Genomic DNA, 576,716 nt, shown 5'->3' with positions numbered 1-576,716 from the left:
AAAGACTACTTAGGGATGTTCTTTTAAACTGCTTTGGGACAGCTGAGAAGGAAAGAAGATTTCTTTCACTGAGTTTATAATCTTACTGAATACATTTAACATGCACAAAACAAAGAGTTTAAGAAAAATTACCAGGAATAAGGTAATCCTAACTGTAGAAAATGGCCAATCTCAAAGTTTAAAAGAAGTTGAGCAAATCGACTCTCCTTCTGTAGATCAAGTCCTGCTGTTCCTATATTTAAAAGTGAGCCTTGGGGCCCCTGGGTGGCTCCATCGTTTAAGTGTCTGACTCTTGATTTTGTCTCAGGTCATGATCTCAGGGTCATGGGGTGGAGCCCCATGATGGGCTCCACACTCAGTGAGGGAGTCTGCTTGAGATTCTTTCTCTCCCTCTTCCTCTGCCCCTCCCCTGCTCGCTCACTCTTTCAAATAAATAAATCTTTAAAAAATAATAATAAAAATCAATTTACCTGAGCCTCTAGAAAGATATCTCTAAATGGTTTGGGAACAGAACCACGTCAGAATTTTAACACTACAACCAAGATGTAAAGATCTTTCAAGAAAACAAACACATTACTGCTTTCTGGTAAATTAATGTATTTGAAGTGTCAATAGTAAACAAAATGAAGGGAGGAGGTAACATTTATCACTGACCTGGAAAAACATCCAAGAGTTTGCAGTTATCTTTTTTTTTTTTAAGATTTTATTTATTTTTTTGACCGAAGGAGAGAAAGAGCACAAAAGCAGGGGGAGCAGCAGAGGGAGGAGGGAGAAGCAGGCTCCCCACTGAGCAGGGAGCCCGATGCGGGGCACCATCCCATAACCCTGGAATCATGACCCGAGTCAAAGGCAGATGCTTAACAGACTGAGCCACCTAGGCACTCCATAGCTCATTATCTCTTAAAAGCTATTATTCCTTTGTTTTGGTGAACAAGAGCTTTTTCATGAAGTATCCAGGCTATCAAATTCCAGTGGCACTGAGTATTTCTCGAGAAATTTCAGGAGGTAAAAGGGGCTAGCAGATTAGACATTAAATATCTTGTTAGACTGAGGACTTCCAAAGAGAAAGAAGTTGAATATGGTAGCATTAAACAATACACATAAAGCAATACAAATGCCCAGAAATGATCTAACACAACCCTGAGACAAATCCCTTAAAATTACTTAAATGCCTTGGCTTTTTATAACAATGCATTTAATTAGATGCTATTTACTTAGGTTTATTAATTCATACAAGTAGCACAAAATTTTTAAAAGTTCAGTCTTCCTCACATCCTGGTATTCCAGAAGTGCCATCACCTTCCCCAGGTTTGTGGATCCTTCCAAAATATTCTACGCATACCTAAGCACATTTATATATGTATATGGTACATACAAATGCAGATATACACATATTTCTTTAATTTTAAAATTTTCTTTAAAACCTGAAATATTTCAAGTATACAGAAATTGCATAATATAGTACATAGCGTGTACTTAACACCTAGACTTTTTAAAGCTTAACATTTTTGTGATTTTTGTTTCAAATATAATTTTTTAAAGAAATAGGATGCTGGAGATACACAGCTGAATCCACCAATAACCCAGTTTTTTTTTTTCCTTCCCTGAGGCTAACATTCCCTGAAATCAATGTGTATGCATGCTGTGGTGAAAGAGTTGACCAAATACTTCTCAAGTCTGTTGCTGTACAAGCACCAGATTATTATGATTCCCTGGTTGTTCTTTGATGACTTTAGCAAAGTATTACCAAAAAATGGAGAGGAGTTCAGGCAAGAATGGACTTTGTTTCAAAGGCCAGCTAAGAAATTTTTATTGAACGGAAATAAAGCTGGGACAAACATAAAATTAAGGGTATTGTCTTCCTACCCAAGCTTAATGTTTTAGGTGCTCTTAATCCAACACCACTATATGAGGGGGAGGGCAAGTAAAGCAAGTTTCTCTGGGAAATTGGGAGATGTGGAAGCTTTATGCCTTGGTGGAGGAGTATATTTTTATCACTGACAATGTTTAGAAATGTTGGGGCATGCAGGAAATAAATAGGGGCCCATCTTTTGGTCTACCATTGCTTTTAAATTTTCTACAGACTCATAGCTTCTACCCTGGTCAGACATTCCTGTTGCCTCCTCTCCTTTGGTGTGTCACTGGACCAAAAAGTTAGGAAATAAAAGAGGTAAAGTTTAAGAACCACATCCATAAAGAATTTTGAATGTGGGTCGGCGGAGCAAGATGGCGGAGGAGTAGGAGACCTGGATTTCGTCTGGTCCCAGGAATTCAGCTGAATAGGGATCAAACCATTCTGAACACCTACGAACTCAACAGGAGATCGAAGAGGGGAGTAGCAACAACTCTCTGAACAGAAAAGCGACCACTTGCTGGAAGGTAGGACGTGCGGAGAAGTGAATCCGAGGCGATATTCGGGAGGACAGACGGCGGGGGAGGGGCCTCCGTGGCCGCTTCTGGCAAGTGCTAGAGCCGCGGAGCACAAAATCGGTCTTTTAGAAGCCGGCTCCGCTGAGGGACGTCGCTCCAGTGGCTAAGCGGGGGGTGGAACCCTCGTGGGACAATGTGGTCTCAGGACCCTTGGGGTCACAGAAAGACCGGGGGTGCCTGAGTGCGGCAGAGCTCCCAGGTATCGGAGCGGGGAAGCCGGCTGCAGAGACGGAGCCGAGGCGCGGGCTCTCAGCTCGGGGTCGCCATAAACTGTGATCCGCAGCCCAGTCGGGCCACTGCTCCTCCAGCAGGGACCCAACAGGCGGCAGATCCGGGGAGACTCCCCTTCCTCCCCCGGGAGGAGCGGCGCGGGAGCGCACCACAGGGATCTGCTGGGTTTGGAGACTCCACACGGGGTCGGGTGCCAGAGATAGAAACGTTCGGTCACAGGCCAGGTGAGCACGGAGTGTGGCCGGAGACCGGGGACACGGGAGTGACTGACTGCTTTTCTCTGGGGGCGCACTGAGGAGCGGGGCCCAAGTTCTCGGCTCCTCTGGGCAGAGATTGGGAGGCCGCCATTTTCACTGTCGGCCTCCAAAGCTGTACGGAAAACTTGCAGGGAACAAAAGCTCCTGAGAGCAAACCCGAGCAGCTTGCTTAGCTGGGACTGACAAGGGCGGGGCAATTCCGCCTCCGGCAAAGACATTTGGGAACCACGGCAACAGGCCCCTCCCCCAGAAGATCAGCACGAACAGCCAGCAAGCCAAGACCAAGTTTACCGATCAAGGAGAACGGGAGAACTCCAGCGCTAGGGGAATACTGCACATAAAATTCATGGCTTTTTTTACTATGATTCATTAGTTTTTCAAAGTTAATTTTTTAACTGTTTTTTTTTCGAATTTTTCTTTTTCCCTTTTTCAACCAACATCTTATCAATCCCCTTTTAAAAAAACATTTTTTATTTTTCATTTTTAGAGTCATATTTTATCCCTTCATAGTAGTTACCCTTATTTTTGGCATATATATATATAAGTTGTTCTTTCTTTAAAATTTTAAGATACAGTTTCTTCTAACAGATCAAAATATACCCTAAATCACTAGTGTATGGCTTTGTTCTAGTCTCCTGCCTGATCACATTCTCTCCTTTATTTCTTTTTTTTTTAATCTTCTTCTTTCTTTTTTCAAACAACTTCTTATCTTATCAATTCCTTTTATAAAATCTTTTGTAATTTTCATCTTTACAGTCATCTTCCATCCCTCCATTGTATCAACCCTTATTATGTACATATATGTCTTTCTTCCTTTAAAATTTTAGGTGGCACTTTTTTCTAAGAGACCAAAATATGCCTAAAATCTAGTGTGTGGCACTGATCTATACACTAGCCTGATCATATTTGATAATATTCTGTTTTTTTTGTATTGTTCTGTTTTAGTTTCTATCTTGTTTTTGTGTTGTTTTTTTTTTTCTCTTTCTTTTTTCTTTCTTTCCCTTTCTTTTCCCCAGGTTTCAGGTCTTTTCTGATTTGTATAGAGTATATTTGCTGGGGGACATTGTTAACCTGTTAGCATTTCGTTCCCTTATTCATCTATTCTCCTCTGGACAAAATGACAAGACGAAAAAAATCACCTCAGCAAAAAGAACAAGAGGTGGTACCATCAGCAGGGACATACTCAATACGGACATTAGTATGATGTCAGACCTAGAGTTCAGAATCATGACTTTAAAGATACTAGCTGGGCTTGAAAAAAGGGTGGAAGTTATTAGAGAAACCCTTTCTGGAGAAATAAAAGAACTAAAATCTAACCAAGTGGAAATCAAAAAGGCTATTGATGAGGTGCAATCAAAAATGGGGGCACTAACTGCTAGGATAAACGAGGCAGAAGAGAGAATCAGCAATATAGAAGACCAAATGATGGAAAATAAAGAGGCTGAGAAAAAGAGAGAGAAACAACTACAGGATTACAAGGGCAGAATTCTAGAGATAAGCAATACGATAAGACGAAACAACATTGGAATAATTGGGATCCCAGAAGAAGAAGAAAGAGAGAGAGGGGCAGAAGGTATATTGCAGCAAATAATAGCAGAGAACTTCCCTAATGTGGGGAAGGAAACAGGCATCAAAATCCAGGAGGCACAGAGAACCCCTATCTAAATCAATACAAATAGGTCAACACCCCAACATCTAATAGTAAAACTTACGATTCTCAGAGACAAAGAGAAAATCCTGAAAGCAGCTCGGGAGAAGAGATATGTAACCTACAATGGTAGAAATATTAGATTGCCAACAGACCTATCCACAAAGACCTGGAAGGCCAGAAAGGACTGGCATGAGATCTTCAGAGCACTAAACGAGAAAAATATGCAGCCAAGAATGCTATATCCAGCTAGGCTCTCATTGAAAATGGAAAGAGAGATAAAAAGCTTCCAGGACAAACAAAAACTAAAGGAATTTGCAAACACAAAACCAGGCCTCCAAGAAATATTGAAAGGGGTCCTCTAAGCAAAGAGAGAGCCTAAAAGCAGCATAGATCAGAAAGGAACACAGACAATATACAGTAACAGTCACCTACAGGCTATACAAGGGCACTAAATTCATACCTTTCAATAGTTACCTGAATGAAAATGGGCTCAATGCCCCAATCAAAAGACACAGGCTATCAGATTGGATTAAAAAACAAGACCCATCAATATGCTGTCTGCAAGAGACTCGCTTTAGACCCAAAGACACCCCCAGATTGAAAATGAGGGCGTGGAAAACCATTTACCATGCTAATGGACACCAAAAGAAAGCTGGGGTGGCAATCCTTATATCAGACAAATTAGATTTTAAAACAAAGACTGTAATAAGAGATGAAGGACACTATATCCTACTTAAAGGGTGTATCCAACAAGAAGATCTAACAATTGTAAATATCTATGCCCCTAACATGGGAGCAGCCAATTTTATAAGGCAATTAATAACCAAAGCGAAGAAACACATTGACAACAATACAATAAGAGTGGGGGACTTTAACACCACCCTGACTTAATGGACAGATCATCTAAGCAAAAGATCAACAAGGAAATAAAGACTTTAAATGACACACTGGACCACATGGACTTCACAGACATATTCAGAACATTCCATCCCAAAGCAACGGAATACACATTCTTCTCTAGTGCCATTGGAACATTCTCCAGAATGGATCACATCCTAGGTCACAAATCAGGTCTCAACCGGTACCAAAAGATTGGGATCATTCCCTGCATATTTTCAGACCACAATGCTTTGAAACTAGAACTCAATCAGAAGAGGAAAGTCGGAAAGAACTCAAATACATGGAGGCTAAAGAGCATCCGACTAAAGAGTGAATGGGTCAACCAGGAAATTAAAGAAGAATTAAAAAAATTCATGGAAACCAATGAAAGTGAAAACACAACTGTTCAAAATTTTTGGGATACGGCAAAGGCAGTCCTGAGAGGAAAGTATATAGCAATAAAAGCCTTTCTCAAGAAACAAGAAAGTTCTCAAATACACAACCTAACCCTACACCTAAAGGAGCTAGAGAAAGAACAGCAAATAAAGCCTAAACCCAGCAGGGGAAGAGAAATCATAAAGATCAGAGCAGAAATCAATGAAATAGAAACCAGAAGAACAGTAGAACAGATCAATGAAACTAGGAGCTTGTTCTTTGAAAGAATTAACAAGATTGATAAACCCCTGGCCAGACTTATCAAAAAGAAAAGAGAAATGACCCAAATCAACAAAATCATGAATGAAAGAGGAGAGATCACAACCAACTCCAAAGAAATACAAACAATTATAAGAACATACTATGAGCAACTCTATGCCAGCAAATTAGAAACCTGGAAGAAATGGGTGCATTCCTAGAGTTGTATCAACTACCAAAATTGAACCAGGAAGAAATAGAAAACCTGAACAGATCTATAACCACTGAGGAAATTGAAGCTGTCATCAAAAATCTCCCCACAAACAAAAGCCCAGGGCCAGATGGCTTCCCAGGGGAATTCGATCAGACATTTAAAGAGGAATTAATACCTATTCTTCTGAAACTGTTCCAAAAAATAGAGATGGAAGAAAACTTCCAAACTCATTTTATGAGGCCAGCATTACCTTGATCCCAAAACCAGACAAAGACCCAATCAAAAAGGAGAATTACAGACCAATATCCTTGATGAACATGGATGCAAAAATTCTCACCAAAATACTAGCCAATAGGATCCAACAGTACATTAAAAGGATTATTCACCATGACCAAGTGGGATTTATCCCTGGACTGCAAGGCTGGTTCAACATCCGCAAATCAAGCAACGTGATACAATACATTAACAAAAGAAAGAACAAGAATCATATGATCCTCTCAATAGATGCAGAAAAAGCATTTGACAAAGTACAGCAACCTTTCTTGATCAAAACTCTTCAGAGTATAGGGCTAGAGGGTCCATACCTCAACATCATAAAAGCTACCTATGAAAAACCTACAGCGAATATCATTCTCAATGGGGAAAAGCTGAGAGCGTCAGGAACACGGCAGGGATGTCCACTGTCACCACTGCTATTCAACATAGTATTAGAAATCCTAGGCACAGCAATCAGACAACAAAAAGCAATCAAAGGCATCCAAATCGGCAAAGAGGAAGTCAAACTCTCACTCTTTGCAGATGATATGATACTGTATGTGGAAAACCCAAAAGACTCCACCCCAAACTGCTAGAACTCATACAGGAATTCAGGAAAGTAGCAGGATATAAAATCAATGCACAGAAATCAGTGGCATTCCTATACACCAACAACAAGACAGAAGAGAGACAAATCAAGGAGTCGATCCCATTTACAATTGCACCCAAAACCATAAGATACCTAGGAATAAATCTAACCAAAGAGGCAAAGGATCTGTACTCAGAAAACTATAAAATACTTATGAAAGAAATTGAAGAAGACACAAAGAAATGGAAAAACGTTCCATGCTGATGGATTGGAAGAAGCAACATTGTGAAGATGTCAATGCTACCTAGAGCAATCTACACATTCAATGCAATCCCCATCAAAATACCTTCCACTTTTTTCAAAGAAATGGAACAAATAATCCTAAAATTTGTATTGAACCAGAAGAGACCCCGAATAGCCAGAAGAATGTTGAAAAAGAAAACCAAAGCTGGCGGCATCACAATTCCGGACTTCAAGTTCTATTACAAAACAGTCATCATCAAGACAGTATGGTACTGGCACAAAAACAGACACATAGATCAATGGAACAGAATCGAGAGCCCAGAAATGGACCCTCAACTCTATGGTCAACTCATCTTCAACAAAGCAGGAAAGAATGTCTAATGGAAAAAAGACAGTCTCTTCAACAAATGGTGTTGGGAAAATTGGACAGCCACATGCAGCAGAATGAAACTGGACCATTTCCTTACACCACACACAAAAATAGACTCCAAATGGTTGAAAGACCTAAACGTGAGACAGGAGTCCATCAAAATCCTAAAGGAGAACACAGGCAGCATCCTCTTTGACCTCAGATGCAGCAACTTCTTCCTAGAAACATCGCCAAAGGCAAGGGAAGCAAGGGCAAAAATGAACTGTTGGGATTTCATCCAGATAAAAAGCTTTTGCACAGCAAAAGAAACAGTCCACAAAACCAAAAGACAACGGACAGAATGGGAGAAGATATTTGCAAATGACATATCAGATAAAGGGCTAGTATCCAAAATCTATAAAGAACTTATCAAACTCAACACCCAAAGAACAAATAATCCAATCAAGAAGTGGGCAGAAGACATGAACAGACATTTTTCCAAAGAAGACATCCAAATGGCCAACAGACACATGAAAAAGTGCTCAACATCGCTCGGCATCAGGGAAATCCAAATCAAAACCTCACTGAGATACCACCTCACACCCGTCCGAATGGCTAAAATTAACAAGTCAGGAAACGACAGATGTTGGCGGGGATGCGGAGAAAGGGGAACCCTCCTGCACTGTTGGTGGGAATGCAAGCTGGTGCAGCCACTCTCAAAAACAGTATGGAGGTTCCTCAAAAAGTTGAAGATAGAACTACCCTACAACCCAGCTATTGCACTACTGTGTATTTACCCCAAAGATACAAATGTAGGGACCTGAAGGGGTACGTGCACCCCAACGTTTATAGCAGCAATGTCCACAATAGCCAAACTGTGGAAAGAGCCAAGATGTCCATTGACAGATGAATGGATAAAGAAGAGGTGGTATATATACACAATGGAATATTATGCAGCCATCAAAAGGAATGAGATCTTGCCATTTGCAACGACGTGGATGGAACTGGAGGGTGTTATGCTGAGTGAAATAAGTCAATGAGAGAAAGACATGTATCATATGACCTCACTGATATGAGGAATTCTTAATCTCAGGAAACAAACTGAGGGTTGCTGGAGTGGGGGGGTGGGAGGGATGGGGTGGCTGGGTGATAGACATTGGGGAGGGTATGTGCTATGGTGAGCACTGTGAATTGTGCAAGACTGCTGAATCACAGATCTGTACTTCTGAAACAAATAATGCAACATATGTTAAGAAAAAAGAAAAAGAAGAAGATAGCAGGAGGGGAAGAATGAAGGGGAGTAAGTCGGATGGGGAGACGAACCATGAGAAACGATGGACTCTGAAAAACAAACTGAGGGTTCTAGAGGGGAGGGGGGTGGGGGGATGGGTTAGCCTGGTGATGGGTATTAAAGAGGGTACGTTCTGCGTGGAGCACTGGGTGTTATGCACAAACAATGAATCATGGAACACTACATCAAAAACTAATGATGTAATGTATGGTGATTAACATAACAATAAAAAATTTTAAAAAAAAGAATTTTGAATGTGGCTAATGGGACAAGAATTGGACAGGATGTAAACAGATTTAGCTTACACAAAATTCTTCAAAGAATTGTACTATCAAAAAATCCAAACTCTAACTCGCAAAATTCTCTGATTGTTTCACCCATGAAGTCCCCAAGAATGGTTTAATCTTGAGCACAAACACCCTCCTCAGATGTGTCCCAAAGTGAATGGACAAAAAAGAAATTCTTAGAGGGTAAGACAGGGACCACAAAAAAAACAAAAACAAAAACAAGGAAGTTACCCTAAGAAGCCGATGTAGACAGATTGGCAAAGCAAGGAACTTACTTCTCTGTCTGGGTGAGGAGTGTCTCTGATTACTGAGCATCAATGTTTGGTGACTTCTATGGATCACTGAATGGGGGGGGTGTTATTGCAGTTCTTCCTTCTTGCATTCTGGATTTGTCTATGTCATAGTGTAGGAGGGTGCATGGGCCACAACCTGTTTTCAGAAATGGCTAGACCGTGGAAAGATATGTCCAGACCTAATGGAGACAACCACATCTAGCCGAGAAATTTTGGCCAGTTGTTTGCCATACTGTCTGGAACTTTAAATCGTCTATCTTGTGAGGTGAGTGTTATATGGGAGAGAAGAAATGTGTCTAGAGATATTTGGGTGGCCAGTAGGAAAAAGTGAGTCACATTGTTGGTTGTGTGCCAAAATCCACTCTGGTCTTCTTCCCAAGGTTATACCTGTCCAGTGAGAGACTTCATTTCCCATCTCTAATGTAACTAAGGTTTTAGAATGCTAGCAGAAATGAGTAGAACTCCCTCTTACTTTCTTAAAAGGAAATGGCTACTCTATTCCTCTTTTCTCTTTCCCCAGCATTTGGTATATGATCTTGCTCATGACCCAGCTTTGATCATACAGATGAGTACAGGAAGGGCAAACCAAGTGACAGAAGGAGCCTGAAATCCTGGAAGACAGATGTACCTCCACTCATTGGACTGATCACACAGACTGCTCCATAAGAAAGCAATGAACTTCCATGGTATTTAAGCCACAGAATTTTAGGTTCTCATTGTTAGAGCAGCTTGGTATTTACCCCTACCAGTGTAATATGCATAGTTCCAGTTCATTCATTTTAACTGTCCTAGAATATACCCAAATATATTTATATATTTCCTTATTTATGACCAGTTACAATTATTTCTAGCTTTTAGCTCCTGCAGCAAATGCAGAATTGAACATCTTTCTGTCTATGTCCTATGAGATTTTTCTAAGGCCATGTTGTCCAAGGTAATAGTCACTAGCCACATGCTTTAATTCAATTTAAATTATTTAAATATTAAATATTTATTTTCTCACACTAGCCACATTTTAAGTACCCATTATCCATATTAGTCACTTTCTGGGCTATGGCTACCATATTGGACAGTATGAATATAAGTCATTTCTGTCATCACAAAAAATTCTTCTGAACAGCATTGTTTAAGGACAAACCTAGTAGAAAGACTTCTAGGTTACAGAATTTGCACATCTTCAATGTTATTAGATAGTGTCAAATAACACATCAACCTGATTAGGACCATTTATAGTAGTTCATAAGAATTTTTATTTGCTGACATCCTCACCTAAACTTTATATTCTCAAAAATTTTAACTTTTGCTATGCTAGAGGTGGGTGGTATAACTGAGCAACTCTCCTTGTTCTAAATTTTCCATGACATTTACTCTATCTGTGCCCGTTATTCTATTACATGTTTTGGCGCTTTCTTAAATATTCCAAGAGTTCTTGTTATATTCTGGATACTAATCCTTGTTGGTTGTATGATCTGCAAACATCTTTTCTCCATATGTGGCTTAGATTGCTTGCCAATTGCAATAACATGTATGGATCTAGAGAGTATAATGCTAAGTGAGATAAGTCAGAGGAAGACAAATACTACATAAATTCACTCGTGGAATTTAAGAAAAAAAAAACAAAGAAAAAAGGGACCAAAAAAATCAGAGTCTTAGAGAAAAAAGTGGTGATTGCCAGAGGGGAGGGGGGTCAGGGGTTGGATAAAAAAGGTAATGGGGATTAAGAGTACACTTATCATGATGTGCACTGAGAAATGTATGGAATTGTTGAATCACTATACTGTACACCTTAAACTAAGATAACATTATATATTAATTATATTGGAATTAAAAAAATTAAAATTAAAAGACTACACTGAAACTTTTGTTACTGGTGTTTGGCTTTGAACCAAAGCAGTTTATAATTTTAATATAATTGCCTATCTCATTTTTATCCCTTAGGTATGTTATTTCATTTCTTAATTAAATAATCCTACCTTATATCAAGTTCATTAAGATATTTTCATATAAAAAAGTTTTGCTTTTAGGCGCCTGGGTGGCTCAGATGGTTAAGCGTCTGCCTTCGGCTCAGGTCATGATCCCAGAGTCCTGGGATCAAGTCCCGCAACAGGCTCCCTGCTCCTTGGGAGTCTGCTTCTCCCTCTGCCTCTCTCTCTCTCTCTCTCTGTCTCTCATGAATAAATAAATAAAATCTTAAAAAAAAAGTTTTGCTTTTAACACTGAGATCTTTAGCAGAAAGTTTCTGTATCATGTTGAGTAATTTAGTTTTAATTTCTATCTTATGGATAGTTAATTGTCTAAATATCATGAATTTAAATAATCCATCTTTCACACTTTGACATGTAATGCCAATTCTATTACATGCCAAATTCCCTTATCTTCCTGGGTCACTTTCAGAGCTGTCTATTGCACGTCATTAGTCTATGTGTCTATTCTACTAATAACATGACGTTTCATTTCTTAAAGATTATTGAAATGAGATTATCTTAGATCATTGAATCAGTGAACCCTCAATGTAATCATGGATCCTCATTAGAGAAGCAGAAGGAAATTTGCATGTGTGTGTGTGTGCGCGCACACACACACATACACACACACAGAAGAATGTGATATGAAGGCAGAGCCAGATATTGGAGTGATGCGCCCACACACCAAGGAATAACATGAGGTAAGGAATGGATTCTCTCCCTGAGTGTATAGGAAAATAGCTTTGTTAACACCTTGATTTCAGCCCAGTGATACTGATTTTGGACTTCCAGAGTCCAGAACTTCTGCTGTTTTAAGCCACCAATATTGCAATAATTTGTTACATCTTCTACAGAAAACTAATTCAGATTTTGATACCTAGAAGAGATCCTTCTGGAATAAGTAATCAAATATGTGGAAGTGGCTTTGGACTTGGATAATGGAAATGGATAATGGTACAGATTGTTGTAGTGAATAGAAGGGGCCTCAATTGCCTTAAACAAACTGTTTGTAAAATATGGGTGTTAAAGGAGCTGTTGGTGAAGACACAGAAGGAAATGAAAAGCACAGTAGTAAAAATCTATGTCATCTGATAGAAAACACATCATCATAAACAGAATGTTTGTAGACATATGAATGCTAAAAGCAGTGCTTGTGAAGATTCATAAGGAAATAAGGAGAGTGTTATTGGAAAGAGGAAGAAAGATGCTCCTTGTTTCAGAGGGGCAGAAAATTTAGCCAAAGTGTGTTCTACCAAATAGAAGTCCAAATTTATGGCTATTCAACCTTTGTTAGTGCTGAAGACATTGGATACATGACTCATGGATTGCCTCAAACATCTCATCAGAAGCCAGGAATGGAGACGGGATTATCCATCAAAGATCTGTGAAGGTCCCACTTGTCTGGTGGTGTGAATGCCTGTGACATACACAAGGTTCCCTAGAGAAAAAAAAAAAAAAGAATATCTAAGGAATTCATTCATGTGATTATATAGAAAGGCAAGTCCAAAATCTGCAGGGTAGGTCAGCAGGAGAGAGACTCAGAAGAAGCCTATGTTACATGTCAAGTCCCAAATCCCTCTTCTGCAGAATTCCTTTTGCTCGGGGTGAAGGTCAGCCTTTTGGTTTTAGGCAAGACTTCAACTGATTAGGCAAGGCCCACCCACATTATAGAGAGTAATCTGCTTCACTTATTTTTTTTAACTAAAGTATAATTGACGTCTATTAGTTTCAGGGGTATTACACAGTGATTAAACAACTATATACATTACAAAATGCTCACCATGAGAAATATAATTACCATGCCTCACTACACAAAATTACTACAATATTATTGACTCTATTTTCTACGCTATGCTTTTTATCCCCATCTTATTTTATAACTGGAAGTTGGTACTTCTTAACCCCTTCATCTATTTTGCCTATCCTCCTACTCCTCTACCTCTGGCAACCACTCACTTGTTCTCTATGAATCTGTTTCTCTGTTGTTGTTTGTTTTGTTAGATTCTACATATAAATGAAGTCATATGGTATTTGTCTTTCTCCGTCTGACTTATTTCACTTCACATAATACACTCTAGTTAGATCCATCCACGTCTGTTTCACTGATTTAAATGTTAATCTCATGCAAAAACACCCTCACAGAAAGACCCAGAATAATGTTTGACTATCTGGGCATCATGGCCCAGCCAAGTTGACACATAAAATTAACCATCATAATATTATCCCCGAGGAAACAACCTGGACTAAAAGCAACAGACACAGGACAAAATGAAAGAAGGTTTTCAGTCTCTCAATATTCAATAGGCTGGAGAAAGGCTGATAAAACTACTAAGCAGCAAAGAAATGCTGCCTTTCAAGAAAAAGGGAGGATGACCCTGAGAGCACAGCCTTGAACTCAGAGGCTGAAGCTGCAGGTGCAGAGGCATAGACCAGAGTCTCAAGCCCCAGAGACTTGAAACCTAATGGAGTTTCCCCCACCGGACTGAAAAATTGTCTAGGATTAGTGACCTCTTAATTCCTTCCATTTTCTACCTTTTGGAATGTATGTCTAAAATTAGTATATTACACTTGTCCCATCACTGTATTTTTAAAACAGGTAAGTTGTTTTCTATTTTCACAAGTCCAGTGGTGGTGGCAAATTCTGGACCAGGATGGATCAAAACCAGAGTCTCATCCATACCAGATTTATCTAAAGGATGAGACTTGGGAATGATGATAATTAGATGAAAGTTTGGACTTGAGTTGATGCTATAATGGGCTCAGACTCTTGGGTATGTTGGGATTCTCATGTGGGAAGAACATGAATCTTTGAGGGCCAGAAAATGGTCCCCACAAAAGACATTCAAACTGTAATTCCTGGAACCTGTGAATGTTATCTTATTGGAAAAAAGGGTCTATGTCATTATGATTAGGTTAAAAATCTTGAGAAAGGGAGGATTAACCACATGGTCCCTAAATACAATCCCACAAATTCTTATTAGAGAAGACAGGGGTATTTGAACACACACACACACACACACACACACACACACACACAATTCAAATAAAGATGGAGGTAGAGAACAGAGGAATATAGCCACAAGCCAAAGAAAGGGGGCAGCCAACAAGGAACAGATTCTTACCTAAAGTCCACCAGGAGTACAGCCTTGCCAACACCCTGATTTCAGCCCAGTGATACAGATTTTGACTGGTAACCTCCAGAACTCTGAGAAAAATTTTTATTGTTTAAGCCAAAAACTGTGATAATTTGTTACTGAATCCAGGGAAAACTAATAAATATATTTTTAGAATTTCACTGAATTTAGAAATTAATTTGTGGATCATTTTTGTATCTTCCCATCTGTCATCATGCATATACCAATCATTTTTTTTGATCTTCGCTTACATCCCTTAAGTTAAAAATTTTTCTTGCTAAAGGTCATGCGCATCTGTTGTTTGAGCTATTTCCTACAATTACTTACAGCAATTACAAATTACAGTATTTGTTGCTATTGTGAAGTGGATCCTTTTAGCATTATTATTACATTTTCTATTTATTACTCTTTGTGCCTATTGATTTTAGCATATCAGTATCATTTATCCAATCTACTCTAAAAAACTCATTTTTTCTACGAGTTTATAGACTTTTCTGGATTTCCTATCTAGAGAAGAATTTAATATGCAAATGGCAAGATTTTAGGATTCTTTTTATTCTTATTTCTATTTTTTTTTCTTCTTTAGAACAAGATAGAAGCACTACCTAAGACTGCCATGACTTTGTGGAACAGTCATGGTAATAGAAAATATCCTGTTCCCCCCCCACCTGCTGCTTATTTTAAAGAGACCATTTCTGTTTCACCATGAAATATGATATTTCTGTACACTTATGATGGGTACCTATTATCAATTAAGGGATTCTCTTTTATTCTTTTTTTTTTTACTATGTTTACTAGGAGTTTTTTTCATGATTGGGTTGAGATCTATCAAATTATTTTTTTCTGCTTGGAATTAAGTTGTTATTTATTTATTTTAGGGGGTGGGGCAAAGGGAGAGGAAGAGAGAGAATCTTAGGCAGGCTCCATACCCAGCCCTGAGCCCAAAGCAGGGCTCAATCTCCTCTCTGACCCTGAAATCATGACCTGAGCTGAAATCAAGAGTTGGATGCTTAACTGACTGAGCCACCCAGGCAGCCCCAATGTTATGTAAATTTATACATTTATGTAAATAAATATTTACCATGCTTGGGGTTCTTAGGAGTCCTTGAAACTGTGGCCTGATGTCTTCCATCAGTTTGGAAAAATCCTCCACTATATAAGGTCTTCAACTGCTGCTTCTCTCTTCTCTCCTAGAGATTTCCCATACTCTAGACTTTCTCTACATATTCTCTACATCTTGCACCCGTTATTCTATTATTTTCCATCAGATTTTCTATGCTTCATTCTTCATGTATTTTTGTAAGCTGTCATCTAGTTCATCAGCTCTAATCTATTGTTACAACCACTTAGCTCCGTCCATTTAGTCAACCCATCATTTCTGTTCTAGACTTTCCATTTTTTTTAAAGATTTTATTTGTCAGATAGAGAGAGAGCGTGCACCTGAGTGCACAAGCAGGGGGAGTGGCAGGCAGAGAGAGAAGCAGGCTCCCTGCTAAGCAAGGAGCCCGATGAGAGGCTTGATCCTAGGACCCTGGGATCATGACCTGAGCCAAAGGCAGGTGCTTAACCAAATGAGCCACCCAGGCATCCCTAGACTTTCCATTTTTAATAGTTTCCAATTCTCTGCCCCAAATCTCAGTTTCTTATCTCTTTTAACAGCTACTCATTTAATCTTTTAAAGATTTATTTATTTGAAAGAGAGAGAGCATGCAAGTGGAGGGAGGGGCAAAGAGAGGGAGAAGCAGACTCCCCTGTGAGCACAGAGCCTGACACAGGGCTCCATCTCAGGACCCTGAGATCGTGAACTGAGCCTAAATCAAGAGTTGGACCCTTAAATGACTGGGCCACCCAGGCACCCCTACTCATTTAATCTTTTGAAACATATTTTACTGTCTCAAGTGTTTTCAAAAATTTTAGGCTGTGTTCATCTTATTTTCTCTATTATTTAAAGTCCTATATGTATTATTTCCTTCTTTTTACTTTCTTTGGGTTTACTGTATTATTTTATTAAAGTCTTGAGTTAAACACTTAGGGCATTCATTTTCCATCTTATCTTCTAATATAAATTTCCTAAATTTGCTTAAATATTATTATACATTATTTGCTATGTAATATATTCTTTATTTCGTTCTGACAGCTTTATTTTTTTCTCAGATCTTCCAGTTGCAGGTTTTTAAATTTTCAAAGGTATGATGTTTCAGATATCTTTTTATTAATTTCTTTTTTCTTTCTATTAATTTCTAAATTATTTTTTTACTATGGTCAATAATGTGTTCTAAATTACATTCTTTTCTATTGTTGAAACTTTGTTGATAGTCTAGTAGATGATTATTTACCATAAATGTCCCTTGTCCTTTAGAAGAATATATATTTATAGTGGAGGTTCTACATGAGTCTGTTGATGGTATTATCAGATACTGGTTCATTAATAATTTTTGGTGTCCTTGCCCTAAAAATTACTGAGACAGGTATGTTAAAATCTCCCATTTTGATTTAGGTTTGTTTCATGTGCTTTAAGACTATGTTTTGAGAGGCATACAAAATTACTTATAATGACTCCTTTATCTTTAAAATGTGTTTTGTTGTTCATTTTGTTTTGCTCTATTTTCTACTTTGCCTGATCTTAATAGTCCTACACACTATTATCCCATTCTGTGTGTACTGGCATCTTTTTCCATCTCTACTTTTTTTATCCCTTTACTTTTTAAAATAAAAAAAAAGTAGGCAATGTTGTTTAAAGAGGTACATCTAAATCTCTTTCTTTTGGCAAGTGAATCTGTGCGCATTTACTGTGATTACTAATATAGTTAAATTCATTTTGTGCCTTCTTTTTATCATGTCCCTTCTCCCCCAGTTTGCCATGATAATGATTAAGTTCTCTGTCTGCCTTTGGTGAGATGCAACTTCACTATGATGGTCTCAATGTAGATTTTTATTTAGCATACTCTTCCATTCCAAGTCAGGGCATTCTGCAATTCTGTGACTCTCTGTCATTGTGTCTTTCCCCCATGAGTTCTATTCTGTGTTTGGGGAACTTCTATCACTCAATCTTCCATGGCTCCTAACCATTTTTAAGGGCTGCATTCTGTATAATATCCTCTAATATATACCCCAATTTACCCATTCTTGTAAAATTATATCTCAACCACATTGTGAAAGCTTCTTCTATTCAATGGCTCATATAACATCCAGCATTCTCTGTTACTTCCAGTCTTGTCAAAGTACTTTAGTCTATCACTGAGGTTTTAGTTATACTTTCTTAATATCCTGAAGATTTTTAAATCTTTAAATTTTTCATCTGACTGTTCTCTTTTCTCAGGTTCTTGGGATGTTAACCCTCTTTGTTTTCAAAGTGGCTATGTCTGAGGGAGTACCTGATTTTCTGGGTTATGGGACTGTCCCCAAAGAGTGGTTTTACATATGCTTCTGTCAGCTGCCCTACAAAGTTCACTGGTCCAGCTTCCTTTATATGCTCATTTCTTGGCTTGAAATTTCTGAACTCCAAGGTCACTATAAATTCAAACTCCGCATCTGCATATGCCATCTGCTTGGGGTTTCAACTATTAAGACACTTCTATATTTCTATCTATAATCTTAAAGGCAACATTTCTGATTCTCTAATTTAAAGATTATAATCTCCTAGTCCCAAAGAGGCACCAGTTCTAAGATTATTGAAGGGATATCATGCCAGTTTATTGACTTGGAAGCTTAAGGCAATATTGCCTATCCTCACATTGTCATTAAGACTTTAGACCCACGTCCTTAAAGCCTATTGTTATGTCCACTACTCCCATGGATCATGGCAGCTTTCTCAGTTTCTGAGACTCGTAACTTGATTTCTATTCCATCTTAATTTCTAGCACCTGGGCTTTTTTTTCTTTCTTTTTTGAGCTTGCTATGTATAGAAAGCAATTATGGTTACTATATTTTATTCACCATTTCTATGTGTTTGGAGTGAGAAAGGAGTCAGTTTTACCTAAATATGCCTTGTTTTTAAGTTCTTATTCCTTAACATAGTCACACGCTCTTTTGTACCTTACTTTTTTCACCTAATAATCTTGCTATTATTCTCTATCAATACCTCTAAGTTGCTTTTGTCTCTGAATGGCTGCATAGTATCCCATTGTAATTATGCGGAATATTTATGTAACTAGACACTATTTGCAATATTTTTAAACAAAACATTTCCACTGCACAAGATGTGGAAAAGATAGAACACAGGTGTATGTTTCTAGCTCTTTTCCTTCCAGGTATAATTTTTATGTCTAAACATATGACTTGGTAACCTACACTATGATTTAAAAATACTGAGCACACTTTGATCTTTGATATTCCTTAAATGCTCTTCAGTAATTGCCATGACTATCTAGTAATATATTTAATTATTTAAATGTATATTTGTATATTAAAGTTGTTCCAAACTATTCACTAATACTAATGTCATAATGCCCATTATTACATATAAATATTTTTAGGTCTCATTATTACTGCTGATTTAGAATTACTGTAATGGATAGTCAGTTCTTAGGTATAAATATTTTTCTTTTGATACATATTATGAAATTGCCTTCTAAAATTGTATTCTAAATTGCCTGAAGTCCCTCCAAAAGAGTATAAGTGACTATTTCCTCATATCCTTTTCCATGTTTTCACATTTTTCCAATTTTTGCTGAAATGGTGGGCAAAAAGTTGGCATTTCTTTGTTTTAATTTACATTTACTTAGTGGAGCTAGGGATCTCTTCATATGTTTACTTTTGTTTCCTCAGTGAATTGCCTGTTTATCCTTTTACCCATTTTTCTATTGGAATATTTTTTCTTTGTCATATTCATCATTTGGTTGTCTACTACACCATATTTTCTGGAAGAGCACATAGGTGTTTCCTTATGACTCCTTGATTCCTTAGAATATCTTTCTATTTTTATTTTGCATGATTGACAATTTGCTTGGTATGTAATTCTTAGGTTCCATAGTGAAGCAAGAAAAGTCTTCCAGATTTCTCTGCTTCGGCTTTTCCACTTGTCAGGTAAATGTGTGCTCCCTGAATTCCCTCACAAAGCACATCCATTTGCACTTATCAACTGCCTTTGAGTCTTAAAATGCCAAGCTGATTAATGTAATTTTTAGTGAAGTCTTCACTTGGCTTGTATAACTATGGATAAAGCCTGCAATGTGAGTGCCCCAAGCAGAGGAATCCTATCTTGGAGCTGTTTTTCCTTCATGATTGTTATCAAGCAAAACTGTTGGGCCGGTGCTCAAAATTTTGCCTGGGCCCCCATGGTATCACTTCACACATCTTTACTGGAATGGTACTTTGTCTACCTGTCATGATACCCTCATGCACAATTAACCTTCCATGAGCCATCACCAAGAAAACCCAGGCTTCTCCATGTGCGTGTGGTTAGAATGCAACTTATCCAAAGTGGTAGACCAGATTTCACATCTTATATTCTGGTATCAACTTGCCCCCTGCCCCCCATGTCAGTGAATATTAGTGGAGCTCTGCTATGACTTTTTTCCCCTTACTCACCCTAAAACTGTACTGCTTTCTCTAGATGCTGAGAGGTCTAACACATCTTGCTCCACCGTGTCTCATTTGCACAATATCTCACAACAATTCCTAGAAATTTTTGGCATAGGACTGACACCTTTCTCATTTTCCCATCTTGGGTTCACGTTTTGTTTTGTTTTAAGATAAACTTCTGATTTTCTTTTAAAGATTTGATTTATTTATTTGACAAACAGAGGGAGAGAGCGAGAAAGGGAACACAAGCAGGGGGAGTGGAAGAGGGAGAAGCAGGCTTCCTGCAGAGCAGGGAGCCCAATTCGGGGCTCGATCCAGGAACCTGGGATTATGACCTGAGCTGAATGCAGATGCTTTGCTGACTGAGCCACCCAGGCACCCCCAGATTTTTAATTCTTTACTCCTTTGGTCATTTACTTAAAGATTTGAAAGGATGAGGTAGAATTCAGACAACGAATTTTATCATCTCACCAAGTGCAGAGTTTGACTTTTTGAAGTGAAGTACTGTGACTTTCAAACTTTGATGTGTACAGAAATTACCAGAGGTAATTATGTACAAAGGAGACCTCCAGAGATTCAGACTGAGTATCTCTAAGATGCACACAATAATCTTTATTTCTAATAAACTGCCCTTCCAGGTGATTCCAATATAGGCCCCACCACTGTTTAAGAAACCCCAAAATAAACAAAAAAGAATTAAACCAGTGGTTTTCCAAGCATGGGCCACAAATTGGTAAGTAATGCCTACAGATTAGTTTCTCCTGGGAACTTGTTTGGAAGGTAAAATTCTAGGCCTCAACCCATGAGAAACACTCTGGAGGTGGTGCCCAGTGATCTGTGCTTAGTCCTCCAGGAGTTTCTAATGCACACTCAATTCTGAGAACTGCTAAACTAGTGAGTCAGAAATCCCACCCACGTTCTAATCTGAGCTCTGTCTTTAGATAGCTTGGTGACCAGAGAAAAGTAATTCACTCTCTTTGGACCTCAACTTCTCTACTTAAAATATAAAGATGAGAGGCTAAGTATCTCCAAGGGTTTTTAAGGCTTAATCTCAAACTATTTTGTAGTACCTTATATATATTTATTTTTCATGAAATAAATTGTATACGACTGAGCCTTAAGTACTATTGTTTATAATACATAGGGAATACCCAGGATCCAACAGCATATATTTCCACAGAGCTAATCATTCAAGTCCAGAAAATTCAAAATACAGGTATAAACATTAATGATAATTCTGAAGGTGGATTGCCTACAAATATTCAGAGTAGTCCATTAGGAAATAGTTGTTTTTCTTCCCCCCATTTTTTTTAATATAAAAAGGCTGGGTTCCCTTGGCATGTGGTTCACCAGCTCATTTTCTTCATCTGGCTCCTTTGATCTTAATTACTAGGGCTAGTTCTTGAATTGCAGCAGCTTGTTTTAAGGAGTATATGGCAGAAGGTGCTAAGCACAGGCAGCAGACAATGTGTTACTAAAAGGAGAAGAAATTTTCCTTTACATAAGAAGCCATATGCAGTCCAAATTTATCCATACTGTATCACTGAAGTGTGTATTTTAAAACTTCATGTATGATTTTTCACAGGTATTGGTTTCATCCTTTGCATATTCAACATAGACCCTGTAAAGAACAGGCAAAGATTTTGAAAGAGTCCATTTCAAAACATGCCCAGATTGTTCCTATGACTAACATTAGAGACCACCATCCAATGCCTACTCTTGAAAGGTTTTGTTGAAAATCTAACACAATCCTAGGGCATCCTTCTTCCCACACCATCCTCACTCTTCAGGTCTCAAAAAGGTCTTGATGTCAAGGTGCTCCATCCTTGAAAGCAGCTGAACTGTGAAAGTTGCCACACTCCTACTTTTCAAGAAAGGAAAGCAAAGAGTTGGCTCTTTCTCTCTGTCCTGACTCCTTTGTCTCTCAGTGAGAGACAGTGGGTCTCTGGAGCTTCTTTTTACACCTTAGAGAACACCTGTGAAGCATCAAAGCTGCAAAACATGGCAGAGTGCCAGCCATCTGAATGTGGCCTTCTGCAAATTTTCTTTATCAACATACTTCTCCATTGAAATCTTGTCTCAAACACTGCATCCCTTTCCCCCTCACCTGGTTTCATTTGCTGTCACCCTTACTCAGCAATAGACCTCTGAGGGCACACATTAGACACTCAGTCTTTACTGAGATTTTCTTTTACAACAACTGCTCTGTCTCATAATCATCCTTGGAGCTTTAGATTCCCAACTGTGGCACCTCCAAAATCTAATTGCTTGGCACCACATTTCTGACATCACAGTCTGTTGCCATGGAAAGTGCCACTAATTCAGCATGATGACTTCCCTGCCAGAAGGAGAGGATGCAGGGAGAAGGAGACAACATTTGTTTAAGCATAAATATCTTTGATATTTAGCAAAGAGGCAAGAGACTATATGGAAGACAACAGAGAAGGCAAAAATTCCAATTTATATGAGGCTTTGAATTCAGGGATCTTCTCTGGTAAAAGGCCTCAACTTTCTTGAGGTCTTCACATTGTACAAGAACTTCAAGGTGATTATTTCTGTGACTTTTGGGTTCATTGAGAGTAATACTGGAATGTGAAAACATTTAGAGTTTGAAAAGCATAATGTCCCTTCAAATGCTACATCTGCTTTTTTGTGTTGCAATCAGAGGATTATCTCGGTGAAAAGATGAGCATCACCCATTCTAAATAGCATTGCTCCTCTCAGCACAGCCCTTCCAGTGAAGCCAGTTTACAGAGAATTGAACTTAACTTCTCCCTCCCTCATTTCTGCTAAGATGTGGGCCCTCACCTCTGCCAGGAATAAACCCTCCTAATAATGTCTACTGTTGATTTTACAGAGCTTCCATGAACAGTTTTTGCAAGGGCCTTGCCAAAACTCAAAATCTGCTCTTATGGCATAGATATAACTTAAGAACACTGTGTCTGGAAACTTATGAAATTTATAGTCTGGTTTTTACCATGATCTAATGGTACACCTCATAATTTGCTACTTAGGATTCTGTGTGAAAAAGCAAATTTGCATGCAGGTGCCTACCTCTCCTGTCCTTTTCTTAGATTCCTATGGAAATGGAATTTTTAAAAAGAAGAACTGCATTATTTGCTTGACATTAGAAACTCCAGATCTACATCAAGAACAGAGAAATTTCTGCAAATGGAACTAGATGGAAGACTAAGACTATCCTGATCCTCCACTGCCTGCATGAGAAGTAACAACGTGCCTTAGAGGCCCTCTGGTGGAATTCCACTAACACCCCTGAAGTTCAGGCAAAAGTTGTGCACAGGGTGGGCTATGGGTCGATCAGGAAGTTCCTCTCAGTTTCAGTAAGCATGAGAATGCACCAGACACTACAGGACATACCTAAAGGGAAGGCCAAAGTGATGCTTACTCAATTTTCATTTGTAGATGAGGTTCCTTCTGGCAAGTTATAGGGGCCCTGAAAGGCAAGTGGGTTGGGTAAAGACTATCAGCTGGAACGTCAAATATGGGGGGAGGGGGAAGCTTGAGGAGAGAGGGGAAACACTTGCTTGCAAATCTCTTACTTCTTACTCCTTCTTGTAAGTTGTTTGGATATCTGAAGGATTACACAACACAACAGTAAGCCCACAATTCCTCTCTCCCTTGGTCTACTAAGTCCCAAGTCTTCAAACAGGGGTCACAAATTCTGGGAGAAACCACATTGGGTGGCAATACTAACCATGAGGTTAGTCTTCCCCAATAAGGATTCAAGAACGGTATCGGTTTATGTGAAAAAGTACTCAAGTTCAAAGGCAAGAAACATGCTGAAGAATCAGCACAAAAGTCTTCTGGGAAATAGTTAATGCAGGAAACAAGAACAATTCAGAGGTATTCTAATTCACTTTTTCAAGAAAATCCAAGAGAACATATCATGTAATGTCAGGCAATGTAGAGGAATGGTTAAGAAGGGCTTTGATAAGTTCAAATCAAAGCTCTGCTACTTGTAAACTACTTAATATCATTGATCTAAAACTATCTTGTCTCAACTTTCCCATTTGTAGAGTGGAGTGGTAATAGTATTTACCTGGGGGAGGTGGTCCAAGATGGCGATATAAGAAGACCCTGAACTCATCTCCTCCCCAGAACAGACTGAAACTATACCTAGATACAGAGCAATTCCTCCTGAAGAAGAAATGAGGGCTGACTGAGCAACTCCTGCACAGCAAATAGTAGAGGGACCACATAAAAAAGGGTACAAAAAGACAAAGAGACACAATAAAAATGTGAACACTATCCCTGATGTGGTGACCTGCAGTAGGGAGGAATATCACTAAGGGGTTCACAGGCAGACTCATCCATCTTGGTGCACAGCAAAAAAGCAGCAGTTTTAAGGGCAATGAGACTATAAATGAAGGAAATCTCTACTAACCATGGAGAATTCACTGAATGGGCAGGTAACTGATTGAGTTCTGTCTGAGTCAGAGAAATGCAAACACCATTTTTTAAGTTTCCCTTCCACCTTAATAGTGCAGACAGGGGCAGGGTCCAGGCACATTAACAGGTCTCCTTGGGTCAGCCAAGCAAATCCCAGACCCTTGGTCCACTCCAGCTCCAGCTGTACCACCTGTGTGGTCCCAGCATGGCCCACCCTAGGACCCTTCTGGGCAATGCTTACTCTAATTCCAACCATCCACCAGAGCAGCCCTGGTGAGGGTGCTCTGGGATAGCTCCAGCCCATGCCCATTCCACCCACTGCTATGCCACCAAAGTGGCCTAGGTACAACAGCCCTGGGACAACACCAACAAGCCCCAACCATAGTGGTCCTCAGTAGAGCATGTTCCAAGACCCCAATGACATTTGCCTGACTTTAGCTGCCCCACCAAGGCAGCCCAGGTACACCCTGGTATTCCAAAGACTGTACCTGTTCTACTTCCACCATCTCACCAGGGCAGCACTGAGCTATACCAACACCGATTCCAGCTAACCTAAGCAATATGTATTGTAGGACACTTTAGCCAGTACCTACTCCAGTTCCAGCCATTCTATTAAGGCAACCCGAGGGAGTACACCCTGGGACTGCCTGGCCCATGCCCACTTCAGCTGCAGCCAGGCTTTGAAAGTCACTACTCATTTGCAGTCTACACAGGAGATGCTCCTACACAAGGTCATTCCTTCAACACTAGGATAGGTAGCTGTTGTGAACTCACAGAAATCAACACAGAGAGTAAAACAAAATGAGAGCCACAGGAATATGTTCCAAACAAAAGAACAAGATGAAACTTTGGGGGACAGAGGACAATAAAATGGAAGCAAGTAATTTCCCTGACAAGTGATTGAAAGTAATAGTCATAAAAGGGTTGCCTGGGTGGCTCAGTCAGATAAATGTTTGCCTTTGGCTCAAGTCATAATCCCAGGGTCCTGGGATCGAGCCCCAAGTCGGGTTCCCTGCTTAGTGTGGAATGTGCTTCTCCCTTTCCCTCTGGCCCTCCCCACTGCTCACACTTGTGCTCTCTCTTGCACGCACCCTCTCTCTCTCAAACAAGTAAATAAAATCTTTTTAAAAAGTAATAGTCATAAAGATGCTCATAGATTGGAAGCAAGATGGTGGAGGAGTAAGAGACCCGGATTTCGTTTGGTCCCAGGAATTCAGCTGGATAAGGATCAAACCATTCTGAACACCTACGAACTCAACAGGAGATTGAGGAGAAGAACAGCAACAACTCTCTGAACAGAAAAGCCACGACTTTCTGGAAGGTAGGACGTGCAGAAAAGTGAATCTGAGGTGATATTCAGGAGGACAGACGATGGGGGAGGGGGCCTCTGCTGGTCATTTCTGGCAAGTGTTAGAGCCGCGGAGCACAAAATCGGAACTTTTAGAAGTTGGCTCCACTGAGGGACGTCGCTCCAGTGGCTAAGCAGGGGGTGGAACCCTCGCGGGACAGTGTGGTCTCAGGACCCTTGGGGTCACAGAAAGACCGGGGGTGCCTGAGTGTGGCAGAGCTCCCAGGTATCGGAGCGGGGAAGCTGGCTGCAGAGACAGAAGTTGAGAGGTGGGCTCTCAGTTCGGGGTTGCCATAAACCGTGATCCACAGCGCAGTCGGGCCACTGCTCCTCCAGCAGGGACCCAACAAGCGGCAGATCCAGGGAGACTCCCCTTCCTCCCCCGGGAGGAGCGGCGCGGGAGTGCACCACAGGGATCTGCTGGGTTTGGAAACTCCACACCCAGTTGGGTGCCAGAGATAAACACTTGGTCACAGGCCGGGTGAGCACGGAGTGGGGCTGGAGACCGGGGAGATGGGAGTGACTGACTGCTTTTCTCTGGAGGCGCACTGAGGAGCGGGGCCCCGAGTTCTCAGCTCCTCTGGGGCGGAGATTGGGAGGCTGCCATTTTCACTCTCTTCCTCCAAAGCCGAACGGAAAGCTTGCAGGGAACAGAAGCTCCTGAGAACAAATCCGAACAGATTACTTAGCCCAGACCGACGAGGGTGGGGCAATTCCATCTCCAGCAAAGACATCTGAGAACTACAGCAACAGTCCCCTCCCCCAGAAGATAAGCAAGAAAAGCCAGCCAAGACCAAGTTTACCGATCAATGAGAAAGGCAGAACTGCAGTGCTAGGGGAATACTTCACATAGAATCCATGGCTTTTTTACCATAATTCTTTAGTCTTTCCAAGTTAATTTTTTTAACTGTCTTTTTTTTTTAATTTTTCTTTTTCCCTTTTTCAACCAATATCTTATCAATCCCTTTTTTTTAAAGACTTTATTTATTTCAGAGAGAGAGAGAATGAGAGATAGAAAGCATGAGAGGGAAGAGGGTCAGAGAGAGAAGCAGACTCCCTGCTGAGCAGGAAGCCTGATGTGGGACTCAATGCCAGGACTCCAGGATCATGACCTGAGCCGAAGGCAGTCGCTTAACCAACTGAGCCACCCAGGTGCCCTATCAATCCCTTTTTTAAAAAAATCTTTTTTATTTTTCATTTTAAGAGTCATATTCTATCCCTTCATAGTAGTTACCCTTATTTTTGGCATATATATAAGTTGTTCTCTCTTTAAAATTTTGAGATACAGTTTCTTCTAAGAGATCAAAATATACCCTAAATCTCTAGTGCATGGCTTTGTTCTAGTCTCCTGCCTAATCACATTCTCTCCCTTTTTTTTAAATCCTCTTTTTTCTTTTTTCAACCAATTTCTTATCAATTCCTTTTATAAAATCTTTTATAATTTTCATCTTTACAGTCATATTCCATCCCTTCATTGTATTAACCTTTATACATATATAAGTTTTTCTTTCTTTAAAATTTTGGGAGGCACTTTCTCCTAAGAGACCAAAATACTCCCAAAACCTAGTGTGTGGCATTGATCTATGCATGAGCTTGATCATATTTTATCATACTCTGTATTTTTTGTTGTTTGTTATCTTTTCCTTTTTCTTTTTTCTTTTTTCCCTTTCTTCTCCCCAGTTTCAGGTCTTTTCTAATTTGTTTAGAGTATATTTTCTGGGGACATTGTTACCCTGTTAGCATTTTGTTCACTCATTCATCTATTCTCCTGTGGACAAAATGACAAGATGGAAAAAAATTCACCTCAACAAAAAGAACAAGAGGCAGTACTGACTGCCAGGGACCTACTCAATATAGACATTAGTACGATGTCAGAACTAGAGTTCAGAATGATGATTTTAAAGATACTAGCTGGGCTTGAGAAAAGCATGGAAGTTATTAGAGAAACCCCTTCTAGAGAAATAAAAGAAATAAAATCTAACCAAGTTGAAATCAAAAAGACTATTAATGAGCAATCGAAAATGGGGGCACTAATTGCTAAGGTAAATGAGGCAGAAGAGAGAATTAGCGATAGAGAAGACCAAAGGAAGGAAAATAAAGAAGCTGAGAAAAAGAGAGAGAAACAACTACTGGATCACGAGGGCAGAATTTGAGAGATAAGCGATACCATAAGACAAAACAACATTAGAATAATTGGGACCCAGAAGAAGAAGAAAGAGAGAGGGGCAGAAGGTATATTGGAGCAAATTATAGCAGAGAACTTCCCTAATTTGGGGAAGGAAACAGGCATCAAAATCCAGGAGGCACAGAGAACCCCTCTCAAAATCAATAAAAATAGGTCAACACCCCGACACCTAATAGTAACACTTACGAGTCTCAGAGACAAAGAGAAAATCCTGAAAGCAGCTCAGGAGAAGATCCGTAACCTACAATGGTAGAAACATTAGACTGGCAACAAACCTATCCACAGAGACCTGGCAGGCCAGAAAGGACTGGCAGGATATCTTCAGAGCACTAAATGGGAAAAATATGCAGCCAAGAATATTATATCCAGCTAGGCTGTCATTGAAAATAGAAGGAGAGATAAAAAGTTTCCAGGACAAACAAAAACTAAAGGAATTTGCAAACACAAAACCAGCCCTACAAGAAATACTGAAAGGGGTCCTCTAAGCAAAGAGAGAGCCTAAAAGCAGCATAGATCAGAAAGGAACAGAGACTATATACAGTAACAGTCACCTTACAGGCAATACAATGCACTAAATTCATATCTTTCAATAGTTACCCTGATTGTAAATGGGCTCAATGCCCAGATCAAAAGACACACGGTATCATATTGGATTAAAAAGCAAGACCCATCAATATGCTGTCTGCAAGAGACTCATTTTAGATCCAAAGACACCCCCAGATTGAAAGTGAGGGGGTAGAAAACAATTCACCATGCTAATGGACACCAAAGGAAAGCTGGGGTGGCAATCCTTATATCAGACAAAAGAGATTTTGAAACAAAGAATGTAATAAGAGATGAGGAAGGATACTATATCCTACTTAAAGGGTCTACCCAACAAGACCTAACAATTGTAAATATCTATGCCCCTAACATGGGAGCAGCCAATTATATAAGGCAATTAATAACAAAAGCAAAGAAACACATCCACAACAATACAGTAATAGTGGGGGACGTTAACACTCCCCTCACTGAAATGGACAGATCATCTAAGCAAAAGATCAACAAGGAAATAAAGACTTTAAATGACACCCTGGACCTAATGGACTTCACAGATATATTCAGAACATTCCATCCCAAAGTAGCAGAATACACATTCTTCTCTAGTGCCCACAGAACATTCTCCAGAATAGATCACATCCTAGGTACCAAAAGATTGGGATCATTCCCTGCATATTTTCAGACCACAATGCTTTGAAACTAGAACTCAATCAGAAGAGGAAAGTTGGAAAGAACTCAAATACATGGAGGCTAAAGAGCATCCTACTAAAGAATGAATGGGTCAACCAGGAAATTAAAGAAGAATTTAAAAAAAACTCACGGAAACCAATGAAAATGAAAACACAACTGTTCAAAATCCTTGGGATGCAGCCAAGGTAGTCCTAAGAGGAAAGTATATAGCAATACGAACCTTTCTTAAGAAATAAGAAAGGTTCCCAAATACACAACCTAACTCTACACCTAAAGGAGCTGGAGAAAGAACAGCAAATAAAGCCTAAACCCAGCAGAACAAGAGAAATTATAAAGATCAGAGCAGAAATCAATGAAATAAAAACCAAAAGAACAGAACAGATCTACAAAACTAGGAGCTGGTTCTTTGAAAGAATTAACAAGATTGATAAACCCCTGGCCAGACTTATCAAAAAGAAAAATGATCCAAATCAACAAAATCATGAAAGAAAGAGGAGAGCTCACAACCAACACCAAAGAAATACAAACAATTCTAAGAACATATTATGAGCAACTCTATGCCAGCAAATTAGATAATCTGGAAGAAACGGATGCATTCCTAGAGATGTATCAACTACCAAAATTGAACCAGGAAGAAATAGAAAAACTGAACAGACCTATAACCACTAAGGAAATTGAAGCAGCCATCAGAAATCTCCCACCAATCAAGACCCCAGGGCCAGATGGCTTCCCAGGGGAATTCTACCAAACATTTCAAGAAGAGTTAATACCTGTTCTTCTGAAACTGTTCCAAAAAATAGAAATGGAAAGAAAACTTCCAAACTCATTTTATGAGGACAGCATTACCTTCATCTCAAAATCAGACAAAGACACCATCAAAAAGGAGAATTACTGACCAATATCCCTGATGAACATGGATGCAAAAATTCTCACTAAATACTAGCCAGTAGGATCCAACAGTACATTAAAAGGATTATTCACCACAACCAAGTGGGATTTACCCCTGGGCTGCAAGGTTGGTTCAACATCCACAAATCAATCAATGTGATACAATACATAAACAAAAAAAAAGAACAAGAACCATATGATCCTCTCAATAGATGCAGAAAAAGCATTTGACAAAGTACAGCATCCTTTCTTGATCAAAACTCTTCAGAGTATAGGGATAGAGGGTACATATCTCAAGATCATAAAAGCCATCTATGAAAAACCCACAGCAAATATCATTCTCAATGGGGAAAAACTGAGAGCTTTCTCCTGAAGGTCAGGAATACCTGAGATATGTCCACTATCACCACTGCTATTTAACATAGTATTAGAAGTCCTAGCCACAGCAATCAGACAACAAAAAGAAATCAAAGGCATCCAAATCCGCAAAGAAGTCAAACTCTCACTGTTTGCAGATGATATGATACTTTATGTGGAAAACCCAAAAGACTCCACCCCAAAACTGCTAGAACTCATACAGGAATTCAGTAAAGAGGCAGGATATAAAATCAATGCACAGAAATCAGTGGCATTCCTATACACCACCACCAAGACAGAAGAAAAGAGAAATTAAGGAGTCAATCCCATTTACAATGGCACCCAAAACCATAAGATACCTAGGAATAAATCTAAACAAAGAGGCAAAGGATCTGTACTTGGAAAACTATAAAACACTCATGAATGAAATTGAAGAAGACACAAAGAAATGGAAAAGCATTCTATGCTCATGGATTGGAAGAACAAACATTGTGAAGATGTCAATGCTACCTAGAGCAATCTACACATTCAATGCAATCCCCATCAAAATACCTTCCACTTTTTTCAAAGAAATGGAACAAATAATCCTAAAATTTATATGGAACCAGAAAAGACCCCAGATAGCCAGAGGAATGTTGAAAAAGAAAAAGAAAGCTGGCGGCATCACAATTCTGGACTTCCAGCTCTATTACAAAGCAGTCATCATCAAGACAGTATGGTACTGGCACAAAAACAGACACATAGATCAATGGAACAGAATCGAGAGCCCAGAAATGGACCCTCAACTCTATGGTCAACTAATATTCGACAAAGCAGGAAAGAATGTCCAAAGGAAAAAAAGACAGTCTCTTCAACAAATGGTGTTGGGAAAATTGGATAGCCACATGCAGACAAATGAAACTGGTGTATTTCCAACACCACACATAAAAATAGACTCAAAAGGGATGAAAGACCTAAATGTGAGACAGGATCCATCAAAACCCTAAAGGAGAACACAGGCAGCAACCTCTTTGACCTCAGACGCAGCAACTTCTTCCTAGAAACATCACCAAAGGCAAGGGAATCAAGGGCAAAAATGAACTATTGGGACTTCATGAAGATAAAAAGCTTTTGCACGGCAAAAGAAACAGTCCACAAAACCAAAAGACAACTGACAGAATGGGAGAAGCTACTGCAAATGACATATCAGATAAGAGGCTAGTATCAAAATCTATAAAGAACTTCTTAAACTCAACACCCAAAGAACAAATGATCCAATCAAGAAATGGGCAGAAGACATGAACAGACATTTTTCCAAAGAAGACATCCACATGGCCAACAGACACATGAAAAAGTGCTCAACATTGCTCAGCATCAGGGAAATCCAAATCAAAACTTCAAAGAGATATCACCTCACCAGTCAGAATGGCTAAAATTAACCAGTCAGGAAACAACAGATGTTGGCGGGAATGTGGAGAAAGGGGGACCCTCCTACACTGTTGGTGGGAATGCAAGCTGGTGCAGCCACTCTGGAAAACAGTCTGGAGGTTCCTCAAAAAGTTGAAAATAGAGCTACTGTACTACCCAGCAATTGCACTACTGGGTATTTACCCCAAAGATACAAATGTAAGGATCCGAAGGGGTACGTGCACCCCAATGTTTGTAGCAGCAATGTCCACAATAGCCAAACTATGGAAAGAGCCAAGATGTCCATCGACAGATGAATGGATAGAGAAGAGGTGGTATATATATACAATGGAATATTATGCAGCCATCAAAAGGAGTGAGAGCTTGCCATTTGCAACGACGTGTATGGAACTGGAGGGTGTTATGCTGAGTGAAAAAAGTCAATATGAGAAAGACATGTATCATATGATCTTACTGATAGGAGGAATTCTTAATCTCAGGAAACAAACTGAGGGTTGCTGGACTGGTGGGGGGTGGGAGGGATGGGGTGGCTGGGTGATAGACATTGGGGAGGGTATGTTCTATGGTGAGCACTGTGATTTGCGCAACACTGTTGAATCACAGATCTGTACCTCTGAAACAAATAATACAATATATGTTAAAAAGAAAAAAAGAAGAAGAAGAAGATAGCAGGAAGGGAAGAATGAAGGAGTGGAAATTGGAGGGGGAGATGAACCATGACAGACGATGGACTCTGAAAAACAAACTGAGGGTTCTAGAGGGGAGGGAGGGGGAGGATGTGTTAGCCTGGTGATGGGTATTAAAGAGGGCACGTTCTGCATGGAGCCCTGGTTGTTATACACAAACAATGAATCATGGAACACTACATGAAAAACTAATGATGTAATATATAGTGATTAAGATAACAATAAAAAAATTTTTAAAAGAAAAGATGCTCACCAAACTAGGGAGAAGAAGGTAGGAACACAGTAAGAACTTTAACAAATAAAAAATATAAGGAAGAAACATCAAAGCTGAAGAATACAAAAAACTGAAATCAAAAATACATGAGGAGAAATCAACAGCATATTAAAATATACAGAAGAATGGATCAGAAATAAGGAAAATAGAATAGTGGAAATCACCTAATAAGACCAGCAAAAAGAAAAAAGAATTTTTAAAAATATAGCTTAAGAAATCTCTAGAACAACCTCAGGTGGAAAAACATTCACATTATAGGGGTCTAAGAAGGAAAAGAGATAACAAGACAGAAAACTTATTAGAGAAATAATGGCCGAAAATATCTACTACCTGGGGAAGGTGACTGACATCCATGTTCAGAAAGCACAGAGAGTCCCAAGCAAGATGAATCCAAAGAGATCCACACCAAGACATAAAATTAAAATGACAAAAAATTAAAGATAAAGAATCTTAAAAGCAGCCAGAGAAATACAAATAATCACATATGAGGGAAACCCCATAATACTCTATGGCTTCAAGTGATTAGCAGGATATATTTAAAATGTCAAAAGGGAAAAACTCAAAATCAAAATTACTCTACCCAGGAAGATTATTATTCAGAATTAAAAGAGAGTTAAAGAGTTTCCCAGACAACAAAAAACAAAAGAAGTTCATCACCACTAACCTGGCCTTACAAAAAATGTTAAAGGGTATTCTTAAAGCAGAAAAAAAGACCATAACTAGAAATAAGAAAGTATATGAAAGAAAAAATAACTAGTAAAGGCAAGAGTAAAGGTAGAGTATTAGCCAATGAAAAAGCTAGCATGTGGGTTAAAAGACAAAAAAGAGTAAAATAAACTGTAACTAAAATAAGTACACAAGAGACAAAATTAAAAGATATAAAATATAACATCAAAGCATAAAACATGAGGAGAGGGAGAGTAACAATGTAGTGCTTTTAGAATGCACTCAACCTTAAACAACTATCAGCTTAAAGCAAGGTGCTAAACATACACATACACATGTATATGTGTGTATAAATATATATATGTCAATATATATGAACTTCATGGTAATTAGAAATAAAAATCTATAATAAATACAAAAGAAAATGAAAAGAAAAATAAATGAAAACATAACACTAAAGAAAACATCAAACCACAAAGGAAGAGACCAAGCAAAACAAAAGGAGCAGATTACAAAAACAATCAGAGAACAACGAGCCAAGTGGCAATTAGTGTATGCCTACCAATAATTACTTTAAATGTGAATGGACTATATGCTCCCTCAAAAGACCTAGGGGGCTGAAGGGAGAAAAGAAAAAAGACCTGTCTATATGCTGCCTACAAGAGACTCACTTCAGATCTAAAGACACATACAGAGTAAAATTGAAGGGATGGAAAAAGATATTACATATAAATGGAAAAAAGAAAGCTGGACTGTCACGCAAAATATATTATTGAAAAAAACTAATAAAAAACAAAAGGCATTACACAGTGGTAAAGGGATCTACCCAACAAGAGAATGTAACAACTGTAAATAATTATGTACCCAACATAGGGGCATGTAAATATATAAATATTAACAGATATAAAGAGAGAAATTGACAGTAATAAAATAAGAATAGGGTATTTTAACACCTCACTTATATCAATGGGTAGATCATCTAGACAGAAAATCAACAAGGAAACAGCATTAAACGACACTTTAGGCCAGATAGACTTAATAGATATACACAAAGCATTCTATTAAAAAAAAAAAAAAAGCAGAACATACAGTTCTTTTGAAGTGTAGATGGAACATTCCCCAGGAGCGATCACGTTAGGCCACAAAACAGGTCTCAATAAATTAAAACATACTGAAGTCATATTAAACACCTTTTATGACAACCATGGTATGAAACTGGAAATCAATTACAAGAAAAATGGAAAAAACACAAACAGAAAATACAAACAGGTGAAGGCTAACCAACAAAAGAGTCAATGAAGAAATCAAAGAAGAAATAGAAAAATACATAGAGACAAATGAAAATGGAACACAACATTCCCAAATCTATAAAACACAACAAAAGCAATTTTAAGAAGGAAATTCACTGTGATACAGGCCTGCCTCAAGATATACACAAAATCTCAAATAAACAACCTAACTGTAGACGTAAAAGAGCTAGAAAAAGAACAAAGTTCCTAGTGCAAATAAAAGGAATAGAAACTTAAAAACAAGAATCAATGGAATTAAATGCTGTTTCTTTGAAAAGATCAACAAAATCAATAAACCTATAGCCAAACTCATCAAGAAAAAAAAGGTCACAAATAAAATCAGGAAAAAAATAAAGACAAGTTACAACTGACAACATCACAAAAATGAAAGTTTTAAAAGAGACTATTACAATTATATGCCAATAAATTTGAAAGCCTAGGGAAAATAAAAAGGAAAAACTCCTAGAAACACACAACCTTTTAAGACGGAATCAAGATGATGAGAAAATCTGAATAGACTGTTATAAGTAATGAAATTAAATCGGTAATTTAAAAACTCCCATGAAATGTAGGTCCAGGACCAGATGCCTTGACTGGTAAATTTTACCAAATATATAAAAAGAGTTAGTACCTATCCTTCTCAAATTATTCAAAAAGAATGAAGGGGAAAAAAATAGTTCCAAACTCATTTATGATAGAATTATCCTGATACCTAAACCAAACAAAGACATACACACCAAAACAAAACAAAAACAAAACAAAAAAAGCCAAAACAATATCTGTTATGAACATAAATGCAAGTATTTCAACAAAATAGCAAAACAAATTCAACAATAAATTAAAGGGAGCATACACCCTAAGTGGGATTTATTCTTAAGATGAAAGGATGGTTCAACATTCACAAAAGAATCACATGATATACCACATTAATAAAACATAGACAAAAATCATATAATCATCTTAGGATTTGCAGAAAAAGCATCTGATAAACTTCAATAGCCATTTATAGTAAAAACTCTCAACAAAATAGGTACAGAAGGGACCTACCTCAACATAATAAAGATCACACATAACAAACCCATACCTAACATCATACTTAAAAGTGAAAAACTTATACACTGGAAAGCTTCTCCTCTAAGCTCAAGAACAAGACAAGGATGCTCATAATCACAGTTTTTAGTCAACATAAAGCTGAAGGTTCTAAGTGAGAGCAATTAGGCAAGAAAAAGAAATAAGAGGCATACAATTGGAAAGGAAGAAGTACAACTGTAACTTCTTACAGATGATATGATACTTTATATAGAGAAACCCTAAGAACTCCACCAAAAAACTTTTAGAATAAATGAATTAAAGTTGCAGAAGACAAAATTAACATATAAAGATCGGTTGTGTTTCTACACACTAATAATGAGCTACAAGGAAGAAAAATTAAGAAAATAATCCCATCTACAATTGTATCAAAATTAATAAAATGCTTAGGAATAAATTTAATCAAGAAGGTGAAATCCTTTGCATTCAGAACTGCAAAACACTGATGAAAAAAACTGAGGTAGTCAAAAATGAATGGAAAAATATTTTCATGCTCTAAGATTGGAAGATTATTAAAATGTCTAAAGCCTGGAAATAAACCCCCGCTTACATGGTCAATTAATCTAAGAGGAGATTAGGAGACAAGAAAGTTACATGAAGAAAAGATAGGCTCCAGGGACTTCTGGGTGGCTCGGTCAGTTAAGTGTCTGCCTTCAGCTCAGGTCTTGATCCCAGGGTCCTGGAATTGAACCCTGCATCAGGCTCCCTCCTCAGCAGGGAGTCTGCTTCTCCCTCTCCCTCCACTTACTGCTGCCCCTGCTTGTGCTCTCTCTCTCTCACTCTCAAATCAATAAACAAAAAGATCTTTTAAAAAAAAAAAGACTCTTCAACAAATGGTGTTGAGAAAACTCGATAGCTACATGCAAAATAACAAAACTGGACCACTTTTTTACACCATAAACAAACATTAACTCAAAATGGATTAAAGACCTAAATGTAGGATGTGAAACCATAAAACTCAGAGAAGAAAACAGACAGTAAACTTTGGACATCCAACTTTGCAATTTTTTTTTTGATCAGTTTCCTCAAGCAAGGAGAAAAAAAGCAAAAATAAACAATTGAGACTACACTAAACTAAAATGCTTTGCAAAGCTAAGGAAACCATCAACAAACCTAAAAGGCAAAACCTACTAAAAGGAAGAGGATATTTGGAAGTGATTTATTTGATAAAGCATTATTATCTGAAATATATAAAGAACTCATAAAACAACACCAAAAATAATATAACCTATTTAAAAATGTGCAGAAGACCTGCATAGACATTTTCCCAAAGACAGAGACAAAGGCACAGGCACATAGGGATTCTCGACATTACTAATGTAAATCAAAACCACAATATTACTTCACATCTGTCAGACTGAGCAGTATCAAAAAGATTAAAAATAAGGAACCTTTGTGCACTGTTGGCGGGAATGCAAGTTGGTGCAGCCACTGTGGAAAACAGTAGAGAGGTTGCTCAAAAAATTAAATAAATAAATGCCTTATGAGCCAATAATTCCACTACTGTTTATGTAAAGAAAGTGAAAACACTAATTTGAAAAGATATATGCACCCCTGTTTATTGCAGCATTACTTACAATAGCCAAGATATGGAAGAAATCAAGTGTCCATCAATAGATGAAAGGATAAAAAAGATGTGATATACGTATGTATGTATGTATATACAATAAATATTACTCATCCATAAAAAAGAATGAAATTTGCCATTTGCAACACAGATGCATCTAGACGGTATAATGCTAAGGAAAATAATCCAAAGAAATATAAATATAATATGATTTCACTATATGTAGTATTTAAGAAAAAACCCAAATGAACAAATAAAAAAAGAGACAAAAAACAGACAAAATACAGAGAACAAACTGGTGGTTGCTTGAGGTATGGTGGGAGGGAGGAATGGATGAAATAGACAAAGGGGATTGAGGGTATATTTATCTTGATGAGCACTGAGAAATGTACAAAATTGTAGACTTACAGACACAGGAAACAAACTGTTGGTTACCAGACAGAGGAGCAGTTGGGGGGTGAGAAAAATAGGTGAAGAGGATTAAGAGGTACAAAGTTTCAGTTATAAAATAAGTCATGGAAAAGTAATGTACAGCATAGGGAATACAGTCAACAATATTATACTAACTTTATATGGTGACAGAGTAACTAGACTTACTGTAGGGATTTCATAATATATGAAAATATTGAATCATTATGTTGTATACCTGAAGCAAACAAGGTATTGTAGGTCAATTATAGTTCAATAAAAAAATATTTATCCAGAAGTGTTATTGTGCATTTTACATTATTTATACACTGGAAAAAATATGTGACATATATTATGCAATAAAATTAACTATTATTAGGAAAAAAGAGCAATCAGAAATAAGCCATTGAAAATCAGAAGAGACAGCAAGAGATAACCACAATTGCTGCATTAAAAAATAAGAAAGAGAGGAAACAGCAGATTGAATACTATGTGAAACAGAGTTGTAAATTAGATAACAAGTGGTAGAATTCTTTCCAAAATTTAGAGAAATTCACAAAAACAATAAAATGATGAATTTATTTAAATCATGAAAAAGGTGATGCAATAATCACTAAAAAGGTGATCCAAATATATCATATAAGAACCACTCTGATGAAGAGATAGCAAACAGAAAACACTTAACAAATAAATTATTTAAAAATATAACTTCTGATCAAGACTCTGCATACTCATCATCAGGGAAATACACATCAAAACTACAAAGAGATTTCACCTCACACCTGTCAGAATGACAAAAATCAACACAGGAAAAAACAGGTGTTAGCAAGGAGGCAGAGAAAGGGGAACCCTCTTGCACTATTGATGGGAAAACAAACTGTTGTAGCCGCTCTGGAAAACAGTATGGAGTCTCCTCAAAAAGTTAAAAATAGAACTACCCTTCAACACAGCAATTGCACTACTAGGTACTTACTCACAGGATACAAAAATACTGATTTGAAGGGATACACACACCTCCATATTTTTGGCAGCATTATCAAGAATAGCCACATTATGTAAAGAGCTAAAATGTCCATCAACTGATGAATGGATAAAGATGTTTTATACACACACACACACACACACACACACACACACACACAATGGACTATTACTCAGCCATAAAAAAATAATGAAATCTTGCCATTTGCAATGATGTGGATGGAGCTAGAGTGTATGATGCTAAGCAAAATAAGTGAGTCAGAGAAAAACAAATACCATAGGGTCTCACTCATGTGAAATTTAAGAAACAAAACAGGTGAAGCAGGGAGGGGAAATAGGCAAACCAAGAAAGAGATTCTTTTTTTTTATTATGTTATGTTAATCACCATACATCACATCATTAGTTTTTGATTTAGTGTTCCATGATTCATTGTTTGCGTATAATACCCAGTGCTCCATTTAATACATGCCCTCTTTAACGCCCATCACCAGGTTAACCCATCTTCCCACCATCCTCCCCTCTAGAACACAGGTTGTTTCTCAGAGTCCATAGTCTCTCATGGTTCGTCTCCACCTCTGATTTCCCCCCATTCAGTTTTCCCTTCCTAATATTTTTTTAAACATATAATGTATTATTTGTTTCAAAGGTACTGGTCTGTGACTCATCAGTCTTAGACAATTCACAGCACTCACCATAGCACATACCTCTATCACCCAGCCACCCCATCCCTCCCACCCCCCACCACTCCAGCAACACTCAGTTTGTTTCCTGAGATTAAGAATTCCTCATATCAGTGAGATCATATGATACATGTCTTTCTCTGATTGACTTAATTCGCTTAGCATTATACCCACTAGTTCCATCAACATCGTTGCAAATGGCAAGCTCTCATTCCTTTTGATGGCTGCATAATATTCCATTGTATATGTATGTGTATACAATGTGGTATACATATTCTTTACACTTCTTTATCTATTCATCTGTCGATGGACATCTTGGCTCTTTCCACAGTTTCACTATTGTGGACATTGCTGCAATAAACATTGGGGTGCACATACCCCTTCAGATCCCTACATTTGTATCTTTGGGGTAAATACCCAGTAGTGCAATTGCTGGGTAGTACAGTAGCTCTATTTTCAACTTTTTGAGGAACCTCCAGACTGTTTTCCAGAGTGGCTGCACCAGCTTGCATTCCCACCAACAGTGTAGGAGGGTTCCCGTTTCTCCACATCCTCGCCAGATCTGTCGTTTCCTGACTTGTTAATTTTAGCCATTCTAACTGGTGTGAGGTGATATCTCATTGAGGTTTTGATTTGGATTTCCCTGATGCCGAGCGATGTTGAACACTTTTTCATGTGTCTGTTGGCCATGTGGATGTCTTCTTTGGAAAAATGTCTGTTCATGTCTTCTGCCCATTTCTTGATTGGATCATTTGTTCTTTGGGTGTTGAGTTTAAGAAGTTCTTTATAGATTTTGATACTAGCCTCTTATCTGATATGTCATTTGCAGTAGCTTCTCCCATTCTGTCAGTTGTCTTTTGGTTTTGTGGACTGTTTCTTTTGCCGTGCAAAAGCTTTTTATCTTCATGAAGTCCCAATAGTTCATTTTTGCCCTTGATTCCCTTGCCTTTGGTGATGTTTCTAGGAAGAAGTTGCTGCGTCTGAGGTCAAAGAGGTTGCTGCCTGTGTTCTCCTTTAGGGTTTTGATGGATCCTGTCTCACATTTAGGTCTTTCATCCCTTTTGAGTCTATTTTTATGTGTGGTGTTGGAAATACACCAGTTTCATTTGTCTGCATGTGGCTATCCAATTTTCCCAACACCATTTGTTGAAGAGACTGTCTTTTTTTCCTTTGGACATTCTTTCCTGCTTTGTCGAATATTAGTTGACCATAGAGTTGAGGGTCCATTTCTGGGCTCTCGATTCTGTTCCATTGATCTATGTGTCTGTTTTTGTGCCAGTACCATACTGTCTTGATGATGACTGCTTTGTAATAGAGCTGGAAGTCCAGAATTGTGATGCCGCCAGCTTTCTTTTTCTTTTTCAACATTCCTCTGGCTATCTGGGGTCTTTTCTGGTTCCATATAAATTTTAGGATTATTTGTTCCATTTCTTTGAAAAAAGTGGAAGGTATTTTGATGGGGATTGCATTGAATGTGTAGATTGCTCTAGGTAGCATTGACATCTTCACAATGTTTGTTCTTCCAATCCATGGGCATAGAATGCTTTTTCCATTTCTTTGTGTCTTCTTCAATTTCATTCATGAGTGTTTTATAGTTTTCCAAGTACAGATCCTTTGCCTCTTTGTTTAGATTTATTCCTAGGTATCTTATGGTTTTGGGTGCCATTGTAAATGGGATTGACTCCTTAATTTCTCTTTTCTTCTGTCTTGGTGGTGGTGTATAGGAATGCCACTGATTTCTGTGCATTGATTTTATATCCTGCCTCTTTACTGAATTCCTGTATGAGTTCTAGCAGTTTTGGGGTGGAGTCTTTTGGGTTTTCCACATAAAGTATCATATCATCTGCAAACAGTGAGAGTTTGACTTCTTTGCGGATTTGGATGCCTTTGATTTCTTTTTGTTGTCTGATTGCTGTGGCTAGGACTTCTAATACTATGTTAAATAGCAGTGGTGATAGTGGACATATCTCAGGTATTCCTGACCTTCAGGAGAAAGCTCTCAGTTTTTCCCCATTGAGAATGATATTTGCTGTGGGTTTTTCATAGATGGCTTTTATGATCTTGAGATATGTACCCTCTATCCCTATACTCTGAAGAGTTTTGATCAAGAAAGGATGCTGTACTTTGTCAAATGCTTTTTCTGCATCTATTGAGAGGATCATATGGTTCTTGTTCTTTTTTTTTGTTTATGTATTGTATCACATTGATTGATTTGTGGATGTTGAACCAACCTTGCAGCCCAGGGGTAAATCCCACTTGGTTGTGGTGAATAATCCTTTTAATGTACTGTTGGATCCTACTGGCTAGTATTTAGTGAGAATTTTTGCATCCATGTTCATCAGGGATATTGGTCAGTAATTCTCCTTTTTGATGGTATCTTTGTCTGATTTTGAGATGAAGGTAATGCTGTCCTCATAAAATGAGTTTGGAAGTTTTCTTTCCATTTCTATTTTTTGGAACAGTTTCAGAAGAACAGGTATTAACTCTTCTTGAAATGTTTGGTAGAATTCCCCTGGGAAGCCATCTGGCCCTGGGGTCTTGATTGGTGGGAGATTTCTGATGGCTGCTTCAATTTCCTTAGTGGTTATAGGTCTGTTCAGTTTTTCTATTTCTTCCTGGTTCAATTTTGGTAGTTGATACATCTCTAGGAATGCATCCGTTTCTTCCAGATTATCTAATTTGCTGGCATAGAGTTGCTCATAATATGTTCTTAGAATTGTTTGTATTTCTTTGGTGTTGGTTGTAAGCTCTCCCCTTTCATTCATGATTTTATTTATTTGGGTCGTTTCTCTTTTTTTTTTGATAAGTCTGGCCAGGGGTTTATCAATCTTGTTAATTCTTTCAAAGAACCAGCTCCTGGTTTCGTTGATCTGTTCTACTGTTCTTTTGGTTTCTATTTCATTGATTTCTGCTCTGATCTTTATGATTTCTCTTCCCCTGCTAGGCTTAGGCTTTATTTGCAGTTCTTTCTCCAGCTCCTTTAGGTGTAGGGTTAGGTTGTGTATTTGGGAACCTTTCCTGTTTCCTGAGAAAGGCTTGTATTGTTATATTCTTTCCTCTTAGGACTGCCTTTGCTGCATCCCAAAGATTTTGAACAGTTGTGTTTTCATTTTCCTTGGTTTCCATGCATTTTTTAAATTCTTCTTTAATTTCCTGGTTGACCCATTCATTCTTTAGTAGGATGCTTTTTAGCCTCCATGTATTTGAGTTCTTTCCGACTTTCCTCTTGTGATTGAGTTCTAGTTTCAAAGCATTGTGGTCTGAAAACGTGCAGGGAATGATCCCAATCTTTTGGTACCAGTTGAGACCTGATTTGTGACCCAGGATGTAATCTATTCTGGAGACTGTTCCTCGGGCACCAGAGAAAATGTGTATTTTGTTGCTTTGGGATGGAATATTCTGAACATATCTTTGAAGTCCATTTGGTCCAGGGTGTCATTTAAAGTCTTTATTTCCTTGTTGATCTTTTGCTTAGATGATCTGTCCATTTCAGTGAGGGGGATGTTAAATCCCCTACTATTATTGTATTGTTGTCAATGTGTTTCTTTGCTTTTGTTATTAATTGGCTTCCACGTTAGGGGCATAGATATTTACAATTGTTAGATCTTCTTGTTGGATAGACCCTTTAAGTAGGATATAGTGTCCTTCCTCATCTCTTATTATAGTCTTTGGTTTAAAATCTAATTTGTCTGATATAAGGATTGCCACCCCAGCTTTCTTTTGGTGTCCATTAGCATGGTAAATTGTTTTCCACCCCCTCAGTTTCAATCTGGAAGTGTCTTTGGGTCTAAAATAAGTCTTTTGCAGACAGCATATTGATAGGTCTTGTTTTTTTTATCCAATCTGATATGCTGTGTCTTTTGATTGGGGCATTTAGCCCATTTACGTTCAGAGTAACCATTGAAAGATATGCATTTAGTGCCATTGTATTGCCTGTAAGGTGATTATTACTGTATATTCTCTGTTCCTTTCTGATCTATGTTGCTTTTAGGCTCTCTCTTTGCTTAGAGGACCCCTTTCAATATTTCTTGTAGGGCTGGTTTCATGTTTGCAAATTCCTTTAGTTTTTGTTTGTCCTGGAAGCTGTTTATTTCTCCTATTTTCAATGACAACCTAGCTGGATATAGTATTCTTGGCTGCATATTTTTCTCATTTAGTGCTCTGAATATATCCTGCCAGTCCTTTCTGGCCTGCCAGGTCTCTGTGGATAGGTCTGTTGCCAGTCTAATGTTTCTACCATTGTAGGTTACAGATCTCTTCTCCTGAGCTGCTTTCAGGATTTTCTCTTTGTCTCTGAGACTCGTAAATGTTCCTATTACATTTCGGGGTGTTGACCTATTTTTATTGATTTTGAGTGGGGTTCTCTGTGCCTCCTGGATTTTGATGCCTGTTTCCTTCCCCACATTAGGGAAGTTCTCTGCTATAATTTGCTCCAATATACCTTCTGCCCCTCTCTCTTTCTTCTTCTGGGATCCCAATTATTCTAATGTTGTTTTGTCTTATGGTATCGCTTATCTCTCGAATTCTGCCCTCGTGTTCCAGTAGTTGTTGATCTCTTTTTCTCAGCTTCTTTATTTTCTATCATTTGGTCTTCTCTATCACTAATTCTCTCTTCTGCCTCATTTATCCTAGCAGTTAGAGCCTCCATTTTTTATTGCAGCTCATTAATAGCCTTTTTTATTTCAACTTGATTAGATTTTATTTCTTTTATTTCTCCAGAAAGGGTTTCTCTAGTATCTCCCATGCTTTTTTCAAGCCCAGCTAGTATCTTTATAATCATCATTCTGAACTCTAGTTCTAACAGCTTACTAATGTCCATATTTTTATGTCCCTGGCAGTCAATACTGACTCTTGTTCTTTTTGTTGAGGTGATTTTTTTCCATCTTGTCATTTTGTCTAGAGGAGAATAGATGAATGAGAGAACTAAATGCTAACAGGGTAACAATGACCCCAGAAAAAATATACACTAAACAAATCAGAAGAGATCTGAAACCAGGGAAAAAGAAAGGGAAAGAATGAAACAGAAGAAGAAAAAGAAAAAAAAAAGAATATGATCAAATATGATCAGGCCGGTGAGTAGATCAGTGCCACACATTAGATTTTGGGTGTATTTTGGTCTGTTAGAAGAAATTGCCTCCCGAAATTTTAAAGAAAGAAAAACTTACACATGTACAAATTAAGGGTAAATACAATAAATGGATAGAATATGACTGTAAAATGAAAATTATAAAGGATTTTATAAAAGGAATTGATAAGTTGGTTGAAAAGGAAGGAAGAGAAATTTAAAAAACAAAAGGAAGAGAATGTGATCAAGCAGGAGACTAGAACAAAGCCATACACGACAGATTTAGAGTATGTTTTGGTTGGTTAGAAGAAACTGTATCCCAAAATTTTAAAGAGAGAACAACTTATATATATACCAAAAATAAGGTTAACTACAATGAAGGGATTGAATATGACTCTTCCAGAAAGTGGTTGCTTTTCTGTTCAGCGAGTTGCTGCTATTCTTTTCTTGATCTCCTGTTGAGTTCATAGGTGTTCAGAATGGTTTGATACCTATCTAGCTGAATGCCTGGCACCAGAAGAAATTAGGTCTCCTCCTCCTCCACCACCTTGCTTCTCCCCGCCCCCCCGAAACAGATCCTTAATTACAGAGAACTGAGGGTTGTGGAGGGTAGGTGGGAAGGGGGATGGGTTAAATGGGCAACAGGTATTAAGGAGAGCACTTGTTGTGATGACCACTGGGTGTTGTATGTAAGTGATGAAGCACTAAATTCCACACACCTGAAATTAATATTACACTGTATGTTAACTAACTGGAATTTAAACAAAACCTTGAAACTATAATACATACATACATACCTAAGTTTTATGGGGAAAGAAAGAATGAAGAAATTTTATGCTATATGCACTCCCCCTTTAAACACCAAAGAAAAAAAATAACAAGAAAAAAACAAATACATACATATATATATATATATATATATATATATATATATGTATATATATAGGTGGCACTGAAAATCTAGACAAATAGCTAAATGAACACCAAATAGAATAGAAATATTGTGTAAGTCTATGTTAAAAGCAGGTAGTAGAAACTGAGATGCACGTCCTGAAGAATAAAGGGAAATAAATGTATACCATTCAAGATGGAGAAAATTTATTCTTTCAACCCTCATCAACTATCCAGTGCACATGCAGGACTATCTTGACTACTGGATAGGAGGAAGAAGAAGAAACAACTAATAGGTTTTGGCAATATTATCATTCACAATTGAAGGAGAGATCAAGAGTTTTCCAGACAAAATTCAATGGAGTTCATCACCACCAAAGCAGCCCTACAAGAAATGTTGAAGAGAATTCTTAAGTGTAAGAAAAGGCCATAAATTGAAGAAATTATGAAAGGAAAATATTTCACAGGTAAATGCAAACATATAGTAAAGATAGTAGACTAATTACTTAAAAAGCCAGTATGAAGGTGAAAACACAGAAGTAGCAAAACCAATTATATCTATAATAATTAGTCAAGGGACAAATTTTATTTTGCACAAAATAAAAAGATGTAAAATATGATATCACATACATAAAATGTGAGGGGGTAAAAATTTACTGCTCTTAGAGTGTGTTCAAACTTAAGCAACCATGAACTTAACATAGACTGCTATACACATAAGATGTTATGTGTGAACCCAGTGAAACCACAAAATCAAAAGCCTGTAATAAATACATAAAAAATAAAGAAAAAGGAATGTAAACATAACACCAAAGATAGCCATCAAACCACAAGAGATGAGAGCAAAAGAACAGAGAAGAACAACAAAAACATCTAGAAAACAATGACCAAAATAGTAGTAAGTACATACCTATTGATAATTACTTTAAATGTAAATGAACTAAATGCTCTAATCAAAAGACATAGGATGACTAAGTAGATTAAAAAACAATGGTCAGAGGACCTGAATCAACCTGAATTTTCCCAAAGAAGACATACAGATGACCATCAGACACATGGTAAGATGTTTAATATCACTAACCACGAGGGAAGTACAAATCAAAACCACAATGAAATACCAAATGAGACATCACCTCAGTAAGAATGGCTAGAATCAAAAACAGAAGAAATAACAAGTGTTGGTGAGGATGTGGAGAAAATGGAACCTTCATATGCTATTAGTAGGAATGTAAATTGATGCAACCACTGTGGGAAAACTTCACCTTTAAGGAATGAAGTTTCCTTACCAAGTTAAAAATAGAAATACCATACAATCCAATTAATTTCACTACCGGTATTTACCCCCAAAAAACCAAAACATTAATTCAAAAAGATACATGCACTCCTATGTTTATTGCAGCTTTATTTACAATAGCCAACATATGGAAGCAACCCAGGTGTTCATTGATAGATGAATGGATAAAGAAAATGTAGTGTGTATGTGTACACACACACACACACACACACACACACACACAAATGGAATATTACTCAGACATAAAAAATGAGATCTTGCCATTTGCAGCAGCATGGATGGACCTAAAGAATATTATGCTAAAGGATATAAGTCGGACAAAGGCAAATACTGTGTGATTTCACTTATATCTGGTATCTAAAAAACAAATAGACAAACAAAACAGTCTCACAAATACAAGAAAAAATTGGTGGTTGCCAGAGGATAGTGAGTGGGAGGATAGGCCAAATCGGTTAAGAGAATTAAGAGATATAAACTTCCAGTTATACAACTATATTTCAATAATATTTTTTAAAAAACTAAATGTTTGGCTCAGTATATGGATACAAGCCACAAGCATACAGTACCTCCTGTAAAGCTGTTGTCTTAACTGAGTGAAGCAATGGACTGTTGAGAGCACAGTGAGATGTCGTTTTAGAAACAATACCCTAAGAAGGGCACCAGGATGTGGTATACGCTCAAAATCAATGATTATTGCATGATTCTATGTCCCAATAGGTAGAAAATATGGGTTGAGGAACAATGGAGTGTAAGGAGTAGTCTGGCTTATCATCACTTCCAGTGACCCATTGAGAATATGGACTTTGTCCACACAATTCTGGCCTCTACAGATATAGAAGACCTGGTTCTCAAAGGAAGGCCCAGCTTCTCATACAAGTGACATCAAGTGTATCACTGAGCTTTAACTTATAGCAGCTACCTAAGTACTTTGGGCTTCTCATGCCAAGGAATGAACTGGCAAGAAGAGAAGTCAAAATCTTGGCAGCAGTAACTCACTGGGATCATCAGAAGATCCTTGATAAAATAAAACAAAGGAAAGGGTCTAAATATATCAGTAACAACAGTAATAGAAATAGAGTAAATTTATCTGCTGAAAGATAGATTCTCAGGATAGATTTAAGAGCAAAAAAAGATATCTGCTGTTCTGAAGAGATACACCTAAATCAAAACTATAGCCACAAGTTCAAATAAATAAATACTGGTAAGACAGGGAAATCACTTCAATGGCTCAAATCTTCTGAAAAGATATCCAACTGAAAAATAACAAAATGCCAAATGAATTCTGACAAAGATATTGAATGTTGTGTTGTAGCATTCTCAAAAATCTAAGAAAAAAATATCCCGAGGATTAAAACAAAACAAATCACAATATCATCAAACCAGATTGATAAAAGATCTTGGAAAACAGTAATACTCAGAGTGAATGCCAGAATAAAATTTTAAAAATTCAGAGATTAGTATGCAGTGGGACAGAAGATGTGGCATTGAGCCCTTGCAAGGAAGGTACGTGAACTTGATACCTCTGCATAAAGCTGGGAACTTCAAATGAAAGAAATTCACCTCCTATAAAGAAACTGGACTGGGGGGTGAGGTGGGGGTGGAGTCTTCATGAGGGAAACAAGAACCTCTCTCTCTGACATAGTTCCAAAAGACAAGGAAGTTTCTTCTGAGAAGCTATAACCACTGGCTGTTCTCACACATATCTAGTTTCATATTTATACTTCCTATAAGGCCCAGGACACCTCAGAATAACTAAAGTAGTCCTCAATATTTGAAAATCAATGTGATTCACTGTATTAACAGACTAAAGAAAAAATGTAGGAAATGATCTTAAATCAGGAAAAACATTTGACAAAATTTGCATTATTTCAAGAAAAACTCTCAGAAACCTAGGAATAGAAATTACCTAACCTGATGAGAAACATTATTAAAAAAAAATGACAGCTAATCTCAACCTTAATGGTGAAAGAATGAAGGCTTTTCCATAATATAACAAGCCAAGGATGTTCTTATTCTTAACTACTATTCAAGATTGTACTGGAATTTTAGATAGTGCACCCACATCCAAAAGGAATAAATAAAAAGTCTTTATTCACAGATGATATGACTTTCTATGTAGAAAATCTGTAATAATCTACAAAAAGCTTCTAAAACAATAAGTGATTCATCAGTTCTCAGGACAAAAGGTCAATATGGAAACAGCTTATTGTAATTCTGTATATTGGCAATGAAAAATTGGCATTTGAAAAAAATTTTAAAGTACCATTTAAATGTCACCCAGAAAAAAAAAATCTTAGGTACAAACATAACAAAATATGTGTGAAGTATGTATATTAAAAACTATAAAAATCCATTAAATAAATCAGAGACCCTAATAAATTAAAAGATTTAGCATGTTCATGAAATAGACAACTCAATATTAAGAAATTAAGACTCCCCAAATTTATCTATATATTCGGTGCAATCTCAGCAAAAAGACCAGCAGAATTTTTTGTGGATAAAGAGATCCCCAAATTTCTATGAAGTGGAAAAGTAACTAAAATAGCCAAAATGATTTGGAAATTTAAGGATAAAGTTGGAGGACTCATGCTACCTCATTTCAATACTTACTATAAAATTACAGTATACAAGACATGGTGAACTTGGCAAATGGACACATAGATCAGTAGAACAAAATAGAGTCCAGAAATAGACCCACACAAATATAGTCAACTGATTTTTTACAAAGTTATCAAAAACAATTAAATGAAGATAGTCTTTTCAATAAGTGATACTAAAAACGATGGATTTTCATATGAAAAAGAAAAAAAAATCAACCTCCATCATATCTTATACAACAATTAACTCAAAACTGACCAAATGTAAAACATAGAAGTATAATCATTCCAGAAGAAAAATTCATTGAAAATCTTGTCAACTTGGGTTTGGCAAAAGATTTTTAGATATAACACCTGAATAACCATTTGTAAAAGAAAAATGTAGTAATTTGGACTTTATTAAAATTTAGGACTTTTCTTACTGTTGAGACTAAATAATCACGCTACAGATGGGGAGAATATAACTGCAAATTACATTTATGATGAGGGACTTGTAGCCGGAATACATAAAGAACTGTCAGAACTCAACAATAAGAAAACAAACAATATAATGCTTTTTTTTTTAAGGGTAACTTCTGCCAAGATTAAAAATGGGAACCAGATGCATCTTCCCACAAGAAATTACAAAAACAAAAAAAAAAAAAGAAGAAGAAAGAAAGAAGAAAAAAATATCTGAAATAATGGTTTTCAAAACATTGGATCTCAGTAAAAACAAAAACAAACAAACAAAAAAAACAGAAATTCCTAAGTAATGAAAACAAAGTGAGCCCTATGATTGTCCAGCTTACTACTCTGAGAGTTTCCTGGCAGCAGTGCAGGGAGGGAGAACACAGGTGGAGCTCATCAGACTCTTGATTTGGCACATGCCAGAAAATCCAGGGAGACAGAAGCCCTTACAGTTTGCAGGATAGAGTACCAAAGAAGAAAGAACTATACAGAGAAGAAACACAGAGGTGTGCTTAGGATCCCCCTTGAGTATTCTTCAGAGTGCTAATTAGTGTGTGTGCAAAAAGACACTCCTGGAGGCTGGAAGAAAAACGATCTACAAGGATTAGAGTTAGCAGAACTCAGAAGACCTGGCTGGAATAGTGCCTGTTCCCACAAGCCAGACTGGAAAATCTAACCATCCATGGGGCACTGAGTATGGTACTCTGATGGGTAATGCCTCAGTAGTAGAGAATTAGCCATACACTACATCAGCTGCTATGGTCTCATCTAATGAATCTTCAAACCAAGACCCAGAATGATGGAGCTGTTTCCAAATAACTCAACTGCATGACAGGTCAATGTTCAAATATTTTTATAGGAATGCAAAAAATATGAGCCCTCCCCAAAATAAAATTCTCAGTGTTTTCATCCAATTAGAGATTATCAAGCAAGTAAGAGTCAGGAAAATATGACCTGTAATAAGGAGAAAAATTAATAAATAGAAACCAACCCAGAACTGATATGTTAGACTTATCATATGAGGACATTAAAATATTATTATACCTATATTCCATGTTCAAAGAAGAAAAAAGCATAACAAATATTCAAAATACAAAAATAGACAAACATATATACAGCAAAGATGACAAAAATAAGGAGAATGTGATGAAAAACGTGAAAAAAATCTGAATTTAACACAAATTTCTAGAAAAAATAAGGCTTTTAAAATGGAATCAAGAGGAAGTAGAATACTTTTGCACATTATATCATAGTAGCTAAATGTGCAGACTCTGAAAAAGAGTACCTGAATTCAAATTCTGGTTCTACAACTATATCTGTGTGACCTTGGACAACTTAAAATTTCTATGCCTTGGTCTTTTCATTCTAAAATGTGGATGGTAAATAGTACTTACCTCACAGAGTTATTCTGACAGGTTAAATGAGTCTATATAGGTTCAGTATTTAGAATAAGGCCTAGCACATAGTAAGGACTATGTAAGGACTAGGTCCTTAATAATATTACTATCGAAGGTCATCATGCCTATTACAAGGAACTCCATTTCTCGGTATAAAACCTAGAGAAACTCACCTGTGTACCAGAAGACATAAAAATGAATATTCACTGTGGCATTAATTTATATTTGTAAAAATTTGGCAAATACCAAAATCTCCATCAACATAAAAATGGATAAATTAATGATTAAATTTACATAACTGTATGAGGCAGTACATTAAAATGAAAAGAAGAGAGCAGCAGCTATCATAGACAAGTGTCAAAAACAACATGGGTCAATGGAAAAAATAAGGTTCAGAAATATATATGTAATATGATTCCATAATATCTAAAGTCAGAAAATGCAAAATAACATGTATGTGAACTCATGTATACACATTATAGAGAAATGTATAAGAAAGATGGACACAAAAATCAGAATAGTGTTTACATTTAGGCTTCAAGGGGAATGGAACAGTGGAAGGACACACAAGAAATTTCAACTGTAGCTGTAAAATTTAGTTGTGGCATCCGTAGCAAACTATTACAATTTACTAAAACTTTGTGATTGATATAGGGGTGTACATTTTAAGTATTTTATTCTTTTTTTCTTGTGTTTTGTTTTGTGATAAAAAAAAATTTCTGACTGGAAGGAACAGTTGAGTAATAAAATGGAACGAGGTCAAGAGCTACAAACAAAATTAGAGAGGAGACAAACATTTAGACATACATTGATGAAATTTTTGAAATCAAGGATAAAGAATATTGGAACCATCCAGGCATAAAAAGTCTACCAACTAAGGAAAGAAAAATATCTTAGGGGACTACAAACAGCTCTGCAACACTAAATGGCAAAAGTCACAGGGCAAAGTCTACAGAGTTTTGAAGAGAGACTGAGTACAAGAATTTCATGTTCACATCAGCTGATGATTATGTGTAAGGTAACAAGGATATTCTTAGTCACTGAAGAACTCAAATTATACATGAATTCTTCCCGAAGTATTTACTAAAATACATCTCAGCTGACCAAGAAATCAATCCAGATAAGAAAACCTGTAAGTCATGGTATAAAAGAACTGAAGATGAACAATGTATGTAGTCTGTAAAACATAGTTAAAGCTAACTAATTATGGACAAAACTTAATACATTATCAGTAGTAACATTTGACAAATGGATCCATATTCTAAAAATGCAATAATCTTATAGGATCTAAACTCACAGTTTGAATCAACAAAAAGTATAAAAATGGGAAGAGCGAGATAATGCAATTTGGAGTTTCTTATATAGTAGGGAGAAAAGAGAAACTTTCATTTTCATCTGTTGTAGTTTATTTTTCTTAAATTTTTAATTCTCAGTAAAGAGAATGACTTCAAATATAACCAAAACTTCTGGTTTCGACTCTAATATGTAAACATTTTAGAAATCATTAATCCCATTCTTACAAGAAAAAGTTGGACAAACTCAAAGTTAATGCCTGTTCCTGTACCTATCAGAGAACTGAATTTGTAAGTCAAACTGATGCCTTAGAATCTGGAAAGACAGGTGAATCCTGAGTTGTAGCCCAGACATGCCTAACTGGAGCAGAAGCCAATGGAGTTAAAAGTGGTAGGAACACTAAAATGGTCATTTGGAAAAATTCCTGAAGGCTGAGTGTTGACTAGCCCAAGTGTGAGAAACTCCTAGGGCTTCAGTCCTAGAGAAACCTCCACATTTCCTGGGCTTTTCCTTGAGGAACCCCACCAGACAGGGAAGATTGGAAAAAGAGCCATTTGTGGCTTTGGCAGGGGAAAGGGAAGAGTAAAGCTTATGAAATATGCCCTGAATTTTCTCAAAAAGAATGACCTACTCTCCAGGAGGAAAGAATTTACCATAGCCTTGTTCAAGCCATCGGGGAGGGCACTGATCTCATTCCAGCCTCCTTTCATGTAAGGGAAACAGCAGTAATCTATATGTTATGGGCTGAATTGTGTCCCCTTAAAATTTCTGTGAAGTCCTAACCCCTAGTACCTCAGAATATGACTGATTTTGGAGGTAGGGTCTTTGAAGAAGTAATTAAGTTCAAATGAGCTCATTAGAGTGGGCCCTAATTCAACAAGATTGGTTTTCCTATAAGAGGAGATTAGCACAAGACACACAGAGGGAAGAGCTCGGGAGAAGACTGCTAACTACAAGTCAAGGAGAGAGGCTTCACAAGAAACCAAGCCTGTAGACATCTTGATCGATTTCTAGCCCTCAGAATTGTGAGAAAGTAAATTTCTGTTGCTTAAACCCCCTAGTCTGTAGCACTTTGTTATGGCAGCCTTAGCAAACTAATACATTACCCAAACAATACTTCCTTGTGGAAATCATAGGTCAGAGACATTGGCCAACTCAAAGATTGAGATTTAAGTGGAAGTTCATAGAATCCCCTCCTTATAGCTTATCCCCACAGCCACAAGGACACAATTTAATAATAGTAGATTACAGCCACAAGAGTTTTAAGAGAGTCTCTCTGAGGAAGAATACTTAGGGATCCCCAAAGTTAAAAGGGGAAAAAAGGACACTAGAGGAATTTGAAATATCTAGTACATACCCCTAAAGAGAGCATGAGACAAAACCAACCTCCTAAGTAGAGGGACATAAAACTCACACTAGAAATCTATTTACCTCAATTCCTATTACACAATTCAGGTCCAGCTTTCCATCAAAAATTAAAAACATGCTAAAAGGCAAGAAAAAACACAATAGGAAGAGAAGAGGCAAACATCAGAATCAGACTCAGCTATGACACAAATTGTGGAATTACCAGGCAGCAAATTGAAAATGGCTATGATTTATATCTTAAGGGCTCTAATAGAAAAAGTAGGCAATAGGCAAAAACAGATAATATAAGCAAAGACATGGAAGTTCTGAGAAAAGAATCAAAAGGAAATACTAGAAATTAAATACATTGTAGCTGAAATGAAGAATGCTTTTTATAGGGTTTCTGGCAGACCCAACAGGCTAAGGAAAGAATTGGTGTGCTTGAGGACAGGTCAATAGAAACTTTGAGAACTGAAATGCAAATGAAATAAGAATGAAAGAATAGAATACTATACCCAAAAACAAAGGGACAAATTCAAAAGATGTAACATGTGCATAATTAGAATACTAGAAGAAAGAGAAAGGAGCAAAATAATTTTTGAAGTAATAATAGCTGAGAATTTTCAAAAAAGTAATGATGGACATCAAACCATAGATCCAAATATAGTTTAAAAAAACCTATATGTAGACATATTATACCATAACTGCAGGAAACCAAAGATAAAAATAAAGCTTGAAATAAGCCTTTGCCTGTAGAGAACAATACATTTTGCCTATAGAGGAACAGGGTAAGATTTACAGAAGTTCTCTTATCAGAAACCATGCAAGCAAGAAGAAAGTGGAAGGAAATATTAAATGTATTGAAAGAAAAAAAGAAATGCTCAACTAGAATTTTATCAAAATTCTATTTGAAAAGTGAAGGAAAAGTAGTCTTTCTCAATCAGAAAAAGAAGTCATCTCCAGCAGGCCCACCCGGCAAGAAATGGGAAGAGATTTTCTTCATGTAGGAGGAAAATTATATATATATATATATATACATATATATATATATATGTATATATATATGTATGTATGTATATATATATATATATAAATTTGGATATATCTAAAAAAGGAAGAGCTTCAGAGAAGGAATAAAAGTAAAATAAAACCTTGTACTTTTCTTATTACTAACTAAAATAAAATGTAACTGTTTAAAGTACTAATAGTAATTATGGATTGGGTTATTATAGCATATTAGTAAAAGAAATGAACGACAGAATTGTCACAAGAAGCAGGAGAGAGGAATTAGTAATGCTCTATTAGAAGGTACCTGCACTGCACTTGAAACAACAGTGTCATTGAAAGTGACCTTACATTAATTAAATTTAAATATTTTAAACTCTAGAGAAACCATTAAAAGTATATATTCTTAAAAGTGTGACTGATATGCTTAAAAAGGGGATAAGATCATTTAAAATGTCCATATGAAACCAGAGAAAGCAGAAAAGAAGCCTTTGGCAATAAATACAAAACAATTACAAACATAATCGCTATTAATTCAAATATATCAGTAATCATTTAAACATGAATGGAGTAAAGATGCTAAATAAAAGATGGAAGCAGATAAAGGGGAACACTCTTATAGTGTTGGTTGGAATGCAAATTGGTGCAGCCACTCTTGAAAACAGTATGGAGGTTTCTCAAAAAGTTAAAACTAGAACTATCCTATGATCCAGAAATTGCACTCCTAGGTATTTACTCAAAGGATACAAAACTAATTTGAAGGGATACATGCACCCCCATGTTTATAGCATGGGGTATAGCAATATCCAAATTATGGAAGGAGACCAAATGTTCAACGACCGATGAATGAATAAAGAAGTTGTGGGGTGTGTGTGCAGGTGTTTATGTATATATAGGAATCTTATTCAGCCATCAACAAGAATGAAATCTTGCCATTTGCAATGACATGGATGGAACTAGTGAGTAGTATGCTAAGTGAAATATCAGTCAGAGAAAGACAAATACACGATTTCACTCGTATGTGGAATTTAAGAAAGAAACCAATGAACATGGGGGGTGCGAAAGAGAGAGACAAACCAAGAAACAGACTCTCAACTATAGAAAACAAACTGATTGTTACCAGAGGGGAGGTGGAGGTGGAGGAGAAATGAGTGAAATAGGTAATAGGGATTAAGGAGGACACTTGTCATGGTGATCACCAGAGGTTGTATCTAAGTTTTAAACCTTTCATTTCTACACCTGAAACTAACATCACACTGTAGGTTGATTAACTGGAATTTAAATAAAACTTGAAGAAAAAAAAAATCCAAGATGGAGATTGTGAAAGTAGTTTAAAAAACGAAAAGACAAAGCTCTCTTATTTGTAAAAAAACCCCACTTTAAATATGGACAGGTTAAGGGGCGCCTGGATGGCTCAGTCGTTGGGTGTCTGCCTTCGGCTTGGGTCATGATCCCAGGGTCCTGGGATTGAACCCCGCATTGGGCTCCCTACTCCACGGGAAGCCTGCTTCTCCCTCTCCCACTCCCCCTGCTTGTGTTCCTGTTCTGTCTCTGTCAAATAAATAAATAAATCTTTAAACAAATATATGGACAGGTTAAGAGCAAAAGGAGAGCTACACCACGCTAACGGTAAAAAAGGTTGAAGTAGCTATATTAATTTCATACAAAGTAGATGTAGCAGTCCTAACCATGTATGCACATAACAATAGAGGAACAACAGTGAAACGAAAACTAATAGAACTGAAAGAAAAAAATAGACATATTCACTATTATAGAGACTTCAACACCTCCTGTCAGTACTTAATAGATCAAACAAGGAAAAACCAATGAGGATATAGTTAAGCTAAGCAACACTTATCAATCAACTTGAATTAACTGACAATTTCAGAATACTCCTTTCAAAAAAATGATCACTTCACAGTGATCACTTCACAGTATATATATCAAATCATTATGTTGTACCCCTGAAACTAATATGTTATGTCAGTTATATCTCAAAGAAAAGGGTAAGCAAACACCACACACACACACACACACACACACACATATACACACAGCAGAATGAACAATCTTCTCAAATTCTTATGGAACTATCACCAAGACAGACCATATTCTGGGCCACAGAACACACTTAACAAATTTAAAAGAAAGAAATCATACAAAATATGTTCTCAGATCACAATGGAATAAAACTAGAAATCAGTAAAAGAGAGATAGCTGGAAAATCTCCAAATATTTGAAAATAAAGAATACACTTCAAATAAGACATGGATCAAAGAAGTCTCAAACATAAAAATTTTGTGAGCTAAATGGAAGCTGAATGCAAATTACCAAATTTCTGAGATGCAGCAAAAGTAGTGGTGTGAAGGAAATGTATGGCATTAAACACATAAATTGTAAAAAGAATAACAACCTAAAATCAATAACCAAAACATCCAAATAGGGAAACTATAGAAAGAAGAACAATTTAAACATAAAGCAAACACAAGAAAAGAAATAACCAAAATTAGAGAATATGGCAATGAAACTGAGAAAGGGAAAATAGGTAAATTCAATAAAAATCAAACCTTATTTATTTAAGTGATTAATAAAACTGACAAACTTTTAGCTAACAAACAGAGCATATGTAAATCAGAATTGAAAGAGGGGCCAATGCCTACTAATCCCATGGACATTAAAAAGATAATAAAAAACTGTAAAAAAAAACTCTACACCCATAAATTTGATAATTTACATGAAATGGACCAATTTCTTGAGAGATGCAAACTAGCAAAACACACAAGGAGAAAGAGATAACCTAAATACCCCTACATTTAGTAAAGACATTGAATCAGTAATTCTTAACCTTCAAAAAAGAGGAAAAAAAAAAAAAAGACCAGGCCCAGATGGATTCATTGGTGATTTCTACCAAATATTTATGGAAACAATTATACTAATTCTTCACCATATTTTCCAGAAAATAGAAGCAAAGAGAACACTTCTTAACTTACTCTGTGAGGCCAGCATTTCCCTAACACCAAAACCAGAGGAAAAAAAAAAAAAACATTACAAGAAAGGAAAACCACAGACTAATACCTTTTATGAATATATGCATAAAATTACCACAAATTATTAGTAAATAGATTCCAACAATGTATAAAAACAATTATATATTATGACCAAGTATGGTTTATTCTAGGTATACAAATGTGGTTCAACAAAATCAATGTAATCCATTACGTAAACAGACTAAACAAGAAAAATTACGTTTCTATAAATTGACACAGAAAAAATTTTTTGACAAAACCAAACACCCATTCATGATTTTAAAAAAATGAAAAACTCTTAGCAAACTAGGAATAGAGAGAAACTTATCAGCTTGATAGATAATATATAAAAGAAAATCTGCTGACATCAAACTTAATGATGAAAAATTGGATGCTTTCCCCCTAAGATGAGGAATAACACAAGGAAGTCTCCTCTCACCACTCCTATTCAACACTGTACTGGAAAGACCTACTAGTGCAATAAAAAAATAAAAGAAACACTAACTGGGAAGGTAGAAATAGAAGTATATTTCTTCACAGATGACATGATTACCTATGTTAGAAAATCTAAAGACTCAACCACCCAAAAAAATCAGCTGGAACTAATAAGTGATTACAACATGGCTTCAAGGTACAAGGTACCTACAACAAATAATTGGAATTTTAAATTAAAAACAATACCATTTTAGTAGCCCCCAAAATTATTTATTTAGGTATGAATCTAACAAAAGATGTACAAGATCCATAAGCAGAAAACCAAAAAACTTAAAGACTTATGAAGATCTACATAAGTGGATACTTTTTATTCTTGGATTGAAAGACAGTACTGTAAAGATGTTTATTTTTCCCAGTTAGACCTATAATTTCAATTTCAGCCCCAGCAAAATCTTAGCAGTCTCATTTGTAGATCTCAACAAATTGATCCTAACATTCATTGGGACTATCGAGGACTTAGAATAGCCAACACAGTGCTTAAGAAGAACGAATTTAGAAGACTCACAATACTTGATTTCAAGATAGCTTTAAGTCTACAGTAATCTAGACAGTGTTATATTGGTGAAAGAATGGGCATATAGATACATGCAACAGAATAGACTCACATGAACACCATCAACTGATTTTTGAGAAAAGGAACAAAGGCAGTTTGATGGAGAAAGAAGTCTTTTCGACAAAGACACTAGAACAATTGGATGTCCACATGCAAAAAAATAAAAGAATCTAGACACAAACCTCATACCTTATACATAATTAACTCCAAATGGATCACAGACCAAAATCTAGAATGGCAGTCCATAAAACTTCTTGGGGAAAAAAAACATGGGAGAAAATCTACATGACCTTAGATTTGGTGATGTATTTAAAAATATAACACCAATACCATTTGGGGAAAAAATTATGGATAGCAGAAATTGGGATGCAGGACTCTAGAGGTTGCTACGGGAGGTTACAGATAAGGTGGGGAGGTCGGCTAGAATGCTCCAGTGGTGATGGATTAGAGACATCAGTATGAACTCATATTTAGCTTTATACAGACACGAATGGTCACATACAGAAATATTTGCAGATATGTATACAAACCACCTAGGATAGTATACACACCTATTTCCTCGCTCTGGCCACTGAGGGGGCCTTAGAAGAATGCCACAGTAACAATGAGCACACCTGGCAGGCAGGTCTTGATTTCTAAATACTGTGTTCCAGTAAAACCAGTAAAAGGAACCCAGGCTCCTTGGAGAAACGGCTGGTTCTCAGACTGAGGCAGGAAATGTACAAGATAACTCTGGAGCATTTTATAATGCTGAAAAGTGAGAAAATACTAAGAAGTGGCACATAAAATGATGGAAGTGCCACAGAAGCCAACTGAAAGAGTTCCCAATGGCCAAAGCTGGAACAACTTAGCATCCAAAAAAAAAAAAAAAAGAAAGAAAGAAAAAAAGCAAGTTAGTACTGGATTACAACCCAAAGTATAAATAAATATGTATGTATTCATACTGAGATGATTAAATAAGAAACTGAGACAGTAGACAAAGCACCTGTGCAGAAGAATTCAAAATAATTTCTGTAACTACTCCACACTTAAGGAAGTACAGCATAATTTCTTACTCCTTTTGTGTGGTCTGTGCATAGTGACTTCCTTTTTGAGTATAATATGGAAAGGAAGAAAGAGAAGAGTAGCTTTATAATAGAAAAAATAGACACTACTTTAACCAAATGATCAAGCTTAACCTCACCAGTAATAAATCCTACTGATAGTACACATTCTTTTTATGATGTGATGAGAATGGCATTTTACTTCCGTGATCTTCCTCCCCCAAACACAATACCCCGCCTCATCTTGAGAAAAACAGCAGACAAATCTCAACTAAGGGACATTCCATACAAAACCAGTACTTCTGAAAACCTTCAAGGGCGTCAAAAACATTGAAAGTCAGAGAAACTGTCACAGCCAAAAGGAGCCCAAGCAAATACGGTTAATGAATGCAATGTGGTACCTTGGATGACATCCAGGAACAGAAAATGGACATTAGGGGAAAACTGAGGAAATCGGAATAAAATATGAGCTTTAGTTTATTTCTTAGTAATGTGTCAGTATTGATTCATCAATTGTGGCAATGTACCATACTAACGTAGGATGTTCATAATAGGGAAAACTAAGTATGGGATATATTGCAAGTCTCTACACTTGTCTGAAATAATTCTGCAAATCTAAAATTATTCAAAAGTAAAAATTTTAAAAATATATAAATACAAATATATAAAAGCATGTTTTTTGTATTGTTTTTAAAAAGGCTGGTAACACCCAATCTTGGCAAGGAACATTCTTATTTTGCTGATGGGAATGTAAAATGGTACAACTTATTTATACAGTCTTTTTATTCTTATGAAATTTTCCAGGAGTGAAAAAAACATAGGACTACCAATAGGCTGGTGCAAGAATGTTCACAGCAACTTTATTCATAATAGGCAGAAGTTGGAAATAGTCAAATGTCCCTCAACAGGAAAATGAATAATTTATGGTATCTTCATACAACAGGAGATACTTAGTATTAAAAGATACTTTACATCCATCTCAAAAATATGGATGAATCTCAATACCTCCATTGAGAAAAGCAGCCAGACAGAAAAGAGTATACACTGTAGGATTCCATTTATATGAATTTCTAAAACAGGAAAAGAACTCTACAGTGAAAGCATTCACAAAAACTTTGTCTGAGGAGGGGTTGACTTAAAAAGGCCCAAGGGAAATTTCTTGGGTAAAAGAACTGTTCTACATCTTAATAGGGGTATAGCCTACATGAGTATATACATTGTCAAAATTCACTGAGCTGTACACAAGATTTGTACATTTCACTCAATGTAAATTTTAACTTTAGAGGGAACTGTAAATACACAGGAAAAGCAAAGTCAATGTATCCATCTTGGTTCATCCTTGAAATAATGACCCCCCAACCATATTTTGATTGTCTCATTAATGTCATACTTGCTTCCAAATATGATTTATGATTTAGATTAAGTTGCAGATTTTTTTAAAGGTTTCATTTATTTATTTGACAGAGACAGAGAAAGCACAAGCAGAGGGAGCAGCAGGGAGAGGGGGGAGCAGCAGGGAGAGGGAGAAGCAGACTCCCCACTGAGCAAGGAGCCTGATGTGGGGCTCGATCCCAGGACTCTGGGATCATGACCTGAGCCAAAGGCAGACACTTAACTGACTGAGCCACCCAGGCACCCCTAAGTTGCAGATTGAAAGAATAATTTAAAATTTATTTCTTCCAGGTTGCTTAATTTATTGGCATATAGTTGTTGATAATAATTTCTAATAATTGTTTCTATTTCCTTAGTGTTAGTCATGATCTCTTCCCTTTCATCCATAATTTTATTAATTTGGGTCCTTTCTCTTTTCTTTTGGATAAGTCTGGCCAGTGGTTTATTGATCTTATTAATTCTTTCAAAGAACCAGCTTCTACTTTTGTTGATCTGCTCTACTGTATTTCTGGTTTCTAATTCATTGATCTCTGCTCCAATCTTATTTCTCTTCTAATGTGTGGCTTAGGCATCATTTGTTGTTTTTTGTCCAACATCTTTAAGGTGTAAAGTTAGTTGGTGAATTCGGGATTTTTCTATCTTTTTTTGAGTGAGGCTTGGATGGCTATGTATTTCCCCCTTAGGACCGCCTTTCCAGTATTGCATAGGTTTTGGACCGATGTGTTTTCATTCTCATTGGTTTCCATGAATTGTTTAAGTTCTTCTTTGATTTCCTGGTTGACCCAAACATTCTTGAGCAGAGTGGTCTTTAGCTTCCAAGTGTTTGAATTTCTGCCAATTTTTTTCTTGTGATTGGGTTCCAGTTTGAAAGCATTAAGGTCTGAGAATATGCAGGGAATAATCTCAATCTTTTGGTATCAGTTGAGACCTGATTTGTGACCCAGTATGTGGTCTATTCTGGAGAAAGTTCCATGTGCACTGGAGAAGAATTAGTATTCTGTTGTTTTAAGGTGGAATGTTCTGTATATATCTATGAGGTCCATCTGGTCCAGTGTGTCATTCAAAGCTCTTGTTTCTTTGTTGATTTTCTGCTTAGATGATCTGTCTATTGCTGAGAGTGGAGTAACCAAAGAGGTAAAGGGTCCATATTCTAGGAACTACAGAACACTCATGAAAGACATTGAAGACACAAAAAGATGGAAAAGCATTCCATGCTCATGAATCGAAAGAATAAACATTGTTAAAATGTCTATGCTGCCCAGAGCAATCTATAGCTTCAACACCATCCTGATCAAAATACCAATAACATTTTTCAAAGTGCTAGAACAAACAATCCTAAAATTTATATGGAATTAGAAAAGACCCCAAATCGCCAAGGAAATGTTGAAAAAGAAAAAAACAAAGCTGGGGGCATCACGTTGCCTGATTTCAAGCTATATTACAAAGCAGTGATCACCAAGACAGCATGGTACTGGCACAAAAACGGACCTATAGACCAATGGAACAGAACAGAGAACCCAGATATGGACCCTCAACTCTATGGTCAAACAATCTTCGACAAAGTAGGAAAAACTATGCAATGGAAAAAAGACAGTCTCTTCAATAAATGGTGCTGGGAAAATTGGACAGCTATATACAGAAGAATGAAAATCAACCATTCTCTTACACCATATACAAAGATAAACTCAAAATGGATGAAAGACCTCAATGTGAGACAGGAATTCATTAAAATCCTAGAGGAGAACATAGGCAGTAACCTCTATGACATCGGCCACAGCAACTTTTTCAAGACACGTCTCCAATGGCAAGGGAAACAAAAGTGAAAATGAACTTTTGGGACTTCATCAAGATAAAAAGCTTCTGCACAGCAAAGGAAACAGTCAACAAAACAAAGAGGGAGCCCATGGAATGGGGAGATTTTTACAAATGACACTACAGACAAAGGACTGATATCCAAGATCTATAAAGAACTTCTCAAACTCAACACCCAAAAAACAAATAATCAAGTCAAAAAATGGGCAGAAGACATGAACGGCCATTTCTCCAAAGAGGACATACAAATGGCTAACAGACACATGAAAAAATGTTCATCATCATTGGTGATCAGGGAAATTCGAATCAAAACCACATTGAGATACCACCTTACACAAGTTAGAATGGCAAAAATGGACAAGTAAGAAACAACAAATGTTGGCGAGGTTGTGGAGAAAGGGGAACCCTCTTACACTGTTGGTGGGAATTCAATAATTAGCATTTTTGGTTTTTGAGGTTTTAAAAAAAATGTTTTGAGTACAGCTGACACACAATGTTACATTAGTTTCAGGTGTACAACATAGTGACTCCACTTCTCTATACATAATGCTCTGCTCACGACAAGTGTAGCTACCATCTGTCACCATACAACCCTATAATTAGCATGTTTAAATGTTTACTATGAATCATCACTGGAGCAAAACACCTCTGAAAAAATAATTATTGCCCACTTCACAGATGAGTCAATTAGGGCTCAGACAGAAAGGGGAACTTGTTCAAGATTACTCAGAACAGAGAGGAGTAAATTCCATGGACCACCAGTATCTTTGGGGCTTGCTATTAACCAGATGTGGGTAGGGGGGTAGTAAAAGCCAAGGTTAATAATGTAATTGAATAGTGAATTCAGCTGAGTTTCCAGGACTTCGGGGGGGAAAACCAACATGAAAATGAGATGTGGAGTTTTATTGCCTGATAGAAGGAATTAAAGTAGCTCACCAGGAGAAGCAAGTGTTTTTCTGACACTAAATTCAAAGAGGATTGTAGAACTCCATCCAGAAGTCCTTGTGTAAGAACTGGAGAACAGTATCATGCACAATGTATCAAGTAAGTAGCAGTTTTACAGAGCATGCAGACACCTTCTCCATCTTTCTCACCCTGATGTTCCACAAAAACTGAAAACCGGCTTTAGGGGTCTTGCTCTGCTAACAGCTTTACCTTTAGTATGGCCCACCTAGGAGCTCAGTTCCAACACATCCTATTTCATTCAATGTGGCCTGCACTAATCAGCCTATTAGTAATCATGCTAATTGAACTATTTGTTGTGAGTTCAGTCTGATCTGCTACTGAGGAAAATAAACATCTTGGTTTATCCATGGCATGTGTTCTCAAGAAATGCTTCACTTAGCACCCAGCTGTAAATCTGAATAAAATTGAGAAGAGAAATTTCCACAGACAAATGTTTTGGCTAACCGTCTCCTATGGCATTTCAACTGAAATCTTCTCTTTAAAAAATATAGCTGCCATTTGAACCAATATTTCTTCAGTTTATTCCATTTCCAATTAGTGGCTCAGCTTTGCGTTGGCATTTCTGTTTTAGCAGTGGCAATGAAATCAATGGGCCAAATTCTGTCTCCCCCTTTTGCCTACATTGCCACTTCTACTGATACACACAGGCAGAGCACAAGGACCAGGGGGCAAAAGCTGGCCCAGAATAGCAACTGTCCTATTCATTAATGCCTCAAAGAGTCAATGACAGCAGAATTCAGTCAGATGTTTTCTGAAAAACATAAATAACTGTGCTTATGGCTCAAATGAAGGGTCTTATTTAAAAGCAAAAGGGTTATTAAAAGCAACCACACACCCTCAACTAGAGGGAGGAATATGCTTTCTTGCCTCCCAGTATCAAGAAACTGTGTCTCATAATAAATATAGTCCTATTACAGGAAAATTTGAGGACTACATTTTACGAACACACATTGAATCTATTTAGTAAGCATCTCTCAAGGAGAGACTCAGCGCCGGGCTAATCCTACAGGTGTTAATCAGAAGCAAAAGCAGTGATGGTAGAAATACTTGCAATGACTAGATTTTCAGAAGAAATGGAGTGAAGCCCTCAAGAGCAAGGGGCATGGCTTTTGCCCAAGGGCTTGAGCCACTGTTCTGTCCTTCAGATGCCTTTCTTTCCCACTTGAAAGTGCGAGGTTTATTCAGAGCATTTAGTTAACGACTGCAGAATAATTCTAGTCTGGGGATGGAGGGAGATGACTGTTGTTTTTTCTTCAGATAGGAGGGTATATGAATCCTTAAAAGTAACTTCAGCCCTCCACAGTGTGCTGTCCAATATGGTAGCCATCAGACAGATGTAGCGTAGTCAGTTGAAATTGAAAAATAAAAAATTCAATTCCTTACTTGCACTAGTCACATTTCAAGTGCTTTGACAGCAAGAAATAGACCGTTTCCATCATCATTGCGAGTCTTATTGGATAACCCCACTCCACGTTAAGTGAAAAGCCTCCTGAAGTCACTGCTATAGACGATTCTGGTTGAATTCAAGATTCTCCCATTATAGAAGACCTTGATACATGACAGAGGCTTTCCATCTGACTGCAAACCCACTGATGCTTAAATGGGGGGGAGTTCCTACCAGTCACAGTCCCACTGTGACTAAATGCAAGATCACATTCAAAAGCAGCAGTGTGCTGGGAACTTGAAACTTGACCTCAGGAAGCTTACAACTGAAGACCTTTCTTCCCGCCTTTCTTGTCCTCTCCCTTTGTCCATGTACGTCTCCCTCGGTGTCACCTACCCTCCCTCTTTCTCTGATTGTCTTTTGCCTTGCCTACTCATTAAGGAAAGAACTCTAGGCTCATTTATGCCCTGGAAAATTAATGATTTAATATGAGAAGACTGGTTGCTAGGTTTGAAGACAAGCTTTTGACACCCTAAGTCTGCTTCTGAGTGACTTCTTTGCATATTATTATAAAAATATTTCCATTTCCCTTTGAGAACCAATGGCATCCACCAGGATACAGTGAAACCTGTGGGTATGCGGCAGTGCGTCTTGCCAGACGGATGAACTGGTAACTGTCCGGGCTTATCAAAATGCTATTGTGATGTCAAGACAGCTGCAAGGCTGTTTCCAGAGAGCCTAATTACAGTGGCTGGGAGATGAGCTCGAAAGGAGAAAATGCTGTCCCTAAGTAAGATAAGCAAGTGGAACTTTACAAATGTATATTCTCGTCTTCCTTGTCTCCTCTGTTGCCAACAGGCAGCCAAAAAGCCAGTGGGGTTCTTTCAAGGGCTGTCTTTCCATTAGGACTTCAGTGGCATTGGCAATAAAAGGTGAGACAGAAGGGCATGCAAAATGGAGCCGAATGCCACCCTGGAACCACGTTTATTATGCTGCAAACATACTTGTTGCTATGCTAATGGGACAGGATTCTATTTCTCTATTTAAAATTTTCCAGCACAAATGAGGCAGTGTAGTGGGGCTGTTACATCATGTAGCTTCTCAAAGGGCTGATGGCTCCTCTCCATTTACACCTCCTCCTCTTGCACATGGCCCCCTTTCCTGGTGAGAAGATGCTTTTGCTTTTTACAAAGTGGTCTCATTTGCTTGGAAAACATCATGAGACTCACTTAGGATTCATAACAGCCAGATTTCATCAGGACTTCACAAAGGTAAGGATGTCTTGGCCACGTTCCAAATGTGTTCAAGTCCTCCTTCTACCTCTCACCCCGATAGCTGTTCCACCAAAAAACGGCAACAAAAAAGAAATGGACCATTCAGCTGAAAAGAAGCATCAGAGTTTCAAAGGTTCGGTTTAGGTGTTTTTTCCCTTTAAGTCAAATTGGGTTCCACCATGTGGATAAGACAACAACTGCAAAGGAAGGTAAAACCAGGGGGAAAAGAAAGGGGAAGAAAAAATAAACTTGTGTTGGAGAAGTTTGTCCTTTATCGGGGATAAAGCTTAAAATCAGTGGAGAACATAAAGTGCCTAAAACAAAGAGTAACTCGAAACCAAAATGTATACCTTTGTGCCTCCCAACCCCGTCTGTCCACTTGTCTTAATTACCACGACCAGCCTAATCTAAGCCAGCATCTTCCTGCAACTGGAGTCTATGGTCTCCCAACCCGTCCGCTGGTTCAGGCGCTCTTGCTTTGCTCCAATGAATTCATTCTCCTCCCTGTAGGCAGAGTGGTGTTTGAACTTCTGCTTAAGTATCCCTAATAGTCTGTAGTGCTTTTAACATAAAGGCAACCTTCCTTAACATGGTTTACAGGTTCTATAAACCCCAGCCCCTCCCCACCCCTCTGAGAAGCCCCAGCTCACTCTGCTATCATAGGCTTTCACAGCCATAGCCTTCCCTCAGTGTCCCTCAAGTATCATTACTTCAGCCAGTTTCCAGATATTCATATATATACCTGTTTCCTCTGTCTGGAACCCTCTTTCTTCCTCTCTTTACCTATGTAACTCCAATTTCACCTTCATTTCTCAGTCTGATAGATCCTTCCGTGACCTTCACCAGAAAGCCTTCTCCAACCTCACTAGGCAAGAAGCCTTGAATATACTGTGTTTTCTTTGTATTCTGCCTTTACCTTTGTAATTGTTACTGAGGTTTCATTTTCACATTCATTGTATGCATATTTAATTGCTTTTATTTCCCCCCACCTAGCTTTGTGAGGTCAGGGAACAGGTCTTTCTTGCTTATAATTATATTCTTGGGACGATGCTGGCACCTGGCACTAAATGGTACCTCAAAATTATTTGAGGGACTAAGAAAGGAAGGAGGGAGGGACTTATCCAGACATAATACAATACATTCCCTGAAGGCATGTGACTGAGCCTATGACTGTTTGTGTTAACTTCTTGATGAATAATTGGTGCTTTATCTAAAGCAGTTAGCAATGATTGAGCAAAGGGTTAGGTAGAGTAGGAACTTTTCCTAGGTACAGCAAAGAGCACATCTAGGGGGAGAGAAGTACACATGTGATGTCTAGCCTGGATGTGTCTTTCCTTGATTTGGTGGCTTTCCTTGAGCCAGACTTAATGTGTTCTAAGACATACGGCCAAAGTCAATTGTAAACCCTTTCCTTTGAGGAAATGGACCTTGCTGAACTTGCTTTCATCAGACCCTGGAGGCAAAAGGACTCATAGCATCTGCCAAGCCCTCAGATCCCAAATCAAATTACACAAGCGTTACCAGTGAGTTTACGGAAGGGCCAGTTGGAGAGTGTTCAAAACCTTGTAAAAATTAGACAAAATAGGATATTGACTCTATGGTTATTTTTCCAAATGCAGAAATTTTAGCTCACCAACTAGGGTAAGTAGTCTATAAAAGACCCTAACACACTGCCTGGTATGCTATTATTTCATGATAATTAATTTTTATTCAATCTGGTACATATTATATAATGGTATTCTGTTTGGTATTTGCTGAACCTTAATAGCAGCTTTCCAAACATTCCTGTTAGGTCAGCCTGGACCTCCACCCAAATCCTAGCACTCTCTTTACAATATTCAACTTGTATTTGGGGATGTGTCCTCCTGTGTATTGTTGGAAGCTTTAGTGACTTCAAGTTCCTGATAAGATGGATGTTAACTTGTTCCACCTAGACACTGTGCTGAATGGCACATTTCTGTATTGTCAAGTTGTCATTTCTAAATTGTATGAGCCCAACAAAGATCAACAAAATTTTAACTGACAATGCTAAATCCATTATTACTCTTCCTTATTACAGCCCAGGGGCTAAGGCAAAAAAAAAAAAAATGAATATAGAAAATTTAACAAAATTCATGTCTGTATGTTCCATTTCAATTCTGGCATTTAGCCAGGAATATTGAATATTCATGAATACTGTTAAATAAAATTTTCTATATCAGCTACATGCAAAAGAATGAAACTGGACCATTTTCTTACATCTTACACAAAAATAAACGCAAAATGGATTAAAGACCTAAATGTAAGACCTGAAACCATAGAAATTCTAAAAGGAAACAAGAAACTCTTGAACATCAGTTTTAGCAGTATTTTTTTGGCCCTGTCTCAGGCAAGGGCAACAAAAGCAAAACTAAGCAATTGTGACTACATCAAACTAAAAAGCTTTTGCAGTGAAGGAAGCTGCCAACAAAACAAAAGGGCAACTTACTGAATGGAGAAGATACTTGAAATGATCAATAAGGGGTTAATGTCCAAAACATTTAAAGATCTCATTCCATTAAATACCAAAAAACCCCCACAAACAATTTGATTACAAATGGGCAGAGAACCTGAGTATACATTTTTCCAAAGAAGACATACAGATGGCCAGCAGACACATGAAAAAATGCTCAATGTCACTCATCATCAGGGAAATGCAAATCCAAGCCACAATGAGATGTTACCTCAAACCTGTCAGAATAGCTAGTATCCAAAAGACAAGAAATAATGAGTGTTGGTGAGGATGTGGAGAAAAGGGATCTGTTGAGCAGTGTTGGTGGGAATGTAAATTGGTGCAGCCTCTATGGACAACAGTATGGAGGTTTCTCAGGCAACTAATAGAACTACCATATGACCCAGCAATTATACTTCTCAGTATTTACCCAAAGAAAACGAAAACACTAATTTGAAAAGATATATGCAACCTATGTTCATTGCAGCAGCATTTATAATAGCCAGGATAGGGAAGCAACCTAAATGGCTATCAAGAGATGAATGGATAAAGATGTGGCATGTATGTGCAATGGAATATTGCTCAACCATAATAAGAAATGAAATCTTGCCATTTATAATATGGATGGACCTAGAGGGCATTATGGTAAGTGAAATAAGTCAAAGAAAGACAGATATCATATGATTTCACTTATATGCGGAATCAAAACAAAACAAAACAAATGAACAAACAAAACAGAAACACTTATTAAGGGAACTGGTGGTTGCTAGGGGTAGCGGGATGGGGGATGGATGAAACAGGTAAAGGGGATTAAGAAGTATTAACTTGCAGTTATAAAAATAATCAAGGGGATGTAAAGTACAGCACAGGGAATATAATCAATAATATTGTAATAACTTCGTTTGGTGACAGATGAGAACTACAATGATTGTGGAAGACATTTCATAATGTATATTAATGTCGAATTGCTTTGTTGTACACCTGAAGGCAATATAATATTGTATGCCAACTATACTCCAATAGAAAAAATTCTGGCATTCAGATACCGGATTTAATGAACGATTTTGTAAGTAAAGTTGTCTGAGTTAAGAAGGACTCTAATTTATTATATTCTTGATTTTTATTTAGCAATTTCATAAAAACATGAAAAAATAAAGAGATGTTCAGATTTGTTTCCATCATCCTTAGGTGATTAATTATAGTATGAACACCATGATTTTCTATACTGAAATAGAAAAAAAAAAATCCTTAGAGACATGTTTAATCATTTGGATCTAGTAGTGCAGTGTTTATTCATTCATTTTGAGTCCATTAGAGTGTAAATTAGATTTGATTTGCTTGCTCTGATTGGCTTAATTGCCCCAGTTACAGCTGAAGTACAAATAAAATTGTAATAAATTGAACAGATGTTTAACCTACTCTACCAAGATCCTTAATAGTCAATTCCAATTGCAATTTACATTCAGCAATTTAACAAGACCCTTAGGAAATGTATTTGATTATTAAAACAAGCTATTTGTTTCTATGTGTGATGGAAACAAGACCATGGTGTCACATGTTTTGGCCTGATTCAATTCTTTTGTATTATTTAATTTTGTTTATCTCTTGTTAGAGGGAAACACACACACACACACACACACACACGCACAGACACACACACATGCAATGAATGCATGGCTTCAGAAGTTAGTTTGCCAGCTTGAAAAAAAATGGACACCACATTTGAAATGATGCTGGAAGAGAAATTTTACACATTATGAAATATTTTATAAAGAAACAATCCTATCACATTTTCCATAAGCATCTTCACTATTAGCTGTTTTTTATAGCCAATGGGAGAAACTCACCTTAAGTAAAGCATCAATTAGAAAACAAATAACCAATTCCATTATTTAGATTCTGCAGGTCATTCATCCACAACTCATGTAGAAATAAAAAAATACCCTTACAAAACACACATGGCATTGCATTGTCTTCTACAATGCTTTCACTTTAATTTAATGTGACTGTTAAGATACTGTATAACTTCTGTGTGATCTGTTCTTAAGAATGCTTGGCAGAAACTGGCACATTGCAGCTCTTGTATTTCCTCAGAAAGGAATTCAGGATGGATTTTATGTCTAGTTCTATAAATTTATAATGTGAACTTCCAAAGAGATTTCCAGTTATTATACACTGAGGCCATGTTTCAATAATAGGAAAGTTAGTTTACCAGGAAGATAAGCTTGTAGTATGGATAAAGAATCACTCAATTGAAAACCAAATAAACATTAAGAATCAGCTAATCCTGGAGCCAAAATTCAAATGCCTACAAGAATCAGGTAAACAGCCTGAATGAGTGAAGCTCCCAGTAGGCACAATGGTGAACTGAAAGGGCCATCTTCTCTAAAGGGACTGACACACTCAGCTCTAGCCAATCACTGTGGTGATAGAATGCAAGCCAGGGATGACAGAGATTCTGAGTTTTCATGAAACATTCAGAATGCAGATTTTTGTAAAAACTCTCTTGATTAAAAAATTTGTAATTACTTCAAAAAGTTTTTTTTAATATTTTTCATGTTCAACAGCAACAACAAAAATTTGTGAACCAAGTACACTCCCAGTTTACATAATGCTGTTTACTCACTGATCTATCCAATCCCAACATTTATAATTGATGACAATAAGGTCCTGATAATTCAAGTGATCATTATATCTTAATGGTAAAACTATAAACTAGAACCACTTCTTCAGTAAGTAACAGGTTCAGATACTGATTATGGCCCAATGTAGCTATACAACCTTGAACAAATTACTTAATCTCTCAAATCCTCAGTTTTCCAATTAATAAAATAGAGGTAGTAAGGGTATCTATAGCACAAACTTGTTGAGAGAATAAAGTGAGATAATATGCAAAGAGCACTGGGCGCCTGGGTGGCTCAGTTGGTTAAGCAACTGCCTTCGGCTCAGGTCATGATCCTGGAGTCCCGGGATCGAGTCCCACATCCGGCTCCCTGCTCAGTGGGGAGTCTGCTTCTCCCTCTGACCCTCTTCCCTCTCATGTGCTCTCTCTCTCTCTCTCATTCTCTCTCTCAAATAAATAAATAAAATCTTAAAAAAAATATGCAAAGAGCACTTAGCAGGGTCCCTATTATCTGGTAAATATTCAATAAATGGAAATTATGATTACTGTCATCAGCATTATCATTCTAGATCTTTCTGAAAGAAAAAGGAAATATTAAAAACACATTTCAGATAGGAAACCATAAAATTCCTATAAAAAACATAGAATAAAACTTCTTAACATGGTTCTTGTCAATGACTTTTTGAATAGGACACTTAAAGCGCAAGCAACAAAATAAAAAATAAACAAGTAGGACTACAAACTAAAAAGATTCTGCATGACAAAAGAAATCATCAACAAAAAGAAAAGGCAACCTACTGAATAGGAGAAAATATTTGCAAATCAGATTACCTGAAAAGGAGTTCATATCCAAAATGTATAAAAATCTCATACAACTCAATAGGGAAAAAATGATTAAAAAATGGGCAAAAGACCTGAATAGACTTTTTTCCAAAGAAGGTATATGAATGCTCAACAGGTACATGAAAAGGTGCTCAACATCACTAAGTATAAGGGAAATGCAAATCAAAACTGCAACAATATACCACCTTCATACCTATTAGAAAGACTATTTTCAAAAAGGTAAGCGACAACAAATGTTGGTGAGGATGTAGAGAAAAGGTAACACTGTGTCCTGTTGATGGGAGTATAAGTTGGTACAACCGACATAAAAAACAGTATAGAGGTTACTCAAAAATTTTAAAACAGAACATATGATCAAGCAATTCCGTTCTGGGGAATATAGTCAAAGGAAATGAAACACTGTGTCAAAGAGCTATCTGCACTCCCATGTTCACAGTAGCATTATTCACAATATCCAAACTTGGCAACAACCTAAGCATCCATCAACAGATAAATGGATAAAAAGAAGGTGTGGTATGTATATGCAATGGAGTATTATTCAACCATAAAAAGGAAAAAAATTCTGCCATTTGTGACAACATGGATAGACCCTGAGGGCATTATGTTAAGTAAAATAAGCCCGAAAGACAAATACTGTATGATCTCACTTATAAGTGGAATCTAAAAAATTCATATAAAAAATAAAAACTAAATCCAAACTCATAGAAAAAGAGACCAGATTTGTGGTTACCAGAAGGGGCAGGAGAATTGGAAGAAAGCAGTCAAAGGTACAAACTTCCAGTTATAAGTACTGCGGTTGGAATGTACACCACAATGGCTATAACTGACACTGCTGTATGGTATATGTGAAAGTTGTTAAGAGAGTAGATCCTAAGAGTTCTCATCACAAGGCAACATTTTTCTTTTTTCTTTATTTTTTGTATCTACCGGAGATGATGGATGTTAATAAACTTACTGTGGGAATCATTTCAGAACATATGTAAGTCAGATCATGACACTGTACACCTTAAACTTTCACAGTGCTTTATGTCAATTTTGTCTCAATAAAATGGGAAAAGTGTATCCCGAACTGTTAGAAGACAGGATACTAAGGAAATACCTCCATAGTCTCCATTTCTCTGTCAGAAGTTAAAGAAGTGGTATAAAAGAACATAAATGGAAAAGAGAAGCCAAGGAGATGTCCCTGAGAAGGACTGTATTCACAGACTACCTCAAGAACCTCAATTCCAGTAGACTTGGGGGCCTTGACCAAGCAGTACCTCCCCCCACCCAACCCTCGACACCTTTGAAAAAGATCATAACAAAGAACTACTAATTCAGAGGGAAAATGTTTTTCTTACTAGGTGTTTGTGTTCACCATTATGAGGCCAAGTGAAAACCAAAACATGAATAAAAAATCTTGTCAACTGTTTATTTGGAACCTGTTTAAATTAATGATGTCCTTTTATTTCATCTAATTGCACAGTGACATAACACTTATGGAACCTGCCTTCATTACAGAGGACTGTTTTTTTGATATCTGCTATGTAAATAGGACAATTTCTTGCCAATGTTTAAGCTACATAGCCCAGAAGTTATTTCCCAATTATACCATTCCAATCAAAGGAAAGGAAAAATGATATGCTTCTAACTGGAATATCAAGTACGATCTTTTGGTTATTTTCCACATGATCAAAAAAGAGGAGGTTTCAGTAAATGTGAACAAAATTTGCAAGAGGAGAAAAATACAGAGGGTATTGGGATATTACACAGCAAAACTCTCTTCACTGAAAGCCCTGTTAAAAATTCAGCTGAGTATTAATTGTGTTACGCCATAGTTAAAAATGGTGAAAATTATGTACAAAGTTTAAATCTGTGTGAGTTTTAAAAATAATTTTATCTTTTCTCATTAGAAGTGAAATATTTATGAAAATTGCAGCACTTTTGCAAATAATATCCTACGCTTAAAAAAATACTTACAGAAGGTATTTGCAAGTAATTCCCTTTGTTTGGTTTCACTATATAGTGAAATGAGCCAATAACCTCATACAATGACACTTAAGATGCAATTTTTGGCATGATCCTTGGCAGAGGAAGGCTCTGTTGACTTACATTAATAAGGAAGCATACGTTCTCCTGGTAGCCCACAAGGAATAGTTACAAAATAAAGCAACTAAAGAGTTAAATCACACCCTGAGCAAGTAAGCTAGAAATTCACGAGATTTTTCCTAGCTCCCACATAAAAATTCCTTTAAGTAAAACTTGAAGTTATAAATGATAGTTATTTTATAATACCAAGGGATGAAATTTTGGTGAAATAACTGAATTGTTCTCTTTTTTTCAGAAAAATGTGTTGGGAACCCTCTCATACCTAAAATTCCATATTAGTGAAAAGATTGCCAAGAACCATCTAATTGTGCTCAGTATTTTTGGCACCTTTCGACTCTAGAACACCCTACACAGGACAGTTGCAGGGAATGTGACAGTCTTTCTGTTATTAAGAGGATTCCACAAGGCCTTCTCTGTGGATTCAGGGCAAAACAGTCTGGCACCTCTAGATCTTCCCAAAAAGACCATCTGTTCTTTTCAGGTTAGCCATGTGTATCTAGATACCATTAATAAGTCCTTTTAAAAGGCTTCTCTACCCTCTTGTTCCAAATGAGCTTTTAATCTATTTCCATTCTTCTTCTAACACTCTGTCTTCTACTTCAACTTCTGGAAATGTGAACTCAAGATGGACAGGAAACATTTTGCCTCTGTGGCAAAAAAGCCCATTTGAAGATTTCCAGATATCCTTCACCTTGACACTAAAATAGTACATACCTGCTCCTCTGGATAGCTACACAAAGCTGAATCCTGTGTGGTATCCTTAGACAAATCTTTTAAGCCTAAAGTTCAATAGAAAAGACAAGGGGCAATTATGAAGGTCTGTGCCTGAATTACTTGAAGTAGTGAATCATTAAGCATTTATCAGAAAAGCATCCTAAAATGATCAGTTCCTTAGAAATTAAGGAACTACTTATACACTCCTCCCAACCTAAGTCAATTTACAAAAAAATCGAAAGTAGTTGTCAGTCTGCAAGAATTCCCAAAGCTTCTTGGAACGGAAATCTGCAGGGGCCAGGATGTGTACAGGTCTACAAGCATTCACACAATAGAGGAGGCAGAGTGGTGGGGCCCAGCACGTATTCTTTAATGCAGCCATATATTATGTTAGCCTATCAATAATGATGAATCCACCACGTGGAGAATAGGTTTTAAAACTAATGAGAATGTTGTATTAGTTTCCTACTGCAGTTGTGACAAATTACCTCAAATTCAGTGGCTTAAAACAATACAAATTTATTATCTTAAAATTCTGCAGTCAAAACTCTCATGGGGCTTACAGTGTCAATAGGCCTGAATTTCTTCTGGAGTCTATAAGCCTATAAGGTGTTATTAAATGAATGTTGTCCCTTAAATTTCCTGTGTTGAAGCCCTAACCCCTCCCCATGTAGCTGTATTTGGAGATACTATCTTTAAGGAGATAATTAAGGTCAAATGAAGTCACAGAGGTGTAGCTCTGATCTGAAGGGACTGTGACTTTGTAAGAGGAGGAAGAGACACCAAAGATCTCTCTCCATGCATGCACAGAGCAATGATGAGAAAGCTGTTGTCTATAAGCCAGTAATAGTGACTAATTTTAGATTGCACCACCTCATATTTATTAGCACTGACTCTCCATTTCTCCCTAATCCCTCAAGCCCTTGGCAACCACTAGTCTATTTTCTGTCTATAGATTTGACTATTACGGACCTTCTATATAAACGAAATCATAAGTATGTGATTTTTTTGGGGACTGGTTCCCTTCATTTAGCATAACATTTTCAAGGTTCATCAATGCTGTACTATGCTATTAGTACCTTATCCCTTTTTATTGCCAAATAATATTCCATTGTATAGATATACCACATTTATCAGTAGATACACATTTTGGAAAATTTCTACTTTTGAGCTACTGTGAATAAATGCTTCTATGAATATTCATGTTTTATTCATTTTATTGTGGACCTATGTTTTCATTTCTAATGGCTCTATAACCACTAAGGATGAAATTGCTGGGTCATATATTAACTTTATGTCTCACCTTTTGATAAGCTGTCAGATTCTCTTCCAAATAATCTACATCATTTTATATTCCCATCAGTGGTATATAGAAATTCTACTTTCTCCCCAACACTATTGTCTGTCTTTTTGACTATAGCTATCCTAGTGGGTGTCAAGTAGTATCTCACTGTGGTTCTGATTCACATTTCCCTAAATGACCACTGGTGTGCATTTTGCCAATGTGCTTACTGACCCTATCTATTCAAATCCTTTGCCCATTTTTAATTAGGTTATTTGTCTTGTTATTGTCCTAAGAGTTTTTACATATGCTAGATACAAGTCCCTTATTAGGTATACAATTTACAAATATTTTCTACCATTCTGTGGGGTGTTCCTTCACTTTTGTGACAGTGTCCTTTGAAGCACAAAGCTTTTATTTTGATGAAGTCAAATTTATCAATTTTTCTTTTGTTCTGTGCTTTTGGTGTCACATCCAAGAAACCATTGCCTAATCCAAGGTCATGAAGATATGGGTCTATCATTTCTTGTAAGATTTTTGTAGTTTTAACTATTATCTATTTGACCCATTTTAGTTAATTTTTATGTTCAGTATGAGGTAGGGGTGCAACTTCATTCTTACAGCACCATTTGTTGAAGAAACTATTCTTCCTCCCATTAAATTTGTCTTGCCACCCTCCTTAAAAATCAATAGATGGGAAACTTAAGAGTTTGTTTCTTGACTCAATTCTGTTCCATTGGTATATCAGTTTATCCTTATGCCATAGTTAGTGTATGAATCTCTTTCACAGAAATCATAGTTCAGGGAAACAGTTCAGTATTTTAAACTAACACTACCACCAATAAACAAAATAAACAAAAAATCCAGACAGAATGTTTGCCATGATTCCTACTTTACACAACAGTAAATGAGTTGGAAGTACTAAGTGACTGCCTATATCCTGAAAATGGTGAAACTAAAGCAAGAAAGACACTCAGTAATTGCTACATCCTGGCTACCTGGTCTACAGATAATGAACTATTGCCTGCATGTGAGTTATTTTCACCTAATCATCATAGAAAATTGCTCTTAGTCATTAAAATCGGTGCTTATCATAAATTAGGTAAAAATATTAAAACCAATACAGAATCTAAATTCAAACATATAGAGAATAGTAAAAATTCTAGAGCGTATCATACTGAAAGGATCAAAATAACAAGCATTTATAATGAACCAGACATTCTACCAGCATTGCTGCATTTAATCATAATAATCCCATGATCCAGGTAAAAGGAACTGCCCAATTTATAGGAGACAAAAGTAAAGGTAAAGTTTGTTTCTCAACATCACAGAAGTAGTTGTGGACAGGTGGGGATTTGAGTCTGGATTAGTCGAAACTCAAGAGACTTGATAACAATTACACTTCTTTTTCAAGTCTCCAAGTCCAAGGGCTCCGTAATTGTTCAGCCCAATGGTTGAGACCCCACATAACACTGACAAGTGAATTTATACTGTTATTTTAATCCAAAGATCCTATCAAATTGTCATTAATTATGGCACATAACAAATTAGCTAGGAAGATTAAAGCAAGTTTCAAGTCTGGGTTCAAAAAGGATTTATAGAGCTTCTGTACTACTAGGTAGGTGACAGTCCACCTAATCCAGCTATTGTTTCACACACCTAGGAATTGATTTTCAGAGGGGTTACAGGACTCATTCAAAAGCTCAACATGCTACTTAGTGGTGAATCTCAGCATGGATTTCAAATATTGCATTTTTTAACCTCTGTTTCCACTGTACTAGGCATGTGTTATCAATTACTATTTGATATAATTCTGAGTCACATGCCGTAGGATCTGAAACCTTCCAGTCTGTACTTTCTCCTGAACCATCTGTACTTCAGAGCAGCTACCACAGACACTGATGAGAACACTCACTCTTCCAACCCCTGCTTTGGATGACCATTTCCCAACTTCTCAGCTCCAAAGTTCTTCTCTTCACCGCTCAGTGAGGCAGCTTTTGTCTTCTACTTTTTCCCCTAACTACCATTCCAACCCAGCCTATTTTCTGTGACTTTCATGCTCAATAAGTGCTTGGTTCTTCTCTTTTGCTGACTTAACCCTCCAGCCAAAACACAAAAGGAAAACACCTGTAATGAAAGGTAACTCACTAAGTTGCCATCATACTTCTTATATTCAAAATGATGTATATGTTAGTCTCTCTCTGCCTTTAGCTCTGAAACTCAAAGCTAATTTTTAAGCTTTATTCTAACAAATGTTAAAATAGCCACTTTAACAAAGTTCTTTGCCTTCTGGAGTCATTTTGTTCTATTCAGTTTTTGGTAGACAAAAAAAAAGTGTCTTGCTTAAGAGTCTAGGTTTGTGTGCCTATGTAGGATATAAATTTAAAAATCAAACAAAGTTCATGGTATTTCTTTATCGATTCACAAAGATTCAAGAAAAACCCAAACTCTGTCATTTCTGCTTCTCTTGTAAACATAGTTAACTTACATTATTTTTTAATCACCAACTTGCCTGTGGGCATATTATTTCCATTAAGTCACTTTTGTATCAGAATCAAAACATAAGACATAACAACTAGCTCTTAACTTAGACGTTCAGTTGCCTTTCCACAGTTTTGAACTTCATTCTAAAATCTTCTGCATACCAGGTAATACCACTTTAAAAAGAAGCAAGCATTTTATTAAAGTGAGATTCCTACACATGGGGAACAACATGGTAAGCTGTGATCTGAGACGACAGTTGGTTTACTCTTACCATTTGATCACAAAATTTCTATGCCATCTGTGGGAAGCCACACAGGCAAATGTGTCATCACATCTAATAATGAAAAGAAAAAACAGACAGAACGTGCTGGAGAAACAGACTGCTTTAATTACCCCCTCACAATGCTCCTTGAGAATTTGGAAAAAAGCATTGTACAGACAAGTCTTTATATAAAGAAGTAGCCAGTGCTAAAGATTAAAAAAAAAAAAATCAGGATGAATGCCCTAATGCCAGGATGTCCAGTTGAGAGTGGAAAACAATGTGTGGTCAAGGTTGAGGGGAAATCTTGTAAAGAACAAACCTGCCAGGAAAATAAATAGTCTGATTACTGTCGACAGTCCACTATTTCTATGCTGAAATTTTAAAATTATATTCCTTTAACTAGAATATATCCTTACCACAGTTCTACAGTGGGAGTACAGGTGAAGACTGCTCCAAGACACAGGGATCTGACCTGCCCAACATCTAATGGTGATATTCATTAGCCTCCAAAAATCACCCTCTCTTCTTTCAAGCTTAGACCAGTGATCCACATTGAAATAGTGTTCTTAATCTCTCTATCACAGGTGTTCTCAGAAACAAAGGAAAGCACTGGGGTCTTTTCCTTTCTTTAAGAGCAATAGGAGTTGTGTCCTGGGCAGGTAAAAAAAAAATAATGGGAAAGATGGAGTGACTCACTGACTTGACCCTTGTCAGTGCAACTACTGTAACTCAAGACAATTATAATCACTTATCATTTTTCACTCTGAGATTGGTACAAATTATAGTTCCCTAAGCAAAAAAAGAACTATTGTATTTCTGCCCACTTTCCAGTCAATTTGTGTTCATTTTCCATTTTATTTCTGCTCATGTTTACCCCAGTTGTCTTTACACTTCCACTAACCATCACCTCCTACCTCTCACCAGTCCAGTAATTTCTATGCTCAGCAAGGGACAAATCTGCTCAAGACCACATTTCCAACTGATATTGGGACTGTAGCATTGAAATGAACAAAGAGTTCACAGTAGACTGGGGAAGTAACTAATGAGAGACCTCTGGACACAGTGACAGAAGTGCAGTCAGACATTAGGCTTATAGCAAAGGTATCAGAGGGTAGCCTTGTGGCTCTGTGCCCTGGGAATTCATTCTCACACTAACTCATGTTGGCCCACTCTGAAACTTTATCATTTATTCATTCAATAACTATTTTTGAGCATCAACAATGAGCCGAGTTCTAGCAGCACTAGAGAAACAAAGAAAAAAATGTTATGAATAAGTAGCATCAACCACAAAAAGTCACAGTCTAAAGACAAACATTACAACACACACTTTTCCTAGTTTTTTTCCCCATTTGTTACACTTCGAAAGCAATATATAACACTATAAACTCCCACAAAGATGGTAATATAAAAATACGTATAAATATTAATGATGGCAAATGATACACAATTGTGTCTGAGTAGAAAACGTTTCCTCCTAGATCAGTATATTTAAAAAATATTATGAAGTTATAACATTTTCAAAAATATATACTGAACACCTGCTAAAGGCCAGATGCTGTTCTAGGTACCATGGATACAATAGTGCATGTGACAGAGAAGATCCCAGCCCCGCTGGAGTTTATACTCTGGTAAGTTAGACAGATAATAAAATTTTTAAGTAAAATGTATAGTAGATAAGAGAGTGGAAAGTGCTAAGAAGAAACTAAACCATGGAAAGACAACTGGAGGAGGGACGGCAGGGCATGTCTTGCAATTTAAGTTTGAGTGGTCAGAAAGCCCTCACTGTAAATGTGACTTTTGAGTAAAGACCTGGATTAAATCATGTAGCTACCTGGAAAAAAAAAAAAAATCAATAACATTCAAACTAAGTACAGATAAATTTTGACTTGTTTTCCATTTAACACATGGCACAAGTGTTTCATTTTACTTTAAATTTCCCAAGAAAAAGCATTATCTGTCAACACATACATTTAATTATGACAAGTTTGGTTTGAGAACATATATTAAAATGCAATATAAAATTTAACTAAATGGTAAACACTATTTAAAAAGGCAAAATTGTTTTCACCATCTTATACCCAATAGTTTTGCATTTTGTGCTTAAAAAAAAACAAAACAGGTTTCAGACTCCTATTTGCAAGTACATTTCTGTAAATAACATATTGTGAGTGGGGATAGTCTTAATTCCCAATAAATAAAAATCAAATTGGAAATAGTCAACACTATAGCTTCTCCTTTTTAACACTGGAATTTGGGGTATTGGTTTTTGTTGAAAGTTCAGTGTAAAACACTTGATCACATGAGTGTGATTAATGGCTCTGATAAAGTTTATGTTGAGGCAAATTTGTAGATGTCACATCATTTGTATCTCCCTGTTAATTTATTGGATTTTGAAACCAGGTTTCTTTGTATTCCATATAATTTATCAAGCCTGTTAAATGGATTTAAATTAAACAATATACAGCCTATCCTAACAAAAGCACATAATTTAGAGTTGTATAATGGTTATTACCACAAGGTGGGTAGTAGGGTTTGGCCGAATTCTAAAACATCCGAATTGGTCATGGTTACTGATCAGGAACTGCCTCTCTTGATCATCAATCCTCGGGAACTCTCTAATGAATCAGTTTTAAAGGAAAGAAAAAGCTTAGATAATTATTTTACTGTTTGACAGCTTAAATAATTATTTTATTGCTGAATGGACACCATTACTCTCTTGAACACTCAGAATTGTCTGTGGTATTTTGGGGAAACATAAGTTGGGAAATACTGCAATTTGGCAACTTGGTCACAAAGAAAGAGCCAGAATGGAGGGGAATGCTCAGCCCAGTGGGGGCAGAGAGAGAGGACCCACACTCATTGAAGCCTTCTAAGAAGAGTTCCTCTGAACATTAAGTAGCAAATAGGCAGTGGAAGAAGAGGAAAGAACTTCCACACAAAGGCATAGAGACATAAAGGGGCTCAGTAGGTTTACAAACAGCCTGGGGTTCAGTGTGATGAGGCCAGATGTGAATGAAAGGAAGAAGTTGAGGGAAGAAGTCTGTGGACTAGAAGGGCCTTACACCACACACAAAGAAGTTTGGACTTTACCCTGAGGGAGTGGGGAGCCATCTAAGTGTTTTATAATGGAGATAAAGTATTCTAATTAGCATGATAGGAAGATCTTGGGTCTGTGGGGCAGGTAAGGATGAGATACCAGTAGGACCTTGCTTTTATTCTGACACCTAGGCTAAAGGACTTAAGCAATTTAAGATCAAGAGAAACCTTGCTTAAGTAATACCTTCTTCCTTTTCTTCTACCCTCTGATATATTCCAGTTAGAGGAATATTGTTCTCATGCATTCTTGGTTGAAAATCACTAAACTTACCAGTGTGGGACAGTAAGAGTTATTAGTTTTAAGTGTTTTATGGACTATTTTTTTCCTAGAGCAAAGAGAAGCCAGTGCGTTAGAGGTGAAGGACAGTTTTCAGAGGCTTGGTGGTGAGTAGCCTATCCCGGGTAAATTATTGGTCTTTTGAAGTCAGGAGAAAATAGGTGGTCTAGAATTTCTAGATGTACTAGAACAAGAAAAAAAGATGCAAAGGCAAGAAATTGAGGGAGGTGGGAAATTAGGGCTGGACGTGGTAAAACAAAAAGAATATAGGCCAAGAGTTTAGAATCTTGAGTTCTAGTTCTGGCTACCAGTGGATGGCAGCAACTGTGAAGGCCCTAAGATTCCACCCTATGTGCAAGCTAACAAGTTAATCTCCCACAATCTCAAGGAAGCTGCCAGAAGACACAAGACTTCTGGATTAGAGACAAAGGGCAACGTTTTACTAACAACAACACCTACAGTATCATCATTGTTTTGCCCCAGTTCCTCAACCCCCAGTTCCTATAGGGCAATACAAAAAGGTCTAAGCATACGTCTATGTGCTGACTTATGGGAGAGGGACCCTGAGCTTAGCAAACTCCAGTCTTTCACAATAAGGCGGCAAAGAAATTGTCCAACTTTTGCTCTGGAAGGAGATGTTGTCTGCCTGCCATTACAGTATCTTTGAAAAGATGGTCCAGAACAAAAGACTCTGTCTACAGCACGTGCAAAAATGCTAGATCCACGAAGAGTTGTCTCCCAATAGCATAACCCTAAATTCTTGATCAGGTTATTTCTCTTTACTGTGTTTGTGTCCTTATCAATAAAATGAGGAGATCATTACTCAGTTCATGAGAGAGTCTGAAATAAAATATCATTCCAAACTCAAAGAGCCAAAATGATGAGTACTTAACTTTTTGTTATGTTGTAGCATTTTCTGATAGCCCTGCAGAAAATGTAATTCTGCCACTATATATTGTACTAATATTCCACAGCTAATGAAAACACAGCTAATTCTAATCCAATAAAACTAAAGGGTAACGTCCGAAATTGGAAAGATGTAGAAAGTTAACTAATGGTTTATCTAATTTAGCAATTGTACTTGCAGAAACCTCTTCTGTCTTCACAAATCCCTTTTCCTAAAACATTCTTTTTTTTTTTAATTTTATTTATTTGTTCGACAGAGAGAGTAGTACAAGCAGGGCGAGCAGTAGAGGGAGAAGCAGGCTTCCCGCTGAGCAGGGAGCCTGATGCAGGGCTTGATCCCAAGGCCCTGAGATCGTGACCTGAGCGGAAGGTAGACGCTTAACCATCTGAGCCACCCAGGTACCCCCCTAAAACATTCTTTGAACCTGCTCTTTTGTCTTCTTACTGGTTGCCTCAGTAGGTAATTTAAAAATTTTATGAATGCTAACAAATAGGTTTTAAAAGTTTGTAAGTTTCATTAGGGGGTTAAATGAGATAATATAAATAACCATCTGAAGTTATCCAGAGCATACCAGGCATTCAATAAATATTAGTTCTTTCCTTTCACAGTTCTAACATTCTAGGATTTGAAGGCACTGAGAATAAATCATACCAAATTTATTATTTTGAAAGCTATATTGTTTACTAATAGTTTTAAAATAATGACCGTTTTCCCTGCTTGGCATATATTTTCAGAATCAACGAATTTTGATTGCATCTACTGCTGAAAAATGGTATTTAAATGCCTCTATTAGCTAAAACACATTTGTAACAGGAGCATTACTTTTAATTATCTCCCATTTCATGTTCCTTTACAGTAATCCGGTTTCTCTCTCCCCCAAATCAGTCTATCACTTTAGTTTCAGAAATGGAGGGAGAGAAGACATAATTCTAGAAGAGGGTGGATACTATTTAGGGAATTAGCCCACCCAGGCCAAAAGAGGAAGGTAAAAATGTCTGCCCCTCCCTTCCAGTTGTTAGCAGGAAGAAAAAGAGCAACAGAGTTAAGAGTGGAATGCAGGCAGACACAGGCTTTGGTATCTGCAGGGCAGGGCTGGAAACCCAGGCCTGAGGACATCAGTTACACTGGTTAAGAGCAACATGGAAGGCAGATGAGCCCTTTTCCAGTTCCCTCTCTGGTGGAAGCCTTGGAACAAAGGACTCTGAGCTCATTTCAGATGCCTTCGACATACCCAAGTGGGCATGGCCAGGAAAACTGAAGACGAAGTTTACTAATAGTTCTGTTTCTTGTAAGGCATGGGCATTAACGCAAAAGGCAGGGAGGTTGTTATGGAGCCCACCGTGGGCAAGGTAACCCCACAGCAGAGGCTTTGGGGTGGTCAGCATGACTGAGGGGCCCAATGATAGATATAGCAGTGACTCAAAGGAGTCTTCAAAATGGATGAAGTTTTACAGGAGGCTTAGTCATCAGAGAGAGTTTTCTAAAGTTCTGAGACCCTGAAAAACCATATATTGTGTATTTATACACCAAAGACATAAATAACAGATATCAACAGATTACCTAGGATCAGGCCTTGCTGGGTAGAATCATAATGGAGCTAAGTTGACATTAGTTATCACACCCACCCACCTTTCCCAGTTCCGCTGTCTTGTGGTCCCTGACTCATACCCTTGGCTGCCATCTGTTTTTCTCCTCTACCCAACAGATAGCCACTTGACAAGAAAGATCAGTGTAAGTACATTTGTGACCTGATTACATATTTTTTGCGCTGTTCAAACACTTTCCATTATTACTGGGGGTGGAAGCAGTTAGAGGAGGCTCAGAGTAACAGAGGAGCAGTCTTGAGTTTTGCTTTTTTTAGGATGTCAAACTCTGGTATTGTGTTATTTTTTCATACGTCAACTGTAATAGCTTTAGAGTGCAAAGTTATAACATTAAATAAAAAGAACCATGAGTAGCTGTACAAATTGCTCATTAGAGTTGATCACTTTTTTTTATGCCAGTAAAGCTCTGTAGACTAGAGAATAACCCAGCTGAAAATGTACAAGTGATGTTGTCCACAGCATGAAAAGACTGGTAAATACAGCCTTCAGCCTGTCAGCTAATAGCATCAACCTCATCCAAATCAGGTAAGTAAAAATTGCATCTGACTTATGAGTAATGCAAAGCACGGCTCTTGGAAAAATGGAAAGGTTTGTAGTGATTTAGAACCTGGTCATTTGAAAACTTGATTATAAAGTAAAATATGCAGAAGCTCTAAGAAAGGTATAAAAATGTCATGCAAATAGAGGAGCAGTCAGGGAAGAGCTGAGATCAAATAAAATTTTCTCATAAGGTGTGCCACTTTATTTTCGTGCACCGAGAGACCGTCTATTGTGACAGTGAAGGGCGCAGGTCCAGATGCCAGCTTGCCTGGCCTTGAATCCTGCTCTGCCCCTTACTGACCTTCAAACAGTCACTCAACCTCACAGTGCCTGGGTTTGCTCACTTGTAAATAGATGATAAGAGTACTGGCTTCACTGGTTGTTGAGAACTGAGTGTTAATGTGTGTCCAGTGCTTACAAGAGTGCCTAGGACACAGCCAACTATGTAAGTCTTAGCTGTCATTACCGTGGTAAATAGCAACATTATTACAAGGACACCACATTAGTCTGTGTGGGGCATGGGGAGCAGAACTCCTGCCCTCCCAGAGCTTGCAGTCTTACACCTGGCGTGGATTAGACTCACCAACAGCCTTGGATGACTTCCAGTTAACAGATCAATAGGTTGTAACAAAAACATGAATTGCACTTTAAGTGTAAAGTGCAACATGTGTTGAGAACACTGAAAATTACTACAAAGTGGTTTTCAAATGGTCTTCTGAGAAGCCATGGGGTTTGAGTGTTGATTCTTCTAAGGGGAGAGCGATAAGAGAGAAAGATGAAGGAAGGAGACAATAAAGCTTACTGTATCTTTTTCAAGATCAACTGTCTTTTCACAGATTGGCAATCAACAAATAAGGTGTATCAGTAAACACATGGCAAGGGACATATATCTGTGTCTAAAAGTGCTTGGAAAATTGAAAATCTTACCTAGCTTAAGAATTATCCTTCTGCCCTCGCCATTAACACAATTAACAAACCATTTGGATTTTTTTTTTAATTTATTTATTTATTTGACACAGAGAGAGAGTGTGTGCTCACAAGCAGGGGGTGTGGTAGGGCAGAGGGAGAGGGAGAAGCAGACTCCCCGCTGAGCAGGGAGCCCGACGCGGGGCTCGATCCCAGGACCCTGGGATCATGACCTGAGCCAAAGGCAGATGCTTAACCGACTGAGCCACCCAGGTGCCCCCAAACCATTTGGATCTTAAGACAAATAACAAGTTCAAACTGGCTCTTCTATTATTACAAATTCCTGAGATCAAATGTAATTATATTTGATCCAACAGCAATGGTCCAAAAATACATCTTTTGAGAGGTAGATTGGGGTATTCCATTTTTCAAAAAAAGAAAAATCAAATAATGGAGGTGATGTAAGAAACTTCTGTATCAAAATCTCTCTCCTTTAAGTGCTTTTTCCCGTAAGATTTTCTTTAGTCATTGGTGCCTATGACTGCTAACAAGTGGTAATAGAATTAAATCAATAAATAAGCAGTGAATCAAAGTTAACGAAAAGCCTGGTAGCTGATTGGGTTTGCTTATTTTCAGAGACTTGGACTATGAATTTGTAGAGCATATTACATTGTTCGCTTTTTCTTTCCAGTCCACTGGCAGAATTGCCCATGTCTGTTTGTGATGGAGTCCTCACACCCCCTAACTTTCAGGAGCTCATGCATCTAAAGGAACCTGAAATCACCATGGGACATGGTCTTAGAGCTTTTTTTTTTTTTTTTTTTTTTAAAGATTTTATTTATTTATTTGAGAGAGAGAATGAGATAGAGAGAGAGCATGAGAGGGGAAAGGGTCAGAGGGAGAAGCAGACTTCCCGCTGAGCAGGGAGCCCGATGTGGGACTCGATCCCGGGACTCCAGGATCATGACCTGAGCCGAAGGCAGTCGCTTAACCAACTGAGCCACCCAGGTGCCCGGTCTTAGAGCTTTAATACAATCTAACAGAGAACCTAAATTTTCACACCCAAGGGCTCTCATGCCAAACCTACAGGCTATTTGAGAAGCTGCAGGGTGATAAGCAACCATTAACATCAGCTGTGCTATTCTGTGATCCATAGCGACTCATCCACAGGGAACAGGACTGAGAACACTGCATCCTTCGTCTCCAAATGAACAGCAGTTTGATTTGACTACAAAGCATAATGGAAGAATTTGGAAAAGCATTTTGTAGCTTTAATTCCATGGAGCCTGTCCACCTTCCCAACACCGGTTTAATTATTAGGAAGGACGTACCACGTTGTAGGAGAGATCACATGGCACCTCAGGAGAAAAGGCTTACATCCCAAGACTGTTTTGTGACCTTGGGGAAATTATAAAACCGTACTCAGTCAAGGGGGAGTTGATAACAAGGCCTTTCCCAAACATACTGGAGAGGAATTAGGGGAAGAAGGAGGAAACTTTATCTACACCAAAAATCTCCTGCCTCAGCAGCCTGTAACAACAAAACAAGGTTATACTTCCTCATTTCCAGAAATTTGCTCACCTCAAAGAATTCCCGCAAATTTCTGGAGCATCTTCCAGGGAATCTTTCTCTTGTGTGCCTAGGAACCAGCCCCTCAGAGCTCTTCAATTCCCTTCTCTTGCTGTTGACTTGCAAGATACCACCTCCACACTACAAGGCTCCTGGTCTGTAATGACCCAGCAGCAAAGCCCGGACCAAGTTACGGTTTTTACCACAAATTTCCCAAAGTCAGGGAATCATTTAAAAGTGCTTTGCGAACCAGCTACTCAAACAGCCTACAGAAACAAACCGGCCTTGGGTGCTGTTTGGATCCCACTCACTGGTTCCAGCTATCCTGCTTCTCTGAACGTTTTCCTTTCTTCTCCTGAACTAGGAGTTAATGAGGGCCTCTTAAAGTGCCAACGTACAATTTATTTCTCAGAGCTTCCAGAAACTGGAAACCTTGAGTGTATGCACTACGAAGTCATACTAAATGGGATACATTATTCATAAATGCATTTTAAAGTATGAGAGAGAGAAAAAGAGAGAGAGGGAGAATTATAGGCCTGTACCTATTTCTAAACAGTGTCCCACACGTAATATGTTTTTGAACATTCAGGAAACCTAAGGGACATTCACAGGCCCACTCAGTCTTCTCATGAACTTCTGATCTTTACAGTCTTTCCCAAGACCATAGCTGTGTAAATGCAGATTCTGCAATCTGAAAGTGCCAGGGTTATCCGGATCTCAAACTCAAGGCCAATTTACATGACACAACAAGATCTGCAGCTTGAGTTTCAGAAAGTGATGTGGGAATAAGAAAAGATTTCTAATGTGTGTGATTCACTCACAGAGCTTTGCATTTTAGAATTTTTAACATTTTCTGTGTGTTTCTTTATTGTCTGTCTCACTCACATTAAACTCTAAGCTCTTGGAAGAAAGAAAATACCATGATTTTGCTTATTAATTTAAACCCAGAAATTAGGTCCATCACCTAGTTTGCACTCAAAAAAAATATTACTGAAAAGACTAAGAGGGTGCTCAGTAAACCAGGTGATGGGTGGGCAAGCACAGGGCAGGTCCCCATTCTGTGACCAGTCCACTCAGGTAACAAGGTAATGACAGAGAGGGGAGAGACAGCTTGGGCAGGAGAAATTGGGAATTATAGAATGTCGTAGTCGAAAGGGATAGGAGATAAGCTTAGTGACTTTTCCGTGCTCGCAAAACCAGGTAGTAGCCAATTTAGGGGAGAATCCAGACTTCCTAACTCCTGGTTTTAAGTGCCATATTCTCTCAAGCAGTGGCTGCAAATGGAGGGATAGGAATGTCAGAATACGCTGGAGCTCCTGGCAATGGACCTGCCAGGCTTCTTGTACCGCCTATAGATAGATACAGTGGCCTCCTGTTCCAAAGACTCAATTTACAGGATTGAAAAGAGGCAAAATTTGCAGTTGATCCCTGAGCTGACCAAAGGCAAGAGAGGTTTGGGGGAAGATAGTGTCAGGGGACTGGTGAAGAGGGAGTGTGCCCAGGGTGCAGTTGGTGGGTTGTCAGGGAGGGTGGTGGGGGAAGGTTCTGGGCTTTGAGGAGCAGTGCACACACAGAGGGAGTACTGTGCTGTGTTGTTACAGTGGCATCTGGCAAGTGTGGGAGGGTGTAAAGAGATCACAGAGGGGGAGCTGTGGGAATCACAGCGGCAGAGAGAAGCCACTGTCCTCCATCTTCAAGCTCTTGACTGTTCAGCAGGGTGGTGGGTCTCCAGGCCCTGGGAGTCTCCCCCACCACCCCACTGGGCAGTCTCCAGTCAAGAGATCCGGGCTCCTGAGACTCTGCCCCCCTGTGTTAGGGCCAAGTGGATATTCCTGCTTCTCCCATGTCAGAAGCTGGTCCTCTCAGGGGCCCTTCACCCCATTTTCTCAGAAATCTAACTCAGACATCTGTTCACAATGTTGAATTTCTAACTCCAAAAGTTGAAAGGCTTCACACCCACTGCTTCTTCTAGTCTAACACTTGCTGTTTAACCTGAAGCCAGATAACTGTGCAGTGACAAGTACAGAACTTCCCTTATGTTTAAGAAAAATAAAAATTGGTCACAAAGTCCGTAAAATATAATGGTGAGCAAAGGGGACATTTCCACTGACTTAGCTTATACTTGCCCTGTGACAGCATGATCCTGCTAATCTAACTTTTAAGCTACAATTTCAACTTGCAAAGTGATTTGTAACCACCTTTGCAAACCTGATGGTGACAGTCTGGAAATGCAGCTGGATTCTGTGGTTACAAATAAGCTATCTCTGTGCACGTGGCTCTATGCTTTGACATTTGCTCTCCTTTGTAATCTGCACCAGTACGATCTCTACTAACACCTTGGATTTATCTGGTACTATTCTTCAGAAATACCTCAGGATGCTTTTCACAAATACCATTTCTTTATTCTTTCGGGACTCTCATTGAAAAGATGCTTAGAGGCAGGCATAAAATAAGAAAACCATTCTTTCCTTCAAGAGAGCTCTCTTGCCCATTTTCTACTTCAGCGAGCTTCTCTTCACATTTACACATATTCTTCTTACCTTTCATGTCTGGGATTCTTCTCTTCAGACTTCTACCCGCACTCCCTGTTGTAAGCTTATTTGCTCTTGGGACTGTCACCTTTTTGGTTCCCTGGATCTCACCATCACCACCCCCTTGCCATGTTCTCCCCATTCTTTTTCTTTGCCTGAATAATATCAGGTGGAGAAGATTTCATTACATATTCTTTCCTCTGGTGTTTTTTGTTTGTTTATTTGTTTCGTTTTGTTTTGTTTTTGGCCTTCTTCACTTTCTGAAAGCCAAGTTCTGAAAATAATGTAATTCCAAAGTGAACCCCTAGACTAATTTTTCAAAGCCAGTCACTGCGAGTTAGCTGGTCCAACGTTTTAAACATATTACGTTATTTCAGAAAAGCAAGCATAACTTCAGCAGGGAGGGCACACAGTTGCTTAGTATAATTTTTAAAATCAGACTTAAAACTGTGTGATGAGTCATATGTTGCACTACATGGATTAATGTTCTTTTTTTCTTTCTTTTTCATGCTCATCTCCAAATTCTTAGTGAGAGTCATGCTGTGTAGGTAGCAACAACCCAGTTAATAACAAGTTTAGGGGATTTCCTGGCTACAAAGAGTTTACAATCTTGTCAGCTACCTCGAACCTCTGTGGAAGTACTATCATCTTTTTCTTAATAAACACACATGCATCCATTCTTTGTATTCATATAACAAAAAAAAAAAATATGTGTTAACACCTACCGTATTCAAGGACAGTGCTAAAAGCTGGTAATAGGCTGGTAACCAAGCCATTCAGTCTTACTGTTTCCTCATAGGAGACTAATCTACTAGTTACACTTTTAAATCTGAAACTACAAACTGAGAGAAACACTCAAAAGGTAAGAGACAGGGCTCGCTCTAGGAGGTCATGGAACAAGGAGGCAAGACCTAAAATAGGGGCAGGTGGGAATCAGACAAAGTGTCACCAAAGAATAACACTCGACTATGATCAATATGCTGTGCATTCGATCTCTAGGACTTATATGTCTTCTAGTTGAAGTCTGTGCCCTTGAACAGTATTTCCCCGATTCCCCGATGCCCCAGCCCTTGTGGTTGAGCATCTTTTCATGCACTGGTTGGCCATTTGGATGTCTTTGGAAAAAATGTCTATTCGTGATTTCTAAGACACTAGATTGTAAATGTTCTCACCACAAAAAAAGAAATGATAATTATGTGATGTGATAAAGGCGTTAGCTAAGGTTATAGTGGTAATCATACTGCAATATATAAAAGTATCAAATCAACATGCTGTATACTTTAAACTTACACGACGTTATATGTAAGTTATCTCAGTAAAAAAAGAAAGAATTATATTTGACTTGAAATTTGTCAGAATGGGAAGGGGTTAAATAGGAGAGTGTAGGGGAGGAAGGTCTGGTCTGATAGAATGGCTCATATTAAATCCATAGTGTCAAGGGAAGTACTCTGACATTTTGAAGAAAAAAGGCAGTATGTCTAGACATGGAGAGTTAAGATGATCAAGCTTGAGGGGCCAATCCACAGAAGCAATGGAGAAGTTTTTCTGGTTTTTTTTGTTTGTTTGTTTTGTTTTTAGTTGTTGGGCCCTTGGGGTTCAATTATTTTTGCTGATGGGACAGGTGTTTCATTGGTGGGGTGAGGTTTATATTTTGGAAACACCCTGGATGCAGAATGGAGAAAACAATCAAGGTGGTCTAGAATAGGTGAGTGGAGATCTGTTAAAAAAATCTATTAGAAATCTAGGAAAATAAAGACAGTAACATCATTATGATGATTATAGTTGAGCTACAAAGCATTGGATTACTGTTATAAATGTGTAGAAGCTAAATTTGAGAAACTGGTAATGGATTGGACTTCAGAGTAAGAGGGAAGGAAGCATCAAGGATGGCATGTAAGTCTTAAGTTTTCACAATTAACAAATGGTGCCAGATTGGGGAAATGGGAATGTCACGGGTTTTAATTTGAAGAACCTGAATTTTTGTATTTTTTTGAGATAACTAAGAGGAGATATAGAATTGACAGTTCGATGAAAGCGTCTAGAGTTCAGAGAAGTCTGGGATAGAAATATAAATTTAGAAGTCATCAGTATGCAGGTATGATTGAAGTTCAGCCCTTGTTGAAGTTCCCCAGGAGAGAGTACTTAGGGAGAAGGAAAGATAAACTATTACAAAATGGTGAGAATATTCAACATTTAAAAATACAGGAGAATCAGAAAAAAAAATACTGGAAAGGACCATGTGGAGGGTCAAGAGGAAATGAGAAAGATGTGGTTTCCTGAAAGCCAGGGTAAGAGGATTTTTCAAGAATAATAGAGTCCCCTACCTCATATCATATATAAGAATTAACTAAGATTATGTCTAAGACCTAAATATACAGGAGTATATCTTCATGACCTTGGATTGGGCTATAGTTTCTAGATAGGATAGAAAAAGCACAAGCCACAACAACACCAAAATAGATAAATGGGACATAATCAAAATTAAAAAATCTTGTGCTTCAAAGGACACCATTCACAAAGTCAACCCATCGAATGTAAGACATTTTTTACACATCATATATTTGATAGAGAACTTACATTTATAATACATAAAGAATTTCTATGATTCAATAATAAAAACCAAATAACCTAATTAAAAAGTGGCAAATAATCTAAATAGATTTTCTGCAAAGAGGTTTCACAAATGACCAATAAGCACATAAAAGAGTTCCAACATTAGACATCAGAAAAATGTAAATCAAAACTGAAATGGCAGGACACCTCCCAGCAAGTATCCACTCCAGCCCTAGCTGTCCCAATAAGGCAGCCTCAGCATGACATGCCCTGAGACTCCTCCCAGCCTGGGTCCATCCCAGCTGCCCTGTCAAGGCAGCCATGGCACAGCATGCTCCAGGCTCCCCCAGCCTTTGCCTGCTCCAACTCCAGCCATCCCTTCAAAGTGGTCTCAGCATGGTACATCCTGAGACCCCACTGCCCACGTCCACCACAGGTCCAGCCAGCCTGCCAAGGCTACCAGGTAAACACAGTCTATAATATTCTTAATGGAAATAGCTGTAAAAATCCTCAATACAATATTAGCAAACCAAAGTCAACAATACATCAAAAAGAGCATACACCACAATTAAGTTGAATTTATTTCAGGAATGCAAGGATGATTCAATGTCTGCAAATCAAACAACATTAACTAAATGAAGGATAAAAATCATGATTATCTCAATAGATGCAGAAAAAGCATTTGGCAAAATTCAAGGTCCATTTTGATTAAAACTTTGAACAAAGTGAATATAAAAGGAATGGACTTCAACATAATAAAGTCCATATATAACTAGCCTACAGCTAACATGATGGTCGATGTTGATAAGCTGAAAGCTTTTCCTCTAAGATCATAAATAAGGATGTCCACTCATGTCGCTTTTATTCAAATAGCATTAGAAGTCCTAGCCACAGCAATTAGGCAGGAAAAAGAAATAAAAGACATCCAAATTCAAAAGAAGAGGTAAAACTGTCATTATTTGCAGATGACAGGGCACTGTATATAGAAAACCCTAAAGACTCTATCAAAAGTCTGTTAGAACTAATAAGTGAATTTAGTAAGTCACAGAATACAAAGCATACAAACATTGTTTGGATTTCTATACCCTAATAACAAGCTATCAGAAAGAGAAAATAAGAAAATAATCCCATTTACAATTGCTTACAAAAAAATTAAATACCTAGGAATAAATTTAACTTAGGAGGTGAAAGACTATAAGACACTGATGAAGAATTAGAAGAATAAGACACTGAAGAAGGATTAGAAGAGCAAACATTGTTAAAATGTCCATGCAACACAAAGCTATCTACAATTCAGTCTAATTCCCATCAAAATACCAGTGACAGGGCACCTGGGTGGCTCAGTTGGTTAAGTGACTGCCTTCGGCTCAGGTCATGATTCCAGGGCCCTGGGATCAAACCCTGTGTCAGGCTCCCTGCTTAGCAGGGGAGTCTGTTTCTCCCCCTCCCCCTGCAGGTTCTCTGTCTCTCACTCGCTCAATCTCTCTCTTTCAAATAAATAAATAAAATCTTTTAAAAAAATACCAATGACATTTTCACAGAACTAGAACAAAGAATCCTAACATTTGTATGGAACCACAAAAGACCCCAAATAGCTAAATAATCTTGAGAAAGAACAAAGCTGGCAGTACCAAATTCCCAAATTTTAAACTTAATACAAAGCTACAGTAATCAAAACATGATGGTACTGGCACAAAAACAGACAATAGATCAATGGGATAGAGAGCCCAGACATAAATCCTTGCATATATGGTCAGTTAACCTATGACAAAAGAGGCAAGAGTATACAGTGGGGGAAGAACAGTCTCTTCAATGGGTGGTATTGGGAGAAGTAGAAGCAACATGCAGAGGAGTGAGGCTGGACCACTCTTACACTGTATAACAGGTGAATTCAGGGTAGATTGAAGACTTGATTATAGAACCTGGAACTGTGGGATTCCTGGAGAAAGGCACGGGTGGTGAGCTCTTTGACATCTGGGCAATATTGTTTTGGACTGCTCTCCTCATGTGCTCGCTTCGGCAGCACATATACTAAAATTGGACTGCTCTCCTCAGGTAAGGGAAACAGGAATTAGGAAGGACAAGCGGGATCATATCAAACTGCGAAACTTTTGCACAGTGAAGGAAACCAAAAATAAACAAGATGATAAGGCCACCTACTGAATGGGAGAAGATATTTGCTGATCATGCATTTCATGAGGGGTTAATACACAAAATGTGTGAAGAATTTACACAACTTACTATCAAAAAAACAACAACCCCAACTTTAAAATGGGCAGTGGACTTGAATGGACATTTTTCCAGTGAGGAAATGCAGATCAAAGCCACAGTCACATATCACCTCACACCTGTCAGATTGGCTATTATCAGGGAGACAAAAGGTAACAAGAGTTGGTGCGGATGTAGAGAAAAGGGAACCCTTGAGCACTGTTGGTGGGAATGTGAACTGCTACAGCTGTTGTTGAGGGCCATGTGGAGTTTCCTCAAAAAATTGGAAATTGACCTACTCTATGATCCAGGAGTTCCCCTTCTTGGCGTTTATCCATAGAAAGTGAAAACACCAATTTGAAGAAGTATATGCACCCCTATGTTCATTGCAGCATTATGGCGGCTGGTATATGGAAACAACCTAAGTGTCCATTGATAGATGGATGTATAAAAGAAGATAGGGTATATATATATATATATACAGTGAAATGTTACTTAGCTATGGAAGAGCATAAAAATCTTGCCACTTTCAATAACATGGATGGGCATGGAGGGTATTGTGTTGGGTGAAATGGGCCCAAGATACCATGTGATTTCACTTATATGTGGAATCTAAACAACAAAACAAATGAACAAAACAGAAGCAGGCTCCTAGATATGGGAAGCAATCTATTGGTTGCCAGAGCAGGGAGCAGTAGGAGGATGGGCAAACTGGACAAAAGGGATTAGAAGGTACGAACTTCCAGGTATAAGAGGGATAAGTCATAGGGATGTAATGTACAGCAGGGGGCATGTAGTCAATAATATTATAATAGCTCTGTAAAATGACAGATGGTAACTAGACTTATCATGGTGATCATTTCATAATATATAACAATACTGAATCTCTATCATGTACACCTATAAATAGGGGATAGCATGTCAATTATACTTCAGTTTAAAAATTAAAAGAGCTTAAAAACTGAAATGAGATACCACTACACAACTATCACGATGGCTAGAATCAAAAAGTCAGATAATCACACATGTGGAAAAATCAGAACTCTCATCCACTGTTGGTGGGGTTGTAAAATGGTGTAGCCTCTTAGGAAAACATTCTGCAGCTCCTCTAATAGTTAAAACACAGAGTTACCATATGGCTCAACAATTCCATTCCTAGATATAAACTCAAGAGAAATAAAAACATATGTCTACACAAAAACTTGTGCACAAATGTTTATAGCAGAATTATTCATAATAGCCAAAAAGTGGAAACAACCCAAATATCCATCAACTGATGAATGGACAAATAAAATATGGTCTATCCTTGCAGTGGAGTATTATTCGACAATAAAAAGGAATGAGGTATTGATATATGCTGCACTGTGGATGAACCTCGAAAACATTATGCTAAGTTGAAGAAGCCAGTCACAAAGGACCTCATATAGTATGGTTCCATTTACACGAAATGTCCATAATAGGCAAATGCACAGAGACGGAAAATAAGCTGATGGTTGCCCAAGGTTGGCAGTTTGGGGATAAGTGGGGGTGACTGCTAAAGGGCATGTTCTAAAATTGTTTTAGAACGATGTTCTAAACAGAAACTGTTCTAAAACTGATTGTAGTGATGTTTGCAAAACTCTTTGAAAATGCCAAAAAGCCACTGAATTTTACACTTTAAGTGAATGAATTGTATGGTATGTGAACTATCTCTAAATAAAGCTTTTCATTAATAAATAATCACCAAGAAAGTTAAGTTAAACACTGCAAAAAGCCCTTTGAATCTTGGGCACAGGCATCAGTGATGACCTTACTGAGAGTTATGTTGATTGCTAAATTCGTGGGGGTGTGGGATCCAGATTGGAGTGAGTGGGATTACTGAATGGAAGACGAAAAACTGAATGCAACAAATACAAAAAGTGTTCATTCACGAAATTTGGCTGTTAAAAAGAAACAGAGGGTGTTGGACAAAATGAGAGATCAATAAGAGCAATGGAAGACATGTGGGTATGTTTGAGGTTGATGGGAATGACTCGGATGAGAGGGAACGGTTGATTAAGCAAGGTATAGAAAGGATAGTTGTATTGTCACTTTCCTAAAAGGCAGTATAGTGTTTTTGTTACCAGGCTGCCAGGAATTAAAACCTGCCTCTACCAGTTCCTAGCTGGGTTACCTTGGACAAGTTATACAATCACTCTATGCCTCAGTTTCCTCATATGAAGCATGGGAGCAATTATGGGATTAATTCCTAGGATTGTTGAGAGTATTATGAGTAAAGTACGTTGAGCAAGGGCTAGCATATGGGGAGCACATAGTGTTCAGATGATCATGATTAGAAGCCAAAAGAGAGGTGGACAAACATGTCTTGTAAAGGAGGAGGGACACCCCTTCTAAAGCAACTGGAGTAAAGAAGAAAAAAGAGGGCACACGTCACTGGTGTGCATGATTAACTGTAGATGACTTTTTAAATGATGACTTCAATTCTTCCTGAGGAAGAAATGAAAACAACTGACAAAAATGAGAAGCAGGCGTGTTTATGAGTAAGGATGGTGGGGCATACACAGAGTGAGGCTGAAGTTGAGAATAAGTAGGAAGTTCGAAATGAGTGTCGTGGATCAAGGGAGCAAGTTGACCAAATACATGTACCAGGAATTGATTATTTGGTTTTTTTTGGGGGGGTGTTGAGTTTGAGAAGTTCTTTAGAGATCTTGGATACCAGCCCTTTATCTGTAGTGTCATTTGCAAATATCTTCTCCCATTCTGTGGGTTGCCTCTTTGTTTTGTTGACTGCTTCCTTCACAGTGCAGAAGCTTTTTATCTTGATGAAGTCTCAAAAATTCATTTTTGCTTTTGTTTCACTAGCCTTTGGAGATGTATCTGAAAGAAGTTGCTGTGGCCGATGTCAAAGAGGTTACTGCCTATGTTCTCCTCTAGGATTCTGATGGATTCCTGTCTCACATTGAGGTCTTTCATCCATTTTAAGTTTATCTTTGTGTATGGTGTTAGAGAATGGTCGAGTTTCAGTCTTCTGTATGTAGCTGTCCAATTTTCCCAGCACCATTTATTGAAGAGAATGTCTTTTTTCCATTGCATATTTTTTCCTACACTGTCGAAGATTATTTGACCATAGAGTTGAGGGTCCATATCTGGGCTCTCTATTCTGTTCCATTGGTCTATATGTCTGTTTTTGTGCCAGTACCGTGCTGTCTTGGTGATCATTGCTTTGTAAGATAGCTTGAAATCAGGCAACGTGATGCCCCCAGCTTTGTTTTTCTTTTTCAACATTTCCCTGGTGATTCAGGGTCTTTTCTGATTCCATACAAATTTTAGGATTGTTTGTTCTAGCACCTTGAAAAATGTCATTGGAATTTGGATCAGGATGGTGTTGAAGGTATAGATTGCTGCGGGCAGCATAGATATTTTAACAATGTTTATTCTTTCGATCCATGAGCATGGAATGCTTTTCCATCTTTTTGTGTCTTCTTCAATTTCTTTCATGAGTGTTCTGTAGTTCCTAGAGTATAGATCCTTTACCTCTTTGGTTAGGTTTATTCCGAGGCATCTTACGGTTTTTGGTGCTATGTTAAGTGGATACATTTCTCTAATTTCTCTTTCTACAGTTGCATTGTTAGTGTATAAGAAAGCAACTGATTTCTGTGCATTGATTTTGTATCCTGCCACATTACTGAATTGCTGTATGAGTTCTAGTACTTTGGGGGGTGGAATCTTTAGGATTTTCCACATAAAGTGTCATGTCATCTGCAAAGAGAGAGAGTTTGACTTCTTCTTTGCCAATTTGAATACGTTTTATTTTTTGTTGTCTGATTGCTGTTGCTAGGACTTCTAGAACTATGTTGAACAATAATGGCGAGAGTGGGCATCCTTGTCGTGTTCCTGATCTTAAGGGAAAGGCTCTCAGCTTTTCCCCATTGAGAATGATACTTGCTGTGGGTTTTTCATAGAGGGGTTTTATGAACTTGAGGAATATTCCCTCTATCCCTATACTCTGAAGAGTTTTAATCAGGAAAAAATTGGACAGCTATATACGGAAGAATGAAGCTCAACCATTCTCTTACACCACACACAAAGATAAACTCAAAATGGATGAAAGACCTCAATGTGAGACAGAATTCATCAAAATCCTAGAGGAGAACATAAGCAGTAACCTCTTTGACGTCGGCCACAGCAACTTCTTTCAATACACATCTCCAAGGGCAAGGGAAACAAAAGTGAAAATGAACTTTGGGGACTTCATCAAGATAAAAAGCTTCTGCACAGCAAAGGAAACAGTCAACGAAACAAAGAGGGAGCCCACAGGATGGGAGAAGATTTTTACAAATGACACTACAGACAAAGGGCTGATATCCAAGATCTATAAAGAACTTCTCAAACACCCAAAAAACAAATAATAGTCAAAAAAAATTGGCAGAAGACATGAACAGACACTTCTCCAAAGAGAACATACAAATGGCTAACAGACACATGAAAAAATGTTCATCATCATTAGCCATCAGGGAAATTCAAATCAAAACAACAATGAGATACCACCTTATACCAGTTAGAATGACAAAAATTGACAAGGCAAGAAACAATAAGTGTTGGAGAGGTTGTGGAGACAGGGGAACCCTCTTACACTGTCGGTGGGAATGCAAGTTGGTACAGCCATTTTGGAAAACAGGGTGGAGGTACCTCAAAAAATTAAAAATAGAGCTACCCTATGACCCAGCAATTGCACTTCTGGGTATTCACCCCAAAGACACAGATGTAGTGAAAAGAAGAGCCGTATGCACCCCAATGTTCATAGCAGCAATGTCCACAATAGCCAAACTGTGGAAAGAGCCGAGATGCCCTTCAACAGATGAATGGATAGAGAAGATGTGGTCCATATATACAACGGAATATTACTCAGCCATCAGAAAGGATGAATACCCAACTTTTACATCCACATGGATGGGACTGGAGGAGATTATGCTAAGTGAGATAAGTCAAGCAGAGAAAGTCAATTATCATATGGTTTCACTTATTTGTGGAACATAAGGAATAGCAGGGAGGACATTAGGAGAAGGAAGGGGAAAATGAAGGGGGGAGAATCGGAGGGGGAGACAAACCATGAGAGACTATGGACTCTGGGAAACAGACTGAGGGTTGCAGAGGGGAGGGGGGTGGGGGGATGGGTTAGGCCGGTGATGGGTATTAAGGAGGGCACGTACTGCATGGAGCACTGGGTGTTATATGAAAACAATGAATCATGGAACACTACATCAAAAACTGATGATGGTGACTAACATAACATGATACAATTAAATTAAATTTAAAAAGATACATGTAACAGGAATATTATGCAGCATGTGAGACATGCTTTAAAAATCATAAATATTAATGGTACTTACCTGCCATGTGTTGCAACCTTCTCCAGCAAGGCTCAGCTGGTCATGTACAGATGAAGGAAAAGCAGTAAGACTTTTACAAGGTAAGTAGTACAAAAAGGAAATCAAGAGGCTTATTCACAAGATTGTTGCTGAAAGGCCAGATCTAGGAATCTCTTTGGTATAGAAGGGAAAAAAAAAAGGCTGGCAAAGTGTAGAGGTCTCTCCACTGATTGGGGGTTCCACTAGACTGAAGAATAATCATAGTGGAAATAGCCTAACAAGTAGACTGGAAGAAGGGGGCACTGATGTCCAAAAGTGGGATGTTTGAATTGGTGACTGCAGAGGCGGAGCCGTTTCCGATGGCAGAGGACCTGGTGTGACTACTGGAATAAGCGGCTGTATAAATGTGAGGGCCCTTGGACATGACAATGACATGGAACTGAGAGACCAGGATTTTGGAAGGATCATCCACATGTTGGAGTCCTGCAGGATGGTGGTAGGTCTTGGGATGAAGAAGACGACTAAACCAACTGCCCGTCTTAGAGGAATGAAGGAGGGTCCATGGAGGCTGGTGAATGACCACAAGCCCAGAGTGGCAAGACTTTTTTCTCTTCCTCTTTCTCCTTCCTTTCCTCCCTCCCTTATTTTCTTGTCCTTTCCTTTCTTTTTCTTTTTCAAAGAAAGTTCAAAGAGAAGGAAACCCCCCCCAAAATTAATCCATTTCCAGAATTTAGAGTCCCAGGTAACCTTAAAGATGTTGGAAACAACCCCATGTAGATTGAGGTAAACATCCCCTCACCTCTATCTTAAGATACAGTTAATACATTTGGTGAATTTGGCTCCAATATCCACCTGTATTTCCATATTGCCTTTTTACATATGCAGATTTTTATGTCTTTTCTTGTCTTCCTTTCATTTTTGCATCAATTCTAATAGTAATTACAAGAGTAGTATGAAGAGATTTAATCAGTATTTTGGTTTTCTTGTGTGTACTATACTGATATTACATCTAGGAACGGATCCTGCATAATCGTCTACTGGATCTAGAAATGAAAGTCTGGACTCTTAGCCAAAAATAACTTGGATTTATATGGTATTTTTCCAACAAAAGAAAGAATTATCAGAGTAAAGATCATTGGTTTAATGTTTTATGTGCAAATAAATCATTATTGTTAACTTGTTTGTTATGGCCCATGTTTATTATTTGGCTCCACTACTAGCAAATAAACTCTACAAAGGCAGGAATCTTTGTCCATTCTCCTCATAGATATGTTACAAGCAGTAATAAGAATGTCTAACACATAGTAGTCACATAATAAGTATTTGTTGAGTGAACAAATAAGTTATTCTAAGTGGCAATCAATTGTTGAGTCCCTGCCTTTAACAATGCACTGAAATTGTCATGGGTAAACTTATGGTCTAATTAGAGAGACAGAACTTGCACACATAGAAGAATATTAGAAAATTCACGGGGCGCCTGGGTAGCTCAGTCGGTATGCGACTGCCTTCAGCTCAGGTCATGATCCCAGTGTGCTGGGATCGAGCCCCACATCAGGCTCCCTGCTCTGCGGGAAGCCTGTTTCTCCCGCTCCCACTCGCACTGCTTATGTTCCCTCTCTCACTGTCTCTCTCTCTCTGTCAAATAAATAAATAAAATCTTAAAAAAAAAAGAAAATTCACAAAACAACAAGGCAATCTACTTGAGCTTCACACAATAAGAGTATGACACAACCTGCCAGAGAAAGCAAGACAAAGGAAGGGGTGGAATTTAGTCCAGTAATCTTCTTACCAGGAGAGCAAAAATAAAGACCAGAGAAATAATGGAGCAGGTGCATACAGGTGTTACATATGGTGTAGTATAGCAATTCCCAAAGTACCATATTTCAATACTAAATCTCATGAGAACGCTGGTCAGTCGAGTGAATTCATGGAAAGATGTTAATGGGATTTCAGGTTTCTTCCAGGAAAACCTAGCTATAGGAAGTTGTAAGAAAGTGGGAGTAAGAAGAAAGAAGACATGATACATAGTATCCATGGGGAAATAAAGAGACCCACAAAATGGCAGCCTTCCCTGTCCACCCCACCATGCATGCATTTTCAGCTCAGCTCAAACTTCCCCTCGATCATGATTTTCCTCTCATTTCCCCATGGTTAGGAATGTATTGTCTAGTTAAGGTGGTATGACATGCATATGGATAACCATACAACACCCTTTGTATCAGTCTCAAGTCTGATTACTATACAGATCTCAAATTACAAGAGGAAAAATTTACCTAAGTTCCGTAAGAAGACCGCACACCCTTGCAGATGCAGTAAGATACAGGTTAACTTAGAAAACTAAGTTCTTAGGAGTGGCAACAGCAAGATGGTCGAATAGGGATTTTTAGCTGTCATTCCCCACAGCATCATCAATTTTGACAATTGTCAAATTGTCACATCAAATTGACAAATTGTCAAATTGACACAGCTAAGAGTACCTTTGTGGGATCTTGGGAGTCCAGTAGAGAAGCCCCAGGATCCTGTTAGAGCAAAAAGTCTGAGAATAAACACACTGAAGAGAGTAAGAATTGCAGTTTAACCTTATCTGCATCACCACGTGTCCAAGGCAGCACAGCTCAGGGCCAAGAGAGACCTCTTCAGACTGACTTCTCCCACATGGGAAAGTGAGGAAATGTGAATGGGTACCTGATTTCCCCAGTGGTGTAGGACACTGCTCAAGATGCCCAGTTTTTTCTGGAACAAGACAGGGATACCCACTCTTGACTCTTCTATTCAACATAATACTGGAAGTCCTAGTCAGAAGGGAGGGAGGGAGGAAGAAAGAGGAAAAAGGAAGGAAGGAAAGAAGGAAGGAAGGAAGGAGAATAAAAGGCATCAAATCAGAAAGTAACTAAAATTTTTCTCTGGAAATAACCTGATTTACACATAGAAAATCCAAAACACTCCACCAAAAAACTGTTAGAATTAATAAGTGATTTCAGGAAAGTTGAGGATATGAAACTAACCTACAGCCATATATCATTTTATTGAGCTTCACCTTGTTGCTCTTCACAGATTTATGTTTTCACAAACTGAAGTTTTGTAGTAACCCTGTGTCAATCAAATCAAGTCTATTGGCCCCATTTTCCCAACAGCATTTGTTGTTCATGTCTCTTCATGTCTCTGTCACTTTTTGGTAATTCTTGCAATATTTCAAGTTTTTTTATTATTATATTTGAATTGCTGCAATCTTATGATAAAACTTCAATGGATGATGAGTTACTTCTAATGAATGAGCAAAGAAAGTGATGGAGTGAAATCTTGAGATGGAATCTACTGTCGAAAATGCTGTGAAGACTGCTGAAATGACAACAAATGATTTAGAATATTACATTAACTTAGTTGAAAGAAGTTCTACTGTGGGTAAAAGGCTATCAAAGAGCATAACATGCTACAGAGAAATCACTGGGGAAAGGAAGTCAATTGATGTAGCAAACTTCATTGTTGTCTTATTTTAAGAAACTGCCACAGCCATCCCAATATTTAGCAATCACCACCCTGATTAGTCAGTATCCATCAACATCAAGACAAGACCCTCCACTTAAAAAAGATTATGACTCACTGAAAGCTTGATGATGGTTAGCATTTTTTAGCAATAAAGTGTTTTTTAAGGTACATAGATTTTTCTAGACTTATGCTTTTGTGTACAAAGCATAAATAATATACTATAATAGAGTATAAACCTAACTTTTATATACACTGTGAAACAATGATTCATTTGACTGGTTTATCATGATATTTGCTTTATCATAGTGGTGTGAAACCCACTCAAACTCACAATACCCTCGAGGTATGCCTGTACAAAAATCAGTTCTGCAGTTTTCCTAACATCATTTATTGAAGAGACTGTATATTATTGTCTTCTTTGTCATAGGTTAATTGATTATATAATTGGGTTTGTTTCTTGGCTCTTAATTTTGTCCTGTTGTTCTATGTTTTTTTTTTTTTGTTTTTTTTTTTGGCCAGTATCATACTTTTTTGAATACTATAGCTTTGTAATATAGTTTGAAATCTGGGATTATGATACTCCTAGCTTTGTTTTGTTTTGTTTTTTTCAAGAATGCTTTGACTATTCAGAGTCTCTTGTGGTTCCATACAAATTTTAGGACTTTTTGTTGTACTTCTGTGAAAAATGTTATTGGTATTTTTATAGGGATTTCACTGAATCTGTAGGATGCTTTGGGTAGTATGGACATTTTAACATTAATTCTTCTAACCCATGAGCATAAAACACCTCCCTTTGTGTCATCTTCATTTTCTTTCATCCATATCTTATAGTTCTCAGAGTACTGATCTTTCACCTCCTTGGTTAAATTTATTCTTAAGTATTTTATTCTTTCTGATGCACTTGTAAATGGGGTTGTTTTCTTATTTTCCCTTTCTATTTTGTTATTAGTGTACAGAAATTCAACAGATTTCTGTACATTGATTTTGTATACTGCAACTTCACTGAATTCATTTATCAGTTCTAGTAGTTTTTGGGAGGAGTCTTTGGGGTTTTCTATATAGAGTGTCATGTCATCTGCAGTACTTCCAGTACTATGGTGAATAAAAGTAGTGAGAAAGGACATCCTTGTCTTGCTTTGGTCTTAGAGGGAAAACTTTTACTTTTTCCCCATTAAGTTTTATGTTAGCTGTGAGTTTGTCATATATGGCTTTATTATGTTGAGATATATTTCTTATATTGTATTGTTGAGAGTTTTTATCATGAATAAATCTTGAATTCGGTGAAAGGCTTTTCGGTCATCTATTGACATAATCATATTCCTCATTTTGTTAATGTGGTATATCTTACTGATTTGTATATACTGAACCATCCTTGCATCCCTGAAATAAATCCCACTTGACTGTGGACAGCTGCATGCAAAAGAATGAAACTGGACTACTTTCATACACATACACAAAAATAAACTCAAAATTGATTAAAGAACTAATGCAAAACATGAAACCATAAATCTCCTTAAAGAAAACTTGGGCAGTATGGGGTGCCTCGGTGGCTCAGTCTGTTAAGCGTCCAACTCTTGATTTCAGCTCAAGTCATGATGTCAGGATTGTGAGATTGAGCCCCACATTGCACTCCATGCTGGGCGGGGAGCCTGCTTAAGATTCTCTCTCTCTCTCCCTCTGCCCCACCCCAAACAACTTGTGCACCCATGCATGAACATGCACTCTTGAAAGAAAGAAAGAAAGAAAGAAAGAAAGAAAGAAAGAAAGAAAGAAAGAAAGAAAGAAAGAAAGAAAGGAAGAAAGAAGAAGGAAGGAAGGAAGGAAGGAAGGAAGGAAGAAAGAGAAAAAAGAGAAAGAAAGAAAGACAGACGTAGACAGTAAAATAATGGATGTCAGCCTTAGCAATATTTTTCTGGGTATTTCTCCCTAGGCAAGAAAAACAAAAGGAAAAATAAACAATCAGGAGTACATCAAACTGTAAAGCTTTTTTACAATGAAGGAAACCACCACCAAAACAAAAAGGCAATCTAGTGGATGGGAAAAGATATTTGCAAATGATATATCTGATAAGGAGTTAATACTCAAAATATATAAAGAACCCATTACTCAATAGCAATAATAACAATAATAATGATCTGATTTAAAAAATGGGCAGACAACCTGAAATCGACATTTTTCCAAAGAAGACATATAGATGGTTAATTGGCACAAGAAAAGATGCTCAACATCACTAATCATCAGGGAAATGCAAATTCAAACTAAAGTATCACCTCATACCTGTCAGAATGGCTAGTATCAAAAGATAAGAAATAACAAGTATTGGGGGTGATGTGGAGAAAAGGGAACCCTTGTGCACTGTTGGTAGAAATATGATTGGAACAGATGCTGTGGAAAACAGTATGGAGGTTCCTCAAAAACTAAAATAGAAATACCATATGATCTAGCAATTATACTTTTGGGTATTTATCCAAAGAAAATGAAAATACTAATTTGAAAATTTATATGCATCCCATTGTTTATTGCAGCATTATTTCCCATACCCAAGATAGGGAAGCAACCTAAGTGCCCATCTATAGATAAATGGATAAAGAAGTCGTGGTATATTTACACAATGATATATTACTTAGCCATAAAAAAAAATGAAGTCTTGACATTCTCAACAGCACGGATGGACCTAGAGGGTATTATGCTAAGTGAAACAAGTCAGACAGAGAAACACAAATACCAAATGATTTCATTTATATCTGGAATCTTAAAAGCAAACAAACAGCAACAACAAAATAGAAACAGACTCATAGGTATAAAGAACTGATGGTTGCCAGAGGGGAAAGGGGTGGAGGGATAGGCAAAGCAGGTAAAGGGGATTAAGAGGTACAAACTTCCACTTATAAAATAAGTCATGGGGATGTAATGTACAGCATAGGGAAGACAGTAATAATATTGTAGTAATTTTATACAGTGACAGATGGCAACTACACTTATCATGGCAGGCATTTCATAACGTATGTAATTACTGATCACTATATTGTACACCTGAAACTAATATTTTGTGTCTACTATACCTCAATTTAAAGTGGTCAGATGTGTTTCTATATACTAATAACAACATGACAAATAAATTAAGCAAACAATCCCATTTATAAAAGCATCAAAAGCACAAAACACCTAGGAATAAATTTGACCAAGGAGCTCAGCCATCTGGATTACAATCAACTGGGTGACTCTTCTGCTAGTGTCACCTGAAGTCACTCATGGGGCTGCACATGGGGAAGTCACACCTGAAGTCACTCAACTGGCAGTATAGGACTAGATAATTTGGTCTAAGGACCTCCTTTATATGTCTGATAGTTGGTTTTGGCTGTTGGCTGGAAGCCTCCACTCTCTTCCATGTGGCCCTTCCTTCTCCTTTCAATAGGACCAGCGCAGACTTCCTTACATGGTAATGTTCAGGCAACGTTCCACAAGAGTGAGAAGGGGAGCTGCACTACCCCTTAAAGCCTAGGTTCCGGGGCTTACATGATGTGAGCTGCCACATTCTCCTGGCTGAAGCAACTCAAAAGCCCAGCCCAGATTTAAGGAGAGGGGAAACAGACTGCACCCTTTATGGAAAGAGCAGTGAAGTCACACAGGAAAGAGCCCTGTGTACAGACATGGAGGATTATTGCATCCATCTCGACAAGCAGTCTATCAGAGATGTGTTAACTTCACTGTCCGACTGTTGGGTTTGATCTGCTATCACTACCCTGTGAGACCTAGAGCTGGTCAGAGTCATGTTTGTTCCCTATCTTTCTCATATTATAGAGCCCTGTTTCTTCTCTTCTAAGTTCCTTTCTCAGCTGGAAGTTATAGACTGGCGAGTGTGATTACTAGAGGAATTTCTCTCCACCTTGGAAACAGAGACTAGTTGTTTGTTTTTACTCACTCTTTTATCACCAGTACTTACACTGTTCATATAACATAATGGCCACTGAATAAATTCTGTTGAATTACTGAATAAATAAATGAATGAATGTCAAAGTTATGACAGTGGTAATATGTAAGCTGTATTTTGAAGGATTGCTTTGATTGCGTTAGCCAGAGAAGAGTCGATGAGTATACTAATTCATATGAAAGAAACAATGTGCAGAACACTAAATGGCTAAATTTTCAACATGAATTCCATTCAAAATCTTTTAAAAATGATAATTGGGTACAATTATTTTAATACTTTAACATAATGTACTAGAACTAACAGAAAGTTATTATAATAGACAAAATTAAATAACTTCTTAAAAGAGAAAATTATGAAGCATTAATGATAATTACATACATAAGAAAAGATATTAATAATATACTGTAATGCAATATATAACATAAAAAGTGAACAAGCTGAAATATACATTTTTAAACTACAAGCATATATCAAAAAGGGAATCTACCATAGAAATAAAGAGGAATAAAATTATTCTATTAAAATATGTATCATGGAAAATATCTTGAGAAAATACATAAAGATCATCACAAATTATACCATTACATATTAACTTATTTGTAACAGCTATGTAAAAATTGTAAATGCCAGCAACTAGGCAGACAGGAACTTTGTTTCATAATTACTCTGCATGTAATATGCAAATACAGGGAAAATACTCCAGGATATATGGAAAAAACAAACAACTGTTCGTATTTCTCTCTTAAAGAAACTCTTATGAAGATTCTACCCAAAGAAATTCCAACAGAAAATCCCAATAACATTAAGGATATCTTTAGCTCCAAAATATATTGTCATGCTGGAATCTAAGAATATAGCTATCAATACATGTATGGATATTTTTTCATCCTCAGGGGGAAATATGCTACACAAAGGAAAAAGAGATGTGACAATTTTATTGAAATCTGGAATCCTATTTACAACATAATGGAAAATAAAAGTTTAGATTAATGGCACAGAAAGAAATAATACTCTCATAGATAGGTAAAAGATTGTTTTTAATTCCTTTTGGCTAGGATAAATAAAATCAGATAAATACTGTAAGCAGCATCTTTAAAATAACTACCTACACATGTGTATGTACTCTAAGTTAATAAGAAGAGAAGACCCAGAAGCAGAACCATCTTTTACATTTGTGGGACTCAGGGCAAACTGAAAAATGGAGGCCCATATAATACATGGATATATTTGAAAATTACAAATCATGGTAACAAACCATTAAATAAGTTATTTCTATCTATTTACCTTGACAAAGTTTCGATTTTGATTCTGTGATTCCTCTGAACTCCATATCAGATCATGACCTACCTGTAACCCACACCCTTGGGGACTTTCTACTGCCAGCTCTATGGGACACTACAGGCACCTCACATACATGCAGGTCAATGCCCTGGCTCAGCTGTCACATTCATTCCATTCACATCCTCTCCAGGTACTATTTCTTGGCCACCCTTTGAGCCTAACGGCATGCATTCCAAAAAAAAAAAGAACAGACCTGGGAAAGACACCTGCAGAGTTCCTGGAATCAGACATGGGGCAGACCAAGCAGATAACTTAAGATGGACCAGAAGGGGGCTGTGCAGGCTCAGAGTGAGCATCTGCCCCCAACCCCACACCGGCTCCATGGACTTCTCACCTTACTGAAAGGACATCACCACAGTAGGGCCAGAGCAGGGCACTGTCTCACCCAATTTAAGGTGGAACTAAGCAAAAGGAAAGCTGGGTCACCAATAAACGCTATGGAATCATGCAAAGAATGTTCTTGATTCTCACTACATCAATTTTTCACTTGGGTTTTTTACTATTTAAACTTAATTTTAAGTCTTAGAATTTCTGAGGTTTAAAGATTTAATATGGAAAATATCTGATAATCCAATCCAATTCAAAAATATTGATGGTAGAAGATTGTGCCAGTCGCTAGAAGTGAATACATTACTCCTGCTTCAAGGATGAGTAATTTGGCACACAGACTGTCATATGCCTTCAATTCACCATAATAAAATGTTGTAACAGCAACAGAATTCATGTGAAATAGTGAAACTACATGATGTCCCATAATTTGAATGTGACCTCTACTGTGCTGGAGACTGTCCCATTTGTTCACTGCTTTATATAGGCAGCGAACTAATACCTGTCCAAAGTAGGTGGTCAATAAATATTTGTTGATTGAGTGAAGGAAAGGGAAAGAGTGAATACCGAACATCTGCTATGTCTCAGGAACTTACATAAATCACAGTGGCTATTATCCCTATTTTGCAGATAAGGAACAGGTGACATAAAGAAGTAACATCCCTGAATTCCAAAAACTGGTAAATGGTGGAGACCATTCTAGAATCCAGATATGACCTCAAAGCTCCTGCTCTTTCCACCTCATCCATATCAGACCCAATGCTCTCTAATAATTATTTGTAATATCTCCTTTATTGTCCTGCAATGAAATTCACAGACAATATATATTTGCCTGTACAAGTCCAGAAAAATCAGTGCTGTCACCTGATTGCAAAATAAAGAAGGAATAAAAGGAATGTAAGTTATGATAAAATAAAACATACTTAATAAGACAGACATCATAGACATAATAAAACAGATACTTGTCCCTCTACATAGGTTCTCCTTGACTGCAAAAATTACAAGTGCAGAATGAGAAAGAAGACAGGTATTGGCAGCTCGAATACCACAATTGGTGCTGCCATTGACTCAGTAACATTTCAAATGAAACAATGTGCAGTCTTCACTCAATTTACATGGCAGCCGAACTCTTAGAAAATCCACCGTATGTTAAAATTATGCAGAAATGCTGGACACAGAATACGTCTTTATTGTATGAAACCAGCTCCTACCAACTAAATGCCAACAGTGCCTGCTGTCACCCAACAAAAACTCCTCAAAGATTTCCAAAATGCCCTATAGAAGGCAGCACCACCTCCCAGGGAACACTACCTTGCTGGTCCTCCATAAAGAGCTATGAGAGCCCAAGGAGAGAGACTTTGACCCTACCTTGCCCAGCCTGGGCTGTGGAGGTCAGCAAAGTTTCACAGTGAAGGCAAAATATAAGGTGGGGCTTACCAACTGAGGACTTCTCCAAGCTAAGACCCTGGGAGTACTTTCCAAAGAAAACCTACAAAAAAGGCTCAGGCAGACCTCCCACCTCCCCAGTGAATACAATACAAAGCTCCAGGCTATTGTCAAGTTTGTGTGGGGAAAATGTAATTGTTAACTTGAATACATTTTAATGACCTCAGCAGGAACTAGGGAAGTCACATTCTTCCCCTAGAGCAGTACAAGGGTATTAGCAAGTGTATTCCATATAAACTTGGGGGGGGGGATGATGTTCTTTAAGTCTCCTTATCAAGCTCTTCAGTAATATAGTTCCTTGGTAACATTATGAGCACCAAGCTTACTAAGCTACAGGTTTAGAAAGAGAAGCATGACTGACTGTCCATGAGGACTGTGTTTTTTCTCTATGTGCTGGGTACTGTGTTCTCATATTTCTGGAACACAGTCTCAGTTCTGTGATACCTTGGGCATATCTTAATCATGATGCTATGCTTAATAAATGTCTCTGTTTGATTTGAAGTCTCATCTACTGTATTGAATCAACATAGCCCTGCATTTGTGCCTGCATGTGTTGGAGATGCTGTTCAAGCATCTGTCCAAATTAGCACACTTAGCTTCATTTCCTTCCTTGGGGGAATCCTGTAATTTTTCTGACTCTAGAGTTTTTAAAGAGGCCCTAATTGTTTATATTTCTTGTTGTGAATGAGTCCCTTGGAGCTGCTAACAAATGACTCATAATAAGTTGGACTCGATGATCTCTAAAATTCCCTCCTGGTTCCAACATTCTATGATTTTATAAGTTGTCCATTAATTTCCCTAATTTCTCAAGAACTCAAATATCATAGGTAGATATTGGGAATATAAAGTGACTCTTGGTGAACTGTCACATACTCACACAATTTGAATACCTGGGAAGGGTGTTAAGGGACAAAGGAACTGCTTTAGGTTATTAGATCAGGGTAGTGTTTGAAAAGATTTCAGAGTAGGATTATCTATTAAATGTTCAGAGCAGGAAAGACCATCATGTATTGGCAAAGAGGCTTAAGGAAGCTCTACTGGAAAAGCAGAATGACATAAAAGGGAAAAAGAGAGTACAAAACAGAGACAATGGAGAGGTGAAGTTATAGATTTATGTAGCAGAGACTATGGACTCCGGGAAACAAACTGAGGGTTTTAGAGGGAAGGGGGGTGGGGGGGATAGGTTAGCCCAGTAATGGGGAGTAAGGAGGGCACGTATTGCATGGAGCACTGGGTGTTATACCCAAACAATGAATCATGGAACACTACATCAAAAACTAATAATGTACTGTATGGTGACTAACACAATAAAAAAAAAAAATTATGTAGCGGACATTGGCAATTGAACTCCAAAAGTAACTTTGTTTCAGCTCCAGTAATTTACATGTAAACAAACAAAGAAAACAAACAAACAAAAGCCACTTCAGATTGTTTCCAACTCTCCCATAGTGGGACTAGCTGCTAATAAATGCATCAAAGACCCTGTCACTGTCATTTTAGGATGATTTGCCTGCTCTATAGAAGATGACCATGTTTGGGGAGAGGCCCCATTTGTCACAATTTTGCCATTTTCTATTTTCACAAAACATATAAAGTGGTCTAAGTTACTTTGATTTTTATTACTGTTATTGGAAAATAGAACTATTTCCACCTATTTTTGTGGAATATATATATATACTAATTATATTTATATTTGCTGGTTTCACAGAGCTATTCTTTCCTCATTTCTGAGACCTTCATTTTTACCAGATCTTTCATTCCAAAGCAAATAAGCAATGAAAATTTACATCTATTTTTTTGATTAGGACATTATTCTCCAGTCCATTGACCGATCTTCATTGGATTTCTATATTTCTTCATTTCAGCTGCATTTTCAATTTTTATGCTATGTTCATCTTTTGTCCTGTATGTTTCTGAGATTTTCTTAAATGAATATTGGCTCATTCTGTTTCATACTTTGTCATTCACCTAAAACAATCTTCTTTTCCATGTTTTCATTATTTTTATAAACATTCCATTTGGGGAGGTGTGTCTTATTGGCTCTCCCATTGGCTTTTTATTTCAGGATCAGCCACATCTCTTCTCTGTCCTTCTGTGCCACTAGTTTACTCAAGGAGTTTTTCTTTTTTCTTTTTTTAATTTTTAAAAATATTTTATTTATTTATTTGAGAGAGAGTGTGTGTGAGAGAGAGAGAGAGCATGAGCAGGGGAGAGGGAGAAGCAGGCTCCCCTCTGAGCAGGGAGCCCCACGTAGGGCTTGATCCCAGGACCCTGGGATCATGACCTGAGCCAAAGGCAGACGACCAACTGACTGAGACACCCAGGTGCCTTTACTCAAGGAGTTTTTCATCTCATTTGGGTTTATGATGTTGTTTCCTTCTCAATAACCCCTTGCTGATATCCCCCCCCCACTAATTCTTTCTCTGTCTCTACACACACACACACACACACACACACACACACACACACACACACACAGCGTGGCTGCCACCACCTGCATGTTCCTCTCTGCCATTCCCTTTGTGACTCAGGTCCATTTGCTACCCCAACGTCCGTATGTAAATTCTTCCTTCTTACTCCAGTTCCCCAATTTAACTCTCATCTCTCCTCCTCTCCTATAATCGAACTCCAGATTTGCAGCTCTTCCCCTGTCGAGAGATCATTTCAGTAGTGTTTATGAGAGCAGACATTTTATTTACCCCTTGGGTGAAAACAAAACCCCCTGAACAACAATTCAAAAATTAGGACACAAAATTGAGTAGAATGTACTTCTTCATTTAACAAGTATGTGCTGAGTATAGCATTGACCTAGCTCTGGCTTTGGGGCAGAGAATTACCAGACTTGACACCTACCCTCAAGGAACTCTCTGCTTTCTTATAAATCATAAAATCACAAACTAAACATGATTGCTCTAAAATGTCTGAAATTGGGGAGCTTGAGGTCTGAGCTCTCTGTCTTGTGAATGTTAAAGTATTTGAGACAGACGAAACTTCCCTTGGCAAGTGGGAGTTTTCATTAAAGATGCAAATTGGTATTATGAATCTCTGAATGAAGTCACTGCAGACTGAAAAGGAATCCAAGTAGGATGGTAGGGAGAAATAATGTAGCTTTTAGGAAAAAAACTAAAATGCAAAAATGGAGTATTTTTGAAGATAAAGCAACATACCCAGAATGTACTGATTTAAAACAAAAGGGAAAGTTCAGTAATTATAGATGAAGAGGTTTTGAGAATCCTATTTGCTAAATCAGAGTAGCCAGCCATACCTCTTTAATGTTACGGCTCTCCATTCTTCAGAGGCTCTGCCAAGGAGAAAATGTGTTTCCTGGATTAGCCTCTAGGGGGCCAGTGTGACCTATCAGAACTGCCAGTTATTTACCATTATACCTGCCCTTCTTCCTACACGACTTCAACCCACACACACACTCTTTTTACTAGTGAACTAGTTTCTGGAGGAGGGGGTAACATCATTGTCCAAATTAATAGCTGCAAGGTCATTACTTGAGAGAGTCTAGACATGATTTTCAAAGTCTGTGAAGTAGAACCCCATGAGCTCCCAGGCCAGAGCTCTGACCTGATCACAAATTAACTGGGTGTCTTGGAAGAAAAACACTTCCTGTCAATGGAAGGTTTTAAGCACATGGGGAATGATTGCTTGATAGGGATACTCTAAAAGGCATTCAGGCCTTGCCTAAGAGATTAATACAAATGACTTCCAGGGGAATTTGTAGAATTTTATTCTTTTCATTGAAATCTCAGCTTTTCTGATTTTATAGAATGAATCTAGGTAAGTTTATTAGGTACTTATTCTCTTATCTTCTTGAAAAGTCATTTTGCTTGTCTGTGAAATGGGAATATAATACTTATTTTATAGTTACATGGATTACTGAGAAAAGCGCCTCCTAGAGAGTCAATCATAGTCAATAATTGACATTTTCCTTGACTCTGAGCTTTGCATAGTGATGATTCTAATGTATATGAAGTAAAAGATTATTCATAAAATAAAACTCTGTGCTTCAAAAGGATTTTCAATAGGATTCATTTGGTAGAACACAGTTACATTTTATACCTGGCAAGAAAAGCAGGCAAAACTGAAAATTAGCTATAAAAAGAGATTTCTAGTAAAACACAGATCAAACCTTACAGAAACTAAGTTTTCTTTTCCGGAGTTCCCATGGCTCTGGGTTTCTTCTTGTTTTTTTGTTGCTGTTACTGAAAATTTGTTTCAATAAACCATCAATCATCAGATCTTATAGGAAGATTCTCACAATAAAAAATCTGTGAGTAGAAGTACCGTATACTCTGTTAACATTCTTTCACTGCAAGTGAGAAAATAGAAAACGTGGAATCCATGAAAAGAATCTGCAATATCAAAAAATTAGAACACTGCGCTGAGATAAAAAGAAAAAATTACATTTGAGAGAATTATGAGAGGAAATAGAAGCAAACTGCATGTGATGTGTCCCTTCAAGAAAAAACAAAGCTATGCCATTAAATAAGAGATGAAATATGCAATGATGAGATAATTAGTAACAGGGACAGGGAAGAAATGGTTATGAAGCAGGTAGGAATAAAAGGAAGCAGAATGAGACAAGGAGGAAATGTGATGTGAAGGACAAGCTTGAGTCACTAGGCTAGAATGCAGCAAAAAAGAACATTGAATTCTCTCTGAATCAACATCACACTTTTAATTATTACAACTTTAGAACAAGCTTTAATATCTGGTTCAGTTATTCATCTTTCCATCTTCTTTTATAACACTTAGAAATATTTTCATATGTTCTTCGTTTTGATAGGATTTTTCAAGATCTAACAAAATCACTGCTGTAATTTTATGCAAGCAAAACACATATTAATTCGAAGAGAACTTGCATAGAGTCAATTTGCTGTCTCCATTTATTTAAATCTTATTTTTCATCCACTAACTAAATGGTATACCTTTTTTTCATGTAGCTACAACACATTTTTATTAAGTTTATGCCTATGTATTACAATTGTTTACCTAAATAAGGACTCTAAAACAACTCACTTGTAAAGGTGAATCACTGGGATTATTCAGGCAAATGTCAAAATGGCTTCATCATCTTTATAGTAAACACCAATTTAGAAATTTTTCCAATAAACTTAGACTTCTAAAAAACAGTGCAAGAAAAAAAAGCAGTGCAAGTATAAATACTTAAAATAACAAAAAATATTTATAATGAGTAGGTTCATGGAATTATACCTTCAGGAAAATCAACTCAAACTTACTATAACTAATATAAGAGGTTTTTTTCAGACGGTAAATTGCAACAGGATTAAATGAAATTATAGATATAAAGTTCTTGGAACAAAGAGCAATGTTCAATCTTTGTTAGTTTTTAATACTATTTTCTTTAGCTAGTAAAAAGTATGTTTATCTGCTACAAAAGCGGATATTTGGAAGAATGCCTTGATATGGCTAAAATAGGAATTCACAAGCCATAGACCATGCGTGTTTTCAACCTGACTGGATATTGACCAATGGCTTACTGGTTTACACTCCCACCAGTTTTTCATGTATTTTAAATAAATCAAGTGACACACTAATCTTTAAGATCCTATTACTCCCAAAAAGAGAGACACACCATTCTGCTACACTAGCAGTTGAGTACTTTAATAGAATTCCCAATTTATTTATTATTTTAAAAGATTTTATTTATTTATTTGAGAGAGAGAGGGTGAGTGGGAGATCACGAGCAAGGAGGGGTGGTTAGAGGGAGAAGCAGAATCCCTGCTGAGCAGGGAGCCTGATGCGGGACTCCATCCCAGGACCCTGGGATCATGACCTGAGCTGAAGGCAGATGTTTAACTGACTGAGCCACCCAGGTGCCCTAGAATTCTCTATTTAAACATAACTTTTTAACAAAGAAAGGTATACTAACTCTTCTATCAAAGAATAAAATGTATCAGTGTCCAGCCTGACTCAATTGAAGAATAACTGAAAAATACTAAAACTCATACATTTTCTTGAGTCTATTCCAACTCATTAATACTAAAACATATTGAGTTCTATATGTTATATATATATAGTTCCACATATAAGACTATATATGGTCTTTTCTCATTTTTATGTACTTTGCTCATTTACAAGCAGAGTATAAATTGAAGATTAAAGTTCAGAATTGCCATAACAATTGCGTGGGGAGAGAAAATACAGGAACAAATAGGAGGGACTAACTTATGAGATCATCAAGAAGGGAGAATATCATTCCCATCAATATTTTAGTGAAGAAACCATATATACTATAGAGGCAATAGAGAAATATGGAAAATCCTAACCTGGAAGTTGATTAAAATGGTGACTAAGAAGCCCAAAACTTTGTACACAATTTAAGTAATATAATAGTCCACTTAAAAGCACAACAAATGGAAATTCATTCTCTTTTCTGAAATGGAAGAAAATTTATCTCAGTGTCTTCCATAAGACCTTTGAGTTTTACTATATAGCATCTCAGGATTGAAACTGATTAATGTGAAACTAAACCTGGGACCTGCAGCAGTTATATAGAGTTTTTAGGTTGGAAAGTGCCCACACTTGAGTACTGTTTTTCCTTGCATTTGGAGCAAGCAGTGTGATAGTCTAGTTGGAGACATGGGTGGCTGGTAAGGAAGAGCAGAGGCTGGGAGAAGGGGTTCAGGAACCTATGGTTAGGATGAGTAAACCATGTTTGGAAGAAAAGGTAAAGATAATTGTGGGCAAAGCAGAGCTTCTCAGTTAACTAGAAGCACAGCCCAGGTCAGAACCTATGTTCCCAATTGCCACCGCAATGCCTTTTTAGCTCCATGCTTGAAGTGAGGCTTAGTGAATGATTGGATATAGAGTCTGGGAAGAAAGAAGAATTAAAGATAACTCTGAGATTTGAAATTGGAAGAACCATGGTACCGCTCTCATATAATTATGAATATCAGGAGGTAGTCCTTCCTAGGGTTCCTTGGTGAGAAGGTTTAGCTTTCACTGGGGAGGGAGCAGGCTCAGATCTTAGAGAAGGGATTTGTCTGTGCCTGGGGCAAGCTGGCTTTAAAGTTTATGAATCAGAGTGTAGGGATTGCTGGAATGTTGGTGAGCAAGTCTGTGCAGGTATTGGTAAGCCCACATAGAAGAAATACACAGAATGATTAGACCATTCTATAAGAAGCAAACTCTGTGAAAAAAAAAATCAGAGTGAAAAGTGCTGTTGAGAACATTATGGTGAATGTATAATATTTAATGAGAATGGTTATGGATAATTTCTGGGACATAAAGCAGTAATTTAGAATTCTTTTTTGTTCCAGTAAATAAAAGTACTGCTATTAAAATATACTGCTGGATCATTAGCAGAAATCAATTATTACCATGGCATAAGTAGCAGGGTGAGAACAAGTTACAATTTATAGGCAGAATGTGATCCCATAAGAGCAAGCAGATAAGAATTGGAGTGGTTTAAACACAAATGAGGCCCTTTCCTATCATTACTGCAAAGTAGCTGTCAAATTACTTAAACTCTTCCAGCAAGAATGGTACAAAGCATAATTGACAAGTGGAGGTGAGGAGGAGGAGCAAGATGGCGGAGGGGTAGGAGACCTGGGTTTCGTCTGGTCCAAGGATTTCAGCTGGATAGGGATCAAACCATTCTGAACACCTACGAACTCAACAGGAGATCGAAGAGAAGAATAGCAGCAACTCTCTGAAGAGAAAAGTGACCACTTTCTGGAAGGTAGGACGTGTGGAGAAGTGAATCCGAGGCAATATTGGGAGGATAGACGGCGGGGGAGGGGGCCTCCATCGGCCGCTTTTGGCAAGAGGAGCATAAAATCGGAACTTTTAGAAGGCTGCTTCACCGAAGGACGTCCCTCCAGTGGCTAAGCGGGGGGGGGGGTACCCTCACGGGACAGTGTGGTCTCAGGACCCTCGGGGTCACAGGAAGACCAGGGGTGCCTGAGTGCAGCAGAGCTCCCAGGTGTCGGAGTGGGGAAGCCCGCCGCAGAGACAGAGTTGAGGCATGCGCTCTCAGCTCGGGGTTGCCATAAACCGTGATCCGCGGCCCAGTCGGGACACTGCTCTTCCAGCAGGGACCCAACAAGCGGCAGATCCGGGGAGACTCCCCTTCCTCCCCCGGGAGGAGCGGCGCAGGAGCGCACCGCAGGGATCTGCTGGGTTTGGAGACTCCACACAGGGTCGTGTGGCAGAGATAGAAATGCTCGGTCACAGGCCGGGTGAGCATGGAGTGCGGCCGGAGACCGGGGAGACGGGAGTGATTGACTGCTTTTCTCTGGGGGCGCACTGAGGAGCAGGGCTGTGAGTTCTCGATTCCTCTGGGTGGAGATTGGGAGGCCGCCATTTTCACTCTCGTCCTCCAAAGCTGTATGGAAGCGTGCAGGGAACAAAAGCTCCTGAGAGCAAACCCGAGCAGAGTACTTAGCCCGGACCAACAAGGGCGGGGCAATTCCGCTTCCGGCAAAGACATTTGGGAACGATGGCAACAAGCCCCTCCCCCAGAAGATCAGCACGAACAGCCAGCCAAGACCCAGTATACCCATCAATGTGAATGGCAGAACTCTAGCACTAGGGGAATATACCAAATAGAATTCATGGACTTTTCCCCCCTGATTCTTTAGTTAATTTTTTTAATTTTCTTTTTTTTACTTTTTCTATTTTTGGTATTTTTTTTTTAATTTTTCTTTTTCCCTTTTTCAACCAACCTCTTATCAATCCTTTTTTAAAAATCTTTTTTATTTTTCATTTTTACAGTCATATTCTATTCCTTCATAGTAGTTAACCTTTTTTGGTATATATATAAGTTGTTCTCTCTTTAAAATTTTGGGATACAATTGCTTCCAACGAACCAAAATATACCCTAAATCTCTAGTGTATGGCTTTGTTCTAGTCTCCTGACTGACCACATTCTCTCCCTTTTTCATTTTTTTAATTTCTCTTCTTTCTTTTTTCAACAAATTTCTTATGAATTCCTTTTATAAAATCTTTTATAATTTTCATCTTTATAGTCATATTCCATCCCTTCATCATATTTACCCTTATTTTTGTACATATAAAGGTTTTCTTTCTTTAAAATTTTGGGAGACACTTTCTTCTAACAGACCAAAATACATGCAAAATCTAGTGTGTGGCACTGATCTATTCACCAGACCAATCATATATGATATTCTTTATTTTTAACTTTTTCTTTTACATTTTTTTTCTTTTTTCTTTCTTTCCCTTTCTTTTCCCCCGGTTTTAGGTCTCTTCTGCTTTGTTTAGTGTATTTTTTTCTAGGGACGTTGTTACCCTGTTAGCATTTTGTTCTCTCATTCATCTATTCTCCTCTGGACAAAATGACAAGATGAAAAAATCACCTCAACAAAAAGAACAAGAGGCAGTACCGACTACCAGGGACCTAATCAATACGGACATTAGTACCATGTAGGAATTAGAGTTCAGAAAGACGATTTTAAAGATACTAGCTGGGCTTGAAAAAAGCAAGGAAGATATTAGGGAAACCATTTCTGGAGAAATAAAAGAACTAAAATCTAACCAAGTCGAAATCAAAAAGGCTATTAATGAGGTGCAATCAAAAATGGAGGCTCTAACTGCTAGGCTAAATGAGGCAGAAGAGAGAATTAGTGATATAAACCACTATATCACTACATATATAGATATAAAAAGACCAATGATGGAAAATAAAGAAGCTGAGAAAAAGAGAGATAAACAACTACAGGATCAGGAGGGCAGAATTCGAGAGATTAGTGATACCATAAGACAAAACAACATTAGAATAATTGGGATCCCAGAAGAAGAAGAAAGAGAGAGAGGGGCAGAAGGTATAAGGAGCAAATTATAACAGAGAACATCCCTAATGGGGGGAAGGAAACAGGCATCAAAATCCAGGAGGCACAGAGAACTCCCCTCAAAATCAATAAAAATAGGTCAACACACCAACATCTAATAGTAACACTTACGAGTCTCAGAGACAAAGAGAAAATCCTGAAAGCAGCTCGGGACAAGAGATCTGTAACCTACAATGGTAGAAACATTAGACTGGCAACAGACCTATCCACAGAGACCTGGCAAGCCAGAAAGGACTGGCAGGATATATCCAGAGCCCTAAATGGGAAAAATATGCAGACAAGAATACTATATCCAGCTAGGCTGTCACTGAAAATAGAAGGAGAGATAAAAAGCTTCCAGGACAAACAAATACTAAAGGAATTTGCAAACACGAAACCAGTTCTACAAGAAATATTGAAAGCGGTCCTCTAAGCAAAGAGAGAGCCTAAAAGTAACATAGACCAGAAAGGAACACAGACAAAATACAGTAACAGTCACCTTATAGGCAATACAATGGCACTAAATTCATATCTTTCAATAGTTACCCTGAATGTAAATAGGCTAAATGCCCCAACCAAAAGACAAAGGGTATCAGGTTGGATAAAAAAAAAAAAAAAAAAAAAACAAGACCCATCAATATGTTGTCTGCAAGAGACTCATTTTAGATGTAAAGACACCTCCAGATTGAAAGTGAGGGGCTGGAAAACAATTTACCATGCTAATGGACAACAAAAGAAAGCTGGGGTTGCAATCCTTATATCAGACAAATTAGATTTTAAACCAAAGACTGTAATAAGAGATGAGGAAGGACACTATATCCTACTTGGAGGGTCTATCCAACAAGAAGATCTAACAACTGTAAATATCTATGCTCCTAACATGGGAGCAGCCAGTTATATAAAGCAATTAATAACAAAAGCAAAGAAACACATCAACAACAATACAGTAATAGTGGGGAACTTTAACACCTCCTCACCGAAATGGACAGATCATCTAAGCAAAACATCAACAAGGAAATAAACACTTTAACTGACACACTGGACCAAATGGACTTCACAGATATATTCAGAACACTCCATCCCAAAGCAACAGAATATTCTTCTCTAGTGCCCATGGAACATTCTCCAGAATAGATCACATCCTAGATCACAAATCACGTCTCAACCAGTACGAAAAGATTGGGATCATTCCCTGCATATTTTCAGACCAAAATGCTTTGAAACTAGAGCTCAATCACAAGAGGAAAGTCAGAAAGAACTCAAATACGTGGAGGCTAAAAAGCATCCTACTAAAGAATAAATGGGTCAACCAGGAAATTAAAGAAGAATTAAAAAAAATTCATGGAAACCAATGAAAATGAAAACACAACTGTTCAAAATCTTTGGGATGCAGCAAAGGCAGTTCTAAGAGGAAAGTATATAGCAATACAAGCCTTTCTCAAGAAACAAGAAACTCTCAAATATACAAACTAACCCTATGCCTAAAGGAGCTGGAGAAAGAACAGCAAATAAAGCCTAAACCGAGCAGGAGAAGAGAAATCATAAAGATCAGAGCAGAAATCAATGAAATAGAACCAAAAGAACAGAAGAACAGATCAACGAAACTAGGAGCTGGTTCTTTGAAAGAATTAACAAGATTGATAAACCTCTGACCAGACTTATCAAAAAGAGAAATGACCCAAATAAATAAAATCATGAATGAAAGAGGAGAGCTCACAACCAACACCAAAGAAATAGAAACAATTATAGGAACACATTAAGAGCAACTCTAAGCCAGCAAATTAGATAATCTGGAAGAAATAGATGCATTCCTAGATATGTATCAACTACCAAAACTGAACCAGGAAGAAATAGAAAACCTGAACAGACCTATAACCACTAAGGAAATTGAAGCAGTCATCAAAAATCTCCCAACAAACAAAAGCCCAGGGCCAGATGGCTTCCCAGGGGAATCCTACCAAACATTTGAAGAAGAATTCATACCTATTCTTCTGAAACTGTTCCAAAAAATAGAAATGGAAGGAAAACTTCCAAACCCATTTTATGAGGCCACCATTACCTTGATCCCAAAACCAGACAAAGACCTCATCAAAAAGAATTAGAGACCAATATCCCTGATGAACATGGATGCAAAAATTCTCACCAAAATACTAGCCAGTAGGATCCAACAGTACATTAAAAGGATTATTCACCACGATGAGGTGGGATTTATCCCTGGGCTGCAAGGTTGGTCCAATATCCACAAATCAATCAATGTGATACAATACATTAATCAAAGAAAGAACAAGAACCATAGGATCCTCTCAATAGATGCAGAAAAACCATTTGACAAAGTACAGTATACTTTCTTGATCAAAACTCTTCAGAGTATAGGGATAGAGGGCACATATCTCAATATCATAAAAGCCATCTAGGAAAACCCTCAGCAAATATCATTTTCAATGGGGAAAAACTGAGAGCTTTCCCCCAAAAGTCAGGAACATGGCAGGGATGTCCACTCTCACCACTGCTAATCAACATAGTATTAGAAGTCCTAGCCACAGCAGTCAGACAACAAAAAGAAATAAAAGGCATCCAAATCGCCAAAGAAAAAGTCAAACTCTCACTCTTTGCAGATGATATGATTCTTTATGTGGAAAACCCAAAACACTCCACCCCAAAACTGCTAGAACTCATACAGGAATTCAGTAAAGTGGCAGGATATAAAATCCATGCACAGAAATCAGTGGCATTCGTATACACCACCAACAAGACAGAAGAAAGAGAAATTAAGGAGTCGATCCCATTTACACCTGCACCCAAAACCATAAGATACCTAGGAATAAATCTAACCAGAGGCAAAGAATCTGTACTCAGAAAACTCTAAAATCCTCATGAAAGAAATTGAAGAAGACACAAAGAAATGGAAAAACATTCCATGCTCATGGATTGGAAGAACAAACATTGTGAAGATGTCAATGCTACCTAGAGCAATCTACACATTCAATGCAATCCCCATCAAAATACCATCCACTTTTTTCAAAGAAATGGAACAAATAATCCCAAAATTTGTATGGAACCAGAAAAGACCCCGAATAGCCAGAAGAATGTTGAAAAAGAAAAGAAAAGTTAGTGGCATCACAATTCCGGACTTCCAGCTCTATTACAAAGCTGTCATCATCAAGACAGTATGGTACTGGCGCAAAAACCGACACATAGATCAATGGAACAGAATAGAGAGCCTAGAAATGGACCCTCAACTCTATGGTCAACTAATCTTCGATAAAGCAGGAAAGAATCTCCAATGGAAAAAAGACAGTCTCTTCAACAAATGGTGTTGGGAAAATTGGATAGCCACATGCAGACAAATGAAACTGGACCATTTCCTTACACCACACACAAAAATAGACTCAAAGTGAATGAAAGACCTCAATGTGAGACAGGAGTCCATTAGCATCCTAAAGGAGAACACAGGCAGCAACCTCTTCGACCTCAGCCTCAGCACCTTCTTCCTAGAAACATCGCCAACGGCAAGGGAAACAAGGACAAAAATGAACTATTGGGGCTTCATCAAGATTAAAAGCTTTTGCACAGGAAAGGAAACAATCCACAAAACCAAAAGACAACCGACAGAATGGGAGAAGATATTTGCAAATGACATATCAGATAAAGGGCTAGTATCCAAAAATCTATAAAGAACTTATCAAACTCAACACCCAAAAACAAATGATCCAATCAAGAAATTGGCAGGACATGAACAGACATTTTTCCAAAGAAGACATCCAAATGGCCAACAGACACATGAAAAAGTGCTCAACATCGCTTGGCATCAGGGAAATCCAAATCAAAACCTCAATGAGATACCACCTCACACCAGTCAGAATGGCTAAATTAACAAGTCAGGAAATGACAGATGTTGGCGGGGATGCGGAGAAAGGTGAACCCTCCTACACTGTTGGTGGGAATGCAAGCTGGTGCAGCCACTCTGGAAAACAGTATAGAGGTTCCTCAAACAGTTGAAAATAGAGCTACCCTACCACCCAGCAATTGCACTACTGGGTATTTATCCCAAAAATACAAATGTAGGGATCCAAAGGGGTACGTGCACCCCGATGTTTATAGCAGCAATGTTCACAATAGCCAAACTGTGGAAAGAGCCACGATGTCCATCAACAGAGGGATGGATAAAGAAGAGGTGGCATATATATATATATATATATATATATATATATATATATATATATGCGCGCGCGCGCACGCACACACACACACACACACACACACACACACACACACACACACAATGGAATATTATGCAGCCATCAAAAAAATACAACAAAATCTTGCCATTTCCAACAACGTGGATGGAACTAGAGGTTATTATGCTAAGAAAAATAAGTTAATCAGAGAAATATAAGTATCATATGACCTCACTGATATGTGGAATTCCTAATCTCAGGAAACAAACTGAGGGTTGCTGGAGTGGTGGGGGTTGGGAGGGATGGGGTGGCTGGGTTATGGATTCGGGAGGTTATGGGCTATGGTGAGCACTGTGAATTGTATAGGACTGTTGAATCACAGACCTGTACCTCTGAAACAAATAATGCAACATATGTTAAAAAAGAAAAAAGAAGAAGAAGATAGTAAGAAGGGAAAAATGAAGGTGGGGGGAATAAGAGGAGGACACAAACCATGAGAGACGATGGACTCTGAGAAACAAACTGAGGGTTCTAGAGGGGAGGGGGGTGGGGAGATTGGGTAGCCTGGTGATGGGTATTAAAGAGGGCATGTATTAAATGGAGCACTGGGTGTTATATGCAAACAATGAATCGTGGAACACTACATCAAAAACTAATGATGTGATATATGGTGATTAACATAACATAATAAAATTAAATTAAAAGTAAAGAAAAGTGGAGGTGAGGGGAGGGGATGGACAAATTAATTAAAAAGGAATAATTAGAAGGAAGTTTTGGGGGGGTAATTATTTGAGGTATATTCAAGATATCTAAATCAGATGTGTGATTAAAACCCAGAAAGGATCCTTCAGATATCTTTGTTTAACGCAAGGACTTAGAAAGCAGAAAAGTCCCCTAGACTGTAGGAATCCAGTGAAGCTGGATTCAGCAGCAAGTACACACGTCAGGTGTCTATGGTCAGACCATGCTGGGTTGTCTCAGTGCTGAGAGGCTCAAACAAAATGCTTCTATGGTCCTCTGGTCAGTGTCTAGCCCTATCTACAAAGTTATGCTGACTTCTCTAAGGAAAAACACAGCAGCAATGATCAGAACTACACACTCTCTTAGGAACATGATCAGGAGTATACATGGAAATTAGTTACAAATACTTCTGGAATTTTTCAAAATTTAGGAGGACTGAAGAGGGTCAGCTTTGTGAATCATTAAAAGCACTTATGAATCTAGTTATCCAGGGCAAATCCAAAGGCAAAATTAAATAATTATCCTTAACAGTTTGAAAATTAAATTAGATCCCAGAAAAGTGGGAAAAATGAAATGTTTGGTCTCGAGATTAAATAAATATAATAAAAATGGATTTTCCCTGGAATTTAATGTCTATCTCACAAATCTGTTAGAAAAATATCATTTGTTTCAAGAGAAAATAATAAACTCAAGAAGGAAGGAATAAAAACAAATGGAACTTTATTAAATATTTCAATGGATTTTAAAATCCTACAACTTTTCAATTCACAAAAACTACCATAACAGATCATAAATCAAATTAAAGGAACCCTAACTTGCGTCTGCATAGGGGAAGAACTCACAAAATCAAGCCACATATATTTGCTTATAGAAGAGCATTCTAAAAATTTCACCCTCGAAATACTGGAGCTCTTAACCAGATAACACAAATGTCAGCAATTACTCTATGTTATATTGCTTTGAATATTCTTATATTAATATCACTTAAACATATTTCAGGGAATAGTGAATCTTCACATCCAAAAATTTGATAAGGATTTTAGAAATCACTGTATACTTTCCTTTTCCACTCTTCAAAAAAGACATATTACAATATCTGATTCCAGTGATTGGAATCTGTGACCAAAAAATAAATAAAATAATAACAGAAGTCAAAAAACATAAATTTCATAAAAGATTTTCTTTTGACTTTGAAATTAGCCATTCCCCAACATGCAGAGTGTGAATCATGGGTCCCATAGAAAGGATGCTTGAGACATTATTTTGTAGTAGGCTCTTTAAAGATAGAAAGCTGCATAAGCACTTCTACGTAAAGACAAAAGAAAAAGCACGATTTCAACAGTGACAGAAGCTTTCTAAATTATTCTGAACATAATCACTCACCAACTTATACCATAGGGTTTTCTTCAAGAGGTTAAAACACTGATCATTTCTGTGCTTTTGATAATCAGAATAGTATATAGAAGAATTTAGCTGATTGGGTCTTTTGAAAGTATTGGTAAAAAAAAATGAATATGGTTCCCATGAAACAGTTTGGTGGACAAGGGCTATGTGGAAATAGCCATTAGTGTGGTGAAAATTAGATTCAAAATTAAATCAATTCAATTCAGCAAATGTTTGTTAGCTTTATATGTAAGGCTAGAGAGATGTCCTAACTTAGAAAGATACAGAGATGAATAAGACAAGTTTCTTTCTTTCAAAGTCTTCACAGCTTAGAGTTGAAGCCAGATATGTAAACTCGGTAACAAAGGCCTAAACCACAGTGCTATAACAACAGACTTAAAATCCTTGGAAGAAATTTCCTATTGACTAGGAGATCTTTAGGGAGAAGAAGACCTCTAGGGGCAGTAAAATTGGAAAGAGATGAGAAAGAAAGAAAAGTGCAAGTGTGTTCTTGGAATGGCAGATATGCAAATGGGATGGACACAGATGGACACAGATCTCCTATTGACTAGGAGATCTTTAGGGAGAAGAAGACCTCTAGGGGCAGTAAAATTGGAAAGAGATGAGAAAGAAAGAAAAGTGCAAGTGTGTTCTTGGAATGGCAGATATGCAAATGGGATGGACACAGATGGACACATTCACACAGCCCTATGTGGAGTGGATGGCAGCCAGAAGTGACATCCTCAGGAGGCCAGCTCCAGAGACTCTTGCAAGACTCTAGGTAAGAGGATATGAAAGCAAGCAGGAACAGTAAGTGGGGTATGGCCAGAGGGAAATGAAATGAGGCAATGGGTACAAAGTCAGATGACAAACTGAAACAACTGAACTTGTGATCCTATTAGCTTATAGGGATTAGAAGAAGGGGTAGAAGTGAAGATGCCTGACATTACTGCCTTTACTTATTTGGAAGTGATTTCATGCTTACAAAAGGTTATAAAAATTAATTTAAAGAATGTTTATGGCTTCTCACCCAGATTGCCCAAATGTTACATTTTATCATTTTTCCTTTTTCTCTCCCTCACACACATCACTATATTATTTTTCTGGGAAAAAAAAGTCCTTGGCTTCTAAATGCTGAACATATCTGAACTTCTGAGCTTTGAGGTATTAGAACACTTGTGACAACAATAATCTAGAGTGTGGGAATATGGAAGGTCAGGATGGACTGTGGACCACACAGTGCTAAGAGACTAGGAAAGAGCACAAAAATGCTCTGCAAATGCTTTCTCCTCATGTTTACCTCACCAGTGGGTGTTCCTGTCTCTGACTAGAAAGTTTATCCTTTTCTAGCAAGTGTACAACTCTGAAAGGATCACAGTTAGAGCAGTAACTGAGGAGGGGCACTCACCTGTGCAGTTTAGCCAAATGCAATCTGGTGATCAGATATAGCATATCAAACTAGACATTATACTAGATCAGTCTTCTCCCCAACTCTGAATCTTTCATTTATTCAGCCACTCAACAAATAGTTGTTAAGGGCTTAATATGTCAGGCACTCTTCTACACACTGGAAATTCAGCTATGAACAAAACAAAAATCCCTTGCTCTAATGAAACTTATAAGCCTAGTGGGGAGAAAGAGACAATAAAGAAATAGATATGCATCATGAGATAATAAGGACTATACAGAACAACTGAGCTAGATTAAAAAATAGTAACAAACCAAGTTAAGGCAGCCATCTTAATTAGGAGGTCAGGAAGGGCTTCTCTGATAAAGTGGTATTTGGACAGAGACTAAATGAAATCAGAGAGTGAACCACGTAGATATCTGCATAAGGAGAGCAGAGGAACAGAGAAAAATGGCACTGGACTGGGAGCATGTTTAGTAGGTCTTGAAACATCAAGAAGACTTCTATTAAATTGGATATATGCCTAAAACAACCACAAAACAACAAAATTAAGAATTACAATTAATAAGCTAACAAAGGAAATTAAATGAAACCATAACAAATCCTCAATCCCAAAGAAAGCAGAATAAGAGGAAAAGGGAAACAATGAATAAATATCACAAATAGAAAACAAAGAGTAAGATAATAATCTCAAACATAATCACATCAATAATTACATTAAATATGAATGGTCTAAACACCCAAGTAAAAGGCAGAGATTATTGAGAGGCAGGATCAAGATAGTACAGTAGCAAGTTCCCAAGCTCACTCCCTCCCACAGATAAAATAAATATTTTTTTATCAGAGAACAAAGGGTCTCTCCCTCCTCCCCACTCATATGCTCTCTCTCTCTGTCAAATAAATAAAATAGTTTTAAAAAACAGTATGTGCAAAATGCAATAAAGTGCAGTAAAGTGAGTTATGCCTATAAAGAAAAAGCCACATCAAGATGGATAGGAGTGGGGAGACATGGTTTAGTTAGAAACCACAACTCCTTCATGGGTAGCCAATAAGCAGGAAGAATATCACAACCACAGAGGCACTCTCATGGGAACAAAGGGTCTGAACCCCCCATTGGTCTTCCCAGCCCAGGAACACAAGCACCCAAAACTACAACTATATATAGAACAACTATCTATGAGAACAAATTGAAGACTAGCAGAATAGACTTTACATAACTAGGATATACAGGTAAACCTCAGAGATAATGCATTTCTGTTCCAGACCACTGAAATAAAGCAAATATCACAATGAATTGAGTCAAATGAAGTTTTTGGTTTCCCAGCGCATATGAGAGTTATGTTTATACTACATTGTAGTCTACTGAGAGTGCAATAGTATTATGTCTTTATAAAACAATGTATATAACTTAATTAAAAAATATTGCTAAAAATTGCTAGCCATTATCTAAGCTTTCAACAAATTGTAATCAGTGATCATAGATCATCATAACAAATATAATGAGAATGAAAAATATTGAAGTATTGATAGAATTACCCAAATGTGACACAGAAACACAAAGTGAGCAAGTGTTGGGAAAAATGACAATGACACCAACAGATTTGTTTGACGTAGTTGCCACAAACCTTCAGTTTACAAAAACAGGAGTGCCCGGGTGGCTCAGTCTGTTACGTGTCTGCCTTTGGCTCAGGTCATGATCCCAGAGTCCTGGGATCAAGTCCCACGGGGAGCCTCCTTCTCCCTCTCTTTCTCTCCCTGTCAAATAAATAAATAAAATATAAAAAAAAAACAGTACCTGCTAAGTGCAATAAAATGCAGTAAAGTGAGTTATGCCTATAAAGAAAAATCCACATCAAGATGGATAGGAGCAGGGAGACATGGTTTAGTTAGAAACCACGACTCCTGCATGGGGTAACCAATAAGCAGGAAGAATATCACAACCAGAGAGGCACTCTCATGGGAACAAAGGGCCTGAACCCCACATTGGGCTTCCCAGCCCAGGAACACAAGCACCCATAACGTCTGGTTTGGAAACCAGCAGGACTTATGTCTGAAAGAGCCAGAGGGCAATAGGAAACCAAGACTTTGCTCTCAAAGTGTGCACACAAATCCCACTCACTATGAGTCCCAGTGCAGAGGCAGTAGTTTGAAAAGTGCCTGGGTTACATGTGAAAGAGATTCATTGACTAATTTTAGGGCATGTGCCAGAGGGACAGAGATTTGTTGGAATGTTTTCCAGAGACAGAAGTGCTGGCAGCCACTGTTGTTTTTTATACCCCTCTCTACCAAGCTGGCCCAATTGCTGGTCGAAGCCATTTCTGACATTCTCCATCTAATGTGCTAGCACTGTGCACCCTGCCTCAGCATTCCCTTGCAGATTCCCCAAACCAACCTGCCAACTGTGGCCAGGACCCCTCCCAAGCAAACTGCTCACCCCACCACACTCAGTGAGTGGCCTCACACTCACACCAAAGCAATCCAAAAGTGATTCCCTGCACACTAGCATGCTTGCAACACTTGAAGCTGAGCATCTCAGCCAGACAGGTTAGGGGGTCAACAATTCTCATCAGTGCATCCATAGCAGGCATGGCCAGGCTCAAAGACAACCACGTTAGGAGGGAGTCTTGAACATCAGTGAGTCCACACAAGCCCAACCATAATAGGGGATACATGCAGCTCACAAAGGAGACACCTCTGGGGAATCTGGCTTGGCTGACCAGGGGGATTTTTTCTATGGGACCCCACAAGACAACTTTTACATAAGCCACTGCTTCAAAACCAGGAGATGTAACTAATCTACCTAATACATTGGAACAAACACAGAGAGTCAGGCAAAATGCAGTGACAGAGGAATATGTTCCAAGTGAAAGAACAAGACAAACCTCAGAAAAAGAACTAGAAGAAAGAGAGATAAGCAATCTACCACATAAAGAGTTCAAAGTCATGGTCATAATGACTTTGCTTATCAAACTTGAGAAAAGAGTGGTTGAATTCAGTGAGAACTTCGATAAAGAGATACAAAATATTTAAAAGGAACCAGTTGGAGGTGAAGAATACAGTAACTGCAATGAAAACTACACTAGAGGAAATAACAGCAGATTAGATGATGCAGAAGAATGGATCAGCAGTCTGGAAGACAGGTAGTGGAAATCACTCAGTTGGAACAGAAAAAGAAAGAATTAAAATAAATGAGAATAGTTTAAGGGACCTCTGAGACAACATCAAGGATATTAACATCTATATTATAAGGGTTCTAGAATGAGAAGAACTAGAGAAGGGGACATAAAATCTATTTGAAGAAATAATAGTGAAAAACTTATTTAACCTAGCAAAGGAAACAGACATCCAAGTCCAGGAAGCACAGAATCCAAATAAGGAGAAATCAAGAAGAGCTACACCAAGATATATTAAAATCAAAGTGTCAACATTAAAGATAAAGAAAGAATCTCAAAAGTGGCAAGAGAAAAACAACTAGTTATGTACAAGGGACCTCCATAACGTTATTGGCTGATTTTTCAGTAGAAAGTTTGCAGGCCAGAAGGGAGTAGCAGGTATATTCAAAGTGCTAAAAGGAAAAGACTTACAACCAAGAATACTCTACCCAGCAAGGTGTACCCAAATCAAGAGATTAGCTCATCACCACCAAATTATGCTTCCAAGAAATGTTAAAGGGAATTCTTTAAATGAAAAAAAAAAAGGACCAAAACTAAAAGTAAGAAAATTATGAAAGGAAAAATCTCATTGGTAAAGGTAAACATATAGTAAAGGTAGTGGCTCAACCACTTACATAGCCAGTATGAAGGTGAAAAAACAAATGTAGTAAAATAATACAGACCTATGATTATTAGTCAAGGGATACACAAAAGAATAAGATGTTAAATATGATGCTAAAAACACAAAAAGTAAAAAAGAAGTAAAAATGTACTGCTTTTAAAAAAGTTTGAACTTAAACAACCATCAACTTAAAATAGACTGCTTTATACATTGCATGTTATATAGACCTCATGGTGAACACAAACAAAATATAGATACCCAAGAAAAGCAAAATGAAGAGAAAAGAATATAAACGTAACATTAAGGAGAATCACCAAATCACAAGGGAAGAAAGCAAGAGAAGAAGAAAGGAACCGAAAAGATCTACAAAAACAACCAGAAAAAAAATCAACAAAATGGCATATCTAGCAATAATTACTTTAAATTTAAATGGACTAAATGCTCCAGTCAAAAGACAAAGGGTGACTGAATGGATGAAAATACAAGACCCATCTACATGCTGCCTACAAGAGACTCATTTCAGTTCTAATGACACTTACAGACTGAAAGTGAAGGTATAGAAAAAGATGCTCCTTGCAAGTCTAAATGAAGAGAAATCTGAGGTAGAAATGTTTATATCAGTCAAAACAGACTTTAAACAAAGACTGTAATGAGAAAGAAAGGCATTATATGATTAATGATAAAAGAATCATTCCAACAAGAGGATGTAACACTTATTAATATCTAGGCCCCCCACATAGGGACCTAAATGCATACAGCAAATATTAAGAGACATAAAGGGAGAAATGGATAGTAAAAGGCATGCTAGGGGACTTTAACACCCCCTATATCGTAGGATAGATCATCCAGATGGAAAGAATAAACTAAGAATACATGGCTTTAAATGACATGTTGGAACAGATGGACTTAATTGAAATATACTGAGCATTCCATCCCCAAACAGCAGAATACACATTCTTTTCAAGTGCCCATGGAACATTCTCCAGGAGAGATTACATCAAAGTCAAAATCAATTCTCAGGGGAGGAGCAAGACGGCAGAGGACTAGAAAACCTAAATTTCGTCTGGTCCCAGGAATTCAGCTAGATAGCGATCAAACCATTCTGAACACCTATGAACTCAACAGGAGATAGAAAAAAAAGAATAGCAGCAACTCTCTGAACAGAAAAGTGACCACCTTCTGGAAGGTCTCTTCTGATTTGTTTACTGTATATTTTTCTGGGGACATTGTTACCCTGTTAGCATTTTGTTCTCTCATTCATCTATTCTTCTCTGGACAAAATGAGAAGATGGAAAAAAATCACCTCAAAAAAAAAAAAGAACAAGAGGCAGTACCGACTGTCAGGGACCTAATCAATACGGACATTAGTAAGGTGTTGGAACTAGAGTTCAGAATGACGATTTTAAAGATACTAGCTGGGCTTGAAAAAAGCATGGAAGTTATTTGGAAAACCCTTTCTGGAGAAATAAAAGAACTAAAATCTAACCAAGTCGAAATCAAAAAGGCTATTAATGAGGTGCAATCAAAAATGGAGGCTCTAACTGCTAGGCTAAATGAGGCAGAAGAGAGAACTAGTGACATAGAAGACCAAATGATGGAAAATAAAGAAGCTGAGAAAAAGAGAGATAAATAACTACAGGATCAGGAGGGCAGAATTCGAGAGATTAGTGATACCATAAGACAAAACAACATTAGAATAATTGGGATCCCAGAAGAAGAAGAAAGAGAGAGAGGGGCAGAAGGTATATTGGAGCAAATTATAACAGAGAACTTCCCTAATGGGGGGAAGGAAACAGGCATCAAAATCCAGGAGGCACAGAGAACTCCCTTCAAAATCAATAAAAATAGGTCAACACACCGACATCTAATAGTAACACCTACGAGTCTCAGAGACAAAGAGAAAATCTTGAAAGCAGTTTGGGACAAGAGATCTGTAACCTACAATAGTAGAAACATTAGACTGGCAACAGACCTATCCACAGAGACCTGGCAGGCCAGAAAGGACTGGCAGATTATATCCAGAGCCCTAAATGGGAAAAATATGAAGACAAGAAAACTATATCCAGCTAGGCTGTCACTGAAAATAGAAGGAGAGATAAAAAGCTTCCAGGACAAACAAATACTAAAGGAATTTGCAAACACGAAAGCAGCCCTCCAAGAAATATTGAAAGGGGTCCTCTAAGCAAAGAGAGAGCCTAAAGTAACACAAACCAGAAAGGAACACAGACAAAATACAGTAACAGTCACCTTATAGGCAAAACAAGGGCACTAAATTCATATCTTTCAATAGTTACCCAGGATGTAAATAGGCTAAATGCTCCAATCAAAAGACACAGGGTATCAGATTGGATAAAAAAAAACCAAGACCCATTGATACGCTGTCTGCAAGAGACTCATTTTAGACCCAAAGACACCCCCAGATTGAAAGTCAGGGGGTGGAAAATCATTTACCATGGTAATGGACACCAAAAAAAGCTGGGGTGGCAATCCTTATATCAGACAAATTAGATTTTAAAACAAAGACTGTAATAAGAGATGAAGAAGGACACTATATCCTACTTAAAGGATCTATCCAACAAGAAGATCTAACAATTGTAAATATCTATGCCCCGAACATGGGAGCAGCCAATTATATAAGGCAATTCATAACAAAAGCAAAGAAATACATTGACAACAATACAATAATAGTGGGGGACTTTAACAACCCCCTCACTGAAATGGACAGATCATCTAAGCAAAAGATCAACAAGGAAATAAAGACTTTAAATGACACACTGGACCAAATGGACTTCACAGACATATTCAGAACATTCCATCCCAAAGCAATGGAATACACATTCTTCTCTAGTGTCCATGGAACATTCTCCAGAATTGATCACATCCTAGGTCACAAATCAGGTCTCAACCGGTACCAAAAGTTTGGGATCATTCCCTGCATATTTTCAGACCACAATGCTTTGAAACTAGAACTCAATCACAAGAGGAAAGTTGGAAAGAACTCAAATACATGGAGGCTAAAGAGCATCCGACTAAAGAATGAATGGGTCAACCAGGAAATTAAAGAAGAATTTAAAAAATTCATGGAAACCAATGAAAATGAAAACACAACTGTTCAAAATCTTTGGGATGCAGCAAAGGCAGTCCTGAGAGGAAAGTATATAGCAATACAAGCCTTTTTCAAGAAACAAGAAAGGTCTCAAATACACAACCTATCCCTACACCTAAGAGCTGGAGAAAGAACAGCAAATAAAGCCTAAACCCAGCAGGAGAAGAGAAATCATAAAGATCAGAGCAGAAATCAATGAACTAGAAACCAAAAGAACAGTAGAACAGATCAACGAAACTAGGAGCTGGTTCTTTGAAAGAATTAACAAGATTGATAAACCCCTGGCCAGACTTACCAAAAAGAAAAGAGAAATGACCCAAATCAACAAAATCGTGAATGAAAGAGGACAGCTCACAACCAATACCAAAGAAATAAAAACAATTATAAGAACATATTATGAGCAAATAAATGCCAGCAAATTAGATAACCTGGAAGAAATGGGTGCATTCCTAGAGATGTATCAACTACCAAAATAGAACCAGGAAGAAATAGAAAACCTGAACAGACCTATAGCCACTAAGGAAATTGAAGCAGTCATCAAAAATCTCCCAACAAACAAAAGCCCAGGGCCAGAGGGCCTCCCAGGGGAATTCCATCAGACATTTAAAGAAGAATTAATACCTATTCTCCTGAAACTCTTCCAAAAAATAGAAATGGAAGGAAAACTTCCAAACTCATTTTATGAGGCCACCATTACATTGATCCCAAAACCAGACAAAGACCTCATCAAAAAGGAGAATTACAGACCAATATCCTTGATGAACATGGATGCAAAAATTCTCACCAAAATACTAGCCAATAGGATCCAACAGTACATTAAAAGGATTATTCACCATGACCAAGTGGGATTTATCCCTGGGCTGCAAGGTTGGTTCAAAATCCACAAATCAATCAAAATGATGCAATATATTAACAAAAGAAAGAACAAGAATCATATGATCCTCTCAATAGATGCAGAAAAAGCATTTCACAAAGTATAGCATCCTTTCTTGACCAAAACTCTTCAGAGTATAGGGATAGAGGGTACATACCTCAACATCATAAAAGCCATCTATGAAAACCCTACAGCGAATATCATTCTCAATGGGGAAAAGCTGAGAGCTTTTCCCCTAAGGTCAGGAACGCTGCAGGGATGTCCACTATCACCACTGCTATTCAACAGAGTATTAGAAGTCCTAGCCAAAGCAATCAGACAACAAAAAGAAATCAAAGGCATCCAAATTGGCAAAGAGGAAGTCAAACTCTCACTCTTTGCAGATGATATGATACTGTATGTGGAAAACCCAAAAGACTCCACCCCAAAACTGCTAGAACTCAGAGGAATTTAGTAAAGTAGCAGGATATAAAATCAATGCACAGAAATCAGTAGCATTCCTATACACCAACAACAAGACAGAAGAGAGACAAATCAAGGAGTCGATCCCATTTAAAACTGCACCCAAAACGATAAGATAACTAGGAATAAATTTAACTAAAGAGACAAAGGATCTGTACTCAGAAAACTCTAAAATCCTCATCAAAGAAATTGAAGAAGACACAAAGAAATGGAAAAACATTCCGTGCTCATGGATTGGAAGAAAAAACATTGTGAAGATGTCAATGCTACCTAGAGCAATCTACACATTCAATGCAATCCCCATCAAAATACCTTCCACTTTTTTCAAAGAAATGGAACAAATAATCCTAGAATTTGTATGGAACCAGAGGAGACCCCGAATAGCCAAAGGAATGTTGAAAAAGAAAAGCAAAGCTGGTGGCATCACATTTCCGGACTTCCAGCTCTATTACAAAGCTGTCATCATCAAGATAGTATGGTACTGGCACAAAAACAGATGCATAGATCAGTGGAACAGAATAGAGAGCCTAGAAAAGGACCCTCAACTCTATGGTCAACTAATCTTCAACAAAGCAGGAAAGAATGTCCAATGGAAAAAGGACAGTCTCTTCAACAAATGGTGTTGGGAAAATTGGACAGCCACATGCAGCAGAATGAAACTGGACCATTTCCTTACACCACACACAAAAATAGACTCCAAATGGTTGAAAGATCTAAACGTGAGACAGGAGTCCATCAAAATCCTGAAGGAGAACACAGGCAGCATCCTCTTCGACCTCAGCCACAGCAATTTCTTCCCAGAAACATCGCCAAAGACAAGGGAAGCAAGGGCAAAAATGAACTATTGGGACTTCATCAAGATTAAAAGCTTTTGCACAGCAAAAGAAACAGTCCACAAAACCAAAAGACAACCGACAGAATGGGAGAAAATATTTGCAAATGATATATCAGATAAAGGGATAGTATCCAACATCTATAAAGAACTTATCAAACTCAATACCCAAAGAACAAATAATCCAATCAAGAAATGGGCAGAAGACATGAACAAACATTTTTCCAAAGAAGACATCCAAATGGCCAACAGACACCTGAAAAAGTGTTCAACATCACTCGGCATCAGGGAAATCCAAATGAAAACCTCAATGAGATACCACCTCACACCCGTCAGAATGGCTACAATTAACAAGTCAGGAAATGACAGATGTTGGCGGGGATGTGGAGAAAGGGGAACCCTCCTACACTGTTGGTGGGAATGCAAGCTGGTTCAACCCCTCTGGAAAACAGTATGGAGGTTCCTCAAATAGTTGAAAATAGAGATACCATACGATCCAGCAATTGCACTACTGGGTATTTACCACAAAGATACAAATGTAGGGATCTGAAGGGGTACGTGCACCCCAGTGTTTATAGCAGCAATGTCCACAATAGCCAAACTGTGGAAAGCGCCAAGATGTCCATCGACAGATGAATGGATAAAGAAGAAGTGGTATATATACACAATGGAATATAATGCAGCCATCAAAAGGAATGAGATCTTGCCATTTGCAATGACGCGGATGGAACTGGAGGGTGTTATGCTGAGTGAAATAAGTCAATATCAGAGAAAGACATGTATCATATGACCTCACTGATATGAGGAATTCTTAGTCTCAGGAAACAAACTGAGGGTTGCTGGAGGGGTGGGGGGTGGGAGAGAGGGGGTGGCTGGGTGATAGAGTTTGGGTAGGGTATGTGCTATGGTGAGCGCTGTGAATTGTGCAAGACTGTTGAATCACAGATCTGTACTTCTGAAACAAATAATGCAACATATGTTAAGAAAAAAGAAAAATAAGAAGATAGCACGAGGGGAAGAATGAAGGGGAGTAAGTCAGACGGGGAGACGAACCATGAGAGACGTTGGACTCTGAAAAACAAACTGAGGGTTCTAGAGGGGAGGAGGGTGGGGGGATGGGTTAGCCTGGTGATGGGTATTAAAGAGGGCACGTTCTGCGTGGAGCACTGGGTGTTATGAACAAACAATGAATCATGGAACACTACATCAAAAACTAATGATGTAATGTATGGTGATTAACATAACAATAAAAAAATCCTAGTATAAAAAAAAAAAAGACAGTATGGTACTGACACAAAAACAGACACATAGATCAATGGAACCGAACAGAGAGCCCAGAAATGGACCCTCAACTCTATGGTCAACTAATCTTCGACAAAGCAGGAAAGAATGTTCAATGGAAAAAAGACAGTCTCTTCAACAAATGGTGTTGGGAAAATTGGACAGCCACATGCAGAAAAATGAAACTGGACCATTTCCTTACACCACACACAAAAATAGACTCAAAATTGTTGAAAGACCTCAATGTGAGACAGGAGTCCATCAACATCCTAAAGGAGAACACAGGCAGCAACCTCTTCAACCTCAGCCTCAGCACCTTCTTCATAGGAATATCGCCAATGGCAAGGGAAACAAGGACAAAAATGAACTATTGGGACTTCATCAAGATTAAAAGCTTTTGCACAGGAAAGGAAACAGTCCACAAAACCAAAAGACAACCAACAGAATGGGAGAAGATATTTGCAAATGACATATCAGATAAAGGGCTAGTATCCAAAAATCTATAAAGAACTTATCAAACTCAACACCCAAAGAATAAATGATCCAATCAAGAAATTGGCAGAAGACATGAACAGACATTTTCCCAAAGAAGACATCCAAATGGCCAACAGACACCTGAAAAAGTGCTCAACATCACTCGGCATCAGGGAAATCCAAATGAAAACCTCAATGAGGTACCACCTCACACCAGTCAGAATGGCTAAAATTAACAAGTCAGGAAATGACAGATGTTGGCGGGGATGCGGAGAAAGGTGAACCCTCCTACACTGTTGGTGGGGATGCTTGGTGGGAATGCAAGCTGGTGCAGCCACTCTGGAAAACAGTATGGATGTTCCTCAAAAAGTTGAAAATAGAGCTACCATATGATCCAGCAATTGCACTACTGGGTATTTATCCCTAAGATACAAACGTAGGGATCCCAAGGGGTATGTGCACCCCGATGTTTATAGCAGCAATGTCCACAATAGCCAAACTGTGGAAAGAGCCAAGATGTCCATCGACAGATGAATGCATAAAGAAGAGGTGGTATATACACACACACACACACACACACACACACACACACACACACACACACACACACACACACAATGGAATATTATGCAGCCATAAAAAGGAATGAAATCTTGCCACTTGCAATGACATGGATGGAACTGGAGGGTATTATGCTGAGTGAAATAAGTCAATCAGAGAAAGACGTGTATCATATGACCTCAGTGATAGGAGGAATTCTTAATATCAGGAAACAAACTGAGGGTTGCTGGAGTGGTGGGGGGTGGAAGCGATGGGGTGGCTGGGTGATAGACTATGGTGAGTGCTGTGAATTGTGTAGGACTGTTGAATCACAGACCTGTACCTCTGAAACAAATAATACATTACATGTTAAAAAAAAAAAAGAAGATAGCAGGAACGGAACTCCTACTGTTTTCCAGAGGGGCTGCACTAGTTTGCATTCCCACCAATAGTGCAAGAGCGTTCCTCTTTCTCCTCATACTCACCAACATCTGTTGTTTTGTGTGTTGTGTGTGAAGGGGGGAATCAGAGGGGGAGACGAACCATGAGCGACTGTGGACTCTGAGAAACAAACTGAGGGTTCTAGAGGGGAAGGGGGTGGGGGGATGGGTTAGCCTGGTGATGGTTATTAAGGAAGGCACGTATTGAATGGAGCACTGGGTGTTATATGCAAACAATGAATCATGGAACACTACTTCAAAAACTAATGATGTAATGTATGGTGATTGACATAACATAATAATAAAAAAAGGTGATATATATACCATGTATATATACACCACAATTATATGTGATGTGTATACACATACACAAGAAAAAGAAAGCTGGAGTGGCTACATTAATATCAAAGTAGATTCCAGAATACAGTTTATTTTATGGGAGAAAGAGCATCTTTTCATAAAGAGTAAAGGGTAAGGGATCATTTCATTGAAAAGACATAGTAATCCTAAATGTTTAGTCCTCTAACAACAGCTTCACAACCCCTGAAGCAAAAACTGATAGAACTGCAAAAAGAAATAGAGAAATTCATGATATAATTATATATTTTAATACCCCTCTCTCAATAATTGTTTCAATAAGTACTGTGTTGAACAAAAACACAGTAGATTTGAATACCACCATCTAATTTGACTTATTTTTTTCTTTAAATTTTTATCTAAATTCTAGTTAGATACAGTGCAATATTCGTTTCAGGAGTAGAGTTCAGTGATTCATCACTTACATACAACACCTAGTGTTCAGCACAAGTGTCTTCCATAATACCCATCACCCATCTAGCCCATCCCCCACCAACATCCCTCCATCAACCCTCAGTTTGTTCTCTATCTTTAAGAGTCTCTTATGGTTTGTTTCCCTCTCTCTCTTTCTCCCCTCATATAGTTATTTCACTTAGCATAATACACTCTAGTTCCATCCACACTGTTGCAAATGGCAAGATGTTATTCTTTTTGATGGCTGAGTAATATTCCTTCGTGTATATATACCACATCTTCTTTACCTATTCATTGGTCAAAGGACATTTGGGCTCTTTCCATAGTTTGGCTATTGTTGATAATGCTTCTATGAACATCGGAGTTCATGTGCCCCTTTAAATCTGTATTTTTGTATCATTTGGGTAAATACTTAGTAGGGTAATTTCTGGATTATAAGGTAGATCTAGTTTTAAATTTTTGAGGAAACTCCATACTGTTTTCCAGAGGGGCTGCACTAGTTTGCATTCCCACCAAAAGTGCAAGAGGGTTCCTCTTTCTCCGCATCCTCACCAACATCTGTTGTTTTGTGTGTTGTTAATTTTAGCCACTCTGACAGGTGTGAGGTGTTATCATTGTAGTTTTGATTTGTATTTCCCTGATGATGAGTGATGTTGAACATCTTTTCATGTGTCTGTTACCCATCTGGATGTCTTCTTTGGAAAAGTGTCTATTCATATCTTCTCCCCATTTCTTAACTGGATTATTTGGTTTTTGGGTGTTGAATTTAATAAGTTCTTTATAGATTTTGGATACTAGCCCTTTATCTGATATGTCATTTGCAAATATCTTCTCCCATTCCATAGGCTGCCTTTTAGTTTTATTGATTGTTTCCTTTGCTGTGCCAAAGTTTTTTATCTTGATGAAGTCCTAATAGTTCATTTTTTCCTGTTTCCCTTTCCTCTGGTGCCATGTCTAGTAAGAAGTTGCTATTGCCAAGGTCAAAGAGGTTGCTGCGCATGTTCTTCTCAAGGATTTTGACAATTTCCTGTCTCATATTTTGGTCTTCCAATGATTTTGAATTTATTTTTCTGTATGGTGTCAGAAAGTGGTCCATTTCCCAACACCATTTGCTGAAGAGACTATGTTTTTTCCATTGGATTTTCTTTCCTGCTTTGTCAAAGATTAGTTGACCATACAGTTGTGGATCCATTTCTGGGTTCTCTATTCTGTTCCATTGATCTATGCGTCTATTTTTGTGCTGATACCATACTGTCTTGATGACTACAGCTTTGTAATATAGCTTGAAGTCTGGAATTGTAATACCTCCAGCTTTGCTTTTCTTTTTCAGAATTGCTTTAGCTATCGAGGTCTTTTGTGTAAAATACAAATTTTAGGATTCTTTGTTCTAGCTCTGTGAAAAATGCTGGTGGTATTTTGATAGGAATTGCATTAAATGTTAGATTGCTTTGGCTAGTATAGACATTTTAACAATGTTTGCTCTTCCAATCCATGAACATGGAATGTTTTTCCATTTCTTTGTGTCTTCTTCAATTTCTTTCATAAGTGTTCTATAGTTTTCAGAGTACAGCTCTTTTACCTCTTTGGTTAGGCTTATTCCTAGGCATCTTATGGTTTTGGGTGCAATTGTAAATGGGATTGATTCCTTGATTTCTTTTTCTGTTGTTTCATTATTGGTTTATGGAAAAGCAACAGATTTCTGTATATTGATTTTATACCTTGTGACTTTGCTGAATTTGTGTATTAATTCCAGCAATTTTTTGGTGGAGTCTTTTGGGTTTTCTACATAGAGTATTGTCAACTACAAATAGTGAAAGTTTGACTTCTTCCTTGCTGATATGGATTCTTTTATTTTAAGATTTTTATTTATTTATTTGACAGAGAGAGTGAGACAGCACAAGCAGGGAGAACAGTAGAGGGAGAGGGAGAAGCAGGCTCCCCACCAAGCAGGGAGCTGATGTGGGGCTCCATCCCAGGACCCTGTGATCATTACCTGAGCTGACGATCAATGTTTAACCATCTGAGCCACCCAGGCACCCATCTGAGCCACCCAGGCACCCCTGGATTCTTTTCATTTCTTTTTTTGTCTGGTTGCTGAGGTTAAGACTTCCAGTACTATGTTAAATAGTAATGATGAAAGTGGACATCCCCATCTTGTTCCTGACCATAGAGGAAAAGCTCTGTTTTTCCCCATTGAGGATGATGTTAGCTGTGGGTTTTTTGTATATGGCCTTTAAGCTGTTGAGGTATGCTCCCTCTGTCCCTACTTTGTTGAGAGTTTTTATCAAGAATAGATCCTGTATTTTGTCAAATGCTTTTTCTGCATCTTTTGAGAGGATCATATGATTCCTATCTTTTCTTTTATTAACATGGTATATCACTTTGATTGATTTGCAAATATTAAATCACCCTGCAGCCCAGGAATAAATCCCACTTGATCATGGTGAATGATTTTTTTAATGTACTGTTGGATTCAATTTGCTAGTATCTTGTTGAGACCTACTAACTTGAGTTAATTGACATTTAAGAGTAGTCTATGCAAACGCAGCATAACACATATTCTTCTTGAGTGACACAGAACATTTACCAAAACTGGATACATATCTCATTTCCATCACTCCAAGCAAGAGCATTGATCTATATGGTACCCTCCCCACCCTGGCTAATGGGGAGCCACATAACTTCTTATGTGTTCTTTTATTTTTTTTAATTTCATAGATAAAAACAAATACAACCACAAAGTTCTTCAAACAGTTACAATCACAAAGTTACCATTCTGTTAAAAAAAAGTCTGTAGTCCAGAGCAAACCTATAGATAAGTCCATACATCTTATTCTCCTTGTCTGCTTTGTTTGGTCAGCCAACAAAACTGAACTCTACTTCTTCACTCTAAAGTGTGACAGTCACTCTTAAATCATTAACTTCCTCTAAGTTAAACTCTGAGTTTGCCCTTAATTGCTGTGCTTGAGGAATTTTCAGTATTCAGTACTATGGAGTTCCAATAGTCACCATACATTTGAAACAATCACATTTAACACCATCAAATTAGTGAAAATACCATCTAGATGTAGAGTTGCCAGATTTAGGAAATAAGAATACAGAACAGATGCCCAGTTACATGTGAATTTCAGATAAACAGTAAGTAATTTTTTAGTGTAGGTATGTCCCAAATATTGCACGGGGCCTATTATTTTCGATGATCACTTGGAAACAGCAGTTGAGGGCCACATGGTAAATTCTTAGGGTGGCGAATTAGAAGGCCATAGTGCCTATATGTGTCAGGGAAGTGAGTAACTAAGGGATCTAAAACAAAACCAACAGGACAGAGGGATGATCAGAAGCACAGAATCAGAGCCACCAATATGTGACACAGGAATAACCTCTGTGACTTTCCACAAAAGGTGGCCATTTGGCCCCAGCGTGAACACTGGTACAATTAGCCAGAGTGCAGCCCTTAAAGCCTACAATCTACAGTGCTGTATTTGTCTTGAATTTTTCTTATGCTTTTACATGCATTAATTAAAATAATGCTGTTACTGCTATTTTTATGGATGTATATTGCTCTGAGTTTCAAAATGAAAGCTTTAATCTATAATCACACACCAAGGCTCTTGAGCAAAGGATACAGTCTTTATTCATAAAGCCATTCCCTCAAGTAACCACTCTGCATGGGTTAGATTAAGGGAGAGAGGAAAAGGAGGGGGACAAAGGAGGAGGAAGCAAGTGAGGAAATATGAATAAAATTGCTTTTGCTAATAATGAACTCGTAGTTCTAGGAGGCAAGGAAAATGGATATGCTTTAAGAATTCCTCGGGGCTAAAGCAATCGTTATTTTTACATTTTCAACCTCTAATTTGAGATCTTTCTTATAAAAAGAATAAAGCCGTGCAGTCTTAGAATAGTAGTAGGCTTATATAGCATTGAACACACTACATTGACTGCAACAGCGAAACCTTTTGAAAACAGAGACATCAAAACACCATTTGGTCCTCTATCTTCAGACAGGACTGTTCCGATATCACTCAGGCCAAAGAGAATTGATTCTAATTTGGGGGGAGGGACAGGAAAAACTCTTAGGTGAACAAGATCGTACATATTCTTCACTTAATTATTTTAGTCTTTCCTACCAAAAGAGTCAGGAAGTTTTTTTCTCATAACTCACCCCAATAACTCCTATTGTAGTTCAGGTTGACATCCTTTGAGATCTATTAATATATTCATTCCCTGGAGAGAAAGAACAGCTCGTTACTATCTTCTGGACAGTCCTCATTCAGGCACTGAAAAATCCTAACTAAATAATTCCATCAGCCTTCTCCTAGATTTAATTATTTCAGTTCTTGTAACCTTTGTTATTAAGTCCTATTTTTCAAGGCTTTGTTCATTTTTAATCATTAGTTACACCGTTGCATAAAGATCAGTGCATAAACCCTTTGAAAAAGTGAAAAATTCAAATAATTCATTCCAACAAATGAAATGCTAATGCTGTTGCTATGTAGCAACGCTAGGTTCATTAGATGCCTTTGCTCGGCATACCATCTGCAGATCTCCTTCTTTTATCCCACCAGCCTTGGAACATTTTAAAGGGTGGAATGTGTCATAACCCATTTATTTTGACTAAATACCAAATCACATCTCTGTTTTCTATAAGACAAAATGAAGCTTGTCACACTTGGACTAATAGTTCCTAATGAGGATTATGTTCTTTATCATTATTTTTTAACATTCTCCTAAGAGAGACATTTTCAATTTGAGTAATTGTTTAATTAATGGCTATAAAGCAATTTGATGAAACACAAATAGCATGTAGCACAAATTCTAAATAACTATGATGCTATTTTGAGCCAAATGGGCTGAATTTTCATTGCATGAGGCATGTCAATAAAATAATTTCTTGTAAGCCTCAACAAGACTCTGGGCAAACTTATGAAATAAAGTAAGCAAGTGAATGTCTTATTAGACTCACATTATTATTATTATTATTATTATTATTATTATTATTATTTTACCTGTATCTTCTCTCCTCACCCTCTGAACTGTGTCCTCCAACCCATTATAGGCACTCAAAGCTCTTCTGCCCCTTCTGAGTGACAGGACTGCTCCAACTGCACACTCTATCACTACCCTATCATCACCCCATGCCTGACATAGCCCATTCTGGGTCAGTGACCCAGATATTTGCCAAATCTACCCCTCCTCTAATTTATTTGCCAAAGACTCTTCTCTGCTCAATTTTGTATAACTAGTCCCATAAATTTACCTGCTCTAGTGACAAAAAAAAATCTCTAAAAGAAAAAATTACAGACTGAGAAAATAATGTCAATGGGGGAAGCATCCCTTAACCATTTATAGAAACATTTGGGGCCATGCTTTTCTAACTCAACTCATGAATACACAAATTTTTCTGTATGTCCATATTTTCCATTGTTTCATCATACACTCCAGATATTACTCTAGCATTTTTTTCAGAGTGGATTTACACACAGACAGACAAATTTCTTCTTCCTTTTGCTAGAGGTACTGTATTGTTGATTCATTAACACTGAACTCACAGCCAACACACCAACTCATGCCTTAATAAAGTATATGTAACAAACATTTTTCTTTGTAAGGTATATCACAACCTTCTTACACTTAGGAACTCTAGATAGCACTACAGCATTATACTTAGTGGCCATTTTAAACAGCAAAATCACCAAAAAAACACACACACACATTTTTGTGTTCTTGAGAACACACAGGCACAAAAATATGGAAATATTTGGCACTCAATGGACCAGAAAAGAACATTTGTTTATAGTATGAGAGCTGAAAAAGGAAGGTAGAGTGTTGCCTGGCTCAACCTCAGCTGGAGGGGAATGGGTGTATTAGGCAACTCACATTATTTGTAGCTCTGTGGTCTCAAAACCTCACAAGCACTGATTTTGGGGTAATATGCATCAAAAAGAATAAAATATTTAGACATAATTTAACCAAGAAGGTAATGGATCTACATACCAAAAACTATCAAACATTGGTGAGAGAAATTAAAGCAAACAAATATATGGGAAGATACTCAGTGCTCATGGACTAACAGACAATAGTGTTAGGGCACCTGGGTGTCTCAGTCAGTTGAGCATCCAATTCTTGATTTTGGCTCAGGTCATGACCTCAGGGTCCTGAGATGGAGCCCTGTGTCAGGCTCCCCACTCAGTGGGGAGTCTGCTTGAGGATTCTTTCTCCCTCTCCATCTGCCCCTCCTGCTGCTCACATTCTCTCTTTCTCTCTCTCTCTCTCTCAAGTAAATAAATAAATCTTTTTAAAAAAAGATAATATTCTTAAAATGTCCATACTACCCCAAAAATTCTACAGATTCAACACAATCTCTATCCCAATCCCAATGGCATTTTTCACAGAAATAGAAAAAACAATCTTAAAGCAATCTTGAGCAAGAAGAAGAAAACTCGATTTCATATCATATCACAAAGCTAAAGCAATCAAAACAATGTGGTACTGGTATGCAGACATATAGACAGATGAAACAGAATAGAAAGCCTAGAAATAAACATATACATAGATGGTCAATTAATTTTTGACAAGGGTGCCAAGAATGCACAATGGAGATAAGATAGTCTTCTCAACAAATGGTGCTGGGGAAACTGGATTCCAGATGCAAAAGAAAGAAACTGGACTTTTACCTTACACCATACAAAAGAAATCAATTCAAAATGGGTCAAAGACTTGAACTAAAGACCTGAAACCATAAAACTAGATGAAAACATAGGAGAAATCTCCATGACAGTTGTGTTAGCAATGGATGTGGCACCAAAGCACAGAAAACAAAAGCAAAATAAACAAGTAGGATTACCTCAAAATAAAAAGCCTCTGTACATGAGAAGAAACAATCAACAAAATGAAATGGCAACATGCAAAATAGGAGAAAATATTTGCAAACCACATATCTGACAAGAGGTTAGTATTCAAAATATACAAGGAACTCATATGACTCTAGCAAGAAAACCCAAATAATCTGATTAAAAATGGGCAAAGAATGCAAACAGACATTTCTCAAAAGATATAGAAAGGGCAACAAGTGCATGAAAAGATACTCAACATCAGTAATCATCAGATAACTGTAAATCAAAATCACAGTGTTATATTACCTCACACCTATTAAGGTGGCCATTATTAAAAGAAAAAGATGGGGCACCTGGGTGGCTCAGTCATTAAGCGTCTGCCTTCAGTTCAGGTCATGATCCCAGGGTCCTGGGATCAAGCCCCACATCCGGCTCCCCGCTCAGTGGGAAGCCTACTTCTCCCTCTCTCACTCCCTTTGCTTATGTTCCCTCTCTCGCTGTGTCTCTCTCTGTCAAATAAATAAATAAAATCTTAAAAAAAAAAGGAGAGAGAGAGATAACAAGTGTTAGCAAGGAAGTAGGGAAAAGGAAGTTCTTACACATTGTTGGTAGGAATGTAAATTGGTACAGCCATTATAGACAACACTAGGGAGTTTCCTCAAAAAGTTGAAAATACAACAACAATATGAACCAGCAATCCCACTCCTGGGTATATATCCAAAGGAACTGAAATCAGGATCTCTAAGAGATATCTGCAGTGCTATGTTTATTGCAACATTATTTATAATAGTCAAGATAGAGAAATAGCCTAAGTGTCCATCAATGAATGAATGGATAAAGAAATTTTGGTATATACATACAACAAAATATTACTGAGCCTTAAAAAAAAGAAGGAAATCCTGCCATTTGCAACAACATGAATGGACCTGGAGGACATTATATTCTGTGAAATAAGACAGACAGAAAGACAAATTCTATATGATCTCACTTTTATACAGAATCTAAAATCAACACTCATAGAAGAAGAGAGCAGAATGATGGTTGCCAGGGGCTGGGGAAATGAGGAGGTGATGGATAAAAGGCAGAAGGTTTCAGTGCTACAAGATAAGTAAGTTCTGGAGATTTACTATACACCACAGTGCTAACAGCTAACAGTGCTGTACTGTATACTTAAAACTGCTAAGAAGGCATACCCTGCCTTGCATTAAAATAACAAGGCAATAGCTCTGGAAAGCAGTATGGAGGTTCCTCAAAAAGTTGAAAATAGAGCTACCCTACCACCCAGCAATTGCACTACTGGGTATTTACCCCAAAGATACAAATGTAGTGATCTGAAGGGGTACGTGCACCCCGACATTTATAGCAGCAATGTCCACAATAACCAAACTATGGAAAGAGCCAAGATGTCCATCAACAGATGAATGGATAAAGAAGAGGTGGTATATATATACAATGGAATATTATGCAGCCATCAAAAGGAATGAGATCTTGCCATTTGCAACGATGTGGATGGAACTGGAGGGTATTATGCTGAGCAAAATAAGTCAATCAGAGAAAGACAAGTATCATATGATCTCACTGATACGAGGAATTCTTAATCTCAGGAAACAAATTGAGGGTTGCTGCAGTGGTGGGGGGTGGGAGGGATGGGGTGGTTGAGTGATAGACACTGGGGGGGATATGGGCTGTGGTCAGCACTGTGAATTGTGTAGGACTGATGAATCACAGACCTGTACCTCTGAAACAAATAATACATTATATGTTAAAAAAAAAAAAGAAGATAGTAGGAAGGGAAAAATGAAGGGGGGGGTTGGAGGGGGAGATGAACCATGAGAGACTATGGACTCTGAGAAACAAATTGAGGGTTCTAGGGGGGGATGGGTTAGCCTGGTGATGGGTATTAAAGACGGCACGTTCTGCATGGAGCACTGGGTGTTATATGCAAACAATGAATCATGGAACACTACATCAAAAACTAATGATGTAATGTATGGTGATTAACATAACATAATAAAATAAAATTTAAAAAAACAAATAAATAAGAAGGCGACGGTAACAATAATGAGGGTAGGAAGAAACTTTGGGGGATGATGGATATGTTTTTGTCCCAGATGACAGTGATGGTTTCACAGGTGTATACTTGTCCCCAAACTCATCTAGGTATATGCAGTAATACGAACAGCTTTTTATACATTAATCATACCTCAAAAATGGTTTCAAAACACAAATTAGTGAGTACACAAATTTGGAAGTTGAGAATCCATGAATAATGAGGATTGACTATCTTATCTTCATTGTACAGATGTGGAAACAGAGTTAAACATGTAAATAATTTGCTTAAGGTTACCTAGGCAGGAAAAAAGTGGAAGTCCATTTCTAAAACTTTCTGGATCCAAATCCTATAAGCTATTATGCCACAATGCTTTCCATATGGGTTTCATCATTGTTACACAGTCCTATTGCATGACATCCTTTGTTTGGTCTTGGTGAAAAGTAAAAACAAGCATGGGATATCCCCAAGCTTTATATATCAGAGAACAGTAATCTCGTCACTTAGAGATATATTCTAACCCCGTTTCTTCTCTGTGACAGAGGAAACCTGTCTTCTGATGAATGCACATTCCTGACAGTAAGTTCAGAGCTGGTGTTGCAATGAATTAAGGGTTTCGGAGTCACACATTTGATTTTTAAATCAGCTCTTCTCACACTAGTTATGTGAACCTAAAGATCTCATGTATCCTCAGAACAGGAATTGTAATGTTGATCTTATAGGATTATCCTGAAGATTAAATCAGATAGCTAGTGTAAGGAATCTAGCTCATAGTAAGTGCTTGAAAATTCGCATGTATTACTCTTCAGTATTTGTTCTTCCAGGGCCTCCCAGAACATATTCAACAAAGGGACTTTGCATCACTTGGTTTCTGCATACAGGCTTTTAAAAATCAAAAGTAGAAACAATTGTCGCTTCTACCATGACTATGATAATAACAGCCACATTGCTTTGCAAAACCCTACAGTTCAGCTGAAGCTATGCGCCCCTCTTTGTCAAGGGCAATATAGATGTGTATACTACATATATAGTAGCTCAAGGGTGGAGATTCCAATATTCCATCATCAAACATGGCTTGAAAACAAACCCTAACCCCCTTAGAATTAAAGCTAAGTCTGCCATGAACAGTTGTTTCTAAACTTCCACCTCTTTAAAAAGCACTGTGTTTTGATTTTCAATTCTAGTTCAGAAATCACTCCATCTGGCCTGGCCAATCAGGATGCACAAGAAGCACTGAATTTAGTTTATTTTATTTATATATATAATACCAGAGGATGTGTTAATGTAAAAATGAAACCAGGTTTGCAATAATGCTGGGGAAAAGATGGAAAGATTTCATGAACATTTCTCTAAACCCAGAGGGTTTGGTTAAGATGGGAGACTCGGGTGATTTCAAAAGGAAGACCACAGTAGCTTCTTAAGGTGATGTCCAAAAAAAATTTTAATTCATGGCTGGCAAGATTAAAAATAAGAATGACAATGCTGTTTTAAAGTATGAACTAACCACACAGGGAGAGGTACCTAGATCATCTGTTTTATCCACATATTCTGCATAATGGAAAGATCATTTCGGGTTTGAATTGCCACTCTTTTACTTAGTTTGTCACCTGTGCAAGTTACTTGATCTCACTGAACCAACAGTTTTCTTTATAAAAATGGTGGCAATAATATCACCCTCACATCATTGTTGCCAGAATTGAAGTTAGAAAATATATGTGAAATTTCCTACAACAGAGGTCTTAATAAATCTCAATTTTGTTCTTTAAAAATGAAGAAATTATTGACTGGCAATAAAGACTTGAGAGGAATTTTTTTCATCAAAATATTTCAATCATTTATTCAAGTTTTACTGACCTCTTGTGTGTGCCAGACAATGTTCTAAATCCTGAAAGTCAGAAATCCTTGCGTTTTGTGGGGGGGGGGGGCGGGGGGCAGGAGGGGAGTGGGTGTTGGTGGAGAAGGAACATGATACTATCTGTGGATGTCTCTTCAGAGATGTATAAATCTTATTCTTTTATGTACCATGAACTTGACATATTAGCAAGGACTCTACTCTTACAATAATCCCAAAAGGGGATTAAATGTTACTTCTACCATTAAACTTTTCCCCTCAACATTCCAAGCGAAGCAACCACCTTATTTTCTAAGTTCTTATTATATCTTGCTTTTTCATTTAATAAGACTTAATATACTCAGTTTTTCATTTGATAAATATTTACTAGACTTGTCCTGTAGGTGAAACATGAAACAGACACCATGAAGAAACAGTATACCTCATATTACTTCTTGTCCTCATTCAGTAGGGCAATTAAGTGTCACCATTCGGTAGGGTAATTAAGATATACACACAAATAAATATTTTAATTCTACAAAAGCAGTATATAGTGCCATGAAGCTATAAAAGGGGAAAAGATCTCTTCTCAGCAGGATCAAAGGAGACTTCTTAGAGGATGGGCTTTAAAGGATGGATGGTATTTTGCTAAAGAGCCCAGAATAAGACAGGAAAACACAAGTTCTTTTGATTTCAGCAGAGACTAGTTAAGTATGGCCTTGTGTTGTTCATTATCTATTTATTTTCACATTTTATCTCCTCATCTACTTGACAGCCACAGAGACTGAGTTTAACCTTCTGTTACTCCCATATCACATGACACACAAGGTCGTATGTACATGTATCAAGTGGTTGAATTTGAGGTCCAGATTGTACTAGCTTACTGCAAAGAATATTGCAGGTAAGAATCTATTCTGCTTTCCAATATTCAGGGAAGGGAGCCCTATGATGCCTTCAAAGTCAAAGCATTTCTGTTAGGGTCCTACAGTTACCTCCAAATCCCAAAGGATTGAGTCACCAGTTATGACATGTCTGCATGCTGATACCAGAATATGTTCATGTCAAACATGTGATATGTGCCTCTTCTCATATTCTATTTTTCTTTGTGGCTTCTCCTTTCTCAAGTTTGACAAGATGCTTCAAAGGGATGTTGTCCATCCCTGGCCAGGAGATGGAGTCCTGGGCTTTAATACAGGCAGCACCATTTACCTTCTTTGTTAGAATTTGCTCAGAGGGTTCAGTTCAAACTCTGTTTCAGGGCTCACTTCATTTCTAAGGCAGTATCAAGTTATGAAGTTACTACAGTACTGAATTAGCATAAGCTGTTGCAATTTTTTGGCATGAACACAGTTTTTATGTAGTTAGAAAAGGTTATTACTATGGTTTTTGGAAGGGAAAAATAAATGGTTGGGGAAATAGATATGATATCATTTTTTCAAAAAATATACGTGTTCCAAATTCCCGGCACCTATCTCAGCCCAGAAAATATGGCCCTGAATTTTAATGCATTTTGGACAAGGGCCCCCAGCTCTCTGTGTATCAGCAGTCTTAATGTCACATCATGTATGAACTAGATGATGTGTTAAGAGAATTGGAAAATACTTTTCACTTCTGGAGATACTCTAGGATTGTTTTTGTTTTATTATTTTCACACTATCACATTGCTTTTTTGGTTTCTACTGGGGAGCCTGGAGATGAAAACTGATTCCTAAGCCTTGAAAATCTTTTATTATGGAGTACAAACCAGTCCCTTATTATGTCAATGGCATGTTCTGGTTTTAAGCAAAGGTACAATGATCTCACTGAATAAATGCAGACCAAGATTCTAGCAAAGTCAATGTAGGTCAATAGATAGGTTGCATAGGAAAACCTCATAGGTCAGAGTCAATGTAACCACTATTTTTGGTCCCGTAAATGTATCACCACAACTCTTGACTGTAATGTGTTACAGGTAGTATTGGAAAGATATCAGTACACGGTGGTCCTAAGTTTTGAAACTTTTCTACTGAAATCATAAGTGAATAACAGAAATTCTGGTCCTCTTTCAGAGTACTAGAATTTAAAATGTTTCCTTTACCCATGAAAATAATTACTGTCTGTCCGAGTTAGAAGAAAATTCAGAGTTTGGCTGGAACAATTCTTGCTTTCTCAAAGTCTCAGGGCTGGTTGGTGATGGAGGAGCTCTCAGAATTCACACTTTCTAATTTAAAGTCCCTGAACTCCTTGGTAATATTCTTTACCATGTCTCTGTGTTTGTGTAGTGACAGAAGCATAATGCTTGGTTTTATAGAGTTGCAACCACTCTGTAATATCAAGCTTTATCTATAGGCAGAATAATGGCCCCAAAGGAGTAAAATTCCTAGTCTCCAGAAACTGTGAAAACATTATGTTAAATGGCAAGGGCAGATTAAGGTTGCAGATGGAATTAAGGTTGGCAATCAGCTAGCCTGAGGCTTGGTAGAGTATCCTAGATTATCCAGGTGAGCAAATGTAACCACAAGTGTCCTTATAAATAAAATAGGAAGCATGAGAGTAGAGTCAGAGTGAAGATATGTGAGAAACATAGTGAATCTATGTTGGCTTTGAAGATGGAAGGGGGCCATGAACCAAAGATGTGGCACCTTCTGGAGGCTGGAAAAGACAGGAAGATGGTTTTTCTCCTAGAATTCTCAAAGGAACACAGCCATGCTGACATGTTAATTTTAGCCCAGTGAGACCCATTTTGTATTTTTTATTTCCAGAACTCTAAGATAATAAATTTGTGTTGTTTTAAGTCACTTAAGTTTGTGGTAGTTTTTTATAACAACAATAGGAAACTAATACACTGTTCAAGGCTATATTCAGTTTAATTTCCTTCTTAGCATACAGGAAGACACCAAATTTCCTTCCTCCTGCTAGGCACAGAGGAGAAAAACTCCCATCAATTATTTCCCCCAGCAAATACTCTGTGGAGCTCAACAAAATTGGTACTTAGGATATAAGACCCATCTAACTCCATTAGTTGCTCAGTGTCTCTGCACCCACCCTAAGCAGCATAGCACCCAAATAAAAGGTACAAACCACTCTGTATCAGTCAGCGGTGTAACAGGGAACAGATGGCTCCTTCAAAAAGAGTAGTTGAAGAGAGAATATTAAAATGGTTATTTGCAAAAGAGTAGGCAGAGTTAAAAGTAGTAGTAAAGAAGGGACGATAAAGCATCTAAGGAGGAGCAACAAAGAGAAACCAAATCTCGGACTAAAAGGGCAAGGCATGGGAGCCATTCCCAAAACTCAGGGAGACCTAATGCTGTACAGGGGAGACCTAATGCAGTAGCTGTAGGCTCTGATAGACAAATGGAGCTCTTGCCAACCTCAGACCATGGAGAGAGGATGCCAGGGGAATAAATACCTTGACCTTTCTTTCTTCCTACACTCTGATTTCAAACTAGTTCCTCCCATTGGCTGAAACCTAATGGAAGTCAGAAGGCAAGCAAGAGTTGTTGATGTAGTCAACAAATGTCCACTCTCCAGGGCACAGACCTGAGAAAAAAGGGAGAGGCATGAATCTAGAAGCCCAAAGAAATAGAACATCTACTTCCCAACTCAATAGACCCTTCTCCCCTTTCCATGATATGAGAGGTCAAACAGGCTTGCTATTATCTGTCTATCTATCTATCTATCATCTATCATCTATCTATCTATATAGTGGAATGATAGTGTGTGATGGGAAAATGAAAAACTATTTCAGGAGCATTTAGATTAAGCTCTTTCCACTGTTATCAATACATAATATGATTTCAGAAAAAGTAAATAGTAACACAACTTAAGTTAAAAATATTTTGGCACATTTGAGATCGGCTTAATAAAAGGGCACCACATTGCACTCTCCTCAAAAACTGTTGGTCAGAATCACCAAGGCCAAAGATAAGATGCTGGCTGGATGCACCATTAGTACAACCCAGCACACCATTTCTTACAGTGCTACATACAATTTATGGGATTATAATTTTTTGGCCGAGAAACAACAAAATATTTACTAAAATTTGTTTACATGGCCTTCTGATGTAGTAAGACAGATTTCCATGGACTTTTCCGTTATACTTACAGAAAATAAAAGATAGAGAATGAACTCGCCTAAAGATCAAGAATGAATCCAAGGAAGTAAGCTTAATGCATTTACTAGCATTCTTAAACTGACTAGAAGATATTTACCCTTCCTAAAAAAATAATAATAATAATTTAGACTTCTCTGTAGTCAAAAGTGCCATTGGTCTAAAGAGACTGTTCAACTTCTGACCAGCACTTCTGGGTTAGTAGATGCCAGGTCACAATATAGAGAGTCACTAAACTTGGAGTCATCTTAGACTTGTAATCCCATTGAATATGCTGGATTCCTTCTGCATTACTGACCTGCATAAAGAAAAGCTCAAGGGGTGGGAATGTGAAATCTGTACACACAATACCATCATGCTGAAACATGAACCCTGGATTGTAGTCCTTTCTACTTCAGCTACTGGATGAAAGCAGGAAGCTCTGCTGCCTTCAATCCCATCACTCAGCCCTTCCTAAGTGTTAATAAACACAAGAGAGAAGCAGCATTAAGATCAGCATGAGCCCTGAAATCCTGGAGGTCTTTCATCATCCAGTGGCGATGGTGATGAGTGAAGCCATGTCTCATAATGTGTGAAACCCCTGTGGGTTGCAGCCAGTGAAAATAAGTCATAGGCTTTGGGCCCGTGCAAGTTACCCTCCAGTTTTCTAGTAGTTATTCATGTCCTCGGTGTTAGAGGTTGGACATAGCCTAAGGTACATTTACACGTAGTAGCAAAGGACCCAGTTCTGATGGCAAAAATTGTGTAGGGTGTCAATGAGGACAGAAGTTGGCTTTGTATCAAACATGTACAAAGAGCCAAGTTTACCTATATTCAGTTTCCTAATTATCATTTGTTTCCAAATTGGCTGTATTATTTTCATTCTGCCTTTCCAATTAGAAGAATCAATAATATTTATTATCATATAAATGCTACTTCTAACATCACTAAATTTTCTTCAAACTTTGATGTGACAATTCCACAAGATTTTAAATAATATCCAATACTTTGTAGACTGTTTGCATTTCCCATTGCCAAAATATTTGGGGATGATACTCCTATCCAAATATACAGCAGAGTAAATAAGGCAGAAAAGAATGTTTTTGTATTTAATACATAAGGTGATATTAACATTAATATGTTCTGAAGGCGTTTGGACCTTCACTTTCTCCCACACACACTGGCATAATTTCAGATAGAAAAACTTTTGACATTTAATCTACTTAGCAAAAATCTTAATTTCCTACTAAAGTCTTGGTAGTCATTAGTGCTAGTCACATGTATTTATAGTTTTCTTCATCCCTGGTACATGGCAGGCTACATGTCCCCCTTGAAGTCAGATAAAACCATCTGACTTTCTTTAGCTACTGAAGAGTGAGTAGAACTACTGTGTATCAATTCTGGGCTGAAGCCTATAAGATGTATGCATGATCTGCTTTGTTCCCACGTCCCTGCCATAGGTATGAATGATATTCTAGAGGTTGGATCTCCCTCAATCTGGGGCCTCGGAGTGAGGACAATATGAAGAAGGGCCCCTGCTACTCTAAGATGAATGTGCAGAATGAGTAAGGACCATCCTACATGCACTAGGCCTACCCTCTCTGCTCTCTCTGGAAATGACTAAACTTTTCACACAATCACACACATACACACAAATGCCCACATGGCCCTAAGGTCCAAACACTCTTTCACAGGTGTGCTCTATTTCACAGCCCACACTGGCATTTAAGATACTTGAAATTATTGGGGTTATTACCAAACACAGCCATGCCTCTCCTGATAGAAAAAAGATAACTTTAACCTTGCCACAATTTACATCTCTCACAACAAAGGGTCAATGAGAGTAAAGACAGTGTATTTGGGTAAAGGAAGCATGAGTTTTGTAGTCACCTTGATCTGGTTGAAGTAGAGGGTTCAGCACTTACAGCTCTATGATCTTACAAAGCCACTTAGTTCAAACAATTTACTTTTCTCATCCGTGAGATGAGATAATACTATGTCTTTTGCAGAATGCTATGAAGGATAAATGAGATAACTAATCTCAAGTAACTAGCTCAGGATAAGTAGTGACCATCAGTGTCTATTTTTTTCTTCCACTCTGATCCCTCCTGATAATGAAGTATCAGAAGAACGAACTGACAAGACCAGGGGTGGACAAATTATAGCCAACAGATCAAATTTGGCCTGCTGCCTGTTTTTGTAAAGAAGATTTTATACGATCACTACCACATTCATTCATTTATGAAATGTCTATGGTTTCTTTCGTACTACAAATGCAGAGCTGAGTAGCTGTAACAGAAATTGTACGGACCACAAACCCTAAAATATTTAGAATTCGGATTTTTTCAGAAAAAGTTTGCTGACCTCTGGACTAGATTCATTTATAACGTGGGCAACTCAATTTCTCATACAAATCTAGTCCTGGACTTATTTTCCCAGGACAGCTCAATATTGCATTGTGTACTAGTTGTAGGTTATGGAAGATTGAGGTCAAATGATCACTGCCTGGTGTGTGACATTACCCAAGATTTTACAGTGAGTCATGAAGCATACTAAAGGGCAACCAAAAGGGATGCTCTAAGTTTACTTCTTTAATGTCCTAAATTAGCACTTGTGTTTTCACTTAATAATTTATTTCACAAGTATGTGTTTAAATGCCAGCTATGTGCCAATGAACTATGTTAAACACTAAGGATATGAAGATAATTAAGGTACAGTGTTGCAAGCCAGAAGCTCCTAGTCTAACAGAGTGGGAAATACATAAATAAATAAATAAATAGTTACAATTCAATGAGATAACAGCTAATAAATACATAAGCATACACACATAAGCAAACTAGAGCAAGGAGATGAAAGAAGGTGGTATCTGAGCAGAATATACCAGATTCCTTGACATAAAGCATCCCACAGTGAGAACCTCTGCCTATGAGCATGTGGAAGCAAAAACTAGCTGGAGCATCAAGGCACTAAGCAGACCCCAGGATAGATGGAGCGTGCACATGCCATAATCTTATTAGAGATTTCAGATAGTACCTTGATCTGGATCCTATTTGGTTCCCCAGCTTTCATTTCTGGGGAATGTCTTGTGACATTTCTCTTGACATCAGCTTTGGCGCTTCAATATCACCACCACAATTTATTCTTTGTTAGACCTAACTTGGTTCTTGTTGCCTAGATCTGGACTTGCTCAGAGCCATAATGACTTTTTCATTTGGCTCAGAAACCTCACCCCGAGCTTTAGATCTTCTCTTACTGGCCCTAATATGCTCACCCCCTTACTCACTTCTGACCTAGATGTGCCAGTGAACTTTGCCCTTCTCCTACTATTACAATCCCAATTTGATTCTGTTGAGTGGAGTGTTATCAAAAAGAAAGATTTTTTTCCAAGGAGCCAATACAGACAGTTCTTACAGTTGCATGGGACATAACATTTAAAGTTACAGAGGTGTGAAAAAGTAAGGTGCGTTTAGTTACTCAAATAAATCTGATATAGATAGTGTATACTAAAGAACAAAGAGTGACAGAAGATTAAACTAAAAAATAGTCAAGAGCCAGATTGCGGAAGACCTGGGAAATCATGTAAAGGAACATGTCCTTCATTCTGTGGCTAGTCAAGAATCACTGTCAGATTTTAAACAGAGAGACATGTGATAATATTTGTGTCTTAAAATATTGCTCTGGAAACAATATGGTTTGTAATTGCAAGAAGAGCATAGAAGTCTTAAGAGAAAGAAAGTAGTTACCTAGCAATTGTCATAAGCCAGGTAAGAAATGAGCGATATATTTGAGAAGGAACTGCAGAACTGATGCATATTTGGATAGGTGGTGAGGAGAAAAAAGCAGTCTAGAACAGTGCTTCTCAAACTATCTTAATCAAGTTCAATTTATAAAATTCATAGCCACTGAGGAGCAATACTTTTATAAAATAAAACAAAAGAAAATGATCATGTGCTTGGATGTGGCAGAAATGTCAAACCGCTATAAAAGTTTCTAATGCTTACTGTCAATTTGTGTATTTATCATGCCACAGTGTAATCTGTGGTGCAACACTCATCCACAGACCACACTTTGAGTAGAACTGTGCTAGAAGGCCTCCAGGGTTTCTGGTTTGGATGACTAGATGGATGGAGTGGACGTTAGCCAACTTAAGGAACAGAGGGAAAGTGGATTTAAAGGTTGAGGATGAGTTTCATTTTAGATATGTTATTCTTGATGTCCCAGTGGAACACAGATGGAGAAATCCATGAGGTTGCTGGCAATTCAGCTTGTATGCGTTTCATTTGTAGAGAATGTCTCACATATGGTAAGTATTTAGTAAGGTTTTTTTAAATGCATAAATGGAAGCAAACTTCCCATTTAATTGTCTGCAAGGTAAGTACACTGTGCCTATTAGAACAAGCAAGACAGGATATTGGAATAAATATCATCTAATGATAGCATTCTAATATCAGACTTCTGTGATTACACCACAATCTGAAAATCTGAAAAAGAAGACCATTAAAACAGTTCATGACAAGAAAAGTTGACTTCCTGCACTAAGGAAAAATGGTATAAGGCCGTCATTTTTTTCTCTCTACTTTATTTATTCATTACCAGTAGCATACTTCATTTGTCTGCTACATGATATTTGACTAGATCCAAGTTTACTGAGGAATCACAGAAGTTGGCCAAGTTGTTTTGGTAGAAGGTACAAATCTCAGTCCACACAACTCAAGTGCACAAGGCATGTAATGTTTTCTGTATGTGATACTACTTTCATTTGCAACCCATATTCTGCCAGGAGAAGAATAATTAATCTGCCTTTTACCCAAAGTTGCATCTATATAACTATAGAGTGCTGGCATGGTGTGGGCTGTCTGATTGTGGGTGGCCAACACCATCTGATCTCTCCCTGCCTTTCACTCAGTTACTTCAACAACCCTCATTCTTTGGGTCCCCATCACTGATCCACAGCATTCACTGCTGTGATATCCCCTGCGCTGACTTCACAATCTCTCAGCCATTTCTTAGTCCTCCTCCATGCCTCCCTGGTCAGGAAACTTCATGGGACTAAGACCTTCCACTACTATTGTGCTTTTACATGCTTGAGAAATCATTTGACTGCTTCCTACACTGTACTTTGAAGGAATTCATTCAACAATCTCTACCGGCAAGTATCTTCTGAGCTTGAGGATGAGTTTCATTTTGTTCCAGGCCCCTTTCTAGACTCTTGGGGTACTTCAGTGAGCAAAACTGACTAAAACTTCTGGCTTCGTGAAGGATGCATTCTAGGATGAGGAAATAAATGATAAATAATAAGCATAATAAATAAGTTTAATAACATTATGTTGGAAGTTGATTAAGTTATGGAATAAAGCAGAGCAGGGTAAAGAAGGTTTAGGAGTGCAGGCTAGGGGTCGTGGTTTGGATTTTTCAATAGGCTTGTCAGAATGGAGCTCACTGAGAAGGTAATATGTGAGCAGAGGAGAGAAGTGAAAAAGTTTGTCAAGGGGTAGTTAGGGAAAGGTCATTCCAGGCAGAGGGAAGAGCAGGTGCAAAGGCTTGGGGATAGGAGTAAATCTCCTCAGGGAATAGCAAGGAGGTCACTGTGGCACAGTGAGCAAGGGTGAGAAAAGCAAGAGACACATTCAGAAAGGGAATTGGATGGGCTTTTACTCTGGGTGAAATGGGGAATTCATGGAGAGTTTTGAGCAGAAGAGTGACATAATCTGACTTAGGTCATCAAGGGACTGCTCTGGTTGTATGTTGAGAACACACTACAGAAGGAAGGTTGGAGCAAGGGGATGCATTTTAGTAGCAATGGAGGTGGGGTGAAGTTTTTGCTTCTGGATGTATTTTGAAGGTAGAGCCAACAGAATCTCTTATTGGATTGGATATAGGGTGTGAGAAGATGAGTCAAAAATGATGTCAAGGTTTTATCCTGAACACTGGAGGAATGAATTACCATCAGCCTGGCAGGGCAAACTGTGGACAAAAAGTTTTGTTGAACAGTATCAGGCCCTACACTTTTGCTCTTAGGCCATGTTTCTACACATTGGTATTCCCATTGCTAAATACAGTGCCTACCACTGGGTAAGCAGAAAAATACATGCTGAGTGGGCAAATGAAGGAATGGATAATTAAACACATTCCCCACAGGGCAGGCAACCTGAGGTCTTGCTGCTTTTTTGGGTAGTACCCAGGAAGCACAGGGCAAAATTACTCTCTGCTTGCGGATTCCTAAAAACCGTCTGAAGTTCTTTGACCCTCTTTCATTCCCATCCAGGGACCGTCAGTCTGGTAGAGTGGGAGAGTACCAGGTCCATTTGCTGAGACATAAATCTCAGCTCCCTTGCTTCCATTACAGCTATCCTTCTCCATCTACCAGTCTAGACAACTTTTATCTATTTCCAGGAAAAAAAACACCTAATTGTATATATCCTCCAAATCCAAAGATTTTATCCTCGGGTTTCAGCTTTGAAAACACCAGAGTTAAGAATCATAATCTCAGAGCACCTGGCTGGCTCATTTGGTAGAGCATATGACCCTCGATCTCGGGGTTATAAGTTTGAGCCCCATGTTGGGTGAAGAGGTTACTTAAAAATAAAATCTTTAAAAAACAAAAAAGAATTGTACTCTTATTCCCTGAATTTAAATCAATTGATCTAAATGTGGCAGGATAAATATTTTAATGCATTAACCGGTGGCAGGTCACTGATTGAAATGGGGAAAGGCAAGAGGCTCAAGGGAATGCCAGGAATGAAATACACCAGTTAATATATCAAATATTATGCTATTATTTTTTGATCATTTAGATGAAACAAATTTGCCCCCAGAATAGGCTCTGTCTGCACAATCATCTTGTAATTGTTATCAGCTTGCCCATTGATCCAGAGTAAATTAGCCTGATGGTATTTAAGTAAAACAGATTCTGTCCACGAAATTATGCAAAACATAACAGTGTTGACACTGGTCATACTGTGCAAGCTAATAATTAGACATTGTGTATTTCATTTTCTGAACTTTCAGAGAGAACATTAAACAGCAAGGCATTTGTTAATGGTAGAACATTTCCAAGGGAAAATGGCTGGCAGGAGAATTGAGGGGCAGAGATCAACAGTGCGCAGTGAGGAGAGTGAAATGTGAAGGGGGCTGAGGAAAGAGCAGAGAAATAGATCCTTCAACAACAGGACAGAGCATCCCCTACCTTCACATTCTGCCAGTGCTACCATCCTATCTAATTACTTCTTTTTTATAGGTTAATCTCTACCTCTTGTTTATGAAGATGCCAACTTCTTGTGCACTCATTAAACAAAAACAGATTCTTTAACTCATGAGGGAGAGTTTCTGAAACCCTTGAAAATCACAAATTCATAAAGATCACCATTATACATCATTTTCTCTATACAATGTAGTTTCACCTAACTGCAAAAGTATATGTAAATGATCCAACTCTCACTTGATGATCAGCTTCTGTCCTGGCTGCAAACACTTACTGAATTCATTTCACAAATCTTGCTTTTTATAATTTTCCTAAAGAACATATGGTTAGCTTGTTTCTATCATAGCTTCTAGTCACCAAGGAATTTAAGATTTCACTCTTAATCCAAAAGGTCTATTTTCTGGCGAAAAACTAATAATATTTTTTTTTAGTCTCCTTCAACTACCTTATCATTCTAGAAGTTGTTTTTATTTCAAGCAACATTTATAATATTCTCTTACAGAAGAAAAATATTTTCATACACACACAAGATTATAAGTTGAGCCCCACCCCATCCCCAAATGCACACATCCTGGGCTGCACCCTGGCTTCTGGCCACATTAGTCTCTAAGAAAGTGAGTCTTGTTCACCAACTTCTAGGATTCAAATTAATCTCTCAGCAAAATTGCAAATTATTTCACGTCATGAACTTATGCATTACCTGCAAAGAGACAACCACAAATGTTAAATTCATGAAGACAAAGGTTTTACTCTTATTTCTTTTGAAAATAGAGCAATTTATTTGAAGTGAGCTTATACAAAATCATAGTAGCACAGGCTAAATTTGAAGAGCTCTTCATTCATAGAACAAAAATCTAACATAATCTCTTAGGTACTATGAATCATGCAGAGATGATTCTCTTTTGGCCCCTGCCCCCAAAGAGCATATAGTCTGCCTTGAAATTTAACCACTCATTCAACAAATGTTTGTTGAGCAGCTGCTATGTCCCAATCACTCTCATAGGTACTAGGCATAGAGCAGTGAACAAGATAGGCAATGTTCCCACTCTACTGCAGGAAGATCAACAATTAATAAACAAACAAATAAAATTGTAGGTAGTGATAAGTGCTATGGTAAAAATATAGCAGGACATTGTAATCAAGAATGACCAGAGAAGGGTGCCTGGGTGGCTCAGTTGGTTAAGCAACTGCCTTTGGCTCAGGTCATGATCCCGGAGTCCCAGGATCAAGTCCCGCATCGGGCTCCCTGCTCAGCAGGGAGTCTGCTTCTCCCTTTGACCCTACCCCGTCTTGTGCTCAATCTCTCTCACTCTTTCTCAAATAAATAAAATTAAAAAAAAAAAACTAAAAACATTATTTAAAAAAAAAAAAGAATGACCAGAGAATCTTCTTTAAATTAAATCAGAGATCAGGCAAACTATGGTCTGTGCCAAATCCTGTCTGCCATCTTGTCTCTGTATGGCCCATGAGCTAAAAACAGTTCTCACATTTCTAAATGTAAAAAAAGATCATTGGTTTTCCATGAGAACAGTTGCTCAAGCATTGAAGGCATTGCATGTTGGCCTGCAGAGCCTACGTGTTTCACTGTCTGGCCCTTTACCAGAAAAAGTTTGCAGACCCCCAGATTAGGTGACCAGGATAGGACTTTCTGTGGAGGAGATGTTCAAACTGAGAATTGAATGGCAAGGAAGAGTCAGCCATGGAGAGATATGGGGAGAAAAAATGCCAATACAAAGATCTCAAGGTGGAAATGGGATTGACATATTCCAAGAAGATAAAGAAAGCTAGTGTAGCTGGAGGGTAGGCAATGGAAGAGCTCAGAGATACAGTGGAGCTGGGGTGGGGAGGGGAGCTACACAGTACAAACCAGGCCTGAGTGAATAGGGATAATTCAATTTAAAATACTCAAGGATTGGAAATGGCAATCCTTGATGGCTGCATAGTACTTCATTATGTGGTTGTTTCCTGATTTTATTCTTTTCAATGGATGGTATTTCAGCTATTTCCAGATTTTCTAATTTATTGACAAAGTTTCTGTAAGCCCCATGTAAGTATCTTGACAAATTTTTGGAAGTAAATCAGCGAGGTAAATTCTTGGTAGTCAGTCAAATGCCACAGACATTTAAGAATTTGATAGCAAAGTGGGTATCATGGATCAGTTGGGAGTAGGGAAAGAGGAGGGCATTTGTAGTAAAAATGATGCAAGCAAAGGTTGGGAGTAGGAACCTCACTGACATGCATGAGACCGAGTGCCATCACTGGGTGGGCTAGAGCAAAGAAAGTGTAATTTAACTGGGAAAAGGGTAACGTAGATTTATAGAACATAGAGAAGATCCTGATATCCATGGATCCAGATAGAGTAGGATGGAGAACCATAATGCTTACATGTTCCCTGCTTCTGTGACTGATCTGAGATTAAGAGGGAAGAAAACATAGTTGTTCTTTTGGGTCTCCTGATGCTGCTCTTAAGAGTTGTCTTATCTTCAGAAGATGTGGACTGATGGTAGTGGGGGAAAATGGAAACTGCTCTGAGTAAAAGACCAAGTGGAAAGTGCCTAGACTGGTTATGTAAACTTAAATGATGACCTTCCTTGACTCTTGTCTTCCTCAACTTCCACAGTTTAGCTCACATGTGTTGAGCTTCTGTTGTGATGTGAAACTGAGAGTTCCAAAGAGAGGAAGGAAAATAAATTGAGCTGCTGCCCTCAGTGAGCTTCTATTCTAGTTGATTTCCACAGGAAGAGCTAAAGGCTTTCTTCTTGGTGGGGTTTCAGCCCATCTGTACCCCTCTGTCACAGCACTTCTCACACATATTTTATAACTAATTGTTCAGCAGATCACCCCCACTGTGAGCATCTACAGGGTACTAATTCCATCTTACATATATCCTCAGTACCATACCTAGTTGTTGCTACCTACAAGGTGGAAGGTACATATTTGATTGAATAAATGAACAAGCCAGTGATTAAATATGATCTCATTCAATAGAGGCCATAGGGAACACACACACACACACACACACACACACACACACACACACTCTCGTTTCCTATCAATCTCTGGCTTTCAGGTGACAATAAAACAACCTGTCAATTCAGTTAATCCTGTACAGGCCAGGGGTACGGGGCAGGGATCAGTTCATTAAACTTGTCAAAGTGGATCAATCTCTCCATTTAAACTGTGATTCTAGTTTCACCAGAAGATAAATCTCTCTGGGCTCCAGATTCTCATCCTGAGAAGCCCCACAAGCAGTCAGAATAGCAAACGTTGGGGAGCCAGCTAGCCAGCACTGTGAATGTCAGCCCCACCATTACTTTAGGCAGCTTTCTCTGTGCCTCAGTTCTTAAGTAAAACGAGAATAAAAACATCAGCCTCACAGAACTGTCTGGAATAAAGGAGACTATGATTAACTCAGAATCTAGAACATAGGAGATGTTGAGTATATACTTAGTGTGGATCATTTTCATACTCAGTATGTATGCCCTTCTCCATTTCTTAACTAGATTGGAAGCTCCTTGAAGGCAGAGCCCATGTATTAGAACTCTGTATCCTGCCTTGATTCATAGCGCAGGGAAGATGGTAGCAACTTGGTAAATATTTGCTGAATGGTTTGAAGAAAGGATTTCAATAAGCTAAAGAATTATTTGTACATTTCTTTCAGAAAATGGAATTTACTAATTATAAAAGTAATGTATGATCATTGTAGGTAATTTTTAAAATACAGAGAAGTATACAGAATTAAAATCATTCATTATCCCAAATAAGAAATAGAAATAATATCTGAAAATGTTTTGGTCTATTCACTTCCAGTCTTGTTTTTTTTCTATACACTTTATGTACGCACATTTTTTTCTTAAAAAAATAGACTGATACTGTCCCTATTGACTTGTAACCTGTTTTTATTTCTCTGCTTTGCAATGAATTATAAGTATCTTCAAACGGCTCTGTTTTTTGAAAAACATAATAAGGGGGTAATAATATTCTCTTGTACCATAAATCATTTACCATTTTCAATGGTTAGACATTTATGTTGTTTCTAATTTTTCACTATTTGAAATAATGCTAAGATGACTAAACTTGTACATAAATATTTAACCACATCTCTGATTATTCTGTGACATTTACACATTCCTGGGAGGCCATCTAGCATAGCAGTAAAAAAAAAAAAATCCAGATTATGAAGACACCCTATCCTAAGTTAAAACCTGAGCTTTACTATTAACTATAGCTATGTGTCCCGAGGCAATTACTTAACCTTTCTGAGCCTCAAAAATGTATAAAAGGAGAAGTCATTTCTATATATGCTTATTTGTGAGTACAAGTTTACAATTGTGTGATATAATTAAATAGAGTGAATAGATCATGTCTACACAGATTATGTCTATATATGCACTCTATACCAGTGCACCTATTCTTAGTGCAGCTGAAACAAGTTAGGTACACATTCTAGGGTTTTAGACACTTTCTAATGTGACTATTGTTTATGTGTTCAAATAGATGAGTAAAGGTGAGAAACAAGTGCTATATTTCACTGAGTGCTGTTAATTGAGTGATTTTGCTAATTAATATACTACATCCTAACTGTGAATAGATAGAGATGTTAATTGTCTTCTTTATTACAAAGATGGAGTTAATGCCAAGGATTTGAGACAAATAGCACTTAACTCCCTGAACTCTGGATGAAGAGGGAGATGGATGTTTGCTTTTGATCACTCCAGTTTTTTCATGATCTGAATCAACAAGTACTCCTTATAGCTTTGAGTCATGGTTCTAATTAGTAGTTCTCCTGGTCCTGGTTTACAAAGTAAAATATAAATCAAAAGATTATTTGTAAATTCCAACAAGCTTTCTGGGCTCACGCCATCTTCATAAAATAGTTTAAATGCCACCCGCTTGTTAAAAATGCTTTCCCTATGCCAAAATATTTATACTAGTGAATTCAAATTACATTTAAAAGGAATGGGTATTTTAAAGCTATGGATGTATTACATAATGCTTTCACAAATAATGGGGTATATGATAAGTAAGTTCATACCTAAATAGAGAAAATGTATTCATATATGTTAAGAACTTCAAAGCAAAAATTAATAGGAGAGTGTGATGATTATGAAAGGATCGTGTAGGTGGCATGTCTAATCCAGAAAAAAATATTCAGAGGAATTTTCACCCACAAAAATCCCTTGCTTTGCCAAGGTACAGAAATCAAAACATAGCAAAGTGAACATTGGCCCTGAGTTTTGCCCAAACATCTAAAATTAAAAAAAAAATTAAAGGGAACATTTTATTCCAAAACTGTGAACTCCTTTATATGAAATAGAGGAGTCTATACCATATGTAGGGTTAGGTAGGAATCTATCCTTTGCCTGTGAAAGGTGGGTGAGATATTTGAATTGTAGATTAACAGTTCAGTTTAAGAATTGCCAATTCTCCATACCAGGTATAACCACAGTGCCTACTCAGTGTGCTACTTGAATGAGTCATTCATATCTTTAATTGGTTATTTGGTGTATTGTAGGGATTACCCCAGCCTCACTAGACCATCAGCATCATGGGAGCAGGGACAGGTCCTCCCCACTACCTCTGTAGCTTCAGCATGTGGAGCAGAGTACGTTCTCAGTGCATATATGTTGCATGAATGAATAAATGCATGAATGAGTTGGTGTGTGTCTTTCTTTCACCCTCCCTCCTGGTTAAGTCAGTGAGAAGATAACTTCTATTTCCTGTCTCTTGAAGTTTGCAGATTTAGATTCCTATTTTCTGAAACTGCCTCCTGTGTTTGCCCTAGTACTACCCCATTTTGTAATGGACCTGCAATCTGCTTCTGAATAGGAGTCACAGAAGGGGTCAAAATGATTGCTCCACAGTCACAAAGTTGTTTGTTTGTTTGTTTGTTTTAACAATATTAGTGTAGCACACTGTATTTGTAGTACCTGATATGAATATCACAATATTATATGCAAGTACACACATATGTGGTTGAACACAAATAACCTAACAATCCAATACAAACTATTAGTATCTTATGTTTTTCTGGTATCCAAAGTGAAGACTCTAGGTTTCTACGGCATCTTAAATTCCTACAAATTACTGAGTGCTGCCCCCTCCCCAAGTGAGAGATTTTCTCAGGAGCAGGCACTACGTATCTACTCTTACCTGATTTGTGGCTCTGGAGGCCTAGGAGGGATCAACTGAATGGATGTTTAAGTCAGGAAGATTGAATGAGTCGGCTCCATGGCATTCCTAGAGTTGCACAAAGCCTAGAGGGAAACTCCAGGCTCCTCTTTAAAAAAGAAATCCAAGCCACTACCACTTTAGCAGCAACATATTTGCTTCACATTCCTCATAGTCTTTAACCTCTTATACTGAACAAGCAGAATAATGTGAACCCTAGCACAATAAAAATTATCATGTAAGCATAGGCATTTCTTTTCTTCCCTTCTCTTGTGTCATAGAGACTCACTTACTGTTATGATTATTTTGATATCTTTCCAAATGTGTTTTCGTTGTCCAAAACAATTATTCATAAATATCCACTGATTTTACTTTTTTAATTTTTTAAACTTTATCACTCACAAAGAAATTGCAATATTGCATTAGTTTGAAGTAAGGACCTGATAGGAATCTTTAGCTTCAACAGGGAGAACAATGGTTTCTTGGACTCAGGGTGGTAGGGAGTGTTACTGCGTTTATTCTTATTTCTCATTTTAATGTTCACCATGAAATAGCATATTGCAAAATCATTGCATTCCTTTGTATCTTAGTCTCACTACCTCTTAAATGAAAATGAGATTATTCCCACTTGTGTCACAAGGACAAGAGGGACTCTGGGAAGACTTAAACAGCCTCTAGAAAAGTCTCTCAAAAGACCACTTTTTGCCTCTGAAAGGCACACTGTAGCCTCATGGCCAATGAAGGTGCGGGACTGAAGAGTACAGCAAATTAAACTCAAGTTTTTGCAACTGTCCCACCTCCCACTCCTCACCTTCTCTCCAGTTTTGGAAATCTCTGGCTCTGTTGGCTCTGTCTGATACTAACCTTAAAGCTCTCAACTTCAGTTTATTATGCAGGGGGGCTCAATAGCCTAGGTTTCAGAGTTAGCCAGCCCATGTTCAAATCCCTATTCCTCAATGCTTAGCTTATGGTGTTACTAAACAAATAACCAATCAAAACCTCAGCTTCCTCATCTGTTAAATGAGGCTGCTCATACCCAGAGGAGTAGAGTAATTACTCAATAAATGATAACAATATTAATATCCCTTAGCTAAGGGACCTGGGCATAAATTATCTAAATATTGTTGGGATAATGAAGGGTAAATGGAAGGCAGGTTTCTCACTACATGGGCACATGTATAAACAAGTATCCTACGTGAGTAGAAACAACTATATGATACACCAGTCCAAGTTAAAGTCAACAACAATGGAATAATTAAAACTGCAACCTATAACTAAAAGTAAGGGTCCTATTTTTTTCTCCCCTACTTTTTAAATAGTCTGGACCACTATCAGTTACATGTTGAATATCTATATGCTATCCTGCTGCCATGGTAACTGTAATAAAGAAACAGAAAATGGTATAAGGAGTTTCCCAAAAGGAGCAGATAAGAATGATACACATCAAATAATTAGAGAAAAATATAGCACCTACAATAAGGTGGCTAAGACTTTAGAACAAACTATATTAGATGGAAAGGACTTTTGGGTGTAAACTTGACCACAAATGGGGTCAGAGTGAACAAAAAAGGAGAAAGAGTATCTTTAGCAAAAAGAACATCATAACCAAAGATTGGAGAGAAACAGCAACATGAAATATTTTGGGACATAGTTTGGCGGAGGGTGCGATGCTGACTGTATGCAAATTGAAGGTGTGTTGCAAGGTTGTAGGCACCACACTTAGGTAAGTGGGCTAGGGCAGCACCATGGAGAGGACAATGCCTGCAGTTGGTGCACCATTCATTAAGAATAGGAAGCAAGAGAATAAGCAAGTGTTGTAAGAATTCCTCATTTGCACAATGGGATAGCAGCAGAAGAAGTGAAAAGTGGGAAGAGTCAGTTGTAGGGCTGCATTTTTCGCACTCATAACTCATATGCAGAAAAACTGTACCCCTAAATTGGTCTTTAATTAATTTGGCCTCTTTACACCTGCACATCAGTGAAGCAAAGATAAACTGAATGCCTAATCTGGTTTAAAACACTGTCCTATCTAATAACCATCTACACAGTCCTTCTATCTCTCGCTGAGTATCTCTTGGACAATGGCACTCAGTCTCTAAGAGCATCTCCATCTCCCCTTCTTTTCTAAGATGATGTTCAGGTGTATGAAGGGAAGAGGGTGACTTCTGTGTCTTCATGGACTTGGGGAAGAGGGAAAGGGCTTTGTGTTGGTCCTTGGGTGAGAACTGGCCTGCATCCACTGACCTCAGCCCTAAAGTCTTTTCCCTAAAATGTCACTTTCCCAGCTAGACTTGCAGGGGCAATCTCCCTTTTATGTGCCTTGTAATCTGATCTCTCTCAGTGTATCCAGAACTTGGGAAAACACCCCAGCTGACCTGGCCTCACTTTTTACTTACTCCAGCCACACACAGTGTTGCACCATCTACCAATCTACCTGCCCAGTGATCTGTCTCTAACCTCTGCTGTCAGCCCCTCTCCCTGCCATGCGGTGCCCAGTCGCAGGGTTTGAACCAGGCCAAAACTGAGAATGCCTATGGACAGACTATGGAAAAGCATGAGAACACTACAATGCAGATCCCACCTCTCTCTGATATGTTGTGCCCCCTAGTTTAATTTGCTGGGGCTGCACTCCAGGTTGACACATGGCAGCTCTGCCTGCTCTTGTTAGAACCTAAACTAGAGAAGAAAAAAATCTGGACTTCAGTTATTTTTTTAATGGAGAACCTTATAAAACTTTATTGTGTGACATTAAAGACAACCAGATAAATGGCACAATATACCATATTCATGGATTGGGAGACAATACCATAAAGGTATTATTGCTTAACTGTTTTGTATGTAAAATGCAATCAAAATCCAAATATAGCAATTATTTTCTGAAACTTAGCAAGCTCATTCTAAAATTAAATCATCAATGAGATTTCACCACAATCAACAAATTAGCTAAAATCAAGATGTCTGACAGTAATAAATATTGGAGAAGGTATGGAGAAATGCAGTCTCTCAAACACCATGGTGGCAGTGTAAATTGGCACAACAATTTTGGAAAATACTTTGGCCTTATCTACTAAAAGTAGATAAATACATGTTGTCGGTTGAATGGTATGCCCTAAAAAGATAAGTTCAAATCCTACCCCTGAGCATTTGTGAATGTGAGCTTATTTGGAAATAGTATCTTTGCAAAGGTAATTAAGTTAAAATGAGGTCATACAAGATAAGAATGGCCCCTAATCCAATGGCTGATACCTGTGTAAGAGGAAGGAGAGAGGGTTTAGAGAAAGGCAGAGACCCAGGCACACAGGGAAGGTTAAGTGAAAATGGAAACAGATTGTTATGCTGCCACAAGCCAAAGGTTTCTGATGACCATGAGAAGCTAATAGAGCTAAGGAAGGCTTCTTCCCTAGGATCTTCAGGGGGAGCAGGGCTGTGATGACACCTTGATTTCAGACTTCTAGTCTCTAGACTGTGAATAAATAAATTTCTGTTGGCTTAAATTGTCCAGTTTGTGGTACTTTGTTATGGCAACCACAGGAAACTAATACAATAGGCACACCCTATGACCCAGCAACTCCACTCTTTGGATATACTGTATAGAACATACACATATAGATATACCATGTGTTACACATGTGGTCATGTGTAAAATTATATTTATAGCAATTTTTCATAACATTGAGCTAGAAATAACTCAAATGTTCATCAATAGTAAATGGATAAATTTTATTCATTCAACACTGTGCATGGAGTGCTTACTATACATTAAGCACGGTTCTAGTCCTTTGTGGAATTTATATTCCAATTGGAGAAGACAGATGATAAAAAATATAGAGGTATAGATCAAATTATCTGATAGAAACAGATCAGAGCTGTGGAAATCAAAATGTACAACAAGGTAACGGGGATTGGAAGTACCAGGTTGGTGTAAATTTCAACATTACATCAGGGGTCAGGTGTTGTGGACTGAATTGTGGTATCCCTAGATTCATATGCTGAAGTTCTAACACCCAATACCTTAGAATGTGACTATATTTGGAGATAGAGCCTTTAGAGAAAAAATTTTAAATGAGGTCCTTAGGGTAGACCCTAACCCAATCTGATTGGTGTCCTTATAAGAAGGGGAGATTAGGACACACAGAGAGACATCAGGGACATGCATGTGCAGAGAAAAGACCATGTGAGGACACAGTAAGGAGTGGCCATCTATAAGCAAGAAGAAATCAAACCTGCTGACACCTTGATCTTGGACTTCCAGTCTCCAGCACCGTGAGAAAATAGTTCTATTGTTGAAACCATTCAGTCTGTGATATTATTTTATTATGGCAGCCCAAGCAAACCAATGCATCAGGTTAGGCCTCACTATGATGAGATTTGCACAGATTTTTGTAGGAGAATCTGAGGGAAGAATGTTTGAAGCAGAGGAAACAGCCACAGTAAAGAATACTGAATCAGGAGCTTGCCTTATATATTTGAGGAGCAGCAAGGAAATCAAGTGTCTGAAGGAAAGCTAGAGTATGAAGTGGGTTGGAGGACATTAGAAAGAGTTGAAGAAACAGGGTGATGAGAAACAGTAAGTGGGGCATAGAATATTATTATGGGGACTTTGGCCTTTACTCTGAAGGGGATAGGAAGGCATTTCAGGAGGCTATGGAAGAATGAGATGCTTCATAAACTGCTAAAGGCAATGCAAATTGTACAACCATTTTGGTCAGACTTAGATTTCAAAACAATCATTCTTTTCTTCTTCTTTCCCCCCTTCCTAAACAATTTAATCCAAAAGCCATCTGGTAGCATAAGCAAGGGAGGCATCCATACCAGCAAAATGGAGGGATGGGGCCATGGTGACCCAGAATGGGTGTCAGACCCTAAGTGAAGTGAGAAGGACAGCCACACAGGAAGGCTGCCTAGCACAGGGTGTCAGACACCGAGCAGGGTAAGGAGAGCATCTATGTGGAGGACTGGCCTGACAAGAGTCCTGGAGCCCAAGCAGGAAGAGGAGAATCACCACAGGGGAGACCCGGTATGAAGAATCAGAGTCTGAGGGTCTGTAGAAGGCACTTCTACAGTGAGGTGGTTTGGTGTGGGAATCGGAGCATCTGTGTGTGGGAAGCGTGGGGTGCAGCCCAGAGAGTGCTATTACAGCCCAAGTTGGGTGAGGAGGGTGTCTATGCTAGAGAGCGGGTGGTGGTACAGATGGAATAGTGGTTACAAATGGTGAAATATATTAGAAATAACGGGAGCCAAGTTTTTCATGGTTACAGAAGGGAGTTATAAATATGAAGGGGAGAAAATCAGAGTAAACCCTGTGGTGTTGGAAGGTAATTGGTAAAAAACAAAATAAAACAAAAAACAAAAGAAAACAAAAACCTCTTGTTTTTCAATACACACACACATATACACTTATGAAAATAATCTAGATGTGCATATATGTGTATACACAAGCACACACACACACACACGTACACACCCATTCCCTAACTCTGCCCACTGAGAGGACTGGTAAAAATGATACCCCAACAGCAATGAGCACTTTTAGCACCCAAATCATGGCTTCTAAATGTTGTATTTCACTATAAGGAAGGTAGGGGTCCTTGGAGAAGTAGCTGATTCCAAACCCAGTGCAAGCAATGCATATGATGAGTCAGGGACATCTCCTTGTACTAGAAATCACAGAAGTATTAAAAGAATATGTTAAAAGGACACAGAGGTTAGCTTGAAGGGGTTGCCACCAGCCAAATATGTGGCAATGTGAGCATGATAATAATACAAACCAATTAGAACTCATTAAATAACATAGGAAATCATAAGTCCATACATTAAATTAAATAGCTGTAAAGTGTGAGGATAAATGAAATATTTACACAGTTTCAAAGAACCTCCTCCCTGCAAAATTCTTGGTAATTACAAATAGGTAAAGAGTACACACTACCAGCAGTTGATCATGTATCAGCTGAGAGGACACAGTACTATTTCTATCATATCCCTGACCAAGATATATAATCTGATTCTAATCATGAGGAAACCTTAGACACTCTAAACTGAGGGACGTTCTAAGAAATCACCTGCCTATAATCTTCAAAAGTGTTAGGTAAGTCAAAGACAAAGGAACTATTTCAGACTAAAGACTCTAAAAAAGACATGACAACTAAATACAACACACAATTCTGCACTGAATCCTTTTGCCATAAAGGACATTATTAGGACAACTGGCAAAATCTGAGCGAGGTCTGAGGACTAGATGGTTGTAATGTATCAATTCTAGCGGTAGTGTTACTCAGAGGGCTATCCCTGTTTGTAGGAAATACATGCTTAGGTAATAAGGACAGCAACACACTTTCAAATGACTCAGGAAAAATGTCTTTTGTACTGTTCTTTTTAAAAGATTTTATTTATTTATTTATTTATTTATTTATTTATTTATTTATTTATTTATTTGTCAGAGAGAGAGAGAGAGCACAAGCAGGGGGAGCAGAGGGAGAGGGAGAAGCAGCCTCTCTGCTGAGCAAGGAGCCTGACTGGGGACTCCATCCCAGGGCTAAGCATCATGACCTGAGCCAAAGGCAGATGCTCAACCGACTGAGCTACCCAGGTGTCCCTTTTGTACTGTTCTTGAACATTTCTATAAGTTTGTAGTTATTTCAATTTCTTTTGCTCTTTTTTAATTTAAATTCAATTAATTAACATATAGTGTATTATTAGCTTAAGAGGTAGAATTTAGTGATTCATCAGTTTCCTATAACACCCAGTGTTCATTATATCATGCGCCCTCCTTAAGGCCCATCACCCCGTTACCCCATCTGCCTGCCCCCCTCCCCTCCAGCAATCCTCAGTTTGTTTTCTACAGTTAAGAGTCTCTTATGGTTTGTCTCCCTCTCTGGTTTCATTTTACTTTATTTTTCCCTCTCTTCCCCTGTGATCATCTGTTTTGTTTCTTAAATTCCACATATGAGTGCAATCATATGATAATTGCCTTTCTCTGATTGACTTATTTTGCTTAGCATAATTCCCTCAAAATTGTAAAACAATTAAAAATAAGAATTAAAAACAGGTACTCAAACAAATACTTGCTCACAAACATTCATAGCAGCACTATACACAAATGCTAGAAACAAACCAATGCCCATCTATGGATAAACTGATAAATAAAATGTGTTGTATACAATGGGGTATTATTCAATCATAAAAAGAAATGAAATACGGATACATGCTATACCTGGATGAAACTTGTAAATAGTATAAGTGAAGAAAGTCACAAAAGGTCACATATTGTATCATTCCATTTATATAAAATACCCAGAATAAGTAAAACCATAGAGACAGGGGGTAGAAGGAACAAGGAGAGTGATTGTTTAATGGGTATGGGGCTTTCTTTTGGGATGACGGACATGTTTTGAAACTTAATAAATGTGGTAGTTACAGAACATCATGAATGTACTACATGGCACTGAATTGTACACATTAAAATGTGTTTTATGTTAGCTTCACCCAAATAAAAAATATTAATCTCATTCTTAAAAAGATCATTCCAACTGCTATATTGAAAAAATTCTGTATAGTGGGGTATAAACTCCAATTAGCACCCTAAGGCAGAAAGCCAGTTTGAGTAGTAGAAATGGAGGTGGTAAGGGGCCTCTGGGTGGTGCAGTCAGGGAAGTATTTGACTCTTGAGTTTGGCTCAGGTCATGAGCTCAGGGTCGTGAGATCAAGCCCCATGTTGGCTCCGGCTCAGCGTGGAGACTTCTAAATTTTTCTCTCCCTCTCCCTCTGCCCCTCCCTGTGCTCAGGGCTTGTGCTCTCTTTCTCTAAAATAAATAAATCTTAAAAAAAGAAAAGAAAAGAAAAGAAATGGAGGTGGTAAGAAGCAGTTAGATTCTGAGTGTATTTTGAAGGTAGAGCCAACAGAAATTCCCTCGGGATTAGATGTGAGGTGTGAAATATAGAAAGGAATCTCTAATAATTCCGAGGATTTGGGACTTAGCAAGTGAAAGAATATAGTTGCCTTCAATTAATATGGAAAGGCTGCAGCAGAGGCTGAATAATTAGAGTTTAGTTTTGACCAAGTTGAGTTTAAGATAAGATAACTGAGTAGAGATTTGAATAGGCATTTGGATGTACAAGTCTGGAATTTGAGAGAGAAATTCAGGCTGTAGATATAAGAGTTGGTAGTTATTACTGTAGTGATATTTAAAACTGTTACAGAGGATGAGAACATCGCTGAAGACCCAGAAAAGAAGAGGAACAGGGACTGAACCCTAAGACACGTCCATATTCAGGAGTATGAGGGAAGAGAAGTTCACAAAAAGGTACTGAAGTTATTAACATAAGAAGTATTAACCCATGGAAAACCATGAGAATGTTGTCCTGGAAGCTATGCGAAGAAGATATCAGGGAGGAATGTGTGATAGTTTGTGTCAAATCCTGCTAATATCTCTCATAAAACGACAGAGCTTTTTAAAGCTACATATTAGATGCAAACTCATTTGAGATCGTTATTGGTTTTTTAATGAAATTACCCTTTTATATTTTTGAAATGTCCTTCTTTACTTCTGATAAGGCTCTTTATCTTGAATTATATTGTCCGATATTAATGGAGCCACATCAGCTTTTTTTATAGTGTTTGCATAGTTTAACTTTTTAAATCATTTTACTTTCAGCCTATCAGTGTCTTTATATGTAAAGTGTGTCTTTTCTAAACAGCACATAGTTGGATCTTGCTTTGTTATTCAGACAAAACAGAAATTGACAACAGAGTATTCATTCCTTTTGTATCTAATGCAATTACTGATATGATGGAAGTCTATGAGCTAACTAATCTCTAGTTGTCCCTGTCCTTAGTTCAAACTTCTCTGCCTTCCTTTCAACAAAAATTTTATTTTTTCATTTTAGTTCTTCTTTTTAGCTATATACTTCTGTATTTTGTTCAGTGGTTACTCTTGACATTATTATATGTATATGTATATGCAACATTTTCAGTTTACTTTGAATTGTTCTGTTGCTTCACGTATAGGAACCTTACAAATTAAATTTCATTAACCCCTCCTATCCTTTGAGCTAGTTTTATCATTTTACTTTTACGTATGTTACAAAGTACATCAATAGAAAATATTCAAAAGCCTTCAGAATTACTTCTTATGTTACTCTTCATTTCTATAGATCTATTCCTCAATTTGGGAATATTTCTCCTTCAGCCTGACAATTTTTCTGTATTATTTCTTATAGTATCAGATCATCTCAACCTATGCTTATTAGAAAACACCTCTGTTAGCTTCATTTTTTTTCTATTTTTTTTATTATGTTCAGTTAGCCACTGTATAGTACATCATTAGTTTTTGATGTAGTGTTCAATGATTCATTAGTTACGTATAACACCCAGTGCACATCATAACACCTTATAAAGTTTATTTTTGCTGAGTAGAGAATTCTAGTTGAACATATTTTTTACTCAGTACTCTAAACAAATCATGCCATAATATTCTGGCTTCCACTGTTTCTGACTAAAAGTCAATCTCATTTATTTGTTGTTCCCCTGAATATAATGTGTCTTTTACCCTTTGGCTGCTTTTAAGATTTTCTCTTATTCTTTGCTGTTCAACAATTTGACTATGATATGCCAGGATGTAAGCTTTCCTTGTATTTTTCCACATTGGAGTTTGATAATATTGAACCTGTAGGTTGAGATTTATTATCAATTTTAGGAAATTTTCAGCCATTCTCTCTTGAAATATTCATTCTGTCTCATTTTCTCTTTCTTCTCCTTCAGGGTTTCAAATCACAACTATTAGAGCATTTGTAATTGTCCTTCATGTCACAAATGCTATTTTTTCTCCATTCTTTTTCACCCTCTATTTCAGTTTAAATCATTTCTATTCATCTTCACACTTACTGGTCCTTTCTTTTGTTGTGTCCAGTTGGTCATTAAGCGCACCTGGTGAATTTTCAACTTCAGATATTGTATTGTTCAGTCCTATATTGTCAGTTTGGTTTCTCCATAGCATTTCATTGTTCTTTATAAAATTCTCCATCCTTTCATTGATTTTTCCTATTTTTCATGTATTTCTTTAAAAGAATCATAATGGTTGAAGTCTTTAATCTGTTCTTTCCAATATCTGAGTCATCCATGGGTCAGCTTCTTTTAACTATTTTTCCTCTTGGTTATTTTCTCATAATTGTTAGCATGCCTCATACTATTTTTACTGTATGTCAGGTATTCTGATAAAAGAACTGTAGAAACTGGAGGAAGTAGTGTTTGCCACCAGAGAGGAAATACAATTTCTTGTGCCTGACAACTAGTGTAAGTAACTGATTATCTTGATCCAAGCAGGAATAGCACTGGGTTGAAGCTGAGTTGCTCCATTAGTTTTGGTTCACTTCTGGTTTCAAATGTTTTGAAGGTAAGATCTGCTCCATGTGTATTGATCCCTCTCTGCTTCCTAGCTCCACCTTCAGCTTCCAACATCTACTGTGCTCAGCAAAATGCTAAAAAGATGTACAATAAGCAGGAATTAGGGAGAATGAGTACTGAATTTGAGGTAGCTCCAGGTTCCAATCCGTCACCGGATGGCTTAAAGTTCTGTTGGCCTCTCTTTACCCCAGAATGTCCCATCTTCCTGTAGCAGACTCTGCTATATATAATTGTCTTGCCCATGTTCAGACATGACAATTTGCCCCTCAGATGAAATTGGCTTTACTCACTTAGGAAAGGTTCACCCTTTTCTGGAATGTATTTCCTTCATATTTCTTTGCATCTATAGCTCTCTACTAGCTTTAAAGTATATAGAGATTTTATAGTTACTTATTCTATTATGGCAGGAGTAATGGTTTGTCATGTACTTTTGATCCTAGCTACAAGCTAAATTTTTGACCTTTATCTTATTTCACTTTCCTCCCTTTCTCTCCCAATTTCCTTCCCACAACCCAGGAAACAGAGGTGTTTTTATATACCTCCTTCTTTCCAATTCCAAATGGCTGCCTACGCATTAATTACAAATACTCATGTTTTTATATATTTTGAGCGTGTTCTATGACCTGATTTAACAATTTATATGCCAAAATGTAGGGGGATTAGTGCAAAAATACTTTATTAAATTCCTTTTCAACTAAATAGATAGGCGTACAAGATAATTATCTTGGCTGCAAAGATGTATTTTGAATGTCGAACGCTGACATTATTTCTATACCTGTAACAAATCCTAACCCCCAACTCCCACAACCAGGAGATGGATGTCCCAAACCAATTAGGGTCAATTTTGTGGACTTGAGAAAGAAAAAAAAATTGGATTACACGTTTAAAAATATTAGTTTTGTACATTAGAGCCTTATATAGGGCAATAACAATGAGAATAAAAAAAAAGAGAGCAAATACAAAAGACTGCTTTAGTGGCAGATTCTTTAGGAAAGTGCAAACTTACTTTATTTCTTCCTTTTTACAAAACATGAATTTCTATTTATAGTCATACCTAGTTGAACAGTGTCCCCCCAAAATTCATGTCTGCCAAGAAGCCCAGAATATGACCTTATTTGAAAAGAGATTCTTTGTAGATGTAACCAAGTTGAGATGAGGTCATACTAGATTAGGATGGGCTCCAAATCCAATGACTGGTATCCTTAGAAGGAGAGGGAGATTTGAAGGTGCACAGAGACACACAGGAGACACACAGGGAAGAAGGCCTTGCAAAGAAGAAGGCAGAGATTGGAGTGATACAGATATTAGCCAAGGGATGTCAAGGACTGTTGGCAACCACCAGAAGCTAGAAGAGAGACATGAGGCAGACTCTTTGCGAGTCCCCAGAAGGAACCAACCTGGAAACACTTTGATATTGGACTTCTAGACTCTAGAATAAATTTCTGTTTTTTTCAAGCCACCCGGCTTATGGCAATTTGTTAAGGTAGCCCTAGGAAACTAATAACAGTTGCCAAATCTTTTAAAACAAACATTGGGGGAAAAATAAGACAAATTTCTGTTTGTTTTTTTTTCTTTTGTTTTTCTGTCTGATATTGTTAATAATTTGCAGTATGGGGAAAGAATTATTTGTATATCTGTTTATCACATGGATCTATAAAGGACAATCAAATTTCTCACTATGAAAATAAAAATAAATAGGGGCAGAGCAAGATGGTGGAGGAGTAGGAGACCTGGATTTCTTCTGGTCTCAGGAATTCAGCTGGATACGGATCAAACCATTCTGAACACCTATTAACTCAACAGGAGATTGAAGAAAAGACTAGCAACAACTGAACAGAAAAGCAACCACTTTCTGGAAGGTAGGATGTGCGGAGAAGTGCATCTGAGGCGATATTCGGGAGGATAGACGGCGGGGGAGCGGGCCTCCGTCGGCCGCTTCTGGCAAGTGCTAGAGCCGCGGAGCACAAAATCGGACCTTTTAGAAGTCGGCTCTGCTGAGGGACGTCGCTCCAGTGGCTAAGCGGCGGGGGGGGGTGGAACCCTCGCGGGACAGTGTGGTCTCAGGACCCTCGGGGTCACAGAAAGACCGGGGGTGCCTGAGTGTGGCAGAGCTCCCAGGGATCGGAGCGGGGAAGCCGGCTGCAGAGACGGAGCCGAGGCGCAGGCTCTCAGCTCGGGGTGGCCATAAACTGTGATCGGTGACAGTCGGGCCACTGCTCCTCCAGCAGGGACCCAACAAGAGGCAGATCCGGGGAGACTCCCCTTCCTTCCCGGGGAGGAGCGGCGCGGGAGCGCACCGCAGGGGTCTGCTGGGTTTGGAGACTCCACACGGGGTCGGGGGCCAGATATAGAAATGCTCGGTCACAGGCCGGGTGAGCACGGAGTGCGGCCGGAGACCGGGGACACGGGAGTGACTGCTTTTCTCTGGGGCCGCACTGAGGAGCAGGACCCTGAGTTCTTGGCTCCTCCGGGCAGAGATTGGGAGGCCACCATTTTCACTCTGGTCCTCCAAAGCTGAACGGAAAGCTTGCAGGGAACAAAAGCTCCTGAGAGCAAACCCGAGCAGATTACATAGCCCTGACCGACAAGGGCGGGGCAATTCCGCCTCCGGCAAAGACATTTGGGAACCACGGCAACAGGCCCCTGCCCCAGAAGATCAGCAAGAACAGCCAGCAAGCCAAGACCAAGTTTACCGATCAAGGAGAACAGGAGAACTCCAGCGCTAGGGGAATACTGCACATAGAATTCATGACTTTTTTACCATGATTCATTAGTCTTTCAAAGTTAATTTTTTTAACTGTTTTTTTTTCGAATTTTTCTTTTTCCCTTTTTCAACCAACATCTTATCAATCCGTTTTTTTAAAAAAACATTTTTATTTTTCATTTTTAGAATCATATTCTATCCCTTCATAGTAGTTACCCTTATTTTTGGCATATATATATATAAGTTGTTCTCTCTTTAAAATTTTGAGATACAGTTTCTTCTAACAGATCAAAATATACCCTAAATCTCTAGTATATGGCTTTGTTCTAGTCTCCTGCCTTATCACATTCTGTCCCCTTTTTTTTCTTTCTTTCTTTCCTTTTTTTAAATCCTCTTTCTTTTTTCAAACATCTTCTTATCAATTCCATTTTTAAAATTTTTTATAATTTTCATCTTTACAGTCATATTCCATCCCTTCATCATATCAACCCTTATTTTGTACATATATGTCTTTCTTTCTTTAAAATTTTAGGAGGCACTTTCTTCTAACAGACCAAAATACACCCAAAATCTAGTGTGTGGCACTGATCTATGCACCAGCCTGATCATATTTGATCATATTCTGTTTTTTTTTTGTTTTGTTCTGTTTTGGTCTGTTTTCATCTTCTTTTTTTTTTTTTTCCTCTTTCTTTTTTCTTCCTTTCCCTTTCTTTTACCCTGGTTTCAGGTCTTTCCTAATTTGATTAGAGTATATTTTCTGGGGACATTGTTAACCTGTTAGCATTTGGTTCTCTCATTCATCTATTCTCCTCTGGACAAAATGACAAGACGAAAAACATCACCTCAGCAAAAAGAACAAGAGGTAGTACCATCTGCCAGGGACCTACTCAATACGGACATTAGTACGATGTTGGACCTAGAGTTCAGAATCATGACTTTAAAGATACTAGCTGGGCTTGAAAAAAGCATGGAAGTTATTATAGAAACCCTTCCTGGAGAAATAAAAGAACTAAAATCGAACCAAGTCAAAATCAAAAAGGCTATTAATGAGGTGCAATAAAAAATAGGGACACTAACTGCTAGGATAAATGAGCCAGAAGAGAGAATCAGCAATATAGAAGACCAAATGATGGAAAATAACGAAGCTGAGAAAAAGAGAGAGAAACAACTACTGGATCACGAGGGCAGAATTTGAGAGATAAGCAATACCATAAGATGAAACAACATTAAAATAATTGGGATCCCAGAAGAAGAAGAAAGAGAGACAGGGGCAGAAGGTATATTGGAGCAAATTATAGCAGAGAACTTCCCTAATGTGGGGAAGGAAACAGGCCTCAAAATCCAGGAGGCACAGAGAACCACTCTCTAAATCAATAAAAATAGGTCAAGACCCTGACATCTAATAGTAACACGAGTCTCAGAGACAAAGCGAAAATCCTGAAAGGAGCTCGGGATAAGAGACATGTAACCTATAATGGTAGAAACATTAGATTGGCAAGAGACCTATCCACAGAGACCTGGCAGGCCAGAAAGGACTGGCAGGATATATTCATAGCACTAAATGAGAAAAATATGCAGCCAAGAATACTATATTCAGCTAGGCTGTCATTGAAAATAGAAGGAGAGATAAGAAGCTTCCAGGACAAACAAAAACTAAAGGAATTTGCAAACACGAAACCAGCCTTCCAAGAAATATTGAAAGGGGTCCTCTAAGCAAAGAGAGAGTCTAAAAGCAGCAAAGACCAGAAAGGAACAGAGACAATATACAGTAACAGTCACCTTACAGGCAATACAATGGCACTAAATTCATATCTTTCAATAGTTACCCGGAATGTAAACGGGCTAATTGCCCCAATCAAAAGACACAGGCTATCAGACTGGATTAAAAAACAAGACCCATCGATATGCTGTCTGCAAGAGACTCATTTTAGACACAAAGACATCCCCCATTGAAAGTGAAGGGGTGGAAAACCATTTACCATGCTAATGGACACCAAAAGAAAGCTGGGGTGGCAATCCTTATATCAGACAAATTAGATTTTAAAACAAAGACTGTAATAAGAGATGAAGAAAGACACTATATCCTACTTAAAGGGTCTATCCAACAAGAAGATCTAACAATTGTAAATATCTATGCCCCTAACATGGGAGCAGCCAATTATATAAGGCAATTCATAACAAAAGCAAAGAAACACATTGACAACCATACAGTAATAGTGGGGGACTTTAACACCCCCCTGACTGAAATGGACAGATCTACTAAGCAAAAGATCAACAAGGAAATAAAGACTTTAAATGACACACTGGACCAAATGGACTTCACAGACATATTCAGAACATTCCATCCCAAAGCAACGGAATACACATTCTTCTCTAGTGCCCATGGAACATTCTCCAGAATTGATCACATCCTAGGTCACAAATCAGGTCTCAACCGGTACCAAAAGACTGGGATCATTCCCTGCATATTTTCAGACCACAATGCTTTGAAACTAGAACTCAATCACAAGAGGAAAGTCAGAAAGAACTCAAATACATGGAGGCTAAAGAGCATCCGACTAAAGAATGAATGGGTCAACCAGGAAATTAAAGAAGAATTTAAAAAATTCACAGAAACCAATGAAAATGAAAACACAACTGTTCAAAATCTTTGGAATGCAGCCAAGGCAGTCCTAAGAGGAAAGTATATAGCAATACAAGCCTTTCTCAAGAAACAGGAAAGGTCTCAAATACACAACCTAACCCTACACCTACAGGAGCTGGAGAAAGAACAGCAAGTAAAGCCTAAAACCAGCAGGAGAAGAGAAATAATAAAGATCAGAGCAGAAATCAATGAAATAGAAACCAAAATAACAGTAGAACAGATCAACGAAACTAGGAACTGGTTCCTTGAAAGATTTAACAAGATTGATAAACCCCTGGCCAGACTTACCAAAAAGAAAAGAGAAATGACCCAAATCAACAAAATCATGAATGAAAGAGGAGAGATCATAACAAACACCAAAGAAATACAAACAATTATAAGAACATACTATGAGCAACTCTATGCCAGCAAATTAGATAACCTGGAAGAAATGGATGCATTCCTAGAGATGTATCAACTACCAAAAGTGAAGCAGGGAAGAAATAGAAAACTTGAACAGACCTATAACAACTAAGGAAATTGAAGCAGTCATCAAAAATCTCCCAACAAACAAAAGCCCAGGGCCAGATGGCTTCCCAGGGGAATTCTACCAAACATTTAAAGAAGAATTAATACCTATTCTCCTGAAACTGTTCCAAAAAATAGAAAAGGAAGGAAAACTTCCAAACTCATTTTATGAGGCCACCATTACCTTGATCCCCAAAACAGGCAAAGACCCCATCAAAACGGAGAATTACAGACCACTCTCCTTGATGAACATGGATGCAAAAATTCTCACCAAAATAATAGCCAATAGGATCCAACAGTACATTAAAAGGATTATTCACCATGACCAAGTGGGATTTATTCCTGGGCTGCAAGGCTGGTTCAACATCCTCAAATCAATCAACGTGATACAATACATTAACAAAAGAAAGAACAAGAATCACATATATGATCCTCTCAATAGATGCAGAAAAAGCATTTGACAAAGTACAGCATCCTTTCTTGATCAAAACTCTTCAGAGTATAGGGATAGAGGGTACATACCTCAATATTATAAAAGACATCTATGAAAAACCTATAGCGAATATCATTCTCAATGGGAAAAAGCTGAGAGCTTTCCCCCTAAGGTCAGGAACGCGGCAGGGATGTCCACTCTCACCACTGCTATTCAACATAGTATTAGAAGTCCTAGCCAAAGCAATCAGACAACAAAAAGAAATCAAAGGCATCCAAATCAGCAAAGAAGAAGTCAAACTCTCACTGTTTGCAGATGATATGATACTTTATGTGGAAAACCCAAAAGACTCCACCCCAAAACTGCTAGAACTCATACAGGAATTCAGTAAAGTGGCAGGATATAAAATCAATGCACAGAAATCAGTGGCATTCCTATACACCAACAACAAGACAGAAGAGAGAGAAATTAAGTAGTCGATCCCATTACAATTGCACCCAAAACCATAAGATACCTAGGAATAAATCTAACCAAAGAGGCAAAGGATCTGTACTCAGAAAACTACAAAATACTCATGAAAGTAATTGAAGAAGACACAAAGAAATGGAAAAACGTTCCATGCTCATGGATTGGAAGAACAAACATTGTGAAGATGTCAATGCTACCTAGAGCAATCGACACATTCAATGCAATCCCCATCAAAATACCATCCACTTTTTTCAAAGAAATGGAACAAAGAATCCTAAAATTTGTATGGAACCAGAAAAGAGCCCCAATAGCCAGAGAAATGTTGAAAAAGAAAAGCAAAGCTGGTGGCATCACAATTCCGGACTTCCAGCTCTATTACAAAGCTGTCATCATCAAGACAGTATGGTACTGGCACAAAAACAGACACATAGATCAATGGAACTGAACAGAGAGCCCAGAAATGGACCCTCAACTCTATGGTCAACTTATCTTTGACAAAGAGGAAAGAATGTTCAATGGAAAAAAGACAGTCTCTTCAACAAATGGTGTTGGGAAAATTGGACAGCCACATGCAGAAGAATGAAACTGGACCATTTCCTTACACCACACACAAAAGTAGACTCCAAATGGTTGAAAGACCTAAATGTGAGATAGGAGTCCATCAAAATCCCAAAGGAGAACACAGGCAGCATCCTCTTCGACCTCAGCCGCAGCAACTTCTTCCTAGAAACATCGCCAAAGGCAAGGGAAGCAAGGGTAAAAATGAACTATTGGGATTTCATCAAGATAAAAAGCTTTTGCACAGCAAAAGAAACAGTCCACAAAACCAAAAGACAACCGACAGAATGGGAGAAAATATTTGCAAATGACATATCAGATAAAGGGCTAGTATCCAAAATCTATAAAGAACTTATCAAACTCAACACCCAAAGAACAAATAATCCAATCAAGAAATGGGCAGAAGACATGAACAAACATTTTTCCAAAGAAGACATCCAAATGGCCAACAGACACATGAAAAGGTGCTCAATATCGCTCAGCATCAGGGAAATCGAAATCAAAACCTCAATGAGATACCACCTCACACCCGTCAGAATGGCTAAAATTAACAAGTCAGGAAACGACAGATGTTGGCGAGGATGTGGAGAAAGGGGAACCCTCCTACACCGTTGGTGGGAATGGAAGCTGGTGCAACCACTGTGGAAAACAATCTGGAGGTTCCTCAAAAAGTTCAGAATAGAGCTACCGTTCGATCCAGCAATTGCACTACTGGGTATTTACCACAAAGATACAAATGTAGGGATCGGAAGGGGTACGTGCACCCCAGTGTTTATAGCAGCAATGTCCACAATAGCCAAGCTGTGGAAAGAGCCAAGATGTCCATCGACAGATGAATGGATAAAGAAGATGTGGTGTATATATACACAATGGAATATTATGCAGCCATCAAAAGGAATGAGATCTTGCCATTTGCAATGACGCGGATGGAACTGGAGGGTGTTATGCTGAGTGAAATAAGTCAATCAGAGAAAGACATGTATGATATGACCTCACTGATATGAGGAATTCTTAATCCCAGGAAACAAACTGAGGTTTGCTGGAGTGTTGGGGGGTGGAAGGGAGGGGGTGGCTGGGTGATAGACATTGGGGAGGGTATGTGTTATGGTGAGGGCTGTGAATTGTGCAAGACTGTTGAATCACAGATCTGTACCTCTGAAACAAATAATTCAATATATGTTAAGAGAAATAAAATAAGAAGATAGCAGGAGAGGAAAATGAAGGGGGGGAATTGGAGGGGGAGAAGAACCATGAGATACGATGGACTCTGAGAAACAAACTGAGGGTTCTAGAGGGGAGGGGGTGGGGGGATGGGTTAGCCTGGTGATGGGTATTAAAGAGGGCATGTTCTGCATGGAGCACTGGGTGTTACACGCAAACAATGAATCATGGAACACTACATCAAAAACTAATGATGAAATGTATGGTGATTAACATAACAATAAAAAATGTAAAGATAAAAAAATTAAATAAATAAATAATAAAGAGTCAAAGGTGATACCACGTTGCTTGGCTGAAATACTAGTGACAATAAGAAAATATTCCCAAAATATTAGGTAAACGAAACTATCTGACAAATTAGCAGGTTGATGAATGCATCAGGTCTGAGAGAACAACATGAAGTCAAGTGAAGAAATTGTACAGGTAGTTAAAAATAACACAAATCCAAATTACTACTAATTACAATGGCACCATTTATTGAGAACTACTCCATACTCTGCTAATTGCTTTACATCATCTAATTGGAGAAAAAATCCTATATAGTAGATATTATGATCCCAATATTCAAATGACAAAAACTGAAGCTCTAAAAGTTTACCTTGCATTCCACACAGGCAACCCCAGGTTTTGAATTTCAAGTCTGTAGGATTAGAAAATCTTGGCTCCAAATCTTAGCTTCTGTTCTCTACTATCTCATTTCAGGGCAGGGGGACTTTTTTTCTAGAGTATTGGTTTAGATGGAAATTCGGATTCTTCTGATTTTCTTTGGAGAATATTATAAATCATTTATATGATCCTTCCCTAAATCTTTCCTGAAGCCATTTTTGACTTGATATTTGCTTTTTAACTTCTAATTCTCTTACAGAAAGAGAAACCTTTACTTATTATGGTGCATATTCATAAAAATAATTAGGCTGAGTGAAGCTTCTCTGGGTAAGTTAAGTGAGTACTGACAAACTGATATAATCCAGCATTTTATAACTCTATCTTTTCATCAGAGAGAAGTTTTGCAAGAAGCTGCAATGTTTGAAGGCAAGGGAAGACATTAATTAAAACTCAGTTGCAAAGCAGCAATTCCAAATAACCTATTAGTTTGGAAATCAGATATTCTCGCTAATCGATTTTCTTATTTGGCCTGAAAAGGAAAAATATGGAAGGGCTTATTTTGGGTTCCTTTAAATATTCTCATCCTTTTCAAAGCAGAAATATCCTTTCAAGTTGTACAAATTACAGAATGCAATTATGTATCTTTTCACCGAGTGTAAGACCTTCTTCTGTCTGCTGAGGATATCCCCCAGATGGCTATCATGACAGATTGTCAGTCACAAGCCCCGCCTGTACTGATTCAGCGCCTCAATTGACCAGACATTGTAACCTGCCACCATCCAGCTCTTTCAAAGAGAGATAAATAGCTGAGTGCGGTCAGTGAGCTGATGATTCCAGTGTCAACATTTCTTCATTTCTTGAGTGGTATCATAGCACATTTAACAGGAAAGATGGCTGGCAATGGATCCCCTGTGCTCTCACAGAGATAGAGCCCTCTAGATCAGAAATACCATTGCCAAATGTTATAGTATCCAATTATCTGGGGCACTTTCTCCAGAGTTGCTATTGCCGTGATACCTAAGCAATTAAGCAATTCTGTTGGCGTGGAGTTCTACCATCCTTCTTGTGCTTAAATAGATGACAGAATTGATTGTCTGAGGTCACATGTAAGGTCAGTACTCAACAATCACTACACAAATACTTGATGGTGTTTGTGATGAAGTCAAGTGAGGAACAAATTGAAGACTTACAAATCTCTGTCTGTCTTACGCTTTGCTTAGACTCAGACAGACTTCTAATGCAACCCTTCTCCCTGCAAGCACAGAATGAGAAATACAGCTCCAGACAATTAAAATAATAGTCATTGAATCTACAGTTATGTAACAGTTAAAAATTAATTTTAAAAAGATAATACTGCGGCCCCTTTTTTGTCACTGCTTGCTATATTGCTGTTTTGGTCGTTTGAAACTGCTAATCAATACTTTATTTCACTTTTTGAATTCTTATCTGTTCATTTGACATTTATTGCTGTTGATGTTAAAGATGTTTGAAAAATAGTACACGGTTGGTCTGCTTTATGGTTATTTATATTTTTAAGAAATCACTATACTGTAAAAGCAAAGAATGGCCACATAAAATGTTAGGTCAAAATGATATGGCTGATTATCAACTATTAATTCGTATTACATGCATTTTAATGTGTCCATGAATTAGTTAATGATTATAAGTGAAAGGTTTAGGATTAAGAAGAACACATTTTAAAAAGGCCACATCTTCCTATTACAATAGTACCATTAATTTTTGTTGAGTTTTATTTAGAATAAAATTCCTTCTATACTGGTCATTTAGGACACTTTCAGCTGCATTAAAGAAAAGGCAATTCAGAATAGCACAAACAATAAAGATATTCATTGCAATAATTAAAGTCCAGAGGTAGGTCTTTTGAAGAGTTGGCTAATGTGACAGCTAAATTATATCAGCAAAGACCCAACCATTTCTTTTCTAAGGTGATGAGCTTGTCCCAGTTTGCCTGGGACAATCCTGGTTTTAGTATTTAAAGCTCAGCATCCTGGAAACACCCTCAGTCCTGGACAAATGGGATGGTTTGTCACCCTATTAACTCCCCCCACTCTTAGAGTGTTAGCTTTAGTCCTCAGGCTGTACTTTTGTTCCTAAAAATGATTATATCAGCTCTAATTTTCCTCATCCAAATATGTTCAGAGACAGAAAAGAACAAGTCTCTCTCCTTGGCTCTATGTAAGAGCAAATGAACTCTTAGAACCTGTCCAACAGACTTCACCAACATCCCATCAGTCAAAACTGTTTGACATCCCCTTTCTTCAACCAGTCAATGGCAAAGGAAATGGAATTGGCATGATGGGCCTAAGCTAATCAAGATTTAGCCCCCTGGGGCTGGGAAGCCATCTTCTCAAAGCACAGTAATAAGGAAAACAAGGAAGAAAGGTACAGGGTGCTGATGGATTTGGGTTGTGTCTGTGCAGCGGGTATTACTGGATACCTGTGGATTTTATTTTTTTAATTTACGCCTGCCTCTCTACCCCTATAGATTCCTTGGAGCAAGGAGATCTCCTCCCCATCCACATTTTAGAATATTGGGAGAGGGAAGAAGTGGGACCTTCCTAGGTGATTCCAAGGCTCCTTCTCTCCTCTGCATTGTAATTAGAAGCCATAGCAATACAAGCTGGACCTCCATGACTCCAGACGAGTGGTGCCAGTGTGTTTAGTGTTGCCACACTCCAGGAAAATCAGCCTCCAGGATGAAGGCCCTTTCTAAAGGATTGCTTGTTTCTTTACATTGTACCCCCGTATTTTCATAGTGAATAGCATCATTACCCTTATCTATCATTAAAAGGTTGAAATGTCACCCTTTAATATGGCATCAGGGGCAGAGAAGCCATGTGGAGCGGAAGTAGGACACGGGTCTTTCACATGATGTAGTGTTTCTTTGAGGAGCTACCTTAATGTTTGTATCATAGAAAGCTAGTCAATAAAAGGCTCACTAGTAGAACCATCAATTTATGTATAAAATATCCCTCAGCTGGAGGGAATGTCCTGCCTTTTCTTCCACAGCCAGCAACACTCATTTAGAATTCATTTTCAATTTTTTTCCCAGATTCTCCATAGCCAAAACATTGGATTTAAGCCTCAATGCTGTTTAGCTGTAGCATTTCAAAAAGGTAGACTGAAGTAGCACCTAAGTTACAGGTTAAAAAAAAAAATTTTAAACACCAAAGGTGTCAAACATTAAAGTAAGCCATTTTTCTGCCTAAACTGGTAGATATCTTTGTGAGATGTAAAAATGACTAAAGTAACACCTCCAGTATTTTCAATGAACTGCAATACAATGACCCTGTTAGTTGCTTTTTCAGAATGTCTGTGCTGAGGATTTCTATCTACACTAATTCTCCCTCCACAGAGGACCTGATATGCCACATCTGCCATATCACATCAACAGTAGTGAATGTCCTTTGCAAATGCAAATATTTGTAAAATATTCTCAGAGTGGGTGGGGCCAGAGTTCGCCGATAGTTTCAAATAATTAAATGGACTCCATGGGCAAATGTCAAAATAGAAAAAATTTAACAGAAAATGAAGCAAAGTGACAATACAAATGGCCAGATCTCCCTATTATCACTTGCTGTACATCTCACAAGACAGCTGATTCCCCGCTCTGTATGGGTTCCAGCATCCAGTGATTTATTGGGTAATTCAGTATTTGCCAGTATGTCTTGTGCTAATTAAATGCATCGCACTCTATTCAGAAATGTCACAATTGATTTGTCTTCTGCAAGCACTGACTTTATTTCAATCTTCTGAAAAAGATTTTATGAGCCCCAGATAACTTATCCTGGCACATTCATCTCCCAGGGTAGCTTCTGTGTGTGAGGGCAGTAAGAGAGGAAGCCCTCCATGAACATTCAATACAAATACATTCGCAGACATCTTACTTATCTGTTATGTGCCACATATCTGAGAAATAGCATAGGTAGAATAAAATTACAAACTGCCCCATTAGCCTATAAAAGCATTTAAACATGACAGAAGTTAATGTAAAATGATATTGGCAGATCTTATTGGATGATGTTAGATCAATCCAAAAAAGATGCACTTTGAAAGTGTGTCATTTATTACAAGGTGTTTACTTACTCACAAATTGATTTTGACTGAACTTAGCTATTAACTAACTTGCATACAAGAGGAAATCACATAATATCATTTCAGGGGCAAGAAGAGAAGAGGAGAAAATGCAGTGTAGTGGAGTTTTTTAGGAGATGTAACACATCTCACTCATGTAGAGTAACAAAGGTGGATGACTGACTAGTCACCCTTATTTAATTCCAGGTAGGTTTCCCCACTGCACTCCACCCTCTGAATCCAGATACAGCCTCCATGTTCAGTGTCTTCATTGAGGATGAACCACTGGGAAAATACCTGGCTTATGGTCCAAGGGAAATAAAAATTCAGTCCCAAACAGTCATTGCTTACGAGTTGATAATCTGTGCCAAAGAAAAAGAAAGAAGGCCATGTATGTCTGATTGGAAAAGAACAATCACTGCATCTATGTGACAAGGAAAAGGTTATTCAAAGAAAAGACACTATCCCATCTTTATAGCAAGAAAGTTTTAGAGGGCATTTTTCTGGAAATGAGTAACTCACTAACTTGTATTATTCCATTTTTTTTCCTTGTTTATATTAACATTTGGGTTTGGATACAAAAATGTATGACTGAATAGTAAAAATATCAACTTTCAGAGTTCATTTGCTCTTCTGGTAAAGACAGTCTCTTTTTTTGAAACTGAATGTAATGCTAATCCTTAGGACAGAGCTCTTTATGGGGTTCAAGTAGGTGCTCTATTGAAAAGTCCATTGTCTTTTAGCTTCTAGCTATTTTAGGGAAAGTTAAGTCTATGTGAAACTAATTTATTCAGAGGTCCTTATAATTAACCATTTTACCCTGCTTCTAAAATAGTGCAGCTAAATATTTTTAAGATTTTATTTATTTATTTATTTGAGAGAAAGAGAGAGCATGCATGAATGGGAGAGAGCTAGAGGGAGAGGGAGAGAATAAGAAGACTCTGCACTGAGCGTGGAGCCAATGTGGGGCTAGATCTCATGACTCTGAGATCATGACCTTAGCCAAAACCAAGAGTCAGATGCTTAACTGACTGAGCCACCCAGGAGCCCCATATTTTTAAAGTCACTCCATGGGAATGGGTTTGTAAATAGATAAAGTAAATCTGCAAATTACTACAGAACAAAAAGTTCTTCAGCAAAAACACAAAAGGAATGTATAATGTAGCAGTTTGCCAACAAATTTCTGATGCTTTTTAAATTTAAGATACAGAGTTGATCCTTGAAAAACAGGGGGGTTAAGGGCACCCACCCCCCACACAGTCAAAATTCTGTGTATAACTTTTAATTCACCTGAAACTTAACTCCTAATAGTCTACTGTTGACTGGAAGCCTTACTGATAATATAAACTGTGGATTGACACATATTTTCTATCCTATATGTATTATATATTGTATTCCTATAATAAAGTAAGCCAGAAAAAAGAAAATGTTAAGAAAACCCAAAGGAAAAGAAAATACATTTACAGTACTGTACTACACTTATTGAAAAAAATCTGCATATAAGTAGACCTGCTCAGTTCAAGCCCATGTTGTTCAAGAGTCAACAGTATGATTCTTCTCATTGACTACAATAGGAAATTGAGATGCAGATTCCTTAAGTGACCCTCCTTACAAGTATACAAAGAGCTGCAAAATGGCAGAACCACAATCAAAAACAGCCTTCTCTATCCAAATTCCAACTCTTTCTATCATAGCACATCATAGTACAGTTGAACCTGTGTTGCAGGGCACTATATAAACAAAATGAAAACATTATCAAAGAAGATGGATGGACTGACCCAGGTCTAAATCATTTGGTTTAATATCATATTTTCTTAAGCACAGAACCATAGTGGATGTTCTGGTGTGCTGTCCAGGTCTCCCCTTCAGGATTGAGGTCCTCATTCCCCAGATGCCGGAAATACTGGTGACTGGATTCTTAGCTTGGTCCCTCTCCAGGAACTGCCATGAGTCCAAGGTCATGTGCCCTTCCAGAGGGAAGCCCATATCCAGTAACTGGCCCAGAGATGACTTATAAAATCAACCACTTGCCTTGAGATGAGAAGACTCTGAAGACCATTTCAGTCATAGAAATTCCTGTGGAAATCACTGAGGCCTCAGAGATGACATGAACAAATGAAAAGGTATTCCATGCTCATGGAATAGAAGAGTATTATTAAAATGTTCATAATACCCAAAGCAATCTACAGGTTCAATGCAATCTCTATCAAAATACCAATAACATTTTTCATAGACTAGAAAAAAGAATCCTAAAATTTGTATGGAACCACAAAACCCCAGAAGAGACAAAGCAATCTCAAGAAAGAAGAATAAAGCTAGAGGTATCATAATCCCAGATTTCAAGATATACTTCAAAGCTATAATAATCAAAACACCATAGTATGAGCACAAAAACAGACAAATATATCAATAGAACTAAGATAGCCCACAAATAAACCCATGTTTATATGGTCAAATAATCTATGGCAAAGAGGGCAAGAGCATACCATGGGGAAAAGACAACCTTTTCAATAAATGGTGCTGGGAAAATGGACAGCTACCTACAAAAGAATGAAACTGGACCACTTTATCACACCACACACAAAAAGAAACTCAAAATGGATTGAAGACCTAAATGTAAAACATGAGACCATAGAACTCCTAGAAGAAAACATAGGCAGTATTCTCTTTGACATCAGCCTTAGCAATATTCTTCTACCTGTGTCTCCTTGGGCAAAGGAAACAAAAGCATAAATAAACTATTAGGAATACACCAAAATAAAAAGCTTTTGCCCAGTGAGGGAAAATACCAACAAAACAAAAAAGCAACCCATTGAAACTATTTAGAAATGATATATCCCAAAAAAGAAATTATATATCCAACAAGGGGTTAATATCTAAATACATCAAGAACCTATACAATTCAACACCAAAAAACAATTCAACACCAAAAAACAATCCAATTAAAAAGTGGGCAGAGGACCTGAGTAGGCACTTCTCCAAAGAAGGCACAAAGATGGCCAAAAGACACATGAAAAGACACTCAACATCACTCATCATCAGAGAAATGCAAATCAAAACCACAATGAGATAGGACCTCACACCTGTCAGAATAGCTACTATCAAAAAGACAAGGGGTGCCTGGCTGGCTTAGCTGGAGGAGCACATGACTCTTGGTCTTGGGGTCATGAGTGGAAGCCCCACATTGGGTGTAGAGATTACTTAAATAAATAAAACTTTTTTTTTTAATTTTTTATTGTTATGTTAATCACCATATATTACATCATTTGTTTTGGTGTACTGTTCCATGATTCATTGTTTGTGCATAACACCCAGTGCTCCATGCAGAACGTGCCCTCTTTAATACCCATCGCCAGGCTAACCCATCCCCCTACCCTCCTCCCCTCTAGAACCCTCAGTTTGTTTTTCAGAGTCCATCATCTCTCCTGGTTCGTCTCCCCCTCTGACTTACTCCCCTTCATTCTTCCTCTCCTGCTATCTTCTTCTTTTTCTTTTTTCTTAAAATATGTTGCGTTATTTGTTTCAGAAGTACAGATCTGTGATTCAACAGTCTTGCACAATTCACAGCGCTCACCGTAGCACATACCCTCCCCAATGTCTATCACCCAGCCACCCCATCCCTCCCACCCCCAACCACTCCAGCAACCCTCAGTTTGTTCCTGAGATTAAGAATTCCTCGTATCAGTGAGGTCATATGATACATGTCTTTCTCTGATTGACTTATTTCACTAAGCATAAATAAAACTTTTTAAAAAGGCAAGAAAAGCAAGGGTTGGCCAGGATGGAGAAAAAGGAACCCTCATGCACTGTTGGTGGGAATGTAGCTTGGTGCAGGCATTGTGGAAAACAGTATTGAAGTTCCTCAAAAAGTTAAAAATAGAACTACCATATGATCAAATAATTCTACCACTAGGGATATATCCAAAGAAAACAAAAAATAATAATTTGAAAAGATATATGCACCCCTAAGTTTCTTGCAGCATTATTTAAAATAGTCAAGATATAGAAGCAATTTAAACACCCATAGATAGATATATGAATAAAGATTATATGGTATATATGTACAGTGGAATGTTACTCAGCCATAAAAAAGAATTAGATCTTGTATTTGAAATAACATGGATGGACCTAGAGGGTATTATGCTAAGTGAAATAAGTCAGGGAAAGACAAATACTATATGATTTTACTTATATGTGGAATCTAAAAAAACAAAACAAACAAACAAAGGCAAAAACAGATCCCTAAAGCAGAGAATAAACTGGTGGTTTCCAGAGGGAGGAAGGAAGAAGGGATAAGCAAAAAGGTGTGAAGGAGAATGGGAGGTCCAGGCTTCCACTTATAAATGAATAAGTCAGGCGGATGAAAAGTACAGCATAGGGAATACAGTCAACGGTATTATAACAAAAGTGTTGTATATTGACAGATGGTTGCTACACTTGTGAGCCTACCATCATTATACACTTGTCACATCACTATGTTGTACCTCTGAAACTAATGTAACATTGTATGTCAACTATATTTCAATAATAAAAGAGAAGAAAATCACTGAGGTGTCTGTTATAACTGCATTACACTCGGAATTCTCCATTGATCCATTTGACTTCCCTCCCTCCTTCACAGGTAAGGTTTATAATAAACCTCTGGCAATCTAATCTCCACTTCAAAGCCTGTTTATGAGGGAATGTGACCTATGACAATAAGCATCAAATTGATCCCAAAGGTCATCAACAATTTTACATTTTGAGTGCCTAAGAACTAGCAATGTAGATATATGTTTTCGAAAGATCATTATTGCCAATTATTTCCCTCCTTTCAGTCACATATAGTTCACACTTATTTTGTTAGCTTTATTTGTTCTAAAATTGCATACAATCATTATTTGAGTTTTACACACAAATTTATTTGTGTTATTTCACAGGAAATAACACAACTCATACAGACTGTAACAGATTAAAAATGCAAGTAGTTCTGAGAGTTTAAACATGTTTTGGGGTATTTCCCATAAAAAGAGTAAGTGGTTTTAATCAGCTTATAAAAGTTATAAAATGTGAATTGAATAAACATACTTTTTTGTTGTTGTTTTTACTCAGACTATCAAGATAACGGTTTTTCAGAGGTTTGGGGGAAATATGCAAAAAAACAAAAAAAAGAAAACATCAAACTAAACTATCCAAGTGATGGTACAGTAAGAAAATAAAAGCATAGGTTATTAAAAAATTAATGAGTGTGCAAATAACAAATCTATAAAAAGTGATAGAGAGATAAACATCTAAGTAAGTTCCAAAAAAGCACTTGTGAAAAATGTAGCACTCATTCATGACAACAAAGAAACACTTAAAAGGTAAGAATAGAAAGGACTTCTCTAACCTAACAAGAACGTCTCCCCCAAATCCATATTTAACTGTGAAGTATGCAAGCCTTTCTCAAATTGGCAAAAAGACAAGGATGCCTGTTAATAATTCTATTTAAAATCACATAGTTCTAACCAGTGTGATAAGGCAAGAAAAAAAAAGCCTAAGAATTAGAAAGCAAGGAATAAGTGTTTATTGTTTGCAGTTAACACAATTTTTGCACATAGAAAATACAAAAGAAAATAAAACTATTAGAACTAGCCAGTAAATTCAGCAAAGTTGCTCGTTCTAAGGTCAATTGTTTTTAAGTTTCTAAAGATCTGCAACAAAAAATGGAATTTTAAAAATTATACCATTTACAACAGCATCACCAAACACAAAGTTGGAGTTAAAAGTATGCAAGGGTATGCAAGATTTCTACTCTGAAGACTATCAGAAATTACAGGGAGAAATTAAACAAGATTTAAATAAGTGGATAAATATGTTACATTTATGAATTATAAGAGCAATATTAAAAAGATGTCAGTTAATAAAGTGGAACATATACCTGCCCTATAATTCAGCAATTCCACTCAGATATTTATACTCAAGAGAAATGAAAACAAATATCCACAAAAAAATCCAGTTATGTCTATACCATCTTTATTCATAATAGCCAAAATTGGAAATAATTCAATCCATTAATAGCAGAATGGATAAACAAATTGTGTTACACTTATATATTAAAATACTGCTTAGCAATAAAAAGAGAACAAACCCCTGACAGACACAACAACATGGATGCATCCTGAAAACATTATGATGAGTGGGAAAACAGACACAAGATTATATACTGTATATTTCCATTTATATAAAACTCTACAAGGCAAAACTATTCTGTAGTGACAAAAAGTACATTGGTTTTTATCTAGGGTTGAAGTAGGGAAGAAACAGACTGGAAAGGGACACAGAGAACTTTTTGATGTGATCAAAATGTTCTTTAACTTGATTGTTGGGGTAATTAGACAGGTATATACTTTTTTCCAAAACTCAAACTATACACTTAAAATGCGTGTGATAATTTTTTTTCAAAAGTCAAAATTAAATTGAATTAGTGTTTTTGTATTTTAATTTTATTTTATTATGTTATGTTAATCACCATACATTACATCATTAGTTTTTGTTGTTGTTTTTAATTTTTTTTATTTTATTTTATTATGTTAATCACCATACATTATATCATTAGTTTTTGATGTAGTGTTCCATGATTCATTGTTTGCATATAACACCCAAAAAAAAATACAAAAATACTAATTCAAAGGGATACATGTACCCCTGTTTACAGCAACATTATTTACAATACCCCAATTATGGAAGTAGCCCAAGCATCCATTGATAGATGAATGGAGAAATAAGATGTAGTATATCGTGTGTGTGTGTATACACACACACACACACACACACACACACACACACACACACACACACACACTGGAACATTATTCAACCAAAAAAAATGAAATCTTGCCATTTGCAACAACATGGATGGAGATAGAGAGTATAAGGCTAAGCAAATCAGAAAGACAAATACCACATGATTTCACTCATACGTGGAATTTAAGAAACAAACAAAAAAAATGAGCAAAGGAAGAGAGAAAGAGAGAGAGAGAGAGAGAGAGAGAGAGAGAGAGAGAAACCAAGAAACACTCTTAACTATAGAGAACAAATTGACAGTTACCAAAGGGGAGATGGGTGAGACCATAGGGATTAAGGAGTGCACTTGTGATGAGCACTGGGTGATTATGAAACTGTGGAATCACTATACCATATACCTGAAACTAATATATCACTGTATGTTAACTATACCGATATTTAAAATAGAGTAAAATAAAAATAAAATAAAAAATAAAAAAGTACTCTACTAATACTAAAAAAAAAGTAAAAAATAAAAAAATCGCTAGCTACAACCATATACAGAATGAGAACTCATTCTAAATAAACTCAGTGTATTCATAAGATACATAGCAATGGGCTATCTCCAGGAACAAAGAGATTCTGCAACTCTTAGATGAATATTTTGAACTCCATATCAGGATTCCAGCAAAAGACATGACACATTCAGATAATCTAAGGACAATTTAATAAGAGAATTTATTATTAAATAAAATAACTATTTAAGATACATGGGCAGAGGGGTGCCTGTGTGACTCAGTCAGTTAAGCGTCTACCTTCGGCTCAGGTCATGATCCCAGGGTCCTGGGATCGAGCCCCACATCAGGCTCCCTGCTCAGTGGGGGGTCTGATTCTCCCTCTCCCTCTGCCCTCCCACCCCACTTGTTCTCTCTCTCTCTCAAATAAATAAAATCTTTAAATAAATAAATAAAAGACATGGGCAGATATAAAGAAACTGTAAGAGAAAGTGCAGTAATCCAGAGGGTTATCACCTTAAGACCAAAGGGACAAAGGTTTTCAGGACAGAGAAGAGACTCTTATGGAGAGTTTGACTTGACTGGACCTTCAGGAGGGAGGTCACCAGCTAGAAAAATCCTATAGGGAGGGATGTGTTGAGTAGGTGGGGGTGGGGAATAAATTCCCAGACTCCCCCTCCTTCTTCCTGCCTGTCTCCTTCTAGGGTCCCCCTTTGTTGAATACGTCTGGAAGCCAGAAGGCAATGGTGCTCAGTAATGTTTGTGCAGAGCAGGGATGTGGAGAGGCAAATGGAACACATGTAGCATAATTTCCAAGTCCCCCGATCCTTCTCACTGCCCCTCACTTTTTATCTGGTAGGTTAATAATAGGCCCAGGAAGTTGAGTTTTTTAAAGCCCTACAGGTGATCCTGATGACTAGGAAGTGCTTGGATCACTTTACAAAACTACCTCTCTGCATTGATTATCAACACATAAAATTTATAATGCAGGCAAGACTCAAATTTCAGGGGCCACCTGTAATTATACTCATTTTTTAATACCGATTTGTAGGTTCCATTCACTTCAGAATGTAAAAAGGTACTGAATATTTATAAAGCACACTTTCTGGGAGTCTGAAGAAACCAATACCACAAGCAAAAGTCACTTCAATGACTATCAGAAAATTCAAGTATTGAAGCTGGGACACCGGAATTAAGCTCCTCCTTCTCTGGGAGGAGGAGCATACTCTCTAGGAGCTAAGGAGCTTACCACTCAGGTCCTTACCCTTGATGCTTCCCGGAGGACAGCCCTGAAACATAAAAAACACAAGAAACATTAAAAAATCAGCAATGTCAAGCTATTCAACTGTTGAAGAGATAAAAATGATATAGTCATCAGATAGTCATGGGCAGGGATGTCTTCCAGAAAGGCAGCAGCTGTTGGGTGTAAGGAATCAGTTTCGCTCAGTCATCCTTTACTTATTTTTGCCTGGGGAAGTAGGGTGTCCAGGAATAACTAAGACAAGTCAACTCACTTTCCTGGGCTGTTCAACTCCACCTTCACTCTAAGCCTTTCTATAGAATGAGAGAAACCAAGAGGGAGGAGAGAAGGGCACTTGCTCTTAGGTGCTAGGCAGAAAAACTCAAAGATTTTGCCTAATGGCAAGTCACATGGCCTGCACTTAGGACTCTCCAGATTAATTTCACTGACAGAATAGAGTAAGGTGAGAAAAAGTCAGCAAAATTCAACATCAGCACAGACAGTCACTTTTTCACAGATGTATTTTTTTGGTAATATAAAAATCTCTGTTTAAAGTACTTCAAAGGAAAAAAACAGAACTGAAATTATAATATAAATTCTGTAAAGAACGATCTTTGAATATATTTTTCAGTATGATGCATACCTCATATGAGAAGACAGTTACTAATGCATCTACAATGCTTCCTTTTTCATTTAAATACCACAGTAAATAGATGCATAACGTTTTTGTATAGGCATAGTACATAAATACGTCATCCCCAAAATGACACAAAATGTAAGCATGATATTAGGTAAAATGATTCTTTTTAAGTGTTTCTGATTTTTCCCACAATAAGACATCAATTCTTTTAGAAGAGTGGGTATTATTAATTCCATGCTCTAATTTCTTTTTGTTCTCTAGATCTGTGTTTGACATAATTCTACTAGCAAAGGAACTGTTTCTATAGACAAAGGCTGGGAGATAAAGAGGGGCAGCTATAGAGATTTCTGAGATCAAAGAGCTTGAATATGGGACCACAATTAACTGACACAGAGGGATGCATGAGTCAGCTTCGAGGTAAGTATTGAGTGATTTGTGTGTGTCCATAAAAGTCATTTCTGGAAGTCATCTCTAGAACTCAGGAAGGGAATGAAAGTTATCATTTCCCTGTAGGTGTTCCACTCTGCTTCAGTAGAGACCCACCCTTAACATTTGCAGGATGGGGGTTAAAGATGACAAATGGAGACATAAATTTGTCTGAATATTTACATATTAAAAATTAGGTTAATAACTAGGAAATAAAATAGGTTCTACCACCTTAACAAGTATACCTTTTTGTAACAAAATGGAAAAATGCATACAAAGCTCTGACTTTTATAAAACTGAAAATCAGAAAAATAGCAAATGACTAAATTTATTTTTGTATATATCAGGATATTTTGTTGATATACAAGTGAGTAATAAGATAAAGACATTTTACACATAAACAATAATTCCATAAAATTTTTCTAATTGTCCTTTCTACAAATCAATAATTATGTTGTTATAATGAAGATATTCATATAATTTTTGTCAGTAATCACCTTAAGAATTGTTTACTGTAGTGATTTTCAGTGATAAAATTTGAATATGTTTTCATGTAATGTGTAAATTAATGTAAATGTAAAATATCCAAAGGCATTTTTCATATACTTTTTAAAATATATTTTTTCAATAACATTAATTAAAATAAAGGGAAAATTTAGAATACATTAATGTATAGAAACATTTTTATTTGATCAATTTAACTGAAATATTTAAGCAAAATTATTTAAACATTTATTTTTTGAAAATGTAAATCTCATTAAACATATTTATAAAAAATAAAACTATTTGTAATTTTAGGGTTCACAGTTCATCTAATTGCCATTGTAAAGAATTGCTTCACACACCTAGACTTACATATATACAAAAGTAAGAGTGGTCTGAACTATTTAATATCACAAAATATTCCTCTGCCAACACCTGAAACTATTGTGACTATTATAAAACTGTGCATAAATCCAAAACCATGGGTTAGAAAAGAAAGGAAAGCAGAAAACTGTAGGTTCTACTGGTAAATTACATTTATGTGAGAATCTATTCGATTCATTCCATCTTAAAAGAAAGATTTGGTATTTAACTAATTTGGCTTTCCTTTAATTAAGCATTTCTATTCAAAGCCTACACCCAGCCCCCAGCCCATTCTGCAACCCAACATTCCAAAGTCAGCAAACCCCAAAACCCTTGAGGGCATACAATATCACCTTTTGTTTGGAGGTCAAAGAGCAGGAAATACAGATACACTTTCCCTGGGACCTGAAGGGTGTGAGTCACAACAGCAGATGTTTCAGATTATGGATGAGCGGTGCCCATGCTGAGCACCAGCATTTACTCATGGTAGGTATTTGGGTATTTGCAATTACATGGGGTCCCCTAAAGTTCAGGGCTGGAATTTAACTACAACCCCATTACAACCCTCTCCACACACACATCAAAAAAACAAACTGATTGGTTTCACTCAATACACTATTTTTGTATGAGATCAGGGATTGGAGAGATATGGGACGAGGGTGAAAGGTAACACAGTAAGAATGTTGGAGCCTGTTACAAACTAGAAAGATCATGCCTACCTAAAGGCATTTACATTCAAAAGCTATTTGTAAACATTTTAGCGTACATCTTTTGTTCTCAGCACACACACGAATGGTAACTAAGTGAGGGGATGGGTACATAATTAACTTGAATGTGGTAAGCATTTCACAATGGATACATTTATGAAATCATCACATCATATAGCTTATAAAAACACTTGGTACTACCTAAATATATACAATTTTTGTCAATCATACTTCAATAAACCTGGAAAAACAAATAACCTGGCCAATTTGGGCTCTTGGCAGCAGGTTTGAGACCACAGTGATCCATCCTATGCGACTGTTACTGAATCATACATAAGAATTTTCTTTACAATAACAAATCTGTATGTCACATATTTGATGTCATATAAGATGTAATACTTACAGGTGCTACTCAGGAAATAACTCCCATTTTCCTGTCTCAAGTGAAAAAACACAATTCAACCAATATATATACTTCCAGAAAAAAAATGGTGAATGTTTTTAATCACTCTATAAATTTGAGTTTTCAAAGATATTGCCCAGAGGCCATTACTTCTCATTGTCACTGCCCCTGAAATTCAGTAATGTTACTATCAGGTGGGCAATAATGCCCAGTTAATGACATCATATTCCAAACAGCTCAACAAAGCTAATATAAGATCTTTTTGAATATCAACTCTCCTACAGGTAAGCTTACATAGAAGGCACTATCTAATATGGTATATTATTTGGCTAAGATTTAAATAAATTTAAAAATATCCCTTTGGACTATTATCAATTTCAGTTTATATTGACTCTGCTTATATTTCCAGATTAGGAAAACATCCCTTTATTTACTCTAAAACTTCTTTATTCAAGACTAATCAGTATTTAGCTTAGGTTAAATTTCACTTAGAGTCAATGAAAAATGGTGCTTCGGGGCACCTGGGTGGCTCACTCGTTAAGCGTCTGCCTTCGGCTCCGGTCATGATCCCAGGGTCCTGGGATCGAGCCCCACATCGGGCTCCCTGCTCCGCGGGAGCCCTGCTTCTCCCTCTCCCACTCCCCCTGCTAGTGTTCCCTCTCTCGCTGTGTCTCTCTCTGTCAAATAAATAGATAAAAAAATCTTAAAAAAAAAAAGAAAAATGGTGCTTCCTATAGAGTTTTAGGACTGAGTTTTAACTATTACTTTTTTCCTCTAAATGTGGGAAGATCTTGAGTAATAGCCTCGACTCCTAATAAGCATTCTAAACAATCAAGAGACTTTCGTCTATATTTTAAACTTACATAAAAGCAGAGCATGAAAAATAACCCTCCCTCAAATAAAATCTTTAGTAATGCTATGTGCCGAGCACCCTCTTAAAATGCTTTATTCATTTATTCCTCAGAACCACCCTACAAAGTCTACGAAGTATTATCACCTTCATTTCACAGGCAAGAAGGACAAAGCAGAGTAGTTGACTGTCTTGTCCAGAGTCATGTAGCTCTTAAGTGGCTTAACCAAGTCTCCTGACAATGCTAGATTTCAGAGCTCATCCTCCTTATCTTCTGCCTTTTGGCTTGCAGGACATACCTGTGTCTCACTCCATTTCTGTTTCAACTGTTTCTCCATCCAAATTACGCTTTTTGTCATTTTTAACTTGAGTATAATGTTTGAACCTATCTATCAAACCAATATGGCCTCCTCTGATACAGATTCTTAAAAAAAAAAAATGAACTTTTTTCTACATCCTAACATTTTCGACATATTTCAATAGAAATTAACAAGGAATTTAAAGAGATATAAACATATTTCTCCACAGAGAAGAACTCATAACGATAGTTAATATCTCCTAAGATCAAGGAATGACTCGGAAGATTAATGGAATTAACTTTAAAAAGTGATGAAATTTTCATTAAGTGGAGATTCTCATAAGGTATAAAACAAACTTAAGTATGATTTAATGAATTATTAGAAGCAAAACTTCAGGGCTATCTGAAACTACCTTTAGTCCAAAGAATCCTTTGACAAAGAACTAGAAAGGTACATTAAAAGAAAACATTTACTGAGGAGTGCAAAGGTCAAGGACCACTGTAAAGTAATTTTTACTACATTGCTAATCTACTTTTTGACCTGTACATTACTTTCTGCAAGGTGACTCAACCAGTGATTTAACTCAGACCAAATGGTTGACCTTTACTTGAAAAGTAAATAATCATTTACCAGAAGTTCTTGATTCAGAGATGACCCACTGGTGACTGCTATCCATGAGCACTGTCCCATATGGATGGACATCTGCTTCATGATTAACCTCTGCTATGGGCTCAGTTGACTTGGATACTGAGCAAATGATTAATGAGTGAAAAATTTGTTTTTTTCCTCTGCTACTTATAGTGTCAGCACCAAGGGAGAATGCTATGGCAACCAGAATATAGAGAAGTGGTGGCAGGATGTTGCTGAGTGATGACAAAAGCATTTTGCAGGAAGTACTAAAGCTATGGGAAAATGAATATCAAATAGAAATTAAGTCTTAGGAAGGAAACAATAAAGATAAAATGAAAGGAGAGAAAAGAACTCAAGAAAGCTGGACCTTCAGGAGAAAGAATAAAACTTTACAGACATTAAACAAAATGAAAAGAAATTTCTGAATAACACAGAATAAGTAATAGCAATGAAATCCACAATTCAAGGAGTTTTGAGGCCATCAGCTAAAATTAGGTATTTTTTCAATCATATTTGAACAGGTGTGATTTGCTAACCGAATGTCATAAACCATCACCATCATTTTCCAGAAGGGGCTAGTAAATGTCAGTTGTGCATGACTGGTGAGATTTTGTGGTTTTTGCAAGAAAATTTCATATACTTAGTTTTTACCTAGGATGTCACTTTGGTACACATTAGGAGCACAATAATTTGCTAGTTGTTTCATTAGACAAAGATTATCGTATATAGGAATATAAAATAATCAGAAATGGTCCGAAATATATCACTGAGTAGTTACTCAAATGAATGCCTCTTGGCAACATAAACTAAGGCATATGTATGTAAGGAAGATGGCATCAAGCGAAGTAGCCACTAAGTTTAACATGCTCATTGTGAGGGGAAATGGTGAGCTCTATGTTCATCTCTGGGGACCCTGAAGAGAGGAGGGAATTCAAGAGCATTTTAGTGGTTGGGTGAAAGAGGAACAGTGCAGTGTCCTGGAGGAGAGAGAGCTCAAGGCAGGGCATCAGCCAGCTGAAGTAGGTGTGTGAATGACCGACCCTCCACACACATACCTGAGATAAGTGGTGGCCATAACTGGTGTCTGGGAAGATATTGGGGAAAATAGAGGTAGAACTATATCAACTACAAAAATCCACATGAGAGGCGGGGCTTTGGCACTGTGGATTAGAATCTTCCAGAATGTGATGCCCCTCTTCTTTGCTGACAATCTTATTTTCTTTTGGCATGGAAATCCCAGTAGGAGAAAAGCATTTGGACTTAGGGGTCAGCATAGTTGGGGCAATTTCAGGCGAGCCCAATCCATACTAAAGTTGGAATATCTGAGCAGAAAAGAAGAGCAATCAAGGCTCATGAAATCTTGTGACCCTCAAGGGCATCTGGCTTAAGCCAAAAGACCATTAGTACTAGGCTTAAAGCCATTCTCCAATTGTCTGTATGACCACTCAGGCCAAGTCACTGATGGTTTTTCCCTCGGGGCCTAAAAATACAGCCTAGGACAGCATGCACAGAATGGCAGAGAAACTGGGCATCCACCTAAGCTCTCATTAACAGCATAAGTATTCACCCAGAAATCACCATAAACTGCAGCAAGAGCGCTGTGGTATTCAAACCCATGATGGATTTTCTGGTAGCAGAGCAGGGTTGATTAGGTAATGCGTGCGAAGATAGGGGTGAGGTTCTCAAGGTTCAAAATGGTGCTCAGGAATGGCTAGCGCTCTGTGGCAGAATCTCAGCCGGAACAGAGGACGGAGGGAATGTGGTCTCCAGCTGGGCTGATGTCTAGTAATTGTGTCTAAGAAGCAACAATTACTTTTCAGGTGTCCTGTCAATGAAGACCTAAATACATGCTGTACTCTAAAAATTTCCCAACTATTTGTTATCTGCAAATCCATTACTTGAAAATAGCCTATAACTTTAGGCCCTGAAACATGAAGATTCACCTCCTTCCTGCTAAATATCTAAAAAGGGAAGAAAACGACAATGGAGCAGAATGACTAGCCCATCAGTCAGGTCACTTCTGAGACTATTTGTGCAGACCCTTTGTCCTCTCTCAGTCAGTACGAACTATACAGTCCAATTAAACCTAGTGCTGGTTGCCCACAGGGATTCCTTTCATACAAAAATTCAATTCTCTCCAAGATTCTTGGCATTACCTAATGGCCTGCATAGAATCAGTGTGATGGTCTCCGGCTGGTTCCCGGGCGACAAATTGATCACCATGGCAATAATCAGAGGCTCTCACCCTATAGAGGGGCAAAGTAAAATCCACAGCACCATAGGGGAAGCTTATTTGATTATCTCAGAAGGGCTGTCTCTTTAGAGGGGCTGCTACTGCCGATTAGGCTATTCTATCTATGCAGGCCTGTGGGGCCCATGCCAGAGCGTGGAATGAGGCATATGGCTGGAGATTGAGGAGGGAAAACATGCCAACTTCTGATGCAGCCCAGCTGCCTCTGCTCAGGTGGTCTAGGTCAGTATTCTGTGAGTAAGACTTACTCAAGCCCCAGGAAAGGGTACCGATGGATACTTGCAAAAACACACCTGGACTTAAATCAGTCAACCACGTTGCTAGCAATATAGGAGGAAGACAATCCAGGAAAAACATGAGCCTACAGAAATGTCACAGAAAGTAATGGGAGCTTAACTGTGATTATAAACTGTCAGGTTTTATAATACTGAGACCCTAACTACTAAGGGAGGAACTATACCTAAGTATTTCTCCTTCTATATTGCCCCCAAATAGGTTTGTGACTTTTCTTTGGGACATCCTCTGACAAGAATTAGTAATTACAGAAATATAGACGAGGAGAGGAAATATATAAGAAAATATATATCTGTATTATATAATCTTGGTTGCATAATAAATGCCCAGGGTGTCAAACAAGACCAAAAATCTAGTTTGCTACTCCCGTGTGAAGTTGGTGTGTTCACACTATACAACAAGCTGGGGTAAAATTGTTCCAGGCAGAAGTTAATGTATGCATTGTAAGGCACATACATACTTCTCTTTATTACTCTACACATTCAAAGGCCTTCAAAGGATGTACTCACAAGGGTTACTTTTAGTGTTGAGAACAATCCAGGGACAGTTCTCTATAGATAAACAAGGGGGAAAAATATTTTCTAAGCCCTCATGGAAAGTTCCCACCCTCGGAAGGTCTGAGGCTGACATGGAGCCCCAGATGACAGAAAGACATGGACTAGCAGTCAGAACGCTTCTCAGGGAGAACTGCAGGCAATCAGTTCTGGCTGGAGACATGGTCCCTTACAGGACTTTAATGAGCTTACTGAAAATCACACTGAACCCAAACACCAAATGATTTCACAATTAGAAGTTGGAGTTGTCTATTCTTTTGCTTTTCTGTCATATTTTTGTACTGGGTGTTAATAGGTCCTTCAAACTCCTTTTAACTAACCTCTTAAATAGACTGCAATTAAAGAATTTCAACCATGCTGTACCATATAGGATAAATCATATTTCGTCTCTGAAAATAAAATTCATCTTCTTTTTTTCTTTTTCCCAAAACCACTAGCTTGTGTTAGATTAATTTGTATTAAAATGAATGTGGATTTGACATGGTGTTTTGTAGAAATTTTCTTTTTTTAAACTGCTGCCATTTAAAATAAATAGCAGCCTCTTCTTTGCTGCAATAGTAGTATAGATTTAATGTATTTACTTAATCTCTCAGTCTCGATTCCCTCAATCATTGAAGAAACACATTTGTGTGTTTATCCCGGGGGTTCACAGTAAGGATTACATGCTCAGCATGTAATAGTTTCTCAAAAAATATGAGTTACCTCTCTTTCCTATTCACTAACGATCTTTTTGTCCAGACTTTGTTTAATATCTTTAAATAATAAAATTCTATTTCAGTTCTATTTGCTATTTCATGAACATAACGTATAAAAAAAAAGAAGTATTTAAATCTTTGGACTCGTAGTGAATCTTTGGGAGATTGATGAAAGGGACTGAGAGAGAACCATACCCATTTATGAACCTCATCAAAGACATAACTTCCTTCTACATCAACCAAATGTCCTTTCTCACTTCAGATTTCTTCATTCTTCTTTATCCTCAATTCAGGGTGTGTGGGGACATCTTAAAACAAGTTGCCACCAAAATCAACAGCAACTGGGAGCCATGGGCATCTTTCGTGTGAAGAGGTCCATTGTTACATGGGGGTTATAACCTTCAAAGTGAGGCGGGTCTGGGTTCAAATCCCTGTTCTACCGTAGCTGGCTGGGTGATCCCTGGCAAGGTGTTCAAACTAGCTGAGTCTCAGTTTTCTCAGTTGTACCATGAGCTATACACATCTCTCTCTTAGCATTGTTGGAGACCCTCAATTTGCAGTGGGGCTGAAGAAGCTTCGTCTTCAGGGCTGCTCACTTGCATGGGTCTGTTCCAGGCTCCACACCTAATACTGTATTTGGACTTGTTATTCCTTGCCCTAAAGAGAACTTCTCAACTTCAGGCCCCACAAATTTTGGCTCTACCCTTGTACGATGATTAAACATAATAAATAAATAATAAATAAAAGATAACTGGCCCATAGCAATTGTCCAATAAATGGTATTATTCTCACCGGACTCACAGGCCATATACTTGGATCTGGATTAAATAAATGCAGAGAAGCCTACTACACAGCGGTATTGTTGGCAGGTTATACAGAGGTTAACCCTTCTTAAAATATGCCACACTGAAGCCTAGTGAGATGTGTGAACCAACCAAATGCAATATATTTGGCTTCAACCTTAATAGTAAATGTGTAACCATATTTGGTATATTAGAAAGGCTCTAAACAAATGCATCACAGGATGGGTCAAGAAAGAAAGAAGTGCAGAAGTCAAGAGCAAAGGAGGACATCTGCAAGCATCCCAAGGGTGGCAGGGGGTGGGGGCAGTCCTGGAGAGTATGGGAGAGATAATGAACAAAAGCCAAGATTGATGCTCTCCATGGTCTTAGTAGACACTATTTGTCCAAATACAGCTTGTTATCCATCTACATTAGAACCACCTAAGGAACCTCAATGAAAGCACAATTTCCTCCACTCTATGCCAGCCCACTGAATCAGGACATCTGGAGGTAGGGCCCAGGATTCTACCCCCAACTAGGTGATTCTGAATTCCATTTAGTCTAAGAACCTCTGCTTATAATTGAACCTGAAACTACTGATTGGGTATCTCTCAGGACTCCACATGTTTCTGCCTGTCTTAGAAGTCCAGTTTTCTACAATCCTTCCTTTCCACACTTAGAGGTGAGATCTGATTTGTACATTTTCTTACTTGATAGGTCTACTCCAATTATTAAGAGCATGCTGTTCAGGGGCGCCTGGGTGGCTCAGCTGGTTAAGCGACTGCCTTCGGCTCAGGTCATGATCCTGGAGTCCCAGGATCGAGTCCCACATCAGGCTCCCTGCTCAGCAGGGAGTCTGCTTCTCCCTCTGACCCTCTTCCCTCTCGTGCTCTCTATCTCTCATTCTCTCTCTCTCTCAAATAAATAAATAAAATCTTTAAAAAAAAAAAAGAGCATGCTGTTCAGACACATATGTCACTTTTATCATGATTTCAGCAAGATCAGGTGTCTCTTTATATACCTGGGGATAAAATAGTTTAATGTTAGCTGAAATGGAGATGCCACTGGAAGCTTGAAACAAAGTTTCCAGTGGAAAGACAAAATGCTTGCTCTCTGGCTGTCCTGGTCAACCTTGTTATTATTAACTTGGATGGAAATTTAGGAAGCCTGCTTACAAATATGTAGATTATGCAAAACATGGAAGGAATAAATGCTCAGAAAAAGATAACAATCAAGCTACAAAGTAATCCCAACAACAGGTTGAAATGAGAATCAAGAATAAAAAAGATCATAGAGTCTATGGAAGCATGAGTGAAAAGAAAAAGTCAGAACTGCTTCAAAAAGGTATCATTAATACAAGTTTTATTTGAACAATAAAATACTGTTTAATACTGTTCCTGCTACCCTTACCCATACATTTTTTTTTTCCAATTCTTGGAAGAGAATAGTTCTACTCTATTCTGTGCTGGTCAAACTGTATATATTTTTTTGGAACAGGGGCATTTTTGAGCATGACATTTTAAGAGAAGTCATTCTCAAACTACCATGCATCCAAAAGGGGATTGCTAGCACAGTGAGGAGTCTACAAACTAACATAGACTGTCTGTGATAACATGGGGGGCTTGGGGGGAAGGATTTGTCTTTCTTCAAATAATGGATTGTCTGTAGACTTACATTGTTGGTGCTAGGCAAAACCCTAAGTATGTGATAACTGTAAGAAGGTGTATTAAGTTAACTATAAGACAATGAAACAGTGAAATAGCTCCAAAAATGCAATGGAGAATTGAGAATGGAAGTGAGCTCCCCAATGTGAAGGTCATCAAACACTAAGTAACGTCATGGTCAGAATCGCTACAAAATAGATTGTCTCTACTGAGATTTTTGGGAAAGGGTAGTTATAAATCGGAAATGCTTTCAACTCCAAAGAAAGGTTTCTGTGATTTGTTTTATCTTAGCTAGCTCAGGGTTCTAGCAGCAAGCCGAAGCAGAAGAATGTGCAGAAATCAACCATGAGCAGAAAGGGAAAACCAAAAAGGGAATATGGACCCTCAGTGAATGCGTATGGAGCACATACTCTGTGCCAAATGCTATTCTAGGCACTGGGGATGCAGCAGGGGACAAGAACCCAACCCCACTCTCTGTCTTCATAGAGCCTATATTCTACCAGGAGACAATTATGAGAGGAGTTTTGGCAATTTCCTCACTATGAGAACACAGAAAAAAGTGAAAGGGGACGTTGGGAGTGAAAAGGAAGCATAATTGTGCCAAGGAGGACTTATTTGAATAAATACTTTTCAGTCTAAATAAATCCCAAGATTGCTTATCCATGAAATCACTCCATATTAATATTTCACTGGCTTCTCCAAAGCATTGCAGTCTATCCATATAGAGAGCACATTTTCTGGCCCCATCCCCCTTTTAAACATCCCCAAGTGACCATCTAACTCTATCAATATTGACTTCTTCACAGGAGGTCACCACCTATCAGATGTTACATCCATCACTGCAAACAACTTCCCTTTGACATATTGATTACTTCATTTTTCTTGTCTTTTGGCCAGCACCTCCTTTCCAATTAATTTATTGTTGGTGCTGCTGGTGTGTACATCTTTGATGTTCCCAAAACCAGACTGTCCACCTGAATCACATATCCAGCTGCTTAACTCACACAGGTACTGTTTCCTTTCTTTGACAAGATGTTCTTCAACACCGGCTGTTTACCTTGCTTGAGGAAAACTTCGAACAACTTGCCAAATCTCAACTCCAGTATTGCATCAGTTTACACTTGTATCTTGTAAGGTAGACTATCCCTTCCATACCCACAGGCATCTGACAGAGAATGCTCTAGTCTGAGTCATACAAAATCAGATCAACTCTTTCCTTTCTCTCTGCTTTTATTTCTGGTTTCTGCTAATTTCTGTTCACCTCCAGGAACAGAGTTGGGCTCTGGAGGTCAACCGGGAGGGTGTTGGAGTTAATAACCTCGGCAAGCTACTATGCATTGATCTCCAGTCTCCTCGTGCACTCATATTTCTCTCCCTGCGATTAGATGCTCAGCTATCTGCCAGGGCACCTCTTCCCAGACAGTCTCTGATTTGAACTATCTGAGGGCTCCTCATCAAGCTGTTATGGGAGACTAACAACCCACATAGCTCATGCTATGTACTCCACTCTTGGTGAAGGGCGCTGCATGCTTGCCAAGCAATCAAACCAATACCTCAGTCATAGAAGATTAATGTCCCTTTGCTTATATCCTTGAAGCAGAGAAATGGCTAATGCGACTCTCTCCTTCATAAAGGCTTCTATGCAGTAAGTGGCTGGGATTAAATTATACAATCACGTCATCTATCTGTTGGAAAGGCTGTCACCCTTACGCTGCATTTGCCAACTTGTCCCTTTAGCAGAGGGGCTCAGTACTGCGAGAAGTGGAAAACGGAGCATTATGATGCTGGCTAATATAATTCTAAATACCATCAAGGCCATAAAATGGGAAGTAAGTGATAAATAATTTATATTTATCAGAATGACTGGATCTTATTAAAAGTGCAGTAATATGATATCCTCTCATACAGCACAGACATGGATGGGGAAAGAGATCAGAATTTCAATGGTTGCTAGAGTTGGTTTGAATTCCTGTTTAAAGTCCTGTGAACCTGGTGTGAACCTCATATTTTTTTCACCAGTCCCTAGAAAAGAGAGTTCCATTCTTTTTTTTTTTAAGTTTTTTATTTATTTATTGAGAGAGATAGAGAATGGTAGAGAGAGAGCATGAGAGGGAGGAAGGTCAGAGGGAGAAGCAGACTCCCTGCTGAGCAGGGAACCCGATGTGGGACTCGATCCTGGGACTCTAGGATCATGACCTGAGCTGAAGGCAGTCACTTAACCAACTGAGCCACCCAGGCACCCGAGAGTTCCATTCTTTAGGAAGGGAGTAAGCAAGAGGAAAAAAGAAATCCAATTCAATAAAAACAGTTTGGAAAAGATAAGAAAATACGGCAATAAGCAACAGGGCCAAAATGCTATCATCGTTTCTGTTCTTTTCTCCATTCCAACTCTACCAACATAAAGCAGAAAAATCCACCCATTCATTTATTTTATTTTTTAAGATTTTTAAGTAATCTCTACACCCAACGCTGGGCTCAAACTCACAACCCTGAGATCAAGAGTCGAATGCTCCACTGACTAAGACAGTCAGGTGCCCCACCATTCATTTATCCTTAATTTATTTCTTCATTCCTCATTAATCGTCAAACACCTAGAGTGTGTAAGATACTATATTAGGAACTATGAAAGAACAATGAAGAATAGATAGGATCCTCACCTTCAAGTCGTTTACACTCAAATACAGCACACTGGAATTTCAACTTTGGTAAGCGTAACTCCAGCTTTATAAAAGAAAACTGAGCATCTGTCCAAGAGAAACACTAATGAATTTTCTTTTTCTTCATCTTCCTATTTTACTGCATATGTCTAAGTCAGAGCTATTCCCACTTGAAAATGCTGCCTGGGACCACATCCCTGGTAGGAAATGCAGAAATTCAAAGCCCCTTTCATTTCCTAAATAGTATAACCGGAGAAAAGTCATTTCTCAAATGATCAATTAGACTTTACCCCATTTTTTATGATGGACACAGAAATAACCAATGATCAGAGAAGCATATCTTTCTGAAACAAACATACTTCTACACACATGACCAAAACTTTAGGTTGCCTTTTTATGACAGGATGCATGCTGCATGAGCACAGTGTAAGTAAGGTATTCAGTTACATTTAGTAACTATCTGATAATGTGTTCGATTAGAAACATAGACACCTTGGTGATGGGGCGCTTCCGCAAAGATGGCGGCCGCTGTGGCAAGAGGCGCTTGGCTGGCGGCCTCGGGCAGAAGACTGCGGCGTGGGATCGCTGCCGGTCGGCGAGCTTGGCCCGGCCCCGGCCCCTTGACCGCGGCAGTGGCCGGTGTGGCCCTGGCAGGCACAGGAGTGGCACGGTACCATGGCCGCTTGAATGTCGTGGCACCCGAGGGCAGCCTCACCGTCTTAGCACGGGAAAATGTTGACTCTGGAGAGATGGGAGAAAAACTGTCCCTTCGTAAACAGCGCTTCATGCAGTTTTCTTCACTGGAACATGAAGGAGAATATTATACACCACAAGACTTCCTCTTTTCAGTAATGTTTGACCAAATGGAACGTAAAACTTCAGTGAAGAAGCTGACAAAAAAGGATATCGAGGAGATACTGGCAGGAATCCAACCAGCTCGTTGTAGATCAACCTTTTTTAGAGACCGTGGCGATAAAGGACTAATTTCGTATACTGAGTATCTTTTCTTGCTTACAATCCTCACTAAACCTCATACTGGGTTTCATGTTGCTTTTAAAATGCTGGATGCAGATGGTAATGAGATGGTTGAGAAAAAGGAATTTTTTAAGCTACAGAAGATCATAAGTAAACAAGATGACTTGAAGACAACGATAGCTAATGAAACGGAAAGCCAGGAATCAACAGTGAAAGAACCTGAAATTACCACAACCCTTCAGATACATTTCTTTGGAAAAAGAGGAGAAAGAAAACTTCATTATTGGGAATTTCGAAGATTTATGGAGAATTTACAAACAGAGGTCCAAGAAATGGAATTCCTTCAGTTTTCTAAAGGTTTGAGTTTCATGAGAAAAGAAGACTTTGTAGAGTGGCTACTTTTCTTCACTGACACTGAAAATAAAGACATCTATTGGAAAAATGTAAGAGAGAAGTTGTCAGCAGGAGAGAGCATTAGTTTGGATGAGTTCAAGTCATTTTGTCACTTTATGACCCACTTGGAAGACTTTGTTATTGCTATGCAAATGTTCAGTTTAGCTCATCGTCCTGTCAGACTGGTGGAGTTTAAGAGGGCCATGAAAGTAGCAACAGGACAGGAGCTCTCAAACAATATTTTGGACACCGTCTTCAAGATCTTTGATGTGGATGGTGATGAATGTCTTAGTCATGGAGAGTTTCTCGGGGTTTTAAAAAACAGGATGCATCAAGGTCTATGGGTACCACAACAACAATGTGTACAGGAATACTGGAAATGTGTGAAAAGAGAAAGCATTAAAGGAGTAAAAGAAGTCTGGAAACAAGCTGGAAGAAATCTCTTTTAGAAAAAGATAATCTGGGAGTCATACTGCTCCAAATGTCAGAATTTGGAATTTGTTTAAAATACTAGATTTTTGTCTTCTTGGTTTTCTTTGTAATATAAAGATGGCTTGTATTTACTTTCTGAATCAATAGTTTCTTACTAAAATTTCATTAAAGAACTTAGTAAAAATAGATACATTCTGTCAGAGGGCCTAGAATTGAAGTAATGCTTTGTACTTTGATAAGATGGAAAACCTAGTTATTCACTGATTTCTTAGACACCGTAGTACAACGTACTCTTTGGAAGGGTGTCAGCTAGTACTTACAGAAAAAAGTATTTGATATACAAGGCCAGTAGCAAGTCCAGAAGTCCTGATGTTCCCAGTAGGGCAAATTAAATTAAAAACTTCTCAGGTTTTCTCATCTGTATCTCATAACTCATAAAGCTTCTTGTGTATTTTATTTCAGTTAGCTGTATATTAGTTGTCTTAAAAATAATGTGTAAATTTCAATATCCTCTGTAGAAACAGAATAAAGTATTTACATAGAAAAAAAAGAAGGAAACATAGACGCCTTTTCTGCTTAAGGGTCAGAGATCTGCTTTGAGCAACGTAATAATGTAGTTTAGCATGTGAGCGCTCCCCCAGCACCTGGCTATCTTTTCTCTTAGAGTTTAGTTTTGGGTCCAAAAGAGTTTAGTCAATAAATTAGCACTAGAATCAGAATACACTTTTTGCAACATTTCTCCCCAGCCCTGCTGCTGCAAGCTGCCCTTGAGGGGCGACCAAGCTGGGAAGACAAAGGATCATAGCACAGCCCCCAGCTACTGAATTTCAGCAAGAGTGAGCAGAGGGGCTGGGTTGGTCCCCTTTTCTGCAGCCATGACATTGAGAGCTTTGGGGCATATGAGAGAAGGGCATATCACTTTTCCACCACAGTAGCTTACAAATGTATCCCCTGCCTCGCCACACACATCCTACTTCATTCTTTCTCCAGAACCCTGCTTGAATAGAACTTTGTGTTCAATCAGCCAGTGAGTTAGCAAATTTCCCCACATTGCCCAGACACACCAAGCTCTTCATGTCTCCAACTCTGTTTTTGCACACTTGCCTTCCCCACCCCTCTTCTGCCTCCAGAACACTAAAGTGATCTTTTCAAAAGCCAGGGCAGGAACCACCTCCCCAAGGTCCTTTCCGTGTCCCACCCCACCTGAGAGGAATGGACTCTTCCCCCAGTTGGCTTCCGGTTGCAGCTCTAACAAATTACAATACATTCAGTGACTTACCGCAACCCAAACACTATCTTAACGGTTCTGGGGGTCAGAAGTCCTAAAATCAAGGTGTCAGTAGGACTGTGCTTCTTCTGGAGACCACAGGGGACACTTTGTTTCCTTGCTTTGCCCATTTTCTGGAAGCAGCCTGCATTTCCTGGCTCATGACCTCTCCCTCAAATCACTCTGACCTCTGCTTCCCTCCCCTTCACAGACCCTCCCGCCTCCTTCTTTCCCTCATTAGGACCTTTCCAGTGACATTGGGTCCACCTGGCTAAATCCAGAGTAAGCTGCCCATCTCAAGATCCTTAAATGAATCACATCGGCAGAGTCCCTTTTGCATGTAAGGTAAAACATATTCCCAGGTTCTCTGGATCAGGACATAGGCTGCTTTGGTCAAGGGTGCATTATTCTATCTCCCACACCTCCTTTTTTTTTCCTTTAAGACTTTATTTATCTATTTTTGAGAGAGAGCGCACACATGCAAGTGAGAGTGGGGGGAGGGGCAGAGGGAGAGAGAATCCTAAGCGGATTCCATACCCAGCACAGAGCCTGAGGCAGGGTTGGATATCACATCCCTGAGATCATGACCTGAGCTGAAATCAAGACCAGATGCTTAATGGACTGAGCCCCTACCGCACCTCCTTTTGAAGCCCCATCCTCCTTTGTCAAATGTCCACACCAGCCGCATGACGCTCACATGTATTTCGTTTATAATACCCATTCTACAGGCTACTGTGTCCCAGAAGAAGATACTTTGAGTCTTTAAGTTATTTCTCCAGTGCCAAGAATTCTGCTTATGACTCAGCAGTTGTTCAATAAATCCAAATAAATGTTTGCGGGTAAGAAACTCAGGGGAAAAGAAAAACAGCAAGGACAACTTAACTGTAAGGCTATTATCTGACAATGAAGTATAATAAATGAAATTTTATACGCCAAAACCAATGGTTGGAAAAACAACCAAATTCAGCATTTTTGACATAATGTTTCATAGAACAACAAAATCCAGCTGGTCTAGATCAGGGGCCGGCAAACTACAGCCCGTGACCCCGTTTTTGTAAATAAAGCTTCATTGAACACAGCTGTATCCATGTGTTTCCATATTGGCTGTGGAAGCTGTTGTGTTTCAGTGGCAGAGTCGGGTAGTCACAACAGAGACTATATGCCCTGCAAGCCTAAAATATTTCCTACTTGGCCCTTTACATAAAACACTTGCTGACTCCTCGTCTAGAAAACGAAAAATCTTAAACCAGAATTTTGTCCCAGACAGGTTGGATGAACCATTCTGAAAGCTGAATTCACATACTTAACCATCATGGCAGCTGAACCCCCAACTATATAGCTGGGCTCCCTCCTACCTTTTGGGTGAGTAGGCTGGTATTCTAATCCAGTTATAAAATTATAAAGCTGGTCAGCTGATTTATTTTGAGCGTCTAAATGATAACAGATAAGATAGTGGTGTGTCCAATTTTTTATGCAGTGATCAAACTTCAAATCTCCTCACTCCTTCCTTATGATTATGAACCAAGAGTCATCTGGTCTAATCCCTAGAAAATTATTTCAGCGTTCAAGATGCGTCATTTTTACTTCCTACTTGCCTCTCTGAATGCATTCACAGATATTAGGGAGAAATAGCTTCTCAATTCTCCTAGTAGAAATTGACCTATTTGTAAGAGGAAATAAAATGAAGATGAGAAGAAAAGTCAGGAAGTAAAACAAAAAAAAATCTGAAATATTACCTTTTAACAAAGATGGCTTTGTAAGCTAAAAAAAAAAAAAAGGAAAAAGAAAAGAAAAAGGAAAAAAAAGCCATTGTTTTGATATTTCCATGAACTCAGAACATTTAGTATGTCTGGTCTGAGAGAAAAATAATTCTTGGTCAAATCATTTTGGATGTACCATTTTAAACAATACCCCTTTAATTTTAAAAAATGTGAGAATGACCGTCAGAAACTGCTTTTATAAAACTCACATTTAACCTATCTTCTAATTCCCAAGAATTGAAATTAAAAGCCTCGGGTCCCAATTCCAGTTTTGCCACTGGACTTGCCATGTGAACTACAAGTCACATTTCTGTGGCCTCAATTTCCCCATATGTGAAATTCTTCTAACAGTATCTTCCTCGCCTAATTCACACTACTGCTGTTATGATGAAATGTGATCATGTTTGTGAATTTGTGCAAGCACTATACCAGTGAAAGATAGGATTTTCTGATTGTCGCCTTAACGTCTTCCCAAATTGTCTATGGCATTAAAAATGTTTGGTCATAAACATCTACAAATGCTCCACCACTGACTATGAAATTGTCCTTTGTGAATTCCATGGTTTAGATTTTATTTTGATGTAATAAACGAGCATAATTAACTTTTATTGCATGCATTATTTGTGGGAATGTTTGAACACGTTAAGTAAAGCCATCTATCTCAGCATTACACAAGGATTAGCAAACTGAGAAGTGCTATCTTTAAAAATGGGGTGATTTCATTTGGAGATTTGAGTTTGGTTTTATTGCCGAAATTAATAAAATGTTTCTGTTTAAAATGAAACTTTTTTTTTCCAGTACTTCATATTTTTGCTTGGTTAAAGAAACAGCAATAACATGATTAGATGTCAGTAATTAAATATCTTTGTGGAACAGTAACTTAATAGCATATATTTAGAACACAGCCATACCAAAAACATTCAATTACATAGATTCAGCTTTAATATTTAACAGCTTGTTTCTTAACTACCATCCTTCTGGTGAACTGATGTTGACTACACATAAAAGAAAGCAAGCAGCTTAGTGTCAAATTAGGAGAAGTAGAATATATTATAATGGTACGTTTTATGTTTTGCTATTCTCACATTCAGCCAAATATAATGTTTTTATTTAATACGTTTAACTGTCGATTCATCTCTCTTATTTTTAGCAACAGGGGCTTTCAATTTTCTCTAAGCAAAATGAAGGTTTAACCAGGGACCAAAGAAGGAAAAAAAAAAAGTCACTCCACTTAAGCATCGTGGGAAAACAAACATGTAAGAAGCAATACACAGTAACCCGGCACCCTCCCACCCTGAATCCCAGAAAGTAAAATGTGGAAATCACTGAAAGACATCTCAGAAAGTGGAGAAGAGAGTGATCTCATACCTCTCTCTCAGAGACGGGAATAGCAAGAAAGCCAGGCTCCCGTCAGGAGCCCCTGTGTTCTGCTTTTACTTAAGTATGAGTTTGTAAATAAATGGAATTATCCCTAATTTCTTCATGGGTGCACTCTGTTTTTGAAAATAACTCAACATTTTCCCCAAATTTTAATTTTGATTCCAGTTTCATGACTCCTTACTATAAGTCAGGGCTCGGTTCTTTTCACTAGAAAAATGATTCCATTCAGTACTGTTTAAGTAGAGTGACCTTCAACAGTCCATGAGGGAACGGATGTGGCTCATACTATGTCTAGGTCCCTGTAGTGATAAGGACCAGGATGAGTTTGAGAGCAAGAGGTTCATCAAGTACAGATTCATTTCTCTGGTTGTGGGAGCATAAATAAAGCAGTCTGTCTGAGAAGACGCAACTGAGTCTGAAGTTAAATCACAGGTTGTCCAGGTATAGCGCCACCAGTTTCTCCCTGTGACCCCAGGCAAGTCACTAACTATTCCAAATTTAAGTCTCTTACCTATGAGATGAGAGCTAATAATAGCACTTCTTTTCTGGAAATGTCATAACGTTTAAGCCGAGTAGGCAATTAGTGCTCAATGAGTATTAAGAGGAAGAAAGGGGAGACATTGCTACAGAACAATCAAGCAAAGGGGCAGCATTCTATGGAGAGAGAGTGCCTGTTCGGATTAGAGCAGGTCTTTTGCGGGTAGGTGGATAGGAGGGAGATGTCACACAGAAGAGCAACGAGACAGAACCTCACGAGCAGGTCTGGCTCCCTCAGATCAGCTTTGGTTCACAGGGTTCCCCGGAAATGAAAAGTTTCTGACTTCAGGGCGATGTAGTTCCTCTTGACCTTTGATCCTTAAAATAGTTTTCACACCTTCCAGCCTTTTGAACTTAGTTATGGCAATAACAATGGGGCAGATCTGGAGCAAACCATGTCCTTTGCCTGTGAACCGTCGGGCACAATCCTCATGACTCTGCTCATTAGTGAACGCTTGATAAATATTTACTGAAAAGCTAGTTGATCTTCCTGACAGCCTTGTAGCTATTGCACACTATTATCTGCGGGGCAATCAAGCACCTGCTATAGCAATGGAGGAGGCCGGAGGGACTGCTCACGTCCCTTCTGGCCGATGAGGACATGGAGGCCCCCAGTGACACGCCACTAGGTGACTCTGCTTTGTGAAGGCGGCAGCTTGTCAGAGGGAAAATGAACAATGCATACGAGAACCGCCCCCTCCGTCCTTCTGCTCTATTCTCCACCCAAGATCATAATCAATATCCTTAAGCACCGAATGTCTATCAATGGCTGACATGGGGAAAAAAAAAAAAAAACAAAATAAAACTTTATTTCTGTTCCATCTTTCAAGAACTCCAGAGGAGGGGATTTTGATAAGGAAGAGTGGCAAACATTCTCCGCGCTGGGGAGCTGAGCAAGGACAAACACTGCCTTCCTTCAATCTGTTAGGATGGGAACTAAAGCTTCACCGAAGAAGCAATATTTCTATGAAATCCTCCCTGATCATTTCCACCAGGGTCTGCCCAGCTTAAAAGCCACACTATTTAAAAAGAAATAAGAGCAGGTATTGCTATGAATAATGTGAGCATGTAAAGGGAAAAGCACAGGAGAGTAAGTCAGAGAGATAGCATTAAAATGCCTTTTCATATGCGACACAGAGGAAACCTTATCTTCAAAAAAAAATCTGATGAATATATGAGCTGCTAATACTCTGCTCTAAGATTCCATCTTGGAGGGAAAAGCAATGATTTCATTGTGGTGTTTTGAAAAGAAACCCACAGAGAATGAAGAGGAAGTGTCTCCGCTTAAAGATTGGATATCTTTATCTTTAAGTGTGATATCAGGTTCTGAGAAGCTGTCTCTTGTCACCAGCCAAAATAGCATCCCGGATTTCTATAGGATTCGACACAAACAGAAGACGGGGTGCAAAGAAGCACTTTTTTTTTTACCTCTGCTTTAAAAACAATGGCAAGAGTGGGGATGTTCTCTCCATCATAGACAAAGCTGAGTGCTCTTTTTAAGTTAGTAGTTACTTCAAAGTCATGAGAGTCAAAGAACATCGAGAGAAGATAGATTACTGAAGACTTTCTGTCTGTAGCATAATAGTGAATCAGCTAACAACCCTTTAGAAATGAACAAGCTGAAAATTGCTTCATTCATTTTGAAATAATTTAAATCCAACTCATTGAACATAATTAAGTGAAAACAGTTGGCCCCACAAAGAAAAGATCAGTGTAGTGAAATGGACCATATTGAAGCAATATTCTCCCACTCTGACACCTTCAAGTCACCCCAACCTGGGTTTTCTAGCTATTGACATCTGGGGCCAGAGCATTTTTTTGTTGGGGTGGGGGGACTATCCTGTGCATTGTAGGACATTTAGCTGCATCCCTGGCCTCTAACCACTAAGATGCTAGGACCACCAGCCTGAGTCATGACAACCAAAAACGTCTCTAGACATTGCCAATGTTCCTGGGTGGGGGGAGGGGTGAATGCAAAATCACTCCCAGTGGAGAAGTGCTGCCCCAAACCCTACCTTGCTTTCCATTGATCTGCAGTCTGTTGTCCACTCAGATACCCAATGAGATTCATCTGACATCATCACCAACTTCTCAGATATCTCAGGCCTCTCCTCCAAAATGTGTTCATCCATTCTATCCTTGGCTACTCGCTCCTTACTTCCCCTTAGATGGTCCCTGTGCAGACCATTTTGCTTTCCTAGGCACTGGGCTGATAACTCCGCCAAGGTCTCTATCTAGAGGGTGTGGCCCAGGGAGAAAAGGGGGAGAGGACTCATTGCAAAGTTTGCTGGCCCAAGTTTCAAATCCTGCCTCTGTCACTGAGAAGCTATGAGAACCTTTAGGCAAGTCATTTTCTTTTCTGAATCTTGGCTTGAGAATAATTATATCTACTCTATAGCAGTGCTGCTGATTAAATATTATATGTAAAGTCCCTGTCAGCATCTGGAGGCACTTATTTCCTGATAGCTTATGAAATTGGAAATATATTGCTTAGACACTAAAGAAACAATTTGAGGCTAACAACAGGAGGTCCGTTAGAGCTGAAATAGTATTTGATCAGTTAGGGCAAGAATCAAACTCAGCAGTACTGGGAAAGAAGGGGTGGTCAGGAAAGATAGGCAGGAACACAGACAGATACAGATTCCCCCGGCATTTGCCAGCAGGTTGATGATTACGATGGCTGGGGCCAGGAAATACCAAATTATGGCAAACCAAGCTGGGAACAGAAATAGCTGATGTTGAGAGAAAACACTGACCTGTGCCTACGTTAGACACAATGGCATCAAGGAGCAGATTGCTGATCCATCCTTTTTGTTTGTTGGTTTCATTGTAACTATTTTGATCCTTTTTGTTTGTTGGTTTCATTGTAACTATTTTGATCGCATTGATGTTCTTGCTCGTTTTGTAAAAGACCTCCTTATTTCCTTCAGGTTAATTCATACCTGCTCAGTGTTTATCTGATTGGTTCATCACTTCAAAATCAAAACAAGTTATTGATGAAATGTAACATTTCTATAGCACCTATTTTTGTAATACATGCAAAAAAAGTGCCTGAAAATGTCTCAGTCACACATAGTCATTCCAGCCTATGTATTTTTTTAAAGACTTATTTATTGGGGGCGCCTGGGTGGCTCAGTCGTTAAGCGTCTGCCTTTGGCTCAGGTCATGATCCCAGGACCCTGGGATCAAGCCCCGCATCAGGCTCCCTGCTTGGCCTGCTTCTCTCTCTCCCACTCCCCCTGCTTATGTTCTCTCTCTCGCTGTCTCTCTCTGTCAAATAAATAAATAAAATCTTTAAAAAAAAAGACTTATTTATTTTAGAGAGACAGAGCATGGTGGGGAGGGGCAGAGGGAGAGGGAGAGAGAATCTTAAGCAGACTCCATGCTAAGCACGGAGCCTGATGCGGGGCTCCATCTCACGACCCCGAGATCATGACCTGAGATCATGACCAAAGCAGAAACCAAGACTTGGATGTTTAACCGGCTGCACCACCCAAGCGCCCCCATTCTGGTCTATATTTTTAAAGGGCAGGTAAGTATTAAATACCCAACAGGAATTAGATTTCAGAAAAATAATACAAAAGGCATTGCATTGTTCAATCCATTTCTAAAATGGATTTCTTTTGTTCAATCCATTTCTAAAATGGTTTAGAATAGTACACTAATGACAATCAGGTAGGTTTGGAAGATAAATGCGTTTGCAATCTTCCCTTTAAATCCGATATTAGTATAAAATTTCACTGTTGCTTAATTAGGAGCAGAGATAGAAGGCCAATATATCCTTTTATGTAACAACAGCTATGAGAGAAATTATTGTATAGCATCAAAATAATAAAGCACTAGCTGACAACTGCATTTTTCTATCAGAGGCATTCCTAATAGCACTACACAATCACTATTATACCAAGCCTCAGTGAGGAGTGTCAGGAAAATTAAAACAGACAGGCACCTCTTTAAGGCACTTGGTACAATTTAGTTTGACTTAATAGGGTCTCTCTTTGGGAGTCTAAAGAGAAATATAAGCAATTCCACCCAAATTTTCAGGTCTTATTTGTGTTAGAAATGCCAGCTGCTTTGGATTATGTTGATGATGGGGCCCTTTAATTGGACTTGTACATAAGGCTGGGCTCCTACAAGATATTATCTTGTTTCTCTACGCACTTAACTGTTTCTCTGCCTTCATTTTAGTGCAAACAAATGGATATCTGGTAATAACCCACCAAATTAGGAGGTTCCTCAAGTCGGGGTTCCACACACGTCTCTTCAGATGTGCGTCTTCAGTTGCTATGTATGTCTTCACATCCATTTTTAGGCATCATGTATGTTAGCTCTTTTATCACCCTATTTTTGAACAACTACAAAAAAGACCTTGCCTTCATAAAAATTATGAATGGAGAAAACTTATTTTCCATCTTAATAGAAGAGCAAACTTTTAAATTTTACCAGTAAATGCTACCTCTGTTTTAAGTGTTTAGAACAATGATGAATTTCACTTTTATTGCATTGTCTATTCCATTTTTGAAAACAGTTTAGGGTGCATATCCAGACTGTGAAACCTTCCATAGCAACAAGATATAAGAAAGGATATGGCTTTCTTTTGCATTTTCTAGGATAAACAGCTATGAGCTACTTTGATTTTTGCCTTTTAAATGCATTTCCATAGCATTCACAGATAGAACAAGCCCCAAAATCCATTGCGCGTCTCTCAAAAAGAGCTGAGTAAATTTCTATTTGTAACTACATCTTTAATTGTGACCTGTGTTAGATGCCGAATTTCAAGGAAGCAAAATTCTGGTGCTGTGCACTTACATGAGATATGAGATTATTTTCTTTATATATGATCTGGGGAATGGAGAAGTTAGACATGCTTAAGGAAGCCGATCTCTCTCCTTCGCCATCTCCCTCCATCTCTCCCCTCCCCTACCACACACACACACAGCTGTGTGATCTCCAGGATCTGAATCATGGCTGGGATTTAGTGAAGGAGGGAGTGCGGTGGAGTGTGTTCGCATATTGGGGAACATGGTGGTCACGGTTGGTGGCGTTTAGCCTTGGGGGAAAGTTCACCAGATCTAAAATCTTGGACCTTGTGCTATTTTGTTTCCTCTACCTCAGAAGACATTGTATCTCCTATGAGCTGAGAATCCTGGCCAACTTCAGTAAAGGGGCATGATGACTAATTTAGCATTTTCCAAAGCTGCAAAATCACTGATCTACCAGTGGGAGACTCCTGGGTTCAACAGTGTGGCCAAGAAATCCAGACTCAACATTCACACAACCTGGTGTTCTTTTGAAGAACAGTTCTTGCAAAGCAGTGTCTGGATAATGATATTTAAAAATGAATCATTGCATTTATGACCAAGGGGATGGGGAAGAATAAGCCATAATTTTTAATGTGAATAAAAGGAACTTGCGCTATTCAAATGGAAGGAGCTAATAATAGCTCTAGAGGACGATGCTCTGGAAACCTGGCACCAAATTTCTCTGTTTGCAGAAATGCATGCCTTACACAATCCGTGTTTATACAATTCTAGTTTACTTCAGCAAAGGTACCTGTTACATATTTGTTGATGTTCTCTTACCTTGTGTTGTTTTTATATGAAGAACTTCCAAAGTACAGGGTTCTGTTTTATGTTTCTCATGAAAGATCTATTTACTTAAACATGGAAGTCTGTAAAGAAATAGAGTAACAGCACAGAAATGCACACAATAGAGGAGAAAAATTTACTATCAAAATATGATATGTTCCTGACTTATTTTTGTTTTCATTAGAAACTGATTGGATACAAAAGAACAATTACAACATGCATATAAGGTATGATGAGTTACAGTAAAATTGACGACCATGAAACCACTGCCCAGGGTAAGAGATAGAGTGTTCTGGGCACCTCTGAGGGCCCCCATGTGCCACTCCATCATGTCATGGGGCTTCTCCCTAGAGAAAACCACGACCCTGACTTTTGGGTTGTCATTCCCTTGCTTTTCTTTGTAGTCTGGCACATATGTTGATATGTTCAAACAATGTGCAGTTGAATGTTTTGAGCTGATATAAATGGAATCCCTGAATTCTTCTGCAACTTGATTTTCTTCCCCTCAGTATTATTTCCTGAGATGTATCCAACTGGATGTGTATCTTATTCTTTTTCACCACTGTATGCTATTTTTACATCATTTATTTATTTTTTATTTTTTTATTATGTTATGTTAATCACCATACATTACATCATTAGTTTTTGATGTAGTGTTCCATGATTCATTGTTTGCGTATAACACCCAGTGCTCCATGCAGTATGTGCCCTCTTTAACATCCATCACCAGGCTAACCCATCCCCCTACCCCCTCCAAAAAAAAATGTAAGAAGGAAAACTAGCCATGAAGCACACAGCTTCAGTATTTGCTGTTTAAGGGAATTTCTACCTTCATTTCCATTTTCATCTTTCAGTTCGGCTTTATGCTTTCCCTGGTGAAGAAGAATGATATGTTGTTTATTAGTGCTCAAAGGGAACTAAGAGATTATTTGGCTCAATGGTGTATGAAGTACCTGAGACCTAGGGAAAGGAAGAGACCCATCCAAAGTTACAAAACAGTCATGTCTTTGGGCATCTAGTTCTTGTCTACATCTCACATCTTCTCAAAAGAAAGAGGGGCTCACCCTCTGTCAATCTCTTGTACCTTCTCTTTCCTTCAGGAATGATTCATCAAGATACTGAAAGAGAGACTATGTCTAGACTCACTTCAAAGTAACCACAGGTCCTGATATTTAGAAAAAAAAATACAAGGACTTGATTGTATAATGCATGTTGATACTCTTAAGCACTTGTTCCATTTTCTGCCATCTAGAACATAGGCTCTTTGTGGATTGCAAAGTTTTCTTTTCCCATTTGCAATAAAAGAAACTAGGGAGAAAAGTAAGTTAAAAAAATTAAGTAGCTCTCAAACTTTAGTACGCACAAGAATCTTCTGGAAATTCAGATTCTGAGGCCACACTCAGAAACACTGATACAGAAGGACTACAGAAGGGTCCGGAGATCTTTGCTTTTAACAAGCACCCAGATGATTGACATGGCCATCCAGTAACCTTGAGAAAATATATAAAAGGAATGAGCTTGTGCGCTATACTGGAAAATAGGCTGCCAAGAATATTCTTGGTTCCCGTCAATAGAATAAAAAAAAAAAAAAATACAGAGAAGCAAAAATGGAAGTAATAGGAGCAATTAGAAACTTGATTTCAGCAAATTATGGAAGAAGGATGGGGAATAGTGAGAGTGTAAAAAGCTATTATTTTCTTTTTTTAATTGAGGTATAATTGACATATAGCATTATATTAGTTTCAGGTGTACTATGTAATGATCCGATATTTGTATACATTGTGAAATGATCACCCAATAGGTCTAGTTAACACCCATAAACACATAGTTACAGATATTTTTTCCTGTGATGAGAAATTTTAAGATCTACTCTCTTAGCAATGTGCAAATATGCAATATAGTATTATCAATTATAGTAAACATGCCGTACATTATATCCCCATGATTTACTTATTTTATAACTGGAAATTTGTACCTTTTGACCACCTGCACCCATTTTGCCCACCCCCTATACCACAGCCTCTAGCAACCACCAATCTGTTCTCTGTATTTATGAGCTCATTTGGTTTTATTTTTTAGATTCCACATATAAGTGAGATCATATGGTATTTGTCTGTCTCATTTCACTTAGCATAATGCCCTCAAGTTCCCTCCGTGTCGTTGCAAATGGCAAAATTTCCTTCTCTTGTGCAGCCGAATAACATTTCATTTTATATATACCACATTTTCTTTATCCATTTATCTGTGGGGGGACACTTAGGCTGTTTCCATGTCTCGGTTCTTGGAAAGAATGCTGCAGTGGGGTCAGAGACTTCTGCAAGTCAGCAGTGTAGGAAGATCCTGAACTCACGTCCTCCCACGGACACACCAAATGCACAGCTCCAGCTCTGAAAAAGATCTGAAAACTAGATGAATTGCTTCTCCGCAGCAAAGGGTAGAAAGACCACATCCAGACAGGCAGGAGAGGCAGAGATATGGTCTCACCAAAAACCCCAGCCGTGGAGTGGCAACACACAACAGGGTTCGGTGACCCACATAAGGTACCCCAACTCCTGGGATCTGCACTGGAGACATGAGCCCCCAAAATGTCTGGCTTGGAAAACCAACAGGGCTGATGTCTAGAGGAAGCAGAGTACTATAGAAAACTGAGATTTCCCCTTTTAAAGGGCTCAAGTGAGGTCTCACTTGCCTTGAGACCCAGTGAAAAAATAGCAGTTGGAAAAGCACCTAGACTGTATGTAGAAGGCACTGGATGGATTGAAATGTGCTGGCATGGGAATGTGGTTTTGTCTTATCATGTTCTTCTAAATAGAATAGCTTGCTTTCTTAGAACTTTCCCTTAAAAGCAATTTGAATTATAATGATAGTAACTTTATCTGCTTAGTATTTTTCTGTTATAAAGTACTTTCACATTCTTATAACCCATGAAATTCTATGTCCAGTCTATAGTCCCTTTTACAGAGGGGTAAACTGAGACTCAGAGGAATTCATCAAAGCTATTGGTTAGTTGAGTACTATACATTTTTATTTTTATTTTTGTTTTTTAAAGATTTTATTTATTTGACAGAGAGAGATACAGCGAGGGAGGGAACACAAGCAGGGGGAGTGGAAGAGGGAGAAACAGGCTTCGTGCTGAGCAGGGAGCCCGATGCGGGGCTCGATCCCAGGACCCTGGGATCATGACCTGAGCTGAAGGCAGACGCTTAACGACTAAGCCACCCAGGTGCCCCGAGTACTATACATTTTAAAATTTATATGTAAAATTAAAAAATTTTTAAACTACATTTTTAAAAATTAAGCATTTTCTCTAATCTGCTTTCATGAGTCATGTTAGAAATCTCTGAGCAATATTTTTTAAAAATCCTGTTAAAGCTAGGGAAATGTAGGGCATCTGGGTGGCTCAGTTGGTTAAGCATCTGCCTTTGGCTCAGGTTGTGATCCCTCGGTCCAGGGATTGAGCCCTGCTAGGGTGCCCTGCTCAGCGGGGAGTCTGCTTCTCCCTCTCTCCCAGGCCCTCCCTCCCCCCACCCCCTGCTCATGTTCACTCTCTCTCAAATAAATAAATAAAATCTTACAAAAAAATAAATAAAGGTAAGGAAATGTAGACAAATACACCTTTTTTCATTGTTTTAGGACAAACTAAGATTCTAATATATCTTTTTCTCCAATTCTTGTTTGTTTTTAATTTGTTTTAGCTTTGGGCTGCTTTTGGAGAACAACATCTTCCCCTATAAATTATCAAATGATGCTTTAATGGACAAATTTTCCTTTTTTTTTCTTAGAGCATTATTTTCTTTACAGAGCCGTGCATTCCACTTACTTTTCAACAAGAAATTATGCATCCTACAGTAGTTTCCACTGAGAGCATTTATGCTTCCCTTAATGTTCCTCTTTCCAACGTCCCTCCAACTTAACTTATAGAGAAAGGAAATGATTGAAGACATCACCAAGAAGGTTTGGCTTCACCAGGTGACACGAATCCCCGAGGTAAAGAGGTGGAGCACATTCCAGAGTTGCTGATGGGATAGTACCAACGCATGACCAGTGAAACGTCTGTTTCAGTTTTCTGCATGATGACAACGATCAATCGCTGGTCCTGCGGGATTTGATGTGGTGGGAATTACGCGCTCGCAGCAACGACCCTTAATATCACAGACTCCCTCTGCCAGGTGGAGAGAAATGTCGAAATTCGGCGGGAAGAATCAAGATAAGGCCTTTGTAGACAGAAAATACACACTTTCTTTGTGCGAAGCAATATGCGCTGCTTTTCTTGCACGAGCTGCTGAAGAGAACTTCAACCTCAAGGATGACGTCAAGAACAGGTGAATGATTCATTTACATACAGTTACGACCGGAATTGATCAGACATTACAGTGAACTGGATAAGAAAGTCAAATACTCATAGGTGGAGGAGACAACTATCACACAGTGTGACTTTAGAAGAATTGAAAGACAATCTAAAACTCCAAAATGCTTACTCAAGGTGCCACCACGGTATCTGAAATTCACACTGTCGGACAAATCCCTACTTTGGAATAATGAAGTATATCTCTCAGTGTGTTCTCCATGGAACATTAATAGTTGTTATACTAAGGGAAAAAAAAAAACAGACAGACAGATATGTTCGTTAGTGCTCATAGATTTGGGGAAAATCTCAGGTTTAAACAAATAGCTCTCTTTACTGTGGAACTTACCTGTGCTCGGAAAAACTACAAAGTGTTATGAATCTCCAATAACAGACTATACATATGGGGTTTTTCTAAACTTGATTGGCCATAAGAGACCCTTTTTTTTAAACAATATATCTTACCAGATTTTTAGGTTTTTCTAAGTTTAGAAAATGCGTCTTTCCCAGATGACACCCAATAGTATGCAAATGTCCTAACAAGATGGACAAGTCATGGACTTATATATCATTCATGATATATGTGCATGATATATGTGCAACAAAAAGCATGGCTTTTTGTTTTTTTCCATCAAAATAAGTAGCTTCAGAGAAGAGAAACTTGCAGCCACAAGGCATGTACGTTTGGACGTGAAAGAGAATGAGTGTTGGAGGGGGCTGGCGGGGGTGAGGAGGATTGCCCGGCAGGTGGACTCAAGTATAGCAGACTAAGAACTACTACCCCTCTCAGAGCGAGGAGAAAGTGCATAATGGGGAGTCCAGAGAACATGAGAGAATCACCAAACAGACCAGAATGGAAGTGAACAGGGGAAATGGACAGAGCCGTTAAAGGCAAGTTTTGTTCATGGAAATCTTTTGGTGCAGACTACTTTAACCAGGAGAAAAATTCACTATTTCTTATTTCCAGGGGCAGCCAGCCATTACAGCCCACCCTGCTTCAGAGTCCTCCAAATGTCATTCTTTCTGCGGTCAAACATACAGGAGTATGATTACGGTGTGCAAAATGGGGGAAGCCTCCAGCAATGCAAAGTTAATGCCTAACATACCATATAGTGTGACCCTCCAGTGCTCTGAACACCAGATACATTCAAACTCCTTTGTTTTACAGAAAATGGGTTCATTTCACTCTTTTAAAACCATTACTCAGAACCATAGAATTTTTATAGGATTTCACTCATACGTCGAATTTAAGAAGCAAAACAAAGGAACTAAGGGGAAAAAAAGAGACAAACCAAAAAACAGACTCTTAATATAGAGAAGAAACATGGTTACCAGAGGGGAGGTGGGTGGGGAGGGTGGTAGGGGAAACAGGTGATGGGGATGAAGGAGGGCACTTGTTGTGATGAGCACCGAGTGATGTGTGGAAGTGCTGAATCACTATTTTGTACACCTGAAATTAATACAACACTGTATGTTAACTTCACTGGGATTAAATTTTTAAAACATATATATAGAAAAAAAAGGGCATGAGTTAAAAATGTATATACAGCTTAGCTGGAAAAAAAACCCCACAATTTTTAATTCTGTATTTTGCATGTATTCTTGTGAGGAGAGTTTTAGATTCTACTCCTAGGGATATTAATTATACTGCATGAGATATTAATTTCTCCTGCATGAGATATTAATTTCTCCTGCAAAGTGAAGTTTTAGTCAATTTTAGTCAATTTTAAAATTAAAGTTCTCATATCTCAAAGGATTAGGGCTTCACTTAAACCTAAAAGCAACTTTTGTGCATTGCCTCTCATTATAGCTGAATATGGTTCGAAAGTGGTGACAGAGGTTCTATTTTGGGAGATAAGCATGTCAGCACCGTAATTCAATGAAGGCATGATACACGTGTGGACTGTTACTTTGAACTGATCCTTTCCCAACGGAAGGAAAAATGTGTCTTGCCACAGCAAGAGAATTTTTTTCCCTTCTTCCCACTTTAAGTCATGTTTTCCACCTTAATACATTCGATGAAATATTTTCATGTGAGGTTTCTACCACCTGTCAAAAGGCCCAATCTGCCTGTCATGTGATGTGCTAAGACATTTGTACTATAACTACTGTTAATTAGAGTGACGGCCTGCAAGTTCTGTCTTTTTTTTAAATTTAGTGCAGCTCTTGGCATCTAGGCTTAGGTTAAAAGTGCAGGCTGACATAACTACTCTCCTTTTCCACTTACCCCATGTTCTCTGAGTGCTGACAGAAATATTTTTTATGCTGATAAGTCAGGCTGTCTTGTTATCTGAAAGAGGAAAGAAGGCAAGCAAAAAAATTAGGGAAGTAAACATTTCCATGACTTCACCCATGCCAGAAGGAAAGTAATAATCCCACCTCTGAGAGGTCTAAGTGATATCTTATTCCTACATGATTTATTTTAAAATACTGAATTTGTCTGATGTTAAAAAAAAATAGTATGTTGTTTTCTATGACCATAATCAGTGATGTGAGTTAAGAATAGCTTGTCCTTTTAAGTCCCTGATTAATCTCAAATCCTGTATCTTCCACCTTTTTTCCTCTCTACCTTTCTGTCTATCCTCCTGCCCCACCCCCACCCCCAACCTATTACAAAGTCATTTTCAAATAAAGCTGGTTGAGGATCACGAATCTGAGCCACAGGAATGACTCAGGGCAGGTACATCTGCAAAGTCAGGCATGAGCAATGAAGAGTCAGACTAGGTTTTCGTGCAATTCACCGGCAAGAAACAGACAGACAAGGCAAAGGGACTTCTATCCACTCTGCTGATCAGGTAGAGGAATTTTATGGCACAGTCTCAATAGCACATGGCTGCTTTTAAACTAAGCCCAGCATAAATAGATGTCCACCGGCAACTCTGGTCTGAAAGCCTGGCCAGTGCCATCACTGAACATTGTTTCCAGAGCACACAACCAAAGGCACCTAGAAATGCACCAAGATTTGTTGCAAAGTAAGATACCACCAACATGACACGTCAGATCAATGATACCAAATACTGCTCCAATCAAAATAGTGAAGCAAGTTAGTTAACATCATTGCCTTTTGTTTGTTTTGAGCAAAAACAAAGCCAGCAGTTCCTTGCATGGTCTTCTCTACTCCACTGGCTGACGAAGTCACATGTGCCTTCCTATTTCAAATAATCATTGGCTCCAGGGCTCTGGTTACCAGGTGTCTTTCTGTTTAATGACCGGGTCAGAATGTTTAGTAGGGAAAGGCCAAGCAGAGTGGAGATGGAGTCCCTACCATTGGTGGTATTCCTGGGACACCGTGGAGTTGACCAAGGTCCAGCATGACCTGCCTTGGAAGTGAGTCCTTCCGGTGCCCCTCCAGGCTCAGGCTCTCCAGATCTGCCCCTGTCCTAATTCTAGCAGGGAAGCCAGTGAGGCCAGCCCTAATGCTACCAACTTACGCTGCTCCCCGCATCAATTTCCTCACCCCACACCACACGGATAAGGGGGAGAGGGGTCTTTGTGAGAAGTGTCACACAGTGTCTCACCAGGAAATGCTTCGGATCCCGATTTAAGAAGAGGAGCAAGCTGGGGGACCTTCCTCTTCACCCCGAATCTGCCAAGTACAATTCAGCCTTTCTCACAAACACATATTTTACGACTTTGTTAAGCCTCTGTCTGTATACTCATGTTCTGGACATTATAGGATTTTGAGTATTAACGTTACAATAGTCTTCTCAATATTGGGGTGCCTGGGTGGCTCCGTCATTAAGTGTCTGCCTTCAGCTCAGGTCATGGTTCCAGGGTCCTGGGATCGAGCCCCGCAACGGGCTCCCTGTTCCAGTGAGCGTGCTTCTCCCTCTGCCACTCCCCCACTTGTGTTCCCTCTCTTGCTGTCTCTCTCTCTGTTAAATAAATAAATAAAATCTTAAAAAAAATAGTCTTCTCAATATGTACCTGTTGCAGACATTCCTTGGGGAATTGTAATCCCTTATTATAAGGCTGAGACCAAGTTAAGTTTATTCATTTGTTGTGGAATTTAACTAGCATCCTATGTGCTTAATTCTGTTGTGAGAGAAGTTTTATAAGTCACTTCTACCTTATTTTTTATATCTCTGAGAAGTACTATCATTAGCTAATTTTTAAGACAAGTTAAATTTGGCAAAACTGTGTTAAGAAGTATGGCATTTGCTGTCACTTTGCAAGTCTGATTTATAACAGTAATACTTTCCCTACTCTTTGGAATCCTGCATCCAGGATGTGGTGTGGTGGTGCTGCCTGAAATACTGAAATACTGGATGTCTTAATAGTAGGAGAGTGGCTGCCTCTGGAGGGGGCAGGGGGTGGGTGGGTAATGAGACCAGAGAGGAGAGAGTGCTTGGGGGTGTTTATGGTATTGGTAGTGTTGGGTGGTGGGTTCACAGATGTTTATTTATTTTATATCCATAACATTCATTGAATATATTCTTCTGTATCAATTAAAAATACCATGTGCCTGGGGGGGTGCCTGGGTGGCTCAGTCCGCTAAGCATCCAACTCTTGATTTTGGCTCAGGTCATGATCTCAGGGTCTTGAGATCAAGCCCTATGGTGGGCTCCACGCTGGGTATGGAGGCTGCTTAAGATTCTCTCTCCCTCTCCCTCTGCCCCTCCCTCCCTCTCTAAAAAAATAAAAAATAAAAAAATACCATGTGCCTGATATTCAAATAGGACTATCTGTTAAAGCTTCCACAAATTTATGCACCTAACGTTAAAAAAGATAGTTCTGTATTAAAATGACCACATCATCTTCACATCCTATTACCATGAAAACATCAGAATAATAAAATGCTCTATTTTAAGGAACTTTAAGAAAAGAATGCCAAAATCTAATATAGATGTTTTCCTATTACATCTGTTACTATTAACGCAAATTCTAACCTTAATCTCACACATATGCCACGATTATGGAGTGCTTTCTGACTCACTCACTCTCTTTCTCTGAAGTTAAAACCTTTCTCTGGGACCTCAGATTCTTTGAGTTAAAAGCCCTTTTGAGTTTGCTTATTTCTCAGCGGTCGGTGATTTTTAAAAATCCCAGCAAATGTCCTTTGCCTCCTTCTGAGAGAAGAGAGTTGGATACTAGATTGTTTTTAAGATCTTCTTCTGACTCTAAAAATCTGATTCTGTGACAATACAGGAAAGTGTTAACCTGCCTTTCCAGCTTCCCTGTTCTCAAAGCATCTGGTTCCTTCTTTACACAACTGAAGATAAAAAAGAATGCAGGGAATCAGGAACTATTTTGCTCCCTGACTTCTCACTTCTTTACTTTTCAGTGAGAATCACCAGCTGAACACCTCCTATGTCGTCCCACCTCTGCTGCGCGTGCATCTGCACGTGTGTGCGCGTGCACACACACACACACACACACACGTACGCACGCACACACACAGTATACAGGGAGCCTGGCCTCACGGAGTCTACGGCTTAGGTCTAATCTTGCTCCTGCTGATGTGTGCCAGATACTCACTCTCTTGTCTAGATCATAACAGCTAACATTTCTTTTTTTTTTAAGATTTTATTTATTTACTTATTTGTCAGAGAGAGAGAGAGAGAGAGAGAGACAGCATAAGCAGGGGGAGCAGGCAGAGGGAGAAGCAAACTGCCTGCTGAGCAATGAGCCCGATGTGGGACTCGATCCCAGGACCCAGGGATCATGACCTGAGCCAAAAGCAGACACTTAACTGAGTGAGCCACCCAGGCATCCCACACCAAATGTTTCTTGATCTCTTTTCTATGTCCTGTGCTAAGCACTCAACTTGGATTACTGGGTCATTATTTCTTAGCATTTGGGTTTTGGAGTCAACCAGTCCTAGATTTCCATCTCAGGTTAGCCCTTTATCAGCTATGAAACCTTGAGCAAAAAGAATTCACATCTCTGAGCCTCAGTTTTCACATCTGTAAAATGGGGGATTATGTAAATATAAAATCTTAAAAATGTTGACAAAGGGCTACTAGAATAGAGACTGGCACACAGACTGTCATAAATGTAAAAAATGTTATTTGTTGTTATTATTATTAGCATTATTACCAGCACCACCACACTGACCAATATTCCTAAATCCTTGATTTAGGAATTGCCCACAGCTCTGATACTTGATTTTCTTGCCCCTAGCCTGGGTATCAGATCCCTTCTCCTGACCTTCTGGACCCTGGGGTCTTCACAGGGGAGAATCCTTAGAGTGCTGCACCCTGAGGCCCACCTACTCTTTTCACACTGTTGACTTTGTTCTATTGCTATATTTGACTTCTCTGTACCTAAATCCTCATCACGCCTCCTGCCTAGCACACTCCCCCAGCACTGTTCTGAAGACTCTAGATAAGACACTCGCAGAGCCCTCACACTTAACCCACACAAAAACCCTATGAAGATTTTTCTGCCATCCTCAACATACAAATTCCATCTCTGGTCCCAAGACAGCCCCTTCAATTCCTATCACCTCCCAGCCGGATGGAGCACGTATCAAACCTGCTAAGTCACGTGGCTATGCCTAGCTGCCAGAGAGGCTGCGAAGGGTGTATCTTGAACAGGGTGGCCATGAATCCTGGGGAATTATTAGTGTGAAAGCAAAGAAGAACAGATTTTCAGGACAGCCAACAAGCTGCCAGAGACAAGTCATAGTATTTTTATTTCACAGGTAATTGTATTTTCATTTCCCATGACTCAGGGAAATGAAGAGGTCCCACAGCCTGAAAGTCAAGGAGCCAGGAACTGAAGTCCGGTCTTTCAGACTCTGGAGCTAAGTCTGAAGGTACCTGTTGGTGCTGCCTGGTTCCCTGTGTTTGCTGGGAATGTAGCTTCGTCTGGCACCCTCTGTCAGGAGATTTGTGTCTGACTTCCACCCCCATTCTACCTGGAAGATTGAAGCAAACTCTTCTCTTTGATTATTTTAGCTACAACATGGTTTTTATATACTACAATTTTAGATATCCCAGTATATTGTTACTTCTCTTAATATTTACTAAGTGACACAATCAAGCCAACTATTCACACAGAGGAATTCTTTAAGAACTAAGGTTGCAAAGGCTGTGTTCCTCACATAGTACAAAATATTGCAAACCATTATTTCAACCAGGTCTCTGAGGAGCAATTTAAACTAATTTCACGAGGGAAAAAAATCACACACACACACAATCAAAAAAATATCCTGAAATGATAACAAGGAAATTACCCATATTACTTAAAAAGAGTCGAATTATTTGAATTATAAATTCAAGCCATCGCTTTAACGCTTGCTTCAAGTCCACATTGCTTTGTTTTTCAACACGGAGACGACTATTTGGTATTCTTCACAGACACATATGCCTGGGCTTAAAGTTAATGAATAGCTTCCCTGCTGACTTTTTTGGGTTTAATTTCATTCTGTTTCACTTAGCTCTCAACACTGTATTTATTAGAGATCAATAATCGCATTATTTTGTGCTAACAGATGCCTCTAACACTTAAATAATTCTCTCAAGGATTTGGGAAGCCATTTAATATTAGTTATTAATATTAGCTGGCTAAAGGTCGGTGGTTTTCAAGCAGCATCCGGAACCACCCAGTTCTCTTACCAGGACAATACCATATTAATCAGGGTCGACTATCTGCTGTAACAAATGATCCCCACATCTCAGCGGCTTAAGACAGTAAGAGTAAATTTTTCAATCACATTTTCTCACAGTTAGGGTTGGTAGGCGGGCGTTCTGCTCCACGTCCCGTTCAAATACAGCCTGCTTCTCTCCCATGGCTCCATTGTCCAGGTTCTAGGCATTCTCTCCATCCTACCCATGAATGGAGAAAGAGTGGAGGATGCTGGGTGGGTGGGAGGTTTTCGGATGGGCCCTCTGGGTGTCACTTCTACCATATCCTATTGGCTGGCACCCAGTGGTAGACCACACGTGACTGCAAGGGAGGCTGGGAAGTAGCAGAGCTATGTGCCCAGGAGAAGGAGGAAATGGCTTTTGTGAGCACCTAGCCACCAAATAAAATTGAGTCTCTGCCACAAATGCCAAAACTGCTAGGCAAGAACAAATAATAGGATCAATTTAAAAGGTTTTTTTTTTAATTAATGATATAATTGAAAATTATGACCTCTTATGTATACTAGCCAATCTAGTGAGAGTAACAGGTGTTCTAAATTCATGTCCACTTTTTACAAGTTATTTACAAGCAGCTAAGGGCAAAATTTTTTTATGATGATAAAATATTCATAAAATAAAGTTTAACATTTTAACTCTTTTTAAGTGTAGAGTTCAACCACATTCAGTACTCTCACACTGCTGGGCAACGGTCATCACTGCCCACCTCCACACATCGAAACTCTGTACCTATTAAACACTTAACCCCTCATTCTCCCTCCCCTCAGTCTCTGGGAAGAACCATCTACTTTGTGTCTTTATGAATTTGACCATTTTTAGGCATTTCCTATAAGTGAAATCATACAGCATGTGTCCTTTTGCGTCTGGTTTATTTCACTTAGCATAATGCCTTCAAAGCTCATCATCCGTGTTGTAGCATTATCAACATTCCCTTTAAAGCTGAATAATACTCCATTGTATGCATCTACCACATTTTATTTATCCATTCGTCTGCCAATGGGCCCTTGGCTTGTTGGCACCTTTTGTCTATTGTGAGTAATGCTGTTATGAACACAGGTGTACAAATATCTGTTCAAGTCCCTGCTTTCACCTTTTGGGGCTATATACCCAGAAGTGGAGTTGCCGGATCATTAGGCAATTCTGTGTTTAATTTTTTGAGGAGCTGCTCTACTGTTTTCCACAGTGGCTGTGAAAGTCAGAACAGCTCTGGAGACAAACTTGTAATTGGCTTCAACAAAAGGTTGTAAATGACTCATTTGTAAAGGTACAGTCCCCATTAAAAAGTTTCCCAAATTGGGGGACCATGTGTTTTCAATATAGCTCTGTAAGAACTAGAAAAGTTTTAATTTCATCTTTCCTTTGCCTTTAAGTGAAGTGATAAAATATACTGAGTAATTAGTTGTATTCCCTGGGAGGCATAAAGAAGAGGAATTTGATCGAAACATGTGTTGAAGGCTCTGTCCTAGCCCTCTCGTGACATTGGTATCTAATAGATTTCCTGGAAATGATGGGACTACTTTGTCATACTACGACTAAAAATTAAACCAAGAAAATCTCGGCAGCACGGTCAATTTTAACTTCCAATTAACAATGAAAACCTGACAGCCCACCATTTACCAACTGATATCTTCTGTGCTTTGTGTCTGCTGCTCATCTGATAATTATCTGGATTACTTCATATTTTGACCTCTTCGGATTTTTTTCCCCACAGACTATTTTTGTGTAAATATTTAAAACAACCAACTAGAGTGATGAAAACCTGAGTGCTTTCCAGAAGTTTCATCCAAACAGCGAGGGGTTTTGGATGTTTGGTTTTGATTTCATTCTCTCTGCCAATTTCAGGTTTCTGAGTACAAGTGCTGTCAAAATTCAAAGATACTATAAAAATGAAAAGCAGGTACTGTGGAAATGAGAGCACATTTGAACTAAACCCTTCTCTGACAGATTGATTTGGAAACCTTTGGTTCCTTAATAATATGATTTTTAACTTGGCTATTTCATCACAGGCGTATAGCAGTACATTGATATTCTAGGTTTCAAAAAATATCCCCAAGTTCAGCTTTTCCAGGACGAAAGGCTGAAAAATGAAGTTGAGCACAAGGTTTGATACCAGATTATCATTCTTGACGGCAGAACATCATAAAAGACCCCTTTTATCCATTCTTGTCTGAGTATCCCCAGGGCTAGCGGATATTGGGGGCCAGTCCTGGAGAATGCTTATTTTAATTATTTTTCAATAAGATAGCATTTGGTGCTTAACCAACGGTGGTGCTTAAATCACTTACGATGTGAAATGGAATTATACAGTATATACTCCATGCCACCAATACCGTATGCCACCAACATTTTTCACTGGATTTGCATGGATTTCTCTCCCCTTGTTTGAGCACATGTGCTCATGATAGTTTCATAAAGCTCCTGCTCTAAGACACCTACATTATTAATTTGAAGTTTCTTTGAAGGTATTTCTTTCAAAGAGAAATAAAATCTAGACTACTTTCTCTTTAACACTATCTTTTAAGGAGTAAAGCCAAAGAAAGTAAGAGCCTGCATGTGAAATCTATCACAAATCTTGCACCAATGGGTGCAACAGGAGTAGTGGAGAATTTAGTAACTTCCATAAAGAAAAGCTGACGTCATTTTTAAACACGGATCTTGTGTCTAATTTCACATCTGGCAGTACGGACTAGCAAAATGCGTAGCATAATAAATAATAGACTTTTAGGTCTCTCCACAACCACTGTCAGGTACACATTTATATGGCTTCATGGTTGCAGCATGAACAAAGTGTTAGCCAGCACTGAAATCACTCTAGAAGCTTCCCTCGATTCATCTCTTCATTATATAATCTCAGGATGAGCCCCAGTGATATACAGTTCTCTCAATACTCATCCCTCCAGAGTTCTTAACCTCTACATTTATTCTTGTCTCTCCTCCTGTCGGACCCTATTTTTACCCCCTTCCCTGTTCCAGGATTTGAGGAGCCGCCATCCTTAAGGCATCCTTAAGGACCATTGGTCTCCTTCAGTTCTGTCTCCCTGCCTAGCCTTTACCAACCAACTTCTCATAGTTTTACCCTCCTTAAAAAATGAACACACGCACGCGCAACTTCATTTCCTTTTCTCTTCTTTTTCTGACTTAAATAAATCAATTGATTACCAAGCCTCCTATCAAAGTGCCCTGCTCTCCACTAAGAAGGTGTGGTGTACTGACATCGACCAAAGTGGGTTCTAGTCCTGGCGGGGCACAAGGTACTTCTCTCTGGATCTGTTTCCTCATCTGGAATTGGAGGAGACAATGATCCTACCACATGTAGGTTGTTCTAAAAATTAAGCAAGATAACATACACGCATCACCTAGAGTAGCAGCATTGGCCTCAGGAAACTCTACCCATTATCATCATCGTCATCATCATTATTAAGGGTTTACCTTCCTTTCAGACGGCACCTGGGGATTCTTCCCATTTGAGTCACCATCCTCTTTTTTCCCAGAATTCAGGATAAAATGACTTGAATACAGTGTACTACTTAAAGGAATTACTCTGTATCACGACAACTGTTCCTAGCGCTGTTTTTGTGGACAGATGCCCTCACTGTGACTAAGCCAGCTGCTACAGGAGGTGCTAAGGCCAGTTCAAGCGCTACTATTCCGTACAGACTCTGGAAAGATGAGAAACCTCAGGCCCAGGGACCTGAAACAGTGGAGAAACAAACCCAAAGTTGCTTTGTATTCAGAATGATGATCCAAATCCTGTTCGAGATACTAAATTGCCAGTGCAGCCCTCTGATGAGTAATCCTTGGAGAAAACTAAAATCGCTACTAAAGCCTCCATGTTCCAGGCTTTTCTGTAAGACCTGCGATCCTGGGGAAATGCAGCCGCTTCCTTTCCCCTTGGGGGATCTAGCCCCTAGTCCTTTTCCTGCCAGGACATTTGGGGGGTACCTACAATAGACTCTTACGCAGAGAAAGTGGGCTCCCAGCTCAGCCGCTGAACGGATGCTGCAGCTACCAGCTCTTTGCCCGCTCCAAGGTTAGGGCAGGCCAGGAGCCGGACGGCTTGCGGACTTGGCCTGGAGGCGGGCTGGGCGGGTCCTGGGCCCCGCTGGGTGTGGCGTAGGGCCAGATGGGGCGTGGCATCACGCAGGGCGTGACCTAGGGCTGGCTGGGGCGTGGCCCGGGCCCTGCGGAACTTGGCCCAGCGACCCCGGGGCGGGGAATAGACTAAGCCAGAGGGTGAAGGGGGAGGAGAGTGGGGGGACGTTGAAGGCCCGGCAAGCTGGCCCTGCTGAGGGTCCCGGGGAAGAAGGCTGCGCGCGGCGAGCGGAGGGAAGGTGCGCGGGAGCCGGAGCGGGCGCTGGAGCCGTGGGCAGGGTAGGAAGAGCGAGGTCCGCGAGGAGCCGCTGCGGCCGGGGTCCTTTCGCATTAATAATCCCTGCGGAGGGCCCCCGCAGAGGTGCCCCTGGGGAAGGGAGGTTTGGCAAGCTGCTGCGTTTCCCCCAGATGTGCAGGGGAAGCTGCAAAGACCGGGATCGCGAGGCCGCGCGAAGCCCAGGAGCCTGGCCTGGGCTTAGAAGCAGCTGGTAGCCCCAAAGTCTAAAGTCCAGCGAAGCCTGGCCTGAAACCTGAGGCCGAGAGTCCCGCGCGGAGCGAGGCCCGAGGGCCCTGCGTGGCGCGAGCTCAGTGTTGCTCGACAGAAATGCGCCGAAGTTGTTCTCTGGCAGCTGCGCTGGGCTGGGGGCTTCTCTTGCATATTCATTCTCCTTTGATAAGCTTTGAAGTCATACCTCTCAGCTTTGGGCCTCGGCCTTGCCCTTTATTTTACCGTCTCATGGTTCTTCTATCATAACGATACTCCAAACACACTTAGGTGCGCCTGCCTTGTGGGTAAGAGCGCAGTATTTACAGCCTCAGTTTTGTGATATTTGTGAAGACGCCTCGGGTGCAATGACACCTCCGAGGGGGACACACTTATAGAGAGGAGAGCTTCTGCAGCAGGGGTGTACAGCAGTTATCCTAAAGGCCTGATGTAGTTCCGGAAATAACAAACTCCCTTTAAAAAGAAATCTCCGTGCGCACTGCAAAGAAAAAGAGATTAGACAACTTGCACTTGATAGCAAGGCAGCAACTTAATTTTGAAGAGGATAAATCGAACACAAAATTCACAGCTTGCTACTTTATGAAATTATGTTTTTCATTTGTGGAGCCTAGATGTTGTCTTATGGTTATAAAAGTTCCTAAAATATCTGTAATATAGATTTGGGGCATAAAAGAGCAAAATGCATTTTATTTCCATTCCTTGATCTCAGAGTCATAATAGGAATACCCAAACCTATGTGTGTGTGTGTGTGTGTGTGTGTGTGTGTGTGTGTGTGTGTGTGTGTGTGTATTTATGCCAGTTAGTAAAAGCAAATCACCAGGGGTCTTCTTTGAGCTCTGTGCACCCTAACACTGCTCTATGACAGTTCTAGTGTTACAGAGGGGGAAGGTAAGGCACAGAAGGGTAAGCCACACTGTTGGGAAATTTAGAAAAAAATTCATGTCTAACTCCAAAACCTGTGCTCTGACCACTTAGCCACCCTGTATTTGTGTTTTTCACAAGTCTGCCCCTGTCCTACAGGAACTAAAGGTACTCTGGTAGAGGGGGGCAGGAAGCAAGGTGGCTGGCTTAAAGAACTCTGAGGACCCATGAGTGGAACCTAATTCTGTTTCTGATTCCAGGTCTGCGACTTTGTACAAGTTCCTTATCTTTTCTGGCACATAAGAGTAATTGATCTCTAGGTCTCTACTACATCGAAAAACCTATAGATTTGTGAAAACAAGATTCTGCTTCTACCATTTAATGATATTTTTGGTTACACTTGGTGTCAAAATTACAGGGTGGTCAGGAAAGATTGGCTTATCCATTCAACAAATGTGTATTGTATAGCTGGACACGCACTGGGCCTGCTATGATACAGAACAGGACAGATGAGGATTCTAGCCTCTAGGAGTCTATATTCTGGTTGGAGGCAGAAACAAAGAAACAACCAACAAACTAATTAATTAACCAACAGCTACAACTTGTAAACAGAGGGCTGTGATGAAGGAAAATGGAGTAGGCGGGGGCGCGGCCCTTTGCCTGTGGTGGCGAAAAGGAGTCCTCACCAAGACCTTCTGATTTAGAAGGATGAGAAGGACCTGGTGATGTTCATTACTTTCAGTGGGACCTGCTTGGGCAATGGAGCCATGAAGGAACTTAGCATGTTCTAGAAGTTGCCAGAACATCTTTGTGACTGGAGCTTGGGCGACTGGTTCAAGATGAAATTGGAAGACAGGGTGGCACCAGGTCATGCAGGGCTTTGTGCAGCCTGGTAAGCTCTCCAGATTGTCATCTAACAGCAATGGGAAGCCCCTGAAGGGTTGTGGGCAGGGGAGCGCCATGGAGGTGGCTATGATGTAGCCCAGACGAAAGATGGTGGGAACTCAGGCTCAGGTAGCGGCGGTAGAGCCAGAGAATGTGGAATCTTCAACCGCCACTTTACCAGTTGGGCCTTCCTGACAACCATATTTAAAATAACATTCTAACACCCCTCGAACCCCCTGGCATTCCCATCCTTCAATTCCTTTCGTTCTCCTGCATACAACTTATTCCCATATGACGTACTATATATTTTGTTTATGAATTCTTTACTCCTTCCTGTAAGAATGTCAACTACATGAGGGTGGGGTTGGCATATTTTATTTATCGCTGTTTCTCCAGCACCTGATGCTGTGCCTTATGCAAAGTGGGCTCTTAATCCATTTTGTTGTAGGGATGGATTTGATAAATGCTTTGGATTTTGATTCTGTAGAACTTGCTGATGAATGGGAGGTTGTAGTGAAAGATAAGGAGAAGCCAAGGATGTTTCTCAGGATGCTGGCTCAGAAACTGGGCAGATGTAGATGTTAATTAAGAAGAGGAAGGCCAGGGAAAGAACAAATTGGGAATTGGGGTAGGGGAGATGGAAATTTCCATTTGGTGCATTTTAAATCTGTGATGTGTGGAATAGTTACCTATTACCACATTTAAAGAATTACCCTAACATTTAGCAGATTAAAACAACAGCCATTTGTTATTTCAGTTTCTGTGGGTCTGGAATTTGGGCATGGCATGGTTGGGTTTGTTCTGGCTCAGAGTCTCTCATAATGTTACAGTCAACCCATCAGCCAGGGCTATGCTCATCTCAAGGCTTGACTGGAGCCCGCTTCTTCACATGGCTGTTGACAGATTTCAGCTGGCTGTTGGCCAGAGACTTCAGTTCCTTACCATATGGACCTCTCCATAGGGCTACTCATGATGTGGCTTCCCCCAGGGCAAATGTTCCAAGAGGGAAAGAGAACCCAAGGTAGAAGCCAGTCTTTTTAAAAAAAAAAAAAACTGATCTCAGAAGTAGCATACTGTCACTTCTGTTGTTTGCTCTTGATTACAAAGACCAACCCTGGTGCAGTGTGTGGGGGGTGGCGGGGGGCGGGGAGGGGAACAACACAGGGGTGTGAATACCAGGAAGGATGGAGTTTTGGGGTGCCATTGTAGCATCTGCCTTACCCCAAGGTCTATGGGATGTTCAAGGGGAAATGTCATATAGGCTGGTGAGTATATTCTACTGCAGCTCACGGAGAGATCTGGGCTACAGATAATTACTGGGGAGTCGTCAATGACATATATGAAACTGTTGCAAGTGTATAACAGGACCCCGGGAGAGAATATAGGTAGAGAAGGGCAGAGGAACCTGGACCGAGGACCCAAGAGCCCAATGCTTAGAGGTCAGTGGAGGAAGAACCAGCAATGGAGGATGGCCAGTGAGTGGCAAGAGAGCCGGCACAGTGTGCGGTCTGGGTGTGACGGAACTGAAGGTCAGATTTCACTGGGCAAGTTTCCCCTTCTTCATGTAGGGCAGAAAATAACTTGAATATGGCTGAAGGGAAAAGAGTTTCTGAAAAAAAAAAAAAATGCAATTTAATGTAGTTTGAAGTGTGAGTAGTTAAATTTTGACCCAGATAAGAACAGAGGAAAGGAGAACACATATATAGGTTAGAACATTTAGTCTTGAGAAATCTACATCTACATCCTCAGTGTCCTCTCGGTCTAGTATTATAGTTGGTAGAGAGCCCTAAGTAAGAATTTTAGAGGTCACTCTCGGAATTAAGCTTGAAGACAAAATAATGAACTGTATAACATAGGAAGAACTACCCACCTTGGAAAATGCCCATTCTTCCTTCCATATGCTTATAGCGTTTACCATATGAGGAGTCTTTCTCCTCAAATGTCTCAAATAGCCCAGTGAGCCATCCAGTAACAATGGGAGAATCAATGCCTTGTGTCCTGCTCAGTAGCCCTACGAACTTCACTGGTAATAGAAGGACCTAAGATGGTTGAATATATTTTTTACACACCAAATGTTCTCTAGGGTATATTTTCAGTAGTCCAAGGTTTTTAGACATCCTCCCTCACTTTAAAAAAAATAAATAAATAAAGGAAGAAGGAGAAAAATAAAATACCTGCTCCCACCTGGCCACCTGGCCTAAACTGGCTCTGTGGTTCTGAGCGCCCATTCGTGAAGCAGTATCTGCCTGAGTCCACATGCTTCTGCCTGCTCTGCATGGGAGTTGCGAGTCATATCCGTCTCTCTGTCCCTTTCCAGCGAGGCATGGCCATGTGACTTGCTTTGGCCAACGAAATGTAAGTGGAGTGACATGTCGCTTCTGAGTAGATGCTTTAAGAGCCAGTGAGAGATCTGTCACACTTTCTTTCCCTCCGCGACAGTGACCACCAATTTTCTAGATAGTGTCTGTTCTGTCAGCTTGGACGTGACAGGAGGACGTGGAGCAGTGCCCCCTGTTGACCTGTGTTAGGCAGGTAGTGAGAGCTAGAAATAAGCTTTTGTTATGTTTATGCCCCAAGATTTGGTTGATTTGTTTGTTACCACAGCAGAAACTAGCCTATCCTGACTATTGGACTCAGGTAAGAGCTGAGCCACATGTGTCCAGAGATTACTGATCTCCAGTTTACCAGACACCATGGAAGCCTAAGAGGGAAGGCTTGCTGTAGTGAGTAATGCTCCCCTTGCTGCTGGGGAGACAGCAGGCATACTTGTTTCCACAATGCTCAACTCAGCTTCATGATTTTAATCAAAGGGGGCAAAATGGCATTTAGGTGTTTAATTACACCCTGTAAGGGCAGCCATTGTTAAAATGTAAAATACAAAAAGGCTCAGTGCTGGGGTGCCTGAGTGGCCCAGTCAGGCAAGCATCTGCCTTCGGTTCAGGTCATGATCCTGAGGTCCTGGGATCGAGCCCCACATCGGGCTCCCTGCTGAGCGGGGAGTCTGCTTCTCCCTCTCCCTCTGCCCCTCCCCCTGCTCATGCTCTCTCTCTCTCTCCAATAAATAAATAAAATCTTAAAAAAAAAAAAGATGATGATGATTCTTCCCAAATGTGATTATCCATGGATGCATTTCAGAAATGATCTTGTCACCAAAGCGCATTTGAAATGTGTCATCCATAAGCATTTTTTTAAAGCAGCTTCAATGATTTTAAATATGGTTTCCTGGCTATCTTATTTTTGAGCTAAGAGCATTAGACCTAGGTTTTGCTCTCAATGTCCTGGAGGCAATGTGTTCACACTTCTACTCTGAATTAAACAGAAGCGAAGCACGGAACATTTTGCTTTGGGCAGAGCCATGCTGCATTCTTAGGGATGTTGGCTATAAATCCATTCTCCCTAGAGGTTAACAATCAAAGTTCTCCCCCTCTCTTACTCAGACGAGTGATATGATGATGATAAATTGCTTGGACATGACTGCCCCAAGCACCAGTGTGATGAATTATGTTGTTGAGGGCATGACCACAGATTCTCCATTGTCAGTCTGCAACATTGAATATTGGCAGGATTCATAAATAGCCTTCTGCCAATTTTGGTCATCGCTTTGCATATTAAGTTCTCTGTTTTCACGGTCATGGTTCTTAGTTCTTAATCAACTCTGTCTTTCCCTGAATTCACTTAACTAATCAACCTTTTGTCTTTTTTCTGTTCCCTACTCACTAAATGGATGGGGTGTTCTCATAGTTGTGTTCGGTAAACATTGAGACTTTCTTCACAGAAACTGTTAAAATAGTAATTATTAGTCCTTTTCACTAAATCCAGAGTAATAACAGCTTATCTTTCAGTGGCTTAATTGGGTAATTATTTAGTGTTTGAAAAGCACTTTGAGGAGAATATTGGTAAATATTGTTGTGAATATAATGCTCCTTTGTGTAATTCCAAGTCCAATGCAACCAAAAACCCCTTAGTATTACTGTGTAGCGACAATGATTTCTTAATATGGCTTACTATTTTCAAAATTATATATGTACTGATTTTTTTTTTTTTTTTTGAGAGAGAGAGAGAGAGCCTGGGCGAGGGGCAGAGGGAGATGAAGAGAGAGAGAATCTTAAGCAGGCTCCACTCCTGGTGTGGAGCCGGATGCGGGACTTGAACTCACGACCCTGAGATCATGACCTGAGCTAAAATCAAGAATCAGATGCTTAACTGACTGAGCCATGCAGGTGCCCCCTGAGTTTTGAAATATTTAAATTATTTTCATAAACTCAAGTTATCATGTTTATAATGTCACATTTCTACATGTCTTGTCTATTATATTCATTATATATCTGAAAAGTTCAATGTTATTAGTCTTGCTCTCTAAGGTTTGGAGGAAATATAAAGCCCAGCCCCCAGTTCAGGGGTATTTCACATGATACACCTGCTACAACATCTTTGTGTGGTATCTGCTTAACTTTTTAGCAAGCTACCTATTATACCCTGACAAATAACTGAAATAAATATCTCTTGTTCATACACCTGATTGTCATCAGAATTTGTCACAAAGCATCAGATTGAATCATATATGCCTGGCCAGCCCTTTCAACAAAGTTTCTACTCTGTAGACCCAGATCCCCCCAGGTGTAATTAAAGGCCACCTCTGTAGCTTGGATTAGGCGACCTCCATTACTGATGGTATTAGTTTGCTAGGGTTGCCATAACAAAATATCACCAGCTGGGTGACTTAGACAACAGATACTTATTTTCTCACAATTCTGGAAGCTGAAAGACCAAGATCAAAGTGTTGGTAAATTTGGTCTCTTATGAGGCCTCTCTTGGCTTGCCGGTAGCTGGCTCCTCCGTGTGTCCTCCCATGGACTTCCCTTTGTCTGTGTTTCCTAATCTCTGCTCATAACTACATAATGTAGTTAATGTAATTACCTCTTTAAAGGCCCTATGTCCATACCCAGTTACATGCTGAGGTACTGGAGGTTAAGACTCCAACATATAAGGGGGGGGGGAACACAATTCAGTCCATACTACTGAACTGTAATAATAATGGTCTCTGGAAACTACCAGTTTTGGAATTATTTTCATTGATTATCAAATTTGAGCAACCAAGTGATGACTACAAGTCTTTGGAGGGTCTACTCAGCCTAGGAACTTCTTAACATTACTTGGAGGAGAGCTTTCTGCTTGTGACTTAAAACAATGAAGTAATTAGATAAAAATTGTAGCAACATGATTACATGAATCCTATGTACTTTATTAAGCGGTTAACATAAAATATACATAATTAAGTATACCTTGCCATCTGAACTACCACCATCCAGATATTTGTTATAACTCACCAATATTTTTCCTCAGAATTTCCTCTTTGAACCAACAACTTGCTAATATCAGTCCACATATTGTGCCATCAAAAAGGGCAAGAGCACGTAGAGGACACTGTGTTCCTATAGCTCAGCTCTCCCCCCTAGAGGGCAACATCTTGTGCTCACATTGTTAAATGTGTTGCACATTGTTGCCTTCATGTCATCAACTGAAAATGTCTAAGAGAGATGATGAGCATAAGAAGCTAGTAAAGCTCTTATATTAGAAAAAATATTGGGAATGTGAAAGCATCCAATACCTCAGTTTGACTATCACCTGTCTACATCTACTGTGGGTCCTAGAGTTGTTTCTGGAAAGCTTTACAGTATGCCTTCAGAATAGAATAATTGTGTTTTTTTTTAATTCTAAAAAATGTCTTTTGCAGTTAATTAATTGCCAGAAATCCTTAGAAGATTGTTATATGGGTCATAAGAATATATTAGTAATATTTGGAATAACTGGTTGGTGGTTTTGAATGAGCTGTGAAACATTAATTTTCCCCTTAAAAACTTCTTTTATTGGAATCTATTGTTGAACCTGGGTGATAGATACCTAGAGGTTCATTATACTATTCTCTCCACATATGCAAGCTTTTGAAAATGCAGACATTAAAAGTTAAAATGAAATAACTAAAAAAAAAAAAAAACAACGAATGTAATACATAACCTCCTGCAATGCAAACTTTGGTACCCATCATGTTTTCAGGGAGAAATTACATTTGAATAATGAGCTATGCATGCATATGTAAGACAATACATGTGTAAGTAGAGTGTGGTTTTTACTACCAATCACTCCATAGAAAAGTATTGTTGACACCCTTATCCAGAAAGGCTACAAGAGAGTCTTTGCTAATTTTGACCTAGATAATTTGACACGTTTTCATTTATCACTCCCTGGTGTATGGCATATCTATCACTTCATGAGTCTGCCTTTCTACAAGTCATAGAGCTGCTCAGGCTGCATTTTCTCCAAGTTGAGTCTTTAACTTCAGACACTTTCCATTTACAGTTGCACAAGTCCATTTCACACGCAAATTCAAGAAGAGGGTGCTGGCTTCCAATGCACCATGCCTGGTGAATGCCCTCTGCCTAGTACTTTCTATAAAAATGTCCTCTGCTACCGCAGGAAGGGTCTTTCCAGGTTGCCACTAGGCAAGAAAACATCTCTGCTGAGTGTACTTCACGGACTGTTACTCCAAAGCCCTGTCTCCATCCTGCCACTGCCATTGCCCATCCAAGTTCCTGAAGCTTCCACAGGTAGGATTAGGGACTGACCTGGGCCTCTCTCTCTTGAGTCTCACTCACATTTCTGCATAAGTCAAAGACCTGACATTGATTCCCTTTGGCTTCTGGGTTGCTTTGAACTTGCCCCCCCCCCCATGTTTTCATTCAGAGAGGTTCATCTTTAAGGTGTTCCTCTTTGTCCTATATAAATACTTTGGAACAGCTTAGGGTATTAGAAGTAAAGAATCTGCTGTTTTTAGCACTGACATTACTGAGCCTTTGACCTTACAGCCATATTTGATCTGGTGGGTGTTCCAGGGGGTGGGGGGGGTGGAGTTTCCTGCAACCTGCATTGCAGTGCCCCTTTTTCCCTTTTTGACATAAGTCATTCCTCCCACACATTCTTTTTTCACTTTTTGTTTATCAGTGTATTTCAGTAGAAAGACCAAAATATTTCAAGCTAAGAGATCCAGGTTTAAAATGATCTTTGTGAAGATTCTATATAGTTTATTTTTTGTCTATTGAATTTCATTTCATTGTTAGATTTAAAATGTATAAAAGAACATATACAGTTTCCAGCATTAGGGACACTTCCTGGACCTTTGCTACTACTTATTCTTGCTACGGTGATGTCAAAAGGATTAATTTCTAAATTCCTTTGCTTTTTGATAGACTAAATCAGAGTTGTAAAAGGTTTTGTTATATGGAATTTGCACAATGCGTTATGTAGGGATGATGTAGTTTTTTGTGAACCTGTTTTCACTTATTTACTTTTATCTTTGTGTTAGGAATACCTCGGTAAAATAAGTTTTCATTAATTATTCTTATATAATGTAATGATTTTTATAGCATTAGCAGAAAGGAAAGTTTCTTTATCTATATGCATTTCTATACAAAGAATGATGTATTCAACCTCAGAGTTTTATTGTATTAAAATTGGAGAACTTCCTCAGTAGCTGTACCATGTCTGACCATAATGTCTCCATCTATATTGTTGACACCACATTATCATATTTATTTAAAGATTTTACTTATGTAATTGAGAGAGAGTGTGGCACAGGGAGAGGGAGAAGCAGACTCCCCGCTGAGCAGGGAGCCCGATATGGGGCTCGATCCCAGGATCCCGGGATCATGACCTGAGCCAAAAGCAGACGCCCAACCAACTGAGCCACCCAGGTGCCCTGACACCATATATCATATTCATATCTTTAAATCAACATCATTTAAAGTGACGTCAACAATTATAGGACCAACAAAAAGGTCTGAGAGTTAAAATTGGATGACAGCTTTCTCTGCCTAATTAGAAGTCATGATTATATTTCTGATGAGTTAGGAGGATGTTACCCCCAGACCAGGAGTTAGCTCTTTAATAGGCCAGAGAAAATAAATGTGTTACAAGATATTGTAGAGATGTTAAATGCCTTTTAATTTTCACAAATTCAGCATAATATTTATCAGAATGAAAGAATTCATCACTCATTAATATTTATCAAATTGGTCAAATTTGATTCATTCTCCTATCGTTTTTAAAGCATGTTTGCAGGGCTCCTGGGTGGCTCAGTTGGTGCTGGGATCGAGCCCCTCTTTGGGCTTCCTGCTCAGTGGGGAGTCTGCTTCTTCCTCTCCCACTGCCCCTCCACACCACTCGCGCGCTCTCTCTCTCTCAAATAAATAAATAAAATCTTAAAAAAAATAAAATAAAGCATGTTTGCTATGCCCAGGTACTACCTTTTCTAATTACTTAATATTTTTCTTTAAACCCACTTTTTTACTTAAGCTTCATCCTAAACAATAATATCCATAAAATCAGAGGCTTGCAACATTTATTACTTTTATTCTAAAACACATTAAAATAAATACGTGTTGGGCGCCTGGGTGGCTCAGTTGGTTAAGCGACTGCCTTCGGCTCAGGTCATGATCCTGGAGTCCTGGGATCGAGTCCCACATCGGGCTCCCTGCTCAGCAGGGGGTCTGCCTCTCCCTCTGACCCTCTTCCCTCTCATGCTCTCTGTCTCTCATTCTCTCTCTCACAAATAAATAAATAAAATCTTTTAAAAAAATAAAATAAATACGTGTTTAAGACATCTTAAATGCCCATATATCACCTAAAATTGGTCTGAACCACCAGTGGGCTATATATCACACCTTCTCAAAACACTGACAAAAAAACTTTTTTTTTTTTACTTACCTCACTGTCCACTAAGACATAAAATGATTCTTGGCTGTAAAGTTGGCACAAAACAATTTTCAGAATAGTCTCTGTACTTGCACGCTGATAATTAGACAGTGAACACTGGATATGTATGTGTATAAGTGTATATATATATACACACACATATATGCACATAATGGATCATTTTAGCTGTTCTTTGGGAAATAGCTGAGAGTTTTCAGTTGCTTAGACACTCAGCGTCATTTATTTGAGGGCTAATAGAGCCGGGATTATTTTATTCTAGCCTCTATTTTAGTCATAAGCAGTATAGAGAGCAATAATAAAAAAAAGTCATAATATGGGTTGTGAGGTATTTTTATTTCATTCATCTGTTAGTAATAATCTGAAGTTTATAGTAAAGTAAATACTGTCATATAGTTTGTTCGAGAATGGTTCAGAAAAAGAATTAGAACAGTATCAATAGGTTTCTCGTTTCTTGTATAGAAATGTTCTGCCTGATTTTCTCCTACCTTAATATCCCCATTTATCTAATGTCTAAACAAGGTGAACTCATGGGGAGCCACTGCAGAGGTCGGTTAGAGGTCATTTACTGCCTTCTTGCCTAGAATCATGGAATTTGTATCTGGAAAGAACTTTGGCGATCACCTTGTTGAACTCCTTTGTTTTATCTGGGAGGAAGCTGAGGCTCACATGCTACGTTGGCCCAAAGACCCACTTTGGTCATATCAACTTTTTGAAACCTTTATGCTGTTGGTAAAGTGGTAGCATTTCTCCCTGTCGGGGAAATAGTGACGTGTTCATAAGAGCACTCTGTGGTCCCATCTGTGTGCATTCTTCCATTTTTGAAATATAGCAGTTCAGCGTTAATGTTTGGTGGCACTCCAGATATTAAATAGCTCCTGACTATTGTTTATATCAAATAAAAGATTAACCCTATTGAACATTATCAGGACTGTTTTCTGTTGCCTTTTAAAACATTTGAATGAGAGAGGGAAACGAGGACATTTTTCCAAGCAGTCTCAAGATATATTTTGCAAAATAAATAAAACTTGTATTCTTAGGGGGAGGACATTTGGATTTAAACATCCCATCCCTGATTTTTTGACTTTTCCTCTGTATGTCTAATGACAAAGCAAATAATAATAAACACTGGTAATCAAAGGCAATAAAAGTAAATTTTGATATCACTTCAGAATGGCAGATGTCACTGTGAAGAATGAGCTGGAAGAGTTTATAATTACATAGGATGCCTGAACAAGAACTCAAGGAAGAATAGGGTAGCAGGTGCCATAGACTTTACCTAAGAAATTAAAAATAACTTCTAAAGGAAGGACAGCTAATTTTGTTTATGTAATAAGTTTATATTGCTCCAGAGCTTGTTGGTAAAAGTCGTTTTGAGCACTTCGAGAGCAATCTTTACCCTCATTGTGTTCCAATTAAAAAGCAGTATTACTTCTTTTCGGAAACGGAGCCACTGAGTAGTTCTGAGATCTCCCAGGCCCACACGATTTAAGAAAAGGGCAATGAGCAACCATTACTCCTCAGAATGCTCAGGATCTACCAGAACCAGAAGGCAAGCAAGTCTTGAATAATACAAGAGACATTGCCAGTTGTGAATTCCTCCTCTGTTAGTGCTATCGGAACGGACGTAGCCCCCAGCAGACCCACGGCAGCTCTGAAGCCTGCGCGCTCCTTCCAGTCGTATGAATTTCCTCAGCCATCCATCCCGAGCGCTTAGCCGGTGCACGCCATGGGCCCCGCAGGGTGCTGAATGCGGGCTGGGACGTCTGACCCTGAGGATTTAGACTCGCTTTAGACTCTGAAGGATTTCTTGAGAGTTAGGATCCTCCATTTGCAGTTCTCCCGTGGTGTCCCCAGACAGTACCAGAGCATTAGAGGCCCCTCACGGGAACACAATACCCTGTCCGTCTCTGCAGCGTGTGCCATTTGTCAGTGACACAACGGAGCCGTTTTACGCGGTGGCTTCGACCCAGAGAGAGTATTAGGGGGTAGGCGGTGCTTTTCTGAGCAGGCGTTTCCTTTTGCTGGCCCTCGATCTGATGCTTCGGTACATGGTCTCTGCTTACTCTCTGCGCCATAAACAACAAGGTCCGGCTTCCACTCTCCCCCTCAAAGCCGGAGAGATGCGTGCCGACCAGGCACTTCTGGTCAGTCACCTGTGCTTTCTGCTTGCTCCGTGGGCTGGGGCTGGGGCTGGGGCTGCGTCCGTGTCCACGACTGGTGACTAAGTGGCCCTCCTGCGCAGGCTCAGTGACGACGAAGACGCCTGCCAGACTCTTGTGAACCCTGATAACGTGCGTTCGGTTTCTGCCGCACAGTCCTTCTGTTTTAATAGGTTCAACCCTTTATAATTATCAACCACGTCTCTGCAGGAACACCTTGTGTGGTTTGCTCTCACATCTGCTTCATGCCAGTTACTTGCAAGTACTTTGCTAATCCCGACGGTATTAATTGCTTCGACCTATATGCTGTATATAACTGGTTGCAAACCTGATTAAATTGTTAACTCCTTGAGGACAGGGACTACGGCTGTTTCTTTCTCTAGCACAAACTAACTGATGACTGTTAGTTTGAATCCTAAGCAAACAAGAAGAAAAACAGACCAAAACAAAACAAAAAAAATGTCCATGGTGTGGAAGGGCGTCTCTTCAATGAAGGGTGGTGTCACAAACCTTAGTGCAAAATGTAGTGACCTTTGGAAAAGTGAAATGCTTTATTGCTGAGCATCATCTTATTTTTTTTTTTTTTTTTAGGCTTTCATACCACAATTAATCTTATATGGTAATGCAGTGACAATGAGATGATTTCTCTGGAGAATCTCTGCTAATACTATTAAAATGCTCTTACAATGTCAAAATGATTGCAGTGGAGGCATGTGGAGACTGTGCTTATGTGATTATGATATTATAGTGATGGGCGATTACCATAGGAAACTACTAATTCAACCCTATAGGGACTTGCATTATGAAGCCATTAGAACATGAGATTATAATGACACAATAACTTGCATGCACACTTGTGATGCGAAAACTAAAAGCTAATTTGAATGCGAGTAGTATTTCCATTAAATTGTAATTAAACACCGAAAGCAATGCTTGTTTAAATTTAAGACGGAGACCTACCATCCAGAAATGGAAATCGTGGCTAAAGGATGCATGCCAGGCAAGAGCTGAGGATGGCGAGAAACCATTCCCAACTCTGCCCTTCAGTCCTTCCTGGGTGTGGGAAGCTCACAGCAAAGTGGCCTCTCCAGACTTTCTCCGTGTGTGCTGGCTCTCGTTACCCAAAACCACTATCAGGACATGAGGACGGCGGGTCCCACCAGTTTTCTAGCAAGACCACCACTTCACATTGCAAGCCTTCCTGTTTCAGTCTTGAAGTGGGCATGATAGTCCCTCACTGCCTCCCCACAAGAGACTCCAGCATTTTTTTCCATTAAAAGTAACCTCTTAAAAAATACAACAAAATTAATTCATGTTCTAAAACAGAACATGAAGGAGAAAAGAAAAAGGAATGTTTTAAAATTCCGTCCCCTAGAAATGACCCGTATCAGTATCTTCGGGTATTTTCTTTCCGATTATTCTCTCTGCAAAGTAGATACATTTTCTTCTACAAAAATTTGTGTTATACAATGCTTTTCAAGCCTACTTATTCATTCTTTCTATCCCTCCCGGTTGCAAGATCTATTTTTTATCCAAGAGAATCTGGTTGATAAGTTTTTATTTGTCTTTTAAAGGTCAGCTCAGGCTGGATGATTTTACGTGTCACCCAGGAAAGGATATTTTATTGTGAGGGAATAGTATTTGGTAGGGTTTATACTCTGCATATATCAGTTACAGGATGATTCTATAGTAAAACTTTCTGATTCTGTTAGCCACACTGCAGGTAGTTTGTTAACACTTCTCTCTGTTAGGAAAGTGGTGCATTTCAGAAGTCAAAGATTTCTCGTTTATTCTCAACTAATAATTACTATCTGGCTTAGGTCCACATAGAGAAAGATTATGAAAAACTAGAAGCTACTGAACTTGTTAGATATACCCTTGCATTAGCTTGTTCAGATGTTATAAGGATACACAACAGCTAATATATCCCCCTCCTAATTACGACTAAAAGTGGTTATTACTCCTTGGTTTAAATATAGTGAAGATGAGTTTTTGCTATTAAGTATTTCGTTTGCACTTAGATATGCTGTATGCTTTAGAGTTATTTTTATTACTACTTATTGCAATAACCAATTTAAGTAGGGAAGTCTAAATTACTGGAGCCCTTATTTTTCTAATTAGGAAGAGGAAAGCTGCTGTACAATTAAATGGCTTGCTTGATGTCATCCAATCAACAGTGGAGTTGGGATAGGATTTTCTGGTCCTAGATAATTGTAGCTTCTTCCTTAGGCCAGTGAGTGATGTCACCTCTGAATAGTACTTCCACACTAAGTGACACAGGATAATGTAATGTGATGTTTATAGTAAATATCTGCATGGTTAAAGAAAAGAAATATTTGCCTGACAAGTTGGGAGACTGGTTCCAGTCTGGGCTGTCTGCCTTCAAAAGATCAAGCATTAGTGTTTGCAGCTAAAAATGAAGTCATCAAATTTGATGATCTCCATGGTCTCTTTCTGCTCAAAAATTCTGAGATCAAATAGCATTTAACATTAACTGAAATTTATATATGTTAATTAAAGATATTTGTTATAATATTTAATAAATTATTGATTTTACTTTAAAGCTATTATCTAAATTCAAAACTGTACCTTATTTAGGGGCACCTCGGTGGCTCAGGCTGTTAAGTGTCCGACTGTTGATCTCAGCTCAGGTCTCGATCTAAGGGTCATGAGTTCAAGCCTGGTGTTGGGCTCCTCAGTGGGCACGGAGCCTACTAAACAACAAAACAAAACAAAAGAAAAACAAAAAACCTGTACCTTATTTAGATGCATTTCATAATTTGATGTGTTTTAAAAAGCAGATTTGTAATTTGACTTAAAAATGTCTTTTTTATTTAGAGAACTTCTTGAAATTATTAAAGCTACAAATATAAATCTATCAAAAGAAGAGATTAAGATTATAGTCCTTTGGTACACTGGCAATATTATTAAAATAGGTCAGAACTGCAGTAAAAGGAAACTTTTGCTTCCATAACTGTAAATAAATACATAGATAAATACTTGTGTTGGATAATATTTAAAAGACATGCTTTCTGTGAATTCTTAGGAAGCAGGTGACAGTAATGATTGAGATGCCAAATTAAAATATAGTATTGGGGTGCCTGGGTGGGTCACTTGGTTAAGCGCGGGACTCTTGATTTTGGCTCCGGTCATGATCTCAAGGTCATGAGATTGGCGCCTCGTTGGGCTCCCCACTGGGCATGGAGCCTGCTTAAGATTCTCTCTCTCCCTCTGTCCCCCAACCCCACTCATGCACACGCATGTACTCTCTCTCTAAAATAAAGATAAAGGGCGCCTGGGTGGCTCAGTTGGTTAAGCGACTGCCTTCGGCTCAGGTCATGATCCTGGAGTCCCGGGATCGAGTCTCACATCGGGCTCCCTGCTCAGCAGGGAGTCTGCTTCTCCCTCTGACCCTCCCTGCTCTCATGTGCTCTCTCTCTCTCATTCTCTCTCTCAAATAAAATAAATAAAATCTTTAAAAAAATAAAAAAAATAAAAAAGTAAAATAAAGATAAAAATAAATAAAAAATAAAATAAACTTCAAAAATATAGCACTAGACAAACCTTTCTAGATCTTTTAGGGCACCTTATTTTTAATGGGGAAAATACATAAGCAGTTACATTCCCTTTATATTTAAATACAGATATGTGACTAGGGATTGGTTAATTAAAAATGTGTTGTTTGGCTATAGAGAATTTTCCTAATTTGGTGAGTCTTTTAATCTAGAGAATTCCATTAGAGCATTTTTCCCCCTGCCATTTCAAAGATTGGGAAGGAGAGATTATTGCTCTATGACCCATGAAGTTACTAGATTTGCCCTTGATCCCATTGTAGTAAATCTGCTTTCCGGAGTAGAACTAAGCCATTTATTATTCTATTTTTAGTACATCGAATACTAGTCTTCCCAAAAAAGAGGTTTCTGTGTCAGGTGCCAGACTTTTTTAGGACTAGGCAAAATTTGTCATCTTGCCTTCTTCCCTAGTTCCATTTAAAAAGGCTGTCTTTTAGAGACATTTTCCCCCAACTTGAGAGTCCACAGTTCTCATCAAAATTTTTGATTTTCCCTTTTCATTTTTATGAGAAACGAAACAATTTTAAGCATAGTCTGGATCAATATAACCATCTTACAACCAAATATTGCCATGGGATTTCATTATTCATATTTTCATTTGTTTTTAAGACCTCCGTGATATGAAATTATTGCCTAAAACAACAGCATTTACCTTTTTCATGACTTTTTTTTTTTTTCAAACTGGGATTTCTGTTTTGGAGCCATGACTGCATTTCTGGGATGTCAGGAGGTGGTTAGATTGAGACAGTGGCATCATGTTTTGGTAAAGTGGCATGAGCCCTTTCATTTCCTTTATTAGAAGTGGAGTTGGTTTATAAACAAGATCCTATATGATAACTACATGCATGTTTGCTTTTCACCCTCTTGGGTTTTGAATCTATACCACTATCCTAAGGGTAGAACCAAGAGTCAGGACTTGCTCTGTTTTCTACTCTTTTCAATTTTGTCTAGCTCTGCAATTTGTACTGTGCCTTCAACCCAACCAGATCTACTCCTAGTATTACCTCCTAAAGACCAGTGCCCACTCTTCTTTCTCTTGTTGCCTGGGAAGCTTGGGGATATAGAGAAGGGAGCTATGGAAAGAACTTAGCTGAACTACTGGTCAACCAGTCCATTAAAGCTAAGAGATTATATGTCATGATAAAGTGGGATCCTTGTCTTGTGTTATTTTGAAAGAAAGTAAGGGGCAATGTGTATTCTCTTTGGTGCACATTTTAGGTATTGATTAATAAATGTTGGTTGGCTCTCAAAGGAGGAACCTCAGAGGTCATGATTCTTGTACTATTTTTAAAGGTCTCCCAGCAATTGCTTACAGAGCCTAAAGCAGTGTATTTTGCCTTTAGTGAAAATGGAGGATAGCTCATCTTCCTTCTCTGAATAATAATTCCATTTCCTCATTGGTGAAATGGGAACAATAATAATAAAAGTGGGTTTCACCTAAAAGTAGGTCCTCTGGTCCAGTCTTCTAGTTGGCTACTTTTCGATGACTCACCTTCTGCGGATCCCTTGCCAACTTCGCAAGGACATTAGGAGATTTAATTAAAGTATGTACAGTGCCTGAAGCTCTTCAGAGAAACACACAGCATTATTATTGTAGATAATACTTTTGATATTCCATAATTTCTTGAAGGTAATGAAACCAGCAATATAGAAAGCTAGGGCTTCAATACAGTCAGAGTTTTATGAAGACCTTCCTACGATGTTTTATTAATCGTGGTCATCTTGTGGCTTCGAGAGTGCAGAGTTCAAATTACTGTGAACTTTCTAATTGCAAATATTTTGATTTAATGTTTTCCCACCAATAAATAACACATTTTGATAGGTCGAAAATTACTCAAGTCATGCTGTTTATAGTCCACTTTTAAGACTTTACTTTTTTTTCAACATTTTGTTTTATAGTATGATTATGAAGAGTACTTTACACTGCTACCATGGGAATATTTTTGGAAGTTGGGGGTGGGGGAGCGTGTTCTTCCAGGCTTCCGTTGCCCTGAAATGTGGTTCGCTGGCTCTTAAAATCCCCAAGGAACAATGAAAATTGCTTTAGTTTCCTAACTCCTCCCCTGGCCTCTTGTCTCCAGCATTCAGCCTATCCTCACACTGCCCATTTAATTACCATCCTAACACAGGTCTCTTCCTCTGGGCCCAGTGCATGCGTCGTGCTTTCACTGTGGACCTGCCATGCATCCTATGTATGAACCTCTACAGTCTGCTTACAAATCCTAAAACAGGCCCTTCGTCGCTCATGCCACCGGGATGCTTCCTTGTAAAAATCTTCTTTCTGCAGCCTTGCCTAAATGCTACCTCCTCCAGAAAGCCCTCCCAGCACTTCCAGTACCGGTGAATGTTATCCAGATGCATCTTCCCAGAACATTTGCTTTGTACCTCTTTTCCAACATTATTGCATTCACTTTAATATCATAGGTGTCCCACCAATATATAAAAAATATCAACCCCTCCATTGAATGCTTACCATGTGCCAGGCACCGTGTTGGGGGCTCTTCAGCTTCCTGTGAAAAGATTATTCCTTTTTTATCTTTGTTTCTCATAGTATCCTCCTTTGGACTTACTAGATCCTTAGCAACTATTTGCCACATTGAAATGAAATGTCCTCAGGTGAAATTTCCAGATGCCTGGAAAGTAAATATCTTTATGTTACCTTCCTAGGCTCTGAGAATTTAAAGTCCAAGCTCTCCCCTCAAACCTATAAAAGTGGCTCTTCTTAATATTTCAAGGAGAATAACAATGGCTGGTCACAAGCCTGTAAAGAGGCCATGATGCTCATGAAGATATCAGAGGCTGATATCTTCATGATATTTTGGCTGACATTGCATTTCATCAGTGTGGAATTGAAGGTGGATAGAACAAAAACTGTTCATGGGCTGAACAGACACTTACCGAGCCTTTACTTCTTGCCAGTTGCTCATGTCGCACAGTTGGTACCGACTTGTCCGTGTGTGGGGGTGGAATTGGAGAAGTTATCAAAACAGAAGCTCATTACATCTATGCCTCTCCTTTTCATCAAGCATGGCATGGCCTTTCTCATACAGCAGATCATGTTCCGGAAGTCACTAGACCAAGACAAGGTGGGCCAGAATCAGGCTCGCTCTCCTTGAAGTGGCTCTCAGCTCGTCCCGCATATCCTTTTTTTACACCAAACAGGCAAGGCCTGACAACGTGAAAGGACATACACAGAACTGATTCTTCGTAACTCTGAATTAGCCAAGCAGGGTGGTGAAAGGCATGTCTAAACGGGTCTACTGTGTGGTCTTCAAAATAAAGGACCTGAGGTGATTTTGTGGGAAACACCTTGTAGATACATATTGACTCATGCAACTGAAAAGCTCTCTGTAATTCAAGGAAAAGTGTTTTAAAATTAAACTGCCTTAAAAAGAAATTAGTGTGGAGAGTCGATATATTCGAAAAATTAGCCTTACGAGTCATCATCCAGTTTTACTCCTTGTAAAGAGCTACTGCCATGAATCACCTGCACTAATTTTACCAAGTGCTTTTAGTTTTCTGATTTATAATTGGCTTCTACCAGTTGAAATAGGAAATGTCCTTTAAGATAAAATTGCTTGCTGTTGTATTTATGTGCTCAAGAATCTTGCCCTGGGGTGCTTGGTTGGCTCAGTCGGTGGAGCGTGCAACTCCTGATCTCTGGGTTGTAAGTTCGAGCCTTACACTGGGTGTAGAGATTACTTAAAAAACAAAAACAAAAACAAAAAAAAACTTAAAAAAAAAAGAATCTTGCCCTTATTAGTAAGGGAAAGTTAAAAACAAACAAACAAACTTATGTATTCCTAGGTAGTATTGTGCTGGGTACAGAAGAATATGCGAAAATGGCATGTTCCCTATCTTCTGAGAGCTTGGCGTGCAAAAATAAAGGGAAAGTTGTAAAAAACAAACATGGCTTCAAAATCCCAAACCCAAAAACCTTCGGGAAACCATTTTCCATGCTTTTTAATAATACTTTTTAGCCGTTTTGATTTAGGGAAATAATGTGATGGGCCCTAAAAGGGGTGTGCTATGATCTCAGAATTATCTGTAGTCAGAAATTGATTAAATAAATATCCCAGGACAGGGGCGCCTGGGTGGCTCAGTCGTTAAGTGTCTGCCTTCAGCTCAGGTCATGATCCCAGGGTCCTGGGATCGAGCCCCGCCTCGGGCTCCCTGCTCAGCGGGAAGCCTGCTTCTCCCTCTCCCACTCCCCCTGCTTGTGTTCCTGCTCTCACTATCTCTCTCTGTCAAATAAATAAATTAAATATTTTTTTAAAAAAATAATAAAATAAATAAATAAATATCCCAGGACAATTTGTTTAGCCCTTTGCCAACAACTATTAACCTGTTCCTCCTTTCTGGTCCTTATTCTACTTTGATTTATAATTTCCTTGCTCCGGCTTTAATATTTTTTTTCTTCACTCTATGTGTCTTTTGTGCGAGTTCCCTGAAATGCTTTGCTGAAGAAGGCTGGCTCAAAACAAGCAAGCATATGAATGTTAATTAAGTACTAACCATGGGCCAGGCACAGTGGATGGCTGAGGACTGGCAGAGGAGTCATGGACTCTGCCCTCAAGGAGGGCAGAGTGTGAGGGAGGGACATGAACCATTAATATAGGAAGTGAGTTTCAAAGTAAAAGTCTGAGGGCTAGAAGAGAACCTAGAATCGGCATGTGACCCAGACTGCTTGGGCAACAAGGAAGAGCATCAGGAAAAGCTTCTCATGATGCCAAAAGCTTCCCCCCCCCCCGACCCCGCCATTGCCCAGCAGAAGTTAGCCAGGACAGGAAAAGGGTATAGTGGATTGGGTTTGTAAGCGCAGGAAAAAGAGGCGGAGGCACATTCAAGGATCTCGAGACATGTGAACATGCTGAGCCCAGAGAAGGGCAGGCGGCTGAACATGGCCAGAGCAGAGTGGCTTCAGAGGGCTCTTCCAGGGTCCAGGTTCAGATTTGTTTCTAAAGATTGGAAGGATGACTCCGGGGGAGACTTATTTGAATCTGTGTTTTAGAAGGAACACTCTGGGGGCACCTGGGTGGCTCAGTCGGTTAGGCATCTGCCTTTGGCTCTGGTCAGGATCCCAGGGTCCTGGATTGAGCCCCTGCTCAGCAGGGAGCCTGCCTCTCCCTCTGCCCCTGCTCCTCCCCCTGCTCGTGTGCTCGCTCACTCTCTCTCTCTCTCTCTCTCTCTCTTCCTCTGTGCTCTCTCTCAAATAAATAAATAAAAATCTTAAAAAAAAAAAAGACAAAAAGACATAAAGAAAGAGGCTTAGTGAAGGCAGAGCTGACTGGCATGAAGACCAGGTTAGAAGCTCTTACTGTGATCCCCCTGAGAGAGGTTGGTGGTGGTTGCACTCAGGTGTGGCTTTGAGGATAAAGAGCTGGACAGGAGGCAGGAAGGAGCTGGTAAAGTGGTGGTGTTTACGGCATTTGGAAACCAAGTCCCTGTGGGTGAGGGGGAATCTGGGATGACCCTTGGGTTTTTGTTGTTGTTGTTGTTTTGGTTTTACCTAGATAGTTGGATAGATGTGGTGTTGGAGAGAATGTAGACGAGCAGACCTCTAAATTCTGCCCGAGGACTACGTATGCTTGGCATGTAGTAATCATCCAAGTAGGGTAGCTATCATTGTAATCATAGGCTAAACTCTTCTGCTTAATTCTAACAGAACTCTCTAGGAAGTGCTGTTCAAATATCATGATCAATATTTGGCATTCTCTAAGCAGACTGGTTCAAATCGCAACTTTTCAGCTCTATGACTTTAAGTGTCTTCACTTTTCTTGGCCTCACCTTCCTCCTATGTATCAACCCCGGCAGTGATTTAGCGAGAACCTGAGATAAGAGATTTTAAGGGCTTCGCGTGACACCTGATGCATAGTCAGCTTAGTGAATGAATGAAGGCATCACTGTTGCTTCGCAGCCTCCAAGTGAGGGTGGGGTTCTCTCTTATTGAGAGCACAGGGTCTTACACTTAATGGATGGCCAATAAATATTTATTGAATCTTTAATAATGCTATTTCATCTTTTCTGATTGTCTTTCTCCTAACCTGCCAGACGTTGTTAACCTTCTTTTAAAAAGGTTCTTTTTATGGTTTTGTCCTTGCGTGGTTTATCTTTACTTAAACCTTATTTCATTTGATCCCCCTTTTTCGCTTATAAATGACGACCCACATTTCATAATTTCTGACAGTTTCCTACAAAATGTCTCCTTGGCAATCCTCCATCTGCACGCCTAACCTCACACAAGAGTGTATTCGATAGTGGGATTTGGGTCCTTGTGTGACTGGACTTCGATAAGAATTACTCGGAGTGCTGAACCTTTTCCAAAATTCTCATTGGGCTCCAGGACTTCAGCTAGCAAAGATCAGTCCATTAAGGACTTGGTGAAACAGCTTGAATTCAATCAAAGTGGACCATAGTCACTGCAAAGACATGTAATTTGGTCAGAAATATTTGCACACGAACCTATCAATTCTAGGCATGACGGGAAATTAGCAACTCTGTGATAATAAAGAAGAATTTGAAATAACTCTTGAGTTCATGAGTCTTTGCCTGTCTGTGTGTTTTAGTTGGAGGATTCAAAATATATATTCTATTATTTTACATGTGGCATTAGTATAAGCCTTGGATAAGTTTATACTGGTATCATTGATCTTTTCCCATTTTACTCCCTTTTACTGGTTATAAATGAAAATAGATAAGCATAAAAAAAAACCCAGAAATTTGCCCTGGAAAATACAATAAATTGTAACAAAGAAAAAAAATCATCTGTTTTGGCTCCTTCTACCACCCAAAGACACACATAACATTTTAGTATTTTGAGTTAAGCTCTACCTATATGTAGATAAATGCGCTCTCCATAAAATTTATAGTACTTACAATACACTTTCATATTTTGCTTTCTCAGAAGTTATAATAAGAGCATTTTCCTGTGTCATTAGTCTTTGAAAGTAGAACTTGAACGCTTGCATAATTGTTCCATTATACATGTAAACTTTCCCATACTCTGAGATATTTTGGTTGCTAGTCCCAATAATGCCATAATGAAATCTTTGTGCAAAAATTTTATGTCTCTAAATATTTCCTTAAGACAGATCCCCAGCCGCAAAGTAACATTTTGAGACTCCAGATACATACTGTTAAACTGCTTTTCAGAAAAGTGTAGCGAATTTGCACTTTGGCCAGTGTTGTGTCTCGGCTGGTCACTGAATCACCCCTCACTATGATCTATCTGATTTTTCACAAACCAGACAGTGCACTGGTTGGTCAGATTTGTTTTAACTGCCTCCCAGGTGATACTTTCTATCCTATCCCCACAATGTGACTTTTGGACACTTTTAGGACTAACTTGCCATTTAAAGGGGAAAGCTTTTTTTCCTGAAGCGTAAAGCTAGATTTCTATTCATGAGAAATTTCAAATGGTTGTTTGATGTTTACAGTGTTGCAAGTTAAGTTCCTTAAACGTGGCATCCATTTTAAATGTTTTTATTATTTAGCACCCTTCACACAAAACTAAAATCAAGCATCCCTCTTCCCCACCGTGTTTGGGGGCTTATGTAGCAGCAGTAATTCCAAATAAATATCCCAGTTAGTTGATCCTTGGATGTTTGGACAGCTATTTGAAATCTGGGCAGTTTTCCATTATGTTGCACCTTCTGAAAATTATTTTTAAAAAATACATCATGCTTTAGTTTTAGTTTGTAGACATGAGAATTTTATGTATGTAGCCACTGCTTTCTTCATTTATCACTAAAAATATTTTATTTTTAAGATTTTATTTATCTATTTGACAGAGAGAGAAACAGCGAGAGGGAACACAAGCAGGGGGAGTGAGAGAGGGAGAAGCAGGCTTCCCGCCGAGCAGGGAGCCCGATGCGGGGCTCGATCCAGGACGCTGGGATCATGACCTGAGCCGAAGGCAGACGCTTAGCGACTGAGCCACCCAAGCGCCCCTCATTCTTAAATAAGGCATAAATGAATTACTTTCTTTCTCTCTACTCAGTTCAGTTCAAGTTCACAGATGAAAACCAAATGCTAGATACTATGTAAGCACAAGGGACATGCGAACACACACACGCACACAGAACATAGTCAAACAGAGAGAGATCTCTTACCGGATCCATGCGGTACAATGTGACATGTGCTGGAACATACTTTTGATCACCTTGCATGATATACTCACTACGAGAGTCCCTTCCCCCAGTGAACAGGTTCCTCAGATAAACCACATCTGTGCTCTTAGGAACTGATCATTCGACAACCAGTTTCCATTCAAGCATTGCTATTTCCCCATGTGAATTTCTGGGCCTGCCTCGCATCTCAGCATCTTTTTCTTCATGTCTGTCTGGTGGTTGTTAATATTGGTAAATATCAAGAAATGTGATCCAAGTAGATTGCAAAGTAAAACTGAAAACCTTAAAAAAAAAAAAAAGATGCAGTTGTCGTGAAGTTGATGAAAGTGATATTGGAACAAAGCTAAAGTTACCTACGGAGCCCCGTGAGGATGTGATAGAGTGAGAACCTTAACACAAGAGGAGAAACTGACACAGATAGTGCATCAGGATAAGTGCTTCACAAAAGAATAGGTTTGCATAACAGCTGCTTTTAGAGGACCTTGGTAAAAAATGATAAAGCCCTCAGAAACATTTTTGCAAAAATAACCTTTTACGCCACTAGGGTGCAAAAGTCAAGTGATGATGTCATATCACAAAATTTTGTCACTGCAAAATCCAACATTCAATTGTTCTAGAATTAGGGCATGTTTATAACTATGACTTATTTTTTAAATGATGACTTATTTTTATACTACTTATTTTATTTTCTAATTTGAAATCTTAAGTCTTTTAATATAACTTATCACTTGATGTTGCTCTCTGTATATTCAGTTATCTATTGTTGTGTAATAAGCCAGCCCAAACCTCAGGTTTCAAACAACCATTTTATTATGTCCCATAAGTCTTTGGGTTGGCCAACTTTTACACCAACATGGGTGGGACTGGAGGAGATTATGCTAAGTGAAATAAGTCAAGCAGAGAAAGTCAATTATCATACGGTTTCACTTATTCATGGAGCATAAGGAATAGCAGGGAGGACATTAGGAGAAGGAAGGGAAAAATGAAGGGGGGAATCGGAGGGGGAGACGAACCATGAGAGACTATGGACTCCGGGAAACAGACTGAAGGTTCTGGGGGGGGGGGGGGATGGGTTAGCCTGGTGATGGGTATTAACGAGGGCACGTTCTGCATGGAGCACTGGGTGTTATATGCAAACAGTGAATTGTGGAACACTACATCAAAAACTAATGGTGTATTGTATGGTGACTAACGTAACATAACAACAACAAAAAAAAATTCTGCGGGTTGGCCAGATTCTACTTGGTTGGCTGTAGCTGGGCTTGCAGTCATGTGGGATCTTGGCTGGGTTAGAATGTTCAAGATGACTCACTCATTCATCTGGTACCTTCTCAGGGACAGCTGCAAGGCTGAGCTCAGGAGGGATGCTGGGTGACTGGCTCTTATGTTCCCCATGTGATCTGAGGGCCTCTCCTTCTCCACATGAGGGGTAGTGAGACTTCTTACATTACAGCTCAGGTTTCCCAGAAACACAAAAGCAGAAGCTACTTCTAAATACTTGGGTCCCAAACACATGGTGTCACTTCCACCACATACTATTGGTTCGATTGAGTCATGGGTCAGCTCGGCTTCCGCGTGGAAGGGGGTTGCACACAGATGTGAATATTGGAAGGCAGGGTTCACTGAAAGCCATCTATGGACGCCAGCAAACACACTGTATTGAGCGCATTCATTTAAAAAGGCATTTCCAGTACTAGTTACCCATGGAAAATGAGGAACCCCTAGAGCTGCAATCGCTTCAGTGGGTCATTTCCAAAAGCCTAATGAGCTGTGATGTCAATCGCCAATAGTCAGCCTACTTTTAAGAATCACAGGTCTCAAGCGAAGGAATTCATTTATAAGCAGATTACAGCCTCGGTTTGATTCATAAACTTCAGCCCCTTACTGTTAGATTTATGAAAGAACAAGTTTAGGCGTATTTGCCTAGGGATACTCAGCAAATGTTTGGAAAATAATTTAACGTTTGGTGTATAAGAATAATTTTGAACATTTGTATGTGCTTTATAATTTAGGTAGTGCTTTTAGGTATTACCTTATTTACTTTTCATTTCAAATCTTACATGGTCAATCAGGCAGATAGGATTCCCGTTTTCAAGTGAGGAAACTAACTCAAGGTAAATTTTAAATTTTTTAAAATGTGTAAATTTTTCAGTTACACAAGTAGGAAACATTGGACCCAGAACTCCAAGTTCAGGGTTCTTTCAAACCAGCTGTCCCTCCTAGGGTTCTTTCAAACTGAGAAGGATCTCAGACTGAAACCCATTCATTCTCTCTCCATGTACATGTGTGTATGTATTCAGAGGTATATAAACTGTATGTTAAAAACATTCTTAATAAGTACAGCCTTCACTGATAGGTAATGGATGAAATTCATTCTTATTACATATTTATGTATGCACACGGATATAAAATATACATTTTAAAGTACACCATTGATAAATGAATATTCTTCATTGAATGATCTTTAGAAGGTCATTAATATCCATTTCAAGCTAAAGAATATTACAGAACCATGAATGTCTTCTGGAAGTCATCTGGTCCAACCCATTCATTTCACAGATGGGAAAAGAGGCTCAGAGTGGTTAAGTTACTTGCCCCAAATCACACAGCTATTTAGTGGAAGAGCCAAGACTGAACCTACTGTTCTTGCAACTAAATCAAGCCACCTCAAGAATAGCCTTCCAAATGAAATTGTGTGAGGAACATGATACTTTATATGTTTAAAAAATTAACCTGCGATTCACCTGGAATTCAAAGTAACACAAATTGTAACTCTTTAAGTGACTAAAGGCAGTTAAGGACCAGCTGTGCAATTTGCTGGAAATACTGGTGTTTCTGCAAGATAGCCTAGTGCTAAGAATCCATGGAAGAGAAAAGCTGAGAACTAGCTTCAGTGTAGAGAGTTCTTCAGGAGGAAAAAGAAACCATAATCGTTGTATCCAATAACTTGTTCCATGTTCCACTGCGAGGATTATGCTAGTAGCAAAATCAAGGAATTTACATCAAACGGTCTCACAGAAGTGAGTGTGGAAACTTTTTCTGAGAATGAGGGGTTGAGATGAGCTAAATCTTGTTTTGTTTTGTTTTTCAAAAAACTCCCATAAAGGTCAGTTCTGTAGACAGCATTTTGACAGCATTCCACTTGTTCCAGCTCCAATGTTACTGTGACAAGTAGTGAGTAATGTTGCTTTTTGACCTGAATAGAGATCCAGGGCTTTTCTTCCCTTTCCCTCATCCTTTCCCTCCTTCGAATTCCCCTCCCTCCCTTTTTCTACTAAGGAGAAAATGTTTTCAATTTGTTAACTAAACAGATACATTCCAGAAGCCAGTCTTAATATTAGTAGTATTTACCAAAGTCCTAGTGTATGTGACTTTAAGAGCTGACCATTTAGCACGTGTTTGACTAAAGAGTCAACTTAAAAATGGGCCGAGGACCTGCACAGAATTTTTTCCGAAGAAGACATACAGATGGCCAACAGATGCATGAAGAGATGTGCAGTATCACTAATCATCAAGAAAAGGCAAATTGAAATGAGAATGAGATCCCCTTACACCTGCCACAATGGCTGGTATCAAAAAGACAAGAAATGACAAGTGTTGGCAAGGATGTAGAGCAAAGGGAACCCTTCCTCACTGTTGGGGGGGAATGTAAGTTGATGCAGCCACTATGAAAAACAGTATGGAAGGTTCCTCAGACAACTAAAAATAGAAATGTTATACAATCTAGCAATTACACTTGTAGGTGTTTACCAAAGAAAACGAAAACACTAATCAAGAAAGACATATGCAGCCCCATGCTTACTGCAGCATTACTTACACTAGCCAGTTAGAGGAGCAATCCAAGTGTCCATCCATAGATGAATGGCCAAAGAAGATGAGGTACAATGGAATATTACTCAGCCATAAAAAAGAAGGAAATCTTGCCATTTACAAATAGATGGACCTAGAGGGCATTATGCTAAGTAAATAAGTCAGACAAAGACAAACACCATATGATTTCACTTATTCTGGAATCTAAGAAACAAACACAACCAGAAACAGACTCATAGATACAGAGAACAAACTGGTGGTTGCCAGAGGGGAGGCAGTGGGAGAATGGGCAAAATAGACAAAGGCCATTCAGAGGTACCAACTTCTAGCTATAAGTCACAGGGATGAAAAGTACAGCATAAGGAACATAGTCAACAATATTGTAATAATTGTATGGTGACAGGTGGTAAGTAACTACACTTATCATGGCAAGCATTTCATAATGTATATAATTGTTGAATCACTAGGTTGGACACCTGAAACAATATAATATTGTACATCAACTGTACTTCAATTAAGAATAAAAAATTTTTAAACAAAGTCAATTAAGCTACAAGCTCCATTCCCAACAGTTGAGCAGCCCAACGTGATTTCTGACTTGAGTAATTACTGGACTGAACTGATCTATCGTTTTAGATGAACTGTTCACATCAAGCTGCTCAGGACCGGGAAGGCCTGAGCCAACCCAGGGGAAGGGACCTTTCCCAGGTCCACCCATTTGTCAATGCCTTTTTCGAGGAGTGTCAGTCACTTCCTAGGTACATCTTCATCACCATCTTCATATCTGTTATTTGGAATTTGGAAATATCCTCAGATGTCTCTCCAACTTCCTTAGTCAAATGGGGAAAAAAAAGGCTAAAAAAAAAAAAAAAAAAAGGCAACCCCCCCCCAAAAAAAAACCCTTGGGAATGAAAGCCACATTTTCCTCTGAATACAAGAATCATGATGCTCATTTATATCTCTGAGTGGTTTTGTTTTATTTATGTCACTGTTTGAAGAACTTGCTGGGTCCCATTATTGTTCTGAAGTGGTCGGATTTCCTCCTCCTTATTCGGGCATGGCTATTGATTTTTTTTGACAACGCTTAATAGGAAAAGTCATAAATCTCCATGCAGCAGAGCCATAGTATCCGGGCAAGTGGGCATGTGCTGGTTGTGAGGAGGAAATCTTGTGTCACCATTGTTCAGCCACCAGACCGATGCTGTCGGAGAGAAGACATGTCACAGGCTTGAACCTGCACATGGTCGAAGTATTCAAACAAGCTTTAAGAAATATTATGTGGTTTTAAAAATATTTTAGTCACAAATCAAATGTCAGCTCTAAGGGCAGTGTTTATAGAGTACTGCTGCTCTGTGTGATACAGCCCCATAAAAAGATAGAAGTGCCTGCATATTTGCACCAGAAGGCACTTTTTTCTTAGGAGCCCATTATTTGGGGGATACTTTTATAGCATCAGCAAGTCCAATTAGAAACTTCCAGTACTTCTTACTGCTTCTGCTTTCTCACCATCTCCACTGGTGTCCTCTCAGACCAAGCCACCACCTGATTTTTTTTTCCAGGTTCTAGCAACACCCCACTGCAGGTGCACTGGCCACCCCCTTCATCCATTCTCCATGAGACTGCTAGTTATTCAGTTCATATCTTGTCCTGCATAAAACTCTGAAATGCTTTCCCAATTTTTTCATCAGGTAGAGTTTGATCAGGGAAAGAAAACAGCTAGAGGTGAAATGGAACAAGGATTTAGTATAGAGATTCGAACTTCAGCAGTTCTTGGGGAAGTGAGCTGAAAATCAATTCACCCAACATCAACTTGCCAATTTGACCCCTGCATCTAAAATTGCAGAGCAGGTACCTTCAGCCAGGTCCAGGACCAGGTGTGACAGAGGCAGGGGCAGGAAAAGGGCATGAGTCTATGAAATCCAGGAGGACACTCATTCGTATGTAAAATTTTCAGGAAGTTCTATCCTCTGAAATGTGAAATGTAACCGAAATGAATATTCAACTCAGGGAGACAGAAAAATCTTAAGCATAACGGCCTGAGTGAAATAACTGGCAAAATCTCGGGGAAGCAAAACGAAAATTGCCCCCCAAACTCCCCACCCACCACCAAATCTCTAACATCTTGGCAAATTTGCTCTATATTTTATAAAAGTTAATTTGTGCATGTATTTTCAAAAATGACACATCCTACATATTGTCTCTGGTTTCCAGCTCAACCCTATAGTACTGGTTCTCTTCTCTTGTCTTTTTTTTTTTCTTTGAGGTGTGCTTCTATACACATTGGGGTTAGAAGTATTGTTTCCTTTGACCAGGCTTGTACCGGTAATTGCAGACTAGCCTCCGTGTCTCTGACTGCTCAGATTTCACATTTGAAGTACAACAGAGCTTTTGGCAACTGCGTTTATAGCTCCGCTCTTTTCCCACTACCTTCTGTGGCAGGTGTGTGCAGTGCCGAAGCTTGCCATGGATACTCTGGAAAATGCCGGAAGCCTGCTTTTTTTGGTGCGGGTCACTCCTGTCTGTACACCAGCAGCTCTCATTGTCCATTACCCTCCTCCGTATTCTGTGAACTCTTCACTCTGTGGTGGATGGCCAATGGTAGCCCCTTGCCTATACAGCTTTCGGGCTGAATGTGGGTGAAAGAGCCATACAGGAACCGCACATAACCGTGCAGGAACCGTGAGCGTTATATACATATTTTATTGCACTAAAAGACACATTCCAGCTTAGAGCAATGTCGGCTACAGTTTGTTCTTTCATCCTTTCTTATCCTTTAAGTGTGAGTTACATTGTTTGTGATCATAGGAAGCAGCAACTCGCTCTGCCTGAGGAATTTCCCAGGAGAGATGACATTTAAGTGTTTTTTTTTTTTTTTTAACAGATTCACAGGTTGTGAGCTTGCAACTTACTAACATTGCTCTTTCAAATCTGTATCAATTAACCAGGCAGTTTGGTACTTTTCTAGTAAAAGTGCTACTGCTGTTGGTTTGATTTTTTTTTTCCTTTTTAAAAAATTGAAGCCTAGTTGACATGCAATGATAGTGATAGTGTTTCATCAGTTTATCCAAGTTTCTGGGCCCCATCAGCCAAAAGGAAGGAAAGAACAAATTAATCCCTATGGAAGATTGAATCGATCATTAATGAACTGTGATTTTTGTCACCAGAAAGAACTAGCTACGTATTCCTTGCTCTCAGTAACAGGGAATAAGTCAATGAAGAGTGAAGTCCTAGACATCATCAAGGAAAATCATTGTCCTGTGCGGTGACCGGCAGGCACACGGCAACTCTCTAAACAGACACCGGCTTCTGTCACCATGTGAATTATTTAGATGATGGAAGCTTGGCTTGCAGAAGAGCACTACCAACCAAAAGTTAATGGCCGTGCTAGCCACAAGACCTACAGTTGTCTATCAAACCGTCGAAATCAATTATTTACACATTATGGGCCAATGCATATCAAACTTCTCAGTTCCAGATAATTGCAGTGGATTGATGTAAAACTGCCTTGGGCTCAGTGCTCCTTTCTCCCCAACCCTGGTCTCTTTTCCCCTTGTCTCTTGAATGTACCGCTGTGAATCATCCTCTACCTGACGCTCCCCCAAATGATCTCCTCTCTAACCAGACACTTCCTCTGGAAAAAAAAAAAAAAAAACTAATAACCACCTAGGGAATACATAGTAGTTCCACTGTAGCCGAAAAGAACAGAACTATCATTTGTTAACCAAGTGCTGTGTGCTTTGATACTTGGTAGCTCATTTCACTGAACGCCTAGGACAACATAGGAAATGTGCTTTTGTTATTCTAATTTACGAATAAGAAAACTGATGCTTAGAAGTTCAGGGATTTCAGAATGTCTTTAAGGAACAGCTTGAGAGCTTCAGAGGCATGTTCTTTTACCTGGTTCCCAATTTGTCAGCATCCTCCGAATGTATGCAGCTAGCACTCCGTGTAGACCACTGTTTCTGGCAGGGGTTTCACTCTTGGCCGCGAAGGTGTTTGTCTTCACGCTTTCAGTCGTGGCTTCTTTCCAAGAGAATCCCTTCATTGAGGAAACATACGGACACATGAACACTCTGGAGCTGGGGTTCTTGTCAGTGATGGAAACTTGGTGAATACTTAGTATGTGTTACAAATGAAAATAAATAGGATAAATAGAGAGGTTTTTACTCTTTGGAGACAGCAAATTTCAGTTTCAAGTAAGTTATAGTCGCTTTCATTATAACAAAGTTTTCATTATAACTTCTTTTTTAAGATTTATTTATTTATTTGAGAGAACGCGCATGTGCCTGCTCTCGTAGGGCGGGAGGGCAGAGGGAGAGAGAGAATCTTCAAGCAGACTCTCCGCTGAGCACGGACCCCTTCACTCCTGACACAGGGATCAATCCCAGGACCCCAAGATCATGACTTGAGCCAAAACCAAGAGTCGGATGCTTAATCAACTGTGCCACCCAGGCGCCCTGGATTTTTGCTTTTAATGATTTTTGAAGTCTTTCTGACTATGTGCCCTAGACAAAAGAAAACATCTAGAGCAAGAGAGGTTTTTATTCTTGTCTTTTTATTATTAAATCTAGGCATGCCCCCCCCAGTTGTTTTTTGGGGGAATAATCTGTGAAATAATCAAGGTCAAAGATTTTTGTGCTACGTGTATTTATATCTACAATTTCTGTCACATGATGGACCTTTCAACAGAATTTTTTTCACTTGGATAGTGAATGAGTAATGGAATGATCAGTAGCCTCAGTATATTTAATTTATTTGGGAAAATGACAAATGAAAAAGTTCTGATACAAGGCTGGTTTTGACATAAGTTATTGATTATGAGGTTTTTTTTTTAATGGAAATTATTGTTGAATTAACCAAGGAAGTATAGCCATGACTAATGAGATAAAATTAAGCAAAAGGAAACTGTGAACTGAATACCAAGAAATATTTTCAGTAGATGAGGCTGGGATTAAGTCAGGCAAAGAAGTTCCAGTGGAAGTGGCCGGAGGACATCTAACACCATGCACGTCACTTAAGGCTGCAGTGAACTTCCACAATTTACTAGAGACTGACTCTGGCTTTGGCAGGATGCTAAGTGGGATCATATCTCTAATTTAATTGATTCTCTTTCTTACACAGGTGTACATTCGCAGCCTCCTATCCCCGATGGATGGAATTTATGGGTGTGTTAAATTTTCTGATTATAGTTTTCTTTTCTTTTTTTTCCAGAAAACACTCTTTTCAGAGCATCTCCTGGTATCACCAGAAATGTCTTCCTTAAGTGGGAAAGTCCAAACGGTTTTGGGCCCCGTGGAGCCCAGCAAACTGGGCCGTACTCTGACCCACGAACATCTGACAATGACCTTTGACCACTGTTACTACCCACCTCCTCCATGTCATGAAGCTGCCTCTCAGGAACCTATTATGATGAAAAACTTATTCTGGATTCAAAAAAACCCGTATTCCCATAAAGAGAATCTTTGGCTGAATCAGGAGACGGAAGCTGTAAGGGAAGAACTGTTGTATTTTAAAGCCAACGGTGGAGGGGCTCTGGTGGAGAACACAACTGTTGGAATTAGCCGAGACGTGAAGACTCTGAGGTGGCTGGCAGAGGAGACGGGCGTCCATATCATATCTGGAGCTGGGTTTTACGTGGAGGCAACTCACTCTCCGGAGACCAGAGCCATGTCAGTGGAGCAGGTGAGGAGCCCTGAGGACTTGAACAATATTTGCGTGTCAATTCAGAAAGGCCAGAACCTCAGACATTGGATTTTCCCTCTGTGCCATCTCCATTGGGGAATGTCACTGACTCAGAGGTAGCTGGGCATTGCTACAGAAATGTGCTAGCTAGCAATGACATCTGCCAGTGGGGACCCAAATTAGGAACATTTCGTCTCATAAAGAAAAAAGCATCGAGGGAGGAGAGCTTAACCCACTAGTCACTGAAAAATTCCAAGTGTTAACACTTAGATTTGGATATGTGGTATTCCTGCTCCATAGTGGTGGTACAGCCTGTTTGTAAACCTCATTTTCCCATTATAAACTGCAGTTATGTAACCTCGATTTTCTTTCTGGATTTTATAATAACCAGCAATAAAAATTTACTGTAGGGTGAGACTTGGCAGGCAGAGACTTGGCACACGGGCGGATATGTTTCCTTCTTTTACAAAACAGGAAGGGTGGAAGAAAATCCATTCCTGTTTTTGTTATCATATGATCTTAAGGAAGAATGGGCAGAAGGAAGGAAATCTTTCAGAGAGAAACAGAAAGAATTAGCCACAAAGCTTCTTGGCATATATATGTGCTCTCCTTCTGAACATGTCTGTGTGTGTTTATACATGTTTATACCTATTGGCTATATTTATATGTGTCATCCATTGCCTACTTGAAAGGCATAGCATGTCAGCTGCAGTCTTTGCAACGATTCAGTTAGTCATTAAAATCTTTGTATTGCAAAACTTTATCTGCATCATTTTCCAATCAGACCTTTACCTTTTTATATGCTTATATTATTTGAAGACTATCCTGAAGTCAGCCATTACACATTCTTCCAACCACTCTTAGTAGTAATATACATAGGAATCAAAAAATGTCATATTAGTATTGTGTGTTGTGAATATTCTATGCTGTATGGGGTTAAGCACTGCATAAATAAGGGAGAATTAAAGGATTAGTTGATACAGTTGATGTATGTTCAAGGGCAGTCTTTTTATGTTCTAGATGTTTCTCAGGTTAAATTATAGATTTTTTTTTCTCATCTGAATGTACTTTCATGAAGTCACCTTTTTTTCCCCTATAGCTTCCTAAAGCCACAAATTTCTTGTTAAATAATCACAGTAAGATATTATTGAATCTTTGATTTAGAATAACTTGCTGAATTTGAGATTTGGCCTTTCTCATTGACCCATACTAATTGAATGGATGGTGAATACATTCTTAAAAGAACGAATGGCTGAAGGAATAAATCCATTCACATACTGTGGCGACTCTGGGTTGATAAATTCCAGCCTACAGAATGTTTTCTTTCCTGCTCTTCCTTAGCTTACTGATGTCCTCATTCATGAAATTCTCCATGGGGCCGATGGAACGACTATCAAGTGTGGCGTCATCGGAGAAATTGGTTGCTCCTGGCCTCTGGCTGAGAATGAAAGGAAAGTTCTTCAAGCAACTGCTCATGCTCAGGCTCAGCTAGGCTGTCCTGTTATTATTCATCCGGGGAGGAATCCAAGTGCACCATTTCAGATCATCCGAGTGTTGCAAGAAGCAGGTGTAGACATCTCCAAAACAGTTATGTCTCACATCGATAGGTAAGCAGACTCTCTTCAAATTAGTTCAAGTCACCAGATGATTATGGATGATCAAATAAATAATATCAGATTGATGAAACGCTAATCACCTAGAGAAAACCACTAACTACCTGGATGACAATATTTTATAAGAGACATTCGTAAAAGTCAATGCTGCCTTTTGTGTGTCCTGAAAATGCAATTATAAAACATAATACTGGGGCATAAGCCTGGGTGGTTCACTCAGTTGAGCATCCGACTTTTGATTTCAGCTCAGGTCGTGATCTCAGGGTCGTGAGATAGAGCCCTACGTGGGGCTCCGGGCTCCACACTGAGCCTGGAGTCTGCTTGAGATTCTCTCTCCCTCTCCTTCTGCCCCTCCCTTCCACTTCCACTCCCTCTCCCTCTCTCTCAAATAAATAAATCTTAAAAAAAAAAAAAACATAATAGAAATGGGTATATTATTTGTTTGGTAGTATTCTTAGTTTCCAGGGGCTACTATAACAAATTATAAGAAACTAGGTGGCTTAAAACAAGATATTTCTTTCTCACAGCTCTGGAGGCCTGAGCTGCACTTCCTCCAAAGGCTCTAGGGGAAAATCCTACCTTGTTTCTTCCATTGTCTGGTTTCCTTGGCTTGTGGCTACATAACTTCAGCTTCTGCCCTTTTCTTTACATGGCCCCCTCCTGTCTGTCTGTGTCTTCTCCTCTTCTGTTTCTTAGAAGGGCACATCATTAGATTGAGCATCCACTCACACAACCCAGAATGATCTCCTTAACGTCATCACAGCTGCAGACTCTTTTCCCAAATAGGGTCACTTTCAGAGGTTCAGAGGGTTAACACATGGACATATCTTTGTGGAGCTCACTGCTCAACCCCAACACATTATATTAGATGTGTAGGGGCCCGCAAAATAAGTGACTATTTGAACAGATGTTGGCTGCAGTTCATTTTATGAAGAAGCCTAACAGTATTGCAAAGGCTAGACACTGGCCTTCAGATGAAGTTGATTAAGGAATTAACACAGGAAAAATGAGACTAATAATACATTACGATTATTTCTATCTTGCATATTGGAGTAAAGCCATATTAACAGACCGGTAGCTCCTCATCGTCGCACCTGGCATTCTGCTATTTAATAAACTAACAGTCCTACAGAATGTATTGATAAAATGCTTCTACTTAATAGAAATATTATAAAATCCTGGGCTGAAAAGAAATTAAAAGTTATAATTGTGGCAGAATGGAGAAGGCGATATTAATGGAGAGACTGAGAACATCAAGGTAAAGGCAGTTTTCCTGGCAACTGGGTTGGTACCAAGATCAACACATGCCTATTTTCAAGATCTTCTGGTTGTACTGATAAAGTAGAGGGATGCTTCTAGATCCCCAGTAGTGTGTCCTAGTATGAAGAATAGAATCTTTGGACCCAGAGGACTCCTGATTTTACATCGTGACCCTACCATTTCCTGTGAGATCTGGGGTAAGTTCATATGAATTTAAAATAATGTATTTGATAATGTTACCTTGTATGATTTAGAACATATGTAGCATCTGTAATCCAGAAGGATGATTCTTTAATACTTTTTAAACAGTCTGAAGTATGTCATGCAAGTGAGTAAGATAATATGTATTTTTAAATTTTATAAATATTTCTTGGGTTTTTGGAAACATTGTATTCTGCTGTTATTATGCTCTCTATAGGTCCATTAGACTACAGTTAGTAACCAGGTTCAAATATTCTATATTCTTGCTGACTTTGTGTCTGCTCAATCTATTGTTACCAAAAAAAAAAAAAAAGAAGTATGTTAAAAATCTGTTATGGTGGATTTTTAAATTTCTTTTTGTACATATTTCAAGTTTTTTCTTTATATATTTTGAAGCTATGCCATCACATGCATACAAGTTGTTTCACTTCCCTGGAGAACTGAAACTTATTTCAACATATATTGAACTGCCTTATCTCTAGTAATTTGAGTAATTCTTTTTGTTTTAAAGGCTGTTTCATCTGATATTAATGTGACTAACCTGATCTTTCTGTGTTGGTTTTATAATCTAGAGATGTCTTACACACACCCAGCACGTGACTGGGTTTTGGGTTTTATCCAGTCTCTTTTTCTAGATGAAAACTTCAGTTTTTTTACATTGACTATGTTTACTAAAATGTTTGTTCCCACTTTTTTTCTTAAGATTTTATTTATTTAACATTTATTTGAGAGAGAGAGAGCATGTGTGTGTGGGTGGGGGGAGGGGTAGAGGCAGAAAATCTCAAGCCAACTCCTTGCTGAGCATGGAGCCCAAAGCAGGGCTCAATCTCAGGAGCCCAAGATGATGATGACCTGAGTCAAAACCAAGAGTTGGACGCTTAACCAACTGAACTATCCAGGCACCCCCCTCCCACTTTTTCTTTTGGTCATAGTTAATGTCATCCTTTCTTGATGTCTTTTATTGATTTTTTTCACCTTCTTATTTTATCTTTCCCCTTTAATACTTTGGAAGGCATCTATACTATTTCTATCCTATCAGTGGTTATAATAGAAAATGTAACATGTATATTTAACATATCACATTTTAAATATAATATTTTACCAACCTTCCTGGTCATACAAAGACCTTAGAATCCCTCGACTTCAATCATTTACCATCTGACTTACATACTATTATTTTTCCAGGATGGGTGTCTATTTTCCTTTTTATAATCCCAGTGATTAGACATTATCTTACTATTATAAAACATATAGATGGTCAATGTATATTTAGATTAGCCTTTCTGTTTCCTATTTTCTTTGCTTACCATTCCCTCTTCATCTCAGGTCTTTATCCTTGAATTTCCTAAGGTACATCATTTGAAGTTCCTTCGGTGTGTGTCTGTTTTGGTAATACATACTTAGTATGTATGTATGTATCTGAAAATGACTTCATTCCTTCATTCGTAAGAGATAATTAAATAGGATACATGATCTACAATAATTACTTAAAGTAGACAATTCTACCTAAAAGTTATTTTTTCTAAGTGCTTTAAAGATATTCAATTTTCAACTCACATTCATTATTGCTGTTCATAAGTCAGCTGAACCTAATTATGCTTCCTTGGAAGTAACCTGCCTTTTCTTTCTGTTTTTAACATCTTTATCTCTGGGAGTCTATATCTGCACTACGATCTCTCTCAGTGTGAATTTCTTTTTATCATGTATGCTTGGGATTCCTGGATATGAAGATGTATTTTTTCATTTGTTTCCGGAAAACTTCAGCCATTGTCTCTTCAAATAGTGCTTCATCCATATCTTCTTATTTTCATCATAAACTCCAGTTTCAAATACGTAGGATCTGATGACCTGTCCTGCAGATTTCTTAACATCTCGTTCATTTTTCCATCCATTTGCATATTGGACCTAGTTTCTTAAAGTTCTTTCTTCCTATTTACTACTTCTCTCTCCAGCAAAATCAATCTGCTGCCTAATCTATCAATTTGGTTTATAATATTAAGAAACAGAAAACTTAAAACCATAGTCCTTTTAAAAAAATTTCTATAAATTCTATTTACTTTTTTAAAAGATTTATTTATTTATTTTGGCAGGGGAAGAGCGAGTAGGCGTGGGGGGTGGGGCAGAGGGAGAGAATCTCAAGCAGACTCTCTGCTGAGCATGGAGCCATCATGGGGCTCCATCTCTGCACCCAAGACATCATGACCTGAGCCTAAATCATGAGTCGGTTTTTAACTGACTGAGCCTCTCGGGCACCCCTCTATTTGTTTACTTTTTTCTTTAAGGTTTTAACATTCTTTATTTTAGACATTTAGATTTAAGGTGTTGAAACCTACTTGGTTTTGTGGGAAGGAGACCCTGACTGGCAATGTATTATGGAAAATCTAGCTGTAACTGACAAGAGGCTCTCTAGTAAACCAATGGGCATATAATTTGGATGAGGGTATAATGTTTTAGAGAAAGATAGTGCAAGCGAGAGCTAGCATGGGGGAAGGGGTAGGTGGGAAGGAGTAGAGAGAGAGAGAGATTCTTTAAGCAGACTCAGAACTCAGAGCAAGGAGCCCAACACAGAGCTCGATCCTACAACCCTGAGATCATGACCTGAGCCAAAATCAAGAATCAAACACTTAACCGACTGAGCCACCCAGGGGCCCCTATTTGTTTACTTTTTAATTCTGCTTGGTTAATTTTGATAATTTATTTTTCCTTCAGTATGTTTTCAGTTCAATCTTTAAAAAATATTAAACAAATATTTACCTTTGATTAATAAATCTAATTTCTAATGTCTTTCTCCCCCTGATTTTATTGTTTGTTGGTTCTTTGGGCTCTCATTCATGTGAGATTATTTTCTTGTATTAAAAAAATGTTATGATCTTGGATTCCTTGGAAATTATTATGAGTCCTAGGCTGGAGGAATTTTTCCCCCATTCATTTGTTGGTTTGTTTTGTTTACTTCTTGTAGGCAGTTAGAGGGCACCATCAATCTGGGACTACTTTAAACTCAATTTCTAAAAATTAAAAAAATTATTTATTTGTGGTAAAACAGTCATAAAATTTACCATCTTACATCCATTTTGAAGTATAAAATTCAATAGTGTTAAATACATCCACATTGTTGTGCAACCAAACTGCAGAACTCTTCATCTTGCAAAACTGAAACTGTCTACTCACTGAACAGCTCCCTACTCCCCCTCCCCACTGGCCAAGGCAACCACCATTCTATTGTTCACCTCCAAGAATCTGACAACTCTAGGTACTTCATACAAGTGGAATCATACAGGATTTGGTTTTTTTGTGACTATTTTTTAAAAGATCTTTATTTATTGGAGAGAGAGAGAGAGAGAGAGTGAGCAGGAGGGAGAGGGAGAGAGAACCTGAAGCAGACTCCACGCTGAGTGTAGAACCCAACGTGGGGCTCAATCTCACGACCCGGAGATCATGACCTGAGCCAGTACCAAGAGTCGGACACTCAACCAACCGAGCCACCCAGGCACCCCCTTTTGTGGCTCTTTAAACTTTTGACTTGAGGGGTTTAAAACCACACAAGTGAATTCCGTCTCCTAAACTCAGTGAATAGCAGGCTTGCAGCTATGGATTCTTACTGGAGATGGTTTTTCTCACTCTGCTTCCTTTTCACCAGAAAACAAGACTGAGAAAGGCATATAATCTCCAAAGATTCCATCTGTGGACCAGGTTTTTCCTCCTCCTCCGCCCCCATGGGTGTTGTCTGGGATGAGGGAGCACTCCCTTTATGTGCTGATGGGAACTGTGTCTCCAGTTTACCTCCTAATTACCCAGGCTGGGCTCTGTCTCACTTTGGCCCATTAACGTACCCCCCACCCACCAGGCAAATGGGTGCTCTAGGTCTCCCCTTACCTCTCACCTTCTCTGCTCTCTTGTTTCTGCACCATGAGCAAGTCCTTTACTTCCCCACCAGCCTAACCAAGCATTTAAAAATAGGATTTTTTTCCCCTTTCATTTTATTCAGTATTTTGCATGCACTATGTAGGACAGGCTTTCTGTGAACATTTCATCTACCATACTGCTTGAACTGGCCCATGATGATTCTTAAAGAAGAATCTTTCTAATTCTCTGTATAGTTAGACATGTTGGTAAGTTAGAAGATTATGCTTGAAAAAACTAACGATGTAATGTATGGTGATTAACATAACATAATAAAATAAAATTAAAAAAATAAAGTAAACTTTTGTTGGAAATTGTGAAATAAATCTTAACTCAAGTACAGTAGAACATCCTTGCTCATAAAATCAAACAACATATATATTGTACACATATGTGTATTTTCTTTTAAATAACAAAGCTACATTGTCTGATTTTTCAGTGCCTCCCTCTAGAATGGCTCAGGATGGAACTGAGAGGTTGGCCTGACATCAGACAAATTCAGAGCATCCTGGGAAATCCTGAGACCATTTCTAGAGCATCCCACCCATTCGGTACCTCTATTAAGGACGATGCAGGGTTCCAGTGTCTGAAAAAGAAATACATAGAAGTAGGAACATTTCAGGGTAGAGGCAACTAGGCAAAATGGCTTCAGAAGAAAAGTAGTGCATTTGGAAAAACAAATGAAATAAAGTAACAGAAAAAAAAATACTCAGGGAGGCAGATGCAGGCAACTTTGGCCTTTTGATGTGGGTGTTCACAGCAAGACAGTCGCCAGGCAGAAGTGTGACTAGGTCAGCCTTTCACAAACTCCTGAGGTCTCCTGGGCTGCACACACACAATCTGATCTGTATTGAAAGGGCAAGGATTTCAGCTTTTATAATGGGGACAAATCACAAAAGGGCATGTATTTTGTGCAACAAAATACACAGACACCACACAAAAAGTAGAGCATTCTGAAAACAAGACCTCCAGGAAAACCAAACCAAACAAAGCACAGAGCCATTCGTTTCTCCTGCCATGCCTTTTTAGGCATCCAGGAGAAGGCTCTGAACCCAGGGGCTGTTGTGATTGCAAGGTGACAAGTCAAGGCGCTAACTCTGCCCTGCAGCTGCTTTTACAACACTGGGCTCTCTACCAGGACCTACGCTCAGCCTTGACTACCTATCAGATTGGTCCTTTTAACCCCTTGAAGGTAGGACTTCTATCATTTGAGAATACAAAATAAAATACTCCAGGATGTCCACAATCATGTTAAAGCAATGAAATATTTTGAAGGTATATAAATCTTCACTAGCATTCATGCATAAGGCATTTTCTCTTAAAATACATGCACATGCACACACACACACACACACACACACACACACACACACACACACCCCATAGCAACAAGAGCAAAACTGCTACCCACCGATCCAAAAGGAGCAACTGGGAGACTGAGAGGGAAGAGTTAATGAATGGCGGCCACCTCAGGACACCTCTGAACCACATTGTTGGCATGTGACCACTTGTGACCTGCTTAAGGTCGTTTACCTGGAGATAGCAACCTTGACAAGATAAATCTGCTTCTGTGTCTAGGCCCTCCCCTAACCATCTGTTCTCTTTAAGAAATATGGGCCTGTGGACGTGCCTGTGGACAGCAGTGAATTTAGCCCCAGGGAACATTGTGGGGGCGGGGGGTGGGGTGGGCTGCCCTTCACAGTTATAGCCACCCAAAGTCAACAGTTATTAGAAAATAACACCAGACCTTAGGCATCCCTGTTTGGGTTGTTAATCCACAAAGGCTTTATGCCTTTTAATCATTTAGTATAATTTTACTACCTGTTAAAACTCTATCTCCATTTCCAGTTGGTGTAGAATCACAGCACTGTCTCTGCCCCCGGTCTAATACAGGGTGTGTGGGATTCGAGAAGATACCCCACGGATGGTCTTTTTGCAATTCATCTCCAAGGAAATTTTATCCGTCATGTACTAGAGAGGAGCTATAGGTATTTTTGTGACAATACGATTATTTCGTCACCAGTGAAAGCTGGGTAAAATGGCAGGGCTGGGAGGCATTGGGGTACTAACTATTTCCTGATTAAGTTTTGAGTCTCAGAGAGGGCCAAAGACAGGGGCTATGCCTCCATCTTTTTTCTACTTGGTTATCTATCTAACAAAGCATGGGGCTTTGATGGAAATCCAGGGCCTAGAGTTTGATGAGGGGCACAATAATGATTAGGTGCCGGAATATAGCCCACCTCTCTCTTTGAAAATCACTCCCTGTAGAGGGTAGAATTTGACCCAAGGGTTTTGAAAGAGAAGTGAGAACACAAGGGATGGGCTAATAACCCATTTTATTCTCTGTACCACTGATTATTCATGCCAAATTCACCTGACTCTTTAAAGGATACAATTTTGATACATGTTTTTTCATGCTTTTAATTAGATGAAGCTAGAGGGTGGAATATTACTTCATTCATTCATTTATTCATTCATTCAACAAATATTTATTGAGTGCCTCATGGACCAGACACTGGGATATAGCAGGGAACACAACACATTCTCTGCCTTCAAACTGATGATTGAATTATCATTATGTGACTTTTAACCTTACAGTTGTCTTTAAAAAGCCACAAAAAAGTTATTATCTGGTATCCTCGGAACTGCACCTTTTTAATTCCTATACTAGTGAATTAACGTGAAATCACTCAAACTCAATTCCAGGCAAATGTTTGGCAAACTTAAACTCTTCAAAACATCTTTATATACTCAAGTAGTATGGTAGGATTTTAAAGAAAGAACAGTTGGTATGTCATGCACATGCAATGGTTCATAACATCTAGAATCCTGTGTGTACAATGCAGTAGTTCTTAACACTTTATTATTAGCATTATGCATATGCATGCATTATGTGCATAAGTAGCGTATGCCTGAGAGGAATGAGTACACATTGTGAGTATATACATGGTGCACATTATTTATAGTAAAGACAACTTATTTAGTCATATTGGCTCAGATCCTACCATGGAGTGAAAAACTAAAGAAATCAGTTCAGGCAACAAAGTAGAGGCCTGATAAGCAAGTGAGAGTCTTTAAAAGAAAATATGTAGTAAGAACACTCCCTTTTTTAAATTTACTAATGTCTACTGACATTTCTTCTGCTATCGCTATGGCAGATGATAGGAAAGAAAAACTAGGGGAAAAAAAAGAGCCTAGATGCTTTTAAAAATGTCATTATGGCCGCTTGTCTGTAACTTGTCACACTGTGGCCAAATTTTATATAAAGATCTACGTAGGTTTGTAGAGAGTACTCACTGACATAGAAACACAAACTCTGAATACATTTAAGGTTAAAACTGTGTGATGACATTGGCAGGAGCTATTCCTTCATCAATGCAAGGTATATCCCTTCTGTGTATGTTCTATGCATGGGACGATGGAGAAACGGGGTGCTGGAGTCATGTTGCTTAATTTCTGGTTCTGACACCAGCACTTTTGTGTGATCTTGAACAAGTCACTTAAGCCTTCCTGTCCTTTGCTCATCTGTCAAAAGGGGTTAAGAAAAATTACTTCTAACCCTTAAAGCATTATGTGGCTTTCCCCCCTATTATTGTCTATCATGGATTTCCTTTCATTGCAGGACCTATGTAATAAGAAAAAAAAAAAAAAGTCCAGACAAACGTGTGACAAACTGAAAGATAGCAGAACATCTTAAAATACAGAAATAATGCCAAATAAAATGCAATTAATTTATGCTGATAATTGATATTTGTGGAGAATCCCAGATTGTCCTCTTTAACAGACATTTGGGCAGACCAGCCCATGTCGGGGCCAAAGAAGGTGCTGGTCAGGTATTCTCTCCTGTACATTATACCCTCCCAAACCTTCTACCAGTAATTTTCTTTCCCTAAAGCAATTTTTCATGACTCTGACACCATTCCCATGAAATGTGACATTTTAACAAATAGGAGTGCCATGTCTATGAGATTTATCTTCACTCTTCTCAATACCATCATTCCCTGAACTGTGTACCGCCTTACATGAGAAATGCAACCTCTTTTGTGCTATGTGGCAGCTGGAAAGTTCATATGGTAAAAAGCTCTTCCTAGGGTATACAAACTGTGAAATGTATTTTAAAATAAAGTTTTAATTACCCTTCGCAATTCAGAGCCAGCTTCTGGTTTTAGTCTAATTTAAACAGGGCTTTTCTCTCTGGCAGCCATCTGTTCCTTTTGCGTAAGCCTACACTTAAGTCATAATATTGAAACTGTGACATCATTCCTTCTATGATGTCATTAAATATCTCTGTAAGGTGGGGACCTGTGTAGTCAGGGAAGTGAATAATGTAGGAGAAAGATGCTTGTTCAACTGTAGATAATGGGAAATACAATGAATACAGAACGACCTGAATTATTTTTCTATTGCTTTTCATTCCCAATTATTTTCTCATGTTGAAAAGACTGTTCCATAAAAGTAATGCCTTAATACAGAAAGATAAATGAAGCTTTAAAATGCTTACGTATACGGAATAAACGAGCATGGTCATGTGAATGTACCATTCTAATTGCAGGTCTGACTTTGTGTGAAACCAAAGTTTCTGGGCGATATTTAATCGAAATAACAAGTTATGCTTTCTAACCATAGGCGATGTTTAGACCACACTTTAAGAACCAGGTTTATTCAGGGGGAGGCTGGGAAGATGACAGAGTAAGAGGACCCTAAGCTCGCCTTGTCCCACAAATACAACACAATAACGCATCAGTGTGAATGACCCAATGACTACCAGAACAAACTCGACCACTGAAAGCAGAGAAGAGGCCACATCAAAGAGGGCACAAAGGGCGGAGATGCAGTGTGGACAGTGTGGAGATAAATGGCCGTCCTTGGGGGATGGGGCAGCCTTGGGTGAGGAAAGGAGAGAGAAATAGACTAATACCGGGGGGAGGCTGCACAGGGAAGACGACTCTCCAGAACATTTGGCTTTGAAAGCATGAGAGGCCAAATTTTGTGAGTTCTTATTAGAACCTAACCAGAGGGACCTCAAGCCTGGAATTTTAAAAACTGGAGGGCTCAGTTCTCGTAAAGCCCAGAGTGGAATAAGAAGCTGAATTCCTGCCCTTAAGGAGACAGCACAACAAACAGCCCACAGAGATACAGCCCAGAAGCAGCAGTTTGAAAAACGTCTGGGGTATGTGGGAGAGAAAGCTATTTACTCATCTCAGAGCATGTCTGGAGGGGAGGGATCATTGGAAGACCCCTTCAGGAACAAATGAGCTGTCAGATGTCATCTTCCTCCCTTGCTTCTCAGCATAAACACACAGCCACCTGTAGGAACCAGCAGGGCACTGCCATCCACTACCTAACTTGTTTACACCAAGCCTCACTTACCTAGGCTTCAGTGGATCTGTTCAGAGGTCCATACCAAGACACATAGTAAAAATAATAAAAAGTACTGATTAAAAAAAAAAAAATCTTAAGGGCCCCAAAGGGGGGCACTGGGTGGCTCAGTTGGTTGAGCTTCCAACTCTTGATTTCAGCTCAGGTCATGATCTCAGGGTCCTGGGATCAAGGCCCGTGCCAGGCTCTGTGCTCAGCGGGGAGGAGTCTGCTTGAGATTCTCTCGCTCCCTCTCCTTCTGCCCCTCCCCCTTCCCTGAAATAAATAAGTTAGTTTTTTAAAAAAGCAGCAAAAGAAGACAGTTACATACAGGGAAACCGCATAAGGCTACCAGCAGATTTTTCAACAGAAACTTTGTCAGTCCAAAAGGAGTGGCATGATCTATTCAAAGTGCTGACAGGAAAAAATCTGCAGCCAAAAGTACTCTACCCAGCAAGGCTATCATTCAGAATAGAAGGAGAAATAGAGTTTCTCAGACAAGCAAAAGGTAAGGAGTTCATGACCACTAAACCAGCCCTACAAGAAACATATAGGAGACTTTTTGAGTAGAAAAGAAACACCATAAGAGTAAGAAAAGTAGGAAACATAAAAGCAGTAACAGTAAGTATATCTGTAACAATCAGTCAAGGGATTCACAAAATAAAAGGATGTAAAATATGACACCATATAACTAAAACATGGGGTAGGAGGGAGAGGAGCAAAAAATGGGTTCAAACCATCAACTTAATATAGACTGCTATATGCAGAAGATGTTATATACAAACCTAATAGTAACCACAAATCAAAAACCAGTCATAGATATGCAAAGAGAAAGAGAAAGAGAAAGGAACCCAAGTATATCACTAAAGGAAGGCGGCCAACCATGAGAGAGCAAGAGAAGAAAGGATCAGAGAAAATCTACAGAAACAGCCACAAAACAAGTAACAAAATGGCAATAAATACACATCTATCAATAATTACTTTGAATATAAATGACCTAAATGCTCCAATCAAAAGACATATGGTGACAGAATGGATAAAAAACCAAGACCCATCTACATGCTGCCTACAAGAGACTTATTTTAGACCTAAATACACCTGCAGATTGAAAGTAAGGGAATGGAGAAACATCATGGAAATGGATGTCAAAAGAAAGCTGGTAGAGCATTACTTATATTGGACAAAATGGACTTTAAAACAAAGACTGTAATAAAAGACAAAGAAGAACACTGTATAATAATAAAGGGGACAATCCAACAAGAAGATATAACAATCGTAAATACTCGTGCACCCAACATGGAAGCACCCAAATGCATAAAGTTATTATTAACAAACATAAAGGAAATAATCAATAGTAACACAATAACAGTAAGGGACTTTAACATCCCACTTACATCAATGGGCAGATCATCCAAACAGAAAATCAATAAGGGAACAATGACTTTGAATGACACACTGGACCAGATGCATCTAACAGATATAGTCAGAACATTCCATACTAAAACAGCAGAAGACACATTCTTTTCAAGTGCACATGGAACATTCTCCAGAATAGATCACATATTAGGCCACAAGACAAATCTCAACAAATCCAAAAAGGTTGAAGTCATACCATGCATCTTGTCTGACCACAACACTATGAAACTAAATCAACCACAAGAAAATATCTGGAAAGAGCACAAATACATGGAGGTTAAATAACATGCTACTAAGCAATGAACAGGTCAACTAAGAAATCAAAGGAGTCAAAAATTACATGGAAATGAAAATGAAAACACAACAGTCCAAACTCTTTGGGATGCAGTAAAAGCAGTTCTAAGAGGAGAGTATGTAGCAATACATCTATCTCAAAAAGCAAGAAAAATCTCAATTAGGCAACATAACCTTACACCTAAAGGAGCTAGAAAAAGAAGAACAAACAAAACAGGAAACCAGCAGAAGGAAGGAAATAATAAAAATTAGGGCAGAAATAAATGACCTCAAAACTAAAAAAGCAATAGAACAGATCAATGAAACCAGGGGCTGGTTCTTTGAAAAGATCAAGAAAATTGATAAACCTCTAGCCAGACTCATCACAAAAAAAGGGGGGGGGGGAGAAAAGATTCAAATAAATAAAATCAGTAATGACAGAGGCAAAATCACAAACCAACATCACAGAAATAAAATGATTGTAAGAGAACAGTATGAAAAACTATATGCCAACAAACTGGAAAACCTAGAAACATATAACCTACCAAAACTCAAACAGGAAAAAAATAGAAAACTTTAACAGACCAATTACCATCAATGAAATTATATCATTAATCAAAAAATTATCAACAAACAAAAGTCCAGGACTGGATGGCCTCACAGGTGAATTCTGCCAAACACTTAAAGAACAGCTAGTACCCATTCTTCTCAAACTATTCTAAAAAAAATAGAAGAGGAAGAAAAACTTCCAAATTCATTCTATGAGGCCAGCATTACCCATAAACCAGATAAAGATACCGCAAAAAAGGAGAACCACAGGACAGTATCTCTGATGAACCCAGATGCAAAAATCCTCCCCCAAAATATTAGGAAACCGAATCCAACAATACATTAAAAAAATCATTCACAACAATCACATGGAATTTATTCCTGGGATGCAAAGGTGGTTCAATATTCCCAAATCAATCAATTTGATATATCACATCAATAAGAAAAAGGACAAAAACTATATGATCAGTTCAATAGATGCAGAAAAAGCATTTAACAAAGTACAACATCCATTCATGATAAAAACACTCAACAATAAGGGTTAGAGAGAACATACCTCAACATAATAAAGGCCTTATATGAAAACCCCACAGCTAGCATCATACTCACTGGGGAAAAACTGAATGCTTTTCCCTTAAGGTCAGGAATAAGACAAAGATGTCCACTCTCACCATTTTTATTCAACATAGTACTGGAAGTCCTAGCCACGGCAATCAGACAAGAAAAAGAAATAGAAGTCATCCAAATTGGTAAGGAAGAAGCAAAACTGTCACTATTTGCAAATGACATGATACTGTATCTAGAAAATACTAAAGACTTCACCAAAAAACTATTAGAACTGATAAATGAATTCAGTAAGGTTGCAGGATACAAAATCAATATACAGAAATCCATAGCATTTCTATACACTAATAATGAAGCAGCAGGAAGAAATATTAAGAAAACAATCCCATTTACAATTGCACCAAAAATAATAAAATACCCAGGAATAAACTTAGCCAAAGAGGTGAAAGACCTGTACTCTGAAAACTATAAAACACTGATGAAAGAAATTGAGGACAACACAAATGGAAAGATATTCCATGATCATGGATTGGAAGAGCAAATACTGTTAAAATGTTCATACTATCCAAAGCAATCCACAGGTTTAATGCAATCCCTATCATAATACCAACAGCATTTTTCACAGAACCAGAATAAGCAATTCTAAAATTTGTACGGAACCAAAAAAAAAAAAAAAAAAAAAAAAACCCTGAATAGCCAAAGCTGTTGACCTCTGAAAGTCGTGGACCTGGGGCAGCAAAGGAACTGAGAAAGACAGATGACAGTAAAGCGAAGCACAGGGGACCCCGAGTTAACAGCCCGAGGTCCCGAGGTTTATTTTCCATAATCTAATATACCTTCTACAATGACATAGATCTATAATGATTTACAGCAAGGGTTTAATAGGGCACATTCTTCCACGTACATGGGTTAGTCAAGTGAAGCAATGGGAGTGGAGAAGGAATAAAGAAATTTGTAACTGGCTGTGATCAATTAATTGTAAACACCATTGTACTCAGACCTTAACACAGGATAAAAGAACAAAGAAGGGAATGCACAGTGTGCTTTTTACAGCTGGCTTCCTATCTGCAAAACATCTTCTGCTGCGTATTTTAGAACAGACCACACACTTCCCAAGGGCATTTCACTCTGATCCTTTTGGGTTATTTTTAACCCCGTAATCTTGAGTTTTCTCAGAGATCTTGGAGTCGGAATGAATATGCACCAGTGGTCGTTGTGGCGTTCTGTTTCCCACACAAAGCAATCTTGAAAAAGAAAAACAAAACTGAAGGTATTAAATTCCAGATTTCATGTTATATTACAAAGTTGTAGTATTCAAAACAGTATGGTACTGGCACAAAAACAGACACATAGATCAGTGGAACAGAATAGAAAGCCCAGAAATAAGCCCACAATTATCTGGTCAATTCATCTTTGACAAAGGATAAAGAACATGCCGTGGGAAAAAAACAGTCTCTTTAACAAAGGATGTTAAGAAAACTGGACAGCTACATGCAAAAGAATGAAACTGGGCCACTCTCTTACACCATACATAAAAATAAACTCAAAATGGGTCAAGTACCTAAATGTGAGACCTGAAACCATAAAAATCCTAGAAAAGAGCACAAGCAGTGATTTCTCTGACATTGGTCATAGCAACATCTTTCTAGATATGTCTCCTGAGACAAGGGAAATAAAAGCAAAAATAAAACACTGGGACTACATCAAAATAAAAACTTCTGCACAGCAAAGGAAACAACCAGCAAAACTAAAAGACAACGTACTGAATGGGAAAAGATATTTGCAAATGAGGTATCTGATAAAGTTAGTATCCAAAATATATAGAGCTTACACAACTTAACACACACACACACACACACACACACACACACACATCCAATTACAAGATAGGCAGAAGAAATGAACGGACCTTTCTCCAAAGAAGACATCCAATGGCCAACAGACACATGAAAAGATGCTCAACATCACTCAATCATTAGGGAAATGCAAATCAAAACCACAATGAGATACCACCTCGCAACTGTCAGAATGGCTAAAATCCAAAAAGTCAAGAAACAACAAGTGTTGGTGAGGATGTGGAGAAAAAGGAACTCTCGTGCACTGTTGGTGAGAATGCATACTGGTGCAGTCACTGTGGAAGATTATGGAGTTTCCTCAAAAAATTAAAAATAGAACTACCCTACATTCCAAGAATCACACTAGTGGATAGTTACCCAAAGAATACAAAAACACTAATTCGAAGGGATGTATGCATCCTTATGTTTATTGCAGCATTATTTATAATAGCCAAACTATGGAAGCCACCCCAGTGCCCATCAATAGATAAACGGGTAAAGAAAAAGTGGTATATATATATATATATATATATATATATATATATATATATATATATATATATATATTATTCAGACCTAAAAAAGACCCTACAAAATCTTGCCATCTGTAACAACATGGGTAGATTTAGAGAGTATAATGCTAAGTGAAATAAGCCAGTCAGAGAAAGACAAATACCATATGACTTCACTCATATGTGGAATTTAAGAAACAAAACAAACAAACAATGGAAAAAAACAAGGGAGACACAACCAAAAAAAGAGACTCTTAATTAGAGAACCAACAGATGGTCACCAGAGGGGAGGTAGATGGGGAGGATGAGCGAAATAGGTTAAGGGGATTAAGGGCATACTTATCTTGTGAGCACTGAGTAATATATGGAACTGTTGAATCACTACATTGTACATCAGAAACTAATATAACACCGTATGTTAACCACACTGGAATTAAAATAAAAAAAAAGAAACAACTTGCCTCATTCTATTTAGTTTCTATTTTGGCATTAAAAATAAATTAATTGAAATTTATCAATTAAGAATTTTTCAGATTTATAAGGTGCAACTGCTATTAGCAATATAGTAATATATGTGAATAGTGTTTTAGAAAGAATTATATTAATATTGAATTTATTAGATTATAGTAATTTACATCTTAATTTCTTTGAAACATTCCATGATAAATATTTAAAGATTCATGGGTTATTACACGGATAGTTAGTTCTAGGTGAGCTTAGTAATTCTCTTAATTGTCTTAGTAATTCTCTTAAGTAATTCTCTCTTATAATTGTTGAAAAACTCCCGTAAAATAATAAAGAATCTCACATAACACTATCTGTACAAATATCCATTGGTTTTAAACTGAAGAATTCAGTGAGGAGAGAGACAAAGAGGTTTTTTTTTTTTTAATTACTTTGTGATAAATAATTTTAAAAAGAATCAGTCTTTGAAATTCAACATTGTTTTTAATAAATCAGTTGTATACACATCCATTTATTATTGTATTTCTATGCCAACTCTAAAAAAACCACTTGGTCAAGTTCATTAGTTTTAGCATTGACTCTATCCTGTGCTTCTCTCTGTGTCAGGCCCCGAGCTAGTCTGATCTCAAATTAGTGCTGCTAAGTCATGGTGCTAAATCTCTAGGCCCAGGAATTTACAGATTGTAATGGCTAATGGATTACTGCACAGTCACAGTGCAGTGTAATGGAAAGTGCACTAGGAAAGGAGTAGGAATACCTGGGGTTTTGATCACTTAAAAGATCCAAGCTTTAGTTCCTTCATCGAGGCAATAATGATAATATGTGGCATAATTATTTCACCAGTGGACTGTGAGTTTCAGAACCGGCTCCTCCCACGCTCTTGGTATCATTTAATGACACCAACATCTATAATCAACTGCCCAAGGCAGGCCCTTGATTCTCCTTCTCCATCGCTGTCTCTATGGGGATAGTGACTCATCACTTACTCTTCCTGCTGATTGCCCTGTTCTTGGCAATGTCAGCATTATTCATCCAGACGTTAAATTCCACCCTTCCCTGCACCCTCACATGATGAAACCTGTCTACCTCACTAAGATCTCTAAATACGACCCCTCCTATCCAGTCCTCTGTTGTTAACTTAAGTCAGGCCCTCATCTGCCATCCGAACCACTGTAATAGTCTCCAAACAGGAATTGCTCCCTTAGCTTTACCCATGTGGCCACCATTTTGATCTTTCCAAGGGAAAATTGTATTACATTCCTCAACCGTAACTTATGGCTCTTTAAGGACCCCTTCACCTTCAGCACAAAATCCAGACATCTTGGTCATCTGGTCTGCACCCATCCCTCCACCTCATCTCCCATTATCTCTAGCACAGGCACCAAATTTGGGCTAATGCCACATGCACTGTGATGCTGAGTGCCCCATGCTCGTTGTTCTTACATGCTTCTTACACAAGGTAGTCCCTCTGCTGTTAAGAATCCATTCTCCCTTATCTACTTGGCAGAGTCTTTCTTCAGTCTGCAGCTCATGAGAGGTTTTCTTCTTTACAAAGCTTTTCCTGAACAAGCCAAGCAGGATCTGTTATCTCTTTCTCTGAGCCAGCCCAGTTCCTAGCAGTACTTTTATTATTACACTCAGTAGGTCTGTAAAACAATTATTTGTTTCCATGTCTCTTTTTTCTAATAGACACTGAACTTCTTGAAGAATGGGACAGTATGTTATTTGTCTTTGTTTATCCAGATAATATCTCATACTATAAGTTGATGATCAATAATTTCTTATAGGTGGACGGATAGGTGGGTGGATGGACAGATGGATGGTTGCTTCTACCCTCATGCACTTTAGTTCTGATAATCACAGCTTTCTCTTCAGGAACAACAAGATTCTTTTTCTTCCCCCCCCAACAGGTGTTCTTCTTTATCATCCATCCCTCAACACCTGAACCCCACCAACCTTTCTCTGAATAGTCTTCTATTCAATAGACTCCACTCAAATGAGTTACTCCTTTCATTGTTCTTTCATAACACTTCGTATAGTTGTACTAAAAAAAAAAAGCTTTCAACACTTTTAATCGTAATTATTAGTTTAAATACCTATATCCTTCCCTTAGACTTTACATTCCTTAAGACAGCATCTCAAATTTCTTCCTCATATCTTTATTCCCGGGAGAGGCTAGCACAAGGTAGGTGATAGTACAAGATAGTAGGTGCTTGCTGAATTAATTCATAAAGGTGTGCCTGAATGTATGAAATGAAATAACGTACTTGAGAGTTCTTTGTAACTGGAAAGCCCGAGACAAATGTTAGATAGTTATCATCTTGATCGCGCCCACGAATCATATCCTTTCCTCTGCTCCTTACTTCTTTCTACCTAGACAGCCCACAGACCCTCATCTAAATTATCACTTCACACAGATTCCCTTGCTGCCACTCAGAATGCATTTTGACATTAAACCAAACCCCTCAGCACTTGGATAAGATCTAGAATATAAAGAGGCTTGAAAAACAGAATCAACTCTCTTGCGATTTAGTACCAGCCTTAAAACGCTAGTAAATGATAACCATATTCTGAAAATGAAGATTGCCAGATCATTTTAGGTACCATTTTTTTTGGCTAATGGCAGTATATTTGTCCTAAATTTGTGCCTGTTCCTTACATAGAGAGAATTAGTTTATTAGTTAGGGAACAAAAGTATAAAACGTGCAACAGAAGAAATTATATATACATATATAATTATTATATTATATTATATATAAATTATATATATATATATATATATATATGAATGATAAGAACAAATACTTGATACAAAAATTTCAACTTCTTCCCAGGAAATCCCAGGATATCTTATGAATGACCTTGCAATCACTTCATCCACCTTGAAGAAGGGACCTTCTCCAGTGTGAAAGGCAGTAGCCTCTTTGTATCTCAAAATCACTCCACTGCCTATTACGGCAAGAGGTGAAAAATACCTTAAAGTCTGGGGAAGATTGGAATAAGAAAGAAGATAATTTTCATGGATATAGAATATGGAATGAGCAGAGTTGACATCTCCACTTATATAAGAAGTGCTATGAGATCACTGATGACTGAGAGGGGCAGGACCTCTGCTAATCCTCATCTGGAAGACGTCAACAGAGTACATTTTCCCATGATACCATTCTGACATTTGGGGTCAATCCTTTCTCCAAGTGAAAAAAAGTCACTTGCATAAATGCAACTTCAGTAGCACCTTGACAGTCCTTGGAAGTCATCCAAATGAATGCCAATTTAATGTGGTGAAGTCACCTTGTTAGACATTTATGGTGCAGGGTTGCTCCAAGATGTCTTTGTGGTGGGGTGCACTACTCATAGTTGAGTGCTGGTGAGAAGTACGTGAGTGATGCTCCCATCACAGAACAAGCAGCATGGCCTAAGAACATGGCTTCTGAGATAAACACAGTCTGGCTTTATTCTCAATCTGTCATTTTGGAAGTCGAGTTACTTAGCTTTTTTGTGTCTTAGTTTCCTCATCTATGAAATGGGGATGATCATACCTTCCTCATACAGTTTTTGCAAGGATTAAATGAGATAGGGCTGTTTTAAATACCTGATGATTATTATGTGGGTTTTTTTTTTTTTTTTTTTGGCTTCCTCTATCTCTCCCATCCTATCCCCCATTAACATCTCATACCAAACTCTGGGGTTTTTTTTTAGGACTTTCCTTTGAAAATTGTGCATGATCACTGACGCTATTTTTTCCCGCATGGATTTTGCACATCAGTAAGGAGAATGAAAATGAAATCATTTCTCAGTTTCCTTCACACTAATGTTCAGTTATCCAGAGGGTGTCATATCACCAAATGTCAGTAAAAATAATAATATATAATGCATAATATATAGTATGTAATATATAATATATGATTTCATCTATCTCCTGGCTTTTTAATGATAGCAAATTTGTCAGCTTCATTATTTAACTGCATTTTCCAAATGTCCAAAATATCAGCTTTTGCTCCTCTTCTGAAGCAATCCTCTCCTCTCCATGTGACTATGAAATTTTTAAAAGGACCATACCTCCCCCTGCCCCACCCAAATCATACTCCTTTCTATGTGCTATTCTACAGAATAAGAATTCCCAGGGGTTACTTTCGAAACTTACATGTGCTGATGAATCTTATTAAACATGTTCTCCTTCCTCTAGAAAGATATCTACATCTATGTGATATTCTTCAGATAACATTTATAAGATAGGAAGCATTTATATAAAATTTACCTCTGGAGAATTGGGTCCCTACATTCCCCATTCCTCTCTTAGATGAGGCTGTTATAAGACCACATCAGAGGGATCACACATGGCCTCATGGGTCACTGCAAGGCCTTGGCTTTTTCTCTGAGGGAAATGGGAAGTCAGTGGTGAGTTTTGAGCACATGAGAAACCTAATCTGACTTAGTGGTGCTGATAGCGCTTTTGTCACTATATCTGAATAGACTGTAGTAGAGCAAAGGCAGAAAAGAGAGAAGAGAAGTTGAGAAGGAGATGGTGGTGATTTGGACCAGGAGGGTAGCAGGAGAGATGGTGACATGTCCAGATTCTGGTCCCATTTTGAAAGTCGAACCAAAAAGCTGTCCCAGTAGGCTGGATGTGTAGTGTGAGATGAAGAAAGCAGTCAAGGATGATTATAAGGTTCTTAGCCTCAGCAAATGGATAGATGGAGTTGCCATCAGCTCAGAGGGGGAAGGGTGTCAGAACAGCTGGTTTAGGGTGGTAGATGAGGGCTCTAGTTTGAGACATGTTAAGCTTGAGCTGTCTATTAGACATCCAAGTGGAGAAGGCAAACAGGCAATTAGAGATGCAATTTTGGACTACAGGAGAGAGGTCTGGTCTGGTGATAGAAGACCCTTAAGGGTGCCTGGGTGGCTCAGTCGTTAAGCGTCTGCCTTCAGCTCAGGTCATGATCCCAGGGTCCTGGGATCGAGCCCCGCATCGGGCTCCCTGCTCAGCGGGAGGCCTGCCTCTCTCTCTCTCCCACTCCCCCTGCTTGTGTTCCTGCTCTCACGCTCTCTCTCTCTGTCAAATTAATAAATAAAATCTTTAAAAAAAAAAGAAGACCCTTAATATGTGCCCCTTAATATTTGTAAGAGGCTTAACGCAATATCCGGTTCCTAGTAAGAAAGTAAGCAATGGTCATCATTAATATAATTCCTCTCCTCCTTTAACCATGTCATTCGAATTGTCCAATATAACTACTGCCTACTGTATGTGTTTATACTCTGAGCTAACAATTAAATTTACAAAGCAATCCTTTCTTACTTTTCAGGTTTATCACTGCCTTGTCCCCATGCTACCCTTTGATGGGAAATTCCCCATTTTTCAAGTGCATTTTGTGGGGAGGGCATTAAAGTTCAAAATAAAGATTAAAACAATACTATGTGTGCTATAGTCAGTATAATTCTGGACAATGTCTTTTGAGCACAAAATGTTTGGCAGTAGGAGAAGTCATATAGAATGATGGTTAAGATAGCTGATTCTAGCATTGAAATTAACTCATATTCTAAAACATCACTTTGAATAAGTTTCTAATGTCTCACTTCTCCAATTCTCCATCTGTAAAATTGAGATCAGTGGAATTATGGAGAATATGAAATGGGGTGATAGATATAAAGTGCTTAGCACAATGCCAGACACAAGTAAGTTCTTATAATTTTCAGCTATTATGATGATAAGCAACTTTACTTTTTGTTTTCAGTTGTAACTAAGACTAAAATCTCTCCTATGGCTTTTCATTTACCACAGACTTTTCATTGAATACCTATTTCAATACATCACTTAAAATTTACAAGACTTAGGGCTCCTGGGTGGCTCAGTTGGTTAAGCGACTGCCTTCGGCTCAGGTCATGATCCCGGAGTCCTGGGATCGAGTCCCACATTGGGCTCCCCCTTCTCTGTGGGGAGCCTGCTTCTCCCTCTGCCTCTGCCTGCCACTCCCTCTGCTTGTGCTCTCTCTATCTCTCTCTCTCTATGTCAAATAAATAAAAATAAAATCTTTAAAAAAAATTTACAAGACTTAGTCTCAAGGCATTAGGCCAAAGGAAAGAAAAAGACATTACGAGCAGAAATAGGAGTCTGATCTAACATGTTATTGGCACCTTCATCCCCTGCTTGTCTCCCTGCTCACCCCCAGCACCTTGCCCATATTGGTAATTAAACTGAAGGAACTGACTTAAAAGAAACACACTAAACTTCCCTCTTCCCTCTTATGTTATTTTAATTGTGTATATTTTGTTTTTAAGCATGGTTCTTTGGGGGAAAACACAATGTGTCTACTATAGAAAAACACATATTCTTTTAGGCAAGTAATTTTAGAAGCAAAAGACGGTCTCCAGGGTAAGAAGATGGAAAAGTAGTGGTATTAGCAGAAGATGGCACAGAACAAATGCACATTTTATAGTGTAAAAGAAAGATATTTTAGCCTCCCTGCCTAAAACAACACTTTGCACTATCAGTTATGCTGAATTGTTGAATAGAATAAAACAGAACCAGCTACAATATGACTGCTTAGAGTGAAAGTCAATAGTCAACTCCTAGGGAGCATCTCGCACTCATGACACACAGCGGCTTAATTGGTCTTCCTATGGTTTGGAAGAAAGGCCTTGAAAATAATTCTGACCTCTTTGAAGCAAATTTATAGACATATAACAGTGCTTTAATCCTTGCATCCTGGAATTGCCAAGGTAATAGAGTATCAGTGGATAAAATCCTAGTAAGACAATGATCATCTGATATTCCAACTCTGTGCCAGGCCAATTTGGGATTTCAGTCATTTCCATTCTCTGCACCCTGAACTCCCTTCACACAATGTCTAAAGGGTGTATTTTTCCTTCACATTTTTTTCCATATTGTCTCCTGATTTATTTCTTTTCTTTTTCTTTTCTTTCTTTCTTTCTTTCTTTCTTTCTTTCTTTCTTTCTTTCTTTCTCTTTCTTTCTTTCTTTCTTTCTTTCTTTCTTTCTTTCTTTCTTTCTTTCTTTCTTTCTTTCTTTCTTTCTTTCTTTTTCTTTCTTTCCTTCCTTCCTTCCTTCCTTCTTCCTTCCTTCCTTCCTTCTTCCTTCCTTCCTTCCTTCCTTTCTTTCTTTCTTTCTTTCTTTCTTTCTTTCTTTCTTTCTTTCTTTCTTTCTTTCCTTCCTTCCTTCCTTCCTTCCTTCCTTCCTTCCTTCCTTCCTTCCTTCCTTCCTTCCTTCCTTCCTTTCTCCTCTATATGTCTGAATCTCTACCATGGTATTTTGGGGGTTAACTTCATGCATCCCTTTTTACTTGTTATGATCTAAATTTCTTGAGATCATCTCCTCTTGCTCTGGACTCTGTTTCACCCTCTGTAGCTGGTGCTTCTCTTATACACCTCTCTTTTCCTGTTCATTTACATAGTCTTACATCATCAAACAGTGCTATTCTTACTAAGATCTCTAAAGAAATGAGAAGACATCCATAAAAATTATCACAAAATGATAAATTCTATTTAAAAACTAGGCATGCCAGAACACAAATATCTGTAGGAGTGTTGCCCCTTTTTGAAAAGTTGCAGTGATATTCACAAATGATGATATATCCGAAAATGACATTGGAATTAATTTTGGAACTGGTTTACGATCTTCACAAGAAAATCGCCATATTACCTTACCTTAGCTTCATATTTTACCCAGATTAGTATTACTCACCTAATTCACCAGACTGATGCCAAATTCCCTTTGATAGCTTCCAGAGTTCATAGCCTTACCACTTCTGTGAAGGATTTTCAAAAGGAACATATCCTGAAGACAAGTCTGAAGGAGAATTACAAAATTGTTTTTGAGTAATGGAAGCATAATTAAAATGTCTTAGTTCCCAAGTACTTTAGAAGGGAAAACTCCCTTTTAGATAAGGGTAAATTCCCTTATTTCTGGTAACACATTGCATTTACTATTTTATAGTTACATCATAAGAGCCAACTCAAAAGTTCTGTTACTTTAATTATGTTTCAGTACACAGTGCACTTAGAACTTTTAATCTGTATATGTGGAAGATACACTCTTGATAATAACAATGTGTCTGTCTTATTGTCTCTAGGACTATACTTGATAAAAAGGAACTACTAGAGTTTGCTCAACTTGGCTGTTACTTGGAATATGATCTCTTTGGGACCGAACTCCTTCATTACCAATTCAACCCGGATATCGACATGCCCGATGATAATAAAAGAATCAGAAGGTAAATATGATGAAATCTCTGATAGCATTCCCTTTTACCAGCCCTTTTTGATTCATATCTGGGTGGGTATTAGCAAAGATTCAGAAAACAGTATGCAGGCGGAACCAGAGACTTGCAGAAAAAAAGTATCAATGCTGTTGCAGGCAGAAAATCTCTATATATTATTTCAAGAAGCAAATGAGTCATCCTAAGTAGGCAAAAGCTTAGCAGAGCCTTAGAAGTTCAGTGCAGATGGGCAGCTGACAAGAAACAGATAATACTTAACCCCTGCCATGACAATAAGAGAACAAAGATGTTTTCCTCTTTTTATCCTTAATCAAGTAAGCTGTTTCTTTCCCATGTTGCCCACACTGAAGCCCTCACCTCCTACAATGAATTTCTGAAATGCTTTATAAAAAATATTCACTACAGAGATGATTGAAACTTAAATGCTGTAAGTCGAATGTCTAAAGATGAAACATCATAGAAGATCTAACCCCTCAAAACTGTCTAAGCGAATAATTATACGAGTCATTCTCTGCAACCAAGTGGAAAATTTGGGGGGTCAATGGTGGATGGCTACCAGTTTGTCTTGGTTACGTGGCGATGTGAACCCTGAATGCACCAAGTTAGGGAATCTGGGAGGAGAAACAGATTTGGGATTAACAAGGATGCCTGGTTTGGGAGCATCTAAGAGTTGCTATCCAGTGAAGCCATGGATAAGGGCATGAAGCTCAGGGCAGAGATCTGGACTCAGACATAAAAGTGGGCATCTTCGGTCTGTATGTCATGTTTGGCAGCATGGGAATGAATGAGATCACTCAGAGAAGACAATGAAGACAGAACCCTGGGGAACACTGATATTTAAGGAATGGACTCAGGAAGAGTCACTCAAGGACAGATTGAAAAGTTTTCAAAGTGAGAAGAATATCAGGGAAATGTGTTGTGGTGGGAGTCGGTGTGGGACAATGCTTAAAGCAGAAGGGCTTGGACACCTGAGAGGTGGCAGGCATCAAGTGAGGTAAAGGCTGAAAGTGTCCACTGGATTTCATAGGCTGGAGATTCTCTTGCACAGTCAGGAAGTACAGTCTCCATAGACAAGGCTTGAGGAGTAAGGAGGGGGTACGGAAGAGGAGAGAGAATGTGGAGGGTACTCTTTCAAGAAGCTTGGTAGTAAAGGGAAGCAGGGGTATAGGGCCAAACAGGAAGCCACGGCAGGATCAAGGGAAGGTTTTGTTAAGAGTTGAGCAATGTTTATGTGCCTGAGAGCAAAAGCAGAGAGACAGAGACAGAGGCAGAGACAAATCCCGGGAAGCAGTACTCATTCTACAGTGCTGTTATGGAATTTATATGAAATAAAGTATGCAGAGTTTTTATGTGAGTGTCTGGTGCAGAATATGAAAATAGTCAATCGATGCTAACTTAAAACAATCTGCAGAGAGGAGCTACAGAGCAAGGCTTCTAAGGAGACAAACAGATGGAATCTGAGAAGCAAGCAGAAAGTCGGTTGAAAGGGATAAGGCAAGCAATGGGGTGAATGCAGAGAGATGTCGTGGTGAGAACAGGAAACTGAGGACATATGGCCACCCATGTTCGGTAGTGTCCCTGTGAAGTAGACCTGGTTATCTTCTGAGAAGGAAGGATCAGATTCAGGGCAGGACCTCATAGAAGAGGAGGGAGGCTGGGCATGGATGCTGAGGCAATGCGAGAGACACTGATAGGACGTGTCGTGTGTGAGACCCACGTGAGGCTCAAGGTCATGACTGCATGACTGCACGGTGGCACCGATGCACATGATGTGGTGATTATTTCCACCCAAAACGTTGTGTATCTTGGTAGTAAGACCAAGGAAGCTTTGAGGAGAAGCAGAAAATGTCAACAGTTAGAGAGAGGGCTGGGATTCTGTCTCCGAAAACATGGCTGACAACTGGGGGAACAGGGGTGGGGTTGAGTGAGGGTCACGAGGTCCAAGATGGAGGAAAGAAGGCATAGAGAAAAATGGGAAGATACAGGAATAATATAGCTTGAGTGAAGTGGGAGAATGTATACAGAAGGAGGTGAGTGAAAAGGTAGAAGGATGTAACCTGGGGTTACATCCCCACACAGAGTGGGGAACTGAAGATCGAGATTTCAGAGAGGAAGTAGTCTTCTGTGATGACAAGGCCCAGAAAGTGGTTATGGGTGTAGAAAACCATTTGGAATACGAGTAAAGAAAACTGGCCTACAGAAGGGATGTCCAGAAACTGAGGCTCAAGCAGCAATAGTAGGACATATATACACACACGGGAGTTGAGGGAAAGGTCTAGAGCCGGTGGCCACAGTTGGGACAGCCTTCAGCTCTTACCCTGGGCAGTCAACCTTTACATCTGTGTGCCTTCTGCTGTCCCTGTGTATGGTCACGCCTCCTTGATGCTTCGAGTTTCATATCCTCAGGGAGAGCTAGCTGATCCGTGTAACTCTAGCTATGTCAATATGGAGATGCTCGCCTGTAGGTGAGAACTGACCTGACCAGTGAAGCTAGGGCTTTTAAAATTTTTTTTACACCACTGAAATCAGTTCTTTGATACACTGATTTATTGTTTCTTTTTTGTTTGTTCATTTTGTGTTATGATTTTAACTTATGTGCCCTAGGAGCACCATTCAGTAGAGGCAAACACGTGTCCCTTTGGCCCCTGTACCATACTCAGAGGTGAATATTCTCTGGAATTTAAAGTGGGCGGTGTTTTCTCATCTTTCTCATCTTTCATGATCTCAAAACCATGGTTTCCTGAGGAATGCCCTCAGTACATGTTTTATAATTCATCTTAGAAATAGGAAGTTTCCTTTTACGGCCTGCTTCCTTTTCCTAAGCCCCTTTGTGGCAGTGAGCTGTATCTTTGGTATCTTTAGAAGGAACCCTATGCCATCCATGAGGCTCCTGGACCTTGAATAAGGAGAGGGGGTCTGCAGAGGGGTCTAGGAAGGAAGTATGGGGGGGAAGGACAACCGACACCTCATCTCATATTCCTTCTTAGCAACTTTTGGCTATTAATTCAAGAACAAGAATTTCATTCTGATCAGCTTTCCTTGAACCAAATGTAAACATTCCAGATATATTTCTATACAACAAAATATATATGTAATATATGTGTGTTTATGTCTGTCTATGTATGTATATATACTTAATTGTCCTTAAATGAAAATCATGCATTAGGTCACTTGACTTAAGTCCAGCTCACGGTAATTACTGAATTCGGGGTGTGCTCTGGTACCCCCCTGCGTCCCCTCCTTTGGGCACCTGATTTTCATCATCCATTGGCAGTCCTTTTCTGAGCCTTAGTCATCTTATAGCTCTGAACTCCAAGAACATAGAAGCACGCTTCTGCCTACCTCTGGTTTTCAGCACCAGAAATTCTGTGTCTAACACCTGTTTTCAATCTTATGCTCCATTTCTCAAATCTTATTATATCTCTGCCTTTTCACACTTTGTAGTCTCTCTCTAATATTTGTTTGCAAAACAGTAACTCATTTGTATTTCTATAATTACTGTCATATTTGTCTTCTCATCTACAGTGGTTCCTTCCTTTTGCCGGCATCTCTGGAACTACTGTTCTTCCATACAATGGCACAGCACAAGAGAGGAGCTTTTATTCTAAGAGTGGCCAAGCTAGGGCACCTGGGTGGCTCAGTCGGTTGGGCATCTGCCTTCAGCTCAGGTCATGATTGCACGGTCCTAGGATCACGTCTCATATCCGGCTCCCTGCTCAGCGGGAGTTTGCTTCTCCCTCTCCCTCTGCCCGTCCCCTCTGCTCATGCTCTCTCTCTCTCTCTCTCAAATAAATAAATCTTAAAAAAAAAAAACTCTTTAAAAAAAAAAGAATGGCCAAGTTATATCTTGATAGTCAGGAGGTCATTATGTTTGCAGCACCATGGCAGTAGCTTTCTCATGAGAGAACTAGTCTCCACATGCTTGACTTAATGAGTTCTAAGGGTTCTCCTTTTTCAATGAGTATCTTATCCATTACACTCTTTCCTTACTACTTCACATTTCGATAACTTTGGGTTTCAGGGTATGGCACGAGGCCACATATGGGAATTTGTTTATCCATCTGTAATAACGTGACATCATTTTTTTTTTTTTTTTTACTCAGACAAGGAAAAGAGACAAAAACTTTGGGAAATGCTCAGAAAATAAAGGGGGGGAGGTGTACCCTAAAATTCCCGGGAATGTGATACTCCTTTTCAGTTGGTGATCAGGGTTTGTTAAACTAAGTTCCAGCAATGCGTATGCATTCTGTCAAATGTTCCTCTTTTTTCATAAATGATGATATAACTCACTTAGAGCATTCCCTTAAGGAGAGTCTGTTCCAAAAGTAACGTCAGATCAGAGCTTTTGGACACTATACAAATTTTAAAGAGGTAAATATCCATGGCGGAACAAACAGAAGTCCAAGTACTTACAGGACACACGCGGGTACACGTTACATGAACACAGATTTCTAGACAAAAAGGCTCAGGGTGGCTTTTCTCTGGCACTTGCTTTCCTCTGATCTACAAACACAAGATCTCATCTTCAATTATAATTTTATTTTAAAATGTATGTTCTCGGAGGGCAAAGCTTTGTGCTTGAGGTTTTTGTGCAGTGGCCCACAATGTGCTTATTTTAGTCATTATTAAATATGACTCATGCACTGGATGGAAAGAAATGTCACAGAAACAAAAAGGATACCTTTTAAATAATTAGCCCTTGGAAGAAGGTGCTGTCCAACCATCTAGATTCATTTGGGAATCCAGAGACTGACAAGACTGTGTAGAGAATGCCAGAGAAAAGCATTGTCTCCAAGTTGCACCTCCTGCCATCAGCGACTGGTGGAAGTCACGACGGACAGTGCCCAGAGTCCAGACACACACAGATGGTAGCTGTCAGGAGGTGACTCACACTGTAGATTACAGCATTTAACAAAGCAAAGAGGACTAGATGTTTAGACAGAAGTGGGAAAGCCATTCTCTAGGCAACTGGCTATAAATTTAAAGGAACAGCTCAATATTTATAACAATCTTGTTGAGATAGAAGGAAGATAGAGTCAATTGTTGTTGGTTGATTTAATCCAATGCTCCAAGACGACTCCTAAGTCAAAATTCCCATAGACTTCGAAGGGACCAAATACCTCAAGATACAGAGGTACCTTTGCTGACCTTTTTAAAATGACCATCTAGCTGATCATATGCCCTTCACTTTCAAACCAACAGATTTTACTCTCAGAATGTCTTACTTGTACGAAGATTCCTTTTGCTTCCCTGTTTTAATCACAAATTGCCATTGATTGTATTTGCTAGAAGAAAGGGAAGAGAGACAGAGAAAGACACAGAGAGAATGGGATCTGGAAAATGGGTCCACTAAGAGAGGTATTTTAGAGCGGAGAGCTCGATACAAATCCAGAACAAAGTTACTCTGGGAAATGCCAAAGCGGCTGTTCATTCAGACTGCCTATTAGAAGCTGTTTTTAATGCAGTATTGCAGGCATTGTCATAAATACCACAAGCTAGAAATTTCTGTGTGCATGGAATAAGGATCAGGTTCCTACTAGGATGCAATACTATCTTTATCATCACCACGCAATATTAAGGGTCTCCCACTACACGTGCCATAGCGGAAGGCAGTATGAGTAAAACGTTTAAAGCACCCCGATAATTTTAAATGTGAGACCAATGCCATATAATGAGTCAACATTTTTCACAGAGTGCGTCTTCTGGTGGATGAGGGCTATGAAGATCGAATTCTGATGGCGCATGACATACATACAAAGCATCGGCTAATGAAATATGGAGGTCACGGCTATTCTCATATACTTACCAACATTGTTCCTAAAATGTTGCTTAGAGGTATCACTGAGAATGCACTTGATAAGATACTAATAGAGAACCCTAAGCGATGGCTAACTTTCAAATAGGATGGTTGTTTATGAATTCACACCTTGAGCATAAAGCTTGCAAAGAACATTTTCCAGTGATTTCAAACCCACTGTGAGATATTAATCAGACCTCTCTGTAGGACTAATGGCAGGTCATTTCCGTTTTATGAGAATTAAAAGAGTTTTGCCTTCTCAGAAACCACTATTACCTCTGTACCTTTAGGAAATTACTGACCTAATTGAGCCCTATTGTTCTGCCTTCACATAATAAATACAGAAATATCTATTTCCAAACAGGGACTTACAGTCTGTATCCCCTTAGGGGAGTTTTGTTTTGTTTTGTTTTCTTAATCTATCAGCTGCACTACTTGAGAAAATTTAAAGTGTTTCTAGTTAAATTACCCCCTTCTGGAGCAATCTAATGTTTCTTGTAATATTGATGATCCTACTAATTATCCTGCTGTTCTTTAATTAATGCTTAATGAATAATACGGTACTTTAAAATAGCTTCAGCAGCAAGGGAAGTTAAATTTTGAGGCTTTTTTTTCCCAAAGGATACTGTAATACAATTACCAATTCACAATGGTAAAAAGATTGTGTAAGCTTAATTATATGCTGTCTACTTTATCTATATTTACTGATAATAAATCAGTTTTGTTGCCTGTGGCTTCCCAGTATCCATTTTTGCTATAAAACTTTGTTGTTTTAAAAAAATTGTATAAGGGAGCATGAACACATAATAGTGATTTATAAAAATTCAATCATAAAAGTCAAAATATATTACATAATATAGTTTAATGAATCATTACATTTATAATAACAAAGGCCACAGTTTAATTAATAATATATAATGCAAAAAAAAGAGAAATGTTTGCCTTATCTATATTCCCTTTATTTCCTTTACGTTTTGTTTTTCCTTGGGCCTAAACAAAGAAAATAATGCTTAGTTATCTGAAGAAAAGGTCAGATCTATTAGAAATGACATTCGGATTCTAGAGTCTACTCTTCAAAAGGTACCCAGCCCTGATGTTTGGTGTAAATAAAGCCTTTTTAAAACCCACAGAAGATGTGCACTGCTGTTTACAAATTAATTTTTTGGTTGATTCCTCATTATGCTATTTGTTACCTCCCCCCTCCCCCCAAAAATCTCCAAACCCTTGCTACCAATTCCTCTTTGATAAATATATATTGTTAAACAGAAATAAACCCATTGCAACTCCTTTATGAGTTATCCAACATATTAGAAAGGCCAAACAGAATTAGTCACTCTTCTTGATGAATGGGCTAAGTGTTTTTAATCATAAAAATCATGACAGTTACTCAGACCAAGGCATTTAAACCAAGTCAACAGCACCTTCAGATGGGAACACCATGCGTAACTCTTTTGGAAAGTTAGGGTTTTCTAAATACAAGATATTTCCGTGGATCAAAGGTGATCAAGCTTTCTGTGTATTAGAACAGAAAGTACCCAAGAGGGACAAGCCAGGAGAACAAACTAATTCCTTTCAATGAAAAAATGCAAATGTCCTTCACCAGTAAAACAAGCAGATTCTTAAATCCCCGTTTTTCAAATCTACTTGTTCAAAGAGTCTTCAAAGGCAACTGAGAGGGGGGACAGATTTTTCATTATAACAGTGCAAGCTGTCTGATAGTTAGGATCTATTAACATGCATTTTTAACCCTTTTCTTAGATTAAAGAGGTGACTTTGGGCAGTGTATTTTAACCAGAGGGAAATGATTTGCACTACTCTCAGCATCTACTTTCCTGTCAGCTTTAATCCACCTGAGAAAAAAGAAAAAAATGGATAATTCAAGTGCATATAATTCATAAACATTGCAAAAGAGAGCCACTTTGTTTCTGCAGTCCTAATATTAACAGTCTGCCACAGAATGCAGTGCAAGTATTGATTGGCATATGGTAATAAAGAAGCCATAGGCTTAATTTACAGACCTGTGATGTATAGAGCATTTTAACCTAATAAAATTTAATTTTCTGGGTAACTCTTAAAAGAGAAATCACTTAAATTATTTTGCTATTCCATATACTTTTGTAATCCAAAATATATTTCGATCCAAAATAATTCAAATAATTTATGCGTGGTGTGTGAATATATACACACACTTTTTTTTTTAAATTAAATTTTTGAGGCTGTACAGCCACTGTGCCTATGGTCTGAAGCCATAGGTATGTATATCTGAAGCCATATGTATATATTATATTTGATTTAACATGTGTGTGTGTGTACACACAAATACATGTATATGTAGCAGGTATTGGTATAAAATATATACACTTTGTTGTCTTATTGGTTGTATGTGAAATTGTTCATTTTGAAATAACCTCGGGCCACGACTCGTAGCAACTATTTGAAGGCCTTACTTAGTGTCCCCTTGGTGACTCATGCAGTAGCTCAAATTAAACCATTGTGCATTGGGTTATGAATAACCTTTTGTTCCAAAGAAGGCAAAAGCCTCAGTCTGATTTAACACCAAAGAATAAATTTCTCTGACTTTCTAAGTAAATCTAAACGCATTCTATTGACAAAATGGACACACGGGGGATTTTCTAAATACCATACATAATTACACATTTTCACACTTAGAGGGTAATCCTATGATACAATTTCAATCTCTATTTTTAAAGACTATCACCAGAAAAGAGAGAAAAGAAAACTCGTAAGAAAAAGAAAATGTGAAAATGATCATAGGCTTGGGAATTCCCTCAAATCCAGAAAATTCCAGGTTAAGGCTTGAAGTTGAATCATTCCCAGGACTAGCTCTAAAGTTAACAAAAGTACAAGGCAAACAATTTCTTTGGGGACAAGCAGCATTATTTCAATCAGACCTTCTCCTGCAGGGTAAAATCATCCTTCCCACACTGTGAATGGACTCCAAGTATCATAATAAGCAGGTGAACTCACAAGAACCAAAGCTGACATATGGATAAAAGCAGCAAGATCACAGTACACCAAAGTATCATATATATTGGAGAAATAATTCAGTGTCTTAGATTTTTCTATAAAAATTTGTGATCTATATAGGACTTCATTCACATGGACACTAACGATAAGGAGGAGTATTTGCTTTGGCGGTAGTGGATAACACATCTGCTTATCTTGCTTTTAATATTTTTTTTTTTTACATAATGTTTCTGAGTATACAGATGTGAGTCAGGTAGCATTTGAATTCCCCACATATACACAACCGAGGTGCCCCGCAACCGGCATCCCCTGGGATCCTTGATTCACTGACGTTAGCCATCCGAATCCAGTGTCCAAACTCAGAATAATAAGCTTAGTTTCTGCGTTATCAGTCAGCGTAAATAATAAATCCAGAAAACGTGCTGTATTTGTTGTTATTCCCTCCGTGGGCTTTCCCGCCATCTAATTTGATGTACACTTCGTCTCCTGGCTCCAAATGAAGAACGACACTGTTACTGGCGTAGTCGTAATTCTGATCAGCGTCTTGGGCGATGGCGCTGGCTCGCACCTATGTGAAACAAACAAGAATTAGAACCTGTAGGAGACAACTCTCGGGTTGTCCTTGCTGCCATTCACACAGCATCGGAAGCCGACCTGTGCTGTGGCACGGAATTCGGCATGGGCGTCGGAGCTCCGGGAGGATATCTTTCTGAGAGTCTCATCTGCGTCGCTGGAAAGGAGCAGAAAGATTGTAAGGTGCTATGGCGAGGGTCGGTCCAGCAGCCTTCTCCTACTGTGTGCTGTAAACAGCGCACATCACGCTATCCCCTTCCTACATCAGCACTTTTTCTCATTCCTTGAATCTCTAGGCCCAATCACTTCTTGAAATGGAAATAAGGGTAACTTTTGTGCATTTTAATTTAAGCCAATTAGCAATATTCTAAGCAGCTGTTTACGAGGACAGAGGTTCAATCTGAACTTCAGCTGGGTCCCCCACGCTTATTAGAAAATGGAGATCCTTGGCAGTTGAGACTCAGAGAAATAACATGACTCCAACTCTACTACATAGGGAGGGAAAAAAAAAGAAGAAGAAGAAGAAAGCCTTTTGATTTGGGGCTTTCGAAATCTAATTCAGGTAAAGCCTTTTTTTTTTTTTTGCCAGAAACCCCCGTTTAAAATGTCATCTAAGTTTGCAGGGTTCATTTTGTTATTTGTGCCTTTTTATTACTTACCTGTGATGTGTGCACTTAAATAAATTATTTAATTTTGACATATCTAAAAGTTATAGTAGGAACTAAGCTTTGAGGCCTCTAAAATTTCTAACATTTTTTAATGATGTGATTGAATACCCTTTTCCATTTAGGTGATTCTGAAAATGTGTGGTTTGCTTTGAGGATGGAAGTTGCCTATAATCCACTCGTGCTGAGCCTGTGATCTTATTAGCGGGTTGATAGACATTTGCAAACAGTCAATTTGCCTATCATTTCAAGTAATATGGACATTCTGTCACATCCTCAACTCAAATTAGGCTTCAGATTCATTTAGCTATATTTTGATTCTGCCTTGAAAAAAAATTTCAATAGGCACACTTGTATTTGATTTACTTCAGTAAAACATCTTCTACTTTGTGGCTTGTTCCTATTCTACTATAACGGTATTTCCCCAAATAACATAGCAAGTGATTTAGTGGTTTTGTAAACCTGCATTATGTAATAATGCATGACTTGGGGTACAATATGCTGGATGGATTTTTATCACTTGGCAAAATGAGGGAAATGAGACATGTGAAGAATTTCCATGCATTTCTTTCAAAACTTAAATGATAGGTTTTCAAGTTAAATTTTCATGTGGTATGCTCTCACATTAATGCTGAAATGTTAAAAAGGGAGAAGGCTCTTTGACACTGCTGAACTTGTAAAGTAATTTGAGTAGTATTTTAAAAATTTCTTTCTGGATATTGTATGGCAGAAGGAGAAAGGGGCTTAAAGGATTTAGAATTGCTTAACACTGTGCTGACATTAATACAGTGAATGCAATATACCAGGCAATTAGGCTCTGAAACACTGACTCAAATATATACACCAATTCAATGAGGTGATCTGTTTGGACCGTTAAGTAATAATAGAATTTAATGATATAATACTTCCTAGAAATTAATCAGAAGTTTGTAGGAGTTGAGTGCTTTGATTCATTAATTTCATCTAGTCATTAATTCCCTGGGAAAAAAATCTACAAGGAGGATAGCGTTGTTATGACCTCACCTTTTTTTTTTTTTTAACACGTGGACTTCTAATGGGTGAGAAAAATTAAAATACAAATTAGTAATTAGCTATGTCAGTAATATATTAATTAATTAGCAATCCATAAATATGCTTTTCAGCTATTATTAATAAGCAGACACATTTTATTTAGTGCTTTAGGTATTTAATATATGCTCTATGGGTATTGTGCTGTAACACTGTTTTCTATATAAAGGCATTTGGGAACCAGTCCTCATTAAAATCCCTTGATTTAGAAACAATAGTCTTAAATATATATATGATGCAGTTTTGATTCTACAGGGTATAAGCAAAAAAATCATGTAAATGTGACCATTTTTATTCTGTAGGTACGACCACAAAAACTTACAAATGCAGTAGTGTGATTCCACACACTAGAAGGTTACCTTATGGTTTTTCACTTCCTTTGTTGTCTGATTGCTTTTTAATGAAAGTTATTCTCTTAAGATTTTAACCTATCCTGTACCATGAGACTTTCCCAATTAAATAACTGCCATACTCCAGTGTACTTTGCATGATTTTAGTATGCCTGCTCACCTGATCCTACTCTAAAGGTATAACGGAACTTGAAATTTCAGGCTCTAGTAATCAGCTTGGTGACTTCCAACAATTCTCCCTTTAAGCCATCAAACTACTGAGGAAGGTAATGCATCCACCTTGGAGACTATTTTCAGGTTCCTAAATGTACACTGATTTCAGCATTTTCTCCGGGACTATGATGCATCCTTTCCTTAGCCTGATATTTCTGCCTAAATGTACTCTACTATCTTTTCATATTATAAGTTAACTATTTAGATCCTGCTTGATCTGTAGTGTGTGTTTCACCGCTTTTAAAAAGATAATGTTAATTTGACATTTTGTTAATCTCGCTAATGAATGAATATCAACCCACAAACTATTGTTTCCAACATATCTCATGTTCATTGATGCTATAAGTAATTAATGCATTCTTAGAATAAAACCGGGTCTTTAATTATTTTATAGTTCTAATCTCGAGCCACTTTTAGCTTTTATTATAGTGGCTTGTTATAGTGGTATTACAGTGACTGTATTCACATAGCAATTTTTGAATTCAGGTTTTCTGCTACAGGTATACAAACACATTAAAATTATATTTCCTGTCTCTCTGTAAAGCCATCCGAGTCCAACTTTTACCTTTCATATGCACTGTCATGGGCTCTCAACAAATGGTATGATTAATTTTGGGTTGATGGTTTCAGGCAGAATATGAGAACTGTGATCCTTTTAGTGGCATGTTTGTGAGAACATAGGAACTCGTGTGGCTTTAGCATTATCTTATTAAGGAGGGTTTATCATTAGAGACAATATTTATGGTAACATTTGCTAATTTAACTAATTGCTACTGGTGCTCTCATAATTTCATTTTCATTGTACTTCTGTGGAATCATAAACAAAAGGTTAAGTGGTGCATCAGGTTAATTTACTGGCCTTTGATGTTTCCATCTGTGATCCTGCATTCAACACAAAGCATAAATAAAATGGTTCTCATATGGTTACAGTCCAGAGGCATTCCTCTATCCTAGAGTAAACTGCATTTTTAGTTTAATTTTTGTGCTTCTCAAATCCACCTAATCCATTGAACATTGCACTGACACGGATCTCTGAGTTTCTGTTTTATGAAAACAAATTAGGTCTGCTCAGGGGGGGAAACTGCCATTCTAAGAAGTGATCAGATAAGAACATTTAACTGAAAATCACTGATAAACTATTTATTTAATATTAATAAAATAAACTTTATAAAATATTTCTCATTTGCAGCTGTCTACAGATCAGACTTTACAAAATTATTCTAAGGATAAAATTCCTTCACATTAATATTTTAATAACGATTTTCCAAAATAGTCCATGCTGAAGTTGAAAATATATTGTTTGCTGCTACATATATTTTTCTGAATTGCTTGTTGCACACCTTTTGAAGAAGTAACAGCTTAATAATGCCAATGGAGAGCTTTATACATGATAAGGTCAGCTGGTTTGCCTTATTTTTTTTCCTGGTCCTCAGAGAATGTGCATGCTAGGATGATACAAAGGAGCATTCTACTCTCCAAACAATGAAATAATTTTAAAAACAAAATGCACCTAGAACATGTACATAAAATGGTTTTCTTGGAATCAGTTCCATATACCTGGGCTCAGCAGTTGAGATAGCAACCTTTAAGCTAATTTAAATGTTTCATTCCCTGATTTTTCATGCAATTGAAATTTCCAGATATTTAAAGATGTGTTTTTATTCAGTGGCTGATAAAGCTCGACTATTATTCCATCTTAATTGAAACCTCTAAAAACAATCCTTCAGCCTGGCAGTATTTTCCAGACCTAACCTTTGAGTCAGAAGAGAGCCAATTTGTAAATAAATGGGTGCCGCATAGCTGTCTGCTAAGGGGCTTTTCAGAAACCATTTTGTAAACGTGATACGATAGCTCTATTCTGGCACAGTGAGTCATGCCCTTTTTAGCCATTCCTCTATAACTATCTCACTGCTCTGTAAATAATTTTTCTTTATCTTAGTATTATTTTTGTGCATAATAACTATCATAAACAACCCTGTCAGTGCCTCCTGGTGGCCATTTCCCCCCTCCTTTTTTTTTTTTCTTTTGGTTCTACCTGTCCTGTGGGGTCCTTGAGCTATTTATTTCTAAATTCTTTTAGAAATGAGGGGTAGGAGGAGCGGGGAGGGACAGGATTTTTTTTGTCCTTTCCTTCTTATACATTTAGAATATTTGTCTTTCACTTTTTGAGAAAAAAAAAAAACTGATACTGAATTGGGTCTTTGGAAGAAATCCTGCCTTAATGCTGCTTAATAGAAACCTGGGTTGTAACTGAAAAGGCCTGAATTCAAGGGGCGGGTGACCTGAGCCCAGTAGCCCTCGTTAAATCTAAGTTGGCCATTCCCCGTGCCACCCAATAGGCGAAATTAAAGCCAGAGAACTCAGCCCAGACTGCAGGCTGCGGGTCGCAAGGCCTCGCCCAGAGCGCGGCTGCTGATTCAGCGCGAGCTTCTGGTCCGGTGACACTTTCCGGTAGTTACAAATACTATTTTCCTCCTCTAAGAGACCAGACACACTTTGGTTTTGCAGTGACCGCGAGTTTCTTAAGCAAGCGGTAAAGTGGCCGCAGCATAAACCTGCAGACCCATGGACCTAGTGGCAGAGCCGACCAGCCCAAGAGAGCAAGCCCAAGGGCTCAGGGCTAATCTGAGGCGAGTGCACAGTCAAGGCCAAGGCAACTGCCTTGTGAGAAGGCAGGGTTGGAAAGACCCTCACGCAGGCGGCCCAGGGGCTCCCTGACGGTGAGGCCCATCGCCCCGGGGCCGGCTCGGCCTCTGGCCCTCCTAGCCTCTGCCTGTGCAGCCTCCTACTCCAGCCAGTGGAGTCTGGGTTCTGTGTTTGGGTGCGTGTTTTGCTGAGTACACCCATGAGTCTCAACTTTCTCTTTTGTTATCAGCACTCATTACTTCTCCCCCTTGTTCTCCTTGAGCTGAAATCTAAACCGCGGTTTGTGCCTTGAATTTGACGGTATGCTTGTTTCCCGGGTCTGGGACGCCGCAGGGGCCTTGCGACCGCGAGTCCCCGGTCCCTCTTCGGCCCTGGACGCGCCACACTTGAACTCTTTCCTTCGGGTCCCTTCTTTCTCCCGCGGGCCCCTTTCTCCCCCGAGTTTGTCACCCTGGCACGCCCATTTCGGGGCTGCCCCAGCCCTCCTATTCCAGGCAAAGCCTGAGAGCGACCCCACGCCGCTGAGGATCCCACAGCCGGGGGTCGCCTCCTGCTCCGGACTCCCTGGTGCACGAGCTGTCCAGGGGACCGAGCTCCTGGCTTCCCTACCCTCGAGGGTCGCGCTCACACTCGCGCGCTCTGGGTGCAGGTCCTAGCTTGGGAACCGCCCTCTCCAGGCCTCCGGGCACCCGCTTTGGCTCACGACCCCCGCCTCCCCAGGGAGTAATAGCCTCCCCTCAGCTCCGCGCCCGGGAGCCCGGCTGCCTTGCCCTTCCTCCGCGGGCTCCCACCCCCATTTCCGGGGTCTCCTCCCTCTTGCCTGCACCTTCCCGCGCTCCCTCCCCGCCCACCCCGCTGCCTGCCGGCGCTCACCTGGTTGTTTTTGCAGAGATCAGCCCACATGCTGGTGCCGTCCCCTCCGCGCATCAGGACGTGGTAGGTGAAGAAGTAGATGCCCGGGATAGAGCAGGTGAACTTGCCCGTGGTGGGATCGTAGTGGTTACCGAGGTTGGTGACCACGTCGTCGAACTTGAGCACCTCGTAGCCTTCGTGCTGCCGCTTGAGGCCGGCGTAGAAGGCGATCTTGGGCACCGTGCTGTAGGTGGCGGCACTGATGGCCCCGGCCGCATTCAGGCCGGGCGCCCCGGGCGGGCCCGGCAGGCCTTGGCGGCCGGGCTCGCCCTTCTCGCCCGGAGGGCCCACGGGACCCGGCGGCCCGGGCTCACCGGGGGGCCCACGCGGGCCCGCCTTCCCCGGCCTGCCGGCCTCGCCTTTGGGGCCCTGGATGAAGGTGGGCAGGGACTGCATGAGGCCGCGGTCGGGCGTGGCGGCGGTGCTGGGCGCCTTCGTGCCCCCATAGGGGTCGCAGACCATGCGGCAGGTGCCCAGCATCTCGTAGTGCGCCGACGTGCCGGCCGAGCTCACCAGCACCGGGATGAGGATGACCAGCAGCAGCACCATCACCACCCCCAGCGCCCCGGCGGCGATCAGGCGCCTCCTGCTGCCCACCAGCCGGCTCAGCGCGGGGCGATCCTCTTGTCTGCTTTTGGACAAAATTTTGAAGGTTGGGCGGGGACCTCCTCAGAGCCGAAAACAACCCCCTGCGAACCCCAACTCCCCTGGGCGGGCGCGCGCCGGCCGCTCCCCGCCTGCTCCCGCTCCTGCTCCCCCTGCTGAAGCTGCGGCTGGGGAGGGAGCTCGGACGCCAAGTGACTTGAGCTGAAGTCCCGGGCTGGGGGGTGGGGGCTGGGGGAGGGGTGCGCAGGGCGCCCTCTCGCCTCCCGCGAGCCCCTTCGCACCTGTGGCTGCCGCCGGCGCCGGCGCGGCCACCCGGAGGGCAGAGCCTGCCGCCGCCTCTCGTGCTGGCCCGGGCAGCTCACACTTTTATGCAGCCGCTGCCTGCGATCGACTTTTCCGTTTTTGCCGACTGCGCCAGTTCGCACCAACTTTCCGTCTGAAGTTGCCTTTTTCTGCCTCCTTCTTTCCTTCTTTCGCTTGCTCCGTTCGCCCTTCCACTGCCTTTCTCCCCCTCCTTTGCCACCACCACAACTCTAATAGATGCGCACCCCCAACGACCGGCGCTGGCCGCGAGAACTCGGGCCAGCCGCCCCCCGGGTGCGCGGAGCCGCGGCGGCGGGCACGGTCAGCTCGGCAAGGCTCCGGGCTGGAGCGGAGGAGCTAGCGAGCAGCGGCGAGCGCCTCGCCGCCGGGAGCGGAGCGAGAGAGACACTGAACGCAGAATTCTGCCTGGGTACCACCTGCCAGGAGAAGAGGAGGCTGACAAACGCGCGCCGGAGCAATTTATAGGCACCCAAGGCACAGAGGAAGGGGAGCCGCTTTGGCATCTCACTGTAGCATCTGCTCTGCTCATCCCACTCAGAGAGAGTTTGGCATTACTCTGACAATGTGGGATTTTTTTTCCCCCCCAGCCTCTCTTTTTTTTTTTTTTTCCCTCTGCACATGGATGAACAGTGAGATCGTGAATACTCCCTTGCTGAACCCAGGTGATGGCAGCGCTCTCGCTGGACATACCTGGGGGTGAGGGAGACAGATGTGCAACAGCCTTGGGCACTCCAAGGTCACACCTAAGCCCTCTTATTTCCCCAAGGCCGGCAACGCCAGTTGGAGGGTGGAAGTGAAGGTTGAAAAGAGGGTGGCTCGGTCGACAGTATTTCCCTGCTGGCTCACCCACAATCAACCGGTGCTTCAGGTGTTTTTTGAAATGCCACTTTTAACATCAGAAGGGCCCTTTAGAATTTTCCAGATGGGTTTTTTTTTTAACCTTATGGTTTTCCTCACCAGCCTTCTAAAATGAAGATGTTACCCAGAGAACAGTAAGGTGCGTTGAAAAGCCAAAGGAGGTTTTGAATGATTATGAATGAACAGGCCCACCACATAATGGGAGGGGGGGTTCTTTTAACAAATGCTGCAGATGGTGAGTATATACTCGGTCCTCTACTTACAGGATCACTGTTCTAGCTAACTATCTGGAGTTAGTGCCATTGGACCTGAAGTTGCACTACATGAATGAGAAATAATCACTTGTTTAAAATGTCTTTAAAAGTCTTAAGACAAACCAAGCAGCCTTTACAAAAGTCCTGGGGCAAGATCTTTTCCTAAGATATGGAAAGTGTCCTCTAGGCTTCACAGCACATTTCCTACACGTACATTGAAGCATGGGGCAAAAAAGGGGAAAAAAAAAAACATGAGAAAGAAGAGCCCCATTTGCAGTGGGAGAGCGGGAGAAGGAAAAGCGTGGTTTTGTAATATTAATGTAAAAAACCCCAGAGTAGATATTAGGCAAGTTATCTCACTAACAAATACATAAGACACACAAGAACAGCTTTAAATAAGCAAGTGGAATTGATTTGTAAATCATACTTTTGTATTCAGGAGCAATGGATGTCAATCAAACGCGGATGACATTTCCTTGTCAATACGGGGATGATGGCTGGGAAGATGGTGACTTATTAAACCAGGGTGAGAATCTGAAATGAGAAGCAAGAACAAATAAGACTACAGCAAGCAAACAATAACATCCCTGGGATCCTGTCTGGGGCCTCCACAGCACAAGCATTTCCTTGTCTGTTCCTTCTGCCTAACTTCCAGGCCACGCCAATTTAGTTCTTTCTTTCCTTCTTCTCTGTTTCAAAACGAAATAAGGTCAAATGAGCAGTCAGAAGAAAACCAAGATTCACTGATTCATTTAAGAGAAATGTCAGCAGTTCTTTTAGGTCTTTCCAGGGAGAATCAAGAGTGAGGCCCAGGGTCTCGGTATTTTCTCTCCCTTTGGCTGCAACTGGATGAGAATCCTTCCCACTCCTCAAACCTTTACCTTTTAGGGTAGTGGTTTCAGAAATGTGTGTCTATGTCTTGGGCGTAAGACTTTGGTTCACAGGAGGTACCTTATTTTCCTCTTTCTGAGTGGCAGACACATAGAAAGTTCTCCCCCGGCCACAATACCTATTTTCTTAGCACACCATGTGGGTTGCTTCTCAAAAGTCACCTTTCTTTTGGGGGACAAAATAGTAAAGGGTGGGAACGGCCATGAAGGTTAATGTGTTAATCAAACTCTTTTCCAATGCACCAAGTTATCAAAATTCATAAGATCTCATTGCTAAAGAGAGTCCAGTGGAGGATAAAAGGGGCATTTTTAAAAGGGTAGAGTTGAATAAATAAATTCTCATTGAAAACCTCAAGATATACTTCCATTGAAGACAGCTCATCTTAACAGAGGAAGCCAGTGAGGATACCATGAAATGGTAGAGCCGGAATGAATGCTAGAAAGCTCTTCAGTACCTGCTCACTTTCGCGGATGGTAAGTGTGAGACACAGCTCTGAGCAGGAGAAAGGCCGCCCAGTGTGTGCTATTACACTCTCCTCTACACCGCAATCTCAGACCTCTGGGACAGGCCCTAGTAATGGAGGCATTTCTCTTTCCACCATCTCTAATGCTAAAGCACAGCTTGGTTTTACAAGCGAGGGCACCAACATCTTAAAGGTCTGCTGAGATATGGAAAAGTGCTCTGTAGGCATCATTCACAATGCAGGCAACATTTCCCAGGTCACATGGCTGACCCATTTTTCCAGTGAGTGCACAAACCCAGGTGGCGCTTGGACAGTTGGCTTTTGAGTGAAGTCAGTTTACATTATCGATCTCCTCCCTTTTCTCTAGAGGTGTCCCACCACGTGCTTTGGGAGAAATTTTTGTTGTTGTTGTTTAGGGATGACTGGGTAGTAGATGAACTAATGGCTGGTGGCTGCCACTTTCCACTGCTTGAATTTCTCAGAAGGTTCTCTGGAAAGTTACTCACGCTTCAGCCCTTATTCTGACAGTTTGAATAAGCCATCTGATGGCATATTACTCATCATCTCTATATGTATATAATAATAGAAAATGTGTCAATTAAAAAAAATATTTGATTCTCTTCATCCCTCATCAGAGAAGCAAGTTTTCTCTCAAAGTTGATATTAATCTTGGAAGCAAGCCCTGGGATCTAATTTTCCCAATCGTGTCTCAAGAAAACACAAGGCTCTATGTTCCCATTTCCTTCTGCACCTGTGCCTTCGTGACCATTCAGATCATAAAGTCCAATACAGAAACCCAGGATCTGGGTTGGATGATGATCCAGTAATTTTCATCTCCCCGCCTCATTTCTGTCTCTTTCGGAGAACCGAGCAGATCCGAAGCCACATGACTCCCACACAGACCCGCACCACCATCCATTAATCTTTATTGAGTGCCCACGGGCAGCACCGCCCTACACTGGGCTCTTACTAGTCAAACAAATCTTTAGTCATGAGAATGATTTCCAAATCCAGCAGTACTTAACCAGAAATAGCATTTATAAGAGGAAAATAACATGTTAACAAACCCAAAGACTATCTACAGAAATAGAAATACAAAGAGTAAAAAAAAAAACAATCAGACTGGGATCAGCTATTTACCTTTGCTTCCTGGATCTCCAAATTATAGTTCAGAACATACACTCCTTTGACTGAAGAGTTATAGATTTCTAGCCAGAAAGGGTCTCCCTGGAGTAATGTAGGGAAGTAGTATATCCTTATGGCTCTGGAATCAGATGGGTCTTAATTTGGATCCTGGTTTCCTCATTTAGTTGCTATGAAAGTTACTTAACCTCCCTGAGGCTTAATTCCCTTTTCTCTAAAATGGGAATAACACGAATACCTAACACTAATGTTGTGAAGACTGAGCGAGTTAATGCATATAATTACAATGATACCCAACTCAAAGCCAGAGCCCAATAAATGTCAACTTCCATGTTCATTTGTTGGACTGCTGAGTAGTGGGTGGGCATGTGGGCTGGATAGTCGAACACAGGCTTAGTAAAGGAAGCTAAAGGGTCAGACTTAAGACAGATGACATCAGATGGATACTAAATGTCATAGATTTAGACAAAATTAGAACACCCAAGTTCCCCAGGAGAGTTGCCTGTGTGTACTATTGTATAATATCAAAAGAAGTAAGACAAAACTCAACACAAGGATCCTTTCACCCTTCTCCAAAGTAAGAGGAAAAAAAGTTTTATAGCAAGATAATGTAATTCACTGCAGTTTGACAGACCAAGATTTTTGGATTTACAACCTAGTAGGAAGCATTAAAACGTGTTTTCCCCTGCTCTGGAAAGTTCCCCAAGTCAACAAGTTGCACGTATATTTAAAAATCACTGATAGTTACTCAGGAACTATTCCTGTGGATGATGATCCTCAAGAAAAAGTGAACATATGAGAGAGGGCTGCTTTAAGTTAGCCAGAAAAGCAATCACTCTGAAGGACACCTAAGTCATAACCACAGACAATAGGGAATTTTCAACAAAAAACTCTCTACGGGGGATAGTGAGTTGGAAAATTAGCTTGGCAAGTCTATTGTCAGAAAATTATTGAATAGCCAGAAGGAGAGATGGTAACCAGCACTGTACCTAAGGCTTGGTTACAATGTATGGCTTCAAATTGGTCTCACATTCTTGCCATATCAATCAAGACAAGGATGGAATCTCTAGAATGGATATGATATTTTATACTTGCTTTTCATGGGTGGAATGTTCAGTCCCTAAGACCCTATTTGATGTAGAACTGAAGGAAAAGTTACCAAGAATGAAGTCTAAGGGGGTCAGCCAGTCTTCCCAAGGGACAGTCATGATACCTCAGCCATACAAGGAAGATGGGTGAATTCAGGAAACTAAACACAGCTGCCATTAGAGCACAGGGAATTTCAGGCAGAAAATACATCATAGGAACACAGCTGTGCAGCACACAGACCGACCAGGTAGGCACCGGTAAAAACTGGGGTCGTCTTATTGTTTTGTTTCTTTTGTTTTGTTTTAAAATTCTAAAGCATCATGAATCCTGAGAGGACTTACAGAGAACAACCGACAGAGCCAGACCTTGCCAAGAGCAGCTGATCTTCTAGAATATCCTAGAATCGGGCTCTGAGAGAAAGTGGGCTGGAGTTGATATGAATATCAAGGGAAGGTGCATTTGGCCCCACTCCTACATGGGTGTGACCCCAGAGCAACTCACCTTCAAATATGAACAATCTGTCCTGTGAATAAATACTGCATTCCTTGGGTATTTGTGTGTGAATAGACATATCAGCTTTTCCCTAATTCAGGCAACCTCTTGGGGAAAGTCTTAAACCATACAAAAATAGGTACAATTTGAAACCATAATCCTAAAAATAAATTGCCAAGGTAGTTTAGATCTGTAATAAGCTGGAGGGGAAAAAAATGAGGGGGTTGTACGTTGACTATAAGTAGTTGTATATTTCAGTGTTGCCCACTGAAAGTAGTTGTAAACATTCATAATTTATTTTTCTAAAGATTTATTTATTTATTTGAGAGATAGAGACAGTGAGTGAGCATGTGTGGGGAGGGGCAGAGGGAGAGGGAGAGAATGACAAGCAGACTCCCCCCATGAGCATGGAGCCCGATGTGGGGCTCAATCTCAGGACCCCAAGATCATGCCCTGAGCCGAAATCAAGAGTCGGTTGCTTAACTGGCTGAGCCTCCCAGGCGCCCTGTAACAATTCATAATTTTATTAATTACTTTATCTTTGGCTCTGGAAAGTGGAAAAAGCCAGTAAAAGCTGGTGCTATGTAGTACATAGATGAGGGTTTGGTGTGTTTTTCTTTTGCCCGGAGAGTCCAAGATACAAGGGGCAATCTTCCCACTCTTCAAATATCTGCAAAGGTTCTCTGGCTTCACTCAGGCTTCTAAGACTCATCAGCACATGGAAGTATTCCGAATGCAAGCTGCTCCACAGATGCTTATCATTCTGGGTCTTTTAGCCTTTTATTGTCTGCTGCTGTCTTGTTTGGACAATTCCAGCAGGCTAGCAACTTCACAGGGGCAGGAGCAGAGGCAAAATGGTTCATTTTATTACCAATGGCTGCTTTTGTAAAAGAAAGTTCAAAACTGTTTGCTAAATTGAGGATTCCCTGAGCACGTCTATTATCCAGTAGCTGCCATCATGCATTTATATACGTATGTGTGTATATCTGCAATCACATACATATGATTTCTTTGCATTTACTCTTCAGGATTTGTTTTTGTGGGTGGGCAGAAGGTCACAGGAGTTGGATAATGAGAGCCAGAAGTGGACTACCCATGATGGATTCTCTTAGTGAAAGCCCCATAACATGATTCCAGCACCCCAGTACACATGAACATTTGTTCTAGCATTACACAGACCACTGAAAGACCCTCTTTGCTCATTTTCCCCAGAGCTGAGAGTGGCATGGGCTTTTTTTTACAGAAGGCCTTGAATAGAAAAGAGAAAAAAAGGAGCTAATTAAAAGGAATTTTAGACATGTGGTTTTCAGATATAATCATGCATTAGGTCTAAACTACACAATTAACTTTTCCTTCAGAAATTCAGAACAAGCTCAGAAGGCCCTAATGTAATGTTTTATCCAGTGTTTGACTGTACTAGTTAGCATGAATTCTCTGGATAAGTCATTTCTATTATCTTCTCATTAATGTGTTCAATGTAATTGAATTAAACGGAGTTAAAACCCACAAGAACTGCGCTCTGCTGTCCATTTCCTCCTCCTGAAGCTTCTCCCATCACCAGCCAGCCTCTTGCTCGCATTTGCAGTGATCTGCCTTCAGCACCTGCTCAGTGCGTCCCCACTCTGCCCAGAAACAGTAACTTCCTCATCGTCCGCATGGCAGGAAAGTCCAACTACTTAAGCTCGGAGTGCCAGGCTCTTCAGAAATTGCCACAAGGCCTCTTTGCCTTCCCAGCCTTTCATACCTGGCCCCCTTGTTTAACCATTCTCTGGTTATTATTGGTTCATCACACCGGAAGTGCTCATTAATCTCACCGGAAGTGCTCATTAATCTCACCGGAAGGGGTATTGTCATTTCCCACTTTGTCCTTGTCTTCTCCTCTACTCTGGCCACCAACTTCCTCCCTCTCCTCTTTCCTCTTCCCGGTATTATCCCTTTTTCAAACCCCCTGCCCCCCAGCTCCAAAGCCACCTCCTCCTTCATCCCTCCCCCTACTGGCTCCCACCCTGCACCTGCACTCACTTGTCCCCTGCCTCTCTGGTGCCTCCAGCGCCTGTGGCATGTCCTTCTCTCACTGTGCTTCCCTCCTGCTGCTTTGTTGGGGGATGGGGTAGAACTTGTCCCAGCTCTTGTGACTGAGAGAAATGCCAGGACTTTTCATCTTTAGGCCCTACCCCTTGCACAGGCCCTAAAGACATACTGACTGGGGGCTAAATGGGTTGTTTGTTGATTGGAATTGTTAAATTGGGATTGGACAGCATAGCTTTCAAAAGAACTTTGTAAGATTTAAGAAATCTGGATGTAGTGAACAGGACTGTACTGGAAATTAGATATTTCCAAGGACCAGACTTCTGTAAAAGACACAAAACTCTTCAACTGCCAAAAATGTTGGATTAAGAACCAGATTAGTATAATAACCTGTACAAGAATCAGAGTTAGAAATGGATTAGGGTGGGGGTGCCTGGGTGGCGTAGTCACTTAAGGGTCTGACTCTTGATTTCGGCTCAGGTCCTGATCTCAGAGTCATGAGATCTAGCCTGGTATCTAGCTCTGTGCTCAGTGGGGAGTCTGCGTGCTCTCTCTCTCTCTCTCTCTCTCGCCCTCTGCCCATTCCCCACCCCCCATACCCCCCCACAAATAAATAAATAAATAAATCTTTAAAAAAAAATGCACTGGGGCCTGAGATGTCATACCTAATGTGTGTTCATCTCCCAGAAGGGATACTTGCAGACCTGGTTCTAATAGTTGAAACCAGCGGTTAGATTTGTTTACTGTATTTTCAAAATGCCTCACAGCATGCTCCCTGTGGTGGGGAGCAAAAATTCACCTGTGATTACTGAAAAAGAACATGAATTCCTCAGGAATTCTGGCCCAAGAGGATGGCCATATGAAGCACCCAAACTATAGGTCCCAGTGGATCTCCTCTGGGCTTCTTCCCTTCATTTCTTCAGGATTCATGGGAAGGTTTCTGCCTATCCTCCATCTGCCATCAAGAAATGGGGCGCCCGGGTGGCTCAGTCGTTAAGCGTCTGCCTTCGGCTCAGGTCATGGTCCCAGGGTCCTGGGATCGAGCCCCGCATCGGGCTCCCTGCTCAGCGGGGAGTCTGCTTCTCCCTCTCCCACTCCCCCTGCTTGTGTTCCCTCTCTCGCTCTGTCTCTCTCTGTCAAATAAATAAATAAAATCTTTAAAAAAAATAGAAATGGAGGCAATATATTTCTTCTAAAATACAGAATGATCATTTTAATTCTTTTAAACTTCACCAAGTTCCAAAGAAATATTTGACATTTCTAACAAGAAAAACACAAAATAGCTCCTGAAAAATCAAAACAAGGGAACTACAGTGAGGTGACAGAAAGAAAGGCTGGGGACTAGGGAGAAAGAATCGCACAGAGGTGTTACATCAAGGATGGTGACTGCTATATAGAAAATAGAATACTTCTGGGTTCCCCAAAAGCCAAGGCAAAAAGGGAAATGTCGTGGGTTATCTTCATTTTATGATTTATTAAGAGAAACAATTCAACATTCAGGAGAATCAGATTTTTTTATTATCAAATTCTAAGCATTTATTGAGGTATGAAACTGTATCATGAATAACAGTGAAAGACGGCTTCCCAGAAAATGAAGAAATGTTCCCCAGTGAGAAACAGAAGCAGCCCAAATCTAATTCAGCTTACCAACTCTAGTACATCTTGAAATTCATTCAAAGAAAGCTGACATGCTGAACAAGCAGCAAGCCGTACTCCCAGAGAAAACACAATTATCAAGAGCAGAATGAATAGGATGAAGAGCAGAGGGTGCAGTTTAAACCAGAAGGGGTGACGACTCATTTTCAAATAAAAATCAGAAGTCTAGTAAATGCTATCATCAGAGTGACGAAGCTCCAGGGAGGGGGTGGGGAAACAAATGCAAGTAAATTCCACATTTCTGTTTCTTTTTAGTATGTAATTTGAGGAGACCAGTCAAATGTGACTAGCCACAGAAGAAAAGAGAAGAAGTTAAACCATTTGGCAGATCTGTTCCCAAGGCATGACTACAATATTTTGACCCATGAATTACTAGTGATATGAAAGAGTTACTACGTATATTATAAAAATACCACCGTGAGCAGATAGGGAGTTAACTAAATCACACCTAAGTGTTCAATTTTGAAAACAAAATGATTGCATATTCTATCTGATAACAATATTCATAAACACCAGGAACTAGGCATATAAAATACTGCCAACCCTATGCACCTCTGTGAACTGAAAGCATGAACTACTTACCGCAAATACAAAAATCACTTTTCTCCCTTCACATTGAATTGGTTACTTATAATTAAGAGTATTTATGTCAACCCTAGTAATGCCTTAATGAAGCCTGTACTAAGCCACTCGATATTTACTCACAATCTCTAAAATACAGATGCGTGTATGCAAGGTAACAGCACCTCAGTACTCCCGACACAGCTGATAAATTTTCTGAAGATTTTTGAGCATGCAGAATAGTAGGAATTTTAATGGTTTTCAGCTCCTCTTAGATCTACACACAGATATAGAAATATGTATTGTGAAATGCAAATGAACTTGAAATGGGTTCAGTGGATGGTAATGCCATCCCCATGATGGGCGAATTCATACCCAGGACCAGAAACCACTCAAAAGGTAACAGTCTCCCATCAGCAAAGGATAAAAGGCAAACTGCTCTTACAAAGCGATAAACAGTGCAAAATACAAAGGGGGGAAATAAATACTCTCTCATGACACAAAAGGGAACAGAGCCAGGGAGATAAAAAATGCGAGAATAAATATAGGTGGTTTAAACTAGTAAAGGGGAATCTGAATGAGAGAGGAAAATGACTTGCTGATTTTCTTTCTTTGAGGGTGTTACAGACCGGCTTTCTCTGAATAACTCAAACTTCAAATATGGCAGCACGTTTTAGTTCAGCGCTTACGGTTCGTCATGGTCACGGACAGATTTTGAAGCAATGTGAGCCTATCTAAAGAATTGGAATCCCTCTGAAATGACAATTACGCTATTATCAGTGCAATTGTAAATAAACAATAGGGAGCAAGGAGAGGAACAGCGAAGAATCACCATACCGGTGTCTGCCATTTCCTCTGACCAATTCCAAGTCCATGGACGTCCTTAGGGCTCTGGTGGCATGATAAACCATGCTCCTTCGTATTCATCAGGACTTGATGGATGTGCGCTATGAATGGCTAGCTGGGAGTAGAGCACCTCCAAATTAAAATCTTCACTGTTTTGTTGGCCTGGAGATTCATTTTTTTGCTGTCATCCACTCAATATACTCCTCCCTTTGTTTTCCGACTATTAATTTTGGAATCATTAGTGATTTAATTTTTTTATCCACAACTGCCATTATTTTAATGATTCATTTGTGTAATATTTTTTAATTGAAAGTAGGAGACAGTTCAATCTCAACTGAGTTCTCTGAAATGAAGTGGCCTCTTTACGGTAGACAGCATATTTTAAAGGGATTTGAAGTCTTTGTGTGGAATTTAACTGCAATCACAGAGCTCAGTGTCACGGGATGATTGAGGCATATGTACGCTGACTTAAATAAAATGTACAAGATTCAAGTCGGAAAACTCTTTTTGGGTGAACTATTCATGAAAGTGGAAAATTACAGGATTTTCCTCACTAACAGAAGTATGGGCTTTGGCAAGATGTCACTATAGTTGATCTTGGCAATCAGAACCGGTTAAAGTAAATGGGGTGGTTGCCTGGGAAGGAAGGTTTGAGGGTTTCTTGGGTATTTTGTATAATTTTTCATAGTGATGAAGCAGCAAAAGAATACAAATATTTATTAAGGTTGGGAAAGGATGGGGCAAAGAATCCAGTGAAACTAGCCTCCTAATCAGTTCCCAGATTATTCAGTTTTGTATAGAACAAGTTTCTATTAGGGGATGAGATATATTTTTAACAAAACATACCTTATTCCCTTTTATATCTCCCCTAGCATCTATATCAGCACCTGCGCACCAAGCAAGCCCTCCGTAAATATTTGTCAAAATAGGTAAAGGAAACCAACATGCTTGCTGCTTTCATCCTACAAAAAGTAAAGATCGAAGCACACACAATGCTGACTATGCAATGGAAGGCTCTGGATCAACCACTAAAGAGATATTTTATTTATCTGGAACAGTGCCCTAATCGAGGTGGTAGCTCCACTCACAGTGACTCCTTGTTCTTCGGTATTGAGAAGACACCAGGGTGGACATCCTGTGGCCATTTCATCCTTTAGTGCCCTGTTGCCATATCTTTCTCAGTTTCACCTGGCCGAGTAGACTCTTGTCTCAAAATGGGCCACTCAGCTTCTCTTTCCTGATTTTTGAGATACAGCACAGAAAAATGTAGACATGGATAGCTCCGTAGAGGAAAGGCCCACAAAAGCCTACTGTCCAAGTCCTTGGAGCTGCCCTTGGTTCTTTCAACTGTCCTTCTGGTCCTGTGGGATATTTGATATTTCCCAGTAAGACCCACCACCACCTTCCTATCCCATTTTTTAAACCTTAGTCTACCAATAGTGAGTTTATGTTGCTTACACTAGAGAGAACCCTAATAAATACAACAGGTTGGGCTTTAAGGAAAGGTTAAGCTTTCTTCTACACCAGTGCTGTCCAGTACAATGTTCTGTGATAACAGAGATGTTCTATCTACGTGCTGTCTAATAGGGTGGTCACTAGTTACACGTGGCTACTGAGTACTTGAAATGTGGCTGGTGCTGGAGAAACTGAATTTTTAATTGTATTTAATTTTAATTGAGGTAAGTTTAAATAACCACAGGTGACTAGTGGCTAGGTATTGGATGAGGCAGCATGATGAAGATGATGGAACTCTTTTCCTCTGTTTATGGATAGAACCGGAGAAACTGGACTTAAAGTGAAGTAAGGAGGCTAAACATTGGCTGTACGCAAAACATGAGAAAAAGAGGATGAAGGGAGGTTTCTGGAACTCTCAGGCATGCTCAGAAGTGGCCATCAGAACAGAATGATGGATTAGTTTGCTAGGCTGCTGTAGCGAAGTACCACAGACTGGGGCGCTTAAACAACAGAAATTTTTTGCCTCACTGTTCTGGAGGCTGGGAGTCCGAGATGAACATGTCGGCAAGACGGTTTCTTCTGAGGCCTCTCTTTTTGGCTTATAGATAGATGGCTGTCTTCTTGCTGCGTCCTCACATGGTCTTCCCTCATGCACCTGTCTGCTTCCTAATCTCTTTTTCATAAGGACACCAGTCATATTGCATTAGGGTCCACCCCAATGACCTCATTTTACCTTAATTACCTCCTTAAATACCCTGTCTCCAAGTACCACCATACTCTGAGGTAGTTGGGAGTTTAGACTTTAAAGTACGAATTTTGGGAGGACACAGTCCTACCCGTACCTAATGGTCTTGGTGTGGACATGGCTGAGAGACAAAGGCGTGATGAAAATCCCAACTGCTCGCCTGGCCAGGAGCCAGCCATCCCTTGAGCCTGGAGACCTGCTCAGCATTTCCAATCCAAGTTTGACTGCATTTTCTGCCTTTTAATTGCAGCAGCAGACGAACCATAGATATGGGCATAGCTCTACTCCAGGTAACCATTTCCAGGGAGTTTAATGAATATGACTTATTTCATGTAACTCACAGATTTGAATGCTGATTTTGACTCGGTGGATTCTTCCTTTAAAGTGATCCCCTGGCCTCCAGCTGGTCCCACTTCTCATTCAATCTACTTACTGAGTTTAGATTCTTCTTCCCAAGAGACCGTGTTCATGGTTCCTACTGTTTTCCTGGGATCTTCAAAGGACTCTCAGCCTAGTTGTTTCAAGATAAATCCCAAATTCCTAACCTCAAGCTAAGTGTAATGTATCACCTCACTACATCCTGAGGATGACTCTGATTTCTAGTACTCCTGAAAAAAACTCCCTGAGTCCCCCCAGATTTCCTCACTTCACGCTGACATATCTCATACACACTCCATGCCCAACCCCTCGCTCCTGTTACCCCACCTGGAATGTCTTCAAAGGCCTTACTATTCATTAAAATAAAACTTGTATTCAAATTTTACCTCTTTGGAAATGTCTTCCCTGTCTAAAACAGTGTTCTATCCATCAAAACTCTCTAACCCTGCTTTGATTTTCCTGATGGTGCTGTTAGGGGCCTAAGTGTGTCTCCTCACCCCAAGTCCATATGTTGAAGTCCTAACCAGGACTCAGTCTCAGGACCTCGGAACATGACTGTATTTGGAGATAGGATCTTTAGAGATGTGATTCAGTTGAAATAAGGTCACTCGGGTGGGCCCTAGCCAAATGTGACTGGTGTCCTTATAAAAGATTAAGACAGAGTGAAGACCAAGTGAAGACACAAGAGAGAAGTCAGCCATCTGCAAGGCCAGGAGAGAAGCTTGGGATCGATCCTACCCTCACGGCTCTCGGAAGAAACGAGCCTCGCCAACACCTTGATCTCAGATTTCCAGCCTCTAGAACCGTCAGAAAATTAACTTGTTTTCAAAGCCACTTGGACTGTGGTACTTCATAATGGCAGCGCCAGCAGACCCATAAAGGTGTATATACCATCACCTTCTGTTGTTGTTGTTGTCGGTTTCTCCCCACTAGAAAGTCAAGTTCATAAGGGCAGAAACTTAATTTTGTTCACTGCTATATCTCCATATCTAGAGCAGTGCCTGGTATATAGTAGGTGTTTAATACATGGAGTTTGGAATACCAGTCCATGTGCTTGGCTCCACCAATGTCTGCCTAATTCTGTGGTTTAGCAAAGAAAGCCCATTTAACTGCAGATAAAAAAACTGCCTCCCCCAACCCAGCCTTTATTGGTAATAAAGGCAGCACTTGGGTCTCTTCTGGCTTCATATTATTTCTCAGTGGGTTTAGAATTTGGACAAGGAGGGGGCAGCTAGTTACCCTTGCCCCCTAATGACCCGCAGTATCTCGTACATGGCAGGTACCCAATAAATATTTCATCCCAAAATGTCCTATTTGCATGTTGCCCGACAGTTTCCATATGTGCATATTTTTCTTCCCAGCTTCTAGAGGGCAGGAGTTGTCTTCAATGCCAGCAAGTCTGCGCTTTTGTAGAGGTGGCTCCATAAATTGTTAATGGATGGATGATGATCCTGCACACACTGTGGGGCTCTGGGGAACATCAATGCAGCTCCCAGCAACTCCCCTTCGCTCTTTCTCTCACTTCCCCAGCCTTCATTCCACTTCCACTATGGACAGAACACAGAGGTGAAAGTCAGTGTGTCCTGTGCGTCTCTCTCCTCTGCCCCTTGGCCACAGATGGACATGGTGCCACTAACATGACTTCTCCCAGGAACATGGATTGAGACTGAGACTCAGTGACAGCCTCCACGGGCGCGACACTTACATTTTGTATACTTAGGTGACGGAAGGAGGGTGACTGGTGCTCTCGTGGCCCAGAGAAGGAAAGGCAGTTCACACCGAAAGCGAAGGAGTGTGTAGTCAGGCAGAGAAGAGCCGAGACAGGGAGCCCTGAGGGCTTTCCAGGAGCTTCCTAAAGCCAGCTTCCATTTCTGCTCTTCATTTCCATGGCACCCCTCTGTCCCCTGTCATCAATGCCCTCTTGTTTGCTTCAGCTGGTTTGAGTTTGTTTCTGTTGTTTGCAAAACAAAACACACAAAGAAAACAAAACAAATAAAAAAAAAAAAAAACCCAAACCATGAACTCATTCATGCCTGTGACCATTTTTGGAAAGAAAGAGGGGTCTTTCCCTTCAGGAAAAGAGGCATAAAAATCCCTGGCCCCACCCTCTACCTCTCAAATCTCCCACTGAAGCCCATTTACTTTGGGGTAAGTGAGGAGCTGTTGCCTGGCTAACATACAACGTTGGACCGCATTTCTTTGTGATTCTTTCCAAGTAGAAGAAAGTACACCTGTGCTCCAAAATCTACCAGGAACACTCAGTGTTTTTAAATCTTTTTCTAAATTGCCTCATCGATTCTCACTGCTCTCAGGATCACCTTTCTCAACTATACCAGCTGAGATTAACTCAGGTGGTTACCCTAACAGTTCCAAGATGTGAAATCTTAAATGCTAAACAAAGATCTTTGTGGGAAGAAGGGCATTCTTTCTTCTTTGTTTCCCCCTTGTGTTTACAGCTCTGCTGTTCAAGAGAAAAAGGTGGGAGGCGGGGAATCCTTGCGTATGAAATGAAATCCAGAACTGGCCGAAAAGGACCCAATTGTTGGAATCATCCTCAAGGATCGCACTCATCTTCATTTGTATCTTATTGATAACCGGTTAGGAGTCTGCTGCAATTGATCAGGTCAGAGGGCGGCTTGGGTCAGGTGGCCTCAGAGTCAGGGAGGACTCAGTGAGAACAAGACCCCGGGGGCAGAAAAGAAACAAACAGATCACAGACACAGAAATAAAACCTAGAAAGCAAGGATAAAATAAATGCAGGGGGATGGGACAGTGCTCTGTGGGCTCCCGTAGGTAAAGCAGTCAGGAAGGACTTCCCTGAGGAGGTGACGTGTACACTGAGAGCCAGAAAACCAGGGAAGGAAGAAAGAATCCAGGCTGAGGAAACACTAAGCAAAAGCCCCTTCAATGTGAACCAGATTGACATGCTCTAGAACCACAAGGAAGGTCAGTGTGGCTGGAACAGAGTGAAGCCAGGGGCAGAGGAGGTCAGAGATGCAGAAAGGGGGCAGCTCCTCATAGTATCTGGTAATGTGCAGCCATTTGAGGGGTCTTTTTTTTTAATGTTTATATAGGATTTGTCCTTTAAAAAAAAAAAAAGTAGCCTTTTTTTTTTCCTGGAGAGGTTTTAGGTTTACCAAAACATACAGCACAAAGCACAGAGTTCCTCCGTAGCCCCCACCCCCACCACATACAGTTTCTCCTATAATTAACATCTTTGCATTAGTGCGGTGCACTTGCTACCAACTATTAACTGAAGCCCACAGTTTACTTTAGGGTTCACTCTTTCATTCAAGGGGCCTCAACGTAGGCAGGGGAATGGAATGGACATGGTCTGATTTACAATTCTGGAAGACTCAGCTTCACAAAGCTGTTGTTTTGGTTGAATTTTTTCCTTCCCCCAAATTCCTATGTTGAAATTCTAGCCCCGAGTGCCTCAGAAGGTGACTGTATTGGAGACAGAGTCTTTAAAAGGGCAGTTAAGGTAAAATGAGGTCCTCAGGGTGGGTGCTAATGCAATGTAACTACTGTAGTATCCTTTTTAAAAAAAAAAAAAAAAGGTTTTTATTTATTTAACAGAGAGAGAGAGAGAGAGAGAGAGAGAGAGTGCACAAGTAGGCAGAGTGGCAGACAGAGGGAGAGGCAGAAGCAAGCTCTCCGCTGAGCAGGGAGCCCGATGCGGGGCTCGATCCCAGGACCCTGGGATCATGACCCGAGCCGAAGGCAGCCGCTTAACCGACTGAGCCACCCAGGCGCCCCACTACTGTAGTATCCTTACAAGAAGAGGAGGTTAGAACACGGACACACACAGAGGGGAGACCATGTGAGGACACAGGGAGGGGACTGCCGTCTGCAAGCCAAGGAGAGAGGCCTCAGAAGAAACAACCCTGCCCACACCTTGAGCTTGGACTTCCAGCCTCTAGACCGGTGACATGATAAATTTCTGTTGAAGCCCCCTAAACCTGTGGCACTTTGTTAGGGCAGCCCAAGCAAAGGAATACAGCTGTGAACACATGCTTTATGAAAACCTGCTTGATTTCATTCAACCAAGTATTTTCCAACACTTAATACCAGAGCACCCCCTTTCTACTACTGACTACTGACCCTCCACAGACTAGCATTTTGTAGGTCGCACTTTGGGACAGCCTGAACTCGAATGTAAGTGTTGTGAGGGCGGGGACTTTGTTCTCCGCACTGCGATAAAATCCCCAGCACCTGCAAGAGTGTCTGGAATTCAGTACATACTTGTTTGAATAAATGACCTCAGCACGTGAGTTTATGCTGTTCCATGTATATTTATCTCCTGTCCAAGTTCTACTCCGGGTTCTCTTTACAAATCTTGGTACCACTTGCCCTCAGGTTAAAGGTGAGATCTGCTTCACAGCTGTCCTTCACTTTCTATGAACAATTCATAGGAATGGGGGGCCATACCATCCCAACCAGTGCCTATATTAATGCCTGTATCTTCCACAGGATTGAAAGATGTCACACACTCCCTGATGTTTCCTTTTCATCTAAATTTTATAATTTTTCTATTTATATTTTCTCCAGTGTTAAAAAATTAAAAAAAAGAAAAAAAACTAAGTGAAAGGGACAGCCATAAGGGAACAGATGGGACTTTTTCCTCACCATTTGCACCAGGGAAGTCTCTAGGGACCCCTGGTTCTCCAGGTGGTGTGACCGGGTAACTATATTCTCTGGAGGTCTGCTTAATTGCTGAATGCTGGTACAGCAGAAATACTCTCTTCCTAGACATCAAGTCTAGTTGGTACCAAGTGACCATGAAAAGTGGTCATCTTTGTCCTACATAAGTTTACGAGGACATTTATGAAATATTCAAGAGTAACATCAATATCTACTCCGGGAATTAAATTAGGCTATTTAGAGTCCCCTCTTTCGGAAAGAACACTTGGAGTGTCTGTGACCATGACAGGCTTGTCCACAATGGCTTAATTTTACATCCTGTTCACTTGAATCTCGGTTGCCACCAAAGCTCTACTTTAAGGCTCACAGTCTGCAGTGGTTTATAAGGGCTGGACCGAAGCTTAAGATCACAATGATCATCTCTTTACTGGTTGTTTTCATATCTATTAACTTTATTTAATTTACTTTGAGAATTGTAATTCATTTGCCCATAGCTAGGATACACAAACCCCAATCTTGTTTAAAAACCTCAAATATATCTTCACTTGGATGTGAAATCTTGAGGGCAATTTTTCAATATATCTCCTAAGTGGTAAATAGAAGCCCGATAGCCAATATAAAATGTGACAGTAAATACACGGTTCAAACACTGCCAGGTAAATAATGTTTTAAGAAGCTGACAATGAAAACTGACGTGTCTGTTTCCCTTGCCACCTAAGTCAGGGCAAGATATTGGCTCACGTGATGTGAGGAAAAGGCCGTTTCCAGCAACAGTGAGCATAACCCTCTGCCCCACCATAGCTCTCTCAACTGAAGAAGGACACACTGTCATTACACCTCAGAGAAATGCCCTCATCCCAGTCCCTTGGCTTCATCTGAAGGTAGGTGAGGGAGGAAAGATTATCTCCTGAACAACAAGTTCTGAAGGTTCCCAAGATCATTTCAAAGAACCTAATTTATTTTCCAGCAACCCCTCATAAACCCGAGGGCTGCACGGATCTCAGTAAAAATGAAAGTTACTGCACAAGCCAAAGCATCGGGATAAAAAAAAAATTATAAAAACATTTAGTCATTAAAAAACATTAGGTAGTACTTTATAGATATATAAATATCTCATAGAAAATCTTCTTGGTTATTGGAAAGGAAAGAAGTGCCAAACCTGAAAATGGCAGCTTCCACCAAATGCGTGAACAGGGAGAAAAGCTGGTTTGTTTCTCACAGTCTTTGTGAATCCTGTTTTCCCTGGGAAAAGGCTGGCTGGCCTGTTTCTCCTTTCACTACACACTTAGCAGCTCTGCAGCCAGATTTCTTTCAGAGGAACGAGGGGAGATTGGTGAGAAGCGAAGCATGGGTTTTCCAGACATTTGGTTGGCACCATGCTTTTTACAATGGGTGATACCACTTTGGATTTCCCCAGAACCCCAAATCATCTATTTAAAAAGAAAGGATGATAAAGACAGCAATCAAGCGGGTTTATTTTTCCCCCCAAAAGGATACCAATAACAAGTAGCTGTTTTACATTTTACCTTGATCTTTGATAATTGAACTTCGATCTTAAATGTCCATTTAAATTTTCTAAGAAACGGCTCATATAAACTAGGAGTCATGTTTTTGCCTCTTCCTTTCTTTCCTGTTCAGCCTGGATCCCTTTGGCACGCATTTTTCTATTTCCCTTGGCTCGCGTGGCAACATACGCCCGCTACAGTGTCTCCTCCATACTTCTGGTTGTCAGAAGCCACGTTGGTAGACAGCATCTTCGAACATGAGCGTGCTGTTAAGGGAAAGGGTTGCTGAAGGCAAAAAAAGGAAGCTCCCTCTGCCGGTTGTGGGCTGCCTCTGCAGAAATAAGTGTCTGACTATCCATTAAGACGCTGGCTCCTTCATCTGGCCCCGCCATGAAAACCTTTCTCACACCTGAGGTGAAGAGCATTGGCGAATCAGGGAGCTCGGAGAGCCCGACAGACAAAGGCTGGAGTGGGGCCCTCTGAGGATTCTCTCTGAGGTCTTACATGGAAAACCCGGGATCGTGGATGGCGTTAAATTATCAGTTTTATAACTCTGAAAGGGACAGACAGCAGACCTACCCTGAAGTAGCTTTTTTGGAAAAGTAACACATGGTAAATTGCATTAATTGCAATCATCGCTTTTTACGCCTTGGTAAAAACTGGCAAAGATCTTCTCGTCATGGCAAATTAGCACAGCTCCCCTTCTTAGTGACAAGAGCCCGAGGGCGGTGGCTTTGGTTTCTGCTCAGAGCCTGAGGGGACTGAGCGAGTGAAAGAGATGGGCAGGGGAGGCCCTGGATATATAGACAAGCTAGGGAATGATCTCGTCCCATTTGGGGCCAGGTGGTTGGTATTTCTTGTAAGCCCATATTTGGTTAATTTAATAGGCACGGCACAGGAGGATTTGGAGAAGTTCCTCCCGTAGCATCTACTGAAGGAGAGGGTTGTGCTGGTGTCATGGTTTCCTTCCCTTCAAACTCAGAGGATGAGGGGAAGGAGGTGGAGGGCAACATTTCCTACAGTGCAACTGTATTTTCCTTCTGCTATTGAACTAACCATATAACTCAAGGAGAATTTCCATTATTTATCAAAAGCTTTCCAGTTTCCTCTTTTCTATTATTTCCATGAAGACTTTCTGTCATCGCTTTATTGCCCCTCTGTAAGTAAGCTGAGTCAAACTTCTGCTTTGTGCGTGGAATTAGTCAACGACTCTGGGTATTTTCCATTATTTTAATCTCCCAGGAGTATCTGTGTCTTTTTTTCTTCATTCACTCCTTACATATGCGAGAAACCTTTATGGAGAACGCCCTGGATATCAGGCACTCCACCAGTGTGGGCCACTTTAATGGCCCATGGGATACAAAGGTTTCTTACAGCTGAGATTTTGTGTTCCACGTGTTATTTGGAGCATTTTCTCATATCTTGCTTAATCCTCACTGCAACCCTGTGGGGCTGTTATCATCATCCCTGTTTTGCCCGTGAGAAACTGGAGGCCCAGCCCGATGAGGGGATTTTCTCAAAGTCACACAGCTCATAAATGGGAGAGCTGACACCTGAAACCAGGCCGTCCACCTGCGGAACCTGGGTTGTTCCCGGTCTATACTTCAAACGACTAAGATTGTGATGATCTGAGCAGACAAATTGGTAAGTAAGCAAAACGAGTCTCGTCCAGGATGTCAAGAGCCCTTCTTGACATATGCAAATTTCTTAGGGCAGGGGTCAGCAAACCTCCTGTCATGGGTTAGATAACGAACACGTAGGCTTGGCCTATCCTACCGTTTCTGTTGCAACAATTCAAGTCCACTGTCGGGCAAGAAAGCAGCTGTAGACAATATGTAAACAAATGAGGTGGCCGTGTTCCAATAAAACTTTATAAAAACAGTGACGGGCTGGATTTGACCCACAAGAGTGTAGTCTGCCAACCTCCGTGCTCTGTGTTAGGGGATTACAAGAATCAAGTACCAATGCTGCCCACAGGGAAGAGGTAGACATTTGAGTCAAGCCTTGGCTGTCAGGCAACAAAGGGGGAGAAAGGCGTGCCCAGCAGACAGAAATGTGTCTGAGAACTGGGGGCATCTGCTGGAAAGCGGATATTTGGGAAAGATGTGAAATTGTGAGTGACAAGAGGTGTATAAGATGATGGCGGAGAACACGTTCGGGAAGGAGGATCTGAGCCTCTGTTAGAAATAGTTTATGGTCAAATAACAGCTAAGTTGTGGTTTATTTTATACCTTTGTGTGGGTTTTTGTTGGTTTGTTTTACTGTGTGAACAACATGTTTCTCTTCCCCTGATACAAGGTGGATATTTTCTTTTTAATTTGTAGCATGGAAAATGTCTTCATGTGCAATTTTGTCAGCGAAAGAGGAAGAAGAAAAATCATAGAGGGGGGCGCCTGGGTGGCTCGGTTGGTCAAGCGACTGCCTTCGGCTCAGGTCATGATCCTGGAGTCCCGGGATCGAGTCCCACATCGGGCTCCCTGCTCGGCGGGGAGTCTGCTTCTCCCTCTGACCCTCTTCCCTCTCGTGCTCTCTGGCTCTCATTCTCTCTCTCTCTCAAATAAATAAACAAAATCTTAAAAAAAAAATCATAGAGGGTCCACCATCTACACGAAGGTACATATGGTCCAAGACACATGGTATCCCAGAGATGCTGGACTGACATATTCTAGGAGATATTCACAAAGAAGATGAGGACAAATTTTTGTCTTTTGTGAAACCCGATGGGTATAATTTTGCCATTAGTCGAGATGGATGTTTCAGTGTTGAGACATGAGAAATCTTTGAAACACCAACGGCATAACAAGAATGCTGCAGGGAAACAAAGTTGATTCCATCCATTTTCTTGGGCTGTAAGTCAGCCAAAGTTGCTTATGACAGCTTGCTGATGAAACATGATTTATAATGTTCACAGACACTTGTCCAAGTTATTAAGTTTATTAGAATTACTGCATAGGTCTGAAAGCTGTTGAGTATGGTGTTGGATTCTAGTCTCTAAAATCAAATGATCTTCCCAGGAGTCTATCTGGGACAGATCCTCCCAGCACCTGAGTCTCTCTGTGGGAGAAAAAAGTGGGGGCTGGAAGATAGATCAGTTTCCCTTGAAACGTGGGTATGTTTGCTCTATGCAATCAGGGGATTCCCTTGATTTAAGATTCCCCATCTCAAAAAAATAACTTAAAGTTTCAACTGAAGCCCTGGGTTAATGAGATGATATTCCTATATCGGGTGCCAGGCCAAGATGTTAAGTTTTCCCAAAAGAGAAAACTGAAAAGTATTACATGATTTTTTAAGACCCTACCCACATCTAAGGAATAAAAGGGTATAAAAGAGAGCTATTAAGGTGCCTGAAGCCTCACTTCACCACACCCACCCAGGGGAGCAAGGTGGAGGGGCTATGCCCTGCACTTCAAGCCTAGTGGGGCTTCATCAGGACACCCCCCCCCCCACCACCCCAACTAGAATGACATGATGGGGCCCAGTGGACTGGTATCTGGCTCCTATTCCTAAAGATTGGGAAGTACGCTGTCTTGCGAAAGGAAGGTGGCTAAGCTGGGAATCACCCTGCCTGTGCGTTTGTCAGACAGAAAGATGCACCAGTGTCTCTCATAGGCTGGAAATAGGTTGTGTGGAAGAGAGGTGACAGGTGATAGTCTTAATCCATTGTACCATGACCACATAGCAGATGAAAGGATGTGAATGGAAAGAGGGCCGAGGTGAATCCAGCTTCACAGAAGGTGAGGAAAGAGCCTCAGAGACCTGCGGGAAGAGAGATTCATTCTCCCTCATCAAGGGACTACGGGTGGGACAGCCCTGAAGATGTCTTCAAAGAACACAGAGAAGCATCCACAAGAAAGTGTTCAACATCTGCCAGGCCCGAAAGCATGAAGTCAGCTTTGATAGGCCCAAATAAGAACTCTCCTACCTACCTTCCACCCTCACTTTGTGGCCCCTCCCTCCCCTCTGCTCCAATGGTGGGGTGTCAAAATGTGCACTTAGCAACATAGGGGAGAGGAGAAGATTAAAGTCAGGTAACAGAGCAGAAACCCACCACACCATCTTCCCCCAAGGCAACTTCTGGCCTCCATTGTTGCGAGAAGGCCAAGTACCAACTCTGATCAACTTTAAAGTATTGACTCTTACTGGAAACTGGACATTGGCATCACTAAATTGACATGGTGTGTTATGACCTAAGAGTGTTGAGAAGTTTTGAGGTCTGCTAACATTTTCATCCAAGGTTAGCAATTAAGGAACCTCACTAAGGAAATTTAATCAAAGGGCAAATAACGTTGCTTTGATTTTGCATTTGTACTGGCCCTAGGCCTGGTTGCCCCCAGGGCCATTTTTTCCGCCTTCTTCCATTTTGTTGAGCATCTCAGAATTCCAAAATGGCCGTCAAATCTCCAACCACTGGTATATACACTCTCTACTATCTCCTTCCCCTGAATGGGAGTGGATTGGTCCTGTTGTAGGAGACTCTGCCTTAGCAGATGGGAGGGGGTCTCTCCTGCTGGCCTGCAAGAAGGAAGCTACCATGCTGGGAGGGCCGGATGTCTAGGGCCTGAGTGCTACTTCAAGGGGCCTTTTTAAACTCCAAAGTGGGTGAGAAAACTCAGTCCCACAACCACAGGAGATTAATTCTGTCCACAACCTGAATGGGTGTGGAAGAGGATCAGAGCCTCCCATAAGACCACAGCCCCAGCCAACACCCTGATTTCAACAAGCAAGACCCTGAGAGAAAGACCCAGCTAATCCATGCCTGGACTCTTACCCAGGGAAAGGATGACATAATAAAAATGCATTGTTTTAAGCTTCTAAGTTTATGGTAACATCTTACACAGGTATAGAAAATTAACATACGAGAGGTATATTTCTGGGAAGCTGGTCGCCTAGGCTCCCATACCAGCTGGGCTCTGGCAGGGTTCAGTCAGTGGGAAGGGCTGCAGAGAGATGGAGGTGGGGGGGAGGGGTGGGCAGCAAGAAACCAGGCTGTTTTCCCAGCCTCTCTGCCATGCCTGGCCTCTGGGGTAGTCACTACATTGCCTTAGTGGTTCCAGCTGCTATCAGGTGACCAGTCAGATAAGAACTGGTTTTGCCCAGCCCACATTACCCCCTCTTTCTTTTCCTTTCTGATGTTAGAGATGTCAGAAACTGCTATCAGCAAGATGGAGAAAGGAAGTTGAAAAATCAAAGAGTGGGAATAGAGAAAGAGCTCATTACACCTTCCCCTGCCTGCAGGCTCCAGAAATTCCACCTCTTCTCTATGCCCCCCTTGCTCCCTGATGTTGCCATTCTCTGGCTCATCTCACTGTACATACATCACTGAGCATCTCAGCAACTCCACACTTGCTTGACACACTCTTGACCCAGGAAGGCCCACAAAGGCCGTCTTTTTAAGAAACTCAAATGTTTTCTGATTCCTGGTTAGACCTCAAAGGCCCTCTTTTCTTAAACACACTCTTGACCCAGGAAGGGCCTCAAAGGCCCTCTTTTTAAGAAATTCAAATGTTTTTTGATTCCTGGTTAGACCCTGACTGATAAAGCATCCCATAAGTCATGTCTGTCTGTCTGGCTATCCATCCATCCTTGTATAGAGGTATATATATGTGTATACAAATATAAATACATAGGCATACGTGTGAATGTTTTTGTTTTTGTTTTTGTTTTTTTTTGGTAGAAGAATGAGCCAAAGCAGATTCAACAGATTACCACCAAATGCTTTCAGGTTGGTAATAAACTTCGAAAAGAATACACGTTTGCATTTAGTAAAATCGTTGAAGGCTTTCACAGATCTTTGATCTAACTGGGAATCCCAAGTCCAGCCTTGCCAACTAATCTATGACATCACTAATCTTTGGGCATCTTCAGTCTTCCGTACTAGAAGTGGAGCCAATTCCAGGGACTCTGAAGAAAAATTCTACCTCCTCCTCCACCCCAACATTTTCTAATACCTTCAGTATGAATTTGCATCACTGGCCTAAATCCATAAAGCCCAGAATTTACAAGCACTGGAACCAAGGACACCCAGGGTATCCTAGTCATTCAACAACAGATTTCATCTAAAGTCAAATAAGATGTTTCAGAAACCTACTCATTTGGTCGTGCTGACAAATTTGCTATAAAGTAGAAATACTTCCTCAAAGGGGCGAATTCTCAGACCCTTATTAAAATTTCAACTTTCTTGCCCCTTTGATGGCATGCCATTTATCGCTTAAATTTACAAAAAAAAAAAAAAAAAGAAAGTTAAGAGAGGAAGGGACACTCAGATGCAAAGGCTCTGTGACCGAACAGAAGTGAAGTTGCTGCACCATCCCATCAGTTAACATTTGCACGTGTACTGAAAGGCCAGTCAGGGGTCTGGACTGTGGATTAGCGCTCCACATGGGCTCTCAGAGGTAAAACTGTTGCATGAATGCTGACTCAATCTCTCAACCTACCCAGATGTCTCACCCATCAGTAGCCCAAAGGTAGCATCAGAGAAGGAGAGAATGATTTATGCGACCTAACTCTTAACGGAGGATCAGCGTAGCCACCTCCTGCTGAGCACGTCTTATTTTATACTGGCCGGCCTACCAGGATGGCTAGGGAGAATCACTGACCCCAGTGTGTCAATCAGTTTCGCCATTAGCCACCTTGGGCCATGAAGAGATGCCCACGTGAGATGTTTGGTTACAAATCAACAGGCAGTGCAGAGCACTTGCCTTCTGACCTTTGATTTTGAGCTCACAGTGATGCTGTGGACAGGAAAACCAACGACAATGGGTTCACACGTGGAATGATTATTTCTGCAGAATGCTTTTGTTGACTTTTTGATGAATTCTTGTGTTTGGAGCCAAGTTATGGTTGCAAATGATAAATGAGTGGAGTTTTGACATGAATGTTGGTTGACATTTTCATTTACGTTAATGAGTCAGAGGAAAGTGGAACAACGGAGAAGACATATGTTGGAATTTCACTCATTTGTCAATGACATGAGTGACTTCTTTGCTGAATCAGGTAATAATTCTTGAATACTAGAATACTGCCTCCATATTTTGTGCTACACAATAGAAGAGCTACAAACTCAAAAAATGTTTAAATTTAATCTGCGGGGTTAACGTTTTCTGTGTCACTTAAGTCTAGAAAATCAACAACACCATAAATCTAGTGTACATCTATGGTGCTCACCAATTTCTGTGGTGTAAATTTCAGTACGTAGGCCTCAAGTTTCCATCGCTAAGCTGAAAGCTTGAGGAGGCCAACACAGAACCTCATCTGCTGTGCTTAATGCTGCATCCCCAGGACTTTGTACAGTTCATGGCACATGGCAGGTGCTCAAAGGAGACTCCCTGAAAGAATGAGTAAGTCCTCTCTGCCTTCCTGTGAAATAAAGAGAAAATAGAAGCTTCTCCCATTTGTGGAGTTATTTTATTAAAATTCCTTGTTTTAAAGAGTTTCTAGTTGCTCTTGGTTCCCAACTTGTGACTGAGATCTGGCGATCCCAAGAGAGGCTCAAGGGTACCTTTCAAGATCTTTCCCTTCCTGGGTCAAGAACAGGGATGGTTGAAGGAAAGAAGTGAGTCTGAAGATCCAAATCACATTCCTGGCTCCTTTGTTGGGTATAAATTACTGGTTGAACTAGGACTTGTGTAATGAGGAAGAGATTAGTGATCTATTCTAAACTTACCTTCTTCTTCTCCATATTTGTATCAGTTACAGTTTTTCTTTCCCCCTTACTATCTCCATTCTGGTCCCAAGTGAATATTGCCTCCTTCAGGTGTTTTCTGAAATGCCACTCTGCTAGTAAAGTCTAGTAATAAGTTACTATATATATATATTTTTTTCCCCTAAAATACTCTATTTACTATATATGTTTACTCGTTCATTTTCTGCCTCCCCCACCAGAATGTAGTTTTCATAAGGATAGGGATTAAAAAATTTTTTGGGTCTGTTTTACTTATTGCTATGTCTCCAACTTCTCAAACCATTAATATTTGTTAACTAAATTAACAATTATAGTGAGCACCTATTTGGGGCTATAAATTGCACTAGGAGATATGTCACCACTATCATAAGACAGTCATGATTCTTATCCTTAAATTTTATATTGTCTAGGAAGACACACAGGAAGAAGTGTAAGTGCTAATTCCCTCATCTTTTGTAGCAAGGAGTAAGCAGATTCTGTTAAAATCAAAATATGTACTTAAAAATTCATAATGTGTTGTTTGTTTTCTTGAGTTTTGAGAGATTTTCTATATCCTGAATACAAATCTTTTATCAGTTATGTGATTTGCAAAGATCTTGACCTAGTCCGTGGCTCCTTTTGCATTCTCTGTTAATTTATTTTGAAGGGCACAACTTTTACATCTTAAAATTCAATTTATAATTCTGGTAGCTTCAAATTGGAAAAAAACCCAAATGCCCATCCACAGGTAGTGATAAACAAATTGTGCTATATACATCCCATGGAATACGATGCAGCAATAAAAGGAAAGAGACTACTGATGTACACAGCAACACAGAGGAATCTCAAAGTAATTATGCTGAGTGAAAGAAGGCAGACAGAAAAGAGTAAAGACTATGTCTGCACTTAAAGAAGACGCTAGAACATTCAAACCCACGGATGTGAGAGAAAACAGATCCCTTTGACTGGGGAAGGGAGGCAGAGAGGGTTAAGGGAAGGGATTTCCAAAGGGTGAGCAGAAACTACAGAGGTGAAAAGTATGCACACAATCGTGAGTATGGTCATGCTTTCCTAGGTGCGTATACATGTGCAACTTACCCAGTTGTACACTCAAGTATGTGTAGATTGTTGTGTGTCAATTATAGTTCAATTAAGTTGTTACAAAACAACGCTTCTGTTGTTATTTTGTGTTTCTGTTAACTTTAGAGGGGTTTTCTAGGAAGTCACATATTAGTTATGGCGGAAAAACCTTTATCTGCAGTTCAGCTCTTCTTTCAGTTTCCTTTCAGTTTCTTTTTATTTATTTTTAGAAATTCAAACAAATGTGAAACTTTTTTTTAAAAAGATTTTATTATTATTTTTAAAGTCATCTTACACCCAACGTGGGGCTCGAACTTATAACCTCGAGATCAAGAGTCACATGCTCCACTGACCCTGCCAGCCAGGCGCTCGAAATATAAAACTTTTAACTTAAAATACTGTGTGTAATGTAGTATAATCCCGTTTTAATAAAGTTTTAAGAAGCTATCCTGTCATTTGTGTAAAAATACACACGAAGTACATTTTACTTGTGCGTGTACATATGTTATGTCTAATGTATGTCGATATGTGTGTGTATATATACATACATACAACACAGGCATATATATTTTTATATGTGTGTTTGAAATGAAGTTAAACGTGAATGACCGTTCTTTCTTAGCGGTGGGTTAATTTAAAAAAAAAATTACATTTTGAACTTCACTGTATTGCCTGAGTTTATTTCAGGCATGTATACTTTTTTTGTAAACAAATATAGTTATGATGTTATTATGAAGAGGAAGGGGGGGTGAGGAAAGAGGTAGGAAAGGGGTCAACTAGACACGAGCGGCACCGTTCGCCGCCATGGGAGCACTCCGGGGACTAGCCCAGTTGGGGTGAAAACAAACAAACACAAAATGGAGCACGAGGGTGTGGCCAGAGATGAGATGAGGACAGAGAAAGATCCTGATTGTAGGACCCCGCAGGGGGCTTCAACGATTGAGGACTTTATCCAAGTTTGGAGCAGGGAAGCACGCTGAGATTTGTAAAATGAAAGGATCACCCTTTAAAAACCTACCCAGGTGGTTGCTGTTTTACGGAGGATTAATAATGGAAAATAATCATTGCTAGCAAACTTTAATTTAAAAGAAAAAAAATAGGGCGCCTGGGTGCCTCAGTTGGTTAAGCGACTGCCTTCAGCTCAGGTCATGATCCTGGAGTCCCGGGATCGAGTCCCGCATCGGGCTCCCTGCTTGGCGGGGAGTCTGCTGCTCCCTCTGACCCTCTTCCCTCTCCTGCTATCTCTCATTCTCTCTCTCTCTCAAATAAATAAATAAAATCTTTAAAAAACAATTAAAAAAAATAAATAAATAAAAGCCAGAACGTATCAGCAGTTTCACCGGAAATTAGGTGAATTTTTTCAGTCCTACTTGACTGGTCTATGCAGTCAGCGAGCGTTTCTACTCTGACTGGGGCATCCATGGCTCTGAAGTAAGTTCTGGTTTTTGCTTTTGGTTCTACCAGCATCGGGAGATGACACAGATATAATCAAATATGTGTGTTCCTGCACAACAGAAAAATCAGCCTTTGATTCGTTATAAAAGGGGAGTTCCTCAGTTAAGACTGGCAGAGAGAGAGAGAGGGAGGGGTGGGGGGGAGGGAGAGGAGAAGAGAGGGAGGTAGAAAGAGCTGCAAAACTAAGCACAGCGGATGGAACACATAATGGAGCTGAAGGCAGAAAAAGAGAGGGCAAAAAAAAAAAAAAAGGAAAAGAAGGAAGGGCTGGAGGGTGGAGAAAGAAAAGAAACAAAATAAAATGGAAAGAATCAATACCAGCAGATGTGGGTTGATCCCTTCAGGCCCTGGCCTTGCTGTAATTATTTAGCTCAATGGGTTTGGGTGCCAGGAGGTGGACCCCAAAGGGCTTGGATTGGACCCATCACTGTGATCAATTAGTTTCACTGCATTCCCTGCTCTGCCTCAGCCACTTTTCTTCACCTCGGGTCATGTACTTCACTTTTTCACACCTCAGACTATTTTTCTATGGGAGCAGCGATATTTTTTTCTACCTCCCAGGACTGCTTTAAAAAATTTGCATAACTTATTTGAAGGAAGCCAGAATGTCAATATTTAAAATAGAATTCTTGATTCAGAGCTAATGTTTTGGCTTTTCTCAGTTTGTCAATAAACAGACAGGCACTAAGGGACTACTTTTGTGTTTAAAAAGCTCTATTCAGAATTCAAAGCTGTGGAGGAGACAAGAGTAGGTGTTGAAAAGAGTCCTTCTTCATCAAAATTCACAACTTTTGGTCTTCAAATGACAATGTTAAGAAAATGAAAAAGGAAGCCACAGACTGCAGAAAATATCTGTCATATATATATATATATATGTATATATGTGTGTATATATACACACACACACATATATATATGACAAGAGACTATATCTAAATATATATATAAAGAACTTTAAGATGAACAATCCAACTTCAAAAAGTGAGCTAAAGATATGAATAGACCTTCACAAGGAAAGATATATGCATGGCCAATAAGCACATGAAATGATGCTCAACATCATTAGTCATCACTCATAATTAGATATCACTACATACCCACTATAATTACCAAAATTAAGAAGACCCGCTAATAACAAATATTGACAAACATATGGAACAATGGTGGTAGGGATATAAAATTGTTCAGCCCCTCTTGAAAACAGTTTGACAGTTTTCTTCCATAGTTAAATATACACTTATTATGCATCCTACCGTATTACTACTGCATTTTTTTAAGATGTAAAACTTTTCTTTATTCATAGATGACATGATCTCCAATATAGGAAATCCTACAGTCTGCAAAAAAGTCATTAGAACTAATAAGTGAGTGTAACTACTACTGCATATTTACCCAAAATAAATAAAATCATATGTTCACACAAAGACTTACTCATGAATATATAAAGCAGTTTCATTTATGATAACCAACAAGTAGAAACAAACTAAAGAATGGATACACTTGTGTGATACTTTCACATAATGGAACACAAACAAACAAGAAAATAATGAATCCTGATACATGCAACGATGTGGATGAATTTCAAAAGCAGTACACTGAGTGAAAGAAGTCAGACACAAAATACCACACTCTGTGAGATTTGATTTATATAAAACTCTAGAAAAGACAAATCCAATCTATAGAGACAGAAAATAATTTAACAGTTGTCTAGGGCTGAAGAGGAGGAGAGGTGACTGGCAGGAGACAAAAGAGAAATTTGGGGTGACGAAAACATTCTATACCGTGATTGTGGAGTGGTTATATCAGTATATAAATTTGTCAAAACGCACTGAAATGTATTCTTGAATTGGGTGCATATATATATATATATATATATATATATATAAAGTACACCTCAAAAGTTGATTAACTTTCTAAAGACAAGAAACAACGACTCCTTACACCAAAGGGCTTTCAGTCTAAGAAGCACCGTATCCTTAGGGCACTTTATTCCAAATTATATCATTTTGAGGAGGGGGAGAATTTTCTAGTGAGGGACCTTAAAGCCTGTTCTAATATTAACATACTTTCTATATTAATGATACCATCAATCATATCTCAATCTACAAAGTGACAACGATGCTAAGTAAATCAAGTAGCATAGTAACTCCCTCTACTGACATCGTGACTATCCTTTATAATGTCATCTGCCTTCAAACAAATCAAATTTTGTCCTAAGAGGTACTATTCATAATATTTGTGCCATCAGTTTTACACTTACTGTGCATACTGGCTAATAACAAGGTTTTTTAAGCTTAAGAGACTTCAGTGACATTTGAAAAATATCTGAGATGAAAAATACAGTAGATGAATAATTTCCTTAATCAGTATAATCTCCAACAAATTGATTATCAACCGTTTATAACTGGTGCATGGGAAAACTTTTAAAGTCTTGGACTACTGTCAAAATAAATGTGTTACAAATGATCATTTATATTATAAAAAGAGAATTAATAATAAAAAGCTACTTTTTCATATCACTTCTCCTTAAATTATTTCCAATTACTGTCACTCATTCTTTTGTGGAATTTCTTGCCATTACCTTTCCATGACAAGGCTGAGCTCTGGTGTATCCACAGAGATTTTTGTGCTACTGCAGAGAGCGCTGGTTACAGCAAAATAAGAGACTTCAGTTACCCAAGAATGACAACATTTCCTTGCTGCCTTAAACCTCTCAGCGTTCCTTTCCTGGTTCACTAAAGGTGCTGATCAGAACCCTGCCAAACAACTTGTGATGACATTGTCCCCCTTTGTCCCAAGCTACAATAGGTTGCAGTGTGGGGTGGCAGTGGGTGGGGGGGGAGTGAATGCAGGGACCTCACTTTCTCTTTTGTTTTTATTTGCCGCCATTAAGGAACCTGAATGATAGGGATAAACTGAAAGTCTTCTAGAGTTCACCAACGCCAAAACCCCACCTGATGTGGAAAATAGGAGTTTTGGTCTGGCATCTACCCCTGGCATCTCTTTTGGTATCATATTCAGTAACAGACTTCATTCTTGCTTGAGTCACATTCATGACTCCCTTAAAGCGAACCAACAAGTGCCTATTCTTTGCTAGATGCTAGAGGAAGAGTTTTAATTTAATCCTCTGAACCTCTCTACAAAGTAGTCTTAATGGTTATTTTTTCCATTTTTGCATACAAGAAAACTGAGACTCAGACTGGTTATATAATTTCCCCCAAGGACACACAGCTAATAATTAGAGGAGGAAGGAGTCAAATGTAATCTATCCGACTCCAAAGTCACCAAGGCACAAGACTTTCTTATTGGGGAATTTGGTGGCTACTTATTCAGACATCAAGGACAGTCCGATCACGTTCAATGGGAGAGAGATTTTGCACAGAGAATATGAATAGACTCATACAAAATCTAAAAGTCAATCTGAGATATAGTTTTGACCTTGCAATATACTGCAAAGATATTAAAATAAGAATAGGATTTATACATATTCATCCTCCACTAAAACTCAACTAATTTATAAGGTTGATAAAATAAATTCATTATTTTAAGACCTAATTAGTAAATATTTTGGAGGGTAGAGTGGCAGTATCTAAAAAAGTTTAGACTATATTTTTTGGACTTAGCATTTCTATTTCTAGGATCTGTCTTATGGTAAAACTTGCATTAGTATTGAAATATACGTATATATATCGACAAAACCATTATTTGGAAAGGTGCTTGTAGGAGCAAAAATTGAAACAATCCAAGAAGCCATCACTGGGGACCAGTTTAAAGGGTTTTGCTGCATTTATTCAATTGCACTACCATGTAGGTTTAAAAGAAAGAGGTAGATTTACATGATGTGGGAGGTTATCCAAAATATATTAGGTAGAAACATATGTTGCATAACAATATGTATACTATTTTTATAAAAGTAAGAAGATATATATTTGTATATGAATAGAAAAATCTGGAAGGATACATGTTAATTGTTACCAGTGGTTATCCCTGTGGGAAAATATTGATAAGAAGGGAGAGGAATCTTTTGTCATCTTTGGAACTCCTAGATGTGTGCAATGAGTGTGTGTGTGTGTGTGTGTGTGTGTGTATGTTTAAACAGAAGTATTTGAATTTATATTGCTCTTTAATATATTCATATATATATATATATATATATATATATATATCTCCATTAAAACACCTGAATAGATCAAAATGTTAACAATGGTTCTCTCTGGATGATAGGGCTAAGATTTCCTTTAGTCTTGTGCTCTATATATTTTTATACTTTAAAATTTTCCTTAATGAATGTATTAATTTTATAATCATAACAAATTGTTGAGTCCCTGGAGAGACATCCTTCTCTCTGGAATTTGGCTCTATCAGCCAGCCCAAATGGGTTAGCCTGAAAGAGTAGGATGTCCTTTACCTCATTAGGCAAAACAACACATTCTCAACATTTAGCCTGACAAAGCAGAGTGTTGTAGTTTACTGAGCATACACAGACACACTCTTCTGTCTCAGGGGGCTTGACAGTATTTGTTTGGGACTATGATCATCCAATGAATCAACAGAGACTTCTTAGGCATTTTTTTTTAAAGATTTTATTTATTTATTTGAGAGAGACAGAGACAGCGAGAGAGGGAACACAAGCAGGGGGAGTGGCAGAGGGAGAAGCAGGCTTCCCGCGGAGCAGGGAGCCCGATGCGGGGCTCGATCCCAGGACCCTGGGATCATGACCCGAGCCGAAGGCAGACGCTTAACGACTGAGCCACCCAGGCGCCCCAACATTTGTTGCACTCAGTAGGCAAGGTGCTGCAGGGGAATGCAAGAATGAGACATGGTCCTCATTTTCAAGGTAAGGAGCAGGATCTAACTGAGCAAGAAATACCCATCCAAGAAACAGCAGACAATCTCCGACACATAATCTGAAGGTTTAAACTGTGTAGCGCAGATCGACAAGCATTATAGGCATTAGGAGGAGTCACAGGGGGTGCAAGGGTTCATGGCATTGTGGCCCACTTCCCTCATTTGACATGTGACATGCATCAGCCTCAGGGAGCTAACGGACGTTACCAGCAGAGCTTAGACTGACTTCTGTTCCTTGTGTGTCTTCTACTACTTTCTTAATCTTGGTCCTACTAACATTTTGGCCCAGTTATTCTTTGTTGTGAGAGGCTGTCCTGTGTTTTGCAGAATGTTTAGCAGCATCCCTGGGCCCGACATGCTAGTGAAACTCTGTTGCCTACTTCTAACAGTCAAGAATGTCATTGCCAAAAATCATCCCCAGTCAGGAACCAGGGTGCTTTTTTTATAGATTATGAGAAAAGAAGGAGCATTTAAGACAGGGAATGAGATGGTCAAATATGCCATCCATTTCGGGGGGTGGGCTATGCTCAGGAAATGAGACCATCTGAGAGAACTCATGTGTATTAGTGACTAGTGGAAAATGTGGCTACATAGGCAAAGTAGGATAAGACTCTGGAAATAGAGATGTACCAAGACATCAAAGGAAATATAAGGCCATTGTGAAGTGTGAATAGGGAAACGTTATGATGAAATAATATTTAAGGAAGACTGGCTTGTGTGCAATATAAGGATAGATTTTACGGAGAACAGACTGGATTCGGGAAAACAAGTTGGGAACAAATAACAATATGCTTGGCAGCTAAGTGAGCGGAATTGGGGGGCTGCCAATGGTCACAGGAAGGGATGCTAATAGATTCAATATATCTTAAAGGGAATATGAACAGGGCTTGGTCTGATAAGGAAGGTGAAGAAGAGCAATGAATCAAAGATGATGAAGTTTTTGACGCTGCATGACCACAAGGATGAGGCGAAAGTGACAGATATGAAAGTCAAGAAAGGAAGTCAACTTCCATTCATCAGTGATCTGGAGTGTTTTCATGATTGGAAGAAATTAAAGCCACAATGAGACATCCAAACAGACATGACCATTAGACAACTGGAGATAGAGAGCAGAGTGTGAAGATCCTCACTCTACATTTACCAGTCTCAAGTGTGGAGACAGGATCCCCAAATGGTGAGACCAATTTTGTGGATGGCTTGTAGGTTTGCAAATCTCTCTCTCTCTCTTTTTTTTTTTTTTTGCAAAGTTACAGAAAATATAAAGAACCTGAACTCACAAACTTAAACCAAACCAAACCAGAAAAACCACCTATAAGGCCCATTTTGTACCAGAGGTACAAAATGTTTCCAATCCTATTCATTTCTCATTTAGCCATTCCCTCCTGAAGAGCATATAGGATGCAGGCTGAGAAGACAAGATTATTTCTCTCGGGAGTTCACCTTATGTTTTCAGATATCATCAGCATCCACAGGGATTTATTTACTGCCAAATTAAATTGGAGCTATATCAGGTACTGAACAAAGATAATAATACAGATGTGGTCCCTGGCTTCTAGTCTTACTTATGCAAATAGGTATTTACAGATCAAATAAATTCTAAACAATGCAGAAATAGGAAATATGCACATTGGGTGTAAGCTGAAAGCACTGGAGAAGAAAGTGGTATTGAGGAAAGTATTTCATAATCATACAAAACAGTACCAAGGACAATTTGGTGTAAAAATGAGGGGGTCAGGGGCCCCTGCCACCTCAATGAGTCATGGATTCATTCCATGATCTTCAGCAAATCAGTTCAATTCTCTCTATCTATTAAATGCTACTGATATTATCTGTTTGAGGGTACTTTCATCTATTTACTTATTCAACAAACACTGATTGAATTTTACCTCCATATGCTGGCCTCTGCGGGTAGTTCTAGAAATGTAAAAATGAAAGCAACATAACACTTATCTTCAGAGGAAGTAGGTAAACTAACATATGGTAGGAGGGAATTGTATCAGTTAGGATGCTCTTGACTACAAGTAACAAAAGATCCAACAAAGTGTTGCTTAAATAGAAAAGATAACTCTCTCACACCAAAAAAAGCCTCAACATAGGGTTGGTTAATTCAGTTAACCAGTGTCATCAAGAAGGACCCAGGTAGTTTCTGCCTTTCTACTCTGACGTCCTCAGAATTTTGCTTTCAGTACTTAGGCTTGTCCTTATTCATGGATACAAGCAGCTGCCACAGCTCCAGGCATCACGTCCTGAGGCAACTGATATTGAAACTGTGAGGTCTAAGAGAAGCAATGCATACGTAATGCACAGGTCCTGGCACATAGAAATTGTTCAATGGATGTTAGCTATTATTATTTTTGGAATAATGTGATACTATTTAGCTCCTGAGAAACTGCTTGTATTAGTTTGCTAATACAAAGTATCACACTGAGCGGCTTCAATAACAGAAGTTTATTGTATCACAGTTCTGGAGGCTAGAAGGTTGCCATCAAGGTGTCAGCAGGATTGGTTCTTTGTGAGGGAAGGGTCTGTTCCAACCTCTTCCCTTGGCTTGCAGATGCTCACTTCTCTCTTGGTCTCTCCACATTAACTTTTCTTTTTTAAAGTAGATTCTACACATAGCACAAAGCCCAACTCAGGGCTTGAACTCACGACCCTGAGAATGAGGCCTGAGCTGAGATCAAGAGTCCGTGGCTTACCGACTGAGGCACCCAAGCGCCCCCACATTATCTTATTTCTTTGTGTGTCTTTCTCTTCGGTGGCATTCTTTTTGTTAGGACTCCAGTCATAGTGGATTAGGGGCTCATCCTATCCCAGTACTAACTGCATCCGATATGACCCAATTTCCAAATAATGTCCATTCAGAGGTACAGGAGGTTAGGCCTTCAACATACGGTGTTTTGGGGGGAACATATCAATGTGCATATCAATGTGCTTTAGTTTAGGTGTCTTCATTTACTAGTGCTTTAAAAAAGACTGTCTTAAAAGAGAGGAAATATTTCCACTTTAAGAGAGAGGAAATAAGTGGGGAAATCGGAATTTGGCTAAGCGTTCCATGTATCAGATCTCCTTTCTAGTTAGCAAATTCTCTTAACACATGAGTGGATTTATTATCCACTCGGAGGTAAAAGCATTGTGGGAAATTTTCCATAAACTGAGCTCTTTTTATAAAGAATTATGGAATCTTCCCCTGGTTTTATTTCCTTTACTCCTTTCCCCTCCAACTTCATCTCAATTATTTCCTTGTTCTTTCTAAGAAAAACAAAAAATCCTGTTTTGTTTATTTGCATTTCTTCCCCACATGGGGGAGAAACCTAATGGACGGTGCTTGGAATTTAGACCGCAAAAGCATAATACTTTTTTACCAATTTATATATTCTCCTGGGCGCGAGAAGAATTGGTAAGCTATTAAAAGTTGAGTGAGTGTTCTCAGCTGCTTGAGGGAAACCCCGAGACCGTCTGCATGGTCTGTCCTTCTTTCATCTGGGGACACAGCAACCCTGTCCTTGGCCTGGAGGGAAGACGGATGGATGAGAGCCCTGGGTTTCATTTCTGGAGAGAGGGAGAAGCTAAGAGGGGACCTAGCAGGGACTGCCCCTCCTGCTCCTCAGCAGGACCAGAGTCTTCTTCATTACACCAAGCTGAGAGGCAGTCTGGTCTCCGCTCCTTCCCCTAGCTACCCCTGGCTACATCCCTCTTCCTTCCCCTTTCTTTCCCACCAGACCTACAAGTGTTTGCGAAGCAGAGCTTTTTAATTTTCTAAATCTGAGCCACCCGACCCAGAGCTGCTTCCTCTAGTGCATTCCCTGGTTTGGTGAAATGAAGGGCTGGGCACTTGCCCTGTTACTCAATTAAAACAGTCAGGTTAGCTGATTGTAATTGCTCACAGATGCCTTATTCACACCTCTATAAGTACAATTTTTAATTTCAAGCAAAGCTTTCTTCTGAAAACCAAATTAAATACTTTTTCTTTCTTTTTTAATGCTTACCATTAATATTTTGTAAGGAGAAATGAAAAAAGTTTTAGCATCTCCAACAGTGTGTTCCATGAGTTTCCTGGTGGGAGGTGATAAAGGCATTTTTTTTAACTGACTAAAAATGGTTAGCCACAGCACCATGAAAATATCTCAGAATGTTTTAAAATGAAAAAAAAAAATTCTGTGACATGGAAATAGCAATTTAGAGGGGGTCCAGGGTTCGTTGGCAGCTTTGAATGGCTGATTTTAGTCTTCTCCGGACCTCCCTCATGATTTCCACACCAATTTCCATCTACATCAAAAAAAAAAAAAAAAAAAAAAAAAAAAAAAAAACAAGCCTCCCGAGGTACAGAGGGGAAAAAGTATGGGACCATTTGTTATTTTGGACACAGATGATTCCAACTGAGGGAGGACATTAAAATGTTTCAAGAAACATAGCCTTTGAAATACAGCAATAGATTCACATCTATAACAGACTCTTCCGTAATATAAACCCCCTCAATGGAGTGCAAAACCCTTTTGTGACTTCTCTATGCTTCAGATCCCACCCCCTAGGCACCTTTTTAAGTCCTGGAATTTAGCTGTAGCCTTTACTGATGCTTAACAACCACTTGCGCCACACTCAGATCGAGGCGTAAAATTATGGTAGACAACATCATTCTAAAAACTTCTGCCATTTTCAACTTTCTGGAAATCCAGTGCTTTGCTATCTATTCCCAGAGGAGGATTAACACCGCACTTGTAAAGTGCTTTGCGTCCCTTAACAGGAGGGTTGCGGGTGATGTGGCTGGAAACCAAAAATAATGTAACCTAATTTGCAGGTCCAGAAAGGAGAGGTGATGAAGGAGACTTAATTATTATTTACTGTTACTTCAAATAATACTGAATGAAAATGAAGATGCCAGGTACTAATTACCCAAATTATTTTGTTAATATGCGGGTTTTTCATGACCATCTCTCTGCCACCCTTGTCTCTCTCTCTCTCATTTTTTATTCTAGTAGTGCTAGGCTTCTCATGCCCACAAGCCAGCCTCCTCAACAGTTTCCACTGGAACATCTTTCTAGATGCTTATTCATTCTCGTCGCTCTTTATTTTCCATTTACTTCTGCTCCCCCTTACTTAGGAAGAGCTGCTCAGGGCTGGTAACCTTCTCTTGGAGGAGAGGGAGGGTGCCAAGGGCTGGGGGAGAGCACAGGAGAGGCAGGGCTAGAATAAGATGTATTTCAGCTAGGTCTAAGGTTTAGGCCATCCTGCAATGAAAAAAGAGCAATGAGCTGAGATAGGCAAACCTACCACTGAGCACTACCATAGTATGCTGGGATGACTTAAATCTAGGCAAAACAACACACAAAGATCCAGGCACTATTAGGCGCCTGGTAAAATGAGAGACAGTCCCCTGTGTCTTCAGGAAGTTAATCTCGTCCCGACATAAACAGGCTGGCCTCGAGAGATCTGCTGACAGTATGTGCCTCTGTGAAATTGGGTTAGATAGATGTTTACTCAAATATAGTTCTCTGCTTTAGGCAGTCTTCAAAATGTGTACGAAACCACCAGTTCCATTTCCCCAGTGCTTGATTGTACTTGATCTTTCTCTACATTTTTCCAACCAACCATGCTCATCTTTGGAAGAGATTGGCTCATTTTTCTCAGATCACTAAGGAAGGGAGTTTATTGTTGCTTTTTGGAGTTATCCCACCCTTGCCCCCAACAAATCTCTGGGATTGTGCAAATACATACTGTTACATCATATTCCAGATATGGGGGCTTTTGCCACGTGACCTTTGAGCCAGCTGTGATTTGACCTGCGGAGTTTACCTCCGGATGTGGTGTGGCACTGAGTTTTGTAGTATGACAGAGTCAGCTGCTACATCACGTTCTTAGGCTACTGACGATTTGCCTTTGGTAACTCTAAGCACTGCGCATACATCGGAGTCCTTAATCACTCCATCATGCTCACTCTTTAGAAGAGAGGCGTGAGGGGTACTTATGTGTGGTGATTATGCAGTTTTTGTGGACAGACCACATTAGCACATTTTCTGTCAGTTTGTGTCTAGTCTTCTCTTTTCGTATTTTATTTCATGATCCCTGAATTATGTCTGGACGTCCAGATTCTTGTGCTGATTTGGCAGCTAATTTGCTGCAAGACTTGAATTTCCGGGGTCAATTGACTTCTCTAGGTTTCACTTTTGTCACCTGCCAAATGCAGGGGTTGGACAAGATGGTCTCCAAAAACCTTGCCTGAATGAGTCCTCCAAGGTTCTCTGACATCCTGTTTTCATGCTATGATTTTTTTTTTTTTTTAAGAGGAGGGGGCATACAGATTAGATGGCAATATTTTATTTCCCAAAAGCTTTGATCAAACTAAGTCGGCTGAGCGAGGAACTGGTATCTCTCCACTCTTTTCTCCATATAAAATGGCATAAGTTGCTAACTATATGCAAGGAAGCATTTCTTGAGAAAATGTGAAAAATGTAAATGGGGTTAGAACTCTTTTACGATGCATACATATGATCTCTACTTTATAAAGTTGGTGATCTCTGTTCTCTTGCAGCCAGAAATCATCAAGAAAAAAAAAAAAGTCAATGAGCAGCTAGAAGGGTTGTGATGGTGATCTTTGAGGAGTATAATGGCAAAAAGTTACAACAGAAATATCATTAATTGATTGAGGGTGAGTATTTGGTGCCTAGCCTTGTTCTGGTGTCATTATATAGCCCTGAGTTACGCCAGTTTGCTAAATGATGGTGCAATGGAAAAACCTAATTTGTGCTAATTGCTCTTCACGGCAAAATAAAGTTTATTTAAAGTTATTTAAAAGTGAGTGGTCAAAACAATCAGGTTCAATACCACCTTCTCAACTTTGGGTTTCCTATTAAAGACTTTTTCAGAATGGAAAATGGAATGGAATAGAATGGCTGCCATTTTGCTAAGACCAGCAAAATAAATATTGGTATTGTTAACCTCTGGCATCCACATAGCAAAGTGGCCGGATAAAGCTCATCACCCAGGTACTGCTGTGCCAACGCAGTCTGTTACATCTATTTTCCACTTTTCCAAAGTGGTCTTCTAAATATCTACATCAGGTCATATGAATTCTCTACTTCAAATCCTTCTATGGATTCCCTTTGGGCTCATAATGAAATAAACACCCCATAAGATGGTTGAAAACTCCCTGTGTTTATTTACTGCTGTGTTTCCAGTGCTGGGACAGTATAAGGCATATAGTATATATTTGATGAACATTTGCTGAATGAAAAGCCTGTGTGATCTGGTCCCTGTTCATTTCTCCTACCTCTTTGTTCATCTCCAGCCACTGTGGCCTTCCTAGAGTCTGAGAAATGTACCGAGTCCCTGTTCTGCACAAGGCTTCACCTTGAGCCCCCTTTCCTTTGTCTGGTTAAATTCTACCTTCCTCCAGATAAAACATCATTCTTTCAGGTTTTTGGTAATCTTATTTGGCCCCTTGTATTATTGTTTCTTATAGCACCAAATTTTTCTATTTCAGAGGATTATCAAGTTTCTAATTATATAATTATTTGTGTGAATATTAATTTATAATTTCTCCCATTAGACTCAATGATTAATTTCCAGGGATTGTGTCTGCATTAAAACTGTATATTCTATAACTAATACAGTCTATACATAATGCATGCCCAATAAATCCTCATTTTAAAACTTATTTTAGAGAAACCATTGGCATGTTAAAATTAAATTTTTATTTACTTATTCTAAATATTTAATACATGTAGATAGTTTTTTAAAAAGAGTAGACAGTGAAAAGGAAGTCCTCAGTTTCTATCCCCAGAGGTGACCTCTGCTATGTTTTATATATATCTCCCTCCAGAGATAATCTATGAGAATGAGCACATATTCCACATATATCCAATAAATGTCCTTTGAGGAATGAATTAATGAATCACTTCTATTATCACAAACCCGTTGTGAAAGTTTTTTAGGGTGAGAGCTTTTCATTCTGTGCATAAAACTATATTAAATAAGCCTCACCTAGGCAACAAAGAAAAAAATAATTTAGCCAGCTCAGAAAAAAACCTTTTCATATTGATTCTTTTTGTCTTTGTTTATAGCTCTGGATTAGAAAATAAGCAAGAATACAGAATGTCACCCAACACCTATAAAGAAACGAGATTTCTTTAATGAGGTAACCAAAAAAGTTTTCCTTTCCTCAAAAGAGATAATGGTATTTTTAGCCTTTTTTGCAGCAGTAGAAGCTACCTGATGAAACAGGAATCGCTCAGCTTCTTAATTGGGGAACTGGATGCACAGTCAGGAATGAGGTAAGGAGTCTCCCTAAAGCACTCCCGGGACTCGTAGTCAGGCTGATACCTAGACCCTACGATGTTGGCCACACCTAGTTCTGGGTCAGCCAACAATGGAATGAAAACCACACACAGTCCTGGTTTGCTCTGGTTTCTCCATTCCTATCAGTGGGGCAATCGCTGCTGGCCTCACATTCTCTTCTCTGGTCCTCAGTGGCCTCTTCCAGAAAAGCAGCTCAGGTCTGTTCTGAGCTGGTTCCAGACACCTACATTCATTTCCTAGGCTGCTGCAGCAAAATGCCACCCACTCGGTGGCTTAAACCAACATAATCCGCTCTCCCACCCTTCTGGAGGTAAGAAGTCCAAAATCAAGGTGTCAGCAGGGCCACATGCCATCTGAAGGCTCTAGGGAACATTCCTTCCTCACCTTTTCCAGTTTTTGATGCAAGCCAAGGGATGCCGGCAATCCTTGGCATCCTTTGCCTTGCAGCTGATCACTCCCATCTCTGCCTCCATCGTCACGTGGCCTTTGCCTGTGTATATCCCCTCCAGGGTCATTACATGGCTTTTTCATAAGGACACCATTGGATTTAGGGCACACCTACCTCATCTAGTAGGACTTCATTTTAACTTAATTACATCTGCAAAGGCTGTATTTCCAAATACTGTCACACTGTAAAGTTCTAGGTGGACATGGATCTTTGGGGGGATACTCTACAATCCAGCTTAGTACCCAAGGCAGATGACCTGTGACCGAGGGTATCTGAAGCCAGTGCCCAAAGGACAAATATGGTGGCTCCCTCTGACCGCAGCTTCTTCCCAGCCCACGGAACCTGAGCTTCTTCATGCGTGTCCCCCACGCACCTACAATTGAAATCACCACATTCTCACACTGCTTATTTTTAGATCAAGTGTGGTTTTTACTGTCTTTCACCCAAATCTTTTCCATTGCTGATCCTTACAAAACGGCAACAGCAAAGCTTCATCCTACACTGGAGTTTTAAATGGTTGGACAATCTTGGAGCTAAGACCTCGTCTCTAAGCAGGGCCTCCCGTGATGGAAACATTGGTCTCGCACTGCATTGTGATTTAAGAAGTGGCTCTTTGTTAAAATCCTCGTTGCACAAGTGACAAATACAGCAGCCCACACAAGCAGTGAGACTGCCCGCCTGGGATGGCAGGGATATTTTGGGTGGTACTCTGGGGGAGTTATGAATGGATTGGGCTGCTTTCCCTACTTTCGATTGTTCGCCAGTGGAAGCCGCTTTCCTCCTGGGGCAAGAACGAACCAGTTTTGCTGACAACACTCGTACACAGGAAACACCAATTTCAGAGCACGAGCGGGCAGTAGAAGCATCAAGAAGACGGCACATCTGGAGACAGATCAAGCTGGTCCTGTGTATGTGCACACTGGGATGCTTCCTGAGGTGGGAGAGCAGAATCCCTGACCTCAAGGAGCTGTGTGTCCTGTCAGCTGCATAACCAACAGCTTGTTCCACTCTTATACGAGGCGCTGCCGTGATCTGTAAGTAGTAGGTAATGAGCAACTTTCCTAAGTAGATGCCTTTCCTGATACCACTACATTCTTACCCAACGCTGTTCCCTTCATTCTCTCCCAGTTGCTGGCCCTGCAAACTTATGAGACGTATTGCCTGATTCTTCAGAAAGTCTCTAAATATCCCATTATGAGACATGACCTCTCCATGTATAAAATTAGTATAAAAGCTTACATAAAACAGCCACAAGCTGCTTGAACTATCCCCGTGGAAATAGCACTCATTCGTCCAGCAATATCTGAATGCCCAAGAGGCTCTAGGTCCTCTGCTAGGTAGGAGGGCAACAAGGTGAATGGGGGGGGGGGTCGCTCCTCGGTGTCTGAGCTGCTACAAAGGCACAGGGGCTCTGATCATGCCAGGCCAAAACTGCTTGAAAATGAAGACGAAAGAAACTTGCCACCTATTTCAGGAGGGAATGCTCCTTGGATGTGTCATGGGAGAGAATCCCCTTTGGCGTAAACTAGTTCCTCAGGGAACAGTATGTGAAATGCTGCTTTTCTGGACGAGATAAGAAAAGGCGAGAGCTGTTCTCAGGAGTGGGGCTTATCTGTTTCGGTCAATACCTCTCTTGGCCAACAGAGATGCTGTCACCTTACTAAGCACGGAGAACAGAGGGAGTGGAAACCGAAAGTCAGCATTTAGAGGAGTGGGGTAGCACTTCACTAACCTTGCTGGCATCATGTTCTCACTTCAATGTGTTAATGAAATGACCATTTCAAGAAACCAAAAGCAGACATTCCAATCTGAGGGATGAGGTGAAGGCAAACCGTTGCCTTTTAGAGAGACTAAAGGAATCTCGCTTGACAGCAGAGTGGTGACGTCAGATGGAGAAAGGGATGTCTGCTCTAGGAATCAAAAAAAAGAATCTTGTCCTACATCCTTGCTCCTTTAGGAAAGCGCGCTCGTTTCTCTGAGGTTACATTTCCTATAGCATGACATATCCAGTGAGTAAGAGTGAAACAACAAAACAAAACAAACCAAACCACAGTGTCCGAGACATGGAAAGCCCTCAGGAAATAAGTGCTAATAGTCACATAAAATAAATTCAGGAGGAAACCAGGCAATGGCAACTTACCACATTCTATTATGTATGAAATGGGCATGAGGTAAGAGGCAATGCCACCAAGAATTTATATGCAGTACTAATACAAATCTGACATTTCTAAAGACCACAGGGGTCTCCTATTGTTATTGACGGAATGAGGAATGACACACATCCGCATATATGCATTTTATATATATGTATATACACACATATGTATATGTAGATATATGTGTGTATATAAAGAGCAATGACACACATAGACTAAATGTACATACGTACACATATAGTATAATCTTATGATATTAGGGATGAAGAAATATACACATGAATGATTAATGCCTATGTTGAGGTCACAAAGTGTCCAGGATACAACAGAGACCAGTAGTACTTTGCCTGCTGGTTCTGCTGTCTTTAAACGTCCCTTCCCAGAGAAGTGTATTTGGATGAGCAACCACAGGTTCTTTTGAAATTGACTCACATTGACCAGAGCACTTGGATTTTGCTTCGGGGCCTTCCCTCCGGGTGTCTTAACAGGCAAATTAAATGTAAAGTTGTAACAGGATGCCCTTCTGGTTCAAGCTGCTACAGAAGAAATCGATGGTTATTTGAAGAAGGTTTTAAATAATCAAGTATGTAACAGTTGGGTCCTCACAAGAGAACCCAAAAATTCAGGTAAAACTTTAACTTCTACAGGGTTGAATAAAGTCTCACTATAGGGATTCAGAGATTATTTTTCTCTTATGCAAATTTGAGAAAAATAAATAAAATGGACTCAAACTATGAAATAGAAAACGCTACAGGAATGTATAAGATTATTCCCTTCCTTCTTCCTTAGTGTTAGCTTTATATGATCCAAATGACAACAGTATTGAATTCAGTTAAACACTTACAGAGCTCCTAATGTATACCAGGCCATTGGGCTAAGTGCTGGGGATATAACAGCTAATGGAAAAACCAGGGGACCTTTTTGTGATGGGCTACAGAGTGAATATATTTGGCTTTTGTCACAACTAGCGAGCTTGGCTGTAGCAGCACAAAAGCAGCCTCATGGAGGCTGAGCAGGGAGTCTGCCCTGGAGATCATGACCCGAGCCGAAAGCAGATGCTTAATCGGCTGAGGCATCCAGGTGCCCCAAAATAAACTGCAATTCAAAACAGGGTGATCTGGGCGCCTGGGGTGGCTCAGATGGTTAAGCGTCTGCCTTCGGCTCAGGGCACGGTCCCAGGGTCCTGGGATCGAGTCCCGCCTCGGGCTCCCTGCTCCTTGGGAGCCTGCTTCTCCCTCTGCCTCTCTCTCTGTGTCTCTTTCTCTCATGAATAAATAAATAAAATCTTTAAAAAAAAATTAAAATTAAAAAAAATAAAAAAGGGTGATCAAGGCAGGCCTTACTGAGAAGGTGACTTTTTAATAAAGATTTAAAGTTGGTGAAAGAGTTATAACTGGGAGAACATTCTGGGAAAAAGATGGAAAGCACAAGAGCCCTCAAGTGAGAAGAACCTGGAGGCCAGGGAGGCTGGAATAAAGCAAGTGAGAAAAGTAGATGAGGAAAGGCAGATCACACATGGTCTTGCAGACCGTGCTTATTGGGAGACACCCAGGGAATATTCTGAGCAGAACGGTGTTCTGATTTCTGTGTCAAAAGGATCACTGCTGAACAGAACTTGTCAGAGAGCAAGAGCAAAAGCAGGGAGCCCAACTGGAGGATATTGTAATAATCCAGGTGAGAAGTCACAGTACCTGGACCAGGGTGGAGGAAGATGCTGTGAAGTCTGCAGTTCTGGTTATATTTTGAGGGCAGGGCCCAGAACAATTTCTGAAGCATACATGTGGGATATTTTGATTATAAAGGTTGGTTGGAAACTTCACTGTTAGAAACTTACCTTGCAATTCAGTACAACAAACAAGTTATTTCATACATAAACATGAGTATAAGTAAACGTAAAAACATAGAAAGTTAGGGTTAACTTCTGTTCTATATTTCCAGCAATTAACAGTGACACAATGACTAAGAAAACCCAATTCCTCCTAGAGTCATATAATTTTCCTTCTATAGCTAGTCCAAATTATCATGGTGAGGCTTCACCTATGTTAAGTGGTTTCTAAGTAGTGTCTATTCAACAGAGTAAATGGGATGTGACTCCAGGCCAGTTGCTTGATCCTACAGAGAATACAACTCAACATGAGTCCCACCCATTGTAAGTGTGGTGCCATGCTTAATGGAAAAGCGGTTCTGTGTCAAATGTCCCTGCATACCTTAGCTCCTTCTCAGAGATTCAAAGTGTACCGTAGGAGGGTCAAGTCTCTGTAACCCTGAAGGAAAAAAACTTCTTTAACCACGAATCTCTCTTCGACCCTATCCCTTTCTGCCTGCTTTCACCTTTTCTACTTGTTCCTATCTTAACCAGAAAAAAAAAAAAAAATTCAGTGGACTCATGATACACAGAACATTTAACTTCTAGCCAAGAAAGAGAAACATGTCTCTTCTAGATCAAAGATTCGTTATACGACTTATTCCTAAACACTCCTGTCTTGCTTGTCTCACAAAGTAGCTGCAAGGACCAAATGCAATTACATACATTTTGCACACTACCTAAGATATCCAGTGCACGGCAAAAGAGAAGTCAAAGGAACGACATTTCAAACAATAATAATAAAAAAAAAATCCATGGGTTCCCATACAGTCTTTACAGTATTGAAGTAGAGACTACCTTGAGAGACTGCAAGGCATTTCCCAGTGACAAGTAATCTCACCGTTGCACTAAAAGGGTCAGGTTATTTTTGTTAAAAAGCTACCTTTTGGGGAGACTGACATCACCAAGATGGCAATATAGATTGTTCCTGACACTGCTCCCCTTCACAAGAACAACTACTGTTCCTGTACAAGACACCAGAGAGAAAACCCAAGAGCAGACAAAATTGACTTTAAACTAAAAATGGTAAAAAGAGAGAAAAAATAAGTCATCATAATATTATAAAGGGGTCAATCCATCACAAAGTTTTAACAAATGTAAACATCTGTACACCCAACAATGGAGCACCTAAATATATAAAGCAAAAACTAACAGAGCTAAAAGGAAAAAGAAACAGCAATACAATAATATTTGGGGATTTTAATACTGCACTCTTAACAATGGCTAGATCATTCAGACAGAATCAATAAGGTAACAGCAGGTTTGAACGATACTATAAACCAAATGGACCTAAAAAACATATACGGAACATTTTATCAGTCAACAGCAGAGTACACATTCTTCCTAAGTGCACATGGAACATTTTCTAGGATAAACCACGTGTTAGGCAACCAAAAAAAAAGTCTCAAGTCTTAGCAAATTAAAGAAGACTAAAATCATACCAATTATCTTCTCTGACCATAATGGTATGAAATTAGAACTAACAGGAAAACTGGGGAAACGCATATGTAAATGGAAGTTAAACAACACTCTCCTAAACAATTGATGGGTCAAAGGGGAAATAAAGTATTTTGAGACAAATGAAAATGGAAACACAACATACCAAAATTTATGAAATGCAGCAAAACAAGACCTAAGAGGGAAGTACCTAGAAATAAATGCCTACATTGAGAAAGATCTCAAATAAAGCACCTAACTCTATACCTCAAGGAACTAGAAAAACAAGAACTAATCCCAAGTTAGCAGAAGAAAGGAAATAATAAAGATTAGAGCAGAAATAAATGAAATATAGAGCAGGAGAGCAATAGAAAAAATAAACTTACAGTTAAAAAAAACAAACCCTAGAGTCGGTTCTTTGTAAAGATAAATTTGATAAACCTGTAGCTAGATAACCAGGAAAAACCAAAGAACCCAAATCAGCAAAATTGTAAATGAAAGAGACATTGCAACTGAAACCACAAAAATACAAAAGATCATAAGGAGCTACTACAAACTATATGCCAACAAATTAGACAACTTAGAAGAAATGGAAAAATTCTCAGAAAAATGCAGCCTTACCACGACTGAATCAGGAAGAAACAGAAAACCCAAAGAGACCAATTACTAGCAAGGAGATTGAATCAGTAATCAAAAATCCCACAAAGAAGGGATGCCTGGGTGGCTTAGTTGGTTAAGCATCTGCCTTTGGCTCAGGTCATGATTCCAGGGTCCAGGGATCAAGTCTTGCATCAGGCTCAGCGGGGAGCCTGCTTCTCCCTCTGCCTGCAGCTCCCCCTGCTTGTGCTCTCTCTCTCTCTCTCTGACAAATAAATAAATCTTTAAAAAAAAAAAAAAATCTCACAAAGAAAAGTCCAAGACCCGATAGCTTTGCTGGTGAATTTTACCAAACACTTAAAGAATTAACACCAATCCTTCTCAAACTCTTCCAAAAAGTCAAAGAGGAGGGAGTACTCTCAAACTCATTTTACTAGGCCAGCAATACCCTGATAACAAAGCCAGAAAGGACACTACAAGAAAACTATAAGCCCCTATCTCTGGATGAAAATGGATGAAAAAATTCTCAATAAAATACTAGCCAACTAAATTCAGCTGCACATTAAAAGGATCAAGTGGGATATATCCTCGGGATGCCAGGATGGTTCAACATCCACAAATCAATAAATAGATATTAATAGAATGAAAGAAAAAATATAATCATCTCAATAGACACACAAAAAAGCATTTGGCAAGATTCAATATCCAATCATGATAAAAATTCTTAACAAATTACGTATAGAAAGAATGTACTCAACATAATAATGGGCATATATGAAAAACCTACAACTAACATCATACTCAATGGTAGAAGGTTAAAAGCTTTTTCTCTAAGATTAAGAACAAGTCAGGTGTACCCACTCTTACCACTTACATTCAACATAGTACTGGAAGTCCTAGTCAGAGCAATCAGGCAAAAGAAATAAAAGGCATCAATATTGAAAAGGAAGAAGTAAAACTGGCTCTCGTCATAGATGACATGACTTTCTATATAGAAATCCCTAAAAACTTATCCAAAATACTATTAGTTCCAATCAATGAATTCAGTGAGGTTGAAGGATACAAAATTAACATGCAAAATCAGTCCTGTTTCTATACTCTAACAACAAATTTTCTGAAAAAAAAATTAAAGATATTGATCCCATTTACAATAGCATCAAAAACGATACTAAGGAACAAATTTAACTAAGGGATATGAAACATTTCGACTCTGAAAACTACAAGACATTGAAGAAAAAAATCTAAGACACAGATAAATGTAAAAGTATCTCCTGTTCATGGACTGAAATAATTTTTATTGTTAAAATGTCCATACTACCAAAAGCCATCTATAGATTCAATGAAATTCCTATCAGGATTCCAAGGACATTTTTTATGGAAGCAGAAAAAAAAAATCCTAAAATATATATGGCACCACAAGACCCCAAGAGCTAAAGCAATCCTGAGAAAGAACAAAGTGGGAGGCATCATACATCCTGATTTCAAGCTGTATTAGAAAGTTAGTAAAAATATAAGCTATAGTGATCAAAACAGTATGGTACTCACAAAAAAAACAGATACATAGACCAATGGAACAGAGTCAAGAGCCCAGAAATAAACCCATGCACATATGGTCAACTGATATTTGACCAGGGAGACAAGAACACCCAGTAGGAAAGAGATGTTCTCTTCAGTAAATGGTGCCGGGAAAAGTGGATATCCACATGTAAAATAATAAAACTAGACCCCTATCTTACACTACTCGAAAAGAATTAAAGACTTAAATGTAAGGCAGGAAACACTGAAACTCCTAGAAGAAAATATAGGAAAAAAAGCTTCCTGACATGGGCTTTGGCGATTATTTTTTGGATATGATGCCTAAAGCACAAGCCACAAAATTAAAAATATATGGAACTACATCAAACTAAAACACTTCTGAATAGCCTAAGAAACAATCAACAAAATGAAAAGACAACCTACAGAAAAAATATTTGCAAACTATATATCTGATGAGAGGTTAATATCCAAAATACATAAATAATTCATATAACTCAAGAGCAAAAACATAATCCAATTAAAAAATGGGCAAAGAACCTGAAGGGACATTTTTTCCAAAGAAGATGCACAAATGGCCAACACATGAAAAGATGCTCAACATCACTAACCAGTAGAGAAATACCAATCAAAACCACAATATCATCTCACACCTGTCAGAATGGTTATCACCAAAAAGGTAAGCAATAACAAACACTGGCAGGGAAGTGGAGAAAAGGAACCATCGTGCACTGTTGGTGAGAATATAAATTGGTGCAGCTACTATGGAGAACAGTATGGAGGTTCCTCAAAAAATTAAAAACAGAACCACCATATATCCATAGAACATGAAAACATTATGTTGAAGAGATATCGGTACCCCCTTGTTCACAGCAGCATTACTTCCAATAGCCAAGACATGAAAGTAACCTAAGTGTCCATTGATAGATGAATGGACAGAGAAGATGTGATTAGAAAATAAAAAAAATAAAATAAAATTACACAGTGCTGTATGTTAGTTATATCTCAGTAAAACTGGGTAACAAAAACTACCTTTTTTTTTTTTTCAAAGGATTTTATTTATCTGACAGAAAGAGAGACAGTGAGAGAGGGAACACAAGCAGGGGCAGAGGGAGAGGGAGAGGCAGGCTTCCCACCGAGCAGGGAGCCCGAGGCGGGGCTCGATCCCAGGACCCTGGGATCATGACCTGAGCCGAAGGCAGATGCTTAATAACCGAGCCACCCGGGTGCCCCAAAACTACCTTTTGAACTGTGAATAAAATGTTAATCAGGGTACCAAATAACCTAAAAGTGTATGAGAACATGCAAAAAAACCCACTTTAGTGACAAAGAAAAGAAAAAAACACCCTGAGATTTTATGCTTGAATTCAAATATATATTACTTTCTGGACTGCACAGTACACCCTTTTAATTTGAAAACAAATACTTAATATTTTCTGATTACAAAAGTACACATGATCACTACAGAAAATTTAAAGTACAGAATAAGTATTTCAAATTTAAAAAAATAGGTGAAGGGGATTAAGAGCACACTTATCCAGATGAACACTGAGTAATGCACAGAACTGCTGAATTACTACATTGTACACCCGAAACTAATACAACACTCTACGTTAACTACACTGGAATTAAGATCGAAAACTTAATAAAAAAATAATAAAAGAAGACATGAAAAAAAAAGTTAAAAACAATCTTAACCCACCACAGAGAATTTATCAGCCATAAAATCCTCGTCCATTTGATTTTTCTGCACATACATATTACAAACAAAATTTCCTTTTCACATAGCTAGGACCAGATAGCTTTTTAAATTTTACTTTTTTACTTAACTGGAGGATAGGATTATCTCCCTTTGTCCTTAGATATTGTTCTGTAAGTTTCAACCTCTTCATAAAAGTTTGCCATGTGAACACACTGATGCTAACCATTCTTCCGTGGGTGGGCGTTTGCCTTCCCCCATGTTCCCACTGTGTAAAAAGCTATAAGGGCAATTTTCAAATATAGCTCTTCATGTGCATCTCTGATAATGTCCTCAGGATAAATACCTAGAAAGAAAACTTCTGGGTCGGAGTACACAATTTTAAGGTTTTGCTACATACTGTCAAATTGTTACCACCTTCCTGGAGAGAAATTTATATTCCCAATAGCAGTGTATAAGAATGTTTATCTCATGTTCCTCCCCACCACTAACTACTGCCTTAAAAAAAATATTTGCTTTGTTACACATTTTTATTTTTGGTTTGATTTGTATTTTTTTGATTACTTGTGAGTCTGGACGTTTTTTCATATTCCTCAGAGATACTCCCTCTCTGTGAATTTACGTGTATTGCCCATATTTCTATGGAGAGCGTTCATCTTTTAAAAAAATTATTCCTAAGAGTATATTGTGATATTTTTACTAATGCTTTGTTGCTAGTTCAATTTTAGACAAAGTCCTTCCAATCAACAACAGCAGAGGCATTGCTCTTCCTGCAATTTCATGAGCTGAAAAACCAACTTAAAAAATTCAGGCTGAGGCAAATACTGCATCCAGAAAAATTAAGTCGACCCTAACCCCAAACAGGAGGTGGCACCGGGGGATTCCTTAGCCCACAGGAATGGTCTATCAGGAAGTTTTCCCAGAAACAGTAAGGTAATCTTGAACAGTGGTCTTTCTGATTCAAATGCAAAGTCCGTCTCCCACGTAAATCAGGAATTTTTTGGGTTGTGTTTTGATTCCGGCTTTTTCCATGTCCCAGTGGTCCTGGTTCTTGGGGGGGTTCCACTGTGAAACTGAACTGGGGGGAGACAGGGGTAGACACACCACAATCTGTCTGAGAGGGTTACGTCTTCACACTCCTTTTGTTTCAAGGTACTGGGTGTTGGCAGCCCTCTTAGCGCAAGGTTGCTGCTTGGGTTTACTTTCACTTACATCCGTATACCTGTTGGTAAGAACAAAGCTGCCTATCACAGAAGCTATACAATTGGTTGTTGATTGACCCTGCAGCTGCAGTTTCTACCCTGGGAGTGGGGTGGGGTGTGCACATTCACACAACTTTGTTGACACCATCAGAGACATGCAGAAGAATGCTCTGCCATGAGCAGATTTTCTGCAGTGACAAGAAACATACTTGAGTTTTTCTTTCTCCGTTTCACAACTTTTGTCTACCAGCCACTGGCAGAAGTCACCATTTCTTCAGCTAAGAAATGCTGCTTTCCAAAATCCTTTGGCAGAGTCTCCCAGAGATTTTTTTTCTGCTCCTTCCTAATTTAGAAACAGTCTTCAAAGGGAAAAAAACAAAACAAAACAAAACCCAAAAAACCACCTGACAAATCAATCTGAGAAGAAACCAACTCTGATGTAATTTTACATGTCTTTCCCGGAACGTTTCAGAGTTTACCATCTACAACCAATACAATTCGGATGGGATCATTTGGGGGGGGAAAAAATAAGCAAAGATGTGCATACCCTAAGATCAGACCATTCTTTATTCAAGAAGCAACATGTGATACAAATTCAAGATTTTATTAAAAATTATTTGTGATTTAACATAATATCTCGATGGTTACAGCTTTTAACAAGCTTTTAACAAAGCAAACTAATGAGTTATGTGAATAAACAGAAGAGTGAACGGTGTTAGCTGTGACATTTAAAGGATCACATGGTCTTAATTATTCTTTTGATAACATGCAACTTAGTGAACATCTATTCAAGGGACTGAACTCCGTGCCTACTATAGAATTTGCAGTTGAATTAGAGCTTTGTTTCCTGCCTTTGGCAGTTTTAAGCAAACAAATGGAAATGGTTTTAAGAATTTATAAAAATCTACCACCTACCAAAAACATTTAAAAGGTAAAGTGATAAGCTCTAGAAAGAGAAAAAAAACAACACATACACATGTATTTATTTGTGGGATACAGTAACAGAGAACAGAAGTCATAATGGGGGAAGCAACCAGAAGTTCAGCCCATGCCAACCCTTTACTTGTTCTTGGCTGTCAGGGGCTTCCGGCTGATCTTTTTCGATTTGTCATTATTTTTCTTCGGTGGTTCTGGGTTTGCCTGCATGTGTCTGCCGTAGAGGCTGAAAAGAGAGAGGCAGAAAGGGTGAGACCCACCTTGCCAACACAGGACCAGCTCTTATTGGGAGGGCTTGAAAGAACAGATTAATCTCCGGGAATGTTCAGGAAGCCAAAGAAAACTAAAAGATCACTTCTACTTGGTCTGGGTCAGACGTTTTGTTTAAGATTATAAAATTCTCTTACACACACACACACACACACACACACAATACACTATGAGGTCAGTTCTGGACAAGTGTCCTGCAATTTCACACTCACTGGGCCGAGTGTGAAAACACCCAAGGAAGAGGGATCTGGGGCCGTGAGAATGGAAGATGCTCAGCCCACCTGTTCGAGAATGAAGCTCGAACGGCTGTGAGTGCGGAAGTCGACAATGACAAAAACCGGGTTGCACTGAAGAGACAGAGTGTCCATCGAGTGAAAAGTGAACATCACGCCTGGCCAGCAGAGCCCAGGGGCTGCATAGTGTGACAGAGAGCAATGGTGTCCAAGCCTGCTTTGGCTCCCCGCCCATGATTTATAGTGCTGCGACGGCGGCCACATATCAATGCCACGTTAATAAGTACCGTTGATTAAATGCTGACAAAGTACCCTACAATTACAGTGGATGGCATTCGTCACAGAGCGTAGCTCGCTTACGGCTGAGAGGATTGAACCCAACACAGCAGATAGTAATTAATTGATAATTTATGAGTAATTCTGATTAAACAAAATTAAAAGCCACCCTCAAATAAATACGGCTCCACCTTAACTGCCCTTATGGATAAAAGTGTGGCCCAGAGAGAGCCCAGTGTGTGTGTCTCCGTTCCTCCAGAGGAAAGGCAACGCGTGATCTGCTTGTGGCAACTGCCTTGTGCCACGTGAATGGGGGAGGACACCGAGACTGACCTCCCGGTGCAAGGTGTCCCTTGTTCTAAAGTCCACTCAAGGAGCTGATACTCTCTTGATGCTTGCACCTTGCCAGGCAGACTGGTGACATGGACTGATGATGCTCTTGAGGACACAGACACCGCGGTTGGCGGGCCAAAGGACGGACCTCGTGCACAGAGCTGGCCAGCTGATGGAGTAATGAGGGAAAGGTGATAGGTGACAGTGTGGTCTGTCTTCTCAGAGGTTTCCAAGTGTCTCCCCAGAAGGGCTACGAGCAGCTTCCACCAGCACTGGCCATGAAGAGAGGTCTCCGCTCCCAAGGAGCTCAGAATGCAGAGTCTGGACCTGGTGGCACTGACCCACAAGCCGGAGGATGTACATCCAGCCTGGGGCTGGGAATGTCTCCAGGTAAAGCGGGGGACCGTCTCCCCATTTAGGTGGATCTTTAAATCCACCTAAGGCCCCTGCGCCCTACACTTTAAAAAGGGCCACTGATGCCCCTGCAGTCTATGTCATGGACACCCAGGGGCCCTGGATCCCGGGAAAGGAACCACTGGTTTTGACAGGAAATTTCAGCCAGGCCAGCTGTACTGCTCTTGCCGCCCCAACCCCACTGATGTCCCTGTCCCAATCCCGGGAATTTGTGACTGTCCCCTTACATGGCCAAAGGGGCTCTGCCGAGATGATTAAGGATCTTGTAATGGATCTATTATCTGGGGACCCCCCTCCCTCACCCCTGTAGCATCTCTCCCAGAGGCATCAAACAGGTTAAAGAAGTAGCCAAAGTAGACTTCTCCATTACATTCCTCAGCTTTAGCAACACATACCCTGAAACATACATTTTCCTCTAGCAGGCCCGGCCCCTCCCCTCCTCCTAGGACACAGCTTTCTTCACACTCACACAGCAGGGTGGTGTCCCCAGAGGCCTCTGCGCTCCAAGCTCCTCTCGCCCCGCACACAGAAAAGGCCTGACTCTGGTCTGTGCATTCCTCGCTTCCTTCCGGCCTCATGTACCTCTCCTCTCTTTCCCAACCCTTACCCCCAGAAGGGAAAAAAATATCCCTGTTCTTACTCACAGAGAGCATTCAATTTTAAGGGTTACATAGCGCATGAGCTGGGAAATCTGGAAGGAGTGACACAAGGAAGATGTCAGAGGAGGGAAAAGATCTGACAAGGGCCCACGTGTCACGTCCTGAAGGAGTAAGAGCTGAGGTGGGCATGGAGGGCTTCCCGGAAGAGGTGGGGGTTTTGCTGGGCCTGACCGTGGTGATCCAGCAAAATTATCACAGAAGGGGTTGCAAAAGTTGTTTGGAACTCAGCAAGGCTCCTTTTGTTAGGAAGAAACTAGAATGTTCCAACGTTCCAATGTCTGCCTTTTTTAGTCAGACCCCACTGCGCTTGGCCCTCCTGGGGCTACACAGCAAGTCACTACCTAGGGCCAGATCAGAGAGAGCATTCCCTGAGCTTGATGTTTAAATCCTCCTCTTGCGACTTACTAGCTGTGGACTCTGGGCAAAGGATTGGCACCCCCACAGCCCTCACTCACCATGCCTCAGCTTCTCCATCTGTAAAAAAATGATGCTGTGTTCAGAGTATGGTGGTATCAGTGTTTAAAATGAGCCCAGTACCTGGTTCGTTTACTGGAAGTGGTCAGTGGATGCTTGCTGAAAAACATGACTGACGTGGGGTTGTAGTTGGAAGGATTTAATAAAGATAATGATTACTTCTTTAGGGCTTTTTCCTTTGAAAAAAAAAAAAATAACGGTATTTTCAATCAACGCCAAATCCCCAAGCATCTCTGGGAGAAAGGTTTTAATCCTCTTTGAAGAAAGCAACTAAGGTAGAGCTAAATGCATGCCCCCACTTCCTCAGTGAGTCACTGGCAACGCAGGGATGCTGCTGCGTCCTCCGCCTCATCTCTGACTCCTCCAGCTGCATGGGCAGACCAGACACATGGAGACATCACTGGGGTAGAGCAGTAATGACAAGCATCTGAGGGTCCGAAGTCTAGGGTTCCACTCCTGGCTCCAGCAGGGATTAGCCATGGGGTTTCCCTTTGGTTAGTCAGTGTGGTGGGCAGAATAATGCCCCCCACCCCCAAAATACTGACATTCTGACCCCTGAAACCTGTGAACATATTCTATCATAAAGGGACTCTATGGAGGTGATTAATTAAGGATCTTGGGCTGGGAAGATTAGCCTGCATTTTCTGGGTGGGCTCAGTGTAATCATAAGGGTCTTCTGACCTTCCCGAAGGTCAGAGCCAGAGAGATTTGAACATGTTACACTGCTGACTTTGAAGATGGAGGAAAGGGGCTCCCAGCAAGAAACACAGGCAGCCTCTAGAAACGAGAAAGGCAAAGAAGGGCATTCTCCCTGGGAGCCTCCAGAAGGACACAACCCTGCGGACACTTTGATTTCAGACTTCTGACCTCTGGAACTGTAAAAGGATCTATCTGCTTTGTTTGCAGGCACCAAGTTTGTGGTACTTTTTTACAACAACAGGGAACTAATGCAGTAAATGGGCCTTTCTGGGCCTGATAGGGCAGCCTAGAAGTGAGGTGTTTGCTTACCTTCAGCAGAAGAAAAACAGGAGACTTTCTGGGAGTAGCAGGTCATTGAAAAGAAGGAAAAGTTAAAAAACTAAGTTTCGAGAAGGGCAAAGGATGCCCCAAAGGAAAAAATGGGTTCTGTTTCTACCAGAAAAAGAGGGAACAGGTAAGCAAAGTGTCTCCTCTCTACTCTGAAGCTAACACCCTGATCCATGTTTTGAATGTACCCAGGATTTCACTTCTAGAGGTGGCTCAGTGAGACATGGAGAGGCCAACGCCATTGGATGAAGTTTCCCAAGAGGAGGGGGCATGCCATGCCACACAAAGCCACATGGGGAAGTGCCAGGGTTGGTGAGGAGGCAGAAGGAACAAAGCAGGGAGCAGGACTCCGTCCTTTATGGTGGTTCCACGGGAAGGAATGGGTGGGTTTGAGTGAATTTACGGGTGGACCTTTGGAATAATTTCCAGGTGCTCGGGGCTATCAGGCTGGCCTCCAGCTGTATGGTACTAGGACAGGGGAAATACTGGCTTGCTATGTGGGAGTTCCATGAAGGAGGTGGTCGAGGTGTTAGCTTTGGATTGGTTTGGTTGGTTTATGTATCAGAGACAACCTGGCAGATAAGCTGGTTGCTCTCTCTAGGAATTAAGCTCGCCCTGGAAAGGGCAGTCTCTCCCCCAGCCTGCAAGACCTCCGAGATGTCAAAACAGCATAAAAGATAGCGAATAAGAAACATGACTAATTCATACAATCACAGTCTCCTGGCCCCACACCCCCACTGCATGACATACTTTGCCCTTGGCCTTAGCGAGCGGCCTTAGCTTCTCTGACTCCACATGCTCCTTCTCCCTCCTCCACCTGGGAAAACCACAATCATCCCTGGGACCCTGGCACAAGGCACTACCCAAACCGGCGTATCTCCTTAGCGCTCTGCTCAGGTGGCACCTGTCCCGCCCTCCTGGAGCCCACGGCACCCTGCCCTGGGGATCCGCAGACCACAGGCCTGGGGCTTCACTCCCCTCTGCCTTTGTGCACCCTACTCACTCTCAATGACAGGTGACTCTGGGCAAGTGGCTCACCTGCCACAGTCGAAGCCTGTATCTGCAACCTGACAATGAACACTCCTAGCTACCTTGTAGGGCTTGGGCAAAGATTAAACCGGACCCGGGAAAGGTCTTGTCTGTGCAGGGACTCAGCAGACGTTCCAGAACGGCAGCTGACATCTTTGACCTCTCGCAAAGGTCCAAGACTCAGGCTGAGCCGGCCAGTTCCTCCCACCTGACATGTTGCCTGTGAGCACATAACAGAGCCAGGAATGTGACCTTGTCATTATGTGCCTTCAGAGGGAGGAGGCTTCCAGTGGGCACTGAAATCGGGCCAGCAGCTTGAGAGCGGCGACAGAGGGAGCCTGGCTCAAGGTCACCAACAGGACAGCAGCCGCTGGGGGACAAAATGTTCAAGCCCTAGAGCGGAGGGACCCGATGCCACAGAGTCTTAGAAAGTCCCCTCTCCCGCTGACGTGTGAGGTGGACAGAGGATAATTGAAAGGTGAGTAAGGAGTGGAAAAAAACCACCAAAGAACAATCCAAAGTGACAGGAAAGGTTCCATTGTGCACAGGAGTCTGATGAGCATGCTTCCGTCACTGAAGAGAACCTCAAAGGCGGGGGGCCTCCGGCTGCTCTCCGGCGCCGCTCAGCCCCCTCCTGGGTCTTTCTGTTCTCATCCGTGTGGGACTGGCCCTGCCCTGAGCAGCCACCTGCTGAATTCCTGCCGACGACCACCTCTGGAGGAATCCCTGGGAAAGGGTCCCATGGGCAGCTGGGGGCATCTGACGGATCACTTCAGATGCATCCGGTTAAAGCAGCCTGCACACAGGCCATCTGAAGCAACGGAACCCCACACTGACGGCTGGGACTGCAGCAACAAACTCCGGTCTGCCCGCATCAGAAGAGAGTTTGCACCTCATCGTAAGGATGAGGTATGCATGGTTTTCTATTACTGGTATCCAAATTTTACTGAATATGGGCAGTCTCACTGTGGAAAAAAATCCACAGGAGTCTTCTCGTCTCTTCCAGACCATCAACCCCTTCAGGGCTACAGCAGAAGACCACGGTGGGCCCACCCCATTCCTTGTGAAAATTCCCTCTCTTGGCTGCAGTGCACCATCTTGGTTCTTAGTCTCTCCTTTGGACGCTTCGGTCCTTTAGTTTCTGCTTTTACCTTTGTTTTCTCTTCCCTAGAAAGGACATCTCACTTAGCAGTCAGTGACTACCTCTGAGCAGCACACCCCACGTCCCCCCCGCCCACCAAGCCACCGCCATCTTCAGCCCCTGCTGTGCCTGCCTTACTCCCACTTGGACACTGAGCTATTATATCCAACCAAAGCACAGAACAGTTCCCTACCCCGACTTCCACAGGTCTGTCCCTCTAGGTCTCCAGACCTTGAGGATCAAAACACAGAAGTCGCTTTGACATCTGCCTCTTCTTTTGGTGATCACGTAAATCAAGTTTGATTGGCACTTCCTCTGAAATTCTTAGCCTGGGAACGCGTGGGTGGCTCAGTCATTAAGCGTCTGCCTTCGACTCAGGTCATGATCCCAGGGTCCAGGGATCGAGCCCTGCATCGGGCTCCCTGCTCAGCGGGAAGCCTGCTTCTCCCTCTCCCACTCCCCCTGCTTGTGTTCCCTCTCTCGCTGTCTCTCTGTCAAAAAAAAAAAAAAAAATCTTAAAAAAAAAAAATGAAATTCTTAGCCTGGGACCAGGGAAGTATCTAAAACTCCAAGCCAAGCTCTAGGTGCTTTTTCCAGCAGGAGGAGAACACAGCTTTCAACAGCTTCTCAAAAGGGTCATAACCCAGTGGATTTATTAGGCTCTTTAGGGTGCTTAGTCTGATTTTCATCAACCTATGATTTTTATCCATTCTTTTCCTCTGCCCTAACTTAGGCCCCATCATATGGTCATTAGACTATTATAATGGGTCCCTTCCCTCCTTCAGTGTGTCCTACACCTGGCAGAATCATCTCTCCCTGGTTCACGCACGGAAAACAGCCTCCACTGCTCACCAGGTCATGTACCCAGCCTGGTAGGTGACATAAAGCAGCCACAGAACATGTCATGTAATGCTGAACTCAACCACTTCCTCTCTCTGTCCTCTAGCGCACCTGAGCACAGGAAGGCTGGTCTGGAGGAAGGCAGTGTGGCGGACAGTCAAGAGAACCTGGGGGTGAGCCCTGCCACCTCGCACCTGTTAACCTCAGAATCCTCTCTCTTTCCAGAATATCTGTTACCTTCACCGGAAAATGGGATTATGTGCACACTGTCTACCTCGCAAGTGCTCTGGCAGCCAGACCGGCTTGGGCTCCTCCGTGTGTTTGAAAAATAAGATGGTGCTAAATCGATCTGAGCCCTGGCAGTAGCCCTTCCTGCCAGGCAGCAGTCCTTTTGGTCTGTTTCTTGCTGATCTGTGTTAACTACCATCTGGAATGTCTGCCTGGGTCCTGTTCCGCAATTCGGATCCCATCCATGTTTTTAGGCTTTTCAGGGCTTTCGCCCCCCTGCCCCAATTTCTGCCTTCATAGAACACTATGGGATTTATCAGGATTTCACCAACAAGTCCTTGATGGTACATAGGTCCCTGATCTCGGCTTGTCGTTCTGAAGTCCCGGCAGTCCTGTGATTACGACACATCGCAGTTACGCCTACTAGACATTCGGCCCCCACTGTCACAACAATCCAGGGAAGAACGGGCTTTTCCTCATTTTTCGAAGGAGGAAACCGAGGCTTAGCAAGTTTAGGCCCGGATCAAACCCAAGCAGTTACTCCCAAGTTCAAACTCTGATGCGGGGCTTGATCCCAGGACCCTGGGATCATGACCTGAGCCGAGGGCAGATACTTAACCCATTGAGCCACCCAGGTGCCCCCCAAGTTCGAACTCTTAATGCACTGAATTATCTTATCTCCCATCTTCTTTAGATTTCTCAGATTTGTCTTAATAAGCCTACCATTTTCTTGAGGGTGGGGACTGCAGAGTTCACTTCTTTTGTATTCTGTATATTCAAGGCACAGCTAGAAGCACATTGTGTGCTGTGTAAATATTGTGTTTCAGAATGCCAGGTATATGAGAGGTACAATATGCTGTTCTTAAGTCATTTGCTCATGTCATATGCCTCCCTCCTGTTGTTTTGGGTGTTTCCATGGAAAGTCCTCATACAGACCAAGAAAAGAACCAATCTGAAAATCCAAGTTATATGGCCGGTGACAATAACGGAGAGAAATAACTCTGTTTATAATCTATAATCTTATGGTGGGATGCTAAATTTAAAGTCTCTACAAATAAATCTGTGGACAAAGTGTGAAGCCTAGATTATTAATAAGCATTTTGCAATATCTTTATTTATCCTATCTAACAGCTATGAGGGGCTGGTGACAGAACCTTAGCACAGAAATTGCTGAGTCTTAAAGAAGAAAAGAAAATTAATAGTTACCATATCCCCAGGAGAAATCTCATTAATTCAAAAGGCAATGATTTTTTGAGATCAAACCTCCAAGAGATGGTTCCATGCAGCTCCCTAATGGCAGTCTGTCTTTCCCGCTTTTCTCCATTACAACCCTCGCACCTCTGCATCCCCAACACACAGGGTAAATCAAAGTATAAACATGCATTTTGAAATCCATGGAAATAGCCAAAAGGAATTCACAGATGGCCTAAAATGGATATTAAGCTATACAAAAATATAAAATATAAAGCAGATTTTAAAATACCCCCATACATTCTGGGCTCACTATCTGCCCCACTGGAGGGGAGAAATGAGGATTCTGGTATAGCAAAACTAACAATCTCGTGCACAAAAGATGCTCATTAAACTTCATCATCCTGTCTACTCTAATGATGCTTTTACTTAATAAAAATTCCCCGAGCAGTTGCAAGGATATTAGGCAAGGTCTTTGGTTATGTATCAGAGGTCCGAACTGTCACCAGCAAACATGCAGTTCAGGGAGTAGGTTCCCTGGGGAAGGAGCAAATCCAGCTTTCACGGAATACATGCAGAGAAAAATCAATAACTGCAACTTGCTTCCCCGCTTAAGCATTTAAGAAAATAGGTAATCCTTTTAAATTAAACTGTGAAGTGCTAAATGTTGCAATTTCCAGAATAAACTAAAAGGCAAGAGGAAACAAGTCTAAGGGCATTTGTAAGTTTCCCAAACAAGCTTCCTTAACAGACTTCATACTCGGCCTGAATATTTTTTATGAACAGAATTATTTTTCGATCTAGTACTTAACATTTGCAGAGATTAAAAAAGAGACATCTAACCATACACGCGTGTGTTAGTGGTACACACTTAGATATACAAACTTAACCATAAATACCAGGGAGTGAGGAATTCTTTTTATATGTGCAATCTGCCCCCTTCAAAAATTATTCTTAAAAAACACTACTGTTAAAATTCACTAAATTGAATCTGGCTCTCAAAAGCCAGATTCAATAAAGTAATTCTCTTAACAGATCCCTTAACATGGACAACCGGATATTAATGCTACGTAACCATAAATTACTTGTTGCAATTGTATAACCTACTTAAAATTTCACATCCTGCCAAACAGACTTGACTGGAGAGATTACTTCAGTTGAGGCAAGAGTGAGGCGCCACCCCAAACCGTGAATTTAAAGGCAGTAAGACCATCCGGCTACGTGTTCAGTGATACCACTGACACAAAGTGGATCAAAGCATCAACAGGAAAAGTCACCCTGAGTAACACCAGCTCAACTCCGAGGCCAGTGGGTCTTGGCAGTAAGCTGACCGACGGTATTAACAAAGCTGGACAGAGATTCTGCGCCTCACAAGTGTCGGTCTTGGTCAGTGGTACAAACGATGGGGTAAATGTTGGCAGTGGGCATTGAAGCACCGCCCCCCGCCCCAGAAAGGTGGTGAGGACCCAGGCTGGGAGTCCCGTGTGCCTGTGCATGTCCTGCTAGCGTCATGTCTCTAAGAGGAAGCAGAGAAGACAAACATGGTTTGCTGCCCCAACCCTTCCAACTCTCCCCTCTTCCACCTCCCACCTCCCACTCCCAGCCCCCAGCATGTGGGCAAACATGTCAGGCCCTTGCCCACTTCTGAGATTTGTGCTTGCCATTTACTCTGCCTGGAGTGTTCTCTTGGCATCCCGGAGACAGGCATGATCACCATCTCCATCTTACAGATGAGGGTATGGACGCCCAGAGAGATTCCATGCCTCGGAGGTGAATGGCTATACTGCCTCCATTTTAGTGTCAAAACTTGGCTCAGTCTGAAACTGTTCCCTTTGCCCAAGGGGCACAATGACTAGTTCATACATGAGCCTGTGGTCAATTTGAGCCAACTAAAGAAAGACCTATGATCTTTGCTCAAGCCGTCGGGAAGACAAGTTCTTTGTTTTCCAGTGATTTCAGTGAGGAGCCCAGGTGTACTGTCAGCCATGTTGACATCTTGTTTAGAGAGCCTGCAGAGAGAAACCAGCCCCCTTCTGCATGAAGCTTCTATGGCATTTTCCATCTATCAACTCATTTAAACCTGAGGAAATATCACATGAATGAAAGAAGCCATGTGGCTCCAGATATAAGTGATATCGCAAATGAAGAGGTAATGTCACAGAACTAGGAAAGTTAGTGTCTAAACAGAGAAGCTTTGCTTTTTCTTGTTTTTCAGATAAAGACAAATAGTTAAAAGCATATTTAGAGATTATTATTCCTCCCACGCCTAATCCTCTTCCTCTTTGTGGCTAACCATTGGGAATCTCTGTTCCTGAGACTGCTCCTTCCTCAGTTTCTCTCTGTCCAGGTGGCTTGGTGATTTGACCATGGCAGGGGACTCATGGCCAGGTCAGTGGAAAGCTAGCCATCTCTTTAAATTTAAGTACAAGCCTATAGGTTCCCGGGGCAGGGCAAATAACACTTGAACTGGATTCAGAAGCCTTCGGAATTAATCTGGTATCTGGATAATCTGCTTCCCTAGACAGAAGATGGGGCGTTTGGACCTATATAGGGGCAGTAACTGTCTGGTCTGCACCCTGTCACACCCCTCACAGGATGACTGGGTGCTGCATGAGACAGTACCCTAACCCTGCAATCGTCCAGGCAATGGCTTGAACCCTGTAAGAGTTGGACATCTGGAGGCGGAGCAAGATGGCTGAGGAGTAGGAGACCTAGATTTCGTCTGGTCTCAGGAATTCAGCTGAATAGGAATCAAACCATTCTGAACACCTACGAACTCAACAGGAGATCGAACAGGAGAGTAGCAACAACTCTCTGAACAGAGAAGCGACCACTTACTGGAAGGTAGGACGTGCGGAGAAGTGAATCCGAGGCGATATTTGGGAGGATAGACGGCAGGGGAGGGGCCTCCGCCGGCCGCTTCTGGCAAGTGCTAGAGCCGCGGAGCACAAAATCGGACCTTTTAGAAGTTGGCTCGGCGGAGGGACATCGCTGCAGTGGCTAAGCGGGGGGGGGGGGGGGGTGGGGGGGGGGTGGAATCCTCCCCGGACACTGTGGTCTCAGGACCCTTGGGGTCACAGAGAGACCGGGGGTGCCTGAGTGCGCCAGAGCTCCCAGGTATCAGAGCGGGGAAGCCGGCTGCAGAGACGGAGCAGAGTCGTGGGCTCTCAGCTCGGGGTTGCCATAAACTGTGATCTGCGGCACAGTCGGGGCACGGCTCCCCCAGCAGGGACCCAACAAGCAGCAGATCCGGGGAGACTCCCCTTCCTTCCCGGGGAGGAGCGGTGCGGGAGCGCACTGCAGGGATCTGCTGGGTTTGGAGACTCCGTGCGGGGTCGGGTGCCAGAGATAGCAACGCTCGGTCACAGGCCGGGTGAGCACGGAGTGCGGCCGGAGACCGGGGACACGGAAGTGACTGCTTTTCTCTGGGGGCGCACTGAGGAGCGGGGCCCCGGGTTCTCAGCTCCTCCGAGTGGAGATTGGGAGGCCACCATTTCTGCCCTGGTCCTCCAAAGCTGTACCGAGAGCTTGCAGGGAACAAAAGCTCCTGAGAGCAAACCGGAGCAGCTTCCTTAGCCCGGACCGACAAGGGCGGGGCAATTCCGCCTCCGGCAAAGACATTTGGAAACCACAGCAACAGGCCCCTCCCCCAGAAGATCAGCACAAACAGCCAGCAAGCCAAGACCAAGTTGATCGATCAAGGAGAATAGGAGAACTCCAGCGCTAGGGGAATACTGCACATAGATTCATGGCTTTTTTTTTTTTTTTTTAACCATGATTCATTATTTCATCAAAGTTAATTTTTGTTGACTGTTTTTTTTTTATTTTTATTTTTCCCTTTTTCAACCAACATCTTATAAATCCTTTTTTAAAAAAAAAAACCAAACATTTTTTATTTTTCATTTTTAGAGTCATATTTTATCCCTTCATAGTAGTTACCCTTATTTTTGGCATATATATATATAAGTTGTTCTCTCTTTAAAATTTTGAGGTACACTTTCTTCTAACAGATCAAAATATACCCTAAATCATTAGTGTATGGCTTTGTTCTAGTCTCCTGCCTGATCACATTCTCTCCCTTTTTCCTTTTTTTTTCTTAAATCTTCTTTCTTTTTTCAAACAACTTATCTTACCAAGTCCTTTTATAAAATCTTTTATAATTTTCATCTTTACAGTCATCTTCCATCCCTTCATTGTATCAACCCTTATTTTGTACATATATGTCTTTCTTCCTTTAAAATTTTAGGAGGCACTTTTTTCTAACAGACCAAAATACGCCCAAAATCTAGTGTGTGGCACTGATCTATGCACTAGCCTGATCATATTTGATCATATTCTGCCTTTTTTGTATTGTTTTGTTTTTGTTTTTATCTTTTTTTTTCTTTTTTTTTTCTTTTTCTCTTTCTTTTTTCTTTCTTTCCCTTTCTTTTCCCCTGGTTTCAGGTCTTTTCTGATTTGTATACAGTATATTTGCTGGGGACGTTGTAAACCTGTTAGCATTTTGTTCTCTCATTCATCTATTCTCCTCTGGACAAAATGACAAGACGAAAGAAATCACCTCAGCAAAAAGAACAAGAGGTAGTACCGTCAGCCAGGGACCTACTCAATACGGACATTAGTACGATGTCGGACCTAGAGTTCAGAATCATGACTTTAAAGATACTAGCTGGGCTTGAAAAAAGCGTGGAAGTTATTAGAGAAACCCTTTCTGGAGAAATAAAAGAACTAAAATCTAACCAAATCGAAATCAAAAAGGCTATTGATGAGGTGCAATCAAAAATGGGGGCACTAAATGCTAGGATAAATGAGGCAGAAGAGAGAATCAGCGATATAGAAGACCAAATGATGGAAAATAAAGAGACTGGGAAAAAGAGAGAGAAACAACTACAGGATCACGAGGGCAGAATTCGAGAGATAAGTGATACGATAAGACGAAACAACATTAGAATAATTGGGATCCCAGAAGAAGAAGAGAGAGAGAGAGGGGCAGAAGGTATACTGGAGCAAATTATAGCAGAGAACTTCCCTAATGTGAGGAAGGAAACAGGCATTAAAATCCAGGAGGCACAGAGAACCCCTCTCAAAATCAATAATAATAGGTCAACACCCCGACATCTAATAGTAAAACTTACGAGTCTCAGAGACAAAGAGAAAATCCTGAAAGCAGCTCGGGAGAAGAGATATGTAACCTACAATGGTAGAAACATTAGATTGGCAACAGACCTATCCACAGAGACCTGGCAGGCCAGAACGGACTGGCAATATATCTTCAGAGCACTAAACGAGAAAAATATGCAGCCAAGAATACTATATCCAGCTAGGCTATCATTGAAAATAGGAGGAGAGATAAAAAGCTTCCAGAACAAACAAAAACTAAAGGAATTTGCAAACACGAAACCAGCCCTCCAAGAAATATTGAGAGGGGTCCTCTAAGCAAAGAGAGAACCTAAAAGCAGCAGAGAGCAGAAACGAACACAGACAACAGACAGTTAACAGTCACCTTACAGGTAATACAATGGCACTAAATTCATACCTTTCAATAGTTACCCTGAATGTAAATGGGCTAAATGCCCCAATCAAAAGACACAGGCTATCAGATTGGATTAAAAAACAAGACCCATCAATATGCTGTCTGCAAGAGACTCATTTTAGACCCAAAGACACCCCCAGATTGAAAGTGAGGGGGTGGAAAACCATTTACCATGCTAATGGACACCAAAAGAAAGCTGGGGTGGCAATCCTTATATCAGACAAACTAGATTTTAAAACAAAGACTGTAATAAGAGATGAGGAAGGACACTATATCCTACTTAAAGGGTCTATCCAACAAGAAGATCTAACAATTGTAAATATCTATGCCCCGAACATGGGAGCAGCCAATTATATAAGGCAATTAATAACAAAAGCAAAGAAACACATTGACAACAATACAATAATAGTGGGGGACTTTAACACCCCCCTGACTGAAATGGACAGATCATCTAAGCAAAAGATCAACAAGGAAATAAAGACTTTAAATGACACACTGGACCAAATGGACTTCACAGACATATTCAGAACATTCCATCCCAAAGCAACGGAATACACATTCTTCTCTAGTGCCCATGGAACATTCTCCAGAATTGATCACATCCTAGGTCACAAATCAGGTCTCAATCGGTACCAAAAGATTGGGATCATTCCCTGCATATTTTCAGACCACAATGCTTTGAAACTAGAACTCAACCACAAGAGGAAAGTCGGAAAGAACTCAAATACATGGAGGCTGAAGAGCATCCTACTAAAGAATGAATGGGTCAACCAGGAAATTAAAGAAGAATTAAAAAAATTCATGGAAACCAATGAAAATGAAAACACAACTCTTCAAAATCTTTGGGATGCAGAAAAGGCAGTCCTGAGAGGAAAGTATATAGCAATACAAGCCTTTCTCAAGAAACAAGAAAGGTCTCAAATACACAACCTAACCCTACACCTAAAGGAGCTGGAGAAAGAACAGCAAATAAAGCCTAAACCCAGCAGGAGAAGAGAAATCATAAAGATCAGAGCAGAAATCAATGAACTAGAAACCAAAAGAACAGTAGAACAGATCAACAAAACTAGGAGCTGGTTCTTTGAAAGAATTAACAAGATTGATAAACCCCTGGCCAGACTTATCAAGAAGAAAAGAGAAATGACCCAAATCAACAAAATCATGAATGAAAGAGGAGAGATCACAACCAACACCAAAGAAATACAAACAATTATAAGAACATATTATGAGCAACTCTATGCCAGCACATTAGATAACCTGGAAGAAATGGGTGCATTCCTAGAGATGTATCAACTACCAAAATTGAACCAGGAAGAAATAGAAAACCTGAACAGACCTATAACCACTAAGGAAATTGAAACAGTCATCAAAAATCTCCCAAGAAACAAAAGCCCAGGGCCAGATGGCTTCCCAGGGGAATTCTATCAGACATTTCAAGAAGAATTAATACCTATTCTCCTGAAACTGTTCCAAAAAATAGAAATGGAAGGGAAACTTCCAAACTCATTTTATGAGGCCAGCATTACCTTGATCCCAAAACCAGACAAAGACCCCATCAAAAAAGAGAATTACAGACCAATATCCTTGATGAACATGGATGCAAAAATTCTCACCAAAATACTAGCCAATAGGATCCAACAGTACATTAAAAGGATTATTCACCAGGACCAAGTGGGATTTATTCCTGGGCTGCAAGGCTGGTTCAACATCCGCAAATCAATCAACATGATACAATACATTAACAAAAGAAAGAGCAAGAATCATATGATCCTCTCAATAGATGCAGAAAAAGCATTTGACAAAGTACAACATCCTTTCTTGATCAAAACTCTTCAGAGTATAGGGATAGAGGGTACATACCTCAATATCATAAAAGCCATCTATGAAAAACCTACAGCGAATATCATTCTCAATGGGGAAAGGCTGAGAGCTTTTCCCCTAAGGTCAGGAACGCGGCAGGGATGTCCACTCTCACCACTGCTATTCAACATAGTATTAGAAGTCCTAGCCACAGCAATCAGACAACAAAAAGAAATCAAAGGCATCCAAATCGGCAAAGAGGAAGTCAAACTCTCACTCTTTGCAGATGATATGATACTGTATGTGGAAAACCCAAAAGACTCCACCCCAAAACTGCTAGAACTCATACAGGAATTCAGTAAAGTAGCAGGATACAAAATCAATGCACAGAAATCAGTGGCATTCCTATACACCAACAACAAGACAGAAGAGAGACAAATCAAGGAGTCGATCCCATTTACAATTGCACCCAAAACCATTAGATACCTAGGAATAAATCTAACCAAAGAGGCAAAGGATCTGTACTCAGAAAACTATAAAATACTCATGAAAGAAACTGAAGAAGACACAAAGAAATGGAAAAACGTTCCATGCTCATGGATTGGGAGAATCAACATTGTGAAGATGTCAATGCTACCTAGAGCAATCTACACATTCAATGCAATCCCCATCAAAATACCATCCACTTTTTTCAAAGAAATGGAACAAATAATCCTAAAATTTGTATGGAACCAGAAGAGACCCAGAATAGCCAGAGGAATACTGAAAAAGAAAAGCAAAGCTGGCGGCATCACAATTCCGGACTTCCAGCTCTATTACAAAGTTGTCATCATCAAGACAGTATGGTACTGGCACAAAAACAGACACATAGATCAATGGAACAGAATAGAGAGCCCAGAAATGGACCCTCAACTCTATGGTCAACTTATCTTTGACAAAGCAGGAAAGAATGTCCAATGGCAAAAAGACAGTCTCTTCAACAAATGGTGTTGGGAAAATTGGACAGCCACATGCAGAAGAATGAAACTGGACCATTTCCTTACACCACACACAAAAATAGACTCCAAATGGTTGAAAGACCTAAACGTGAGACAGGAGTCCATCCAAATCCTAAAGGAGAACACAGGTAGCAACCTTTTCGACCTTAGCCGCAGCAACTTCTCCCTAGAAACATTGCCAAAGGCACGGGAAGCCAGGGCAAAAATGAACTATTGGGATTTCATCAAGATAAAAAGCTTTTGCACAGCAAAAGAAACAGTCCACAAAACCAAAAGACAACCGACAGAATGGGAGAAAATATTTGCAAATGACATATCAGATAAAGGGCTAGTATCCAAAATCTATAAAGAACTTATCAAACTCAACACCCAAAGAACAAATAATCCAATCAAGAAATGGGCAGAAGACATGAACAGACATTTCTCCAAAGAAGACATCCAAATGGCCAACAGACACATGAAAAAGTGCTCCACATCGCTCGGCATCAGGGAAATCCAAATCAAAACCTCAATGAGATACCACCTCACACCCGTCAGAACGGCTAAAATTAACAAGTCAGGGAACGACAGATGTTGGCGGGGATGTGGAGAAAGGGGAACCCTCCTACACTGTTGGTGGGAATGCAAGCTGGTGCAAGCACTCTGGAAAACAGTATGGAGGTTCCTCAAACAGTTGAAATTAGAGCTACCGTTCGATCCAGCAATTGCACTACTGGGTATTTACCCCAAAGATACAAATGTAGGGACCCGAAGGGGTACGTGTACCCCAATGTTTATAGCAGCAATGTCCACCATAGCCAAACTGTGGAAAGAGCCAAGATGCCCACCGACAGATGAATGGATAAAGAAGATGTGGTATATATACACAATGGAATATTATGCAGCCATCAAAAGGAATGAGATCTTGCCATTTGCAACGACGTGGATGGAACTGGAGGGTGTTATGCTGAGTGAAATAAGTCAATCAGAGAAAGACATGTATCATATGACCTCACTGATATGAGGAATTCTTAATCTCAGGAAAGAAACTGAGTGTTACTGGAGTGGTTGGGGGTGGGAGGGATGGGGTGGCTGGGTGATAGACATTGGGGAGGGTATGTGCTATGGTGAGCGCTGTGAATTGTGCAAGACTGTTGAATCACAGTTCTGTACTTCTGAAACAAATAATGCAACATATTTTAAGAAAAAAGAAAAAGAAGATAACAGGAGAGGAAGAAAAGGGGAGTATGTCAGAGGGGGAGACGAACCATGAGAGATGATGGACTCTGAATAACAAACTGAGGGTTCTAGAGGGGAGGGGGGTAGGGGGATGGGTTAGCCTGGTGATGGGTATTGAGGAGGGCACGTTCTGCATGGAGCACTGGGTGTTATGAACAAACAATGAATCATGGAACACTGCACCAAAAACTAATGATGTAATATATGGTGATTAACATAACAATAAAAAAAAAAGAGTTGGACATCTGAATGGAACTGGCCAACTTTACACATGAAGCTTGTGTAAGCACTCTGCTTTTATTAACTTGTCTAACCCCCAAGGAAAATCATGTTAAATGAAACCTTACAGGGCTCACCTCTCCAACGTTCCTTTTATGTTCAGGTCAGATTAAGGCATGATGCTTGCACCCTTACATAGCATTGTATTATGTGCCCCCCTTTTCTGTGAGGCGAGTCATGTTCCACTTAAAAAAATTGAAAAATAAAAACTTAAACACCAGAAAGCAACCATCTACATACAGGTGGACTTATGCACACAGTGCTTTATCTAGGAGGCTCTCTCTCACCAAGGGGAACTTCAGGAAGCGGCAGCTACAGACCACTAAACTACCCATTACTCCAGGCCATCTCCCTGGCAAAGCGGAATCCCCCCCCATGTAAACAGCTCTCTCTAAAGTGGGGAACCCCACTCCTGGAACATGGCCTATCAAATTGAACTGTGCTTCTCATCCATTCCTGATACCAATCTTTGAACTCCTGGCCAAGAGTAAGGAAAGGCCAGCAGGAGGGGAGGAGATCAGCTTTTGGTAGCTATGAAACAAAGTGGTATTTGGGAACAAGCCAGCAACTGTTGAAAAGAATATGGACTCCCACGTATGGGAGCTGAACAGGAGACAAGCCTTTAGATCCCACCCTTCTTTGGTTACACGTTCATGTTTCTGGGTTTTGTGGAGAAAACATACTCCACAAAGGAATGGGGCGTTTAAAAACTACTTTTAGCCTGAGATATTGAGCAGATTTCATATATGTCATCCACTGCCTTCTAGATTTTTAAGAGTCTCGGGGAAATTTATGGTCTTCAAGTGCAAAAAGGTTAGAAACGAAGGTGTTTGTGGGTTTATGCTTGATGTTAAGAAGCATCTCCTGGAGGACCCATGCACTAGCAATAAATCTGAGTGAGGACCCTGGGAACACATCAAGAAGAGGATAGGACTCTCCCCTGGGGCTCAAGCTTTATTGTTGGATGCCCCCAGCAGGCCCTGTCGACTCAGAGCAAAACTGTGGCCGTGGGTGGGGAGGGAAGAGCTCACGCTTGTCACAACAGACCTCATCCAAGAACCTCAAGTGTTTCATCTAGGAATCTCACCCACAACACACTCCTGGAAGGTGCGAGAGCATTCTAAATACAGATGGTGAAAGTCAGAGCAGGAGGTGCAGAAGCCAGAGGGCCAGGATATCTGTGGAACACCACCCCGGGCTGCTCTTTTCTTCCGGTTTCCAGGATAGGATATTGTGGTCATGATGTGGCCAGGAGGATGACAGCTGGGTGAAAAATGACGAAGAAATGCGTGCACAAGAGTTATTTCAAATACTGACAAACCGTGTTCTGCATCCACTGATTCAAAGGGACCCATGTTCTCAGGGAAACATATTCATCCGCGAAGAGCTTCTCATCAAGATTTCTGCCCAATAGATGTCCCCCGGAATGGCCAAAGCCCCTCTTAGTCAGCAGTACTTGCTAAACTGAATCACTACAGGGAGTTAATTTTTCCCCTTGTCAATATTTCAGAAAGCTATTTTTAAAATCTTATTTTTAAACACATATTAGTACTTCTAATTGGTAGAGACAAACTCGATACTCAGATCTACAGAAGAGCTCTGTCCAAAACACAAAATTCACAAATACAACTTCCAATTTTCTAGGAGCCCCTTAAGAAAGTAAAAGTAAACAAATGAAATCAACCTTCATGTATTTTATTTATTTAACCCAATATATCTAAAATATGATTTCAACATGTAATCAATATAAACATTTGATTAATGATCTACGTTATCCTTAATTTAAAGACAAATGACTTAGGAAATATATCATGTAAGTTTAATGTTTTTGTTTTTGTTTTTGTTTTGTACTAAGTGTCTTTGAAATCTGCGGAGTATTTTTCAGCACATCCCAATCAGAATGCTATAATCCAACAGCTCAAGAGCCGCACACTGTGGTTACCGTGATACACAACACACACACACCATGTGAATATGGGGGAGTCGAGCCATTTCTTGTACTAAAGGCATTCTGAGAGCTGAGGGACTCTTTCTTGGCACTTGGTTTTTGCGCTTCAGAAAAAGGAACGATGGACGGACACGTGGACACACACATACACATACCCAGAGTATTTCTTTTAAAAGTAATCCCACTTAGCTAGAGGTTCTTCCACTACCTTTAATTATTTATAACAGTTCTCAGTATGAGCCTGGAAAAGTCTTCAGGCCAATATAAATAACTCCCAAAGCTCATGAACACTACTTGGTTGGAGAAAAGTGTAGTCAGTCCTCTTTCCCCAAAACAAGAAAACATAAACCCAGCTGTAAGAGCTGAAGGTCCTCAACTCATAGCCGACCAAGCTGCACTCCCCGCAAGGCCTCCACTAGGAGGGGCTCAAGAAGAAGCAGCTGCCGGCCACGAGCACTCACAGGGTTTGGCCATTTCACAAGCAAGCTGGACTTCCTCACTAAGCTGGGCTCCTTGTGAAGTGGCAAATACCAATTCTAGCCTCAGGCACTTCACCCTGCCCCATCTCCCTATTCGTCTCTGACCTCTGGGCCAGGTAGTCTGGGGGATGAGCCTCACTGCCAATGGTCACGAGGCAGGGCTTTCCCACTCGTGCATGTAATAAAGGAGAAAACTGAGTGCTTAGAAGAGATTGGGGACAAATAGTAAATCTGCTGGCTATCCCATGGCTAACAGTATTTTTAAATTCGCCATTCCTCACCAAAGTATTTTTTCCATAAAATTCAGCAGTAAGAAACTGAAAACTAAAGGAAGGGTGGGACCCAAAGACTTGTCTACTACTGAGCTTCCAGAGATGCCTTCACTATTCTTTTGACAACTGTTGACTTGTTCCCAAATGCCACTTTGCTTCCTTCCTTGTAACGGTTACACAGCCCCTCACCTACTAGCCTCTTTGGGTTTCCTCGCTCTGCTTCTGCCTCCCATGTTACCTGGGGGCTGTCACTCTTGCCTCTGGCTAATACTGTTGGTGACCCTCTCTTATGGGGGGCACTTGACAGGGTTGACTTTGAAACTGCCCACAATGAGCCATGTAATACTGGCTGAACATGAAGGTTCTGGACAGACTTAGCAGCTATGCAGCCTGGACCACTCCAAGCCTCAGTTCTGCAATCTATAAAACAGACCTATGCTGCCCACAGTTTTGAGGAATGAATGAGGAAATCATGCAAAAAGCTTATGACCATGCATTAAACACGAACTCTTTTTGCATTACAACCACTCTTAGGAGATGGTAGGTCAGTTCTGCAGGATTTCTCACAAATGAAAAAGGAAGGGTCCAAGCCCTGATATGTCTGATTTCCAAATCCAGCCAAGTTTTCCAGAGAGAGAGAGAGAGAGAGAGAGAGAGAGAGAGAGAGAGAGAAAGGGTATCTTTCTCGGTGCTCAGCATTGATGGGGGAGTTAAAACATCTGGCACACTGTTAGACCTGGTTTTGAAGTTCATCTCTAACAGACAGCAGCTGGGTAACCTTGGCAAACTTACCTAACGTCTCTGAACATGCTTTCTCATCTGGAAAGTGGGAATGAGAGGAACAGTACATATCTCACAGGGTCACTAAGAGGATGAAATAACAAGGTGTTTAGCAGATACCACACAGGTGCTCAGTAAACCAAGGCTGTTACGTACTCTGTGCTCTGAATTGGGGCTGTCCATTCTAACCCTGGCTGAATCCAGAGCTGCAAACGCTCTTGGGTTGTGTGCTGAAAGTTTTACACAAAACACAGTTTCTTTCCAAAGAGATGTTTTTTAAAGTGCTGTAACATGCATGCTTGAGGAAAACAGCAAATGGCAAAGAACATCAGTTAAGGATCTTAAATATGAAACTACTAACAAGCTGGAACTCAGGCAGTTAAGCGTCTCTTGGTTTCGGCGCAGGTCACAATCTCCGGGTGGTGGGGCCAAGCCCCATGTCCAGCTCCACGCTCAGTGCAGAGTCTACTTGGCATTCTCTCTCTCCCTCTGCCCCTTCCCCCCAACACACACACTCTCTCTCAAATAAATAAATAAATCTTAAAAAAAAAAGAAAACCTTAGTCACTTTCTGAGCCCGGTCTTCACTGAGTATAACATATAACCATGCTAGTCAAGGAGAATCATGGAGAATCTTCCTGCAAGGAGGTTCACCGGCTTTTGCTCTGTCCGTGGTTCTGAACGGGCAGCTCTCCAGAACAAAGTGAAGAAATGAATAAAGGTATCCAGTACATCATTGTCCTCCTCTGGCTCCAGCCCTCTCATTCACAGGCTGAGCTGTTCTCAGATCTATTCAGATGGGAACCATATTATGTAAGAGTCAATAATCTTTATGGTAACTCTGCAGTGAAAGTGTCATTTGTTGTAATGAACACTGATCATAAGTTAAGCCCCTAGCTACTCTCTCTGTTATTTTTCATTATTCTGTTCCTTGCTCTGTTATATTTCAGGAGTACTGAGGGAATTCATCCAACTATGTTCGCTAGTCAGCTCTTCGTTACTCAGATTAGATTCTGCTAAGATGCAACGAAGCAATTTGCAAACACACTGATTCTTAAGGAAATGCATCAGACGCTGGTTATACGTTCTCCTCGCGGATGCCAGTGTGCGCCCGCCCCTCCCTGGTTATTTGTCCCCCTTAATTTGCTATTTTCCTCTCTATTTATCTTCCACTCAATTCACAGTATGGTTCTCTGGGCCCAAATCCGAGAGACTATTAAAGTGTTTCTGGGTATTTTTTTCCTCCAGTAATGACTCTTTGTTCAATTCGACACCCAGAATAATGTTTCCAAAATCATCATTGCCTTTCACATAGCTCTCACTTGCAAACACCACTCTGCTTACATTACAGTCATACCCCCTCCGGCTGCTTTAAAGGGCACTAACTCCAAAAGGCACACCAGTGAGGGAGAACTGGAAGTTTTCCATTTCTTCAAAACCCAGTATGAAAAATTCATTTTGCATGTTGGTATATTAAGCTCGAGAGTGGAATTTCCATATGCCTCTGTGCTTCATGCTCTTGGACTTACTTGCTTACAAGCAGGGTGGAAGTCCTCAGAGAGCCCACGTCACTGCCAGGCCTCAGGGGTCACCAGCACAAAGGCATGGAGACTGCGTGGGCTGGATTTTCGGCCACCAACACTTGTGGGCTTTACTGCTCTTCCTGATTCTGACGCTTCAGTCCATCCTCCTCTGAGACTGGGCACCTTCCCTGTTCATTAGGCCATTATGTTTCATCGTGAGAATAATTTAAAACATTAAGAATGAAAAAAAATGGCATGTGCAGGCACCAAAGTTCTGGGTTTGCCACCCTGCATATCTTTTTAGGGCAGACTTGGCTGGAAATGTTCCTTTTCCGGAGAAATCTAGCTCAATGAGCTGAAATATATTCAGATAGGCAGGCTAGAGTAATGCCGTGTTCTCTTTTACTGTATGTTCTCCTGATACACATCAGACAAAAGCCGAGAAGAAGCTTTGATTAAAATGTCTACAGCTCTTTAAAAATATTAAAACCTTTCTTTTCCAGACATGATCCAGTGCTTCTGGTGAGTGCAGATGCACGTGAAGATCACGTGTACTGTGAACATACGTCAAGCAATCCCACGCCAGGTCATGCTCCTTGGAAATTTTGTAGTTGTGGGGAGGGTGGGCAGAGAATTGGGGCCAAAAAAATAAGAGTTCAAGATACGGGTTAGGAGGTTAATTCCTTTAAAGTTGAGATGAGCCATATGTACGCTAACATTAGCAACAAGAAGGACAAAATTGGTAAACGAAGCTCCCCTGTACTTGAGGGAAATAATCACGCTGAGTAGTTAATTAACCCAAATCTCAGTTTCACATTAGGTGCAACACATGGAAACAGTAAACAAGCAAAAGCATCAGAAAATTTTAGCAGATATTAAATTAGGAAACATCTAGCATTTGACAAGTACACCTACACACACCAGAAGCTCAAAAGAGGCTCGCTAACGATGGTCTGATCGATTAACCCCCCATTCAAGAGGAATCACCAAGGAATACATCGCCATACAGAACCTGTCTGAGCCTCAGTTCACTCCTATGTGAAACAGGCATTCTCCATGCCACCTGAGAGCGTGAGTTATGAGGACCAAGCATCAGGTACTTGGCACCTGAACGTGGTTCTCCCTGAACATGCAAGGAAAAACTACCCAAAGAATCCATTCAAAGCGCACCTATCTGTTATCACATAGTAAGACATTAAGAATGAATGGAAGCACATAGATGGAAGGGTGTTGCAATGAAAATAATACGTGAGACAACACTTGTGTCGTTTCAAAACATGTTCTACGCAGGCTGCCGGCAAACCATTATCGACCTGGCTTATGTAGCCGGGCCAGCCATGTCTTTCCTTCACGGTCTTGCCGATCTGGTCCGGGTTACAAGTCCCCACTAGTGAAAAAGTTGGTGGTGACATGGTCCATTGTGAATTACCCTTCTGTGACATCAGGAGCCGCTGTCGCCGAGAGAGAACTACTCTAGGCCTGTGGCAAGTCCCCTGCCCTCTCCTCTCGCAGGAAAGGCTTCCCCTCATCCCAGATGCACTCGTATTAAGAAAGAAACAGTTAACGACAAACGAAGGGAGGAGTAGCCCCACTGCCTGTTTCCGTCAGTACGTACTTCGGCTGGGTACACCACGGCAATGTCCTGCATGTTTCCTTCAGCAAAAGGTGGCAGGCCAGACCTCCGCTCCAAGGTACAGCAAATCAGCTCGGAAAGACCGCCGACCCCAGATGCAGGGGCACACAGACATTTATTTGTAATGTGCCAAACATGGACGCTCCCTGGCTAGAAGTGGAGAGAGAAACTTAACTCTGACAGTAATCCCAGCTACATCTGCCTTCATTTTTAGCTTCCAAATTTCATTTCCAAAAGAAAAAGAAATACATTACAACCCATTTAGAAATCGGAACTGGGCTAAAAGGAAAACTGCCAGAAGTCTCCTACCTCAGCATAATTTCTACCAGCATTTTTGTAAATCTAAGTTTTCATCCAAAGTATTTTTTTAAATAGTAAGCATACTTTATGTTGTAATTAGGTTTGTACTTTTTTTATTTTTTTAAGATTTTTTTACTTTTGGGTAATCTCTACACCCAACGTGGGGCTCGAACTCACAACCCCGAGATCCAGAGTCACAGTCTCTACTGACTGAGCCAGTGGGGTGTCCCTAGGTTTGTTTGTTTGTTTATTTATTTATTAAAGATTTTATTTATTTATTTGACAGAGAGAGACAGCGAGAGAGGGAACACAAGCAGGGGGAGTGGGAGAGGGAGAAGCAGGCTCCCCACTGAGCAGGGAGCCCGATGTGGGGCTCGATCCCAGGACCCTGGGATCATGACCTGAGCCGAAGGCAGATGCTTAACGACTGAGCCACCCAGGCGCCCCCCTCCCCCAGGTTTATTATTTTAAAAAGATGTTACTGCATCAGCAGTTGCCGCAAATAATAAACACAATCACTGACAGGCTACCTGTGAATCCATACTGCATTTCAACATTAAGGCAAATATTTCTTTGTTTTGGGGACAGATTGTTTCCAATACTCTGTTTTAACATAATAGCATCTTTAGCAATGTGGTTTTGGGCAAGCCACCTGACCTAGCTAAGCTTCAGTTTTTCTCAATGGGGAAAAAAAAAACAGAGATAAATGATATTAAGCAGCATCATTACAGACTTTTGTTAAAGTTAAAGAGATCATACATTTAAAACAGTATCTCACAAAAATGTAGGCCTCTGCTGATGTGGTAACACAAGAAGTCACGTTCCATAATGAAGCGTATCTGCACGTAAGTCAGAAACACACGAGGAGGGAAAGGAAGATCTAGTCTTTCGTTCACCAAGAAGAGCCCTTGAGGAAGTGACAACCACTGGGGAGAGCCAACGTGCCCTTACAGAGAAAGGACTGTCAGGTGTGTCCCGAGCAGGTCTCAAGAGAGGCCAGGGCCACTTCCATTTGGGGGATAAGGGAGTTACGTGCGCAGTCACAAAAATGCTAAAACATGGTCTCAAAAATTGCAGTATCTTTTAAATATGCATACCTAACAAAGTGACAATTTAACACAATAACGACAACAAGGACAGTAAAAGCAACATGATGGCTTATATGTAAACACAGTGGTACTCGACCAGGCCTGATTTCCCCCTCCACCAAGGGTCTTTTTGGCAATGTCTAGAAACATCTTTGGTTGTCCCAGCTGGTGGTGGAGGGTGGGGTGGGGCTGGCATCTAGTGGCTAGAGGCCAGGGATGCTGCTAACCGTCCTACAACACACAAGACAGTCTCCAACAAAAAATTATCTAGCCCAAAAGTCAATTATTGAGGTTGAAAAATCCTGATGTAAACAAAACTTATAAGTAAAATTAAACCTGAACCTTCCTTAATATTAAAGCCAGGAAGAAGTGGGTCTGTTTCCCTGACCCCACCTCAGCCCCTTGGATACAACATCTTTCCCCCAAGTTATGTCTCTCAAAGGTGTTCTGAGAGAGGACTGCACATGTACACACACAAGCTTCAAATTTTAATTACTATGTACGTATTTTTATTAATTGTAAGTGATGCCAATGTATCATCTAGAATACTGCTAAACTGTTTCATTTAAAAATAAAGTTAAGAATGTGAATTGATTTAAGGAAAACCACTAAACCTTATAACAACTTAGGTGCTATCTGGATATGGCAAAAGTCACTCTCCTAGAGAACAGTGTTTCCGTACACATTATTCTTTGTACAGATTCCATTCGAGGCTGACACTGACGTGAGGTTAGTAAAATTCCCTGAGTTACGTAACGGAAAGAAAAACACAGACCTACTATTTCCAAAGTTTCTTTTTCTCTGAAGGGAACTGAGCTTTTAGTAATAATCAGAGATTTCGGAACCAGGCTATCGGGGCAGCGTTCCAAAGACAGGAACTGATCAGGAATTTACCAAAAGCAGCAGGTAGGATTCTGGAAAATGCCCCGTGAAAGAGTTTCTTAGTTGGGAAGAGGACTGTTCTGGATACCTGGGTGTAGAGAAAAAGGCTGTTTATAAACTAGGTCTAGAGAGAGTTCACACACACACACACACACACGCAGGTGTGACCTGGATGGAAATTAGCACTCAGAAGAGATGTAAAACCTCCAAGTTCAATGGCTTAGTGTGAGGAGAGAGAAGCATACGTTACTCAGCCCCCTAGAGAGGAGTTCACATCTACAGAGAATAAGCCCTCCTCAGTGACCATGTGTCAGGCTCAGAGTTAAGGATTCTAGCCCGAGAGCTCTCTGTGGATCCTGCGAAGGAAGGGCTCCCCAAGAAAGTCAGTGAAGTGGGGTGGAGACTTGCAGATTTCTGCATTGGGAAGGCTGCACCTGCCACAGCGCTAGGTCAGGCGCTTTCACGAAGGTGTCATGACAGTTTAACTGCAGATTCAACTCAGCAATCTGAATTTCTAGGTATGAAATGAAGAGAGAATTGCAAATTGAACTACAATTCGAGCTTGACAAAAAAAAAAAAAAAAAAAACACTGCAAAAATTAACACTGTCAGGAAAGTCAAAAGAAAGCCCATTACAACTTAATCTTCATAAAATCCTTCCTCAATTGCTAGTGACGCAAGGAACTAGAATTCAATGGATATTAACACATCAATGTCAAAAGAGACTTAGAATGCAGACACAGGGCCAGAGATTTTGAGGTGCTTTCCATTAAGCCCCTTGTTCCAGGTACCATTTTATTAAGGAGCTGAGTGGTCACGCCAGGAACACACAGCGCACCGAGTCTCTGCTCCAACTGCCGCCCCTGCCCTTGCGCTCGGGGTACCAGGAATCCGCCGGAGGCCACGTTTGAGCGTGTGTGCAGGCGGAAGCAGCTCCAAGGGCATCACTCCTGCACCAGCTGGTGGACAGGCTAGGCACTGATGAGCTGGAGTGCATGTACCAGGGTGATGCCCAGGACTCCCCTTTCTGGTCCAGCCAGCCTGCTCCCTTTCCTTTCTCCTCTGGGGCTGCCCAGGGCTCCGTAACCATTGGAAATCGTCTACTCCTCTTCAGAGCCCAGCTGTAGCCCTCCGATTGCTACCCAGGACTGCTGCCTGACAGCCTGTCCTCAACCTTTTGGTCCACGCCACTGTACCTGGGGACATGATGCTCTCCCAGAGCTCACACTGGCTTGCCCCTGAGAACCCAGCAGGGGCGGGGCACTGTGTGGTTTGAAAAATCTCCCTCCCACCGCACTGTGGCCATCCCGTTCTACCTAGATACCCTCTGGGGCATTTGACTTCACGGTCCTGACACTGGCTCGACGCTGGTGCACACTCCTCGAACCAGTGGAGACCCGGAAGGCCAAGACGGTATCTTATAAATCTCTGTCCACATAGCCTGGTCCTGTATCCACAAAGTATACTTAACTACATAATTGCTCGTGTGCTGATTGATTAAAAGAGGCTCAGATTTACTCCCTTCCCAGGTTCCTAAGAAGAAATATACCATGAAACTGAAGGATACAGCTGGCTTCCTAATTAATATTAGTCACCTGGCAGTTCTTAATTAAGAACTCTAAAATAAAGACCCACCTTTCTACCATGCCAAGTAGATACCACCCTCATTAGTATTTAAGAGCTGTAACCAAGGCTTCATTTTTATGCTCTTTTCTCTGCCCTGCCAGATGGGAACATTAGCTGCATAGTATTTATTAATATAATAAACAAAGACAAGTGCAAAAGCTTGGGGGAAATTCAGGCAGAATTCGTCACTGTACTCCTTGAGCACAAGCTCTACGTGTAAGCGGAAGGAAGACTTCTCTTGTCCTGCTCCCAAGAAGGAGACAAGGCTCCCTACAGGAAGCAGCTCTCTGCCCCCGTCACCACCTACAAAGAGCTTCTGTCCCCTGTGGGTCCAGTGGAGGGTCCCCAGGCCTGCCCCTGGGGTTTCATGACATTCTGAGGGGCAATCCTTGCCTGTCCATACCTACTGTGGCTTGGAAAGGCTGGGATGCTGACTTTTTAAACTAGAAAAGATCTCAAAAGAGAAAAGGTACTGTCCCTTTCAAGACGGTCACACGGTCACTGTGGGCAGCAAAGCAGAGTTCCGGTGAGAAGAGAGACCCCAGTGTGTTCTGTCTGGGCAGCACACGACATTGTCTAGCTCTGTGTGTGTGATCATCAGGAATGAACTGGTGAGCGTTCCTTTTTTCCTGTCCCTCCAAGGGGGAACCACTGAGTGACCCACATCCGTGTCCTAGTATAACGGTGTCTGCTTTCACTCTCAAAAGTGGCCTCTTCTGGCCAATCAACTATTTGGTCACCTTATTTATCAGGTAATGAGAAAGTAAAAGGATGTCTGGAAGAGATGGGTGAATGGTAACAACAGGTTATACATGCTCCCTATTCCTGATGGCCCAGCTCTAAGAAGTAGGGGCAGGAGCCTGCTCTTTGAAGTCAAAATGAATGTGAAATCCAGTTTCTCATAGGCCGAGCAACCTTGGGGAAGAGGCTCAGACTCAAGCTTCCCAGTTAGAGTTAAGGGAATAGACAGAATTACATGGCAGGTTTGTTGTGAACATTCGATCATGCATCAAAACACCTGGACACAGGAGATAGTCAGCAGGGGGTTTTCACTAAAACTCACGTCACAATTCTGAGAAATGACCCAGAAAGCCCACCTGTGTTTCAACATGGGTTAAATGCAAGGACTCTGGAGTCAAGGGGCATAGTCTAGATCCCAAGTATACTATTTCCTGGCTATGTGCCTTTGGGAAAACTACTGAGTTTCAGTGGCCACATGTGAAAGACAAGAGTTGAAAGCAGGGTATCCTTCCCTCCTGGAGTGGCCATGACCCCTTGGAGACTTTCCAGAAATCGGTGGGGGTGTTTGTGGTTGTCCTAATGACTGAGGGCTATAGTGGCATCTACTGGATGAAGGTTCAGGATGCCATGTCTTTCAATAGAGCCAGACCTGCTCCCTTTATAGAATGGTCTCCAGCATTACAGGAGTTCTCAATGTCCACAGGACATTTGTGTGGGTGGAAACCCTAGAACCGAAATTTGTCTTGTGGAGGAACACGAAGTATTTTCTGTCCAGGATCAATGTATACTCGACACTCCAGCAATGCAATTTTTGTGCAAATCGAGATGAGGCTGTATTTTGCTATAGTTTTAGAGCTTTGCTGAGAACTGTTCACCATCTTGGAAAGCCATGTCGCTGACATCGAGACCTCCGCAAGCACGTGAGCAGCTAGTCTGTCATAACTCTACCAGCCTGCCGTCAGAGCTGCCAAAGTCACAGAGAGGACTTCCAGGCACAGGTGCAAACATCTGACTACTACTCCCCATCCTCTAGGGTAGCCAGGAGCGAGCATTTATATATTGAAGGTATTCAGTAATAAACCATACTCCTTTTATTTCTCCATTATGTGACAGTAGGAAAATGAGAATGACTTCTTAAAAGACGACACGTGTAGGTTATGAAAGATTTGAGAAATGGTGCTGTTTCTCGTAGGGCTGCCGTGAAGTTAAACGTGGTACTGGAATCAGAGCCCAGCATGGAGTAAATGCTCAAGAAACGGTAGCTACTTTTAATATTGTTTTTTTGTTTTGTTTTGTTTTTTATTTGCATTTATTCTGTGCAGAATTTACTCCCGGGCCCTAAGTTTTTGTTTCTTCAGTTTCTTCTGGGGTATCTTTTTCTTCTGTGCAACCTCCTCTTCTGGTTTAGGAACAATCTGCTCTTTTTCAGTAAGGATCATCTCAGTGTGGATGGGAGAGCTCATGTATGGGTTAATCCGACCACGGGCCCTGTACGTTCTATGCCGCATCCTGGGGGCTTTGTTCACCGGGATGTGCTCAATGACCAGAGAATCAACATCTAAACCCTTAAGTTCAGCATTACTCTCTGCATTTTTAAGCATGTGCGGTAAAAATTCAGCAGTCTTCTTGGGCCACCGACCCTGTGTCCAGCCCCACTGTTTGGCCTGGGCACACCTACCAACTCCTCCACTGTAGCGATGGAATGGCACACACTGCTTCTGTAAAGTGACGTCTTTCAGATACTTGGTGGCTTTTCGGATACGCATACCCTTGATGGCCCGGGCAGTTTCACGTACATTCTTAAAGTGAACACAAAGATTTGAACCTCTTGATTTACATGATTTCGTAGGGTTTTCTGGGTCAAGTGAATAGCGAACCATTTTCAGAGGTCACCTCAGGCCACTTAGGGGAAGGGGAAGAGCAGTGGCTCCTGGGAGAATTCATGAGAACTCTTAATATTGTTAATGTTACCAGTAGCCCCGCTTTCCACCTAACTTCTGATTAACTGCTCCTAGAAAATGAAACTCACTTCCTGGTTCTCCAGCTACTCTATCCAGAGGTGAGACTGGTAGTGGTGAAGGGCATTCTTCCCTGCATCAGAGGGAGACTAATAACACATGGCAAGATGCCCAGAAGGAAGAGAGACTTTTCCCAATAGCTCTGACACTCACAGGGGGTACTTCATTAGCCCGTCTATTACAAACCGCTTAAGACACATATTTATTGGCAGCAATCTGCCAATTGATTAAACATCTCAATATATGAAGCTGACTTTACATTAATTAGCAGTTTGGAGAACATGATCCTAGAAGTTACGATGGATAGCTTTGGAAATCCTTGCAACACTTCATTTACTTTAACCTTCTGTAAAATATCAACACACTATAAAAACAAGGAGTTAGTAATAATCTTCCTCCTCATCAGAACACATTATGTACACACACGTATTAACACACTTACATTCTCACATTTCACAATAGATTCGATTTATAGTATAATCCGTTTATGTTTTGTACGTAATACTTAATTTTTTCAATATAAATCTTAAAACCTCACTGAACACATCATATAACTGCCTCTAAATGAGCTAAGCTTCAACTTTCACTTGTTAGGCAGAATCTAACAATCTAGATTGCAAGAAATTTTACATTTTTCTTGCACGTTCTATAAAATTTTGTGCATTTACAAAACAGCCACGAGAAGGTAGGAAAGGCATTCCTTGCTGCCTGCTGTGTATTTGTTCTTAATGATAAAGATGAGTAATTATTTTATAGGACACATGTGATTTTTCACTTTGGAGCTGTTTTATAAGAAGTATGAACTTTTAGGGGAAAGACAAAGGGGTCGGGAATCCCGCGATTAGCTCAAAATAATAACCTTGAGAAGTCTGGTTTGTAACTAAGTTTTAGGCTTCTCTCTTTTTATTAATTCTTACTTTTTACTAGTTGGACTTCACTGTTTGAACTTCTAAGCAACCGGGGATGGTTTTTTTCTAACGTAAAAACAAAAAAACCCTTTCTTCCTCCACCATATAAAAAGCAGGGTTCACGGAAAAAGATTTTTCTATTTACAGTTTCTCTTGCATTCGGGTCACGTTCATTCCCCCCTGAGTGTCCCGTTCTTCAGTACCTTACTTACACACACTCCTCAAATGCTTCACTCCTGGCCACAGCGCTATTAGCGTGGTCACCGTGACATGACAGTCAACTGTGTTCTTCGGCCAAGCAGCACAGGGTTCGCGAGGAGTCCTGCCAGGTGTGCAAAGCTCCCAAACTTCAGTGCGCACAGCAGTCACCTGGGGAACCAGTGCTTGTGCCGATTCTGATTCAGTGGGTCTGGGGTGGGGCCCAAGATCCTGCCTTTTGGACCAGTTACCAGGTGATGCCAATGCTGTTGTTCGGGAGACTACGCTTGTGTCCCAAGGGGCCAGAGATCAGGTCATTATTTAATTAGCAAGGGTTTAAAACAGGACCCATTGGCAGCACTGATCCAGGAACATGGCGGCCTCTGTGCACAGTGACATAAAATATTCAACAGCGGGAAATAGGGCTACCTGAGTACAGGTCTTCAAAGTGATCACATTAAAAGGTTCCATCCTATTCAACCCACCACGCATCCACCAATTACTGGACCCCTCCTTTGTGACAGGTGGTGTGGCCAGAAAGCTGATCAGAACATTAAGCGTGTCATACAGAAGCTCTGGATTCAAACCCCATCTTAACATTCACTGATGTGTACCCCAGACAAGTTACCTCGTCTCTCTGGGTCTCTATCTCCATATCTGCAAATAGGGACAGTACATACATCCTAAGGGTACAAGGAAACTAACAGAACCTCCCTCTTAAGGTTGTGAAGAATGAATGAGATCATGTAAGTTAGGCTGGACACATCTCATTACTCACTAGATGACAGCTATACTTAGAAATACTGCCTCTAACCTCAGGCGGCACAGATGATGGTATTTTTGAAATTCAACTTGTCCCAAATGGAAAAACAATTTTTTTGTGTTTGGTCTCCCTTTCCATTTTAGTAACACCATTATTAGACTAATTAAATTTTTAAATCATTTTTTTACCCAATAAAATAAAATGAAATAGATTAAAAAAATGAGTATGGCCTTTGGTTAAACGTGTTGTTTCACAGATGAGAAACTGGGGTGTGGTTGAGGCAAATGAGTTGGCCAAGGTGACAGATGGTCGGTGGCAGAAATGTGCTCAAATCCTCCTTGAAGCCCGGGGGCCAGGCTCTTGTCAGTCCAACTGCCTCACCCTACCCAAAGTCACCCACAAGGTCTCAAACAAGTTGACAGAAGCTGGAGATACCCACCTGATTAAACAGCTGATATGAGTATGTGATTTTCTAATAGTCAAAAACCAGGGTATGCAAAGTTATAATCTTTGTGTCCATTTAAAAAAGGAAGATGCCCAGCTGGAAATCCAGCTCTAGGGCTGTATTAACTTGGCTTCTGCACCCCCGGTAACAACGCAGAGTTGCTAGAATGCACAGTTGGGGACTGAACCCCAGCGTGGGGTCCATGCTTTCTGCACAAGGATGGGTGTGGTTCCCAGCATCCTAAAATACCCCGCAAGTTTCTGTGAACCAGTGAGTGAACGATCATGTGAATAAATGAATGAAGACACTCATGAACCAATCCAGGTGTTCATGCTGTTGGCTTGGTCCCTACCTTCTCCCCCGCTTCCGACAGAGCCAAACCGCCGATCTCTACCTGTGCTAGGTGGCGCTCAGCAACAGCACGGCTCCCCGTAAGTGGAACTGGGACACAGGGGAGGCTCTGAGTCGCTATAAACACAGAGGGCTTTCCTCTCTGACTCCTGAGAGGGAGAGCTGAGGTCACTGAATTGCTGCAATGTAAGAACTCAAATCATCAGGAAAAAGGTGGAAAAGGCAAAGAGAAATGAGATTTAATGAGTATAATTCCCTTAGACTTCCCGTCCATCTTAATGTGGCATTTATATCTTGGAAGAAAAAGTTTCAGGAACTTCAACTGAGAATGTAAGTGGAGAAAAATTTCAGGGACTTTAAAACAGCCGCTTCTGACCCAGTCACGTCCTCAAGCACACCGTGTTCTGCTGGGAACAAAGTAGCTTATTTTTATGCACCTGTCTTTGCCTCTGTGTATATTTTCTGTGCTAAGAGTGGTTCATGAGTGGGGACTCACTGTACTGTTGCTTCCCCAAGTAAAACCTAAAGGAAAGTTTATGTTTCTGCCAGACAACCTTATCTGATGATTACCGACTGAGATGCAACATTAATTAGACAACATTTGTTTTTTATGTTGTCATTTTAGATCAGCCACCGAATTCAGCCAGAAATTATGAGTCACTCAACTTTCCTTGAGGAAAAGACCCCCTTACAATCGATGGGACCCCTAAAAGAGTATTTAGGGGTGTTCTTTGTTTACTTATTCATTAGAGATTATTTAAGAATGTATTGGAACACTGCCTGTCATATCAGCAGCCTCACTAAAGAAAGCCAGCTATTCACATACCTACATGAAATGATTAAAAAGTTTCCTGTTCTTATTTTCTCTTTCCCCACAAATCCTTGATTGCCCTATTACAATCTCCCAGTAGGTCATCATCCCCTTCCAGTGATCAAGGGTCTGTTGGCCTCCTCCTTGCTTGTCCCCAATGAGAGCTGGCGACAGCATCCATCCACCATGCGTCACACAGCTCCATGAAGTACGCACCTGCCTTCATGTCTACACCTCATTAACGTAACTGATGATGAGAGAGAATGAAAAGATACCCAAAGCCCATCTTAGCACAGGCCGACCCCCAAAACATCCCTTTGTGAGCTGGGCAGCTTTGTTCCCAACATGACCCTACGCCACAGGTGCGTTTCATGATTCTTTCTCCAGTGGTCATGATCCATTTAATTGAAAATAATTCTTCCCAGGTGGAACCTGCTAGAAAGATTTCACAAACCCAGGACACAGTGTGAAGTCAAATTGGATAATCAAACTTAGACATTCTGAGGACACCTCCCCAAATGTCACCTCAAATTTAATCAATGTCAGTTTTTGGCTTTGCATTGAAATATCCAATCTCCATCCCCTCTTTACCAGAAAGTGAACAATTAATTAACCACTTCTTCAATCCCTTCCTCACAACCACGGGGTGAGTAGCTGTAGCTCAGATCCCAGTTAACTCAAGCAAAGCTGCCTGGCCTGATCTGCCTTGCTGAGTTGTCCCCCCACCCCCCCAAAAAAGAAATCCTTTCATAGTTAATGGTTTTTCATTTTTACCACCAACAACAAACATCAGCAGATTTGGGTGGAAGGGCCCAGAGGTTCCAATCATAATTAGCATCCAACTGTCTGCCAACAAACCATTTCTGATAATTAATTTGGCCATCACAGAGAAAACTGTCATGTTCCATGGGAGAGGATCAGAAGACAAGCTTTTGCATGAGTGCTGCAATGCCATGATTGGCGGGGGGCAGTTCAGACCCCGTCTCCGGAGGGAAGAAGTCAGAGCCCTGAGATGATTCAAGCCGCAAACAAGCCCAGGGCGCACTGGTGCTGGGTCCTGCCTGCACTGCGGGGAGCACTCACACTGTGGAGAGAACACTGCCCCAGCGGTGCACACTACTGGGCCTCGGTGGGCCCCATGTTTCCATGAGCCTCACAACAAAAGGAAACATAGGAGGGTGATTTTTTTTTTTTTTTACCATAACTAAAAAACACTACCAAAGGGAGGATTTCTACAGCACCTTCTGATTCCAAAGGGTCCACCACTCCTTCAACAACAGCTTACTAATCTTAGTTTTCCTTTAAAAAGTGAGAACAGTCATTCAAAGATCATGCTTACCGGCCAGAAGACAAAGACAACTTCACCAGGTGGGGTAACTCAGAATCCCACTGTCTCCAGCTTATTTCCCTGAGTTATATCCATTGTGGGCCCAGGGAACCCCTCCTTGACCCTACTGTTATGCCCCTAAGGAATGTATGCTTCCGGTTTCCATCCCTCTACCCCATACCTCCCACAGATAGTCCAGGGCACAGGGGGCACCCCAGAAATGTTCATCCCCTCCAATTTCAAGTTTGGTTTGGATTGAGGCAAAGAGATGGGGGACAAGGGAGCCTGAACTGACACCCGTGCCCAGTGTGACAGGGCAGTGTGCTTCTGGAAGCCATCCAGAGAGGCACTGAAGCTCATCTAATTAGCGGCTGCCTTGACTGACAAGCTCTTCTGCGTCCTCTCTCAGCATGGCTTCTGCCCCAAAAAGGGTGGGTGGGAAATTATTCAATGCCCGTGTCTGTTCTACTCCTATTACACATCAAAACCCATGCTGATGTTGACTTTGCCTTCCCATGACAACGTGAAACACACACTCACATGATTTCCTTTCAAACCACTTTTCCTTCTGTGTCCCCTATCACACAAACAAAACCAGCGAAAAAAACCCACCACTGAATAATAAACGATACAACCTGGTGTATCGTTTATTATTAAACGGCAAACCGTTTTCTGAAACGTATGAAGAAACTCCTGAAAACACAAAGCCTTTTAAAAATCTCTTTGATCCTGACTGCTCACGCTTCTCTTAATTGGAGGTAACCTAGACATTCTTGGTTTATTAGTGGTAAGTTGGATGTATCAAAAAAAAAACAAACCAACCCCAAGAGGCCTTGTAAAATAAGTTCCTATTTACGATTCAAAGGTATCTTGCACTCTGAGTGAAGTTACAGACGAAACCAAGCGAACAATGATGCCAGCACCATGTTATAACCACACCCCCCCCATGACGGATTCTCTATATGAATTCTTTCTATGGCCTACTGCTTGGTTTCCTACTCTAACTCTTCTGTAAGAGCCGTAAAGGATATAAATAAATGCAGAAGCTCTTCTGCTCATGAAATTAAAACCCTGGAGTCTCCCTAGATACTAGCAATGCTGTGTGCCCCAGCACAGAACCATCAACTGTGCAGGCTACCATGGGAAGGTGCCACTGGTTGGTTGGAACCAACGACCCCTTTAGACCAGAGTTTCTCAATCCCCCCGCAAAGACACTTTGGACTAGATAATTCTTTGTTGTGCAGGACCATCCAGTGCATTGTGGGATGTTTAGGAACATCCCTGGCCTCTCCTCAGTAGACACCAGTAGCATCCCCCACACTGGATGTGGCAACGGCGATGTCTCCAGGAATTGTTAAATGTCCCTTGGGGAACAAAAACCGCCCCGGTTGAAAATCACTGCTTTAGCATTACAAATACGTGGACTTTTCAACAGCTATGAAGAACATAAGCCCAAGGTGAGAAAGGAGTCATCTTTATACATCAATGTAAAGATAAATCAGGGCCACTTAAGATAACAATGGTCCCTGACTCGGGAAAAGATCGCTTGCTTGTGCTTCTTCAGATCCCCTAGAAAGAACAGAAGTAAAATGCCTGTTGTGCCCCCGATCCATTCCCACCCAGGGAGAGAAACACAACCAGCCAGAGCTGCCATCCTATGCGAGCTGTGCATATGCTTTTGTATTTTTTTTATAAGATTTTATTTATTTATTTGAGAAAGCGTGCGAGAGAGAAAGCACGAGAGGGGGGACGGTCAGGGAGCAGCAGACTCCCGTTGAGCAGGGAGCCTGATGCGGGACTCGATCCCAGGACCCCGGGAATCATGACCTGGGCCGAAGGCAGATGCTTAACCTACTGAGCCACCCAGGCGCCCTGCTTTTGTTTTTAGATTCTTTCCTCATGTCATGGAAGAAAGGTCCCATAGCACTGGCTCAGTAAGGTGGTACCCTATGGGATGTCCTGAAAAGCGCATGTGTTCTCCAGTAAATGTGCTGAGGGAGTGAGTTCCAGGTCACTCCAGGTATTCGAGGCAGAGGCTAGAATGCCAATCAGGCCAGGGATGCTGTGGAAGGTTCTCCGCATGTAACAAGAGTTTGGCCTGACCTCTAATGTTCAAATCCAAGATCCCCTATAAATGCCTTTCGATACTCAGACCCTTCAGAATCCCTTCTCAGAAAGCTGTGACAGGAAGAGGGGCATTCGTCCTGCCCTGAGTGGATGAGGGTCTCACAACGCCAGGATCCCGAGGGGGCACGGGCACCAACTGGTCATTTGCCTCTACAGCCAATCACAGCTTAGTCAAGACTCCCCACTAGCTTGGAGCTGCCTCCAACTGGTTTTCCCTCCCCACCACTAATTCTCATTAACCTGAAAGACAAATTACAGAAGTGTGCGATCTCACACTGATGTCCAATCTGTCTTTTCTAACATCCTCTATTTATCAGACATCTTCAAAGCATGTGAACCATGACTCCTCAGTCTTTGCCAAAGCGTACTCTTCACTGTGCAGAGCTGAAGGATGGGGACGGACAGCCAAGGTGGCTCGGAGATGGGCAGCCGTGGACACGCAGATCCATTTACGGACAAGACGGCCAAGGGGCTCTCTCTCCTGTCGCTGGCAGGAAACAGGAAAAACACGTTCTCTGCTCTTGGCTGGAGAGCACCCAGGTGAGCTGAACCCCTGTCCAGTGGTCCTGCAGTAGTAACAGGGGCCAATGTTGGGTTGCTCCCATTTCAAAGCACGCCACAGCAACCCACACAGTGCACATGTAAGCAGTCTGTTCTTCAACCCCCCAACTGCATCTCCCAATATATACATCCTAATAAAAACAAAATGGGAGCTATCCATAGGGACACAACTTTTTAATATAAATTTTTGAGCTGAATTCTCTATCACCTTACAATGTATTCTTTTAAGGAATATATCATTTTCATATGCAACTTGTGGGCTTCACAGGAGCCTAATCCTTTTGCCTCTGCACCTTATGTTCATGATTTTCTTCCTGTGTCCAGTACATGAAATGCAGCTTAACTCCCACAGAATAAAAATGTGCAGATATGTGGCTTTCTGTCTGTTTACAACCATGTGGTTGAATTTCAGGAAAATTCGCAGAATGTGGGATCTGAAAGGGACTCTGGAGATGACCTACTTTGTGTCCTCCACATAGCTTTTGGGGGAACGGGGTCTATAATAGTTCAATGACTGCTAAGATTCAGTAATGACTAAGCCAAGACAATGAATTTCTACTACCTTGCACTTTCCATTTACTATAAGCTTATTTTCTACCCAACAGGGTGAAGCACGTGCCTGCTTACTTTTGCAGAACCGCCACTTCAGAAAACTGGCAGTTTCTTACCAAGTTATATATATGTCTATTGCACGACCCAGTGCTTCTGCTTCTAGGAACCTACCCAGGGGAAATGAAAATATATGCCTGTATAAAGACTTGTACAAAAAAATGTTCATAGCAGCTGTATTCATAAAAACCCCACACTGGTAACAATATTAACATGCAATAATAGGTCAATAGATAAACAAATTGAGGTGTGTTTATACAATGGAATATTGGTTACTTTGGCAGATATCCTGGGCAAGTCGTCCTGATACAGCCCGCCGAAAGGGGAAGGTTCAATTCTCTTGGATGGTCCCCAGGCCCCTCTGGACTCTTGGCCATCTTGGCTCATCTCTTCAATACCTTCTTTCTCCCTCTGCTAGCCCATTTTATATCCTCTTCTCTCAAACCTCGAATACTATAATACTTCCTCATCCATCCTCCCTCCCAGCTGATCACCTTGTTCCCTATTTCACTGAGAACATGGAAGCATTCTAAAGAGAAGTTTGACCCAGTCCCAACACGAGCTGCCCAACCTGCTGCTGCTTGCACCACACCTGGTACCTCCTGTCCTTTCCTCTGCAGCATGTCCTGCCTGGACCCCGAGCCAAGGCCAACCCCTCCACTTCCATTCCAGAGCCCCATCCCTTCTACCTACACAATGACACTGCTCTAGCAACTGTCCCTTCTCCGCCACCATCAATTTCCCGAGCTCTGCCAGCCATTCACACTAACAGGAAACACACTTTACTCCTGCCTGTCTTGACCCAACATCCTTGGCCAGCAATGGCCGATCCCTGCCTTCACTTGGAGCAAACTCTCTCAAGATTTATCTGTGTTTAACCCATTCCAAGCTAAGCTTCCTAAACAAGCTCCTAGCTTTGATAAGACCTCTGCATTGTTAACTCCAAAGGGCATTCTCAATATTATCTTATCCCAATTACCAATGGCAATGGGCACCTTCTTGAGACCATTAATTCGTGTGGTTTCTGGGACACTGTGCTCTGTTAACTCACTTTATGACTGAGGGCTCCCTCTCAGTTCCCCATACTGGTTTTTCCCCCCTCTTGCTGCCTCTTGAGAGCTTGTTTGGAGGTTCTAGCAGGGAGCGCAGCTACTCGTATACCCTTGACCGAAGAACGGTCCTCTCCTCTATCGGGGAAGGTCGCCCTCTTCGACCGAGCGCGCAGCTTCGGGAGGGACGCATATGGAGCGGTGAGGGAGAAAGGGGACACCCGCCTAGCCAGCCAGATCGGCCGAATCAACCCTGGAGATCAATGGGGTGGCAGATGTCGCAGCCAGATCGCCCTCACATCCCCTCTTGCTGCCTCTTAAACACTTGGGAGAGGGGGGAGGTGGGGCTCAGTCTCTGGACCGCTTCTCCTCATACTCCCTAGATGATCTCCTCCAGACTCCCGACTATCAGTCAGACTACACGCCCTGGACACTCATGCATGCAACTCCAGACAGATCACAGTCCTGTCTCTGGACTCTGATAGCCACCTGCCAACCACCCCCTCAACCCCACCCAAGCTGCCTTTCTCTCAAATCCACTCCACTCCCAGGATTCCATTTGAGCAACACCAACTTCATTCTTTCCATCCCACATCCGATTCACCAGAAAATTCTGTTAGCCTCTCCCCTTCAAATAAACATCTAACATGTTTCTCCTCAGTTCCATCTCAGTCAACCCACCACCACCTCCTGCTCAGGTTCCTGCAATTGCCTCCAAACTGTTTTCTCTGCTCCCCTCTTCACCCCTCCCCCCCCCAGACCAGTGATCCTTCTAAAAGGTTAACCAGATCTTGTCACTCTTCTGCTCAAAACACACTCATGGCTTCCTGTCTCATTGAGAACAAAGGCCAAACTGTTGTCATCACTGGTATCTTCCTCACAGTGGCCTCGTTGTTTCTTCCTGGGCGGGTGCACCCATGGGCCCCCCGCCTGGACCACTGCTCTCAATTTCTGTACATCCTTCTGGTCTCTGGGGCCTTCTTTGACACCTTCCACCCTCAGCCTCTTGTCGCCATCTAACATTTGGTTCACTGCTTGTCTCTCCCCACTAGAATACAAATTTGTTTCTCCCCACTAGAATGCAAACTTCACCAGGACAGGGATTATATTTTATTCCCCGTTGGACCCAGGGCCAGTAATAGGCACCATAAATCTTCGTTGAGTGAATAAATGAATAACAAAAGAATACTACGCTTTGTATTGAGTGGAACATGTTCCTTCTACTTCCTGCAACTAAAGCATTATAAATAAATTACATTATCAACAAATTAGCTAGCTGAGACCATCAGAGCTCTGTTCTCCAAATCGCCATAAGAGAATCAATAGCACCGGATCAAACCATGAAGAAATTCAATCTTGCCTCCACATGAAATCAAAATAGCATTTATGGTACACAAAGTTACTTATTAATTCAATAAACATTTGCAAACATGCAACTGTGAGCATAAACTAGTTAAAGAGAAAAAAATCAGGCAGCTGGAGCCAGAAGCAGGTCTCTTGTAGTACAGACTGTCTACATATCTATGCAGCAAGGAATTTGCTGTGACTGTCACTCCCTTTCTTCCTTTCCCCCCGCCCCCTTTATTTGAAGTTTAGACCAATATGGAAAAGCTGAGTGTGGGAAACATACAGGTAATTACAGGGTTGCATTAATATGAAGAAAAGCCGTATTAGGCGTTATTAACAACTGACAGTGAACAGTCAGAAGACACTATAGACACAAGAAAAACCACTTATAATTAACAGATCATCAACCACACGCTAAAGGTCATTTTTTTTGCAAAAGTGATGTGGACCCTCAAACAAAGAAGAGATTTTCCCAGCACAGGAAAGAGTTGGGCAGGAAGAATAAAAAACACAAAGAACAGTATCCAGATCACTAGAATCTGAACAATTAAAGAATTTGGCATATCATTTCTCTGACACTCTATTTCTCTCAGATCAAAGGAGAAAAGCCAGCATAATCGGTCACATTTTTATGGTACTTCACAGCTTGAAAATCATATGACCATAGATTATTTCTTCCACCATGACAAAATTTATGTTGTGGACACAACAGTGTAACTAATGTTAAAACGAACACAAAAACAAAAACAGGCCTAAAATGGCATTACTTAGGTTAAGGCCCCCAAGTCAGCAAATCAAGACTTAACACCTAACCTAACTGCAGCTTCAACCTTCCAGGTATATAATGTTTATGGTCAATTTTCTGGTCAATACCTGGAAATTTACTGATAGACACCTTCTGCTCCCCACAGGGGAGCATTGCCTCAACAATGCATTCCTTGCTAATAAATTCCTTTCCTCCTTCTCTTCTTCTTTTTTTAATTCTCTCTGTACTTTAAAAGTCTTAAAAAAAAAAAAAAAGAAAAAGCTCAGAAGAGCTCCTACCTTCTATTTGCTAGATGGGACCCTGCCTGATTCACAAATGGTTTAATAAAACCAATTAGATCGTGAAATTTACTTGGTTGAATTTTAACTCTACATACTTTTTATATGTTTTATATACTTTGATTTATATACTTCATAGAGAAAGAAACTGAGGGTAAGACACTCTTCCAAAAACACTTTCTATGGTCAATTAAGTTTGGGAAATGCTGCACCTTCAATGCCCTCCCTGGACATTAAAGTTGGGCACCTGCGTATCGGCAAACGGTTTTCCCCAGTTTTCCAAGTTTATTTGAACCTAACACCCTTTTTGTGGGCCTATTAGTATCCTTGCAACATACACAGATCACCCTAGCCTGAAGATTCTCCAATATCACTCTGTGGCCTCTAAAGACTTTCCACCACTGAGGCCCCCAGTGGGTCTGTGATTTAAAATAAAATATTTTTTTTAAAGATTTTTATTTATCTATTCATGAGAGAGAGAGAGAGAGGCAGAGGGAGAGGCAGGCTCCCAAGGAGCAGGGAGCCCGATGCGGGACTCGATCCCAGGACTCCGGGATCATGACCTGAGGTGAAGGCAGACGCTCAACCATCTGAGCCCTCTTGATGAAAATAACAAGCACAAACCAGCCCCTGCCTCCTGTAGTCAATCACTGAGTGTGAGTTTCCCCGCTTCTGTGCAAGGATAGGGGCTGGGGGTGTTCTCACGGGGGCTCTTTTGAGAGGCAGCTTTGGATGGGAGGAGACCACTTTCCCTGAGAGGACAGTGGATGCCCAGAGGCGAGGATGCAGGGAGGCTTTGCTCAAGGATGCCAGGCATGCCATTAAGACACGCGCAGCTCAAAGCAGCCCATTTAATAGCTTCTGACGTGCACAGAAGCCGGGAGGAACCAGGGTGAAGGGGCAGTTGTTGGACAAGAGAATTCTACGATACAGCATGAATCCAATCCCTTTACGGTTTTTCCAACTGCAAGAATGGATGCAGACCTCACCGGATAATCATGCTTATTAAATACGTGTGAAATGATTGTGATTCATCTTCCCTCCTGTTTCTTAAATCACTTTGTGAAAGCCAGACTTGACATCCACAGAAATGACATAATGCCGTACAAAATGGTTTCATTATTAAAAGTACCCCTTTAACGTAAAATCATCTTGGATAGTTACTCGGTTGCAACCTTGCCAGACTCTGCTGTTGTTTATGCGTGTTAACGTATGGGGTAAATTATTTCTCTGATATCCCGCAAATGGAACTTCTGAAATCATTATGTATAAATTATTAAGTTATAAAACATGACTGCTAATAAAATTGTGGTTACAAGAAGTGTGATTAAAGTCATGTGACTGTGACCTATTAAACAATAATGTATTAATTCATAAAGCTGTACGCAGCTTATCCAGTTCCTATAATTAAAATATGCTTCATCACTAATTGCCTTACCAACCCTTCAATTTCCCTGAAACTATTCGTGAATGATGGCAAAACAGCAGCTCTTGCTATCAGACCTCTTCTGGTACTGGTAACTAAGAAAAGCCTCATAATAAAAAACTTTTTATCTCTGTTCTAATGCAATCTTATTGATTAGTCATAGACTTATGGCTGGGAGATATTTTGGTAAAATTAATGCACGTTTAAAGGTAGGGGGAAAAAAAAACCCAGGCACAGAAATTGAGGGGAATAACAATGTTTCACATATTTCTGCCAACATATTAACTAATACAGCAAAAAAGATCCTTGATATGTCATTTGCTGACTGATGCATGCACAGAGCTGAGGCTCAAGCACGGAATTTTATTGCTGAAGACATTTTCATCTGCAGCCAAATCACCAGGGAAACACTTTGTCAAACAACTTCATTCTGCATGGAGACTTTGTGACAATATTGGCATCCTAAGAATTTGCTCGGGTTTTTCCTATTGCATCTACCTGTCTATGCCTGGAAATATTTACAGCAACACTGCAATTCATGCAGACGTTTGGTTTTAGCACCTAGAAACAACCTAGCCAGCTCATGTTTTATATCGCCAGACAGTTTAAAGTAAGTGCTCCGGAGTTGTATGTCTTTAACATAAACGAGGTAATATATTTTAGGAAAAATTCATTATCAAACCCCCATTTCATATTAATAGGAAAAGATCTGGCATTGGGCATCTGCAAAGTTAGAACCCAAAGTTGCTTTCCAAGCAGCTAATCTTTGTGCCTGAGTTACAGTGGAAAGTTAAAAAATTATTAAAGAGGGAGAATGGGGGAGAGAGGGAGGGAAGGAGGAGGAAGGGGAGGGAGGGGGCAAGAACACAACACATGTGGCTTGTTGGATTCTGGATATTCTGAATGTACTTTTCATTTTAGGTCCTGAATTTATCTTGCCTGCAGTGAAAACACAACCCCTCAAAACAGCCCTGGACACTTCACCCCTCCTCCTATCCAATCTTCACATACATGCTCCTGAATTCTTCCCCTAAATAACTTTCTCAGCCTCTCCTTCACCCCCTCGTCCAAGCTACCATCCATGTCTCATTCCTAGGTCCCTGAGATGGCCCAGCAAGTGGTCTGCCTCCACTGGCCCCTTCATCTGTAGTCCAAAGTGACCTCTCCAAAGCAAACTGGATCACACTCCCACCCATTCACATTTGCCATTTCCCTTCACTCTGGGATGAAACTCCTCCAACGGAGCTACCAACTAGCATGGGGTTCCTGCCCAGCACTGACTTCACCTGGAACCACTCTCTTTGCTACAAGCACAGTGAATCCCTCAAACGAACCTTGCCCTCTGCTGCCACAGGGCCTTTGCATGTACAGCTTTTGCTGCTGGGAATGCCCTTCCATGCTTGCTGCTAGATCCACTTACCCTTCTCATCCCTTCATTTGTTAGCTCCTGCCACTTTTCAGTTTTGTTGGGCTATCAAGTCCCCTGGTACAAGCTCTTACAGCACAGTGTACTTCTCCTTTTCCAGACTTACTACATTTCCGAGACAGATTAGAGAGTGACTCCCCTACTGCACTGTACAGTTCATATGGGCAGGGGACGTATCTATCTTCACACTCGATCCCTCAGCAGAGGGCCCATCACGAATGGTCGAACAGGTGAGCAATCAATTCCCCTGAAGCAAGGGAGCTGAATGATGGGTCCCCTCGCTGCATTCATACCAAGCAAGAAGACTTCTACTGTCCTTCCCACCATTAAAAACAGGCCTCTGTAGAGCCACACGGGGTAACACCTGACAGGATGACCTGCCGCCAGCAAATTGTTTATGGTATTGAGTTTTCTCCTCCGAGCGGAGGGAAGAATTAAACAAGGCTACTCACCCTCACACACTCACACACACACACACACACACACACACACACACACACACACAATCCTATATATGGTTTGGGCTGTTGTGAACACATCTTTACTAAGACAACATACAGCAAGGACTTAGGTCTGCATGGAGTTGCTCACGGGTATCAGCGTGATTTTACTCTAACTTTTACTCCCTCAAACATCTCACGTATTGCCTGGTGACAGAGAAGTATGCCGACATCCACTCTTTAATAAATTAGTTACAGAAAAAGCAGATAGAGTGCAAAGGCAGCAGGTAGAGGAGGAGGGGAAGAAGCAAAGGACAGGGTAACAGGTGGTTTGGAAAGCCAGTGCATAATCCAGAAGAGCCACAGAACAATCAGGTGCTACTCTGCAGAGATCCAGAGATCGGGAAAGAAACTGGTAGAAAAGGTAGGAACAGCACCAACACCAACCAGCCTCTGACCATGAACTCTGGTTGACAACAAAATCTATGACCAGCTAGAGCATCTGGGTCTCTTAACTTTTCTCATCAGTGATTCTTCACAGATTGTCTCTGTGTGCTGAGGAAGAGTACTTTCTTTCGTCTTAAATTTTCTGGCCATTAATTATATCCAGGATGGCTTGTTTTGTATAGTAATAAACAAAGAAACATCACGCCTGGCTTTGGAGGGATACCAGTGTTATGTAAAATTAGATTATCCTTAAAATCCATTCTGTAACATTCTTTTCTAATCCTACAGATAATCTCTTCAAGGACCCTGAAATAACAATTGATTATGTAAAAGCACTAACCTTAAGCCTACTTCCAAAAGACTAACTACCACAGAGCACAAAAGCCTTGTGAATTCTCCGTTTTGAATTTACATAGCATTCTTTGCTAGTCTCAAGATTTCAAATATTTATGCTTTTCTTTTCTTTTTAAAAGTCAAGTTTTTGGGATATAACAAATGCACAGCAAAATCTCATGCTTACTCTTGAAATAACAAGTGCAAACAAAAAATTCATCAATGTTCTAAAAGGTGAACAGGTAGAAAGTTCTTTTTGGTCAATACATATGTTTTGGCTCAATTTACTCAGGAGACAAAACAAAGGAAAAAAAAGCCTGAACAATATTTTCATAATGAAGGGATTTATAAACACAGGATGTTTATTCAGAGATACTACCACGAAGGATAGTGAAGGATCGTAAATCTTTATTTACGAATCAGAGTACAGTATGAGAAGCAAGTCCAGTAACATCCTGCCATGCGAATCATATAGATTTGTCTGGACAACATCAAACACATAACAATGATTTGTGGAAAAGGGTAACAGATGGGATCTGTTACCGAAAAGAGAAATAGCATGATTGCCTTAAAAATGACGGCCACCCTTTACTTCTGAGGGGCTTTAGTGTGGACACTTGAAGATGCAAAAATTACATTCATTATGTGAAAAATGCTAAATTCCTCTTACCTCACTCCACCTCCTTCCAAGAATTAAAGTGACAACTTCTGCATCATCATTCATGGTCAATCGGTAACATGATCCCCTGGTGCCACCTGTTAACCACATAACCTCGGGCAAGTCACCTACCGTCTCTGCCTGGATTTCCAAATCTGTACCACAGAGGTAACTCTGCCTCGGCTGTTCAGCTGAATTAGAAAACCCAAGTGCAGCTCATCACCTCCCACCACCTGCCCCCTAGCCGGGCCTCGCCCAGCCTCGCCCTCACTAAATAGGAGCTGTGGCAATTACCACCCACCCACCCACCGCGCACCTGGGGGAAGACAACTTCCAATTTACAGAGGAAGTTCATGTTTTCAAAGTAAGTTATCACCACAACAAACAAGTTTCTGGATGGTCTCAGGGATCGGAATGTAAACACTGGCCGGAAACCCGCTAAGGAGACTTTCACCGCGATGACAGCAACTGTAGGTTATAGGATCGGGGTGTCCCAGCTGCCGTCTGCTCTGTCCGGGGCTTGCCATGTGCGATCTTATTTATTCCTCATGGCAGTCCTGGGATGTAGGTATTATTTCCGGTTTTACATGTTGCAACAAAAGCACGGGCATGTAAGAGAAGTTAAAGGACAAGCTCGAGCAGTGACGCTAGGTCTGAACCAGACTCTGTGGGGCCCCGGGGCCCCAAGGCCTTGGGACTAACCACCACATGGAATGCAGAGTGCCAGTCTGTGCATGCTAACTGGGTCGGCAGAAAGAAGAAAAGGAGAAGGAATATTTATGGTACACTTGAGTAATATTCACAGCAGAAGGCACCAGGAATACAAGTTTCCTCATTGCTATTCATGGTGATTTTAAGCAAAATTATGTAATATATGTTTAATTATATTGAAGAAAACACTAGTACAAATAATTGAGCTTCAATTGTTTCACGGCATTTTTGTGATGGCCTGTTTTTCCATGAAAGCATTCCAGAAAATTCCCTGTTCCTGATCTCATTTTATCTGTAGGAAAATAAAATCAAGGAAATTGTGCGTCAATATTTAAATGCGCTGATTTCTCAGCACCCCTCTTTCAGGGGGGAATAAAGCAATGTTGGTAAGGTTCAGGACACAAATCTCTTTCTCCTTAAGCCATCAAACCTCAGAACCAATTGGCAAAAACATGTTATACGGCTTTCTAAAATAGCGTGTCAGAGTTGCAAATTTAGTAAACATAAATGAGGATTTGAGCTCATCAGGGATGCGGAGAGTCACTTCTCCTGTACATCTTTCGAAGACAATCTTGGAATATCTCTAAGAGGCAGAAAGTGTTCTAGATGAAATTTAGTACAGCGGCTGATCTTTTTCTCCAAAACCATTATAATTGCTATCAGAAAGAGAATGAAAAACAAAACAAACCCTGAAAATAAACATATAATCAGGGAAAATAGTAATATATTTTACCAAAAAAATGTTTTATACATGCAAAAGACCTAGGGAGGTCATTTGGTATTTCCTAAATTTAAGATTACAAATCACATTGTTTTCTAAAAGGACGTTCCCCCCCCCCCCCCCCGATATCAATCAGGCACGAAAAGAAATCCTCACAGGCATTCAAAAACAACAACAATAACAAAAGCAGCTTCTGGACCAAATGGACACAGCTCTTGTTCAGCTGCTTAGTGATATCTTGCCCCGTCTTAACCGATACCAGGAAGCACTTTCCCCAATCATGAGGACTGTAGTAAAGGAGAAAGACACCAGCTCAGCAGTGCTTTATGAAACTATGGCCGGCAGCATTTCGACGGTCAAGAATCAAGATCCACAATGGCCACTGATGGCTCTTCACATCGTCAGGAGCTGTGCCTTTTCATCCTTAGAGCCCCCTTCTTGGTCCAACGCCCGAGACAGAACTGTTCACGTGCATAACCAATACTGCGGTTTTTCCCTCTTGATCAAACCCCTTCTCCCCAGAAGTAAACCCTTCCACCCCTTATGATCCCACTGTTCTCTGCCCACATCTCCTTTCATCATAGCTCCCCAAAGACTTCATTTCATGTATTTGTTAACAAGTTTTGTCCCTCCTTCTAGCCTGCATCCACCACAGCAGGGCCCAAAGCTCTTAGGACAGACACGGCACACATTCGTAGATACTTTGGGGGAGTAGTTTCATCAGGTACGATGGTAGTGAGCATCAGTTTGTGAGATCATGTAACTCAAACATGAAAGCCTGTGAATGAGCACATGAAAACATGCTCAAGACCACAGCCATTATGGAAATCCAACTAAAACTGCTGTCCCATTTCACATGCACTGTGATGGCTATAATCAACAACACACCTAACAGCATGTGACGGCCAGGACGTGGAGACCCTGGAGCCCTCCCACGGCCTGGCGGGAACGTAAAATGGTGCACACCCTTTGGAGAACGGTCTGGACGCAAACTGGATGAATATACTAGAAGTCACTGAATGGTACACTCTGAATGGGTGAGATGTATGGCTGGTGAATTCTCTCTCAATAAAGCCAGTAATGAAGCAACAGCATGTGAGCTCTTTGGCAGCTGACTAGTCTTTGACCCACACGTAAGCAGGAGCTGGACTGGCTACTAAGCTAAGGGCTTGCTTCTGACTGAAGTCTTCTCTGAATCGCTCCTTTCTTCAGTCTCTCAAAGGCTGATCATTTTTGGGAAACGAAGACAGTGTTAAAGACAGTTAAAACTCTCAAGGTCAGCTAATCTGATTTCTCAGATGCTCTACCAATTTGCTGACTCTCCGGATATACTGCTTTATTGCTTTTCTCCTTCATGCTGCTTGTGAGGAGATGTCAAAGCTTGTTATGAGCCTCTGACTGGAGCTACTTGGAGGAGCAGAAGCTGTAGTCTCCAATTAGTCAAGTTTTTAACTTGAGGAAGCAGGAAGGAGACAACAGTGAGGGAGGCAAGTATGCAGATGGCCAAAATAAACAGCAAATATCCATTTTTTTCTGAAATTAAATAGGAAATTCACTGATCCACTCTTAGACTTAAAAGCAATGGCTTACAGAGAATGAACTGTACCTGGATTCAGTATAAAAGATTTATAACAAGAGTTTCCATAATTACTGTTGAAAAGCAAGATGCTGATTTCTAATTACTAGCTTTGCTTAACCTAACTAGTAAAAACAGTAAACAATGGGGTAAAAAGAGTTGAGTCTGTCCAAGTCACAAAATATAAAAGCATTAGTGACGGCAGAGGACTTTTAGCTTCCATATATTTATGAGGAGGTGGTACACCCCTCTTCTTCTTTCTGCTACGTGTCCTATAAAATGAGATTCTGTCCTGAGACTTTTAAAGAGTTAAGGGAAATCCATTTAAATATTTCTTTAAAAAAAAATACAAGAACCTTATGAACTTCCTAAATCAAAGACTTAAACAATCTCATTTTTATTTTTAATTTATTTTTTGAACCATCAATGCAGCTTTAACTTAAAAAGCTTTTTCACTCAAATTTATTCATAAGCAAGACAAACACCCTAACAGAATGGAGATTAGAAGGGGTCCTTGTGAATCACTAAGGCACCATATTCAGCATGTGTAAAAACTGGGAATTAAATCACTCTCCTTCCCTGAGATATGCATCTTATGCCTTCAGTATTCAAACACCTGGGATAACTTATTTATCCAAATCAATTAACAAAATTAAAAAGAAAAAGTACCTTCAAAGGGAAGAATCTTATCAGTATTTAAAAACCCTGAAAGAACCCAAGACAGAGCTCTGTAGATCCTAAAAGATACTTAAAACCAGAGCTAATAAAAGAAGACAAAAACAAAAATTTTAACTTTGCTACACAGTTGAGGCACAAAAAGAAAGAAACTGAATCATAGGTTTTGTTACCACTATCTTGCAAATCAGGACAGAAAAAATGCCAAGGAGGAGAATTATCCTCTCCTCTCTTCCCTACCAAGTTCTTCATAGGCAAGTGACTTTTGTAGGGGGGTGGACAGACCACAACCAAATTCTTCACTGATCTCAGTATGAAAGTCCTCTGCAGAAAAAAAACACAACTCTCTTCACAAATCATTAATGTTTGCCTAGCAGCCCAATTTTACTGGAAATCACTCCTTAATCTTGATTGAAATGAAAATTTTTTTTAAGACATAAGGACATTTATTGGAAACAAATAAACCCACTCACACACAGTGATAAAATAAATTCCCACCCTGATACCATCAAAAACTTTTTTTTTTTTTAAGATTTTATTTATTTGACAGAGAGAGACACAGCGAGAGAGGGAACACAAGCAGGGGGAGTGGGAGGGGGGGAAGCAGACTTCCTGAGGAGCAGGGAGCCCGATGCGGGGCTCGATCCCAGGACCCTGGGATCAGGACCTGAGCCGAAGGCAGATGCTTAATGACTGAGCCACCCAGGCGTCCCACCGTCAAAAACTTTTATAGTATTTAACACTATTTTAGGGCTTCTGTTTAAAAAACAAAACACATTCTGCTCTCGGAAACTCTTTCCAACTCCACTCCCTACAAAGGATGAATTAGGAGTAGGCATTTCTCATCACCGCATAACACACCTGTAGAATGCTTTGTCAAATTACATGTACGCAATTATCTCACTACCTGTGACAAAATTAACTTGCTCTTTCCCTCAGGCTCAACCTGTAATAATGGAATAACACTACTACCAAATTAAATTAAAACATGCAGGCACGTCCACTCTGTAAAAGGAGAGACCATCTCCTTTGCTCATTATGGTTAAAGATGCTCCGTATTTGCAGGCACATCACAAGGTTGACGGGATAATAAGCAGGCTCATAGTGTCTCATTAATCACCTTTCTGTTCCAATAGAGGTTTAGACAAAGACTGTACAGTAGCAGAGCGAAGCACGATTTTAACAATGTTTTTCCTCCTACTCAAAATACTGACCTACTGTCCATGCTTATCAAACATGGCACCCAGTAGGTGCTTCACAAATGTTCATTGCTGTTGATGACAATAATGATAAAGGTCTCTTTCGGGAAGAGACTTACAAACAGGTACAGAAAAGAAAGAGGCACGATGGCAAGAATTGAATTTAAATTTAACTGAAGATCAGCAACAAGAAAAAGTCCTGAAAGACTTTACATTTTTATCTAAAAGAGAGAAAGCAGTGAATTTTTCATAATATATATTTCATTCATGTTTTTAATACTGATAACTGACACACATGATTTACAAACAAAAAATGTGAACCATGGAATTTATTTAGATTTGATTCACTTGAATCATCTTTATTAGATAAATTAATTTTTTATTGTCACATATCCAAGATGATCCTCCGCACATGAATTTTTACTACGAAATAGTTTAAAAATTTAAATGCTATATGCGTTGAAGTTTTTACTACTGCGCTATCCTGTTTCTTTTGATGTACTTCCAAATTTATTTTTCAAGCTTATGTCAAACAAAGCATATGTGATTGAATAAGTGATCTGAAATAGCCTCTTCACTCTTCCCTTTCTAGGTTAAAAAGGTGCTCTATTCTCTCTAGGTTAAAAAGGTGCTCTGTGTTTAGTGATGAAACTTACTCATTTATTTTGCCGAATTCTCATCTAAAATTTATTCGAGGAAGAGCCAGTTCAAATTTACATCATTTGAAGGAAAAATGCCAAATGCTCACCCTTCAAGATTACATATATATATATATATATATATTTTTTTTTTTACCTTCCTTTAGCATAAGCAGATAAATTCTCCGTGTCATGGCAGCTGAGTTTCCCTGCTATTTTTATTTTCTACTGACAGAATATTCAAAGCTGACAAATGTGGTAAGAACAGACATAGTTATTAAAAGCTTCAATTTACAGCAAATAGTGACAGTTTGCTTTTGCTACTCATAAAGCAAAATCGAGGAGGTGTAAATACACAGGGAAGGTAGAACAAACATGCTTTAGATCTTTTTAAAATAGTTCCAATAAGCAATGATCATTTGACATATTATTCCAAAAGTATTAGTTTAGTCACTGATTCAAAAAATAAAAACAGAATTATGGCTGGCGACTTTCAATAATACTTTAAAAACTTTACTTATGGTTATCCTTTGTGTATCTAAGGAAGGCTTTTAAAAAAATCACAGATAATTAGGGGCGCCTGGGTGGCTCAGTCGTTAAGCGTCTGCCTTCGGCTCAGGTCATGGTCCCAGGGTCCTGGGATCGAGCCCCGCATCCGGCTCCCTGCTCAGTGGGAAGCCTGCTTCTCCCTCTCCCACTCCCCCTGCTTGTGTTCCCTCTCTCACTGTGTCTCTCTCTGTCAAATAAATAAAATCTTAAAAAAAAAAAAATCACAGATAATTGACTTGAAACACAAGATGGAGAGTTCTGTACTAATTAAAGAATCATCAAGTATGTGCAGGAGGAAAAAAAATAAGCAAAATATTTCCACTGCATAGGAATAGCTCGTTTGTCACTGAGTTGAATTTCCTACAACTGACAATCTCCCAGACTTTTAATACATTCTACTAATTGCTGAAGTGGAGAAAGACTTGAATGCACAAGAACTATGTAAATTCTGAGTAATGGCAGGGGTCAGATAATGTCAGGGACAACACCGAAATGTCTGACATGAAACACTTCATAACCCTTACATGACCTCTTTGGAGGCTGAATCATAGTGGTGTTAAACCATAAAACATATTACCAGCGGAATTTAGTAATGGCAAGAGGGACATCAGGGGGGAAAAAACCAGGAAAATTCATACAGAAAAAGTAAACTGTCTCCCATTCAAAAAGCACGTCATCAGCGAAAGCGCCTCGTTTAGAAAGTCTGTTCCGAGGCAGAGACAATATGAGGAGGTGATGGCCCTGCTCCAAAGAAAGAAAATCAAGTCAGAATCTGGAGAAATGAACCATATCCAGAGACAAGCTTTTGCCAAATTTCCCAAGGTGACGGGAATGTTCTTTATCTTGACTGGGGTGCTCGATACATGGATATAGTCATTTCTCAAAACTGAGGGAACTACATGCTTACGGGATGCATGTTATATGTACATAACTTCTGAATTGAAAAAACTTATGTCTTCCAAACGTATTTATTTTATTGCATTAGATGCAAAATGGACAGTCTTCTGTTAATTTTCAAAAAACTCCTTCTTAAAAAGCAGGAAAATACAAAAGGGAGAACTGAGAAAAATCTAGGGCACAAAATAGCAGTGGAGCAGAGAGACAAACCATTAAACTTCGAGTCACCAATGGAAAAAAAAAAAAATCTTTCCAAAGACTCAAATAGTGCCCACGGGGGCAAGTGAGAAAAGAGAAGGAATGATGCCTCATATTTGTATAACCTGACATATTAATATATTTAATAAATAAGCATTTGTTTAATAAACTAGGCCATGAACAGCATCTCCATTTCAAAAGCCGATGAGATATACAGAATAGTTCACTGATGCGCCTAAGGATACGCAACTAGAACAGAGCCAGGATGCAAATAGATCTCGCAGACTCCTACACATAACTCATCTCACAAAACAATACTCTGTGTGCATATTGTGTGTGTGGTGTGTAAAACATAAAAATAAGAACCACTGTTAGCTTCATATAGTAGTGATGAGGCTTTCCGCCTCGCCTCCACACATGATGGGTGAGTATAAATGTGCTGGAAACTATGCGCATGAACTAAAACAATCGCGAGTTCTTTTTCTTAAATATTCATTCATTCAATGGCTTAAAAATCTGCAACATTATACTTGGGTATGCAAATATGTATCCGCTAAATGCTTAACAGCCTAAAGAGCTCTCTGACTAGATATGTTGAGTGTAATTTTATTCTCTTAGCCCAATTTTTTATTATGATTTGATTGAAGTTAGTTGTACTTGATTTCAGAAGAGCAGGCAGAAGATAATGCCAGACAAGACTGCATTTTCAGTGGATTAGTTACTGAGATGTGCTTTTGGAAATCTTATAGAGAGTGGGAAAGAACGGTACTCTTGAAGGGATGTCACAAAAGTTCACTGAGGCTCAAATGTGACACCAGAGCTGATGGGTGCCTTGGCTGGTCTTGGAAACAGTGTTCTCACATACACCTCGTCTTGGGTTCCTAAACTCATGAGATTCTGTGTTAGCAATGCCCTTCCTTCCATATGCCCTCTGGTAACGTCAGCTGTCCAGCCTCAGAGGGTCACAGCATGACCTTGTAGCACAAATGGTTTGCCCTGTGTGGCTCATTGTGCTTATTCCAAACTTCAAACACATACACACACATACACACCCCAAAATGAAGGAAATCTGTCAGTATATATCTCAAAATCACAATCATTGATACAACCCACATACACCTTTTCCTTCCTAAAAAGAAACATACATTTTGCATCATTCCATAAAATGTGCAAAATACAATCTAATCATTAGTCAATGGATATTTGAGAATATAATATAGGGGCGAACCACTCAATTCAATTGTAACAGTCCTTAAAATTTTCGCTCAAATGAAGTTTGTATCTTCTTCCACAGTGAGACATGGAAGACCAGTCATGGGATGATAAAGGCAAAAGCTTAAGAACATGGGCTTGGGTCTCAGATTCTGGTTCAAAGCTGGGCTCTGTCACTCAGTAGCTGCATTACTGAGGGCAAAAAAACTTAACTGGTTAAAGCGGGGATGATTATATTCTCCTTCAACTTCATAAATTATCCTGAGGAATCAATAAAAAAAACTTACATGAAGGGTTTAGTGGAATATGTGGCACACATGCTCAATAGTCCTATAATTATATATATAATTTTGTATATATGTATATATAATACATATGTAACAAGTCTATAATAATCATTTTGAATAGTGCTATAATAACAAAAATACAGGAAGTATGTTTCCTTTTTTCCTTAATACTTTTATTTCTGAAATTTTATTAGAACATTTACATGTTGTTACTTAAAATGATGAATTAAGTTGCATGTAGTTAGAGAAATAGCAGGAAGGGATAGAAAGTGTAAAGAGCAATCCTACCAATTCACAACACTATTGATATTTATTTATTTATTTATTTATTTATTTATTTATTTTTTAAAGATTTTATTTATTTATTCATGAAAGACAGAGAGAGAGAGAGAGAGAGGCAGAGGGAGAAGCAGGCTCCCACCGAGCAGGGAGCCCGACGCGGGACTCGACCCCAGGACCCCGGGATCATGACCTGAGCCGAAGGCAGACGCTTAACCATCTGAGCCACCCAGGCGCCCAACACTATTGATATTTAAAGTGTATCCTTCAAAACTTTTTTAAATACACATTTGCATTAAGTATAGGTATAGAGTCTTTTTAAATTTGTAATATATTACAAAAATTCCCCAAAGCCATTCCCCAATGCTTACACAGCATTAAATGGCTGTCTAGCACTCAATCATACTGCTGCATCATGACTTCCCCAATCATAGGCTGTGGGGCACTCTGGTATTTCCAATCACCGCTATTATGAATGAGGTTAAGTTTTTGTTTCATCGGTTATTTGTTAAGAGGATTATAATCATGTACAAAATAAAGCAAATAAGGTGAGCAAAAAGAACCCCATTTCTTTCAAGGCTCTGACCAGTAGCTGTCGGGTGGGGTTGTTATGAAATCGATGTGTTTCAACAAGTGATTTCTTGGTAACTCCAGAATTCCTTTCCATCATGCACCCTCAACCAACCAAGCATACATAGCATATGCCCAATCCTGTTCTTGAATTAACAGGGGGTAAAGCTGCAAGCGCTTACCTGACCTTACAGAATTAGCTTACGGTATACTTCCATAAACACATTATGTGATGCAAAAAGAAAAGTGGCTTTGACAAAAGTGACAAATTTTATTCAGGGCTTTTACCGAAAAAATTCTTGGAGATAGGTCATTTAATTAAAAAAAAATTCTCATTTCTTGCACTATTTAATCAACAAAATTAGAATCAGGAGAAACAAAATGTGAGCCAGACATGTTCATAGCTATCAATGATGTTTTTCAGTACCAAAAAAATTAGAAGAAACAAACAGATAAATAGTGTTTCAAGGAAAAACACACTTCCCTTTAAATCCTGGAAATATGCAAATATAATATAGCTTCATACACTCAGGAAACTGGTTCTTTATTCCACAGAGATTTTTCTGTCAGTGTTACAAGCTAAAAACAAAATATGAATGACAAGTGCACATACTTAGCTGATGGAGAATACAGAGTCCAACACTAACCACATTAATCTCTCATAGAGGTTATGTGACTTCCAGGCAGAAATATTGATTCAGACCTAGTCTCCTGCCACCAAGTTTGACAAGTGTTCTAATCTGAGCTGGAAAATTTCTCCCCAAAGTGGTAACTTTCAGTACTTCCCAGAGCTCATCTGGCTAACCCGGTAACTAACTTGATTACCTAATTTAATTCATGCATTAAGAACCTTTTAATAAACAGGCTGCTGGATAACAGGAGTATATACACAGAGATCTCACTGGATACTGAAAGTTACTCAAAAGCTAATAACTGAAAGAACCAGTCAACGTTCTCCATGTAGTTATCCTAGGTTAGATTTTTAGCCTTATGGGGTTTTTTTGGGTCATTTTTTAATATTGCCACACTTTAATCATACTCAACAATAAGAACAATTCAGTAAACAATTTTAGCGCTTACTCTTCTCAATAAGATTTTTGTGTGTGCATGCAAAACTGAGAGTTTGGAAAATTCTCATTCTTCTTCTCCCACAATTTCCTCCAGCTGCCCCGGGTCACCCCCCACAGACAGCTCCTGAACCTGTGATCATCAAAGTCGGCAGTCCTCCTTGGCTCACGCCAAGGCACAGCGTGATCGTCCACTGGATTCTTCTAGCGGATAATCGGGTATTGTGCTATCATTTCTCTTCATCTCAAACACAAGGAGTTTTAGCGGCTTCTGCCTCCTTTTCCTTTCCTCTAATCACTGTGCATCTTGGGTTTTTTTGATTTTTCATTTTGTATGCCAATTTGTCAACTTCAGTTACCACAGAAATAAAACCACAATATATGTGAGAAGACTCTTCCTTAACGTTGTCTTTTGAATTATCTACTCAACTTGGGGGTTGAGATTTAAAACAACAACAAAACTGGTGTCATCTGGTAATGCTGTAGATTTTTCTCAGCAGATCTTTCTTTCCCCTTGAAAATATAAACCAAGTCTGTCCCCATGTTCAAGATTTGATCAGAGAATATTTTGGCATCAAAGATAACTTGGTGTTTATTAAGAACGCAGAGTAACTTTTCAGTTAAGTTACTTTTCTCCTCACAGGTAATACAACACAAGGAATGTCGGACTTTATTTGGCTGCCCGGGTCTTCGAAGGGAATGAGATGATAAGTACATGAGAATCCCTGCTCTTCTCATTCTTCCCCACAAACAGTACTGTCCTAAATTTTAATCTTGCCAAACTGGTAGATATAAAATGGTATCACTGTGGTTTTAATCTGTAGTTCTCTGATCACTAATGAGGCTGACTGTGTTTCCTGTTTCTTCACCATTAATGTTTCCTTTTCATTGAAATGTTTATTCATACCTCTGACCTAGTGTTATTTTCTTCATATAATTTCTTTATCTGTTTTAGATACTAAACCATTCTCAGCGATATGTGCTGCAGATTACTTCTCCCCACTGTGGCTTGTCTTTTCAATTTGTTAAGCATACCCTTTTGATAAAGTGAACATTTATTTTGATATAGTTGAATTTATCAATTTTTTTTCCTTTGCAGTTTGTGTTTTTTTGCGCTTGGTATAAGAAATGCTTCCCCCCCCCTTTTTTTTTTGCATTCTGGGTTTCTTTTATTTTATGAAAAAGCTAACTTCAAATCTACATTAAACGAAGTTGAATACAAAGTCTTTGTGCAGGAGGCCTGGTGGTCTCGTTTACAAAATCCTATGACCACTGGTCCTTAGGTCTTAAAGTTTCAGAAAGGATCCCTCGGATGGCTTTGCATTTGCATGTTTCAGTGCCAGAGTGTAGGGACAGACACCGTGTCCATTGTAAGGCCTTTGTCAGCCCCCAGAGTACCAAGTCACCTCCGCGGTCACCCTCAGCTAAAGAAATTATGTCCACAAATTTTCCACTTCCCGTTTTTTTTTTTTTTTAATAGTTAAGACATTTTATTCTAGTAGCTACAATTACAGTGCTTGTTTGCCGAAATGAAAACTGAAAACGAGTATACAAAACAGTTGATTATTAATCGTGTGTTGAAAGCTCCAGCTTCTCCAGTGTTTATCAAAATACAAAAGAAAACAGTAGAGGTCGTTGTTTCGATGGCAAATCCGACCCTTGCAGGCTGAGGGAGTGAAAGCACATGTAGACAGGAGTTCCAGGGGCTGAGGCTCTAGGGTGACTGGCCCACGCGCCCGCACTCCTGCTGGTGAGACCCCAGGCAGCCCGGAGCAAGCCAGAGTGCCCACGCGGACCCAAGAGAAGGCTGGAGTCCCTCCAAGGGGTCCGTGAGCGGTGGCCGCAGCCCCCAGCCTGTCTCCTGGGCGGCTGTGTGAGCACAAGTACAAGCACAAACCCTAGGGGATGCGGGATGACCCGAGACAGAGCAAATCACAGGGACCCTATCGTGACCATGCAGAATGGACTGTGGCTGGTTCTGCCCTGTCTCACGTTCCCGACGGGAAACGGATCACTGGTGGACTAGACCCTGCCCGCCACTGCAGAACCGACACTAGGCACGCTTCTCCCATCTGTGTGTTCAAGTGTTCTCCTTATCTTGTATTTGTAACGATTTTAAAAATGCACTGAGTTCAGGTTAAAAACCAACCACCAAAATGGATCTCAACACAGACCTAATGGCCAGAGGAGGCTTGGCAGGCTGGTTGGACACAGTGACTCCTGGAGGCCCCGCGTGCCTAACATCCCTTTTCAGTATTGAACAGTGGGTTGATTCTCTTTTTACAATAAAAAAAAGCTGAGTAATATTGCATAGGAGTACCAGAAACTGCCTCGTTGGGAACAGAAACTATTTACATTAAATAAAAACCCGGCTGCAGGCTGCGTCTGCACATTTACAGCATGGTGAAGCACACTGTGACCAACCATGGAGACAGCTTCTGGCACTCCCACCACATGAGAGTAAAACAGGGTGGAAGGAGGGGCGGGGGCGTGGCTCACTTCTGGTTCCGGAGCTGATTGGACAGCCAGTCCAGTCCCTCATACAGCCCATCCCCACTGGTGGCACAGATGGCCTGAATGTACCAGTTCCTGTGGCGCAGGGACTGCGGCCCCCAGCTTGTCTGTGATCTCAGCCGCGTTCATGCCGTTGGGGAGGTCCCGCTCGTTGGCGAACACCAGCAGGATGGCATCCCTAAGCTCATCTTCCGCCAGCATCCTCATGAGCTCCTCACGGGCCTCGTTCACACGCTCTCTGTCGTTGCTGTCCCCCACAAAGATGAGACCTTGTGTGTTCTGGAAGTAGTGATGCCACAGAGGTCGGATCTTGTCCTGGCCACCCACGTCCCACACAGTGAAGCTGATGTTCTTGTCCTCCACCGTCTCCATGTTGAAGCCTATGGTGGGAACGGTGGTCACGATCTCACCCAGCTTCAGTTTGTACAGGATGGTGGTCTTCCCCGCAGCATCCAGGCCCACCATGAGAAGGCACATTTCTTTTTTGCCAAAAAGGCCCTTGAAGAGGTTTGCGAAGATATTTCCCATGCTGTAGGCGGGTGGGAGCAACACTGGCCAGAGAAACCCTCGGCTGCAGCGGCAGTGGCGGCGGCGGCAAGGCTACTGCTCTGAGCCAGGTGTTGGTTTTGCTCCCACCTCCATTTCCCGGTTTTGCCTCAGGTCTTAAATTTGCAGCCTCATCTTCATCAACAGTTTCCATCATGATGTGTGTGATACAGTCTGATACACGTGCATCCACACATACAGCTAGAGAGCATTCAGCAACATCACCTTTGTTGTCAGTTTCTTCCTTCAGCTCCCAGAGAGGCTCTCTCTTGCTCACTCGCTTTTCTTTCTTTCTTTTTTATTTTTTGGTTCCCTGAAAATTCCATAGTTTTGCTTTCCTTTTAAAAGTTGGTTTCATGATTTAAAGATTCAAATATTTAATCTACCTGGAACTGATTTTCTTTGTATGTCACAATCTGGTTTCATTTTTCTTCCTCCACGTGTATAATCCTGCAACTGCATTGCTAATGGGACAGTTCCTCCTCTTTCCACTGATCTGCAACATGCGTGCTGCCGTAAACCAAGTTTGCACGTGTGCATATATCACGTATGGGCTTTCTATCAGTTCCAGTGGTTTCTTTGTCTATGCTAATACCCTAATTCCTCAGTCTTCATTACTCTAGGTTTATAACAGACCTTGGTCTCCATAAGGCAAGACCTCCTATCTCTCCTCTTCTGGTTCTTCCTTAGGAAGGTCTTGGTTATTTTTGACCCTTTGCTTTTCCAAACAAGAAACCAGAAGTAGCCTGTCAATTTGAACTATTTTTTCTCTCTGGTTGCTTTTAATGTCTCCTCTTTTGTCTTTAATGTCCTGCTGTCCCACCATGATATGTCTAAATATGTATTTGTGTTGCCTGGTATACAGTGTATTCCCTCTATATGAACATGCCAATCTTTCAACATTTCCGGAAAATTCTATCTTTACACCTTAAACAAACAACTTTACAAGGATGTCTGTATAGCAAACAACCTTAGAAGATAGAGTCTCCCCCTCTGGCACAGAGAGCAGATCTGTTTACTTTCCTGGAGATAAAATAATGTCTCTCTTTGATGGCCAAAGAGATTTGCTTACAGTCCATTTTAAAAGACTGGGGTCTCTGGATGTGCCTCAGACCTCCTGCACAACTCATTCTGCATCACCCCCATGTGACTTGGGGAGCATGGGGAACAGGCGTGAACATATAGCTCAGGATGCTTAATGCACTGTAATAAAGTCCTTTGTATCTGGCCCTGAAGTCTTGCCTCTTCAAAGAGCATCTGTGAAACTGTAGCAAGCTTATTAAAATAAAAACAAAATTTTCATTATTTATTTATTTGTTATTATGATGAAGTTTCAAGACCCTTCAATTCTTGACCATTCCCCCCATTTTCAATATTTTAACATTTAGAATTCCAAATTGACCTGTGTTCCATCCTTTCCTTCTCTCATCCCTACAACATCTTCCTCTAGACTATTTCTCACCTCCTTTGTCTCTCTGGGCTTCATGTGGGGTGATGTCTCTCGTGATCTTCCAATCCATTCATTCTCTCCTCAGCTGTGTGTGACCCTCTACTTAACCAATCTACTGAGTTTTTATTTCTGATGATTCTGTTTTTTTCCTTGTAATTCTATTCGCTTCCTTTTCAAATCTTCCCGAACATTTTGGGTGGTCTCTTATTCCCGTCTCGATTTCTTTCTTTATGTACTTCCCCTGCACGTGTTTCATATTAAAAATCAGCATTCCAGTGTCCTTAGGGCATTAGGGACCTAGTCTGTTCACTGTTTTTGTTGACTTTGGTGACCTATGGCTTGTGTTATTCCCCATTTGGTAATTCCTGGGTTGCTGTGTTGAGTATTTGGTATTTTTTATGGTAACCCTGCATACGCTAAATCTGGAGGAATTTTTGAGGGAACGGGACTGTTAATGCTTTCCTCCAGAGAGGACTTAATGCTTATATCTCACAGGTGCCAGAGAGTTCCGCCAACCTGGACATTTGTTAATTTTTTTTTAGGTTAGGGTTTCCATGACCCTGCAAGAATTGTAAATTTATACCCCAGACTCATCCAAAAATAAGCCTGTAGTAGCAGACTGTCAGAGGAGATGATGAATACAATGAGAACTATTTTTCTTCCACTCAGAGCAACAGGAAAAACCGTTTTCCTCATCTACTCCCTTTCCTGGTAAGCTCGGTTTTTTTTCAGCTCTCACTTTCTCTGAGGGTATACCTCCTTGTGAATATTCTCACTCTGTGAGAGTCTTTCAGGTTTGGGCTTCCAACATTACCCAGACCCCAGACCTCTTGATCTCTTTTTGCCCAAGGCAGTTAAGCTGTGAATTCCTTACACAGGTATGGCGAGTAGGGCAGTCCTGGCCTTTTTTTTTTTTTTTTTTTCTGGCCTTTTTACCACACCCCTTCGGTTTCCAATTACTATATAGACTTTTTGCCCCTTTGGAGATTTCCCTTACTCTCTTCCAAGTTCAACAAAACATCTTAAAAGTCAGTTTCTCTGACTTATTCTGCATCTAGTCTTTCATGGTGAAAGGGCTTTCAGATTATCTGATTTCCATACACAATCATTTCCATGTTTTCTTTTTTGTCCACACAGCCAGAAAATGGGCAACTTTTCCATTTTGCAAGTGCCTTTTACAGATGCTTAAAATGAGCTGACCATACAAGGAGGCAAGAGAGATTCTGAAATAACAGCTTTTCTGTAAACTATAAAATTTAGACCAAAAGCATTCTGCAGCACTCATACAGCTGCTATGATCTGATACTGGTATAATCTGATACTGCATTTATCAGACTGACATTTGTATGTTAACACGGTTAAGGCAAAGCATTTTCACTGACCATTTTACCACATGTACCCATAGTTAGCACTTTTCTTTGAGACATACTGGTGAATTTTTTTGAATGAATTTCTGATGGAACAAAAGACTAGAAATCCTTGTGTTCCAATATTTAAGAGACATGAACAACTACCACATACTTGAAAGAGAAGTTACCTTAAATTTTTGTTGAATAATATAGCTTAGCTTCTTACTGATTCCACAAAGACTTCTCCATGTTCACTTTCCTAATAAAATTACACTGCCACTTTTTAAACCATCCTTCATGTATACATTCTAACCTGTCTTAACTCTCTCTTTTTCAAAGATTTTATTTATTTATTTGACAGAGAGCAGGAGAGAGAATGAGAGAAAGCACAAGCAGGGGGGAGTGGGAGAGGAAGAAGCAGACTCCCCACTGAGCAGGGAGCCTGATGTGGGGCTTGATCCCAGGACCCTGGGATCATGACCTGAGCCGAAGGCAGACGCTTAACTGACTGAGCCAACCAGGTACCTGTAACCTGTCTTAACTCTTAACAGACTCTCAGGCATTTTAATTTTGGCAATTTTTTGGTCACAGTTTTAGAAGTATATTTTTGGTTATTTGACATTAAAAAAAAATCCGAGAATACAGAGAAGGAGAATCAATAAATGAAAATCCTGTTGAAACTCTGTGTATGTTTAAAGCAAAGAAGCTCCTAGACTTCAATTAGACTTTCTGAGATATTTCATATGCTAATTCCTACTTATTTTAATTAAAGAAAAAACTGGAAGCACTTTTTCTTGCCATTTTGAAATTAAAAGACAAAATAATCAAAGAAATCAAGCCGAAGACTATTCCGTGGAGTTACAGATAAGATTAAATTTGACGATAATCCACGACTAAGATGCTGGCTGTGGTGATAATCTGGGGCACATCTCTCTGCAATCCTTCAAAAACCCCTCTAAGTTTGAAAGGATGAAAGCATATTGACTCAGTATTAAAAAAAATAAAGGAGCCAGAAACCATGATATAATGAAAAGCCCACTCAGGTTCCTTGGACTGTGGCCTGCACTTCACGTGGCCTAGACACCTGTAAGTATTTGCCAGCCACTGCGCTCTGTGCCATGACTAGGCTAGCAGACATGTTCACTATCCTTCTGAACAATTTAGTCAGGACAGTCCATTCAAAGTCACCCTGCTCTAAACAAGGGGCACTATGTGTTCACGTACAACGGGAGGAGAGAATCATTTCTAACAGTCTAGCTGGTTCTGCCCCTTTTCATGCCCTCAGAGAGAAGAGTCTATCTTGGGAAGATGAAGGGATTGAAAATAAAGACGGATTACTATTTCAGGTTATAATTTGTTTATTTGGGGATCTACTTTCTTAAATGGAAAGAGCGGCAAGCTGCATCAAGACTCTTTGAACATTCTCCTCCTGATGCTCTTGATAATGGGTTAAAAATATTCTTCAATTAAGCCTCCACACCGCTCTGCCAGAATCAGCGCGGGACCATTAGCTTTCCCACTGTGTGGCACCGGAGGCTGGTGGGCTGGGAGCTCCGCTGACAACCAGAAAAGTCACAGGAATCGCCACTCACCGAGCAGAACAACGACCTGTGTCGTCGGCATGCAAAGGTCACCCGTTGGTCTTTCTTAGTCTCACGCAAGGTCTCTGTGAAAATACAGAAGGACCCCACAAACTGGTGTGCCGACAGCCTTTTTACTTGAAGCACACATACGAAAGTGCAGCTGAGCCTGAAGGCGGTGGAGCCCCTAAACCCCTGCTGTTAACGAGGTGAAATCACCTCTTTTCATTTTCGCCTGTCATGAAGGGCTGGTCCCAGGGCCAGGGCGGGTAGGACCTCTAAGAAAAAGGATGCCCAGGTGGGCAGTGGGGTCGTTCTGGGAGGTGGTGGGCAGTGGGGGACTTTCGAAGAAGAGTAAGTTCGAGTACTATATACACTCCAGGAATCCCAAAAGGGACGGGGTGGGGGGGGGTGGTTAAATGTGCCTTCATGAACACTGTTTATGGTACAAACACTGACCTTTCCTTTATTGAGAATTTTATAGAACCCACTAAAATATAACAGCTCAGAAGCATCTCCTACATCTCCTTCAACACATGACTCTGATTTATAAGGAAGAAAGGATTCATTTTCATGCTAGAAGTTTATGAGATCTCCAGGGAAATTCTCCACAACTTCACAGACATTCCCTTTTCCCAGGGCTATAGCAACTGTCCCGTGGAGGCTTTCAGATAGAGCTGCTCATGCTCGCTGAACACGGTGCTAGCTCGGGGACGGTCAATTATTTTCTCCATGACTCTTGGGTATATGGCAAGCTATTCTAGAGGGTTAACAACAACTAGGATGCCAAACCAAGAGGAGCAAAGAGGTGCTATATACCGGATAAGAAGCCACATACATCATCAAACAATGACATCTAGGACAGGTTCAATGAATGTTCCTATGGATAAACCAGTGTTTTAAAACAGATGGAGCACTCAACTTCGAGCCAGAAGATGTGGCTAGAGTCTGCTATCCTAGCTGGGTAATCCTGGGGAGGTCACTTAACCTTTTACAGCTGTGCTTTCCACCCGTACAGAGAGGGGACTAAATTCAATTGTCTGAGGCTTCTCTGAACTCTAGTATAATTAATATTCTAATCTAAAAAGGCTTTATTCTTCTTTCCTAACATCATCTTCTAAGTTTTTACCAATTTAGAGACGTGTTATTGGAGACTAATATCTCTTTATGCACATTCTTGCTAAAACCACAGCCCACACTTCGTGGCATTCCATGATATGGTATTATGATTAACACTATTTATTCATTGACATTTATTGAGTGTTTACTATGTGTCCAACACAGTTCTCAGTACTCTACATGCATTATCTCATAGAAACTTCTTTAACAACCCTATTAGGCAGACACTATTATTCAACCTTCCAGAAGAGAGGTAATCAGTGCTCCAAATTTTAATAAAATAAATAACAAGTGGTGATCTTAGGATATGAAATGAAGGCAGTCTGACTCCGGAATTCACCATCCCAACTACACGGTCACATTGACTGACCACAGCAACACCCTACTCGACAGATAATATCTAAAGCAAACACAGTTCTCCCTAAAATCTACATAAAGATTATGAACTTCTACTATTTCTCTACTATCCTGAAGAATTCACATCTTGTCCAAATTTTTAGGTAACAGGAACATTTTGATACCTAAAGATGGATGATACAGTACCTTTTCATATTAAATAAAGAATTCTGTCTGAAATATATCCCCTAAAGGAAAAAAACCTTGTAATTTTCCTTTGGAGATAGTTGATTTCTTCTAAAGTTATGTAAAAGAACACATTAGGCAAAACAGAAATGATAAAATATGTATTTGGGAGATGCTGATACTGAAAATATTCCATGGACCATTCTAAAATTTAGACAAATTTCTATTACCATGCCATGATAAAATGGACAAGATAATATATCGAATCAAGGAACAAGAACTCAACAGTTCATCTGGGCAGCTACGCAGTTATGAATAATTTTAATAAATATGCAAAGCTGGTATTCTGCCACATAAAATAGCTAGTCAATTGTGAATCTGAAATATATTTTTAGACTATACTGTGTCTGTCCTTGGAATTAAATTATTGATTGTCACTTTCATGAATACTACTATTTTTGATTTTAGGATATCTGCATTTTGTCTTGTGCTTTCTTAAGATTAATTCTGGTCTCTTCACCATTTTATCTGTGACTATTTTATAGATTAATTTTATAACTCGATTTTTATTCTACAGCTAGGTTCTTGCATACCAGAACACATTGCTGATCACTTGCCAAATGCATCTCTATACCCTAGAGATAACACTGCTGAACTAAGTTCAAGGATATAATTTGAAATAATAAATCCTACCTGCACCACACAAAATATATACAAGACGACATGGAATACATGTAGAAACAAATGCATCTTAAAGACCCACTCACCTCCTGCTGTAATTGAATAAGGACATTAAGAACAACACCTTCAAACTACATGTTAATTTGAAAATATTTACCTTAGCCTTTCCTAATGGTCCGTGCCCAAGAGACTAGTTCAGATAGTTATGTTAACTACCACAGTATCGTAAAGACACTGGATCTGTCTCGGTCTCAAGGATGAAACCAACACTTAGCAAGGATGAAGCTTATACTTTAGCTGTTTATCTAGCTAAGAAATCAGCACTGGAAAGCAGTAAATTTTCCCAGATTCGTTTTTCTAACTATATTCAGAATAGGTAACAAAAAGAAGTAAGGAACAGAAATTAAGAGCCTTAAATCACAGATGCCTTGTGGTCTTAAGTGACCTCTAAGCCTGTTTATTATAATTAAAGCCACTCCGTTAATGAGTACTTACCAGTGGACATGAACTAGTGTGCACCATGTGTACATTCTCTCACAGTTCTTGTAACAGTGCAACTGTACTACAGTGCAGTGCAATAGTATAAAAATACTGTATTATTAACTCCACTTTACACAGGAAAAAATATATGCAATGAGCCTGCTTGATGTTAGGCACTTAGAAGCTAAGCAAAAATGATGAACCAAAAGACATGGGATCTCAGCCCTCCTGAAGGTTACCAATATAGTAGGAAAAAAATGTATTATATAATCCCACAAATAAACATAACATTACAAGAGCAGTAAGTGCCAAGATAGGCACAAGGTATCCTGATAATAAGTAAGGGTGGTGAGTTGAGCTCAGGTTTGGAGTAAGACTGTTTGAATTCTGGCTCTAGTTTATATAATTATATCCCTGGGCAAGTTAGCTAGTGTCCCTGTATTTCAGTTTCTCTCTCTGTAAAATGCAGATTATAGTACCTACCTCATAGAGTTGCAATGATTAAATAGTAAGTGTCCAATGAACAGTTGTAATTGCTTTTTGCTATTCTAATTATTTGACCTTATTGGGGTTGAGGGCAGTGGGGAAGGGAGACTCCTCAGATAAAGGAATCAATGACCTAAAATCTACAGAATAGAGGGAATTAACGAGTCAGTGGGGGAGAATGGGTGCTGGGTAAGAGAAATGTTTCAGGCGCTTGAAAAGGTTCAATAAACACACACTGATACTAACTAGCTAAGCTATCTTAGATCATTTAATCACTTGGGATTCAATTTCATCATCTGAAAAATAAGGAAGGGAAAGGAGATAATCACTCTGATTTCATAATCTTTATGTTTCTATAAAATTTGAACACAGCAAAGCAAAACATTGGAAATATATGTCAGCTGAACACATTTTACTCCTTTCCGTAGTAAGGAGTAGGGCCAAAAAGGCCTTAGATGTAAATTTTAAGAACAGTCCCACTTTATCTCCTTTCTACTCCCCTTCTTCTGATCTCCCTCATTATTAACTTTCCTACATCTGTAAATAAAAGGAAGCAGAGTGCAGTAACCTTGTTTCCACCTGTGAAGGTGGTTTACACTTCTCTAACTGTAATGTCAATTTTCTCTTTCAGGAGGATCATCCATCGACATGATTCCAGGCAGCTCTGTCTTGTCAATAGGACTGCTGTATATAAATATGGCTGGATGTTTAAGTTTTAAGTTTATATTTACCAAACTGCTGATATAACATATATTTTTTTTTGATATAACATATATTTATGACCAATTTTTCCTCCTTAGTTGGCAGGCTAGTGTCTATTTAAAGGAGGGGTCCAGGGAAGACTCAGCCAAAAGAAAGATGAACTGTAGCTCCAGCCTAAATTGGATTCCTAAATTCTAGGACCATAAAACCTCTTCCCTAATAGATCTCTCTCCATTTAGGGTTATCCAGAAACCTCAAAATCAGGGTACGTAAGACCAAACTCATCTTTCACTTCCTCCTGCCTTGACTCTTACCCCTTTCCTCCATGTCCCCTTGGTCGGCCCATGGATAGCCCCGCAGGGACCTTTCATATCCAGACTGTGGACTGAAATGAAACAATCTTTTACATCTTAGCGGAAAACCTGGGATCAAGGGCATGGGATCTGAGCTATTTTTATTTTCTTTTTTAAGGTAAGTAATGTAATATGGAGCTTACCAGGCACTGTCTCCACAACAATACTATGATACAGGCACTCACAATTCTTTATTCTATTTAAAATATTTTCAACTTCATTTGGAAAAATTTTATCCATACTCAAGAGTCGAGAGAACAATGTAAGTTCCCATGTACCCACCTATCCAGCTTCAAAAACTGTCTACTGAGGGCATGTTCTGTTTTATTCATTTTCACTTCTACGTACCCCCTTCCAACTCCACCACATTATTCTGAGGCAAATGTGAGAAATTATATTAGTTCATTCATAAACATTTAAGTATGTAATCACCAACCATGACCAAACCTAAAAATTCCTTAGTATCATCAAATATCCAGTATTCAAATTTCCTGATAATCTAAAAAAAAAAAAAAATCTTTTCACATTTTGTTTGAATGAGATTTTGTAAAAACGTAAATGTTTTAATAAACTCTAGTTATTCTTACTGATATCCAAATTGTCCCAGATTTGGCCAATGGGAGGCTTGCCTCTTCAACCTGGCATCTTGAGTTCTTCTGACACAGTCTTTTATAGCTTCCTTGCTTTCTAGATTGACAGGATATTACAGCTCAGTTGTATATTCTTCTGATAAAGACCTGGAATTAGCCTTATTTTTTTTTTTAAGCTCCCAGAGTTCTTTTAGTGATGGTATTTAAAGATAATAATCCAGAGCCAAGAGTGGTATTGCTAGCACTTTGAAATCTGGATCAGGATGGCACTGAAGGTATAGCTTGCTCTGGGCAGCATAGACATTGTGACAATGTTTATTCTTCTGATCCATGAGCATGGAATATTTTTCCATCTCTTTGTGTCTTCTTCAATTTCTTTCATGAGTGTTCTGTAGTTCCTGGAGTATAGATCCTTCACCTTTTTGGTTAGGTTTATTCTGCGGTATCTTACGGTTTTTGGTGCTACTATAAATGGAATCATTTCTCTAATTTCTCTTTCTACAGTTGCATTGTTAGTGTATAAGAAAGCAACTGATTTCTGTGCATTGATTTTGTATCCTGCCACATTACGGAGTTGCTGTATGAGTTCTAGTAATTTGGGGGTGGAGTCTTTTGGATCTTCCACATATAGTACCATGTCATCTGTGAAGAGACAGATTTTTCTTTGCCAATTTGAATACCTTTTATTTCTTTCTGTTGTCTGATTGCTGTTGCTAGGACTTCTAGTGCTATATTGAACAACAGTGGTGAGAGTGGGCATTCCTGACATCCTGATCTTATGGGAAAGGCTCTCAGCTTTTCCCCATTGACGATGATATTTGCTGTGGGTTTTTCATAGATGGATTTTATGAACTTGAGGAATAGTCCCTCTATCCCTATACTCTTTGAAGAGTTTTAATCAGGAAAGGATGCTGTACTTTGTCAAATGCTTTTTCTGCATCAATTGAGAGGACCATATGGTTCTTCTCTTTCCTCTTACTGGTGTGTTCTATCACACTGATGGATTTTCGAAAGTTGAACCACCCTTGCATCCCGGGGATAAATCCCACTTGGTCGTGGTGGATTATCCTTTTAATGTATTGTTGGATCCTATTAGCTAGGATTTTGTTGAGGATTTTGGAATCCAAGTTCACCAGGGATATTGGTCTGAAATTCTCCTTTTTGATGGGGTCTTTGCCTAATTTGGGGATTAAGGTAATGCTGGCCTCATAGAATGAGTCTGGAAGCTTTCTTTCTGCTTCTGTTTTTTGAAACAGCTTCAGGAGAAAAGGTATTACTTCTTTTTTGAATGTTTGGTAGAATTCCCCAGGGAATCCATCAGGCCTTGGACTCTTGTTTTTTGGGAGGTTTTTGATCACTGTTTCAATCTCCTTACTGGTCATTGGCCTATTCAGGTAGTCAGTTTCTTCCTGTTTCAGTCTTGTAGTTTACAGGTTTCTAGGAAGGCATCCACTTCTTCCAGGTTGCTTAATTTATTGGCATATAGTTGTTGATAATAATTTCTAATAATTGTTTTGATTTCCTTGGTGTTAGTCCTGATCTCTCCCCTTTCATTCAAACAATCCTAAAATTTGTATGGAATCAGAAAAGACCCTGAATTGCCAAGGAAATGCTGAAAAAGAAAAACAAAGCTGGGGGCATCATGTTGCCCGATTTTAAGCTATATTACAAAGCAATGATCACCAAGACGGCATGGTACTGGCACAAAAACAGACATACAGACCAACGGAACAGAACAGAGAGCCCAGATATGGACCCTCAACTCTGTGATCAAATAATCTTCAACAAAGCAGGAAAAAATATGCAATGGAAAAAAGTCTCTTCAATAAATGGTGCTGGGAAAATTGGACAGCTACATACAGAAGAATGAAACTCAACTATTCTCTAACACCATACACAAAGATAAACTCAAAATGGATGAAAGACCTCAACGTGAGACAGGAATCCATCAAAATCCTACAGGAGAACACAGGCAGTAACCTCTTTGACATCGGCCACAGCAACTTCTTTCAAGATGCATCTCCAAAGGCAAGTGAAACAAAAGCAAAAATGAACTTTTGGGATTTCATCAAGATAAAATACTTCTGCACAGCAAAGGAAACAGTCAACGAAACAAAGAGGCAACCCACAGAATGGGAGAAGATATTTGCAAATGACACTACAGATAAAGGGCTGGTATCCAAGATCTATAAAGAACCTCTCAAACTCAACACCCAGAAAACAAATAATCAAGTCAAAAAATGGGCAGAAGACATGAATGGACACTTCTCCAAGGAGGACATACAAATGGCCAACAGACACATGAAAAAATGTTCATCTTCATTACTCATCAGGGAAATTCAAATCAAAACCACACTGAGATACCACCTTACACCAGTTAGAATGGCAAAAATTGACAAGGCAAGAAACAACAAATGTTGGAGAGGTTGTGGAGAAAGGGGAACCCTCTTACACTGCTGGTGGGAATGCAAGTTGGTACAGCCACTTTGGAAAGCAGTGTGGACGTTCCTCAAAAAATTAAAAATAGGGGTGCCTGGGTGGCTCAGATGGTTAAGCGTCTGCCTTCGGGTCAGGTCATGATCCCAGGGTCCTGGGATCGAGTCCCACATCGGGCTCCCCGCTCCTTGGGAGCCTGCTTCTCCCTCTGCTTCTCTCTCTCTCCCTCTGTCTCTCATGAATAACTAAATAAAATCTTAAAAAAAAAAATTAAAAATAGAACTACCCTATGACCCAGCAATTGCACTACTGGGTATTTACCCCAAAGATACAGATGTAGTGAAAAGAAGGGCCATATGCACCCCAATGTTCATAGCAGCAATGTCCACAATAGCCAAACTGTGGAAAGAGCCGAGATGCCCTTCAACAGATGAATGGATAAAGAAGATGTGGCCCATATATACAATGGAATATTACTCAGCCATCAGAAAGGATGGATACCCAACTTTTACATCAATATGGATGGGACTGGAGATTATGCTTAGTGAAATAAGTCAAGCAGAGAAAATCAATTATCATATGGTTTCACTTATTTGTGGAACATAAGGAATACCATGGAGGACATTAGGAGAAGGAAGGGAAAAATGAAGGGGGGGAAATCAGAGGGGGAGATGAGCCATGAGAGACTATGGACTCCGGGAAACAAACTGAGGGTTTTAGAGGGGGGATGGGTGAATCCGGTGATGGGTATTAAGGAGGGCACGTACTGCATGGAGCTCTGGGTGCTATACGAAAACAATGAGACATGGAACACTTCATCAAAAACTAATGATGTACTGTAGGGTAACTGACATAACATAATAAAATTAAGTTAAAAAAAAGTGGTATTGCTAAACTGTGTTGGTCATTTTTTTTAGGTCTCTTTGGTGGGCAGAAGAAATATTTTTTTAAAGGGAAAAAATATCATGAGATTTTACTGTTAATTTCCAATTCTAACTTACGATTGTAGGATTTAACGTCTCTAATTTTTTACCTTTCTCTTTTGCTGAATAGCATATTCCCTGATGACATTAACATAATTACTCTTTGCTTTCTCCTATAATAAATATAGAATCATGTCAAAAACAATGAAAATGTTATTACTAATAAGATATCTGAAAAGGTATCATTTTTTCCAGTTCTTTCAGTAACTGGAGTTTAATCCAATAGAATGTAAAACCAAATCACTGTATTTTCAAGTCATTTAAAACTATTGAAATAGAACTATTACCAAAACGTGTACAAAATATAACTCCATTAACAATGTAAGTTCATTTAACAAGAATTTAAAAATGAACAATCATGTCCCCATCACCCAGGATGAGAATGAAAACAAAGTAGAGCCACTCTCTGACTTTTGTAAGATATAAAAAAAAATCCAAATAATCATGAGATGAAAACTATAATGTATGAGACAATTATGGAATTTTAATTCAAAATAATAAAAAAGACATAACATTCAGAGAAAAACCAGGATTAAACAAATGAACAGAATATAAGTTAGTTGCAGAACAACTACAAGAGGCTAAAACATGTATAAACAGAGGCCCAAAAAGAGAGGCAAAGTTGGGGGACAAGGACAGGGAGGGAGAGTGCTTGGTAAAAATATTTGTAAAAATAATGGCTGAAAATTTTTAGATTTGATAAAAAGTATAAACCCACAAATCTAATAAGCTTAGCAAACCCCAAGCACAAAAAAAAAAAAAGTGAGGAAAACCACACTAAGGCACCTTAAAATCAAACTGCTCAAAACCAGTGATAAAAAGACAATCTTAAAAACAGCCAAGGTGGGGGTGGGGGGAGGGTTACATACACAGGAGCACGAGAAATACAGCAGACTTCTTTTCAGGAGCAATGCAAGTGAGAGACAGTGGAACAAAAACCTTTAAAGTACTGAGAGACAAAACCTCTCTATCCAAGATTCTACACCAGTGAAAATATCATTCAAAAAATAATGGGGAATAAAGAGTTTTCAAGATCTATGAAATGTAAAAGAATGCATACATGGCAAGTCCACATGGTAAGAAAAGCTAAGGGAAGCCCTTCTGAAAAAAGGAAAATCATACTAGATAGAAACACGGACCAAAGGAATGGAGGGCACTAAAAGTGGTAAATATGCCAGGGCGCCTGCGTGGCTCAGTCGTTAAGCGTCTGCCTTCGGCTCAGGTCGTGATCCCGGGGTCCTGGGATCGAGCCCCGCATCGGGCTCCCTGCTCAGCCAGCAGCCTGCTTCTCCCTCTCCCGCTCCCCCTGCTTGTGTTCCCCTCTCTCGCTGTCTCTCTCTCTCTCTGTCAAATAAACAGATAAAATCTTAAAAAATAATAAATAATAAACAAATAAAAGTGGTAAATACATAAAATGTAGAAGATGCTTTATTTCATTTAGATCGCTACAAAGGCTATTCTGGTAAAAATAATAAAAGTGTAATGTGGAGGTTCAGAACATTAGAAGTAAAGTGAATGGCAAAAGAAACGTACAGCCTAGGAGATGAGAAATCAAAGTATATTACCATAAAGTTTCCCCCCTCTATGTGAAGAGATATAATGTCACTGTGAAATGTCAAAGATGTAAATTACAAACGCTAAAGCACACCCTAAAATTAAAGAATAAAACATTATATCTAATAAGGCAACATAAACAAAATGATGTCCTAAAAAATATACAGTCCAAAGGCAAAAAATAAATAAAAGTAGGATAAACACAGATGGAATAGGAAAAAATATGTACACTAAGGGAAGATATTCAAAACTAATCATGTTAAGTATAAATGATTAACATACCCCGATTCAAAGACAGACGGTCAAATAAGATGAAAAAATGAGTCCAAACTACATGCTGCCTGTAAGAAACCCACTTTAAATATAAAGATATAAATAAGTTAACAAAAAAAGGAAAATGATATACCCTGCCAACATAATCAAAGTAAAAATGGAGTAGCTACAGTATTATTTGACAAAGTCAATTTCTGGCCAAAGAATATTCGTATGGCTAAAGAATTTCACTTCATAATAAAAAAGGAGTCAATTAGTCAAGAGGATGTAAACAATCCTAAATATTTATAAATCTAATTACAGAACCTAAAACTACATGAAGCAAAACTGATAGGACTGAAAAGAGAAATAGAGAAATTCATAATTATAGTCTGAGACTTATACCCCTCTCTCCACAACTGACAGAACAAGTAGACAAGAATATGAAAAACCTAGGACAATCAACCCATCTGCACCCAAACAGTGCAGAAAGAATTGGATATCTATATGCAAAAATACGAACTTTCATCCACACCTCACACCCTATAAAAGATTAATTCAAAATGTATCACAGACCTAAACGCAAAACCTAAAATTATAATCTCCAGGAGATGGGGTAAAAGGAGGGACGGGCAAGAGGGAGAGGTAAGACAGGGGCACAAGCAAACTTCTGGATATGACATGTAGGTTCACCGTCCTGATTCCGGTGACTAATTTACACGTGTACACCCACGTCAAAATGTATTAAGTGATATACCTTACATATGTAGTTTATTGTATAACAACTGCTCTTCAATAAAGACATAAAATTAAAAAAAAAAATCCAATTGGCCCAGTGTCACAAAACTAGTGAAAGGTGTTAAGAGTGGGATTTGAACCCAGGGAGCCTGCCTTCAGAGCCTATGCTCCCACGCACTCTCCTGCATGCCTCCTGGAGCTAGCTTATTCTTCAGAGCTACACCTGCTTGATGCTGGGACTAAGCCCTCCTATTCGTGGGTTTCCTCCCAGGTAGGACCGAGGGACAGTTCACCATTTACTGACATTTCCTTTGGCGGGTATTTAGAAGCCGTTTGGGTTCGTGGAAATGCTTCCCCAGGGCCCCCAAGTTCCACTGGCACAAGGGTGCGCCTCCAGACGCTGGCGAGGCTCTGAGCCCAGAGGCTGGGGGAACCTGGCTGTGGTTCTATCAGCCGCTCTGACTGGTTCTCTTTTGTAATGGATGCAGCAACATTTATGTTCAAAAGCAGGAACTGGGGAATGATGTACAGAGAGTGGTCATAACTCTTCCATTCATTCATGCACTCTCTCCCTTATTTTTTGTGGTGTGCACAAAACGAAGTCACACTTAGGACAAACCCATAAAATGCCATCTTTTTGTCTTCGACACATTATTAACACTAAAAATTTGATCAGGAGAATTTTGTTTGAAATATACAGAATTAATGCAACCTGTGAGAAAACTGAATATCACACGTGGAGGCAGGGTATTGACGGGATCCTTCTGTGTGCAGACAAGCCAAATATTTCTTTAAGAACGCCACCACTCCTCGCCCTTGTTGTCAGTGGGTCAGTGACACAGGTGAGGGAGAGAAGCTACAGCAGGCAGCCTACTGCAGGATATGGCTGCTTCTCAGTGCAGCTGATGAGGACTCCTCTGGTTGTTCCCCCAAAGCGGAGTGCCTCCTGAGGGATTCCCTGTACCCTTTCATATCTAGGTTCTTAGGTTCAGAGACTGAGCTCTAAGTGGTTTTTCTGACTTGTCAACAAACCTTATTTTGAGGGTCGGGGGTGGGTGGGAACGGGGAGGAAGAACTATCTCGAATTCCCTCCCCTCTGCTTTGCTATTTATTTCTAAGCAATGACCCTAGTTCAAAACCTGCCAATTCACCTTCTACAGATTCTTTCACACCATCATGATGGAGGATGACAGCCACACCTGCATCGTGGGGTGATGCTCAGCGGCCGCTAGCTAGGTTCCCCCCGCCCCCACACCCAATCCCCACAGAGATATTTGTTAGAGGGTGGAGGCCGGCTGATTGAAAAACAGGAAGAAAAACAGGCTAACGGTCTGAGTCTAGGTCATTACCCCCTTAACGGCTCTGGTATTTTTCCCCCCGTATTACCCTCTAAAATTCCATGTGTGGGGTTTCTTTCTTTCAAAGCCTAGCTAAAAAGAGCTACTAGGTTCAATGGGAAAGAACTGGTCAGGGAAGGGTGCAGCCTTGGAAACATCACAGAAACATTTATGGTGACAGAAGCGACACTAATAATATCACGAAATCTTAACAACTCAGACATGAGGAGGAAAAGGGAAATACTTAAAAATGTGTGATGGATGTGCGACAGAAGGTTTTTTAAAAAAAGTTCCTCAAGCAGAAACGCTGAACCTGAAGGCCACAGCATATCCTTGAAAGAACAACTCTCATTCATCAACTATTTTGAGAGCTGAGCAGAGGCCAGGCACTGTCTGAGGTTCCTGGTGACACAGCAGTGCACAAAACAAAGTCCCAGCTCTCGGGGGAGCCCCCGTTCTGGAAGGGGGCAGATAAAATACAGGCAGGGGTGGATGGTGGAGTCTGTTTTAGATAGAGCGGCGTTAAGTGTTTTGTTGTGATGACATCTGAGCAAAAACTTGAATGGGATGGAGGACAGGCCAAATGTCATCTGGAAATTGAATACAAAGAGTAAAACTATTTGTGTTAAAAGACAAATAAACAAAGAGGGAACACACATTAACTTCAAAAGGTTGTACTGGTACATTTTCCCCGCTTCAGTGTTACGGTCTCCTAAGGGAATGGGATTCTATCTAGAAACCGGGAGATCTACACCTTTGTATTACTGAGTGGCCCCCACTTTTGGTTTCTTAAGTATAAAACCTAGAAGGAAGTTACAATTTCTTTTTCTTTTTAGGTGCTCTGTGAGAGTGACAAAATTTCCTAAACTTACACACTTAGCAGTTAATTGCAGAACACATGAGACCAGGGCCAGGAAGAAAAGAAAGTGAAGACATGCCAATGTGGGATCACCAGTCACGTGAACACACGCGTGCTTTAGGATGTATAACTTGCTGGGGGGAGGGGGGGAACTGGATTAACAAACTCCAATCATAGAGTAAAGCCGAAACAAACTTAATGATTCAGATAAACTGGAACCATCAACAAGAATGCATGCTCCTTTGAATATAGGTTATTTTTCTGCTTTGTGTCACCCCAGTGGCTGGCAGATCTCATGTCACTCTACCCTTGACATTTGTTTGGAAAATATGTACTTCTGGACCCTCAGTTTTTGCATGCTAATGTTATTTTCCACTTAAAAGAACCAAGACCCCTTGGAGAAAAGTCAGTTCTTTGTTGAGAATTATAACCTGGGACCAGAGCTACTAAGAAAACTAAGACACAAAGAAGAGATCATGGGGAAAACTTGGGAGGGTTCGTACAAGCCAATCTGATTTCAGTCACTGGTACGAGATGAGCTGAGAAAGGCAGGAGTCCACAGTGATGCCCAAAGAGATAAATAATATGAAGTGTGGTAGAGAGAGGCCTTTGAATAGGTATTAACTGACTAAAGTCCAACTATGGAACAATATAAACGTGTAGCCCACAGTAGATGAATACACACCCACTGAACCAGAGGGGGTAGCTGGCAAGAAGATGGATTTGTGTTTGTTGGGCCAGACCCATGCACACAAGTGGATGTTAGATCAGAATCAGGGTAGAAGGAGGAAGACAGGTTTTCAGGGATGCGGTTTCAGGACACCTGAATGTTGTTGCCTGTGCCTTCACCACAGGATGGGGATATGGCCCTAAAAGGGGCTGGGCTTGATTTAAGAACCAAAAAAGCCAAATGATATGACCGTACCACAAGGCATCAAACATTAATGCCCCTATGAGAATGTCAACATAAACTCAGCACTTCTTCTTTTTCTTCCTAGATATGACTCAAAAGCAACAAGGAGAATACAAGATTAGTATGCTTTTGAATAAGATGGACTGAGTTTGATTTCTGGCTTTACCACTCGAGTAAACCCTGGTCATTCTACTTCATCTGCAACTCTCTGTCTTCTCATCTGAAAGCCAGGTGAATACCTATGTCTCACTGAGTCATGAAATTATAGGAGATGAAGCCTATAAGGAACCCATCAGGACCTCAACCATAGCAAGCAGGAAGTCAGCGAATGTCAATTCTGTCTCCTCAGTGTAATGGAGGCAACTTCTCTCACTCACGAATCCACCTGGATGCTAGTCCGTGAATAAAAGACATGGAAGGGGGGGTAAGGTACTGGACTTAATCATGTTCTGAATTTTTCTACAGAAGCTGCTCAAGATTCTTAGTATTTCAACCACAGTAAAACCAAAGTCGTTTTGTATAATGTATTCACATGGTGGTTTTGAATGAGCATCTTCCCATGGGCCATTATTTCTTTTTCTAACCATGTTTCAGTATAAAAATAATAAAGAATATTTTCATTCAATCAACCTAATGACCAGTAGTTTCCTTGTTGAGCTGTCTCAGTAATTCAACTTATTCAAAATAAAGAAGTCTGCTTCAGAAAACTAAAAATATAAATAAAAAATAAAAAAATACAGTTCTAAGATTTTAAGTAGTTCAAAACAAAAATTGTTATTAACAAAATTTACATTCCTTAGGAATTATCTAGAATTTAGTACCAAAATAAATTCGCTAGTTGAAAAACAGTCTATTAAAAGATTACCACTCATGCAGTTTCTACTGAGAAAGCACAAGAACAGATTAAAAATGCTCATAATCTCACATAAACAGTCTGAAACACATACGTCATCTTAGCTTACAGCCAAAAAAATAATTAAATGAGAAAAATTAAGACAACAAAAATCCATGTCTCTTGTATGGAAACCTGAAGCCCAATCTCATCCTCTCATACACAATGAACTCTTCCAACATCCATTCTTCCTCCTTTCAAACCCTCACGACCTTTCAAATATAGAAAACCTTACTTTCAATCACTTAAACTCTTAGGTGGGAAAATACACCTATTTGAAGATACTTAACACAAAAGTACATTTTGTTGTTTTTTCTTCCTTATTCTACTCTGTTACCTCTTTATGAATGACTACAGATTATAAAGGAAAAATGAATTGCTACAGATTCTTCCAAGGATACAGGAAAGCCTGATGTTATCTGAGACATATAAAAAATGTAAGATTTCACAATACTTAAGCCAAGAATAGGCATGATCACTGCATTAAGTGAGAAACCTTCTTTCAAGCTCTCATTTAGAGAGTCCCTTTCTAAGACTCAGGACCCTTTAAGAAGGTTTTGGCTATACTTGGTTAAACAGCATACCTGGTAAGAAGGCTTCCACTCAATCTCGGCAAATGAATGGAAAAGAGCCAACACAGGAGACAAAACCAACTATGGGCATACGTTCCTCAGACATACTGAGGGTTTGGATCCAGACCTCTATCATAAAGCAAATATTTATTTATTAATTTCAATAAAGTAAGTCACATGAAGGTTGTGGTTTCCCAAAAGTTATGCTGACATTATACTGTAGTTTATTAAGTGTGCCACAGTATTATGTCTAAATAAATACATATTTTTGCTAAAAAATACTGACCTTCATGTGAGCTTTCAGCAAGTCATCATCTTCTGGCTGGTGGAGGGCCTTGCTCCAATGTTGATGGCTGCTGACTGGTCAATCAGGGTGGTGGCTGCTCAATATTGGGGTGACTGTGTCAATTTCTTTTGTTTTTTTAAAGATTTTATTTATTTATTTCACAGAGAGAGACAGCGAGAGAGGAAACACAAGCAGGGGGAGTGGGAGAGGGAGAAGCAGGCTTCCCACCGAGCAGGGAGCCCGATGTGGGGCTCGATCCCAGGACCCTGGGATCATGACCTGAGCCGAAGGCAGACGCTTAATGACTGAGCCACCCAGGCGCCCCTCAATTTCTTAAAATAAGACAGCAATGGGGGCACCTGGGTGGGTCAGTCAGTTAAGCATCCGACTCATGATTTTGGCTCCAGTCATGCTCTCAGGGTCATGAGATCAAGCCCTGTGTCGGGCTCTGTGCTCAGCACTGAGTCTGTTTGGTCTCCTTTCTCTCCCTCTCCCTCTGCCCCTCCCCCTGCTCTATTTCAAATAAATAAATAAAATCTTAAAAAAAAAAAAAGACAGCAATGAAATTTGCCACTTCAACTGACTCCTCCTTTCTCAAACAACTTCTCTGGATCATGTGATGCTGTTCAGACTGTACCCAGAGGAGAACTTTGTTCAAAAGTTAAGTCAATCCTCTCAAACCCTGCAGCTGCTTTTATCCACTAAGTTTATGTAATACTCTAAATCCTTTGTTGTCCTTTCCGAAGTCTTCACTAGATTCCACCTCAAGAAACCACTTTCTTTGCTCATCCGTAAGAAGCAACTCCTCATCCGTTCAAGTTTTTTCATGAGATTGCAGCAATCTAGTGCCATCTTTAGGCTCCACTTCTAATTCTAGTTCTCTTGCGATTTCTACCCCATCTGCAGCTGTGTCTCAGGAATGGGAGGCCTGAGCAGCAGGAGAGAGACAGGGCACTGGCCAGCCGGTTGGACCAGGCAGAGCACACAACGTCCGCCCATTACGTTTGTTGTCTTATTTGAGCACAATTACACTAGTAACATCAAATATCACTGATCACAGATCACCAGTAGAAATACACTAATAATGAAAGAGCTTGAAATATTGTGAGAAATACCAAAACGTGACACAGAGACAAGAAGTGAGCAAATGCTAGTGGAAAAATGACACCAGCAAACTAGGTCGACACACGCCTGCTACAAATCTTCAAAGTGTAAAAAAAAAAAAAAAATGCATCATCGGGGCGCCTGGGTGGCTCCGTCGTTAAGCGTCTGCCTTCGGCTCAGGTCATGATCCCGGGGTCCTGGCATCGAGCCCCGCATCGGGCTCCCTGCTCCGCGGGAAGCCTGCTTCTCCCTCTCTCACTCCCCCTGCTTGTGTTCCCTCTCTCGCTGTGTCTTTCTCTGTCAAATAAATAAATAAAATCTTAAGAAAAAAAAAACAAAAAAACGCATCATCTGAGAAGCACAATGAAGCAAAGGGCAATAAAACGAGGTAGGCCTATGTACCGCTACAGCCTTTGTCGTTTCTTAACTTCAAGGGCCCTACAGGTTCTTCATTGGTTTTTAAACAATCTATTAAATAGTGAATATGTGTATAAAACAGAACATTCAACAGGTACCAAAGAGTAAATGGAGAGGGCAATATAGTCTGCCCTCCCAGCCTCTGGCCACCCAGTTTCCTTCCCTAGAGATAACCACCCACACCACTAACCCGAGTTTCTCTCAGAAAGAGTCCAAACATTTGTGACACAGTCCCACACTCCGGATGCCATGAAACACTCCCCTGACAAAGAGAAGGTGCACAAAATCACCACGGAGGCTGTGGATTCACAGAGAGGAAGGGCTCACTTTCAAACACAGCTCACTGACTTGTGGTTAAAAAACGATTTCATTTCTAATACGGAAGTAGAGTGGTAAAAAAAGAGATCTATACACACAGTGAAAGACTACTGTGAAGACTTCATCTTCACTTAATACTATATATGGAGAAGGCATTTAAATGTTTTGACTATTGTTTACCGGGCACGGCAAAAACAAAAAACCCTGTAACTTGGTCCATTCTAGAGGCTGGAATGGTTTTTGTTTTTTCTTTTGTGATTTCTTTCAGAAATCTGGGCAACTTGTCAGAGGCTACTCCGCCTGAGACAGGTCATTTATGTAAGACATTGAGGGCATGCCACATGCAAAGCTCAGGCTTGCAGGAATCTTGAGTATGGCTCTCAAAAAGATTACAGCCTCTTAAGGGAGAGAAAACATGTACTAAGCTCCCTCCCCTCCCCCACCAAATAAAGGTTAGTATTCACAGAAATAAATACTGTGTTATAAAATGATAAACAGCACTTGTAATGAGTTGAGCACGATGTCTGTCACATGGTCAATACTCAATAACTGATCACTATTATTATTATTTTTTAAAGATTTATTTATTTGAGAGAGAGAGAATGAGAGAGAGAGAGCACGAGAGGGAAGAGGGTCAGAGGGAGAAGCAGACTCCCCGCCGAAGCAGGGAGCCTGATGTGGGACTCGATCCCGGGACTCCAGGATCATGACCTGAGCCGCTTAACCAACGGAGCCACCCAGGCGCCCCACTGATCACTATTATTATTAAAACTGCTACTAAGGAAAAGTAAAGGCTCTGAAGAAAGAGGATAAAAGGGATTTGGAAGACACGGGCGAGGGGGAAATCTTCAGAAAAAAGGTCTCTCAGGAAGCAGTATTTGATACTTGAAGAACACGGGGCTTTCAATAGGTAAATACGGGAAGAAGGAACATTCCGGGCAGAGAAAACAGCACTTAAGGAGATGTGAGTGGGCAGCCGGTTGTATGTCTGATGGGAAATAACCCAGCTTTGTCTTTCGGGTCCATTCCTGGTGGATCTGTACAGAAGCTCCACAGTGGAAGCTCAGCCCTTTGTTGGCCCACCTCCGTGATCCTTCCGTCCCAGAGACTAGTGAGAGTCTGGGACACTCAGGCTCAGGGGATGGAAAAGCTCACCTCTAAACAGCTCATCTCACATGATGGAGATCCAAACCTTTTGTGATTCCTTCAGAATGGTGCCAGAAACTGTGCCAAGAACACAGTAGACATTCGCCTGCGTCTCATATCTCAGAGGGTACACACAGAGCCCATCCACAAGAGAGGTAGTTTGTCGACTGCTGTTTCCCCACGCCATTTCCAAGAGTTCAAGCTTAGCAATCTCGTCCCAAAGGAAAGGACAGAGCTTGCGGATTCTTAACTTTGGATGACAACTGTAACAGAATCCAAAGAAAATGTAGATCCTAGTTTAAAATGAATGCTACACGCTTCATATTCGAACATGAGGTTTCCTACCTTCTGTCTACGTAGCATCCTCGGTCTTACAGTTAAGACCCAACAAAATACTCTACTGGAGAAAAACAAAGAGAAGAGGTTTCACCTGAGAAGCTAACTAGCACCCTGCTGACCCTTTGCATGAAATTATGAGTAAGTTCTCTGATACAGGCTGTAAATATAACACACAACCGACAAAAAGCATAGTCTTAAACGATCTTTTACATGCCACTTTCTCTACCCTATTAAGATGCTCGTTGTTTCTTTGATTTATATGATAATAAATTTTTGATGACTGGTAAGTCTCATAAAATTGCTCTGGTGCTGACTACACTGATTAATAAGTCTGAAGAATCGAAAGTGTCAGGAATTCATGTGTATGAATAAGTTACTACCAAACATATATTAGGTATTCCATAAAATATAGAATAAAAAGGTTGATCTGGTAATTTTATCTTGTATCCATTTTCCTGTAACAATTTATATTCAGGGTCATCATCATCTTTCGTTACCTTTAAAAAAAAAAATCAATGAAGTAAGTCCATATGGAGGCAAATTCAGGAATTAAACTAAATTTTTAAAAAAATAATGAACTAATATAGACAATAAAACATGTTTCCCAGAAAAAAAAAAAAATCAGAAGTGGAAATCATTCCTGGGGCAACTTTGAGATGATCTAGTTTGAATCACTCCCTTCGAGACGGGGAAGCCGAGCATGGGTGTGCAGAGGCCCTTTGCCACCGACAGAACTGAGACCAGAGGCCCACCTCTAGGACCAGTACATATGCTAAGAACAGACTTATTTCCCTTCTTTTTTCCTCAGAGCTTCACAGCACAGTATGCCTGTGTCTTGACACCATGGAGCATCACATGAAAATATGCACTCCGTCTCTGATGCCCCTCTCTCTGCTGGGAAAGCAAACCAGCTTAATTACATGAGAACAGAATTCCCTGCCCTGTTATTAGTAGACTCAATCTTGCCTGTTAAGACTCCAGAGATAAGGTAAGAAAAATGAAACAAAGTTATAAGGGCTCCCAATGTGGTTACTGGAACTCTGAGATGAGACAGGAAATCTCTGACCCCTTACTGAGTAACATGCCAGTAGCTACCAAAGTCCCAGGGAGAACAACCCATACCTGCTAGTGTGGGTTCCATGGCATATGAGTCAGACAGGAGGCACAAATGCCCTCTGTACAGCATCTTCCTTCTAGAAGATTCTTGGGGGAGAAACAGCATGGGGTCCAGCAGGTGGTGCTCTATATAACCCTCCCTTCTTGAATTCTCTAGCCAAATACGACAGAGCAGGGGGCTTTCTTAGGTGCCTTTCATTCCCAAGGGACCCTTAAATCCTAACCAGTCTCTGTTTTAACATGGTCCACTGTTAGAAGGTTCAAAATAAAAACACTGACTCCTCTGCCAGGCACAAGAGCCTATCCTGTGTCCCTAAAATGAAACCGGAGTGAATGTGCATGCTTTGGAGAAACACCAAACTCCAGAAGCCAGGCATATTAGGAGAGGCATGGGGGAGGGGGGTGGATCAAGTCTCACAGAGTCCTTCAAACATACTCGCTAATAGAGAAAACATGCCTCCTGTGAAGTTACGGGGCCTGTGGAGGAGAAGAGTAAAGAGGCGGAACACATGGATAGAGGGCTGAATGCTATTTCTGGGCATCCAAGTAACAGCCATGTTACAGGTTGAACTGTACCCCTATCCGCTCCCAAACTCACCTGTTGAAGCCTTAGCCCCCGGTACCTCAGAATGTGACCATATTTGTGGCCCTATAGAAACGGAAAATTTGGATGCAGGCAGCGATGCACAAGCAAGGAAGATGATGTGAAGGGACAGAAGAGGCAGAAAGGCCTGGAACAGATCCTTCTGTCAGAAAAAAAACCAACCCCATCGACTTCTTGATCTCAGACTTCCAGCCTCTAGAACTGTAAGACAATAAATTTCTGCTAAGTGGCTTAGACAACCAAATTTGGACAAAACCAGGTATCAGCAGGAAGAACAAGAAAAAGCCACGTGCTTACTTGGTAAACCTGAGATTTAAAACAGCCAAACCTCAACGATTATTTATTCTTTAAATATACATGATCTAGTTGGATGGAGAATCAAAAGTATGTACAACTTGAAGGTGATGGAACAGCATATGTTCCAAGTTTAAGATTACTTAAAAATTAACTATCAGAGTGGAAACAGTATTTCTTGACTGCAAACTTTTTATACCATGAGTCTTAAAAAATACATATGAAATAACACACTAACAAAACAGGATAAAATATGAAAAGTTGTTTCCTTAAGGGTTGGCAAATAAACTGGAACATCAACAGATGCCTATGAACATAATTCACAGTTAAGCTTTTTATCTGATAAAGCTGATTCAAACTCCTTTCATAGTACACATCCTAAGTCAGAATTTCTGATGGTACAGAAGAACCCTGAACTGCCAGAAATTACCAAAAACTCCCCTCAAAACCCTCTGCTAATCTCGACCAGAATAAAAAGCCAGCATGTAATAAAATAATATATTACTGTGTAGACAATAGAAATCACAGATTTTTTTTTATTATAAAAGCATCACTTACTAATTTATCTCTCAAATAAAAACTGCAAATGCAGGCAATAACTCATCTTAGCTGGATAGAAAGCTCAAGCATTTAACTTTAAGATTACTGAGAGTTAAAAAAAGGTTGTCAATATGCAGAGCTGATCAATTTCATTTCATTGAGGAGGTCAATACTTAATAGCTCAATGTGATTATATCAAGTAAATCTCATCTAAAAATGGAACTCTTAATAGCGCCTGAAGAGGAAGTAAGCTGACACATTTCCTTTTTAGAGTACAGGCTGAGTCTAGCTTATGTTGATTTTCTTCTGTCAAGTAGAACAAATTATCTATATTCTATTTACCTTAAATTGATACTATAACGAATCACGCAGTACATTACAGTCCAGCTATACAAGACAGCCTCAATGTAAGCCTGACAGTCAATATACAAGTTGAGATAAGGGGTGGGGAGGGAGGACATGATTGTTCTGCACTTTAAAATCATATTACATAAGAGTGCGAGGTTCAGAATAAACATCATTCTTCTCCTTTTGAGGCAGAAGTTGTAGTTTTTTTCCCCATTTACTGTAAATGTATTCACAACTTTTTAACGGTAAGTGTAGTTAGCCGCTGAATAAAATGCAGAAAGACTGACAGAGCTTCTGCTCGATGGTCAAACCTGACCGAGCCTGTCCCCACAGAGGTGGCAGGCCAGCAAGGTGTGGCTGGGGCATGACTACACTGGAGGACCACAGCGAACGTGGATATGCAAGGGAGACTTCCCCAAGTCTGCATGTGTAGCCAAGTCAGAGTAAAAAACATTCCAGAATATATATAAGATGGGGTTTCCTGGACGCCTCCAGGAATACCAAGTAGCCCCCTGAAGCTGGTTTTTAAACCCTGGCAGGGTTCACCCTAGACCTTTATAGGTTTAGGGGGCAGAGGTTCCCTACTGTGACTCTTCTGGAATCCAAGTACACTGGCAATGTCAAGCGGGATGCACCTTCCATTTAAAAAACTGAACTATTTTGCATGAGCTATAAAATTATAGAAAAATAAAGCTTCAAAGGGCAAATAAAACTTCATGTATCGAAAAAATGGTGAACATGTACCAAGAAAATGGAAAAATACTAATTACCTCTAAAGTATACCTGAATAATAGTGCTCAACAAGTTAACAGCAGAAAAGCAAAGATCCTTTTAAATGTAAATTACATTAAGCAATCTATCAAAAAAACTTGGAAGAGAGACAAAATTGTTATGTACTCTTCCTCGCATGATCTGTTTTCCTCCTGTTACCTTAAGAGGGAGGTATTAATTTACCAGGGCAAGGAGCGGCTCATGGAGACAGAGCAACAGGTGAGTGACTGTGTCCAAGATCCACAGCTGGTATTACTGTCCTGACATGTCTGTTCAGGGGAATAAACATGTCTCAGCTCCCTTGTGCTGGTAACATACTATCTGGAGAAAAAGGAACACTTGCAATTTTACCAATCAAAGTCAGCATCAGATAAGGGATATGATACAATACCATCCAAAATATACCTTATGGGTTTCCCTTTCCTCTTTGCTATTTCTTAGCATGTTAGGTAAATGCAACATATTTGCATGCAAATAGATTCAGAGACATCAGAAGTTTGAATCGTATTTTTTGTATTATGGAAGAAATGTGATAATACATTTATTAACTTAAGAAAGAACCAAAATATATATATGTAACATCTATAAGGGAAATATAAATTACCAGGAACCCAATACACAGTCAACTTTTAAAAATAAAAACAATCTTTTATGTCCAAAGCTTTAGGAAAAAAAAAAAAAAAAACTGGTTCTTCATTTTCATGTCTACTCTAAAGAAATGTTTTTCTTCTCTGGCTTAATGTGAGCTATTTTCAGGTACAGTAATGAAAGAAAAGTCAACATTTTTCCTGCCTTCCTGTATCACTACGAAAAATTCACTAACTGCTAGAAAGGTCCTGGAAGTTTAACCCTCTCCTCCATCCTTCTGTGGTATTTATAAAACCATCTGCTAGTTCTGCGCATCCATTTATACTTCAGCAGAAACTAATAAGGTTTGGAGGGCTTTGTTAGAAGGGATTTCCTTCCGGAAAGGGCTGTCTCAAAATGAACAGGATCACTTACTAGGTTTGAAATGCTGGGGCCTTTTGATAGACGAGATAGATCTGTTATTAAAGGGTCTTCTAGGTCACTGACGCGGCATCCATTAGAGGATAGGCTAGTTGTTTAAAAAAAGCCCATTTACATCTGCCATAGCCTGTACACAGGTTTGCACGCAGCGCAGAAAAAAGAAAACATTTCTTAGTTTGAACTGTGCAAGCAAAATAAGTTCAGAGACAATAACCAGCAGATAAAAGTATTCCTCCTTACAAATCAAACAGGATGACTTATTTTGCTCGATTTCTAGTGAAAAGAAATTGCCGGCATTTTTCTCATCACTGCCCAACATTCACCAAGTGTTGCTTTGTGAAAATGTTTCCACTAACTGGCATGAATAATCGTAGGGCCAGTCGTCACTCAAGATTAAAGAAGAAAATAAAAATGTAAGTGAGTGTCGCGTCTCTCCCCAGAGACAAAAGCAAGTCACGGGGCAGGAAGAATGACGGGGAAGCATCCTCTGAGTGATGCCACTCTGGAAATGAGGCTTTAGGACCACCATACTTCGTAAAATGCAGCCTTCATGAGGATGCCTGTTTTCCAAATGCCTCTTTCAACCAACACATTTTCAGCCAAACATTTGTCAAACCTCTTCTTTTGTTAAGAGTTAACTTGTCAGCTTTTAAAATGGCTTGAGGTTCCTATCCACCTTCCTTGATGGAAATGTGAAAAGTGTGAGTTACTCCCTTTCACAAAGCATCTTGTCAAGGATCCTGACTCTAATCTGACTTCTCGGGGCGGGGAGGGGGGGATCTACCTTCTGGAAACTTAACAAGTGGTGACTATTTGATCATAATTCTGCTTCGCAGAAATAAGAGAGGTCATGCAAAGAGAAAACCACTACCAAATACAGAGTTAAGGGGTGACCGGAGAGCTCGACCACAGCCGGAAAATGCTGATGCCCTCATAGGGTTTGCTCCTCAACAACCTGACCGAGCGAATGACTGTACTTGAACAGAGGGAGTAACACAATGAATGGGCACTGCGATGACACCAGCCAGCATGTTCCCTTTGCTGAACGTATGATAAATGGATAAAGAGCAGTCCCCACCTGAAAAATGATGAGGAGGACATGAGGGATGCCCAAAGTGTACTCAACAGAACAAGCTCCTGAAAACGACACCTCGACACACTCCTGGCCACACCTACCCACGGCTCCTCCCTGCTCAAGAAGTGCACAAGTTCCTATCTTCACCACGTTAAATCATCTCAGAGCATTTTCATTCTTCCTGCACACTGATTTCACTGTTTTGTTTCCAATGTCCACGTCCCCTCTTGGAGTCCATGAGAGCCTGGAAGTGGGATCATCTATCTCCTCTGCCTGTCGCTGCTCTAGACTCAGAAGGCCTCTGAGGATGTGCTTGGAACAGGAAGGTCGCTGTGAAAGTCAACCACGGACATGCATGGAAAGGAAACATGCCAGTAAGTTCTTCACTGATCTCGCTTAGGTAACGAGTCAATTGGTTAGAAAATTGGAAAAAAAGGGAAGGATCATCATCAGCGATTTAAGCGCCGAAGTAAAATTAAAATATGCTTTCTTGGTAGTCTGAAGATCAATATATTAAAAAAAAAAGGATTTGTTATGGGAAGGGGTACATGTGACTTATAGAAAAAGACATAAGGAAGCAAAGAGTAGAAACTGCAGCTTTTAGAACAGAACGCCTAAGATGAAGGTGCTGAATGTGAAACTGGCTTTTTTCAGAAAAATGGGAGTGTAATGAATAAACTGCCTCCTCAAAAGTCAACAAAGGCACAGCTTTATGCTACAAGTCCTCCGATTAGGAAGTGGCTACTTAAAAAAAATTAAAGAATTAAGTCGGGTTCTAGTTATAGGAGGCTATAGCAATATACAGCTATTCACATAAAAGAGAACCTTACATGTTAAAACTCCGTGAAACATAATGGTGGCATTTCTGTGTAAGTATTTTTTTAAAAAAGACTAGGACTAAGAGTCTGACTTAGTGTCTTACCTAGTTAATAGTCCACGTGTTTGGCTAGTATGTTTGGTAATGGAGTGAGAACGGCCTCCACGGGAGGATGGGGAAGGACAGAAAGCTGAAACAGAGAACGGCCAACACTCTTCTCTTTCCCAAGGAGGAGAGAACTCCGAGGGAATTCACCAAGGGTCCCTGCCCTCGAGGAGGTCCCATCAAGTGTATACTCCCCACAGAGGCTCACAGAGACGCCTCTAGAAACACTGAACGGGGTACTAACCTGTCCCCCTAAAAGGGGTTAACAACGCTCCTATGCTTACTTAAGCTTTTGAACATGGGGAATGTTCATTTCACTGTGTAAAAGATAATATCATTCTCCATGAGGAAATCAAAAAGTAAGCTGGTAGGCAAATTGCTTAGATCACTCTGATCCTCAAAACCAGGATGCTGATAAGAGAGAAAGGGCCATATAGACAACAAACATGTTACCGATTAAAATGTCAGGCCGTATACTCCCTTTTGAATAACTGAACAATTAACTCAATGAAGGCAATGAATCTCATTCACCCGAAATCCTAACCATGTTCAAATAACCAGAAATAGTTTATAATATATAATAAATAGTGTATAATGGTGATTAGTTGTAATAATGATTAATAATGACTCTGAGGTAATACAATATTCATAAATTCACAACTTAATCTTTTAAAATGAAATTAAAATTAGAAGTGCTTTTATAGGCAATGTATTCTAATACGTTATACATTATAAATTAATGGATGATAAAACAAAAGATTGTTAGCCAGAATAAAAAAGAGTATTTTTCCCAGTTCTCAGTCAAAAAAAAAGCTTGCCTGTAGATTTTTCTGCATGTTAAAAGGTATGCAAGGATTTTCTAAAAAGATAACCTACAAACCAAGATCTATGGAGACTGCCATTTACCAACAAAAAATCAGACATCCATCTAAAATTGATGATAGCAATGATTAACAATTTAAGAGGAACAAAATGAACAATAAGCTGCTAATGTGCAATTATATTTTCACACATTTTCATAATGAACTAATTACTAAGGCTGAGCTATATTCGTATTTAAAGAAACTATATATATAATTGCGCATAACTATGTGGCTCATGAAACCATAACACATATCTTATACTTCTCTCATTTTACTCTTATAGGTAAGGCTTCAGATATATTGCAAATGTCACAGAATTATCTTAAAAGAAATCTAAACCATGCTTTAAGCTGCTTTCATAGATGAGGATATGCTATCATGTCAGCAATTCTAGTCTATTTGGTCTTAACACCATTGTTCTTCACAGCTCATCCTCTTTGGGATTCTGCCCGATGGAAACAGGACTGTGACAAGTTCCGCATACAAGGGTACACAGGAAGGGAGCTCCGGAACTACAGCCCACCACGTATAGGCAGGGATTCTGCCCTGTTGGTTAATTCTGACCCACTGCCCCAGCATAGACTCAGCAAGGCCTGTGTTGAGTTGGGGGGGGGGGGGCATTGTTCTGATCCCATAATGCAAGCTCCTAACGGCATGTGACCCTTTATGATCCTCTAGCTCTTCTTGACTAGCTGGGATGTCAACTTCTCAGAGGTTGGGGCTGCACACAAAATCAGGTTAAACCGGACTACGGGTTTTTTTCCAAGTCTCTTCTATATTTGCTTCAAACTAGAGGAGATCAGCTTTCGGCATTAAGGATCATGAAAACACAGGGAAGAACGATCACTTCAACTTGGGGGTGGGGGTGGGATGAGGGGAATATAATGTCAGGAGATGTAACAACAACAGAGCAAGTAGGGGGTGCAAGAATTCCTACCGACCCTGACACAACGAGGAAGAACCAGGTTTGGAGGCCCGGCTCCTCACAAGCTGCCCTTGACCCAGGGCAAGGACTTGGGGGATTCTGATGCTGTGACTTAAGCTAGCTGATTCCTCCTCCTCTTTTTCAGCCTTTTCTTTTTCTCTTAGAGAGATTATCATCTTGCCAGTGTAAGAGCTTCCAAAGGATAGAATGATGCTTTCCTAACTGTCTCCCCTGATTCTGTAAATAAACTGCTTAACAATTTTGTTCATAACATTTGTTATTTTTTGCAAAGGAGAAAAAAGTATGTGATGATCTTAATGTGTCTGGTGAACTTCGTTAGTGCCTTTAATAGTCAACTAATTTAATACCTCAAAAAATTTTTTTAACAAATTTGGTACAAACTCCCTTTGAAAACGTCAATTAAAAACCATCTATAAAAAACAGAGACAGTTACTACATGTGGTTATTAATAAAACATTTAAAAATACTATAAGCTAACTGCCACCGATGTGACAATGTCATATGACAGTTTTTTAAAAATGGTGTAATTACAAACACTATAAAACAACAGTCTACTATTTTAGAGAATCGCAGTCTACTTACTATTTGTACGTCTCAGAACGGATATATTCAAAAACATGGGACACGCCAAGCTGGAATTGGTCAGCGATTGGGGTAACCCAGGGATTGTTCTCCGCTTTGAACACTTGCTTCTGACCCGTTAAATCCAAGTTTCCTGAAACGAGGCAAGGAAACAGGAAAAGGTGAAGTTCACTTCATCCAACACAAAATCAGGTCTAGGAAGTCCTGCCCAGCAACCACGGCACAACCCCAAGGATCTCCTGGATCATTCGATTTGATTTTTAAAGAATGTGTTACTTCAAGTTCTCACTGGTATGAAAGCATAGTCCTAGTACCCTGGCCCAAGAAATTAGGAAGGGAGAGAGGGAGGGAGGAAGGCAGCGGGGGAATGAGACAGAAAGGAAGTAAAATTGGAAGGCGTTCTTGCAAATGCAGCATATGCTTTATTTTTCTAGGTATCTGTTACAGAGAAGAAAACGACCTATCCAAGATCGAAAGAAACAACCCTATCAGAACCTCCTGAAATTCTACCTGACGATGTACATCACCACTTGTCAAATCTGATCTAAACCCAATCCAATCAACACCACTATTCATCAGAGTAGAACATGAGTGAAGGAAGAACACTGCCCAGGTAAAATTATTACTGCATTCCTCAAGTACCATAAGCACATCACAGAATCAGCACTAAATGAATCTCATGAACACGGTCATGCTAGAAATTCATATCTGTATTGTCCTTATCAGGTGACCGATTACCTTTAAACAGCATTTCTTCATTTGATTCTCCAGCAGTCCCTAAGGTCAGTCATTGACATCACTTCATAGGTGAAGAAATGGAACCGTGGCAAAATTAAGTACTATGTCCAAGATGAGAAAACTTAAGAATGGGGATTTGAACCCAAGGCTCTGATTCCAAATCTCATATTCTTTCTAGAATGTCTGGGGAAGCTATCAGGTTACATGTCCTAGATCAACCAAGGATGGGTTAAGGAACGCAGCATAAAAAAACTCAGTAAGCGCCACCCATCCGAGTATCATCTGTTAGTAATCAGTTGCCTTTTTTTGTTTGTTTGTTTGGTATACTCAAAAATGGAAAAGGCTATGTGTGAAAGAGCTTTCCATCACACGCCTGCCCTATGCAAGAGACGGGAACAGCGCAGCTACGGACTATGGAGCAGAGATGTATGCAGTCTACCTGGCAGGAGGCTCACCAAAGGCCTTTCCCTATAAGCCCGACTGAGGAAGCCCATTTTCAGACCCCCAGTCTACAGGCAGCCAAGGCTACGTAAACATAGACACCCAGCAACCATTCTTCCCAAAACACATCCAGAGTACCATGTTTGTCCTGTTTTGAAACTCTACTTGCCGATTTTGTCATAACTGATAACTCAAGATGAGGAGGACACATTCTGGGATGCAAGTATACCATGAAGCACATAATTTCCTTGCTGATCTGGGCTTTAGAAATGAACAAACATTTTTACCGGGAAGATGATGTGATATTTCTTCTTAAAACAAAAGAATTGAGAGTTTCAATCTTTTTTTTGTTAGATGAACTTTGTAACTATTCAGGAAAAAAAAAACAGAAGACCAATATAAAAGTGATTACAATTTAATAAAATGCTTTTAAAGAAAACTGATATTACCAAATATTACCAGTGAGTGATTCATCATGATCTTTCCAACGCTACTTAGACTCTGTTGAAGTACAAAAATAAGCAGATAAGTTTCTCTCCAAGATTATCAATATTGTATATTTCCTCATCTTAATGGTTAAACATCATTAGTCAGATATTAACTCATTTGGTAAATTAATGGGCTTTATTCTCTAAACCATGAGTCAGAAAACTGCCTAGGGCAAATGAAAATCCCAGAGCTGCACAAATTCTCTGGGGAGCTGGGTATCTTACTTCAGTGTGACCTTATAGGCAATGGGCTGTTTGTTTTTATCTTCACTTGGGGGGGGCTTTTAGCTTTCCAAGAATAAAACTGATCTCTCCTTTCAATTCCTCTGTAATTCTTCTTTTAGGATCTCGTTTGCTATACTCTATGTCCTCATCCACTCTTCAATATTATTCTCTTATTACTTTTTTTTCCAATTTCCACTTTTCCTAAAAATGAATATAACATCTGAAAAAAGTTTTCCATGTAAAAATTACTCTAAAAAAAAATTCTGTATTTCTTAAGTGTCCTGCGTTAAATGCACAGTGAATAGGTTGCCCACAGTTCTTAAGAAGCATGGTCATCGGGCACCTGGGTGGCTCAGTTGGTTAAGCGACTGCCTTCGGCTCAGGTCATGATCCTGGAGTCCTGGGATCGAGTCCCGCATCGGGCTCCCTGCTCGGCAGGGAGTCTGCTTCTCCCTCTGACCCTCTTCCCTCTCGTGCTCTCTATCTCAAATAAATAAATAAAATCTTTAAAAAAAAAAAAAAAAAGAAGAAGCATGGTCATCGAGGGAAGGGCCCACAAGCCAGACATGAGTAACCATGGTGTAGCAAGTCACTAAGAAGTTGAGGGCAGAGGCACTAGGAGACGAACACCTCTCTTAAAACATTCACCTAATAAACAAGCTGCCTTTACCTATCTTCCTGTCTCTTAAGGCCGGCCCACTGACATCAGCATGAAATCAACCATGAAGAAACAAAAACAACAGAGACACTTGGGGAAAAAAAAAATGGCATTCCAAAGTGGCTAAGCAAAGGAGGAGGAGAAGTCATGAAAAGCGTGAATTGCCTAAGGAGGCAAAGCAATTCCTAAGCAAAGGGATCCACTTGTTAGTGGCTACTCTGACCTAAAAATCGTTCCTCCCTGTTCCCCAAAATTGTTTATCCTACTGAGAAGCAGAGTCTGAATTTCTAATGGGTATAATTTGATCTGATGAACGTCCAGGACTCCCCGTCATTCAGATGTTACCGCAAATTAACTGGGGTCACGGGGACACTATTCTTTAGTTTGTGGAAGAAGAGCTGGGGGAGGAGGGAGGGAAGCAGGAGCCCAGAGCACTTCTCACCATGCTGCATTTCCAGGGCCCTGGGCCAGTGTGAGAGCACCGTGGGCCAGGGAAAGGCGCTCGGAAGGACCCACCCCGCCCCCAACAGGCAATCCTCAGTTATTCTAAATTTGCTCAGGGACGACGTCCATGGACAGTGAGAGGAAGAGAACTCTCTTCCTTCCTGGCCCGTATCATAAGCTCCCTTCCACCAAGGTCCAAGGGTTGCCCCAAGAATGCAAAAGTACAAGTATACTATGAGCAAAGCAAATTTTAATGGCTCAGCTTTGAACCTGAGGTCCAGATACATTATTTCTGTGGGAAAGATGAGCCTGCTTTCTACCACCTACAACCCACATACCCACTTGGGAATGTACACGGCCTCTTGTTAACTTATTAACAGCCTCTTGCGAAGCCAGCAGCCTTTTTAGTGAAAATCACGTACTAAAGTTCCATGCTCCCTGACTGCCACACATGGAAGACAGAGCTAGGCGAATAATGCCAAGAAAGGTCAGCCGTGTTCTCTGGGCCCTTTTGTCTGAAGCCTCTAACCCCCCGGAGATCTGTCAGTCCCTAGCAATGTCTCTATTTAAGTGCTGTCAATGGAGACAGAAGAGACAGAGGGGACTGCTAATGACGTCTGCTAAGTGGAGCTCGCAGGAGACACTGGAGGTAGGCTAGACACATACGCTTTGGGGAAAAGGAGTGTGAGAGTCGGGATACACACAAAGGATCACGGGACAGATCCTCACGAGCATTTCCGCTCCGCCCCCTTCACACTCACCTGTGCATTCTAGCTGGAGGCGGTGGGGGCCTGGGTTACCCTCCCCCGGCCCCATGTGTTTATTTTAGTATGGAACGACGCTACTGAATCAGGTTCCCAGGTCCTCCCAGGGCTACCGGGACTGGGAGGTCACTAAAAAAGAGCGATTCGGGTTCCCTGAGGAGACAACCCCCCCCCCCCCCGGCAAAACAACAGCTTTGCGGTCGAAGCTGTGCTTTCTTTGTAACAAAGAACCCTGAAAACCATGCTTGGCGTCCACGGCCAACCTTAGAGCAGGCCACTCTTGCAGGCAACGGAGCTGGAAATGGCACGCACTGAGCCGGGCACAGACTCTTCAGAGCGATAACCGGGCTTGGCGTTAGGAAGACGGTGCTTATTTTGTTTTTCAACTTCGTGTTACTGGCGGTGGCGGCAGCAGCGGCGAACACATTCCTTACCCCGGTGCAGCTGTAATCCTCCCAGCCCGCTCTCTGGCCCCCGCTTCCTTACCTCACGGCGCGGCGGCCCGGAGGGCAGCAATTTCAGAAGGGGGTTAATGTAATTAGAGTAAAGCTGGGCCATGATACTGTGTGAAAAGATGACACCCGTCTCATATTGGCCAAGCAACAAGTTACCCTCGCCTCGGCAAAGCTCATCTGTCAGCTGTGGGAGTAGGTTCCCTTTTAAGTAATAACATGCAGGAAGCACCTCACCCGGCTGTCAGGATGCAATCCCCCTCCACTGCCGCGCTGCACGCTTCGGTGCGTCTAGTTAGGCGCCCTCACCCAGCTCCTTTATTAGAAGTCTGAGCGGCGCGCTGGCAGTGTTCTAACAAGGATCAGGCAGCAGGATTAAGCACTGTGACAAAGAGGATCTAATAAGCTAGAAAGTGGTGCATCTACAGACACGCTGGCTGGCTCCCAGACATAGATTCACTCTGCTCCCTCTTCAGTGGGAAGGCCCAGGCCACAGGGGAAGCCAGCCAGCACCATGATTAGCGGTGACCCCCTGACCGATGCTGCTATGAAGATCATATATCACTCAGAGCCGTATTCTGCAATCGCAAATTGGATTTTCCATTTTATTACCTGCAAAAGACCCACATATGCTTCTTGCCGGAGCCTCTAGTACAGTAAGCTTTGCCGTGAGCCCATAATTTTGTAAACACTAAATCATGCAGAACAATCGGTCTCCTTGCTGGTTATAAATGGGATCGAATGCAATAGGCAATTGTGGTCCCATTAATAAACATGGTCATTTTCGCTTATGGAAACTGGTTATTTTCATAATCACCCTGTTAAGAATTCTTCCAGAGTATTCCAAATCCTGAAACATGTGGCCAGTAAACATTATTTATCATATATTAAGCAATCCAGAGGATATGGGCAAATTTTTCACGTCATCAAAACAGCATTCCCTCCCTTCATAATTCCAAAATACCACAGAGTGCTTTTTAAATTAATGTACTCTCGAAGCCAGGTGCTCGCTCACAGAAATCTAAGGCCATGGTCTAACAAGGTAAAACTAGCAAACCATGGCTGATTGGGTAGTCTGTCATTAGTATACTAGATTTGCTCAAACACAGGTAATTGATTTGCTGTGGAAGGGGTCTAGATGGGATATTACGACAGCTGAAAGATCACCTCTGCTCCTCAGTGAATGCACACACAGAAGCGAACCACAAATAACTCCAACACAAAATAAAAGCTACGTTTAGGACTGCTCCGTACATAAAGAGATATTCTACACATAAATCTCTGTAATTCTTATTACTACATACTACACCACTAATTACAGAAGTACATGATTACAGTTAACAACGGAAGATGGAAGGTTTCTGCTTTTTCACATTTTTAGCAAAACACTTTACTGGGTGGAAAAAATGGTCATAAGGATCATAAAATAATGCTGACATTGTAAATGTTTGTGGTAATAAAACACTGGAAACAAGCAGAATGTTCACCAACAGGTGAGGCAGAATAATGTATGTTCCAGCCCGACATTTATTCCATGAATGGAATAGATTTTTTTGCATGCATTGACGTAGAAAGAGGTCTACAGTATAATTTTTAAAAAAATTAAGAGTATTCTAAGTTTGCTATGACTTATTTTTTGAAAAAAAATCCCATATATGCGCATGAGTAATTGTTTATGTAAAAAGGAAAAGAAGACACAGACATCAAATTGTTAATGTGGGTTTCCTCAAAGAGGGGTAAATATTAATGCAGGACAGGGACTTGAACCAGCAGAACAAAGGGTAAACTATTCATTTTCTCTTTCGAGAATTCCATGTGCTTACAAGTAGGGATGATTTTTATAATTATAAAAGAACAAAGTGCGCTGAAAGGAAATGCCAAAAACAAATACAAAATACGTGAGGCTCATTAATTAGCGCCAAGAAGCGCATCTTATTTAAAAGAGCATCGTCCTACTGCAGTGAACACCAAGCTTTATAGATGATGGTCTGTGAAGCCCTAACCGGATTGAGCATCTAGGTCTGAAGCTGTTTCCCTTTCTGCGCATCATCAATGCAATCAGAGTAAGCTGGGATGTCTCATGACAGCTCTCAAGTGTATTCTGTGGGGAATTCGAGGCCATCCTGTCATCCTGGCAATTGTCTGCTTAGCCTTTCCGGCAACACATTTTTAAAACAGGCATTCTGTTCATTTAATACACCCAATGCACTGTTGCTTTATGATACATACTTAAACAAATGGTTGCTCTTCCAATCTAGTCAGGGGAAGTGTACAATTCAAATAAAAAAAAAAAAAGAATAAAAACAATACCCTGCCAAGGGGCTCGAACGAAAGTGGCATCTGATTTATGTGTATGCCTGTGTAAAAGGGTTCAGAAGCCCTTTCCACCAACGAAGAAAAATAGCATTTTACACAGGTTTCCCTCTGATGCTCTCCTTGGCCATTGGATGTCTATGCTCCAGGGTCAGATGGAAACAAGGGGCCCTCGGTCACTCGTAAATATGAGTACCCCCTGACAGAGCAGAGGTAACCCCAATGCACGCCACCATACTCGCATCAATCTTGCGAGTCTCCTTCTCTGGATGTTAAATAAATAATTCATGTTTTCAACCCGCTGATCACGTAGGATTTCCCAATCATTCTTTCAAATGTGGGAGGTTATCACATTTTTGCTTGCCAGATTTCCCTTTTATTATGTAATGCTATCAAGTGTAGACAAAAGCCCAGGAGATGTGGCCAGAAGACCAGGCTCCTGATTCCGAGTAACATTTCATCAACTTTTTTTTCCCTGAGCTTCGGTTTCCTCAGCTGCCCTATGGGGATAATAGTACCAATTGACAGGCCCCTGGACAGCAGGCAAAAAGTGTTTAAAAGGGTTCTGTAAACTGGAAGTCACTACATAAGTATAAAATATTCTTCTCATTATTTTAGGTGAAATCTGCAAAGGAGTGAAAATGTACACTTCAAAACAATTTGCCTAAAATAGGTTTGCTCAAGGAATTTATAACCTCCCCAAACTGAATGCACAGTAAGTCAGTATTACTTACATGGTGACCCTCTTAGAGGAAGAGGCCCCTGTTCATAAGCTTCTCAAAGGTCTGGTATCAAAAGGAGGGTAAGATCAACTTTAGGGCCACTGATTTCTTTTCCTGGAAGACTGAAAGATCCCTACATGGCCGCGGTCTGAGGCACCCTCCTGATGTCAGTTCCCAGAGTGCCCTGGGACATTCACTGTCCTCTCCACCCTCAGCCTCTCAAGTTTCCTGGTTCAGGACACCCTTCTGACCACATGGGAAGCGGGAAATGTCAACACCAAGGGAGCCTCAGTCCCCCTGGAGACTCCAGAAGAAGTCACTGATTAATGTAACATAAACTAAAATAAATGTATGTTCAAAAGATTAAGTTTCAGTATTGTGACTTTTTATAGGATTGATAAAAGTATAACAAACTGGCTTTCACTAGAGCTGTGTAAGAGAAACGTACACAGAATGGCCACGGTACTGATTTTAAAGCATTTTTTCTGCCAGTTTAGCATTTACTCAACATTCTCTCTCAGATTCCTTCAACAATTCCCTCACTAGCAAGATTTAATATTAATAATATCATTATGTAATGGATTTGTGATACTACAGACAGAAACAATTTGTTGTTCTCTTCCTTAAAGGCCCTCTAGTCCCTAGCTACTCCCTAAAGCCCAGGGTACATGGGGCTCACCATCACATCCACGGGGCCCAGTTGCTTTTGCTCCAGAGCACATCTTTAGAAGAGCTACAACTCCCTTTCAATAAAACGTATGACGTCTTTAAGAAGTAAGGGGCAGACTGTTTAAGGAAAGTAAACTTTAGAAATTAACACCCTTAACATGTAAGAGACAAAATCCAAGATGGTATTTCCCGTTCACGCTGTTTTTTGTTTTTTTGTTAAGGATTTTGAGAGAAAGCACAGAAAGAGAGTGAGAGGGAGAAGCAGACTCCCTGCTGAGCAGAGCCCGACGTAGGGCTCGATCCCAGGACCCTGATATCATGACCTGAGCAGAAGGCAGACACTCAACCGACTGAGCCACCCAAGCATCCCTCCCGTTCATGCTTTTGAACACCAAAGTGTAAGGGAATGCAAAGACTAGAGAACAGCAGATTATATCCTGTTCACTTGCAGTTCGTAAGCATCCTTCTATCAAACTGGTACATATTCAAAAGGACTGTAATCCCCAGGGTTGGCCAAGGTTCAAGGATTAGACACTTCCCGACATGGTTGGTCTGAGGACAAAATGGCACCTCTTTACAGAAAGGTAATTTGGCAATATATAGTAGGAGCTATAAAAATGTTCATACTCTTAGACCCAGTAATTGCATCCTAGTAATAAATTTACGCTAAGGAAATGATCACAGATATTCCCAATGATTTATGAATACAAATTTTCAATTCAGTGTTGCTTATGTTCCTCCTCAACACCTGGAAACAGCTCAAATGTCTAAGGGGTTGGTTAATAAATTATAAGCACTCATATTATGTAGCCATATGATTAAAAATGTTTTCAAATAAAATTTAATAACATGGGGTAATGGTCATGACTTAATATTGAGATGAACACAATAGGCTATAAAACTCATAGTATGGCATGTTTTTAAAAAGCATAAGTATCTACATGTATACATAGGAAAAAGACTAGAAAAAAACACAGCTAAGTAGGTACACACAAGAATAGAGACAAGACAGGAGGGAAATACACTCAGAATCCTAACAGTGGTCATTTCTGAATGGGAGGATCAAGAGTTACGCTTTTCTGTGTTTCTCAGATTTTCTAAAGCAGTGGTTCTCAAACTTGAGTGTGCATCAAAATTTCCTGGAGGCCGTGTGAAAACTTACAGAATTTTTGATTTAGTAAGACTTGGGAGATACAAGAAACGACAGGTTGTTGGCAAGGATGTGGAGAAAGAGGAACTCTCATGCACTGTTGGTGGGAATGCAAACTGGTGCAGCCACAGAGGAAAACAGTGTGGAGGTTCCTTAAGAAGTTAAAAATAGAACTACCCTATGATCCCGTAATCACAGTACTGGGTATTTACCTAAGAATACTAAAACCCTAGGTCAAAAAGACAGATGCACCCTTATGTTTATTGCATTATTTTTAATAGCCAAGATACAGAAGCAGCCCAAGTGTCCACCAACAGATGAATGGATAAAAAAGATGTGGCGTAGATGTGTGTGTGTATAAAAATGGATAAATACATATAAATACATAAAAAAGAGTGAAATCTTGCCATTTATACCCACATGGATGGAGCCAGAGAGGATTATGCTAAGTAAAATAAAGTCAGTCAGAGAAAGACAAATACCATGATTTCACTCATATGTGGAATTTAAGAAACAAACGAACAAAGAAAAACAGAGACCAACCAAAAAGCCAACTTTTAACCATACAGAACAAACAGATGGCTACTGGAGGGGAGGCGGGTGGGGGATGTGTGAAATAGGTGAAGTGGATTAAGAGTACAAGCATCAAGGTGAACACTGAATAATGTACAGAATTACTGAATCACTACATTGATAGGTTTTTTAAATTTTAAAGAAAGCAAAAAAAAAATCTTGAGTATTGAAATCTGTTGAACTTTTACATATTATTACTAGTTCTATTGAAGATGTCAAAATAAGCCCCACAAATCAATGACTGCTTACCATTATCATAATCTTTGTCGTTGTAATTACAATCGCTATTATTTGCCAAGCACGAACCAATGTACCAGATGTACCAGACGTCGCTTCCAGACCTTTGAGCTTTGCACACATTACTCTAAGCAGTCACTACAATCTAGCATGTAAAGTATTATCATCTCATTTTTAAAAAGCAACCACTTGGGTGCCTGGGTGGCTCAGTCAGTTAAGTGACTGCCTCTGGCTCAGGTCATAATCCCAGGGTCCTGGGATGGAGTCCTGTATCAGGTTCCCTGCTCAGCGGGGAGTCTGCTTCTCCCTCTACCCCTCCCCCTGCTCATGATCTCTCTCTCTCTGATAAATAAAATACTAAAAAAAAAAAAGCAACCACTAACATTCAGGGAGGTTAAGGTCATCCGACTAGTACAAGGCAAAGCTGGGATTCAAAGGCCAACTTATCTGGTTCTTACAAAGCCCTTGGTTTTTCCAGGACAGGACACGCATCTCCTCCTACTGTGAAATGGTATTGAGTGAGGTAGTGTTGGAATAGTCAGTAACTTGACAAGGTTTAAAGAGCCCCGGGAAGGTATATGCAGAAATACTCCTCCTTACCGCTCTTGTGGGTCCAGAATTCTATCATCAGAAACATTATCTTAAGGGTTGAAAGCCTAGTTGCCACCAGGTATTTTCTTTTTATATGAAAACACCCTGGCAGAGTAATGCATTAGGCTGATACACTTTCACTAACAGGACAGTGAGTACTTTTAACAGGCAGCACTAATACAGACACACACTCCCCTATTCACCCTTTTCAACCAACATCCGAAATCGTATTTTGAGGTTGCATGGGTTACACATATTCTAAATGTAACATTACTCAGAACCTGATCAAGAGTTAGATGTAAGTATAACTCCAGAGCCCATTAAGGGAAGTTTGGAGGGTGTGAGGGTCTTTGGGAATCGAGTCTTAAGCATATCTAGATTTCTATAGAATCTTATTTTCCAAATTATGTGAAAAGAGGAAATGACTTTTCAGATAACTTTATAGTAGCTAAAAGGCCAAACAAATATAAAATGATCCAATCAGTGTGAATATGATCCCACCTTCTTAATAATAATAATTTTAATGACCCTCTCAAATGGCAACAACTTGTCTTTTTTAATGGCTAGCATCAAAAATGGTTGCTTTTTTAACAAAACAAAAAAAAGTATGGCAATTTTTCAGCCAATAGGACTAATACTGAAGTTTAAATGTCATTGTAATATATTACCAGGTACTTGTTCATATGGAAGTATGAAATGAAATTAATTTTATTTTATTTATATATAAATTCCCTTGAACCCAACTTTATTAAAGGTTAAGTAAGGGATCAACCTACTACACAGAACCTAAACTTAAGTTCTATGTAAAAATGGCTTGTTTCGGCTTTGCTCCTCACTCTAGAGCTTACATTTTTATTACTTTGGTGCCATGTGTTACGCTCTCTGCAGAGGTTGTAGATGGTAAGAGTGCAGATATTATGTCATATAAAATATGTACTAAGATAATTAGGAATTGTGAGTGACACAAATGCTAAATCTATAAGAAAAACTGCAACAATTGTAACTTAATTTCCAGTGAATTCAAAATTATGCTAAAACAAATGCTAAATGTTCTTTAGGTAATGTACTAACAACCCATTTTAATGAGTTTTGATGAACTTCTGCTTATTTTCAAGTTTAACAATAATAGCTCAGAACCAAGATGCAATGGAAAGAAAACCACAACTATCTTTAAAGCAGGGTTCCCAGGCGTGTAAATACGCACATGCATGTGGACACCCACCTACACACTCACCCTGCCCCAGGACTTGAGAAATAAAATAAAAGCAAAAACTACATCCTATAGCAGAAAAACCATATAGTTGGGGAAAAAAAGTTCAAAAATCTGGTAAGTTTCTACTTTTACAGATAACTATATACTTTCTTTCAGCATAAGTGATATAAGGCAAATAAATACCCTGAACTAATAAAAATAAGAGGACCTTACTGTCTGGTGCTAATCTACAGTCAAGCAGAGGCCAAAGATAGAAGCTCATGAATATGTTTAAAAAATTTAACAAGGTTTAAGAAACACGAAAGCAAAATAAACACAACTCAAGGTAAAAAAAAAAAAAGTCTGCCCCACTTCCCCAGGATCCACTTAGACAATTTACCATTCCTAACATATGAAGAAAGTATTAACTATAAATAACAGAGAGAAAACGGAGATCCACCACAACTTGGGATTTGGGTGAGGATGACTGCATCATGAATTTGTTTCCAGTATTTTTGGAAAGCCAACTGTCTTGGGTTAAAAATATGAAATACTGCCACAGTTAACAATAAAAAAGGAAAGTACTATGATACTCTACTCAAGGGAAAAAAAAACAATCAACAAACACAAATATAAGATTGTTTTCAATGTGTGAAGGTGCTTCAGAGACTCAATTTATTTACCAAAAAAACAGAGCTCACATTAGCCAAGTCCTGGCTTGACTCCAGGCCTTGGCACCTTAAAACGAGTTTTCTGACTATTACTGGCTTACACAGTGCGGTCAATCTCAAAACTCCAGCTTGCTACCATCAAATGTCAGACTCTCCTGATCCTCCTTAACCATTATCATCATAAAAACAGTTACCAGAAAAAAAAGAGAAATAGAATTCATGTGTTCTCAATGACAAGAACTGTTTAAAACACAAAATGACAACCTTAAGTAGTAAGTTATCTATATGTGATCTTCTATACACTATTTGCATTTATTATTTTATTTAATCTTTGCAACCTAGAGATCTAAAAGAGATGTTCACAAGGGAAAAATTTTTGCTTAGTAGTTAATTTGACATCAGCAGATATAAACAAACAGTGTCTATGGCCTCACCAAGAGCCAGGTCCCTGTATTCAGTAATGCAAATTTAAAATAGTAAAACGCTCAAGTCTAGGATAAACAAAGTAGGCTCTGTACAGTGGTCAGGATGGTGGCTGCCATTTTAAGAAAGCTGTTCTTTAAAAATGCTATCGTGCAAAATCCTTCACAGGACGTCGACTCACCTTGCATCAGCAATGTGGAACTTACTTGAGACGACCACAGCCAAAAGTGGCATGGCCTTTTGCTTCTACACCTACCTACGTGCCTGCTCCCCTGTGCCTCCTGACAGAAAGTAACCCATTCAACGTCACCTCTTCACACAAGACTGCCTGCACATCTCCACAGAAATTTGATCCCTGTGATCTCTGTCTACCACAGAGACTATTTCTTTTGCAGTACTTTTTATATTTTATAATTTTGTTTGCTTGATGTTTTCCCTCTGGTCTGTTTCTCCCAACTCCACTGTGCCTTCCATGGGCCCAGAAGCAGTTAGGAACGGTCTTGCTCCACGTGGCGCCTGTATTTGCTCGTAGCAGCTCGTGTCTGTACTCCTATCGTGTAACACCACACTGGATTTGTGACCCAACTGTTTCCGTTCCCGCGTCCCTCCCTATTAAAGAGGATGGGAATTTTGTCCTACACGTTTTTCTTCTCCTGGTGTCTTATCTGTGACGGTGATGTACTTCTCAAGTGGGATAAGAGGTTGGTCTCCGGAAGGGTGCCTTTCACAGGACTTGGAACAAAGTCTTAAGGGCAGCTACACACTTGTTTATCTACACCTCACCCCAGCCCCTGGGCTGATTGTGACCCCTCTGCTGTCCCGTTTGACGGAAGTGACGGACACTGGCGAGGTCAGTGAGCTGGGCATGGAAAGACAGCAGGGGAGTGGAGGAGAAAGACTAACAGCATTGCAGCAAGCTCTCAAGGGTGTGTCTGATCGGCAGACTGTCATCAGTGTTTACTCTTCAGCACGCACGATTCCATGTCACCCCAACACAGAAAACAAAATGTACGGCATAAGTGATAAACAAATAATCTGAAAATGAGGAAAATGCTTTGTGTATTTATGTACCACTGACTAGCCCGGATGTCCTCTGTACATGATCTCAAAGACACCTGAAAATGGAGAAGGGGCCTCCCAGTTAAGGAAAATGAGGTTTGGAGAGGATTTTGTCACTTCCCGAAGGCCAAGGAGCTAGCAAATGGTGGTGATGAGATTCACGCCAAGGTCTGCTCCTTAAATGCCACGCTAGGTTGTCAGAAAGGACCAGTTTGCCCGTTTGCTTATTCTTGCCCATTTTTCCTCCTTCCTCTCTCTTCCCTTTTCAAGAAAAAATGATAGCAACAATGGCAAACACTCTCTGAAGTGTGCTGGGGTCGGCGCAAAATGGTCGACTCTGCTTAAAACAGCACGTAACCTCGACTGTGGTATAAAACACAGATATAAAATATTCTAGACAGCAAATAAATATATATACTTCAGAAATACATCTACAAATATAATTACTAAATAAAAATCAAATAGAAAACAGAAATGCACAGATTCACCAAGTACAGACAGTAGCTGAACTGCACAGATGATCTTGATTTCATGATACAGAACAGTATGTTGGACACCAACAAGAATGTTTTGGGAATGAAAAAGTCGTATGAATTTCACAGTTAATTCAGGTTTAGAAGAAAACCCTCTTTGTTTCTTGCTAAACATTTTCTCCTGTACTGGAGCTTCTCCTATTATTAAGTCTACCACATCAAAAATAAATTACTCCAAGGAGCACAATTCTTTTTCTTGTGTGTACATGTGCACACACATGACTTTAGACATCACGTAGGTTTTCGGAAGTTATTTTATGTGGCACCACGGTGGTGTGCTAGGGCTGCCATCTAAAATACCACAGACTAGGTGCCTTATGCAACAGAAGGTTATTTTCTCACCATTCTGGAGGCTGGAAGTCCAAGATCAAGGTGTTGGCAGATTTGGTTTTTCCTGAGGCCTCATTCCTTGGTTTGCAGATGGCCACCTTCTCACTAGGAGTTCACACAGTCTTTAGTCTGTGGGAGTGCAACCCTGCTGTCTATATGTCCATATTTCCTCCTCTTAGACACCAAAGTGGATTAGAGCTCACCCTAAGGTCCTGGGGGTCAGGGCTTCGCACATGAATCTTAGCAGGGAGGTAGGAGGGTGGGGACCAGTTCTGCCTGTAACAGCCACTGTCTCCATTCTCCTGATAGTCAAGTAACTGGAGTTGCACAAAGTCTGCCCTACATATTGGTTTTTGATTAATCAAAGTACTTATCCATTCACAAACATGTTTAGTATAGTTTGTGTCACAAAGATAAAGGAGAAACTGCCCCCAAGGGGCTCGTGGTCTACTGGTTCAAATGAATACACACAACGGAGATCATGAGAACACAACAGGCACGCGATCCAGAATGGAGATGGAGGCAGAGGTTAGGAATAGGACTCTGGTGGGGGTGGGGGGGTCTTAGTGGTCTAACTGGATCTTAGTGGAGTCTTCAGCAAAGGGGGGGGAAATCACCAGGGGCAAAAAGCAGAAAGCACAAAGACAACAGGGAAGACAGGGAGCTGTGTCTGGAGAGACAAGAGGCGCTAGATCATCAGAAGCCGCATCAGTCATGCTGATGAGCTTGGGCTTTATGTGCAGGTGCATAAAACAACGGAAGGTTTAAAGCAGTAAAGCAACAGCTCAGACCTCCACAGATTGCACAGTCAAAACAATAAATAGTCTTTGCCGCAGAGGCACTTGGGTGCGTGGCAATGAGCCCCTAGCAGCTTCCCAAGCAATGTCCCAAGCGAATTTGTTACTACTACTGATAGCCGAATGATTTATGAAATGTTCTTTATTAATTAGGCTACATCCAAGACCAACTCTTTAACGTCAACATGTTCACACACTTGGGTGAAAAAGGGGTGGAAGACAGTCGGTGTACCAGTAACTCCAATGGAGGAACAAGGCTCTGGCAAGCCTCATCCCTTTCCATATATTTCCATTCAAATCCCAGATACATTTACTAAGACTTTGGGCAAGTCATGTATGCTCTTTGTATCTCAGCTGCATCGTCTGCAAGATGAGGAAAGCAGCGTTTACCTCACAGGGTTACCAAGGGATCAGAACGGTTAATAAATGTAAAGCTTTCAGAACAGTGACTGGTACACAGCAAGCACAACAGAAATATACTCTATTACTACCACAGCGACTGCTACTCCTCGCCTGTTAAAGGAGAAAGAAGATGAGCACTTACGATCTAAGAAAATGGATTTGAAGAAGCATAAGAACTGATACCCAGGCTTTTCAGGGGCAAACACACGATGTGCGGTCGTCACCAACTTCCATACAGTTCAGGAAGAGAAGAGCGCAATTTCAGGCATGGCCAATGTGATGGACCCGTGGGACATCAAAGTGGAAACAGCCACTGGGCATCAGGGATATAGTCTGGATTCTCAGGTGAGATGATGAGCCAGGTTCAGGTTGAGATCATGAAGGTGGAACTCATAAGCAAAACAATTCACAATTAAAGTTAAGTGTCTTCGGGATGCCTGCGTGGCTCAGTCGGTTAAATGTCTGCCTTCTGCTCAGGTCATGATCCCAGGGTCCTGGGATCGAGTCCCACATCGGGCTCCTTGCTCAGCAGGGAGCCTGCTTCTCCCTCTGCCTGTGTTCCTCCGCTCGCTCTCTCTCTCTCTGGCAAATAAATAAAGTCTTTAAAAAAAATAAAATAAAGTTAAGCATCTTCAGGACACAGGCCCATCTAACATTTACAGAAGGGCCAAACAGATATTCCAGAAGACGGAGGTCAGGGGGGAAAAAAAAAAATGAAGCTTTCTGAAGAGCACACTACTTATATATAATTCAAACCACTATATATTTATGTAAAGTATTATGTAGCTTATTTCTATTAATTGACATAATGTGAGCTGAGGGAGTCAAGCGTGTGGCAATCTGATTTCACTACTCTTACTGACATTTCTAACTATGGGTACCATTTGGTGGATCAGAAACAGAAGGATGCAGTCAGACATGAAGGTTCAATTTCTCCTTGATTATACAATAGCCAGTATTTTTTCACCCTTTAGAAAAAAACACTTCCTCAAAGATGTTGCTGACGCTTTAAATCTTTAAACTCCATACATTTGTCAAAGAAGCGCTGCTCCTTTGTAAAAGTTATGGCTCTGTCTTCAGGGGGCTGCCATGTTGCTACCAAATTACACACAGCAGAACAAAAAGCACCTCGCTACAGCTCAGTGAGGCATAGAGGCAGGTTCCGGTGGCCCTTTTCAGGTGCTATTTGATGATGAACGATAATATTAAGCTCCTACTTGAAGGCAGCCTACAATAAGTCTCCATTACCTGATATTAAAAACCTGTAAAGGAACATAAAGCTGGCCTCCTACTATAATTTACCCCCACTGGTTAAAGCACTCTTCTGAGATAACCAGCCTCAACTACAGCAGGACAGGAAAGAGACGGGTTGGCAAGAGGCTGGACACAGAAGGGTGGAGGCGCAACGCCAGGGGAGGATGGAAGAAGGCCAATGAAGAGGGCACCGCAGGGGCACTGTTTTCCTGGACTGGTCAATCTGCACGATCAGCCTTCGATTTGATTCATTCATTTATTTATTTATTTTTAAGTCTATATTTTTTATTTAATTTTTTTTAAAGATTTTTTTTATTTACTTGACAGAGAGAGACACAGCGAGAGAGGGAACACAAGCAGGGGGGAGTGGGAGAGGGAGAAGCAGGCTTCCCGCGGAGCAGGGAGCCCGATGTGGGGCTCGACCCCAGGACCCTGGGATCATGACCTGAGCCAAAGGCAGACGCTTAACGACTGAGCCACCCAGGCGCCCCCAGCCTTAGATTTTAAATGTACTTATTCAAATCTACGGTAACTTAGGAGCCATCCAATTAACCGGGATGGCGTGAAAGCATTTCTCTGCATTCCTCTTCCTTAAAATCCATCAGGGGAAAGGAGAGAATGAGCTCTTAAGTGCAACAAGTAAAATGTCACCACCTCATATCACGAATTATCATCAACAGTAGCTGAATTCTGGGAAATTTCAATCAAAAAGAGGGGGCACGTTGGTAGCGGACATACAGCTCCTCAGAATTCAAACGTGGTAGATATTTTTGTAACAGTTCTACAAGCCCCCATCAAATGACCCTTTCGTTTGAAGTGCTGATACTTCAGTGTGAGGGTCTTCTAGAAGACAAGGGGAGCAGTGAATAATCCCAGAGAAACCCTGTTCCACAGCCAGCAGCCCAAAGGGAGCTGGTGGGCGACGTGCAAACAAGCATCTTCACTCCCTGAGGAAGGAGGGAGAGGAGCAACACTGTGAGAGCCTCTGATTCCACTGCTGGCCCCCAAGGGGCAAGGTCTAAAAAGTGGGAGAGATTCTTTTTTTTTTTTTAAGATTTTATTTATTTATTTGAGAGAGAGAGAATGAGAGATACAGAAGAGGGTCAGAGGGAGAAGCAGACTCCCTGCTGAGCAGGGAGCCCGAGCAGAGACTCGATCCTGGGACTCCAGGATCATGACCTGAGCCGAAGGCAGTCGCTTAACCAACCGAGCCACCCAGGAGCCCTGGAGAGATTCTGCCTTAAGCAAATACGTAGCTCAAATGAGAAATGGGACTGATGTCTGGATAACTCACATCCTGGGAGCGGTGAAATCAAACGAAATGCAGCTATATGCAACAATACAGATGAATCTCAAAACACAATGTCAAGTGAAAGAAGCCAGAATACATACTGATTGGTTCCCTTTATATAAAATTCAAGCACAGCAAAACTAAATAATAGTATCGGAAGTAAAGACTGTGGTTACCTTGGGGCAGAAAGAAAGGCCTTGCACTTGATCAGGAGGAGACCTGAGGGGGACTTCTGAGATGCCGTGGGTTTTCTATTTCTTGACCTGTGGAGCTGTTGCTTTAGTTTATACAGGGTGACAATTCACTAAGCTATAAGCTTATGTCCTGTGGACTTTTATTATGTGTGTTATGTTTTAATATAGTGGAGAAAGAAGGAGAGAGAAAATAAATAAGTAATCCTACAGCTATCCTAAAAGAAGAAACAAGTCACTCAGTAAGTGAAAAAAATCAGACTGCCCTCTGATGTTGCCCTCGTAACATTCAACGTCAAAAGACGATCCCTACAAAGTTCTAGGAAAAGCTGGGGCGCCTGGGTGGCTCAGTCGTTAAGCATCTGCCTTCGGCTCAGGTCATGATCCCAGGGTCCTGGGATCGAGCCCCACATCGTGCTCCCTGCTCCGCAGGAAGCCTGCTTCTCCCTCTCCCACTCCCCCTGCTTGTGTTCCTGCTCTCACTGTGTCTCTCTCTGTCAAATAAGTAAAATCTTTAAAAAATAAAAAATAAAAATATTAAAAAAAAGAAAAGAAAAAAAAGTTCTAGGAAAAGAAAAGGTTACTCAGTATTTTTATACCCAAATTACTTATCAAATAAGAAAGGGCAGATATTCCCAAGTATGCAAGAACTGGGGACATAAAAGAGTCTCTCTGAAAAACAACTACCTAACAATCAAATCTAGCCAATTAAGCAAGAAGTCAAACAGCCATCAACCCATTTTGAAAAAAAAAGTTTAAAAAGATAGTTACATATATTTATGTATAAAACTTTGATATCTATCTATATATACAGATTGACAACTATGTATGAGACACCTCAATGTTATCCATAATTTTTGTTTGTTCTTCATTTGATTTTCCTTTCTTAAAGACAAATAAAATTTGGGGCGCCTGGGTGGCTCAGTCGTTAAGCGTCTGCCTTCAGCTCAGGTCATGATCCCAGGGTCCTGGGATCGAGCCCCGCATCGGGCTCCTGGTTCAGTGGGAAGCCTGCTTCTCCCTCTCCCACTCCCCCTGCTTGTGTTCCCTCTCTTGCTGTGTCTCTCTCTGTCAAAAAAATAAATAAAATCTTTTTTAAAAAATACAAATAACATTTAATATTTTAAAAAACACTGTTCTTTGGGGTGCGCGGGTGGCTCAGTCTGTTAAGTGTCCAACTCTCGATTTCAGCTCAGGTCATGATCTTGGGAGTTGCGAGACTGAGCCCCACGTCAGGCTCCATGCTGGGTGTGGAGTCTGCTTAAGATTCTCTCTCTCCCTATGTCCCTCCCCCATTAAATATATATATTTTTTACTTATATAGTTGCCTTTCTACCTCTTGACATACCCTTCTGTCCACGTCAAGAGACTCCTCTCAAATGATGGTCACTGAAATATAATAATTAAGTTGCTGAGATTTTGAGTGAATTTTTTGACCTTTTTGTTTTATTTAAAATAATGAACATAAATTACTGTGTAATAGCAATAGAGTGTATTATTTTCCAAACTGAATTAGCTGGTATCTCTTCATTCTGTCCCCCACCATCCCTAGCCCCACCAAAAAAAAAAAAAAAAAAAGGCCCTAAATTTAATGTACCTAAAAACACAGACCTCATTATCTATAATCTGTATCTACTGGACCAAGTGAGCCATGGGGTTCAGGGAAGATCTCCTGCCTTTATGACAAAATAGGATCCTGCACAAGGAAAGGAACTGTACAGGATCTGTTTTATAAACAGAGGACATATTCCGATGGCTAAACCTGCTTTCTTGTTAATCAAAACCAACACTCTGAACTCCAGGACATTTTCTCTAATAACTTACCTGGAGTTAACAAGGGAAGAGTTTCAAGCAACTAATTACTGCATATCCCAATGCAGGCTGCCAGTTGGCGGTGTCCACGGAGATGCCCACCAGTGAAGGAGGAGTTGCCACCCTCACACCTGCAGTGACAGCCGTCGCTGACTTGAGAGTCAACATATCTGGGAGGCAAGAGCAAGGATGTTTCGCCTGGCTGCATCTTTTGTAATAATTATGTGGAGGAGATAAGTGGAATGGAGACAAATGGATACGAATCCTCCCAAAGCACCCAACTCAGTTTTTACATTAAACAAAAACAAACTCTACCTTTTCTGAGATGAGTGTTTCTGGTCAATTCATAATCACTGTGAAGGCCAATTAAAGTTCAAACATAAGCTAGCAAGAATTTTAGAAATCCTTTTCCTTAAACACAGTGGACGGCTGTTCAGCCGCGGATTACAGCTACAAACATCTAAGTATCACTAACCGTGCAGGGCAATCAGAGAGCTGGAAGTTCAAAGTTCACATCTCTCAAAAGACACAGTATGTCTAACTCAGGCCACTGTTTTTGGCACAAGTTTCAAGACTCTTAAGACTCTTCAAGACTCTTTAGGAGAACGTTTTGCATTTTTTTACTCCAGAACCATACTGGGAACCAGGCCCTGAAATTTCCAGTGGTGAAATGAGTAAACATTAACAGTAAAGTGATAAAATAAGAAAAATTTAAAAACAGTACTGAAGACACCTCTAGCCAAACGGCACCATGCTAATGACTTCTACTTTTAGATGACAAGTGATGCTATTTAAACAACCAAATTTCACCGCAGACATCCTTCAGGAACAGGTCCGAAGGCAACCACACCGATGCCAGGCTGTGGAGAGCCATGGGGGAGGAAGAGCACCTTGATATATTGATAACGATCCAAAACACCGCCACAGACTTGAAAAATTATCTGAGGAGAAACTAAAAACTGGACCTAATTCACATCTGGCATCTCTGAAAAAGAAGTAACCTAGGACTCCCTGTCTTTAAAAACTTTGATATTTCAAAACTGTAAGTAAGGAAGATTCAAGTCTTCTGAATGAGATTATTTTAAAGACATTTTTGTGGTTGACATTTGAGTGATATTCCCGGACATGCCATCTTTGTTTGATTCCTCAGGTTTGGACTATTAAGCTGGTATCTGTAACTCACCCCCTCTGGCTGTTGTCAAAATATATCATCAAACACTCTTACTTCAAAATAGTTTTGTGTTAAAAATTGTTAGTCATAATACCAATATGTAGAATGAGTGAAGCAAGCAATACAAACTTCATTTCTCCTCAATATGAGTAATGAAACTCAAGTCAGACACACACCTACGCCCATCATCAAATGCAGACTCAAATCCCAGTGAAATTAGGATCCGGAAGTCAATAGATACCATGCATACCAGCCAGGTTACATGATTCTGGAGGATGGGAGGTGGGTCCACCAAGAAGCAGGGTAAAAAGAAATGATGTGCACAAACGTAGTTGCATGAGGAAGCTCGTGTGTCCATTACTATGTGTGATACAGAACAATGGCACCCCAAATATCTTCATGTCCCAATCCCTGGAACTTGTGAATGTCAGCTTATATGGCAAAAAGGACTCTGCAGATGTGATTAAGTTAAGGATTATAAAATGGGAAGATTACCTGGGTGGGCCTGATGTCATTGCAGTGGTCCTGCTAGGAGGGACGGGGAGCAATCAGTGGGAGGACCACAGACCAAAAAACGCAGCAAACACTAGAGGCTGAAAAAGGCAAGGAACTGGATTCTCCCATTGAGCCTTTTGAAGGAACCAGCTCTGCTGATACCGTGATTTTGGGTCCGTGAAATTGATTTCAGATGTCTGGCCTCTAGAACCATAAGAGAATACATTGGTATTGTTTCAAGCCACTAAATTTGTGGCGATCTACTATAGAGCCAACAGGAATCGAATACACTGTGGAAAAAATATTCCGGGTGCTTAACTACGTTAACTCTTTCAGCTATTCACATCACCTTTTTCAAAATGCCTCAAGAGACGAGTCATAAAATGTCTACGAACATCGTTAACTCTCTGTCACACAAAGTGAGAGTAACATATTACATTTTTACTTTGACACAGAAAATTTGCAAAATATGCCTTCATTCTTACAGAAGCTATAAAACATTAGTAACAGTATAAAAACAAATACGCCCTTCCTATCAGACCTGAGAAATAGGCATTCTTCTGTTAAACCTATTAATCTCCATGCCGCTCTATTCTGTTGGTTGTCTTGTGTGTGTGTGAGAAGTTTCAGGCAAAGAGAAAGAAAAATTATTGGCCAATCCCAAGCCCCCTGGCTACTCCTACTGGGGAAGGGAGTGGTGGGGGGACAGGAAGGCTGGAAAACCAGCGGAAAACTGCCTGTCAGTTATGTGCTCACTGCTCTCTTCCCTACTCTTCACGGCCACGAAGGAATACAAAGGAGATGTGTGATGTCATCAACATAAAGACACTATGACTCTCAGAGGCGGTCAAGTCAGGACATCAGGTTAGGAAGGGGTTTCTCATAATTTTTTTAAAATGGCATTTGCTTCGTGTTTATGCCAAAAATGGCTTGCAAAAACAGCTTTGTAATAATCCCCTCTGTGACCCTGCCCTTACTTCCTTTGCACAGTGATCCTGGGCTCAGTCTCATGACCTGCTTTGTGCAATGGGACATTAGCAAATGTGAGCCAAGCAGAGACTTGGCAAGTGCTTGACTGCCAGCCTCCCAGCCCCCACACATGTAAGTGAGACCATCCTCAATCACCAACCCACTGCTGACCCCGGATCCATGAGAAGTAAATACCAGCTGAGACAGTCTGGACCAAGCAAAGCGGCAGCAAATAAAATGGCTCTGTTTTAATCCACTAGGTTTGGGGGCAGTTAGTTGTGCAGTGAAAGCTAACTTGATATAGTTAATAAAGCTAACACAAACACACCGTAAAAATTTTGAAGAATTAAAAAAAAAAGAGTAGAAAAATAGAAATAACCTAGAGTCCCAATATATAAAGGTATTAGTCAAAAACTTTTTGATGAATTCATTTTAATGTAGCTATATAAACATACCCTATAATCAGAATCACACTGTAAATTCAACCTTACAGTGTGCGTTGTTAGCATTTCCCATGTCATTTTACATTCCATATTCTACCATAGTTTATTTAACCATTCTTTTATCGTTGGACTTTAAGGTGGCTTCAAACCTTTCCCTTTAAATACTGCTGCAATATATATATATTTTTGTATAAACTTTTGACTGAGTTCTGGATTATTTCTTTAGGACAGATCCCCAGAAAGAAACATACTACAACAAAAGATGGGGAGCTTTCCCCAGTGCCTGACAGATACAGCTAAAATACAGTCTGGGACGACCACACTAATTTACCCTCCAACAGCAATGTATGAAAATGTTCATTTCACCAAACCCTCACCATCACTCTGTATTATTCTATTTTAATGTCTTCATTAACCAATATACTAAAAAATGGCAATACAATTTAACCTGCATTTCTCTGACTGATAATAAGGATGATTAGTTTTTCATATGGTTGGCCACCCATCATCTTATGAAACATGTGTTCTTGTGATAATCTTTCTTACTGAGAGATGAAAAGTACATGCCCTTTAATAGTAATTAAGTTGATAGGGTGAGGTCAGGGCAGAGATGTTTTAAAGATTTATTTATTTGAGAGCGAGCGAGCATGGGAGTGAGCGAGCATGCAAGCAGGGGGAGGGGCAGAGGGAGAAAGAGAATCTCCAGCAGACTCCCTGCTGAGCAGAGTCTAACACGGGGCTCGATCTTAGGACCCTGAGCTCATGCCTTGAGCCGAAATCAAGAGTCAGACACCTAACCAACTGAGCCCCCCAGGTGTCCCCCTTTGCAGAGAGAGAGAAAGCGCGCACAGGGCAGATTTTTAACATCAGGTCCAATGGTCATGTATACACATTTTTTTTTCTAGAGAGAATCTACAGCCTTCATCAGCTTCCTTAAGTAGTGCATGATCTCATAAACTCTGAAAACCAGCTGACCTAAATGGTAAAGAACAGCATTAGCAGGTTCCACTGTTGGGATGCTCAAAGTTGTCCAACCAGTCACAGAATACATAACTAAATGAAAGGCAAGACAGGAGTTGTGTTTAGTGATGAAGGAAGGTGTAAGAGGAGGTAAGAATGATGGCAAAATAATAGATAAAATGCGTATTTAAGTCAAGAAATGTAATAATTTAATATATATCATTGCATTTTTTTTAAAGGCCAGCTGAACTCTCATTTCCACTTGCTATAGGCTGACTGACTGTCCTGTTATTACTGAAGCCCTAACCATCAATGTAATGGTATTTGGAAGTGAGCTTCTGTCAAGTAATTAGGTCACAAGGGTAGATCCCTCATGAAGGAGATTAGTGGCCTTATAAGAAGAGACATAAGAGAGAGAGATGACCGCTCTCTCTTCCAAGTGAAGACATGACAAGAAGATGTCTTTCTACAAACCAGGGAGAGGGGCCTCACTGGAAACCAAATCAGCCAGCATCGTGATCTTGGACTTTCCAGCCTCCAGAATGGTGAGAAATTTCTGTTGTTTAAGCCCCTTAGTCTATGATATGTCTTTTTATTTTTATTTTTTTCTATTAAGAGAATTATGTCATATTTATTTTCTTTATGTTATGTTAATCACCATGCATTACATCATTAGTTTTTGATGTAGTGTTCCATGATTCATTGTTTGCATATAACACCCAGTGCTCCATGCAGTACATGCCCTCTTTAATACCCATCACCAGGCTAACCCATCCCCCCACCCCCCTCCTCTCTAGAACCCTCAGTTTGTTTCTCAGAGTCCATCGTCTCTCATGGTTCGTCTCCCCCTCCGATTTCCCCCCCTTCATTTTTCCCTTCCTATCTTCTTCCCCCCCTTTTTTTAACATATAATGTATTATTTGTTTCAAAAGTACAGGTCTGTGATTCAACAGTCTTACACAATTCACAGCGCTCACCATAGCACATACCCTCCCCAATGTCTATCACCCAGCCACCCCATCCCTCCCACCCCCCACCACTCCAGCAACCCTCAATTTGTTTCCTGAGATTAAGAATTCCTCGTATCAGTGAGGTCATATGATACATGTCTTTCTGTAGTTGACTTATTTCGCTCAGCATAATAACCCTCCAGTTCCATTCACATAGTTGCAAATGGCAAGATTTCATTCCTTTTGATGACTGCATAATATTCCATTGTTAGACTATGTGAAGCCACAATGATATTTTTCCTACTGCAGTTATACTCGGTGTCCCAATTTAACAGTTTCTTAACTGTTCTTCAGGTTTCATTAGGTTATTGGCTCCATTAAAAAGGAACTGTGTCTTTCACAAGGCTTGGGAAGATATTAGAGAATGTGCACTTGATAAAAAGCATTTAATTGATTCCTAATCACTGCCACAGAGCATACATAATGGTTAAAAGCATGAGGTCTGACTCTGTCAAGTCACCTCCTCTTGCCTTTGGTTCCCTCATCTGTAAAATGGGCAGAACAGTCACTCCACCTCACGGGAATACCTTAGTTGGGAATAACTATCTGATTTAAAAGAGGCAAGTACTCATAAATGGTAGCTATTGGGATCACGATTATTATTAGTGACACATTTTCAAGGTCACACACTTAAAAAACTACTCAATTTAAGACAATGGAATGCCAACTTACAAAAATCGTAGCGACAGAGAAAATTCTTTGTTGTTCAAAGTGGTGTTTGCCACAGTTCATGCAGTCCAGAGGTTATGATTTGACAGAACAAAATCTGCTAGAATGAAGTAAGAAGAGAGTTGTGATACACTGAGGTTCAAAACAGTGTTAGGAAGGATTCAAAGACAGACCAGGAGATTTTTGTTAAAGAAGCAGGTGAACAGCTAAGGTTATCATAATAATAATAATAATAATAATAATAATAATGTTTTTTAAAAAAGTATACTGAGTGAACAAAAGTTCTGTATTATCTATTAAAAGCCATGAATAAAAAGAATAAACTTGATCTTCTGGTCACTGTCCTAAGAACATAGCTGAAAACTATTCTCCACATTGTTGTAAAGTTGGGCAACTCACTTTTCTGCATTCTTTTCCAGCAAATTATAGCTAGCAAAGTGTTTTGGATAGCAATTGCTTTTCCTTCGGTCAACTGAAATGACCAAACAATGAACCTTTAGCACCAACCATTGATCTTGCTAATTGCATCTGCCACTATATTTGCTTCTTTTGTTTCTAGTCAGTCCTCTTTTCCAACACCATTCCAACTGTTATATGGTCAGAACACACAAAGTGACAGATTTAGTGTTTCACTGGCAATCTATATAACTGACTGCAACGCTGTTGTTGTAGTGAATCATGATTTATTTCTCTCACACTGCAGCATATAACCTTTTTAAATGCAAGGGGGAAAAGCCAACATCTCCTTAAAGTTTATATATGACCATCTACCGCTATATCCTATGAACTGGATTTGAAAGACAGCTGACCACATGAGTGACAGATTTCTCTTTCTGCAGCTATAATTTTATGCACAATTCATTCATGTATCCTGGGCTCAATGTTCTTTATTTGCATGTGACTCAGAAGAAGATTTGGGATATACAGAAATGATGCCAAAACAGCTAACAGAACCAAGAATTGAAGGGTTAAAACAAGGAATACTTGGGGTGGGAACTCTACATTTAAGGGTCCATGGATGGATGTGGGGCATCTTAAAATTCCCCAAGTTATATGTAAAATTTCCTATATGAAAATACACATTTTGGGGAGAGTAGCTCTATAGGTTTCAGTGGTTTCTCAAAGGGGTCGGTGATTCTTGAAAAGATGAAAAATGATGGCTTAAGGGAACATGACCTATTGTTGCAAAATAAAAGGGATTAAAGGCGGGGTGCCTGGGTGGCTCAGTTGGTTAAGCATTGGACTCTTGATTGCAGCTCAGGTCATGATCTCAGGGTCTTGAGATCAAGCCCTACATCAGGCTCTGTGCTGGGCATGGAGCTTGTTTAGATCCTCTCTCCCTCTGCCCCTCCTCCCCTCTCTGAAAAAAAAAAAAAACCTAAAGAAATATTTAAATAAAAATTAAAAGGGATTAAAGGCATAAATAAGCATGTGAACAATGAAATATCAAAGGACATCAAGTTTTACACCAATAAAGAGATGAGAGAAATGACTGATGCTATGGGCTGAATTGTTTCTTCTCCCCTAAAATTCATGAAGTCTTAACTCCAGATCCTCAGAATGATACTGTATTTGAAGATAGGGTCTTTACAGATGTCATTTGGCTAAAATTATGAGGTTATTGGGGGGGGTCCTAATCCAATATGGCCAGTGTCCTTCTAGGAAAAGGAAATCTGAACATACAGAGTTATGTGTGTATGTGTGCAAAGAGGAACAACCATGAGGACACAGAGAGAAGGCAGCCATCTACAAGCCAAGGAAAGAGGTATGGAACAGACCTGTCCCATACAGCCCTCAGAAGGAATCAATTCGACCGGTATCATGATCTGGAACCTCTAGCCTCCACAAGTGGGGAGAAAATAAATTTCTGTTATTGAAGCTACCCACGCTGTGGCACTTTTTATGGCAGACTTCACAAACTTAATGGTCTTAACTGTAACAGTGGATTAAGAGATAATTCAAAAAGCAGTTAAGACCAGGGCACTTGGCTGGCTCTGTAGAACATGTGACTCTTGATCTCAGGGTCATCAGTCTGAGCCCCATGTTGGGCACAGAGTTCACTTAATAAATAATAATATGGAAGTAAGTAAGTAAGCAATTAAGACCAAGAGATTATTCTGTGGTTAAAAGCAGGGTAATACCAAGAATGAAAGGGGAAATGGTCTTGACATTTGCAAGTAATATGGAAGAGGACAACTGTAATACTTCCATGCCCGCTACAGCACCTAGCCAGTGAGTGCAAGGTTGAGAGGATAAACAGTAAAAATAACTTCTTGAGACTGTGTAAACAGGCAAGAAAGAGGCAGAAAAATAATTATTTTCCATCTGTTCACACTGAAAATTATCAAAAATTAATCCAGACTTCTGCTTTTTAGCCATGATAAAGTAACCAGAAAAAATGTATAATTGCTTCTAGACATTGGGCAAGAGACAGTGCCAGACTCATCCCTGAGAAAAGGGAAGTGAGCGTGTGGAACCCTATGATCACCCTAATTTTCCCCTGGAAGTGTTTCCAGATAGTCATGTAGGAAGTGGGAGATCAAAAAATATGGTGGCACGGCTGAGTGAAGGAGAGAGATCAGAGTTTGAGGCTACTAAGGCAGTAGGAATTAGTAGGGCAGGGTACTAGAAACAAAGAAGCTATAAAGAAAAAGAGTGCCAGATAACTGCACAGGGGTTCCCGTGTTGTCTTTGGCTTAATAATAACTGTAATGTCCAGGACAAGGCTAAGAAAGAAAGGAGGAAAAAAAAAAAAAAACTAACAAGGGAAAAACTACAGAAGAGACAAAGTCAAACAATTACCGGAGTGTGCACAGGGCTAGGAAACATTCATTTCCAGATCAGCCAGAGAGGAGAGACTTCACTGAACACCCTGGTCATTCAACAGAGATGCCAGAGGTCTTAGGAAAGGACTAATCAAGTCCACAGATAAAGTCTAGTCTGGACCTTTTAACCAAGGTTAAAAGGAGGCCTTGAAAAAAAATCAAGCGGTCACAAAGAAACTAGCTGCTTCCCCCATGAAACTCAAAAGCCTACCAAAGGAGACAAGAATATCTACACATTCAAAAATATACTATTCATATCTACTATGACATTATAATAAAATATACTAGACATGCAGAGAAATAGGAAAAGGTGATCTATAAACAAGAGAAAAATCAGTCAACAGAAACAGATTAAGATATTACATCAGCAGACAAAAAATGTTAGAACACTTGTTTAAAATGTGTTCGAGAATTTAAAGGAAAATGTGAACATAATAAGGAAATAAATAGGAACTGTTTAATAGAGAAGTGGAATTATAAGAAGAACTATATGGATATACTTGAACTGAAAGACAGAAGATCTGAAATGAAAATTTCACTGAACAGGCTTATCAGGAGATTAGACACTGCAGAAAGATCAGTTAACTTGAAGACACAGAAAACAAAACAAAAAACCAACTACCCAAACTGAAGCACAAAGAGGGGGACAGGGTCTAAAGAGAAACAAAAAGAAAGTTTTATGCAGTTGACTTGTGGAAGATATCAGGCAGTCTACCATAAGTGGAATCTGACTTCCAGGAGAGGAAAGAGAAATGAAAGCTAGGTCCCTAATAGGTAATAAGTAGGTAAGTATATAAATATAGAAATATTGGCTAAAATTTTTCTAATTTGATGATTATTGTAAACCCATATATCAAAAAATTTCTATAAAACCCTCAAGAAGTAGAAACAAAGGAAACGACAGGAAGGGAAATAATTAAACTGCTGAAAACCAATGATGAACAGAAAATTTTAAGAGCAGTCATAGAAAAATAGACACAATACACAGACCAATGGTAAAAATGGCACCAAAACAATGCAAAGTAGAAGACAAAAGAACACTACCCTTAAAGTGCTGAAAGGAAAAAAAACAACACTGTCGATCTAAAATTTTATATCTAGAAAAAGATTCTTCAAAATGAAGGCAAAATAAAGATAATTCAGATGAAGAAAGTTGAGAAATCTGTGGTCAAGTGATACAACGAGAAATATAAAAGGAAATTCTTCAGGATGAAAGGAGTATGAAATGGAAGCTCAGATCTATATCAAGGGGTAAAAAGCACTAGAAATGGTATGTCTGTCAGTAAATACTAAAGATTTTTTCTTTTTTGTTAACTTATTTAAAAGATAGCTTACTTAAAGAATTATAACATTGTTACTTGAGATTTTAACATATCAACCCATCTGACTTGACATTTGTAGAACACTACAGGATACATAACATTTTCATGTATATATGGAAAATTCATCAATTCAGACAATATGCTGGGCCATAAAACAAGTCTATAAAACTTTTAAATAAGGAGAATCATACATATTATGATTTGTGATCATAATTAAATTATACATCAATAACAAAATGATTGCAAAATCTTCAAAAACAAATCATCTCTAAATAACCCACATGCCAGGGCACCTGGGTGGCTCAGTCAGTTAAGCATTTGACTCTTGGTTTGGGCTCAGGTCATGATCTCAGGGTCGTGAGATGGAGCCCTGCATTGGGCTCCATGTTCAGCGTGGAGTCTGCTTGAAATTCTATCCCTCTCCATGCCCCTCTCGCCACTCAAGCACACACTCTTTCTCTTTCTCTAAAATAAATAAAATCTTTATATAACCCAACGTGCCAAAGAAGAAATTACAAGGGAACTGGAAAATATTTTTAAATGAATGATAGTTATGAGCGCCTGGGTGGCTCAGTAGGTTAAGCATCTGCCTTCGGCTCAGATCATGATCCCAGAGTCTTGGGATCGAGTCCCTCATGGGGCTCCCTGCTTCTCCCACTCCCTCTGCTATTCGCCCTGCTTATACTCTGTCTCTCTCTCAAATGAATAAGTAAAATCTTTAAAAATAAATAAAAATGAATGATAGTTAAAACATAAAAACGTGTGGGATGTAGCTCAAACAACCATTAGAGAGAAATACATTTCTATAGGTCTATAAATGCTCATATTAGGAAAGGAGAAAGACAAAATCAATGATCTAAGCTTTCCCCTAAAGAATTTAGAAAAATCAGAGCAAATTATTCTCAAAGTGAGCAAAGAAAAGCAAATCAATGAAATAACAAAACAAAGAATAAAGGAATTCAATCAACACCACCACCAGTTTTTTAAAAAGAGAAATAAAATTGATAAAGCCTAGGGAGACCAATTAAAAGCAAAGAGGAGAAACACAAATTACTAGCATCATAAATAAAAATGGGGATATCATCATAGATGCTACAGATCAAGTTAGAAGAAACACAAAATTACCAATGCTCAAGGAAATAGAAAAAGCTAAGGAGTCTTATAACTATGAAAACAAAATTATGAATTATGAATTCATCATTCAAAACTTTTTCCACTAAGAAAACTCAAGACCCATAGGGCTTCACTAATAAATTCTTTCAAACATTTAAAAATATCAGTTTTACAAATTGTATCAGAACAGGATATTCCTAATACAAGAACTGCACATAGATACTATAAGAAAGGTAGAGAACAATATCCCTCATGAACTGAAGTAAAAAAATTTTCAAGAAAATATTAGCAAATCAAATCCAGAAATACATAAAAATAAAAATACAAAAATCAAAAACATATGATTATCTCCATAGGTGCAGAGAGAGCATTAAACAAAATCCAACACCCTTTCATGATGAAATCATCCTACAACAAGGAACAGAGGGCACTTCCTACACCTGACAAAGGTCATCTACAAATAACTCACAGAAAACACATTTAATGGGGAAAGACTGGAAGCTTTCTGTCCAAGATCAGGAATAGGATAAAGATGTCTGCTCTTGTCACTTCTATTCAACATTGTTCTAGAGGTTGCAGTCAAAGCACTTAGACAAGAAAATGGAATAAAAGGCATCTATATTAGAAGGGAGGAAGTATAACTATCTTTAATTGCAGATGACATGACCTTGTATAGAGAAAATTCTAAGGAATCCACTAAAAACTAAAACTAAGAAACGAGTTCACCGACATTAGAGGACATAAGATCAATATAAAAATCAATTGCATTTTATATACTAGCAATGAACAACCTGAAAATAAGTACAGAGAACAATTTTATTTACAATAACATCAAAAAGAATAAAATGTTTAGGAAATTTAACAAAGGAAGTGTAAAGCATATACTATGGAATTGACAAAATATTGTTGAAAGAAATTAAAGAAGATCTAAATAAGTGAAAAGACATTTTATGTTCATGGATCTCCAATTTAATATAAGACAGCAAGACTCTCCAAGATAATCTACAGATTCAATGCAATCCGTATCAGAAGACCAGCTGGCTTCTTTGTAGAAATTGATAAACTGCTCCTAGAATTCATACGGAAAGTCAACGGACTCAAAACAGCCAAAATAATCTTATAAAAGGATAACAAAGTTGGAATTAATATGTCCCAATTTCAGAACTTAATACAAAGCAACAGTATTAAAGACAGTGTAGAACTTACATGGGATAGACGTATAGATCAATGGGACAGACTTGAGAGTCCAGAAATAAAATCATGTATCTATGGGCAAATAATTGTTAACAAGGGTGCCAAGGCCACTCAATGAGGAAAATACAGTCTTTTCAACAACTGGTGCTGGGACAACTGGATAGCCACATGCAAAACAATGAAATTGAACCTTTACTGAAGCACATACAAAAAGTAAATGGATCAAAAGGGATCAAAATTCTAAACATAAGAGCCAAACTTGGGGGAGACGGGGGAATTGTGGAATGATAGCTAATGGGTACAGAGTTTCTTTTTAAACTAATCAAAATGTTCTAAAACTGTGGTGATGGTTGTACAACTCTGAACATACTAAAAATGCTGAATTGTATACTTCAAATGTGTATATTATATGGTATGTGAATATTTCAATAAAGCTCTTACTAAAAAAAAAAAAAAAGGTAATACAGTAATACCAAGTGGGCTTTAGTATAAAAATATGACACTGATTTAACATGTGAACAATGTAATTTGCCACACTGGCAAGTAAAGGAGATGTTCTAGTTAGCTACTGCTGTTTAACAGAATACTCCAAAAGTTGGAACTGAACACAAATAACATTTATTATCTTAACACTCTCCCAGGCTAGGAATCTGAGAGTGGCTTATCTGGGTAGTTCTGGATCAGAGTCTTTCAAGAAACAGTCGAGCTGCCAGTTTGGGGCTAGTCAATGACTGGGGCTGGATGATCCACTTGGCAAGTTCACTCAATAAGGTTGTTTGCAATATGACAACTAGCTTTCCCCAAGAGCAAGTGACTCAAGAGAGTGTGAAAGAGAGAAAGGGCAAGAGAGCCTACCCAAGGTGGAAGCTGCAGTGTCTTTTATAATTCAGTTTCACAAGTGACATGTTGTTATTTCTGCTGTATTCTACTGGTCACAGAGATCAATGGGAGCAGACTGCACAAGTGTATGAATACCAGGATACAGGGATCATTAGGAGACACCCTGGATGATGGCTACCAGAGGAGAAAAATCATATGATTACCTCAAGACAGGCAAAAAAACAAAACAAAACAAAAACAAAAAGAAACAAAACAACAACAACAAGAAAACCTTTTGGCAATATTTAATACCCATTCATAAAAACTTAAAGGAAGCTAAGAATAAAAGGAGACTTCCTCAACCTGATAAAAAAGTGTTTTCTAAAGACATATATCTAGTATCCATTTAACAATGAACAATAATACTGTCCCCCTAAGATCAAGATAAGGCAAGGATATTCCTTTTCACTGCTTCTATTCCATAGTGTAGTGGAAGGCCTAGCCAGTGTAATAAGACAAGAAAAACAATAAAGAATAGTAATTGGAAAAAAAGAAATACAATGGTCTTTTTGGGGAGACAAGATGATTATGTATGTAAAAAATCTTAGGAAATAGGCCACAAAGAAAAAAAAAGAAAGTCAAAACAAATAAGCCAACAAAAACCCTACCAGACCTAGACTTATAAGGGAATTAAAAAACACCATAGGAACCAAGGTCAATTTACACAAAGTTGTTGTATTTTGAAGTGCTAGCAATAATGAAAAATGAAATTTAAAAAATTCCACTCACAATAGCATCAAAAACCTAAAATACTTAAGGATAAATTTAACAAAATATATGCAAGTAAAAACTATAACATTGCCAAGAGAAATTTTAAAAACCTAAACAAATGGAGAAATATATCATGCTCACAGATTGGAAGGCTCTATATTGTTAAGATGCAAATTCTCTCCAAACTGATCTGTCACTTCAGTCAAATTCCAATCAAAACCCCAGCAGGCTGATTCTAAAATGTATATACATGTACAAAGGACATAGACTAGCCAAAACAATTTTGAAAAAATAATTTACGCTATGTGATTTCAAGACTTCTTCCAAAGCTACAGTCCTCAAGGCAACATGGTACTGCTGTAAAGGTACAACAAGGGAACATGATATACCTATATTTAAAGCGTAAATTAGCTTTTGACTAAACACCAAAGCAATTCTTTAGGAAAAAAAAAATTATTTTCTACTTATGGTGCTAAAAACATTACTTGTGTGGAAAAAAATTATGTCATACACATAATTTGAGCTGATCATAGATCCAAGCCTACACGAAAACAGGGTTTTTCTTTCCTCCCCCTCACCACCCACTGATACCTCCCAAGGGACTCAGAACAGCACATGACACAAGGTTGGTGCTGAATAAATATTTGGTGAATAAAAGAACTATGCATGAGAAAAACAACCTGCCACTGTAAAAATAACAGGAAGGGACCAGTGAGTGGGACAGGGAATGGTCAGGGAAGGGCTCCCTGAGAAAAAGTGTCATGTGAGTTGACAGCTGAAGGTACCACCTCTGCAACTAGTCGGGAGGTGACAATCCCAAGCAGAAAGCAAAGATCATGAAGAACTAAGAGGCAGACATTGAGAGCAGCCCGTGAGTGAGCGAGGGGCCAGAGCAGCACAAAAACATGGAGGCCAGATCATCTGGGGTCTTTCAGAGGGTGTGTTAAGGGTATGTTAAAGAATTCTAATCCCAGAAGTGATGTAGCCCACTGTGTGGTTTCATAAAAGCATCTTGAGTGCTGTGTGAAGAATGGATTGAATGGAGTGAGGTACGAAGCAGGGAAACCAGTTAGGAGGCTCCTGCAGCATCCCCGGTGAGCGGAGGGGTGGCACACTCCTTGCAGGATGGAAGTTCAAGTGTAACACTATACTGCTGGCATTCTAACAGATTTGGGGATCAGCTGTAATTTCCGTTTGTCATTTTCAGCTATTTGTTTTGTTGTTTCCTTCAAAGATTCCCTTTATGAGAGGAGGGACCCTGTCTATTTCATTTAGCACTGTGCCCCAAACCCAAACGCTTAAGGAATACACCGTAAGAAGCTGCAGGTCAGAATTCTGACATGATCAATAGGGGCTGTCCACGGAGAAGAGCCATTCTTCCTAGAATAGCAAATATAAAAGGCAACAGAGAGGTTACTGGGCTCTATTCAAATCACGAAACATATGTTGACAATGAGCATGGGGATGTTTGCTAAAATTAGAATGCGTGCTACTGCCTAAAAGTTTACGTAAGTACAAAGGGCACCATCAGATGCTTTCGCGCAGAGGGTGGTCATCTCACGGAAGTAATACTCAGTTGAAAACGTGAACAACTCGGAAAGGTCTAGATAAACATAAATAAGCAAAGCCACAATGAGTTGTGATAAAGCACAGTTTTGGGCTCTATCACTCAATTTCTGGTGTTGCCAGCGTAAAGGAGACCATCCTCCACTTTACCCCTATCCCAGCCCTGGCCCTCCAAAACACACTCACACATACAATACCATTCAGGTCTAAGTTAGTATAATATGGCTTATTTTTTTTTTTTTTTAGTACAGGAATGCTATAATATCTAGGAGACGGCTTTGAGGGAAATGGTACATAAACGTAAGATATTATATACGTACTTAGATGGTAGGAACTATAGTTACAGATTTGCCTCTGGAATAAAAAAAAATGAAGTCTAGAATCTCAGTACTGCCGGCCTTTCTCCCAGGGCAAGAATACATTTAGTGTCCTATTAAATCAAAGAATGGTCCACTGCAAACAGTGGCATGCCTTACCAGTTGGTGTTAACACAGACTGATGCACATGTTCAATCACACTGAACCTGACAGTGGGCTTCCTGAAATTTACAATACAGAATGGAAACGTTTTATGTGTTGTAACTTCCCACCCCTTTTAAGGCAATAATTCACCAGGCAGAAATATAATTCACTGAAGATTTTTAAAATCCACACTTAGAGCATTTTCTGGGGTTAAAAATTCACTGAAATAAAATATATAAAATGGAACTTGTTAAAAAATACCATGTAGGAGACTGACGGGAATCATTTTTGATTATCAACTAAGACCATGGGAATCACAGCATAGGAAATATTTCTTGTGAAGTATGTCAAAAGAATATTAACACAGAAATAAAACATATGAGCATGTAATAGAATTCCAGCCCAAACTGAAAGTTTGGTCAAGACTTCCTAGTCCTGGCATTTTCTTTATTTTTCACAGAATAAAAATTAAGGCATCTGTCTGGAATCACTCTAATCTGTCATCTAACAATAAATGATGTTTTTTAATTGTTTCAGTATTGCTATATTTATGGATATACTATTTAGGGGAATACTTTTTGGGGGGTGTTCTTTCAGCTTCCTTTTAAAAAAATTTTTTTTGAGTATAGTTGACACACAATGTTTCAGGAAATTTCAGGTGTAAAACACAGTGATTCAATATCTCTATCCATGATGCTGTGCTCACCACCAGCGTGGCTACCGTCTGTCACCCCAGGACACTTTACAGTCTGACCGACTACGTCCCCTTTTATCCCCATGACTTATTCATGGGAGCCTGTATCTCCCACTCCCCCTCCCCCAATTTTGCCCACCTCCCCACCCCCTTCCCTCTGGCAACCATCAGTCTATTCTGTGTAAATGATTCCACTTTCTGTTGATTTGCTTTGTTTTTTAGGTTCCACACATGAGTGAAATCACATGGTATGTGTCTTTCTCAGTCTGACTCATTCCACATAATACTCTCTAGCACCAACCATGTTGTCACAAATGGGATGATTTCATCCTTTTTTATGGCTCTATGATACCCCACAGTATATATACACCACATCTTCTTCAGACGAACGCTTACTTTTGAAGTTAAAAGATCTGAACTAAAAATCTGATTTCGTCAGGATCAAGCCATGTCAGTAACGTAGCTTTGGTCAAGTCACAATCTCCCTATACACCTTGGTTTTGCCACCTTTAAAACGTGGCCAAAGAACTTTCCTTGCCTACATTATAGAACTGAGATTAAAGTCTAAGAAACTATTCAGTAAACTATATTTCATGTAAAAACTGAGGTATTTACGTAATTCCACCTAGCCTAAAAGTCACTTCAAAAACATGTTTATGATCAATGGCCAAATTCAATTTTGTACAAGTAGCATACTTCATAATTCCATGAAGTACTCACCACTCACTGCTCTATTAAACTGGTGTATCATGAAATTTGGCAACCATTTCACAGATGAACTATTATGCCTTTGGAGGTATGTATTTTTTTGAGTATTTAATCCAGAGAGCCTTTCCCCCCTATAAAATACTGTATTTTTATATTTTACTTTGTCCTACAATGGATGTAAAGCAAAATCATCCAAGGGGCACCTGGGGGGCGCAGTCGGTTAAGCGGCCAACTCTTGGTTTCAACTCAGGCTGTGATCTCAGGGCCCTGAGATCGAGCCCTGCATCAGGATCCGCGCTCAGCGTGGAGTCTGTGGAAGATTCTCTCTCCCTCTGCCTCTGCCTCTGCCTCTCCCACTCCTGCTCTCTCTCGAAAATAAATAAATCTTAACAACAACAAAAAGCAGCCAGCGGTCCTACCCTTGGTTAGCCTGGTGTAGCTATCACAGATTGTGGCGGAGTTCATCCCACCTTCCAGTGTAATTTGTGTAATTACAAGTTTATTATTAAAATTGTGACCCTGGAACTGAATGGACGGCACTGAAGCCCTAACTTCCTGCCAGGCCTCTCATGCACCCCGAGTGTTTGCCACGTGGAGCTGCTCCCCTGGGCCTTCAGTCTCCCGCTCCCCTGCTCTGCCCCTGTGCTGCTTCCCGCGGTCCACACAGGAAGCTCATGGACAGCCATTCTTCTACCCACAGGTTAAACCAACCCATCAATGTGCTCCGGAGACTGGCTTTCTCACCTTCTTCCTGTGAAACACGTGGGGCGTGGGCAACGGCTATGCTTAGACTGTTTGCGATGAGCCCCAGTTTCAGAAAACTGGCCCCTAGGGAGTCAAAATTTTATAGTATAAAATTCACCGTGTGTGTGTGTGTGTGTGTGTTACATGTACACAGACACACACACACCTGTGTACCTATGTTCATTGACCTCGTACTTACTGAGCAGTTGTACTTACTCCTGGAATGGGGCTAAGTTCCAGATGTGGATTATTCTTTAATCTTCAGAACAACACTATGACCAGGGACTACTACAAGCCCCATCCACATGAGGTGCAGAAGGTAGAATAACCTGTCCAAAGTCAGAGAGCACTGAACCCTAGCCTGGTGATGAAGAGGAAAGCCTCTACATCCTATAGTACACATTAAAACATGTGTTGTTGTTGTTTTTAAACCTCTGGTTAAGATACCTGGGAAGCAACTGAATAAAAATAACACCAAACACAATAAACAAGACACTTACAATCTGGGACTTGATTGATCAAAAAGAATACTGCATTTCCTTCTTGCCTGCCTCCATAAAGAAAGAATTCTTCTTTTGCTCCTCAACTCCCATAAAGAAAGGAATTAAGAGGTATAACACAAAGGGTTTTTTAGACTGGTATCTCCTTTCTTTCTTAATTCTGTTCATTCTACGCAATTATAACTGGAGGAAAATTCTCAATTCCTGACATCACTTACTCTTTGAATGGAATGAGTGTTTGTTTCCACTCTTCACAAATAGGCTAGAAAGGATACATATGCTTCTCCTATTTCTGTAATAAAAAATCCTATTGATTCCTGGCATACAAAGCAGGACACTCCGCCTGCTAGACCCAGGTGATGCAGCACTGCACACATCCCTCCCACGGGCTGCTTAAATTGCTGTAGATAACGGTTCCAACGTCTAAACCCCTTTGCTTCACTGCATGCCTAGCTGACCGACTTCCTTCCCTTCTCCAAAGGCAATTACCTGGGGGACAAATGCAGGAGAAGAGGTCCCGGGACTGTCTAGAAGCCAAGAAACCAGAAATGATTCCAGCAAGAACAAGTCAGGGGACCCTGGACAATTTAGCAGAGACCATGCAAAGACATACACTGCCCATCTTCAGCTCAGAAGACAACAGCTGTCTTGTGCATGAGAGAAAAGGCAGAGCGGAAGAGAGGACAGCTCAGAGACCACCAGCTCTGACATCACCGTGAGGCTGCCGTCCACTCTGGCGTTCCGTCTACTTGGACGCCTGGTCAGGGCATGTGCCCTTCCTTCCTCCCTAGCAATGCAGGCCTTTTCTCCACTCCACTCACTCATTCTTCCACTAAATACAACAGGGTGAAACTTCACTTAGTCATATCGCTGTTCTTTTGAAGAGACTGACTATTGGCTGCAAATACGGGTCCCAAAGAGACCTTCTTCGGATTCAGACAGACTCAGAGGAAGATCTCAGCTGTGTCTACTTCCTGCTTTCACTGGCAGAATTGAACTGCACGTGTCAGGAAAAACACTTGTCCTATGAAGCGAAGCATGCCCACTGCACGAGCATGGAGGAGTCACTGTGGGGCCAGCCGGGGGACCCACAGTCCCTGCGCTGGCTGCAGATACCTGCTTGGGAGCCAGGCTGACTCATCAAGGTCCCCAATCCTTCTGGCTTTAGTGTTTAGGAACTAGAGAGCTTCAAGGCTCTATCATCTATGGTCACACCCATGGAATCTCATCTACTCGGTGCCATTACATTTAGGCTGACAATGCCCCAAATTATGTATTAGCCCAGACCTCTCTTCCAACTCCAGACCCCACTATCCAGGTGCCCTCTCAATGAGACATCCGAAAGGCATCTCAAATTTAGGATATCCACAACTCAGCTCATGACCAGCTCCTCTCCTCCCCACATCTCCCCACCCCCTCCCATTATCTTCCCCACCCTTTTAGCTCCCCAGACGCAAAACCTCACAGTCAACCTCCACTCTCCCCCTCTCCCAAGTCATCACTAATTCCCATTTGTTCTGCCTTTGAAACAGACCCAGAATCTGACCATTATCACCATCTGAATGAAAGCAGAAGGGCTGCCTTCCTTCTGGAGGCTTCAAGAGGAAATCCATTTCCTTGCTTTTTTCAGCTTCTGGCTTCTGGAGGCTGCCCACATTCCTTGCCCCAGGGCCCCTTCCACAATGCATCACTTCAACCTCCTGACTCAATCACGGCATTTTCACCCACTATCTCTGACCCCCCTGCCTCCCTCCTCTAAAACTCATATGATTACACTGGGCTTACCTTGGTAATCCAAGATAAGCTCTGCACCTCGACATTCTAAATCACGTCAGCCAAGTCCTTTTGCCATGCAAGACGACAAATGCCCAGGTTCTGGTGACTGGGGCAAGGGCGCCTCTGGGGGCCATTATTCAGCCTGCCGCACCACCTCACGCAGAGCAAAGCCCAAGTCCTTACAATGCCCACCAGTTCCCACGTGGTCTGGTCCCCACCTCCGAACTGAGCTCACCTCTTCTAACTCTCCCCTCGCTCACGGCATCCCAGCCATGTGAGTCACGCTGTTTCTCAACACCGGACCGTCTCAGGGCCTTTGCACGCGCTGTTTCCGCTGCCAGGAAAGCTCCCTCCCTCGTTCAGGTGTCTGCTCAAATGATACCAGCTTATGAGTGAGGCTTTCTCTGCTGACTCTGTATAACAGAGTAATATCATCACCTTCCCACCAGTTGGGACACTCCCTTCCATGCTAATTTTTTTCACAGAGCATTATCATCTGATGTGCTATCCATCCACGCATCTGTCCTCCCCCAAGGCAGGATCACAGGGGTGTCTGTCCCTTGTCCTATCTCCAAGAAATAAGCATGAGGCTAGGGCCCAATAAACAGTTGATGAATAAACGAATTTTACTTTACTGGAGAGTAAGTTCCTTGAAGACAAGACCTGGCCTAAAGCAGGAACTTAATAAATGTCTGAATGAGTAAAAAAAATGAATGGGTGAATGACAAACCCAGTCTGCATCTAATTTGCTATAGGTATATGGACCAACATCAAATCAAATGCATTGCTGCTTAGCAATCAGGCACAACAGGTAAAATAACTTATTCAGGATTTGCAACAAAAGTAAAGTAATGTAATTACAAAGAAAAAATTCCAGCCAAGCCCCTAATTTTATTTTGCTGTGTCCCTGAACATTTTAGACCTGACACATCAGAACTTATCTGGATTCCTGTGCTTGGTTCAAATACTCTTACCAATAAGGCTCCAAGTTGTTAGACAGAAATCCCAAAAGCACTTACTTCACTTATTCTGCTACATAAAATATGAACATACATAGGAACATATGATCATTATCCACATTTGAAGACGCACCCAGGAGCAAACCTGCAGCCAGGGGATGCTGTAGGGACACACAGAACCCACTTCAAGTTCATCGGTCCCTAGCTCAGTCATCAGCCAGCCAGGGCAGCTCCAGAGGCTCACCTCAGCCATCGAGGACAAGTCGAAAAAGACATTCCCGCTGTGGCTGGATGGCTAAGGGAGGGGCCAGGGCAGCGGGGGGAGGGGGGAGAACCCCACAAAGCAACCGCCGGGGAACCGCCGAGCCAAACAGCACCTGGGTCACTGAGGGCACCTCTTCTGCTCCCTGCAGTGTCATTACGGTCCCGCTGCTGACACACCAGCCCGGCTGGACACGCTGGAGCGGCTCTTCCCCTGCTCCCCTGGGGAGGCGAGCCAGCACTGGGCTTGATTCACACTTGGAAACCGCTTTCTGGGAATCCTTTTGTGGGCACGAACGGAAACGAGAACACCACGGTGGTTAGGAATCCTGACCGGGAGAACAGGCCGACAGGGTTCGAATCAAGCCTCTGTGACTCACTAGCTGTGTCCCGATGGGTGTCCCTCGGCTCCCGTCTTTTTACCTCTAAAAAGTCGGCTTACGAGTCTTACAATTACGGGAGAGAGAGCAAGAAAAGCACTCATCACAGAGCCCTTGGCACCGGAGACCTTCATAGGTACTGGCTATTACAATAGCTATCATTATATTCCCATGTAGTATATTATTCTTGATTCTGAGAAAAAAAAAATCGCCGTTCAAAAATAAAGAATACATCTGTCTTCATCTTTAAATTAGATTTGTAATAGCTACTCCCAGGAGTTTATCATTTATTTCCAGCTAAGTATTTGCCTGTAACTAGGGGAAGCTGCCACCAGGCAGAAGTTGAGATTAAGTTTGCCTAGGTGTGCCTTAAAAAATAAAGTCATTTAGTGACTTTCTCCTCAATTCTACTCTTGAATAAAAAAATAATAATAATTTGTTACTGGAGAGCTTAACAGAAATGTTAGATAAATATAACTAGATGCCATATTTAAATAGGATAAGCATTATGAGTTAAGATTTTTAAAATACAGAAGTACATAGGTGGGTGGTCACCTGGGTTTATTTTTCTAACAAAGTAGCATCTGATAGAAATCGCAAAAAAAAAAAAAAAAATCACTGATTAATGCCCTACATTGCCTCTTGGCTTGAAAAATGAAACAAAAGAGTAACAAAATATACTTAAAAAAAAATTTCTCTTAATCATAATAACCAAAGATGCACACCAGAAGCATGGAGTGAGCTTTTCGAAATTATGTAAGAATTAGTCTTGAGGTGCTTGGGTGGCTCAGTCAGTGAAGCGTCCAACTCTAGATTTCAGCTCAGGTCGTGATCTCGGGGTCATGAGATCGAGCCCCGTGTCAGGGTCAGCGCTCAGCACAGTGTCTGCTTGAGATTTTCTCTCTCCTTCTCTCTCTACCCCCTCTCCCTGCGCACATGTGCTCTCACTCTCAAATAAATAAAATCTTAAAAAAAAAAAGAATTAGTCTCACACATGGAGATTTTGATTTAGTAGTTCAGGGAAGAAGCAGGTATTTGTATTCTGCAACAGTCCCCCAGGTATTACTAATGCTATCCCCTATGGTTAACAATCACTGTACAAACTCTTTTCTTTTGACAACGAGTTTTTTGCCTTAAAAACTTTTGCAGAGATCTTTTCTTGATCTCCCGGCCTGTTCCTAAAGTAAGACGTGTCTACTTGTAACTCCGTGAAGAGAAGGTGTTGAGTTACTTATCAGCCCTTGAAATCAGTACAATTCCTCCAGACATTTTACAACAAAGCTGCTGAAGGAGATGGGGTATGGGGGGCTGAAACTCGACGTCTGTTCCATGAAATCATGTGAATGCTTTTCCTTTAGACCAGCACTGCCCCATGGAACATCCCGGCTGGCGGAAACATTGTGTACCTATGTTTTCCCACAGGGTAGCCATGGGCACTTAGAAGTGTGGCTTGTGGCTTCCATAACCGGAAGCACTGCTCTGGACAGACGTCAAACTCTGGCTGCGCATGGCCATCCAAGCGCCTTGCTAACTGAGGCCCTCCTCTGATTAACCTGTTCAGGACTCATTCCTTGAGCACCCACCTCAAGCCTAGCACCTGGCAGGCACGGGGGGAGAGAGCAGGGAGCAGAAACAAAACCCCAGCCCCCTCTCATGGAGCTTTCATTCCAATTTTTAGTAACTGGCCTCTTTCAAACCACCAAACTCATGTGAGGTACTTGCTCCAAGAACTTTGGGTTAAATGTGTTTTTGTTTTTGTTTTTTTTTTTAAAGATTTATTCATTTATTTTGAGAGAGTGAGAGACAGAGACAGAGAGAGCACATGAGAGGGGGGAGGGTCAGAGGGAGAAGCAGACTCCCCGCCGAGCAGGGAGCCCGATGTGGGACTCGATCCCGGGACTCCAGGATCATGACCTGAGCCGAAGGCAGTCGCTTAACCAACTGAGCCACCCAGGCGCCCCTTAAATGTGTTTTTTAAAATGATGCTCTTTTGAAGCAGAAAGACAAATATTCATGGTTTGAGGAACAATAGAGTTCAATGGATGGAAGAAGTTAGAGGGCACAGTCTGCACAAGCAGAGAGAAGTAAGCCCACGAAACCTTTCCAGAAGGGCAGAAGAGCCTCGGCCATGGGATAACACGCTTGAACGTTTTTCCAAGGAAGGTCCTAAGCCCACCCTGGGCCGGGTGACTGAGCAGGCAGAGTGTTAAGAGTCATCTGCCCCAGGAGCAGGACCAAAGGGTTCCCAGCTGGAACACATTTAACAATTCCCACTGGAGATGGATCAGAGGAGAACCAGATGCATGACTAGCAAAGGTATTTTCACGCAGCTGTAACAAATATTTTAGGTGCTACAAGTTTTCAAGGGACTGAAATTAAAAATTAAGAGATTAAAAAAAGTAAGAGTGATGGTTTGATTAGAAAATTTTTAAAATTTTCTAATCTAATTTCTAGCAAAGGAGGAGCCCCAGGCAAGCCCGTTACTACTAATCTTGGGCTCTGCCCCCCACCCCCACCCCCCACCCCGACACCGTGCAGGGGCTGAGCGGGCTGATTGCCCCTCAGCAGTTTCTCAGGCCCTGGGTGCCGTGTGGCTGCCTAACAAAGCAGCAGGACGGGTCAACCTGTAACAGCTGACCCCTGGGCAAGGACAAATGCTACTAGAAAGGATCAGAAAGGGCACCTCGGTGGAGGGTGCCTGCCAGGAAGAGCGAGGGTTGTTCAGAATTGCCGCACTTGGATCACTGTTATTAATTAAACCCCGAACTAAGATCATTCATCAGCAACCTTACCTAGTTCTGGGGGCAGAACGGTCAGGCGATTTCCCTGAATGTGGAGTTCCTTAAGCTGAGTGAGCTCCCCGATTTCTTTAGGCAGCGAGATCAGGTCGTTATCCCTAAGGCTGAGCTAAATATAAGAAAACAAGGAGTTGTCAAAAACAGTGTTCACGTAAAGAGGCGCTCAACAGCAACTCTCGTCCTTTCCCGTGCCCTCTCTCCTCTAAAGGCTCAATCCCCTCAATTTATTTACAAGTGCCTGCAGATGAGCCAGAAACAGTAGCAGGAGGAGTGGTTGATTCCTGCAAAACAAACCGTACTCCTGCTCAAATTGACTTGATTCCACCCCTACAAGGGCTGCAGAAGTGAATTGATTTTCTAAGAATTTAGATAAATTACTTACTATCTGCAACTTTGTGAGCTTCCCAATATCTGGCGGCAGGATTTCAAAATCGTTGTCACTTAGATAGAGTGCACGCAGGGTGGCTGCAAATTAAACAGCAATATATAAACAGGGTGGCACGGAATCCAACCATTTGAGGTCTGATCAATACAAGGGAGTCAGCTTTGATTAATAACCCCAGCTCGGTGAAAAGCCTATGACACACCTAGGGCCCACAATAATAAGAAGCAGGTCAAACTTAGATTTACTGGCTTATTGTGGGGCTGGTGTGTTCAGGAAAACATCTATATCCAAGAGGACTGACACAATTAACAACTCTGGACACCAGCAGTTTTTGGCACAGGGTTGCAAGATGCTTTCAAAAAAGATAGCTATTTGTCTTCTGTTATTTCCAATACACATTTATGCTCTGCATCCAAAGGGTAACCAAGAAAACCAGTGTCACTTGTATCAACGCTGAGGACAAAAGAGCTCTATCATTGAAATGTGACTCTGTTAAAAATAAACAACTAAAAGGCTTTCTGGTGAGGAAGACCATAATCACAGTTCATTGTTTCCGTAATCAGACTAATTATTATTATTTCTCTAGCCTTAACAACAAAAACAAATGAAAACAAAGGAGCTGACATAATGACATGGAGCTTAAAACTAGAGAAACCCTAATTTAGGCAGAATATCGGTGATCAGAAACTTGTTCACAATATTACACAGTGATAACATGACCCCCAAACTATGGAAGGAGAACATTCTAAGGCATCTTTTTGATCCCTAACCAAAAAGGAGACGTATAATCAGATTTGTCTGTTTTGTTTGCTTACAGGTATTCAATTACATTCTAATGTTTTAAAATTCGACAGAACTCTATGTCAATATACACAACAAAATTTCCTTCATGGCCCAAGAAAATATTTTAGAATTGGCTTCATGTGCTTGACAAAGTCTGGGAATGAGAATATGCATAAGGTTATAAATGAAATTTTGGAGACGAGCTCAGAAAATTCAGAATCGCTGGATGCCATACGTGTTGTCACTATTTGGAGAAGCAGAACACTCATTTAAGGAAAGCAAATCTTTCCTAAATATTTTGTGAGTTCTCAGAAAAAAATCAGTTTTTCCTCATTTTTTATGAGTAACTGCAGCAAGAAATTTGTTTGCATAGAACACAGGTGAAAAGATAAGGTGTGTTTATCTGTGACAAACAATTTCTTCATGTTTGATTGCATACTACAGACAAAATAGACTACATCAATGAGATTACTTTTCAAAAGACTTAAAACAAGAATCCTGCTTGGAAGCGTCAAAAAATTCTGTTAGTGGTTTATTAAGGGTATTTTTATAAATAATTGGTTGGAATATCTTTGGGGACATAGCTTACAAATGGTTAACAGCAACACAGGAGGACACACACATTATCATTTTTTTTTTGGCATGCTCTTTAAAAAAGAAAAGTCAAGTTCTTTAGCTAAATGTGAGACTTGATCTCATTTAGGTACATAATCTCCATCCGGAAGTTAATATGACATTACTAAGTCCACTTGAGCACAATGGTGTCAGGTAACTATATATCAAATATACAGACTGCTGAGCTATGAAGGAATATTCAAAAGAAATGTGTGAAGAAAAAAATACATACGTCCAATAATTTCTCTTGGAGTTCGGGCCCTGGCAAATAAATTTCACTTTCAGAACGCAAAGTACCATTTTAAGGAGATTTATAGAATTAAAAGTTTCTTACTAAGGTAGAAGAAGTTTCCGGGAAGAGAATTTTCATTCAAGTTGTTGTAAGTCAAATCAAGGACCTCAAGAGCTGGGAGGGAGCCAAATCCTCGAGGCAAAGTGTTTAGTCTATTCATGCTGTGGTTGGGGGGAAAAAAATCCAAGACGTCACACACAAAACATACATTCAGACAATACTCACATCACCTCTGTGTCACAGGCCTACGAGCCGTATGTGAGAGACTGAAAGCTCAGAAGAGGCCATAATTCTGCCATCACTTTATGTTCTTTTAACCAACACAGTAATTGTAGTCAGAGAATCTCCATGGTCATGGAATATTTGAAAATGTCTCATTTTCTGCAATGGTGATGCTTACTGTGTTACAGAAAAATTTCAAATCATCACAAAGTATGTCCTTCTAGAGAAGAACTTCCTCATGTATGTAGCAATAATAATTCCTCAAAAGACACAGAGTAAGTTTGTAGTTTTTAGACTGTTGGCTTTATTTCATTTATTCGTCCCAATGGGAGGGAAAAAAGAACCACTTTTTTTGTTCTGCAACTACTAACGTTCAAAATGAGCCAGGGGCTGAGGGGGATGGAAACAGGGAGTTGTTGTTTAATGGATACAGAGTCCGTTTTGCATGACGAGAAACTTCTACTAGAGATTGGCTGCACAACGATGTGAATATACTTATTGCTATAGAATCGTACACTTAACGGTTAAGACAGCAAATTTTATGTCACGTGTATTTCATCATAACCGAAAATCAAAATATTATGTGTATCTCCAATGAAATCTATTTTCTTATTTTCTTCAAGACCCTTATTTTTTTTTTAAAAGATTTTATTTATATGACAGGAGAGGGAGAGAGAGCATACACAGTGGGAGCGGCAGGCAGAGGGAGAGGGAGAAGCAGGCTCCCTGCTGAGCAGGGAGCCCGATGCGGGGCTTGACCCCAGGACCCTGAGATCATGACCTGAGCCGAAGGCAGACGCTTAACGACTGAGCCACCCAGGAGCCCCTAAAAAAAATTTTTTTTAAACTTTGCATTTTATTTCGGCACAGGGAATGATTGAGGGTTTTTTAAAATTAACATATAATGTATTATTTGTTTCAGGGGTACAGGTTTGTGATTCATCAGTCTGAAACAATTCACAGCGCTCACCATTTTTTTTTTTAAATCTAATATAAGCTGAGATACTGAAAAGTCGGAGAGACTGTGATGCTAAAATAATTCTAGGCCTCGAGCCTTCTCACACTAGATACAATCCCGTCCACACCTGCCAACCACCCACCAGCCAGGCCAAACAAGAAAGAGCTGACAACACAAGAGGAAACCAAGAGAAAAGTGATTTCTACCTCTTGGGTAGAAAAGTCATTGGTTAACTTTACACTTAATAAAATGACCTCCATACAGGGCACCTGGGTGACTCAGTCAGTTGAGTGTCTGCCTTCAGCTCAGGTCATGATCCCAGGGTCCTGGGATCGAGCCCCGCATCGGGCTCCCTGCTCAGCGGGGAGGCTGCTTCTCCCTCTGCCTGCCATTCCCCCATTTGTGCGCGCTCCAGGCTCCCGGGAGAGCTTAGAGCAGAGGCAGGGGCAGAACAGAGCGAGGTGAGATGAGCAGTCTGGCTCTAGCGTTACTAGCTGGATGGCCTTGGGGAAGTGAGTCAGCTGCTCCGAGACCCAGTTTCTTCAACTGTAAAATGAGGACAGCCATACCTTCCTAGCAGGATGGGCAGGAGGATGAGAGCTGAAAAATCTGAAGCCCGTAGAAAGATCTGTGGCTCGCAAATCGTTCCCAAGAAACGAGAGCTGGAACCAGGTATTTTTCACCAAGTCATTCTTGAGAAACGCTGTGCCTCAAACAGGTAAGCTCACCCTGGGAGAAGACCACTGCGGGCAGCCTGAGTTATCCAGTGTGGTTTTCCTGTTTGTGTCCTACCAGCGGACCCTCACATCACTTCAGTGTTCTCAAAGTTGCTTACGGCTCCTTCGCACCATAATGGTATAAATTCTTTTGATGGCCCCTGGACATTTTTCCCAGTGTGTTTTGGAAATGGCAAAGTGCCTGCATGTGATGTAGAAATTTGTAAAACCAGGTAGTTGAAGGCTGGTCAGCCTCTTTTTTCTTTCTCTTTTTCACAAGCTAGGAAGGCCCTTACTTAATGCTTCCCTTTCTAGAATGTCCCGACCTCCAGAGGTCCTCTCGCGTTCTTCTTGCTTCAATAAAACCTTCTTAGCTAAAGGTAACAATTTTTCGTATATCCACAGTGACCCGCTCACACACTCAGCCCAAAAAAAAAAAAAAAATCCAAATTTGTGAACACTCAACAACACGCTTGGTGAAAACTTCTAAGTTTCACAAGATGAGCTCCAGCATCTCACTGGGTCAAAAATTATTCCAGAGGAGTTGGGGATGGTGCCTCTGCAGTCAGATTATCCCAGAAATAATTACCGACAAGTAGCCAATGTGGCTTTATATTTTGTGGAAATTAACTCTGTAAAATGAACCACGTTTAAAGAATTAAAAACATAATACAACTTATTCACATGGCCTAAAAATCCTCTCAGGCCTTGCCATCATCAGAATAAACAGCAAATACTATATAAAATTTTAAAAGCAACTTCTGGTTGAGCATGCTGAACGAAATCTGCCTATGTGTGGCCTAAAGGCTCTGCTGTAGGGTTCCTGTGTGTATATACATAATTTTTATTTTAATTCCAGTAGAGTGAACGTTCAGTGTTATATTAGTTTCACGTGTGCAATTTAGGGACTCAACACTTCCACATACATCACCCGATGCTCATCACCACAAATGCATTCCTTAATCCCCTTCACCTGTTTCACCCACCCCCCCCCCATTCTGCTCCCCTCTGGTAACCATCAGTTTGTTCTCTACAGTTAAGAGTCTGTTTTTTTGGTTGGTCTCTGTCTTTGTTCATTTGTTTCTTAAATTCCACAAATTAATGAAATCATATGGTATTTGTCTTTCTCTGACTTATTTCACTTAGCATTATACTCTCTAGGTCCATCCATGCCGTTGCAAATGGCCAAGATTTCATTTTTTTATGGTTGAACAATATTCTAATGTGTGTATATACACCCCTCATACTTCATTCATTTATCCACTGAAGGACACTTGGGTTACTTTCATATTTTGGCTATGGTAAATAATGACGTAATAAACATAGGGGTGCATAAATCTTTTCAAATTAGTGTTTTAGTTTTCTTTGGGTAAATACCCAGTAGTGCAATTGCTGGATCATAGGGTAGGTCTATTTTTAACTTTTTTAGGAACTTCCATACTGTCTTCCACAGAGGCTGCACCAGCTTGCCTTCCCACCAACAGTGATGAGGGTTCCTTTTTCTCCACCACCTCACCAACAGCTGTTGTTTCTTGTGTTGTTGGTTTTAGCCATTCTGACAGATGTGAGGTGATATCTCATTGTGGTTTTGATTTGCATTTCCCTGATGATGAGTGATGCTGAGCATCTTTTCATGTGTCTGTTGGCTATTCTGGATGTCTTCTTCGGAGAAATGTCTGTTCATGTCTTCTGCCCATTTTTTAATTGGATTATTTGCTTTTTTGGCGTTGAGTTTTTTGGTGTGTATATTTTTATTTGAGCTGCTTACTCTAAGGAGTCCTCTATTTATGACTTGCCTTAAACAGGGCTATGTAGGTATAATTCTTTATGCCACTTGAGGACAGAAATATCCTTTACTGAAACTCACGTCAATTCCTCTCCCAGAGAACGAAGAATTTTTGTTCAAACTTTGACAACCCCATCTATACAGCTATGTAATTACAGAAAGCTTTACACACTCAATAGAATACCGAGAGCCCAAAAATGCAAACAGCTCTGAAAACAACAGAGGGAACTAAGATGCGTTTGATTAAAAAAAAAAAAAAAAAAACACCTTTGTAACTCTGTCCTAAGGTATCTCCAACCCAACCAAAAACCACCTGAGCTCATGATGTTCTTTCCACAACTGTCCCCGTCTTTACTTCCATTTCAGCTGCCTACGACAGACCCCCAGGCATCACCCCATCCCATCAGCTACTGTCTTGTCGGTTTTATCTCCTATTTGTCACCTAAAACCCCTCCCCCGCCTTCACTGTCACTGCCCAGTTCTCCTGGAATGCTAATCTCCCACAGGCTTACGGGTCTCCTGACCTCTAAGGCTACTTACCCAACCCCCCCCTCCACATGACCTTTCACATCCAAACCTTTTCTCATAGCTGCTAGTCGGCTGTAAAAACTCCTCCATGGTCAGCAGGACAAAATCAGAGCTCCTTTCCTTGGCACACAGGGCCCTTCATTAGCCTTTGCCTCCCTGCAGTTAGAGACCTGTGTTTACCGTCTGTTTCCCCACCTGTGATGTACGTGCCATAAAGGCTGGACAGCTACTACCCAGGACAGTGCTTGACCCTCCGCTGGGAGCTCAGGAAGTACTCAGTAAATAAACAGCAGGCATTCATGCTTCTTCGTCCGGCCTCCTCCCTTACCTTACCGCTCCCTGCCTCACACTTTACACTCAGCAACACTCAACGACCTGCAGCTCCTGGAACGTGCAGTACCCTGAGCTTTTGGTCCTGTCCTTCTCCCAGGCTGAGGCGCCTTCCCTCTGCTTCTGAGTCTGAGAAATTCGTTTCCCTGCATCAAGTTTCAGCTCAAATACTGCCCCCTGCAGGAATCCTTCTGACAGCTTCTGCTGTGGACTGACACCCTCGTCCCTGTCTCCACCACCTCGGGCGTGTCAGTGGCCCCACGGAGACTCCCACTGCTCCCCAACAGCCGGCTCTGCCCCATACTTAAGGCCAGGGACTGTGATTTTGACCACTGAGCCCCAACACGAGCAAGGTTCCTGACACAGATCACAGTCACGAAATAAACGAAATAATAAATAAAACGATGATGATGAGGATGGTGGTGGTGATAATAGCTAACATTTCCATGGTGCTTACTACCCGCCAGGTACTGCTCCTAGCGCCTTTTATGTGAAGAACTGGTTAAATACATGAATCAACAAATTAACAGTAAGAATGTATCAAATTTTTTTTTAAGATTTTATTTGAGAGAGAGAGAAGAGAGTGAGCATGAGCAGGGGGGAGAGGGGCAGAGAAAGAGGGACAAGCAGACTCCCCGCTGAGCAGGGAGCCCGATGCGGGACTCGATCCCAGGACCCTGGGATCACGACCTGAGCCGAAGGCAGAAGCTTAAGCAACTGAGCCACCCAGGGATCCCAAGAATGTATCTAGTTTTATGCGTCCAGTAAATACATCTAGTTTTAGCTTCTGGCTTACATACAAATTAAACATAGGACTTAATAATTTTCAAAACAAAGATATAAACAAAGGATCCTTTCTTTTCTGCTTTGCCAGATGGGTGTACAATCTCTGTATTTGTAGGGGGGAAAAAAGCCATCTGATTTAGTGACGCCCCCCCCCCCCCTTTAAGCGCTACTTCCCCTCAGACATCAGGAAAAAGAATGCTCATGGATCTTTCCAAGATTATCTAAACCAGAGGGAACATAAAATGAGTGTCTAATCACACTCCCCGTGGAAAGAATGAGCTCGACTAAAAATCATTCCATGAATAAGGTGTTTTTTTTCGTGATTGCTTCCTATTAAATTGATAAATACCTGGCCAGCTTCTATCACCATTCCATGTAAACCACTAACTAAACTAGAGCATTTAATGGTTATAATTTAATGAATATATTGCTTCACACGGCAGATGAAGCATGAATGGGTAGCTTCATCTAACAGCTACAACAGTGAAGCTGGAATTCGGGAGCCCAAGTTCTGGGGGCATCTGTGGTGTCTGATGGAGGGGCGTGGACCCTGGATAACGGGGTTCTCCGCCTAGCTCTGTCACGAAGCTCAGGGGCACCAGGAACAAGTCAACTGAAGCTCTCAGAAAGGGCTTGACTTCCTCTACACAAAATGAAAGCAGTACCGCCTGCCCTCCCTCCCTCATAATCGTTCAGAGGGTCAAACACCGGCATGAGGACTTTGAAAACTGTAAAGCAATAGATGGTATTATTATCATTCACTGCTGCCTGGTTCTGCCACCTCAGCTGAATCAAACCTCCTCTCTTCACCTTTGCATAAAGAAAGACAGAGGATTATAACCTCTGGGCTATATAAAAGAATTGTAAGAATCAATGAGGCAGTGTTCGGAAATGTATCCTCCCGCCCTCCATAGAAGGAAGGCGCTTTTGTAAGCAATTTCTACTAAACGCAGAGAGAATGATCAACCAGATTACAACTGCTCTGAACAGTTAATGCTATGCAAATAAGTCCCTTCCTGGTCCACGTTAACTGAAATAAAACTTAGTTGGAAATAAAATACGATAAAAAAAAAAACTCCCTTATGGTACAATTAGCTTTTCAATGACTACTCAAATAGATATGCACTAATGCAGGCCATTGAAAAGAGGTATTAAAACAATAAAACTTTTGTTAAAAACCTGCAACACAGGAAAAAACTGGAGGTCAGTTCCCCCTGGGTGATTGCATACGCGCTCCCCCTTGCCCCACAGCCTGCACCCCCCTTCCTTCCTCTTCCACCCATACTCACCCCAAGTTCAGGTGTTTGAGCTTTTGAAGGCTGCTGATCTGTGTGGGCAGCTCCTCAATCTGGTTATTAAAAAAGTTGAGCACTTCCAAATTCTTCAGTTCTGCTATGTTTGGTGGGACCGCTACGGAAACAAAATTGCTGAGTGTGAATACGGAGCCCCGCTCCTCGCAAGGAATGCCAGCAACACATTTTGTTTTTCTTTCTCAGGAAAGAGAGATGAAACTCGAGTATGACCATCTGATTCACATATCCGTCTTATTTTTTTTGTAGGTTTTTCTTAGGTTAGTAACTCAGTAGAGTAGAAATGGAAATGTTCCCTCAAAGGGCAAAAGAGAATTTGAGAGTGCCATCAACAGCCCATAAAAGTGAGTATTCCCAAGCACAAACGCTTTTATAATTGTCATACAATGTCTCCTAAGTACAACTGTTTGCTTCCTTTGGGTTTTTTTGTTTTTCTTTTTTTTCACCTCCACCAGAAGAAAGATTGCAAACTCCAGATCCTTCCTGGGTGATGACAGATTCGTCAAGCTGTTTCAAGAGTCGGATATCTGAAGAGCTGTTCTCTTAACACTGCACTAAATCACACTGGAAGTTCAACCTTAAATGATGAAATATTCAACCTATCTCGTTTATGATTTTGGCTTCTGGCCTTTACACCTTGATCGATACACACACACACACACACAGTTTACATCAGATTAGCAACAGATCAATGAACTGTTATTACACAGAAATATGAAGAACCAACTCAGTAGCATGATATGAATACCAGCTGACAGATTAAAGGTTATAATAAACCAGTGAGGGCCTAAGAGTCTTCCTTCCCTGGAGTATATACTTGCAAATACCAAAGTAAAAGCCAAAGGCATCTTTACCTCAAAAGTATTAACTCTCCATTGGTAGCGGAAAGACTCCCCACAGATGATACCTTATCCGTCCCAGTCGCTGAGTCAGTCTTCTACAAACATTTGTCACTGGCCGTCAACTTGTCCACAGTTCATGTAAACTCTCACACCAAGACTATCCAGGCTCCTGACACCACGGACATGGGCCTTGGGTCCAGCACAAGAAAGTGTCATGTCTTATGTCAGTACATTTACTTCCCGTCCCAACGGCACCCTCCGGGAGGGGCGGACAGAAGGGTACTCCAGAAGACTGGGAAAAACCGGGAGCACCTTTGCTTAGAGCTACTACACAGGTATGCGTCAAATTCCAAACAGACACTGAAACTATTTCAGGAGGTACGCCCTGCAAGAACTCCAGTGTGTAAGTCCCAGCAGAACAAAAGTAAAGAAGACAGGCACACTGTTCATTACAGTTCTGAGTCCTCGATTTCGGCTCATAAAATGTCCAAGGCATCGGTGACCTGACTTCTTTTAGAGGGAAGGCGGCCTGGTAAAAAGGCAAGAGAAATGCCTTCACCAGAGGAAGGGACTGTGGAGAATGTGAGTCAGCCTGGATTCAGACACTTGGGAGGTGGCAGTGGTCCTGATGGAAAATGAGCAAGGCGTGGATTAGTTACTGAAGTGGCTGGTTGGGGCTGGAGATAAAAGGAGAGGTTTTAATGGGAAAACTCAGGCAGCCAGAAATCACTTCCAGAAACTGTACTCTTGGACACCAACCCGGACGCGTATGAGCCCTACCTGTACAATCTGGCCTTAAAAGCGCACTCTCGAGGTGTGTAGTCAGTAGCACGCTCTCTGGTGAATGAACAGTATTCACTCTGAGTAAGTGATCACAAAGAAATTCCTCATGCCTGCTGAGTCCCTGGGTGCTGTCAGCTTACCTGTTCTCTCCCTAGAACGTGAAGTTGTGTGAGGCACAGCTCTTCGGTGACTACCAGCCTGCTCCGGGGGCCTCGCACTCACCCCCGCCCCCGTCTCACCCTCCAGCTCCCCCTAAGCTTCTCTCACAGCATTCATCCGATTACTGTGAAGAGCAATAAAGAAAGTGCAACCAGGAGAAAGTGATGATCTCAATTTAGCCACAAACCAAGAATAATGCAGCCAGAATTACGGCTACCTCCCCAAAGTTACTTTGCCAATGCAATTAAATGCTGGTCTGGAGGTATCGCCTTTTGGACAGGATGAGAGATTATTTCACTCTCCTTGCTAAATCAGTCCAATTTAAGACCACAAATTATGCTAAATGTGATGTAGGGCTTTGTCTTGTGGACACAAACAATAATCCTACATTCAATTTACTAAACCTCTCCCAGCCTTTCGTGTGCATGTGAATTTTGTGTTTAAGACTCCATTCAAGCAACAGGGGGAAAATATTACACAGCTCATATTCTCTCTCAACTACGGAATTCCCCCTACCTGGCCATAATAAAAACCAGAAGAAATTACTATTCAGACCTGACTGGATGGGATAGCATTCACTCTTTCAACCAGTATTCAGAGAATGCTGGTGATGTGTACTGAGCACCACTTTTAACACCTAGCATTTCAATACTTCTGGGATAAACTAAGAAAGGCAAGCTATTTAAACAAAGTAAGTTACAAAAAAAGGAGTATTAGAGTCGGTAAATGGAAACAGGTCTAGTGTTTGGAAAACAAATTCTAATAAAACTGTCCATAAAAAAAAAAATAACCAGTTAGCCAGATGAGCTATGTAATAATGAAATTATACACAAACGTGACACGAACTAACTCAGCTGTTACGGACAAAAACAGGAGCAGTACGCCCCAGGCAGAATACTCCGACAAAATTTTTCAAAGATCTCCACATGACGCATTTGCGTGAAGTATTTTAAAATGTTAAGTGCACAGTCAGCCTCAAGATATTCCTTATTACGCCTTGGCAACATTCCTTTCCATCAATCTGTCCTGTTTGTGACTGTGACCCCAGTTGTATACATCCACACAGTCGACACACCACCAGCAGCTGAGCGCTCAAGGGAGACAGGGGGACAGCACAATGTGTGAACACAAGAGTCTGGGCTGCACCAGGACCCTTTCAAAGTCTGCTCCCACCTGGCTTTACCATTCTACGATTCTCAAAAGAGCTGGATGACGAAAATCAATGATATGGATTTAAAAATGCAACAAATGGAGCCCTCAATTAGGAAGCTCAGTCATGTAGAACTTTGCTTATGACAGAGAATTTAGTATCATTTTCTGTCAAAAACGACGGCTTTAATTTTGAAACTCCGGTTGCTACAGGTGAGAAAGGTCCCCGATCACTCTCAGGTGTCCCCTGGCTCCCAAATGCCTCATTCTGCTTTTGTCACAGGATCAGATGACCGCTGGGAACCCTCTCGGTCCAGAGCAGAGGTGACAGAGATGGGGTCCTGCCCCCCCAGGAGCTATGGCCAGAGACTGGTCTCACATTATCTTCTGGCAGTTACAACAATTCAGACTGACACGCCCCGCAGGACACTCTTTCCATTCAAGGCCTCCTAAATTGAGAGCCTGAACGTTATTCCAGTTTCGTGGGAGAAGCATGTCACAGCCAGACTTAGCAGTCAGCCCTTGCAGTTTGGGGACAGCCTCACAACAAGCAGCCCAAGTCCCTGGGCGGGCTCACGAGTCTGGGCCAGAAGCGGACTTGGCTAATTGCCTACATTAACAACCCTTGGACAGCAGCGCCCTCCGGCAGGAAGCCTCAGCACACACTCGCTGAACACACTCGGTAGACCAGAGCGTTCCGACTGTAAGAAACGGCTGACCCAGTAACCAGCAACAGTCACCGGCCTCCCCCAACAGAAAAATCTCAATAAACGATTGTTATAGCAACTGGACCTTCACTTTAGGAGCATTTTGTTCTGAGATATAAAACTCACAATTCCACAACCAGTAACTTATTTTTAAAAAAACTGTTAGTTTACACACACAATAATAAGCAGCAGGGTATGCTCTGGAGCTGGGCTGTCCAACGTGCAGTCACCAGGGAAAATTGCATGGAGGTTCCTCAAAAAAATTAAAACTAGAACTACCACATAACCTAGCAATTCCACTTCGGGGTATACATCCAGAGGAAATGAAACGAAATCACTGTCTCCAAGAAATATCTGCACCCATGTTCACTGCAGCATTACTCACAACAGACGAGACACAGAAGCAGTTTTAAGTGTCTACCAACAGATGGATGGGCAAGGAAAATGTGGTTTATGTAGCTACAGTGGAATACTACTCGGCCATAAAAAGGAAACCCTATTTGCAACAACATGGATGGATCTTAGAGTCATGCTAAGTGAAATAAGTCAGACAGGAAAAGACAAAACTGTATAATTTTATTTATACGTGGAAGCTTAAAACATACAGACACACACATACACACAAAAACTCATGGGAAAAGAGATCAGATTTATGATTTATGATTACCAGAGGCAGAGGATGGGGGCTGAGGGAACTAGATGAAACAGTTAAGACAGAAAAAAAAGAAAAAGGAAGTAAACTTAAATCTAGATTAGTTGAAATTAAGTAAAATTAATAATTCAGTTTCTCGGTCACACAAGCCACATTTCAAGCGGTTAGTAGCTACCATATTGGACAGCATAGACAGAGAACATTCCCTTCACTGAAGAAAGTTCTAGATAGTGCTGCTCTAGGGCAGGGGGTCACAAACTTTCGAGTACATCAGAATTACTGGAGGGCTTGTTAAAACACAGGTTGGGAGGGGAGTGGAACATACCTCAGAGTTTCCGATTCGGTAGGTTTGGGATGGGGCCCGAGCTTCCGCATTTCCAAGTTCCCAGGGGATGCTGATGCTGCTGGTCCACAGACCACTTTGATGCAGAAAACTTAATTTATTGGTGACATCAAAATCATTAATCCAGTATATATGTCCCTTACCCCCACACAATAATGCTGAGAAAGATTATCCAAATTAAGACTTCTCTGTCACCTCAGTAAGTTGAGACTTGGGGTTGATGAAAAGTGGCAAAAAAAAAAAAAAAAAAAAGGAACTCTAAATGGCTGATCCACCCAACCTGCGGGCTGCAATCCAAACATTTGCAGTCAGCGTCTGCTTCCTCACGCAGCTGGCTCATCAGCACAGATGAACAAACAAACACTACAGGGCACACCATCCCCGGGCATGGCTGGGCCGGCCAGAGACACACAGACCCAGGCCCAAGAGGTAGGAATTCTTATCATTCAAGCCGACATTGTTAGTTTGAGCTCATACAGGCAGCTAACCAGCACATAAGCACCCTCAACACATAAGCACCAAATGCTAATGAAATCTCTAACGTGAAGAAAGAGATTTTTCAGACTCCAATTTCGAGATGGAACAGCCCTCCACGGGACCAGATGAAGCAGCATCAGGAGTGACTAAGCATATCTGTTAACATGACCTCACGGGCCTCCAATCTACAGCATCCACCTTCTCAGAAGACCCCTGCCTCAAATCTTGCCCTTAAAAATCCCCACTTGTAAGCTACCGGGGAGTTCGGGACTTTGGGGCATTAGCCCCCCATTCTCTTGGATGGCACCAGACGAACAAATAGCTTATCCTCCTGCACAGCAAAAGCTCACTGTCAGCTTTTACTGGTTGGCAGTACACTGGATGGACAAACTCTTGTTTGGTTCTGTTACACCCACACAGATCTTTACGGTGAAATCAGTGCAGAGTAGTATGAATGAGGTTCAAGGAGAAAAAGTCCTAATTCCCCAGTTCATCGAACTGAGTCACTTAGCAGCAACTTAATCATGACCAAGTGTGGTCCCATTGAAGAGGTGCCCCTTGCTAAGCTCCTGGCCATCGAAACACCAAGAAGTAAATGGAGAATGCTGGGTAGCCGCGACAGCACAGAAAGACCAGCTGGGGTGCAGTCGATCTAGGGGCTTCTCGAGCAAAACCATCATATGACGCCTGAGGCAAAGAAACAAAATCACGAAGAGTGACAGGCTCTGGGAGCAGCGGGCACTGTGCAAAACATAAGGACTGGCGCTTGGCAGTGTGCAGCCTACAGAAAGGCCGGTGGGTCACACATTGGTCTTTGGAGCCATATGGTTAGCACTGACAGCGGGTCCTCTTCAGCTACAAAAGGGCAGTAAGAGACCACGCACCACGTTACCACCCACGGCTGCCAGGAAGCCAGAAGCTGCTCAGAACACATGTACGTTTTCCTCATAAGCATGGGCATGAAATCCGGAGTCGTGAACCCTACCCACCATCTCCACCAAACTTCTGAGTAGTCAGAACTACACTGTGCCTAACTGTTTTTGCAGAAGCTCCCAGACTGTTTTTTGTTTTTTTTTTAATCTGGAGATTCCTGCAAAGGGGAGGCCCTAGGCTATGGCATGAAGGCCAAGGGGATGCTGCCTGCATGCCTCTTTGAAAAACTGAATTCATGGTTCAGCCATTGCCCTTCATCATGGGAAACCAGGGAGGGACGGCAAACTGCCTCAAGTGTACAAAGAGGGAGACTCAGAGCGGGTGTCTAATAGGAACCACTGCCCATTAGGGCAAAGACTAGCACATGGCCCAGCAGTGGGCACGTTCCCTGCCCAGCAATGGGTAACATGCTACAATCTCGTGCCCCTTTGCAGTGCTACTGACCCAAGGGCCTCACAACACGTGAAGACACCACCCTATGGGATAAGGTAAAGCAAAAAAAAAAAATCAGATAGCACTGCCTCCCCAAACCTGGCATATTTAGATTGAAAACAAGAGACTTGATTGCCATAACAAAGGAAAATGTTCGGTCAGATTTCTGTATGCTTCTGCTGCTTTCTAAGATTTCTTGAACAGAAAAGGATAAGGGAAGGTAGAAGATCACTCAACGAGGCCAGTCATTAGATCCCTTAGACACAGTGCTACAGCAAAGTTATTAGAAAAAGGATGAAAACCATGAGAACACAGCCAAATAGTGGTGATAGCAAACATTTCTTTGCCTCAATATTAGATGAATACAATACTGGTTAACAACTGTCCCCCTATGCCCTGAGTGAGGCAAGGTGGGAAGAAGCCAAAACAACAGAAACTATGGGAAATATGAATTTGTGGCATTCCTGGTCAGAGTAAAAGGACAGCCCCTTTAATACCCAATTATACTAGCTGGAGACATTAGTCTATTCCTCCCACAGAGGTGATGTCTAGACTCATTATATAGATGCCAATTCTTTCAGCAAATTAGGAATCATAGCCTTGAATGCCAGTTCAATGATTACCTATAAAGAACAATCTCTTTAGTCATGCATACAAATAATTACACTCAGAATTTTATATGCAAAAAAGGTCATTTGTATTTATAGTGATTAATGACTTTTGTTTTCTGGCCCAAAACGCAAAGTGGGTAATGAACTAATTATATCTTAGCACAAGAATGTGAAGTTCAAAAGTATACTAATGATAACTAGGCTTTACAGATTTTATGGGATTTTCCCCCAAAGCAGCTATTAAAACAGTGAATTACAGTAGTTACGGGTTATTTAAAAACATAAAGTTTATGAAACAGTAAAGCAGATTCTCATTTAAAAGGATCTATATGTTCCTCAAGGTAAAAATTAAATACCAAAATATCTAAACATCTACCCAATAAAGGCCAACATCCCCGAAAATCATTATTAGCTTTATAAATGACAATAGTAATGCTACATTCAGTTAAACAACAGTATTTACTGAGCACCCACACCTAGAGGTACATACTTGTTGTATCTCATTATGGGCCTCCTTAAGATTCTGCAGCTTAAGTAATTTTACTAACCAAAAATATCCTGACTTAACTCATTGAAAAGAAGCAAAGCAAAAAAAAAAAAAAAAAGGCTCTACTCTTTCAGCAACAATGAGAATAATCAATTCGACAAAAATCAGGAAAAAAAGTTACAAGCAAGCATTAAGGCAGATTTTACAGTACAAAGTCAAACATGCAAAAATATATGTCCCCGGGCTATAAAAAACGTGTACGCAAGGCCAAACAGGCCAAACAAATCTCCTAAAAAGCTGACAAGTATGGATTTCTGCCCCTCTGAGGATGCAGAATTTACTTGATTTCTGAATCTTTTATTAATAGCCCAGAGAGAACCGAGGAATGGTCCACACAATCTTGAACCCTGAATTCTTTCAGGAACATACCTTTGAAACCATACTCCATTGCTGAGGTGTTACATGGGCAGCCCGGCAGTATGTCAATAACCAGCCTTAACCAGGGAGCTGGGTCAGAGAAGCAGCATTAAGACGAAAAGCAGTGGCATTCGGTGCTCAGGGAGGAAGTGACATCTAGTGAAGGGCAAGAAAAAGGGCAGAGGCTTCTCTGGAAAAAATGCCTAAGAAGTTTCGAGACATAGTAAGAAGGAAGAGGAGAACATCAAAACCAAAACCAAAACCCACTTCAATCATTGCAGAAAGCAAGCTCACATCCTAGAGCTATCCAGGCTCTTAAATATCATCAGAATGTATTATACACACATACACTCAATCCTTGATTATGAACATGAAGGAGACAGCAGACAAGTCAAATTCACATACACACACACACACACACACACACCATGCTTTGCTAATAGTTCACATCTTCTTCTACAATTAAGAATGACCTCAGCAAGAGGCCACACTGGGTTACTTCTCTTCTTTCCTCATCTTGCATTTTAATGCTGAGGATGGAGGTAATTACCTGAGGAAGAAAAGGAGCAAGGGTAAATGCCCAGGGCCAGAAAAATCCCCAGGATCCACACGGGGCTTTGTGAATGCCCCCTCTATGTTAACAATTTTGCCTTTTAACCTTTGGAATTCTCCTTGCTTTTCTATCTGAACATGTCAAGAGCCACGGGCATGCCTCCTCCACCGAGCTCCTAGGTTTATGCGGGCGGGATATGTAAAGTGCACACATACATCCTTGGCAAGGCAGCTGGGCGATGGTGAGCACAGAAGCTTGGATGCCAAGAAAAGCCCCCCACCTTCCAGCTCCAGTTACTTGACCACTTCAGGACTGTTGCTTCTACCAGATATAGAGAAGGGAGTCAATAAATGCCCTTCCTTTCATGCTCAAGTCATCATATACCATAAGGTTGGCCCTTCAGTCTCATAAACTCTGGACGGCCTTACTTTTATTCTCCACATAGTGCAGGTGGTGGACAGGCAGGCTTTGTGGGAAAAGAGAACTCATCCCAACTTTGTGAAGGATGAGCAAGATTTGGAGAGGGGCAGGGACTGCAGATAAGAATCAGGTGATCAGAGAAGAGTAAATATGGACAGGAGAAAAAAAAGCTAAAGGAACAGCAAAAAAAATGAGACAAGAGGGTTCAGACTGAAAACATCTGAAAAGGAGGTAGGTGAGTTTGTTAACTAGTGGTAGGTCAATCGCAGAGTGTTTTGTCCTATTAGGCCGACTGGCAAACAGAAGAAAAACTGAAATGGGAACAAGACAGTCTCCTAGGTTTTATGGAAAATGAAATATGTATATACGGTGAAAATTAAAAAAGGGAAACCTCACTCAAACGGATTTGGGAGGCCAGCAGGGGGAGCCCTCATGCTCGACCACTGGTAGTCAACTGGGGATCCAAGAGCAAAAGATGGACCCCGCCCACAGGTACTTTACTATCCCTGCAGGAGGAAGAAAGGCTTACCTCCTCACCCTGGCAAAAGCCCAGCCAATCAGAGACAGTCGCAACTTAGCCAATGAAAAGCCACCGTACTTCCAGCTCCCAGTTTACTCCAATGGGCTTTTTGTTTATAACAGCCTCCCCAACTTCCCCCGCTCCTCCACAGAGGCGCTCCCCCGCTCCTTTGTCCTCCGGACGTGCCTGTAGTTTTGCCCCAGCTTGCTCGTCCCGAGCTGCAATTCTCTGCTATTCCCAAATAAATCCATTTTTGCTGGTAAAACAATGGGCAGTTTTATACTGAAGGCAAACAATACATACGCATTCTGCTCACGGTTACACATTCTTGTTTAACGAAATGTAAATTTCAGCAGCCAAAGTAGGTGGAGCTTTCGAACATTTTTAAAAAGCTATTAAGGGTGAATTTTACATTGCATCGAGTCATCCTTTTAGAGTTTTGTACAAATTTCCCGCGAACATCTCTTAAGAAAGCACCAGTTTATCCAGACCGCAAATACACTGCTATCTTTCCCCAACTCCAGGGTTTCTAAATCTGAGTTATATGCACCCCTGAAGAATTCATGGATGGTTTTTATGGGATCCACAAAACCTATGTGCCTTCTTCTAGGGATCACTGACACAGTTTCACCCCATTAAAAAAGGTCGATGGGTTATGAAATGTTAAGAACTTCTAAAAGAATGTATCAAGGAACTGCACCTCTTAAGAATATCCTCTCCTGCCCTCCACAACACCCACGTACCTACACACACACACACATGCACACCACACGTGTTACTTAGGCGTAACAGTCAACAGACGAATTATATACACATTTTTGCTATTAAGTCAATTCTGTTTGAGAATTATATTGTAAATAGTAAAACAAACACTTCAAGATCAGCTTCCCGAGAGGGGCTGGTTATGATTTGGAAAGGGACAGGTTAAAACTGCCCCCACGTTATTTTCTCCACAGCCTGCCAGCATTCTGAAATTCTCATAACTAAAGTAATTCCATTTAAAAATATAACATGGGGGCGCCTGGATGGCATAGTCAGTTAAGCCTCCGACTCTTCATTTCAGCTCAGGTCATGATCTCAGGGTCATGGGATGGAGCCCTGCATCAGGCTCCACACTGGGCGTGAAGTCTGCTTAAGATTCTCTCTCCCTCTCCCTCTGCCCCCCCCAATAAAAATAGTAATAATAATAAGAAGAAATAAATAAAAAATACTGTGGAAGAATTAATACACTACAGTTTAGCTAGCTTCCTCTTAGCACAAAGCAAGACTCCAAGAAGAGAGGTTCTAGAACAAGTACATTTTGGTTGGTAGTGCTGGATCAGTGGGCCAGAGTCTCTGAGCTAAGGACACAATACCATCAAGAGACAGCTTCTCCAACTTCACCCACTGGCCTTGGACTACTGCTGGTTCTGGACTGTGGGGCCAACAGATTGTTCCACATGATGATCTAGCAGGTTTACTTACTAAAACCAAAATACCAACAAACTCCCAACTGTGGGTAAACTGTTTTATGGTAACCTAACCACTGGTATCATCGGATAGATACTAGTTAATAGCTGCCACACTCAAACATACTATGTATATAGTTTTTCACATCCAATCTTTCAAATGGTGGCATAGTAACAAACTGATAAATGTGCACTAATTAAAAAAATAAGCTATTGATCAAAGCCTCTGTATTATAAATACATTTACACTCTTTTAAAATGCAAACAGCAAGTTGTTTTGACATTGTCACAAGATAAATTCATGACACAGAGACCATTTATTTTGCATATTTCCCCTCAGTTTAATTTCATACAAGCCATGCACAGGAACTTTTGCATAAGGCATGACAAATAATCTATGAAAGAAGAAGTAGACACTTTAGAACAGAAAGGTGTTGAACCCCGGTGAAGGTCATTCTTATGAGTTGGAACAGTTGATTTTTCTCATTCATCTCAACAATCTATGAGCTCTGTAGAAAGCGGTTTAATTTATTATGCTTTTTAAAAAACTGCTTAATTTTCTTCATTATAATTGGATCTGCATATTTTGAGAACGTCATGTTTTCATGTGCAACATGCTCCTTAATTCATTTATAGTAACATTTATGGTAAATATCCTATCAATATATATACATCTACATAAAATTTTAAAACATTATATTGACTTCTATATATTTAGAACATTACCTTTGATAAATTATTGAAATCACTAATAAAGAAAATCCTAGCATTTCTTGTTTACTGTAATTTCAAATTCATACATAAGCTATAACTAATGGTAAATAGTCTGTTAAAAAAAAAAAAACACGTTTCGCCATAAAACTTAGGTTTACTGCCTGACTAGCCATTTCCGATGCACTAAATGCCAAGATACGGTCACATTAAGGCCTCAAACTGCAGGCAAAACTCCTAAAACCTCAAAAAAAGGTTTTATATGACAGTTCAAAGTTCAAAGTATAAAACTGAACAATTACATCCAGAGACCCACACTTATGAAAGGTTTACACAGAGCTGGCTGTGCAATATTCACAAAAAGCGAAACAATATCCTTCATATTTTTTACACAAAATGATGAATGCTTAATCTTCAAAATGCATGGGTCACAAAATGAAAAACACGACTGTCATATTCAAGGTGCTAGCAATATCTGTATGTGGGTTTGGCTGTAAAAATAAAATTGTTTTCTAAAATTAAGAAAAGCTTCACATTAAAAAATTATGCCCAGAAACTGTTTTGGCACCGACTCAGAGTGTAATTCATTTCATAAGGTTGAGCATCCTTCCCTTCACAGTGGTATTTAGTAGAAGAATCTATATAAGTCTGCACAAAATGCACATTTCCCTGAGATTTACATGGTTATTTTTTAATTAAAATCTGGTTACAGGGGCGCCTGGGTGGCTCAGTTGGTTAAACGACTGCCTTCAGCTCAGGTCATGATCCTGGAGTCCCTGAATGGAGTCCCGCGTCGGGCTCCCTGCTCAGTGGGGAGTCTGCTTCTCCCTCTGGCCCTCCCCCCTCTCTCTCTCACTCTCTCTCTCAAATAAATAAATAAAATCTTAAAAAAAAAATCTGGTTACATGCATACATATTTTCAACTTTCTTCCACAGGAATAAAATCTTACATATCCCCAATACAAACTACTACAGAGGGCAATAAAATTCTTCCAGTGTGAAGAAGTAAACTTTCTAACTTGAGAAAGTAGCCATAATAAACTAAAAAATGGTATGTGAGACAGAATGATAATTATAGGAGCAAAAGAGAAAATATATATCCTTATAGAGGATATAACTTAATTATGGCAAACTGCACCACGTAAATAGCAACAGCAACATACCCTCTTGGACAGAGCAGAATAGCTTGCAAAAAATTTAATCTGATGACACAAATTTGGTTTTTTAATCTTTTAGCCAAAAGACCCACGGTTGGGGGGGGGGGAATAATACGTATCTCAACAGTGACCTCTAGTGGACAAGTCTTAAAATGACGGTCTCAAAATGAAATTCTCTAAGACTGAAAACAAGCAGGAAAACATTTACAAAGCTAACCCTCCCAAACCACCATAAAAACCAGGTATGAGCTTACGGGGCCAACTGAAAAGACTCAGCAAACACTGGCTCAAAAGGCAGAGTAATCACAAAGGCAAGCATTGGAGCAGGGGGGCAGACACACAGGAAAACAGTCTTTGAAATCACTGCTATGTTCCCTTCTTTCAAAACACTGAGAGCAAGCAAGCCCCTGGGTAGGTCATCTCCGTCTGCTCTGACTTAGCCCAACTCATCACCTGCCAGTGCATTAATCAACCTGTATTAACTGAGGGCCGAGGTGATGTTCAACATGCTCTTGGTACTTTTGGAGGTGCAGGATACTAAAGAGCTTCAGCCAGGGCTCCTGACCTCGAGGAAATTATAATGCAATTAATTGCATGAAGAAATCAGTAAATAACTGGGGATCTTAAATATACAAAACTAACTTGCAGTGGAAGAGTAACAGGCACGGAAGCTGTCACAGCTCTAAGAACGAAAGGAGGCTTTACGGAGACGTGACACTCAGATGAGCCCATCAGGGTTGCCGGGCAGAAGGAGCATCCACGGGTCACCCTGACACCAGCTCTCCCCACCTGTGGATGCTGAGCTGCACCGAGGGGTGCCATCCCAGCACATCACTCCTCACTATGAAAGGGACCCCATGACGAAAAACACGATGTGGACATCAATGCCCAGGACACCGGGAAATGCTTCTTTAGAGCACTCACAGTCTCCAGCATGTGTGACGTGAGTCCATGAGTAGGAAAGAGAAGTGTGTGGTGGCCACATCTACTCAGGTCCCTCTACCAGTTAATCCCGAAACTCCAGTTTCCACACAGATGGCTTCACCTCAGGCCAGCTGTGTCCTCTCAGGACCTCCCTGCCATCTATTGCTTTCTGTAGACAATTCCTGGGAAGCCACTATGTGCTCGGGAATAGGTGTTAAAGAAAAGTAAGAAATAAATGGTCCCCACTTTCAAGAAAGCTTAAGATCTACCTGGAGAGAGTGAGTAAACATAAAGCAGTAGGAGGACAAGCACATGCTTCTGCACTGGCGTTAAGGGTCTATGAACAATAGGAGTTTGGGGAAGAAAGATTTCCCCCTGGCCACAGCGGCCAGGGGAGCCTGGAGCAGAGGCCGAGGGGTGAGGCCGCATGGGTGGAAGGGAGGAGGCAAGGGAGCACGGGTGCAGAGGCGGGGCTGGGCAGGAGGAGAGCCTGACCTATCTGTCGGAAGCAGCACGCAGGGAGGAAAAGCTGGCTGGGGGGGTGGGGGAGGTGCAGATGGGGCAGGTTCTGAAAGCCAGGCAAAGCGCACCTTCCACCAGATGCATGCGGTTATCGCAGGGCGAATGCCGTTTCAGATAGGACAGCCTAGTGGAAGAACCTCATCTTTACTCTGAAACCATTCCCTCCTGGGCCAGAAAGCCCCTCTGCTGGGTTGACCGCCAGCACCTGCCTCGTCAGAGCAGAAGGGAAGAAGGAAAAGATTCGCTCACTGCTCTGCCTTCCGCCTAAATACATCAGGGAGACACGTGCCCCTAGGGAAGTTGTTCCAGGCCCAGCAATGCCCCCCTCCCCTCACCCCTGCCTCCCCCTGCCCCAACTCTATCAAAACCCATGCACACTGCCCCAATCCCCCCTGGTTTAAATGTAAATAGTGCTGCTGCAGAATGATGAACCCCTAATAGCGACTGGCTTGACAATTTGGGAGTATTTTTTATGAACTCAAATACAGAAAGCTTTAAGGATTTCTGTTGGCAGAATCTTGGGGAACTGAAGGATCATCTGCCCACTTCCGGCTTCCTGTGGTCTCCCTTGTACTACGCCGAGAGCACCTGTCCACGTCAAAACCACCAGCAGGGAAAGGAAGCCCACTCGCTGCCCCACGGTCCCGATGGCCCTGCTGATACTGACTCCAGTGTGTGGAGTCCCATGGTGACCCCAAATCAAGTCCCAGTCTGAGCCGGCTAGCCATTCATTCCACGAGCACACAAGTGGGAATGTCAAACGGCAGTGTAATTGTCAGACTAAGAGAAAAACACAAGCACTTTCTGTAAGACAAAAGCAGGGCTGAGGGGTTTCACTTCTGAGTGCCACGGGTTTTAATGCAGCATTGTCAGCCAGGCCCTATTAAAAACCACAGAAAGTGAAAGACCCTGATTACCATACAAAGTGACAGGAGGGTGTGCTCAGCCACTTGCATTCAATGCATATTTATATTTCCATCAAATGGACATATTTACTATAAATACTTGAAAAACCATAGCGAAGTCATTCATTTAAATGCCAGAAAAATAGTAAAAGATGCTAATTTGACCTTAGTGGAACAGACCGAGTGTCACTGACACAACTCACAATGGCTTGAAACAGAATTTACCAAGACGATTAATTAGAATTTACTGGATTAGGTCAAGAATGTCTCAAATAGAAAAAGGAAAAAAAAAAAAGAAAGAAGAAAAAAACAGGGAAGGAAGAAATTTGAAGTTTGAATCCATTCACAGCCAACCTCTTTAATAGCAGACACAATTTAACTTCATTTTTATGCCTAAGTTAATCTCGTATTATATGCCTGGAGAAAGAAACTGATGCACTGATCCCTGAAATTTCTATCTTTGTGGACATGTGAAAAGAAATAAAAGACTGAAAAATCTGAAAGGCTTTTTTGTTTTGGTTTAGTTTTTTGTTTTAAAGAACAGATCAATTAGTGATGTAATATGAATGGAGCTTGTTTTGCTTCTTGTTTAAATGTACACTTTTTTCACTCTGCTGATGATGCAAATCTAACCACGGGAAGCTTGGTAATTAAATAGTTTTATGAACTGTGCAACAGCTTCAGGGACTTGTGCTCACAAAATCTTGGGGAATTCAGGGATCATGCTGTCCACCTTTCAAGACAAACTGCAAATCCCCTCTAAACTGGGATTATGGTCTCAGTGGACAAAAAGATCTTTTGTTATGAAAACCATGAAACTGGCAGCATGTCACCGGTTACGAAAACAATCACATGTGACCTCACTTTCCGCTTCTGTGACCACCATTACTCATACATGACGATCGTGCCACTCTGCCTTGGCCTTACAAATATGTGCTTTTAGTTAAAAATGAACTAAATCTGCCTGTTTCCCCACACACGAAGGGCCCTAACTGCCCTCTTAGTTCTCAATAATCAACAGCTCTGTGACACAGCCTCGAGCTGTATATAATGCACATACACACATAAATTCATGCGACAAATCCCTCAACATGACATTCAGCTCAATTTCACGGGACTCAGAAAGCGCCCTAACAAATTCTTGCCACATGATTAGAAAATCATTCAAGTCTGCAGGAAATATGGCAAGCACAAAAGAAGTGACAGTCAATTAGGAATGAGAAAGGAGAGTCGGTCCCTGTCATTAAAATCTTTAAAGTCATAGCTCTAGGGATAAAATGGCGTATTATCACTCACACGAGATATTTTCATAAAAACAACTATCAGTTCTCCTGTATGTTACCCATGCCATGACACCACCCAGGCTCCAGGGAATTCTTCTTGGGAACCAGACTCAAAAATGTGAAAAATGCAGATGCCAACTTACATAACTTCCATAATTTTGTGGGGGGTTTCCCCACCATCCAAGAAAGAGAGCAACAGTTAAATATTCTCCTTTGGGGGGAAGTACAGAGAAAGCCAGGAACTCTTACTCCAATATTTTTTAAGATTTTATTTATTTATTTGACAGAGACACAGCGAGAGAGGGAACACAAGCAGGGGGAGTGGGAGAGGGAGAAGCAGGCTTCCCGCCGAGCAGGGAGCCCGATGCAGGGCTCGATCCCAGGACCCTAGGATCATGACCTGAGCCGAAGGCAGAAGCTTAATGACTGAGCCACCTGGGCGCACCAACTCTAATATTTTTTAACAAGTTTTTATTTTTCCATGAAACACTTGTGAATCGCCTGGCAGTTGAGGTCACTGGAACACTTACCAGCCCTGAAAGGAACCATTTCCTGAGAAGCAACGTCATGTTCTTCCTTCAGTTTACACGTGAGGAAAGAATCCTCAAAACAGAGCGAAGTAAAAAAAAAAAAAAAAAAAAAAAAAAAAACAAAAAAAAAAAACAGAGCAAAGTACAAAATACAGGGAGAAGATGCTCTCGTGTATCGCACAGACATCAAAAAAGATTTTAGGTTTCCCCAAATAACACCTGTCATTAGCATCTTTAAAGGAAACAAAAGAATCAGCAGTATCACAATATTACCTACAAGTCAGAAACTGTGTAACCAACGGTAAAGTTAACTCACTTGTTAGCTTGTTGTGGCTGAGGACCAGCTGCGTGATGTGGGCTAAAGAGACTGCAAAAGAAAAAAAAAAAAAATCACACAGTCAGTAAATGTACCCAAATTATCCTCACACTCCTACAAGGTAAAGCATTAAATTATCTTCACAGGTTGAAGTGTTATTGCCCACAAAAAAAGAAGCAAGGTTTCATGTAACACTGTCTGTTAAATGTTAGGCCAAATTAAGAAAAGTTATGCAATTAGCACAGTGGGTTAGAGCTAATGGGATTAATGTCAGAGAATCAAACATTACAAAGGCCGGTTAGCTTTGTGCTGAGACCCGCACCACTGGCCTAGCCTGAGCGATCCGTCTCAGTAACGAGCGTGGAGAGGCACAGCGCCTCACCTGTCCCAAAGGGAACATCATATGAAGAAGGAAAGATCATGTCCCAGTAAACAGGGAGCACATCCCTTCACCTGTGCCCACTGGCAACCCAGAAACTCTTCTACACGCTACCGAGTGATGAATAGGAAAAAACTTTCCCCTCGAATTATTTTGGTTGATGTTTCAAAGCACCGGCAGATTGCTCACCAGTTCCCAACAATCTCGTGGAGGTTTAAACGGAACAAGATGAGACTTGCTTAAAAGATGGTTTGTCCCAACTATAAAGAAAGACAGGACACATCCACAAGAAAGAAAAAAAAAAAGTCCAAGAAAAAAGCGACCTGCCTTCCACTTTGGGCTCTAAAACTTCACAGGATGATCAGCATATGTTTTAAACAGTAAGTTTTAAATACATATTTTACATATTAAACAGATTTAGACATTTTTCCAATATTCTTTCTCTAAGAACATTATTATATTAATGCAGCAGAGTTTTTTCCCTAAGAAGTAAGAAGACAAAAATTTTTCTCAAGAAGGGTCTTTGGGTTGGATCCCAGCGTGTTGGGAAGAAAACGAGAGTATCACCCTTGACCACAACTTTTGAGTAGGTTTCTTTTTTTTCCAGCCATCACAAAGTTATAGAAAATTCAAAATGCGGTACGGTACAGGCACCTGTTTTCCTGTCCCAACCTTTAGAGAGCACACGCTGGCCTGATGCCCCATAAAGTCAGAGTATTCCTCGGACGGCATCCTCCGACAGAACCCCAGCACGGCCACCCAAGCCAAGAACTTCCCGTCACGCATCATCACCACCTACTCCTCAGCCCTCACCCAGTTTCACCCGATGCCCCAATCACTTCTTGTAGAAAAAAACAATCCGGTTCACAATCCAGCTGCGTGCAGCTAAGGGGTCTCTCAGATCACCTCTCGTCCGCACTTCTCTTTCCCTGCGTTTCACGACCTTGGCAACTGGGAAGGCTGCCTGCAGGCCAAATTATTCTATATTATGACCTCCGTGCAGATTCGTCAATCTGTTTGTTCGCAGTTAGACTGCGGTTAAGCCTCTTTGGCAGGAATGTCAAGGAAACGTGGGGTTCTCCTCGATGTGTCCTCTCAGGTGGGCACAACTTCAGTTCGTCCTGTCGCTGACCATCTTCCCTTGATCTCTGACATATGCCAGGCTTCTCCACTGAACATGTATTCTTTTCCCCTTTGTAATTAATAAGCATTTGGAGAGAATGGGGGTTGAGGATGGGAGGGTACTTCAGAACTCTATAAATATCCGGCGCCACGTGTGGCTCATGATCCCCAACCACAGCAATCTTTACCCTCATGGTACCTTTGGCAATGTCCGGCAACATTTTTGATTCTAACAACCATGGCCACTAAAAACCTAAGTTTCCCACACTGTGTCTGTATGAAACAGCACTGGTCTGAGACAGAAGCACCCTGAGGGGAGGGGGCCTGGGATGCTGCCTCACATCCTCCAAGGCACGAGGCAGCCTGCTCGCTCCTCTGCAGGACGCTCCAGAGCGAGAAGCAGTCCAGGTGCTTCTGGAAGGAGAGTCGGGCAGGGCATAGTTTTAGCTCCTCAGGATCATCCAGTCCAAAATGTCAAGACTGTTGCTGTTGAGAAACTGCAATTTATTTCTTTGTATCTGGATGGCCTTGTGGTTTCCTATTTCAGTCAGTGGATTATTATCTATCATTCTTACTTATGTTGGTGTTCCAACTGCCTGATCTGGCGGGCCGGAGCCCGTCCACGCCGGCCCTGAGCCTTCTGATGGTCCCCACTGCTCCCTGAGCACTTCGCCACTTCCTGGGACAAGATGTTCAGGCTCATCTTGTCCTTTTTCAGCCATAGCCCCGAAATCACCATTCCTCTAATGAGCTCTGGTTCCTTTTTGTGGAAACTGGTATTTATAAGACAAAATCTGAGCACCAGATGTGCTCATTGCTATTTGGAGCTCAGTATTCTCAGCTCCTCTCAGTGGACAGAGCTTGAGAATACACACACACACACACACACACACACACACACACACTCTCTCTCTCTCTCTCTCTCTCTCTCTCTATGCTGATTTCGCTATATTATTGAAAACCCTGAGTTCACAACAATATCTCCAGCTCCAATACAACATCATACGGTTCATTCCAGTTTCTTCCCTCTCTGTATTTGTGATTCCCTTCTCTAACAGAACTCTGGCTTCCGTTATCTCTAACCTACTTACTATGTAATCAATAACCCTATATATAACTGCATGGAATAGAGTTCTCTTACAGCTAGACCGAGACAGCTCTACGCTTATTTGCAGGGGCCCCTGGAAGTTTGGTACGGATTCTTGGTCAAGATCAAGATGAGGAGGCTCGCTAGCGATGTGTGACGTTCAGCTTAAAGTTGAAGACACCCAGGAAACCCCCAGGGCCAGCTTGTTTACACTGTTTAGGGCTGTGTAGACTGATGGCTTACACCTGGCTAAGTCGGGCATGAAAGACATTGCTGGACACTTCTGGCCAGGCTATCGGAAACTCACATTCCTCACACACATCTTGCTGGTTCATCATGTGGAGAGCAAACATGTCCTGAGCAAGGAAGAAACAACTCTGGGGAGCAGCCCCACAGAGCCTATGATGCCCCAGGGGCTCACCCAGGCTTCCTTAGGCCTGCTAAGCCAGATCCTGTGCCTTTAATAACTCCATAAGTGGGTAGGGTCTGTGGAACTGGAGTCCTTTCAACCTCTCCAACTTCAAAATCAATGCAGTAACCCATCTCCCCCACACCCCTCCCTCCTGCCGGGATACCTTCTCACTCTGCTCAGACTCCCCTGCCCACCAGCCCCTCCAGAGCGACACCCTTCTTGTCCTGCTTGGGCTGGGACCTCGCAGGCCAGGCTCCCACACCAGCACAGATGCTCAACTCACCTCACTCGGGCCCCCACCCGAGTTCTAGGTCACCAGAGCTCCCGACCCTGACCGCCTCTCTTTCTGTCCCGCCCACTGGCCTTAGGACTGAACCATCGGGAAAGGGGAAGCGCAAGGCAATGGGGAAGGAGGAGAGTATTCTCCCGGTTTTCAACAGAGTCACAACGGCAGCTTCTCACACGACGTTTAAGATTTTAAACACTGCAGAAGATCTTGCATGTTTTTATTTGTAAGAGTTAAGATTCCTTGTCCACCAATTAAGTGTTCCTCTATCTCTGAAGCAGACGGTCTGAGATGGGGGAAAAAATATCTCAAAAGAGCTACCCTCCTCTGACACCAGATGAAAAAGATTCACAGATGTACCGGTTAAGATGTACAGTCACCATTCATGTGAGAACAAGACACAAGTTAACAGGGGTGCGCACAATGGCGGTCTCTCACTTACACACAAACAATCCAGAGATTCCCGGTACCTTGTTGCTCAACCATCCCCAACACGTGGCTCCCACCTCATGCTTCAAGATGGCTGCCTGAGCTTCGCCATTGTATCTGCACTCCCCTCAGGAAGACAGAAAAAAGAACGCTTCCAAGAAGCTGCACATGGTAATTCCACTTGCAATCAATTAATCACCATTTTATAATCCAGCAAGGCCTCGCTTTGCAAGGGAGGCAGGGAAATGGAGTCTATATTCCAGGTGACCAGGCGGCAGCTAAAAAGTAGGGGTTTTACTACTGAAACTGAAAGTGGCAGACAACGAGCAACCTCACACACTAGCCCACCACTCCCTCCGAGTGTCACAGAAATCAATCCTGATCACAAAAGAAAATGAACAATCCTCCCATCCCTGTCTTAAGTTTTCCTAAAATATCACAACTAACTCATTAGAAAAAAATTTTTTTGTTCTTTCTCCCAGCTCCCATTCACGATGAAAGATTTAATTAGGGAAGGCTGGTTCTCTCCCACCGTTTCCTTGTATCCCTTCGACAAGCATTTGGCAGGAGAGAAAGTGACCAAGTTTCAAAGTTCTTTTTCTGTGTTGTTGCCTCACCTGATAACACTGCAAGAAGGCATTTTTCTTCCTCACTGTTGTTACGGAGCTACATGTTAAACGAGGTAAGAGGGAGAAAAAGTTCATAAAAGACCTCTGAGAAAATATTCAGGGCAACAAAGGACTCCAGGCTAGGTCTGCGGGGAGGGCAGTTAAGTTGGACAGAATCAAAATCACAAACTCAATCACAAAGCCTGGTAACAGGCAAAGGCTGAATTGCGACACATGTATTGATTGATACAACCCGCCACTCCCCTCCACTTGGCAATGGTGAGTTCATTGTGAGTCTTGTATGGAAACTGTGCTGTTAAAAAAGAAGGGAGAAAGTATCCACCAAAATAGAATGGATTATTTAAAAGCACAAAAGCTGCCATGGTCAAACGTGTTGGGAAAATGAAAGCAGGCTGTACCCACTGACCTGCCTTGCAAACCTTGATCACACACTGGGAGATCTTCCACCGTGGGAATAACATACTTTCAAGAATGAGCAGCACCAGAAACTGTCAGGAATGAGCAGCACCAGAACAGTGAGAACAAACTGTTATTAAAATTCCTCAAGCAATATTAAACTAGGCTTTGCGTAGGCATTTTCAAAGGAGAACACATTTCAGAAATCAACCAAATAACTAAGAAGTTAAAGGTTACAGCGCCACGGCTATCATTCTGCCTCTAGCCTTTAGAACTGGTCTTTGGGTGAACACGGTTTCAGGCCAAAATGAACAATGGGAAACCACATTGTTGGAAAGGAGGTGTTTGTGAGGGAAGGGGGGACAGGGTGAGGTTGCTGGCACCGTAACACAGGACTTAAGACTGTTCTCCAGCCAAGAAGGGAATCAGCAGGAAAATGCTCAGAAAGGTACGGGCCGGTTCAATAATTTCACAAGAAACATAGTCAAAGACTCATGCAGGCACTCACCCCACTCAGAATGCCAACAGACTCTACCTTGGAAATTCTCTAAGAAGGAATATCTACTGTACACCCTGGGGAGCCTGGGGAAAGTCTTGGATTATGCAGACTGTCCTCAAAACCATCCTGGTTTGGATGAAAACTACACAGTCACTCAATTTAGGGAACAGAGAACATGGACCAAAATGCTCAAATATAAGGGATGAAAGGAACGTGGGCATAAGAGCAGTCTATCAGAAAGGACAGTGGGTAGTTCAGGAAATGTTACTTATTACGGGATGACACACCCAAAAATGCCTTAGGGCAGAGGGCACGCCATGCACAGTCGCTGGACCTGCAGGACGTGGAAACAGGAGGTTATGGAAACAATCCCAGGCTTCCCTGAGCAAACAGATGGAAAACACACTAAAGTACAGGACTGGAGGGGGTAGCCAGTATTTTAATGGAATAAATCCAGAAAACTCAAAGGACTAACTAAATATTCCTACGAAAAGAATCATAATTTCCAGATAACACATGGAAGCAGATATTATTTAAAATCAGCTTGGCTTTTTCCTCCTTTTCGGCATAAAGTGGGCAGCATAAGAAAAAAAATGCACGATGAGATCCACAGCACCCTAAGATGACATTACAGACTTGTTTTCAAAATAAACTGACATATCACAATGATGGGGCACACTGGAAATTGTCTCTATCATCACCTATTTGGCAAATGAGAAAGCAAATGATTCCTCTGGTAGCACTTCAGAGGTTAAAAAAAAAAAAAAAAAAAAAAGTTCTAGCTTTGCAGAATGACATTTCCGTCCAGAGGGGAAAAAAACAGCCAGACAGAACCAAGGGGAATGAGGCCTGAAAACACGTCACATGATGTGGGACTTGAAGGTGTCTGCGATTTTGCCTTTGGTCAGAACTGGCCACGTCTGAGCACCAAAGGAAAGGTTCTGTAAGTGGTCACAGAAACTGGACTGTAACTTCTAGTCCATCTCACAGATGGAGCCCCAAATGGAAGCAGAGAGACACCGCTATCAGCAAAAGACAAATGGTTTACCCCTTTCGGGTAGCAAAGGTTGTAGCAGCAGATTGCCACGTTAGAAGAACCACCATACTTCTGGATGTTCAAAGAGGGCTGCCTATGGGTGCCTGGGTGGCTCAGTTGGTTAAGCGACTGCCTTCGGCTCAGGTCATGATCCTGGAGTCCCGGGATCGAGTCCCGTATCGGGCTCCCTGCTCAGCAAGGAGTCTGCTTCTCCCTCTGACCCTCCCCCCCTCTCATGCTCTATCTCATTCTCTCTCTCTCAAATAAATAAATAAAATATTAAAACAAACAAACAAACAAACAGAGGGCTGCCTGGTTTGGCAACTCCAGGGGCATGATTCAAATTCTGGGCAATGACAGATTCCATCACAAATAGTATCCTCTACTAATTCAGTTCCTCCCAAAGTCATAGGCCAGAAAGAGGAATTGATTTGAATTTGAAATATAGGATGGTTCAAATGATTTTTCTACCCTGGCTCTCCCAGTAGGCTAGCACAACCCTGATTTGGAGACTCCACAGGAATGTGGAAGCCAGCCAGATGTCAGCATCCGAAAGCAATGCTGACCAATTTGCGTTCTGCGTCTCCATGATGCATGATTAAAATGCCTGCCTGTGTCACATGGCTGAAATTATTTCACCCTCGGTAGTAAGACACAGATTCAGATCTTAAATATGCAGCTTTTGCCGATATATCAAAGTGAAGACAGAAAATAAAATGTTCCATACCAAGATATAATACAAATATCATATTCATCAACACACCCAGAATCATAAAAACGTTTTTCTTTTGAATACTGTTCATAACTTAAAACTTTTTAAAAAGATTTTATTTATTTATTCATGAGAGACAGAGACAGAGAGAGGCAGAGGGAGAAGCAGGCTCCCAAGGAGCAGGGAGCCCGACGCGGGACTCAATCCCAGGACCCTGGGATCATGACCTGAGCCGAAGGCAGATGCTTAACCATCTGAGCCACCCAGGCGCCCCATAACTTAAAACTTGTAAAAAATCACCATGATACGAAAACTTTCCTTTACTTCACAATTAATTATTGCAGTGAGTTGAAAACTCTGTAGTAGCAAGTTTTCAAAATCAGTTATTTGACCGAATTATACTATTTGCAGATAAAGGGTCTAACAACCATAATTAACTGCTCTTTCATTCAACAGAAAGCAATTTAATATATGTGATGGCTGGAAAAAAAAACGGGATACCTCTTTGGATACATAAATAAGAGCAGAGAAGTCACATGTGCTGAGAAGCCCAATGAGCTGGTCACTGACTAGGTGCTTTGTGCTCACCAGGATATTAGGTCCAAAGACACCAGACCCAAGCCACTGTGTTATTAAAAATGTGGAGCCCACATCATTCCTGTTCAAACACATCACTTCAGAGTCTCTCCCTCAGGAAAAAAGACAAAGAAAAATATTTCCAAAGATGCCCAGGAGAATCAGAGAGAAAAATGCAGTAAGCCCCATATTAATTGCTCCAGAGGTGTAAGCAGGATGGTATTACCAAATGCTTCGTCAGTTGGGTCTGTTTCGCAAGACTGAACGTAGGCATTGTGACAGGGATAGAATATGAGGGAGACACAGTCACTGCCCTCAATGAGATTACTCTGTAATAATAAGGGGATGCAGTAAAACACTCTGACACGTTATGGACTATAAGTGCCGTAAAGGAGATGAGATGATTTGAAACACCCATGAAGAGGGAAATGCTTGAAAGTTTTTTCAGGCTTAGTCACATCTTCAAGGTCCAGACTCAATTTTATTCTGTATCCACCTACCTACCTGTCTTCCTTTGTTTTGCTTATTTGTACTAATTCTTCTAGCATAGACTATGTTATTTGTGTAACACAAGAAGGTGTATTTTTAGAAATCAGTTATAGAATCCTAGAAATCAAAACGCGTAAGCCCCTCATTTTATAGATAAGGAAACTGTGGCCCAGAGTAGTGAAGTGGTTGTTCTCAAGTTCCACAGACCACCTGAATCAGACCTGAGACTACAATGGAGTTTTCCAGATTCCAGCTTGAGCTGCTCCTTTCCACGTCCACCCCTGGACAGGGCATGCTTTTCAAGATGGTGGAAATTCCAATCGTAATAAAAACCATGGAAAGCTCTATTCTACCTTGAATAAAATATGACAGTTATGTAAAGTGACGCAAAGCAAAGAATACCCAGATTCAAGCAGTATGAGATCCAGATCCCAATCCCATGAGATCCTGAGAAAATCACTGGAATTCTCTAGAGCACACAATTTCTCATCTTGAAAATGAAAGGCTGAATTAAATTATTTGATTCTGTGAAACAAGAGAGAAAAGGTAAGAATGAACTAGTATTTATGTAATGCCTACTACATCAATGTGCTACGCAGGGCACTTTATAGCCACTCACTAGAATCAAAACTGTTAAAATAAGGGAATAACAACAAAAACTTAATGTTTGCCAAATGCTTAAGACGTGGCTGGCGCTATACTAGGAACCTGACCACCTCATCCACTCCTCACAGTGACCTTACCCAGCAGTACTATTATCCACACCACCCTCCCAAATCTAGATCAGAAAAATGGGGCAGAGGGAGGTTAAGCAACCTTGCCATGGTTTCAGAGCCAGTCAGCACAGACAACCCTTTAAAAGTTGTATCCACAACAGCCAAACTGTGGAAAGAGCCTAGATGTCCATCAACAGATGAATGGATGAAGAAGATGTGGTGTATATATATATATGTATGTACACACACACACACACACACACACACACACACACACACACACACACTGGAATATTATGCAGCCATCAAAAAATGAAATCTTGCCATTTGCAACGACACAGATAGAACTAGAAGGTATTATGCTAAGTGAAATAAGTCAATAAAAGAAAGACAAGTATCCTATGATCTCGCTGACATGAGGAATTTGAGAAACAAGACAGAGGATCATAGGGGAAGGGAGGGAAAAATGAAACAAGATGAAACCAGAGAGGGAGACAAACCATAAGAGACTCTTAATCTCAGGAAACAAACTGAGGGTTGCTGGAGTGGTGGGGGGTGGGAGGGATGGGGGGGCTGGGTGATGGACACTGGGGAGGGTATGTGCTATGGTGAGCGCTGCGAATTGTGTAAGACTGATGAATCACAGACCTGTACCCCTAAAACAAATACTACATTATATGTTAATAAATAAAAATTATAAAATAAAATTAAAAAAAAAAAAGTTTGTTTCCAGACTAAAACCTGATTAATTCTCGCTCTGGTTTTTATTGGCCAAATAAAGCAAACACATGTCAACAAACAGCCAACTGTACATTTCCAGGCATCCGAAAGATAAATAAGAGGCTTAATCCATAGGTTCATTTTTTACCAAAATGAAGAACGGCTAAAATCAACAACACAAGAAACAACAGATGTTGGCAAGGATGTGGGGAAAAAAGGAAGCATCGTGCACTGTTGGTGGGAATGCAAACTGGTGCAGCCACTGTGGAAGACAGTATGGAGGTTCCTCAAAAAGTTAAAAACAGATCACAGATCTACCCTGTGATCCAGGAATTGCACTACTAGGTATTTACCCAAAGAATACAAACAAATACTAATTCAAATGGATACATGTACCCCAATGATTAGAGCAGCAGCATCTACAATAGCTGAATTACGGAAACAGATCAAATGTCCATCGACTGATGAATGAATAAAGAAAATGTGGTGTGTGTGTGTGTCTATATATATATATATATATATATATATATATATATGCAATGGAATATTACTCAGCCATAAAAAAGGAACGATATCTTGCCTTTTGTAAAGACATGGATGGATTCACAGAGCATGATGCTAAGCAAAAAAAGCCAAAGACAAACAACATATGATTTCACTTGTATGTGTAATTTAAGAAACAAAACAAACAAGGCGAAAAAAAAGAGAGAGGGGCAAATGAAGAAACAGACTCTTAACTACAGATGGTTCGCAGAGGGGAGGTGGGAGGGAGGATGGATGAAACAAGCGGAGGAGGTTAAGGAGGGCACTTGTCGTAATGAGCACTGAGTGTTACACTGAAGTGTTGAATCACTACGTTGTACACCTGAAACTAGTATTACACTGTGTGTTAACTAAATGGAATTTAAATAGTTTTTTTAAAGATTTTATTTTTATTTATTTGAGAGAGAATGAGAGAGAGAGAGAGAGCACATGAGAGGGAAGAGGGTCAGAGGGAGAAGCAGACTCCCCGCCGAGCAGGGAGCCCGATGCGGGACTCGATCCCGGGACTCCAGGATCATGACCCGAGCCGAAGGCAGTCGCTTAACCAACTGAGCCACCCAGGCGCCCTAAATATTTTTTTTTTTAAATGAAGACATGGACAGTATCAAATGTGCATGCTTTCCATTTCAGACAAGATGGTATTTCATGTATCCCTGCAGGTAAACTGGTAGGGCAGAGGCTTGGTTTTTGTTCCTTCCTAGGGTCCAGTGGTAGATACTTCTCTCTGATTCCTCATTTCTCTGGCGGGGTAGTGGTTCTCTGCTTCCACTGACATTTCTCCAACACACACAGAGCAACTCTCTCTGAGAATGACATGAAGACTACAGCCATTCCACAACTAAAGCCATAAGGAAAAAGCCACATCAAGAAGGGAGAGGCAGGGACTCGGTCTGGTTGGGACCCACACCCCTGGCACAGCGACCCACAGGTGGGAGAGATATCACCGACGGAAAGATCCTCCCTGAGAAGCGAGAAGTTCAAGATCCCTCTCAGGCACCCTCTCCCGGGGCGTCTGCACTGGGAAGACAAGTCCGCATAATGTCTGGCTTTGCAAATCAGGAGTGCTTAACTCAGGGAGAGCCCTCTAGGGCTGCAGGAAACCAAGACTCAGTTCCTAAAGGAGACACACACAGATTCACTCACTCTAAGATCCAGCAAAGAAGCAGCAGTTTGACAAGTACCTGGGCCAAATGTGAAGATTTATGACTAATTTTAGGGGGTATGCCGGAGAAACAGGGATCTAAGGGAACTTTCTCCAGGAATGGAAGTGCTGGTGGTTGCCATTTTTCTTACTCTCCTGCCTACCTGGCCGAGCACTGGCGGACGCCATTTCTGACACTATCCACCTACCTTGCTAGTACAACTTACTTTGCCTCAGGATTCCCCTACAGACCAGCCCCACCCAACCCACCTGCCTCTGCAGATACCCATTCAAAATAGTCCCTAACCTGCTACATCCACCCAGCAAGTGGCCTCTGTCTGAACCACTGCCCCACTCAAAGTGGCTGCCATTTGGGGCAGGGATCCCAAACACTCCAACCCGTGGACTCACAGCCAGCCACACTGGGAGCAAACCCCTAAACAGCATGCCCACTGACAGTCATGGTCCACACATAATAGAAGGGCACACACAGCCCACACAGGGGACATCCTAGGAAATCCTGGTTCTGGTAACCAAGGGGACTGCACTTCTGTGCCCAACATGACATCTTCGTCTTCTAAGAAGAGGCCACTCCTTCAAAAGAGGGAGATGTAAGTGATCAACCTAGTACAGGGAGACAATCAGAGTCAGGCAAAATGAAGAGGTGGAGGAATATGTTCCAAATGAAAGAATAACACAAAATCTTGGGAAAAGAACTAGACGAAAGGAAAATAAACAATCTACCTCAAAGAGTTCAAAGTCATGTTTATAAAGAAAACCATCAAACTCGGGAGAAAAATGGATAAACACACTTTCTCACTTGAAGAAAAAGACAGAAAATATAAAAAAGAACCACTCAGGGCTGAAGAATACAATCACTGAAATGAAAAATATAGTAGGGGGAATCAACAGCAGAATTGAGGATGCAAAAGAACAGATCAGTGACCTAGAAGGCAGGGTAGTGGAATCACCCAAGCTGAACAGGAAAAAAAAAAAATTTACACAGAATGGTTTAAGAGACCTCTCTGTACAACATCATGCATACAACGTTCCATTTTAAGGGTCCCCAAAGTAGACAGAGAGAAAAGGAAAGAAAACTTACCTGAAGAATTAAGAGCTAAAAACTTCCTTAACCTAGGAAAGGAAAGAGACATCCAGTTCCAGGGATCACAAAAAGTCATAAACAAGATGAACCCAAAGAAACTCAGACCAAGACACGTAATTAAAATGTCATGGTTAAAGAGAAAGTTTGACTTCTTTGCCAATTCGGATGCCTTTTATTTCTTTTTGTTGTCTGACTGCTGTGGCTAGGACTTCTAGTACTATGCTGAATAGCAGTGGTGATAGTGGACATCCCTGCCGTGTTCCTGACCTTAGGGGGAAAGCTCTCAGTTTTTCCCCATTGAGAACACACAGAACAATGCAACAGAATAGAGAGCCCAGAAATGGACCCTCAACTCTATGGTCAACTAATCTTCAACAAAGCAGGAAAGAATGTCCAATGGAAAAAAAGTCTCTTCAACAAATGGTGTTGGGAAAATTGGACAGCCACATGCAGAAGAATGAAACTGGACCATTTCCTTACACCACACACAAAAATAGACTCCAAATGGTTGAAAGACCTAAACGTGAGACGGGAGTCCATCAAAATCCTAAAGGAGAACACAGGCAGCAACCTCTTCGACCTCAGACACAGCAACTTCTTCCTAGAAACATCACCAAAGACAAGGGAAGCAAGGGCAAAAATGAACTATTGGGACTTCATCAAGATAAAAAGCTTTTGCACAGCAAAAGAAACAGTCAACAAAACCAAAAGACAACTGACAGAATGGGAGAAGATATTTGCAAATGACATATCAGATAAAGGGCGTACCCAAAATCAATAAAGAACTTATCAAACTCAACACCCAAAGAACAAATAATCCAATCAAGAAATGGGCAGAAGACATGAACGGACATTTTTCCAAAGAAGACATCCACATGGCCAACAGACACATGAAAAAAGGCTCAACATTGCTCAGCATCAGGGAAATCCAAATCAAAACCTCAATGAGATACCACCTCACACCAGTCGGAATGGCTAAAGTTAGCAAGTCAGGAAAAGACAGATGTTGGTGGGGATGCGGAGAAAGGGGAACCCTCCTACACTGTTGGTGGGAATGCAAGCTGGTGCAACCACTCTGGAAAACAGTATGGAGGCTCCTCAAAAAGTTGAAAATAGAGCTACCCTACGACCCAGCAATTGCACTACTGGGTATTTACCCCAAAGATACAAATGTAGTGATCCGAAGGGGCACGTGCACCCCAATGCTTATAGCAGCAATGTCCACAATAGCCAAACTGTGGAAGGAGCCAAGATGTCCATCGACAGATGAATGGATAAAGAAGATGTGGTATATATATAAAATGGAATACTATGCAGCCATCAAAAGGAATGAACTCTTGCCATTTGCAACGATGTGGATGGAACTAGAGGGTATTATGCTGAGCAAAATAAGTCAATCAGAGAAAGACATGTATCATATGATCTCACTGATATGAGGAATTCTTAATCTCAGGAAACAAACTGAGGGTTGCTGGAGTGGGGGTGGGGTGGGAGGGATGGGGTGGCTGGGTGAGACACTGGGGAGGGTATGTGCTATGGTGAGCGCTGTGAATTGTGTAAGACTGTTGAATCACAGACCTGTACCTCTGAAACAAATAATACATTATATGTTAAAAAAAAAAAAAAAAACGAAGAAGATAGTAAGGGTAAAATGAAGGGGGGGAATCGGAGGGGAAGACAAACCATGAGAGACGATGGACTCTGAGAAACAAACTGAGGCTTCTAGAGGGGAGGGGGTGGGGGGATGGGTTGGCCTGGTGATGGGTATTAAAGAGGGCACGTATTGAATGGAGCACTGGGTGTTATACGCAAACAATGAATCATGGAACACTACAACAAAAACCAATGATGTAATGTATGGTGATTAACATAGTAACATTTTTTTAAGAAAAGAATTTTAAGAGCTACAAGATAGAAGCAAAAAGTTGAAAGGGAAACTATTAGGCCATCAGCTGATGTTTCAGCAGAAACTCTGCAGGCCAGAGAGAGTGGCATGATATAGTCAAAGTGCTGAAAGGAAAAAACCTATAGCCAAGAATATTCTATCTGACAAGGTTATCCTTCAGAATTGAAAGGGAAATAAAGAGTATCCCAGAAAAAACAAAAGTTAAAGGAGTTCATCACCACTAAACTAGTTTTACAAAATGTTAAAGGGATTTCATTAAGCAAAAAAGAAAAGGCCATAATTAAAATTAAGAAAATCATGAAAGAAAAAAATCTCACTGGTAAAGCAAACATATAATAAAGGCAGTGGATCAACCACATATAAAGCTTATGGTAAATAAAAGAAGTTATAAAATCAACTATATCTATAATAATTAGTTAAGAGTACACAAAATTTTAAAATGTAAAATATGACATCAAAAACAAAATCTGGAAGGGGGTTAAAAGCATAGTGCTTTTAGACTGTGTTCGAATTTACACCATCAACTTAAAACACATGGGGTATATACACAGGGTGTTACATACAGACCTCATGGTAACCACAAACCAAAACCTCTACTAGGTACACAAATAAAAAGAATCCAAACATAACACTAAAGAAAATCATCAGCTCACAAAGGAAGACAGTAAGAGAATAAAGGAACAGAACTACAAAACCAACCAGAAAATAATGAGCAAAACGGCAATAAGTACATACCTATCAGAAATTACTTTAAATGTAAAAAGACTAAATGCTCCAGTCAAAAGACAAAGTGACTGAATGGATTAAAAAAAAAAAAAAAAAGTGACCCAGTAATATGCTGCCTACAAAAGACTCATGTAAGACCTAAAGACATTCACAGACGGAAAGGGATGGAAAAAGATATTCCATTCAAATGGAAATGCAAAGAAAAGCATGGGTAGTAATACTTAGACTAAATAGACTAAAACAAACACTGCAACAAGACACAAAGTAGGGCATTATATAATGAGAAAGGGATGAATCCGACAAGAGACTATAACAACTTTAAATATCTAGGCACCCAACGTGGCAGCACCTAAATATATAAAGCAAATATTAACGGACGTAAAGGCAAAAATTGACAGTAATAATAGTAGGGGACTTTAACACCCTACTTACATCAGTGGATAGATCATCCATACAGAAAATCAGTAAGGACACAGTGGCCTTACACATTAGATCAGATGGACTTACCAGATATGTACAGAATAATCCATCCAAAAGCAGCAGAATACACGTTCTTTTCAAGTGCACATGGCACATTCTCCAGGACAGATCACATGTTAGGCCACAAAACAAATCTCAATAAATTTAAGAAAACTGAAATCTATCAAGCATCCTTTCAAACCACAACAGTATAAAACTAGAAATCAATTACAAGAAAAGTGGAAAAAGCCAAACACGTGGAGGCTAAACATGTTACGAAACAACAGGTCAACAAAGATATCTAAAAGGAAATCCAAAAATACCTTGACACAAATGAAAATGGACACATTCCAAAATCTACGGAAGACAGCAGAAGCAGTCTAACAGGGAAGCTTAACAGTAATACAGATGTACCTCAAGAAACAAGAAAAATCTCAAAACAATCTAACCTTACACCGAAAAAAACCAGAAAAACAAGCAAAACCCAAAGTTAGTAGAAAGAAGAAAATAATAAGGATCAGAGTGGAAATAAAGGAAATAGGAACCAAAAAAATAGAAAAGATGAGTAAAACGAAAAGCTGGTTTTTTTGAAAAGATTAAACTGATAAGCTTTTAGCCAGATTCATCAAGAAAAAAAAGACAGAGGGCTCAAATAAAATCAGAAATGAAAGAGAAGTTACAGCCAACTGCACAGAAATACAAAGGATTATGAAAGTCTCCTATGAACTAATATATGCAACAATTAGTCAACCTAGAAGAAATGGATAAATTCCTAGAAATATACAATCTTCAAAGACTGAATTAAAAAGAAATAGAAAATCTGAACAGACCAATAACTAGTAACAAAATCGTACTGGTAATCAAAAAACTCCCCTAAAGTCCAGGATCAAACAGCTTCACAGACAAATTCTACCAAACATTTAAAGAAGAGTTAGTAACTATCCTTCTCAAACTATTCCAAAAAACTGAAGAGAATACTTGCAAATTCATTTTACAAAGCCAGTATTACCAAAACCAAACTAGACAAAGATACTACAGAAAAAGAAAATCACTAGCCAATAACCCTGAGGAACACAGATCCAAAATTCTCCAATCATGTGTTACCAAACCAAATTCAAAATACAGTAAATGGATCATACACCATGATCAAGTGAGGTTTATTCCAGGCATGCCAGGATGGTTCAATATTTGCAAATTAATTGATATATATTAACAAAACAAAGGATAAAAAATCCTATCATTTCAACAGACGAAGAAAAACTATTTACCAAAATTCAACATCCACTCATGATAAAGACTCAACAAAATGGAAAGAGGCAACATATTTCAACATAATAAAGATCGTATATGACAAACCCACAGATAATAACATCATACTCAGTGGTGAAAATCTGAAAGCTTTTCTTCTAAGATCTGGAGCAAGACAAAACTGAAAAACTCCATGCAAAAAAAAAAAAATTAAACTGAGCCACTTTCTTACACCACATAAAAAGTAGATTCAAAATGGATTAAAGACCTAAATGTAAGACATGAAACCATAAAACTCCTAAAATAAAACACAGTCAACTTTTGGATCTATCTCCTCAGGCAAGGGCAACAAAAGCAAAAATAAACTATTGGGACTACATCAAACTAAAAGGCTTTTGCAAAGAGAAGGAAGCCATCAGTGAAACAAAAAGGCAAGCTACTAACTGGGAGAAGATATCTGCAAACGTTATCCCCAATAAGGGGTTAATATCCAAAATATATACAGAACTCATACAACTCAACACTGAAAACAAACTATCTGTGAGGCATCTGGGTGGCTCAGTCAACTGAGCATCTGCCTTCGGCTCAGGTCATGATCCCAGGGTCCTGGGATCAAGCCCCCCGTCAGGCTCCTTGCTCAGTGGGGAGTCTGCTTCTCCCTCTTCCCCCATGCCCCCCCACTTGTGTTCTCTCAAATAAATAAATAAAATCTTAAAACAAAACAAAACAAAAAAACCTCCAGGAAAGAAACTGTGAGTCTATAATCCAATAAAACTGACCTTTAAGTAAGAAGGGTACAAACACTTATCTATCATGAACATGCAAAAAAAACCCTGGAAATATTCATTTTTTGGCCCTTCCTACAAAATCTGTCACATATGGAGCTCAAGCAATCAAAATAACCAAAGAGACTGACTTCAGGGCCAGTGTAAATGGATGTAGGTATAAAATATAGAGATATCTGTAAAACTAAGGGTAGATAACAGTTAAACAGAGTATAATAATGGATATATGCACTAAAAGTTTAGATATGGCCCATGTATTAAAAAATACAGAACCATATTATAATTCTTTATGAGAGTTGTAGCTGGTTTCCAGCTAGCATCATTCCCATCCTCAGAACAAGAAAAACATTGATTAAACAGAATATAAGCAACCACTCTTCGATCCGAGAACTGAGGTCAGAGGGCAAACCGCCATACTGGAAAACGTAGAGACAGGTGGTTGAGAATCACAGCTTCCCAACAGCAGAAACAGCCACTAGAGCCAGCAACTGATAGGAATGCTTACAGGATAGCTGACTCATTTCTACAGAGTAAGCTATCAAATAGCTTGAGAGAAAAAAACTCCTGGGGACCCAGGCTCTAGGAACCCCACCAGGTTCTCAGGGTGAAAAATCAATGAGAAAAATCCCTTGTTGCTTCTCGCAGTGGAAGGGAAGACACAACACAACCCTGAAGTGAGACCAAAACATTCTGCTCTCCTTAAAAAAGAAGAAATGATTTACTGGACCCCAACCAACATGGGAGAAGGTAATACCCAACTCCAGCCTCCTCTTACCTTCCTATTTCACGTAAGGAAAGAAAAATGCTGGAAAGCATTTTGGAAGGTCGCGGCCCAGGAGCCCAAGCTTACTAACAGAATTTTAGAAAACTTCTCCCCTTCCCACACCTCATCAATAGGGTTCCCTCATGATAACAAGATTATAGCTAAACAACTACAATGATCAAACACTACTAAGAAGGAATCTCTAGGAAACCCAAAGACAACAGGAAAGACAAAAACAAGAATAGTGGAGGAAATTCTAGCCTATGAATCCTGTATGTACAGCAAACAAACCTCACATTAAAGGCCTTTTTACCTCAGTTCCTCTTCCCTAAGGCATCATGTCTGGCTTTCAACAAAATTACAAGGCAAACTAAAAGGCAAACACATAGTCTAAAGAGACAAGGCAAGCAACAGAACCAGACTCAGGACAAAGCCTCTGGAATTATCAGAATGAGGACAGAAGATGACTCTGGTTGACATGGGAAGGCTTCAGTGGAAAATAAGCCAACATGCAGGGACACCCCACATAATGTCAGCAGAAAGAAGGCAACTCTAAGAATCAAAAGGAAATGTTAGAAATCCAAACAGATCAATAAAGGTCTTTGATGAGCATATCAGCAGATTTGGCACAGTCATGTGAGCTTGAAGACAAGTCAACATCAACTTGACAAACTGAAAAACAAAGAGAAAAAAAGAATTAAAATAATGGGAGAGAATATCCAAAAACGATGGGACAACTACTAGAGGTATAACATACACATAACAGGAATGCCAGAGCCAAAAAAAAGAGAGAGAATGAAACAGAAGAAATACCTCAAGTTCTCGGAGAGCCTGGGTGGCTCCGTCGCTAAGCGTCTGCCTTCGGCTCAGGTCATGGTCCCAGGGTCCTGGGATCGAGCCCCACATCGGGCTCCCTGCTCCGCGGGAAGCCTGCTTCTCCCTCTCCCACTCCCCCTGCTTGTGTTCCCTGTCTTGCTGTGTCTCTCTCTGTCAAATAAATAAGATCTTTAAAAAAAAAAAAAAAAAGAAGAAGAAATACCTCAAGTTCTAATGGCTGAGAATTTTCCAAATTTAATGATAGACCCAAACCACCAAACCAACATATCCACCTTGAATATTTACCAAAGCTTAAGGATAGGATATTTACCTACAAAGATAATTAACAAAAAATTTACACCTAGGTATACCATATTCAAACTGAAGAAAATCAAAGACAAAGAGTAAACATTTAAAGAATCCAGAGAGAAAAAAAGACAAAACACTACTTATATATAAACAAGACTAAAAACTACATTGGCCTTCTCTTCAAAAACCATGCATGGAAGAAGAGAATAGAAACAAATACTGAAGTGTTGAAGAAACAAACCCACCAGCCAGCAAGTCTACATCCAGCAAAATTATCCTTGACTTTCTCATACTAAGAAAAATTGAGGGAAACCGTTGCCAATGGATTTGCTTTGAGAAAAAATATTAAAAGAAGTTATTCAGGGGGTGTCTGAGTGGCTCAGTCGGTTAAGCATGAGTCTTGGTTCTGGCTCAGGTCATGAGCTTGCGGTCGTGAGATCAAGCCCTGCACCATGCTGAGTGTGGAGCCTGCTTAAGATTCATTCTCTCCCTCTGTCCCTTCCCCCAGCTCCCACTCACACATGCATGCATGCACGCGCTCTCTAAAAAAATAAAATAAAAAAGGCTCTTCAGAGGCAAATGGTAAACATCAGATAAAGGTCAGAAACTCAGAACTACATAAAGAAAGGTAGACAATTAGAAAAGGAATAAAAGTTATAATATAAGTTATTAACTAGTCACAGAGATAACTTTATAATTATAGCAAACAATGTATTGGTTATTGCTTATGGATATGAAAAATGAATGACAGCAATGTACTAAGTGACAAGAGGTAGGAATAAGGATACTGTTCACTAATTCAAAAAGATATATTCACCCCTATGTTTACTGCAGCATTAACAATAGTCAAGATATGGAAGCAGTCTAAGTGTCCATCAATGGATGAATGGGTAAGGAGGACCTGGTGTACATATATACACACCCACGTCCGTGAATTATTACAGAGCCATAAAAAAGGATGATGTTATGTCATTTGAGACAATATGAATGGACCTAAAGTGTATTATGCTAAGTGAAATAAGTCAGACTGGGAAAGACAAATTTTATATGATTCCACTCATAGGTGGAATCTAAAACATAATAATAAATGAACGAACAAAAAACAGAATCAGACCTATAAATACAGAGAACTGATGGTTGCCAGAAGGTAAGCATAAGTCACAAGAATAAAAGGCACATTGACTATAAGGAATATAGTCAATGATACTCTAAAAGTGATGTATCAGGACAGATAGTATCCACCTCGTGGTGAACACAGCATAATGTATAACTTTGTCAAATCACTACATTGTATACTTGAAACTGATGTAACACTGTGTGTCAACGACACTCAAATCAATCAATCCATCAATCATTCATTCATTAAATGACATTGTAAAAAAAAAAGAGAGAAAGAATACTGTTTATAGTGCCTGTACAATGAAGTAGTATAGTTGAAAGTAGATTTAAATTAGCTGTAAAGGAGCGCCTAGGTGGCTCAGTCATTAAGCATCTGCCCCCAGCTCAGGTCATGATCCCAGGGTCCTGGGATTGAGCCCCATGTCTGGCTCCCTGCTCCCTGGGGAGCCTGCTTCTCCCTCTCTCACTCCCCCTGCTTGTATTCCCTCTCTGTCTCTCTCTGTCAAATAAATAAATAAAATCTTTTAAAAAATTTAAAAATAAAAAAATAAATTAGCTGTAAAGTATATTGCAGACTCTTCGGCAACCACTAAAAAATTTAAAAAATATAACTGATATGCTAGGAGAGGTAAAAAAAAAAAATGAAAAATCTAATTCTCCACAAAAACCAGAAAAAGACAAAAAAGAACAAAGAGCTATGATAACAAATAGAAAAGCTATAAATAAGATAAAAATTCATCCAAGTATACTGATAATCATTTTAAATGTGAATGGTCTAAATATACCAATTAGAAGAGACTACCAGAGTAAATAAAAAATAAGATCTGATTCTATGTTGTCTGAAGTAAACCCACTTTAAGTATGAAGCCATTGATAGTTTAAAAGTAACAGAACAGAGAAAGATATACCATGCTAACACTTAAAAACAAAAAGGAAAAGCCAGATAGGCATATAAATTCCAGACAGACTTTAGAGCAAAGAATATCATCAAGGATAAATAGGGGATTACATAATGATAAAGGGATCACTTATCCAAGGAGACTTAATAATCCTCACTGTTCGTGCACCTAACAACGGAGCATCAAAATACATAACGTAAAAGCTAACAGAACTGCAAGGAGAAACAGGCAAATGAACTATGGTAGTTGGACACTTCAACACCCCCCTATCAGTAATTGACAGGTCCAACAGGCAGAAAAACTACACATCAATCGTATTAACTGACACTTGTAAAATACTTCATCAGCAGAATACATCAACGATAGAATACACATTCTTCTCAGGCTCACATAGAGCATTCACCAAGACAGACCACATTCTGGATCATACAACACACCTTAACAGATTTAAAATAACAGGAGCACCTGGGTGGCTCAGTCAGTTAAGCGGCAGGCTCTTGGTTTTGGCTCAGGTCACAATCTCAAGGTCCTGGGATCAAGCCCCATGTCCGGCTCTGGGCTTAGCAGGAAGTCTGATTGAAGATTCTCTCTCTCCCCCTCCCTCTGCCCCCCTGCTCCCACTGGAGCACTCTCTCACTCTCTTTTTCTCTCTCTAAAATAAATAATAAACATTAAAAAAAATTTTTTTAAATAACAGATATCAGGGGCGGCTGGGTGGCTCAGTTGGTTAAGTGTCTGACTCTTGATCTCAGCTCAGGTCTCGATCTCTGGGTCGTTGGGCTCCATGCTAGGCCTGGAGCCTACTTAATTAAAAAAACAAAAACAAAAACAAAACAGAAATCATATAATGTATGCTTTCAAACCACAATGAAGTTGAATGAAAAAACAGTAATAGAAAAATACCCAGAAAATCCCAAAATATGTAGAGATTAACAACATACTTCTAAATAATACAGGGGTCAAAGAAGAAATCTCAAGAGAAATTTAAAATATTTTGAACTAAGTGAAAATGAACTACTATTTTAGTAAAATGTGTGGAATCCACGAAAAGCAGTGCTTATTAGGAAGCTTACAGCATTGATACATATATCAGAAAAGAATGAATATCTTTAAAACAAGTCATCTAAACTTTCATTTTAGGAAACCAGAAAAATGAGAACAAATTAAATCCAAAGCAAACAGAAGAAAAGATAATAAATACTAGAGCAGGAACCAAGAAACTGAAAACAGGAAATCAATAGAGAATATCAAGTTAGTTCTTTGAAAGATCAATAAAATTGATAAACCCGCAGCCAAGTTAACCAGGAAAAAAAAAAAAGCACGAATTACTAATATCAGACATGAAAGGAAGGTCATCATTACTGATCTCGTTAATGTTAAAATGGATAATAAAGGATTATGAAGAACTCTATATCCATAATCTACATATGCAATGTAACCCCAATTAAAATCCTAGCAAGTTTATTCTGTGGATGTCAATAAATTAAAGTTTATACTTTAATTTATTAAAGGCAAAAGACCCAGAATAGCCAATAAAATACTGAAGAAGAAAAACAAACTCAGAAAATTGACACTCCCCAACTTCAAAATTTACTATAAAGTCACTGTAATAAAGACAGTGTGGTACTGGTCAAAGAACAGAGAGATCAATGGAGCAGAAGAGTGCCTAGAAACAGACCCACGAGAATACAGTCAATTGATCTTTCACAAAGAAGCAAAAGTAATTCAGTGGAAAAAAGGTATCTTTTCAACAAGTGGTGCCTGGAGAATTAGACATCCACACGCCAAAAACAATCTAGACACAGAACTTACATCTTTCACAAAAATTAACTCAAAATGTATCACAGACTTAAATGTAAAATGCAAAACCTTAAGACTTCTAGCATACAACACAGGAGAAAATCAAGGTGGCCCCAGATTTGGAAATGACTTTTTAGATAGCACTAAACACACTATCCAGAAACAAAAAGGTAGTGAGACTTCACTAAAATTTAGAATTTCTCCTTTGTGAAAGATAATGGTAAGAAAATGAAAAGAGAAACGGACAAAATTTTTGCAAAACAAGTATCTGACACAGGACTCCTATCTAATATACACAAATAATTTAAAACTCAACAAGAAAACAACCCAAATAAAAAAAGGGCCAAGGAACTTAACAGACACCTCATCAAAGAAGATCTACAAATGGCAAATAAGCATGTGAAAATACTGTCTACATCATATGCCATTAAGGAATCAGAAATTAAAACAATGAGATACCACTACACGCCTATTAGAATGGTTAAAATCCAGAGCACTGACACCACCAAATTCTGGTCAGGAGAAACAGAAAGAACTCTCATGCATCACTTGAAGGAACACAAAATGGTAGAGCCACTTTGGGAGACATTTCGTCAGTTTCTTATTAAATGAACTATACTCTTACCATATGATCTAACAATTGTGTTCCTTGGTATTTATGCAAACGAGTTAAAAAACTATAACCACACAAAAATCTGTACATGGATGTTTACGGCAGCTTTATTCATAAGTGCGCAAACTTGGAAGCCACCAAGATGCCCTTCAGTGGGAGAATGGGTAAGTTAACTCTGGCACATCCAGAAAATGGAGCGTTATTCAATAATACAAAGATATGTAAAAAAACAGATGAATAAAAAAACAAAAAGCAGATCAGACTTGCAAATACAAAGAACAAACTGATGGTTGCCAGAGGGAAGAGCAGTAGGAGATTCAGACTTTCAATTATGGAATAAGTCATGGGAATAAAAGGTACAGTATAGAGTGGGCGCCTGGGTGGCTTAGTCGGTTAAGCATCTGATTCTTGCTTTTGACTCAGGTCGCGATCTCAGGGCCATGAGATCGAGCCCCACATTGGGGCTCCACGCTCATCGTGGAGCCTGCTTAAGATTCTCTCTCTCCCTCTGCCCGCCCCTGCCACCCTCCTCCCACTCTCTCTCTCTCCAAAAAAAAAAAAAAGAGAAAAAGAAAAAAAAAAAGTACAACACAGGGAATACAGTCCGTGATACCATAATAGCACTGTATGGTGACAGAGGGTAGCTACACCTGTGGTGAGCACAGCATAAGGAAATCAGAAGTTTCATCACTATGTTGTACACCTGAAGCTAATATAACATTGTGTGTCAACTATTCTAACAAAAAATTTTTAAATAATAAAAAGATATGAGCCGTCAAGCCAAGAAAAGACACAGAAGAACCTTATATGCACATCGCTAAGTGAAAGAAGACTTTCTATAAAGATTGCATACTATCGGATTTCAACTATATGACATCCTGGAAAAAACAAAACTACAGAGACATAAAATTCCCATGGTTGCCTGGGGTTTGCAGGGAGGTAATGAGGGAGAGAGAGAAAAGTAAGTGGAGTGCAGAGGATATTTAGGGCAGTGAAACCATCCTGTAAGACAGTACGCATTTGTTAAAACCCAGACAATGTTACAACACGGAGGAAACTATGGACTACAGTTAATAATTTCTGGACACTGGCCCATCAATTTTAATAAATCACCACACTTACGTCAGATGTTAATGACAGGGGAAACTGCTTTAAAAAATAAAGTCCGATAAAAACAAAAACAGGAGGGGAGGGTATACACACAAAACAACGGTTTTCAGCGAGATCAGCGGGGATCTTAGTACTGACAATTGCATGTAACACACCAACATACCAAGTCAGAAACTCTGAGCCATTCTAGTTCTCTCGTTATTTGTATCCCCGAGAATCAGGATTCTCAGCATGGAAGACACACAACAGACGTGTAATGTAGAAGGAAAAGCCTTTGCAGTCCTATATTTGAACCAGAACTCACTAGATATTTTATCTTTAAAAACATGGTTTTAACTTAGCCCTATCCATTTAAAAAGTCCTACAAAACACGAACAGCCCAGCAGTGAGGAGTACCCTAGAGCCCAGATTGGGGCTAATATTTATACTTCCCTCTAAGACAGGCAAACAAAACAAGGTTTCTGTTTTTGTTTTGTTTAAGATTTTTTTATTTATTTACTTGACAGAGAGAGAAAGAAAGCACAAGCAGGGGGAGCAGAAGGCAGAGGCAGAGGCAGAGGCAGAGGGAGAAGCAGGCTCCCCGCTGAGCAGGGAGCCCGATGCGGGGCTCGATCCCAGGACCCTGGGATCATGACCTGAGCCGAAGGCAGACGCTTAACCTTTGTTAAGCAGACTGAGCCACCCAGGCGCCCCAACAGGGTTTCTTAGAGGACTGGCCGATTCTAGGTCTGGGGCTGGAATTTAGAAACATCGGGAACAGCCTGGTACTGCAGATGGCAAGGAAGCTGTCAGAAGACAGGCCTTCCAATGGAAAGACCAGGTCAAGTGGTTGGGAGAACCAACTAGAAGAGGCTCCCACGGGCCCAAAATGAACAAGAGGAGTTTGAACAGTGACTGCAGAACTATGGTGTGCAAGGAGGCAAACTCACTGGTTTAAGCAAAACTTCTGACACCTGTTTCCACACTCAGAGCTTCTCCTTTAATCAGTCTCGGGTGTGGCCTAAGCATTAGGAAGTTGAAAAGTTCCCTCCTAGGTGGGTCTAATTTGCGGCCAAGCTGGCAAGCCAGTAGTGGAGAAGGTACTGACCGACAAACAAGGTACTTCTCAGAGACAGGCCTGAGGCGCAAACAAGCCTTCTGGGAAGAAGGCAACATACAGAACAAGCACCTGACCCAGCGAGCATGGGCTGCGAGATCTCATTACGCATTTACAACATTCACCCTTTGCCTGTCGTAGAAGTTTCAGGAGTCTTGCCCATTTTGGTGATTCTTGCCTTCCATTTTTAAAAGTATGGAAGAGCACATTCCTGACCCAACAATTCCCATTCCTGGGTCCATAACCTACAGAAATGATTATGTGTGTTCACCCAAAGACCTGGGTTCGGAGGTTCAAAGCAGCACCATTCATGACTGCCCTCATCTGGAAATGACCCCAATGTCTGGCCACAGCAGAGTGAAGGAATGAACTGAGGCAGAACTCACACAGTGGACCTAAAGCCAACTTTATAGCATGAATGAACCTCACATGATGCCAAGCAAGAGAATCAGACACTCAAGAGTGAGCACATATAATCCTCTTTTATTTTTTTTAAAGATTTTATTTATTTATTTGAGAGACAGAATGAGATCGAGAGAGAGCATGAGAGGGGAGAGGGTCAGAGGGAGAAGCAGACTCCCCGCCGAGCAGGGAGCCCGACGCGGGACTCGATCCCGGGACTCCAGGATCATGACCTGAGCCGAAGGCAGTCGCCCAACCGAGCCACCCAGGCGCCCTAATCCTCTTTTATTTAATGATGTACAAAAAGAGGCAAAACTATGCTTTCGGAGTTAGGACAGTGTGCATCCTTGAAGGGATAATGAGCGGGAGGTGCAAGGCTTCCCAGGCTGTTGGTTTAAAAATGTGTCACGCTGCACCGTGACTTACACACTGATCCAAATGAATGCTTCAATAAAGTGTTTCTAAGTGGATTTTTTTTTTTTAAGTATGTGTAAGTGTTTGAGAAAGAAGGTTCCTGTTTCCTTGGCCCAACTGGCATGTGCAGGTCAGCATCCCCGAATGCATTCCTACATCGATACAGAATTATCAGCCCACAGAGAGCAGGTACCACGGCTTCCAGAACAGGACTGGACTGTCAGTAGTCACTCAGTGTACACTTGCCGAGTTAGCTGTTTCATCTTTGTAGGTCCACGTGCCTGTCAAAAATGGTGTGACATGAGGCCAGACAGCAAAAGCTAAGAGCACAGTTTCTAAAGCCTGACTGCCTGAGTTCAAATCCTGGCTCTATTTCTTATCAGCTGTGTGACTGGAAGCAAGTTAACTTTAGTTCAGCTCTAAACTGGACGACGAGGATGACGACAACAATCATAACGAAACAGTGGATTTAAAAGAAACAATCAGTAAGGGGTGCCTGGGGGGGCTCAGTCAGTTAAGCGTCTGACTTTGGCTCAGGTCATGATGCTGGGGTCCTGGGATCGAGCCTCGTGTTGGGAAATCCATGCTCAGCGGGGAGTCTGCTTGAGATTCTCTCTCTCTCCTTCTCCTGCTACCCCTCCCCTGCTTGCATGCGCTCTCTCAAAAATAAATAAATCTTTAAAAAAAAGAATCCATAAGGAGAGCTTAGTACAATAACCTGGCACATGGTAAGCAATGTATTTGTGCATTTGTGTGGATTAAGATACTATGCCTATATAGCATATTTGAATTATATTATCAATTATTTTGAAAGCTTCTGATAAAGAATGCACATCTGGAAAGATACAAATATATAATAAACAGGTATCTTCCTCATAACCTGAGGCCTTAAATATTTACAGCTCTGCAAAAAATCACTTGGCATATGAGTATCTGCAAAACAACCATTCATACACTGTGGCTGCAAAGCATGTTACCAGTCTCTGGTCTGAGAGGTCAAGACCCCTTCCCAATTACCCAGTGTGATGTGTGCCTTTCATTTGACTCACTTTAGCTGTAAAATTATAAACTATTCTGAGTCCAGAGAAATAATTAACAGGTATGAAGAGAAATACAGTAAATGAAAAGGTTCTTTATGAAGTACAGGTAGATTATAACTAAAGATAACATTTCACGTATTCAGGTTTATTCTGTTATAAGAACCAGTATTTCCCCAACAGAAGCTCTCCAGCACCATACTTCCCAGTGTTTTAAGCTAACGTTCTGTTTGAGGACAGAAAAAATGAATCCGTATATAGTAAAAAGATCTCACATCTGCTCATTAAATTCAGTTAAAATTAATGGTTTTTCAGAAAACCCTAAGGAAAGGAGGAGGGTCGCATTGACCAGATAAAAAAGTTGCTTCTAGTGTTTTCTTCAACCATTAAAGTTCATGATAAACCTACGCTTCCAAGCTGGTCGGGCTGGCTGAATGACACGTTTTATTTGCCTAGTACAGTGTTTTTAAAGAATTCTGAAACTGAAGGCCTTGAGGTCAGGCCTGTGGCGCCAGTCAGCCCCGAAAATCACCACTCTTTCGCATCCGAACCAGCCCCTGTTGCACTTCAGGGGTGCAAACAACACGGCACAGCGTATGGAACAAAGTGTCGGCCACGCTTCAGCGTGAACTCCCACTCCACTGCTACCTGTGTGGTGCTAGGGCTCCAGAGAACTTTCTGCTTCCCCAGCCTGTAAAACACGGACAATTATCACCTGCCCAGAAGGGTGATATTATAAAAGCATAAGCAACCTAAGCACTCACGCAGAGATCATTCAGCACCTCTCATGTAGATGCTATGAGCTGAACTGTGGCCCCCTAAACTTTGCATGCTGAAGCCCAACCCCCCAGTGTCTCAGAACGTGCCCTGATGTGGAGACAAGACTTGTAACGAGGTGATGGAAGTTAACACGAGGCCATTCAAGTGGGTTGTAATCCAAGTGACCGGTGTCCTTCTGAGAAGAGGGAAGTGGACACACAGAGAAACACCACGGCCGTGGGTCCACAGGGGAAAGACCATGTGAGGGTACCGCCAGAGCCGAGGAGAGGGGCCTCAGGAAAACCCAGCCCTGCCAACGCTGTGGTCTCAGAACTCCCAGCCTCCAGCACTGTGAGAAGTAAATGCCTGTTCTTTAAGCCCCCCGGTCTGTGCTATTTTGTGTGGAAGCCCCTAGCAGACTAATAAAGTAGAGAATGTTACACCTTCCTGTGTCTTCCTGGTTTAACCAATACCTCAAATCCAAAATACCGTTCCACATTGTCAAGCAGCTCACCCTGGTGACATCTGCCCAAGGGGGGCCCTGCAGATTCCATTTCTCCCTCATGTTTCATGGGGCAAAAACACTGATGGGTCAGGACCTCTCCATTCAGAAGCCCCTGGGCCTCCAGGCCTTGCTTCGGGCCGGCAAGGTGGTTATGAAACACGCCAATGCTACAGATACTCCAGATCAGACAGAACCTAACAGAGCTGAGGTTTCTTTGACTGTGAGTTTCATGCGTGAAGTACCATACAAGGGGCATGAGGAGGCATGAGGAGAAAGGAAGCAACTAGCCAGGTAGCAGTGGACGATGAGGCAGGAGACAGTGTGTAGGCTCCGGAGGAAGCTCCAAGCAAAACACAGAGGCTCAACACTGACCCCTGCCGGCCAGGCACTTTATCTCCACAGACTGCTCCTCGGCCACATCTTTATGCTCTTTTGCTTTAAAAAATAAAAAATAAACCAACCCGCGCAAACTTGCTATTCAAGGAAGCGAAGGTGAGAGAAATCATCTCTAGTTTTTGCTTGGTAACAGTGGATCTCATATATTGAGATCAAATTTCTTTGAACCAGGTTTGTGTAAATTTATGGAAAGAAGAGTGAGGATATGGCTCTCGATTATTATCCATACCAATTCTAGCACTGATTATCACAATGAAGAGCTGACGATAATGGCAAAGCAGTGGGTGTTACGGTTTCTGACGATAAAAATCTAACTACCTCAGATTCATTAGACAGCTTAGTTTTCTTAGCGTAGCAAATACTCATTTACCAATGGACAATTAAAGATTCAACATGTAGGAAACTCCCAGAGACTTGGCTTGGATAGCACCCATCCTGGAAAAAAAAATGATAATAAATTCAATAAACAGCTATTGGAGGATATACGGCATTTTACTTATTAGTCGAAAAAATGGCTAACATTTTTTAATGCCTGTCATTCTCAAAAGCCACAAGCGCATTACAACTGAAATCCTGTGAAATGCCCCGCTGCCTCCCCAGACACCTCCCACGTTGTCCAGGGCTCAGAATTTGCCGGGTGAGGCCACTGTTTTCCTCCTGGCCCTGTCACACCAGACATGCCCATCTAACTTCTCAGGAATTCTCAAGCAGGTGAGCAATGAGGCACTGGGTGCCCAGACGTAATCAAACAGAGACAAGCAGGTGAAGATCACCGGAAAAAGCACGACTACTGAGAATTCTACAAACTAAAGAGACATGGTTTTCCATTTTTTACACACAGATAAAACAGATTTTTAAAATACCAGTAATAGGGGCACCTAGGTGGCTCAGTCGTTAAGCGTCTGCCTTCGGTTCAGGTCATGATCCCAGGGTCCTGGGATCAAGCCCTGAATCGGGCTCCCTGCTCAGCAGGAGACCTGCTTCTCCCTCTCCCACTCCCCCTGCTTGTGTTCCCTCTGTAGCTGTGTCTCTCTCTGTCAAATAAATAAATAAAATCTTTAAAAAATAAATAAATAAAAATAGTAAAATAAAATACCAGTAATAGTGCATATTAAGACTAATATGTGCCATGCTATTGAATGAAAGTTTGTGTCCCCCCAGAATTCATATACTGACACCTAACACCCATCTGTGATGGGATTAGGAGGTGGGGGGCCTTTGGGAGGCAACCAGGTCATAAGGGTGGAGCCCTCGGGAATGGGATTAGTGTCCTTATAAAAGACACCTGAGAGAGGTCCCTTACCCCTTTCACCCTAGGACACTGAGGACACAGCGGTCTATGAGCCAGGAAGTAAATCCTCATCAAATACGGAACCTGCCGGTGCCTTGGTCTTGGACTTCCAGCCTCCAGAAATGTAAGAAATAAATTTCTGTGGCTTATCAGCCACCCGGCCTTGGTCCTGCTACAGGAGCCCAAGCAGACTGAGACAGGCCAGATTCCATACTAGCCACTTGACAGATGACAACTCACGGCAATTCTACAAGTCTACTAATTTTACTATTCCCATTTTATAGATGCGTGAGGCACTGAGAAGTTAAGCGACTTGCCCAAGGTTACACAACTAGGGGGCATAAAAGGCTGTTTACCAAAAAAGAGGCCATGACTGACATGTCCTATCATGGCTGAAATGTCAAAAGACTGAAAAATAGTAAAAGCTCGTTATTAGTTCAGTCACACCAAAAGGGGTCCCAATTATTCATAATTTATTTCCTGTCTGGCGGAGACATTTCAGTGTTTACACTGTCCTGAAATCAAAAATAAAACCGCGAGCAGTCTATATCTTGCTCCTGCTGGTTGGAACAGGCCCGCCCTCTGGAGAGTTGGGGCAGGGTCTGCGAAGGGCAGTCCGAGGATGTGTTCCTTCTCTGCTACGCTTTCTAGCCCAGCTCACCCCAACTCTTAACTGAGAGCAATCCTTTGTCAGTGAACTTTCTCCAAGCACTGGACAAGTGCACACCAGGCCCAGAAGAGCTACTGAAACCAGGCTGATGGAACGGTGGGTTAAAATGAACACCTGGGGAGCTTCTCAGAGGAGGTGACCCAAGACTGGGGCCATGTGGATGGACAGGTCATTCCTCCCTTCAGCAAGTCCTAACTGCCAAAGGGTGGAGGAGGCTGGCTGGGGAGGAAAGGGAAAAGGGCTTCCCAGGCCAAGATCCTGCAGGTTGAAAAATACAAAGATGGGTATATCTGAGCAACTTAGGAAAAAAAAAAAAAAAAAGGAAAGGTCTTACTAAAGATCACAGCTAACATGACATGGTCTTCTCAGCTCCTTTCTCTTTCCTCAGAGACAGCCTGCATTGATAAAAACTCCTAACAGGGTGACCACTTCCAGGTTTAACAGGGCTTTTGAAACAGCCCTTCCAGAAAAACCCGTGATTACGTTTGTTGATTATTTTGCATGGTTCTTTAGCAAGACGACTGCCTCAAAGGCAGGTTATTTTTCTTTTTATAATTATCTGAAAAATACTTTAGTCTAACCTAGGGGGGTGAAAAACCTGATAAAGGTTTGACCATCTAGAGGGCAATAAACTTGAAGAGAGGGGGAAAAAAAAGTCACAAAAGATTTAAATAAAAGAAATGAAAAAAGTCTCCCTGGCTACTAATGGGATTCTCTGCTCCCACGGAAGCTGATTACAGGAGCCTTCAAAAGCAGCTTTATCACCCAGGTGAGGACAGCCGCAGTGTGGCCGAGTTCCTCCGTGAGATCTCTTCAATAAAGAGAACAAAATTGCAACCATTACTCTTAGAAGCGTTAAGGAGAACGGGTGTGCAGATTTCATGCCGTGTGGGAGGAAAAAAATAGGAAGGAAAATAAAATGAAGGGGTAATTTCAAAGGAACAGCAATCTAAATCTTTAAGAATCCTGGGCAAAAGCGCCAAACGTTCCAGGATCTATTAAGCCACCAGAGAAAACATCAACATAGTACACAAAGGCCTGACCCAGACTCATTAGCCACGCTCTCCTTGGTCCAGTCCACGGGCTATGTCGGAACCGCTTACATCTGAGGCTTCCCCGGCTCTATCTGGATGTTCCTATCAGCGTTAACATTCAGTACGTGCTCATTCAGTACCAGGTTGGGCGCTAAGCGCTGGACATGCTTCAGTGCCCTTAAGCGCTGATCCAGTCCTAACAAGTGCGAACCTACATTTCCATGTGATGAAGAGGACTCGAGGCTCAGAAAGGTTAAGCAGCTTCTCCGAAGTTACATGGCACTACGCACAAGATGGAGAATCTGAGTCCAGCCTATGCAACTCCAAGGCCCCGCTCGTAAGCGCTGCCTCTCAGAGAGGGATCTGACCACATCGAGAATCCAGCTTGACGGAAAACTGTAGAATCTGTCTGATGTCTGTCTCCAGCCTATGAAGTTTTTCCCATCATAAAGCTTTTGGTACCTGAACTGCTGAAAACATCTTTTCAAGGCCCTTTACTGTCTCCAAGGAAGTAAAGTGCTGCATTTATATGACACAATTCTCCCAAGCAAAAAGACAGACAATTCATGTGCTTAGAGTAAGAACAAAACTCCCATTCTTATTTTCAAAACTTAATTCTTACCTTTTGAGAAACTCAACAAAGTAAGGATAAGGAAGGAAAAGCTTGAGACACAATAACCATTCTCTGTCCATGCGAGTGAACTGTTCCTTGTGTTTAATCTTCATAGTAAGACACAAAACCTCATGAATACAGTTAAAACTTTACTAGTAAAGAAATAAGGGAATTCTTACGCTATAGTTTATGCAACCATGTCAAATATTTTAATATATAAGATATTCAAATATATCCAGAAAGCATTATGTGCACCACCAATAAATGAGCCCCAGCTGACGAATGGGCCTCGGAAGGTATCCTGGAAACTTCCAGGCTCCACGAGTCCAGAGGTCAGGGAGTCTCGGCAGAAAGCAGCCACTCTTTGGGTCTACACACACCACAGAGGCTGGAGAAGGTCGAATCTCCAAATTCACTTCCACCGAACTCCCCAAGAAGCAGCCTTGTTCTTCCTCAAGCTACTTCTCTGGGAGAACAGAAGAAAGATCTTGCTTTTCACCACCTAATATTACACCGGAAACATCTTTTTCAGGAAGCAAGTGGCTATCTTTTTTTCTTCAGTACAAGGCAAGGCTTCAAAGAGATAATGCAAGTGAACCAAAATAGCTTTGCTGCTCTCCCTACTTATAAATATTACATAAAGAATCCTCTTCACAGCCAAGGGCTATAAAGTTCCCCTGCAGTGCTGAGGAACAGAGAGCCATGGGGCCAAAAGTACAGCGGAGCCGGGCCTCCTGCTTGTGCTCACCATCCTTTATTACAGCAGAGCCCCCCATGCTCACCACGACCTAGGCAGAGCTGGGAAGGGGCAGTGCAAGCACACATCCAGATCTGCCATGGCCAGTTCAGTCCCAGACACAGCGGCTCTGTTGCTGTCACCAAGAAGCCATCACCACTTGAGAGAGGCCAACTCATCTCAAGAGGCTAAGATGCTAATGAGTCCAAAAGCTAAAGCTCAGTGGCAGGAATCTTCCTGAGAGTTACCAAATGCAGACTGTCTATGACTTCCCATCCCCTGTCCTTTAGCAGAGATGTATCAAGAGCCCCAAACCCAACCTATTCTGGGCACAAACCATGGGCTCACAGTAAATCTGACTCTGCTCTCTCCATGCCTAACAAGCAATGCATCTTTTAGGGTCTCCTGGACTTCTCCCCTCCTTCTCCAATGTCACATCCTGGTCTGGATCTCATCAAACCTCAGGTCTAATCCATGAGGCTTTCCTTCATCCATCCAACATTCTGGAGCACCTACTGTGTTCCAGGCAGTATAAAGAAGGCAAATACGAGTAATGCACAGCAATATTCGCCCCGCTCTCCGATGTGGACGAGAGACATTTAGATTAAGAACACATCACAATCTCGTATAACAATAGCCAGGAAGCAAGGCATATCCACCTTCACAGAGGAGGGAATGACTGTTAGCTTGACACTGACAGAGAAGGCTTCACACAGGCTATGGCGTCTGGGCTGACTCCTGACAGGTAAGTGCGAGGATCTAGGGGGAAGAGGATACAATACTTCTAAGGCACAAGGACCTGAAAGAGTGTATCCTGGTTCAAGGAGGGCAATTTGTTCAGCATGGCGGGGACGACAAAGGCATGGAAGGGATAGGAACTAAGGTAGGTTTGGGTCACATTCAGAAAGGCTTTGCATGTCACGCCAAAGAACTTGGGGCATTACTGTCGGTAATGAAGAACCAGAAGCGTTTAAGGGAGAAGGTCCAAACTGAAGCCACAGTCAGCCTGAAGACGTGTTTTATTTCACCTATAAAGTACGTTTCAAATATCGGAATTAGTTGCCAACGTCTAAAAATTAGGGAATTTCATGTCAAAATCTGGACTCTTGTCTTCTTAACGACAACAACTATGGCAACACTAGGCCAACATCCCCAAGTGGTGACAATTGTTTGGATGTGAGTAGCAGATGTAGCAGCTGTCCCTCTTCCGACAGGATACCTTTTATGAAGTTCATGACCACCCTGACCTTGGCCCCAAAAGACATCTGAAGCTGCAATCTCTGGTTTAAAGGAGAGAGTTACTCGGTAAGATATGTTGCAGAAAAATAACACTAGAAAGCAATACAGTGAGTAAACCACAGGGTCAGCAAAACTGGAGGCAAGAGGCAAAGCACAAGGAGGAGGTAACAAACGCCTCAACTAAGGAGAAAAAAAGAGCCAGAAAAGGGCAAGGAGTCAAGAAAGGTTTAACATACTCCAGGCATAAGAACAGTTATCACAGAACTTGTGTGTGGCAATTGTTGAAGGGTCGGAGACTATATGAGGACAAAGGAGGCATGATTCAAAAGTGATTTTCAGTTAAAAATAAAGTGGGTTTTAAGTAAACTATGTGGGAAATCCACCCAAATGCCAACAATTCGCATAGACAACAGTGAGGTCCAGCCACAACCGTCTGTGATTCTTACGCTGGACTCTCAGGTTCGTCTTCCAGTCGGGACGGAACGTACGCTGATTGCTAACTTTCCGAGCCAAGCTCTCTCTCCACAGGTGATGCTTACAAGCAGGGCGTGGCGATGTGAATCATTACAACCTCTCATACCGCGGCCAGCAGCTACTGGGAAAACTTAAAAACCCTCCCGGTGCTGCAAGGGGAAGGCCCAGCCCCAGAACTTACACAAGCCGTTGACATCCAGCATGTTGGAGATGCCCCGGTCACTCATGTCCACTTCCGGCTGGTTCTTCTCCCGGCTCTCCTCCACCAACTTTTTCAGAGACTTGGACATATTCTGTACCAAACGACAACAACGAAGCACGTGGGCGACGGCTGGGGGGGGGGGGTGCAGGGATCGAAAGGGGAGACGCCCCGGGCTGGCACTGTCCAGTTTTCCCCTAGCCTTGGAAGGTGGGCATCAGGGGGCAGGGTCCCGGTGCAGGGAGGAGGAGGGGATGGGGCGGGGCAGCGGACTGGGAGGCGTCCGATACCGCTCCGGCGGCGCGCAGAGCGGCGAACCCAAGTGCGATGCCACACACACTCACCGCGGAGGGCAGCGCCTAACAGGCTGGGCGAGGGAAGCACAGGTTTCCGCAGGGCGCACCTCAGTGGCAAGAAAGGCACTTGGTCAGTGCAAAACGCAGACCGGAACGAGGAACACGCCCTGTCCCGGAGCTCGGCGCAGGCGCACACCCTGCGGCTCTCAGCTCCACGCCCCGCCCGCGCCTGACCCTTCCCAAATTAGGAGAACAGTTCACTAGACGTGGCTCGGGGGTGAGGCTCCGCCCACAAAGGAAAGTCTACCCCCGCGGCCGGCCAATCACATCCGTCATTTGGCCTCGAGACCCCGCCCGCCCCGAGGTTTATCCGTCCCCCTGGAATGCGCTCGGGTTTGCCATTCGGAGAGGACAGGGCTTGGCGCAAGCGCACTAGGATTGGCGCAGGCTCAGGTCATGGGCCGAAGCGCCGAGAGCTGTGGGCGGAAGCGGGAAAGTTTGGGGCGGGGCTGTGGAGTAAGAGGGTTGTAGCTGAACTTGGGGAGTGGGAAAGCGAAAAGTTGTTTCTCTGTGTCCTGCTTCTTTAACTGTGGTTCGATTTTCAGAAGTAGCTATCCTGAATCTCGTCCCCACAGTCGTGTCTCTGGCTGAATCATGAGCTTCTCCAGTACAAGAACCGCATCTGTATTCTCAGCACCCAGCTGGGAGTCACGGACCTCTGTGTCACGTGAAGGGGACTCTTCTCATACTGCACTCAAAATTATGCCATATTTTAGTTTGCATTCTGTTGAATGATGAATTTTTTTATACAATCTTCATTGTTTGGGTTTTTTTTTTTAACTAGACTTTCTGCTTTTCTTTTTCTTCCTGTGACTTCTTTACCTTATCTCTAAGAAC

The 576,716-nt window shown here is 40.2% G+C and overlaps 3 protein-coding genes and 2 pseudogenes across 6 annotated transcripts; 2 read left to right on the top strand and 3 right to left on the bottom strand.

Moving 5' to 3' along the window:
* Positions 1 to 216,397: 216,397 nt before the first annotated feature.
* LOC114217314 (calcium uptake protein 2, mitochondrial pseudogene) lies at positions 216,398 to 217,708 on the top strand (annotated as a pseudogene).
* A 60,450-nt stretch (positions 217,709 to 278,158) lies between these two features.
* On the top strand, positions 278,159 to 310,691 carry PTER (phosphotriesterase related). Of its 2 annotated transcripts, XM_028114091.2 has the most exons (4): positions 278,159 to 278,609; positions 279,951 to 280,216; positions 304,642 to 304,782; positions 310,481 to 310,691. In XM_028114091.2, exons 1-4 carry the CDS (start codon positions 278,178 to 278,180, stop codon positions 310,689 to 310,691), a joined length of 1,050 nt encoding a protein of 349 aa, XP_027969892.1. In that variant the 5' UTR covers positions 278,159 to 278,177. The 2 variants fall into 2 exon arrangements, with proteins under 2 accessions (XP_027969892.1, XP_087881924.1); XM_088025798.1 differs by lacking the exon at positions 304,642 to 304,782.
* Positions 310,692 to 311,765: 1,074 nt separating this feature from the next.
* Positions 311,766 to 320,657, bottom strand: C1QL3 (complement C1q like 3). Its single transcript, XM_028114096.2, has 2 exons — positions 319,962 to 320,657; positions 311,766 to 314,141 (listed from the first exon to the last, which is right to left on the bottom strand). Exons 1-2 carry the CDS (start codon positions 320,547 to 320,549, stop codon positions 313,962 to 313,964), a joined length of 768 nt encoding a protein of 255 aa, XP_027969897.1. The 5' UTR covers positions 320,550 to 320,657; the 3' UTR covers positions 311,766 to 313,961.
* A 1,794-nt stretch (positions 320,658 to 322,451) lies between these two features.
* Positions 322,452 to 576,036, bottom strand: RSU1 (Ras suppressor protein 1). Of its 3 annotated transcripts, none has more exons than XM_028114094.1 (9): positions 575,868 to 576,036; positions 575,506 to 575,617; positions 539,829 to 539,879; positions 522,527 to 522,647; positions 515,954 to 516,072; positions 514,219 to 514,301; positions 513,831 to 513,945; positions 468,809 to 468,941; positions 322,452 to 322,576 (listed from the first exon to the last, which is right to left on the bottom strand). In XM_028114094.1, coding segments are annotated over exons 2-9 (732 nt in total). In that variant the 5' UTR covers positions 575,615 to 575,617; positions 575,868 to 576,036; the 3' UTR covers positions 322,452 to 322,575. The 3 variants fall into 3 exon arrangements, with proteins under 3 accessions (XP_027969895.1, XP_027969894.1, XP_087881925.1); XM_028114093.2 differs by lacking the exon at positions 322,452 to 322,576 and adding an exon at positions 374,759 to 375,371 and having other exon boundaries at positions 575,868 to 576,035; XM_088025799.1 differs by lacking the exons at positions 322,452 to 322,576; positions 539,829 to 539,879 and adding an exon at positions 374,759 to 375,371 and having other exon boundaries at positions 575,868 to 576,035.
* LOC114217276 (ADP-ribosylation factor 1 pseudogene) lies at positions 435,715 to 436,457 on the bottom strand (annotated as a pseudogene).
* Positions 576,037 to 576,716: the final 680 nt, after the last annotated feature.

This window comes from Eumetopias jubatus, unplaced genomic scaffold (assembly GCF_037043125.1).
Source record: "Eumetopias jubatus isolate StellerSeaLion01/CBP00866 unplaced genomic scaffold, mEumJub1_p1.0 scaffold_8, whole genome shotgun sequence".
Taxonomy (NCBI): Eukaryota; Metazoa; Chordata; class Mammalia; order Carnivora; family Otariidae; genus Eumetopias; species Eumetopias jubatus.
The sequence above is the reverse complement of the archived record's forward strand: the minus strand, read 5'-3'. Positions and strand labels throughout refer to the sequence as shown.

Excerpts from the sequence above, each read along its gene's own strand:
- C1QL3 (XM_028114096.2), bottom strand. The coding sequence starts at position 320,549 with ATGGTGCTGCTGCTGGTCATCCTCATCCCGGTGCTGGTGAGCTCGGCC. Across the intron at positions 314,142-319,961 it reads ATCTCTGCAAAAACAACCAG|GTGCGAGCCAGCGCCATCGC; the intron begins GTGAGCGCCGGC and ends TGTTTCACATAG.
- PTER (XM_028114091.2), top strand. The coding sequence starts at position 278,178 with ATGTCTTCCTTAAGTGGGAAAGTCCAAACGGTTTTGGGCCCCGTGGAG. Across the intron at positions 278,610-279,950 it reads GAGCCATGTCAGTGGAGCAG|CTTACTGATGTCCTCATTCA; the intron begins GTGAGGAGCCCT and ends GCTCTTCCTTAG. Across the intron at positions 280,217-304,641 it reads GTTATGTCTCACATCGATAG|GACTATACTTGATAAAAAGG; the intron begins GTAAGCAGACTC and ends TATTGTCTCTAG.
- RSU1 (XM_028114093.2), bottom strand. The coding sequence starts at position 575,614 with ATGTCCAAGTCTCTGAAAAAGTTGGTGGAGGAGAGCCGGGAGAAGAAC. Across the intron at positions 522,648-539,828 it reads CAGCCACAACAAGCTAACAA|CGGTCCCACCAAACATAGCA; the intron begins GTGAGTTAACTT and ends TTGTTTCCGTAG. Across the intron at positions 468,942-513,830 it reads CGTTCTGCCCCCAGAACTAG|GAAACTTGGATTTAACGGGT; the intron begins GTAAGGTTGCTG and ends GCCTCGTTTCAG.